The 576716-nt window shown below is 36.3% G+C and overlaps 8 protein-coding genes, 1 long non-coding RNA gene, 2 other non-coding genes and 1 pseudogene across 11 annotated transcripts; 11 read left to right on the top strand and 1 right to left on the bottom strand.

The window, feature by feature from the left end:
* Positions 1-6163: 6163 nt before the first annotated feature.
* LOC132693392 (U6 spliceosomal RNA) lies at positions 6164-6270 on the top strand. The gene has a single exon (XR_009616778.1). It is a non-coding gene; the product is annotated as a U6 spliceosomal RNA (small nuclear RNA).
* A 12831-nt stretch (positions 6271-19101) lies between these two features.
* Positions 19102-19205, top strand: LOC132693464 (U6 spliceosomal RNA). Its single transcript, XR_009616834.1, has one exon. It is a non-coding gene; the product is annotated as a U6 spliceosomal RNA (small nuclear RNA).
* Positions 19206-50781: 31576 nt separating this feature from the next.
* On the top strand, positions 50782-89704 carry LOC132693320 (transmembrane protease serine 11E). The gene is made up of 11 exons (XM_078445126.2): positions 50782-50845; positions 65991-66115; positions 70391-70512; positions 72893-72960; positions 75681-75844; positions 77685-77729; positions 79532-79570; positions 81691-81868; positions 82980-83239; positions 83829-83971; positions 89414-89704. Exons 1-11 carry the CDS (start codon positions 50838-50840, stop codon positions 89573-89575), a joined length of 1314 nt encoding a protein of 437 aa, XP_078301252.1. The 5' UTR covers positions 50782-50837; the 3' UTR covers positions 89576-89704.
* Positions 89705-115843: 26139 nt separating this feature from the next.
* LOC145715422 (transmembrane protease serine 11B-like) lies at positions 115844-139972 on the top strand. Its single transcript, XM_081795429.1, is given in 11 exon segments — positions 115844-116244; positions 121427-121545; positions 125949-126064; positions 126150-126221; positions 127577-127757; positions 129155-129193; positions 130009-130183; positions 138153-138295; positions 138533-138646; positions 139028-139170; positions 139811-139972. Coding segments are annotated over 11 exon segments (1665 nt in total).
* Positions 139973-156888: 16916 nt separating this feature from the next.
* Positions 156889-170386, top strand: LOC132693086 (transmembrane protease serine 11B-like protein). Its single transcript, XM_078445160.1, has 10 exons — positions 156889-156893; positions 159823-159938; positions 162981-163099; positions 163196-163263; positions 165565-165725; positions 166433-166471; positions 166998-167172; positions 168286-168545; positions 168993-169135; positions 169972-170386. Exons 1-10 carry the CDS (start codon positions 156889-156891, stop codon positions 170131-170133), a joined length of 1248 nt encoding a protein of 415 aa, XP_078301286.1. The 3' UTR covers positions 170134-170386.
* Positions 170387-247768: 77382 nt separating this feature from the next.
* Positions 247769-287321, top strand: LOC132693087 (transmembrane protease serine 11F). The gene is made up of 10 exons (XM_081795428.1): positions 247769-247782; positions 248352-248503; positions 255892-256010; positions 269532-269599; positions 271152-271315; positions 273510-273548; positions 278342-278543; positions 280457-280716; positions 283151-283293; positions 287163-287321. The coding sequence occupies exons 1-10, from the start codon at positions 247769-247771 to the stop codon at positions 287319-287321; spliced, it is 1320 nt and encodes a 439-aa protein (XP_081651554.1).
* A 248-nt stretch (positions 287322-287569) lies between these two features.
* Positions 287570-505729, bottom strand: LOC144616046 (uncharacterized). The gene is made up of 3 exons (XR_013554915.2): positions 505569-505729; positions 414299-414419; positions 287570-287772 (listed from the first exon to the last, which is right to left on the bottom strand). It is a non-coding gene; the product is annotated as an uncharacterized LOC144616046 (long non-coding RNA).
* LOC132693088 (transmembrane protease serine 11G-like) lies at positions 311891-341186 on the top strand. The gene is made up of 10 exons (XM_078445092.1): positions 311891-311943; positions 313712-313833; positions 315714-315832; positions 318868-318935; positions 319569-319729; positions 332259-332297; positions 333185-333356; positions 334474-334733; positions 338375-338517; positions 341028-341186. The coding sequence occupies exons 1-10, from the start codon at positions 311891-311893 to the stop codon at positions 341184-341186; spliced, it is 1296 nt and encodes a 431-aa protein (XP_078301218.1).
* On the top strand, positions 355575-355687 carry LOC132693520 (U2 spliceosomal RNA; annotated as a pseudogene).
* Positions 370956-409687, top strand: TMPRSS11A (transmembrane serine protease 11A). Its single transcript, XM_078445127.1, has 8 exons — positions 370956-371066; positions 373561-373679; positions 388301-388368; positions 390303-390463; positions 395463-395634; positions 402990-403249; positions 407540-407682; positions 409435-409687. Exons 1-8 carry the CDS (start codon positions 370988-370990, stop codon positions 409594-409596), a joined length of 1164 nt encoding a protein of 387 aa, XP_078301253.1. The 5' UTR covers positions 370956-370987; the 3' UTR covers positions 409597-409687.
* TMPRSS11D (transmembrane serine protease 11D) lies at positions 440231-491749 on the top strand. The gene is made up of 10 exons (XM_060655870.3): positions 440231-440297; positions 458750-458871; positions 460776-460894; positions 468354-468421; positions 474781-474938; positions 478275-478313; positions 481124-481301; positions 486812-487071; positions 488189-488331; positions 491377-491749. Exons 1-10 carry the CDS (start codon positions 440290-440292, stop codon positions 491536-491538), a joined length of 1257 nt encoding a protein of 418 aa, XP_060511853.1. The 5' UTR covers positions 440231-440289; the 3' UTR covers positions 491539-491749.
* Positions 505730-508601: 2872 nt separating the features above from the next.
* LOC132693091 (transmembrane protease serine 11C-like) lies at positions 508602-560524 on the top strand. Its single transcript, XM_060655871.3, has 10 exons — positions 508602-508657; positions 517353-517471; positions 524472-524590; positions 529330-529397; positions 532970-533133; positions 548682-548720; positions 552227-552398; positions 553578-553837; positions 555081-555223; positions 560260-560524. The coding sequence occupies exons 1-10, from the start codon at positions 508602-508604 to the stop codon at positions 560419-560421; spliced, it is 1302 nt and encodes a 433-aa protein (XP_060511854.1). The 3' UTR covers positions 560422-560524.
* Positions 560525-576716: the final 16192 nt, after the last annotated feature.

Genomic DNA, 576716 nt, shown 5'->3' with positions numbered 1-576716 from the left:
AAGGCACTATCAGATATACCTTGCTACTGTTTTGTGGATACTGTTTATCAGACTGAATGTTCTTGAAACAAATTAGTAAGCAGTGAGATCAGGTCAATGAAAATTTCCAGAAGGAAATTACAAAGGATGTTACAAAGTTGTACTGAAAAACTAGGAGAAGTTAAGACAGTGACAGGGGTGCCTGTTTGGCTCAGTCAGTTAAGTGTCCTCCTTGGTTTCAACTCAGGTCGTGATCTCACAGTTTGTGAGTCTGAGCCTTGCATGGGGCTCTCTGTGCTGGCAGCACGAAGCCTGCTTGGGAATTGCCTCTCTCACCCTCTCTCTGTCCCTCCCCCCATTTACACTGTCTCTGTCTGTCTCAAAATACATAAATAAACTAAATAATAATAATTAAAAAGGACATAGTGACAGAATTTTGAGAGATTAAAAAATAATAGGGGCACTTGGGCTGAGTAGGTTAAGCGTCCGACTCCGACTCCGGCCATGATCTCATGGTTCCTGAGTTGGAGCCCTCATCCGGCTTTGTGCTGAGAGATCAGAGCCTGGAGCCTGCTTTGGATTCTGTGTCTCCCTCTCTCTCTCTCTCTCTCTGCCCCTCCCTCACTTGTGCTCTGTCTCTCAGTCTCTCTCAAAAAAAAAAAAAAAAAAAAAAGAAAAGAATAAACATTAAGAAAAAAGAATAATATCAGTTTGTAGATAGAAAGAGCACAGAGAAAGTGTTGAAATAAGAGAACTTGGAAGCTAGAACTTTTTATCCAATTAATTATATGTAAGGCTGAATAAGTTATTGTAAGATACACAAGACCTCAGAAGGCTGACACACAAAGATACCATTTGAAAACACGGTAGGAGGAAGTGTTTGATCAAGAAAAGGAATGAATTCAGATGGTAACTAGGAGTGGAAAGGAAGAAAGAAGCAGAGCTTTGCATTGTGTTTGGAAGAGAAACTGCCAGAGGCATCTTTAATACAAACAACTTTAGGGAAAAGCAAGACTGGACTGTTTTCTTTACCCCAGAGATTCCAGAGAGCAAGCATACGTGTCATACTTGTCATATGTATATGTGTGTATTTATCGGAGGAACAAAGGCCAAAAACACCTACCATGAATTTATTTACAATTCAAGTTGTACTTGTGAATATGCACTATATCCTACCAATTGGAGGTGATATTTAAAATATATAATAAGTAGGGGCACCTGGGTGGCTCAGTTGGTGAAGAGCTAGACTTTTTTTGTTTTTAATGTTTATTTTTGGGGGGGGGGGCAGAGAGAGGAGATAGAGGATCCAAAGCAGGCTCTGTGCTGACAGCAGATGTGGGGATCCAACTCACAAACTGTGAGATCGTGACCTGAGCTGAAGTTGGATGCTTTACTGACTGAGCCACCCAGGTACCCTGAGCATTGGACTCTTGATTTTGGCTCAGGTTATGATCCCAGGGTTTTAAGATCAAGCCCAATGTTGGGCTCTATGCTGCTTAGTCTTCTCCAGCTCTCCCTCTCTATTTGCCCCTCCCCCCACCCTCTCTCTTTCTTTCTCTCAAAATAAATAAATAAACATTTGAAAAATAAAATAATATTTAGACAGTATAGCACAGTGCACTGACCAATCAGTGCAGACACCAGCCGAAGTGCTGCAGCACGTCCTGGGAGGGGGCTGTGCTTTTTCACCTGGGGATTATGAGTATATTTGGGTCAGCCTGGGGCAGTGGAGAGGCAGTGGGGAGGGACTCAGGGTGGAGCCAATTTACCAATGGAGTTGTGTCAAAATGTTAACAACTGGTATGGTCGTGCATACTGGCAGAATAGCGATATGCCTTCACATTTGATGACTTGCATACAAATGCCTGAAACATGCTTTACTTGTTTTCTCTTTTTATAACAAACCTTGGGTGGATGTTATATTCCTAGAGATTAAGACAGTCTGTAGTAAAACAATTTGGCATATTCGAGAATCTTATTTACTTAAAAAAATTTTTTAATGTTTATTTATTTTTGAGAGAGAGAGAGAGAGAGAAAGAGAAAGAGAGAGAGAGTGGGGGAGGGGCAGCAAGGGAGGAGACACAGAATCTGAAGCAAGCTCCAGGCTCTGTCTGACCTGTCAGCACTGAGGCTCGAACTCACGCACCGTGAGATCACAACCTGAGCCGAAGTTGGATGCTTAACCGGCTGAACCACCCAGGCACCCCTGGAGAGTCTTCTTTACATTGGAAGTCAGAATATGTAAGTAGGGAATATTAAGTTTTAATAAAAAAAAATCAATTATCTTATTCAAGATATTTTCTTGACAAGGAAGCCTGCAAGGTTTTTTGTTAGGCTTCCTGGGTTGTAAATGTTCTGTACTATTTCTTATACTTCAAAGAAAGGCAATTTAAAACATGGAACCTATTAAGCAACATATTTTTTTTTAATTTTTTTTTAACGTTTATTTATTTTTGAGACAGAGAGAGACAGAGCATGAACAGGGGAGGGGCAGAGAGAGAGGGAGACACAGAATCTGAAACAGGCTCCAGGCTCTGAGCTGTCAGCACAGAGCCCGACGCGGGGCTCGAACTCACAGACCGTGAGATCATGACCTGAGCCGAAGTCGGACGCTTAACCAACCAAGACACCCAGGTGCCCCCATATTTTTAAAATCTAAAGGAGAGTTTCTCCTCATCACCGGCCTCAACCAAACTGCAGGCTGGAGCCGAGCCCAGTAGATCTCAGCAGAGCCACAATGTACAGCAGACCAGTCTGCACACCCATGAGAGGAATAAACATTTGTTCTTGGGCCATTGAGTTCTGCAGCTGTTTATTATGCAGCTAAAGACATTCATTTGTCATGTGTTCACTTATTCATCATTCATTCAATATGTATTGAACATCCATGTGCCAGGCATTGCTGTAAAAATCCAGAGCTAGTTTTTCTTTAAAAAGATTAATTAGATAAGTTTCTAATAAAACCAAACAGGAAAGAAGATGAAGTCAATAATAGCACCGATAAAGTTTGCATTCTACTGTCAAAAGAGAAAACACATAAATAAATAGAGAAACCCAGAGGGCTAATAAGCACCTGAAGAGTTATTTGCCCATACTACTAATCAAAAAATGCAAATTAGAATAGTAATTAGAAAGTCTAATAATATTAAGTCATGGTGAGGATGTTGGGAAATAAGAAACCTCCCACACAGCTTAAGGGAGAGTTATCTGGTGCAATCATTCCAGAGAGCAACCTGGAAGTACTTGGTAAATTAACCATACTTACATACTCTCTATGATGTAGTAGTTATATGCTAGGTCTTTTGCAACTGTCACTAACAATACTTTTTATAGCAGTGTTTGTGGTAATAAGAATGGAGGGAGCCTAATGTCTATCAGGAAGTAAATGGGAAGTAAAGTGAGAGATAGACATATAATTAAGTTACATGCAGCACTAAGAATTAGTATTCTATATTAATATGTAGCTAGGCGGATATTTAAATATCATGACAAGTGGGAAAAAGGAAACTATGAGATTTATAAGAGAATATCTGTCAAGGAGATCAAATGCACACACCTAGAAAACAATACTACATTTATTTTTAAGGATATGCTTGTATCTAAATAAGCAGAAATGACAGACTAGTAAGCACATATTAAATATACAAGAGTGGGAGAGAGATGAAGATGATAGATGAATGGAAAAAATAATAAAATAAAAGTAGCCAAGTAAGAAGAGAAAGGCATTGCACAGATACTGATAATGTGCAGTGAAATGGAGAGGGTGATTAATTCCATTTTGTGAACTTGATAGTCTAAAATAACTTGATAGTAGAACCTGAGGTATGAGGACTAGGGTCATTTGAGAGAGAATATGGAATTCAGTGTTGAAAATGAGCGTATTTAATCCTTAAGCTTCTGATGATCCCCTGCTCTTAAATCCTTTCTAGGGTTAGAGGAAGGTAATAAATATCACAGTAGCTACATTTTAATTGTGGTTTTCGTTTGGCAAGTGATAATAATGGGACGAGCTATAAAACCCTAACTGATGCATCTATATTAGTAAACATAAATGTAGAAAAAAGAAAATGATGTTCTATATTCATCAAAGTCCTTACCTTTTACCATGACAAATATGGTGATTTTTTTTTCCATAGGAAAAAATAGGAATTTCCTTTGCAATTATCTTGTTAATTGGTATAAGTGAGGCTTAAACTGCATTAACAGACTTTAATGTGTTGTCATTAAGAATTATTTAAGTTGAAGCTATCATTTTATTTTTCTTTAATCATCATTAATGACCTTAGATGAGGATTCTCTTTGGAGCTCAGTGCCTCTCAAAATTATTTGTCTTGCACTTACCCTGTGCTCTGTATTCTTACTGTCTTGTTTCCTTTGAACAATCATAAAAGAAAGAAGGCAATTGAATATACAGCACAGCCTATTAGAGGAAATAGCTGAAATAACATTTTCTTAACTGTTGGATGTAAAAATCAAGAGGATATTGTGCTTCCATGTAGAATGTATAACTATATTCAATGTGTTTTAATATCACTGATTGCTCCTTAATTGATGGGATAGTGAATGTTTGTCACGGAGAAAAATGCCAAATTGCATCTGAGGGAATCTGAAGAATGTCTTCGGCTGCAGATTAAAGTGCTTCAAAAGTTTAAAGAAAAGAATGTGCTTGTTTTGGGGGGTGAGGAAATATAGACATTACCATTTGAGAAAGAAAAAGCTTATTATATCACTTCATGATCATTACAATTTAGCTGTCAACTGTTTATTTCACCTTCTAACTAGTGAACAAGGTTAGGTTAGTTATTTCTTTGACTAGGTGGATCAAGAAGGAATAGATTCAGAAAGATTACCTAATGAAACGGATTAGTATTGTGAATTGATTTGCAGTCACTCTGTAAATGCTGCTGCTACTGCTGCTTTCCTAGTGTCGTTGTAATTATGTGTATTTTTTTTCTGGTTATTTCATGTGAATTTTTATACATATTGCATTTCAAAATGATTTTGCGATTGCAAAAATGATTATTTTGACCCAAAGACAGATGAACAAGCTAACCCTTTCAGATCTGATCATGCTGGAACTAGAAGCTCCTGCTTATTTTTCTCAGCATTTGCCTTCTGGTTGCTGATTGCTGTTAGCTGTTCCTTATGATTTGTTTCCCAAAGAAGTAGGATTTGTGAGACTTGGTTCTACCTCCCATTTTGATCCATCTTTCTGGGGCAGGCTAAGTCACAAACTCCCTAGTTCGTTGCCATAATAGGCAAGGTAACTGAGAATAACCGGTAGTACTTTCAGAAGCTCCTTCTTCTACTCACTGAATGTTAATTACTAATTGTGCTCTGGGAGAGGAACATTTCCTTTGCTCTCTGTAGGAAGAAATACTCTTCAGAGATCCACAGTTCTTTTATATCATAATGTAGGAAAAGTACTATGTTCTTTAATGAAACATCTGGAATTCCAAAGTTTCTATTTACAAAAGAAAACAAGCAACATTATTTTCTATTTCGTTCACCTTTTCTCCCTTAAGTTGTTCGACTTATAACTTATATGACTCATGTAAGTCATATGACTTATATGACTCCATATAAATGTAGGCAATTCTCTTGCTACATTAGTGAAAGAGCAGACCTATGCCGGCCGACTCCATCTTGTTCTGTGTCCTCCACCTTGAGTGACTATGTCCCCGACATGGTCCCTTTCCGGGAAAATCACAGAAACCTCAGACCACACCTCCTCCCCTTGAGTAACCTCCCGCTCACCCGTTCAAACTTCCTGATCAAAACACGCCCGGCGACCTGCGTAATGGGACTCCGACCCTTCCCCAGCCAATTGCCTGAGGCCACGACCCTTGCCCAGCCAATCGGCTGAGGCCACAGCCATAACCTCACCAACTGCCCCTAGACTCCTATAAAACCTTTGTGCTTTTGAAACTCACTGGCTCTCTCCGGCATCTCACCACTGCCTCAGTGCAGGTAGGGAATTGAGCTTGAGCTAGCTGGAATAAAGGCTCTTTGCTTTTGCATCAGACTCGGCTCCCTGGTGGTCTTTGGGGATCACGAATCCTGGGCATAACATTAGGAATTGCAGTTTCACTGGTTAAAGAGAAATAAGTCATAGAACTCATGCACATAGTGTATTTTTGTAACTTTGGAGTTGCTATTGGCTAACCTTCATCAAAATCTATTAGTGTTCGCTTCAGCAGCACATATACTATAATTGAAATGATACAGAGAAGATTAGCATGGCCCCTGTGCAAGGATGACATTCAAATTCGTGAAGGGTTCCATATTTAAGAAAAAAAATCTGTTAGTTAAAAATAGTATTGTACATATGAAGTCAAATTTTGGAGGCTCTTATATGTTTGAATAATGTTGAAATTAGATGGATACGTCAACATAAATCTTTAAAAATATCTTCAGAATCTATTAGTATAATCTTGATATTAAAATTATTACAATAAAATCAGGATCTTCAATTTCTGAGAGCTTTCAAATTCATAAAATACTTCCATATACAGCTTTTTAGAGGCAGAAACTATTTCATTGGCTTTTATCCCTTGAACACAGAAATTGTCAGATATAGCTCAGTAAGTGTCTTAAGTAAATATTTATCTTTTGTTGTTCTCTTTGCCCCAAGTGCAAATCCCCTTTTTATACTTGGGGAATTATTCACCACATGCATCTTTGACAGAAGCCCTAAAGTCACGTGCTCTATATCACACCTTTCTTTTCAGCTATGGCACAGGAGCATGTTGTGGGCTCAGCTAATTAGCTGTATCCTCTCAACTTTGCATCAGGAACTAGTGACACAAAAGGGCAGGAGTGGTGAAGAATCTACTGTGACATTGGCAGCAGCATCCTGTTCTATGGCATTGGTAGAAGTAGAGCCAGTGTGGCATATGGCATCCGGTGCCAAGAGGTGGGTGGCTGTGTGGGTGGTGGTTCACCACTGGTGGGAATAGGATCCTCATGGCCCATAGGTCCCTGGTCTTACTTGTGGTCTGTTGCCTAGTATCCTTTGTACTCTCCCCCTTTCAGATTGTGGTGCTCTAGTTTTCCTGGCAATTCTCTTAGCTATATAAAATCCTTTCAATAAATTATTTTTTGCCTAAATTAGAGTCAGTTTCTGTTACTTGTATTAATAACCCTGACCAATAAAATATAGAATCAAATTACATATCCTTATGACCTTATTAAGATAGGTTTTCTTTTTTTAATTTTTTTAACGTTTATTTATTTTTGAGAGACTGAGAGAGACAGTGTGAATGGGGGAGGGGCAGAGAGAGAGAGACAGAGAGAGGGAAAATCCCAAGCAGGCTCCAGGCTCCAAGCTGTCAGCACAGAGCCCAATGCAGGGCTCAAAACCACAAACTTCAAGATCATGACCTGAGCTGAAGTCAGACATTTAACTGACTGAACCACCCAAGCACCCCTAAAGATATGTTTCCTGAATAGTGTTTACATATTGGGAAACAAAGATTAAGAGACATTAATTAACTTGGCTAAGATGAAACATTTAGAAAGAACTAAGAGCCAGGATTCAAATATAACTGCTCTAAGTCCAGGGCTTTTTCTTTTTATCATAGTGTGACTACATGCTAAGCAATACTTTTTCATTTTACTAAGCACACAGGAAGCTTACATTTCACAGCCTCTTTTGTCATTAATTGGGGCCAAGTGACCGATTTATGGACAATGAGTGAAGATGATGTTTGCCCCTTCCAGTGTTGGCCACAAAACTGTCTCCTCAATCTTGTATGTACTCTCTAAAGGGAAAACCTTAGGTTTTCTTCCCCCTATGTAATGAAAAACCCATTTCTTCCCTATTATATGCTTCTCTTTTATGAGTCTCCTTTATTATTCATACAGAACAATTTACTTCTGACACTTCTGGTCATTAAATATGTGGAGGTTTTCCCAATATCAGGCAAATTCTCTGTGACACCAGATAAGTGTCTTACAATTTAAGTCAGTTCTGACTCTATCTATGTGGAGATAGCATCAGATCTCACAGGCAAAGTCCTCAGTTCAAGACTGCTCCCCCCCTCTACCTTCAGATACAGGTTGCAAGCCTAGGGTTATCACCTGTGCTTCTGACCACCCAGTCATAGATCAGAGGTCCCAATACCTCTCTCCTTGGGTTTGATTAATTTGCTAGTACCATTCACAGAACTCAGAGAAACCCTTCCTTATGTTTACTAGCTTATTAAAGGATGTGATAAAGTGTATAAATAGTCATATGAAGAGATGCACAGAATGAGGTGTGAGAATGTCTGAGCACAGGAGCTTCTATCCCCATGGAGTTGGGGTGTATCACTAACCCCACGTGGTTTTTGCCAGCCTGCAAACTTTCTGAACCCCACACTATAAAGATTTTATGGAGGCTTTCTCACATAAGCATGATCAATTATTAACTCCATTTCCAGCCCCTGTCCTCTCTCTAAAGAAGGCAGAGGGTGTGTGTGTGTGGGGGGGGGTGGTTTGTGCAGTGAAAATTCTAAGCTTCTAATCATGGCTTGGTCATGACCACCATCCAGAAGCCATCTGTGAGCCCACCCAACATTGCCTCACTGGAACAAAAAATGCTCCCAGTGTTCTTATCACTTTACGAGAGTCTTAGGAGTCTTGTGTCAGGGATAGGGTCAAAGATAAATATTAGAACAAGAGATGCACCTAGTGTTCTTATCACTTAGGAAATTACAAGGGTTTTAGGAGCTCTTTGCCAGGAATTGGGGGTGGAGTCCAATATACGTATTTTCTATTACCTCACATTCTCTTTCTGTTCAAGTGGTTTAAAGTATGATTGAAGACCCTAACCAAGAAAGGAATCCAAAACTGAGTCATTATTTGGAGTAGAGTTACCTGAAAGAGCTACCTGGGGCACATTATGAACTGGAGACAAATTTTTGTTGTGTTATGCTCCTCTTATTTGAAGGTTTATTGTCAAAGAGGCAAGTTAACTCTTTTTAAAAAATTTTTTTTCTTAATGATTTATTTATTTTTGAGCGACTGAGAGAGAGAGAGAGAGAGGAGAGAGAGAGAGCATGAGCAGGGGAAGGAGAGAGAGAGCACGCGCACGGGCATGCGCACACGTGCGAGTGGAGGAGGGGCAGAGAGAGAGGGAGACACAGAATCTGAAGCAGGCTCCAGGCTTTGAACGGTCAGCACAGAGCCTGATGTGGGGCTTGAACTTATGAACTGTGAGATCATGACCTGAGCTGAAGTCAGACGCTTAGCCAACTGAGCCACCGAAGCACCCCTAGTTAACTCCTTTTAACACAGTAATTGGTAACAGAAGTGAAGTACTGCCATAACAGAATCCTAAAATATGTGACACTGATTCAGCTATTGGCTCTGGATAGTGAAGAAATAGTTACTGGGTAGCTACGTTATATGGTGGCAAAATTTTCAGTATATTTGTTACCTGCTTTTCCTTACAAGACAGACCATGTGCCAATTGGGCTTGTAAACTCTACAGGAAGAGTTTGGAAAACCAAAAGTTGGCAGTGTCTTGGGAGACTATTGGCTCATTTGGCAAAGTATAGTTAAAAAAAGAGATGATCCCAGGAGAAAATTGGCTAACTGATAAATAGAAATGATAAGAAAGAAAGAGAAAGAATAGAAATTCAGGGCCTTAAAAGCTTGAAAGTCCTAATGTCTAAACCCTAAACAATCAGAGCTAGCCTTACTAAAAGTTGTGAATGAAAAAAGTTAAGTACAACTTGATGGTTAGATAAAGGGACTCATGGAAAAGATCAGATTATGAGTATGTCCTTAATTTGCTCAAGATAGATTCAAGGTGGCTGCCATTAAGTAAAAAGGAAATCATAGGGTGAAGCAACAACACAAGTCAGACTGCAAAATCATGTCTAGAAAAAACTATTGGTGTGGTTACCGGCACATGGAATTGATTGGAAAGAGATTGAAAAGTATTAACATTTTTTTCAAGATTTATTTATTTTTGAGACAGGTAGACAGAGCTCAAGCCAGGGAGGGGCAGAGAGAGAGGGGGACACAGAATGTGCTGTCAGCACAGAGCCTGATGTGGGGCTTGAACTCACCAACCATGAGATCATGACCTGAGCTGAAGTCAGATGCTCACTTAACCAACTGAGCTATCCAGGAGCCCCCAAAAGTATTAAATTTTTGAAGAAATGATTTGCCAATGAAACTAAAAAAGTACAATAAAAAACATTTCTGATATTAGGATTTAAAACAACTTGCAGATCCCCAAATTTGCAGCAGTAGGCAGGCTTTTAAATCTGTACATTCCCTAAACAGGGTTTGCTGCTCAATACCCAAGCCCAATGTAGTCAAGGAAAGTAATGGATAAGGAGGAGGCTTCCAGAGGTTGAGAACATTGGATAGTGGAGTTCTCCCCAGAAAACATAATTGAGCCTAATCAAGATTTTCCCTCTCCCCAGGGCAGTGTCTGCCCAGTGGGATTTCAAAATTGGTTCAAACCAGCAACTGCTGTGTTTCTTAGTCTCCTAAATGGAAGTATTGATTGTGGTTATCTTATCCCTACTCCACCACTGTAATTAGATATGTGTTTAGGTGAGGGTCACTTCCTAGTCTTTTTAGCTCATAGGTCTCCAGAGCCTGGGACATCACATCTTGATCAGATGGGAAGAACTACATGGCAACCTGAGAGCCTGGGTTTCAAGCTGATGCAGTTAGTGATTAAAAGTTTTGGGTTAGTGATGGAGGTGAATGTGTTTCATGCATGGGAAGATGAATAAAAGGATAATGAGTGGCCAGAAAGGAGGACTGGCTGGATGCTCATTAACCTTATTTCCTTCTTTTGGGCACATGGAAATGCTACAGTTCAGAGTGTCTCCTGAAGTTAGATCAGCTAGATTGCAGCAATATGAGGTGATAAATAGAACATGGACAGAAGCCATTTGTGTCACTTCCCAGACCTGGCTTCTTAAAGATCCTTCACTATCTTTCATACATTCTCTCCATTGTCCCATGACTGTAAGCAAAGAATCTGAGAGAGTAGAACTTCCTGAGTCAACACTTGTAAGAGAGCTGCTCAAGAGAGCTGCCATACCAACTATGGACTGTGAATTTGTCAAATCACTAACATTTTATGATGGTGAATCAAGGGACGGTCACATTCAAAGATATGATACAGAAGAAATTATGGAAGCATATTAAATAAATCTGTATATATACTTAATAAATAACTATTATACAGTCTGAATTTTGTCTGTTGGCATGTTGGAAAAGAAAGAAACATGGAAGAGGGAATTCTTGGGTTCCCTGGAATAAAGCAGAGCATATTTTAAGCATACATAGAATCACTAGCAAAGAAAGTGATAAATGGAAATGAATTGTTACCTCTTTGAAACAATAAAAAACAGAAACCAACAAGGGGAAAATAAGAACTGATATCAGATAGTGATTCCCAAGCCTGGGAATGGGCTGAGAGGAGGAGTTAGGGAGTCATGTAACTGAAAAAATTTTATGGAGAAGGGGAAAGTTTTGGAGAGCCCAATGAATGGGAATTATGTGTTGTTGTCCTACTCAGCGAATAGCCTCTGTGCCAAGGAGGATAAAAAGTTCACAATTGAAACCATAAGAGATTCTTAAATACTGAGAACAAACTGAGGGTTGATGGGGGGTAGGGGAGAGGGGAAAGTGGGTGATGGGCATCGAGGAGGGCACTTGTTGGGATGAGTACTGGGTATTGTATGGAAACCAATTTAACAATAAATTATATTTAATAGAAAATTTAAAAAAAAGCTCACAATTGTTCATCTAAGACATGAATGTTTAAGAATTCCCATGGAAAAAGTTTAGTCGGTAAGATGATGGAAAACTGGTTTGAAAAGAAGTGAATTATTAAGGAGAAAGAATTACATTTTTTTTTTTTTTAATTTTTTTTTCAACATTTTTTATTTATTTTTGGGACAGAGAGAGACAGACAGAGCATGAACGGGGGAGGGGCAGAGAGAGGGAGACACAGAATCGGAAACAGGCTCCAGGCTCTGAGCCATCAGCCCAGAGCCCGACGCGGGGCTCGAACTCACGGACCGCGAGATCGTGACCTGGCTGAAGTCGGACTTTTAACCGACTGCGCCACCCAGGCGCCCCAAGAATTACATTTTTTAAGGGGACTCAGATTTGCTGACTTTTTAACTGTTAATAGTTCCCATATTTAGAAATAAATTCCATTTATATATTATATTTTGTAGCATTTGCTACCCTTCCCTTCATTATTTATCCTATTCATAAGGAGATAAATTCATTCCTTTATCTATGCTTATTATCATTTCTAGGGTTCAGAGAATTCAAAGTACTTTGTATACTGTGAGTGTTAAAAGAATAAAGATTTCTTCTTCAAATTTGTAATTCATTTCAACAAAAACTATTAAGCTCCTACACTGTGTCCTCAGCAGCGGGGATATAAAGATGAATAACTTAACAACTTATTCAAGGAGTAAACAGTCAGTTCTTAAGGAGGATTATTACACAGCACTCAGTTCTGTTAGGTAGGTTTTTTCCAAAAAAGACCCACCAAGCAATTCTCTGACACCAGCTGGGTGTCCCACAGTGCAACTTAATTCTGACACCATCTACCCAGATATAGCAACAGCTTCCACAGGCTAAAGGTTCAGTCCCACAAGACTGACTTTCACTTGAGATGCCAATGGCAAGTTCAGGTTGTTAACCTGACTGACTGGCTGTAAATCAGAGGTTCCTATGACCTTCCCCTTGGGTTTGATTAAGTTGCTAGAGCTGCTCACAGAATTCAGAAAACCAATTTACTCATTAGATTAGTACTTTATTACAAAGTATGTTAAAATATACAAGTTAACAGACAGAAGAAATACATAGGGCGAGGACCTCAACAAAGTAGCTTTGACCCTGTGGAGTTTGAGGCCAGTCAGTCACCTTTACTGGTTCAGCAACTGGGAAGCTCTCTGAACTCTGTTCTTTTGGATTTTGACAGAGGCTTCATTATTTAGCATAACTGATTAAATCACTAGCCATCGGTGATTGGATTCAATCTTCAGCCCATCTCCCCTGAAGGTCAGGAGCAAGGACTAAAGGGTCCAAACCTCTAATCACTTGGTTGGTTCCCCTGACAACCAGCCCCACCCTTAGGTGACCTAGGAGCTTTCCAATAGTCACTTCACAAACATAATAGAAGACACCTTTGTGGCTTTCTTCACTTAGGAAATTCCAGGAGGCTTAGGGGTTCTGTCCCAGGAACAGAAAGAAGACCAAACATATACTTCTTATTATAAATCACAACATCACAATGATCTAGGCATGTAAAGATACTGTTATTACCCAGTGAAATAGCACAATGGTTAAGAGCTTGGATTTTTAAGTGGGATTCCCTGGGTTCAAAACCGAATAATTAATTTACTAGGTGAATGACATTTGAAGTGTTACTTAACATTTGTGTCATCAATGGTAGTAACATTAGAACCTTCCTCATAAAGTTACTTTGAAGTTTAAATTAATTAATATATCTAAAGAATCTGGAATAATGCTCAGCACATAGTAATCATTGTACATATTAACTATGATCATAATAGAAGAATCTATGATGTACTCTGTGAACAAGGAGAAGGAAAAGTAATTTAGTTTACAGGGTGGAGAAGAACATTCGAAGAGCTGGGTTTTGCATACCAAGGGGGAGAGACTGGTATTAAATCATATTTGAGGATCTTTATAGACTATCAGTTTTTAGAGGGTGAAGTCAGGATAGATCCCGGTTTGGGTGAATCCTTTAGCATGAACTCATCATTCAAAGGATGACTCCATTCCAAATGAGTTTTATACCTGTTAAGGTCTTATATAGTTACATCTGACTAGAAGAAGCTTGATTATACCCAGCTTACCGCTTACTACTTGGTCTATAAAGCCAGGTTTTTTGTTTTTTGTTTTTTGTTGTTTGTTTTTTTACTCTCCCTTTTGTTAGACCACACTTATAATAGTTACGCGGTTTAAATCCTTATTCAGAGCAAGGAAGAGGATTGACTCACACTTTAGAAATTTTCTCTCCATGTTACTCCTTAAAAACTTGCTCAACTTCATAGTAACTGGTGACTCCTCACCTGAGGGTTTCATGGTGTTTTCTTAGAAATGAGTCAATGATATTAGCTCCAATGGCAGGTGAAAAGATGTCTAAATCACATCATACTTTCAATAGACTATTTTAGCTAAGAGAGTAGAAGAGACCAAACAATGCCAAAGAAGTCTTTTCTTTAAAAAAAAAATTTTTTTTAATGTTTATTTATTTTGAGAGAGACAGAGCATGAGCTGGGGAGGGGCAGAGAGAGAGGGAAAGAATCTGAAGCAGGCCCTAGGCTCCAGGCTCCAAGCTGTCAGCACAGAGCCCAACACAGGGCTCGAACTCACTAATTGTGAGATCATAACCAGAGTTGAGCGAAGTTGGATACTTAATGGACTGAGCCACCCAGGTGCCCCAAGAAGTCTCTTCCAAGTAATAATAAAAGCATTTACGGGGAGCCTGGGTGGCTCAGTCGGTTAAGCATCTGACTTTGGCTCAGGTCATGATCTTGCGGTTTGTGGGTTTGAGCCCCTCATTGGGCTCTGTGCTGACATCTTAGAGCCTGGAGTCCGTTTCAGATTCTGTGTCTCCCTCTCTCTCTGCCCCTCCACTGCTCATGCTCTGTCTCTCTCTCCTTCAAAAATAAATAAACATTAATAAATAAATAAATAAATAAATAAATAAATAAATAAATAAAAGCATTTGCCAATCCACTGAAAAATGACTGCCTCTTCTCTATATAAATGAGATGTTTTGCTCTCTGAAAATGATGAGCTGTTAAGTTTTTAATTCCATTCCCAGGAACTTTCAAATTTTCAGGCATTACTGTGAATGAGTCTGTGCAGCATTTAGAAGGCTAAAAACAAAGGGAGGAAAGCCAAAGAGAAACACCCGTTTTTCAGCATTTGCCCCAGGGCTTTGCAACCAAAGCACCACCCCATTTCTTTTTGAGGTGACTACACCCTCTCTTCTCTAGGCATTGGAATCTCTCCTGTATATGTAAAAGCTTTTTTCTCTCTGACAAAGTTTCCTTGTCAGGGAATTTCTAGATAAGAATCTTGAGTTAAAATCTCAAATTATATGCATCCACCCACCCTTATATTATAATTACCGTCTTGGGCTTTAAAAAAATAACTACACACATCAACAGTTTCACAACTGCTTCAGAGAATGGTTAAGATTAGTAGGCAAGCTCCTAGAGAAATTATGCAGGTGACCACAGTTATTAATGTAAACATGGTTAAAATGTTTGAATGCTGTCATGCTGGGACCAAGAGGCCAAATTTGAAGATTTTATCGTGATGCTTTTGGCTCAGCACTTGAGAACTAAAATAAAGGGATTTGTAAGTGTTGTTGCCTTACCTGCATGCTATTTGCGTGCTTTGGGGTTTTCCCTCGTAAAGAACATCATGCAGTATTTGGGGTAACATTAAGAAATTTTTCTTTTAAGAACTACAGCTACCATTGGGGCGCCTGGGTGGCTCAGTCGGTTGAGCGTCCGACTTCAGCTCAGGTCATGATCTCACAGTTCGTGAGTTCAAGCCCCGCGTCAGGCTCTGTGCTGACAGCTCGGAGCCTGGAGCCTGCTTCAGATTCTGTGTCTCCCTCTCTTTCTCTGCCCCTCCCCTGCTCATGCTCTGTCTCTCTCTGTCTCAAAAATAAATAAAAACATTTAAAAAAAAAAAAAAAAAAAAAGAACTACAGCTACCATTATAATGTGGTAGCTGTTTTGCTATGTCTTTCAACAATTTTTTTTTCCCATTAATTTCACTTTGGTCAAATTTTTTTTCAGAATGAAATTCAAAGATTGGAATTTCCTGCATATATGTAAATTCATTTATTATGAAACAACATATAACATCGTAGACCACTAGAATTAAGAAAAACCACAGAAATGTTGATTTTACTGTTTGGTCTAGGAAGTGAAGGGCTTGTACATTCTGGCTGTGTAGGGCCTGCACATTTCCTGAAGTTATTCCTAGACCCTTTACCTCAATTTCTAACTCAAATTAGCATTATGCAAGCTATCAGACAGTTCATTGAACAGTACTTGCTACTGTGAATCAATTGGGCTTGCTCTTTCCATTCCAAACCCTTTTTATCTGTCTGTCTTCCTGGACAGGTTGGGGAGAGGAGTTGGTATCTCAGCTCCTCCAGTAGGAGTGGTAAATTTGCCTGCATCTAACCAAAAACTTACCCATCCAGGGCCGGATTATCCTTCTGTACTGTTCATATACTGTTTTTGCATTTGTTGATTCATAATGAAGTCTTTTTATTGTGCTTGCGTCCTAAATTTCATCTTTATATACACATCGGCACTTTATGTCTTTTTAGACATAAAATAATTATCCCTTTTTTAATTTATATATAACTGTAAACATTTGGAAAACTAAATTAAAATAGGAGAGAGAAATCACTTTATATGAAATAATCATTTTCTTGAAGGAAAAAGAAACTTTGTATTTGTTCCTAGCCTATAAATAGTAAATAAATTTTCATTGATGAAACTTCAGACAATAAGCAAAGAGAAGTGAAAAAAAATCTAAACTTCATGTAAAGATATTCACTGTTACATTATCGTGTTTTTGTTGTTGTTTTTCTGTGCATGTGTGTGTGTGTCTATGTAGTCAAGTGGTTTGTTTTCAGGATTGGAATAGTATAAGAAGTATAGTTTATAAACTTTATATTCCATTTAAGGCTTAGTTACAAGTATTTCTTCATTCTTTAAATGGCCCTCAAGGTCATGATTTTTAGTGGAGGTATGATAGTCAAACAGATGGAAATAACATTTAACTATTCTCCAAGTGGCAGAAATTTAGGTTATTTTTGCATTTTATTATAAAATACTGCTGTAATGAATATTTATGTACATAAGTATTTATATTTGTTTCTGATATTTTTAGGTCAAATTCTTTTAAGTGGTATAGCTAAAGACAATTTAAGCTTTTATTTATTTAATTTTTTATGTCTATTTATTTATTGAGAGAGAGGCACCCAGACAATTTAAGCTTTAAATATAGATATTTGAATATATCATCAAATTGTCTTCCAAAATTTGTACCAGTTTTTATTTATTTTTTATTTATTTATTTTTTAGTTGTACCAGTTTTTAAACTCAGCAATAGTCACTAATATACCCTTACTGTGTGCAACACTGAGTATTATCATTTTTTTTTTTTACTACCTAATGCTGATTGGTGAACAACAGTATATTCTATTTCAATTTGCATTTTAAAATATCAAATGAAACTAACATGTCTCTCCATCCTTTGTATATCTTCTTATATGAATTGCTAGTTATTTACTTATTTTTTTCCTATTGAACAGGCTCATCTTTTTTTTTTTTTTTTTTTTAAGATTTTTTTCTTTCAGGGTGCCTGGGTGGCTCAATGTTTAAGTGTCCATAATTCTTCGTTTTGGCTCAGGTCATGATCTCATCATGGTTTCGTGGGTTTGAGCCCGGCATCCAGCTCTGTGCTGACGGCATGGAGCCTGCTTGAGATTCCCTTTCTCCCTCTCTCTCTCTCTCTGTCCCTCCTCTGCTCATGTTGTCCCTGTTCTCTCTCTCTCTCTCTCTATAGATAGATATAGATATAGATTTAAAGATTTTTTCTTTTTTAAGTAGGCTTCATTCCCAGTGCATCTCATGACCCTGAGATCAACACGTAAGTTGAGATCAAGAGTCAGATACTTAACTGACTGAACTACCAGGAACCCCTAAAGATGCTATTTTTAAGTAATCTCTATACCTGGTGTGTGATTTGAATAGCCCCAAGATCAAGAGTTGCATGCTCCACTGACTGAGCCAGCCAGACAACCCAAACATGATAATGTTTGTATTGTTTTGTAATGTTTGTAATGTTTTGTATTGATTTTTAGGAGGTGTTTTTTTTGGTTGTTTTTTTTTGTTTGTTTGTTTGTTTTTAATTAAAGGCATTAGTACTTGGCCATATATTCTCCTTTTTGTAAGTTGCTTTCTTATCTGGTTTACATGTTTTTAGGACTAGATTGTGGTGCTAGTAACCTAGTTATGAGGAAAAATTAAACAAAGACAGATGATTGGTCTGGGAGGAACTGATTGAGATTGGGGCCTGAATGGTGGTCTTTGGATTGCATTAGAATTTGAATGATTGGTTTACTATTTTGGACAATGAGATTATAATTTTGGTACTCTAGCCTCTACTATTTTTAACTTTCAAAACAACTCTTTACACTGCTATCATCATATGTAAGGCACAGATCTTCTAAAGTGGCAAAGGCAGACTTACAAGCCAGGTTTGTCCAGCACCAAAATCTATTCTTATGATTATACCACACTACTTTTGAAGATTACATAAGTGATTTTTCATCCCTATGCTTTCTCAGTATGTTTTTAAATGCCTTCCTGATATTCCCTACAGTTGGTGTTCCATAAACTCACCATGGTTGAGTTTGTTTCTCAACTACATAGATAAGGACACAAAGGAACAGAAAAGGATAAGTATCTTGCCCAAGATGACCCAGCTAGTAAAACTAATTCAGGAAAAGCAGAGAAGGCCAAGAGCAGTGAGATCTATCCTGTCAATCTTTTCATCTTGTGTTTCTTCATTTGTTTTTTATGCCTAGAAAGTTCTTCTCTGCCTAGAGGTGAGAGATAATCAATTATGTTTCCTTCCACTTGTTTCTGGTGCTGGTTTGCATATTTATATTTAACTCAAGACTATCTGGAAAATATTTTGGTGAGAGAAATAAATTAGAGGTGTTTTAGTAAGGTGAGGAGCTTGATGAAATGATTCAGAGTTTTATCTGGAAGAATATATAGATGATAATTATTGAGAAATATTTGAAGAAGAGTACCAGAACAGAGAACTAGTATTGCCAGAAATTTAAAAAATAACAACGATGCAATAATTAAATCAGCATGCACTGTTTTAAGAAAAAAATCAACTCTGTTCAGTATACAGGAATAATTACAATGATGTGAAATTCTATTTTTCTCAAAGAGCATATTCGGTTATTAATTTGGGATTTTATGATTTTTCAGATCCAGAGAATGTCAAAATAATAATTGAAAAAATACAAACACCCCAAATAAAAATCCAAACATACCTAATGCTTGTTTTGGTAGATTATATACTAGAATAGGAACCATGCAGAGATTAGCGTGACCCTTGCTAAGGATGACACACAGATTTGTGAAGCATTCCCTACTTTTCAGTTATGCAAGATGAATTTTATACCTCAGTAAAGCTGAAAAAAAAAGTCCAAGCCTAAATTTTCTATTAACAAGGCTTGCCCTTAATGAATTGTGACAGTGAAATAATCCTTTTGACATGGGGCAATTACTGTGGCCATAAACATAGACTCATGGCAGATGTTGACTTCAGAGGCTACTGAGCTGATAAGCGAACATTTTTGGGCTTTGTTTATGTGCACAATAGGCACTTTCTGCATGCTCCACACCCTGCCTCCTAGCAAAGTGCATCTGCTGCAGAACTCTGTCTTCCCTCTTAACCTATCTTTCTACTTTTGAACTGCAATAGGGTTGGGTCGTCACTGGCTCTGTCTACTTCCTTGTGCTGAGATGTGGATAAACAGGAACCTCTCCCTGGAATTTTGAGGATGTTCCAAAGGGCCTCCAGGTGGAAAGCATTTGGCCTTGACATCACATAGAAAAGAAGGGAGAGGTTGGAAAGACAATAATCCTAGAATCAAGGGATTTTAAAAATAGGAGAAAGGATTTCTTAATCTTCTATGATTCAACCAAAAACCTATCAACATATATGTGGTTTTCAGGATAAGGATCTTAATATCAGAAATGGAAAACTCAAGGTTGGCTGTGTATGAGCTCTGAAGTTTGGGGAACTCTTTGCTAACCCTTTTTTCCTTAATGACATTTACAGAAGTAGAGGAAATGTACTTCCTTCTAAGAAAGGCAAGCATGGCAAGATATCAACTTTTCTATAGGAATCAGTCAATTCTATTTTTCTTCTTCTAATTGTCCCAGATTCTTAAATAACTGACTTCTAAACTGTCCAAGTCATGGTCTGGATTAAGCAGTTTTCATTGTCTCCATCGAACACACAATCTTGCTTAAGGGGAGGATCATGCCTTACTTGTAGTACTCAAATGGTGTAAGTTAAGGCTTTTTATCCCCCCAGACGAGGGATGTTAATATAGGAAAGTCTGCCACTCTGGTTTGCAAAATTTATACAAACTCCAACTTTCAAGAGCTAGTCTATGAGGAAAGGCTGTTTACTTTTCATCTTTGCATTTTCTAGGGTATCTTTGAGCATAGAGTCTTACACATGTAATTTTTCAACAGTTAAAACAATAAATACAAACAATAAATATTGAACTGAGGAGTGTAATCAAAGGAAAACCTTTCATTAATTTTGAGACCAGGAGGCAGAAAGAAAGAAAGAAAGAAAGAAAGAAAGAAAGATGTTACAAACCTTACTGATTATTTTTCTTCCTTACTTTAACTATTTGCCTTAATCTTAGTAGAAAGATCCCCCAATATCTCAGCTTTATCTTCTAGGAAGACTATATACAGGCATCATAGAACATAGATACTCCCTTTTGCCTTGGAATATTTATCCTTCTGCAATGTTATAGGAAAAGTTTAAGATCATAGGCTGACTTAAGAAAAATGAATGACTGGGGCACCTGGGTGGCTCAGTCATTTGAGCATCCTATTTTGGCTCAGTTCATGATCTCACAGTTCAAGAGTTCAAGACCTGCATTGGGCTGTCTGCTGACAGCATAGAGCCTGCTTGGGATTCTCTCTCACCCTTTTTCTCTACCCATTCCCTACTGTCTCTCTCTTTCTCTCAAAATAACTAAACTTAAAAAAAATAAAAATAATTTATTCTTTTGGCAAATATTTCTAATGCATAATTCACTTTGACTGCCTTGATGTATGCAAGCCTCTGTTGGGTGATGTAAGTGAATATTTTCAATTTGCTTTTCAGGAGGAATAGCAAAATAGATGTGTCTACCATAGTTTTCCTAAAGCAAAGTCTCTAATTGCACATGTGCCACACTAGGCAAATTTTCTATAATGGCATATGCCACATGTTGGAATTTTTGCCAGTTAGTTTCTACATATCATTTAACATTTCTCATGCCTAATGAGAGTTTGTGTGTGCACAAATGGATGTGTCAAGACCATTTGCCAATTAATCCATTAAAAAAATTGTTATAATGCCTTTTCAAAAAAGGAGAGGATAAGGCATAAAGTATTAATGCGTGTGCCTTTCCTGTGACAATAAAGAGCATATCTTATAGTATTTTAAAATCCAGGTAATACTATAAATTTAATATCTAAGTAGCAAGAGAACAGGTGAGAGAGAGTTTTCAGGTAAGACAGCCTTGGTTTGCTTTTTTCCTTTCTTTAAGCAAGACTTATTAACTACTTGCCTGGCCTCTAACTATGGTTGATTTGAGAGGAAAGGACATCTTTCCATGATTACAATGTCATCCTACTCCTTTTTAAGTAGATTGAAATGATCTTGGAATCATTTTCTTACTCTCCTATTTCTTGGTTATCACTGGTCTCATTTAATTTCACCCATTATTTTTCCTTCATGATCTCTGTGCTTGAAGCAGCAACCCACACTTCAGCTGCCAAGGTCAGTTTGCCATAGTTTGCCGAAGAGGGTGGCCCTTTTAAGCTTGTGCACCAAATCTATAAAAGGGCCCTCATGGGCTATGGTGATAACTGATAACTTTAAGGTTATCTTGTTTCCTCTTTCTTCAGCTTTTCTATTTGTTTTTTTTTTTTTTTTTTTTTTTGCATACTCTCTAAAGTTATACATTGAAAAAATTTGAGAAGATGGAAAAGAAAAACCAAGAAAATTAGAATGTATATCAATTAGTTAAAGCAAACAAACCCAGGCTGAATAGAAAATAAAAACAGGAATCATTTCAAAATGTCATTGGATTCATGTTTTCTCACTATCCTCTTCCTGTTTCTCCATCTCACTTCCTCCTCCCATATTTCTTCTTTCTCTTTCTTGCGGTAATTTCTAAGATAACCAAGGAGCAAGAGTATGCCGTTACAAATATTCTAATCCTAAAATGAACATATATGCTCGCTCTCTCTCTTCACCTTGATAAAAAGAAAGATAGATAAGCAGATTAGTATATATACACGCTTGCATGGGAATGTATATCACATATTCTAGATTAGATTAAGGCGTAAGGTATAAGACCATAGTGTTAGTTTTGCACATTAGGAAGTAGCTCTAGGAATAAATATTTGTTGCATGAATAAATGAATGAACCAATAGTTTACCGAGTGCCAGATTCTGTGCTTTCCTTTACACGGATAATCTCAGTGAGTTCTCACAATGCAAAGGTTGGGAAACAGAGACTACTGTTGACCTTATGGCAAGACCTAGGTCACAGATCCATGGACTCAGGAGAGAGGGTGAGGCCTGAATTCACAACAGTACCTACTGTCATGGTATTAGGCATGGGCTCAGATTTTGTGGAATAAAGCTGATCAGAAATCCTCAGTTTAATTATGCATTCCATGCACTTAAGCTTGGGATTTGTTACATTGTATTGTGGTACAATATGCTGATCCAATATTTCAGATATTCCCTACGAATACTGGGAAAAGAGTGAAGGGAGAGAATATTTTATTTGTCAATATTCCAAGGAACTATTTGATTTAGAGAGATTCATGAAAGAGTTCAGAGTTTCCAGTCCACCACTTGACTAATGAAATACTTACCTCTGACTATAGCTGAAGTTCAAGTCTCTCAGATTGATCAGCAGTGTTTTCGGAGATAAGTAGAGTTTTCCCTTAATTAATTGATATTTATGCATCTATTAGGTATCTTTTCTTCACTGCTCATACCTTGAGCTGTTTAATACTAGTAGATTAATTTGAAATTATCCCATCCATGGACTGAACTAAAGTCAGTAAGTCATGATTCAGTATTAAAGGATAGGATGGCACCTGGGAATAAACGACTGAGTCATAGAGCCTGTAAGACTACACAGTGCTGGGAACAAAACACAGGTGATGGCCAGCAGGGAGGAGAGAGGCAAGGTAAAAGGAATTAAGAAAAGGAAGAAATCTGTTTGAAAACTGACACCTTGGACCTTGAAATACAGCCAGCAATACATTGATATCTACGAACACTGGGGGTCTAGGGCTGTGATTAAAGACATAGGTACCATCTGACAGACCTACTCTGATTTCTAGCTATGGGGTTTTCTCTGGTTTTCACTCAGTGCCCATCCTCCTTAGAGTCTGTTGTACTTCCAATGTCTTTCTCTTCTCCCCATAAAGCCAATAGTTTCTCTGACACTCCTTTCCAGAAACTGGGTGCTCACCTTCAGAGTTAGAGTTCCCACTAGCTGAGAATTCACTGAGATAGTCAGTGCCCCTGGATTTCTGTGTATTGCCTACTGACAGACTACCTTCCTGCTATCTCGTCCTGTCCATCTTCTGTCACATTTTTCTCACCCGGGATTTGACTGCTTCTTGTCATCATTCTTCCCATCTAGAGTGTTCTACTTTGCTTCTCTGAGCAGACCCCACTAATGCTAAATCTGCCCTTACATGCCTTTAGGCAGAGCTGGTGCTAGACCTGTATTTTGAACTGTCCCCATGGTTAAAAAAATATCCTGGTTCTCATTTATCTGTTCATGCATCAAACTTTATTTATTTACTTATTTATTTATTTATAATGTTTTTAAATGTTCATTTATTTATTTTGAGAGAGAGAGAGAGAGAGAGCATGCGCAAGTGGGGAAGGGGCAGAGAGAGAGGGAGAGAGACTTCCAAGCAGTCTCCGTGCTGCCATGGCAGAGCCAGAAGTGGGTCTCGAACAGACAAACTGTGAGATCATGACCTGAGATGAAACCAAGAGCTGGATTTTTATTTACTTATTTATTTATTCAAAAAATTTTTTTTAAATGTTTATTTAGTTTTGAGACAGAGAGAGAGAGCACGAGCAGGGGAGGGGCAGAGAGAGGGGGAGACACAGAATCCTAAACAGGCTCCAGGCTCTTAGCTGTCAGCACAGAGCCTGACATGGGGCTCGAACTCACAGACTACGAGATCATGACCTGAGCTGAAGTTGGACGCTTAACCAACTGAGCCACCCAGGTGCCCCAAGAGTTGTATTTTTAGCCAACTGAACTACCCAGGCACCCCATCAAATATCATTTAAAGTTTTTTTCTTCTTTCTTTCTTTCTTTCTTTCTTTCTTTTGTTTTTGTTTTTGTTTTGAAAGAGAGGGAGAGAGAGAGAGAGAGAGCAGGGGAGGGACAGAGAGAAAGGGAGACACAGAATTTGAAGCAGGCTCCAGGCTCTGAGCTGTCAGCCCAGAGCCTAATGCGGGGCTCAGATTCACAACTGAGATCATGACCCGAGCCGAAGTCAGATGCTTAACCGACTGAGCCACCCAGGTGACCCTCAAATATTTATATTCTTACTATGTGTTGAGCATTGTCTTAGGTATTTAAGGTATAATGACAAATAACCATAGACGGACACAGGAACTCTCACATACTGTTCCCGGGAGTATAAATTGGTAAAAGACATTGGGAAGCAATTTGGCAATATTTTGCAAAGTTGCATTTGGACACACCCTATTATCCAGCTATTTCCTGTCTCAGTTTGTACTTCTAAAACCTCTTCTTTCTCAAACCAAACCAAAACAAAAAACTCTTATTTCTCTACATTTGCTTCACATGTTTCTCTTTCATTTATAACATATAGATTATATAAAATTTATAATTAGCGGACATTGTACCTAATTACTTCTCACAATTACAAGGTGAATTAAAAAGTTATTCCTTGGGTGACGCCTTGGTGGCTCAGTCTGTTAAGTGTTTGACTCTTGGTTTCGGCTCAGGTCATGATCTTGAGGTTTGTGAGTTCAAGCCCCATGTTGGGCTTTGCACTGACAGCATGGAGCCTGCTTGGGATTCTCTGTCTCTCCTTCTCTCTTTGCTCTTCCATTGTGTGCTCTCTCTCTCTCTCTCTCTCAAAATAAATAAATAAACTTAAAATCTTATTCCTTGTATAATGATGCTCAGTGGGAGATCCAACTCTTGTCTTTACAAGGTTCTTTCCAAAAAAAAGATGCCCACCCCAATTCCCCATTACATCTGAGCTCAGGTAGTTCAACTTCTGTCTAAGTTCTCAGTCTTCAACTGCAGCACAGCGGATCCTTCTAAATGCAAATACAACAGCACAAATTGTGCATTGTTAATTCTTTAAAATACAGAATTATATACAATTCTATTACCTATATGCTGAAAATAATCACATGGATTAAATATTTGTGAAAACAGAGGAAAGTAAAAGGTTTAAGATGTGCTTTCAAGGTGTGACCCACATTTAAAAGAGTGCTACTCCATAGCCATTTAAAAAAATGTCACCCCCCCCTCCCCGCTCCATTTCCTGTTTCCAAAGAAAAACTGCTTAATTTCTGCTCTATTTAAAGCCAAAGCATGCCTTCACATGCAGATCAGACTGAGCGATAAACAAATGAGAAATGAGAAAGTGAAGAGGTGACCAGGAGGTGACCCCTCCAGAACTTGTGCAACACACATCTCCAGCTTCATGAGCTCATCACTACAAACTGAGGTTACATTTCTGTGTCTAGATGAACATGGCTAAAGACTCTGTCTATCTGATTATCAGATACTGGCACCTGTTTGTCTACCACACTGTTTGGAGAGTTTCCAGGGTACTGCCTTCCATGTGGCTAGGAGCTCTGCTAAGGTCAGGTTCCTACCCCCAGCCTTCCCATCCTGCTGGCTCACAGGATGTTTGCTACCTTTCTGCTCCTGATTTTTATCAGACTGCCACTCTGCCTCTAACTACCACTGACATTGCTTGCCCAGCTGCTGAGTGGTGACACTGTTCCGGTAATTCTCCATAAGATGCTTGAACCCCTGCTAGGAGCTTGGCAAGGCTTGGGAGGCAGAGGAATTGCAACTTGAATGTTGACAGAAGTCTAGCTAGTAACGGAGGAGTGTGAGTACTGTATGGTATAAGAAAAGTGGCCATGACAGGGGCGCCTGGGTGGCTCAGTCGGTTAAGTGTCTGACTTCGGCTCAGGTCAGGATCTCACAGCTGGTGAGTTCGAGCACACGTTGGGCTCTGTGCTGACACTTCAGAGCCTGGAAACTGCTTCAAATTCTGTGTCTCCCTTTCTCTCTGCCCCTCCCCTGCTCACATTCTGTCTTCCTCTGTCTCTCAAAATTAAACATTAAAAAAAATGAAGAAAACCAAGATAACAAAAGTGGCCATGACAATTGACTTAAATGTCAACAAATAATAGACAATGTGAGAGTGCTGGTGAACCGGCCAGCACACGCTCCCTCGAAGAAGAGAAGCTGCTGTAACAAAGACCTAGTTTTGCCAGACCTGATTTTGCAAGAAAATTAATAATTAAAAATCTTTTTAATGTTAATTTATTTTTGAAGGAGAGAGAGACAGGATGTGAACGGGGTGGGGTGCGGAGGGGCAGAGAGAGAGGGAGACACCTAATCCTAAACAGGCTCCAGGCTCTGAGCTGTCAGCACAGAGCCCGACACGGGGCTCGAACCCATGAACTGTGAGATCATGACCCCGAGCCGAAGTCAGACACTTAACCGACTGAGCCACCCAGGCACCCCTGAAATTAATATTTTTAAGTAAAACTTTTCTTCTCAACAGTGGCACTTGATTCTTTTATTTTTTATATGACACTGCCATGGCCAAACGCAACATCTCTGTGGACCTCAATAGGACTGTGGGCCACTGACTTATATATCATTGACTAACAGCTGCTATTATACGTAGCTGCTCTTAGAACCCATAGCCCAACTACATTTCCAAGTCCCTGCATAGCAACCATCAGATTTCCACATGGCATGCATGAGTCAACACACACATGTGAGGGAGAACATGTGAGGGAGAATTCCATTCTTATCAGAGGAAAACCCACATCCTTTCCGCTAATGGAATCCGGCTCAACCAACTACTTAAAACAGTCACATGGTTTATCCGATTCCATCTCAAATAACACTGTAAAGGAAAGGATTACATTATAGTCCTGATGCCACTGTACCAAATTCAATACAGTTTTCCTCAGTCTCACCTTCAGGATGAGGCAAGGAAAAGTTCTAAGTGCACATATAATACAATTTCATCTCTTACCCTCCTGGAGACTGAACCACCTTGAACAGAGATTATAAACACAGCTTTGAGGAATAAAACAGTAACTTTCAGGTTTAAGAGAAAGTGTCTTCAGCTCTGTGGAGGCAGCCTTGGTAGACATCAAATTTATAATACTGAGGAAAACACTTATGCCCAATGTCAGGCCTCTGTGCTGGGGGACTACTTCTCTACATTCAGGACTCTCCTCAAGAATAATGGAAAGCTATTTGTTTGTAAGTGTAAAAGGCCCACCTAATTTCCACACCATGCAGGAAAACCGCATGTCACTTTTTCTCCTTGGAAGCTTCTCCTGCTTCAAAATTTACAGTTTACTTTCCACTAGATAGTTCAGGAACTCCAACTGAAGGCAAAGCAAATTTAAAGGAAGAACAATTCAGCCACGGAAGCAGAAACAAGCAGAATCCCAAGGTCTACTATCAGCAGTAAGAAACAACATCACACTGGGGAGAAGGTGAGAGGCCACCTCTAGTTTTTGGATAACCCAAAAGGTGGACATCCATTGTGGAGAAGACACATAAGGTACACTGGAATTACCTAACTAATGTCTATTGTGATTGCATGGTCAGTAGAGAATATTCTGATGGTTTGATTTTCCCAGTAGATTTGCCAACCAGAAAAGAATGTGCTGGTCAGGCCAAACTAAAAATTATGGTCCATTTAGCTAGATTGACAATATTTCTCATTGGAAACTAACAAATTTTCTGGTTATATACTTTATTTATTTATTTAACTATTTTTAAATGCTTATTTATTTTTGGGGGAGAGAGAGAGAGAGAGAGAGAGCGCGCGCACGCGCACTAACTAGCGGGGGTGGGGCAGAGAGAGAGAAGGAGACAGAATCAGAAGCAGGCTCCAGGCTCTGAACTGTCAGCAAAGAGCTAGAGGCGGGGCTTGAACTCAATGACTGAGAGATTATGACTTGAGTCGAAGTAGAATGCTTAACCAACTGAGCCACCCAGGTGCCCATCTGACTATATACTTTAGTTACACAAATACATGACTATGTGGTATAAACACATTGGGAGTGCTTTACGTATTTTCCATACTCATATATTTGATAACCTGATTTAATTTTTTTTATTTTTTTTAAATGTTTTTATTTATTTTTGAGACAGAGAGCATGAGCAGGGGAGGGGCAGAGAGAGAGGGGGACACAGAATCCAAAGCAGGCTTCAGGCTCTGAGCTGTCAGCACGGAGCCTAACATGGAGCTCGAACTCACGGAAAGTAAGTAATCATGACATGAGCTGAAGTCGGAGGCTTAATCGACAGAGCCACCCACGCGCCCCGATAACTTGATTTTAAATAGGCGTTCAGATAGCAACATGGGTAAATTAAAGTATCACCTGGTGCATTCAACTCATTTTTAACTTTTCTTTATTCATGGACTGGAAAATGAATTTTTGTTTCTATTTCTCAAATTATTTTTCAAGGTTAAATGAATTTATATTTCTTTATCTGCAGAACTTGCACTGCTGTTAACAGGAAGGAAGTGGAGAAAACTCAAATCTTTTGACAGCCTACTATTGTTTTGGCTCCTTAAATATATTATGTCATTTGTTTTGCCCAATAACCCTGAGGTAAAACAGATATTTTCCTCATTTTATTAAAATAGGTGTAGGCATGTTTACATGGCCCAAGACTGGTCCTGGGTCACAGAACTAGTGAATTACAGGACTAAGATTTAAATTTAAAGAGGCTATAGCCAAATTATGGAAAGAGCCTAAATGTCCATCAACTGATGAATGGAATACTACGTGGCAATGAGAAAGAATGAAATATGGCCTTTTGTAGCAACGTGGATGGAACTGGAGAGTGTGATGCTAAGTGAAATAAGCCATACAGAGAAAGATAGATACCATATGGTTTCACTCTTATGTGGATCCTGAGAAACTTAACAGAAACCCATGGGGGAGGGGAAGAAAAAAAAAAAAAAAAAGAGGTTAGAGTGGGAGAGAACCAAAGCATAAGAGACTGTTAAAAACTGAGAACAAACTGAGGGTTGATGGGGGGTGGGAGGGAGGGGAGGGTGGGTGATGGGTATTGAGGAGGGCACCTTTTGGGATGAGCACTGGGTGTTGTATGGAAACCAATTTGACAATAAAATTCATATATTAAAAAAAAAATTTAAAGAGGCTAGAGGACTCTTTAATTTCTTTTGATTTATTATTGACACATTGTAGCCTCAAACTCTAACGTAACATATAATCTTGTATGTTTCTAAAAGTTTTAATTTGCTCTAAACAAGGTTTAAATGGTATCTGGATGAGCCGGATTGGGATAAACCTTGTCTCAAGTCTGGTAGATATGTAGGATTGTAGAAGGATGGGCTTTCGAGATATGGGACTCAGGGCAGAGACATGAGACTCCACATAAATTTAAAACCTATGTCATTCTAGGGGCCCCTGGGTGGCTCAGTCAGTTGAGGCTCCAACTTTGGCTCAGGTTATGATCTCGTGGTTCATGAGTTTGAGACCCTAGTAGGACTCTGCGCTGACAGCTCAGAGCCTGCAGCCTGCTTCAGATTCTGTGTCTCCTTCTTTCTCTGAATCTCCCCTGCTCGTGCTCTCTCTCTCTCTCTCTCAAAAATAAATAAACATTAAAAAAAATATTTTAAAAAGCCCTACATCATTCTTTGTGAGGCAGTAGGAATAACAGGTAGAAAATAAGTGTGTGACAAAGGAACAAATTGAGTGTAGCTTCTAAAGAATTGAATTAGTTGCAGGGAAACTAGCAATCACATTCATCCATAGCAGGCAATTGGCAGGGGGACCTAAGGACAGGATCAGCTGCATATTATGTCTGAAATATGGTTAACACTTGTTTGATACTTAACATTAAGCTAAACTCATACAGAACTAGAAAACAAGACCATTAAATTCCCAGTTATTGTTTTCTCTGAAAATGGTTTGTTTACTTGATAACTTGACTAACTATAGAATTTCAGGCTCGAAGGTTTTTCACTCAATATTTTCTTCATTTTTTTCGTTGTAAGCAATATGTTGATGCAAAGTCTGTTTTTATTGTCCTGTAAGGAATCTATCTTTTCTCTCAAGTGGCCTCAGGATTCTCCTCTTTCACTTTATATTCTAAGATTTCACTATCTCTTCTCTGTATTTTTAATTTTGTATGGCCCTTGCTGACTCTTTGTGAGGTTTCATGTCCTTGTGCAGTTCTGGAAAATTCTAGACGATTCTGTCCTGAAATATTTCTTCTACTAAATTCTCTCTAAATCTAGCGAAGGAAGTTATACTTGATAGGGTAACTTAATAACTGGTCTGGCTTTGAATTCTCCCCATTCCTCTTTGTGCCGCTAGCCCTCAAGAACATTGCCCTATTTCTCTGCAGTAAGTGCCCATAGTCATCTTTCTTGCCTGGAGGTAGATACTGCCATTTCTTATGCAGGATGGGGAGGAAGGAGATATGCATGGGTTGACCTGCCTGGCTCTTGCTTCTGTGGTACTCCAACTAATCATCCTACCAATTGTTTCTCAGTCTAGCTCCTTCTCCTGGATTTCATTATCTCTATTCATGGAACATGAATCATATATCATATGATATATCATATATCATAGGTAGATTAAACTATAGTTTGAAAATATAATCCTTCATTAAATGATGATGGAGAAGTAATGAAGGCAAACCAAGAGGGTATGGTTGATATATTAAAGTAGTTGAATTTTAACCTTATTAGTCATGACTATGGAACAGAGATGGGGGAAGCATTCATTTAGATTTTAAGTTATTTATTTACAGCTTGATTAATACTATTCTGTTATTTTTCCTAATGTTTAAACATTAGGATTTAGGGGAAAGAATAGTTTTCTTCATGCCAAATAACAGTCCTAAGAGGCCAAGTTTTTTGTTTTTTTTTTTTTCAAAAATAATATTTTTAAAGTTATTAATAGAATGGACTCATCATTAAAACACTTCTTTTTAACTGTAGGTATTTGGCATGGAGAGCTTAGCTGTGTTCAACTTTGTTGATTTGCTCCTGCATTTGTGAAATTTATTTCTCAGTTCTTAAATATCAAAAGCAAATCAGAAATAAATTCTGGGAGGGCCTGAGTGGCTCATTTGGTTAAGCGTCTGACTTTGACTCAGGTCATGATCTCACAGTTCATGAGTTTGAGCCCTGCGTTGTGCTCTGTGCTGACAGCTCAGAGCCTGAAGCCTGTTTCCAATTCTGTGTCTCCCTCTCTCTCTCTGCCCTCCCCCACTCACACTCTGTCTTTCTCTCACAAATAAATAAACATTAAAAAAAAAGAAAGAAAGAAATATGGGTCATCTGGGTGCCTCAGTCAGTTAAGCATTGGAATTTGGCTCAGGTCATGATCTCGCAGTTTGTGAGTTCAAGCCCCACATTGGGCTCTGTGCTGACAGCTCAGAGCCTGGAGCCTGCTTTGGATTCTGTGTCTCCCTCTCTCTCTGCCCCTAACCTGCTCTTACTCTGTCTCTGTCTCTGTCTCTGTCTCTGTCTCTGTCTCTCTCAAAAATTAATAAACATTAAAGAAAAATAAACTCTGCATATACATGTATTTTGAGTTTTTATTGACTGAATATGTGTTTGACTGGAAGAGGCTTATTTTTTAAAAATAAATAGTATTTGTATGGTGCCTATCCTCATAGTTATTATTTTAAACCCAACTACATATCCTGCTATAACTCAGATCTTTTAACCTCTCAAAGTAATGAAAAATAAAAACTTATCATGTGACTGACTATCTTAAATCTTTAAGTATATCATGCCTTAAACAAAATGTCTCCTACTGGGAAGAAAAATTAACTTTTTTTTTTCAGGTTTGATATCAAGAACTGACAAACAATATGGAATATGGAGAATATACATAGGGAGTTCTCAGAAAAAATTCTTAGGGATTTACATTTTTTTGTTTTGAATATTTTTTCTTTTTTAAAAAAATGTTTGTTATTTTTGAGAAAGAAAGAGAGAAAGTGGGGGTGGGACAGAGAGAGCGTGAGACAGAGTATCCAAAGTTGGCACTGTGCTGATAGCAGAGAGCTCGATGCGGGGCTTGAACTCATGAACCATGAGGTCATGACCTGAGCCAAAGTTGGATGCTTAATCAACTGAGCCATGCAGGCATCCCTATGTTTTGAATATTTTGATAAATAGCCCAAGGAAAGGTCCTCAGTTCTCAGACTGGTTTATAAAAGAGAACACTCACTGTCATTATGCTTCCATGAGCATTTATAGAAAGTCCTGTTCAATGGGATTTCTACCTTTTTCTTACATACAAACCCAAGTTCAAGGATGCTTCTCTGTTACTTGGAACCTGATCCCCCATGGTTCTCAGGAATACTGCCCTGTTGCATCATCAGTCCTTTCTTCATTCCTTTAACTTATTTCTCACTTGCTCCTTATCCTCATACATGATAGAGAGTTTCTAAAATATTGACATATTTGTCAGACCTACTTTTGTCCTCAGCATACTCCCAAACCAACTTTTGCATCACAGATCTACTGCTGTGCCTCCCCATTGGCTTAGACCAACTGGAGGCCAGAGGACATAAGAATCCATTAATGGTGTCTATATGGGTCAGCCTCCCAGGACAAAGAGTAGGGTAAAGAAAGGTAGAAGGAGGGTAGAGGGAAAACAGCACATTCAGAGGGGCAATTAAAGGCACACCAAAGGCAGAGTAACTATAATAAAATATCTCATTTAGAGAGAAGAAATGGAAGAATGTGATCTCTTGTTAAGAGTATGCACCATAAAATCCATAAGAAATATAATTCCATTGCCCAGGCCCTATTATATTGTAGGATTAATTTTCTAGTCTACTCATAGAGATTAGATAGATATTTTAAAAATTGTGTTTGACTCTCCAAATACATTCCTTCTTATTCTCCATTGAATAGCAGCACTCTGGTTTGAAAAATTGACCTTAGCTCAATGAGTGAGCCTAACTGGTATAAGGAGAATCACAGGGAGGGGAGAAGATAGGGTCAAGATACTTATCTCCTGGCTTCCTTTCTGCAAGTTTGCCTTCTGTGTCCCTCACGGAAGGCCACTGATCGTCTCAAGCCAAATCACTCTACATGACTCTCTCCTTTGGTAACTTCTGGTATAGGGGTCATAGCTCAACTGCTAAAAAACTCCAGGTTCCTACATCTTACCTTGTAATTCACACATCCATTCCTTAGTAAATAGTTCCTTTGTAAATACTCCTCCTTGAAGTTAACCTATTTAATTGTGCTATCTATTTCTTCTTGGGACCCTGATTGAAGAATAGGAAAACTCATCATCTAACCCACGGCTGACATGAGTCTGACTCAACTGTACTGAAGGAGATTGTACAGAAAGCTTGAACTTGAAGAACAGTTACCACAGGACCTTGTGAAGGTCGAATAGACAGGACTTAGTACAAATTCCCATTGGGAATGAGGTGGGTGTTTTGGGTGGCACATGGGTTGTGCTTGGTGAAGATATTTTTGGAGCGATAGGTATGTCTTTGGATATGTGCTAAGCAATTAAAGAGTAGATTGTAGTGAATATTCACTGTTGTTCTATTTTATGCCAATAAATTTAATTTTCTATTCATAAAATAATCTGAATTATGACCCTTGCCAATTCAGCAGCACTATTTTATTAGAACAAAGGAGATGAATAGGACATAAATTAGCCTGTCTGTTCGTGAAATCCAAAATAACGGGAGTATTTGAGATTTTGACAAACCACCTCAAATTAAAGGCAAATAACCAGGGAAGTGGCACAAGTGCAAATTTAGTAGAGTACTGATATTTGCAATATTTATGGCTTAATGATGTTCTTTTAATCATGATACAGTATTTGATATGACTAGTTGACTATTCACACACAAATTATTGCCCCTTTTCACACTTTCTATACCCATATTAGGGGTCCTTGATAACAGATAAGAATGTTATAGCTCAAAGAAATTATTATCTATTCTTTTTAGATTATCCTAATCCTAATCTGGTAATATAATGCCCTTTTTGAGAAGATTGCATCCAGTCAAAGGATAGCTGGTTAACATGACATATCAAATTTAAAAACTCTTAAATGGGACCTTCTCAAAACCTACCTTTCCCTACAACAGCCAGAGTTTCTTTGGGGAGCACTATTTTCTGACACTTCTGAATGATGCATGAATATGCTGGGAAAACAGTCCTAATAAATCTCTTGCCACTGAACTCTACCTTTGCCTGGAGCTCAGTGAGGAGGAACTTTGCATGGCATCCTGCGTGAGGTGGCAGAATTGCTGTAGTATCAGGTTATAGGAACGTTTTCCTTAATGAAACGTGGTGCAGAGAGCAAAATGGAGTCTCTCATGTCAAGCAGGAGCCTGTGTCAAGCAGGGACTATGTCAAGTGATGATGCAAGCAAAGGTACTGCAGCTATGATATATCGCTGGGATCAGCATCAGCTGACACCCAGAACTGGTAACAAGCAGAAGCAAAGGAGGTTGGTAGGGGGCCCAAGACCGATTTAACTCCTTTTTAAAAGGGAAAGATTTTTGCAGCAAACTGTCAGACTCTTCAGACATGACCCCTCTATGTCTGGCCACTTAAAAAAAGCAACTGTGCCTGAAGACTCTGCTGGATTGATCTCCAAACAGAACTGAGATCCTTCACCGCTTGAACATAATAAGCAGGAAATTCTGAGAGCTCATCCGGACTCAGACCTGGTCTTTATTTCAACTGTACACCCATAGACTGACTTCTAGTTTGGTTTGTTAACTTCCTACACCCTTCTGTTGTCTTGTTTGTTGCGTGGTTTGTCTTATGTTCTGCTCTGTGTGATTAAACCAAGTTTAATCACATGGTGAAAGGTCATTGAGTTTGGAATCCTGAACCTGCTTTATAATTGTGATTGACTTCGCTTTGTGATTGAATAAAGCTGATGTTGTGGAAAGACACTACTCGTGTGTGTGCCTTCATAGCCTGCTCATGACAGGTGGAAACGAAGACAATGCCATCTAAAACTTTCCATGGATTCACAAGAAAGAACTGCTATCTTGGTGTCAAATCTTGAACTTAGATAAAATAATTTTGAACATACAGCTGCTATTTATTATTACAGTGGCCATTCAGCAGACGGGCAGTTTGCCTTCAAAAAGGATACTGATATTGAGACCATGTCTTTAATAGAGTCACTGCTAGGGAACCTCATGCATTTAGCAGTACAAGAAGATTGCATAATACACTTTGGAGATGTTGGCAAGGTACAGGTACACAATGGAGTACTACACAGGCACTCAAAATGATGCTGAGGAATTGAATTTACTGATACAGACAGATGTTCATGATTCATCCTTAAGCAGAAAAAAGACTAAACTGCATGCTGTCAGGATAGTTCCAGCAGCAAGTAACAGAGCATCCAATTCAAAATGAATTCAAAATGATATATTTGTTTTTATAGCTAAAATTATTAGATTTATTCATTCAATTCATTAAGCACAGATGTAGGACGCCCTTCAGGGTTGGTGGATTCAGTGACCCAATGATGTTATCAAGGAACCAGGTGGTTTTACTTTGCACTGTCATCCAAATTATGCATCATCCTACAACTGATTCTCCAAATATGAGATAGATTCCAGGTGCAATTAAGAATTGCTTGCTTCCTCATTCATATTCAGATAGAGAAGCAAAGAATGGCTTTCATTTGCTGTAAATACTGGAAGAGGTACTTTTCTAGAAGTCTCTAGCAAATGTTTCCTCATATATCATTGGCTAGAATTACATCATTTGCTGGTAAAGGGACTGTGATTCTCTTTAGATCAGTCAGGCTCACACACTGAGTTAAGTAAGGTTGATTTCTGAAACCAGAGTGCTGCTATTCAATGGAGAGTAAGGTAGAATGAGTTTGGAGAGTCAAACACACTTTTTAAAATATCCATATAATCTCTATCTATGAGTAGCTAGAAAATTAATGCTAAAATATGGTAGTGTCTGAACAATAAAATTATATTTCTTATAGATTTAAAAAAATTATCTATCTCTATGTATAGATAGTCTAGAAAAATAATACTACAAAATGGTGGTATCTGGGTGATGGAATTGTATTTTTGTACATTTTCTTCCTTTTGCTTATCAGCACATTAATTTATAACTAAGCACCTTAGTTTCTTTACATTTTTAGTATGAGAACTTTCAAATAAATAAAAGAATAAAGGAAATAGTATAATGAAGGCTCAGAGTATCTATTACCTAGTTTCAACAATGATCAATTTGTGGCAAATCTTGTTTTATGGATTGCCTTGTAATTGTTTGTAAGAAACACTTGATTTTAGTTAAAAAAAACTTAGGATCTAGTCACCTATTTAACATTTTCTCTAATTCATAGAATTCACCTTTATGCAAATCAGAAAAACCAAGCTACGGATAGCCCAATACTGTTCTTGTAAATTGCTCAAGATCCCTCTTGAATTGGGCCCAATGCATCTGAAAGTTTGGTTTTGTTCAGCATCTTACCCTACCTATGCTTCTCAGAAATTTGTACTGCTGGATCCCCAATATGAGGGGGAAAAGCATATGCCTCTAGGAACCTGGGCATACAAATGAAGTGTCTCACTGAAAGCTAGAGCTATTTTGAAATCTCATTTTTATTTGTAAAATCTGTGAATATTGGCATTTCACTCTCTATATATTTAACAGAAATAGAATGTTTTAATTTACTCACCATTGAATAAATCTGACTTAGTAGGAAGTTGGTCCATGTTGGTCTTATGGCTTCCTGTCCTCCAAGGCACCCTGACAAATACTCCTGTGAACACAAGGTCCTCAGTTTGAGAGGCACAGCCTAGGATTTCTTTTCATTTAAGACTCTGATTCTGCCATTAGATTTTTGTTTTCTTGACTGTGAAACTCCATTCTTTTTAAGGACTTTGGCTTGAATTTAGTCCTCTTGCTTTTTCTACCACAGACCTCCTCAGTTAGTGTGTCCTTTCCTGGGAAGTAATCCTCAGTTGCCAGCCCTATTGACTCCTGTCCTGGCCAGGCCTGATCCAGTACCCCACAAGAGGATGTTGGGGCCATAAACCCCAAACAATGCAACACTCATTCATTTAATAGATTTTTATTGAGTGCCACCTATGGGTCCAGCACTTGGGCAGGCCTTGGGAATACTGTGGTTAAACACAATCCTGTCTTTAAGGAGCCTACACTGTCATGGGGATACGTATGTACAGACAGTTACAAAGTGGGCTAAGAAGTACAACATTATGTGAAGTACTGTGTCCTATGAAGCACAGAGCAGGGTCCCTTAAGTGGCTCAGGAATGTCTTCCAAGGGGCGCCTGGGTGGCTCAGTCGGCTGAGCGTCAGACTTCGGCTCAGGTCATGATCTCACAGCTCGTGAGTTCGAGCCCCACATCGGGCTCTGTGCTGACAGCTCAGAGCCTGGAGCCTGCTTGTGCTTCTGCTTCTGTGTCTCCCTCTCTCTCTGCCCCTAAACCACTTGCATTCTGTCGCCGTCTCTCTCAAAAATAAATAAACATTGGGGCGCCTGGGTGGCGCAGTCGGTTAAGCGTCCGACTTCAGCCAGGTCACGATCTCACGGTCCGTGAGTTCGAGCCCCGCGTCAGGCTCTGGGCTGATGGCTCAGAGCCTGGAGCCTGTTTCCGATTCTGTGTCTCCCTCTCTCTCTGTCCCTCCCCCGTTCATGCTCTGTCTCTCTCTGTCCCAAAAACAAAATAAACGTTGAAAAAAAAAAAAAAAAATTAAAAAAAAAAAAAAAAAGAAAAAAAAAATGGAAAAAAAAATAAATTAAAAACGTTGAAAAAAAAATTAAAAAAAAAATAAATAAATAAACATTAAAAAAAAAAATTAAAAAAAAAAAAAAAGGAATGTCTTCCAAGAATGCAATGTAGTATAATGACAGGAAAGACAAGGAAGGGAGTGGCTAGGTGGTAATTTTCTATATTTGAAAGAAAACTTAGTCTTATACAACCATGCAAAATGTTTTCTGAGAAGTAAAGGGATTGTTAAAAAAGAATTCAATATGGGAACTTATTTCCAGGGTTACTGATTACGCTGAACCAACAAGAAGGGACTGGCACAAAGAGTTTGATCACTTAGGGGTATGGATTAGGAAAAAAAAATTGTATTTCTTTCAGATGGAGTCTTTTTTTGGGTGAACTGTAGTTCAGTTATACAGTTATAACTGTAGTGTGTATTTTATCCGTCTCAATACTTTTGCTCATGAACTTTCTTTGTTATCCTGGTGAAATCTTCATTATTTGTGAGTTTTTGGCTTTCTGTAAAATCTCTGCCAAACAGAATCAATTGCTCCCTTGTCTCCCTTCCCTTAGCCCTTGTTTCCATACCGCACATGGAGCATCTTCATTTGCCTCTCCTGCTATGTCTTCCTGCCAGTGGAAAGCAATTGATCATTCCACCTCTAACCTCAGAACTCAGTATAGCACTTAGATACAATAGATATTTTAACAAATATATGGATTAAATATATTCAAATTTTATTTTATTTTCATAGTCTACTGATTATTTTGATCACTTTATCATTAAAAGTCTATACTATCTCAGGATTCAGAAATTTTAGGTTTATTTTCTCTTTCTTGTTTCTCAATACAAGAATGAGGTATTGGTGGTGACATTGGCATTTGTTCTGAAATTGTCTTGATTGGGTGAATATGATGTGAGACTCATTTCCTACTGAGTAATTCAGCAACAATCATTCCCAATCAATGGTGAGCTCCTTTAAGGTGGAGAGAGAGGGATAGGCCTCATCCACACACAGTGGATCAGGGCTGGGTAATAAAACTGAAAGAGAAAACAGATGAAGAAAGGCCTGTGCCTACCCTTTCCAGGCCCTCTATGGATGTATAGCCCTGCACCTCAAATTACTTAGGCAAAAGACTGTTTGATGTTTAGACTTTTATTTTCCAACTTTAGCCCTCCTTTCTTTTCCATTTCAGGTATATATCAGACACAAATATACTATAAGTTGACTCTTGACACTGGATATTCACCTTGAAATATTTTCAGACCATGAAAAAAATGGCACATCCATTCTGACAGCCTGTTTGGGGGTTCCAGTTTTAATAATTTACATCCTATACTTCCAGAAATTCTACACATAGGGCAGGGTCTCATTATCATTTGTGTGTTTTGTTTTAACTTTATTAGGCCCAAACAAACTAAAAGTCACTAACAGGTAGAAAAACATATCACGGTAGTATATTAGGATTTGGGTTGGTAACAGGAAGTTGTGGCTTCCAGAGATCAAAATAGCCTTGTTTGTGACATTAAAAGGAAATCAAAAGAGTTGTTCATCTTAGGTCAGGTTTTAAACAAGTAGAACAACATATTTTATGATAATATTTCTGGTCATTCTGTAAATACTTTTGGGTGAGTCTGCTGTTCTAGGCATTATGCTAGATGCTTTGAAGAATAAAAGATGAATAAAAACAAAATTATTTCCTTAAAAGAGACTGCAATAACAGTTAGCCTTTCCATTCATTATGAACAAGATAATTTTGTAACTCCCAGAGGCATTGTGCCAAACACAACTTGCTAGAACTTATTCGGTCATCGCTAGGTTCTGCAGTCCAATTTTGATTAATTTAGCACCACTTAACCTCCTTTAACCTGGACACTTCTGGTATTAGAAATGTCAGGGGCTCCTGAGTGGCTCAGTGGTTGGGTGTCTGACTTTGGCTCAGGTCATGATCTCACGGCTCATGGGTTTGTGCTGACAGCTCAGGGCCTGGTGCCTGCTTTGAATTTTGTGTCTCCCTCTCTGCACCTCCCCCACTTGCATTCTATCTCTCTTTTTCAAAAATAAATAAAAATTAAAAAAAGTCTTTCATATTATCATCCACCAAATAATTAATATTGTTAAATATTCAGTCCTATCTCTTTTTTTAGAATGAGGCATTACATAAAAATACAAGTAGGTAAGTTTAAAAAAGAAACCAACTAAGACATTGTATCTTTGACTGGATGTTGAGTAGTGATTGCCTTCCCACAGATAATTTAGATAATTTACATATATTCTTTTTCTGGTTAGCCTTATAGATTCAAAAGGGGCAGTCTTTCAGGTCTTGAGTTTAATTACTTATCAAAAATACTTTAATGCTGGAAAACCACCAATCTAGAAGTTAAAAATGCACTATTAAAGTATGGTAGCTAACAACCCAGCCTATAACCTAGAACTAGACTGATTGGGCTCAAATCCCAGCTTGGACACTTACCAGTGTGTCACTTAGGTTGAGTTATTTAAGTCCTGGCAAAACAAAAATGAAAAAGGGGCACCTGGAGACTCAGTCGGTTAAGCGTCCCACTCTTGATTTAGGCTCAGGTCATGATCTCACCATTAGTGAGATCAAGTCCCTCATCAGGTTCTGCACTCGCAGCACGGAGGCTGCTTAGGATTCTGTCCATGTCTCTTTCCTTCTCTCTCTCAAAATGAATAAATAAAAATAGAAAAAACAAAATCAAAACCAAAACCAAAAAACAACCAAATAAACAATAAACAAGTGGGGATACCCAAACTAAAAACTTCTGCCCAGCAAAATAAATCATCACTAGAGTCAAAAGGCAGCTTATAAAATAGGAGAAAATATTTGCAAACCACTTATCTGATATAGGGTTAATCTTCAAAATATATAAAGAACTCCTACAACTCCAGCAAAAACACTAATAACCTGATTTTTAAAATGGGCTAAGAATTTAAATAGACATTTCTCCGAAGAAGATTTACAAATGCTTCCCCCCCCCCCCACCCACACAAATTCTATATCAATATCAGGGAAATGCAAATCAAAACCAGAATGAGATATCACCTCAAGCCTGTAAGGATGGTTATTATTAAAAACAAAACAAAACAAAACAAACAAACCAACAAAAAATATTGGTGAGAATGTGAAAAAAGGAAACTCTTGCACGCTGTTGGTGGGAATGCAAAATGGTGTAGCTACTATGGAAAATAGTATGGAGTTTCCTCAAAAAATTAAAAATAGAACTACCACATGATCCAGCAATCACATTTCTGGGTATTTATCCCCAAGAATTAAAATTAGGAGTTTGAAGTGATATTAGTACTCCTATTTCATTACAGCATTATTTACAATAGCTAAGACATGGAAACAAATTAAATGTCCACGAACAGATGACTGGGCAAAGAAAATGTGGTATATAAAAACAGCATTTTTCACAGAACTAGAACAAATAATACTAAAATTTCTATAGAACTACAAAATACCCCAAATAGCCAAAACATTTTTGAGAAAGAGGAACAAAGCCGGAGGTTTAAATTCCAGATTTCAAAATACACTGCAAAGCTATACTTAAAAAAAAAAAAAAAAAAAAAAAAAAAAAAAAAAAAAAAAGATGGTAGTGGCACAGAAACAGACACACAGGTCAATGAAACAGAATAGAGAGCTCATAAATAAAACCACATATATATGGTCAATTAATCTCTGACAAAGACATAAAAATATACAATGAGGAAAAGACAGTCTCTTCAACAAATGGCATTGGGAAAACTAGACAGCTACATGCAAAAGAATGAAACTAGACCAATTTCCTACACTACACACAAAAATAAACTCTAGCTGGGTTAAAGACCTAAATGTGAGATCTAAAACCATAAAAATCCTAGAAGAGAACACAGGCAGTAATTTCTCTGACATTGGCAGTAGCAAATGTTTTCTAGATATGTCTCCCAAGGAAGGGAAACAAAAGCAAAATTCAACTATTGAGATTACATCTACATAAGAAGATTTTGCACAGTAAAGGAAACCATCAACAAAGCAAAAAGGCAATCTACTGAATAGGAGAAGATATTTGCAAATGATATATCTGAGAAAGGGTTTGTATCCAAAATATATAAAGAACTTACACATCTCAACACCAATAATAATAATAATAATAATAATAATAATAATAATTTAATTAAAAAATGGGTGAGGACCTGAACAGGTAGTTCTCCAAAGAAGACATACAGATGGCCAACAGACACATGAAAAGATGCTCAACATCACTGGTCATTAGAGAAATACAAATCAAAACCAAATGAGACATCACCTTATACCTGTCAAAATGGCTAGAATGAAAAACATAAGAAATAACAAGTGTTTGCAAATATGTAGAGAAAAAGGAACTCTTGTGCATTGTTGGTACGAATGTAAACTGGTGCAGCCACTGTGGAAAATAGTATAAAGATGCCTTCAAAAATTAAAAATAGAAATAGTATATCATCTAATAATTCTACTATTGGGTATTTACCAAAAGAAAATGAAACATCAGTTTGAAAAGATATGTGCATGCTATGTTTATTGTGGCATTATTTACAATAGTTAAGATATGGGAGCAATGTAAGTGTTTATCTATAGATAAATGGATAAGAAAGATTGGTACACACACTCACACATGAATACTATGCAGCCATAAAAAAAGAATGAGATCTTGCCATTTATGACAGTGTGGATGGACCTAGAGGGCATTATGCTGAGTGAAAGAAGTCAGAGTGAGAAAGACAAATACCATATGATTCCACTCATATGGAGAATCTAAAAAACAAAACAAATGAATAAGCAAACAAAAAGCAGAATCAGACCTATAAATACAGAGAACAAACTCATGGTTGCCAGAGGAAAAGGGGTTGGGAGGATGGGAAAAATCAATGAAGGGCATAGGAGATGCAGGCTTCCAGTTATGGAATGAATAAGTCATAGGAATACAAGGTACACACTGAGAATATAGTCAATGATGTTGTAATAGTGTTGCATGGTGACAGATGGTAGCTACATTTGTGGTGAGCATAGAATAATACACAGAGTTGCTGAATCACCAGGTTGTACCTTGGAAACTAATGTAATGTTATATGTCAACCATACTCAAAATTTTTTTACACATTAAAAACTTTAAAAAAATTAAAGAGGTTATACTAATACCATCCCTTTTGCTGAGATGAAATAAGTATTCATATTTTTAAAGGTTATGGTGTAATATGTTTCCTGATGAATGTGTTTTCAATTTAGCTTAAAAAAGAGAAACTATAGTATATCAACATATTGAAATGCGATTTAGCCTTAAAAAAGGAGGGAAATCTGAAATATGTGACAACACGGATGGACCCTGAGAACATTATGTTAAGTGAAATAAGCAGTCACAGAAGGATAAATATTACATAATTCCAATTATATGAGGTATCTAAAATAGCCAAATCCATGGAATCAAAGAGAATGGTGGCTTCCAGGGACTGAGGGGAGAAACAGGGAGTTACTAATCAATGGGCATAAAGTTTCAGTTACACACAAGTTGAATAACCTAGAGATCTGCTCTGCGATATTGTACTTATAGTCAACAATAATGTATATTCAAAATTTTGTTCAAAGAGTAAGTTTCACATTAACTGTTCTTACCACAATAAAGATTTTTAAAAATTACATAAATCTTTGTACCATAGTTCCCTTCTCTGCAAGATGGACATAAAAATGATGCTTGCTTTACAGGCTTGTTGTGAAGATTAAAACATACATGAAGTGTCTTGAAGAGGATATGACACAGGTAAACATTTCATAAATGTTACCTAGTATTATTTTTTACTTGAAGATAAAAACCTGCTACCTAATTATACCAGTAGTCTCCTATTGGGACACAAAGAGATTGGGTACAAAGAAATGCTCAGTAAATAATTCAATCAATGAGTATTTTTGAATGCCATGTTTCAGGTGCTGTCTAGGTAATAGGATAGAGCCAAAGAAAACAATATAAAGATCTTAGTCTTAAGGGTTTTCATCCTAATGGAAGAAACTGTAAATGATTTTAACTATTAATAAATATTTTGAAGAAAAAGATGGCAGGCTAACAGGATGGAGACAGATGGGAGATATTAGTGGCACAGACTGTTTTAAATAGAATTGTCAGGACTCCCTGGAGGAAATAATATTTGAGCATAGACAAGAGTGAAGTGATAGTGTAAGTTCTGGGAAAATCAATGAGAATTCTAGGAAGTGAGAACAGCCTGTGTAAAGACAATGAGGCAGAACTAAATTCAGGGGTCAAGAGCAAACAGAAGGAGTGACATGTAGCATTTGGAGATAAGGTGGGAGTAGCCAAATAATTTTGGATTAATAGTAGATACCTTCAATGGATCAATAGAAATGATGGAACTGATTTAAAAAATACTCCAAGAAATATAAAATATTATGGAAATTAGGGACCGCAATAAGATATTTTTTTTTAAATTTTTTAATGTTTATTTATTTTTGAGAGACAGAGAGACAGAGCATGAGTGGGGGAGGAGCTGAGAAAGAGGGAGACACAGAATCTGAAGCAGGTTCCAGACTCTGAGCTGTCAGCACAGAGCCCAACATAGGGCTTGAACCCATGAACCATGAGATCATGACCTGAGCTGAACTGGACACTTTAAGCAACTAAGCCACCCAGGTGTCCCTACCATTAGATAAGTTTGTAAGAAAGACTTTAGGATATTGAATAGAAGGAGTTTTTCTCTTGTTCATAACTGAAAAGAAGAACTAAGTCCCACCCTTCCTATGAGAAACTGCAAAGAGATACCAAAAATTGGGGCCAGACCCCATCCCTCACCAAGAGTAGACACACTGTGGGATGAAATAACTTGTTCTCCTAACAGTACCCAGCACTCAACTCTCAACATGTATAAAGAGGAAACTAGGGAAAAGAGTGGTGAAATTCAACAAACTCTTGGACACCACAGTATTCATAGGAAAAGGTTATTCCTCTTTCTCTTCCTGAAGCTCAATGATAAAAGCACATTGGGAGAATCACATGTAAAGATCACATGTGTGTCCACATGTGTGCAAGTGGGGAGATTGGTTTCTCTTTCCTCAGCTGGATGGATGATAGGCTATTGAACACACAAGTCTTCCTGGAGCTTCTATGGCAGAGTCGTGTGGTGAGAGTCTTCTTGGAGAATTTAAGAACTTGCCACTGAAGTTGGGGAGCCACTTGTGAATCAAACATAGCTGCTCACTTCTAGTCTTCAGATTTGAATAAGAGTTCACTGGAGTAGCTCACACTAACAGGGTAGGAAAGGACTGTGGTCCAGAATTTGTTCCTGACAGGGAATAAATAGCCTCCTCTACCTAAGGCTGTTATTCTGTGGTTTTTGAAGGTTCAAAAGGTGGTTATCATTGGTTACCATAGCTATATGCAGAGCAGCATGAAGGAAAGGAAAAGGGCAGGATAGCTTCTAAGTGAAGGGAAACTCTAGCTAGAGAAGGAATTAGGGGTAGAACTGGTGTCAGAGCCCAGAATGGACATGACCGATTCTCTCTGAGGGATTCCTCAGTAGCTGAGAGAGCTAGAGAAAAGCTGAAAATCATCCAAATAAAAACAAACACATCACCAGCACAGAGCTCTCAATTGTAGAATCTAATAGCCATAGACAAACTGGACTGAACCAGAGAAAGACCTGGGACACTGTCCCACACCAACAGGCCTGATTATGTAAGATTTCTTACCTCTATCTCCCCCTCTGACCCCAAAACTAGAGAAACTAAGTAGTGAGGAGAGAGGAGCCAGATCTTCCAACTTCTCGACTCCAAGCAGCCAGCGTCACAGTTTAAGCTTATGTTGAGGGGAAAAAGAAGGCAAACTTATTTATATTAGATTCACAGTTGAAATTTTATACTAGACAAAAATTCTAGCAACTGAAATTAGTAGAAAATGATCACATGTGCCAAGATTTTATGAAGAGTTATGAAAAGGAGATTCAATCCATCATGGTTGGAAGCTTTCACTAGAATAAAAATAAAATGATTTAGCGTTTATGCTCCTGTTGAGATGTAACCAAGCAATAAAACATAATAATACAAAGCACGTAGGATCTACTAAGGAGGCAAATGCACTAATCTAAAATCATAATCTTGTGGAATTTTTGAAACATTGAAATGTAAATTTTCATCCAGCTCCTCAGTTTTGATAAAGCATTGATTCTGTCAACTGTCTTTTTGGTTTAACAAAGTAAATGTGAACTTCCCTCAATCAGCGACAGTAAGATGGAGCCCTGAGACAGGCTCTGCACTGATAGCTTGGAGCCTGTTTGGGATTCTCCCTCTGCTTCTCTCTCTCCCCCTCCCCTGCTCACGTGCTCTTTCTTTCTCTCAAAGTGAATAAATAAACTAAAAAAAAAAAAAAAAAAAATCAAAAGTCTTCCAAGAGAAATTATATTTCAGAAATTCATCTAAGGAACATGGGTACCTCTAATCTAGGGACTTTGAGTTCTACCCTTGGGTCAAGCTAAACCAGTGGAGGTATACCCTCATTTATGAGTATACCCTCATAAATATATTTCCTATACAAATCTGTCACCAACCTTAACTTCAAAGTTATGTTCTCAGTCTTCTTTGAATTTATTATTAAAAACAGCTATAAAAAATTCTCTTCTATTTTTTGGTAAAAATATTGCTGGTATTATTCAATGCATTGCTCAGTATAGCCCCTCTCTGGGAAATGTCTTCATCAACTTAGTGGCAGAAAAAAATCTCTCTGGATGTGCTTTTTTTCTTCCAAAGATGAGAATTGTAAAACTTTCTAAGTTTCCTTTGTTTTCCCTGTTGCCAGGATGTTCAGAGCTGTTTTCATCTCTATCAGAGCAAGTATGTCAAATGATATATAGAACATACGTGCATTTGTACTTTTTTTCTTGAATTTGATCCCTATTTTATCAATTTATTGTATGTTTGGGGGAATGTCTACTTGTAGAGATTCATATCCCAGAAAGGGTTTGCTTCATATCCCAGAAAGGGTTTGTTTAGAAGACTGAAAGCTGATCTCTTAACATGAAATCAATTAACCTTAAAAATGTTTTTCAAAGACTAATTGCAAAAAATTGTTTTAAAAGAAAATGGGTCCAAAAATCTTCATTCATTCACTAGTGTAACAACACTAACTAATCTGTATTGTATATTCTAACAAATTAAACAATGAGAAGATTGTTTTAGCTTGTTATTGTGTATTAATTATAAAAACTCATGTCTTATTTTTACTATAAGCATCATTAGGTATTGTAAAGCTTAGTAAAACCTCACATCAATACCCAGAAAAATTATTCCTAGCATCATGAAGATAGTTGTACCAGATGCAGAACATCTCATGGAGGAATTTATTTTTTCGTTTTATAATACTTTTTATTTGAAAGAATTTGCCTTCTTTGTGTACACTGAAATGTTATATTCTCTATGTATTTTACAGGAATAAAAAACATGTCTCATTTTAAATATTATCCCAAAAATAATTTAAGGGAGAAAAAGTTTTTGTGAAACTAAACTTTAAAAAAATCCTCTGGGTAAGCACCTCTCAAACAAAAGACTGATAATAAAATAATCTAGATTAATAAGATTTCTTGCCTACCTAACTACATGACAGGTTTCTTGTCCTTCCCCTTCCTCAAACACCTCAAAAAACATGTAGAAACCAAGCTAGAGATAAGGATTCTTCCCTGATACAGGTAATGCAAAGGGAAGGACCAGAAATTTCTTTGGCAAACGATTCCATCTCTGGCCATTTGTGTGTGGCTGCTTTAATACCAGGAACCCCACGAAGTGCGATACTGGGTTAAAAGCCAACCCTGGGCTAGCTGATGTAGTCTTCTCTGTTGAAAAAAGTAGTGGATGAGATAGGCTGAGAAACAACCATCACATAGTGACACTCGCTAGGAAAGACATAGAGGCAAAAAAGGGTTTCACAGACAGGTACAGATAGGTTAATGAAAAATCACATTTTGGTTAAGAAAATAAGACAGAAAAAAGGAGAGTCGGTGATCCAGCAGCATTTTTACATGATCTCCTTACTGAGATAGAGTCCAAAGGTTAATTATATTGATGTTCTTTGTTTTCTCAGCTTGAACAAATTAAGGTGCATGAGTAGCTTCAAAACAATACATGATAGGAGGAAATGGAAACACAACTGACAATAGCTGTGTGTATTCTGATAACTCGCTCATTCACAGGTTTAACATTAGTCAATCTGTAATGCTAACCCAATAAATTGACCAATAAGAGGATTGCTTTAGCATTACAGAGACATAATCTAGGTATAATTTTGAGGGCTTCCATAAATTAATTATATTATTATGCATAAACATCCATATATTATCAAGCATAAAAGAACTTGACTCAAGCTAGGGGATATTTAAACAGTGATAAAAATCATCCATGACTAGCCATGCTGGCACTATACTTCTTCAGCATACTCATGCTTATGGCTATTAGATGCCTCATTGCTATGACATTGCTAAGTATAGGAAGGACTACGGAAAAGTTTGTTGGCTGGTAAAAATACCTGTGGTTCAAGTTATTATTTTACTAGTTATGCAATGTAACGTATCTATTGTGGGTTTCCAAGAGACTCAAGTGGACAAATATATTTCATCTTGACTCTGCCTCCACCTGGCACAGAAGGACACAGGGAAGACAGACTGCTCTGATCTCAGTCCTGAAAAGGAGGGTAACTCATTGAATACATCTTCTTTATGCCACAGTTTAGGGCAAAAGGATCACAAAATAAAATTTATGATTTAAGGAAACAGCAATGGAGAAAATAAATATTTGAATAAAAGACAAACTTTTGCTCTAAAATCCTTTTTCCACCCTCTTAGATATCAATTAACTTAAAAATGATTGACTTTGCTTTTGTACCCTACCTCTAAGAATAACAGTTAAGGAAATGCCTAAATACATGAAAAGCTCTATTTGGTGGATAATTTAGTCTAATGTTTTATTCCTCCCTCTTTCTCCGTCACTCTTCAAATGTCTACTGAAGTATAAGCAGTACCATGAAATTTGGTGACACATACAAATGCTCTCTGAGTAGACTGAATGAAGGTCATTAATACAGGAAGGGTATACTTAGAATTATCTTTTGGTTGATAACCACTCATCCTCTATTCACATATCCTTAATCTCTGGTTTTCTATAATTTTAGGATTTATCCATGGGTTTTTAAAAAATCATGAAGCCCTCTTATTTTTTGCATCTACATCTTTAGATGTACATAACCCTAAGTTTACACGACCATCGGACCTTATAAAGAATTTGAGTTGGAATCTGGATTTTAGTAAAGAAAAAAGTCATGAGATTCTGTTAAAATGAGTCTGACCTGGTCTTAGCCCAAAGTTATACTAGAGAGGAAACTTTTTTCTTTTGAAAGCAAGAGTATAGTCAATATTTTCACAAAATATGAAATAAAATAGAATATAGCATTATTAAGCCAGTATTAACGTTTTATTAATGAGGATTTCACTTTTTAAAGGCTGTGTAATAGGACAACTTAATCTCATAACCTGGAAGTTTTTACTTCATTATTTTTGCCTCTTTATTTTTGGCTAAATTGTACTTTCAAGTGAGTAGACAAAAACCTGATACTATAACTTCAAGTAAATATACATGCTATTCTTCAGTGTTAAGTGATCTATTGGGCTGAATAAAAAGGGTAGATATGACGGTCTCTCTAGTCCCTAGAACAGTTTGCCCCAACATAGAGGTTTCTTGGGTTATTGCTAGAGAATGATTCCAGTTCTTGGTAGCCTTACTACGGATCCCAATTTCTGCATCTGTTGAGATAAGCCAGTGGCTAAATGGATGTTTGGTAATATTAAACAGTACCAATCTGCCTTCTGTATGGTGATTTTTAGGACTGGTCACACATACCCTCTTCCTCTTTCCTTTCTGTCCTCTTTCCATGTATATTTTTGAGATCCCATACATGTTAAGAACGGGGTTACTGTCTGTTAAGAATTCAGTCTAGTGGAGTTGAGATACAAGAAAACAAAAAGTTCTAGCTCAATATGGTAAGTGCTATGATACCATGAAAGTACAGATGAGATACACCTAGTGTCATTTATGGGGATTAGGGAAGGCAGTTTAAAGATTATACCTGACACAAATACACAGATATTTGTATATACATGTATGAAAACACATTTTTTAAATACATCACTTCCTTTGCAGAAGTAAGACAGTAATGACTGTGTTGGCTGATATGCCTTTCTCCAGTATAATAAAAGACATATACTATCTCAATTGGGGGTAAATATCTATAAACTACTTGGTTTTTCTAGAAGAATGATGCCACATAATTTTAAGGTATTAATACTTTTTTAATCTCTACTATATTTTCAACAGATGACTTACAGTCAATAGCAAAGGAGAATTTTCATTATATGCATGGTAGAGTGGAAAGCATGTTAGATAAATTAAAAAATATAGCTGTTACTCCTGGGTTGGTGGGTCATAAACAATGTGATTTTGACCAAATCATTTAACTTAATTAAATGATTCTTCACTGAAAACATGAGGAGGCTGAGCAATATGATTTAAAATTTCTTCCTAGATTTAAACTTCTGAACTTTACAAAACTCCTGGTGCACGTTAACACTTTTAAGCTATTATGATCTTAAGGCAATAACTTTTAAGTTTCCACTCTTTTAAAGTGCTTATAAATTATTTATGTTCTCATGCTCCCTATAAAATTGACTTAGTCCTGCTCCCCATACAAACAGTCCCCACTACACTTGCCAAGACCCGTCAGACTGGTTCTATTTACATCATTAGTGACTTCTTTCTTCACCTCAATCCAGCCCATGAAATTGCTGATATAGTCTGGATGCACACACTTGATTGCAGACCTCGGTCTCCACAGGGCTCTTCCCTGCTGGTCAGCGATGTATCGGTGAGTTCCTTTTTTCTTTGTCTTAAATTAACTTGTAGTTCAAAATGGCATAAACCACACCACAGAATGTGTAGATCTCTAATTTATTATTTGTTTAAGAAAATATTTTTGATTTTAAAATAAAATTATGTCAAGAAATACATTTCTCTTCTTTCTGCATTAGTGTTCCCTGGGATGTAAGGCTTCATCCCCAAATATTTTTGTATATATTTTCAGATGGGTTCAATAAATGATAAATGTAGATGGGGTTTGACAGCTGTCTTTTAGTTAACTGGTTAGTTAGTTTCAAGAATAGAATGTGTTCTTAGCTTGGGCTTTGTGCTATTGAGAAAATATTCTTATTTTCAAAGGTATACGTGAGAAAAAATAAATCTGAAATCATGCAGTTCAAAATTACATTCATTTCTAGAAGTAAATAATTTAAATTTCAAAATTATAGATGTTTTGAAAGGAAAAAAAATAATTTAAGGAGACAGTCTGATCAAATTATTAGAGTTGGATTTAAAAAATAAATCCAGTGATATACCTGACCACAATCACTTCTCTAACAGATAAATCATAATTATTTTGAAGTTGTTTTCATTCAAAGTTAGAAACTAAACAGTAACAAAGTTTCTATGTACTAGTTTGGACTCTGAAAAATAATTTTATCTTTAGATTAAGATTTTATTTTCTCTAAGTGATATATTGGCATGTCATTTTTTTTTTTTTTTTGATTCTACTTTGAGAAGGAAACAGTTCGGAAAAACTTCCAGTAGAATCTTAATAGGGGCAAACACTCAGTCTCTGTCATTGATAGAAAGCTCCACATACTTATGAAAAGTTTAATACTCTTCTATACACATTGGTGAAGCAACTAAGAGCTACAGACATAAATTTAGTCAGACTTCAAGGCTCCCTACCTTTTGCAAGTACTTCCCTATAATCCATGATGATTCTTCTGTCCTACACTTTTTACTACATTATCTTTAAGAATATTACTGTAAAAAAAGAGTGCTTTTATTTAAACATATAATCTCTATCAAACTTAAGGTACTAAATAGATTTCAGACTTTGTCTATGCTAGATATGAGTGAGCCAGGAAATTGTGTAGAGGAGCTATAACATGGGGGTATTGGAATGCATTTTTCTGAGTAGAGTCTCTAATTTGAAGGAAAAGATGTACCTATTTTCTGGTCCTACTTCAGAGCAGAGGGAAGATATCTCTCAGGGAAAAACAAAATAAACAAACAAAAAACTCCTCCCTGATCTAAAACTGTAAAAAAAGGGGAGCATATCTATGTTTGTCAGCCTAGGAGATGTTAAGAGAATGGGCTAGAGTAGAAAGGGACTAAATTTACTATGCACATTTGCACCAACAGGAACGCTTTGAAGAAAGAGGTGTAATTGAAATACGTTCTTTCTAAGGACATTGGTTCATAGCTGGGCAAACATAAGAAACACTGGAGGGTTTTATCAAATGTCACATTCCTTCCTCGTTAGCCAAATTTCTGAGAGCCCCCTCACTCACTGCACCTGTTCTAAATGAGAACCACTATTTTAGAATTTAAAGGTAAAAAGAAATTTGGACCAGGTAAATATTATTTTTCATACGCTACCGTTTCCCCCAAATTCTTATTTTATACTATCCTTTGAGCATGAAGAGAATATATCATGGATTTTATAAACACACACACAGAGAGCAGAAGGCTAAAGAAAAATTTACTAGGAATAAGTTCATAGGGAAGAGATTGGGAAGAGAAGAATATATTTATTAAATATATTTATTTATGATGGGGTGTATGCTAACTGTAGTTATCCGCAACCACTGATAAGAATGAAAGATAAACAGACTGAATTTATAGACAGTATCTACACAAATTTAGATGCACAAAGGCGAAATGAGTAATATTCAAATTAAAAAAAATGGACAACTTTAGTTTTTACTCAGTAGGGTGAGAACTACCTCTCAGTTTGTGTGTGGCCCATGGACCCTTTCCATTAGATTCAATGGGGGCTTATTAAAAATAGAAAAGCCCAATTCTCATCCTAGAAATTCTCATCAATCTCTGGTTGAGGCATGGGAATCACATTTTTTAAAAGTTACACCAGGTAACTCTTATTCACTCTAAAGTTTGAGAAGTACTGATTACAGTGTAAAGCTATAAAAAAGAAAGGAACTTGTAAGGTGGAATGGAATTAAAGCACAAATGAAATAGGTCAGCTTTTAAGAGAGCTATAGCCCTTTGTTTTATTTAAATTGGTATAATTATATCATAATGGGAGGTAATCTCTCCCTAGTCACTTTTCCCTCCAAGGGAGAAGAGTACTCATTTATGCAATGTAGTGATGATTAAGGAAGAGAAGATAATTTCAGAAGGTATGGGAAACTGAAGGGTGGATACAGACATGATTTGGGTAGTTTGTGTCCAACAGGGAGGGTCTTAATATGGATCAAAAATATGTTTGTTTAGAGGGAAACCTTACGTGAAACCAATCAAGCATATCCCCCTCCCCCACCCTCTAACCCAAATCAATTCAGAGATAGTGATACTGAAAGGTCACCAAATTGATGTTTAGGCCCAGAGTTGCTATGGGATCCTGAAGAAAGAAAACTATCTGTTGAGCACCTATTATGTATTGTACATTTTCTAAAATACTATCTTATTTAATTCTGGAAATACCTTGAGAAACACTTATTGAGTGGCACCTGGGTGGCTCAGTTTGTTGAGCGTCTGACTTTGGCTCAGATCATGATCTCCCAGTTTGTGGATTTGAACCCTGCGTGGGGCTATGTGCTGACAGCTCAGAGCCTGGAGCCTGCTTCGGATTCTGTGTCTCCTTCTCTGTCTCTATCCCTCCCCACTTGCACTCTGTCTCTGTCTCTGTCTCTCTGTCTCTCTCTCGAAAGAAAAACAAACAACAACAAAAAAAACCACACAACTTCCCCCTCTTCCCAACTTATTGTGATTGCTCCTTTAAGAGTTGAAATAAGTGTGGCTCAGATTGTCCAGGGTTAGTAAATATTGAATCAGATAAGAATCTGATCTTAGCCTTCTTGGCTCTAAAGTCTATGCTGTTACTGCCACAACACATTGTCTATCATATGCGGGGAGCTAAAAGAAGAGTCTTTGGAAAGTTTGCATTCTAATAGAGAAAGGGAAAACACGCACACACACACATATACAGATCTGGAGAAAATGTGCATGTATGTGTAGGCATATATGGCTATACAATGTCCTAGCCAAAGAAACAGATCGTATACAGATTGATATGAAATAATGTACACAAATGCTGAAGGAGGAAAGGTGGTGGCATGTATTTTACTTTCATTGGTACATTTTTAGAAACATTTTAAAGAATGCATGGACTGCCCTTATTTAATTTTCTTAAAACTATCTTTGTACTAAAACAAGACGAAAATGTGACCTAACTTTTCCACACTGTTTCAAAGGTGAGCAGTGACTGAGAGTATAATACCTCAATTACATCATCACTGTTTTCTAAAAAGGATTACAACATTTGCTATTGCATGAAAATCAAGTTCGATTCGAGCGGCATATCATGGAAAGAAGTCACCTGTCTGTTGTAACTATAACTGTCTGAAGGGACCTTTGTTATTTTTTTCATTGTTGTCGGCTTTCCTCCAAAAATATGCCATTATTTCAATACAAAGAGGGAATAAATAGAAACATTCAAGAAAAAAAGCAACAGCATGTGCTTCAGTATCGTCATTGAGCTTTATAAGTATGCCTGATGGCTTTAGTAATCGAGAATGGGGTGAGTTGGGTAGCTGTGGAGCAGGTCTTCTAAGACAGAAGGTGGTGAAATGGGTGCTCTGGCTGCTTTCCATGGCTTTGTCAGCATTAGGATTTAGAGGAACTGCATGAAGAACTTCATAAAGCACACTCCTTTGGACATATTCTCATCAAAGACGGTGGGTGAGAATTAGGAAGAATGCCCTCACAACTGCAAGCATAATTTAATACATTTGAAATGAGTGGATTAGAGAATAGGAAAGTATTAAGAGGTTGAGAAAAAAAAAAAAATGGGTTGCAGAGATATCAAGTTATGCCAGAATCTGCAAGCCCGAACTTCTCCCACTTACTTACATGGCCTGTGTGGTTGGGCAATTTGTGAGACTTTTAGAATAGTAGCTCTGAAATAATAGAACTAAGCTAGGGAAATCAGAAGTACCATACATCATCACTAAATTCTCTCTTGCAATCTTTTGTCTGAAGATGTCAGGTGATGTCTCTTTTTTGCAGCTGCAAAAGGAGATACAGAAGAATTTAGCACTTTGTTTCAAGTCAACCTGTGAGTCAGTGAAGAACAAAATAATAATTGCCATCATTTGTTTTACATGTCCTATGTGCCAACTACCGTTTTAAAATATTAAAATATCATGAGTATTTAATCTTTATAACAACCTATGATTATATTATTATTCCCATTTTATGGGTGAAGAAATTGAGGCTCAGTTGGTAACATTATTTGCTCAGAGGTAACACATGGCAGAACTGGGAGTTAACCTAGATCTATCTCTCTCTAAACCTATGCTATTAACCACAATGTTGTACCATCCTCCCGTCTCCTGTATCTACCACAATGGTTCTACAGCAAGGATGATTTAACTGTCTCATTGTGTCAAAAGCTATAGAAGCTATAATTATAAGCAACAGTGTTATTATTCAATGGGTAGTCTTCTCAGTTTTCCTCCTGGTAGACAGGCAGCATTGCTATCTGTGTTCTATAATGTAGGGGATTCAATGTTCAAAGATTAGGTAATTTGCATGTGGTTACAGGAACGGGTGAGTCAGTCAATAGTAGAGAGAGGATCTGTTTTTCCTGTTCACCTGTAAACTGAATCCAATATTGTCAAGTAGAAGAGTTAAATTAACACAGGTGTCTACATTATCTAGGAAATACTACTGTTATTATTATTATCTCCATTTGAATATGTACAGAAATATATGACCTTTTAAAAATTAGTTGTTTACTTTAAAAGCTTGTCAGGTTGCATTTAGCAAAATTCAGAGAGGGTACATATAGCAGGAAAAAATACATATAGATGATTCCACCATATATTTTCTTATTTGGTACTTATCAACTACCCTGTAAGGTAGATAATTTTAATAGTACCATGAATTTACAGGTAGGGAAACCAAAGATTAGGAAGACCGAGACTTCCAAATCTCTGAGTAATTGATTGGTAGAGCTGGAGTTTAATTCATCAGTTGAATTTCTTTTTACACATGAGGCCTAAGCAAACTCCTGATACATGGAGCAGAGTTGCTGTGGGTGAGGTGGCACTAAGGCTTGGGAGCCTTACTTGCTTTGTCTTCTTATCCCCTTAGGCATGCATGAGGCAACTTGAGGGATTTTTCAGCCCACTTTTAAAACAAATTAATTTCTCATTATTATGGTGGAAATAATGACAAGAGCCAACAGTTGTTGAACCTTTATTATGTGCCTGGTCTGATGTCAATTGCTCTATAGGTGTTATTTTGTTTAACCCTCAGAAGAACCCTATACTTAGGTCCTATCATTAGCCCCATTTATAGGTGGGGACATGTGGACTTAGAGAGAGTGAGTAATTTCAGAGCCGCTTAGCTAGTGAGAGGCAGAGCCAGGACTAAATCCAAACTCATGGATGCCAATGAGTTTGATGCCAAAGCCCAGACACGGAAATGGAAGTCCTTTGTTTAAAGTCATAGAGCATAATCAAGAGTATCTTAAAATCAGCTGCTAGACAATATTAACTAAAAGTATTTTATCATCTTTTCCATATACAGAAACTATAAAAAAGTTAGTAATATATTTCTTGATGTTCTCTTTTCACAAAGATAATTACATAAAAGTGGCAATTTACCTTGATTGCAATTAATCTGTTTTGCATATTTTAATAGCATTGGATTTCTCTATGTAGGAGTGACAAGAAATTTAGGGTAACAGAGGTTTATATAAAAGGGAAATAATATAAACAAGTCTGGAGGCAAACAGGTAAACCTGTCAGGAGATTAACAAAGTAATCAGGAATTTAGGCTCCTGCTGTTGTGCTGTCCCACTAGCAATGAATATACATCCTCTAAATCATGGTCCAATATGATTGCCTGAGCTCCAACTAGCACATATGCATTCTAGCTATGAAATGCACATCAGGATTCCACCCACTGGAATAGAGACTAATTAGTCAGAACTTATTCACACGGTGACTCCTATGGACAAGGGACACTATTCTATTTTCCAGATGGCCACATGCTTAACCAAATATCAAAAATTCTATTAATAAGAAGAAAATATTTGGGATATACATTTACAAGTATCTACTACAGACATGTTAAGTTTGAACGATGGTAAGTGTATCCTATTGTGATGAACAGCAGGCAGTAGACATATGGGTCTGAAGTTAGCAAAGTGATCTGAGCTGCAGTTATGGATTTGGTAGCCATCAGCATATAGATATGAATTAAAGCCGTGGGTGTTGGTAACTGAAAATATTTTATTCTTTTGGATAAAAAAACACTGCCTTTATAATTTTATGGTATTGATTTACACAGCAAATTCTACCTTATTCTAACATGAATCTGAGCATATTTCATTATCATTAAAATGCCAATATATTAGGGTATTATTAATGTAATTATATAATGATCAATTTTATAAATTCTGTGTTCCATTCAAAAGTTAAGACCCAATACTTTTCTATATTACAGGTCAACAACTGGGGCAGGGGATTCATTAATCAAGAAATCTCACATCTGGAAGAATAATATAAATATTAACAGAATCAGTAATTTTCCAATTGTCCTTCATTGACAAATTAATTCAGATATTATAAACAGGAGTTTCTAGACTACTGAAGGGATTCTTTGTGGCTAACAGTGTTTGCCAGGAAAACAGCAACCTGGAAGACACCACAGAGTCTTAGCATGTGTTTCAATGGATACGTTCCAATGTTAAGGGCCATTACTGTTTTATGTAAAATGAAATGTCATGGGTCTAGGGATTTTTAAACTGGCTTAGGAGGCAAGCAGTAAAGACATTTTATGACTTCCTCTTACAAAACTTGGATCACTTGCAGTCCCTTACTTGTAATCCCTTACTTTGTTCCAGTTATCTGGCATGTGGCAACCAGAGAAAATTATGTTAAAGCTACTTGTTTGATAAATGCTGAATTTTTATTACAAAAATATTAAGCATTTTTAAGTCATGTGAGACATGGAACACTAACTTTGCTGGAAATTAAGGAGCATTTAGATCAATTAAAGTCCCCATTGTTTTTTTTAACAAATGAAGAAAATGAGAGCACGTGCAACGATGGTACAAGTTGGAGATTAAGGGATGTTGGAATTTGTGTGATGTTGCATATGCTCTCAGGTTTTTCAGCTGAGAAACTTCAGGCTCAGATGAAAGGACTTCATCCTTAAAATTTTTTTAACGTATTTTTTTGAGAGACGGAACACTAGCGGGGGAGGGGCAGAGAGAGCGGGAGACACAGAATCTGAAGCAGGCTCTAGGTTCTGAGTTGTCAGCACAGAGCCCCATATGGGGCTTGAACTCACGAATCACAAGATCACCACCTGAGCTAAAGTCGGGGGCTATCCTGACTGAGCACCCAAGCGCCCCAGAAAGGACTTAATCCTTAAGCAAGAACCCTCAGGACTAAGATGCAGGTCACTGGTTTTATAGTTCAGAGCTATCTCTACTGTATCATGCCAACTCTCATAGGAGGCATCTAAGCAAAGTTATGAGAAAGATTTGGTAGGAAGATATCTAACGTTACAAAAAGTTTCTGAAAGTCTATATGTTAGCCTCAGAGCAGCCCCAAACTGAGGTTTCTCAACTATTTTTCTTCTAATAACACCTGCCGCCACATACTCACACACTTCCTGTGAATTCCTATTTTCTTTTACACTTTTAAGTGCGTACAATTCCCACAACTAGTTGCAGTGGCATCCCTTGTCGACATTTCTGTGGGAAACTGGCTTTTCAAGTTCCTTACTCAGATTGTGCCAATTTAATATCTTGAAGTGGAAAGAGTTTGAGGAAAAGAAAGCAAATATATCTGCGGAATTAAAGATTAAGATAGCTCAATTTATAAGTCTATAAACCCATACCTAATTTCTTAATAATATCTTTAAGTTCTGTTTCACCACATCTACCTATGATTATATATTTCTAGAGGTCAGGCTAAGTGTCAACCTGAATTTCAGTTTGTGGTTTCCTGTGCTGCACCATATCTGTCTGGGAACTTAATAAATACCTTGATGATCACACAATGGAGATCAGAGACATTCCTTCCTGTTGAGTTGCCACTAATACTCGCCACTAATATAACATGTGTATTTAACAAAGTCTAATGATCACATGTGTGATTTTCACAACTTCCATTTAAATTAGGTGCCAGAAAAGATATTATTACTTGAGTTTATGGTTGGTTAAATATAGGAATGGTTAAGCTATGGGTTTTGGCTAACAGTTAATGAGGGGTAGGGTTTTCCGTCAACAATGTTTATTCACAATATCTATTTAAAACTTCCTACTGTACTAAGTACTGTATTTATTGCTGTACTAAGTAATACTATGTTTTTGTGCCTACAATTTCAATAATCTTTAAATATTTTACAATGTGAAATCCCATTATGGAGTCATTTCAGTAATAATCAAGGAAGTGTTGTCAGATATGTTAAAAATTGTTGTAGAGCTTGGTATGAATGATTTTATACTGCTCCCCTCCCTTCCCCATCATATTGCTTTCACTAGGTAGTAATTGGTGTCACCTGCCAATATTGAAGGAAACACTAAGAGTGTTACAAAACTAATTTTTGTTTCAATGCTAGGAATATTGTGGAGAATAGAACTTATTACATTATATACGTTGGGTTTTTTTTTTTTTTTTTTTTTTGTGAGAAAAATGTGGCATTGCCACTGAATAATTGATCAGTATTTATTTTATGGTTGCCATGAAGAATGTACCTGAACATGGTTGGCTTGTTTGCTCTGTTTGTTTATTTTTGTTTTTGAGTTGGTTGCTGGTAAGCTACAAATTTTGTGGCCGGACTTAAGGAAATGTCTAAATGGGAATTTACATAGTTTTAGTATTACTCCCATTTTATGTTTTCACTCGTGTTTTGTTTTCTCCTTGCAGAGAATTTAAATTCTCTCTAAATTTAAAACTTTTAAAAAAATGCTTATATTTGAGAGAGTGGAGGAGAAAGGGCAGAGAGAGAGGGGGACAGAAGATCTAAAGCAGGCTCTACGCTGACATTAGAGAGCCTTATGTGGGGCTCAGCCTCACAAACCGTGAGATCATGACCTGAGCCAAAGTCAGATACTTAACTGACTGAGCCACCCAGGTGCCTTTGCATCTCTAAATTTAATTTAATACCATATATACTATATTATATCTATATCTATATGTCTATATCTATATCTATACCTAATGTCCTTTTAAGTTACCTTAAGCCAATCTAGAACAAGATGGAATATAAATAAAAACATTTATAATAAAAACAATGAGCTTCTCACCATTTATCTTAGCTGTAAGGAGAAAATGGAAAAGATTTTCTGGTAATTAGACTACCACCTTGTTGTAATTGTAACTTCTCTATGTGAATTTTTCATAGTTATCATTTTTGAGAATGCACACATAATTCAGTCCAAAGGCCTGACTGATGTTATTAGATGCTTTATAAATTTGTGTAACAGTTGACAGGACAGAAATATGTTATTTGCAATTTTATAAGAAGTAATTTGTATTTCTTTTAAAAAAAGCAATGAAAATATATGATCCATGCACACATATACAAATGTTAATTCCACCCTGTATATTTTTATAGTCTCGTTCTACAAAGTATAAGAAAGATTAAAGATCTCTCCAATGCCTACTGGTATGAGTTTTCCACAGAGGAGAAAGCACCTGAGGTATTTGTGTAGATAGAACAAGCAGGCACAACTCAATAAGCTAAAGAAATAAACAAGTGCCAAAAATGTAATAAAAATTGAATAAATAGTTATTACTTGATATTTGAAATCCTAAGTGCTGACTTAGGGGATTAGCAATGTCATAAGGTACCACGTTGTTACTTTATTGTGGTATCTTTCTTCATGCTTTTCTTTTGATATTGTAATATACAGACCTTTAATAGCCCCAGATAACATGTTTCCTGAAATTAATGTCCCTCATTTGCATTTATCACTTTCTGTACTATGATCACACTTTACAGTGGATAGATCAGATCACAGTTGGAAAATCATATGTTTTCAGGTGAAATAGAAATATTAACCACAAAGCTTGATCATTACATAAAGTGTTTTATGGAAATCAGGTTTTACTTAATAGTAAGTATTCTTCACAACTTCTGACCTGTCTTTCCTTGTGTGTAATATGCCAAGTTCTTTTCCAAGGCTAAGGCAGACTAGAAGTGCTTTGAGAGAAATTAAAACCTACACTATGGTGTTGACAAACATTCAGTTTAATTTGGTTTAGTCAATTTTAATTCATTTCCCTCTGTGAACGTATCTAAGTCAGAGAATATAGATATAAGTAAGGCTCAGTCCCTATCCTCAAGGAGTTCAGAATACATACTTCAACGTGATGCTCTGATGCTTGGTGGGGGGGGAGGGGGGTGCAGGGGGATAGACCTAACTGAGGGGACTTTTTGAACTGGCTTTTAAATACACATGAGCTTTTATGATGCAAGCAGAACTTAAACTCTGTTACTCCACCTAGGAGGCAGCAGAAACAAAGGCCTGAAACAAAGAGCCTGAAAGCTCATGGGGAAAAGGGGGAATGTCAGTTTGGGTTTCTAGTAGTCTCAACTGGCTATATCACTTCTAGAAAGATAGCTTACTGAAATGGAGAGTGATCCAGAGATTGGGAGGACAGAAAAGAAAACTTGTTAAGCTACAGGAAAAATTTTAATGAGAATTCCAGAATAAGGTCAGTGACAATGGGATTGCAGACAGACTACATTAAATTTGCCATGCAGATGAGACTGGAAAATTAAAAGATTATTATAGCTTCCCAACACAATTTGCATTGACTTGTAGGTTATTGCTTAAGTCAACCATCAGTAAACTATGGCCCAAGAGCCAAATCTGGCCCACCACCTGTTTTTGTACAGTGCTTGAGCTAAGAATGATTTTTATACTTTCGTGGTTGAAAACAAATCAAAAGCCATGACAAATGAAAATTATATGAAATTCAAATTTCAGTGTACAGAAATAAAGTTTTATTGGAACACAGCCATGCTCATTTGTTCATGTATATTGTCCATGGCTGTTTTGGGCCTACAAGGGCAGAGCTGAGTAGTTGCAACAGAAAATGTGTGGCCCAGGAAGCCTAAAATAGTTTCTATCTGAACTTTGACAGAAGAGTTTGCTGACCTGTAGTTGAAGTAGTTGATAATAATGCTTTGGAACCATCAGCTTTACAGATACTGTGCACATGTTCATTCAAAACATCTCAGCTGGACTGGTCTGGTGAAACATGCAGACTAGGAATATCAGTGCTGGTTACTGTTACAGAGAATAAGCAAAGAGTTTGAGATCCACTGTTAATCAGTCTATGATGGTGGTGTGATGTGCGGGCTTGTGCTGATAAACTTTCCTTTGAAGCACTGTGAGCCCTGACTTACTCTCCAGTGCTTGCCATGAGGTTTATTTGCCTTAGTGTCTTTTTTTTTTTTTTTTTTTTTTTTTTTTTTTTGCCCTTGCCTTTTTGTTGTTATCTCTGCTTTTCTTTTTTAGTAAAATTCCAAATTGACGCATTAGGAAGTGATAATGATAATACAACTCTGGACATATTCCTTATCTTTTGGCCATTTTAGGCTTCTAAAAATGTACCCATATTTTATTTGCTGTATTCACTTGCTATATTCATTGTCTAGTCACACATGTCCTCAAACCGAAAAGAAAAATCACAGAAAAAAGGAAATTTGATGCCACTGAAACTATTAGAATTTATCTAGTCTGTCTGAAGGTGTGATTTTACATGAAAAGGTTCAGAAAAGTTTCAACAGGCCACAATAATCGTTGGACAGGATTTCTGTACAAGAGGGGTTAATTACATTAAGTGTCTATTGATAGGCACTTTATTCCTCCATTTTACCTATTTTTTTTTGAGCATACTTCAACCACATGTAACTAGGAATAATTCAGTATTGGATCTCTTGCTGAGAGAGCAACAAAAAAAGTAATTAAGAAACAGGGTGAATCAGTTTGAAAAACAATGCCATATAGACTGGGAAGAGAAGAGATAATGTTTCAAATGACTAACATCTCAGCAATGTGGTCATTACCATTATTATTAATAATGAAAATAACGATACTAATAATAGTCCTTGCTGACTGTTTTCTACTTGTGAACCCAGAGTAATAAAAAAAAATTATCATTTTAATCTCTGTATAGCTCATCATGTTAGGTGGGGTCTGAAATTATTATCTCTGGTTTTGACCTGTAGAAAATAAGAGCGAGAATAAGAGAATCTATTGGTACAAGATTATACAATAAATAAGTTGGTGGCAGGACTCAGAATCAGACTCTCTTATTGTTTATTCAAAGTGTTTTTGGTAGATTCCCTTTTCTCTTTGTCCCATGCTGTCCCTGTTGTCCCTTCAAATTACCAAAGACAGAGCATCACCAAAATTGTTGTGAATCGTGGGGGTTAGGACAGTACCTTGGGCACAATAGTGATGGGAAATCCATAAAAAGACAGGTATAATCTTTCTTGTTTTTTTTTTTTTTTTTACCTTTTTAAAAATCTCTCTCTCTCTTTTGTTTAATTCAAAAGCTATTATGTTTGTGGTTTTAAGAAAATGAATGCATCATAACACAAAAAGTAAATAAAATGAAAGTCTCTCATATTTCTGCTATTCCACTTCTTGCTATTAGTAAATTTGTGTCTCTTTCTCTACATTTTGCTATGCACACACGTAGTTTCATTATTTAAAAACAACCGGAACATAGAATGCATATATTTCTGCAACATTTTTTCATTAAAATATATCATTGACTATTTGAATGTTAATACTTCTAGATTTACCCCATCAATTTAACAGCTGCATTGTTTTACTTTGCTGTCTTAATTAAAAGTTATCATAGAGTAATTAGAATTTCTGCCATATTTCACAACTCTACATAGTGATCATATATTTTTGATAATTACAGCACATTTCCAACAATTACAAATTCATATTCTTAATCTGGCATGTTTTGACATTAGTTGAGAAGCCCTTCCCTCCCCACATTACCCCCAAAGTTTTGCTTACGTCTGCTATATCCATCTCCTTTCTTCTGCAACAGGTGAATAGCAAGCATTCAGAGATGAAGGAGCAGGGATCAGTTTTTAGGTTTCTTAGGCACATTTGCACATAAAAAATAATAACCTCCTCGTAAAGCAGTCTTTTTATATTGCAGTAATTGCCATTCTAGGATCAGGTGTTTGGAATATCACTCAAGGGAGGACTGAAGATTGAAGAGACTGGGGAGAGGAAGATGAAGTTTCCTTAGCTATAATCCCATAGGAAAATCATAGGAACAAGGGAGGAGACCAAACAGAGTCTCTGGAGTCTTTCCCTATATCTCTGTGTTTTCAGGAGGGGCAGAATCATATCTCAATGATGATAGTATTGACTTCTGTGACAGTGTTCCCACAGAATAAAACATCGAGACAGAGCCAGGGTATGATGAGGTATGATAGGGACCAAAATGATATCACTTCCTCGTCCTACATAACTGGAAACAGAGTCCCCTTGATTCCTGTAAGCAAAAATTATTTATTGCAAAATGCTTTCCAGTTTGCAAGAAGTTTTCACATTCCTGACCTCATGCAGGATTCCGCAATCAATCATGTGCTTTAGACAGAATGGCTATCCTGTCCCTTATCAATGAATGGGCAACTTTCATCGGGCAGAGTTTAAATGATTTTTCCAAGTTTCATAGCTACTAAGGAAAGAGGTGGACTCAGAGTCCTCCTTATTTTGGTTGAACTTCCCGTGTTCCTCCAGGATAGCACCACACTTTCTCACCAGTCCTCATGTACCAGACAGTGCTCTGGAGACAAGCATATGTGCCAATGATTCTACCAGTATCTCAAGACATTTAAAATAACAGCATCCTTATTTAAAATAACAGCAACTCTGACTTATTATTTTATTTTCTCCAACTTTTGAGTTTGCTTAGCAACTATTATAGCACAAGGGAACAGCAACTGTGATAATTAAACAAAAACCTGGTTGACAAACATTTTTCAGTAACATGCTTTTGAAGAAAGAACAAGTGGGAGAGGTTGAGGGAATCTTACACAGAAGGGATTTCCTGCAGTGTTACTGAAATTTGGAGTCAAACAGGTTCTTTGGAAGAGAGTTCTGGGTATCTTTTATGTGTATCCTCAAAGTTTGTTTGGAGACAAATTAGAAAAATGGAAGGAGAATAGAATTAGAAATTCTATCTGGAATAGTATAGATCAAGCTGTAATGCGTTTCATGGACCATTTAAGATTCTAGAGTGGTAGAAATAGGCTTTAAACATTTTTATAACCTCTACAGTGCCTAACTCAGTATTTTGAACCTAGCCAGCTCTGTAAATCATAACTAACACTTACACAGCACTTTCTACATGCCAGGCACTGTGGTAGGCACTTTACATATAGTAATTCATATAATCCTTACAAAAATCCAATGAGGGGCCCCTGAGTGGCTCAGTCGTTAAGCGTCCGACTTCAGCTCAGGTCACAATCTCGCGGCCCGTGAGTTCGAGCCCCGCGTCGGGCTCCGGGCTGATGGCTCAGAGCCTGGAGCCTGCTTCCGATTCTGTGTCTTCCTCTCTCTCTGTCCCTCCCCCATTCATGCTCTGTCTCTCTCTGTCTCAAAAATAAATAAACGTTAAAAATTTTTTTTAAAAATCCAATGAGATATGTACTGTCATTATCATCTTCACGTTATGGATGAGGAAACAGGCACAGAGATGTCAAATTACTTGCCTAAGGTCAGGCAACCAGAAGCCAGGATTGGCTTCAGCAGCCTGGGACCAGGGCATGTTCTAAACCAAAACAGTACTCTACCACCCGAGTGTCCTGAATTCCCCAGAAATGTCTGCTTTAACTAAGGAGTACATGTGGGCATACTGTGACATAACCCATTTATTTGCTTTCTTTCTCAGGCGAGCTGCGGTGAGGGCCAGGAAGAGAACTTGTTTGGAGCCCTGGGCTATTGGCCTTATCACCTTTATATCCCTGATTGTCCTGGCAGTGTGCATTGGACTTACTGTTCATTATGTGAGATACAGTAAGTATGGGCTGCCCTGGCATCATGTGATTTACCCCTAAATATTTCCTCTTGTGCATTCCAGTTTTGATTTGCCTCAGGCCTATTCATTCATGCCCACAACTTATTTGCATAGCTGGTACAAAGAATTCTTTACCTACCTGTCTCTTACTTAATCCTCACAAGCCAAGAAGGATTCTTTCATCTATCTTTGATGTAGCAATGCTTCCTGCTGGGAATAGCATGCTAGTTTTAATATTCGTTAATAAGCAATAATCAAATATTAAATAGGAAGACCATAGGAGAGTTAGAGTCCACTGTGTTGAGTTGTTTGAAGACATAGGACAATCACCTTGATTTAAAATTATTCCAACTTATTGAAATCCTGAGAGCCCAATAAATTAATTACATAATCAAGGATCAGAGAGAAGTAGGCTCTATTCTTTACGAGTAAGATAGAAAAATGCTCATAATGATATATTGTTGAATAAGTGCCCATTTCTGTTATTTTAAATCTAATCTCGGAATATATTACATGTGATTAAAGAGGATAGGATATGCTGAGAAGGTTAATTATAAAGAGGTTCACTCTGGTAGTCAGGTGTCTCACATCTAGATGAACCATGAGTGTGCTATGTTATTAGAAAGGTCCCCAGGGTGCTTTAGGACTATTCTTCTATAACAACCCTTCTGAAGTTTCCCTCTACTTTGCTTGGGGTTGTAATTACTTGACTCCACTATGACCTATTGGCTTAATATCTCCCTTAGTGACTAACTAATTCTTTGATGTCAAGACACTATAACCAAAGAAGCTAATCACTTGATTCAAATTTAATTGCAAATTTGCACAAGTTGCTTTCCTATAAAGAGACAGTATGATCAGTAAATTGGTTATCTACTTCCACTAACAGACATAATCTCAATTCCAATCTCAAATCCAATCTCAATTTCTAAAGCAAGGTGGACCATTTCTGGGTAGTTTAAAGTAAAAATATTTAAAGTAAATACTTGTTTTGGTAGAATTTGCCCACACACAAATCTTTAAATTTGGAGTATCTATATTTTGATGATTTCTCTGGAGCATGTTTTTAATTAAAAAAAAAAAAAAGAATGGCTAAAATAACTTAATTCTATAGTTCTGTTATGAATATATTGAGTCTCATTATATTATAATCATCATTATTTCTCTCTACAGATGCCTAGCACTGTATGATAAAGATTAGTGAGGGGTATCTAGGTGGCTCAGTCTGTCAAGTGTCTGACTCTTGGTTTCAGCTCAGGTCATGATCTTACGGTTTGTGAGTTTGAGTCCCAGGTTGGGCTGTGCTGACAATTGCAGAGCCTGCTTGGGATTCTGTCTCTCCCTTTCTCTCTCTGCCCCTCTCCTGCTCATGCTGTCTCTGTCTCTCTCAAAATAAATAAACTTAAAAAAAGATTAGTAAGTCATATGTATGATATCTTCATGGGGGCATACTTTGGTTTGTCTGACTTCACAAGGAATTCCTAGTAATGCTAGAGGTTTCATTACTGAAGTGAGAGAAAATGTTTCTTACTATTTCTCCTTTGCTTTTTCTAAGCCATGCATTATAAGGCTTACAAATCTTACTCACATGCATAAAATGAAAACCTGGCAAGGTTTTTCCAGTAACTTGTTCCTGGATCCTATTGTCTGGATGATCGGTATGGTAATATGGAACACTCAACTTCCACTGCCCACACAGCACATCTGAATAAATAGTGATTGTTGTGATATGTGTTACTGTCTTACATGTATGACCCGCCCTCTGTTTGGAGATATAAACAAAGAACAGAGTGGATATAGCACATGAGCATTGAGGAGTTGGCACACCTAGATAACCAACTAAACCAAATAGTTATGGAAACAGACAGGTTAGGATGGAGGTAATTCACCTTGAAAAAAAACATCATTTTGGCAAAAAGTCCAGGACAGCATAGAATTGTGTGGGCGGCTTCTATCCAGTGGCCTTTAGGTCTGCCTTTTTGCCCTTTTGTAAATTGTCTGACAGGAGGTGACTCTCTTATGAGCAATATCCTTATAGGTTACAGATTCAGGAACTTGTTAGAAAATTATCAGCAAACTAGTGTTCATCCTTATTTTTCTTACTTTTCTGTTAATATTCCTCAATAATATTTCCCAACAGCTACACATGCCATATAATTTTGGCAACTGGGAATATATTTTGACTCTTAGTGACCTATTTGAGTCTCTTCAGCAAAGTAAAATATTGACTACAGATAAGTTGTTCATTTGGGTGAAACATATGAAATCGTCATATTTGAGCATATTTGGCTTATACAAATGGCAGTTTCAAAAAGTCAATCTAATAATTTAAAACAGAATAAGAATAATATGTATAAGTCAGTTCTCTCTACTTTTCAGTGAGGGGATAGGTACCCCACCAGTAGTATTACATGGGAGCTTGTTAGAAATGAGGATTATTATGCCCAATTTAGACCCAATGTTCAGTATTTCAATAAGTTAAAAACCTTCTTTGGGATTATGTGTATTTCCAGGGAACTTCCTGGATTTCAGGTCATTCTGGCCTTTCAGGGCAAGACCGTTCAGTGAAAGGGAGGTAAGGAAAGAGGGAACAAGGCAAAACCTCCCTAGCACCTCACTTTGGTGGCTCATTTCCAGGAGGTCCTAACATTTCAGGCTGCCATCCAACATCTTTTGCATCACTGACCATTCCTTAGCCATTCCCTAGCCTTGCCAACCCAACCAAATCCTCTGGATGGCTCGGATGTTCTTTTGAAATTTACCAGTAGTTTTTTCCCAAAACTCTTATGTATGAGAGACTTCTTATACAGCTTCAGTGAGTGGGTTTGGTTTTTCCCACCCAAAAAGTGGTATGTAAAGAAAGTTTGTGTTATGAGAATTAGAGCTTGACTTGAAATCCAGTTCTGTCTTTTCTGGCTATGTCATGTTAGAGTTGGGCAATTTCCTTACATTTCTGAGACTGTAGTCTTTACCTGTTAAATGTGGACATACTGCCTTCCCATGGAGATTATAGTAAATTAATGTTAGTTTCCCTTTCCTCTGGGGTTCAAGTGAAGAGGGAAAGAATGAGAAGCAAGAGAGAAGAGGAAAGAAATTGAGATTGGGTGAGGCACACTCCATTCTCCTACAATAACCACACACAACTGTCTTGATCACCATTATATTCCTAATACTCAACACAGAGTCTTTCATAGAAGAATTAATATTTGTTGAATGAATGAATCTTCTTAAGGTCCCACGCTTGCTTCAGGTATAGAAGGGTAGATGAATACTGCGTTAATTTTCAGCAGGCCCAAAATGAGGGCTGCTTAAACCGGATGAAGAAAGTGTAGACAATGGCTAAGGAAACAGGACACTCCTTATGGCTGGTGGGAGAAAATAAGTGGAGTGAGAAGGGAGTCAGGTGAAATTAAGTGTCCCTGGAAGGTTATGTCAGATGGCAGCTCTAGCTCTCTACCTGAACTCCAAGCATTTTCATCTCTACTGTTATCTCCTTCTTTAGCCCCAAAACATTTTCTTACACTATGGTCCCTGTGGCCAGAATTGATATGTAGTTTCCTGAATTGGAAGAAATCTACTTCTGGAATATAAAAGTAAGTTTACTCTTTGGAAACTTCTGAGTCCATTTTATTTTGACACTTCTTTAAAAAATTTAAATCCAAGTAAGTTAACTTATAGTGTAATGATGGTTTCAGGAGTAGAATTTAGTGATTCATCACTTATATATAACACCCAATTCTCATCCCCACAAGTTCCCTCCTTAATGCCCATCACCCATTTCGCCCATTCCCCCACTCAACACCCCTGTAGCAACCCTCAGTTTGTTCTCTGTATTTAAAAGTCTCAAATGGTTTGCCTCCCTCTCTGTTTTTATCTTATTTTTCCTTCCCTTCCCCTCTGTTTATCTGTTTCGTTTCTTAAATTCCACATATGAGTGAAATCATATGATGTTTATCTTTCTCTGACTGCTGAGTCCATTCTTGTTTGTACGTTCTGATGGTGTAACTTGCTGCCTCTCGTGGCTAATTCAGGAATGGGTAACAAATGACTAATCAGCCCGCAGGATCACCAAGCATTTCTTATGGCTTTTACACTCTAAATCTTATGATGATGAGTGTTGTTTTTTATTCTGAGATAACCAGGAAGTTCAGGGCAAGATAATGGAGATGACGACCTGGGGTAGGACACTCTTTCTGGTCTAAACAGGGAAATAATGATGCTTTACACACATCTAATTAAAAGTATTATGTTTTTTTTTCCCTCTCTCCTCATAGACCAAAGGAAGACCTACAATTACTATAGCACATTGTCATTTACAAGTAACAAACTATATGATGACTTTGGAAAAGAGGCTTCTAAAAATTTCACTGAAATGAGCCAGAAAATTGAATCAATGGTAAGCACTTTTTTCTCCATTTCTAGGCATTTGCAATCACTTTATATCATAAGTTTTGGTACCTAGCTTCCAAAACATCCATTCAACTGATCTTGTGTATCTTTGAAAAATGGGAAGCAGCCCTGCCTGAAAGATATAAAACAAACTGACAGTACATGACTTGGAGAGCACACCTTGCAGGGCTGAGGCAAGTGAACTGTAGACTTTCCTTTATGTCCCTCTTACTTGCTCTTCCATAGCTAATGCTACAATCCTGATGAGTGGAGTCCAGGAATTTTGGGAATGTGAGGGTGACCCAAAATATGACTGTTGTATCCTATAGAAGACACCTTGAGCAAAAGACCATGAGACTGAAACTATTCAGGCACATACTTGAATGGTATTTTGGTATTCAAAAATATCTGACCTTGGGCTGGTTTTTGGTATATGAGTCTATAGGAAATACATGGATACTCATCTCTACCTTTAAAACATCAACATTCATCCTCAGAGATGAATCAAATATTTTAAAAAGTGGAAAAATTATCAGTTTAGGCCAAGAGAGCAACAGTCTGTGTGATGATTCGAATCATTATCAGATTACTTAGAGAATAATTTGGACTTTTCCTGACAGTGTATGAGGTAATTTGTGGCATATGATGTGATGGAAAATACCCTAAACTAGAAGTTGGGACACTTAGTTTTAGAACCACCTGTTACCAATTTTCATTCTGAACAAATTTTCTTATGTGAAAATTAAGGTATTAGACTAGATAATTTTAAAATTGTCTTCCATATCCAATATCCTGAGTAAGAACATAATGGCAGTTATGTGCATAGAAACTGCCTAATAGACTAGAAGCCTGAGGATTTAAATACATTTGTAAGGAGGGGGTCAAATCCTGGTTGAATTTGTACTTATAAACAACAAATCAGGAAAATATCTGAATATACTCTCTTCTAAAACTGTATTATATATATATATATATATATATATATATATATATATATATACACACATATATAGACTGTATATGAATATACTCTCTTCTAAGACTATATATATATATATATATATATATATATATATATAAAATAAAGAAAAGAAAATGGAACTAAAAAGGTCAAAAAAGATGCAACTATTTGCCTTGTTTTTTGTGACATTCACTAAAATAAATTTTATAAGATCCAAAATGATTTACGTATGAAGGAATATAGATAGGACTCTTGAACACTCTTAAAATTAATAATAATTTTTAAATTATTTGATTAAATATAAGCCCTTAAATAAAAATATCCAAGTGAATGTTGTCATTAGAGGACTCACTTGTACTATGCTGATCTGTCTTATAATTGAAGTAACTGCTCTTGGGCACAAAGAGGAGTCAGCAAAAGATATGAAAGAATAAAAAGGCTCATTGTTCCTGTCAGTCAATCACTAGCTTGTAGTAACTGTGTTTGGTTAATGTTCACACACTTGAAACCAAGAAATACTTGACATGTTTACCTTGACTTCTAATTTAAAATTTTAATTTGGCTAGAATTCTTTTAAAAAATTTTTTTAAAAATGTTTTTATTTATGTTTGAGACCGAGAGACAGAGACAGAGACAGAGACAGAGCACGAGCTGGAGAGGGGCAGAGAGGGAGAGGGAGACAGAGAATTGGAAGCAAGCTCCAGACTCTGAGCAGTCAGCACATAGCCCCACGCGGGGCTCAAACTCACAGACCATGAGATCATGACCTGAGATGAAGTCAGACGCTTAACCGACTGAGCCACCCAGGAGCTCCAAGTTGGATAGAATTCTTAATTATAGTAGTAAGAAATATCTCCACAAGATACATTCTGGTATCTTATTAAAGTAAACCTTACAGAACATATTAGGCTAAGTATCCTAGTTCACATGGGCCTTTCTGAGAGCATTTTGAGTACTGAAGTGGGTGCAGATAATGCCAGGATATTTGGTAACTTCTTCACAAGGTTTAAGAACCACATGACACTGTCATACACCCACATCTATGATCCAACCATCAGTTGGCGGAACTATTCAATTTCCTTTGTTTACCTACAGTAGAAGTCTGTATCTCAGGGTATGAATATTTACTCTTTCTTTTCATAAAACTGTGTTTATTCCTTTTTAGTCTCTTTCTGAGTGTACACAGCAGATGTCATTCTTGGCCAACTACTGTGGTTCCCAGATAACTCCTAAGGCAGAGTTCAGTTGAAATCACTGAGTAGAATACCAGAAAAGATTCTTTGAGATTCTTCAAGTTGAGTGAATTGTGAAATGTTGATTAATGTTTCTTGTTTTGCTTTGTTTTGTTTTTAAATTTTCCATAGAGCTTTAAATTGACTTGTAGAAAATTATTCTTGCTGATGTATGTTGAATATTTTTGGAACAGGTAAAAAATGCATTTCATAAATCTCCATTGAGGGGAGAGTTTGTCAAGCCTCACATTATCAGGTTCAGGTATGTAAATCTAAAATGCTGACTTCTGAATATAATTTAAAACTAAAGCTGTTAGCTTGGCTAGTAATAAATACTATTGGAAATATTAATGATATGATATAATTCAATTAAACCAATATTCATTTGACAACTGTTCTAAGGCATGGATTATAATTTGCTTTACTCATTCTCTAAATCCATAAGGAAGCATTTGCAAGGTGAGGTAAGGGACGAGTATTATTGGTGGCTATATTATTGAATTGTTCTTTGGGAATCTAATTACAAAAATAGGTACCTAAGCCATATTCCTTAGTTTAATAACCAATTGTTCCCTCTATAAAATAGCATAGTAGATGAGGTTTGTCTTACCCTCTTCATTCTCCTCTTTATGAATTTTGTTTACTTTTTTCATCTCTGTCTCTTTCTGCTCCAAATATTTATTTAAGAAAATTCCAGATCTGATCATCTACCATCAATAAATAGAAGTTCATAGCACAACATTTTAAGCAAAATACTATATAAGTATCTTAAATAATATATTGTCTTAATAAAAATTATTTGTATTTTTAAAAAATAGAATGAGAGCTGTTTCCAGTATCATTTCAATGACAAAAACTGCAAGTTACCTCTCAGTCTATCATTTAGCTGACATCTCTAAATGTCTAAACATCTCTAAATGAGGTGTTACTTTGACCACTTTCTTCTGAGAAGTCTGTATTCCCTGGGATTTGAAATACTATTCTTCCTTGATCTGTATCTACTTCTCCAATCCTTAAATTTTCACTCTCTCAAGGGGACTTCATGCACCCACATGACTTCATACTATCGAAATTCAAATTTCTATTTCCAATCTAAACTGTTTTTCTGATTTCTAGAGCTATCTGCCTGCCCATGCACATCTCCACATGTATGTTCCACAGAAAATTCTCTAACTCAGGTGAAACCCACTGACACTAATGGGAAACCTGGACATCATCCTACTCTCCTCCATTTCCTGGGCCCCTCACATTTTATGAATAACCATGTTCTTCCAGTTCTACCTTCCAAATCACTTTCTAATTTGTTTACCTCTTCATCTTAGTAACCTTCTTACTCATTAGTATTTTTTCTACTATCAGTGGGAAGAAATGCAAGTTTGTACAAAAGATGAAGTTAGTCTTACAGATTTTAAGCTGAGATACTAGGGGACATGAGCCTGAAATACGAGTCTCACTCGGGGGAGGAAAAGGGAGCTGAGTTGAAGATATGCCTTTGCTCATTCTCAATCAAAGTACTAGAGAGTGTGGATGTAAACAGAATTTTTCAGAAAAAGGGTAATGCAAGGAAAAAAATGATGATGAAGAAAGCCTGAAGAAAATAATACGTAAGGAGATGGGGAAAAAATAGGAGCCAAGGAAATAGGGAAGGAGAAAGAAAAAAGAGATATCATGAGAAAGGCACCACTGATACAAAAGACAAAAAGTTTCAAGCATGGAATGGTCAGCATTGACAAATACTCCTGAGAGACCAAGTAATATGACCAGAAAGAATTAACTGGATATGCCAATGAAGAAGAGAGACAGTTTTGTTTGTTTTTGTTTCTATTAGTCAACCAGTATAGGAATAGTTTAAGAGAAGGAATAAAGAATAATTGTTGTACGGTGTTGCTGAGTCAGTGAAAGGGGTGAGATACATAACAGTATTCTCATTACAGTCCTATTTGTTTTTTCAGATTACAAAAACAATATAAAATATATAAAATTCAAATAACACAATATCACATAAAATAGAAGGCAAAAACTCCCTCTCTAATAGTTCCATTTGCAGAAGTAACATAGCTTCTTAACAATTGGTTGTGTGGTATTTCACTACAAGTATGTGTCAGGGTTGATTTAGCCAATGCCCTTGTGATGGACACTTGGGTTGTTACATATTTTTTTCTGATTTAAAAACAAGGTTATGATAAACATTTGTATAAATCTCTTTGCACACACAAAAGTTTATTTGAAGGGAGTGCTGTATCAGAGAAATGGATCATCAAATGTATAATTGATAAACAAAACTGACCTCTAAAAATAAGGTTCTAATTTACATTCCCATTTACAGTTTATATGAGAAGTCAATACACTGTATAGTGGGGAGTAAAATTCTTTGAGAACTGATTATATATGAAAAAAAAGGAGGTAGAGTAGCTGACAGAAAATGAGAAAGAGAAGTCAAGGATGATTCCAAGAAGTAATTCATCTAAACAACACTAAGGCTAATTAATGCTTTATCTTGAAAATATAATCACATGAAGTAACAACAATTTGGTCAAGCTTTCTAATATCCCTAGGATTAGAAGTTGTTTAGGAAAGCATGATGTTGCTTAGGAGATTTCACTGGATTTAAGCCACTGGGAATTAAACCTGGAGGCCAAACCCAGAGTTGATTTCACATTGATCATATGGTATATTTAATAGTATTAAATGGTTGACAATAGGGTATCTTTTTATATTAATAACTAGATATTTTGGTGTTAAGGGACACCATGAGCATACTATCTTACTATCAGGGAGGCTAAGTTGGAAGTTTTATATGTGGAAAACAATAGGAATATAGAATGAAACAAATTGGATCTTTTAAATTACATTATGGATTTGTTTTGTGTGTGTGTTTCAAATGGATGATAAAGAAAAAAATAGATTGTGATATTACCACAAATCTAATTTTGAACTTTATCTTTAAAACCATTTTTTTCTGTTTTTCTTTTTGATCCACAGTCCAGAGGAACATGGAGTGTTGGCTCATATGCTGCTGATTTTTAGATTTCGCTCTACTGAGGATCCTGAAGCCATCAATAAAATTATTCAACGTGTTCTAACTGAAAAGCTGCATGATGCTGTAGGACCCCCTAAATTAGATCCTGAATCAGTTGAAATTAAAAGTAAGTTTCTTTCTGTTATTTAGTTTAATTTTCTTACATAGAACAGCTCCATGTTAGTTTTGGTCTTAGGCACTGATTTTATTTATTTATTTATTTATTTATTTATTTATTTATTTATGCATTTATTTATGTATTTATTTATTTAAAATCCAAGTTAGGTAACATATGATTTCAGGAATAGAATTTAGTGATTAATCACTTAAATATAATACCCAGTGCTCATCCCAACAAGTGCCCTCTTAGGCACTGACTTTTAAAAATTGTTTTGGATATCCTTTAATTATGGAGTCTTGCCATCAATAGAACATTTATTTGGGACTAAATTGGTCCTAATAAAGTATTTTAATTTTAATACTACCCTAAACTTATGTCTCCTATGCACATCTCTCATTAACCCCGGGTCTGTGTTCTTTCTCTGTATTGGGACTTACACCTCAGCTCTAGCATCCAATTATACATGGAGAAAGTGGTTTTGTACATTCTTCTTCTTGTTGCTTCCACTTTATGTTCTGAGTGTATGATGTATGAAAAGGTTCATGCCATTCACACATTTGCCTTCAAGTTGCATTGATATACCTTGTTATAGCTTCTTTCCTTAGACCATTTACCAATGAAAAATTTATAATTTATTTATACTTATTTTTATATATTTTACAACTAATTTAAAAAGTCTGAGCTTTTTGTGTGGAGGATAGGGGAATGAAATAAGCAGGAGTATGTCCTCATTACCAGAAAGGAAGAAATATAGGAGATCCTCAGTGGAAATAAATGTTTGGTTAAGAGTTGTGTGCTATAGAACAATGCTAGTCATAGAAATACCATGTGGGCCAACCCTATGATCTTAAATTTTCTAGTATCCACATTAAAAAAGCAATAGTAAACATGTGAGCTTCATTTAAATAGTTTGATATTTAACCCACTATATCAAAGTATTATTATTTCAACAAGTAGTCAATAGAAAATTATTCATGAGATATTTTATATTCTTTTTTTTTGTACTAAGGCTTTGAAATCTAGTGTATATTTTGTTATTTATAGCACATTTCGGTTTAGACTAGCCACATTTCAAGAGCTACTAGGCACATGTGGCTAGTGGACACAGTATTGAACAGCACTAGAAAATAGAGAAGAGGGAACAAGTAGAAAGTATGAACATAATGTGCTAACATAAAAGCTGATAGACCTAACTAGCAGCATGACCTAATGGTCACCTACCCTGTTTGCTTAGGAAGAAAGACTTGGGTAGTTAGGACCAGCTACATAATTTATGAGGCCTAGTGCAAAATGCTGGACTCTTTTCAAAAAGCAACAAAAACTTACCACTAAGAGTATTAATATATAAGATTTCTTTCTTCTACAGTCTCTCTTGACTCGTCATGGTATTTTTATTTGCTAATTAATGGCATTCTATGTGAAAAAATTAAAATTTTAAATTACTAGCATGAGATGTATTGTTCCTCTTCATGTTGTAAAATATCAATTTCAAATGCAAATGTAAAAGCATTTAAGTATGTGGAATTATGAAAATTATACAACAGTATTTCACACATGCATGAATTTGGCTCTAATCAGATCGATAGAAAAACTATACAAGACTAGCTTCACAGTTTTTTTTTTCCCCTTGTTGATATGTGCACATTTTACCAATGTTCTCTACCTTCGGCTTAAGTAAGAAAGACCTGAAAAGTCCTTGTATGTCATTATTTTCAGCAGAAGCTGTTGGCTAATATAAAAAAGTAATGGGAGCAAGAAAGGATATAATAGGGCCCTTGGGTGGTTTGTGTCTAGTAGAATGCTATTGCTTTCTTTCTGTGTTCTGAGCAAGTCCTGCTTCAAACAGAAAACATGGTCTCCTGGACTGTCACTGCGTCCTGGTTCCTTAATGGTAAGCATCACACACTTATTTTGTACTCACTTTGAGTGTGCTGAACGTTGTGGATCCACTGGAATTCTGAGTTCATTGGGTATCACAAATGATATATGCAAATGGGCGCCAGGAGCCCATGGACACATATATTGTGTGTTATCTCCTCTGTGCATGTCATACCCCATTGCTCTTCAGACTTCACTTTTATTTATTTTTATTTTTAAGTTTATTCATTTATTTTGAGAGATGGGGGAGGGGCAGAGAGAGGGAGAGAGAGAGAATCCCAAGCAGGCTGTGTGCTGTCAGTGCAGAGCCCAGTGCGGGGCTGTATCTCACAAAGGGTGACTTCATAACCTGGGCCAAAACCAAGAGTTGGAGACTTAACTGCCTAAGCCACCCAGGCTCCCCCAGACTTCACTTTTAAAGCACAAATTATAAAATATAAAATATTAAGAATTTCAAGACAGTGAGCATTAAACCAAATGCACAGTCATGCTGAGTGCATAGCCCAATGTAGATACACCTCCATTAAGATGGCCCTTTAAGTAGTATCAAGAGCAAAGCCAGAACTTTCTCTAGGAAAAGTGTGAGCTAGAGAAGAACAGGTTATTTGAAACAAGGAGATAAGAGGTGATGATATTTAATATCTACAGAGAATAAATAGTCACTTCTTTATTTGAGCCATTTCCCCCCAAAATAGCCAGAATGGAGAAAGTCAGAAAGAAGCTTTCTAGAACATAGGTTCCTGGCATATAAATACTATTAAAGACTAAAAGAAAAATTAACATTAACATTTTTGTATTTAGAACACTGATTCTGCCATGTTCAAAGAGAATAGTTTTGGTCATTGGAAATCTACTGAATCAGGACATTTAACTGTGTGGAGTTTTATGTATCTGTTGGTTGGCTTAATGCTTGCATAGGGTTAGAGCCTGATTGTTGAGAAATAAATAAGCTAAGGAGCCATGCGCTAAAGTTGAAAAGAGGGCAAATTGTCTTTGCAAATTTCAGCAGAAAGAAAAATTAGAGAGATAACATTCTTTTTAAGTGAGAGTGAGGATGGATTTATGGACCTGCCATTCAAAAATGTTATACAGGGGCGCCTGGGTGGCTTGGTCGGTTAAGCGTCCGACTTCAGCTCAGGTCATGATCTCATGGTCCCTGAGTTCGAGCCCCGCGTCCGGCTCTGTGCTGACAGCTCAGAGCCTGGAGCCTGTTCCAGATTCTGTGTCTCCCTCTCTCTCTGTTCCTCCCCTGTTCATGCTCTGTTTCTCTCTGTCTCAAAAATGAATAAACGTTAAAAAAATTTTTTTTAAAAATGTTATACAAATGGGACTATGCCTGTGAGTTTAGTGGGGAAAAAATCTGAAATAATGGTCAGTAAAAATATCATTGCATTTAGGGAATCAATACCATGGTTTAGAAAAGTATTTCCACAAAAGGGGGAAATACTGCATCTTATTTGTGGTATGAAACTCAGATTCCTGGGTTTCATCATAAAACTACTGAATCAGAATTACTGGGAAGAGGAACAGGAACTGACAGTATAAAGATGCTCTCTCTGTGACTGTTATTCAGACTAAAGTTTAAAAACGCTGTTCAGATCTCCCTTTTCTCCAAGGTAATGAACATGCTCTACATATGATAAAATAACTGTTGCTTTTTTTTTTTTTTTTTTTTTTTTTTTTTTTTTTTTTTTACAATCTAGAGGTTCTGTCTTATAACAGAATTAACCAGCCTTTTCTATTTAAAGTACTCAGAGGCATTATGAAATCCTGATGTGCTGGCCCTGTTCTATTCACCATTTCTGTGTATTTCAGAAATCAACAAGACAGAAACAGACAACTTTCTGAACAGTTGTAAGTGTAACATATTTATTAAAATTGCATTACTTGAATGTTAACACTGGATCATTTAGGCTTACTTTGTGTGATATTATAGGGTCAGAATAAAGTTTGATTGATCTGTGCACAGCTCATGGTGCTTTATCTTATTGTTTGAAGCACATTTGATTACTAAATAATGAAAAAAATTGGGAGAACTTTGGAGTGGATATATGGGTTTCTGTGGCACAGGTATAGTGGAAATGAGTTGTACACTTGTTAAAGAAGGGAAAAAAGACTCAGTGTTCTGGCTGCAGATATCTATAATACTCTTACAAACATTTTCTAAAGATTATATAAAAGTAAACGGCATGTTGGCATTTTTCAGCTATAGGCAGAAGCTCATTGTTACTCTAAACAAAATCTTAATGATGATTTTTAAAAAATTTTTTAACGTTTATTTATTATTGAGAGACAGAGAGAGACAGAGCATGAGCATGGGAGGGGCAGAGAGAGGGGGAGACAGAATCTGAAGCAGGCTCCAGGATCTGAGCTGTCAGCACAGAGCCCAATGTGGGGCTCGAACCCATGGACTTTGAGATCATGACCTGAGCCGAAATCGGATGCCCAACTGACTGAGCCACCCAGGTGCCCCTTCATGATGATTGTTAATCCCATACTATGGAAATATCAGGCAACTATGGGGTTGGGTATATATTGATAAAATTATTGAAGGCTCAGATAGTATCTTTACCCATATTTTATTTATTATTTTTTTAACTTTATTTATTTTGAGGGAGAGAGAGAGCATGAGCAGAGGAGGGGCAAAGAGGGAGGGAGGGAGGGAGGGAGAGAGAGAGAGAGAGAGAGAGAGAGAGAGAGAGAATCCCAAGCAGGCTCCATGCTGTCAGCGCAGAGCCAGACGTGGGGTTGAACTCTCAAATTGTGAGATTGTGACCTGAGCTGAAATCCAGAGTTGGACGCTTAACTGACTGAGCCACCCAGGCACTCCTACCTATATTTTAAAAGTACTGACTCTAGGCCTAGTATTTCCCTTCACCTACAGCAGATTACTCCACCATGATTTAGAGGATACATTTGATAATTATGGAGTTAGTACATAATATATTTTTCTTAAATGATGGAAGGAAATGTGCTACTCACCAGCTTAGAATATCAGTTAATTCATGAGCTTGATTAAACATGAGACCAAAGAATAATCCTGTTACGTAAATGGCATGTATTCTTGCCACTGATATTTATTGTGCTAGTGATGTATTAAGCAATAGAAATATAAAATGGATGAGATATAATACCTGTGTAAAGCAGCTTTTACTCTAGTGAGACTAGATGTATGAGATTAATGTATGAACACATACTTCTGAAGCAATGGGTCTCAAGCAAGAGAAATTTTGACCCCCATGGGATCATGACCCACTGTGACTTTGGTTATCATGGTTGTGGGGGGGGATGCTACTGGCATCTAATATGTATAGGCCAAGGATTCTTCTGAACATTCGATCATATACAGGATCATATACAGGATACAGTGAAGAATTATGCATCTCAAAAATGTCAATAGAGCCAAGGCTGAGAAACCCTGTTACAAACAATATATATACACATATATAATATTATATATGTATATGTATAATTAGCACATATAATAAACCCTGTTATAAACAATGCTTATATGTAAATAATATATATAATTAGTGTATATATGATATATAATTATATATAATTAGTACTGGTAACTCTACTAGCATATATACATGTATATATAAACAGACATATATACATATATATGTATATACATGTATATATAAACAGACATATATACATATATATGTATATACACAGAGAGAGAGAGAGAAATGATGATGATGATGATAGAAGTATGAAAAAAGCCATAACTAATCCAGTTTGGGGGCAGAGGAATTGTTAGAGAAGGCATCTTAGAGGAGGTAATGAATGACTTAATCCTACAAGATGAAAAGATGTTAAATTAATGAACCACTATAGTTTAAGGAAAAGTAAGGACAAGAGAAAATGTTTGGTACTATTGGAGCACAAAGTATGAAAAACATTGAGATAGTAACGCAATTTGATACTTAGAAGCAACTGCTAAGTAAGGCATTGTCTCTCTTTGGCAGGCTGTGGGACACGAAGGAATAAAACTGCAAGACAGAGTCTCAGGATCGTTGGTGGGACACCTGTAGAGGAGGGAGAATGGCCTTGGCAAGCTAGCCTGCAGTGGGATGGGATGCATCGCTGTGGAGCAACTTTAATTAATAGCACGTGGCTTGTGAGTGCCGCTCACTGCTTTAGAACGTAAGTCTTGAAACTTGTGAATGACTGGGGTAAGCAAAGTGCACTCGTGCACTCGGGCTTGGCAGGAAGGAAATACCTTGCGAAGTTTGAAAGAGATGATTTTTTTTTTTCTGTAATGTTTATTTATTTTTGAGAGAGATAGAGACCGAGTGCGAGCGAGGGAGGGGGAGGGAGAGAGGGAGACACAGAATCTGAAACAGGCTCCAGGCTTCCAGCCGCCAGCACAGAGCCTGACTGAGCCTGATGTCAAAGAGCCTTATCTCTCTGCTGTGTATCTATCAGGAATGGGGGCTGGGTGGATTGCAGATTTGACCTCAAAGGAGAAATTCTACATGGCAAGAAATAATTAAATATGAAGACATTTGGTAGTAACAAATTATACAACTGAAGTATTCCAAGGAATGAAGACCTTTCAACCTAATGCAAAATGCCTATGTATATAGGATAGTAATGTTTTGTTAAATTTATGTGTAGCCTTTTCAGTTTTCAGATAAATGTGTATGTTTGTGAGTAGGGAGCATGGTACATAGAATACATTTGTTCCTGCATCTGTACAAAATATGCTTTCTGTATGTCTCCTGGAGTCACTGATTCCTAGAAATGTCAAAAGGCTCTAGGATCTGGAGTAAGTGATTCAGTGCAGAGTGGCATGTATTTCCTAAAAACCACACCACTGTGGCATTTCCACCTCACCTTACTCCTGAGCCAGATTCTCAGATTGGAAAGAGTTTATTTTTATACATAGAAAGTGTAATTTTATTTTTATTTTTTTTAAAGGTTTTTACTTAATTTTGAGAGAGAGAGAGAGAGAGAGAGAGAGCAAGCAGGGGAATGGCAGAGAGAGAGAGAGAGGGAGACACAGAATCCAAAGCAGGCTCCAGGCTCTGAACTGTCAGCACAGAGCCTGACGTGGGACGTGAACCCATGAGCCACGAGATCATGACCTGAGCCGAAGTCAGACGCTTAACCGACTGAGCCACCCAGGAGCCCCAGAAACTGTAATTTTAAAAAGAAAACGTATGTTGACACCAGCAGCCTAAAATGTGTAATATAAGTCCTTACATTGGTAGCATAATAAAGTGGAATTTGCTGTTCATATTTTTTTCCTCAGGTATAAGGACCCAACCAGATGGACTGCTTCCTTTGGAGTAACAATAAAGACTCCAAAGATGAAGCAAGGCCTTCGAAGGATATTTGTCCATGAAAAATACAAGTATCCATCACATGACTATGATATTTCAGTTGCAGAGCTTTCTAGCCCGGTCCACTACACAAATGCAGTACATAGGATTTGTCTTCCTGATGCATCTCATGAGTTCCTACCAGGGGATGAGATGTTTGTGACAGGATTTGGAGCACTAGAAAATGATGGTGAGCATCTGAAGAGAAATCAAACCATAGTAGCCCAGTTTGGTATTCTAAGCCTTTTAAAGAATGGAATGTCATTATGCCAAAATATGCTGGTGCATTGGTCCTGTGGACCTGGGTAAGTCAGGCCCTGTTTGTAAATTAGGTCTTTTATAAGACACAAAGATTCCTTCATTGCTTTAGGTTACTATCAAGTGCCTCACTACTACTGTAGTCATGGTGCTTGGTAAGGTGTCTGAAATAGTAAATATGTCTGAAGTTTTTACTAGGGATTTAACTGCATAGGAGATTAGGAATCACTAATATACTCAATCGTGAAGATGAGAGAATCGTATAGCCACCATTCTCCCTACTGAAATTACATTCTAAGTTTCACAATGGAACAGAAGTCACTTAAACAACATGATGCTCTCTCATAAGTATCTAACTTTTCATTTAAAGTAGTAAGGAAATCATTCTTTTCCCAAATATTACTGTACCTGAAAAAATACATATCCTAAATTGCCATCTTATCCAACAATTATGAAAGATTTTCTCAAGGTTTATAGAATATATGTATATCTACACATATAAAGAATTTTTTTGTCTTTAGGTAGTGGTCAAAATCATCTTCGGCAAGTACAGGTGGATCTCATAGACACTAAAACCTGTAACGAACCCCAATCTTACAATGGTGCCATAACTCCTAGAATGTTATGTGCTGGCTCCTTGAAAGGAAAAAGAGATGCATGCCAGGTACGTGGTTTGACCAGAAGTATGCTGTGTAATTTTTTGTTCATCTTTTATTTTGAAATCATTATAATTTGCAGAAGGTTTACAGAGGGGTCTCATGTATTCTTCACCTCGTTTTCCCCAAACATTGCATCTCACATCCTATAATACAATATAGAATCTAGGAAATTGACATTGGTGCAATGTGTGCTTCTAGTTCTATGGCATATTTTTTTACATGTGTTGTATGTTTGTGTAACCATTACTCCAGCTGAGAGATATTCCATCACCACAAAGATCTCCTTTATAGTAACACTTACTTCTCTATCACTTTCTTTTTTTATCTTTTTTCATTTAAATTCCAGTTGGTTAGCATACAGTGCAATTTTAGTTTCCAGTGTAGAATATAGTGATTCAACAGTTCCATATCATGCCTGGTGCTCATCACTACAAGTGAACTCCTTAGTCCCCATCACCTATTTAACCAACCCCCCCACCTCCCTTCTGGTAACCATCAGTTTGTTCTCTACAGTTAAGAGTCTGCTTCTTGGTTTGCTTCCCTGTCTCTTTTTTTCCCTCTGCTCATTTGTTTTGTTTTGTTTTAAATTTTTTAATGTTTATTTTTGAGAGAGGGAGACAGAGTGTGAGTGTTTTGTTTTGTTTGCTTTGTTTCTTAAACTCCACATCTGAGTGAAATCATATGGTATTTATCTTTCTCCAATTTATTTTACTTAGCATAATACTCTCTAGCTCCATCCAAGTCATTATAAACGGCAAGATTTCATTCTTTTTATGACCGAGTAATATTCCATTATATATACATTATATATATAACCTATGTATATTATATGTATATAATATGTATATATGTATGTGTATATATATATATACACACACACACTATGTGTATATATGTGTGTATATATATATATATATATATATATATGTATATATATATACACTACATCTTCTTTATCCATTCATCAGTCAAAGGACATTTGGGTTGTTCTATAACTTGGCTGTTATAGATAACGCTGCTATTAGGGGAACATGTATCCCTTTGATATTTGTTTATTTATTTATTTATTTATTTATTTATTTATTTATGTATTTATAAATTTACATCCAAGTTAGTTAGCATATAGTGCAACAATGATTTCAGGAGTAGATTCCTTAATGCCCCTTACCCATTTAGCACCCCCCTCCCAATCCCTCCAGCAACCCTCTGTTTGTTCTTTATATTTAAGAATCTCTTATGTTTTGTCCTCCTCCCTGTTTTTATATTAGTTTTGCTTTCCTTACTCTATGTTCATCTGTTTTGTATCTTAAATTCCTCGTATGACTGAAGTCATATGATATTTGTCTTTGACTGACTAATTTCGCTTAGCATAATACCCTCTAGTTCCATCCAAATAGTTGCAAATGGCAAGATTTCATTTTTTTTATTGCTGAGTAATACTCCACTGTGTGTATATATATATATATATATATACATATATATACCATATCTTCTTTATCCATTCATCCATTCATGGATATTTGGGCTCTTTCTATACTTTGGCTATTGTTGATAGTGCTGCTATAAACATTGGTGTGCATGGGCCCCTTCAAACAGCATTCCTGTATCCCTTGGATAAGTACCTAGTAGTGCAATTGCTGGGTCATAGAGTAGTTCTATTTTTAGTTTTTATTTTCTTTTATTTATTTTAGTTTTAGTTTTTTAAGGAAACTCCATACTGTTTACCAGAGTGGCTGCACCAGTTTGCATTCCCACCAGCAGTGCCAAAGAGATCCTCTTTCTCTGTATCCCCGCCATCTGTTGTTGCCTGAGTTGTTGATGTTAGCCATTCTGACAGTTGTAAGGTGGTATATCTCCATGTGGTTTTGATTTGTATTTCCCTGATGATGAGTGATGTGGAGCATTTTTTCATGTGTCGGTTGGCCATCTGGATGTCTTCTTTGGAGAAGTGTCTATTCATGTCTTTTGCCCATTTCTTCACTGGGTTATTTATTTTTTGGGTGTTGAGTTTGAGAAGTTCTTTATAGATTTGGATCTATGCCTTTATCTGATATGTCTACATATCTTTATCTGATATGTCTTTTGCAAATATCATCTCCCATTCTGTCAGTTACCTTTTAGTTTTGTTGATTGTTTCCTTCGCTGTGCAGAAGGTTTTTATTTTGATGAGGTCCCAGTAGTTCATTTTTGCTTTTGTTTCCCTTGCCTCCGGAGACATGTTGAGGAAGAAGTTGCTGCGGGCCAAGTTCAAAGAGGTTTTTGCCTGCTTTCTCCTCGAGGATTTTGATGGCTTCCTGTCTTACATTGAGGTCTTTCATCCATTTTGAGTTTATTTTTGTGTATGGTGTAAGAAAGTGGTCCAGGTTCATTCTTCTGCATGTCACTATCCAGTTTCCCCAGCACCACTTGCTGAAGAGACTGTCTTTATTCCACTGGATATTCTTTCCTTCTTTGTCAAATATTAGTTGGCCATACGTTTGTGGTTCCATTTCTGGGTTCTCTATTCTGTTCCATTGATCTGAGTGTCTGTTTTTGTGCCAGTACCATACTCTCTTGATGATTACAGCTTTGTAATACAGCTTGAAGTCTGGGATTGTGATGCCTCCTGCTTTGGTTTTCTTTTTCAAGATTGCTTTGGCTATTCAGGGTCTTTTCTAGTTCCATACAAATTTTAGGATTGTTTGTTCTAGCTCTGAATGCTTGAGTTATTTTGATAAGTATTGCATTGAATATGTAGATTGCTTTGGGTTGTATCAACATTTAAATAGTATTTGTTCTCCTACGCAGGAGCATAGAATATTTTTCCATTTTTTTATGTCTTCTTCAATTTCTTTCATCAGCTTTCTATAAATTTCAGTGTATAGATTTTTCACCTCTTTGGTTAGATTTAATCCTAGGTATTTTACAGTTTTTGGTGCAATTGTAAATGGGACCGATCCTTGATTTCTCTTTCTGTTGCTTCATTGTTGGTATATAGGAAAACAATGGATTTCTGTGCATTGATTTTATATCCTGTGATTTTGCTGAATTCATTGATTGGTTCCAGCAGTTTTTTTGGTGGAATTTTTTGGGTTTTCCATATAGAGTATCATGTCATCTGCAAAGAGTGAAAGGTTGACCTCCTCCTGGCCGATTTGGATGCCTTTTATTTCTTTGTGTTGTCTTATTGCTGAGGCTAAGACTTCCAGTAGTATCTTGAATAACAGTGGCGAGAGTGGACATCCCTGTCTTGTTTCTGACCTTAGGGGGAAAGCTCTCAGTTTTTCCCCATTGATAACGATATTAGCGTTGGGTCTTTCATATATGGCTTTTATGATTTCGAGGTATGATCCTTCTATCCCTACTTTCTTGAGGTTTCTACCAAGAAAGGATGCTGTATTTTGTTCAATGCTTTCTCTGGATCTATTGAGAGCATCATGTGGTTCTTGTCCTTTCTTTTATTGATGTGATGAATCACATTGATTGTTTTGCAGGTATTGAACTGGCCCTGCATCCCAGGTATAAATCCCACTTGGTCGTGGTGAATAATTTTTTAAATGTATTGTTGGATCTGGTTGGCTAATATCTTTTTGAGGATTTTTGCATCCATGTTCATCGGAATAATTGGTCTATGGTTCTCCTTTTTAGTAGGGCCTTTGTCTGGTTTTAGAATCAAGGTAATGCTGGCTTCATAGAAAGAGTTTGGAAGTTTTCCTTCCATTTCTATTTTTTGGAACCGCTTCAAGAGAATAGGTGTTAACTCTTCTTTAAATATTTGGTAGAATTCCCCTGGAAAGCCATCTGGCCCTGGACTCTTATTTTTTCGCAGATTTTTGATTACTAATTCAATTTCCTTACTGGTTATGGGTCTGCTCAAATTTTCTATTTCTTCCTGTTTCAGTTTTGGTAGTTTATATGTTTCTAGGAATTTGTCCATCGCTTCCGGATAGGGCACAGACACCTTTAAAATATTTTTTAAAAATAGAGCCCCAAAGACTTCTACCTGTGCAACAGCTCAGTTGAGAGCTTTTTTTCTCTTTTTCTGAATGGCATAATTTTACTCCCATTGTTCTGGCATTCATGCCTAAGACAAAACACATATAAACCATCACAACTTCCATCTTATAATGACATAATTCCCTGATAATGTGTGAACTAATTAGTTTCAGTAGGACAGACTATCTTTCCGTTTTTGATAATTGCTGGTGGACATCACCTGATGCATCTTGTAATCTGTTAGCTATTCTGATTTTTCCATTAATTACTTTATTCTCAGACTCATTTTTTCCTGTCTCTTAAGCAGATTTAAATTTTGTTGTCTCTGTAATGTCTATTTCTGCATCCTAATCTGCTCTGCCTTCATATAGGCTTGGGTTTTAATTATCAAAATGATTTATTTGGATGCTACCTGTACTTACACTCTTTTTGTATCTCCTACCACCTACGAGGCTATACATCAACACTTATTGGTGAATTGATTTAAAAATTACAAACACGTTATTCCAAATTCAGTTACTATTAGCATTAGTTAACATGTTTACATGAACAAAAGAAAATGCACAAAGAAGTTAGTATAATGCAGAGGGGAAAAGCCAAATGTCTGAGTTAGAGCACTCTGGATTCAAATTCAATTCTGCTACTGAATACATGTGCCATCAGGCAAATTACTTAATTTCTCCAAGTTTTGATTTCCTCATTGTTAATATGGAGAAAATGAAATCTTGCTCCATGTTTTGTTGCCAGAATTAACATGAGTGAATTAGATAATATGTTAATTCAGAGCTCCATAGAGTGCTGAACACCTAATGGGTGGTCAGTACTAAAGACCCCATGATTCTGAGGCAAGATCAGCCTGTACCTTGTTTTTCTGAGCTATATAAAGAAACAGCCCTCGGGAGTTCACAAGGCATAAACAATCGGAATTTGTGGTTTTAAATATGTATTTACTAAGTTCTATTTTATGCCAGGCTCTATGCTAAGCACTTTATATTTACTGTTTTATCTAATCTTCAAAATTATCATCAGAGGTAAGTATTATTAGGAGCATTACAAATATATAAATTAAAGGTCTTAGCCGGCTGGAAGAGCCAGACTTGAGATTTAAACCCAGGTGTCTGACTCTAGTGTCTGTCCTTTTTATCAGTAATAGACTCTCCACCCTTCTTTTGGGAGCTATGTTACACTGATAAAGAATATGAGGAATTATAGTCTCAGATGTACCAGATAAGAGTACTCTTCTCCAAAGAGATGGCTCCTTTAATCTCAGTGTACCCACCTCTGAATCTAAGCTAATGCTTCAAGTAGTGGATCTCCTCCCTTATGTGAATTACTGACACAGGGTATCACTTCTGCATCTGAGCACACTGATTTTTGAAAACTTCCCTTTCATTAAATTCAAATTAGAAAAATAACAAAAACTGCCATAATGAACTGAATTATTAGTTACCAACCTCTCTCTTCTCCTGTAGGGTGACTCTGGAGGACCACTGGTTAGTCCAGATGCTAGAGATATCTGGTATCTTGCTGGAATAGTGAGCTGGGGAGATGAATGTGGACAACCTAACAAGCCTGGTGTTTATACTAGAGTGACTGCTTTCCGAGACTGGATCCATTCCAAAACTGGTATCTAAGAGAGAAAAATCTAGTAGAATGGAACACATTTTTGTGTATAGGCCATTCTCAAAGATACAGAATTGCAGAAGTCTTGCAGGTCACTTGGATATGACCCATCTAACTAACCTGTTTGCTTGATGCACATATTTCCTTCCTACCTCTGCTCCACACTGAGCGTCCTGCTTCTGTCAGATAGATTCTGTCCCAATTTGCGTTCATTTGTTTTCTAGAAGCTTTTTCATCAAAATTTTGGCTTGTTGACGTAAATTTCTTATGCATATTATGCATATATATATATATATATATATATATATATATATATAATTTGAAGCAATTCCTTCTTTCATTTTTCCAACTTCTCTTATCTCAGATCTCTGCTTTCAAGGTGCAGAACAAAGGGTCAAAGGAAATGTAAAAAGGAAAGAACTATATTTTTATGTACAAAAAAGTATTAGGAATTTCTTTTTCCTTAAAGGAATGAGGAAAATGATAATATTCATTATGACAGGTCAAGCAAACAGAAAGCAGAATACAAAACACTTAATGATGGAGAAAGAATGGGAATTAAGGAAGTACAGAGAAACCAAGATATAGTTTTATTTTCATTTCTAGCTGACATCTACAGTGATAAGTGTGGGGACAATTCTGTTTTCCTGTGACCTACAATAATTATACAGATTCTATATAATGTACTTGTTCTAAGTTAAAGCAAATAATATTTATTTAGTCTTGCATTACTGAAAGTATCAATATATTATAATGAAAACATCATCCATTTACTTGATATTATGATAGCCCATGAAGAAGGGGAAGATGGGAAAATATCACTACTCAATGTATTGCAAATGCTTTAAAAATCTGAGGTTATGAAAATTCATTTAAGAACAACCAGTATACCTTACGTATTAAGATTTTTTTTGTGGTTGACTAGACGAGAATGAAGAGAGAATTAGTATTTAATGAAAAGGAACTATCACCAAGGGCTTGTGTGCTTGTGATTAAAGCTTTTCCAGCTACAAAGCCTGGAAAGGAATAAGGTCCAGGTGTTAATGTATAGTTGTAGTCATGCAAATGGAAGTGAGACCTCCATTGGAGATGATTACACATCTTTGCCTGCTACCTGCTTTTCCAGCCCATGGCCTGAGCACTTCCCTGGGCTTGGATCAGAAGATATCCTCCCTGCTGTGTCTAGTATGGCACAGAATTGCTAACTGCTTACATACAAAACTGAAGACGGAAAGCCAAATATCAGCCATTTTCATAATTTTATTTTTGGTAATTTACTAAGCTGTGAGAGACATAACACGCAAGTGATCTAGGCCATCATGAAGTTAGAACTCATGCCATGTTAATGGTGAGCTTTCACTAAAGTTTTCATTACCCTTACCTGCTCATATATAGCTATTCACCAAATTCTGTATTGGGCCATAACCACTTTGAAAACCACAATCAGTAGGAAAAATTTGACTTTTATTGACCTGAATAATATTGGCATATGAACTGGTAAAATTTAGGCACTTGGCTAAAATAAGATGAAAACTGACATGAATGGACGTGTTTGATATTTTGCACAAATTATTTTTGTTTCATTTAATATTCTGAAAAAAATAAAATTGAGGCAAGTGATGAATTTTAAACAAAGATTTAAGTACATTTCAAACTAAATTACTCTCAGTGTTCTATTCAAAATTGACCCCCTGTTTCAGTATCTTCTGTAGTTGGGCCTCTAGATGGCACCTGTAAGCTGTGGGAAGATAGAAAAAGATGTCTGGATCTTCAAGTGCTAAAAACCGTAGTAGAAATTCTGTGTTAGGGATTTTTTTATAAAAGCAAAAGAATACAATTCCTCTCTTTGAAGGCATTTAAAAATAAGTACACATAAATTGACATCATGGTCAATATTTTCCAGATTTCTGGAGGCAAGTTTCCAAACTAAAAATTTATAACATGTGATGTGAGGAATTTCTTCTGCAAGCCAACTTGAAGAGATTTAAATTAAGGAGAAATTTTAGGAGTTTAATTTCACAATGGCATCATAGTCCTCAGAGAAATACTTTTGATACTATCTTTTACAAAAGATTTGAGAAACAGAGGTTGGGTCACAGTGAAAATATGAGCAGTAGTTCAAACTTTATGTGCACAGAGAAATAGATAATACGATAGGTCATATTTTTAAAATAACTTCTTTTGAAAAAAGATAACATGTGGAGGGTTTCAGCATTTTTGAACATGTCTATTTTAACTATGTCATTGGAGAAAGTTAAGTCATGACTGAAATAACATTTATTAATTGTATAAGCGGTATGCAGTTCCTTTTATATCTTTTATCTCTCTTCCCACAGTACCTAGTAAAGTGCTTTGTATGTCATAGTCTTTCAATGTGTTGCTTTATTTTTATATTATGCAGAAAACATAGCTTTATTATTGTTTACACATTGACTTTAAGAAGTAATCCAGATTTTACATTAACTGTGATTTAAGCCAGGTGATTAAACACTCTAAACCTCAATATACTCCCTTATAAGACAGGGATAATAATATTACCTCAAATGATCGATTGTAGAGACTACAATGAGATAACATTTGAAAGTGCTTAGCAGAGTTCTTGGCACATAGTGGGTGCTCAAGAAATGGTAGCTATTATAATTATTACTTTAATTAAACGGCAATCTTGTTTTAAACAATTGGTACTTGATCATTAGATAATTAGATAATTAGAATAATAGAATAGGCCAATTTCTTGTTTAGTTAGGACTCCTCCTGGAAGTCTTTCTTGACTCCCTCAAGTGAATATAACATCCTCTTTTCTGAAATTCCTTACCATCTAAAAAACAACACTTTAAGATTTTCCCAGATAATCATAGATTCACATATAGTTGTAAAATATAAAACAGAGAGATCATGTGTATCATTTACCTAGTTTCCCACAATGGTAAACATCTTGCTTAGCTATAATATAATATCACAGCCAAGAAGTCAACATTGAGACAATCCATCAATCCATCAACCTTATTCAGATTTCACCAGCTTTAAAAGCATGCAGTTATGTGGGTATGTATGTGTTTAATTCTGTAATTTTATCATGTGTAGATTTATGTAATCCCCACCACAGATGAGGTACAGCATAGTTTGATCTCAAGGATCCCTCAAATTACCCATAGCCACCTGGCTCCTTCCCTATCCCTGTCCTCAGTCTTTAACTCCTGGTAACCATTAATCTCTTCTATATGTTTATGATTTTGTCAATTCAAGAATGGTAATGGAATCATACTCTATGAAACCTTTAGAGGTTAGCTTTTTCACTCAGCATACTTCCATTGGCATCAATCCAAGTTATGTGTGTCAATAGTTCATTCTTTTATTACTGAGTAGCATTCTATGGTATGGATGTACCACAATTTGTTTAACCATTCACTCACTGAAGGGCATTTGAAGTGTGTACAATTTTTGACTATCATGAATAAAGCAACTATAACATTTGTGTGTTGTGTGTTTTGTGTGAACATTCATTCCTATGGGACTAATACCCTAGAGGGCATTAATGGTCATATGGTAAGCACATGCTTAGTTTTCAAAGAAACTGTTATATTCTTTTCATCTGGTTTCTTACCATTTTTTTAAACCTCTCTGTACCTACACTCTCTCCCCATGTTTTCTAAAACTGTTTTTAAAGTTTATTTATTTTCAGAGAGAGAGAATAAGCAGGGGAGGGGTAGAGAGAGAGAGAGAGAGAGAGAGAGAGAGAGAGAGAGAATCCCAAGCAGGCTCTGTGCTGGCATCACAGAGCCTGACACAGGGCTTGATCCCATGACCCTGAGATTATGACCTGAGCTGAAATCAAGAGTTGGATGCTCAAATGACTGAGCCATCCAGGCACCCCTCCCCATGTTTTTTTAGAGATGTGTGAATAGATCTGATACAACAACTAGACCATAAGCCCTCTCAGATGGGGACCATGGCCGTTTCATTTTTATAACCTTTATAGTTCATAGGAAAGTATAATATTTATGGCACATACTCAATAAAGATTTATGAAATAAAGATTGAAGACAGTAATAAAAGAAAGCAAATAGGAATACATGAGAAATTTTAAAAAAGGAATTACTTTGAGGAGAAAAAAATTAACAGTGTTGCCTTCATGAATTCATTATGCCATAATTTTTATAATTCTGGACTTTACCACAGTACCTCCAAGTACCTCATATTGCTTGATATATAATCTTGCTCTCTGTACTCTCCCACATGGTATACAATCAAATACAGACTAAAAGACATGGATTATGTGATAATCTTATCCTTGTGCCTGTTTATTTCCTGATACATAATGTCTTTGATGGTTTTCTGATGAATCTGTATCAATTTCTACACTGTATTTGTGGAGTGGATTCAAGTACAAGGATATATCTTATATCTGTGTTGGTATTAATTTTTATAACCCTGACTCTATGAGTTTTTTGTTCTAGTAATGTTTTTATTGTACAACTCTCAAGGTGGGGTGGAAGACAGAGAGGCCTGTGACATGTAATTAGATGTGCCTTAGTCGACACTGATCCATTAATCAATACTTCTTTGGCACAGCTGTAGCCAGTTTAAATAAATAACAGTGTCAATCACTATAATCACTGCCCTGCACATACCTTTGACTCCTGCTTTTCATTCTTGCTTCACCACCCTATGACATTTGCTTTTTACCACAACCCTGATAAAATCCAGATCTCCACCTACTCTTTTCCTATAGTGTGCCATTGAACATGTTTGGAGAAAAACACAAAACCACTCTGACAGATCTGACTTCAAATGCATGATCACAAATCTCCAGTGCACTCTCAGGGCTTCCCCAACATCATATGATACTTCACTGTTCACCTTCCCATTCTCCCAGATTTCTGTTTCACATCTCTTCCTCTCCTCAACTCCCCTATCACATTCTTCTGCATCCCATTCTCCACTGATGATCTTGCTTCTCACCTCCTTCACTGGAAATCGAAGCATTCTGAAGAAACCCTCCACCACCTCTATTCGCGTGTCAGCGGCTACTTCTGCACACTTGGCCTTCCTGCCTGTTGCCCCAGGTGCTCTGATTGAAAGCCAATTTCCCCACCTATACACTAGATCCCATATTCTCTCACCTACGTAGGTAATTCGCTCCAGCAACTCCTCCCTCCCTCTCCTACATCAAATTTTCTTTTTGTTATTTTCTCAACCTTAAAACAGACACACACACACACACACACACACACACACCAAAATGATCTCCACTCAACTTTTTCTACCCGTTGCAGCTCCAAGACTTTGCAGGAAAGCTTTTTGAAAAAATCACTCTATATTTACTACCTGTTTACTACCTCCTATAACCTCTGCTTCTGTTATTCCTTAAGCACATTTCAATCAAATTTTGGCTTCGTAATTTCTCTAAAACTGCTCTTCACAAGGACACTAATAGTCTCCATGTTGCTAAATCTAATGGTGAGTTCTCATCTTACATGTCTCATCAATCGCATTTGGCACAGTTAATCCCTGCCTCCTCCTTGTTAGATCCTCTTCTTTTTCTTTCAGGTCACTACATATTCCTGATTTCCTGCTACTCTCAGACTTTGTACTCACAGGTAGTCTCATTTTCTGGTTGCCACCCTTGTCCTTGCGCTCCTAATGTTAGCTTACACCAGGGCTAAGACCTTATTATTCTTCCTTGGTGATCTCATTCAGTCTCATGGTTTTAAATACCATCTATATGATGACATTTCCAGATTTTTATCTCTGGCTCAGACCTCTCTTCTCAAGTCCAAACTCCTATGTCCAATGGTCTATTGGTATCTCCATTACTGGTATCTCCATTAAGATGTATAATAACCATTTCTTTAAAAAAATTCTTTTTAATGTTTATTTATTTTTGAGAGACAGAGAGAGAGACAGAGCATGAGTAGGGGAGAGGCAGAGAGAGAGGAGACACAGACTCTGAAGCAGACTCCAGCTCCAAGCTGTCAGCACAGATCCTGATGTGGGGCTCAAACTCACGAGCTGTGAGATCTGAGCTGAAGTTGGGTGCCTAACTGACTGAAGTTGGGTGCCTAACTGACTGAGTCACCCATGTGTCCCTCTAATAATCGTTTCAAACACAATGTGTCTTGTCTCCAAACATGTTGTACCCACTGTCTTCCCCACCTCAGTCAATGCCAGTCTTCCAGTTGCTCAGGCCCTAAAACTTTTGACTTCTCTCTTTCTTTCATATCCCAGATCTAGAATTTTCTAGTATAATATTCTCTAGAATTTTACCTAAGCTCAAGCTCACTTATCAATTATTTGTAAATTTATCTTCTGTTCCCCTTTGAAAAGAATATCATTTGCTACTTTTTCCATTCTCTGAATCTCCAAAATTCCAAGGCCTGTGTCTCCCTCTCTCTTTGACTCTCCCCCACTGTGCACACTCTCTCAAGCATTTCATGAATTCTTCTGCCTCCACACTTTCATTTTTGCTGCTTTTCTACCTGGGAAGCTATTTCCCTAAATAGTCATGTGATTTTCCCCGTTCTCTTTTCATTCAAGTCTCTGCTCAGATGTTGATCCTCAGAGAAGCCTACTTTGACCATTGTATCTTGTATAATCGCTTCTGTCTTTCATTTTCCTTTTTACCATACTTTACATATCTTTATAGCAATCATTTCTACCTGACACTACACACACACACACACACACATACACAAATGCACACGCATGCACACACACACAGTGAGTATAATCCAGTATAATCTCATTTTAATTACATCTGCAAAGATTATTCTTCCAAATAAGGTCACATTCTGAAGTTCCAGTTGGGGGACAATACTCAACACAGTACAGTGCCCAAGACAGAAGCTACAGTCTTTTTGTATCCTTGGAAGTGACCTAATCTAATCTTGGAAGCAACATCCTGCTGCATTTAATTTGGTAGAAGTGAGTTAGTAAGTCCAGTCCATCCTCAGGGGAGGAGATCGCACAGGGGTGGTTGTGACCCTTGTGTGTCATACAAGGGTGATTCCAGGAGGTTGACACTCTGGAGGGCCATTTTAGAGGCTTCCTACCATGAGCATGGACTTGGAAGGGGTCTTTTGAAGTTAAGGCTCCAACCTGTTGCTGTGATTGACTCTATGATCTTAGCTTTAGTTCTCCTGAAAGCAGAAGCTGAAACAATGGCTTCCATGCAGATAGGCTCCTGGAAGTGATCCTACGAACGGCGGGGTGGAGGTGTTGGGAGGAAATAGCAAGGGGAAAACCAAGACTTGGCTATGTGATTGAGTTGGAACCTCTGGGGGAATGGTTCTCCATCCCACAGGGATTTCTGAAGGGCTGTATGGAATGCTTCTCAGAATTATCCATCTGAGAAAATAAAGAAGGAACATTTCCCCTCACCGATTGAGAGCTGCCCCATGGTGAATTACCTGTTTGCGCTTCCAGGTTGTGCAAATGTCAGGGTTGATCTGACTCCCATTGCTCCCATGCTGAAGTTTCTAAAGAAGTTTCTAAAGAAGTCTTACAATGCTTGAGGTGAAGTGATGTCTGAAGTCTATGCGGAACTATTTGCCATATTTGCATTTGGAATTGAGGTGAGACCAAGAAGAAATAAAGAGTGCCCAAGAGATTTATGGTAAAAGGGAGAGGTTAGGAGAAATTGGAAATTCAATGACAAAAGAATTTGCCTTTTCTAAGTCAGAAATAGTTCACCTACATAACTGTCATATGCCTTCCCTCCCATTTTAGTTCTCAAGACTAAAAACTATGGCTGTCCTCCTGTGTAAGGCCTAACTATTCTGTGCCCTAAAGTTACTGTTGATCAGATTAACCATTGACTTGCTGCTCTCACTGCTCCCATGTATTTATGTATGTAAATATTCACATACATAAATATAATAGTTTTGTTATAAAGGCATTGGTCTTAAGGTCTGGGCTGTTAATTTATATCATAGTCGTGGATCTAAAAAGATAAAAATCAAATAAGCCAAAAATAAGCCAAAATAATAAAAGTGATTGTCATCTCTAGATCAGTGCTTTCTAACAGAAATATAATGTAAGCTACACATGTATTTTAATTTTCTAGTGGACACACTTAAAAAAGTAAAAAGAAACATGTGGCAGGTGGCCACAAGATGGGCCACATTGTCATGATGATTATTTTGAATTAAAAAGCAGTTAAAACCCATTAGATTCAGGAAGAGCTCTTTACTTCCCCCCTCAACTGCCTAAAAATTTAGAAGGAGGATTTGCTCTAGGAAGAGAACTATTACCATAGTTAATTACACACTGAACTAGATATGGTAGAACCTAGCAAAGCCTTCCCCTTTTTCTCTTTAGACTTGCCCAATGTGTACCATAGTTTGCTTGTCCACAAGTGCAGTTCCTCTACTATTTCCTAATGAACTCATTTTGCTGGTAAAATAACCAGCCATTTTATTTTTAAGGTTGACAATACAGCCATAGTAGTTCAAAATACTGGGCTTATTTTATTATTTCTGCAGTGACATTTATTAAGGATTATTCAAAAGATTTAGTGGCTTAAAAAAACATTTTATTTCAAATTAATTTTTGACTTCTAGAAAGTTGCAAAAATCGTAAACAATGTTCCCTTATATTACTCGCCCCACCATGTCTCATGCAAACATTAACCATAGTACAATTATCAAGAACAGGAAATTAACATTACTACAGTATTATTAGTTAACCTAAGGTCTTATTTGAGTTATTAAAAAAAACTGGCAGTTGGGTGCTGGAGGGTATATTAATAATTTCTTTTAATACTTTCAGTACATGCCTAAAACTACTGGTCTCATCCTTTCAGGATTAAAACTCGTTAAAATTTTAAAGGAAATACAGTAACTTCTTTAGCTCCTAGGGTTTCTTTTTGTTATAACTCATATGAATATTCTTAGAGCAATGTTTTTCAGACTTTGGTGTCTATAAACTTACCAGGGATATTTGTCAACAATTTATCTTGGGTTCCATCCCTACATGCATATACAGTTGGGTTGGGAGAGCCTAGAATGTGTATTTTAAACAAACATTTGCTAATGGATCACTCTTTGATGAACATAGGATTAAAAGCAGATTTGGCAGAAATCAATGTGATATACTGAAGAGGTTTTGAAAAATCTTTCCTCAATTGTCTTTCAAACTGATTTTTTTTTTAAAGAATGACTCACTAATATCAGTTCTTATATTTTACTATTAAAACATGCATGCATTACCTGGAGGAACACATAGGTTACCTGTCTTTTTTTTTTTTCTTGATATAAATTGTCATCCTATCTGGTAGCTACATCATGCAAGAGAGAATGGGAACAAGATACAGGGTAGAACCCCAATAGCCACAAACGTTGTAAAAGGTCTTCAAGGCAGTAAAATCAGTCCTGCAGCAACCCAGCCTCTAGAGGTGGGGAAGCAAATAGATCACACACAAAAAACTGTATTGACTCCAGTTAGCACAGCACCAAAATGTTTGTACCTTCCCATTTTTTTTCCCAATCTTACATAATCCTCTATGCAAACATACATCTAACCTCCTTTGGTGCACAAATTCTACATTTACCACCGCCTCTGCTGCATTGTCCTCCTGTCCTACCGGCCACTTAGAAACTTTGCAGGGCCAGTCATATATTCTAATACAATAAGGCACTTTATTAATAATAGAACTATTATTGTAATTAATAGCTTTTTATGTAAGCATATAGACTTTAATAATTACATTTTGTGACATTCAAGAAATTCACACAACATCTTCAAAGAAACAACTTGTAGCAGAAAGCTAGCACGGCAATGATGCCTTTATCAGCACTAGAATATATTATTTTTCTGATATAATTTCTATTTCTTTAGGTTTCTAAACCATACTAAACATGGGAATAATGTACCCAAAACTTCCAGAATTTAAATAGGAAATATATTATTTGCTGAGATGTGGTGTTTCCAGCAGCATCTATCTATAAATATGTATTGTGAAACTCATATCTGAAGAGAGTATGGAGGAGGGTAAAACTGCTGCCTAAAAATTGGGCAGAGAAGACAGCATTGGTAGAAAATGGAGAGAAGGATACTAGGGCTTGACAATAAGAAGCAGATTCTAGAATTCAGTTTGTCAAACATGGTTCATCCTAACTTTACCTTGTAATTGGGGTGACCATCTGTGTTGGCTAATTGGCTTTATCCGGAGAAAAATGAAACTTTGCATATCATTGTGACAGGAGCTTGTTTTGCAAATAGGAGCAAGATGGAAGTTAGGCTCCTACCTTCCCAGAGAAACTGGCAGATGGGGGTGTCATCTCTTAGGGTATTTACATCTCAAAGATAAGCTTCTCAGGTCTTTGAGAAAGACATTCCTGGATCATAAAGCTGGCAAAAGGCTTACTAGTTTTCTTATGTAACTTAGGTTAAGAAATAGACTAGTAATTGCTATAATTAAAAAAAAATAAAATAATTGGCACGGTGTCTTTTAGGCCTTTGTTGTTATCATCTTTCCCGAATGAAGGGATGGTTTTTCTTGAGTAGATGAAAATTGTATGGCAGTTTTTTATTTTTATTTATTTTTATTATTTTAAGTTTATTTATTTATTTTGAGAAAGAGAAAGCACAAGTGGGAGAGGGGCAAAGAGAGAGGGAGAGAGAGAGAATCCCAAGCAGGCTCCACACTCTGAGCGCAGAGCCAGGTGCAGGGCTCCAGTTCATGAACTGCGAGATCATGACCTGAGCTGAAGTTGAATGCTTAACCAACGGAGCCACCCAGGTGCCCCATGTGGCTAGTTTTTTAAAGATTTAATGCAGAAGATTGGCTTACAATAGGTACAACGGATCTTCAGTGAGGATCAATGGGTTATCTGTGTGATGTTTGCTTTGTAATGGCCAAGAGATGGTGGTAAGAATTAAAATAACTCTTAAAAATAATGTTTCATTATGTATTTTCTTGACAATTGCTTTATCTCTTTTTCATTCTTATTAAAAACGGCACTTTAAAAATAATTTGTTAATCAATGATCAATAAGGTTAGATATCCAACATGAAAATTTCAGTTTTCAGCAATTTCATTCTTTTATCTGCTGAAACATTAGTTTAGATTAACTATAATTTATTTAACCACTTCTATATTGATGGACACTTTAGCTCTTTCTCGTTTCCTCTAATTAAGAGAACACTGCAGGGAACATACTTGTATTTGTCAGGTAACACAAAACTGTTATAACATGCAGAGCAAAAATGCATAATAGCTCAAGCATAATAGAATTTTATTTCTTGCTCACATGATTATCCAAGGCAGGTGGTCCAGATAATCTACTGGTCTTCTCCAGTGTTTCAGGGACCTAGGATGCTTCCACCATGGAGCTCTACCATCCATTAGGGACACTTCATTCTTTGTATTTAGTCTGCAGAGCAAGAAAGTGATCATGGAGGAGGCACACTTGCTTTTCCTAAAAGCCCTACACAAGTGGAGTACACAACAGTTCCACTCCCATACCACTGGAGAGTGGATCGGTCACACATTCATACCTAAGTACAACAGTGGCTGGAAAGCACGCAGCTAGAAAAACAAAACCAATTTCCTGGGTAGCTATTAGTCTCTGCCACGATACTTGTAATACATTTTTTATGGCTATTTGAACATATTTATGTAGGATTGATACCTAGAAATGTTACTGCTGGGTTTTGATATATACTGTAAAATAATCTTGTAGATAGATTTTAACAACCTAAAAATGCATGATAATACTACTTTCCTTGCATCCTCTTCAACCTGACATTTTCAATACCCCATCTGATAAATAAAAATAATCTCCTAATTGTTCTAATTTGCACTTCATTAACTATTAAGCTTTTTCAACTCAATTAAGGCAAAATAATTCTCCCAAGATTTACTGTTCAATGTGCTTCTGTGAATTGTCTGTTTATAGTGCTTACTGTTTGTTTTTGTTTTTTTCTACTGGGTTATTTGCCTGCTTCATATTGATGTTCTAGGTCTCTTTATATATTATAGAAGTAATCCTTTTTCTTTTACATATGCAGTAAGTCTTTTTTTCCCAGTCTGTCACTTCTTTTAACTTTTTAAATTTACCATATTGCATTTTTTAGGTTGTCAAACTCAGTTTGACACTTTTTTTTTTAAATGTTTATTTATTTATTTTGAGAGAGAGAGAGAGAGAGAGTGAGAGACAGCATGAGTGAGTGGGGGGGGGGCAGAGAGAGAGAGGAGAGAGAGAATTCCAAGCAGGTTCTACACTGACAACGTGGGTCTTGATCTCACAAACTTGGGGCTCTATCTTATGAACCATGAGATGATGACCTCAGCCAAAATCAAGAGTTAGATGCTTAACCAATGAAGCCACCCAGGCACCCCTTCCTTTATCATTTTTAGGCTTTGTGTTTTGCTTAGCAAGTCTTTTACATTGAAGAATGTATAAAGTTTTCTACATTCTTTTTTTATTATTTTTATCATTTTATTTTTATTTACATTTACCTTGTAAAATTTACCTTGGTGTGAGTAGAGCTCAAAATTTGGCATTCAAGTGGTAAAAAAAATAATAGATTTTTGTTGTTTTTAATGAACACTACAAAAACTACCTTGGATCAAGAAAGAGAGATTATTAAAAGGTACCAGGAAGACTTGGTTAACTTGCAATAATTTTCTTGTATAACATGCAAACAAAAAACAATTCTGAAATTAAAATCTCATATTATTTTAGTTGACAAAGGTTGCCAAAATTCTTCCCTGATAGATACTACTCAGTCTAGAGAATGATAGAAAAATATGTTTAAATTTTTGCTAGAAACCTAGAAGGCTATCATTTTATAAATTGAAATAAGATGTAATTGAAAAAAATTTTAATGTTTATTTATTTTTAAGAGAGAGAGAGAGAGACAGAGAGAGTGAGCATGAGTGGGGGAGGAGCAGAGAGAGGAAGACACAGAATCCGAAGCAGACTCCAAGCTCTGAGCTGTCAGCACAGAACTCGACGAGAGGCTTAAACTCACGAATGGTGAGATCATAACCTGAAGTCAGACGCTTAACGAACTAAGCCACTCAGGTGCCCTGAAATAAGGTGTAATTTCTAAACTACCTAAGAAATGATAAAAGATAAATATGCTCAATCCATTATAAAGCATAAATAATTAAAGCAAATTAAGCATAGCAAAACCATAAAATTGGCAGAAACAACCTTAAACACATAATTATAAAAAATATAAATAAGTTAAATTCTTTTAAAAGCTAGAGATTCTGTCTCATAAGTTCCCAGAAAACAGACTCTCTGACAGAGATTTATGTATATGTGTTTATTGGACACTGCTCACTGAAATAGTGTCTCTAAGACAGTGAGATACAGTACTGGGAAGAGGGAAAAGTTGCAACAAGGTTTCAATCAATGCCACACAGAGTTCTGAAGCTGACATATCCATTTAGACATGTCCTGGCTTCTCTGACATGTCCTAGATTGAAGCAAAGATACTAGGGCTTTTAAAACAACTTCCTCCTCACTCATTGGCCAATTGTTGCAGACCCTTTGGGCTGCTATACCAAAATATCATAGACTGGATAGTCTATAACAATAGATATTTATTTCTCACAGCTCTGGGGGCTAGGGAGCCCAAGATCAAGGTGCCAGCAGATTTGGTACCTGGTGGGAACTTACTTGCTGGTTCAATGACTGCCATCTTCTCATTATGTCATCACATGGTAGAAGGGACAAGGGAGGTCTTCAGTGTCTTTTTTATAAAAAGGCATTAATACCATTCATGAGGGCTGTGCCCTCATGACCAAGTGACCAACCTGGACTTCTATAAATACTTTGTAACACAGTTCTCTACATCCTCTCTTACTGGCTTCCACACAACAGCCCTTCTCTAGGCAAGGTGATCTCTCTAAAACACAAAATTGATTGGATCATTCCCCACTTGAAAATAGCCAATAACAGTACCTTGGTTTCAGAATGAACAAATCCTTAACATGGCCTATCAAGCCTAACAGGATCTGGCCCCTGACTATATCTCAGTTTTATTTCAGGCCTTTGTCCCTCACTCTTAATGCTAAAAGCCACAGTAGACTTCCTTCAGAGGCTCTAGGGCAGAATCCACTCCCTTTTTTTTCTAGTTTCTTGTGGCTACCACACACCTTGGTTTGTGGTCACATCTCTGTCTCCATCTTCACATGCCTTTCTCCTCTTCTGTGTGTCCAATTTCCTTCTGCCTCTCTCTTATAAGAACACTTGCAGTTAGATTCACAGTCCCCTTAACTTATCAAGGATGATCTCCCCATGTCAGGGTCCTTAACTTACATCTACAAATACACTTTTTCTTGATAAGGTAACATTTCTAGGTTCCATGGATTAGGACCTGATGTCTATTGGTGGCCACTATTCAGCCTACCATACCTTCCATAGGAATCCAAAATATATCCCATGCAAATTGTAGCATACAATTTGATTTTGGGGAGCAGGGAGGGATACTGTTTGGAATTGGCAATGAGGAGCAAGGAAATATCCTTTCTACCTATATGGACAATGGTAAAAGGGGTAGGAGAGAAAGAATAGCCACCACCTGAAATGGTGGCAAAGAAACCTTTATGCTGGAGTTGTCAGGTTCCAGTTAGAACATGAAGATGATGTTTGGAGAAGAATTAAAAATTAAGAAAGATTTTATATAATAAAATAGAATAAAATGAAATAAAGAAATAAAGAAAATGAAATAGAATAAAAAATTAAGAAATTAAAAAGTGAAAAAATTTTTAAATTTTAAAATTAAAAATTAAAAAAAAGAAAAGAAAAATAAAATTTTCTCTTTCTGTATCCAAGAAAAAAAAAGGAAAAAAAAGAAAAGAAACCAATTTTAACAAAAATGGAAGCCAAAAAAAAAACAAAACTAGAAATGAACCAGAAAACAGAATGAAACCCAAATGAAGTTACATCCAGTTTCCCCTAGAACTAAAACTATGAAGCACTCTATAGTCTGTCCGTACACTAAGCAGGTGGAGGGACTTGTGCTGTTCTTTTAAGGGATGTGCTTGGAGGGCACAGTTGGGTGGGGCTTGGTGTAATGGCTCTGTTCTACATTAGTTGGCCCTGCTTAGCTTACTGGGGTGGATAGGTGTGGTGAGCATGCGCTTATGCATGCATGTGGATGCGCAGGAGAGGTGGGGTTGGTTTCACCCGGCTCTCCAATCTCTGGTATGGGAACTTTGTGCTCTCACGACCCCCAATCACTCCCCCACTACCCCTCCCCTCCTTTGTCTCACGCCTCCATCCACTCCCTGCCTATACCCTGTGTGTCCAAGCCGTGAGCCTGGCAGGTGGCACCTCCCTCCAGAGTTCTATCTATGATGGGGTTGTGTTTCAAAACCCCATACTTCAGAGACTCCTGAAGGGAGGGGAGGGTCTTGCTGAGCAAAGGCAGGGTGCTAGCTTGCCCCAGAAAACGTTGGTGAAGTTGTATAGTGGCAGAGGTTCAGAGATTATGGCAAATCACAATACACAGCTGGTGCCAGATTTCACCACACTCCGATGTTTCTGTCCCAATATCAGCAAACATGGCTGTTCTCTGGGGTCCACTGGGACCTTTACCTGTGGGGAGGCCATATGGCTTCTACCAAATGAACTCCAAGCAGGGGAACCACTTCTCCCCATGTGGCAAGCGGACCACTCAGACCCTGTTGCCTGCTCCAGGGGATTCACCCTACTGTCTCATCAGAGCACTGCCAGGCACTGGGCTCTGGAACTTCAGACTCTGTGCTCCACTGTTTATAGAATCCTGGTGGTATTGAAACCCTCTCCTTTCTTCCCATCAGTGATTTGGGGGAACAGATTTCTTGTTCGGTCCCCTGCAAGTGCTTTCACTCTTTCTCTCCAGATACTTTCAGGCGAGTGTTTTTCCTGCACTCTCCCCCTCTGTCCTTTCTCTGCAGAAACATTCCTTATCCTCCATGGCTTTCCTCTCCACCTGTTCACTTCTCTGCACCATGTATCTTCTGAGTTCTGTGGCTCAAGTTATGCAGATTGTTGTGTTAATCCTCGGATCAATTTCCAAGGTATGCAAAATGGTTTCCAAGGTATGCAAAATGGTGCTCATCTAGCTGCGTTTCAGGCACAAGGCAAGCTGAGGGTTTCCATGCTACTCGTCCATCTTGATCACCACACTGCCCTAATCTTCTAATCTAAAGGGGATATAAAGTGAATCTGACAACTCACAGGCTTCAAGTAACAATTGTTTCCAATTTTTAGATTTGCCCAAGCCATACTTTTAATAATTTATTCTGGATTTTTTTGACCTAAAATTGGTGTCACACTCATGATTTTAAATATCAACTTTACTCATGTAAAAAATAAATTGTATTATCTCTGTTCTTGTATTTCTCTCATTTTATGATATATCAAAATTCCACAGACACTAGTTATAACACTGCCACAGTTTCTCTTGTAAGTACTATTAGTAATTCATCTTACAAGAAGACTGAAACTCATTGAACAGCAATTTGGTCTCATAATCTTTTTATTAATGTTGGGCTTCACTTCATGCTGGCAAGGCATGTCAATCCCCCTTTAATTTTCCTCTGGAGGAACAGATTATATAATCAAGTTGTAATTTTAGCAATTAGAATTACCAATGCTCAGGAAATTACATTTAACTCTAGAGGACTCACAGGAAGTAGGCAGTCAAGCATCAGAATATTTGGTTTTGATGCATATACATTGCTTATTAACTAACAGGCCTATTGGCTAGGTTGTACAGTTTCCTTGAGAATATGAAGCTAATTTCCTAGTTATGGATTTTATACACAGGGGATAGGGTAGCTCCCATTCTAAGTTAACTAAATGACATCTTGGTCAGATAAATATGTCTTATGAGTTTGATAAATATAAACAATTTCCTACAGCTGGGTCATAGGGGCTTTACTGAGCTTCAATTTAGCTGTAATTAAAAAAGTCTCTGTTAGTTCGCTAAGCTAACCCAAAATATTACTGCAAATACAGAAGAAAATAGTAGTAAGAAGAACCAAATACTATGTAGGAATAAACAACCAATAGAAAGAAAAGAGAAGAGGTGCTTGCTTCCTGTTCCACGTTGTAAGAATTAGACAACTCATAAGTGTTTATTAAGAATCTGGAATGTATAGAAAATTAGTATAAGTCATAAACCCTATACTTCAGGATTTTGTCATCTACTTGGGGAAATAAACATGGAACAAATAGAATAGTAAGTAATAATTAGTTGCTATGAAGTACATGAAATTTTATCAGAAAAAATGAAATTAATGTGGGCCAGAGTTTTTCTGGAAGGTTTTGTAATAAGTTTTAAGATAGTTTTGAAGGATTTTGAAAATAAATGGATATAGATGCAAATACCAGGATAAAACTTTGGGGGAAAATATAAACCCAGGAAGAGAAAGTGCTGTCATGGGGTGGATAATTCCAGTGGCTGCAAAGCATTTGAATAATTCTTATCCAAGTTGACATTGAGACTTCATGGCTGCATTGAAGCTAGAACATGATGTCTGTGGGAGTGTCCTTGGAACAAAGGTACATTCTGTAAATCACTCATTTAAAAAAAAATTTTTTAACGTTTATTTATTTTTGAGACAGAGAGAGACAGAGCATGAACAGGGGAGGGTCAGAGAGAGGGAGACACAGAATCTGAAACAGGCTCCAGGCTCTGAGCTGTCAGCACAGAGCCCGACGCGGGGCTCGAACTCACGGACCACGAGATCATGACCTGAGCCTAAGTCGGCCACTTAACCGACTGAGCCACCCAGGCGCCTCTGTAAATCATCCATTTAAAGAATGATGATTCAATAAGACCATAACTATAACGTATGTACTTTTTCTTTATAACTGACAGGACTTCTGTGATTATGGGGCTAAGAGGAGAAAAATGGCATGAGTACTGAAAGTTTAGGCTTTGTTCAAAATGGAAGAAAGATTTGTCTTGTTTCAGCAGCAACACTGTCCAGTGGTGGAGAACCACAGTTTCTATTTCTAATACTAGAAGCAAATCAAAAGCAAGAAGAGATGCATATGGGAAGAGTTATATCTAATATAAATACTTTCAAATGTTTAAGTTTTGTTTTAAAAATATAAATTGACAGTAAATATTATACAGCATTTATATTTGTTATAGATGATATTTCTATTAGCTGTTTCAAGAGATAAATTACTGAATCTCAGTGAGTTGGTAAAACGGAAAGTGTATTTCAAGATTATGCAAAGTCCAAAATGTGATATACTTCAAAGGGCAGGTAACAATTCTTATAGTGGTGATTATGTCATTTTTGGCACCCTTAAGTTTCTTTTGTAGGAATTTGTTAACTTCATATAAATTTTTAAATTTATTTGCAATAAAATAGATATTTCCCAACTTGTTTTATAAGGCCAACATAACTTTGATTACAAACTTAACAATGACATTAAAAGATAGGAAAACTGTGCCATTCTTTCTCAGAAGCATGAATGCAAAAATCCTGAACAAAATAGTGTATGAAACCCAGTGATACCTAAAATGTATAATAAATTGCAATCAAGTTGAAGTTATTCCAGAAATACGAAGTCGGTTTAACATGTAAATATCAGTCAATGTGACTTACAACATTGATCAAACACAGGTAGAAAAGAAGTATCATTATTTCAATTATGCAAAAAAACACATTTGATCAAATTTGAAATTCATTTAATATAAAACATCTCAAACTAAAAACAGAAGATAACTTCCTTAATCTGATATAGTGAGAGCAAACATCCTACTGAATGGTGAAACATGTTGGAAGCCGAGCTATCCCAGCCTGAGTGGCAGGGCCCGGGCTGTGGACAGACTGGTGACTGCAAGGCGGCCCACCAACACTGAAGCTTCTTGTACTCCCGCTTTTAGTAATTTGGCCTTAAAACTACCTGGGGTATTGTCTGTCGGGGAATGGCCCTCGGCAGGCCCCCTGGGAAAAGAAGCATTAGGAAAGAAAATAAGGTTCTGCAAGAAATTGTGTAGCCTTATGTTTAGCCCTTGCCATCCCCTATGGAGACTCCTCTACTTACAGGAAGGATAGCCTCATGTATTTGCCAGCAAAGAGGGCCTGTAAAGGAGAGACATAAGGATTTGAAAGCCTCACTCTGGCAACTAAGGAGTGTATCTCTGGGCACAGGTGACTTCAACCCATAGCCCCACCTGGCCCCCCGGAGGCATTCCAGATGATGACTGAACCTAGTCGGTTAAGGTACAGAATGGTTCATTGGTTCCTAGGTGCATTGTCTCTCTGAGAATGTAGGAGGCATGGGTTTCTAGGGCTTTTTCAGCCCCTTTCTGGCACCTCAGACCGAGGCAAACACATTGTTCTTCTGGCTTCAAGTGGTTAGGAGGTCATGTCCCTGTAACTGTTCCACTTGAGGTGTTTCATGCGAACAGCAAAGCAAATGCTTCATAGACTATAGATAATTATAGATAAACGCAGATGCATAATGGAATAATGTAAGAAATTAATCAATAATCAAAGGGTGTGTGGGAACATTACGGGAAAATCGCCATGTTATTTCTTAAAGGTTGATTACACATAGGAACGTTTTTAAAATTAGGTAATGTTAGAAAAACATAGATGACGTATGCTACAAGGAAATCACTAGCAAATATAATGCCACGTTTGCTACAATAAATCAGCCAGTTCAACACACTGCTGTTGTCTGTGTCCATTTTTATTTTAGTTTTAGGTTTTTATTTTAGTTTTTTATTTTTAGTTTTTTTAATTTTAGTTTTATTTTCACCAACGCTGTTCTTGCTTCGGGAACCCCTGGTTGCTGGAGCTCATCTCCAGCAAGTGGCCCCCAAACAGGACCCAAAGGTAATCAGATAGGAGCATTCGGGAGGGCTAGGACTCCACCTGGGGTGCTGCAGACCCCTGCAGACGTAGACAGGTAAGTGAAGGGTGGATAGTCAGAACAAAAATTTGAGAAGTTATGGGCCATATTAAGTCTAAAGAAAGAAGACTATTGAAGTATTACTGCATATGCTTGGAAAAAGAAAAATTAAAGTTACTAATAGCCAGTTGGCTAAATTTTTACATTTTATTCAGGAATGCTGTCCATGGTTTCCTGAAGAAGATACAGTAAACTTACAGACATGGAATAGAGTAGGAGATCAGCTTAGGGAGTATTACACTCTCCATGGACCAGAAAAGGTAACTGTAGATGCCTTTGCTCTTTGGAATTTAATTAAAGATGTTTTGAACCTCGGCAAGAGGTTGAAAAACTCCCCCAATGGGAGAATTTTTCTTTAGGGGAAGGTACTCCTTTGCTTTCTCCTGCTAAGTCTCAGGCAATGCTGGCTTCGGCCCTGCCTGATGACGATAAGCTTACACCTGAGGAGGAACAAGATTTGCAGGATGCTGCAGCCAAATATGATGAGGGAAGCCCTATAGGGGTTTGTGCAGCTCCACTAAATAATAAAGAGCCTCCTACACCTTTTCGGGCTCCCCCTAGTCCTTTACATTGTGATAAATTGTTTAGACGTTTGCCACCTCGTCCCCCTCTTCCAATGACCTTGGCACAACAGAAGGTCCATAGAACCTCAGGCTTTTTGGCTGCACTAAGACAGGCAGAACAGGCAGGGGATATTGAATTTGCTCAATGTTTTCCTGTCATGTATGGAGGCGAATTTGATGAGGAGATCTCTTGGGAACCTCTGCCATATAAAATACTCAAGGAATTAAAGGCTGCATGTCAGGACTATGGTCCTCTTGCTCCTTATACATTAACTCTTCTGGATACACTGTCTAACCGATGGATGGCACCTTATGATTGGGTGCAAGTGGCCAAGGCCTGTTTGTCTGGAGGTAATTACTTGTTATGGAGGGCAGAATATGAGGAATTGGCTAAGAGGCAGGTTTCTATGAAAAGGAAGTCCAAGGATGCCCCTATGACTTTAGACATGTTGCTAGGAAGAGGAGAGTATAATACTGCCTGGTGTCAGATGTATTTAGACAAGGATATTCTTGCATAAGTAAATTCCTGTGCAGTCAATGCTTGGAAGGCCTTGCCAGTCACCACTGAAAAAGCAACAGCATTAGGGAATGTTAAACAAAGGGCAGAGGAGCCTTCTGAGGATTTTGTCTCTCACCTAATGGTGGCAGTAAAAAGAGTTATAACAGATGAGGAAGCAGCCAACATTTTGGTAAAGCAGCTTGCATTTGAAAATTCCAATACTACTTGTCAGTCTTTGCTGGGGTCTATACGAAAAACTGGCTCTTTAACCAATTATGTCAAACAATGTGCAGATGTCAGTCCTGCTTTTATACAGGGAGTAGCTATTGCTTCAGCCCTGAAAGGAGAAACTTATTCTCAATTCATGCAAGGATTGTCTAATAAAAATGGTAAACAACCTTTAAAGGGTCTTAATGTAAATTGCTTTACATGTAAGCAACCAGGGCATTTTAGTCGGCAATGTCCCCAGAATAGATTTGTTTCTCAAGTGTCCGGACAAAATGTAAATACTCGCCTTCCTCAGGCACTTTGCCTTCGCTGCCAGAAGGGATTTCACTGGGCCAAATATTGTAGGTCCATGTTTCATAAGGATGGCACTCCTCTGAACCCTAACAAGAGTTAGATTTTAATCAAGGGAATTCTGGAAACGGGCAGAGGGGCCTGTCCCAGGCCCAGACAATAAGTGGGGCATTTTCCCTGAACCTGTTCATTCCTTTTGTCCCGTCTTAGAACTCTTCAAAGTCACTCCAGGGAGCACAGGATTGGACCTATGTTCCTCCACCTCAACAATATTAACACCAGATGTGGCTGTTACCCCTATACTCACCGGGGTAAAAGGACCTTTGCCCAAAGGCATAGTGGGAATCATTTTGGGTCAAAGCTCTATGGCCTTACAGGGCTGTCAATTATTCCAGGAGTGATTGATTCAGATTACACTGGAGAACTCCAGGTACTCGTTTCTCCTCCAACAAGAACAGTTCAAATAGAGAAAGGACAAAGAATAGCACAATTATTATTATTGCCTTACCATGAGACAGGAAAAGTAGCCTCTCAACAAGATAGAGGTCCAAAGTGATTTGGGTCTAGTGATTTGGTTTTTTGGATCCAAGAGGTCACAGCTTGGCGACCTCTTAAGGAATTATTAATTCAAGGGGAAAAAATTACAGGTTTGCTCGATACAGGCGCAGATGTGTCTTGTATTGCAGGAAAGGATTGGCCTTCTGAGTGGCCCACTAAAGCTGCTCCTATAGGACTTATAGGTATAGGAAGAGCTCCTTCTATTGCTAAAAGCACACAAATTTTGCCATGGGCTAACGAGGAGGGTCAATCTGGAGTTTTTTGTCCTTGTGGAATTCCCACTATCCCTATAACGCTATGGGGACGGGACATATTATCCCACATGGGGATGCTGCTATATAGTCCAGATGACAAGGTGCCTGCACAGATGCTACAGATGCATTTTGATCCAGATAAAGGACTGGGAAAACACAATCAGGACATTAAAGAACCTATACAGACAATATCTAATGTTAAAAGACAGGGACTTGGATATCAAAATTTTTAATGGAGGCCATTGCTGAAAGAGCTGCTGATCCCATTAATTGGATAAATGACAATCCAGTTTGGGTGGAACAATGGTCTCTACCCTTAGAAAAGTTACAGGCAGCAAAAGAGTTAATACAGCAACAGTTAGAAGCAGGGCATATAGAACCCTCCAATAGTCCATGGAACACACCTATTTTTGTCATTAAAAAAAAAATCAGGAAAATGGAGATTATTACAAGACTTAAGGGCAGTAAATGCTACTATGGAGGATATGGGTTCTCTTCAACCAGGCAACCCTTCTCCTGTGGCAGTACCCTCCACTCATAACATAATTGTTATTGATCTGCAGGATTGTTTTCTTCACCATTCCTTTAAGTCCTTAAGTCCTTTAAGTCCACCATTCCTTTAAGAAGGCACTTTGCTTTCAGTCTGCCATCAGATAATCTTAAGCAGCCTTATCAAAGATATCAATGGAGGGTGTTGCCACAGGGTATGAAAACAGTCCTACCTTATGTCAAAAATATGTTGATCAAGCTTTAACAGAAATAAGAGGCCTTTATCCTGACCTTTATTTGGTCCTTTATATGGATGACATATTAATCGCTCATCTGGACCGGACACTTTTACAAGAAGTGTTAATCAAAACCACCTCCACCCTGTCGTCTCATGGGTTAAAGGTGGCACCAGAAAAAATCCATACATACTTGGGACGGATATTAAACACACATACAGTTTCACCTCAATCTTTGCAACTTAGAAAGGACAATTTACAAACTTTAAATGATTTCCAAAAACAATTAGGAGATATTAATTGGATTAGGCCATTTTTTAAGATTCCCACTGCCGATTTAAAACCATTATTTGATTTATTACAGGGAGACTCTAATCCTTTATCTAAAAGAACTTTAACTCCTGAGGCCTCCGAAGCCTTGAATATGGTAGAATAAGCCATTAATAAGTAGATTTTAAGGTGAATCAACTATAATTTACCTTGGTCTCTAATAATTCTGGCCACAATATATACTCCAACAGGCTGCCTATGGCAGGAGGGGTCACTTGAATGGTTACATATGCCAGCTACTGGAAAGAAAATATTAACAGCATACATTGATTTGACTGCCAGCTTAATAACTAAGGACAGAAGAAGAAGCATGGAGATCCAAAAACCAATTACAAGATTTAATAGAATCCAGTGAAAATTGGCAAATAGCTCTGAGTGATTTTAGAGGCGAAATACTGTTTCATTTGCCAAAAAATCCTATATTACAATTCCTTCGTGAACATCCTGTTATATTTCCAGAGAAATGTAAATCATCTCCTATTCCTAATGCATCTCTGGTATTTACTGATGGTTCATCCAATGGAAAAGCTGTGGCTATTATTGACTATCACCCGCATATACAAGAGACTCAGGAAACTTCAGCTCAAAAGGCAGAAATAATGGCAATCCTGTTTGTTTTTTCCACACTAACTGAACAAAGTTTTAATCTTTACACAGATTCTCAATATGTGGTTAAGCTCTTTCCCCATATAGAAACTGCTACAATAGCTATTAATAAAACTACTATTCCTAGATACTTACTGGAATTACAAAATTTTATTCATGAAAGAAGAGATCCTTTTTACATAGGTCACATCAGGGCTCACAGTAATTTGACAGGGCCCTTACATGAGGGAAATGCATTGGCTGATAAATACGTGAAGTTTGTTCTGGGAACAGCAATAGAGGATGCTCAGAGAGCTCATAAAATTCATCATCAAAATGCTGCTGCCTTATGATATCAATTTCAGATTACCAGAGAAGCTGCTAGTCAGATAGTAAGAGATTGTCCTACTTGTCCTATGCATGTCAGTGCACAATCTATGGGAGTTAATCCCTGAGGCCTACGAACTAATGATTCATGGCAGATGGATGTAACTCACATTTCCAGCTTTGGGAAACTTTCCTATGTACATGTTACTACAGATACTTATTCCCATGTAACTCTAGCCTCAGCCAGAATTGGAGAAGCCCACAAAGATGTCATTCAGCACCTGTTCTATTGTTTTTCTTATTTAGGTATGCCACTTCATTTAAAAACTGATAATGCACCTACCTATACTTCAAAAGCTTTTAAGCAATTCTCCAACACCTTCAGCATTAAACATACTACAGGAATTCCTTATAATCCTCAGGGACAAGCTATTGTAGAAAGAGCCCATCAGACTTTAAAACATCAAACTACCAAACTGCAAGAAGGAGAGCTTAAGTATAGCTCCCCTCATCATATTTTGAGCCATGCCATGTTTGTTATTAATAATTTTAATGTGGATACTGCGGGCATTTCTGCCACGCAGCGTCACTGGAACCCTGATCTTGATGCTCCTAAACCATTGGTAAAATGGAAGGATCTTCTTACAGGAACATGGAAAGGGCCTGATGTTTTACTAACTTGTGGGAGAGGATATGCTTGTGTTTTCCCACAGGATTCATATTCTCCTTTGTGGATTCTGGACAGACTCATTAGACATGTTCAACCCGCCACCACCTCCTCCATCTTTCCACACATCGACTCAACACAAGAGACGTCTATCGGAGGAGAGCCGAGGAGGACCACTGACATATCGCATGAGAGAACTTCACCTTCAAGATGACTGGCAACCGCTGAGACCAACCCCGATGCCACGGCACAGACTGACCCAAGCGACTCAAGACAGTAGTCCACCAGCATGGGGCCAAATAAAGAAACTGACGAATGAAGCTGAGAGACTGGTTCTCAACCAAGGACTTCAACCTTCTCCTTTTACTCTTTTTGTTGCTATACTTGCCATTTTAGCTTGTCAGGCAAAATGTGACAAACCGGGTACTTCTTATTGGGCTTATTTACCTAACCCTCCTTCCTTTCAACGGGTAACTTGGGAGAATGAGGTTATTCCACTTTATACTAACATTCCTTCTTTGATGGGAGGAGCTCAGTCTCCTATTCAATTGGGACAGGCTGTTAATACTAAAAACTTCTCCTTTTATGGAGTTTCAAGTTCTGTTCCTATCTGCTTTGTTATCCCCAATACTATAAAGGATGAGTCTCCCTCCATTAATGGCTGTGCTCCAACATCTTATAAGGGGGTGTTGACAGATTCTCCTAATTATGCAGTTGCAGACAAAAGACTCCTATGGTCTCTAATTTTGCTTTTACCTGGAGACTCTTCTCCTAAAATGTTTACTCCTAAAGATTATCTGAAAGCCCTCCCTGTTTGTGCAGCATCTCCTCCAGAGAAGGATGACACTAATGAGGAATGGGCCTTTGTTAACCCTAAAATAGGCTTCCCAAAATGGAGATATTGTGCTTATAAAAAAGAGATTCATATTGTTATTCCTGGGACATATTTAACTGTAATTGATAGAAGTTGTGCAGATTCTTCTGTAGACTATAGGCTTTTCTTGGAATCAACTAATGTTAGATACTCTTGGAAAAATGAATATATCCCTTGCTGCATGCCAATTAATAGATGGCATATTAATGGATGGGTACCAAGCATCTTGACTATTTCTACAAAAAAAGGCAGGATATTTTCAATCTGAAATATGGCGTGTGATTGCTGCCACAAAACTGGTTAACACTGCGCAGGCCGGAAAATCAGAGCAGATATCAGGTACAGGCTTGCTTACGGTCTCCATATGCATTTTTAATTTCCGGAGATTATAATTCCTTAAATATCTCTGAGTATGCTGACAAATATCATGTATCTTGTATCCGCTGTAATCTTACAAATTGTGTTTCCCCTTTAACAAATGTAAAAACACTGATGATTGTTCAGCGACCCCCATATTTAATGGTTCCTGTCACTCTAAATACTACATGGTTTGATAGTTATGGTTTGCAAGCTTTGCAGGATGTAAATGCACTTCTTGTTCGTGGTCGTCGCTTTATAGCTCCTCTTATTCTTGGAATTACAGCATTTATAGCTTTAGCAACTTCCCTTTCGCTTTCTGCTATAGCCTTATCTCAAGAAATTCACACAGCAACTTTTACTGATCAATTATCAAAAAATGTACCCATGGCTTTACCTACACAAGAAATTATAGATAGTAAACTAGACTCTAAGGTTAATGCTTTAGAAGAAGCTGTTCCCATGATTGGTCAGGAACAGACCTCTTTTAAGGTTCGCCTTGCCTTGAGATGTCAATTGATTTTCATTGGATTTGTGTAATGCCCCTAAAAGTTAATGAATCTCTGTATTCTTGGGAGAGAGTTAAAAATCATATCCTAGGTATCTGGAATCACTCAGATTTAAATTTTGATTTAAATTCTTTACATAAAGATATTCGTGATATTAGTCAAGCTGAGGCTGAGTTTTCTGCCTCACAAATATCAAACACATTTTTTCAAAATTTATCCTTTTATGTCTCTCATAAAAGCTTTTTTACCACTATCATTAAAGTGGCTTTGATTGGAGGATTGATAATTCTTCTTCTTCTGCTTCCAGTCATCGTCAGACTGTTGAGGGGTAGTATCCAGGGGCTGGCAATGGAACTTCATGCCATTAAATTAAAAAATAAAAAGGGGGAGATGCTGGAAGTTGAGCTATCCCAGCCTGAGTGGCAAAGCCCGGGCTGTGGACGGATTGGTGACTGCAAGGCGGCCCACCAACACTGAAGCTTCTTGCACTCCCGCTTTTAGGTAATTCGGCCTTAAAACAACCTGGGGTATTGTCTGTTGGGGAATTGCCCTTGACAGGCCCCCTGGGAAAAGAACCATTAGGAAAGAAAATAAGGTTCCGCAAGAAATTGTGTAGCCTTATGTTTAGCCCTTGCAATCCCCTATGGAGACTCCTCTACTTGCAGGAAGGATAGCCTCATGCATTTGCTAGCAAAGAGGGCCTGTAAAGGAGAGACATAAGGATTTGAAAGCCTCACTCTGGCAACTAAGGAGTGTATCTCTGGGCACAGGTGATTTCAACCCATAGCCCCACCTGGCCCCCCGGAGGCATTCCAGATGATGACTGAACCTAGTCGGTTAAGGTACAGAATGGTTCATTGGTTCCTAGGTGCATTGTCTCTCTGAGAATGTAGGAGGCATGGGTTTCTAAGGCCTTTTCAGCCCCTTTCTGGCACCTCGGACTGAGGCAAACACATTGTTCTTCTGGCTTCAAGTGGTTAGGAGGTCATGTCCCTGTAACTGTTCCACTTGAGGTGTTTCATGCGAACAGCAAAGCAAATGCTTCATAGACTATAGATAATTATAGATAAACGCAGATGCATAATGGAATAATGTAAGAAATTAATCAATAATCAAAGGGTATGTGGGAACATTACGGGAAAATCGCGATGTTATTTCTTAAAGGTTGATTACACAAAGGAACGTTTTTAAAATTAGGTAATGTTAGAAAAACATAGATGTCGTATGCTATAAGGAAATCACTAGCAAATATAATGCCACATTTGCTACAATAAATCAGCCAGGATGGAATGGCAACCTCCAAGCTCCTTACATGCAGAATTGCAATATCCGGTATACAGAGAGAACTCACACATATCCATAGGAAAAAAAAAAAAGATAAATAACCCAATAGAAACAGTAAGCTAGATATATGAATAGAATTCTCAGAAGAGGAAGCCCAGAATGAGAATGAGAATCATTCTCACTGGCAATTAGGGAAATTTAAATGTAAACCATAATGAATACAATTCATTTACATCAGAATGATGGCAATACTAGTTATATTAAAATGGATACCTTGTGAAAAATCATTTGACAGAAACTTCTGCCTCGTTATAGCCGATGTCAAACTGTGGAAGAAGAAGCCAGTATAATGGATCGGTCAAACACAGATTTAGGATTATCCCTCTTTACCACAAACCTGTTTCTTGGCTGTACCTTCTAGGTGACCAATCTAAGACTAGGCTGTTATTTTTTTCTAAATAGTCAAGTCAAGGAAGTTTGTGATTCTCTGGATGACTCCTCTCTTGAAACCATAGAAAAATGGTAGTCATTAGTACTAGTCAGACAAGTTTCATCATATTTGTTCTGTACATTTCACACAGCCCATAAAAACAAACCAATCAACACTGAATGTAGCACATAAGCCTGTGAAACATTGATCACCTTAAAAGCTACTCTAAGAGGTCATTTTAATTATCACTATCATCGTTGTCACCATCATCATCACCACCACCATTGTCCCTGACACCACCACAACAATCAGAATATTATGTACAGGTAAATGGGATTTTATCTGGGAGGTAAGTTACAAACCCTAGCAAGTTGCTAGAGTATCTTCTAGCTTTTTAAAAACTGGTTGCTTTCTATAAGTTGGATTTTTATTTCTAGACACTGCTAAAAAACATGCTACTGTTTTTGAGGTTTAAAGGCTCTGCAAAGTCTCTGGGAAAGTTTTACAAAGTTGGAATAAAAGAATCCAGTTTTAGCAAAATTTTGCTTACTTTTTTTATAAGAACCCTACCATTTTTGTTCTTTAGTAATGTAATTGAAATCGTATCTTCTAATATGAAAATGTTTTCTGGGAAATAATTTAAAAATATAAATTCCATCATGGATTTTTGGAATAATGTACTTTGTAACTTAGGTCCTGAATTGGCAGCAGGCAGACTACAGAGGGGCTCAGAACTTCATAGATTTTGAAATGAATTCCCTTCTGTAGGCTCTCTGATTTTCTAGAATTTAGGGGAAAGTTAGAGGTGGAGATCATTCAACTCATTTGATCATTAATTTCCCTGTTCCTTATTCACAACTCTTTCCCTAATGATTTAAAGTCCTCTGGGGGGGGGGGAGGTTTATCTTTATAAAATTTGGGGAATTTCGCACTGGAATCTTGCTTTTTAACACGCTGTTCACTGTATAACAGAATTCAGGTGCATCTAATTCAAATGGTTTGTAAATGAAGTTCTAATAAATGAAAACTATAGTTATGTTTATGCTTTGTGGTTTAACAGCTAATGCAATATCAGAATGTAGTTAGAATATAATCTAGGAAATGATTCCTAGTATGGACTGTGGGGATAAATTATAGTGAGACTGATGTTTTAAAATTGTGAATCGTGTAGTTACCATTATTTTTATCGACATTATTATTGTAATTGATTAAGGTGAACAGTTGATTATACCAGGATAATGATGAGCCCTAACTTGAATTAGATTCAATACAAAAATGAGGCAGTTATAGTTTAATTATGTACATACAGTTGGTTAAATTCATTGTAGATTAATTTTTAACCAATTCTCTTTGTTCAATGAGTTCATCCTGGAAGGCAGGTTTCTGTCTTTAAAAATGGCCAAGGGACATGTAGGTGGCTCAGGAGATTAAGAATCCAACTCTTGATTTCGGCTCAGGTCATGGTCTCAAGGCTTGTGAATTCCAGCCCTGCTTTGGGCTTTGTGCTGACAGTGTGGAAACTGCTTGGGATTCTCTCTTGCTATCACTCTGCTCCTCCCCACCACCCCCACCTGTTTCTCTCTCTCTCTCTTGCCCGCTCTCTAAAAATAAATAAAGTTTTTTTAAAAAATGGCCAAGATTAATTTGGTAAATGAGAAAGTAAGTTGTTTCATGAATGGAACTTTTAAAATATTTAGAACTTCATTTTAATAATTTCAGCTATTATTCAAAAATAATGACCAATTCCTCGAGCCCAAGTATCACATTTTCTGGAGGAAAGGTTGAATACATCACACACCACTGTGATCTTTTAGATATAAAAGTATCTCCTTAATTGTTTATGATAGGAAGACATCCACAATGAGGGGGAGAAAAGCATCAGTGTTCTAGTCAACAGTATGTATTCTCTACCACTTCCCAGAGCTTCTAAAAGAAGCTTTCAAAGAAAAATATTTTATAAGCTGTAGCATAGTGATTCTTTGTATAGAAACCATTTCAGCCACTTTAGAGTCACCACTCAGGCTACATAAATGTTTAAGTCCCTCATACTAATTTGCATGTCTCAGAAAGACTAAACTACCAGACTAACCTCCACCTGGCTAATCCAAAACATATTTGAGACCTCAGTATCACGGTAAACTTTTCTGGTTATTAAAAGAGACATATTATCAGATATTCATAAGGTTGTAAATATTATTATCAATTACCTTAATTGCATACTCCTTTTAAGGTGTGATTTATCTAGTGTAAGAAACATAATACCTGAATAGCCTTTTTGCTCTGAGGATGAGATTAAGCAGCAGGATTCCAGAATGAAGGCATGCATGCAATGCATCTGAAATAGGGAGTTCCTTTGAAGAGCTTTGACAAATAATCCCAGTTTTGGGAAGCACTCATTAACAAATCATCAAAGGGGTATCAAGAAGAGGCAGGATTAAGAGTAGAGAACAGGGCAGAGAGGAAATAAGACTGGGTGGAGTTGCACAGTTGTGTCATAAGGTAATTTTTTTTTAAGGAACTTCTCTACCGAAAAATAAATTGGTCTTAGAGGAATCAAAACAGAAAGATTCTCATATTCATAAGGAATATCTGCCAATCTGCCACATATATCCCCTGATTACAAACTCCTCTGTTTTGCAAGTTTTGTTTAGGATGATGAACACAAAAGATTGAGGAAAGAGCTGGGGCTATTTTGAAATTTGAAATCAGATTATTATGTGTATGTGTTACAGTACTTCCTCCAAATCAGCAATTTCATGACATCATGTCTTTCAAAGTATATGAAATAACTAGTGTCAAACTTTATATAGATTAGACTAAGGGTAGCCATAAGACCTAATTGTAACCTTGATCACTCTATTAGGGTGATGCCAAGTCACCATATTTTCTGATTATTCTTCATCTAATTGATTGGTTTTAGTGATGAAATTTGCCTGTCTCTTAATTTATATGATGCAAAGAATCCATGTTTATTATAGAAAGATTAGAAAATATAGTTAGGAAAAAAGCAAACAAAAAAAGAAAATAATCTACCCATAATCTCATAACATGGGACAACTCTAGTTGACCTCATGATTTTCCTTTCACATTTAATTAAAACTTATAAATGGTTATATTATATATTTATTTTTAAGTCTATATATATTAATGTACATGATGTGACTATAGTTTACAAGAATACAATCAGACCACACTTAATGTTTTGTAACTTGTTTAGATCAATAAAAAGAGCAAATTAATTTCTCTTTTTGAGGACAAAAACCATGTGTATCTTGCTCACTGCTATATCCCTAGAAGCTAACATAGCTAACAAATCGAATATGATTTGTTAAAGGAATGGACATTAGAGTCTATCTTCTCTGAGATGTTTAAGGTTTCTATGTTTCATACTAACATAAGAGCCTAATTATAAATTGTGTTGTATGAGGTGAGGAGAGCCAGGCAAATTTAGACTGTCTAGCCCATATGGTTTGAGCTATTTTCTTCTTTTCATAGGCATAGAATATTCTCCTAGAGAAGATCTTGGCCAGTATGGATGGTGACCCTTATCTTTCTTGGAGTGACAGCAGTCTTGGGAGTAACTATTGGTTTCCTTGTTCATTTTCTGGCAGTGCGTCAGTATTGACTATTTTCCATTTTCACCCTTACTACTAAATCTCCTTTTACTTTTAGAAATTGATAAGAAATAATATAAATATTAAATTTCTTAATGGAAGTTTTCTCATCTATTAACTATGTTCCAACATAATCATTCTCTATTATTTAATACCAGTTAAAAATTTTTTTGAATCAAATGCCTCCTTGAGCCACTCTGACATATTACCAACTATGAGAGTATGGCAAGACTGAAAAGCTCAATATTTTGATGCCAAGATGCATTGTCAATAAAGGAACATATGTATTAGGTCAGTAGTTGAGCTGTTATGTCTTTTAGTAAATATACCTAAAATTTTGGAAATCCTTATTCTTCTTGGCTCAATTCTGGTTGTTAAGATACAATTGCAAAATAAGAATGGATAATCCACAAATGGCTCATCTAATAGTAGATAGTAGAAGTGGCTGAATGGCTGAATGTTTATGTAAATTTGATCTTATTTAAAAAAAAATTAATACTACACTCAGAAAGTTTGGCTTTCCAACTTATTTTTACCTTTCAGAAAAATAAACCCTTAAGTCTGTGTAGCTATTTAATGTTTTCAAATAAATTTGATATCCATTATTCTGCTTGATCCTCATACTAATCCTTTGAGTGAAGGAGGGTAGGTTTTACTATCTCTTTTTTCACATGCAAAAAACCAAGATTAAGAAAAGTCAAACTAACAAGTCATAGATGAGCATAAACCGAAACCTTAATATTTAAGTGTATTATTTTACTTTATCAAAAGTTTTTCTTTTTTATTCCTCTGAAATACATTACCCTGTATAGTATAGGATATGTATCCAGTGTAGGATACATTTTGCCTAATACAGTGAAAATTCTAGTTTTTCCTTCATTCTGGCCTCTCCTTTGTTTTCTCTAACCATCTTGATCTCCAATTTCAAAACTTGTCCTTCAGAAGGGTCATGTATGCTTACAGTCTCTTGCGTGCCATTTCTGTCCTTGAACTCTCTGTAGTCTGGGTTCTTCTGCCCTCTGCTTGATTCTCCTCATTAAAGAATAACATCCATTATATAATTTCCTTAAGGAAAGTGCTCTGAGTTTACCAAATCAAGCCCAGTGAAGAAGCCCAGTAGCTTAATTAGTTATCTTTCCAAAATATAATTTGCATTTTAATAAGTCCCTTCTTCTGGAGAAACAATGCATTCATGAACAGGAGACAAAAGGAGAACTGTAGGCATCCTGGCTTAAGCAAGATATGTGTGGGATGAGAATTTGCCCTTGACTTTCTCTGTATGGTGAACCACCTAATATTTCAAATATAAGGCTAGATGGACTTTTATTACCTGAAGTTAATTGAACTGGGCTCCTTGTGAAGTAAAAATGGGTACCCAAACTCTGTTGTAAAGGTCACCTAGAGTCAGCTTAAAAGACGGGTTTGCTCTCAGATTCTGGCTTAGGAACCAATACAGTCTTTGTTAATACTAAGAACAACTTGAGTTGGATGAGACCTAATCTCTCATTCAAGTGGTATGAAATTCGCTTGTCTGTTGAATATATTGTTTCTCAAGACATTGTTTTGAGTTTCTACTTCTTGAGTTACCTCAGAAATTAATATTCCACAAGGATCATTATTCTAGAAATGACTCTGGTTCAGCCCTTTCTTAACTATTTTATTTAACTACTATTTAAACTATTTCCAAAAGCTTACCCAGACATTTATAAACAATTAAAAAGTCCTTCAGATTGTTTATCTAGCAGTGCTAAGCCCTGGCTTTGTCTCAGAATCACATGTAGAGCTCTTCTAAAGAAGTACCCATTCCTTGGGCCCTTCCCTTATGTTTTATGATTCAGTGGAACTGAGGCAGGACCTGTCCATGTGTGCCTTTAGGAGCTCTGTAGTTATTCTGATAGTGTTATTCTGATAGACAGTGTTGCAATCTATGCATATAAGGCAATGTTTTATAAAGGTAATAACATTTATTTCTATCTTAAAATAAAAGATTTTATTATAAACTTTGGGATGGGCTCAGATTTAATGTAAATACTGACTATTGCTATGCCTGTAAAACTGACTATGATTTTATAGGCCACAGTGTAAGGTACAGGGTAGATTCCCATTCAAGTTGTCTAAATAATTGTATTATTCAGCTCAGGCTGCCATAACAGAATACCAGAGACTGAGTGGCTTAAACAACAGATATTCATTTTCTTGCAGTTTGGAGGCCAAGATCAGAGTGCCAGCATGGTCAATGTTGCCTCACATGCCTTTTTTTCTGTGGCATATGGAGTTGGTGGGTAGTCTGTGGAGAAAGAGAGAAGGGTCTCTGGTGTCTCTTCTTATAAGGCTACTAGAATCTGACTTAACCCTATGACCTGATTCATGATCTGATTTAACCTTAATAACCTTGTTAAAGGCCATATCTCTAAATATAGGTGCATTGGGGGTTAGGGCTTCAACATATAAATTTTAAGGGGACAATTCAGTTCATAAGGATAATCAAGGGTGGGACGCCTGTGTGGCTCAGTTGGTTGAGTGTCAAACACTTGATTTTGGCTCAGGTCATGATCCCAGGGTCACACTGGGCTCTGTGCTGCACATAGAGCCTGTTTAAGATTCTCTCTCTCTCTTTCTCTCCCCCCCACCCCGCCTTCTCTTCTACTCGCTCTCTCTCTTTCTAAAATCAAATCAAATCAAGTCAAATCAAATCAAATCAAATCAAATCATAAAATAAAAATAAAAACCAAGGGAAAATAAACTTAAAAATTACACCTCAATGGGGCGCCTGGGTGGCTCAGTCGGTTAAGCGTCCGTCAGACCTGAGCTGACTCAGGTCATGATCTTGCTGTCCATGGGTTGGGGCACCCCATCGGGCTCTGTGCTGACAACTCAGAGCCTGGAGCCTGTTTTGGATTTTGTGTCTCCCTCTCTCTCTGCCCCTCCCCCGTTCACACTCTGTCTCTCTGCCTCTGAAAAATGAATAAACCTTAAAAAATTTTTTTAAAAATTGCACCTCAAATCAATCTGATTTTCAGTAATATAACTAGACTCAAGTATCTAAACATCATGGTTTCTTTGAATATGGGCATGATATATGTGACTTTTGACAAATTAATCTGCCTACCTGTAAATACCCAAGTTCAGCATACTGGATATAACACAAAATTAGCAGATTCTAGTTGGTCAGTCTTCTATTTGATGAAAGACTTCACAGATTAAAATCATGAAGTGGTATGAAAGAGGATCTTGGAGTTTATTTATTGCAATTTAGTGTTTGTGATTAGTGAAAAAAAATCCCAGAAAGCTGAAGTGATATACCAATACAGCACAGCCCATTGGTGGCAGAACTTAAACTAGTTTCTCTAACTTCATATGCATTATTTTTTTCAGAATGGCCTTAGATAACTTCTTAGCTAGAACCTAGCATTTGCTTTTCATATATACCAGTTGCTCTAAGGAAAAATATAGGAAACCATTGGAATATAGGAAACTAATTTTTATTTTGGATTGAAATGATATTTCTGATTCCCAGGATAATGCTTTATTTCATCTCAGAGATCATATATATTTCAAAGCCTATTATTATTATTAGCACTTCTTAGAGACTCTGTAGTACTTTTTAAGGTGAATCAAAAGTACAATTGCTCTCAAAATATATGAATGGATGATTGCTTAACCAAAACAGAGTACCATTTCATATGAGTTTCTATTTTTAAAAGTACATGCATAATGTAGAAGAACTACCTCTAGGCTTGTCCTATTTTAACATTACAGTGGCCCTAGTATATTAGGTGAGACATTTTACATTTGGGGACAGGAAGGAATGGGGAATGTGAGACCTTGTGATGCTCCACCATATATGCTAGAGGGAAGTAGGATGGCAGCAGGAATTCAAGGAATGACTTAAAGGAGTGGAAAGCACGCAGATAGGAAATGGGGCAGAAGAAAAGTTATAAAAGGGTATAGATCATCCAGAAAGAAAAGGGAAATGTTTGTAATGTTTCCTGTGTCAGAAGTGTTTAGAAAGTTTAACTGGGTAATCACTAGATCAAGAATTTAGATGACACATAAAAAGTAGGTTTCATTTCTAGTGCACACTAAAGTGGATTGTTAGTGGCTGCCTGGATTGCCATTCTGCTGTGGATGCTGAGGGTATACCTGGCTTGGCAGGGCAGTGGTGTCTTTATCATATGGCATTATCATATGAAGGAAGGAGGGGGACCACTTCATGAATACTAGGTAGTTGCTATTTCTAGAATGGGTGGATATTCACTCCCCTTCATTTCCCTCCTCTTCCTTTCTCCCTCCCTCTGATAATTTAAAAATCTGGGTCAAATGTTAATTTTGAGACAAAAGTATGGAGGGATTTGAGTCTACCTGTTATTTTTAAATTCTTGGAGTATTTCTTTGTTTCACAGGAAATATTTTCTATTACCAAGGTGATTTTCATATTTCTGGAGTTACACACAATGATAGTTGTGAAAATGGAGCTTCACAAGCCAACACAGATCTGGACAAAAATAAAGAGACTAAGGTAAATCAGAGATTCCTTTTAATAATTTCATAATAAATTTGATTGAAACAGACATGATGGCTATTTTGTTTTTTTCTCTTGACAGATGTCTGATGTTTTTCAAAATTCTAGTATATATAAAGAATATATCAACTCTCAGGTCATCAAACTTCTGTAAGTACAAATTCAGTCAGGATCTTATGGAAAGGGAGGTAGATGATATGTCACATCAACTGTGGTTTTAAATAACAACAATAAAAGGAAAGAAGAAGAAAGAAAGAAAGAAAGAAAGAAAGAAAGAAAGAGAAAGAAAGGAAGGAAGAAATCTCCATAAATTAAAATATAATTGCAGTTAACAAATTTCTGTTCAGAGTAAGAACTGTTGTGTACAAATCTGTAACCTCCATACTTGAAGGGGAATTATAAGGTTGTTGATAGCAGCCAGTCCTAACTGACTACTATGATGAAAGATCATTGTAACCCTGTGGAAAACAGAGTCCAATCTTATTGTTTTGGTATTCATATACTAGCCTCCTCTTCTCCCATCCATTCCCATCTGGCTATATCTTTACTATAATAACTTTCTTTTGGTCTCTTTAATAATTACTATCACTATAATGACTGTGGAGCAAAGTGAATAATTTAAGATAATACTTGTCTGAATATGTCTTTGAAGTGGTTTGAGTATGGGGGTAGACAGGAAGGATGCAAGGAGGAAGTATCATGGAACACTGGGGATGAGTGATAAAGAGGGACAGTACTTGTATTTTGGTAATTGCCAATATCCATTCGTGGGGAATTCTGAAGTACCAAAATAAAACAAAAAATTCAGCTTGCCAAAAAACCAACCAACTAACCTACTTACCTATAGAAAAACAAAAACTTTCAAAGACTCTTCTATTGATCATAATTATTTGAAAATAGAGTTGTGGATATTTTTTTAAAAATGTGATTTGTTTTGAAAGTCTCCAAAAATGAATTAATCTCCTTTCATAATTAATAAAAAGGATGTAATGAATATATAGATAATAAAGATTCTCTCTATGTTTTAGAGTTATCTTTCTGAGCTTTCTCATTGTGCAGTTCTGCTGGGGTAGAGATGTATGAGAAACTATAGGGAGAAGCTTAGTACTGACTCCTGAATATATGCTAGGAGTTATCTTTTGAATGTTTCCTGGTACTGCATTTTTGTTTCCATTTATCTCTTTATCTAAAGTAATTAGAAAATATCTGTACAAAAACATGGTTTTTACTGTTTTAATAAAATCTTACACCAATCATTTGCTGGCCAGTACTCAGTTTCTCATGTATGTTTGAATTATTCTGATTTCTAGTTTGTAGTTCATATCTTATTCCATGAATAATACCTTTGAACCAGTTAGAAGATTTTTAGGGACACTTGCACTTTATATATACTGAGATAATATCTGTGTATTCTTCTTTAATATATATGTAAAGGAAATACGATGATTAAATGTGGGAAATTCAATGTGTTAACAAGACATCTTGAAATATCAAGAAACAACACACTAGAACATTTCTGTTGTTTCTTGTCCTGATCCCAAAGGTTCAAGGGTACAGTTACAACTGACATTCAAGTTTCCTCCAGCAAAAAGGCACAGCATGAAGACTGAAATTGAAGCTATCTTACATCAGATATTGAAAAACAACATGGCATCCTGGAATGCAGTCCATACTTCCTTTAGACTCATAGGTATTTCACTTATTTCCATTATTTTCTATTACTTAGGTTTTTGGACTGTTTGAAAAAATATTAGAAAAAAATTAATAAGGAGTTTCAGGTATTTGCTTTGGGGAAAAATATACTTCTCACATTTTGGCAATCCTATGAACGAGTTGGAAATGACAGTGGCATAAAATCTTTGAAGAGTGATAGAAAGGAGGACTAAAGTATGGGCATGCATGTGATCTTGGAAGGTTTCACGTTTATGTTTGAAAAATGGGATGAAGGACTCTAAGCAAAGCATTATTCCTCCCTTCCCTCTACTCTTGTCAGGATCTCATTACAGGAAACAGATTTGGGGCTTAGTTGATCATTCATTGTGGAGACTGCTAGAATAAGAAGGAAGTTGGGGATAGGGAGTTTTCACTGCTCTTGTGGAAGAATGGGAATGATACTATCAAAGAAAAACCAATTGTCTGGAATAATTTCCTAGAAAACAAGGAAAGAAAATGATAGGATTTTGCCCCAGTTCAGAAAATGAAGTCTGTAAATATCTTGAGTGTCTGAAAAGGTCTTGAAACTCTCATTTGGATTGTTAAAAGGCCTGTTAGGTGATAAGTGTGTGGTTCCAGAACCCAGTTTTGTGGTTCTTCCAGACCAACAGTTGATCCTAGTGTCCTTTAAGGCTATCAAGGCTGACAACTGCCAGTTACAGCTCCTTTACCTCAGAATACCTGTTATCACTGGACCACTTATGAGAACAGAGTTTGAGGCAGAGCTTCTCAAAAGAACAATACAATTCCTCTGTGGGTAGCTATTGGGAAAGAAGGTTGCCTCTCTGTGTCCTAGGGATTTAAAGTGAACACTTGCTAGTGGGTCCTATTGTAGTTCCCCACCTTCTCTCTGTCTCTCAAGTCTCTTCCCAATAGAAAAGATACTTGAATTTAAGTTAAATTCTCAAAATTTCATAATTCAGTCATGGTAATGAGATGACTCTAAAGAAAAGGATAAGCCCAATGAAATATGATTTTAATTGGAAAATTTTTCTTTATAGATAACTTGGAGTAATTCATATGAGAATTATCATAAGGAAATAAATCCAAAGATAATTAATTCCCAGTGCCTTTTTTAGTGAGAATGTCAGCTTGTTATCTCACTAAATATTTTACTGCAACTATCGTAAAATTGAGAACTTTGTTTTTTTTTTTATTTACCTTTCCCCTTTCCTTTACTAGCTAGTAGAGATGTGGAGAGATGGTCAAAATATAACAGGTAGGAGGTAGGGGGGCTGATAGCTAATATGTGAATTAGTCTGAATAGTTAAATGTTGGGTGTAATTGGGCTAGAAAAGTTAGCACGTATGTCCTTGGATTGAAGATAATTTCTTGGTGATATTTTATTAATTTTATGTTTTGTTTTGATTTCAGAACTCAGCAAGGCTAATGTTGAAATGCTTACCAACAACTGTAAGTTCAGAAATTATGACAAACTTAACTCATTCACAAATATTTCCCTATCACTTTCTTAAAAAGTATCTTGAAATATGTAATATGGAAATCTATAGTAGTCTTTCGAAATTATTGGCTATATCAGATATATATCTGGAATTGCTTTTTGAAAAACACTGGCCAGTGAATTTTAACTTTTGTAAGAGTTGTCCAAAAGGATGAAATAAGAGCTGTTTCCAAAGAATGGAATCATTAGTGAAGAATATCATATCTGAGTAAGTTAAAATAAAAAAGATTGAAGGGAAAAAGGACAACGAAGGATAATAAGAAAATATAAAAGTAGGCTATCCCAAATACATTTATTATAGAGTAAAAATAGTTTTGTATCTTCTAAATAAATTCTCTTTAGACTATCATGTTGCCCACAAGATACATATATGCATTCTTTCACTTAATGGATATTTATGGTGTATCTATTATCCACATGGGGCTTTACAGACAGCACTGCATATGCTATGCAAGATGCAGGCATACAGAAGTAAAGTCTCTACCTTCAAGAATTTTGCAATCTACTTGGAGAGATGAGACTTACAACAAATAGATAACATAACAGTCATTGGAAGATGATTGAGAGTGAAAAAGAGGATAAGTAAAAGTCACCCAAGCCAAGATACAGTCAGGTACCATGATCACAGTACATTCCAGGAAAGAGGTAGCATTGCTTAGGAGATTCTGGACAATCACTGAAGGGTTTCAAGTATTGTTTTAAGATGTATTTCTCATAAAGCATAATCAAAGATGGCTGCTTTTATATAAATACATCCTTTCTTCAGGTTGTGGAAGACCAGCCAACAGTATCATGGCAGGCAACCAAATTGTGAATGGGAAGAATGCCCTGGTGGGGGCATGGCCATGACAAGCCAGCATGAAATGGAAAGGCCAGCACTTCTGTGGGGCATCTCTGATCAGTAGCAGGTGGCTATCATCTGCAGCTCACTGCTTTGCTGAGTAAGTGTGAACATCTGACTAAATGTAGGATTTGGGATAAACTGTGGGGATTAACCTAAATACATGAATGTTCACCAAAGCCAAGTGAAATTTATAATTAACCTGAATAACCAAAGGGCAGCAGAGGCATTTAAATTTGTCAAAGAGGAAAAAGTGAGAGGAAGTAATTCACATTTTCCAAAAAGCTACTTTGGCCTGACATTAAGTGCTTTATTTACATCATTTTATTCAATCGTAACAATAGTTCTGTATGGAAGTTATAATTTAACCTATTTAAAGATGAGGAAAGTAGGGTTCAGAAATGGTGATGTAACTTGGCAAAGTTCATACAGCTCCTAAATAACAGAAATTGAATGTAAGCCCAGGTATGTCTGACTCCAGTTATTATATGCTTATTTTTCTTGCCCTCCAGAGGTTTACTACCTAACTGAAGATATTTAAATGTGATATGTTAAAACTGGTAGGCAGCATCGTGCAGTTAATGTCACATATACAACAAGATAGTAAGTTCTATGAAAATTTGATGAAGAAAGGAGCATTCCAGCTGAGGTATGAAAGTGTAAGATTTGACCAGGACTCTAAAGATATAAGATATGATTGATACAGTGGGTAGATGGGAAAGAATAATATGCATTTTGGGTTGGGGAAACCACTTTCTTCAGATGTGTTGAGATAGAATAACACAATTTGCATTCTGTGGACAGCAAATAGAGCAAATTTGAAGTAGAGAAACTTTGTTAAAAGAAACATTAGAGGGTTCCTTGGTGGCTTATTAAGTGTCTGACTTTGGCTCAAGTCATGATCTCACAGTTGTGAGTTCAAGCCCTGTGTTGGGCTCTGTGCTGACAGGTCAGAGCTTGGAGCATGCTTCGGATTCTGTCTCCCTTGCTCTCTGCCCCTCCTCCACTGACTCTCTCTCTCTCTCTCTCTCTCCCTCTCTCAAAAATAAACAAACGTTAAAAAAAAGAAAACATTAGGGAGGAGCCAAGATGGCGGAGCAGCATGGAAGCTTTTTGTGTGTCTCACATCCATGAAATACAACCAGACCAACACTAAACCATCCTACACACCTAGAAAACCGATTGGAAGATTAACAAAACAATCTGCACAACCTGAACCACAGAATTCAGCAGGTACACAACACGAAGAGCTGAACTTGGGGAGCAGGAAGCCCCAAAAGGTAGGGAACCCCTCTAGTGGTAGGAGAGAGGATGGAGACTGGGGAGGGGGGAGCATATGGGAAAAGCACCCCTCCCCAAAAGCAGCTGGAGAGAAAGTGGAAAATTGGAAACAGTCGCAGGCACTAAACTAAAAAGGGAGAAAGGAGAAAGGAGAGGGTTTCAATTTCACTAAGACTGTAAACAAGGGGAGTGCAAAGGCTGCAACTCAGCAGCTTGATACCTGGTGGTGCTCTGGTGGGAAAGGTAAATCCCCAGGAAGAGAGTGGGGTCCGGGAGGTTCTCGGGCCACATGGGGAAAAGTGGTTCCACTGCTGGAAGGACATTTGGTAGAGACTGTTGAAGTCACCTGGTCCCAGCAGACCCCAGAAGGCAGCCACATTCGCTGGTGCTGGGGCAAGGTTGTTGAGGGTGAAGCCTGGTGTCAGATGTGTGTTGCGATTTTCCATAGTCCCAGAAAAGCTGAGGCTACACTGTCTCGCGATTTTTTGGGGGGGCGGGCTGGCACCTGGCTGCAGTCTCAGGGCACTGAAAACAGCAGGATCCAGCAGGCATTCCTAGGTGCAGTCGACATTCGGCCATTGCTCATTCAGCCATCGCTCGGTGAGCAGACCTGGTTAAAGCCGCAGTCCTTTGAAAGTAAAGGGCTGGGGAAAACAGCTGCATCTGAGACAAAACTTGGGAGAGAGGTATTCCCTGGGGCGTAGTCATGGAGAGTGGAAAAGCCGGGAGTGGACAAGAGCTGAAGACAGAGGATCGGGCACGACTGCTGATCCGGGAGAACAGACCGTGTGGCTGCGTGGCACCATTTTTCACCCCTCCCGCGCATGCGCATGCACACCCACGAGCACTGCAACAATCCACTGTGTTGGATTTAACCAACACAGACACAAGCAAGATGTCTGAACCAGAATTTAGAATCGCGATAATAATAATACTAGCTGGAGTCGATAGACTAGATTAGATTAGAATAGATTAGAATCCCTTTCTGCAGAGATAAAAGAAGTAAAAAATAGCCAGAATGAAATTAAAAATGCTATAACTGAGCTGCAATCATGGACGGATGCAGCAGCACCAAGGATGGACAAGGCAGAACAGAGAATCAGCGATAGAGAGGACAAATTTATAGAGAATAATGAAGCAGAGAAAAAAGAGGGAGATTAAGGCAAAAGAGCACGATTTAAGAATTACAGAAATCAGTGACTCACTAAAAAGGAACAACATCAGAATCATAGGGGTCCCAGAAGAGGAAGAGAAAGAAATAGGGGTAGAAGGGTTATGTGAGCAAATCATAGCAGAAAACTTTCCTAACCTGGGAAAAGACACAGACATCAAAATCCAGGAAGCACAGAGAACTCCCATTCGATTAAAATAAAACCGACCATCAACATAGTCAAATTCACAAAATACTCAGGCAAGGAGAGAATCAGGAAAGCAGCAAGGGGAAAAAAGTCCCTAACCTACAAGGGAAGACAGATCATGTTTGCAGCAGCCCTATCCATAGAAAACTGGCAGGCCAGAAAGGAGTGGCAGGATATATTCAGTGTGCTGAATCAGAAAAATATGCAGCCAAGAATTCTTTATCCAGCAAGGCTGTCATTCAAAATAGAAGGAGAGATAAAAAGTTTCCCAGACAAACAAAAATTAAAGGAGTTTCTGACCACTAAACCAGCCCTGCAAGAAATATTAAGGAGGACTCTCTGAGGGGACAAAAGATGGAAATATATATATATATACCAAAAGCAACAAAAGATTAGAAAGGACCAGAAACTCCATCTCTACAAGCATCATAATGGCAATAAATTCATATCTTTCAGTACTCACTCTAAACGTTAATGGACTCAATGCTCCAATCAGAAGACATAGGGTAACACAATGGATAAGAAAACAAGACCCATCTATATGCTGTTTACAACAGACCCACTTTAGACCCAAAGACACCTACAGATTGAAAATAAGGGGATGGAGAACCATCTACCATGCTAATGATCAACAAAAGCAAGCCAGAGTAGCCATACTTATATCAGACAATCTAGACTTTAAAATAAAGACGGTATCAAGAGATGCAGAAGGGCATTATATCATAATCAAGGGGTCTATTACCAAGAAGACCTAACAATTGTAAAGATTTATGTGCCAAATGTGAGAGCACCCAAATACATAAATCAATTAACCACAAACATAAAGAAACTCATCAAGAGTAATACCATAATAGTAGGAGATTTCAACACCCCACTCACAGCAATGGACAGATCATCTAATTAAAAAATCAACAAGGAAATAATGGCTTTGGATGACACACTGGACCAGATGGACTTAACAGATATATTCAGAACATTTCATCCTAAAGCAGCATAATACACATTCTTCTACAGTGCACATAGAACGTTCTCCAGAATAGACCATATACTGGGACACAAATCAGCCCTCAGTAAGTACAAAAAGATTGAGATCATACCATGCATATTTTCTGACCACAACGCCCTGAAATTCGAAATCAACAAGAAAAAATTTGGAAAGGTAACAAATACTTGGAGACTGAAGAACATCCTACTAAAGAATGAATGGGCTAACCAAGCAGTTAAAGAAGAAATTAAAAAGTATATGGAAGTCAATGAAAATGATAGCACCACAACCCAAATCCTCAGGGATGCAGCAAATGTGGTCATAAGAGGAAAGTATATACCAATCCAGGCCTTCCTAAAGAAGGAAGAAAGATCTCAGATACACAACCTAACCTTATGCCTTAAGGAGCTGGAAAAAGAACAGCAAATAAAACCCAAAACCAGCAGAAGACAGGAAATAATAAAGATTAGAGCAGAAATTAATGCTATCGAAACCAAAAAAAAACCCCAGTAGAACAGATCAATGTAACCAGAAGCTGGTTCTTTGAAAGAATTAACAAAATTGATAAACAATTAGCCAGTTTGATCAAAGAAAAAGGAAAGGACCCAAATAATTAAAATCAAGAATGAAAGAGGAGAAATCACAACCAACACAACAGAAATAAAAACAATAATAAGAGAATATTATGAGCAATTATATGCCAACAAAATGGGCAATCTGGAATAAATGGACAAATTCCTAGAAACAGATACACTACCAAAACTGAAACAGGAAGAAAGAGAAAATTTGAACAGACCCATAATCAGTAAGGAAATCGAATTCGTAATAAAAAATCTGCCAAAAACAAGAGTCCAGGGCCAGATGGCTTTCCAGGGGAATTCTACCAAACATTTAAGGAAGAGTTAACACCTATTCTCTTGAAACTGTTCTAAAAAATAGAAATGGAAGGAAAAATTCCAAACTCTTGCTATAAGGCCAGCATTACCTTGATTCCAAAACCAGACGGAGACCCCACTAAAAAGGAGAACTATAGACCAATTTCCCTGATGAACATGGATGCAAAAATCCTCAAAAAGATATTAGCCAACCAGACCAAGTGGGATTTATACCTGGGATGCAGGTATTAAAAAATTATTTACCATGACCAAGTGGGATTTATACCTGGGATGCAGGGCTGGTTCAATATCCACAAAACAATTAACGTGATTCATCACATCAATAAAAGAAAGGACAAGAACCATATGATCCTCTCAATAGCTGCAGAGAAAGCATTTGACAAAATACAGCATCCTTTCTTGATAAAAACACTCAAGAAAGTAGGGATAGAAGGAGCATACCTCGAGATCATAAAAGCCATATATGAACGACCCAACACTAATATCATCCTCAATGGGGAAAAACTGAGAGCTTTCCCCCTAAGGTCAGGAACAAGACAGGGATGTCCACTCTTGCCACTGTTATTCAACATGGTATTGGAAGTCTTAGCCTCTGCAATCAGACAACACAAAGAAATAAAAGGCATCTAAATAGGCCAGGAGGAGGTCAAACTTTCACTCTTTGCAGATGACATGATACTCTATACGTAAAACCCAAAAGATTCTACCAAAAAACTGCTAGAACTGATTCATGAATTCAGCAAAGTTGCAGGATATAAAATCAATGCACAGAAATTGGTTGCATTCCTATACGCCAACAATGAAGCAACAGAAAGAGAAATCAAGGAATCGATCCCATTTACAGTTGCACCAAAACCCATAAAATACCTAGGAATAAATCTAGCCAAAGAGGTGAAAAATCTATACACTGAAAACTATATAAAGCTGATGAAAGAAATTGAAGAAGACACAAAGAAATGGAAAAAGATTCCATGCTCCTGGATAGGAAGAACAAATATTGGTAAAATGTTGATACTACCCAAAGCAATCTACATATTCAATGCAATTGCTATCAAAATAACACCAGAATTCTTCACAGAGCTAGAACAAATACTCCTAAAATTTGTATGGAACTAGAAAAGACCTCGAATAGCCCAAGCAATCTTGAAAAAGAAAACCAAAGCAGGAGGCATCACAATCCCAGACTTCAAGCTATACTACAAAGCTGTAATCATCAAAAGAGTATGATACTGGCACAAAAACAGACACTCAGACCAACGAAACAGAATAGAGAACCCAGAAATGGACCCACAAATGTATGGGGAACTAATCTTTGACAAAGCAGGAAAGAATATCCAGTGGAATAAAGACAGTCTCTTCAGCAAGTGGTGCTGGGAAACTGGACAGCGACATGCAGAAGAATGAACCTGGACCACTTTGTTACATAATACACAAAAATAAGCTCAAAGCAGATGAAAGACCTGAATGCAAGACAGGAAGCCATCAAAATCCTTGAGGAGAAAGCAGGCAAAAACCTCTTTGATCTTGCCTGCAGCAATTTCTCACTCAACACGTCTCTGGAGGCAAGGGAAACAAAAGCAAAAATGAACTACTGGGACCTCATCAAAATAAAAAGCTTCTGCACAGCGAAGGAAACAATCAGCAAAAGTAAAAGGCAACTGACAGAATGGGAGAAGATATTTGCAAATGACATATCAGAGAAAGGGTTAGTATCCAAAATCTACAAAGAACTTATCAAACTCAACACCCAAAAAACAAATAATCCAGTGAAGAAATGGGAAAAACACATGAATAGACACTTCTCCAAAGACATCCAGATGGCCAAATGACACATGAAAAAATGCTCAACATCACTTATCATCAGGGAAATACAAATCAAAACCACAATGAGATATCACCTTACACCTGTCAGAATGGCTAACATTAACAACTCAGGCAAAAACAGATGTTGGTGAGGATGCGGAGAAAGAGGATCTCTTTTGCATTGTTGGTGGCAATGCAAGCTTGTGCAGCCACTCTGGAAAACAGTATGGAGGTTTCTCAAAAACCTAAAAATAGACCTACCCTACCACCCAGCAATTGCACTACTAGATATTTATCCATGGGATACAGGTGTGCTGTTTCGAAGGGACACATGCACCCCCATGTTTATAGCAGCACTATCAACAATAGCCAAAGTATGGGAAGAGCCGAAATGTCCACTTATGGATGAATGGATAAAGAAGAGGTGGTATATATATATACAATGGAGTATTACTCGGCAATCAAAAAGAATGAAATCTTGCCATTTGCAACTACGTGGATGGAACTGGAGGGTGTTATACTAAGTGAAATTAGTCAGTCAGAGAAAGACACAAATCATATGACTTCACTCATATGAGGACTTTAAGAGACAAACAAATGAACATAAAGGAAGGGAAGCAAAAATAATATAAAAACAGGGAGGGGGACAAAACAGAAGAGACTCATAAATATGGAGAACAAACTGAGGGTTGCTGGAGGGTTTGTGGGGGGGGATGGGCAAAGTGGGTAAGGGGCATTAAGGAATCTACTGAAGTCATTGCTTCACTATATACTAACTAATTTGGATGTAAATTTAAAAAAATAAAAAATAAAGTTAAATCAAAAAAAAAAGAAAACATTATTAGAAAATATATTCAGAAAATTTGTTATATTGATTGGGCATGTCTCTAAATGACAAGATGCTTACTTCCTGAAGATCTCTTTTAGAAAGAATGTTTGCAGGATTTGTGTTTCTGAAGCAATTTTCAAACAGTAGTCCATGGATCGTGAACTACACAGGGGACTTGTTAAAAGTATAGATCTTTAAGCATCACACCAGACCTTTTAAATATAAATCTCAAGAGGTGAAGCCTGAATTGATTCTAAGGGAGTTGAGTTTAAGAAACACATTAAGAGTGTGGAATCACTGAAGGTTATAGAACGGGAGAAGGATTGAACAATGTCACCATTATATAAAGTTCTTAGAAATTAAAATTAAAAAAAAAAACAGCACCTGACATTTTGAAGGAAAGTGAGAATAGTTAGACAGTATGTTATGTCTTAAATTGAGAAAGAGTTTCAGTGGGGAACTGGAGAAATGACCAGAAAATTTAAATTAGAAGTCAAGATGCGTTGACTTGGTAAACATAATAGGGTAATTGGGTGAGAACAAGTGGCAATTTTTTTATGGACAAAGATGTAGATTCATGGAATCCGGGTGTTTGGCACTAAGTGATTCTGGACCCCATCCATTGAGGCTGCTTCTATGACTCCCACTTAAGTCGAATACTCAGGAACTGGATGGGGGTTTAGTAGCAGAAGACATCGGTGACTCTACTTAGAAGTATTTGCAGAAGGCTGACAGCTCTAATTGTCCTTTGTACTATTTTATTTGTAACATCTCCATGTCAAAGACATCTTTAAAAATTAAAATTTGGTGCTTTCTAGTGTTGGTTGGGAGCCTAACGCTTTATAAGATAATGACCACTAATGAACACTATTGTCACTCGAAAACTACATATATTTTAATTAAATTGTGTTTTCCAGGAAAAATAATTCAGGAGATTGGACTGTCAACTTTGGAACTATAGTAAATAAACCATATATGACACAGAAAGTCCAAAACATTATTTTTCATGAAAATTACAGCAGCGTTGTGGTTTTTAATGATATTGCCCTTGTACAGCTTGCTGAAGAAGTCTCTTTTTTTTTAATTTTTTTTTAATGCTTATTTATTTCTGAGACAGAGAGAGACAGATCATGAGTGGGGGAGGGGGAGAGAGAGAGAGGGAGACACAGAATCCGAAGCAGGCTCCAGGTTCAGAGCTGTCAGCATGGAGCCCGACGCAGGGCTTGAACTCACAAACCGTGAGATCGTGACCTGGGCCAAAGTTGGCTGCTCAACCAACTGAGCCACCCAGGAGCCCCTGAAGAAGTCTCTTTTACAAAGTATGTTCGCAGGATTTGTCTTCCTGAAGCCAAAATGAAGCTTCCGGAAAATGCCAGTGTTGTAGTTACTGGATGGGAACACTTTATGAATGGTAAGTTTTTCTGTAAAAGGGTAATAGCTTCATGGGAATAATTATTTAAACAATCAGTTAGCCAATTAACCACTCTCTCGTGCAATTAATCAGTCACTAAATATATCAAACAAACAAACAAGTGTTGGGACCAAAAACTTGGCATTGTCTTCAATTCCTAAAATGCCTTTGGGAATAAGAAGTGGAAAAATTGGAATTATGTGTGAGGCAGCCAGTTACAATAAACACCAGAAAGGGAGAAATCTACCCTGGGACTGGCCTGGTTCTTGCTGACCAAAAAAAAAAAAAAAAAAAAAAAAAAGAATATCTATTCTATAGACATTCTTTGTCTCTACAACCAAGGTTAAGATCCCCATGATACACAGAATTTGTTGCCTTTAGGTCCTCTTCCAGTGATACTTCAAGAGGCCTTTGGGAAGGTTATCGACAACAAAGTTTGCAATCATCCACATTCATTATCTGGTCTGGTTACCAACAAAATGCTATGTGCTGTATTTAAGTCAGGAAAAGCTGATGCCTGTCAGGTATGTCTAGACATATTATCAAATCATTTTGTCCCAAAGTACTAATTGAATTGAAGTGTTTATCAGTACAATTTTTTTGTGTGTGTATTAATGATTTCCATAGAGTAGCTTATTTTGATCCACATAACAGATATTTATTAATCCCACTTATATATCAGACACCAGCCTAGATGCTGGGGATGTATTGCTGAACAAAATCTCTGCCTTCATGGCAGTCTAGGAATCCATACAAAGGATAATACACGGTGATAAAATAAATTTGGCCCTATTTTCTGAGCCATCTGCACAATGCACTGCTGTTTCTTCCTTATCCAGAAATGTGGCCGGAGGTTTAGCATGTATACACGTCACCCATTTCTCAGGCTTCATTCATGATGAAGCAGCCAAGTCACTTTTTCTTCATAGTCAAGGCTGAACTCATTATAAAGTTCAATTCTGGTCAATCCAACATATGGCAGCTATAGGCAGTATATTCTGATTTGTAGTTACCCTTGGTTTTGAATAAACCTAAGCTCCACAGTTCTAAGCTCAAAAGAAAGTGGACTCTTTTCAGTACCCAGGGGCTTCTGATAAGTCCAGAGAAGCAGTAAAAGGATATTCTTTGATAGGACAAGAAACATGTCTTCCTATCTTCTTCTAGAATGATTCTGGTGGACTGCTAGCTTATCCTGACTCTAGAAAAGTCTGGCACCTTGTTGGAATAATAAGCTGGGGTGATGGATGTGCTAAAAGGAATAAGCCAGGTGTTTATACTCCAGTCACTGCTTATCATGATTGGATTACATCCAAGACTGGGCTCTGAAAGAAAAGTAACTTTGGAAAGGACCATAAAGACAGCTAGCCACAGGATATTCTTATCCGTTGCTTCAAATCTTTTTCACTTTTGATTGTTGATATAAATCATTTTCTTACATTCAAATACCTAAAGTTCTTTAATATTTTATAATATCTAAAATGCTATCCATTCATATATTTATCTATTTAATGAATATAGGGGGAAAAAGAAACGAAGGCCAAAATATTTTATTAATAGCCTAGTTCAGATTTATCTTACCACTATATTTAGAATTCGCCTTAATTAATTTTCAGAATTTTTTTAAATGTTTATTTGTTTTTGAAAGAGAGCGCCCACGCATGAGCGGGGGAGGGGCAGAGAGAGAGGGTGACAGATGATCTGAAGAGGGTTTTGTGCTGACAGCAGAGTCCAATATGGGGCTTCAACTCATGAACCATGAGATCATGACCTGAGCTGAAGTCAGCCATTTAACCTACTGAGCCACCCAGGCACACCTATTTATCAGAATTTTGAAAAATATATATTTTGTTATATATGATGGAACTACCAAATAAGTTGTTTTTAATTCTGTAAATTATGGAATATGTTAAACTGGAATATGTCAGATAAATAACACACATTCATTTCTTATTTATGTATGAAATCGTTTGCATACCTTGCATAATCATATAATCTTGGAGTGGAGAAGGGATGTGTGAGCTAGAAAAAGTTTCTCAATTTATAGATAAGAAAACTGAAGACTAGAGAGGAAAGTTTGCTTGCTTAAAGTCACTCTTCAGCCTCTCCTATAAGTTGTGACCCTCATGTGGTAGAATTTAGATGCAAAATTAGTTGGAAGTTTTAAATGATTTTTAGGTTGCAATTACTTATATAACATTCTTCTCATGTCCTCTTTTTGTCATGTGTTTGTCTTCACTTGTAGCAAAAATAATGTGAGGTCCTCAAGGGCAGGTGACTGTGTGGCATCTATTATAATAAGTCTCTTTATAGTGTATGTGCAAATAAATGTATGGGGGCTGATTTTGTAGTCTCTGAAAATAATTTACTTTTTCTAATTTCCTAAAATAGGTAAAAGCAGCTGAAGTTTTCAAAAGCAGCCAAAACAATCTAGAAAAAAATACTCCTTCCTTCAACTGTTTGTGATGTTACTCTCTCATTCTTTCTTTATTATAAAGTAGGACTCAAATGCCATGATGTCAAACCAAACCATAGCCAGGTGTGACAAGCTGGTGTTTTTCTCTCCTCACTCTCTTCTCAGGCAGGTGACACATATTAACTCTACCCCTTCCCTGCTTCACCCCTCCCCTCTGGCAACCACCAGTTTGTTCTCTGTATTTGTGAGTCTGTTTTGATTTGCTTGTTTGTTTGTTTTGTTTTTTAGGTTCCACATGTAAGTGAAATCATATGGTACTTGTCCTTCTCTGTCTGATTTATGAAATATTCTCTTTACTTGGATTCCAGGGGGAAAAAAAAAAAGAGTACTTTTTTGCAATCTTTCTATGTCATCAGCTATTCTTTCTCAGTTTGTACTGCCAGAACTGCTACTAGCTTTTCCCCAGCTCTGAACATTGGTGTGTCCCAGGACTCAATCCTCAGATCTCTCCTCTTCTCCACTTACACTCATACCCTATATCATCATATCCAGTCCAGTATTTTCAATACTAACTGCTTGCTGACAATTTCTAAATGTATTAACTTTAGTTCTGACTTCCCCTTGGATCTTCAGTTGCATGACTAAAATTTCTACTTGAAGGTCTAATAGACAACTTATATTAGCATTTCAAAACAGAATTCTTCATATTTCCTGAGTCTTCTACATCTAAAAAAGGGAAAAGATCCTGGAGTCATCCTGGGTAGGAATATATTTGAAATGCTATCCTTCGTAATTTTCCTTATTGGGTTTCATGTAGAACTTACAATTGGATTAGGAAAGGTCTGTCCTTATATTTGGAAATGCCTGGATATGTGGTTTTGACTCTTGGCTAAAATAAGGCCAAAGGATTTGTGTGAGATTTACATGAGGTTTAAAATCAGAAACTGTCCTTGCAGACTCTGAGCCAGTATGTTTCCCAATCCAAGATCCTCTGGATCTTGATGTTAACAGAGTTTGGTGGTTCAATCTGGAGACAAAATATATATGTATGTGTGAATAAGGACAGTGGGAGTTTACACCTGTGTATCTTTTGGTCTTCCAATGCTTGCCTGTACTCTCTCAATGTACTGTATCCTTTGCTTTTTTTATGTAAGTATTCCCTATGGAATGTAAGTGTTATACAAGCTTTATGTAAGTGTTCCCTGTGGAATCTTATGCTTCCTTTCAAATATGTAAACTTGTGAAATCTTTTTGAAGTTTAATATTTAAAAGTGCAGCAGTGGTGTGCTGAAACTAGCTTGTACCAATGTATGAGTTTAATGTTAAAATTTCAGGAATTATGTTAGCCAGTTGTGAAACACACTGCAGTTGAAAATTAAGAGTACTAAATATCCAAAACTCATCATGTCCTAATTATGTTACTACATTTTACTAGTACTTTGGGTCTTGAGGTTATTTATATCTATGGTATCTGTATGTTAAAAATAAATATAATAGAGTGCTATTGTTCATCCCTTCCCAAATTCATGTTCAGTGATATAATGTGCGTAGTTCTAAATTGTCCATGTTGTCAGTATTTATACCATAGAAATTGACCAATGTCACAAATTAGTGACACAAACCCCTAACCCTGACACCTGGTTTAAATACGTACCAGTACATCACTGAATGTACCTATTCTTCATTTATGCTTTAAAAAAAACCACCAGATAATGCAACTGGAGCACAATTTCTATATCTTGACATTACAAACTGGGTTTTTGGTCATTGTGCCAGATGTTTTATTGAGTGCCTTAAGTGCTCATCACTGAGGTGAATGAGGCTTGATACTGGTTTTCATTTTTCATAATTTTAATGCAAAAGGAAGTTCCAGAAGAAGCTATCTTTGAAACATGTCATAATGATTTGTCAAGGACATTTCAGATTTGCAGTTTGTAGTGATTAAAGGATTCCAGAAAAGACAATTATTTATTATTACAATGTGTTGTATCCTCTACAATTATTACATTTAATTATGGAAATAAAATAATCTTATCTTATTTTCTTATGTTGTTTCTTCAAAAAATTTAATTATCTTCACTTAAAATTTGTCACAGTTGACATAGCTGAGTAAAAAAATTTTATTTACACTAAATATAGGAGTACGTATTATGTGAGAATTCAATTAAATAACCATCTCTGGTTTTAAAAGCCTATGTTTATACTCTTTAAGTCACATTTATCTCTGAAAAAGTGATTCAGCAAGGGAGGAATTACTAGCCAGGGTAATGGGAGATTGTCTGCACATTTTCCTTCTAGCTCACTGATAAAAGAGAATTAGGAGCAATCAAACAAAGCCACAATCAGAGGAAGGACAAAGTTTTAGTAATAGGGAGAATTAGTCTAGGAGCATCTCTTTCTCCTCCTTAATTAACATCCTACTCCACCCTAACCTCAACACCCTCAGAGAATAAAACCTAAACTCTGTATTATGACTTGTGAATCCATAAAAGCCTTGACTCACTCTTCCTATTCTTCATTCAAGACACAGTTCAGGTGTTACTTTACCTGGAAGCTTTTCCTGACATCCCCCGGCTGGTGCTCCAGATTGCCCCAGGCGTACATCTGGTCCTTATGCTTTCCACAAGATGCAAAACTTTTATTTATGCATCTGAATATCCTACTAGACCATGAGCTTCTCAAGGGCTCTTTTTCATCTCTGTGTTCCTGGACCTGTGGCTGGTTCAATGGAGGTAATCATTGTGTCCAAAGGAATGATGCTGAAATGCACTGTTGGGATCTGGCTGTTACATATATTTCTGTTATATCACCCATTGGGCCCTTGCATTTAACCTGTTCTCCAATCTCCTGTTACTGGAGATTTCTGAAATGTGCTATCCCAGGCCTTTCCAAATGATATACTCCTTGTCTAGAATGTCTTTCCCTGATTTTTTTTTCTGGTAAACCCCTTCCATCCTTTAAAAATTATCTGACACCTTTGGGAGATTTTTATCCTTTGTGCTCTCATGGATTTTGTGCTTATTGTCATCAAGCCATCATCTCACCCTGGAAAGTCCTACAAAGCCAACAGATATGATTTATTTTTAGTCAGTATTAACTTGACCTGACTCCCTGGGAGCTTGTCTTTTTTTTTTTTTTTTATATATTTTTTTTTATTTTTTAATATATGAAATTTACTGTCAAATTGGTTTCCATACAACACCCAGTGCTCATCCCAAAAGGTGCCCTCCTCAATACCCATCACCCACCCTGCCCTCCCTCCCACCCTGCCCTCCCTCCCACCCCCCATCAACCCTCAGTTTGTTCTCAGTTTTTAACAGTCTCTTATGCTTTGGCTCTCTCCCACTCTAACCTCTTTTTTTTTTTTTTTTTTTTCCTTCCCCTCCCCCATGAGTTTCTGTTATGTTTCTCAGGATCCACATAAGAGTGAAACCATATGGTATCTGTCTTTCTCTGTATGGCTTATTTCACTTAGCATCACACTCTCCAGTTCCATCCATGTTGCTACAAAAGGCCATATTTCATTTTTTCTCACTGCCATGTAGTATTCCATTGTGTATATAAACCACAATTTCTTTATCCATTCATCAGTTGATGGACATTTAGGCTCTTTCCATAATTTGGCTATTGTTGAGAGTGCCGCTATAAACATTGGGGTACAGGTGCCCCTATGCATCAGTACTCCTGTATCCCTTGGATAAATTCCTAGCAGTGCTATTGCTGGGTCATAGGGTAGGTCTATTTTTAATTTTCTGAGGAACCTCCACACTGCTTTCCAGAGCGGCTGCACCAATTTGCATTCCCACCAACAGTGCAAGAGGGTTCCTGTTTCTCCACATCCTCTCCAGCATCTATAGTCTCCTGATTTCTTCATTTTGGCCACTCGGACTGGCGTGAGGTGGTATCTGAGTGTGGTTTTGATTTGTATTTCCCTGATAAGGAGCGACGTTGAACATCTTTTCATGTGCCTGTTGGCCATCCGGATGTCTTCTTTAGAGAAGTGTCTATTCATGTTTTCTGCCCATTTCTTCACTGGGTTATTTGTTTTTCGGGTGTGGAGTTTGATGAGCTCTTTATAGATTTTGGATACTAGCCCTTTGTCCGATGTGTCATTTGCAAATATCTTTTCCCATTCCGTTGGTTGCCTTTTAGTTTTGTTGGTTGTTTCCTTTGCTGTGCAGAAGATTTTATCTTCATAAGGTCCCAGTAATTCACTTTTGCTTTTAATTCCCTTGCCTTTGGGGATGTGCCGAGTAAGAGATTGCTACGGCTGAGGTCAGAGAGGTCTTTTCCTGCTTTCTCCTCTAAGGTTTTGATGGTTTCCTGTCTCACATTCAGGTCCTTTATCCATTTTGAGTTTATTTTTGTGAATGGTGTGAGAAAGTGGTCTAGTTTCAACCTTCTGCATGTTGCTGTCCAGTTCTCCCAGCACCATTTGTTAAAGAGACTGTCTTTTTTCCATTGGATGTTCTTTCCTGCTTTGTCAAAGATGAGTTGGCCATACGTTTGTGGGTCTAGTTCTGGGGTTTCTATTCTATTCCATTGGTCTATGTGTCTGTTTTTATGCCAATACCATGCTGTCTTGATGATGACAGCTTTGTAGTAGAGGCTAAAGTCTGGGATTGTGATGCCTCCTGCTTTGGTCTTCTTCAAAATTACTTTGGCTATTCGGGGCCTTTTGTGGTTCCATATGAATTTTAGGATTGCTTGTTCTAGTTTCGAGAAGAATGCTGGTGCAATTTTGATTGGGATTGCATTGAATGTGTAGATAGCTTTGGGTAGTATTGACATTTTGACAATATTTATTCTTCCAATCCATGAGCAGGGAATGTCTTTCCATTTCTTTATATCTTCTTCAATTACCTGCATAAGCTTTCTATAGTTTTCAGCATACAGATCTTTTACATCTTTGGTTAGATTTATTCCTAGGTATTTTATGCTTCTTGGTGCAATTGTGAATGGGATCAGTTTCTTCATTTGTCTTTCTGTTGCTTCATTGTTAGTGTATAAGAATGCAACTGATTTCTGCACATTGATTTTGTATCCTGCAACTTTGCTGAATTCATGTATCAGTTCTAGCAGACTTTTGGTGGAGTCTATCGGATTTTCCATGTATAATATCATGTCATCTGCAAAAAGCGAAAGCTTGACTTCATCTTTGCCAATTTTGATGCCTTTGATTTCCTTTTGTTGTCTGATTGCTGATGCTAGAACTTCCAGCACTATATTAAACAGCAGCGGTGACAGTGGGCATCCCTGTCGTGTTCCTGATCTCAGGGAAAAAGCTCTCAGTTTTTCCCCGTTGAGGATGATGTTAGCTGTGGGCTTTTCATAAATGGCCTTTATGATCTTTAAGTATGTTCCTTCTATCCCGACTTTCTCAAGGGTTTTTATTAAGAAACGGTGCTGGATTTTGTCACAGGCCTTTTCTGCATCGATTGACAGGATCATATGGTTCTTCTCTTTTTTTTTGTTAATGTGATGTATCACGTTGATCGATTTGCGAATGTTGAACCAGCCCTGCATCCCAGGAATGAATCCCACTTGATCATGGTGAATAATTCTTTTTATATGCTGTTGAATTCGATTTGCTAGTATCTTATTAAGAATTTTTGCATCCATATTCATCAGGGATATTGGCCTGTAGTTCTCTTTTTTTACTGGGTCTCTGTCTGGTTTAGGAATCAAAGTAATACTGGCTTCATAGAATGAGTCTGGAAGTTTTCCTTCCCTTTCTATTTCTTGGAATAGCTTGAGAAGGATAGGTATTATCTCTGCTTTAAATGTCTGGTAGAACTCCCCTGGGAAGCCATCTGGTCCTGGACTCTTATTTGTTGGGAGATTTTTGATAACCGATTCAATTTCTTCGCTGGTTATGGGTCTGTTCAAGCTTTCTATTTCCTCCTGATTGAGTTTTGGAAGAGTGTGGGTGTTTAGAAATTTGTCCATTTCTTCCAGGTTGTCCAATTTGCTGGCATATAATTTTTCATAGTATTCCCTGATAATTGTTTGTATCTCTGAGGGATTGGTTGTAATCATTCCATTTTCATTCATGATTTTATCTATTTGGGTCATCTCCCTTTTCTTTTTGAGAAGCCTGGCTAGAGGTTTGTCAATTTTGTTTATTTTTTCAAAAAACCAACTCTTGGTTTCGTTGATCTGCTCTACAGTTTTTTTAGATTCTATATTGTTTATTTCTGCTCTGATCTTTATTATTTCTCTTCTTCTGCTGGGTTTAGGCTGCCTTTGCTGTTCTGCTTCTATTTCCTTTAGGTGTGCTGTTAGGTTTTGTATTTGGGATTTTTCTTGTTTCTTGAGATAGGCCTGGATTGCAATGTATTTTCCTCTCAGGACTGCCTTCGCTGCATCCCAAAGCGTTTGGATTGTTGTATTTTCATTTTCGTTTGTTTCCATATATGTTTTAATTTCTTCTCTAATTGCCTGGTTGACCCACTCATTCGTTAGTAGGGTGTTCTTTAACCTCCATGCTTTTGGAGGTTTTCCAGACTTTTTCCTGTGGTTGATTTCAAGCTTCATAGCATTGTGGTCTGAAAGTATGCATGGTATAATTTCAATTCTTGTAAACTTATGAAGGGCTGTTTTGTGACCCAGTATATGATCTATCTTGGAGAATGTTCCATGTGCACTCGAGAAGAAAGTATATTCTGTTGCTTTGGGATGCAGAGTTCTAAATATATCTGTCAAGTCCATCTGATCCAATGTATCATTCAGGGCCCTTGTTTCTTTATTGACTGTGTGTCTAGATGATCTATCCATTTCTGTAAGTGGGGTGTTAAAGTCCCCTGCAATGACCACATTCTTATCAATAAGGTTGCTTATGTTTATGAGTAATTGTTTTATATATCTGGGGGCTCGGGTATTTGGCGCATAGACATTTATAATAGTTAGCTCTTCCTGGTGGATAGACCCTGTGATTATTATATAATGCCCTTCTTCATCTCTTGTTACAGCCTTTAATTTAAAGTCTAGTTTGTCTGATATAAGTATGGCTACAGGGAGCTTGTCTTTTATTGCCAATTTCACTTTTTTCCTCGACTCAGATCATATTAAGGACAAAGTTTTATTTCATTTCAATAAGCATACTTGAAAAAAAAATAATATTTCATAAATTAATACATCGATTTAAGTACACATATTAGCATCCATTTAAATGTGAAGTATTATTTACTCTTCCTTTGAAGTATTAATGATATCATATTGAATTATCATTCCGTATTTTCTTTTTTTTAAGTTTATTTATTTAGTTTGGGAGAGAAAGAGAGAGCACATGCATGCAAGTGACAGAGAGAAGGGAGGAAGAGAGAATCCCAAACAGGCTCCACACTGTCTGCATGGAGACATGCTTGAACCCACAAACTGTGACGTCATGATCTTAGCTGAAATCAAGTGTCGGACATTTAACCAATGAGCCACCCAGGTGCACCTCTGCATTTCATATTTTCACTCAATACTTTTTCTTGAAGTCTTTCTATATTGATCTACAAATGTATCAGTCATAGTTCAGAGCAGGAAAGGCTTGTTAAACAGAAAGGAGTTTGAAGCAGAAAACTATGTTGTCAAAAATTGTCATAACAGCTGGGGATGAAGGCTCTAGGCTAAGCCTCAAGGGTAATTCATAGAATAATGGAAAACTGATGCCAGGGGAAGGGATAGAAACTGGCATTTCTGATTTTAATAGTTAAGATCCAAAGGACAGAAAGCATTGGCAACACTTTGTTTTGTTAATAGTACCCTTCACTGTGCAAAAGCATTTATTTTGGTGTGGTCTCAGTTTAATGTTGCTTTTGTGTCCCTTGCCTGAGGATACATATCTAGAAAAATATTTCTATGGCTGATTTCAAAGAAATTACTGCTACATTTTCTTCTAGGAGTTTTATGGTTTCCTGTCTTCTATTTAGGTCTATAATCTATTTTGAATTTATTTTGTGTATAGTGTAAGAAAGTGGTCTAGTTTCAATCTTTTGCATGTAGCTTTCCAGTTTTCCCAGCACCACTTGTTGAAGAGAAAACCACTTGTTTTCCCCATTGTATATTCTTGCCTCCTTTGTTGTAGATTAATTGATCATATAATCATGGGTTTATTTCTGGGCTCTTTATTCTGTCCTATTGATCTATGTGTCTACTTCTGTATCAGTACCACACTGTCTTGATTGCCACAGCTTTGTAGCATATCTTGAAATATGGGATTGTGGTAACTCCAGCCCCATTCTTTTTTCTCAAGACTGCTTTGGCTATTCAGGGTCTTCTGCACAGCAAAAGAAACCATCAACAGAACTGAAAGGCAACTTCTTCAATGGGAGAAGATATTTGCAAATGATATATCTGACAAGGGTTTAATATACAAAATATATAAAGGGCTTATACAACTCAACACCAAAATAAAATGATCCAATTTAAAAATGGGCAGAGGATCTGAACAGACATTTTTCCAAAGAAGACATACAGATGGTTAACAGACATACTAATCATTAGGGAAATGTAAATAAAAACCATAATGAGATATTACCTTACAACTGTCAGAATGGCTAGAATGAAAAACGTAAGAAATAACGAGTGTTGATGAGAATGTGGAAAGAAATGAACACTCATGCACTGCTGGTGGGAATGCAAATTGGTGCAGCCATTGTGGAATATCGCATGAAAGTTCCTCAAAAAATTAAAAATAGAATTACCATATGACCCAGTAATTCTACTACTGGGCATTTACCCAAAGAATACAAAAACAATAATTCAAAAAGATACATAAACCCTTGTATTTATTGCAGCATTATTTATAATAGACAAGATATGGAAGCAACCCAATGTCTACCCATAGATGAATGGATAAAGAAGATGTGATAGAGAAGATACATTGGAATATTACTCAACCACAAAAAAGAATGTGCCATTTAAATGTTGCCATTTAAAACAACATGGATGGAGCTAAAGGGTATTATGCTAAGCAAAATACATCAGTATATACTATATACACTATATACTTTCACTCATATGTAAAATGTAAGAAACAAAACAAATGAACAAAAAAGAGACCAACAAAAAAAGACTTCTAAAAAAAAGTTCATTTATTTAATTTAGGGAGGAAGGGAAGAGAGAGAGGGAGAGAGAGAATCCCAAGCAGTCTCTGCACTGATAGCTTGATCCCACAAACTGTGAGATATGATCTGTGCTGAAATCAAGAGTCCAAAGCTTAACCAGCTGAACCACCTGGGTGTCCCCCCCAAAAGATTCTTATATACAGAGAACAACCTAGTGGCTGCCAGAGGGGAAATGGTGGGGTGAGGGGTGAATCAGATAAATGAGATCAATAGCACACTTATTTTTTTTTAAGTTTAATTATTTATTTTGAGAGAGAGAGAGAGCGCACATGAGAATGCACAGAAGGGTTAGAGAGGGGAAGAGAGAGAATCCTAAGCAGGTTCCATAATGTCAGCACAGAGCCTGATGTGGGGCTCAATCTTAGGAATCATGAGATCATGACTTGAGCCAAAATCAAGAGTTGAATGCTTAAACAACTGAGCCACTCAGATGCCCCAAGAGCACACTTATCTTGATGAGCACTGAGTAATGGATAGAATTGTTGAGTCACTATTTTTGTACACCTGAAACTAATATAACACTGTATGTTAATTATACTTCAAAAGAAAAACAGGATAGAGGTTACTTTTGGGGGAGGGTGGGAGGCTAAGGCTGTGATAGGGTACTGGGGAGCGGTTGAGGTGGCAGACAAAGTTCCTTTTTTTAAAAAAAAATATTTTTAGAGAGAGAGAGAGTGAGAGCGAATGGGGAAGAGGGGCAGAGAGGGAGAGAGAGAGAGAATCCCAAGCAGGCTCCACACTTGGTGCAGAGCCCGACTTGGGGCTCATGACCTGAGCCAAAATCGAGATTTGGTGCTTAACCAACTGAGCCACCCAGGTGCCCCCAAAATTCCATTTCTTAACCGTGACAGTGGATACGTGGATATTTTCCTTACACCAACTAACTCATTAAACTTATTAAGTAATACCGAAAGAAAGAAAGAAAGAAAGAAAGAAAGAAAGAAAGAAAGAAAAGAAAGAAAAGAAAAAAAGGAAAAGAAAGGAAGAGAGAGAACAACAGGGAAGGAGGCAGGGAAAAGAAAAAAGAAAAAAGAAAAACGAAAAGGAAAGAAAAGAAAAGAAAAGAAAACAAAAGAAAAGAAAAGAAAAAAGAAAGCACCAGCACTGATGATATTATCACTGCATCCTCCTGATACTCACAAGCTGGTCTGGTCTTTTGTCTCTAAAATTATTTCTTGGCCCCCAGAAAGCTGAAGAACAGAGAGTGAAATGCTGCTACAGAACACATCATATATCCATGAGCTTTTACCAGCATAAATCCACAAGTGACTTCATTTCTGCCTTAGAAGGCATCTGACATGCTTCTCCCTTTCAAGTTTCATGTGAGTGGATCTAGCTGGCAAAACCCAAATTGTAGCCAGAATCCTAAATGCAAAGGAGTCTGGGAGATGTCATGTTTAGCTTTCCAATCTCTGCAGCAGAAAAAGGGATCTTAGAATGAGGATGAGCACATCAACCCACTATATTTTACTATAAACTCTTTCCTTTTAACACCTAATAACATTCCAGAATATTGATACACCACTGTATGTTTGTTTAATTTTTTTTTGAGAGAGAGAGACAGACAGAGAGACAGACAGACAGTGGGGAGGGGCAGAGGGAGACGGAGAGGGAGAGGGGGACGGAGAGAGGGAGAGGGAGAGGGAGAGGGGGAGAGAGAGAGAGAGAGAGAGAGAGAGAGAGAGAGAGAGAGAGAGAGAATCTTAAGCAAGCTCCATGCTCAGCACGGAGCCCGACTTGGAGCTCAATCCCATGGCCCTGGGATCATGACCTGAGCTGAAATCAAGAAGCAGAGGCTTAACCGACTGAGCCACCGAGGTGTCTCGATATGTCATAGTTTATTTAACCGTTTTTCTTCCAATTAATAATTAGTTTCCTTTTTTTTTGCTATTGCAAACTTTTTAATAAATATTTTCATATAATCCTGTTTGATTACCTATGCCAGGATAGAAATCTAGGTGGATACCTAAAAGTGAAACTGCCTGGTTATAGGGGATAAAGGTATAAAATTAAACAGGTTCTCCCTCTAAGGTTGCTGCTTTGATTCTCCTACCGTCAACATATGGGGGCCCATTTCCCCACATGCTTACCAAATCTTAAAATAAAATGTTTGATCTGGGTAGTGCTGTATTATTGTGCTGATGTATATTTACATAATTATTAATGGATGATATTAAGCATTTTTTATATTGTCCATACACATTTCTTCTGTGAATATTCTTTTAAAACCCTATCTACACTTAATACTGAGTTTTTAAAATATTTTATTAGCTTTTAGGAGATCTACATATATTTTGGTTGTTAATCAGTATTTTAAACATATAGTTTATTTACTGAACATCTACTGGATACCAAGCACTCTGATGATCATTATGAAAAATAGAAATACAAGATATAGTCTTTGCCTTTAAGTTCAAGCAGGTTACACTTTCACTGGGGTCATAGGACCATCCACAGGACATATTTAAGTAGAAATCAATACAACATAGATGATTAAATCTAAAATGAGCACTAATGACAGTAAATATTAGAAGCCAGAAAAAAAGAGATCAAAGAGAATAATACTTTACAGGGGAAGCTTCATGAAGGAAGTGGCAATTAAGTTGGACCATGACGCATGAATAAACATTGAATGGGTAGAAATGACAATCCTGAGAGTATTAAACAGCATGAATAAATGCATGGATGTAGGAAAACACTTGCCATTCAAGGAATGGAACTGTCAGAAATGGCTAAAGTAAAGTCAAGTTTTGGGCAAAGTCATTATTAAGGTAATACAATGTCCTGGATATTGTGCCAAGCACTTGGTCTCAGCTGATATAACAAACTTACAGGTATGATATTGTTAGACTGCATTTTTACCTATAAGAAAGCTGAAGCTCAAAAGATTTATACCAATAGCTAGTTACCAGTAGACCTGGCATTGGGATAGAGGTCATGCCCTTTGTTTCACCAAACTACTTTGGAACAACATAAATAAAAAGAAATGATGTTCTAGAGAGCCTTGAATATTAACCAGAGAAATTTATATTTTATCCTGAAAGCAGTTGAAAATTTTGAAGATTTTAAATAGACAAGTGTCATGAATATGTGTTTTAGGAAGATGATTCATGTTAATATCATCATTCAGGTCTCTGTTCAAAAGCCTCCTCTTCAGAGATGCCTTTCCTGACCACCCTAAAGATAGCTGCTACCCTCCGCCCTCCCAACACACACAGCACTCTCTATCCAATTGCCCTGCTTCATTTTCTTTATAACATATATAAATATATTAAATTATGCATTTACTATTTTGAGTGTTTATCTGTTTTTCTCATTAAAGTGTAAGCTCCATGAAGACAGGGACTTTATCATATTCCTTGTTGTATTTCCACTACTAGGAACGATATGTAAACCTCAGGAAGTTTTCAACAAGTATTTATTAAATGAATGAATGAAGTGAATAAATGGTGAAATATATGAAAGATAGTGCCAATAGTCTATATATTTATATCCAAAATATCTTAATGACCTCCTGATTTTTTTGTTTTCATAAGAAGTTGGTGTCACCCAAAAGCCTAATCCATATTCATTTAGTAAAACAACTCTTGACTAGATTAATTCCTATAAACATTTACCAAAATAGGACTGATATTTCTTACACCAAAACCTATCTCCACCTGCAAATCCATTTCTACAAAAGTATATACACAGTTCCAGAGAGAATTTTTAGATTAAGCATGTTTCAAATAGTAATGTTGTAGTAGAATTTTCATATCAAAAAAAAAAAACACAACAAAATAATGTATATTTGTCATTTGTCAGAGACTGCTCTGGTGGATACAGCTGGTTTCACTGAGGAGGAGTTTTCCATGAAAGGAATGGATGGGGTTTGAGTCAGAACACTGATTCATCAAACTGTGGTAGTATTTCCTGGGTGGATCTCTCAGCGACCAATCCAAGTTATGTCTATTCTTTTTCTAAGTATCCAACTCAAAGATAATTTTCACGTCTTCCTTTAAACCACAGATCCATAGCTGTCATCAACACTTGCTAAACGAGTTTCCTTTTAATTGCTTTCTGCTATTGCACCCAACCCTTAAAACCCCAAGTATCATTGTGGTTAGCACAGTTACTGAGAACCACCGACCAGGACAAAGGAAGTGCAGAAGTTTCCTTTATCTTCATTAACGCCAACAGCCATTATATCAGCACATTATGTACAGGTAAGTAGAGATTTGCTTGCCCAGAATTCTGACATAATTAGAATTAACTGTTTCGCCAATGACTCCCACCCAAGGGTTGCAGTAAAATAACTCACTTTAGAGGGGGTTTGTAATATTTTTCTACAGCATTTTGGATTTTCTGCATGGAGACACTCCTGTCACATACGTGCATTTGTGTCTGGAATCTGTAGTTTTATGTCATGTTTTGGAGAATGCTTCAGAAGGGTGACAGGTAGCTTAACATCCTATGAATGAAAAATGACGGTGTGACTGTTGTAGAGAGGAGGAAACAGAGAGAAAAATTTCCCTTATAAACCAAATATTAAATTGTTATTAATGATGATTATGACTCCTCTGATTTGTTTAATATCTTGTGTTTTCTAAACTGCTTTCATAAATATTGCCTTGATTCTCACAGTACCATTTCTTTATAGGTACACTCTGTAGAATTGCATATAAACCATGTATTTTTATCTGTAAAATGTTCATGAACTAGAATAGAATCATTATGCATAGACATGTGCTATTTATTTTCAAAGTATATAACTAGATAGTTATTATGTTAAGTGAACAGTGATCATCAATGCCATTTTGAAAATACACTTTTAGCTTACAAGACGTTTTCATCAAAATATATGCAAATAGCAAAATGAAGTGGAACTAATTATAAAATATTTAATGTTCAGGTAAGTGTAAAATATAAATGCAGGCCTTACACAAATATTTCTCTTAAAATTTGCATCTTGAGTCAAATTTTTAGCCCTCTAAGTACACATACACACACACAAACACACACAATTTACAGTGTCAGTATTCATGTAAAAACGTGATTAGAAAGAGCATACTCACAGAGACAGAATATACTAACATTTTTTGAACTAAAGTAAATAATTTACTTTTGTGCAATTTCTTTATTAAAAATATCATATTATTCATAATCCTGATGTTTTCTTTTAGCCACATCTCTGATTTATCAGTAAAGGAAAGGGTGATCATACACATTTAATAAGTGGAAAGTAAACAGCATAATTATTTTTTTTTAATTATTTTTTTTTTTAACGATTATTTATTTTTGAGACAGAGGGAGACAGAGCATGAACGGGGGAGGGGCAGAGAGAGAGGGACACACAGAATCGGAAGCAGGCTCCAGGCTCTGAGCCATCAGCCCAGAGCCCGACGCGGGGCTCGAACTCACGGACCGTGAGATCGTGACCTGGGCTGAAGTCGGACGCTTAACCGACTGAGACACCCAGGCGCCCCATAAACAGCATAATTATTAAAAGACATCACTTTTATGCTGGATAGATGTGGATTTTTTTTTTTTTATTTTGGTTAGGTTTGGTTTTGTGTTTATAGTGTCCCTTCTTCTTTTTGTACACCTTAACACTTTTGTGAAGTCTTCACCTGAAAGATTTCAAAGGATTATTAATGCATTGTTTACAAGCACTCCTAGTTACTTAGAAAAGTTTCAAACCTTAATTTAGTGGTTAGTTTCAGGCTGAGGCATTAATCTGCCCAGAAGAACTTAAAGGGATTTGGAAACATGGTTGTTTCTGCAGGTGCTTTTGAGGAGACCTTAATCAATTTTGTGGTTGCATTTGGGTGCCTAAACAATGAATAGCCAAGAGGAAGAAAAGAAACACTAGACATGGAAATAAAAACTTCAATGCCATATTATATCAATTTCAATTGTTCTCTTAGGGTTAGTTCTCTAGGACAGAACGGAAAAGGTCTCAGAAGAAAGTGATGTTTTAGATCCTTGCCAAGGTAGCATTGAGAATTCACAGCCAAGAGTTTGTTATTTTTGTATTTTTTAATGGCAAGATATAATTGATATTCTGTATCCTCTTATGTATCCTCTATTCAGTAATTCCCCTTATGTGATTTTTCAGAATTTATAGTATGCAGTACCAGAAATATTGGCTGAATAGCTGAGTGGTTTTTCTGTGTGGGAAGTATTTCATTTTTAAGCAGATATTTCATCTGCATCATGGTTCGTAAGATCTTTAGGTTATCAGTTAAAGGTAGCTACAACTGGGAGAAGCATCTGAGCTGGTGACAAGCAATAATCAAAATGGAAAAAGAGGATAGGCAACATAAATATGAAATTCTACAGCATTTTCAATGAAGGGCAACTGGAAATTAGGAAGTGATTTCAGTCCTCCACTTTCAAGCCATAGCGTCTGGATGAATTCTAAGATAGCTTATTTGATCACATTTTAATAGATTTATTTATGTTCTTATAAAAATACCAGTTCTAAAACAGATTGCAAAGATAAAAGAAAAAAATTGCCCAAATCTATATGAAGTCGTGTCCGGAGGTAAAGTTCTAAAAATAAAACTAGACAAAACAAGAAATGTACCAGTATATCCCCAGTTAAGACACTCCTAAGAAAAGTAATTCGTGAGAGTTTATGGGAGACAGAAAAGTAAGGAAAGGGTGTGGAGCAAAGATTAGAGAATCAAGCAGTGAGCAAAGTAGTCTTGGTGGAGCCAAATGCCTAGGAGATGAGGTAAGTACTTACCCATCTCTGAAAGGTGGACAAGATTTTGAATTGGACAGTTAAGGAACATATGCTGACAATTTAAAGTCTTTTGAGTGATTTCAAACAATGAGACTGTGAAATTCAGGAAAGCCACGAAACATGGAGATAAATTAGTTGTAGTCAGAATGGAAACAAATGTTTGCCTTGGAAAGAGAAGTGTCGATTCTGTACTATGTTTTATATAACAAGCACTGTAATTTACTAATTCAGTTTCACAGCTTTGTTTGTTCCCTGTTTTCAGATGAATCCTAAATTAACCCCAACTATGGTTCCTCAGTTAACTACTGGTGTGACATCTCCATTTGTGTACTAGAAATTTAAATGTCTCTTAAATTCCAGATACATATCTCTTAGGCTTCATCTGACTCTCTTTTACCTATTCTTTACAAACATAGCTAACTAATTACCAAATTCTGACAAAGATTCTACTGTAAATGTTCTCAAATTCATCACTTTGTTTCTTTTCTTACTACCACAATCCAGAATGCTATCATTCCATTCCCATTGATTATATTAGCCTCTTTGCTCATTGGTCCTCCCCTTTCATTTTTCTCCCTCCTTTAAACTACAATTATCCAGACTGAAGATTCATCTTCCTAAGCACTGCATGTCCTCATTTCCACCAGATAAAATCAAAATCTCTTCTGATTAGCACTGAAGGCCTTCCATAATTTGTAACCTTCTGATCTATTTATCCTTCAGAGTCTCATTGTCCTTGATATCCCTTGGCTTCATTTATATACTATTTCAACAAATATTATCAATAATGTGCTAGACACCACAAAATGGCCTGCGTATAAAATAATAACATCATGAATAACAAATAATGACATGGGCCAGATGATAACAAGACCTCGACCAGAGGTGAAAAGACTGCCATGTAAAAATAAAAAATACTCTCAGTGTAGATCCATATTAGGGTGAGCCATGGAAGGCCTCAAGAAAGAGGAGATGACAGAGTTGAGGATAAAGTTTGAGTGGGGGCTCACTGGGTAGGCTTGAGGCAGACATTTTAGGCAGAAGGACCAGAGCGTGCAAGGCCATGGAGGTGTGGAAGAGTCTGGTTGTTTGTGGAACTCTGAGTAGTTTGAAATGGCTGAAACATAGATTAGAAACAGGCTTGGAATGAGATGAGATGGTGGAGGGCTTGTCTTAAGTCAGGGGCACAATTTATATGTGGAAACACGAGGAAAAAGAAGGATGTGGGGTACAGATGAAGAGAAGTTCACAAATGTGATGATGGAGTTGTAAATATTCTCTTCTGATGCTTTTCATTTTCTCAGTGGACTAGGAAGTAAGGTTACCAGCTAAGCTTGAGAATGGGGCAAATGGTGCTGGAGGTTTGAGGTAAAAAGGAGAAGTATGAAGTCATTTTTAAAGAGAGTGGAAAAAACTCCGTAGAGGATGTATTTAAAACAACAACAACAACAACAACAACAACAAACTTGTTCTCCTGGAAGTATCAACCCAATTTATTTTTATCTGAGACCTAATACATCATACATACTCCTCTCCAATGCCGCTTCTAATCTGAAAACTCTCACAATATGTCCAGCTATATTAAAGTTTTCCAGTTTTGCCATGAAGATAGCATACAGTTTAGTAAGAATCTGTATCACTAACAGTGTTAAACTGAAGATTCTCAGACTCTTTTGGGAATTTGAGTTAATTAGATCTGGGGTAGGATACCATAATCTGCATATGTAACAACCACTCTCAGGTGATTTTGATAAAAGCCATCCTCCAACCATACTTGGAGGAGCCCCAATATTTAAGACAAAATCTCAAAACCTTTGTGTGGCAACAAAGTCCTTGTTGTTGCCTCCATATCAGGATTTTCCAGAGAAACAGAAACAAGAGGATATCTCTTTCTGTCTCTATTGCCTCCTCCTCCTCTCTCTCTTTCTCTCCTTTTCTCTATCAATAGATGATAGATAATAGATCTATACAAATATATAGATACATAAACATAAGATATATCTATGTACCTAAGGTAGCTTCACACAGTTGTAAAGTTAGCACGGCTGGAAACTCAGGCAGGATTTCTATGTCATACTTCCAAGGCAGACTGTTTTTTTCTTCTGATGAAAATCTCAGTTTTAGCTCTTATGGCCTTCACCTGATTGAATGAGGCCCACCCACTTGCAGAGGGTAATCTCCTTACAGTCAACTGATTAGAAATGTTTATTTCAGCCACAGAATACTTTCATGGCAACATGTAGACTCATGTTTGACCAAACAACCTCGCACCATAGCCTAGCTAAAATTGACATTTAAAATTAGACGTTATACTGTCCAGCTTTATCTTTGGTTAATCCATGACAGTTTGCAGCAAGAAAATTGAATTCCTGGCTAGTAAGCTAGCAAGAAAGATGGACACTGCTCTCCCCCAATATAGCACTTCATATTTGCCTGTGTTCTCTGGATATAACAAGGACATAATAAAATAGAATTGTGATCATAATTCAAAAATTATGATAAGCTTTGGCATAAAGAACTTATAAGACATTTCTATTTTCCTCTCTTCTTCCTCCCCAACCTGGCAAGGTCTTCACTAGTTGATACTAACTCTGTCACTACCCCATTGGTCATGGGAGACAACTAGATGCTAAGTATAGATAACTTGACATTATCGTATTCCTGAAAAATAATTTCACAGCACAGATCCAAAGAAGTTTAATTGTAAATTTCTTTCCTTCTTTCTCTTCCTCCCCTTCCTCGTTTTTCTTTCTTTCTTTCTTACTTTTTCCCTTCCCTTTCCTTACCTTCCCTTTCCTGTCCTTTCTTCATATATCTTTTGCTACCCCTATGCCTAAATTGAGCCAATAAGGGTGAGCAAGAGTAAAGATTTGGAGTGTCTGTGACTTTTTTTTTTTTTGATATCCTTTACTTGCAGACCAGTCACAGCTTCCCGTCCATCTTTGCCACTATGGATGATTGCACTGATTGTGTTCGGAGTGTTGGCAATCCTGGGAATAACCATTGGTCTCCTGGTTCATTTTCTGGCAGTAGGTTGGTAAAGAACACATTTTTATTTATTTCAGTTTGTTGTAAACTTTATTTACATTTCTACCAAAGACAAAGAGATAATTGCAAATAATAAATTATCTGTCTTCCTTTATTTTTTTAAAAGTTTATTTTATTTATTTTGAGAGAGCATAAGCAGGGGAAGGGGAGAGAGAGAGAGGGAGAGACAGAATCCCAAGCAGGCTCTGTGCTGTCAGCACAGAGCCCCAAGCGGGGCTCTATCTCACGAGCCATGAGATCATGACTGAGCCAAATTCAAGAGTCAGACACTTAACCAACTGAGCCACACAGGCACCCCTCTATGTTCCTTTAAAATGGCCATCAGTGACCCAAGATCCCAGAAAGAAGCATTTGCCAAGCTCCCTATTGCAGACATCTTTTGTATATACACAAGTAAAAGAATATATATGATACAGCGACATGAATACACAGATAGACAGTTGATAGGCAGAAAAAGTAATCTACCAAGTTGGTATTAATATGTGTTACCTTGTAATTAAAATACTAAGACAAGAAAGACAAGAAAATCAGCATATGCTTACACTGCTCATTTTTCTCCCAACTTCCCAGTAGTTTGTTAGCAATATTATTCTTTTTATATTCTCAACCTTTATAATACTTCATTTGCAATCATAATTACTAGATGTTTTCTAAAGAATACTATGGGAAGTGATTCTAGGGGTGGGACATAGGGAGTTTGCAGCTTATATTTTGATTCATCATCTCAAACATTCTCTTATGCAATCTGTTATTTTAACTCCATGGAACACTTGTCTTCAGTTTTTAACACAAGAAGCTGGGGTAGCCCTGAGGAAAGCTCCTTAATATACAGACTCTCTGAACTATAATATAGTGATCCTGACGTCTCTCCTTTGTTCATCCCAACTCACCTCCAGAAGGTTGCCTTAACCGGGAGATTAGAGCACATATAATAAAAATGGCACATTACTATGGATTCACATTTATTTTCACTGCTGTCATTCTGCAGGGTCAAAATAGGACCTTTGGAAATATTCCTTGTCTTTTTTCCAGGCCCTGAAGTCTCATTACAGTAATAACAGAGTCATTGAGAATTTAGAAAAATCCTCAATGAACTCAGCTTGTGAGGAGATGTATCTCTGATATGTATCATTTTTCAGCCTAGTTTATATTTCACATTTGGGGGAATATTTGCTTCATAGTTTTTAGCCTGGAGTTGTGTCTTTCTTTTGCTTCCTTGGAAATGAGCCCTTTACCCTTGTCTTTGGGTGTTTTTATAAGTTAGAGGAAGGAGAACATAAAAGAAATGCCTTAACTCTGTCAGATTTAAATAGAAGTGTTCTCATAATTTATGCTTAAAATATTATCGCACTTCAAAACACTGCACAAAACCAAAACCAAAAATGTGTGTATGTTTGTATGTGTGTGTTACATGTAAGTTGTAAGTTTTCTTTATAGAAATAACTTCTAAGTAATCAAGTCATGAAAAAGTCATAAAACAATTTCTTTCTGTCCCTTATCCATCTCAATTCATATTGGCATTTGAACCACTTATAGAAATGGGAATATCAATCATAAGGTGCAGATGTGCCTTATGGATATCTCATCCCTAAGGGTTGTTTTCATTTCATCAGGTACCAACAGATCTCAGTGACTGATTTCACAGTGACCTCAGCATAGTGAGCCATCTCTGTGGCTGAATGCTGTGTGGAATTAAATTAATACTCAATTCCTTGTTTTAGGGTATGGTTTCTTAGTCTTAATGTCTTAGACATTAAATGTTTAGTTTATGCACTGGCTCTTGGAAAAGTGTTCCATGCAGTTGTAATAAAAAGTTTGTATCTTGTCAATTTATTAGTCTACACTGAGGAATATTCATGGCAGCCTAATTATCATAGTAGGTAGAAATATTTAGGAATCTAAATAAAGAACTGAAAGATACACTATGAACACTGAATTATAAAAAAAGAAAGTTGAATAGTTTAAAGATCTATGTTTTACTACTTATGTTAAAATCTAATAAGCTACCATTGCAAAATTCGGTCTCTATAGTAAAAGATCCATGATCCCCAGACAAACTAACTATAATTAGCAGTGTTGGTTCACAAATTATTATTCATAAACAACCCATTTTCAGCATTTTGTTTAGACATTTCTGGCTTCTTTTTTTATCACACTTCTCACTGTAAAATATTTTCACCACTTATAATAGAAAGTCATATTTCATTTTAATTATGGTGCTTTCCTTCTCTGCATTTGTATAGAACCTGCAATTAGATGATTAATGTTTTTCATTATATCCTTATTAGTACCTTGTGTAATGATTTCAACCATATTGAGCCTGTCACTTCCATCACATAGTCTTCAAAAGCAATGATCATATTGCACAATAGTATTAATATTTATTCAGTGCTTACTATACGCTAGGTGTTGTTATATAGCATCTAGAATATTTCTAAGTGCTTAGTATCTATCACATATTAGAGGTAAGATATATCACACGTCTTACCTCTGATAGGCATCTTAGTATCTATGAGAATTTAAGGAAATAAAATGGATTAGGTGTAGTCTTTGTACTCAAATCGAATTTTTGTTGATTCTTGGCTTTTAGTATCCATATGATATTAGTCAAGTTACTGAATATCTCAACACTACATTTTTCCAGAAAAAAAAGGGGTATACTTCATATGTTCTTTTATAAAGTATCTTCTCATGGTACATACTTAATAAATGGTAACTATTTTTACTCATAGTTTAATAATTATACGACAGAAATCTCACTTACAGTATATAGTTCTATCTGTCTCAATCAAGATATTACTCTTCTTGCTGACTTTTGTCTATATCTATATATGCTGCATTATTGGTCCCGTAAACACTTTTCACAATGCCCAGGATATCTAACCGGCTGTGCCAGAAAGATTCACAGGCTTTATCAATGTCTAATATGAACACAATATTTACTAGTTGATATTACTATGTAATTTGTATCTGCATTTGAAATCCATTTCACCTAAATAATTCTTGGATGATGTTTTTATCTCACAGAAAACACGACTTACTATTATCAAGGTAGCTTCGAAGTGCTGGATATCCCATACAACAGAAATTATCAAAGAGAGACATCACCAGAAAATAACTATCTTAGCAAAATTCTTGAGACTAAGGTAAACTGGTATTTTCCTATATTTATTTCATTGTTAGTTCTCTGAAATACAAATATATTATTGGAATATGACGTTTGATTCTGTTCTCTTTAACAGATGGTTGATGCATTTCAAAGTTCTAGCATTTACAGACAATATATCAATTCTCAAGTCATCACACTGGTGTAAGTAACTAATAATAGCAGTTAGAAAAGAGATCAACTCATTCATACATACATATTTCAAGCACCTCTGTGAAATGTCACAGTCATTAGCCAATAAGTTACTAATACAGTATTATCGTAAGTTAAATGCCAGACTAATTGTTCAATATAAAACCAAAGCAAAGATGGGGCTATCTAGTTTTATCCACTAGATCTATTGAGAATTTGTTATTCATATAATGCGTTAAATTATAATTGCCTCATCACTCAAGCTTCTTAAGTTTTTATGTCTAGCAAATAGTAGGTGATCCCTTAGACCAATGTTTGATAGTCTAAAATTTTTATTTAGTAGTTGTATAAATACAGACCCTGTTTTCTCATGTCTTTCTTTTTCCTTTTTTGGTCTTATGTAAATCTATTTAATGACTCATGTCCTTCTACTTGCAAATCAGCCAGACACCTTGTGGAAATACCCTAGAGTTCTTTTAGGGTAGAAAAGAGCATATCTACATCAGGCTTTGATGTCAAGGAAGTCCTTGTAGTCACCATAACAAGAAGTAAAATAGCTATCGTATGTGGGTTTAGAGTAGCAGGTAATAGCAGAGGGAGGCCTAGAACAGAAGTTAGGCAACTTGATCCCAGTCTTTACCACTTAGTAATCCCAGAGTCATTAAATCACTTTGACTCTATTTACCTCTCTGTGAAATACTGTCATAGCACCTTCGCTGCCTCTCTCATGTAAATGCACTTAGGGTCAAAGAAGGTAATGTGTATGGAAAGATTTGTAAATAAACACATTTCCAGTGAAGGCAATTATTGCTTTTACCTTCATCAGTGTCACCAGCTATGCCTGCTCCTGGAATTCATGGGACTCCTGGAATTGCAGAACACATCAAGATCTCCACTACAATTAACCTTGAGAGATGATTTTAGTATTGGAAAGAGATGGGAGCTAAAATTGAAGGGCCCAGGTATCTTTCAGAGAAGTCTGCAACCACTGCAATCACTTCCAAAGGAAGCGATGGAGAGGCTACAGGACAGACGTTTTCATTTTGACACCCCTTTCTATGATAATCAAACCTGCATGAGCTGAGTGCTTCCTAGCACTGATTACTGATTTATATGCCAAAAGGTTAATCATCTGTCAGGGAGAGCCAAAGCATAAAAATGCCACTTTGGACACTATCCTCAAAGCTGTTTGACAATTCCTACATGTCCACCCGTCACCTTCTTGGGTTGCTTACCCCTATCTGAATTCCAAACAAATCTTCCCTGAATGACATGGTCAGGTTCATCTTCCTCAAGCACAGTTTTATTCAACAACTTCTCTTTACTTCTATCTCTTGGCTCACATTAAAAGTCCTCCTCCATCTGAGCCCAATCTCTTAGACACTGCTGTCTCTGTGACCTGGCACAGGGAGACAAAACAGTGTAAAGACTCTGGGTTATAGAGTCAGTTGTACTGAATCTGATTTGAGTTTAGTAGCTGTATAATCTTGAGCCTATTAGGTAACCTGTCAGAGCCTCCGTTTTTCCTTGTCTACAAAATGAAGACAATGACACCCATGCTGCAGGCTTGTTGTGAAGTCTAAGTGTGACAATAAATGTGAAAATAAGTACCTAGAACACAGCAGATCCCCAGTAAATGCAAATTAATTATCGCTAGCCAGTTATTCTGGAGTGTTACTCTTCTCTACCTGATGAAATTGTCTGCTTGATGTTGAAGTAGTGATAAAAACACTTTAAATCCCAGTGTGTATGCCACCTCTTTCATGAAAATTACTCTAATTCTTTAAATAAAAAATAACTTATCCTTCCTCTATTTGCAGATAAGACAAAATAAATATTATCCCTTCTGCCTCATTTATTGTAGTCATTTGTATACATGTCTAATTTCCTAGAAATCTGGAAATTCTTGGAGGGTAGGTGCCATGTCTTAGTCACGCTTGCATCACCGACTAGCACCCATTCCAGTCACTTGTCTATAGCAGTTGCCCAATAAATGATTGATGAATACATGAATAAGCGAGCCCAGTTCTCACATGATATTTCCACCCTGTGCCGCAGGCCTTTCCTACTTTTCAGATTTGTAGAACTACTTGTCCTCTAAGATGAATGCTGTAGCTGCTTGCATACTGTCACCAGGTAAATGTAGGCAGATGGATGATCCTGTGATTAACCAAAAGTGAAGGTACTGCACAAACCCATAAAAAGACAAGATACAAAAATATGAAAGATCAGGGAATGAGGAAGGAAATGCTATTTTCTTAGCAACATAAGAAATATGCTTATCTTGTTGAAACATACTTATCTTGCTTCCAGTCCTCATAACAACAGTCTAACTGCACATATATGGCTGATATTCAAGGCTCCCAGATCAATGAAGGAAAACACCAGAAGAAGAATTGAAAGTGTCTTACATCAGATGCTGAGAAACCACGCAGGCTCTCTGACTACAGATCCTAATTCTCTTAGGCTCAAGGGTAAGCTTATGAATTAAATAGGAGCAGTGTTATTTCATCTTTTTATTTCTAACATATATCACAAGTACCAGGAACAAAGCCGATCCTGAATTTTTTAAATGAATAGACCATTATTTTATTTCAGAGCAATAATTTGTATTCTTCGTTACTAAAAACATTATAATCAAATCATAATAATACCACACTTTAAAGCACTTCTGGGAGAAAAGCTGCTTCTGATTATAAAGCAAATAGTAAGACTTTGAACAGTCCTTATAAGTAACAGTGTGTCTTGTATATATTTTCATGATCTCCTATAAACTTCAAAAATATCAAACAATCTGCCATTACAAGACAGGTCAGTTTTTAAGTTATTTTTGTCTACTGACAGGAATCAGTTTCACTTGTGGGTCTTTTTGATCTTCTAAGAAAAGATACTGACCGTTTTCCACCTTAGATGATAAAGATTATATTCCAATTAAATAAAAATGAAGTCTCTCATTTGGAGCTATGGAAGTGGTATTTCCATATCATACATTTGCATATAGTAAAAGAACAATTCAAATAAACCAATATTCTCTCCTTTCTACTAACATTTTCTCCTGAGATTCAAAATTATTTCTGACCTCCTCTCTGCTGAACCTAGCTAGCATCTTACTCCATTGTCTCCAAGGTCAATGGCTTATGCTAGGTATTATATTTACCATGAGCTTTTTGTTCTATTTCAGAAATCAGTAAGGTTGATGCTGAAAAGATTATCAACAACCGTAAGTTCAGATCTTCTTAATTCAATGTGTGAGATGATCTAAGACATAACAGTCAAGATTTGTTACTGTTGGCTAGTTACAATTCTAACTAGGTACCTTACATACAACTCATTTAATCCTCACAATAATCCTAAAGATAGATATTATTTATTATCATTCCATGTTAGAGTTGGGGAAACTGAAGCACAAAGAAGTGAAATAATTTGCCTAAATTCAACCAGCTTGTGAATGGTGTGGTCAGAATTCAAACCAGGGAGTCTGGTTGCAGAGCCCATGGACTTAACTGTGACTTTATCTGCCTCCCAGAGCTCTCATATTCTCCAGGTGCTGAGGTATCTTGGAGATACTGTGCTGGGTATGGAGGTGATCTAGGGGTTGCTAGTGATTCCTTTGCAGATTACATCCTGTTCTCTTCAGTGCAAGATATTGTCAGATAGAACCATACAAGAATAACTCAGCTCAGTTTCTGCTTTATAATCAAACAAGTGTCTTCCTACTCTCAATGGAACAAAACTGACTCTGACAGGCTGTGGGACACGAGCAAGGATGTCAGCTACGTATGATAGAATCAAAGGAGGTTCCAATGCTCAGAAGGGAGAATGGCCTTGGCAAGCAACTCTCAAAAAGAATGGCCGACACTACTGCGGGGCATCTTTGATCAGTGAAAGACACCTGGTGACTGCAGCTCACTGCTTTCAAAAGTAAGTTCATCATGTTGCTCAAGGATAGGGAGACCAAAGACTGGAACTGGGCCAGTTCACACTTGTTATCTCAGTTAATTATCAATAGCTCTCTTCTCAAGTGTCCTGGTTTGGAAAACAAATTATATGGGAAGCCAATCTAAGATTTTCCTGCATTACCTGTAAGCATGGGAAGAGTCATTCATTCTTGATATGGCATTTTTTTCTCACATGATTCTTATCTCTCATCACTTTATACTGCAGACATCCTTAACTACTCATAGTTGCTAAAACACATCATCCTGTTTCATAGCTTCCTCACCTTCTGCACATACCATCCCCTTCTCATTTTTTAGGCAACTCTGACCCAGCTCTATGGTCTCATCCAAAATGCTACTTTCCTTAAGAAATATCTGAATACTACTTGGCAATGAGAAAGAATGATAAATGGCCTTTTGTGGCAACACGGATGGAACTGGAGAGTGTTATGCTAAGTGAAATAAGTCATACAGAGAAAGAGAGATACCATATGTTTTCACTCTTATGTGGATCCTGAGAAACTTAAGAGTAGACCATGGGGGAGGGGAAGGGGAAAAAAAGATAGGGAGGGAGCCAAACCGTAAGAGACTCTTAAAAACTGAGAATAAACAAGGGTTGATGGGGGGGTGGGAGGGAGGGGAAAATGGATGATGGGCATTGAGGAGGGCACCTGTTGGGATGAGCACTGGGTGTTGTAAGGAAACCAATTTGACAATAATTTTCATATAAAAAAAAAGAAATATCTGTTCCCTAGAGCATGCAGATTTAAGTCCACCTGTTTTCTTGTCCCACTAATTATACACAAATCACTTAAGCAATTAGAACTGTCTGTGTTTATGCCCATCCTTCGTTATATTTAAGTTTCTGGAAGGTATGGCTATTAATTTTTATTTCTATATCCCCACTGCTTTACACAGTATATGGTATAGGGAGGGACTCAAACAGTTTTTTAATTTATGAAAAAAATCAGATTGTATCACTGCTAATGAGCTATGGCACAAGGGAATATTAATGTCATTAAAAAGTACAGTAGATGAAGGCCATGTTTCTACTATTTTGAAATAAATACAAAATATATAATTTTTGCTCTTTCAGGACAAACAATCCAAAAAACTATACTGTCAGCTTTGGCACCAGAGTAAATCCCCCCTATATGCAACATCATATTCAACAAATCATAGTTCATGAAGACTACATCCCGGGTGAACATCATGATGATATTGCAATTATACAGCTCACCAAAAAAGTCTTATTCAAGAATGATGTACATCGAGTTTGTCTTCCTGAAGCCACACAGGTTTTTCCACCAGGTGAAGGAGTTGTTGTTACAGGATGGGGAGCACTTTCATATAATGGTAAGTCCAGTGAAAATTTAACAGTGTGTCAGTACAAAAGCACGAAAAATGGTGGGCTAGGCACAGAGTCAAAGGCATCATTTACTTCAGGATGCCTACTTCTCCCAGGCAATATCTCAGGAAATGATGCGTATGGACTTATGGCTTTGCAAATTGCCTTGGTGTGGAATGTTCTGTGGAGACCAATTGATTGTAGAAATTCCCTAGCCTGGAGAAACTAACTGAGAAAGTTCTGGTTCAAAGATATAAGAAGAGAGATAAGGACATAGAAAGGCAGTATTTAAAAGATTTCAAATGATTCTTTGAAGATGTCCTTTCCATTGGTTCAGGTGAGGGAAATGAGTAGGCAAGAGTCAAATACAGGTTTTATGCACAGAGGACAAAGCAAGTTTTCCATCCTGCTCTGTTTTAGAACAGGTCTTTTACTAATTTGTATACTTCCTTTAGGTAAATACCCAGAGGTACTTCAGAAAGCATCTGTGAAGATTATTGACACAAATACCTGTAATGCTCAGGAAGGATATTATGGTATGGTATTGGACACAATGCTATGCGCTGGGTACTTGGAAGGAAATATCGATGCCTGCCAGGTAAGTCTGGACACTAGTCACATTGACCATCAGTTACAAATAACTGCTATTATTTTATGAATGTCATCAATACAAAGACAATTTCTATACTTCAGTTAATTTGCATTTTGACAATCCTGTTAAACTCTTCCAGCTAAAGTAATTCTCCACTACATGAAATATATGTTTATAAGTGTTTAACAAACACTTAAGTTGGACTTACTCTGAGCCCAGCATTGATTGCAGTTTTTTACAAATAATTCATTTAATCCTCATACAACATTGTGATGTGGGTACTATCATTATCACTTTATAGATGAGAAAACCGAGGCAGAGGAAGGTAAAGTGATTGGCACAAGATCACACAGGTAGTAACTGGGAGAGCTGGCATATAAACCAAAGTAGTCTAGGATCACAGTCCATAATCTTAATCACATTTCAATAAAAGATCAGTCTCAGAAAATTTTAATCTACTTCCAGCCTATTTCTCTTTCCTTCTTAGCCTCCTCATGGCTAGGGTTCTGGCTACTTTTCTCAGATATAAAGCCCTGTTTTCTAAGTACATCTATAATATTTGCTTCCCAAAAGCTTTCTCTTAGAACTAGCTAACTAGTTTCTCATAGAACTAGATAATTTATCAGCTCATGCCTGCAAGGTTCAGGTCAACACCAAAGAGTCCCAGAGAATATAATCTGGCCAAAAGTGAGGTTAAGGGTGATGCAGGGATTTACACCATACATTTTCCTATGGTCTGTATGAAGGATGAGTCACAAACTTTATCTGGGCTTATCACTTAGTGTAAGTAAAGTATCTGGAAGTTAATTCTCATAATGATAAATATTATTTGTCTTATTTAGGGTGATTCTGGAGGACCACTAGTTCATCCTAATTCTCGAAATATTTGGTACCTTGTTGGAATAGTGAGCTGGGGAGAAGAATGTGGTAAAATCAATAAGCCAGGTGTCTACATGCGAGTGACTGCCTACCGCAACTGGATTGCCTCCAAGACTGGTATCTAAGAGAAAAGCATCTTGTAGCAACTATCTGAAGTCATTTTCACCTAAAGTTACTCCCAACCTTAGTTAACATGCATTTTAAATTAGTGTGTACGGTGGCTGTTTTGAAAGAACTGTGGTCCTGAGGGAGTATTTATGAACTTTAATTTTAAGGAACTTACAAAACAACAAATCTAATGTTTAGTCCAGAAAGGCCTAAGCAAAGAAAATGCTCCTATCAAAAAAAGGACTATTCCTATTTTACTATTTCATGAACCCACATCATGGCTATCTCACCATAGAATAAAGCTCTTGGTTTTAGTCATTCAGACTTTTTTCAATTATGAATATATATCCTCCCAACTCAGTGGCAGCGCTATGAGAAAGTGGAACCAACCCTTTCTGAGGGCTGGGTTGGAACATGCTCTATCTGCCTTCATGTCGTAGATTTTGAGGAAAGGGTATGGTTGTGAACTGACTCTGGTCAGAATTTAGGCACTGACTTAGTCTCTCATTTGAACGGGGGTCTTGATCAGCTCTTAAAATCACTGGGAAATAATTTCACTGTCAGTAAAACTAGGCAAAATACATTTTAGACCTATAGAGACCATGTACACTAATTCTTCAGTGTTGATACAGGTTTTTGTGGAAATTCCTCACTTGCAACACATAAAAATAAGTAGCTGTGAACCATGAAATGTACAATGTATTTTAATAAAAACAAATTTAAAATCAGACTATCTTTGCTCAATGACAAATTCTTTCTTTCTCTCTTTCTCTCTTTCTTTCTTTCTTTCTTTCTTTCTTTCTTTCGTGTGTGTGGTTTTCTTTGGTTTGGTTTTATTCTTTAAAAAAAATTTTTTTTTAAGTTTACGTATTGTTGACAGAGACAGAGTGCAACCACGAGCTGGGGAGGGGCAGAGAGAGAGGGAGACACAGAATCTGAAGTAGGATCCAGGCTCCAAGCTGTCAGCACAGAGCCTGATGTGGGGCTCAAACTCATGAACTGTGAGATCATGACCTAGGCTGAAGTCAGATGCTTAACTGACTGAGCCACCCAGATGCCTCTTGTTTGGTTTTATTCTTAAAAAGGTCTTTTGTAGGTGGCTTTTCTTCTTTCTCTGTTATTATTTTCACTTGGTCCTTGGCTTGGGAAAAAGCTATACAGTAGTTAAAAAGCTACCTCCAGGCTGCAGGGAGAGGCTCAGGCAGGCCAGCGGGGATGCAACAGGTGGGTCCCTCATTACTAGATGCAAGAGGCTCTCAGTCATGCCTGAGGATGAGGCCGGCCAACCCAGGGTTGAGGCCTGCCCGCCTGAGAAGTTTGGTCAGGTGGTTTCTCATCTTCTGGGTGAGCTTCAGTTAACCGCCTAGGAAATGGTTCTCTAGGAAGCCACTGAGTTGGGAGTATGTGTAGGAGAACCCAGGGCTTGCAAATCCACTGAGGACTAGGCCAGGCTCTTCTCCAGGTCCAAGACAGGTTCCATGGCCTGCAGGCTGCCCCCTCACCCCCCACTTATCTCTGGATGGCTTCTGGACCTCCAGGAAGAAAGCTTGTTTGCCTCCCTGTTTTTGCATCTTTGAGAGATACTAGGCACCCTCCAACTTCTCTGCCAACTCTTAGAAAAAATGGCACAGTCACCAGGGGCCACGGGCCATGAGAATAGAGGTCCAGAGAGAGGCAGGTGGGTGAGGCTCACAGATGCAGATTGACCAGGCAGCTGATGGCAGCTCCCACCTTAGAAGAATAATTCTGGATGATCTGGTGGCTCATGGTTCCTCAAGATCAGGAGTCAACCACACACAAAGTATGGTGTTAGTGCATCTCAGAAATGGATGATGGAATGGCCAAGAAGATGGTTCTAGAAGCTGTTGCTGGGGGCTGAGGAGGAAGCTGAGGGTGGCTGAGGCTGGAGTGGCATGGAGAGAAAAACAGTTCTGTTCCAGCAAGAGACATACCTACATGCTATGCCTGTGCCTCTAACAACTGCTCCTGGAAGCTGTCCCAGAAAGAGGAAAAATAGCAAAAGCAATAAATCCACCCTTTGTCCAGAAGGATTAATAAGGATTCAAGTAGAGTTTGGATAACTACCTGTCCAGAGGGTACAGGATGGATTCAAAGATTTGGTTTTCAAAGTGGAGGTAGGATTAGAAGTGGAAAAGAGTGATACTAATGACGACTAAGATTTTTGTCTGTCCTTTAATTATACGTTTTTGAGCCTTCCGATGCAGTTTCCATTATAGCTGAACTCATAATGTGAACTCTTGCCAGTACTTCCTCTTGGGCTTAGAATCCTCTTAGCTCTCACCTGCCTATGAGTGCCAGAGTTTATTAATGTGGGGCAGTAAACTTCATATTCTGTTAAAAAAAATCAATTTATTACAAATAAATGTGCACCTACCTTTTTAAAGTCAAAATGTAAAGAGCTTTATTGAGCTTAGTTGGTAAACTGTTTCAACTTTTAAGTATTACTTATATGCTATTCTCTTTTCTATTGAATATGTTTGTTAATCACAAACTTTGCAGTGAGAAGTAGCAATGCAGAAGCAGCTATTTTTATATATAAAATTTTATTGCTTAAAAAAAAATCAAGTACTGCCAATTAGCATCATATCCATTCATATGCTATTTAAAACAGATGGAAAATTTTGTGGATTTTTTTTAATGATAGAGTATACCATAAAAAAAAGAATTTAGAGTGTACTCTGTCCTCTGCTTAAGTATGTAAACCGGTAATTTTAGATAAAGAACTAATTTGGTTCTTTTACTCATAATATGAAAATTTTAAATTTGTTATCTGATAGTCTTGATATTATCATTATGTTAAGAATAGTGCAAAATTTGGCACAGACAGAAACATATTTTTATTAGAAACATATTTATCTTTTTTAAAAAAGTTTATTTTGAGACAGCATTTGCACGTGCATGCACAAATGGGGGAGGGGCAGAGAGAAGGAGAGAGAATTCCAAGCAGGCTGTGGGGCTCAAACTCACAAACTGTGAGATTATGACCTGGACTGAGATCAAGAGTCAGATGCTTAACTGACTGGGCCATGCAGGCGCCCCAGAAACATATTTACCTTAAATACTCTACATAAAGTAATTAAATCTGCATAACAACATGCATGCAGTCAATGCACAATAAAACAGATGTTTCAAATATAAATGTTGAACGTTTATGGCAATGAAGATTACGCATTACGAATGTTAAAGTTCTATACTTTAAAATCCCAAGATTAGGAAAAGAAAAACAATGATTAATTGCAAGGGTTATTCTAGATATGCATTCACTTGTATCAGAAGAAATCAAACCTCAGAGAGATCAGTGTCTGTCAAATCTAGCAATTCAATGTCCAGTCAATAATCTTAACATTCCTTTTTTTTTTTTTTTTTTTTTCCCTTGGTGCTGGGAAATGCACTGCAGAGTGATATGGGATTATCCCTGGCTTGACGATTTTCTCTTTTGTGATTGGCTTAACCATTTTATATTTGTTCCTCACTCCTTGTTTGTCCTTATACATTCATCAGGTCTTTGACAATGTCCTCAGATGGTGATAGCAGATGTTGCAGCTGATTTTTCTATGAAACCAGCATCTAGATCCCATTACTTTTCTACTGGACCTTTTATGGAACCTTGTCTTTTCAGGTTTTAGCTATTTTTTGTTTAAAAATCATTCATTCTCAGCCACAAGTCTTTCCACATGTCTTCTTAGATCTGCTAGTATGTTGCTGGATTTGTTAGTTTATTCATATATGATCCTTGATACCTTTTAGGTCCTATCGAAAACAAAACTCAGCACCACCCACAAAACAACTTGAATTCGTGGCATGTGTTCCTTTCAGGAAAGGCTATTCTTCTGGGAAAGAAGGAGACTTGGGCTCTCAGTAGCCTCTGAAAAGGGTGTTTATGAAGGATGAACCTGGGTTCCTCCATTCTCATCCATGTTCTGCTGGGCTTCCTTCCTTCCTTCATTGCTTGCTTCCTTCCTTCCCTACTTCCTTTCCCTCCTCCCTTCCTTCCCTCTTTCCTTCCTTCCTTCCCTCCTTCTTTCCCTCTTTCCTTCCCTCCTACCTTTATCCCTTCCTTCCCTTTCTTTCCTTCCTCCCTTCCTTTCTTCCCTTCCTTCTCTGCTTCATTCTCTCCTTCCTTCCTTTTTTCCTTCCTTTCCTTCTCTTCCCTTCCCTTTCTTCCTTCCCTCCCTTCCTTCCCTTCCTTCCCTCCTTCCTCTCTCCCTTCTTTCCTTTCCCTTCCTTCCTTCCTTTCTCCCTCCCTCCTTTCCTTCTTTTCTTTTCTTTCTTTCTTTTTTTTTTTGCTTTCCTTTCCCCAACTCTCCTACATGAGTAATGAATAGTACCTATTTCATGAGGCTATATAATTTCTGTTATAAATGAGCCTGTTCAGACTGTTAGCTTCACAGTTTCCAAAAGACAGTTGATTTTCACTATGTTAACTAACTGGGGAATTTACAATTTTTTTTTTTATTGTTTATTTTTTAGACAGAGAGGGAACGACAGAGTGCAAACGGGGAAGGAGCAGAGACAGAGGGAGACACAGAATCTAAAGCAGGCTCCAGGCTCCAAGCTGTCAGCACAGAGCCCGACCGGGGAGGGGGGCGCTCAAACTCACTAACTGTGAGATCATGACCTGAGCCGGAAGTCAGCGGCTTAACTGACTGAGCCACCCACTAACTGGGGAATTTAAATAAAAGCTTAAAAAAAAAAGAGGGGTGCCTGGGTGGCTCAGTCAGTTAAACGTCCTACTTTGGCTCAGGTCATGAACTCATGGTCTGTGGGTTCGAGCCCCATGTCAGGCTCTGTGTTGACAACTCGGAGCTTGGAGCCTGCTTCAGATTCTGTGTCTCCCTCTCTCTCTGTCCTTACCCTGCTCATGCTCTGTCTCTCTCTGTCTCTCAAAAATAAATAAACATTAAAAAAAAAAATAAAAAAAGAAACTACACTGTGAAAACAACAACGACAACAACAACCCGAAGATAGTTCTTTTTACAGCACTAAGTAGCCTTTTAATATTTCTCTTCAACTAAAAACTCTATATGCTTTTCTACTCAATTGATGAAACAGGTGGAGGGGTCCTATAGTTTGTGGGGTGGGTTTCAGTGTAGGAGCAGAGGGTGGCAGTGGCCTAGCCCAGGGGCTGTGGGCTTAGGAGAGTTCAGTCAGGCTGTTGTGAGGAACTCTCCTGCACCTCGGTTGGAGAATGGTGCTGCCAATTTCCCTGGAGGCAGCTTTTATTCTGAAATGAGATCGAAGGATTTATTACAAATGTGTGGTATGAGGCCTGTGAACTTGACGGTACTCGGCACTGCTTTGAACTCTTTCCCTGCACTCACGTAGCTAGCCTACTATGATGGCTTTGCCAAATCCATAGCCTGGATCCCAGATTATAGCAGTGCTTCTCAAACTCTGAGCTCTTAGGGTCCCTTACCTTCTTCAAAATTACTGAGAACCCTAAAGAGCTTCTGTTTTTAAAGGCTTTTTGTTTATATTGGGATTCTCTCTCTCTCTCTGCCCCTTTTCTCCCTCAAAATAAATAAACTTAAAAAAATAATCGTACTCATTAACATCAGAACTGATCCCATCATAAAGTCATTAAGTATCAAGAGGCACATATAAATTCATCAAAATTTACTTTTCATGCTAGATCTCAAATTTTATCATTAGCAACAAATACTGTCAGTTGTATTCCTTAGCACAAATTTCCTTTATTTATTTTCAAGATAATGTTTGCCAAATACTGATTCTAAATAACCAGAATTTGTCAGTCATTCTTTTCAAATACAATGCTGTTCCATAACAAAAGTGGTGAGTTCACCATGTGAGTCATACAATTGTTCAAGACCTTTATTTAGGACAGCCCTTTTAATTCAATATGCAGCAAAAATGCTTATGTTTACTTCTCATTTGGTTATTCAGAATATTACAAAGACATACTCAGCCTCAAGATTTTATAGTTTATAATTCTTACTGTTTCATCCAGGGAATTCTTTTTTTTTTTAATTTTTTAATGTTTATTTATTTTTGAGAGAGAGAGAGACAGAGTGCGAGTGGGGGAGGGGCAGAGAGAAAGAGAGACAGAACCTGAAGCAGGCTCCAGGTTCTGAGCTGTCAGCACAGGGTCTGATGTGGGACTTGAAATCGCAAACTGCCAGATCATGACCTGAGCTGAAATCAAGAATCAGACGCTCAACCGACTGAGCCACCCAGGCACCCCTCATCCAGGGAATTCTTAAATGAAATTAGATTTTTTCCCCTCTGAATGTGTGGCAATGAGGAATACAATGATACAATGACTCTTGGTAGAGTCAGATGCCACTACCTTGATTTACTAAGGTGCCAGCAGTTTTAACGACTATTGCTTTTTCACTACTGGTTGATTTCACAGACCTCTTGAAGGGGTCTCAGAGACCCTCAGGGGTATGCAAACCAAACTTGTAAAACCACTGATCTATTCTGATTTTTCTAAAGGGAAGTGCATATAACAAATAACTACAAAATAATTCTGTCAATGCATAAAATACCAAGAGTCATTCTTCCATATACATGCACAAAGGGAGCATGTTGAAGAGGTAACTAACCCAGGAGGGGGATGGGGGCAATCAAAGCTGAGATAAGCCATTAAGGGGAACAAGAGGAAATCAAAAAAGTCTTCTTGATGAAGGGGTGGATGTGCTTGGGAAGGGCATCCAAAGCAGAGAAAATACATTGTCAAACACCATGACTGAATACAGCCTCATTTAGTAGGATAGGCTAGATTATCTTGTAGCACATACCTAAATCTGCACAGCTTAATGCATCACAATTTATTTCTCACTCATAGACTATTGCCAGTAAGATGACTCTTCAAGGCAGCTGGATCAGCAGTTTGGGTTGCTTTTATCCGTGGCTATGGAATGTGAACATGTAGCCTCCACAATCTCCATGGCAAAGAGAGAGCTGCTATTAGATCTGCTAACAGAACTGAAAACATATCCACTAATGGTCCTAGACTATTAGAACTCCTCAAATGGCCCCTTAAAATTTAAAGGGGCTGAGAAATGTGAGAGAGCACTTGCATGTTTGGAGAGGCATGAATTTAATTGGCTGACCTTAGGTCCTTAAAACAGATCTCTGGCACTAATTTCTACTAACGCAAAGAATAGATAGTTTCTAGGATAAACAGTAAAGTGCTCTGTTAGTTAACCAGAATGATGATGAGTAGGCAGATTCACACTGAAGTTTCAGATCAAAAAGGATTAAAAGTAGAGCTGGAGGGCTTAGATAATAGGCAAGAGATTCTTCATGGTATAATGATAAAAAGCTCAGTATTGAAGAGCTATTTTTTTTCCTTAAGTGGGTAGAAGAGGGAAAAGAAAACAGGTATATATGTATTTGTTTTCCATGGATGTGTTAATAAAATTTGTGTTAATCTAATTTTTATAAACTGAATTATACTTTAATTCCCTAAAATAGCCTTGTAGTTAAATAAATATATTACTTTGAATTATTTTCTATATACGATATCTATACATACACACATATATTTGCTTAAAGGATAATAGGCTTTTAATTTTTACCTCTGAAATCTGGGCTTATTTTTTGTTTGCGAACAGAAGAAAACACCTATGTTCTGTCATTTCTTCCAGCAGAGGGCACTACAACCCAAGTATCAAGTTTCACATAGTTTTCATAACTCACATAGTTACTTGACAACTCTCATAAATGTGCCAAGTATAGCCCCATGAGGAGGCAGGGGAAGACAAAGTAAAGACTTCCCTTCCAGACCTTTCTTCTGGTAAACAAAGAATATAAACCAAGATGATTTGCGCATGTTCTTATCAATTTGTACCAAGTGTCAAATAAATGGAGACAGCTAACAGCCCAGAGGGCACAGTTATAAAGGTGCCATCACATCTAGGAGGGGTTAAAAATGGTTTTGGGAAGAGCATAGATGAATTCCATTTTAAAGGAAAGTATCAAGAACATTCTTGTAAAGGACAATATCAAGTTTTGTGATAAATAAAGACATACATATTGACTAATGGATTGTGCTCTAAAAACCACATGATCTAGTGGAGGGAACATATAAATACACAGCAAACTCAGATGCATGACAACAGCAATAACTGCCAAGTTTAGACCTCAAAACTGTTTCAAATTTCCAGTTGCCTCCTTGACCACACCAAACAATTCAAGTTCCCATAAACTTAACATCACCACAACATTTCATCATCTGACTCACATGTGGTCCTCTTTCTCTGTCCATTCATTATTTAATGTCATTACTGATCTTGTATATTACACCATATTCACCAAATTTAAAGTCAAACAGTACATTGAGCATGGTGTAATTAACATACTGAATCTTAGTACAAGTTAGGGTATCTTGGGGCGCCTGGGTGGCTCAGTCGGTTAAGCAGCCGACTTCGGCTCAGGTCATGATCTCGCGGTCCATGAGTTCAAGCCCCGCGTCGGGCTCTGTGCTGACAGCTCAGAGCCTGGAGCCTGTTTCAGATTCTGTGTCTCCCTCTCTCTGACCCTCCCCCGTTCACGCTCTGTCTCTCTCTGTCTCAAAAATAAATAAACGTTAAAAAAAAAAATAAAAAAAAAAACAAGTTAAGGTATCTTTATACTTGTGTCCTTGTTCATTTGTGCTATCCATTGCTTATATTCACTTCCTTATGGGAGCTGAACCAGAAGAGTATAAATTTATATTTAAAAATTTAAAGATTTGTATAAATCTTGTGATTGTCCAGTGAAGCGCTATAGAGAGGGTAGTGTTTTTAACAGTACTTTCAATCAAGGTTTGAACAGTAACACACCTGAAGGAGTAAATTTAGTAAACTGTAGTAAAAAGCACTTTTCAAAGTTTGCATGGTTTCTTTACAGAGGTTTTCTGGATTTTTCAAAATAGGATTTTCAGATTAGCCCTTGTAAAAGAGCAAAATTAAAAGAAAAAAACAACCCTGCCTCTCCAAAAGTAGCTTTTTCTACTTGGTTCTGCTGTATTTTCTTTGACTAAATATTGGCTATGAACTAGCATAGTGTTTCTCTGAGTCACCTTCTATGAAAAGCTGCCAAGCATTGGCAGCTTTTCACAAAGGAGCAGGTAGGGGCCAACCAAAACTTCTGGTACATCAAAAAATCCTTCTGAGAGGAGATTACTTTAGCTGAATTTTTAAAGCTAAAGCTTTTCAGGGTGTCAAAAATATTTTCTGCACTAAATGGGTATAGGGCATACCAAGCAAAGGGAAAAATATTCACAAAGAATCAGAAGTATACCTGAGCATACAGCCTGTTTGCAGGTCTGCAGGTAGTTAGGCCTTTAAAAAAAATGCTTATTCATTTTTGAGAGAGAGAGAGAGAGAGAGAGAGTCCTTATGAGTGTTTGCATGCACAAGCAGGGGAGGGGCAGAGACAGAAGAGGGATAGAGGATCCAAAGAAGCCGCCTCTGCTGATAGCAGAAAACCCCATGCAGAGTTTGAGGTCAGGAACCATGAGATTATGACCTGAGCTAAAGTTGTGCACTTGACCGACTGAGCCACCCAGGCGCCCCTAATTAGGCCTTTCTTAAGCAGAAACGTTGAAGAAGTTGTGGACAATGAGGCAGAAAAGCTAGATTGTTGAAGAAGTTGTGGACAATGAGGCAGAAAAGTTAGATGAGGCCTTTGTCAAACTTACTGAGAAAGAAAATCCTGAGCAGAGAAAAATATAATACAATTAGATGTGTATTTAGCAGTTAATCACCAAATATTTTTGAATTTACACATGTCTAGAACAGTAAACATTGTTATGGAGTCTGGTCAAGAAATACAAAATATTGTCCTTACCTACCAACTTGTGAATTATAAGCTAAAATATGTGAAATACTAGGGGATGAAGCAAGGCAGGACCAAGATGGGAAGTGTACTTATATCAAGATGCAATAGTTGTCCTGGAATGGTCTGGGAAGGCACACTAGAGTAGTGGTTTAAAGCATGGACATTGGAATCATTAGACCTGTACTGGAATTCTGTCCCTGCCGTCGTCCAGTATGAACTTAGGCAAGTGTCTTAAATCTCCCAAGCCCCCGTGTCTTTGTCTACAAAGTATAAATGATAACAGTACCAAGGCTTGTACATAATGTAAAAAACATAAAGCATTTAACACAGTGCCTAGTGCATAGTAAACCACTCTCCCCCCACAAAGAATGGTGACCTATCGTTACAGAAGCGAGGCCTTGACAGGAGGGGAGAATTTGGACAGGTACAGAGTGTGGGAAAAGGCTGGCATTTCAGGTGAGGGGGATATTGAACCTGAGCAAAGCAATGAACATGGCACATTTGAGGACGCTAGGAAAGAAATGAACATTAAAGGGAAGAGGAATAAGTCTGGGCATATGGGATTGATATGGAGGGTTCCCATATTTAGAGCCCTAAGTGAAGGAGTAAGATGTGTAGTTATCATATGGAGTCCTCAAATCTGTTGGTGCTCCAAATAGTGTTCTTAAACTAACTTTGTATTGCTTACCACTTTTAAATATGTATGGATGCTGTCGAAATTTATAAAGCACAAATTAGTTTAAAGGGGCCCCTGAATTAATAAATATTTAAAAATTTATCCAAGCATACCATTCTTCAGGTCTCAACTTAAATCTTATATCCTCAGACAAACTTTTCCTTATTTAAATACTTAAAGTAGTGCCCATGCCTTCTTTCCTTTATAGTCTTTATTCTGCTTTAATTTGCTTCATAGCACCAAAAGCTAAGCTTGGAATTATATTATGCATTTATTTGACTATAAGCTTCCATAAAGGAGCTCACTCTTTGACTGTAAGCTCCCATGGAGGCAAGAACTGTTGTATTCACTGCGATCACTCTAGCATCTAGAACAGTGTCTCTACATGGTGGGCCTTAGGTATATATTTGCTGAATAAATAAACCTACAAAGCAGTAGTTTCAAGTGCATACTACAAGGCAAATTAATTGATTATGTTATACGTAGTCAGTCATTTTCAGTGAATAATTCCAATTAAAATTGCTTCAGAAGACTCTTTGCTTCCTCTTTATAGTTATCATTGGCTCTTTGCCTGAAAGAGAATTTATTAATATAAGAGGTGACACAGAAGAATTGTCCCAACTATGAAACACATAAGAGGGAAATAAATCTTTGTTCTACAGGGATGCAGCTTAAACATGTGAAAGAACACTGCTTCTGAGATTAGGTATATGGCATAGCCATTTATTTCAGTGCTGAAATGATAAAGACATTAATCAGAGCCTCCTATAACCCAAGACAGGTTAAACCTCTAACATGTTATTTAAAATTAGGTAATGTGTGTTGTCACTTGGATGACAAAGCATCCAGGTGATAATAAATTTTGAACTCCTGCAACCTCAGTCATCATGAGACAATGAACCTGTGTCATAAGATTGCTTAAAGTATAATAGAAACAAGATCCGTGTTTATGTATTAAGCAAGCATGTCATCAGAGGATATACTGACCATTTGATGAGAAATTTGGTATGACCCAAAGTACTTATGTCAGGAGACATCTGATATTTTAACATAAATGTTACATTATTTGATCCCTCGTCGTGTTTTTTGGGTTCCCTGACCTTTATTCTGACATATACAGACACATATCATTTAATTGCCACTAATTATAGGGCAAAAGTTAATACCTTCACTAAAAGTATTTTATGTGTCTGAACTTCCCTAAGAGTTTGCTAGGGTTCACTTCATTTTCTTCCTATAACAGGAATGGAAATAGTGGTCGTGTGATGCTCCTTTCTTCTCTCAAGACTGGCTGTTATTCTTTAAACTGTATATTAGCAAATTTGCTCTGGATATTTGACCGTGAATGAATAGTATGTTTTAATAGAAATCACAATAGTAAGCAAACAAACAATTACATGTGCGATAACCTGTTTATCCATATACTCACCTATTGCTACATCAGAATTATTTCTGACATGTCTGTCCCTAAAAAATCCTAAACTCCACCTCTTGCAAATCAAGTAAGATATTTTCAGTGATAATGACTTGGATATTTGCATGTGTAACTCCCTTCCACCCACCATACCTGTGAGGCACAGAGTTAGAATCGGGAAATTTGTCCTGGTTCTCCTAGTGGCAACCTCCTTTACTTTTTTGGAGCCCAGTACATATGATTCTCTTTTCTGAACAGAAAAGTTCTGAACAGAACTATAAGCAAGTCCATAAAGACTCTGTTTTTACAGTTTAAAGTTGTTGATGATCTTTTTAAATAAGATGCTTAATTTAACTCCAGGAAAAGAGGCTAATGGTAGGGGATGTTAGGATCACCATTCAGTGAGAAAAACATTATTCCAATCCCAGTTCTGTTAGTCATATTGTGGCTTGAGAAATTTACTCAACCTTCCTGATCTTAGTTTGCTTTCCAGAATAATGGGAATAATAGTGTACACTTCACAGCATTGTTGGGATTAAGGAAACAAAGTACTGAAAATACTCAGTGCAGCGACAGGAAATCAACAAATCTTGGTTAAATCAGAAAACTGCTCCAGAACTATATTTTGTCACCTCCTTTTGTCCTTAAATATTTGTTTCATATGCAAATGTGCATGCCACTATATTTTATTAGTTACATAACTCAAATTAACTGGATCTTTGTTTTTTAAATTTTTGTTTTAATTTCAGTTAGTTAATGGACAGTATTATATTAGTTTCAGATGTATAGTATAGTGATTCAACAATTCCATACATTACCTGGTGCTCATTACAACAAGTGTACTTCTTAATCCCCATCACTCCCAACTCCTCTCTGGTAACCATCAGTTCTGTATAATTAAGAGTTTGTTTCTTGATTTGTCTCTATCATATTTCTCCCTATCTCATTTGTTTCTTAAATTCCACATATGAGTGATATCATATGGTATTTGTCTTTTCCTGACTGACTTATTTCACTTAGTATTATATTCTCCAGCTTCATCCATGTCATTGCAAATAGCAAGACTTCATTCTTTTCTGTGGCTGAATAATATTCCATTGTATATATAACACATGTTTTTTTTTAATTTAAATTTTAGTTAACATACAGTGCAATATTGGTTCCAGGAGTAGAATTTAGTGATTCATCACCTACATACAACACCCAATGTTCATCACAATAACTGCCCTCCCTAATACCAATCACCTATCTAGCCCGTTTCCCACCCACCTCCCTCCATCAGTCCTCAGTTTGTTCTCTATAGTTAAGAGTCGCTTCTGGCTTATTTCCCTCTCTCCTCTTCCTCCCTCCCTTATGTTCATATGTTTTGTTTCTTAAATTCCACATTTGAGTGAAATCATACGGTATTTGTCTCTGATTGACTTATTTTGCTTAGCATAATACATTCTAGCTCCACCCACATTATTACAAATGGCAAGATTTCATTCTTTTTGATGACTGAGTAATATTCCATCATGTATGTACATAACACATCTTCTTTATCTGTTCATCAGTCAATGGACATTTGGGCTTTCTCCATAGTTTGGCTATTGTTGATAATGCTGCTATATACCTTGGGGTGCATGTACCCCTTCAGATCTGTATTTTTGTATCCCTTGGGTAAATACCTAATAGTACAATTACTGGATTATAAGGTAGTTCCAGTTTTAACTTTTCAAAGAACCTCCATACTGCTTCAGAGTGGCCTCCAGAGCGGCTGCACCAGTTTGCATTCCCACCAACAGTGCAAGAGTGTTCCCCTTTCTACACATCCTCCCCAATACCTGTTGTTTCTTATATTGTTCATTTTAGCCATTCTGACAAATGTGAGGTGGTAACTTTTTTTTTTTTAAACATTTTTTATTTATTTTTGAGAGACAGAGACAGTGTGAGCAGGGGAGGGGCAGAGAGAGAAACACACAGAATCAGAAGCAGGCTCCAGGCTCCAAGATGCCAGCACAGAGCCCGACGTGGGGCTTGAACCCACCAACTGTGAGGTCATGACCTGAGCTGAAGTCGGATACCCAACCAACTGAGCCACCCAGGCGCCCCGAGGTGGTATCTTATCATGGTTTTGATTTGTATTTCCATGTTGATGAGTGATGATGAAAATCTTTTCATGTGTCTGTTAGCCATCTAGATGTCTTCTTTGGAAGTGTCTATTATATCTTCTGCCCATTTCTTAACTGGGTTGTTTGTTTTCTGGGTGTTGAGTTTGATAAGTTCTTTATAGATTTTGGATACTAACCCTTTATCAGATATTCCATTTAATACAGAAGCTTGGCTTGCAGTAGGTACAATGGATCTTCAATAAGGATCAATGGGCCATGCACATAATGTTTGCTTTGTGAGTGCCAGCAGAAGGTGGTAAGCAAGAATTAAAAAAACTTTTTAAAAAATAATGTTTCATTGTGTGAGTTTTTTGACAATTGCTTCATCTGTTTTTCATTCTTATTAAAAACAACTCTTTAAAAATAATTTGTTAATCAATTATCAATAAGAAAATTGTTAGATATTCAACATGAAAATTTCAACTTCTAGCAATTTCATTCTCTTATCTGCTGAATATTAGTTAGATTTAGTATAGTTTATTTAACCACTCCTATATTGATGGACACTTTAGTTCTTTCTGGTTTCCTATAATTAAGAGAATCCTGCAAAGAACATACTTGTATTTGTTAGGTAACACAAAACTGTTATAACATGCCAGAGCAAGAATGCATAATGGGGATTCTCTGTGCCTTTTGGTTCTGGATATGTGTTTCCTTACCTAGACTGGGGAAGTTTTCAGCTATTATCTCTTCAAATAAATTTTCTCCTCACTTTTCTCTCTCTTCCTCTTCTGGTACTCCTATAATAGGAATGTTATTACATTTGATGGAGTCACTGAGTTCCCTAAGTCTATTTTAATTTTGCCTAATTCTTTTTCTCTGTTTTGTTCAGCTTGATTACTTTCCATTGCTCTGTCTTCTAGGTCATTAATTCATTACTCTGCTTCTTCCAGCCTGCTGTCATTCCATCAAGCATGTTTCTCATTTTGTTTATTGATCCATTTTTCTCTGCTATATTATTACTTTTTGCTGTGTTAAGGGTCTCACTCATGTCTTCTCTTTTATTAAATCTAGTGAGTATCCTTATAATCATTACTTTAAATTCTCAGTTAGGTATGTTACTTATGTCTGTTTCACTTAGATTTCTCTCCATGGGCTTTTCCTGCTCTTTCATTTGGGATACATTTCTCTGGTTTCTCATTTTGTCTAAGTTTCTATACTTGTTTCTGTGTGTTAGGAAAGTCAGTTACATCTCCTGTTCTTGAGGGTAATGGTCTTATGAAGAAGCCCTATATTTCCCTGCCATGTAGTGTCCCCTGTTCCCTAGGGCCTGGCACTTCTAGGAGAGTCTCTAATGTGTGCTGCATCTGCTCTGCTATTTTGTTCTGGCTACTTTATCCTTTAGGTCAGTTGACTGTGGAAGCTCTCTTTGCCCATTGTGGGCAGAGGCTGGTCCCTGGCCTGAATGTGGTTCACTTTAACTAGGTGAGCGCTGGTGTGCTTGTGAAATGAGATCTGTCACCACTGCTGCCAGAACCAAGGCTCTGCAAAACTCCTGAGTTGAGAGACAAAGTGTGTGCAGGGATTTGGCTGGGGGAGGGGGCCTGCTGTGCTGGGACTGAGGCAAGCAAGACTGGGAATGGACCTGTGAGAGTGTGAGAGCATGGGGTTTGATGAAAACAAGTTAGGTAGCAAGTGTGGGCACTGTGTTGGTTCCCCCACGTGTCCCTGTGTTTATGTTAAGGGGCAGGGGAGGGGAATGGCACCTGCCAGTTCCTTTGTTCTTAGAGGGGTCTCTCCATGAAAGCTGCCTCTCTGGGACACATTCTGAGATGAGCAAATAGCGTCCCCCCTGTGTGTGCCAGACACTGTTCAGATCACTGTTTGGGGGCTAATGTCCATGGACTGTTTGCCTGCCTTTGCTCCAAGAGCAGCACAATGCTCTCCAGGATCTATCTCAGCCAAACTCACTGACCTTTAAAGGTTTAGGCTTTAAGCTCCACTTGTTGCCCGAAGTCACAAAATTCAGCCACTCTTGCTTTCCAAGCTGATTGCTATGGGGAATTATCTCTTCCATGGGCTCCCCTGCATGCTAGTCTGTCCCTTGTCCTTCCCTAGGACCTTGGCTCCCTCTCCACCATGGTGGCCTTGATCTTTTTCTCTCCCAAACAGTGTGTGCCTGTACTTCCTACCTTCATGATGTGACCTCTTCTCTACCTTTAGTTGTGGGGTTTGTGTGCCAGTCTTTAGTTGATTTCTGGAATACTTAGGATGATTTGATAGTTATCTAGTTGTGTTCATGGGACGAAGCAAGCTGAGGGTGCTCCTACTCCTCCATCATCTTCCCTCTCCTCTCCTCTTAAATAGGATTTTTAAATATATTTAGAAAAGGCACACTTAATATCTGTTTTAGTCAAATTATCAAGCATTTTAGAATCTGTTCTACATGTCATAGAATGTAAATTACTAAACATACACAGTAAAACATTAATCTAAGAAGAGGTAAGCAATACTAAAATAAGATTTTCAGACTTGCAGCTACAAGTTCTAGAAATCTGATACAGTTACATAATTCAATTATAAAATAGGTATTTATCTGTAGGTTTTAGCATAATGAGTTATTCAAGAATATTTATTGAGCCAACTGCTATTGAGAGTTAATTTGAAAAGACACAATTTCTATAAACCCAGCCAAATGGATGGGTAAAACCACCAAAACCTGCAGGTTAGTATAAATGCATTATTACCTCCCAATGCAAAGACCCCAGTCAAGTTTCAGTAGTTATCCCCACCACATGCGTTACAGCAAGGGACTCAGAATCACTTGTTGCATTTGGTTGTTTAGACTCCTTCAATCCGGAAGAGTACTTCAGTCTTTCTTTGACTTTGATGACATGGACATTTTTAAAAAGTATAGGACATCTATTTTTCAGGCTTTTTTCCATTGGAATTTTTGTGTTTTTTTGCAGAAACTTCATAGGAATGGTGCTTCAGTGTGCTTGTTATATCCTATCAAGTAGAACACAATTTTGATTTGCCCCATTCCTGGTCATATTAATTTTGATACTTAATTAAGCAGTTGTCTGCCAGTTTTCTCTACTGTAATATGGTTTTAATTAGGAATTTTTAAAATATTTATTCATTTTTCAGAGAGCAAGAGTCAGAGCAGGAACAGGGGAGGGACAGAGAGAGAGGGAGACACAGAATCCGAAGCGGGCTCCAGGCTCTGAACTGTCAGCACAACACAGGGCTTGAGCTCACGAACCAGGAGATCATGACCTGAGCCAAAGGTGGATGCTTAACTCACTGAGCCATCCAGCCACCCCTTCACTGTAGTATTTTTTGTAACTAATAAGCAATTTGTGGAAGATGTATTGACTCTATGCAAATATTTTGTTCTTCATCAGCCTTTCCCTTACTAAATTTAACATCCACTGATTTTTTGGCTTAATCAATCATTGTTATGATATTTGCTAAGAGGTAATGTTCCCAATTCCATCATTCTACTTACATTCGTTGATGGAGATTCCATTGTAAAGAAAGACTATTTCTTTTCTCTGCTTCTTTATTCATTTAATTATGTATAAAAATATTGCTTTGTAACCTCCTATTTTATTCAGATTATAATTTGGCATGTTCCTATAATTCTTTGAATACTTCCATACGTTCTGGCTTTGTGTGAGTCAGCCTTGAAATCAATCATTTCTCTAAATCCCTGTTTAATAAAGAATGGTATTTAGAAACCAAGACCTGACTGCTAGGTGTGATCATTACTATTGGGGTATTGCTTCTCCCAAGCCCTCTTGGTGGACAGAACTAAAGAATATATGCATATGTATATCCACATCTATATACAGTTATTGAACTATAACTATATATATGTATGTACATATTTGCATCTATATTTCTTTATCAATGTATTGAAAACTATGGATTCATACCAATATGCCCAATGTCAAAGAAAAATCACAAGGTTCACTCAACCTTTATCCCTTTTAATATTTGTAATTTCCTTCTATTGTGAGAAGCTTGGCTCTTACTATCCTCAAAAAATTTACTTATTCACTCAAGTTACCACTGAGTAACCTGACTCCTTGACAGGCTGCTGCTTCTGCCTTTTACTTCCCAATCCTGGGCCCCCACGTGAACACACTCTGTGAGGTCCCACCCTGAGTTAGTCTGCTCCCACTGCCACCTCCTTTTTAAAAATTTCATTCATTCATTCATTCATTCATTCATTTTTTTAAAATTTAAACCTAAGTTAGTTAACATATGGTATAATAATTATTTCAGGAATAGAATTTAGTAACTCATCACTTACATATAACACCCAGTGCTCGTCCCAACAAGTGTCCTCCTTAATGCCCCTTGCCCCATAAGCCCATTCCCCCACCCAACACCCCTTCAGTAACCCTCAGTTTGTTCTCTGTATTTAAGAATCTCTTATGGTTTGTCTCCCTCTCTGTTTTTATATTATTTTTGCTTCCCTTCCCTTTTGTTTATTTGTTTTCTATCTTAAATTCCACATATGAGTGAAATCATATGAGATTTGTCTTTCTCTGACTGACTTACTTCGCTTAGCATAATACACTCTAGTTCCACCCATGTTGTTGCAAATGGCAAGATTTCATTCTTTTGATTTCCAAATAATATTACATTGTGTATATATAATATATAGATGTACCACATCTTCTTTATCCATTCATCTGTCAATGGACATTTGGGCTCTTTTCATACTTTCCCACTGCCACTTCTTTGGATGGATACGTGTCATTCCACTTAGGCTCTCTTTAAGCTGCCACATTTGAACACCTATTTCACTCACCCTTGTTTAATGGATTTTCAAGTGAATTATGAAAGAAGGGAGGAAACAATTAAGGAAAGAAGGAGGAATACAGGGAAGCAAGTAAGGAAGAGAGGAGCATAGGATTAATTGATTTTTGTATCAAGATCATGTTAACATTTAGAAAGACTTTAGGAAAAGTTTATGCTTCCCTCAGCAGTATATGAGACTGCCTTTTTTTACCATGGCCTGTGTTAAGGTCTAGTATTACAAAATTTTTTAAATGCTTATTTAATGGGTGCAAATGATACATCTCTATTTAGAGTTCCTTGATTCCTACTGAGATTGCATATTTTCTCCCATGTTTATTTGGTCATTTGTTTCCTTTTTTGGTATTATTTATTTGATAGGAAGTAACAGTTGCTTAGAGAAATTTTGCTGTAAAGCAAAATAGAGAAATGACAATGGCTTAACCTATCAAGGATTTTCTTTCTTTCTTAAAAATGGGTGTATTCACCTTTTGGTATACTAAAAGGAACAATCCAGTACAAAGTAGAAAAATTATTGATGCAGGAGAGAAAGGCTATCAGTTGCTAGAATGACATCTTAATAGACTAGAGGAGGTCAGCATTAGGGCCCAAGAGGAAGAGTCTCAGATAAGAACAATTGATGCATGCATCCATGGGTCAGAGAAAGAAAATGTGTGGATTCAGATGAAGGCAGGCCACTAGATGAGTGTGGGACTTGACTCCTATTTCTTCAAGAAATAAGTAATAAGACCATCAGTTGGGTGAGAATGAGGAGGAATTATTTGAAAAGAACAGAAGGTCTGAAATAATTGTCTAGGAGAGTGTAAGAATTGAATAGAGATGTATGGTAGGATTATTAAATAACATTTGGGGGCTACTTGAGGTTAGCATCATGAATGTAAAGACAGAAGAGAGTTGAAAGCTTATTCAGGAAATTGTTTATAGAGAAGGACCATGTAATCTAAACTGGGTAAGCAGGGGTGCCTGGGTAGCTCAGTTGGTTAAACATCTGACACTAGATTTCTGCTCAGGTCATGACCTCATGGTTCATGAGTTTAAGCCCTGCATCAGGCTCTGCACTGGCAGTGTGGAGCCTGCTTGGGATTCTCTCTTTCTCTCTCTTTCAAAGTAAATAAATAAACTTAAAAAAATAAATTAAACTGCATAAGCAAAAGAAATCAGATTTGATTTGGGTGAAAGATCATGTAAAGGGGTTCTGTGGACTGAAGGTCCGAGTGGGGTCCAAGAATTGTTGGAGTCAGGTTACTAGAGGAAGTGAACTGGAGAGATAGGCAGTGAATGCATGACAATATCTTAATTTCTTCCTCCCCTTAAATAATTATGTATCTGAAAAATGGAGTTCTAGCTTATACATTATTTTCTTATATTTTTAAAAGTATTGCTCTTTTTTCTTCTTTTTGCATCCTGTGTTTGTAAAAGAGTAAGCTGTATTTTTATATGTTTGATTTGATATTTTTCCTGGTTATTGATATTCTTAAATTTTACTGAAATATTTTATAGATGAGAACTTTTAAAAGCACTTTATCCTACTTTCAAATTGTTAGGTTCTCTATTCTTAAGATTTATGCTTTTAGTTCTTAGAAATTCTTGGCTATTATTTCTTATAATGTTGTCTCACTGTATAATATCCTTATGAGATCCTATGGAATATGTTTTCATCTTATTTTTACCTTTACAGGTATTTTAGGTAATCCTCTTTGCCATTTTTAAATAAGAAATTCTTGGGCTCAGCATTTTAACTACCATTAACCTTATTTGTTCTAGATGTTTATCAACAGCAATACTTAGAGGTGTTCTTTATAGACTTTTAGAACATGATGCAAATATTAAATGAGACTATTTAAAAATGTTATTATAAAATATTTTAAAAATACGTAATGAATTATATGTAGCTTATTAAAAGTTACCTGGTTATAGGCTGAATATACAAATAGGCAATAGGCAGATTATATATAAAAATGTAAAACTCTGACCCATTACCTTCAGCAATCAGCCCAGAAAACCAACTCACTATCTGTGACAATCAATCCAAGAGGCTCAACAAGAAATTGGTCCCAGATGACTAGAATTTGATTAGTAATTTAATTAATAGCTCACAACTTCCTTAATATTTTCCTCTGCTTCCAACTTAGGACCAATCACAGGAAGCTAAATATGCACCTTTATCCAATCAAGTAGGATGCCTTACTTTTATTTAACCCTTCTAAAGTTTTCCTCTGCTCTGCCTATCTTTGAGTCTGCCAGACACAAATGACAATGGCTAACTCCCTTCCTACAGAAACTCTGAATAAATACACTTTACCTGTTCTCATTTGGTTAGTCTTTGTTTATTACTGTGTGTGTGTGTGGAGAGAGAGAGAGAAGAGAGAGAGAGGGAATTTATAATGTATTATGTAGTATGGTTCCAACATTAATTTCTAGCACTTTATTATTAAAGAATTAAAGAATTAGGTATAGCTAGTGAAGATATCTCAAAAATTAGATATTATGGGGGCACCTGGGTGGCTTAGTTGGTTAAGCATCTGACTTTCAGCTTTGGCTCAGGTCATGATCTCACAGTTTGGTGACTTTGACCACTGCATTGGTCTCTGTGCTGACAGTGCAGAGCCTGCTTGGGGTTCTTTCATTCTCTCCCTCTCTCTCTGCCCCTTCCCTTCTCACAGTGTCTCTTTATCTCTCAAAATAAATTAATTAATTTAAAAAATTAAAAATAAAAAATAGGTATGTATACTGTTTATGTACAAAGTCCTTATGCATGTGTACTTGAATAATTTTTTACTTCAATAATATTTACAACTATGTGCCAAGAACTGTTGTAAGCACTAAAGAGGCAACAATCCCTGTTTTCAATCTACTAATAAATTGATGAATTAATATACGCATATAGGTACATATACATATGTATATATGATATATATGTATACAGAGACAGAGATAACAAGCTGTAAATGCTAAGACAAACAAGTAAGCAAAGGTTGAGGATAGAGAGTGAAGGATTCACTATTTTAGAGAACATGGTCAGAGAACTACCTTTGATGAGGTGACATTTCAGCAGAGATGTGAAAGAAATAAAGGATCAAGACTTGTAAGTATCTCTAGGAAGAGTTTCAAAGGAGAGAGAGAACATAAATTACAAACCCGGAGGGCGCCTGGGTGGCTCAATGGTTAAGCATTCGACTTCCGCTCAGGTCATGATCTCACTGGTTGGGAGTTGGAGCCCCGCATCGGGGCTCTGTGCTGACAGCTCAGAGCCTGGAGCCTGCTTTGGATTCTGTGTCTCTCTCTCTGCACCTCCCCTGCTCATGCTCTCTCTCCCTCTCTCTCTCTGTCTCTCAATAATAAATAAATGCTAAAAAAAATTAAAAAAAAAAAAGAAATTACAAACCCGGAGGACAACATGGCTGGAACTGAGTGAAAATGAAATTAGAAAGAACAGAGAATTAGTAGGGCAAGATTATATATGGCTTTGTATGCTAAGATAAAACAGTAGTATTCTAACTGTGCTGAAAAGGCATTTGAGCAATATAATCTAATATTTCAATGAGATCACTCTAATTGTTGTATACAGGATAGATTAGATGGAGCCAATTATGGAAGCAGTGATGCCAGTTAGGAGGTCATACAGTATTTCAGATGACTGATGATGAAGTTATTGATTAGGGTGGTATTGGTGAAGATGGTGACAAGCAGTCAGATCTGAATATATAGCTTGAAGGTTGAAACTCCAGGATTTTCTAACGGATTGGATGTGGAGGGCAGTCTAGGATCACTTCAAGGTTTTGTCACAACCAACTGGGTGAGTAATGGTGCAATTTACTGAGATTGAGATTGAGTGGGAAGAAGCAGTCAGGAGGTTTAGGGAGAACTAACTGTTAAGGTTGGGACATGTTACGTATAAGATGCCTGCATGAAATACAAGTGAGTATGTTGAGCAGAGATTTAGATATGCAAGTTTGGGGTTCAGAGAATGTATCAGAACTGGAAATATAAGTTTGGGAATCATGAACAAACAGAGAGTATATTTGAAACAAAAAAGACCATAAAAGTCAGAGAGTAATTGTGATAGAGAAGATATTTGAAGGCTGAGCCCTGAGAACGTGCAAGATTTACCGGTTGAACAGAATGGAGGATTTTGCAAGAAGTTTCTCAGTCATTGCCCTGTAATTAGCCGTTGGTGAGAAGTCATCTAAATCTTAGCTGATTCATGTTTCAAGTATTAGATACAATCTACTACTGCCACAGGTGCACTAAGAGCATGGCGTGTGGTAGTTTGAACACATTTTCATTATTAATTAGCAATAATTTAAAGCCAAAAGGTAGCTACAAATTATTTTCTTGGGTAATTGTTCAATAACTTTTCGAATTAGATGTTTCAATCAAACACTAAAAGTACTGTAATTTAATTTATGTAATAATAATGTCTGCCAAACCACTCAAATCTTTTGTGCCTAAAAGCATGCCTTATAGTAGTAGGAGCCAAATAAATATTAGTTTCATACTGTAATGTTTTGTTGGCAGATATTTAATAGTCACAAAACCATTTTATATACTAGCAAAGAACACTCTAAAAATTATTACTGTAGAGGATATTTCCTATTCATTTGCTTTGGCAGCAAAAAGGGAATATGAATAAGAAATGTATTCCTTGAAATAAAGATCCCATATCCAAGTTATTTCATCAATATTTTCTCTTCTGACTTACTGTGAGGCTTAGGTCAAACTGCATAACTCTTATATAGAGTGAGCATAATTTTTTCTTGCTACATGTTGGAAGCTATGTCTTGATAGGATGGTGTGCTGTCCTCAGAAGTCTCTGGTACAGAGTCAGCGTTAATGATAGTGGTGATTATATAGATGTGTTAGAATGATATCTCAATTAACAAGCTGTTGTTTTTAGCATGGCCCTATGATTGGCTGAAGAAAGATGGCATGTGACTAGCTTCAAATTGTCAAGAACCCTTTTGAAATTGGGCCCATGTCTGACTCAGATTTAAAGGGTTAAGTCCTGGGAGAAGGAGGTTAACTCTGCATTGTCTTTAATATATTTCGGATGTCAGAGAAAAGATTCCAGATTGTATCCTAGGACCATTTCCAACAGCTGCCAGCCAAAGAAGTAGAAATTCTCTAATGATGAAACCAGTTCAGACTATAAACTACAAGGTATGGAAGCAATGGTTAAAAGGATTAAACACATATGTAAAAATCCATTTGCTTTCTTCCTTATGCCCTATTATAGTTTCCTATGACATGCTTTTTTTTTAAATTTACTCCTTATGCTTATATTTTAAATCTATCTTGTTCAAATTTTATTCTCTCTACTTGAACCTTGAATGATTAGGCATTTCAATTTATTGTGTAAAAATGTACTTATAGTCGTTTAAAAAAGTATCTTGGGAGGTTTAAAATGGCATTTATTTTGCTTGAAAACTTTAATTCAGTACGTACTGAAGACTCCTGGGAATTCCTGAAACTCTCATGGACTGCTAATATCAAACTTAAAGTACTACTAGTAGTTTTGCTGTGTTGACATTTGTACTGATTGAAGCAAAAGCAATGGCATTAAAAACTGCTGGCACCTTAGTGTGAATCAAGACAATGGCACCAAACTGCCATCATATTTTTGCTTTCAAGAATTCCAGAAAAAAAGAATTCCATTTTCACTTAAGAATGTTATTGATGAAGCAATAAAAAGTATTAATTTTATTAAATCTTGACCATTGGGTACAGAGCTTTATTAATATGCTGGGTGACAACATGAAAACCATGCATAAACACTTCTGGTGCAATGCTGAAGTGCAGTTATCTTGAGGAGAGTTCTTGGATATTTGAAAAAAACTGAAAAAGCTACTATTTAACATATTGTACCATTTTTACTTTAAAGAGCGACTGATGACAAATTAGGGTTACTTAGACTTAGTTTTTTGGCAGGTGAAATTAATAAAGTAAGCCTGCCACTTCAAAGAAAACACTAATTTGTTGTTTGTGATAAAATTCAGACTCACAAGTGTTAATTAGAATTTTAAAAAACTTGTATAATCCTCTAAATTTTACAGCTTTCCAATATACTTACTTTTTATAATGAGGTTGGCGTTATATTAAGAAATATGGCTTTTTTGATATTACATAATGAAATGTGTCAACACTTGAGAGATGTGCATGATTATGTGAATTAAGTGAATCAGAACTTTATAAATAGCAAGCTATTACAAAATCATACACATTAAGAGATCCACTCAAGTGTGACAGAGACTGATGGATTTTAACATAACAAAGTATAAAAATTTCATTGATGTGGTCTCAGATTCTACACGGCAACAACTAATCTCTAAGAAGCGACCATTTTTCAAGTTTTATCATAAAATCAGAATATCCACAATTATTCAAAAGGCTATCAAAATGTTCCTTCTTTCTAATTACATCTCTGTGTGAGATAGAATTTTCCTAAAATACTTCAATCAGAACAACACATGGCAATACAGTGAGCTTACAAGCAAATAAACATAAAAAATTCACATTTTTTTGAAAATATAGTTTTTTTAAAAATAAAAATGTCATTTAAATGGCTTATTATTTTTATTTTAAACAATGTTTCAAGTTTCTTAGTTTTAATATATAATACATTAAATATTGATAGATAGTCCACATAAACCATAGTGCTTAAGGTCCTCAGTAATTTTTAAGGGTATGGGGTGGTCCTGAGACCAAAATGTCTGAGTACCACTGATTTAATTTTTTGCAAGTGGAAGCCAGCCATAGCAGATTTATGTAATGGTAGGGTGCTAATTCATTAGCCTTGAAGCTAGATTTTAAAAATATATAAGCCCACAAAAAATGTTATCTCTTCTTTTTTCATTCAGTGACTCAGTCCATGACATATTTAACATAGTGATTATACATATGCAGATCAGAAGCTGTGCAGATCAGAAGCTTTAAAATGTATAATTCTAGTGCTCTGGGTGATATATATATGTATTTTGCTTGTTTAATTAATACTTATCTCCTGGCTCCCAGCATTTAACATAATCATTTCCACAGTCACACTGAGGATCTTTAACAAGATATATTTTGATGACCAGAGCTTTGTGTGACCCTACGATAAATAGTCTTAGGTTTGTTATAGGTCATGTGATTAAAATCATGGAGATATAATTATTTTAGAATAGAAAAAGACATGGGATGAGGTAGTCCAAACTTTCTTTTGGCAGAAACAGAAACAGAGGCCCAGACAAGGATAAATAACATACAAGGTCAGCATGTGACTAATTCTGGAACTGGAATCTGGTTTCCCAGTTGAATATTCTTTTCACTGTACTGCTATTTATTCCCTACTTTCTGATATGTGAAATATTTGATCTTGAGTGCAAAATATTGAATTATGATGTTACCATAATTCCATAAATTGCTGATCTTTGAAACTTTCACCCACTTCTTCAGTCCACTAAAAGGGCCCAATTTTATTAAGTTAATGTTTTGAGGTATTAAATTAGAGGTGGAAAAATCCAATGATGAAAATCAAATTTGGAACTTTAGCTTAACTTTCCAGGTAGTATTATTCTAGTTGTTACCATACCTGCTTTGTAAAAAACATGTATTTTTTACTATAATTATTTGGGTAACATAACTAAACTGAAGCCTCTGAGAAACTATAGATAAAAAGCATTTGAAGAGCCACAAGCTGAAAACATTCTGAATTTTATACCTATAGGAATATTTGAGCATTAAAATCTACTAATTTTCTGTTTTTTTCTCTCATTTTCATTATTTTTTTATTGTTTTCTGCCCATTCTCTTCTTTCTCTTCTCTACTTCTCCCCTTCCTCATCGTCAGATCTAATATGAATTTTCACATTTAAAAAATATTCCATTTATTCAATAATTGGGTGTTATCAGTTTTCACATATAAAATCATCCATTGAGAGGTGCCTGGGTGACTCAGTCGGTTAAGTGTCTGAATTCAGCTCAGGTCACCATCTCATGGTTTGTGAATTCAAGCTTCGCATTGGATTCTGACAACTCAGAGCCTGGAGCCTGTTTCAGATTCTATGTCTCCCTTTCTCTTTGCCCCTCTCCCGCTCAGGCTGTCTCTGTCTCTCTCAAAAATAAATAATAAACATTAAAAAAATTTAAAAAATCATCCATTTAGCTTTTCTTTTGTAATATTTTTCTGTATATCTTTGTAGTATTTTTTTTCTCTTTAAAATGTGTATAGCTTTCTTTATGTGGGTATTGCACATTTCTTAAGGCTATTACTAGTTACATTTAATTAGTTTTGCTTTTGTGAAAAGATTTTATTATTTACAACTGGCTAATACTGATAAAGTTATTGTTTGCTATATTTACTTTTCAAATCAAGTCACTTTGAAAGCTTTTATTAGATTAGCTAATTAATCCTTAACTAACTTCAATATTCTATCTAGAAAATCACATTGTATGCAAATATTAATTTACCTAACAACCTTTTAATAGTTAAATGTCATTCTATAATTGTGGTCATATCATATTATCATGAGCATTACAGAAAACTGTTAAATAGCATTTAAATCCCTCATTTTAACAATGGGAAAAACCATGGCTCAGAAGAAATGATAACCTATATTTATACTAGCTAGAAAAAAGTATGCATATTAATCTGTAATCAATCCCTACAATCCCTACTGAAACAGATTTAAAATCATTTTCTCACATGGTGTAAAATAACTGAATGGTTATTTATGTAGAACTCAGAATAAATCATCCCCTTTAAAATCTTTATCTAAATATATTTCATAAATTTTAGCTGTTTAGAATACATTTTTGGAAATTTTATACTAATGATTAAATCCCTGTTTATCATAAACCAAAGAGTATATAAGGGAGAATAATTTGTAGTATTTGAAATGTATCATTAAATATAAACTTCTCATCTTGCTGTTAATTAGGCATCTAACCATAGTTTTCATGAAGAAATCCTGGCCAGCCAACATTGCATCATGACTGGTTTCATTAATGAATTATGGGCATATAATAACTCCTCCGGTGAGAAGTACTTGAATTATGCATAGATAATTATAGAGATACCTAAGGAATTAGTACACTCACTGGAGATGAATAAAACAGGACACATGGTATAAAGAGGGATGGAGATTAATGAACTTCAGTGTTATGTGAATTTAGAATGGAGCTAGAAACTGGCCAGAGTTCAATGAGAATAAGTATGTTGTGAGATGGGGAATAGGGTTGAGGAAGAGATTGAGAGAAGGTACTCAGGTCAGGGCCAGATTTGGAAATGGAAACTCCAAAGAACAAGGGTGTGTGTGGGGGGTGGATTTTGGAGTGACACCCACCTCTCAGCCTGGACCGATGGTGGGGCTCGAACTCACAAACTGTGAGATCATGACCTGAGCTGATGTTGGATGCTTAACTGACTAAGCAACCCAGAAGCCCCAGGAATTGCACTTTAAACTGCTACCCTAAACTGTCAGAGATTTCATTAAGGAGGTGGTAATTGGGTTGAGCTTTTACAAAGTGTCATACTTAAGTGACAGAAAATAACAGGGAGAACACTCCAATGGGAAGGAGTCTATAGTAATAGAAATTACAAAGTCAGAATGAATATTACACATTTTAAGAATGACAAAGCTTAATTAGGCTTAAAATTCATGATGCAATGTAGCATGGGAATTAAAGGTGGGATGAATTTGATTCTTGGAGGATTAGAATTTCATTGAGCATATTTTTGATGAGGTAGAAAACAAGGAAGCTATTAAAAGGTTTTTTAATAGTGACATGATGAAAGTCATGTTTATAAACAATTAGTTTTTAATGAGCATGAAGGTGAAATGGAATAAGAAAAGAGTAAAAGTCATAAAATTCAGCTGGAAAGCTATTATAATAGTCATGAGAAAGGAATATATGGACCAAAGAAATAATTTGAGGGAATAATTACCAAAATCATTGGCTTGATACAGAGAATTAAAGTGACCACTGAGTCAAAGATACATTTCAAATTTTGAGTGTAGCTGATTGAGACATTTGGTGGTGCCATTGACAATGACAGAGAAATTTGGAGGCACAAAGATTTGAGTTTGAGATAACTGACTAGACTGTAAAATTCTCTGAGAGCAGGGTGGTATCATATTTACCATTTTAGCCTTAGCAAGTTGATAGGCTCAATGCCTGGCACATAGTAGTTGCTAAAGAAAATATTTCTTAAAATATATGATTGAATATAGTTACGGTAAGACAATGAAACAAAACATCAATAGGCATCTATAGGACTACAACTTTAATGAGGGAGTAATTGGGGATACAGATTAAGGAATGGTCTGAATAGAGGAGAGTCCTATAGAGTCATGAGAATTAATTAATTCATGAAAGAAATTGTTTTGAAAAAAAATCTAGAGGACCTGGTATAGAAACCTCCTACTTGAGGTCTTAAGGGACTTCTTTCAATTTAGAAATTATGAAGAAAAATAAATGCTTATTTAGTGCATGTGTCACTAAACAGTCTTTTCGCATGTAACCCTACTGGGGGTGTGTTGATTAGTTTGACGTATTTTTTCATTCAGTCAAAGACACTGACATGTAACTAATACACAAGAATGTAAAAAATACATTAGTCTGTCTTACTCAGATCCAGTATCATTTGATGACAATGGGAATATCTCAGTCTGCTTAATTACAAATGAGAAACATGTAATGATTTTTAATTTTTTTAAATTTTATTTAAATCCAAGCTAGTTAACATATAGTGTAGTAATGGTTGCAGGAGTGGAATTTAGTGATTCATCACTTACATATCACACCCAGTGCTCATCCTAATGAGTGCACTCCTTAGGGCCTGTCACCTTTTTAGCCCATCCCCCCGACCCAACACCCTGTCAGCTACCCTCAGTTTGTTCTCCGTATTTAAGAGTCTCTTATGGTTTGTCTCCCTCTCTGTTTTTCACTTAATCTTTGCTTCCTTTCCCCTATGTTTATCTGTTTTGTTGCTTAAATTCCCCATGTGACTGAAATCATATGGTATTTGTCTTTCTTTGACTGACATTTCACTTAGCATGGAACATTCTAGTTCCATGCACATTGTTGCAAATGGCAAGATTTCATTCTCTTTGATCACTGAGTAACACTCCATTCTGTATATACACCACTTTTTTATCCATTCATCAGTTGATGGACATTTGGGCTCTTTCCATACTTTGGCTACTGTCGATAGTGCTGCTATAAACATTGGAGTACTTGTGCCCCTTTGAATCAGCATTTTTGTATTCTTTGGATAAATACCTAGTAGTGAAATTGTTGGACTGTAGGGTAGTTCTATTTTTAATTTTCTGAGGAACCTCCATTCTGTTTTGCAGAGTGGCTGCACCAGTTTGCATTCCCACCAGCAGTGCAAAAGGGTTCCTCTTTCTTCACATCCTTGCCAACATCTGTTGTTGCCTGAGTTGTTAATTTTAGTGATTCTGACAAGTGTGAGGTGATATCTCATTGTGGTTTTGATTCGTATTTCCCTGATGATGAGTGATGTTGAGCATTTTTTCATGTGTCTGTTAGCCATCTGGATGTCTTCTTTGGAAAAGTGTCTATTCATGTCTTTTGTCCATTTCTTCTCTGGATTATTTGTTTTTTGGGTGTTGAGTTTGGTAAGTTCTTTATAGCTTTTGGATACAAACCGTTTATCTGATATGTCATTTGTAAATATATTCTCCCATTCTGTTGGTTGACTTTTATTTTTGCTGATTGTTTCCTTCACTGTACAGAAGTTTTTATATTGATGAGGTCCCAATAGTTGATTTTTTCTTTCGTTTTCCTTGCTGCTGGAGACATGGCCAGTAAGAAGCTACTGCGGCTAAGGTCAAAGAGATTGTTGCCTGCTTTCTCCTCTATAATTTGATGACTTCCTGTCTTAATGCTTAGGTCTTTCATCCATTTTGAGTTTACTTTTGTGTATGATGTAAGAAAGTGGTCCAGGTTCATTTTTCTGCATGTCGCTGTCCAGTTTTCCCAACACCATTTGCTGAAGAGACTGTCTTTTTTCCATTGGATATTCTATCCTGCTTTGTCAAAGATTAGTTGGCCATACATTTGTAGGTCCATTTCTGGGTTCTCTATTCTGTTCTATTGATCTATGTGTCTGTTTTGGTGTCAGTACTATACTGTCTTGATTACAGCTTTGTAATACAGCTTGAAGTCTGGGATTGTGATGCCTTCAGCTTCGGTTTTCTTTTTCAACATTACTTTGGCTATTAGGGGGTCATTTCTGATTCCATACAAATTTTAGAATAGTTTGTTCTAGCTCTCTGAAGAATGCTGGTGTTATTTTGATAGGGATTGCATTGAATATGTAGATTGATTTGGGTAGTATCAACTTTTTAACAATATTTGTTCTTCCAATCCATGAGCATGGAATCTTTTTCCATTTTTTTGTGTCTTCTTCAGTTTCTTCCTTAAGTTTTATATAGTTTTCAGTGCATAGATTTTTCACTTCTTTGGTTATGTTTATTCCTGGTATTTTATGGTTTTTGGTGCAATTGTAAATGGGATCAATTCTTCGATTTCTCTTTCTGCTGCTTCATTGTTGGTATACAGAAATGCAACAGATTTTTGTACGTTAATTTTATATCCTGTGACTTTGCTAAATTCATGTATCAGTTCTAGCAGTTTTCTGGTGAAGTCTTTCAGATTTCCCATGTATAGTATCATGTTGTCTGTGAAGGGTGAAAGTTTGACTTCCTCCTTGCCTATTTGGATGATTTTTATTTCTTTTTGCTGTGTTATTGCTTAGGGTAGGACTTCCAACACTACATTGAACAACAGTGGTGGGAGTGGACATCCCAGTCATGCTCCTGACCTTAGTGTTTTCCCCACTGAGGATGATATTAGCTGTGGGTCTTTTGTATATGGCCTTTATGATCTTGAGATATGTTCCTACTATTCCTACTTTCTTGATGGTTTTTATAAAAAAGGATGCTATATTTTATCAAATGCTTTTTCTGCATCTATGGAGAAGTTCATGTGGTTCTTATGCTCTTTTATTCATGTGATGTGTCACATTGATTGATTTGTGGATATTGAACCATCCCTGTGCACACCTTACACTTCTGGTCTGACACTGTGCCATCAGGCACCTCATCCTCGTGACTGGGCTTTTTCTCCTACTGGTTCTCCTCCCCGGCCCTGTTCTGCTTGGACACCAGCTGCGGCTCCTTCAGCTTGTGCATGATGAAGAGGTGCTTGGACAGCGACGGGTGCGATGTGTAGCCGGCACTGGTAGGAGGAGTCATCTGACTTGTGCTGAGGGTGAATACTTGTTCATGGTGAATAATTCTCTTTTTTTCTACCTTGTCTCTTTCTTTCTTTCTTTCTTTCTTTCTTTCTTTCTTTCTTTCTTTCTCTTTCTTTTTCCTTCCTTCCTTCCTTCCTTCCTTCCTTCCTTCCTTCCTTCCTTTAAGACAGGCAGGGAGGGGAAGAGAGGGAGGGAGGGAGAGAGATAGAGATAGAGATAGAGATAGAGATAGAGATAGAGAGAGAGAGAGAGAGAGAGAGAGAGAGAATCCCAAGCAGGCTCCTCACTGGCAGTGCAGAGCCTGATGGGGGCTCAAACCCATGAACCGTGAGATCATGACCTGAGCTGAAATCAAGAATTGGAAGCTTAACTGAATGATTCACTCAGGTACCCATGAATAGATCTTTTAATGTATTGTTGGATTCAATTTGTTGGAATCTTTTTGAGAATTTTTGCATCCATGTTAAATAGGGAAATTGGTCTGTAGTTCTCCTTTATAGTGGGGTCTTTGGTTTTGGAATCAAGGTAATGCTGGCCTCATAGAGTGAGTTTGGAAGTTTTCCTTCCATTTCTATTTTTTGGAAGAGCTTCAAAAGAATAGGTGTTAATTCTTAAATGTTTGGTAGAATTCCCTGAAAAGCCATCTGGCACTGGACTCTTGTTTTCTGGGAGACTTTTGGTTACTGAATCACTTTCTTTTTTGGTTATGGGTCTGTTCAAATTTACTGTTTCTTCCTATTTCAGTTTTGGTAGTGATATGTTTCTAGGAATTTTTTCATTTCTTTCAGTTGCCCAATTTGTTGGCATATAATTTCTCATAAAATTCTCTTATTATTGTTTGTATTTCTGTGGTATTGGTTGTGATCTCTCCTCTTTCATTCTTGATTTTACTTATTTGGGTCCTTTCCTGTTTTGTTTTGTTTTGTTTTATCAGTCTGGCTAGGGGTTTATCAATTTTGTTAATTCTTTCAAAGAATTCAAAGAACCAGCTCCTGGTTTCGTTGATCTGGTGTTTTGTTTTTTTGTTTTTTATTTTTTGTTTTTTTTATAGTATTGATTTCTGCTCTAATCTTTATCATTCCCTTCTGCTGGTTTTGGGCTTTATTTGCTGTTCTTTTTCCAGCTCCTTTAGGTGTAAGTTTAGGTTGCATATTTGGGACCTTTCTTCCTTCTTTAGGAAGGCCTGGATTGTTATATACTTCCCTCTTATGACTGCCTTTGCTGCATCTCAGAGGTTTTGGCTACCATGTTTTCATTTTCATTGGCTTCCATGTACTTTCTAATTTCCTCTTTAATTTCTTGGTTAACCCATTCATTCTTTAGTAGGATGTTCTTTAATCTCCTAGTATTCATGGTCTTTCCAAATTTTTTCTTGTGATTGATCTCAAATTTCATAGCATTGTGATCTGAAATATGCATGGTATGTTATTGATCTTTTTGTACTTGATGAGAGCTGATTTGTGACCCAGTATGTGATCTATTCTGGAGAATGGTCCACTGTATTCTGCTGCTTTAGGATGAAGTATTCTGAATACATCTGTTAAGTCCATCCAGTCCAGTGTGTCATTCAAAGCGATTGTTTTCTTGCTGATTTTCTGTTTAGATGATCTGTCCATTGGTGTAAGGGGGGTGGGTATTAAAGTCCCCTGCTATTATGGTATTACTACCAATGATTTTCTTTGTTTGTGATTAGTTGATTTATATATTTGGGTGCTTTCGAGTTGGGGGCATAAATATTTAAATTGTTAGCTCCTCTTGGTGGTTAGACCCCTTAATTATGATATAGTGCCCTTCTTTATCTCTTAGTACATTCTTTGTTTTAAAGTCTAGTTTGTCTGATATAAGTATGTCTACTGAGGCTTTCTTTTGACATCCATTAGTATGATAGATGGTTTTCCATCCTCTTACTTTCAATCTGCAAGTGTCTTTAGGTCCAAAATGAGTCTGTTGTAGGCAGAATATATATATGGGTCTTTTTTTAAAAAAATCCATTCTGTTACCCTATGTCTTTTGATTGGAGCATTTAGTCCATTGACTTTAGAGTGGTTATGGAAAGATATGAATTTAGTATCATTGTGTTGCCTGTAGAGTTAGTTGGTGTTTCTCATGATGTTCTCTGGTTCTTTCTAGTCTTTGTTTCTTTTGGTCTTTTTTGTTTTGTTTTGCTTTTTCAACATTCAAAGAGTCCCCCTTAAAATTTCAGGGCTGGTTTAGTGGTCACAATCTCCTTTAGTTTTTGTTTGTCTGGGAAACTCTATCTCTCTAATGAATTTTTGGAAGTGTATACTGAGGGATGCCTGGGTGGCTCAGTCAATTAAGCATCCAACTCTTGATTCAGCTCAGGTCATGATTTCATGGTTCATGAGACTGAACCCCAAGAAAGACTCTGTGCTGACAGTGTGGAGCCTGTTTGGGATTCTCTCTCTTCCTCTCTCTCTGCCCCTCCCTTCCTCTCTCTCTCAAAATAAATAAATAAACTTAAAAAAATGGCATATACTGTAAAATGTTAGATCATATTCTGAGCTCATGTTTTATCATCTGAGAATGGTATACATCAAAACAATGGCAGTGGTTAACTCTGAGTGGTATGGGGAGATAAAAGAGACTAGAAGAGTAGGTATTAATCCAAAGAGACTTTAGTCATATCTTTGATATTTAAGAGGCTGGATATATTATTTAAAAGTATTAGAAACAAGAGCATGACTTCCTCCCATGCTTCTCTGAAAGAGTTAACCTTCCCAATAGGTCAAACTTCATACTTCTTTATTATTTATACTCAACCTTTCCCATTTTTTGAGGAATGTTTATAAAACCAGGTATATTTACTCATAAAAAGTTCACCTAATCAAATACATGAAATTTCAATACATCAAAATATGATAAAAGCCAAACAACAAATAACAGTGTCACTGTTAACTGAACCCTTAGCCTAGGATGCCATCTAATGACCTGACATCCAAGGCTGAGTGAAGATGCCAATCTCAATCAAGGAATTAAACACGAGTAATGTGTTGCTTCTTTCTTAATATTCTGTAGATTTAAAAATACATGTAAAATAAGTTCTAGCAGTTTCTTTCCATACCTCTTCTAATGTGCCTCACCCACCTTATAGAGTGTGAGCCCTTCTCTTTGAAGACTAAACTATATCAGACTAGGCTATATATACTCTACATGTCAATAACTCAATAACACAATGGGTGTAACTGCTTAAAAACAACTATGAGAATGCCAGAGAAGGCAAGGAGAACTATGAGAATGCAAAAAAGAAGAAAAAAAGACAAGAAATAAACAACAACTGCCCCCTACCACTCATCTGTCTATGTAATCTTTCCAGGATAAGGAATAGAAAAAAAAACTTGATCAGGAAGCTAAGTGTCCTGATGACAGAACTGACTGCCATCTCAGAGTTATGTGTCTGAACAATGCAGATAACATCTCTAGATCTCATTTTATACATACTTGATGGATAAATGGATAGGTAGGTAGGTAAATGATAGATGACAGATGATATAGATAGATAGATAGATAGATAGATAGATAGATAGATAGATAATTTCAGTGTTTGGACTAGGTCCAAGGCCCATAGATGTATTTCTTTTTTTCAATGTTTTTTAATGTTGGGAAATCAGCATGGAAGAAATGCAATCTCACCCGTAGCCACAAGCTATACTCTTCATAGTATTGCATGATGACATCAAACATATCATCCAGAAAGCTTTTCAACATGGTTTTGTTGTTGTTGTTGCTGTTTGTTTTGTTTTGTTTTGTTTTGTTTTCCTGTTTTCATGAGTTTGGTCATTCCTTGTTCTTTGGCCATTCCAATGACCCAGTGCACTAATTATCTGATCATTTGATAACAGAGAAGCATACACACTCCCTGTTGGGACACATGGAAATCCTTCCTTGTATAGCTTTGGCATCATATTATTGTCCATTTGGCTATTTGACTTTAATGCTATACCTATGCTCAAAGAATTTTTAAAGAAAGACTCTTTTGGTGGAAAGATCTTTGGCTTTAAGAAGTTCATATTTTTTCAATTTTTCTGTTATAGACTACCCTTTCATCTAGCATTCAAACTTCTTATCAGGTTGGAGATCAAGGTCAAGTTTTTTTTTTCTTTCTAAAGATGACAGGTTTTAATCAGTAGTTACAGACTATTACCACGCCACCCCAGGAACATACATTTTTAGACTTCCTATCATGTGAAAAAGTTCATATAGATGTTATTAAGCCATTTATGTACATAGAAGACCTATTCATTTTAGAAAGCCAGAGTTAAAAGTATCATGAAAGAAGATATGTGTGAACTATAGATATACTGAAAGTGTAACAAAAGAATTTCCAAAATTTGAGTTGAAGTTGATGTAGTGTTCTATCTCAACAGAACCTACTAATTTTTTCCCAAGAGTTAAACAGCTTGTACATAAACTATTTTCCAGTAATGTCACCCAAAGAATGAAAATAAATTACTTTTTGATTATTAGAAACAATCGCAGTGCTATTGATATTAGACAATTCCCCTTCCATATAAACACTTAAATATCTTCTATTCCCCAACATTTATCTAAATAATAAATGGATCACAAAGCACAAAAAGTGAACTCTATATAAAAGAACTCTATATAAAATGCAGAAATATATCTTATAATTACTTGTAAAATAATTTGAGTAGCAGTATTTTTAAATATAGAGACTGATAAATTATTTTAGATTTATAGATTTAGACAAATACAAATATTTAAATAAATACAGCAAGGAAATCATTTAATACTTTATATTTGAATGAAGATAGAATATTCTACAACTTTGAAGATGGTTATAATGAAGTAATTAAGCTATTTGTATTGAAATAAAATAATTTCTCTTATATGTAAAATATATATTTTGCCTACAAATAAACGTTTTCTAGGGGCATCTGGGTAGCTTAGTCTGTTGAATGTCCAACTCTTGATTTCAGCTCAGGTCAGGATCCCAGGGTTGTGGGATCAAGTCCCAGATAGGGATCTGCACTGAGCATGGAGCCTCCATGAGATTCTCTCTCTCTTACTCTCTCTCTCTCTCTCGCTGTCTCTCTCTCACTCTCTCTCTGCCCCTTTCCCCAACTCACGTGGTCTCTCTCTCCAAAATAGAGAAGAAAAAAACTATTGACTTGAACATTGGCTCAAAAAACTCCAAGACCTATTCTTTGAGATGAAAAAAAAAAGCTCATATATTATCCTTTGATCTCAGTTCCATGATTTAATGAACACATGGAAGTGATACATGGAAATGAGTTGATCTTAGAGTGAGTGTCTCCAATTTTTGTCACCCCAGTTGTCTGGGCAAATGATATCTGTTAGTTTTTATATATATTAAAGAGAGGCCATTCAATTTGGTGTTATTTTCCTTAGGTCAGTGATACATTCATTCTAGTCCAAAGAACTCATTGTTTCCTTTGAGGGTGGCCTCTTCCATGTTATCACCCTTTGGCAGTGCTCGTACATTAACTCCCTTACGTTCTTTCTGCAGTGGTAAATTGAATTAAAATTGTCTTAATAAGTGTAAGATAAAACTTAAGGCCACTTCTCAAACCTTAAGCTGTTAGCAAGTATGAGGCTAATTTATTTGTATGTGATAATGCTATTACATTCATAAATTTAATTTATTACAAAATCTGCAACTACAGGGAAATGTATAAAAACCTTTTATAGATTCTACTCTAAAAGTTCTCTTTTTTCTATTCCTTTCTTTTATTTTGGACACTGAAGAAACATGATCAGTTTGGGAGTATCTTAACTTTCCCCTTGATGTCATGATGTAACGTCATCTTATTGTTGACTTTCCCCATTGACATTTTGCAACATACACTCATTGTGTTTTGACCAATAATAAATCAATCAACAATGCAGTAATAGAAACCAGTATTGTGCCTGCACACATGTAGCAAGGTGTGCTGAGGGTGCTGAGAACCAATTAAATAAAACTCACATGTAGTAATTTCACTTCTACAGTGCAAACTGTTAATGCCTGCCAATCTTCAGAATTAGCTGATAGTTATTCAGCCTTATAAGGAACATTTATTTAAAAAAAATGCATATGTGGGGTGCATGGATGGTTCATTCCATTAAGCATCTGACTTTGGCTCAGGTCATGATCTCATGTGAGTTCAACCCCTGTCTTGGGCTCTCTGCTGTCAGCACAGAGCCCACTTCAGATCCTCTGTCTGTCTGTCTGTCTCTCTCTGCACCTCCTGAACTTACGCTGTCTCTCAAAAATAAATTTAAAAAATCTGCATATGCTACATTAATTAGAATCCAATACATCAATATCTTTAATTATGCATTACAATTAAAACTAATTTAGTTAAAATTAAAAAAAATTGTGTAGACAATATATGTTGCTGAAAAGAGAACCATATAAACAGAAGAGTTTGGAAATAGCACTTTTGAAGTCTGTTGAAAACAATTAGCAATATAGGACTAATCTTAGAAAAAAATGAGAGTTGGAGAGAAGAGTGTACCTAATATTTTTGTGAGCTTTATTATGAACCAGGCATTACTTTAAGTCCTTTACATTTATTATTTCATTTAAACTATGTACAAATATTATCCTCACTTCACAGAGGGAGAAACTGGGATGTAGAAAGTTTAAGACTTTTCCTAAAGTTTATACAGTTAGTTGATGACAGCAGCAGGAAATGAACCCAGCCATCTTACTTGGAAGCTTAGGGTACTGCAACCACACCATGGCAAAGACATTACCTCAGAGAGTAAATGGAGTTATTTTACATATTCACTGAAAGTAGAAGGAGGGGGAAAAAAATGAAAACAATTAAAGAAATAGAACATTTAAAATAAGAAGATAATTTGAGAGAATGGAATAGGAAGAAAGATTCCTGAGCGTAACAATTGAACCTCTAGTTTTGCATATATATGAATGTAAGAAATACATGCTTACCACATGTCTCAGTCCAGAAACCTCAAAGTGGATTCTTGTACTTACAAGGTTCTTGTATAGAAAAATTTCCTCCATTTAAGCCAGACTTTGTGTTCTCTGTATTATCTACTAACATAAAGAACTGAGGGGCGCCTGGGTGACTCAGTCGGTTGAGCATCTGACTTCAGCTCAGGTCATGATCTCACAGTCTGTGAGTTCGAGCTCCGCATCAGGCTCTGTGCTGACAGCTCGGAGCCTGGAGCCTGCTTTAGATTCTGTCTCTCTCTCTCTGCCCCTTGCCTGCTCATTCTCTGTCTCTTTCTGCCTCAAAAATAAATAAAAACATTAAGAAAAAAATTTTTAAAAAGAACTGAGAATATTTTAATATTATAATATTAATTTATGCAAATATATTAATTTATTAATGAGAAATATTTTAATGTAAACATTAAAACAATTTTAAAAGCATATGTGTATGATGTTAATTTCAAGTTAGACATTTTTTTAAAAATGTTTATTTATTCTTGAGAGAGAGAGACAGACAGACAGAGCATAAGCAGGAGAGGGGCAGAGAGAGAAGAAGACACAGAATCTGGAGCAGGCTCCAGGCTCTGAGCTGTCAGCACAGAGCCCAAAACGGGGCTCAAACTCATGATCCATGAGACCATAACCCAAACCAAAGTCGGACACTTAACTGACCAAGCCACTCAGATGCCCCACTAATTTCAAGTTAGCATGGTACTATAATACAGAAACAATAATGGGTCTTTATTGTATATTAAAATTAGTATAATTTTTCTAGTACTTTTTCTGGTTATAATTTTATGATTTTTTTCACTCTTGAAAAAAATCAAATCTCCAAAGAACAAAATTACTTTCTGCCAAGTTAAGTTATAATTTTCAATATAGGTAAAGTGATTCAGTAACTTTTCTGCAATTATTTATTCAGAAATTTTTATTCCTTTTCAAAATTCTATTGTCACATGTCTTTTTTTTGCTGATAATTGATTACACAAACTGACAATTTGGCCAGTTTTTCCATTCATAATATGTCTTGAGAAATATATTTCATATTCATGACTATGTGGAATATTATAATAAAAATGTTGGAATTAGATTGATATTGTTTGTAGCATTTTAGATAAAGGTATTCTGTATGAACAACAAAAATGCATGTTTAATTTTTTTTCCTTTAATATTTCCTGGCTCTAAGCCTTTAAAAGCAGCTCTTAAAATTTTCATATCCATTCTGAAACTTTACTGATCTTCATTAGAAGTTCATATATTGAGACCAGAATCTCTGTGAACGAATGCAATTATCTAAAGTGACAATAGGGGTGCCTGGGTGGCTCAGCTGGTTACATGTCTGACTCTTGATTTCAGTTCAGGTCATGATCTCATGGTTTGTGAGTTCAAGCCCCGCATCAGGCTCTGTGTTGATAGCGTGGAGCCGGCCTGGGATTCTCTCTCTCCCTCTCTCTCTGCCCTTCCCCTGCTTGTACTCTCTCTCTTTCAAAATAAATAATTAAAAATTAAAAAAATTAAAAAAATAAAGTGAGTATAAACACTGAGGAATTCATACCCAGTTAAGATGAACTAAGCTGTTCTTAATGATGAGAAAGAAGAAAAAAGTTTTGTTTTGTTGGGTTGTTTTTTTTTTTAATGTTCCTCTTTTGCCTTTTGGGGGATAATTAAATTCTTTCGATAAAATATATAATCTTTAGAGCTAAAATGCACAAAAAAGCTAACATAAGTATTGCCATTTTACTTATGATCAAAATAGTTCCAATGAGTTAAGTACCATGCCTATGGTCATACTACCACGGTGGTGGAGATAAGCACCCTGGCCCATAGCCCAGGTCCTCACCACAGCACCATAAAGTTTCTCTTAAAGGGAAGAGACACAACAATTCTCATGAAGAAGGAAAAAGTACCATTGAGGTGCTCTAATGTTTTGTTGTTGTTGTTTTTTAAACAAATTGGAACCACACCTCAATCCTGATCATACCTCCCCAACCGGAAAAGTATGGTCTTCTGAATCATCAGCAGTTGCACGTTGTGCCGTCCACTGCTTGGAGCTTCTCTATGCTATGAAGTATTAATAATTACTTCACTGTGTTGAACTGGCTGGCACAAAATTGATCATGTTCTTATCAGGCTACATCAGGACAGCAGATCTCAGTCAGTAAACCTGTAGGACTCGTTGCCTTTCTTGTTGCCAGTGACTCTTATTATTTTCCAGCCTCCCAGCCTTGACCTGGCTGATAGAGATCAGATGGTGACTGAATAGAAGCTGCCCCAGTCCTGGGTCCATGATGTACGCGTAAGTACGCAGCTTTTCTCAGTCAGAGTTATCAACAGGGACAGAGGTTCACAACTCCTGAGATGGGCAGGACAAACGGCTAGTGGATAGTGCTTTAAAACTAAGAGGTTTTTTTAAAAAAATGTGTTACTATATTTTCTGTTAAAGTTTTATTTTGTTGCTATGTTTAAATATAAGTTTTTTTTAAAACAAAAGGAGCCAATATGATCCTTTCTTTCTAAATAACAGAAATAGAAATGATATGCAGTAATATATTAACTATATTATATTTAAACATTTAGAAAAACCTATGCTTCAAAAAATAATCTATAATACAGTTTAGTTAATTTCTTTGGTATGATCAGTAGCTTGGAATAAATTTTTGTCTTATGCTGCTTTGTGAAGTATATTCTGGGAAAATTTGAAATATAAGAGGAGAGTTTATTGGAATTTCAATTTTTAATTCTAAATAATAGAAAGTATGGTAGCAGTAAGATTTATATATATATATATATATATATATAGGATGAAAATTAAAATTCATATATAAATATTGAATTAACAAAATCTAGACTATGTGACATTTGTCACGATAGACATATATATATATATGTATGTATGTACGTATATATATATATACACATTTAGGTAATTTCAGGCTATTGTTTAACAGACTCAGAAATAAATAACTAATATTTTATGTGAGTGATTTCATTCAAACACCTGCTTAGTCTAACCTTGCTTCTCAAAGAGACTCTTGACCCCTCTACAGACACCAATTTCCCACAAGGTTTGCATTGACTGATGTTTCAGACTTAATCATGATTCTTTGATAATTATAATTGTGCAGTCATTTGATTTTGTCTTCAATGAAACATAGTACTTTAAGCCTGTAGCCTCTGGTGCTCTTAGATAATGAGTGTCCTTGCCCTTCCTAAATTACTCTAAAATAAAAGCATTAGCCTGAGGAAGACTGTCTATTTCATGCATAAAGCTTCTCCCCACAGGCCTTTTAAGGACAGCCTGATACAGCATATTATCTGTACTTTTTATTAAATATGAGAGGTGTACTTCTTATTAAATATGAGAAAGTATTATTTCTAATTCACCACGATAAGGACAGAGTAAGACAAAATGTGCAGTAGGAAAAATTAGTTTTGTATTTAATAAACATTCACAAATACATGTTATGCTCACAATTTCAGTTGTAAACAATTAACAAAGAACTTGAAGTTCTCCCATTCTCATTTTGCTCAGAATTGTGTAGTATGGCTTTTCTGTCAGCCTGGTTCCTCTCTTCCCAACTTCTGGTATCATCTCTGTTCACTCCTTTTCCCACTCTAAAAGTATCATTACGGACACATCAAATTTCTATATTGAAACCTCATCAACTCTGACCCAGAGTTTATAATTCTGAGGATTTTAAGTATCTTTTCTAATTGGATTCTATATCAGTATTATTTTTAACATGGATATTCTTTCAAAAATGTGGGCTGTGCCACAAAAGTAAGAAGGGTAGGTAGCAGGCTTATTGACTTCCTTAGTACAGGTATTTTGCCCATGGGCAAAGAGTCTGTCTCAAAGAATGAATGACTTAGATGCTATAGCTTCTTCACAGCAGCTCCGTCTTTCTCACTGTGGTGTAGTGGAAAGAGCACTAGCCTGACATTTAGATGTGTCCTAGATCCAGCTTTGGACTCATTGTCTGGACAAGTCACTTATCTCTCAAGACTTCATTCCCTTTATGTGTAAAATGTGAGGAGAGTTTACACTAACAGAAATGGGGGAGTAGTTGTCACTATTAATGGGACTAGAAATCATTTTTTGGTGGGTAAGCACAAAGCTATTTTATTTATTATTTGGCTTATTTTGATATTATTTATCTTGGGTTTTTTTCTTGGTTAAATTAAATAATTGTGAAGTAATATCTGATATTGGGGTTTTTGTTATATTTTTACCATATCATACCTAGTAAGTCTAGATATTGAATTGTGGAACTGTTGTTTTAGATACATGATTATGTATGTGTTCCATGCTATGATGCAGAACATTTCTTACTGTGGGTCATGGCAAAAAATATTTTAAAAAACTGCATTAGCCTTAAAGTCTTTTGAATTCCATGATTTCAAAGGTGTTAATAGCTAGTTAATATGGAGGACATTAACTTTCTTAAGGCACTAGAGAACCACTTAAATTATCCCAGAGTAGAGCTTTTCTTTTCACTAGTCCCTATATCTGGTGCCTCCCACAGGTGAGACAGAGATGAGATATGGCTACCTGCAATATAGATACTTTAGTGGCAGGATGCCACACCCTGAGGGCACAATCTGACAAGTGTGGAAAAAAAAGTATAAACAGAATGCTATAGGGATACCCCCTCTATCTCATAAAGGCCTCTCTGAACATACAATGATTGAGTTTAGTCTAAAAAAAACCTTCAGAATCAGCTGGAGGAGAAGGAAGTCAGGATTCTGGACTGGTCAAACACAGCTCTTGCAAAGGTCATGAGACTTGACATACACTGGTGAATGGATGTTGGAAATTACCAGATGAAATGAGCAATTGGTCAGACGATGAAGGACATTTTGTGCCAGATGAAAATCACTGAGCTGTATTATGAGAGTTGAGTAAAACTTTAGGCATAAGGAAGGAATGACAAAATTTGCTATTGAGAACCATTCAGGTAGACAGAGCAGTCTAGGGGGGCTCTACTGGTGCAGTTGCAGAACTGCACATAGACACATATACACATGCACATGGACGCATATATACATGTGCATGAAGGGAACGGCAGGGAGACTGCCATGTACAGGTTGTTTCTTCTGTCTAAAATGAATGTTCCTTCCCACAGTTGATGAGATTCCATATCTTCCTTGAAGATTCTAATCAAAATCGCTGTGAATTTTTTCTTACTTTACATTTTATGTGTTAATTATTCCTGAAGCACAGCCATCCTATTAAAAACTCGCATAAACATTGTATATGCTACTGTTGTCACTTCTCTGTATGGTCAAGTATTTTACAATTATGGCCCCCAGTCAAACAGACAGCTCTCTATATTCCCAGTGCCAAACACATTGCCTGGCCCATTGGAGACCCTCAACATTAGTCTGGTGACCTATGATAACGTATGCCTAAAGCCAAAGAACAGAGACTGAGAAAGGAGGAACGGTTGGAGTCAATGAAAATTTCAAGTTTACTTTTCATTACATATCTATTCAAGAAGGCCTAGGAGATATTTGAGGTAGAGTAATTCAGAAGGCAAACAAAAAGCCAAACAGTGGAGAGAAGAAAACTTGTGGTGCTGATGGGGATTTATTATAAAAGAGATGAAAGCATCACATAATGCCTATAGACTAGATTTTAAAGTTTCATTTATTCATTAATTCAACAAATGCCTATTATTCTAGCTTATAGTGTACCAGTAGCACATTATATACACACATAATATAGACACATATATACATGTACTATATATGCATTGTGAGTAATCATCATGTTTGCATATATACACGTATCATATGCACATAAACGTACACATAGACACATACAGGAATCTGTATTGTGTTTGCAGTGTGTACAGTTGTTTGCAGTAGTCTTTAAAAAGGGTATTGTAGGTATTTACCCAAAGGATACAAAAATACAGATTTGAAAGGGTATATGTACCCCAGTGACTATGGAGAGAGGCCAACTGTCCATCAACTGATGAATGGATAAAGAAAATGTGGTGTGTATGTCTGTGTGTGTGTGTGTGCATGTGTGTGTGTGTGTGTGTTGGAATATTACTCAGTCATCAAAAAGAATGAAATTTTGCCATTTACAATGATGTGGGTGGAACTAGAATGCATTATGCTAAGTGAAATGAGTCAATCAGAGAAAGATAAACACCATATGATTTAACTCAAATGTGGAATTTAAGAAACAAAACATATGAACATATGGGGGGAAATAGAGAAAAGAGGAAAACAAACCACAAGAGACTCTTAGTGATAGAGAACAAACAATGATTTGATGGAGGGAGGAGGGTGGGGGATAGACTAGATGGGTGATGGGTACTAAGGGGGGAATCTGTTATGATGAGTACTGGGTGTTGTATGTAAGTGATGAATCACTGACTTCTATTCTTGAAATCAACATTGCACTGTATGTTAACTGAAACTTAAATTTAAAAACAGGATGAAAGAAAAATAAATAAAATTAACAAAAGGATGGAGTTAAAAAAAAGGATATTGTGTCTTTGGAGTACTGTGGGGTTAGATGTAGTAGGGTAATGGATGGATTTTTGGGAAAAATAGCAAGATGGTTTTCATGCTATTGAATCATATATTCATTATATGGTTTCATTATTTATGAAGCATTCAAACCCTTAGAATTTCAGGAATATTCACATCAAAATCCAAGTTGAGATGTCAATTCAAAAAGATATGAGAGAAGTTTTCATCTGCTGTCTTAGACTCTGTACATTATATTTTCTTCCAATAATGTATACAACTAAACTTTGACTTTTAACTGATTCTTTGTAGTTGCCAGTATTAAAATGTATTTGTCTTTGAATTATTTTACAAAGTTTTTAAGATTTTATAATTAATTGTTTATTACTGCTCACTATTTGAAAACAGGCTACTTTGAGGCATTCAGTAATTTACGTAACATTATCATTGGGTAAAAAGAGCAGCCCACAACTTTGGTATTTTATATAAAATGAAAATGAATTAATCTAAAATATAACTGTAGAACCTATACAGTAGTGTGATCTTTTAGTGGGAACCATATGAAGTTGCCCTTTTATAGGTTAAAAATGTCTGAGCCAGAAATTTCACATGGTTCAAACTACTCAAATCTCTTCCAAGTCTTATTTTGTTTATAAATACACACATATAAACACACATATAGAATGACTGACACAACTTTAAAATTCCATGATTTTAAAAAATTATGAAGACAACATTTGAAAAATCCTCCATACTATCTAAAAAACCACAGACTTGGATACTAGAATGTAAAACAAACTTGAACACACATCCCAAAAGGTGAGATAAGGTAGAGCGAGCTGACAAAAATTAACTCCTGGAAAAAAAAAATCCAGTGCAAAACAGAGTGTAGGGTGTATCTATACACTATTGTAAGCAAACAGGGGGGGAGAATCCAGTAATTTATTTAATCTACAAGGTGTCAACAACTCTTACATGTCCCCCTTTTACACCTGTTGACAGATTTTTGCATATGCTCTGCACTGCTTCTGTTCATAATCAACCAGATAAACCGAAATAAGTAAAAGGACCTGAAATGAATGAGGTGTTTAGTACAACCTGGCAGTGTCAAGTCATAAGAGAAGCTATATAAAGCAAGAATCTACAGCTTTATCTTGATAAAGGTTTTTAAAGATAGATTAAAAATCAGGTCAGTTATGTTACTCCCATCTTACACACTCAACTCCTGATTTTGGTCATATGTGCAGACATGAACAAGTTGTCTGTTAAAGATAGTGTTGGGCATATTAGCCCAGACACCACCTCGAAACTACGTCAGTGTTTTCATTTTATCTCTCCTCTCTACTATGTCAATGAGGCATTTGCTGCCCAATTATGTTCCTAACTTCTCCTCCCTCTTATCATTCATCCTTCCATAATCATTTTTCTCCTTGACGGTTACTTGCCTCTGATTATACCTTTACTTTCAATCTCAAACTTCAGTTGCTTTGGTGGTACTGGCCACCATTTCTGCTACTGGCAAGAGAGAGGAAAGATCAATGTATTATTCCATTCCGTATATATCATGTCACTTTTAAGAACATATTAACTCATGGGATATTGTGATTGGGTACTTGGGTTATCATCAGATAAAATGGTTCAGACAAGTACCATCACCTGTTCACATTTTTGATAAGGTTAACTGAAGAAATATGCCCTCTTTAGAGGAAAACATAAACTTAGAATCCTCGCTTTTCATGATTCAGCTTTTTTGGAGCAACTACTTCTTGTTTAGGACCGCTCCTGTGTCCTTCACACTTTGGTCCAACAAGAGCAGGAAAAATTTAGTCAGTATTTACTACTTCTTTAAAATTGGTAAAACCATTCATTTTCCTTTGTTGCTATTTATTTAACTGGTCAGCTGCCATCTTTCTCTTGCTGACAACAGCTTTTAAAAGAATATTAAACATTGCTTATAACAACCCTGTGGCAACAGGGAAGGATATAGCTTATTAGCTGAGAAAGACTTCGTTCACAAACTTCTGGATTTTGAATCAAATTTTTAGTAGTTTTGTGTACATCTATTTGTATTGTGTGATTTGTCCTGACTCTTTCAAGGCTCTCTATTAGTTGGAAATTTGCGTGGCTGAGGTAGAGTTGCAGTTTATTATCAAGGAACATAGCAAAGGCAACTGACTGTATTCTTACTACACAATTCTAATAAGCTAAGCTACGTACCCCTTTTATTAGTAAACTGGAATTCAGGTTCAAGGATCAACCTACATTCCCTCAGAAAAAAGTTTTTTAAGTGGATCAGGCACTCAGGGAGCACACTGCATATCTCTAAACTAATGAGGATAAAGGGTGCTAGATTCATGATTTCTTTCTGGAAATGATTTAATGCATTTTAAATAAAATGTAGTTTGATTCAAGACTGATGTATTAGTTGTTCTAGGTGCCTGAAATGGGATTTTCTGCTTCAATTATGTGTTACATATTCATTAGAGTAAATGAAATAAGCATTATTTAGAGTGGAATCTACCTACCAGAATTGCATTTTCTTTGATTCATAAATTAATGTTGTATTTATAATACTTAATTGTTTAATAGCATAGGAGAAGATATATAGAAGCTGAATTCCAAATTCTGCAATATTTATAATGAAATATGGCTATTATTATTCACATAGCTATGAAATAAGCTTTTTTTTTTTTACTCTAATTCCTTTTCAGAGTTTTATCTGTGGCCAGATGTAATACCATGATAAGTCAATTAATGGACTTTCATGGAAATATAGAAGTAAATTCCTGTTGATTCATTTATAAAAATAGAAGTAGAATCTATCAGAATATGAAATTCAATAATGGAGTCCTACAAAAATGGAATCCAAACAAAATTTAATATTTACACTGTTTAAACTTTATACATAGTTTGTAGGATCTCTCTAAAAGTTCAGAAGTTCAAATCTAATTATTTTATGTGATTCCATAGCTACATAGTGTTTCTTTAAACCACTGGGACTTAGATTATTTTACTACAGCAATTAGTTCATTATCAGTGGAGGCACCTGGGTGGCTCAGTTGGTTAGGCCTCCTCTGACTCTTGATTTCGGCTCAGATCATGATCTCATGGTTTGTGAGTTCAAGCCCTGCTTGAGATTCTCTGTCTCCCTCTCTCTCTGTCTCCCCCTCTCAAAATAAATAAATATTTTAAAAATTTATCAATGAGCCATTTAATGTATACTCAGACCTTCAAAAAATAAAAAATAGCTGTTTGAAAAAAATACAAATCTAATGAAATAGCATTTGGGTTGCATGGTATTTTAGTAAATTCATCAATGATAAGGCAATTGAGCATTTGAGGGGAAAATTCTAAGAATGAGAAGCTCTTAAACTCTGTATCCAGTCGAACACTCTTACCTACTCATTACCTCTTTCACACATGACACCTCAGAAATGTGACAGAAAGATTCTGGGACATGTTAATTTTGTTTATTTAATATGCAGATTATATTAATTGCAAATGAGAACACTGTTGATGTGCTTTATCTAGGACATTTATATCTTAATCATACATCCTCCCACTGAACTGGATTGCAAAATACCATTGAAATACAAACTTTCATATCAATCATACAGGAAGCTAAGCAAAGAACATTGGCTGCTTACTGAAAGTAACTGCATTTTAAAAGTACATATACATGCATATATGCATTTATTTATTTTGCCAAAAACTGCAAATCAATAGCACATTCTGTTTGGTATCTGTATAATATATATATATATATATATATAAAACATTGCAAGTTCAAATTTATTGTAACTAACAGCATTCTGTAACTATTTAGTCTTTGAATGGTAGACAACATACTGAAGGCTTTTTAAGATTGGCATCCAAAAATGTTTCACATCAACAAATACACAAAATATTTGTCAGGAGAGTGTATGCTTAGCAGTTTATGAAATTATTCAGTCACTATGACCATTTTAATTCTGTCCTCTAAGATATTCTCCCAAATTCAGTCACAAGTAGCAGAATGTGATTTCAATGGAAGCATATTATGCTGTGTTAAGTGAAGATGAGTAAAATTATTTTCGTTGAAACAAATGGAATTGAGTTAAAAAGAAAATTTGTTGAGAGTTCATTGGGCTATTTCGCAAAACTTAAAAAGGAATTGACACAGGAGGTATGGCTCCAGTATGGATCCAGTCAGCTGGATGTGCTATATAGAAGGGGAGGTGAGGCTGATATGCACTTTCTTATAATTTTTTTCACTTCCTTGTAATTTAGGAATTTTCTTTTCAATTTCTCGTATGTCATATTTTAAAAGAGAATTCCAGGATCATACCTTAGGAAAAAAGTAAACACCTTGCCTATTACCTGACCTGAAGTTCAAAACCTTAATGGAAAACCTTGTTGTTCTTACTATTAGATAACATGTGTTATTATTTTTCTGAAGCTTCAGGGGATCCCTCAGACCAGGGATTCTTGATTTGATTCTGGGAAGTTATTATGGTTGTTCTCAATTGTTTTGTGTCAAATATTGATTTATGTCTTCCTTGTCTTCAGGAAATACTGGCAAGTTTGTGGATTGGGTTCCTTGTGACTTATTCATATTTGAAATTTTTCAAGTCAACCAGACTTCCTAAATAATTGCCATGCAGGAGCCTTTTGGAAATATGAAAGCAGAAGACAAACCTTGATTCTTTAGGAGTTTATAATCTTAGAGAAGTAAACTTTATACACATAAGCAAAAAATAAATCGGCATGTAACCGGTGGCTGAATAGAGCAGTACACTGTAAAATATAGGTAGAAAAAAACAGAAGAATGTTAATATACTAGGATGTTTACATTAATGATCACAGGTAGTATTTCTGTAATTCGTTTACCTTTTGCCTATAAGGTATCCATGTTAATACTGGTTTTCTAACATTTTTACATGACTAAATTTTACAAATATTCAGAGTACTATGATGAGCTCTGTATATTTTTATTTTTATTCATTAATGAACTTTTTATGATAAAAATATTGTCCAGATTTGTGGAACTAATTTTGTTCACTCATACACAAAAACATCTGTGGAATTATTTTGTTTATCTTTTGCAGTGACTTTAGGCTGTTCTCTTTCACACTCACTGTGTTTCATCCACACTGGTCTTATTTTAGTATTTGAATTTGCCAAACTTCAACTCACCCACATGCATTGCTTCCTCTGCCTGTGCTGCTCTTCCTTCTAAGCTTCACTTAATTAGATAAAGCTTCAGGTTTTAGTTTAAATGTTCTTGGGGGGAATCTTCCCTGATCCCCTACACTAGATCAAATTTTTGTATTATACACATAGATGAGCACCTTGCATTTCTCTTAGCATTTTCATTATGGTAATTATATACATATTCTTATAATATTTTTTAAGTCTGCATTTCCCCCTGGGCTATAAACTCTATGAATATGTCTGCTTAACCATTCTACCCCAAACAGTAAAAATTTTCAAGAACTATTTTTTCAATGAATATATAAATATCAGAACTCCTTACCAAGGAAAATCCTGAAGACCCTATTTCAAAGCATTGCTAGAAATATTTATAATTAGTATACCAAGGATTTGTAATTGGGTGCTTCCAAATTGCATAAAATACAGACAAAGCAGTGGGTTAAAAAGAATTTTCTTTTTAAATATTTCTGTAGGCATGTAATACGAGAGCCCGTGTCTGAACTATCCAAAATAGAGTTACAATAGAGCCTGAATCAAATCTTTAAGCTTGGGAAAAAACAAAACAAAAAACAAAAAAACATCCTTTCCATATTCTTGGAAGATACTGAGGCTGAAGAATTAACATTTAAATATGTGTATTAGTTTCGATGTTTTCAATTGCAATCAATTAAAAACCCAGCCTCTGGGGATATCTGGGTGTCTCAGTAGGTTAAGCATCCAACTTAGGCTCAGGTCACTGTTCGTGAGTTCAAGTCCTGCCTTGGGCTCTATGTTGACAGAGCAGAGCCTGCTTCAGATCCTCTGTTTCCTTCTCTCTCTCTGCCCCTCTCCGGCTTGTACTCTCTCTCTCTCTCTCAAAAAGTAAAAAAACATTAATAAAATAAAATAAAATAAAATAAAGTAAAATAAAACAAAATAAAATAAATAGAAATCAGCCTCAAACTGGCTTACATAATAAGAAAAATTACTTAACATAACAGGATTTCTAAAAGCAGAGCTGGTCTTAGTCCCGTTTGATATAGCAGCTCAAATGTGTTAGGTAAGATCCAGATTCCTTCTGTCTCCCCTAGGCTGTTTTTAGTGACTCAGCTTTGCCCTCAGGTTGGCTTCTCTCAGAGTTGCAACATGGCTATAGCAGTCCCATGTGTCAGATTGATACAGGATGTGCAGAGGAAAAGAAAAGAAATGATCTCTTAGTTTGACTTATTTATTTATTTTTAAAATTTTGTTAGCATTTATCTATTTTTGAGACAGAGAGAGACAGAGCACTAGTGGGGGAGGGACAGAGAGAGAGGGAGACACAGAATCCAAAGCAGGCTTCAGGCTCTGAGCTGTTAGCACAGAGCCTGACATGGGGCTCGAATTCAAAGACTGTGAGATCATGACCTGAGCCAAAGTCGGACGCCCAACTGACTGAGCCACTCAGGCACCCCTAGTTTGACTTATCTTAAAAGAAAGGAAGCGTTTGCTAGCAGTCCTCCAGCCAACTTCCCCTCCCATATACTTGGCCAGAACTGAATTGGCATGTCCACTCTTGAAGAACCATTGGTCAGGGGGGTGGAACCATCTAGTTTAGCTAACACTAATTACATGGGAGTGAAATAAATGTAGGGATGTTCTTTAAGAGAACTTTTGCCCAAGGATCAATGGTAATTAGTAGTTATTTTTATAGTTCAGTGAATTGAAGATTGAGAATTCTAAGAGGCAAAAACATGAACTAGAAAGGTTTTTCAGTGAGGATGCCCAACTTTCTACTCAAGATAACATTAAATAATCATTGGATATTACTTGTATTAGTACTCAGATTCCTTTTTTGGTGAGACATTTATCCTTTATTATGACAAATATTTGTTCAAAATTTCAAGAAGTCACCTTTCTTTACCAACATGTTAACAGAATAATACGAAGATTCTACTGTTCAGTCTGTGAACATTATGTGAATACTGTTTCTTTCCTCTTGAGAGTAATGTCAAAGGATCTTCAAGGACACCCTTTGATACTCAAGATAATTGAAAAATAAAAATTCCTAAGTACAAAATTCCATTCTCCATTTGGGAAAGTGATAGGTTTCCTCTACTCTCTAAAATAGACATTTCAAAGTAATAAACACTGAAAAGTTCTTAGGTCATAGTGTAAGATTTAAGTGAAGTGATTTTTTTTTATGATTTCTCTCTCTCCCCTTGTTATAGTTTAGCATGTGGATGTGGAATGGCCTAAGCCTTGCTGAACCTTTCACCCAGTGATAATCTTACTAAGAAGGGGGGTCCTAGTTGAAGAGAGTCTTAACAGGAACAAACAGCAAGCAAAATATTCCAAGAATACATGACACAGTAACACGGACCCCACCAAGATATTTGTTACAGAAAAAAATTAACTCTTATTCTTTTCTTACATTTAAATAAATAATTTTTGTGGAAGGTTTGTCTGGCCATGAAATTCACTCATAGGAGCCCATCCAGCCTAGTAATATGTTGCCAATCCAACCTCAGGAAGTGTAACATGTAATAATCTGCACTGCCTTTCTGTTATCAACACTAGAGATTAAATATACCGCAACATTTTTTAGTTGCCATTTATCATTTCAGTATTTATAAACATGTACAAATTCTCTTTTTCTCCACCATGTTTCCTATCAGCACAACCTCTTGGAATAAGTTTCATAAATTTATTATCTATTTTCAGACATCCCAGTTTCCATTTGGCTTAATTCTAGTTTAAAAGGATGCTCACTCTTTTTAACACTTTGGGATTTGTTAAACGAGTTTTTGATAATGACACTGCTCACTCTTACTCTTTCCAGATTAGAGTTTGATATTTCTACTCTAGGATCATATGGGAACTCTAGGAGCCCCTTGGTCATTTAATTTCCTTTCTTTGGGCCTGTTTCTGTGTCCATTAGCATTTTCCTTCAGTGCAGTCATTGTAATTATGATACATGGTGTTACAGAAGATTGATTGGCCTTTTATATTCATGAGATTTTCCTTCCTAACTTTACAGCAAATTTACTCTTTTAGTTTTGCAGTTCTATGAGTTTTGAGAAATGTATACAATCAAGACTATATCTATTGCCTTAAAAAGTTACCTGTGCTCATTGATAGTCAATCTTCTATTCCTGCTCCAGTCTGTGATGGTCACTGGGCTGGTTTTTGTTCCTATAATTTTACCTTTTTCAAATGTCATATAAATGGAATCAAATAGTACTTAGTCTTTTGTACCCAGCTTCTTTCTTAGTTGTGTGTGTGTGTGTGTGTGTGTGTGTGTGTGTGTGTGTGTGTGTGTCTCTATCATAAAATCATTGGGAGATTTATCTATGTTATTGCATATATAAGTGTGTTCATTTTTATTGCTGAGAAAGAATACATTGCATGGCTATATCACGATTTCTTTATCCATTTAGTAGCTGATGGATATTTGGAATGTTCGAAGTTTTTGGTGATTTATTTTTTTTCTACTGGTTTTCTATTTTGCTCTTTGCTATTCCTTTCTTTGACTTTTTCTTGGTTTACTTTGCTCTTCTTGTTTCTAGTGTCTTAAGGTAGAGGCTAAATTATTGTCTTATTTTCTAATAAAAGAACTTAAAGCTATAAAATTTTCTCTTAAGCACTGTGTTAAGAGTATCCCACAAATTTTTATATGGTAGATATTTTTTCTTTCGATGCAAAGTATTTCTAATTGTGAATTCTTTTTAATCTATAAGTCATTAGAAGGTGGTTATTTAATTTCTCAATACTTGGTGGATTTTCCAGACATCTTCCTGTTATCAATTTGTAGGTTAATTCTCCTGTTAAGATTTATTTTTAATTTGTTGAGGTGTAACCAGATTGTGGTTTTTCTTGGTAAACGTTCCATATGCAGTGGAAAAGAATATATATTGTGCTGTTGTTGGGTGGAGTGTTCTAGAAACGTCAACTAAGGCAAGATGGTTGATAATGTTCCCAAGGTATTTTCCTTCCTTACTGATTTTCAGTCTACCTATTCTATAAATAGGATATACTACTAAGGAGAATATATAATATACTACTAAGGAATGTTGATGTTTCAAACTATAAGTGTGGATTTCTCCTCTGATTTTAATAGTATCTGCTTCAGGTATTTTGAAGCTCTGTTATTAGTTGCAATGATTGTTATATCATAGTTATGTTGGTGAAATGACCTCTTTATTATTATTCATTACCTTCTTTACTTCTTGATAAATTCCTTAAATTTGTAGTCTAATTTTGTCAAATGTTACTAGAGTCACTACAGCTTTCTTTTGATTGGTGTTTGTATAATAGAAAGTTTTTCTATCCTTTTACTTGTAGCTTATGGCTTTATATGTATAATAGGTTTTTTATAGACAGAATATAGTTGGATTTTGTTTCTATAACCAATCTGATAATCTCTGCCTTTTAATTTGGGTTTTTAAAATAATTTACATTTAATGTCGTTTTGATATAGTTGTATGTATGTATGCATGCATGCATGTATGTATTTTCAAGTTTTTATTTGAATTCTAGTTAGTTAACATATGGGGTAATACTAGTTTAGAAGTAGAATTTAGTGACTCATCATCTACACACAACATGCAATGTTCATCACAATGTATTCAAATCTAACCATTTTGCTAATTGTTCTACATTTGTTTCATCTGTGCTTTTTCCCCTTTTACTCTTTCCTGCCTTCTTTTGGATTAATCAATTATTTATTTTTTTCCCCACTTTATCTCTACTATTGGATTTTATTTTAACCCTTTCTTAAAAGTTTTAAGTATCTTTCTATGATTTACATCTTTAAATTATTACAATTTACTTTCAAATAATATTATACCACTTCATATAGTATAAGACGTTAATGCTGCATTCTTCCAGTTTCTTTCTCCCATCCTTTGAGCTATTCCTGGAAAACATTTTACTTTTTGTATGTTATAAGTCCCATAATGTAAAAAATCCCACAATATGTGATTACTAATTTTGCTTTATACAATTATCTTTCGAAGCAATTAAAAATAATGAAGTTGTCTTATATCTACCACTCACTACTTCTTAAACACATGGGGCATTTTCCTAATTTAGACTCATTGCACAAGATGTTGCCTCTACCTAAGGTTATCTTTCCCTGCCATGTGTATGTATCATTTTTTTTTACTTATTATGGTCTTGCTTCATAGTGAGAGTTTCCTTGGCTACTCTATTAAATGTTTTACTCCTGCAACCTAGTTCACTGTTATGCTTAAACTGCTTTATTTTCCTCCTATAAGAATTAGTACCATTCAATATGCTATATATTTTTTACTCATGTTTCTGTCTGACTCTTCTAGAACATTCATTGTAAGCTTCATGAGGATAGGGTTATCTGTTTTGATGACTGACATATTCTTAGGCCTATAGCACACAGTAGGTGACTACTCAATAAAAAAGATGGTGAATGATACTAATGGAACATTATTTGCATGACTCTGTTTTTAATAATGAAATGGAGGCATATCTAAAAAGACCAAAATGACATTACTTTAATTGTTATTACAAGTCTATGGGATAGATTTTGAAAGAATGAGTTTTCAATGTTAATATTACCATGACTAACCTATTTCCATCTGTAGTTCCATCAAGTGAAACTGAAACTATTAATTTATAACAAAAATTTTACTAAAATGCTCATTGATGGAATGAATAGTTTTATTACTAATCTTTTCTACCCTTTATGCTAGATTTTAAGATATTTATACAAATTTATACAAATTAATGGTGATAAAACTATGTTGGGAAATTCTCTCTGTGAAGAAAAGTCTTTTGTGTGTCATGACTGTCTCTCCTTGGGATTGTTCTAATACCAACTAAAGGCTGTGATGCAGATAATCCATAAGCTGCTTCCAGGTAAATTTTTAAAATTAGAAACTATCTCTCTGGGTGAATTTATAAGGGCTTTTATTTCCCTAGATGCTGATTCACTGCAGTGAATAAGAAAAAAATGGAATGTTAGGTTAAATCGAGACCTGATTTCTTCCCTTGAGAAATGTACACTATGTAGGTGTGTCTCTTGTTTAGCTATGTGCATATTTGAAAAATAATGAAAACAGCTGAATACACCTTTGACACAAGCTTATAGTTCAACTTGATAGAGGTTTCTGTTATTAAATACTAAAAGAGCAATAACAGTAATGATCATTTATGGGAAGATGACTGTTAAGTTAAATGTTAAGCTCATTTATTTATCAGGTGGTTAATTGATAGCTACCATGTGTCAGGAATTAAGTTAAAATATTCTACCAGAAGAGGTAGAAAATAAATAAATATATAACATAATTTGGATAGTTATAAGTACTAAAAAAATAACAAAACAAAGCAGAATAAAAGGGTTGCTTGGAAAGTGATATGGGCTATTTTAAGTTAATCAGAGAAGTCCTCTCTGAAATGGTTTTTGAGCAGTCACCTGAATGAAATAAAGGCATGAGACATACAGATGTCTGGTGGAGTAATATTTTAAGCAAAAGGACTTTTCAATGCAAAGATGCAGACTTAATTTTTTTAATGACTCAGACTAAAATATTACTCTAAATAACTGACCAGAATAACTGGGAGATATGACAGATTGAATTATAAAATATTTGAAAATGTAATTATACACATATAATTTTCTATCCCTTTGTTCTTGATTCAGTAGACAGTAGGCATCTGGAGATGTTTAAGCAGAAGAAACACCATCAGAAAAGTACTTAATAAATATCTCTACTCACAGGGTGTTAGATAGATTATCAGGAAGAAAAAGTGAAAACAAAGAGAACAGCTTAGACTCTATTATGATTGTTCATTAAGGACACAGGGACGCAGAACTTAACCAAAATCTTTGGGTTTAATTGTTTGTGGGTTCAATTATCAAAAGTAGGTGTGTAAAATACAGAAACAATTTGAGATTTGGAATCATAGTCCTGAATTCAAATCCTAATCCCAAATTTTGCCAATTTTACTTTGCCCAAATTAATCTAAATCTTAGCTAATTCATCATTAAATGAGGCTATTAGTAACTACATGATAAATTGCTGGAAAATTTGAGATAAGATGTATCAACTGCCCAACACCATGACTGACAGAGAGATGTCGCAAAGTAGAAAATACACAAATCTGCCTCCCTCAAGATGACATCTGGGGGATACCATCCTTTCATTGACTACTCATTATATGTCAGACACTGTGCCTCAGCATTTAATTTATATTATCTTTTAATATAGTCCATAAAATTAAAGCCATTATCCCCATTTTATCAAAAAGTTATCTGCCAGCTGGAAGTATTAGGCAATCTGTTTCATGTTCTCTTAATATAGCAGGCAAGAATGTCTCAGCTGTCATAAGAATATTCCTAAAATTTGTGGAAGGGGAATGTGTTTATTAGAGATTCAAAGTGACAGAATAATTTCAGAAATATTAAAATTGTGATAGACGTGTAAACTTCAACTGTAAAATGTGGACTTAGGCAATGAAGGTAAAGAAAGGGAAAATAGCTGTGTTCTGGAATTACAGTGCTGAGGTTTAGTTATATTATAGTATCACACCTAATATAACACAGAATTCATATAGAAACCTCCTCTACTTGTTGAGCTTTAACCTAAATGAGGCATAAAAGAAACATGGCATGGGATCAAAATGCATGATGGTCTTAGTTTTTTTTTTGAGGTGACTTAATAGTCTCTTTGAAAAATGATTGAAGAATTATTACTCTTCATTCCTGTCCTTGGACCCCTACTAGAGCTATTTTTCTTTTTTGAGGCAAGAAAGTCTGACAAGAATACAGAAAAATATTCTACTGGAGTGAGAACCAAAATTAAATTAACATACTGTAAGGGAGGAAAGACATTGGATTCAATTATACCTGACAAAACACTGTGTTCTTTTTTAAATAAAAATTAGCAAGCTAATGGCAGTTTAATAATAGCAAGCTCATTTATAGCATTCACGGCACTTTACATATAGAATTTCATTTTATTTCCATAAAACTTATGAAGTAGATACTCTCACATCCATTTTGCTAATAAAAACAAAACAAAACAAAACAAAACCGAAGCACAAAAAAGTTAAGTATCTTCTGTAACGTCACACAGCTGATAAGCATTAATGTGGGATATAAAGCAAATAGCTGGACTCCAGAGGGTGCTTCTGAACACTATACTATATCTCAACTCAAATCACTCAAAACAAACTTTATGCCTTTTAAGTAACCATAGAGCAGACCATAATGAAAGGCTATTGTTGGGGATTTAATTTCACTGTACCTTATATCCATGGCTAAACACTAGAGAGAAATGGTCTAAGTCTATGGATATTTGTTTCACAGGTATCTTTGTGCATTCAAAACTGCATTTATTTATTTATTTATTTTTGTGTGTGTAAAGTAATTCTGTCTATCTATTTATTTAGATTGTATTTTTTTAAGTATTGTATTTTTTTATTATTTTTTGTCATCTCCTTAACATAACCACTTCCGTTATTGCTTTTAGTGTTTTTCTTTTTGATATAATTTATTGTCAAGTTGGCAAACATACAGTGTATAAGGTGTGCTCTTGGTTTTGGGGGTAGATTCCTGTGGTTCATCACTTACGTACCACACCCATTGCTCATCCCAACAAGTTCCTTCCTCAATGCCCATCACCTATTTCCCATCTCCCCCGTGCTCCCATCAACCCTAAGTTTGTTCTCTGTATTTAAGAGTTTCTTATGGTTTGCCTCCCTCTCTCTTTTTTTGTAACTATTTTTTCCCCTTCCCTTCCCCCAATGGTCTTCTGTTAAGTTTCTCAACTTCCACATATGAGTGAAAACATATGATATCTGTCTTTCTCTGACTGATTGATTTCACTCAGCATAATACCTTCCAGTTCTATCCACGTTGCGGCAAATGGCAGGATTTCATTCTTTCTCATTGCCAAGTAGTATTCCATTGTATATATAAACCACATCTTCTTTATCCATTCATCAGTTGATGGACAGGCTCTTTCCATAATTTGGCTATCGTTGAAAGCGTTGCTATAAATATCGGCGTCCATGTACTCCTATGATTCACTCCTGTATCCCTTGGATAAATTCCTAGCACTGCTATTGCTGGGTCATAAGGTAATTCTATTTTTAAGTTTTTGAAGAACCTCCACACTGTTTTCCAGAGTGGCTGCACCAGTTTGCATTCCCACCAACAGTGCAAGAGTGTTCCCGTTTCTCCACATCCTCGCCAGCATCTGTTGTTTCCTGAGCTGTTAATTTTAGCAACTCTGACTGGTGTGAGGTGGTACCTCACTATGGTTTTGATTTGTATTTCCCTGATGATGAGTGATGTTGAGTATCTTTTCATGTGTCTGTTGGCCATCTGGATGTGGATGGACTGCAGACTTGAAACTGCATTTAAAATGAATATCGTGTCAAGTAAAAATTGCTGCGGCTGAGGTAAGAGAGAGGTTTTTTCTTGCTTTCTCCTCTAGGGTTTTGATGGTTTCCTGTCCAAAGGCAAGGGAATTAAAAGCAAAAATGAACTATTGGGACCTCATGAAGATAAAAAGCTTCTGCACTGCAAAGGAAACAACCAACAAAACTAAAAGGCAACCAACGGAATGGGAAAAGATATTTGCAAATGACATATCAGACAAAGGGCTAGTATCCAAAATCTATAAATAACTCACCAAACTCCACACCAAAAAACAAATAATCCAGTGAAGAAATGGGCAGAAGACATGAATAGACACTTTCCCAAAGAAGACATCCAGATGGCCAATAGGCACATGAAAAGATGCTCAATGTCACTCCTCATCAGGGAAATACAGATCAAAATCACACTCAGATACCACCTCACGCCAGTCAGAGTGGCTAAAATGAACAAATCAGGAGACTATAGATGGTGGAGAGGATGTGGAGAAATGGGAACCCTCTTGCACTGTTGGTGGGAATGCAAACTGGTGCAGCCGCTCTGGAAAACAGTATGGAGGTTCCTCAAAAGATTAAAAATATATCTACCCTATGACCCAGCAATAGCACTGCTAGGAATTTACCCAAGGGATACCGGAGTGCTGATGCATAGGGGCACTTGTACCCCAATGTTTATAGCAGTGCTTTCAATGATAGCCAAATTATGGAAAGAGCCTAAATGTCCATCAACTGATGAATGGATAAAGAACTTGTGGTCTATATACACAATAGAATACTACTTGGCAATGAGAATGACATCTGGCCTTTTGTAGCAACGTGGATGGAACTGGAGAGTGTTATGTTAAGTGAAATAAGTCATACAAAGAAAGACAGATGCCATATATTTTCACTCTTATGTGGATCCCGAGAAACTTAACAGAAGACCATGGGGGAGGGGAAGGAAAAAAAATTAGAGAGGGAGGGAGCCAAATCATAAGAGACTTAAAAACTGAGAATAAACTGAAGGTTGATGGGAGATGGGAGGGAGTGGAAAGTGGGTGATGGGCATTGAGGAGGGCACCTGTTGGGATGAGCACTGGGTGTTGTATGGGAACCAATTTGACAATAAATTGATGGGAGATGGGAGGGAGGGGAAAGTGGGTGATGGGCATTGAGGAGGGTACCTGTTGGGATGAGCACTGGGTGTTGTATGGAAACCAATTTGACAATAAATTTCATAAAAAAAACTTGACCCCCCCAAAAAAAATGAATATTGTATTTGTTTTCTGTTGCTGTTTCTCTCCATTAACATGTGTGCATCACTACGTGTGTGTTTTAGGGGAGGTTGTTAACCTCAGTTAACCCATGTTATTAAAGAGGTATTACTAATCACAGGCATTACCAGAAATGAAGGCTTTTTGGCAAGAAGTAGAGAGAATTGTTTCCAAACAGAATATCTAATGTGTATGTGTGCTTCAGGTTGAATACAAATACGTTAAGACATGTGTAAGACATAAAAAGAATTTTCCCTTGGGGCTGCTGCTGTGAGAACACCTGATTAGCAAATAAATTATGCTGCACATTGAGGAGTGTACATCATTTATCTTAAGCTGGTTTATTCACATTTCTTTAGTACCAAGGATAATCAGATATTTAAATTCTCATTCTGATGGCACCAGCTATCTGATGGATTCACTTCATCCACTTCAAATTAATTGTACAGAGTCTCTTTATAACATTTTAATGGCATTAAGAACAAACACAGAAATATGCCCAATGAGGAAGTTATGTGAGAGTGATCAAAAAGTTTTGAATAATATTGGTCATACTCTGTTAAAGGATGTTTATATAATCATTACAAAGTAACTTCTCTTTTGTGCATAAACCCTTAGCCAACTCTTTCTCATTCCCTTGTGTTACTAAGTCAAACTAACCTTATTCAACATAAACTCTTGGCTCTGTTTCTAATTTTGAAAGGCATCATTTAGTTGGTTGATTTGAAATCAAAGGCAAAGCCTTAAATTCTTAGTGGAAAAAAAAAAAGCATACTTACAAAGTTCTCTGGGACCTGTGCTTTCATCATTTATATTCACCTAATATATAGTTCCTGTTGATATTTTTATAATTCTTTTTTTTAATGTTTATTTATTTTTGAGAGAGAGACAGAGACAGAGTGCAGGCAAGGGAGAGACAGAGAGAAATGGAGACACAGATTCTGAAGCAGGCTCCAGGCTCTGAGCTGTCAGCACACAGCCTGATGCGGGGCTTGAACCCATGAGCTGTGAGATCAGGACCTGAGCTGAAGTGGGCAGACGCTTAACTGACTGAGCCACCCAGGCACCCCAATATTTTCTTTAATTCTTGAAAGTTGTTTGGGAAATGTTTTCTCAACATGTCTTTCCCAGGCAGTAAAGAGCTTTAACCCTTTGGTTTGGCCCACAGGTGGAAGAAATTGACATGCTCACCTGATTTTAATTTATGTGACACTATGGGGATAGGTTTGTTAGTCAGCAAATACCCAGTGCTTATAATGGTGCTGGACAAACAGTAGGTGCTCAATAAGAAACTGTTGAATAAATTACATGTGGCAGAAGGATTAGATCCATTTTATATGAACCTAAGGAAAGATAACTAGTGTAATAGATGTAAACTTTAGGAATGCATTCCTTAAAACCATTGTAAGGTTATTTAAAGGTAAAAGGAGCTTCCTCAAAGAATTAGGAAGGAAGGGTTTTAAGAACGGGTTGGAAAACATTATAGTGGTGACATAATAAAAGAGAGTTTAGCATTGGTGATTGAAGTGGATTAATAATGTTACATTTAACCATGAATTTTGAGAAACTATATGTGTTCTTTGATAAAATCAAGAAAGGGGTCTTCATATCCCTACCCCCATACTTGCAGATACATTTGTATCTGCAACCAGTTTCATAGGAAGCAGGTCCCTTTATCAAGACTCTCTCTCGAGATCCCAGCTTTTCCTACCTCTTCTGAGGTCCTACGACAGAGAGGGAATAAAGGACTCACGTCTGTGTCTACCACCTGCCTGCTGATTGCTTAAAGGTCAAAGCCGGCTCCAGTTCAGGAGTTTCCTATGATGAAAAGATTTTATAGAGGTACCCCTTGAAAAGGTTCTCCTTGGGTGTACGACAGGCAAAGGCTGCGAATTGAATGTGAGGAAAGTGATTAGGGGCTGTGTGACAGATCAGGCTACAGTGGGTTCCATCTTGGGGCATCTTCAGGATTATGCTAAAGAGTTTGTACATCAGTGTGAAAGTCAGCAGTTCATTCTTGTGAATGTGTCTCAGTGAGGAGATTACATACTAGTAGAGTTCTATATATCCTCTCTGTTCCAGAACAGCTCTGTTTTAAATCAGTGTTCTACGGTAGAGTTCCATGTAAGCATTAATTTGAGAAAAGCTTTCTCACCCCCTTGGACATGTTTCTTTTCCCTGCTTAGGGTAAATACCTTGGAATCCTCCTTAACTCTCTCACATTCTGCATCAATTCATCAACAAAGTCTGTCAGCAAGGCCTGCAAAATATATTCTGAATCCAACAATATATTCTGATCTTCTCACTGCTCACATTCTAGTCCAAGCCACCATCGTCTCCAGCCTGAACTTCTGCAGTGGTCCCCTAACCAGTTTTCCTGCTTTTACCCTTCACGCTACCCCCTCCCTCCACCACAATGTGTTCTCTACAGAGTGATCCTTTTGAAAAGACCCTTACATTCCACCAATCAAAACTCCATAATGCTTTCCTTTCTCACTCAGAATAACATATAGGAGTCCTTATGGTGGCTTGCTAGGTTATGATCTGCTGTGTGACTCTCTCTGACCTCGTCTTCTCTTCTGCTTGCTCACTGCACACTGGCCACATTGACCTTCTCACTCTTCGGCCAACACATCACATCTGCCCCCACTTCAGGACACTCATACTTCTCTGTTCCCTTTGCTTGTAGTACTTTCCCCTCAGACAGCTGCACAACTCCATCCTTCACTTTGTTCATGTCTGCTTGGATGTCATCTTTGCAGAGAAGTCTCCTCTGATCGCCTTAATCCCACCCACCTCCATTCATTCTCTATTCTGTTACCTGACATTTTACATTTATATATAGATTATGTGTTGTTCACTGCCTTTCTTCCTCACCAGGAGACATGAGGGCAAAGAATATACCTTCAGTGCTACTATATCCCTACTACTAAAATAGTGCCTGAAACAAATAGACAATGAACATATGCTGACGGGATGAAGTCAAAGCATATTAATGGTATGCTTGGCAATCATAATAACTGTAAGATCTTTTCCATGCAGGAATTGTGATCATTCTAATGCAAATTTTGTAGTTATCCAGAAAATAAAAGATTTTGAAGAGCCTGATATATTTTTGAGGGACACATGAAAACTATAGCTATGTTACCCATATGTGTAAGAATTAAATTAAATTACTAAATATTGTTGTTCTTGTAGCTGCTTTCATAGAGATGGAACTGACCTTGATAATATTATATCATGGGAGAAGGTGGCCTTTGAGTGCTTAGAAGATGGCAATCATGATTTTGAAAATAAGCTAGGTATAAGGGGGACAGATCTCATGTTGGATCTAAAAATCATAGGTCTAAAAGAATTTTTTTAAAAGCATTTTTGGAAAGCACATGAAATTCTTATCAGCAATATCCTAGGATGTCCTATATGCTTTTATGTTACATTGCATTATGTAAATAGGATTTAATAGGATTAACATACCGGTATCCCTGCAATGTACAGAACTATTCCACACTACAATAAAGGAACAGGTTGCTATCCATTTTCTGCCCAGTCTGCAACTTTGCCCTTTTCCATTACCTGCCAAACCAGTCAATTTTATGACTAACTCATACTTGAAATCCCCCCAGGTTCTCATCACTTTGCTAGCTCTTTATGCTACTATAGTCACTTATTATCATCACATTTTTAGAGTATGCTTTCATGTGCCTTTTGAAAAAAACCAGGGGCATTTCTTGCTAGAGTCCCTTGATTTGTGTTCCTAGTCTTTAAAATTCTTATCAAGTCTGAAGCAAATTTTGCCTCATCATGAATATATCAGTGTCGTTACTACTTAGATGACTGAATTTATTTATCTATTTATTTATTTATTGTAATTTTTTTTACTCAAGTATAGTTGACATACGATGTTACAGTAATTTAAGGTGTGTAATACAGTGATTCAACTTCTCTATACATCATGCTATGCTCACCACAAGTGTAGCTACCATCTGTCACATACAGCACTATTACAACAGTATCATTGACTATATTCCCTATATTCCTTTTATTCCCATGACTTTTTAATTCCATAACTGGAAGACTGTATTTCCCACTCCCCTCACCCATTTTGCCCCCACCCTTCTCCCCTGTGGTAACCATCAGCTTATTCTCTGTATTTATAGGCCTGATTCTGCTTGTAGTTTCTTTGTTTATTCATTTGTTTTGTTCTTTAGATTCTACATATGAGTGAAATAATATGGTATTTGTCTTCCTCAGTCTGATGTATTTCATTCAGCATAATACGCATTAGTTCCGTTCATGCTGTCACAAATGGCACGACCTCATTCTTTTTTATGGCTGCATAATATTCTATTTTACACACATACACACACACACACACACACACACCCCATATCTTCCTTATCTACTAATTATATACCTTATAAGAGTTTAATATCCAAGATAGACAAAGAATTTCTACAACTCAACACCACAAAACCCGAAATTTGATTAAAAAATGGGCAGAGAACCTGAATAGACATTCTTCCAAAGACATACAGATTGCCAAAGACACACGAAAGATGCTCAACATCACTAATTATCGGGGAAATGCAAATCAAAACTACAATGGTATATCACCTTATGTCTGTTTTCTTTTGTTGATTTTATCAATTTTCATTTGAGTGATATCATTTATTGGTGAGTTTTCTTTGACTTCCAAATAAAGTCTGTGGTCATATTCCTGTTTTTTTTTTTTTTTTTTTTTTTTTTTTATTTTTTTATTTTATTTTATTTTTTAATATATGAAATTTACTGTCAAATTGGTTTCCATACAACACCCAGTGCTCATCCCAAAAGGTGCCCTCCTCAATACCCATCACCCACCCTGCCCTCCCTCCCACCCCCCATCAACCCTCAGTTTGTTCTCAGTTTTTAACAGTCTCTAATGCTTTGGCTCTCTCCCACTCTAACCTCTTTTTTTTTTTTTTTTTTTCCTTCCCCTCCCCCATGGGTTTCTGTTATGTTTCTCAGGATCCACATAAGAGTGAAACCATATGGTATCTGTCTTTCTCTGTATGGCTTATTTCACTTAGCATCACACTCTCCAGTTCCATCCATGTTGCTACAAAAGGCCATATTTCATTTTTTCTCACTGCCACGTAGTATTCCATTGTGTATATAAACCACAATTTCTTTATCCATTCATCAGTTGATGGACATTTAGGCTCTTTCCATAATTTGGCTATTGTTGAGAGTGCCGCTATAAACATTGGGGTACAGGTGCCCCTATGCATCAGTACTCCTGTATCCCTTGGGTAAATTCCTAGCAGTGCTATTGCTGGGTCATAGGGTAGGTCTATTTTTAATTTTCTGAGGAACCTCCACACTGCTTTCCAGAGCGGCTGCACCAATTTGCATTCCCACCAACAGTGCAAGAGGGTTCCTGTTTCTCCACATCCTCTCCAGCATCTATAGTCTCCTGATTTCTTCATTTTGGCCACTCTGACTGGCGTGAGGTGGTATCTGAGTGTGGTTTTGATTTGTATTTCCCTGATAAGGAGCGACGTTGAACATCTTTTCATGTGCCTGTTGGCCATCCGGATGTCTTCTTTAGAGAAGTGTCTATTCATGTTTTCTGCCCATTTCTTCACTGGGTTATTTGTTTTTCGGGTGTGGAGTTTGATGAGCTCTTTATAGATTTTGGATACTAGCCCTTTGTCTGATGTGTCATTTGCAAATATCTTTTCCCATTCCGTTGGTTGCCTTTTAGTTTTGTTGGTTGTTTCCTTTGCTGTGCAGAAGCTTTTTATCTTCATAAGGTCCCAGTAATTCACTTTTGCTTTTAATTCCCTTGCCTTTGGGGATGTGCCGAGTAAGAGATTGCTACGGCTGAGGTCAGAGAGGTCTTTTCCTGCTTTCTCCTCTAAAGTTTTGATGGTTTCCTGTCTCACATTCAGGTCCTTTATCCATTTTGAGTTTATTTTTGTGAATGGTGTGAGAAAGTGGTCTAGTTTCAACCTTCTGCATGTTGCTGTCCAGTTCTCCCAGCACCATTTGTTAAAGAGACTGTCTTTTTTCCATTGGATGTTCTTTCCTGCTTTGTCAAAGATGAGTTGGCCATACGTTTGTGGGTCTAGTTCTGGGGTTTCTATTCTATTCCATTGGTCTATGTGTCTGTTTTTATGCCAATACCATGCTGTCTTGATGATGACAGCTTTGTAGTAGAGGCTAAAGTCTGGGATTGTGATGCCTCCTGCTTTGGTCTTCTTCTTCAAAATTACTTTGGCTATTCGGGGCCTTTTGTGGTTCCATATGAATTTTAGGATTGCTTGTTCTAGTTTCGAGAAGAATGCTGGTGCAATTTTGATTGGGATTGCATTGAATGTGTAGATAGCTTTGGGTAGTATTGACATTTTGACAACATTTATTCTTCCAATCCATGAGCAGGGAATGTCTTTCCATTTCTTTATATCTTCTTCAATTACCTGCATAAGCTTTCTATAGTTTTCAGCATACAGATCTTTTACATCTTTGGTTAGACTTATTCCTAGGTATTTTATGCTTCTTGGTGCAATTGTGAATGGGATCAGTTTCTTCATTTGTCTTTCTGTTGCTTCATTGTTAGTGTATAAGAATGCAACTGATTTCTGCACATTGATTTTGTATCCTGCAACTTTGCTGAATTCATGTATCAGTTCTAGCAGACTTTTGGTGGAGTCTATCGGATTTTCCATGTATAATATCATGTCATCTGCAAAAAGCGAAAGCTTGACTTCATCTTTGCCAATTTTGATGCCTTTGATTTCCTTTTGTTGTCTGATTGCTGATGCTAGAACTTCCAGCACTATATTAAACAGCAGCGGTGACAGTGGGCATCCCTGTCGTGTTCCTGATCTCAGGGAAAAAGCTCTCAGTTTTTCCCCGTTGAGGATGATGTTAGCTGTGGGCTTTTCATAAATGGCCTTTATGATCTTTAAGTATGTTCCTTCTATCCCGACTTTCTCAAGGGTTTTTATTAAGAAAGGGTGCTGGATTTTGTCACAGGCCTTTTCTGCATCGATTGACAGGATCATATGGTTCTTCTCTTTTTTTTTTGTTAATGTGATGTATCACGTTGATCGATTTGCGAATGTTGAACCAGCCCTGCATCCCAGGAATGAATCCCACTTGATCATGGTGAATAATTCTTTTTATATGCTGTTGAATTCGATTTGCTAGTATCTTATTAAGAATTTTTGCATCCATATTCATCAGGGATATTGGCCTGTAGTTCTCTTTTTTTACTGGGTCTCTGTCTGGTTTAGGAATCAAAGTAATACTGGCTTCATAGAATGAGTCTGGAAGTTTTCCTTCCCTTTCTATTTCTTGGAATAGCTTGAGAAGGATAGGTATTATCTCTGCTTTAAATGTCTGGTAGAACTCCCCTGGGAAGCCATCTGGTCCTGGACTCTTATTTGTTGGGAGATTTTTGATAACCGATTCAATTTCTTCGCTGGTTATGGGTCTGTTCAAGCTTTCTATTTCCTCCTGATTGAGTTTTGGAAGAGTGTGGGTGTTTAGAAATTTGTCCATTTCTTCCAGGTTGTCCAATTTGCTGGCATATAATTTTTCATAGTATTCCCTGATAATTGTTTGTATCTCTGAGGGATTGGTTGTAATCATTCCATTTTCATTCATGATTTTATCTATTTGGGTCATCTCCCTTTTCTTTTTGAGAAGCCTGGCTAGAGGTTTGTCAATTTTGTTTATTTTTTCAAAAAACCAACTCTTGGTTTCGTTGATCTGCTCTACAGTTTTTTTAGATTCTATATTGTTTATTTCTGCTCTGACCTTTATTATTTCTCTTCTTCTGCTGGGTTTAGGCTGCCTTTGCTGTTCTGCTTCTATTTCCTTTAGGTGTGCTGTTAGATTTTGTATTTGGGATTTTTCTTGTTTCTTGAGATAGGCCTGGATTGCAATGTATTTTCCTCTCAGGACTGCCTTCGCTGCATCCCAGAGCGTTTGGATTGTTGTATTTTCATTTTCGTTTGTTTCCATATATGTTTTAATTTCTTCTCTAATTGCCTGGTTGACCCACTCATTCGTTAGTAGGGTGTTCTTTAACCTCCATGCTTTTGGAGGTTTTCCAGACTTTTTCCTGTGGTTGATTTCAAGCTTCATAGCATTGTGGTCTGAAAGTATGCATGGTATAATTTCAATTCTTGTAAACTTATGAAGGGCTGTTTTGTGACCCAGTATATGATCTATCTTGGAGAATGTTCCATGTGCACTCGAGAAGAAAGTATATTCTGTTGCTTTGGGATGCAGAGTTCTAAATATATCTGTCAAGTCCATCTGATCCAATGTATCATTCAGGGCCCTTGTTTCTTTATTGACTGTGTGTCTAGATGATCTATCCATTTATGTAAGTGGGGTGTTAAAGTCCCCTGCAATGACCACATTCTTATCAATGAGGTTGCTTATGTTTATGAGTAATTGTTTTATATATCTGGGGGCTCGGGTATTTGGCGCATAGACATTTATAATAGTTAGCTCTTCCTGGTGGATAGACCCTGTGATTATTATATAATGCCCTTCTTCATCTCTTGTTACAGCCTTTAATTTAAAGTCTAGTTTGTCTGATATAAGTATGGCTACTCCAGCTTTCTTTTGGCTTCCAGGAGCATGATAAATAGTTCTCCATCCCCTCACTCTCAATCTAAAGGTGTCCTCAGATCTAAAATGAGTCTCTTGTAGACAGCAAATAGATGGGTCTTGTTTTTTTATCCATTCTGATACCCTATGTCTTTTAGTTGGCGCATTTAATCCATTTACATTCAGTGTTATTATAGAAAGATATGGGTTTAGAGTCATTGTGATGTCTGTATGTTTTATGCTTGTAGTGATGTCTCTGGTACTTTGTCTCACAGGATCCCCCTTAGGATCTCTTGTAGGGCTGGTTTCGTGGTGACAAATTCCTTCAGTTTTTGTTTGTTTGGGAAGACCTTTATCTCTCCTTCTATTCTAAATGACAGACTTGCTGGATAAAGGATTCTCGGCTGCATATTTTTTCTGTTTAGCACACTGTAGATATCGTGCCAAGCCTTTCTGGCCTGCCAAGTTTCAAAGGAGAGATCAGTCACAAGTCTTATAGGTCTCCCTTTATATATGAGGGCACGTTTATCCCTTGCTGCTTTCAGAATTTTCTCTTTATCCTTGTATTTTGCCAGTTTCACTATGATATGTCGTGCAGAAGATCGATTCAAGTTACGTCTGAAGGGAGTTCTCTGTGCCTCTTGGATTTCAATGCCTTTTTCCTTCCCCAGTTCAGGGAAGTTCTCAGCTATAATTTGTTCAAGTACCCCTTCAGCACCCTTCCCTCTCTCTTCCTCCTCTGGGATACCAATTATGCGTATATTATTTTTTTTTAGTGTATCACTTAGTTCTCTAATTTTCCCCTCATACTCCTGGATTTTTTTATCTCTCTTTCTTTCAGCTTCCTCTTTCTCCATAACTTTATCTTCTAGTTCACCTATTCTCTCCTCTGCCTCTACAAGCCGAGCCATCGTGGATTCCATTTTGTTTTGCAATTCGTTTAAAGCGTTTTTCAACTCCTCGTGACTGTTCCTTAGTCCCTCGATCTTTGTGGCAAGAGATTCTCTGCTGTCCTGTATACTGTTTTCAAGCCCAGCGATTAATTTTATGACTATTATTCTAAATTCACTTTCTGTTATATTATTTAAATCCTTTTTGATCAGTTCATTAGCTGTTGTTATTTCCTGGAGATTCTTCTGAGGGGAATTCTTCCGTTTGGTCATTTTGGAGAGTCCCTGGCGTGGTGAGGACCTGCAGTGCACTTCCCCTGTGCTGTGGTGTATAACTGGAGTTAGTGGGCGGGGCCGCAGTCCGACCCGATGTCTGCCCCCAGCCCACTGCTGGGGCCACAGTCAGACTGGTGTGTGCCTTCTCTTCCCCTCTCCTAGGGGCGGGATTCACTGTGGGGTGGCGTGTCCCGTCTGGGCTACTTGCACACTGCCAGGCTTGTGGTGCTGGGGATCTGGCGTATTAGCTGGGGTGGGTAGGCAAGGTGCACGGGGGCTGGAGGGGCAGGCTTAGCTCGCTTCTCCTTAGGTGATCCACTTCAGGAGGAGCCCTGTGGCAGCGGGAGGGAGTCAGATCCGCTGCCGGAGGTTTGGCTCCGCAGAAGCACAGAGTTGGGTGTTTGCGCGGAGCGAGCAAGTTCCCTGGCAGGAACTGGTTCCCTTTGGGATTTTGGCTGGGGGATGGGCGGGGGAGATGGCGCTGGCGCCTTTGTTCCCCGCCAAGCTGAGCTCTGCCGTCCGGGGGCTCAGCAGCTCTCCCTCCCTTTGTCCTCCAGCCTTCCCGCTTTCCGAGCAGAGCTGTTAACTTATGACCTCCCAGACGCTAAGTCGCGCTTGCTGTCGGAACACAGTCTGTCCGGCCCCTCCGCTTTTGCCAGCCAGACTCGGGGGCTCTGCTTGGCCGGCGAGCCGCCCCTCCGCCCCGGCTCCCTCCCGCCAGTCCGTGGAGCGCGCACCGCCTCGCCGCCCTTCCTACCCTCTTCCGTGGGCCTCTAGTCTGCGCTTGACTCCGGAGACTCCCTTCTGCTAATCCTCTGGCGGTTTTCTGGGTTCTTTAGGCAGGTGTAGGTGGAATCTAAGTGATCGGCAGGACGCGCTGTGAGCCCCGCGTCCTCCTACGCCGCCATCTTCCGGCACTCCCTCTGACTCCATATTCCTGTTTAAAAAGGTGCTTTTATAATAATGAGAAGTTGTTCTGCTTGCAAGCAAGGAGTAAACAGGAGCAGGATGTATTTAACCCATATCACATGCTGGAGAGCTCCTTTGATCCATCAAGGTCCTGCTCAACTGTCATGTCTGAGATGTCTTTCCTGTATGCCTCTCTATCCCTTTCCCAAACACCTTTATTATTCAATATTCCATATTTACTTATCACTGTACTTGGTAAATCTATTATTTTTCCTATGACACTATATTCATTTTATTATTTTATATCTTTCTACTCTACCATAAGCCTCTTGAATATATGCTGGAATATATTAGGCACATAATAAGTTTCTTAAATAGAATTGAATTAAGTATAACAAAAGGACATATAGCGGTTCCACTGGCCAGATCATGAATCATGTATCTGGGTTCCAAATTCAGTAGTAGCAGAACTTTGTCTAGAGATAAACACTTGACATATTTCACATCAATAAACTAATTGTCATATTATTATGGTAATGTGATAATATAGTGTTGGGATCTTTTACCATGAACTCAATAATCGCATAGTAAGACTATAGGAGAAAAAAAAAGTATTGAAGAAACTTCTAGTCTGTGTGGAGTTCAGAGAAAGTAGATAATACCCACATTTACAAAGCACAAACCAAGCTTTGCCTCAGCATCTACAAATAAAATACTATAGTATAAATAATACAGATATTTTAATTATATCTCTATTAGTTATTATTAAATGCCTATTATATATATATGACCTGAAAAGAGTATAATTAGTAATTAGCTCAGAGAAGCTGAGAATTAGTCTATCAATGCTAACACTAATACCAACACCAATGCTAAACCAAGAAATAATTATTCAACAATAGCATAAATGTTTTCCAGTGATATAAACTTAGAAAATCAAACAAACACACACACACACACACACATGCACATACACGCACACACACGCACACACACACAACTATAATAGGAAGTTTAGAAATGGGAAAAGCAATGCCAGTATATTTCAGTAATGAAATATGGTGAATTAACTAAAATGCCAATTTTATAACTGAATTAACTAAAACAGATTAAAGTTTAAAAAGAGGCAGGGTACTGTACCAAAACACATGCTATTGAGGGTCTCAAATTAGTGGTTTAAGTCCTATCAAGCAAAATGACAGGCAGAAGATAAATCCTAAATATGAATTTAAAAATTAACCTTTTTGCCACCTGACTCTTTATTCCATCTAGATAATATCTAGTAGTTATGTTTGCTGAGTAAGAAAGTTTTACTCTAGCTTGGGAATGTCTATCATGTGAGTATCCTCTGTGACTGGTATAATCCCCCTGAACCATATAGGCTTACATATATTTCAATTAACTCTTTATTTTTCTTATTTATTTATTTATTTATTTATTTATTGAATTTTTTTGAGATAGAGAGTGTGTGTGTGAGTGGGGGGAGGCAGAGGAAGAAAGAGAGAGAGAGAGAGAGAGAGAGAGAGAGAGAATGAGAGAGACAGAGAGAGAGAGAGAGAGAGAGACAGAGAGAGAGAGAGAGAGAGAGAGACAGAGAGAGAGAGAATCTTAAGTAGGTTCCATGCCAGTGTGGAGCCTTATACGGGACCCAATCTCATGACTGTGAGATCATGACCTGAGCCGAAATCAAGAATCAGACCAACTCTGAACCGACTGAGCCACCCAGCTAGCTGCCCCTAACTCTTTAAAAGGATACAAATGGATTAATTTTGAGAATTCTGGAATAAGAGTAATTTAGGCACGAATAGGCTATTTTAATTTTCATGACTTATTTCTAATTCATTATTCCTGAATCTGGTAAAAAATACTATAATTTTTCCATATTTCATGGATTTTGAACAGCTTTGTTCCAATGATTCTCATATTAAGATCTATAACCTAAAGATATATGGGACTGAGATCTGAAGGACTGAGAGATATCTTAATCATACAATAATCTCCCCCATTGTACCTAACATAGAAGAAAAATACACATGCTATTTAATGCACAAAGATATGCTTCTTTCTGCATACTTCTACTTACACTACACTAGTTAGAATCTGAATAATTTTGTTATAAATGCCTCCATTTTAAGAAAAGTTCTGGAAAAGAAACTGGGGAAAAGCAACTCAATTTCAATTGCTTAAATAAATTTTCTAAAAGTGCATGACTGAACTCTGGTAAGCATCATATGTCCAACAGTCAGCCATCTTTGCTACAGTAATCATAGAGCTTATTACAACTAGTTTTTGAGAGAGGCAAGCTTTCTCACTTATTTATTTAGGTATGATTACAGCACTTGTCACCAAAGAATCTGCCTCTAAAAGAGGACATAACTCTGAACTTAATTGCTAATCTAAACAAATGGCATTTTGGAGGAGAGGTTATGTTTGCTCTTTTCATCAGAGCATTTGTGAGGCTGTCTGCAGAGAAGGGCATAGACTGAACTTTTTTACAGACATCTTTTTGGTCTGGGATACTGTAGTTAGTCAGCTATATCTACCTGAGTTAAATCATAAGAATGAAATAGCTAGGCGCTGGGGCAGGTGAGTTCCTGGGAACCTTTAAGAGCTATTCGCAGTTTGCTACAAATCTGTGAGTCTGGTGGAGGCGAACCTTGCTGGTTTTCAAAGCTTGATCTTTTTGTACTGTTTTCAATCCTAGCAAAGCCATAAAATGCTTCCTCATTTTACAGGTGAGAAGACTGAGCTTCAGAATTTAACTAACTTGCTATTATGAGCAAAACCAGGATTAAATCCAGTTTATCTGGGTTTATGTCCATCATAAAAAAAGTAGTTACCCCTTTGGAGCATGTACCAACATTTTCCATTTAACTTTTAAAAATTTGCTTCAATGGAGGAATATATTTGAGTTGTATTTTCCTTCTCCACTTAGATATTTCCCATTTTTAATTTTAATTTCATTTTAACATGAAGAAAATAAAACAAGGCAAAACAAACAACCCTCCTTCTCAAAAATGAAGGGAACAAAGGCTTAATTCTCTTTGAAATAAATACAATACAAAGTCCCATAAAAAGGTTAAAAGGTTCCATTTAGCATCAGACTCATATTCCGATTTAAAGAAATAATTGTCATGTACAAATCAGAATAAACATACAGGAAAATACAAAGGGATTTGAAATGTCATCAAAATAAAACAATCTTTTTCAAAGTTTGAACCTGTTACGTATTTTAAAATATCTTTCTAACTTTTCATAGCCAAATTCTAGTTATTGCATACTTAAGACTTGGATGCATTTTGTTTTGCTTATTATGCCCAGCACAAACATTTTACAACAGACTAGCCAACAAATTTACAAATTTTTTTGAATGCTTTGTTGGGTTTTATAATCTTATTTTCCCAATTAGGCTAAAGACCACTTCCTTTGTACGTAGCTGGTATCTGCATAATGTTTCTGCCAGCTCTACCTCAAAACATGGAAATGAGTATTTGGTAAAACTTACTTCAACTTCTGTGAGACAAAAGTCAACATCTCAATTACATCAGACTGAGAATAACTGATCACCAGACTAAATTCGTTTTAAAATTAAATACGGCCATGATTCAAAAAATCTTCTTCACCATGATGCAATGTTATCATGGCTTAATATATGGCTATAATCCCCACAAATTTGACAGAATTTGTTTTTGGCCATTTCTTGCATCTTGAAGGGGTCAGGTACAACAAAGCAAATTGATAAAACTTAGGAAAAAAGAAAGTGAGAAAAACCTCAGCAACCAAAATATCCACAAAATAAATAATCAAGAATTTTTAATGTCAAAGATCTTGTATATGGAAACTTCAATTATGGGTGAGGAAGAAGGTATTGCACATGGGGATATTAATCATTTTTTTTTATTCTGGGTCTGTGGTGCCAACTTTAACATTGGCTTTTATTAGAGGCATGCAAACAGGTATCGGTGACACAACTAAAATAAAATGAGTCAACGAGAAAAGGGCATAAAATAAGGACTTTCCATTTGGCTCAGAACCAAGTGTAAGGACAGCACATTGTTCATTACTAACAACATTGATGTCTCAATTGAAATCACTGTCTCTTCCTTTAATCTTTCTCATCTTGCCAGGAGACACAATCATTTACCTAAACATTAAAACAAGGGAGCCATTAATTAATGGCTTATCCCACAGCTAAGCATTCAGCCAGCAAAAGTCAAGAACTGACTAAATCCATCTCCTCCTCTCCATCCCACTGCTCCAGCCTTGGCTCAGGTCCTCACCATCTTTCTCCGGGACCTTCAAAATAACCTTTAAACTAGTCTTTCTCTCTGCACTCTTGCTCTAATCCCCATCCTGTTATTATCTTAAATTCTCAGTCTGATTAAAACTTTTATTGGCTCCCCATCTTCAGCAGAGTCAATTTCAAACTGTTTACTTTGGGTTACGGGACTCCTCATGAGCTGATCCGCCCACCAGCCTTAGCATATCCTCTTTCTAGTACAGCAGTGCTGAGAAAACATGAAACCATGAACATACTTTGGAGACCATAATAAGTTCTTTGAGGACAAAAGCACGTATATATTTTCAATCCCAGTACTAATTACATCAGTACCATCACCCCCACCCCTTGCTTATTTGAGACTTCACTTTCTGTGATTTCAGTTACCTGTGGTCAACCTAAAGCAGATAATCCTCCTTCTGACTTGTTAGAAAGTCAGTAGCCTAACGCTAGTCCCAATGCTTATGTCATTCATCTCACATCATCACAAGAAGGGTGAGCACAGTACAGTAAGATATTTTGAAAGAGACCACATTTGCATAACTTTTATTACAATAGCTTGTTACAATCACTCTATTTTATTATCAGAGATTGCTGTCAATCTCCTACTATGCCTTATTTATAAATTATACTTTATCATACTTATGTATGTATAGGGAAAAACATAGGGTTTGATACTATTCACAATTCCAGTCATCCACTGGGGGTTTCAGAACATATCCCTATTCACACTCAAAATTTAATCGTGTCACCTTCTTGATGAAATCTCCTGACACAGTCCTCCAAAAAGTTAATTGTTTTCTCTTCTTGCACAAAGTTTTATTCTGGTACATTTCATGCTATATATTAATTACTTGTTTCCACATTGGTATCCTCTTTTAAAGAGTGAACGTCCTAAAGGCAAAGAGCGTATCTTAAAATCTTCATATCTCTAGGGATCTAGAACTGTTTCTGAAACATTTTTGTCATATGGTAGGTACTATTCTAAGAACTTTCTATATCTCATTCAATGAATAAAGTTTGTAATAAATATTGTTAGATAAAGTTAAAAATATAAAAACTTGGGGCACCTGGGTGCCTCAGCTGGTTAAGTGTCTGACTTCAGCTCAGGTCATGATATCAGGGTCTGTAGTTTTGAGCCCCATATCAGGCTCTGTGCTGACAGCACTCTCAAAAATAAATAAACATTAAAAAATTTTAAAAATATATAAAAACATAAAAATATCTCACTTGCAAGATATTAAACTTTGAATGCTATTCAGGGATTTGGAAAATAAATAAATGCCAACTTTCAAGTTAGAGAAAGATAATTTCAATGGCTTAAGATATTTTGAGTGGGGAAATAGTGCATGAGTAGAGACAGGTAAAAGTCAAGTGGAAATAAACATTCTTCCTGGGAACTGGAGTCTTATCAAGAAGAACTCACAATTGGTGATTTCATTGGGAGGTGCTAATGATATTCAAAGAACCATGATCAGGTCTTTTAAAGCAGTGTTGCCACTTTTAAAACAAATCATTAAAAAGTATTAATATTATTTTTTTATTTTTAATCAAGCAGAACTGATGAGATTATTATATAACTGTTGCTAGAAACTTCTTATTAAAATGTTGAAATGTTATTTATAAATTATCTTTTTATTAAGTGAGTCTTTGCACTTCCCCAAATTTCAAATTGCCAATATGTCAGACAAAATGCAGTGAGAAAATATTCTCACTTGAATGACAACATTGGTAGAACTTTAACCAAAATTTATGCTGTGATTCGGGTATTGGGAGAGGGTATGCAAATTAAAGCCTTGTCTTCTTTTCAAGATCCAAGTATCCTACTTTTTAGCAGTATAAAGGATTTTCTTAGAGGAACATAACAAATGGACATAAAGTAGAACCATAATGACTTCTAAATTGTTTTACTGTTTCTTTCTGTTTTCACAGACCAGTTGAGTTTTCAGAAGTTGATTACCCACAAGTTGAATATCAAAGAAGACAACAATTTTGGGATCCTATACGTCTAGCTCTTTTCACATTGGCAATTGTAGCAATCATAGGAATTGCAATTGGTATCGTTACTCATTTTGTTGTTGAGGGTAAGTATCCAGGTCACATTTTTATTGCCTAAGTGCTCTATGACTTAATATCTTGAAATTCTCTGTTGTATAAAAAAATGCTATTTGCATGATATTAAAATTTTAATTACTAATTTCTTATTGACGTTAAGTTATTGTTTGTTCCATTATTGAGTTCAGGGTTACATATTTCCAGCCAGTGAAGCTTGCAATATACCTTATCACATGGATAGACATCTAAAAGCAATAGTTTTAAAATGAGAAAGAAGAATGAAAGCTTAATCTTTAGAATAGATACAAATCACATCGTGTGCTGAGTTTAATATGTTTTCGTTTTTCAAAAACAATATATTAATGAGTTCCCCAAGCAAAGATGATAAGAGAAAAGTTACCTAAAAAAGAATCTTTAATGGGCTAAAAATCAAACATTATCTTTGAAGGAAAAAGAGATTGTTTCATGACTGGAGGAAGAAAGGAAAACTCAATTTTGCATGATGTGCAAAAATGGATAATACTAATTAAACCAATGACAGTCAACCAATATTCATTTACCTTTACTTTGGCATGTGTATTTATAAACACATGTGACTGAGTCACTGACTAAAATTCTCCAGAATCATATGACTCACAACAATAAAGTCACACTTGAAAGATCAGGAAGTGATGAAATATTGTCAAACATGCTAAGTTTACCTTCCTACCCACTTTATTGGGGGATTGAAGATATCAATTTTTTTGACTTTCATGAAATAAAAAGGATAAACAAAATTGTCCTCTGTAATTATGTCTTTCTTGTTAATATATCCCCAGGTCAAAAAGGAGTAAAGTAGTTCTGTGTGTAAAATGTCCTCCATCCCCAATACTGCAGGTGTTCAAAAAAGAAAAAAAAAATGAAGGGATAATAAAAATAATGGCATTATAGTGTTTTTAAAATGTCATAGAGGTTGTCCTAGGCGGAATGATGCCTCCCTTCCCACTTTGGTTACCCATGTCTTAATCTTTGGACCCTGGGATGTTATCTTATATGGCAAAAAATACTTTACAGATGTGATTAAGTTAAGGTTTCTGAGAAAGGAAAGTTACTCTGGATTTTCTAGATGGGTCCTAAATGTAACTCCAAGGTTTTTATAAAAGGGAGGCAAGCAAGTTAAAGAAGGAAGAAGGCTATGTGATGACAGAAGCAGGGGCAAAAAGGAATAATGTGATATGGAACCACAAGCCAAGGAATGAGGATAGCCTCTGGAAGCTGAAAAGGCAAGGAAAAAGATTCTCCCCTTACAGCCTCCGGAAGGAACCAGCTCTGAAAACAGGACTTGACTGTAGTCCTATAAAACTCACTTCAGACTTTTAACCTCCAGAACAGTAAAATAATAAATTTGTGTTGTTTTAAGCCTCCGAATTTGTGGTTATTTGTGACAGCAGCAACAGGAAACTAATACAGAGGTTAATACTCAAGAATTTCAGAAATCTATTACATGGAACTTCCCTGCAGTTAATTGAAAGCTGCATCATTATAGATGGAAATTTAGTAAAACAAAAGAGAAGATAGTCTGTGACAAAGGATTAATGAATCCAAGGAATAAGATAGAGGTAATAACATATACATTTCAAAAGATAAGATGATAGACACATTTCAAAAAAGTAATATACATATTTTTATAGCATAAAGAAATAAAAATGAAATGAAATCACAGTATAGTGACCAGGATAACACCAAGAAGAAAAAGTATCTAAAAAATAATAATTTTAAAGAGTGAAAACAAATGGATCTAAAAGGCAGGAAAATAAAAATGAAATATATGAAATAATCAAAACAGAAGTAAGGATTTTAGCATACTTGATAAAATTTACATCACTAGGATTGAAGTATATTTGAGGAAGCTATTTTTATCCTAGGGATCTCAATAATTATGAATGATTAGCTTTCACTGTATTATCATTCTGATGAATTATCTACTCCCTAACATATGGGAAATTTTCAAATAAGGATTATAAAATAATCCAGTGACTTGTAGAATATGAATGGTTTGTCAGTGCCCTCCAATTAAATATCGCCAAAATTACAGTTGCATTTGAACAAGGTGGGTTTATTCTTGTAGCAGAGGAGAACATACACCATGGGGGACCATGAGGCGGTCAGAGACTGTTGGAAACGGTGTATTAAATGATTTAGGGAGGGTTCAAGGAAGTAGGATGCATCCTTCATTGGATGCTGTCAGAGAGCTGGAATAATGCTGTAATTTGGTATCTTAATAAATCTTACCTGAACGACAACAGCAATGAAGTGGGGCTAACGCTGTTAACTGTTGGAGAAAGAGCACTCATTTATAATAGCCAGAATAAGGGAATGTTTTGCCTTGTTTGATTATTTGTTTGAACAGTGTTTTTGTCTGAGCTCAGATATATCTATAGATGATCTCATTTTTGTCATCACCTATATTGTCACAGAGTGGCCTTGTCTAATGTTGATGTTCTACAAAATTGTAACAGAATACCAAGGCCTAGGCGATAGTATCAGGCCAGTTCCTAGATGTCAGGAGCCACCTTTCCTCTTTCTCAGGTTTTATATTTACAACTCCATAAATTCTTGGGTATCCCTTTAAAAGAAAATTTCTGTGTTATTAATTAAATATTAAGTGCCTAACAGAATTAATGTAGCTACCTTTTTGTTACTCATCATGATAAAAAGACTGATGAAATGTTGGATTCTTATTTTTCCTTGAGATTTCCATTTAGATCCTCCCTTTTTATTTAAATGAAGGTAAATTAAATATTTAAAAATGAAGTCATAATTGAATAGTAAATTATACATACTTTTGAGCCTTGTTGCTACTCAATATTGTTATAAGTGTCATCCACTTTGTAGTTAGCTTTAGTCTATTTATTTTCAATATTGACTAATATTCTGTTGTCTTACACATGCCATACTCATCTATTCTAATGTTCATGGACATTTGGGTAGTTCCAGGTTTTAGACATTAAAGCAATACAGCTATGAACCTTCTTATGCATATGTATTGGTACACATATGCGAAGTTTATCAAGGGAACATAAACAGATGTAGAGTTGCTGCATCACTGGGCATATGCTTTTTGAACTTTATGGATAAAACCAAGCTGTTTTCTATCAGTACTGTATGGGAGTTCCCACTGCATTCCATATTTTCACCAGCATTTGCTATTGCCATACTTTATATATTTGCTAATTTGGTATAGATTGTAGTGTTATTGTAATTTAAATTTTCTTTTAATTTTATACATTTATTTATTTTTGATCAAGAGAGACAGAGCACAAGTGGGGGAGGGGCAGAGAGAGAAGGAGACAGAATCCGAAGCAGGCTCCAGGCTCTGAGCTGTCAGCACAGAGCCCGACGCAGGGCTCAAACTCACAAACCTCGAGATCATGACCTGAGCCGAAGTCGGATGCTTAACTGACTGAGCCACCCAGGTGCCCCTGTAATTTTAATTTGTATCTGACTTATTACATACTATAATTTTAATTTGTATCTGCCCGATGACTGCCAATAACACCGGGCACTTATCCATGTATTAACTTATAATTTAGATTTCTGTTTTTGTAAAATGCCTGTTCAAATCTTTTTCCCATTTTTTATTGAAGTCCTTAATTGATTTGTGTAGTTCTTTCTATATTCTGGATATATATATCCATGATCTATTGAATATGTTGCAAATATCTTCAACCAATGAAAAATATCAAATATCAATGAAAAATACCAAAAACATAATGATAGCTTCATAATTGTGTGAGGATAATTTAATATTAATGAAATCATCACCACCACCATTCACATGAAATATTAACAAGAAAAATTCAAACACTGAGTTTTCAAGTTGTCTTTTTTTTAGGTACCTAGAATTATATAGTAAATTATATTTTTCAACAAATAGTTTCATTATCCAGATTAATTTTTTCAGAATTATTTAGAATTACTTATATCTTTTCTTATAGGATAAAAACATATCTTTTATAAAGAATTCCATGAAATATTTTGAAGAATTGCCTTTAGAATTATATTTTCACAAAATCCAGAAACTCAATTTTCTAAAGTTTTTTTTTTGTTTGTTTTTTAGAGAGAGGGGGAAAAGAGAGACTGCTTGCATGTGCACATGCACAAGCAGGGGAGGGGCAGAGAGAAAGGGAGGTTCCCCATCCAGTGAGGAGCCTGATATAGGGCTCAATCTTACAACCGTGAGATCATGACCTGAACCCAAATCAAGAGTCAGATGTTTAATGGACTGAACTACCCAGGCACTCCTCTAAAGCTATTTTTAATATTTTGACTTCTTGAAAACCTAAGTGTTCTTAGTTAAGTCTGGATTGAAACAGCATCATTTGTCTTCCCATTCTACAAGACTGGCTCCAGTTCCAGGAATGTGGGGAATATATACTCCCATGGGATTTAGAGTCAAATTAAAACCTTGGTTTTAATCTCAGGCCCATCATATAATAGCTGGGTCATTTTGGCAGGGTACTTTCCTAATTCACTAAGTTGCAGTCAATGGAAACAATATTTTTAGAAAAAGAAACATAAGTCAAAATAATAATATTAGTTCCTTCTAGATGTTAGGGTTATAGATTACTTTTACTTTTTTTTATATACTTCTGTTCATTTCAGAGTTTCTAATATAGCACTTATAGTCTGAAAATTTAAAAAAATAAATTAAATTAAAAGTTAGAATGCTTAGCACAGAGTCTGATCTATTATATACTTAAGAAATATTGACTATTGAAATAATTATTTTTCCTTGACTTGTAAAAAGCTTAAGGTATTGTTCTTTTTACTCATATTACCTAAAATGTTACTTCCTCTTCAAATGCAAAAATGGTACAATACTTTGCTCAAAGACTTGACATTACAGTGGACTAAAATCTATAGGTTATTATGATATTGTGGCAAGTACCAAATAGAGCTCTTCACAGGATGGTTATAGTGGCACAATTGTGAAGTCCTTATCTAACTAAGGCTGAATGTTCCAGACATTTTCCCCATTTGGAAGTAATGTCATGAGTAGAATTTATGCATGGAAATGCCTTTGGAATGGCATTTCAAGCAAAGGGTTTACAGAAGCAAAATCTTAGGGGGAAACAAATACCCAGCATGGTAAATGTAGACAAATGCAAACAGTTTGCTGTAGTTTCAACATAAATCCTAAGGGGAATGTTGCAAAGAATATGCTCAAAGGTACAGGTAGGATCTAGGTCAAGGAAAACTTTTGGAGATCATAGTTAAGACACCTTTCCATAAGAAACGGAGAAAAGTGGAATCATTTTAATTGGGGAAGTCATCTTGTCAAATTTTCAGTTTTAAGATTACTATGTGGGGAATAGATTTTAGAAAAACAGAACTTGAGGCAGGGTATTAGTTAGTATGCTATTACATTTTATTTATTTCTCTTTTTTTTTTTACATTTTTATTCATTTTTTGAGAGACAGAGGGAAACAGAGCATGAGCAGCGGAGGGGCAGAGAGAGGGGGAGTCACAGAATCCAAAGCAGGCTCCAGGTTCTGAGCTGTCAGCACAGAGCGTGACATGGGGCTCAAACCCACAAACCAGGAGATCATGATCTGAACCGAAGTCAGAAGCTTAACTGACCAAGCCACCCAGGTGCCCCAGCTGTTACATTTTCTAGACAATAAATAATAAGGGAATAAACTACAGCACTAGTAGGAGTACAACATGTGAATAGAAGATAGATTTTTAAAATTTAGATAACATTGTCAGAACTTGCTGATTAATTAGAAAGAAATCAAGATTTCTAATGTCTAAGATTTCTAGTCTGGTTGTAATGATATCATTGTGATGATAGCATTTAAGATAGACAATCTAGATGGGCAACTTCTTTTTGAATAAAAAAGTCATTTTGTTTTGGATAGATATTAGCTAGGTGGTTGATGAGGACCTGAATTAAGGATGTAGCTTCTCTGGGTGGGAGAAAGGACTTGAGATATATTAATAGATTCAATACATAAAACTTAGAGATGGAAAGACTGGATGTTGGAAATGAGGATGAAGCTAAGTTTGGGGTGATTGCGGATGATGGAGCTGTTAATGAAGATAGAAAATGTAGGAGGTGGGGCAGGCTTGGGTACAGGAAGAAGTAAATGATTATTTCCATTTGGAAATATTATTTTTAAGGTGCCTATTTGATGTCCAACAAATAGTCTCCTTATTTGATAGAGAATTGAAATTCATGACAAAGATCTTGCTTGAAGATAAAAATTTAGGGGTCATCAATTGTTAAAATAATTAAACAGGGAAGTCATTGGACTAAGGTGGCTCTAATGCCTTGGTAGCCTACGTAAGGAAACCTAAACCTAAACCAGAGTCAGTGCACTCAAATCTCAGAAAATGAAACTTAAGAACAACTATCACAAACAGCTCAGTAGGCTTTCCTTTATAAGGCAACTGCTTAAGCTACAGGCAATCAAATGATTTCCTTGCTTTTCTTTTACATCCTGTCTATACAAATTTCCCTTCACTTCTGTCAGTGGAGGGATCTTAATCACTTGGTTTGATGCTGCCCGACTGGAATCGCCCTTTGCTCAAATAAACCCTTGCAAATGTAAATGTGCCCCAGTTGATCTTTCAACATCAACAAATACTTGATGTTTGAGGCCATCACCATTAGGATCACCCAGAAGGAGTTAACTAACATTAACATGACCAGGACAAGGATAAAATGCTAAGTGGCTAAGGATAGAAGTAAAAATAAAGAGCTCTCCAAGGTAACTGAGAAGGAGTGGCCAGGTAGAAAGAAAGTTAGAAGATGTCTCCATAAAGTCTAGGATGGGGTTTCAAGGAATATGATTAAGGCGGCAAAGAAATCAAGATTAAAAAGAAGAAAGACCCCCAAAAAGGTGGCTTTTAGATATTATGACTGTTGTCCTAGACAATGGCAGTTACACTGGTGTGTCAAGGGTAGATTACAGAGAATTGAGAGTTAAATGGGCAAAAAGAAAGTGAAAACAATAAATACTAGTACCTATTAATAGCATGGAAAAAACTGATAGCCTGTTCAATGTATCTTCATAATACAGCTCAGCTAAGATATACTTATGCTACAATTCTTTGAGGAAATTGATAATTTTTATATGACTTTCAGCAGTCACTTTCAATATTTACTTTCCATGTTACATGTCCAATTGTATGAAAATTTTGATATGCGTAAACACTGTAAATGAGGTATTCTGAAAGTATACTTGGAGGCCTGAATTTTCTATTTTAGATGGGTACAATGATAAAATTATAAAATATTTGAAAAATGTCCACAATAATTTTTGCACCAAGAAGAAATAAACTGCACTATGGTAAATCTATTTCCTGGGGTTGGGGGACACAAAACTGATTATATTTAAGCATGGACCTTTTATTTATTTTTACCTTTCAGATGATAAGTCATTCTATTACCTTGCCTCTTTTAAAGTAACAAATATAAAATACAAAGAAAGTTATGGAATGAAAAGCTCAAGAGAGTTTATAGAAAGGAGTCATCAGATTGAGAGAATGGTAAGTTCAATAGAAATTCTAAAAGTTTATGAGTGTGTTTTCTGTTTCACTTTCAGTATGGTTGCTATAAGAACTTAGCTTCTTCCTGCCTTAACTTCTTCTTCTGTGAACTGTAGATAATATATAGATCATATGGTTATGAGGATTAAACCACTTAATATATGTAAAATATTTAGAATAATGTTATGTACCATTAAACGTATGTAGATTACAGTAGGCCACCAATTAGCAACAACAACAAAAAAACCTGATGAGTCAAATAGATGTTCTTCCTATTTTTAACTCTTGATTTTCTTTCCTGGTTCATTTTCCATAATCTTTTTCAACATAAGAATGTAGGATTGCCATTTTGCCTTATCATTTTGTTTATTTTGCTTTTAAAATTATGTAAAGCATCACATACGAGGATGTATGTTGGCAATTTTTGATGCCAATCTCAAATCTAGTTCTGCCCCTCAAATATTTTGGTTTACCTTGAAAATTTACACATTTATCAAGGCATGTCTAATTTTTAAAGTACATAAGACAAGCTAGATCTTTACCTATCCTAGTAGAAAGTCAAATAGGATAGTCTTCTATTTTTCGTCCCATGAAAAGCATGTCCACGGAGACCACAGATTTGTTTAGCAAAACCCAGTATATTAGCTTAAAGTGTACTCCTTAATGCTTAGGAGAGTTATTCTGGAACAACAGAGCAATAGCTCTGTAGAAAGGAGATTGAATTCGTATGATTATTTATGATTAGCTGTAAATACTAGCTCAATTAAAAGATGACCTTAGCACTCCAACCCTTCACTCATTTTACTTTCCTTTCTCTGAATTATTAACAATGTAGGAAAGTATTTGCATTTTATTTAGTTATTTATCTATATGTAGGTTGATTCTAACTATTGAAAACCAATGAAAGTATTTTTCATTTCCATAGTTGTTGAAATAGTGTTTGTCATTTAACAAGTGTTTTTTATAACCATGTTGCAGCAATTTTTATGCTATTCAAAGAAGAATGCTCCCAGAAGCAATTTTAAATACAACTCACTTATTTTTTTAAAGTTCTCCACCATTTTGCTATATCTTCAGATATGTCCAAAGGCTCAATATTTCTTTATTTCTTTCATTCTTCTCAAAACTTTGTGCTTTCTGCTTCAATTTGAACTGGTTGCTTTCTAGGTCCACTTCAGAGAGGTAACCTGGGTCAAAACAGGACTGCTCTAGCATGTGAGATCCATTGCTTCTTGAATCCCATATTTTCCTTGATATGGTGGGTTATGTCCTCAAGCACCTTCCTTAAGAAAAAAGTGCATGGGAGGTAACATTTATGAATTACTTTATGTTGGAAAAAAGTCCTATGTTCCACTCAAGCAACAGTTCGAATATAAAACTTTAAATTGAAAATCACTTCTCTTCAGACCATCTGAAACCTTGCTTCATTTTTTTTATTCTATCACATGCAGCTGATGAGAGATGGTGTTTCTTTTAAGGAAATGTCTTCTTTCTCTAGAAGATTTTGTACTCTATTTTTTGTTTTCTAAAATTTCATAATGATGTGTCTTGGTATTTGAAATTTGATATTTCATTCATTTTTGTTGGGGTATCATCATACTTTAAAAAGTGTGTAAAACATTTCAAAGAATATCCAAGAACCCACCACCAGTTTTCAGAACTTTACCAGTACTTCTGAAACCTCTATATGTTCTTCTCTCTCTCTCTTCTTCATAGTTAAACATTTCTATTTTGAATTTGGATTTAATCATTCTGTGGTTTTATCACCTATTTATGCATACTCAAATAGCATAGTATGCAATTTTACCTCTTTTGAACTTTATGTAAATGTAATCATATTATATCCTTCTGTGATTTCATTCTTTCACTCAACATTATATTTTTGAGATTTTTCCCATTTTGATGCATGTAGCTATAGCTCATTTATTTTCACTTCAGTGTAGAATGCCCTAAAAAGAATATACTACTAATTATTAATTCATTCTGCAATTGACAAACATTTGAGCTACTTTGTAATTCTGAATAATGCAGCTAATTAACATCCTTTCAGTTTAGCGCATGTACTCCTAGTGCATGTGCAAGAGCCTCCTGTAGGTCATGAACCAAACAGATGGTTTGCTGGGTTATAGGTAATGCTAATACTTAGCTTTAGCAGATTTTTATCAATGGTTTTCCAGGGGGTTTGTAGACATTTACACCACCACCAGCAGGGCATGAGAGTTCATCTTGCCCTTCCTACTCACCAAAATTTTCTACAAAATTGACTTTTGCCAAACTGGTATCTGTATAAAACGGTAACTCATTGTGGATTTAATTTGCATTTTCCTGATTATTAATAAGGTTCACCAGTGGTTAGCAACCATTTGTATTTTGTCCTTTATAAATATCTACTCATGATTTTTTTCCCATTACTTTTCTTTTTTCTTTCTTTTTTCTTTAGTTAACATACAGTGTAATATGACCATGTCTTCTTGTATTTTTGGTTTTTAATTTTTTCTTAGAAACATTTTTGGGAAATGAATACTTTGTTCATTATATTATTGAAAAATTCTTTCAATTCAATCCTTTTTTCCATTTTGTGGCTTGCCTTTTCATTTTCTTTATAACATATTTTAATGAACAGTATTCTCAGTTTTAATATAGTTACGTACATCATTCTTTTGTTATTAGTGCCCTTTGTGTTTGTAAAAGAAATCCTTTCTGATACTGATGTCACTGTCAAAAAAATCCTTTTTCCTTTTTGCATTTAAGCATTCATTCTACATGGAGTTGATATTTGCATATGTGTTTGATTTAGAGATTTAATTTCATTTCAACCCCCCCCCCCCCCCCCCCAATATGAGTAAGCAGTTCTCTTAGCACCACTGATTGAGCAGTCTTTTTTTTTTTGGCTGATATGCCATGCCATTTCTGCCACAAATCAAGTTTCCATATGTGAATCTGGATGTTGCTGGGCTCTCTAATCTGTTCCATCAATCAGCTTGTTTTGCATTGTGTCAGTACCACGATGTTTTAACCTCTGCAGTTTGACAGTAAGTGTTGATACTGGTTATATTAGTTTCTTAGTGTTGCTGTACCAAATTACCAAAAACTAGTGGATTAAAATAACAGAAATTTATTCTCTCACAGTTATGGGGGCTAGAAATCTGAAATCAAGGTATTAACAGGGCTGGGTTCCTTGAAATGTTCTAGGGAAGAATCTTTATTTGCCTCTTTCAGCTTCTGGTAGGTTCAGGCATTCCCTGACATAGCTACATAACTGCGATCTGTGTTTCCATCTTCACCTGACCTTTTGCTCTGTGCTTCTCCACTCCAATAAAGGCATTGGATTATTAAATTAAAATCATTAGATTCAGGATTTTCCTGGATAAAACCACATTGGTTTTATCTTGAAATCCTTAACATAGGATCTGCAAAGATTCTACCAAATAAGATCACATTCACATGTTCCCAGACTTAGACATATCTTTTTAGGGGGCCATCATTCAACCCAGTACACCTGAATTTATCACCATCTTCTTCAGGGATGTCTTAGTTATTCTTAACCCTTTTCTTTTCATATCAAATAATACCCACATATGCACACATACAAACATTTATATTGGGATTTTTATTCAGATTGCTTCAAATCGAGAGATTTAGAGAAATAATTGATATCTTCATTTATTTACCCATATTTACTATATTTCAATAAAGCTTTAAAGTGTTTTTCTTAAAGGTCTTATTCATCTTTGGTTAGATTTAATAGTAAAAGCTCTTTTTTTTGTCATTGCTTATATTTTGGATATTAACCCTTTACCGACTATATGATTTGCAAATATTTTCTCTCATCCCATAGGTTGCTTTTTCATTTTGTTGATGGTTTCCTTTGCCATGCAGAAGCTATTAATTTAATGTAATCCCACTTGTTTATTTTTGGCTTGCTTTATTTATTTATTTATTTATTTATTTATTTATTTACCTGATTTTGGTGTCATATACAAAAAATCATTGCCAGGACCAGTGTCAAGGGCCTTTTTCTCCATGTTTTTTTTCTAGGAGTTTCATGGCTTCAGGTCTTAAATGTAAGACTTTAATCCATTTTGTATATGGAGTAGGATAAGAATCTAATTTCATTCTTCTGCATGTGAAAAACCAGTTTTCCTAAGACCATTTATTGAAGAGATTATACTTTCCCCATTTTGTATTCTAGGTGACCTTGCCAAGGATTAGTTGACCATATATGCATGGTTTTATTTTTGGGTAGTCTATTCTTTTCTATTGGTCTACATATTGGGTTTTGTGCCAGTATCATACTGTTTTGATTACTATAATTTTGTAATATAATTTGAATTCAAGAAGTGTGATACCCTCAGCTTTGTTCTTATTCAAGATTGCTTTGGCTATTCAGGGTCTTTTGTGGTTCAATATGAATTTTATGATTGTTTTTCTATCTGTGGAAAATTGCCATTGTAATTTTGATAGGTATTATATTGAATCTGTAGATTGCTTTGGGTAGAATGGACATTTTAACAATACTAATTTTTCTAATCCATGAACACAAGATATCTTTCCATTTGTTTGTGTCTTCTTCAATTTCTTTTATCAATGTTTTATCATTTTCAGTGTACAAATCTTTCACCTCCTTGGTTAAGTTTACTAGTTTACTAGTACATATTTTATTGTTTTTGATGCTATTGAAAATTATATTATTTTCTTAATTTCTTTTTTAGATAGTTCATTATTAGTGTATAGAAATGTGACTGACTTTTGTATTTTGATTGTGTATCTTCCAACTTCAATGAATTCATTGATTAGTTCTAACAGGTTTGTGAGGTGTGTGGGGAGGAAACGTGTAATCTTTAGGGTTTTCTACTGTAAGATCATGTCATTTGTTAAGAGAATTTTACTTCTTCAATTCTGATTTGGATGCCTTTTATTTGTTTCTCTTATCTGGGATTTTTGTTTTCTTCAATAGCTGGGATTTTCAGCACTGGGTTGAACAGAAGTGGTGAGAATGGACATCCTTGTCTTGTTTCTGATTAAAGGAAAAGCTTTCAGCTTTTCACCACTGAATATGATGTTAGCCGTGGGCTTGTCATATATGACCTTTACTATGTTAAGGTACATGCCTAATTTGTTAAGAGTTTTTACTCATGAAAGGATGTTGAATTTTATCAAATGCTTCTTCTGTCTCCATTAAGATGATCATATGATTTTTATTTTTCATTCCGTTAATGTGGTGTGTTACATTTATCAATGTGCTTATGTTGAACCATTCTTGTATTTCAGGGATAAATCCTACTTGATCATGGTGTATGATCCTTTTATGTGTTGTTGAATTTGGTTTGCTAGCATTTTGTTTAGGGTTTTTGCATCTATGTTTCATCAGGAATATTAGCCTGTACTTTTCCTATAGTCTTCTCTGGTTCTGGTATCAGGTAATGCTGGCCTCATAGAATTAGTTTAGAAGTATTTCTTCCTGTTCAATTTTTTGGAAGAGTTTGAGGTGATTGGTATTACTTCTTTAAATGTTTGGTAGAATTCACCAGTAAAGCCATCTAGTCCTGTACTTTTCTTTGTCGCAAGATTATTGTTTACTGATTCAGTCTCCTTTATGTTATTGGTCTTTAAAGATTTCCTGTATCTTCATGACTTAGTTTTGATAGGTTGCATGTTTCCAGGAATATACGTATTTCTTCCATGTTATCCAATTTTTGGCTTGTAATTGTTCATAGCAGTCTCCTACGATCCTTTTTATTTCTGTGTATCAGTTGTAATGTCTCCTCTTCCATTCTTGATTTTATTTATTTGAGTCTTCTCTCTTTTTTTCTTAGTTTAACTAAAGGTTTGTCAATTTTGTTTAACTTCTCCAAAAGCCTATTCTTGGTTTCATTGATCTTCTCTATTATTTTTATGGTCTCTATTTCATTTATTTCTGCTCTGATCTATTTCCTTCCTTCTGCTAACTTTGGGCTTAGTTTTTATTTGTTTATTTTTTCTAGTTCCTTGAGGTATAAAGTTAGGTTTTTTATTGTAGATTCTTCTTTCTTGATGTAGTGTTTATCACTATAAACTTCCCTCTTATAATTGCTTTTTATGTATCACTTAAGTTTTGGTATGTTGTGTATCAATATTCAATTTGTCTCAAGATTTTTTTTTTTTTGCTTTTTTAAAGATGTTTTTGCTTTTGATTTCTTCTTTGATTTATTGCTTACTCAGGAATGTGTTGTTTTATCTCCACATATTTGTGAATTTTCTTATTTTCCTACTGTTATTGATTTCTAGTTTTATACCACTGTGATCAGAAAAGATAACTGATATTTCAATCTTCTTAAATTTATTGAAATTTGATTATAGCCTAACATATGATCTATCCTAGAGAATGTTCCATGCATACTGGAGAAAAATGTGTATTCTGCTGTTATTGTAGGGCATGTTCTGCATATGTCTTTTAGGTCATTTAATTTATTGTGTTCAGCTCTGTTTCTGCATTGATTTTCTGACTGAATGATCTAGTCAGTGTGTCAAGTGGGTTATTGAAATTCTCTATTATTGTATTGCTGCTATTTTCTCCCTACATTTCTGTTAATATTTATTTTATATATTTAGGTGCTCTAATATTAGGTTCAGCAAAAAAAAAAAATTAAGATAGTTATTTTCTCTAGTGTCATTCTCTGCCCCAAGGCCCATCTGAAATGCCAGAGCAAGATGTGTGGTAGGGTTTGCCACAAAACTGTTTTGTTTAGAAAACAGATTTATATTTTGACGTGTGCTCCATTGTTTTTGGCAGAGTTTAAAAAATAACTAATATAGTAATTAAAACAAGATAATTGTTTTCATTCTAAGAATTGCTAGTTTAATTATGTTAAAAAGTCACTGAAGAGTGACTATTTAATTCAATGCAATGCAGCAAGGAATTACTGTGTACCTTTTCTAAGACTAGCACTCAGCTAGATATTCTAACACAGACTGATCTTCACTTTCCCCTTGGAGATGTTAGATAATTAATCAGTGCACTCTTGGAAAGATTCCACACCTTAGGGCCAGTGCTCTGAAAACTTGTTTTTTTTTAATTGAAAAATAAATATAAATAGAAGTTCTAATATTTTTCACATCCTCTATGAATCATTAGCTTCACTTTGAAAATCAATGCTCAGAATAATCCAAAAGATTATTACTAAATTACTTCACAGGTGATTGCACCCAGAGATAAGAGGGTTGGGCTATTTATGTTATACCAATTAGAGCTGTCCAGGTAAGGTGGAGCATAAGCTCCCAGACATCAATAAATGAGGTGCTCAGGCTAGACAAGGCAGGCCTCCGGAGAAGTACAGGTGTAAGCTGTTCCCAATCAATATTTCTAGAAGCTGGATTATAAGTACACCTTCCCAGTAAATGCAGCTTAGATAGGGAACAAGTATGCTACATTTCATCTTTTACCACAATTCATCATCTGTAAGTGATTTCAGCTTCTTAAGAAACTCCTTAAGAAAGAGGAAAAAAAAATATTTGCGTGTAAGTGATTATAGACATATAATTCCCATTGGCTAGGCCTCCAGATCATCTGAGACATGATCCTGACTTTGCTTCTTCTTCTTCTGTTGCTCTGTTGCTCTGTAAATTCCTATTCCCATAATAAATGGAACACTTTGGGTAGAAAGTACCAGAAACCCAATTAACAAGTCAAACAGAAGGAAGGAAGGAAGGAAGGAAGGAAGGAAGGAAGGAAGGAAGGAAGGAAAGGAGGAAGGGAGGGAGAGAAGACTGTGGGAGAACCTAGAGATTCATTTGACTTCAGATATGGTGGGATTCAGAGGCTCAAACAGTGTCTTCAAGCTATTATTATTCTCCATGTGGCAGACAAAATAGCTTACATTTATTCTATATTCACATGTTACCAGGTTATTAACTGAAGCAAGAAAAGAAATTTTTCCGTAATAGTCCTTGAAGGAAATTTTGAAGAATCAACATAGTTGGCTAAAGTTGGAATACCTCCTCAACCCTTCACTAATCACTGTGACCAAGAGAGTAAACCTGTGCCACCTGGTGTTAGGTGGGAGAAGGGGCAAGTTTAATTTCAACTGGATCATATGGAATGAGTTCTCTGTAGGCAAGCAGGGATCTCTTAGCAGAAAAAAAAGGGGAAGTACCAATGGGTATACAATAACTCTAATTCTAAAAATTTTTATCTCTAACCCAGATATCTCTGAACCCTAGACTTGTACGTTCAATGGCCTACTTGACATTTCCACATGGATTTCTCACAGGCATCTTGAAGTTATAACTAAATCCAGTTTTTGAAAGTTGTTGCCTTCTCACTCTCTCTTTCCTACATTTTTCCACTCAACAAATGGCATCACTGTCCATCTAGTTGCTAGAATACTATTTTTCCTTATCCTCATGTCTAATCCATTCACATTTGATGTTTCTACTTCTAATTCACTATCTCTATCCTGGACCTAGATAATCATTCATATAGCCAGCTCACCATAATCATTGCCACTCAGGCTCCCTCTAATATCTGTCTACATAGCAACCAGATGTTAAAAACACATTATAGGAGCACCTGGGTGGCTCAGTTGGTTAAGTGTCCGACTCTTGGTTTAGGCTCAGGTCATGATCTCATGGTTTCATGAGTTTGAGCCCCCCATCAGGCTCTGTGCTGACAGTGCGGAGCCTGTAGAGGATTCTCTGTCTCCCTCTCTCTCTGCCACTCCCCCACTCACACTGTCTCTGTCTCTCTCAAAATAAAATAAAAAAACTAAAAACCCATACGATAGGTTTTATTTTGGTTAAAATTTCATAAGTGGCTTAGAATAAGTCATTTTATGTACTTATAATAAAATCCAAACTTTTTACAAAGTTGTCTAAGGAGCTTAATGCTCTGCCTCTGACTATTCCTCCAATTTCTACACTCCTCCTTTCTCACTGTTCTCTATCATATTGACTTTTTTTTTTGAGGGGTGGGGGATAATCTGCACATTCAATTTCTTCTACCTGGAAGATTGTCCCATGATCTTGCTCTTGCTTACTCTTTCTGATTTTTTAGATTTCACTTAAATGTCCCTCCTTGGAAAACCCTTACATATTATAGACCCTCCAACCATAAAACTATCTTACTTAACTATATGAGTTGCCTCTTGTAATTAATTTATTTTTGCTTATTGCTGTCCCTCTATTCTATGAGTTCAGGGACCACAACTTTTTATTTACTAATTTTTAATGTTTATTTATTGTGAGAGAGAGAGAGAGAGCGAGCACAAGGGGGAGGTGCAGAGAGAGAGGGAGAGAAACAATCCCAAGCAGGCTCCGCATTGTCAGCACAGAGCCTGATGTGAGGCTTGAACTCATGAACTGTGAGATCATGACCTGAGCCAAAATCAAGAGTTGAACCCCAGCCAACTGAACTACCCAGGTACCTCATTTACTAATTTTTATCCAGTGTTGTCACAGTGCCTTACACATAGAAAACTCTTGATCCATTGTGTTGAATGAATAAGTAAATGAGAAAAAAAAGGAAGGGGACAGAATATAGTGAAAAAGACATGAAGATATGCAAAAGCCAGCATTTTTTTTTTTCTTCACACTGTTGTTTATGATTAACCACAGCTGGAGAATCAGTTAATGAAAATGTTATTGTGTACCTATTTTGTGTAAGACTATGAAGAATGCCAAGATTTGAATAGCACAGTCTCTTGCTTATTGTAGTTTATAATATAGTTTATGTATAAAATTCTGTGCGTGTAAAAGAATACAAACTGAAAAATTAGACAAGAAGATGATTTGGTAATATGAAAGCTTCCACAGTACAGAATGTAATTGTCAAATATATATGATGTGAATGAAAGGTATTCTAGGAGTTCAGAGGAAGGAAAAATTCTTTTAAGCTAAGAGGAAGTTTTCTTGGAGAGGAAAGGGACAAAGGATTTGTTTTATTGGTGTATTCACCCTCTGTTCTTATATATTTCCCTGACAGTAGCAGAAAATATTTAAACTTGCCTGGCTTATTTTCATGGGTGGACCTGGAAAGGGATTCCCTAGGTGGCATCCAGTAACTACTGATCTTTATGAGGACTTAATCTGAATGTAGTTCCCAGCCAGAGGGAAGGTGCAAGCTCAAGCTTGTGAAAGATAGTAACTGGATGTCCTATTAGTCAGAGTCACACGTATTGTTTCAAACACGTCATTTTGTTTTTTGATGCTGGAGTTCAAGCCAAGGACTACAAGTGGGATCTGATTTTAAGGTGAATTTTCCCCCCATTTTAGCTTAAACTCTATCTTGTTTTAAATAGAACAATCTCTAAAAAACAACGACAACAACAACAACTATTCTTTGATTTGGACATGAAAAGGGAAGGATACAATTTGTTTTTGTAATTTGGACTAAATGTAGTATTACTGAGTTCTCAGAAAAATATAAACATAAGTTAATTTTCTCTAGAATTTGCTTACAATAATGATTAGGTGTCTGAAAAGGAACAGTTTTTCAGAAGCAGAAAAAAAAAAAAGCAACCTCCCAAGAGATGATCTTTTATAAGGTTTAGATTCAGGACATAAAAGATGTATTTGAGGTCTTCTTTAAAAGTTGCTTGCCCCAGGACCTCTCTACCTCCACCAACCTGAACATCTGTCATCAGCTATATAAATCGCTCAGAGTTGTCAGTGTTACTTAATATACTTGAGAACACCAGATCTAGGGCCAGATTCCCTGAGTTCAAATGCCAGAATCAGCATTTCCTATGCCACCTCAGACCAGTGTACTTAAGTGTCCTCATCCAGTTTTTTTTTTTATCTTCAAAATGAGGGTGATGAGAATTTTAAAAATACTTTACTCCTAAGATGGTGTGAGGTTTAAACAAAGGAATTGGGTCAATGTATACTGTGTAGTATGGACTTTAGTACATGTAAACTATTATTTGTGGTCACATCAATCCTGTACTGTATCCATTTTTAAACAGAGGTCAACTCCTCAGGAGATGATAGGCTTGTTAACAATAACATTCTAGTTTGAACAGATTCTTAGTACTTTCTTATATCTGTCTGATATGACAGAATCCTGATCCTTTCCCCTACTGCCATTATGTGTACAGTTCAAAATTTCAGGGGACATTTATGTAAATTGTTGCAGACCTTAAAATCATATTTTTCTCCAGGTTACTTGATACAGGAAAATAAAATTAATTCAGAGAAGCTTAGTGAAATCGTAAGTGACATAACTCAAAACTGATCCAAACCCTTGGAATGACAATACAAAAGGGGGGTCACCACTAGAGACTTCTGCCTCCCACCTTGCTTTATATTCCCATAGATTTCTACTTTTTGGAAAAATTTTTAATTTTTTTAATGTTCATTTATTCTTGAGAGCGATAGACAGAGTTGAGTGGTGGAGGGGCAGAGAGCTAGAGACACAGACTCCAAAGCAGGCTCCAGGCTCTGAGCTGTCAGCACAGAGCCCAACATGGGGTTCCAACTCACGGGGCACAAGATCATGACCTGAGCCAAAGTCGGACACTTAACCAACTGAGCCACCCAGGTGCCTCAAAGGATTTCTACTTCTACTTTGCAATAAGATTTGCAGATAAAACAAAACAATGTGCTATTCTCTTCTTCCCTTTACCATATTGCTCATTTTTAATTCATTTATTCATTCATGGATTTTCACCATAATTCATCAAACATGCATTGAGTGTTTACTGTGGGCCAGGCAGTGTTCCAAACACTGGAAATACAAAGATGAATCAGACACACTCCCTACCATCATATAGCTCACAGTCTACAGTGAGAAAGCCACAATTGTAAACGGGTGTGATAATTGCTATAACAGCCTCATGTGCAAGTTGCTGGGGTGGCCCAAATAAAGGAGTATTGAACTTTGAGGAGGGCAAGTCAAAGATAACTTATTTGTCACTGGAGAGTCTGAATAGTATCAGAACTGTAATTAAAGGAATTGCAGAGGGAAAAAGTGCATTGTAGAAAGAGGGAAGTGAAATGTGCAAAGCCATAGAGGTGTGAATTAGTCTAGTGGGATTAGGACAGAGCAAGTAACTCAGTAGATGAAAAAATAGGCTTTGAAGGTAGGGATGGCTCAAGGGCCAGTGAAGGGATAAGATTGCAGAGCTCATGCTGAGGGAGACAGAGGGCTTGAAGTGGGAGGATCACATCCTCAAATTTGCACTTTGGGAATATCACTCCAGTTGGTACTATTGTGGAGGAACAACTGAGGGGAGAAAAGACAGAGTAGAACCACATAAACGTGCCAGTGAGGGGATGCTGCAGAGACCAAGGCACAAGTTTCAAAGGAGCTGATTTTAGACTACAGCTGTGGAGTTGGAGGAAAGGAGAGAGATTCAATATTGAGTAGGTAAAATCTATTGAGCATTGTTATTAGTTTAAAGGCATCGAGGAGAGGGAGAAATCTTGTGGAGAGGGAGGCAATATCCCCTCTTCCCAGTGGATGTAGTATTTGAGGGGAAAGATTTACCATGGTGGTGGGCCTTCTGTAAACTTATGTGGACCTGGAATTTCTGATTTCTGACACTCAGTCCAGTGCTTTTTACTGTGAGGCAGTGCCTCAACAGTCTTTTGGGAATTAGGGCCCAGGAAATCAGCTCACTGAACATCCAAATCCTTCAATGGCTCAGGCTGGAGAAGCTGAGTAATAAAATGCTGATGGTATGGAGTGTGGTGAAACTTATTTCCGAACCTGGTACCAGCTGGAAGCCTGCCTGCCATGGAAAGATGACTAACAAGTGAGGGTGTCAGAGTCAAATGACACGTCCTTACTTATTATGTCAAATGCTCTAGTAATGGGATAATTATTTAAGAAAGCAAAGAGTTGAGGGGTGCCTGGGTGGCTCAGTCGGTTGGGCATCCAACTTCGGCTCAGGTCATGATCTCATGGTCCATGGGTTAGAGCCCCGCGTCGATCCCTGTACTGTCATAACAGCTTGGAATCTAGATTCTGCTTTGGATTCTGTGTCTCCCTCTCTCTCTGCCCCTCCCAAGCTCAGGCTCTGTCTCTCTCTCTCTCTCTCTCTCTCTCTCTCTCTCAAAAAATAAACATTAAAAAAATTTTTAAGAGAAAGCAAAGAGTTGAAACAAACAATGGACTGGATGCCATATTTGGAAATACCACAAACTTAGGATGGGCTTTCTTAAAAGTGAGGATGCTTCCTTTAAAAATAGCACGGATACTTAAATTCATTTGACAATGATCAAATGAACATTATCAATAGTATGCTATATGACGGGCAAGGTGTGAAATGTGTGAAACATTATTTCATTTAATCTTCAAAACAACTCTGAGGTAGATATTGTTGTTATCCTGTTTTACAGAAGCTGACACAAAAGTATACAGTTTTGTTAAAGTTATTCAGTTCTCCAAAAATTAGAACCTCTTTTAGTCTTACCACTGAGATAAACCAGTTCCTGTCTGGGAAAAAAACAAAATTCTTATTTTTGCCTCAACTCTCTAGGAAAGACAAAGGAGTAACATTTTTCTTATGACTAATACTTCTCTTGTTTAATTATTCTAATCAGATGTCTAGGATATTTCGACGTTCTTCCGGAGGAGGTCGGTTTATCAAATCTCATGTTATCAGACTGAGGTATGTATACTTAGTTTGCAACTTCAAGCCAGTATCCTTAAGAAGTACTTGATCAACATGACTGCCCAGCTCCCTTGGGAAAATCTTTACAGGAACACAAAGATTTCATAAACCTGAGTAGTCAGCTTATGGTGCACAGACATTTCCCAGTCATGACAGGAATATGTCTGGAGGCAATGCCAGTCATTAGATGCTGGAAGGGGAAGAATGGCACTGGTACTGGGCTAAGTAGAATTTAGATGAGCTCTTTTTGGTTATCCTCTTTGTAGGCCTATCCAATAATCAGACTATGACTCTCTCTGCAGTAAGATTTTTCTTTAATGCCATTGCATTTTTATTATTATCTCTAATAGCTTTTCATTTTTATTTTTGGATGAGATGCAGTATGCATAAATTAAACATACATATGTTATGAGTCTCAAATAAATTATTAGAATCCATCTAATAATTAGTATATACTTTTTATATGATGTCCAAAAGGCTTAGCATTTACTGAAATAATGTATCTTGTTTTCTACCCATTTTGGGGAAAAATTTTAAAATTTTTCGGTGGCTATCAATCAATATACAAATATAAATATATGTAATACTTAGTAGTCTGCTTCATTTCTTGACGATAAAAATACCTGTGGTTAAGAAGAACCTGCCTTTTCTTCTCCTCTCTTCCACTTTTTTTCCTTTCTTACTTTACTTTCTCTCTCCTTCCTTCCTACTTTGATTCTTTATATGTTTCAAGGTGAAATTCAATCTCAAGAGGTAACTAGAGGCTTTCTAGACCTATACATGGTATAAATGCATATCTTTGAACCTCTTATCAAAACATTTATTTTAATAAGTGCTTTCTCTAATTATCCACTTACCAAACATACATAAACTATCAAATTCCAAAACATAAATAACAACACAATAAAGGTTTACTTCATTTCCATGACATAGTCCAAAGAGTCAGAAGTGGCCACAGGGGACATGGGTACTGGGAGGGACTGCAGAATGGAATTGCCCACTAGATCTTTGGTATCTGGTTGGCAAATCCAGGAAGAGTGAAAGCAGGGAGGGTGGTATGGGAAGTTTTCAGGGGCCAGGCTGGAAGTGGGATACATCATTTCTGCCCACAGAATTCACTAGAGTTACAATAAACTGCAAAGGAGGCTAGGGAATGAAATTTAGCCCTGTGGTCAGGAGGCAAAGGTAACTGGGTTTCGTGGGCACAAAGCATTGTCTCTGCCACACCACTACTGAAAAATGGTGTTGGTTACCGTGGCTTATAATGTCTTCAAAAGCAAATTGTTTAAGTGCATATAAAGCATGATTTCATGAACATGTCTTCCTTTCACTACCGCCTGCAGACTGTGACCTAATTAAGGAGAGAGAACAATTTTTTTCAGCTCTGTATCCTACTCAGCGTTTCTGGAGATAATTTAGAAATCTGATATACACATATTTCATCCATTTTTAAAAATTTAGTGGGAATCTTAATAGGTAAAAATAGTTAATAATTAGAGAGGTGGCTTTGTTGTTATTATCTCTATTTATCTGCTTTTTTGCTCTTTAGTCCAGATGAACAAGGTATGAACATCCTTATGGTGCTTATGTTTCGATACCCATCTACTGATAGTGCTGAGCAAATCAAGAAAAAAATTGAGAGGATTTTATATCAAAGTCTGAAGACAAAACAGTTGCCTCTGACTATAAACAAATCATCATTCACGCTCACATGTAAGTCCTTTTATCATCTTTGTGGTTCCTTGGCAATCCTCTTTATTTTTCATAAGAATTTAGATCAATGTCTTCTCCCATTTTAAGACTTCACCACGGATATAGCAATGTAAATCTAAAATATAAATTCACTATAAGGCAAATTTTAATTTTGGAATTTATTTTCATATTTGATTAGGGGTTTTGCTAAGGTTTCTAAATTTTTTCCCATGTATCATGTTGGACCTTTGCAAAAGCATGAGAGGGAAAGTATTATTTTCACCACTGTAAGGAATCTGAGCCTCAAGGAAGATATAAGACAGGGTATTAGCAAGCCTTGGGGGCCAAAATTAAAGCACAGGTGTTCTGACTCCCAGAGATCTTTACAGGTCAGTTCTGGGGATGAGCGCCTATAGTATCAAGAAAACCAACATCTTTAGAAAGGTTTACCACTGTAGGAAGAACCATTGCCATGATTTATGAAGAAGTTCTCTGGATCATTTCCAACTTAAAACAATGTTTTGTTTATTTCCTCCTTTATTCCTCACAAAATAAAATCAAAAAAGTTATTTTGTTTCCCCCCAAAAGTAGACAAAAATAAAGATGTTAAGAAATTAAAACTACCTTTAGCTAGTTGGAATCTAAACTGAGATGCATAACCATGGGGTTCCAATGATAAGTTTCATGGTCGAGTACTGTGGCTTTTTAGTTCCTTAACCCCTCCCCAAAAACACTAGCAGATGTCTCACGTGTGGTAGGTGCTCTGGTTCTGTTCATTGTTCTGATTAAGTACACCAAGGGCAGAGATTCCTGATTTGCCCTTTGGACCAGAAAGTCTGTTCCCGTCAAAGTATCCATGAATTTAAGAAAAAGATTAAAGTTAATTTCTCTGTTTTTAGAAATCAGGAAACCCCCCTTAAAATCCATTTTGAGATAGAATCCTCACACACAGTAATGACAACTTTCATGAATTAGAAATAATGAAGAGTGTACTATCTACCTTAAGTGTTAATCAATTATATGCCAAAGTAAAAGATGATATTTTTCAGCATTCCATAAAGGGCAATCTCAAATTAAATTTCAATTCCTGATAATATAATTTCTCCTAATGCATGATCATATATGCTAAAATAAAATATCCATCAAAAAAGACATGTCAAAGGGATTTTTTTTACAATTAAAAAATAATTTTTCCAATATTTTTAAAAATAATTTTTCAGACTTCTTGGTCATGCACACTGACTTTTTACCCTATGGGTTATTGTTTTAATATCAAATAATTATATTCTATAACCATACTCCATAACCAAAATTCTGCTACAAACATTTTCTTCTGCCACATATATATCTCCCATTACATAAAGAGAAATGAAATGCCCAGGAAACCTCTAGTACAGTTTGGGGTTCATATCCCTTCTTGTGGAGAAGTCAGTGTTCCTGAGGAAATCGTTATATACCTCTCAATTTTCTCTGACAAATAAACAAAACAAACATCAAACCAAAAAAAAAAAAGATGCAATGAAATTGAACTCAAAAGAACGTGAAGAAAAGTGTGAAGGGAAAAAGATGTCACAGAAGGGAGGCATAAAGTGGTATGGGGAGAGTGTCCCTGGACAGGCTGTATATCAGAGCTTCTTCATGCCTCTAGTTCCTGCTGCCTGAGCAGCAACCTTCTACAGTATTCACCAGGAGGAAGAATCCCCAGTGAGAGAAGACCATCAACTTGTATTGACTGAATTCCTATTGTTTATAGACCAGGGACGGAAATGGGGCTGTGAAGAGTCTGTGATGCCCTTGGCTCCCTGGAGCTGCCCCTTTACACTGGCCACCAGGCATGTGCCTGACACGCATGGTCTGGTGCACCTAATACAGAGAGCACCAGCTGCATGGGAATCAGAGGTTGCCTCTTCCAGTTATGCTTGGGCTCCCAAAGAAGGCAATCAGGGATATTTATCCTTACCATTCTGTCCCAATGTCCTTTGCAGATTTCATAGCAAAAATCAGAAAACAAAACGCTCTCTTTTCATTTCTATGTAAAATTATACATTTTAGACCAAATCAAATCTGAGTTATTGTATATATTACTTGACTGAAAAATCTCATGCCCTCTTGAAAGATGGATAATAAGCATTTCTTCTAGTGATAATTTGAACAAAATCACATATAAACAGGAACATATTCTTTGACCAACTAATTCAATTTTTGTTTATTGCAGCTATCGACAGCAAAAAGATGAGGAATCTTCTCAACAGCCGTAAGTTCCAAAACCCACCACTGTCTATTTCATAACAAAGATAATGAATCAAAGTCACAGAAAAGTTAGAAGAAGAATTCATCAAGTCTTTTTTGCTCATCTTACGTTTTTGTAAACCACCTAGTGTTTTATTAATGGTTATTATTTTTTAATGCTTATTTATTTTTGAGAGAGAAAGAGAAAGAGCGTGAGTGTGGGAGGGACAGAGAGAGAGAGGGAGACACAGAATCCAAAGCAGGCTCTAGACACTGAGCTGTCAGCACAGAGCCTGATGTGGGGCTTAAACTCATGGACTGCAAGATCATGACCTGAGCTGAAGTTGGAGGTTTAACTGACTGAGCAGCCCAAGCACCCCTATTGCTGGTTATTTTTAATATTTAAAACATTTAAATTTATGAATTTACACCAAATACAATTTTAAGTTTTATGACTTGCAGAATGTAGTAAAAGAAAATTCATAGCTTCTTGATATTATGCTTTTTGTGACTATATTTCTAACATTGTATTTTGAACATTTTAAGGTGTATTTATTTATTTTGAGAGAAAGTGTGCATGCAAGCAGGGGAGGGGCGGAGAGAGAAAGAGGAAAGAGAATCCCAAGTGGAATCCACGCCATCAGTGCAGAGCCCCACATGGGCATCTAACCCACAAACTGTGAGATCAGGACCTGAGCTGAGACCTAGTTGGACACGTAACCAACTGAGCCACCCAGATGCCACCTAACATTGTATTTTAATATTCTCTTTAAATATTTCTATTTTAATATTCTCTCAAATTAAAGAGAATGTTTTAAAGTAGTAACTAGTTAGGATTTTTCCTGTTAAATTTCTGTTTTCTTTCATTTTTGTTAAAATATCTGCTGTGTACATTTTCTGCCTTCTCTCGATTTCCTTTATCTCAATTTCTTATAGGATTCTTGGGTCATACACTTTCTCCTATAAATTCTATACACATTATTCCGTTTTCTTCTAGTGTTTTGTTGTAGAGGAAAAGTCTAAGGCTGCTGCATTTTTTATTTTTACATAGGTTAATTTTTTTGTTCTTGGATGAATGTAGGAAATCTTTATCCTAAATTTTTTGTCAAGAAATCTGGACAATTATATTTTGCACTGAATTTTGACTAGGACATTATGAATGTTTTCAATCTGTACAGTTTTTTTTGTCTTATTCTGGAAAAACGTTCCATTGTACATTTGATGATTGATTTCCATTCCAATTTTTCTTTTTCTTCTCCCTCAGGAACACCAATGATTTATTTGAATTCCATTTTCTGCTCCCCATATCCATCATTAGTTCTAGTTCCAGTTCAGGTCACTTTCCTCCACATTCTGAAAGATCTTATCAATTCTGTACTCCCCCAAACCACTTATCTCAGTTGTCTGGTGTTACTTTTCCTCTTCCATGTGGATTTCATATCTGCTATGATATGCCTGTGATATCTAGAATTTTATTTGATTACCGACAGCTCTTTTGTTATGTGTACTCTTCTCGCAGCATATTTTCCCTCTTATGTTTGGCTGCTTTTGTTACATTAATATCATGTTTACTTGCACAACTTGGCTGGTAACACACGTTTCCTAAAATTTTTTGTGGAAGATAACTTTCAGAAATATGTCTGTCTTCTGAGTTTTTATATCATCTGATTTGGGGGTCCCTAACCATACTATACAGTAAGATGCAGGCTTAAGGTTTGATCTTACAAGCAGAGTTTATGAAAACTACATCAGTCTCCCCCTTTGCACCACCAAATGTAGCATTCACTGATGCCAGCGCTCTTCCTTTCACTGCTTAAATACTTTTTATGAGGCATCTCAGCCTGTTCTTCGTGCTGTAACTAAATATCATAGACTCGGTAGTTTATAAACAGCAGAAATTTGTTGCTCACAATTCTGGAGGCTAGAAGTGTGAGACCAGGGTACCAGAGTGGTCCAGTGGGGACCCTCTTCCAACTCACAGATTTAAAGAATCATCATGCCATGAGCAGAGGGGCTAGAGATCTCTCTGGAAACTCTTCCAAAGCACTAATCCCATTCATGAGGGCTCTGCCTTCCTGATTTAGCACCTTCCAAAGGCCCTACCTAGTAATACCATCACCTGTAAGAGTTAGGATTTTGACATAAATTTGACAGGTTCACATTCAGACCACTGCACGAGGTTAACTACATTTTCATAGAATTTCTCATCTTTCCTATATCTCTCTATAGGACGGTGTGCCAGAAATGTGGCTTCTGCATACATACATACATAGGAAGAAAAGAGTTTATGAGTCATAGTGGGACGGCTTAACCTATAGTATCTGCTTGGCTGGGAACAAGTGCAGTGTAGCTTAATTTCCTGGACTGGGGAATCCCCATAGCAGTAAGACAATGGCTTTGTCATCTTACCAGGATTCTCCACACAGTTCTGGTTCACAAGCTAGAGCTTATATAGTCCAAGAAGTTGCTCTCAAACCCCACTGGCTATTGGAGTTTCTACCAGAATTTATATATATTTTTTCTTATTTTTCCTTATGTTGTGGTGATTTTGCTCTGTTGCCTTTGAAAAAATACCAGACTCAGATTTTTCATCTGCAATATGAGGATGACACCTAGCATAGGAATTGAGAAAATTAGAGAAAATATATGTAACAGTACATAAAAGGCCTGGCTCACAACTAGTAGATAGTATTTATATTAGCATTACTTTCATGCATATTTTAAGAGGAATTTGGGAGAGGAAGTATCTATTAGGTACTACCAATATATTAGCCTAGAAATCCCATCTGTTTGATTTCATGGTCACCTTAAACTGGAGCTATTTAACTCAGAGGGAATTATGATGAATCTATAAACATGATTACAGGCATCTATTTTTAACCTGTTTCTGAAAAAATATTCCTTTATGAAAAAAACCTAGTATTTTTAATAAAAATATAAATAATTGAAAAGTACATTCATTAATAGTGGTACCTGGCTGCCTCAGCTGGTAAAGCATGTGACTCTTGGAGCCATGAGTTTGTGCCCCAACTTGGGTGAAAGCTTATTAAAATTAAAAAAGAAAGACACATTAATAAAATATATCAATATGCTTTCTAGTCTTATTTAAGGTTGATTTGAACTCTAACAAGTTGAGGATTTCTTGTCAGGGAATCTGATTTAAATTTTTTTTTAAATGTTTATTTATTTTTGAGAGACAGAGAGAGAGTGAGACGGCACAAGTGAGGGAGGGGCAGAGAGAGAGGGAGACACAGAGTCAGAAGCAGGCTCCAGGCTCTGAGCTATCAGCACAGAGCCCAGCATGGGGCTCAAACTCACAAACCGTGAGATCATGACCTGAGCCAAAGTTGGATGCTCAACCGACTGAGCCACCTAGGCATTCCTGTATTTTTTTTAAAACTAGTCTTTCAAATTTTAGAAAACCAAAAAAGATCATTATTGTTTAAGACTGTTTAAATTCAGGACTTGCAAAGACTGTGTATAAATTCATGTCAAGGGAGAATCATGACCTGCATTTGGTACTAGGCTATCTCTCAGGAGCAAGAACACAAGTGTTGATGTAGATCCTCCTAATTTTACGTCCAACTCGTTCACTTACCAGCTGGATGACCTCTAGCACTTTATGATCTGTTTCCAAGGCTCAGTTTCCTCATCTGAAAAGTGGCTTGCTATAAATAAATCTAAAACACTTAGCAGAGGATCTATATATATATATTTTTTTCATGGTGTAAAATCCTTTTTATTTTTTATCTTTTTTAAATATATGAAATTTATTGTCAAATTGGTTTCTATATAACACCCAGTGCTCAACCCAAAAGATGCCCTCTTCAATACCCATCACCCACCCTCCCCTCCCTCCCACCCCCCATCAGCCCTCAGTTTGTTCTGTTTTTAAGAGTCTCTTATGCTTTGGCTCTCTCCCACTCTAACCTCTTTTTTTTTTTTTTTTTTTTTTTTGATGCTCAATAAAATTTTTATCTACCTCTCTGTGTATCCATCCATATATGCTTAATATAGAGAGACAGAAGTTAATTCCTAGACTGGATGCCTTGACATGTTAGTAAATATTTCTTCTGAACCTCAACAGGATCAGGAAGACCCCTATAGATTAACCTCAGACACTGAGTACTGGGAAAGGATTAAAGAACAGCAGGCACATGCACCCAATGTTTATAGCAGCACTATTGACAATAGCCAACCAAAGTATGGAAAGAGCCCAAATGTCCATCAACTGATGAATGGATAAAGAAGATGTAGTATACGGAATATGGAATATGGAATACGGAATATGGAATATTACTTGGTGATCAAAAAGAATGAAATCTTGCCATTTGCAACAACGTGGATGGAACTAGAGTGTATTACGCTAAGTGAAATAAGTCAGTCAGAGAAAGACAAATCTCATATGATTTCACTCATATGTGGAATTTAAGATACAAAACAGATGAAGATAAGAGAAGGGAAGTAAAACTAATATAGACACAAACCATAAGAGACTCTTAAATACAGAGAACGAACTGAGGGTTACTGAAGGGGTGTTGGGTGGGGGGATGGGCTATATGGGCAAAGGGCATTATTAAGTAGGGCACTTGTTGGGATGAGCACTGGCTGTTATATGTAAGTGATGAATCACTAAATTCTGTTTCTGAAATCATTATTATACCATATGTTAACTAACTAACTTGGATTTAAATTAAAAAAAAAAAAAGAAGAGCAGGCACAATGGACTAGCAAAGCATCTGCACCCTATGCAAATCAGGATATGCTTCTTTTCTCTCCCTTTTCATGAAAACAAGCTAACATACATTTCTGTGACAGGCTGCGGAATAAGGATGACATCTTCAAACATGCCTTTACCAGCATCCTCCTCTACTGAGAGGATTGTCCAAGGGAGGGAAACAGCCATGGAAGGCGAGTGGCCGTGGCAGGCCAGCCTCCAGCTCATAGGTTCCGGCCATCAGTGCGGAGCCACCCTCATCAGTAACACGTGGCTGCTCACAGCAGCTCACTGCTTCCGCAAGTAAGTTCTCGAGGCTGCTGGGAGTCTTTCCCCAGTGCAATTTCATGTAATTGCACAATGCCTTATATTGTTGTGAAGAAAAAATACAGTGTACTTTGAAGACAATATTACAATTATCCAAATAGCTTTTAAAATTTTATAAGTGTATTTTTTCTACAGAAATAGTGTAATCTTAAAAATTGTGTTTAAGACAAATCTTTGTACCTTGGTGTTCATGAAAAACTATCCCAACCTTTGTGAACCAGTGTGGATGTCCTTGACATCATGAAAATGTTCTTGACAGCATGTCAGGAGCCCCAGGCCATCTGTCTCTGACACTAACCAGCTGGATCTATCACATACCTGGGCAAGCCATTTAACTTCTGATTTTCAGTGTCCTTATCCATAAAGCATGGATTGAGCTGGGCCTTTTAAATGAGGTCTCCTTTCTGGCACATAATGCACGGAGTGATAGGGTATTTCTATAATTTATTTTTTTAATGTTCATTAATTTATTTTGAGAGAAGGAGATAGAGATATCAGGTGGGAAAGGGACAGAGAGAGAAAGAGAGAGAGAATCCCAAGCAGGCTCTGTGCTGGCAGCATGGAGCCCAATGTGGGGTTCGAACTCACAAACCGTGGGATGATGATCTGAGCTGAAATCAAGAATCAGTAACTTAACCAACTGAGCCACTCAGGCCTCCCGGGATAGGGTATCTCTATTTGATCTACTCAATTGGTTTATGAGTTCCTTAAGGACTGAAATCACATATGTCTTCTTATCTACCAGAATTCTAGTTTTCAAAAGAAATCTTCAGTCCTAAGATTTCTGCATCAAATAAAACATTCCTTTAAAGTATAAATAAGTAAAACAGCCTTCCCTATCTCCAGCTCCCCACCATGTCCCTTTCCTCCCCCTCCCTACTCCCACACCCACCAGTCCTGCTCATCCTGAAGCAGTGCAGAGTACTTTGAAAATCACTGATCTTTCTGGTTTTTCACTAAGAAGTTTATGATTCACCAGCATTGTAATCCTGTATGAATGAGGAAATCCCCTTTATGAGTTCTCCTCTGTGTGATTTCCTTCTACATAAGTTTCCTTTACATAGAGAATTTCAAGTTTATATATACAGTATTTCTAGTCATTCCTCACAGGAATAATTAGAAAAAGAGGGAACTGGACTTTGAGGACAAATAGGGAGGTAAAGAGATAATAGGACTAGACAGAATTTCCTTGTAATACAACCTCGTGAGAGAGAAAAACTTCTGTGTGAAGGGAGAGCCTGAAAAATACTAAGAGGGACTGAGAAAGCCAGATCAAAGGGATTGGGGAGTAGGAAAGAACCTCTAACAGCCTGACATGGAGTTAAATCTGCTTAGCCCTTGAATATTGGGGTTGTGTATGGGCAGAGGGCAAAAAAACAAACCTGTATACACATGAGGGTTTGTGAAGCAGGCCAGATTATACTTTGTCCCAAAGATCATGGTAAGACCCAGAAACAAGAGCCAACAAGTGAGTCATAAAGTTAGAATGGATGAAGTATCTGATACGCAGGGAAAATGCCTCCTACTATCCATATTACCCAAAACAAAATGAATTTCTACACATTTCATTGAAATTATAGAAGAAAGAGAATCTGAAGAGTTTTTAATGAACAAGGAATTAGAAGATTGACAATTAATTATAAAATACCCATTACTACTATTAATCTAAACAAAGCATGGAAATTCCAAAATATCTTTAAGAGCTTTTGTACTCGCATTTGTCTCATTAATATTTTAAACTCTCTGCCTTAAGGCCAACAACTGCAAATTCTCTCACCAGAGAGATTTTTCAGGAGCATAATCCCAATAGTTGTGAGAAATACAGTCTCAATCTTTTTTAGATGACACAGGTAAGCATCACAAATCTTACCCTGTGATTTTTTTTGCAGAAATAAAGACCCAAGTCAATGGATTGCTACTTTTGGTACAACTATTACACCACCTGCAGTGCAACGAAGCCTGGGGAAAATTATCCTTCATGAAAATTACCATAGGGAAACAAATGAAAATGACATTGCCTTGGCTCAGCTTACCAACCGAGTTGAGTTTTCAAATATAGTCCAGAGAGTTTGCCTCCCAGATTCATCTATAAAGTTGCCACCTAAAACAAGTGTATTTGTCACAGGTTTTGGATCCATTGTAGATGATGGTGAGTGGTTCAACCTAATATACTTAGTACACAATTGTCTTGAGCTCTAACAAGCTGTCCTAGAGAATCTCTCTTTAGACTTTTCATAAAAATAATGATGGTTCCAATGTGTACAGCCCAGAGCAGAACAGGAATTTGTAGGTTAAAAAGGAATCAGGTCCCATTCCTTGAATTCACAATTAATTGGAGCAATGATGAAAAAGGGGTGAGGCTAACTGAGAACAGCATATCAGACTACTTTAGGTGCTACAAGAAGGGACAAAATACTATGGGACTATAAGGGAGTAAATGATTCTGAATTGTGTATTTCCCAATGTAGAAGCTCCTAGTTAGCATATACTTCAGATCACAGTCTTAATGATAACTTTTTCTTTCTCTTTTCTTTCTTTCTTTCTTTCTTTCTTTCTTTCTTTCTTTCTTTCTTTCTTTCTTTCTTTCTTTCTTTCTTCCTCATTTAATGGGGATTTATGATGACCATAAACATAAAAGTGTTTTGTGAATGTTTTGAGAATTTTCATTTTGATTATTTAATTTAACATACATTTCTTTTCACCTGTGTCACCTCCTGGTTGGTTCAAAGACATCAGTTCTAAAATTTTATAAATTGAAGGGGCGCCTGGGTGGCTTGGTCGGTTAAGCATCTGACTTCGGCTCAGGTCATGATCTCACGGTCCGTGGGTTCAAGCTCCGCGTCGGGCTCTGTGCTGACAGCTCAGAGCCTGGAGCCTGTTTCAGATTCTGTGTCTCCCTCTCTCTCTGCTCCTCCCCTGTTCATCCTCTGTCTCTCTCTGTCTCAAAAATAAATAAACGTTAAAAAAAAAAATTAAAATTTTATAAATTGAAGACCAGAATTTAATATTTCTAGGTACCAGTTCATTTCACTCTAAATAGAGAGATTAATTGAATATTTTAAAATGGGAAAAAAGGGGTGCCTGGGTGGCTCAGTCAGTTGAGTGTCCAACTCCTGATTTTAGCTCAGGTCATGATGTCCTGGTTACTGGGTTTGAGCCCTGTGTTGAGCTCTGTGCCGACAACATGGAGCCTGCTCAGGATTCTCTCTCCCTCTCTCTTTCCCTACTCACATACTCTCTCTCTCAAAATAAACTTAAAAAAAAAAAACAGTTAAAATAAAATGGGAAATAAATGTTTAAGGTTCTGTCAAAGATATCCTGAAAAAATTAAGAGACAAATGTTAATATATATTTACATTTTTTATAATGTTTATTTATTTTGAGAGAGAGAGAGAGAGAGACAGAGCATGAGCAGGAAGGGGCAGAGAAAGAGGGAGACAGAATCTGAAGCAGGCTCCAGGCTCTGAGCTGTCAGCACAGAGCCCGATGCAGGGTTCGAACACATGAACTGTGAAATCATGACCTAAGCCGAAGTCGGACACTCAACCGACTAAGCCACCCAGGCACCCTTGCTAATAAGTATTTAAATCTGGATTTTTTTTTCTTGACAGAACTCTATTATATGTGAAATTTCCCAAATGCTCCATGCATCTCTAGCGTGACTTTGTGAGATGTTGTTATAAGTCTCTTTTTGTGTTCTCTTCTCTTATCACTAGTGTAAGACTATTCACCAGCAGCTTCAATCTGGAACCATATGCTATTTACCTTCTTCTAAAATCCAGTCTTGCTTTGTACTGGCATCACATTTATGGCATATTGTGGGCATCGGTTCTTTTTCCCATGCTTCAAGTCACCTCTAAATAATTCGCTACAGCACAGAGTAGGGAACATAGCTCTGTGCAGCTCATGTACTGGTTTTTACTTGAATATCTTTCAGAAAATCAGTGTACTTCCCTGAGCCTTGATTTCCTTATACATAAAAGGCTACTGGTTAGTCAAGATCAGTGTGATGAACCCTCTCCTCATGAAAAAAAAAAAGTGTAGACACACACACACACAAACACACACACTATTACATGTAGTTGTAAGGATTTCTCCTTTTTTTTATGTTTATTTATTTCTGAGACAGAGACAGACAGAGTATGAGTGGGGGAGGGGCAGAGAGAGATGGAGGGACACAGAATCCGAAGCAGGCTCCTGGCTCTGAGCTGTCAGCACAGAGCCCGATGAGGGCTCATACTCACAGACCACGAGATCATGACCTGAACTGAAGCCGGACGCTCAACCGACTGAGCCACCCAGGCGCCCCAGTTTTAAGGATTTCTAATGGCTTGAAGATTCACAGATATGATATAATATTGGGGTATGCATATGCATGGTTCCTTGAATTTAGACATTTATGATACAGAACATAAATAAGGCAATAATTATAATTAATGTTAATAAAATAATCTTTTGATTTTGTGCTTTTGTTCCTAGAAATATACAACACATACTTATTCCATGTCTTAGATACAGTTATATTCAAAGAACACATTTTTTGCTTGTGTGTGTGTGTTTGTATGTGTGTGTTTATATAATAGGACCCACGCAAAACAAACTTCGGCAAGCCAGGGTGGAAACCATAAGCACGGATGTGTGTAACAGAAAGGATGTGTATGATGGCCTGATAACTTCAGGAATGTTATGTGCTGGATTCATGGAAGGAAAAGTAGATGCGTGTAAGGTAAGTCCAAAGTCAAGTTCAAAACTTTGAAAATTCCCATTAGCTATTTATAAATTTGGCATACATTCCCCCTAGCAGAAAAAAAGTCATCTATTTCACCAAGAATTCAGCTTATTTAATAATCATAATTTAAAAAGTTCTTGTATTAAGTATTTACTGTATGTCAAGCCAAGTGCTTATTTCATTTAAAATAGTGAAATCAAAGAGGTACGATTTTTACAAATTGGGAGATTAAAGTCTATTGCTCCCTATTTTTGGTTCAAACAATTACTCTTCTGTTCTATTGTTATTTTCTTAAACAGAATTCGAAACAAAAGACAGAGAAACCTCTCCTCTGAAGATCACCTTATTCAGCTCTGGCATCATATCTCATGTATCTTACTTCATCTCCTGGCCTCCAAGTCTCTGTGTCCCTCCTACTATTAATGATGTTAACACTTGAAACAGGTTTCCTGTCCATCCCAAGCCTGCATTATTAACACTGGCTCATTTAAATGCTGGATTCTTAGTTCCTAGACCTCCTACTCCCATTGATCTCCACTTCTGAGCCACATTTCTAGGGCCACATTTTGAGCCTTTCATCTCCAAGAACACTGATTCCCCAATCTTCCTATTTAACTTCCTGCCTGCATGTCAAGCTATTCCTGCTTCCTTGGCCATACCCTTTATATTATACCCCTGTCTACCCATCCTCACTTCCCAACTTACACAGCCTACACAAATGTACATTATGTCCCTTCTTTGTTTTATCTTTACCTTTACCTTCTATTGCCATCCAACAGACAATTTATTTAGATGGTTTATTGTCTGTCTCTCCCACTAAACTAGAATATAAACTTCAAGAAGGCACAGATTTGGGGGGGTCTATTTAATTCACTATTGTATTAACAACACCTAAATCAGTGCCTGGCACAGATATTTGTTGGCCAAATAAAATACCACTTTTCTTCAACTTCATAAAGACCTATAGACCATTGCTTCTCTGCTTTATCACATTCCATTAATCCTTTCTTCCATTGTCCACTTGTCCAATTTAGATTTCACTATTAATCATTTTCTGAACACTTTTGCTAATATCCTAAGTTCTCTTGTTGATCTGTCTTTTCAGTGTTTCTGTCTGACAAAGTCCCAAAACTGGAAGAACTTCACAATCTACTCTCTCTCTCTGCCTGCACCAAGGATGTCAAATGCTCCTGGAAAAAATACAACACAACACATTGGTTCCACTTTAGGTTTCAGATAACAAAAGTGACAATCCTACTATTTTTCTTTCTTTTTTTTTTTTTTCCAAATCTACCTTTCTCTGAACTTACTCAACATTTTCCACTTTCCTTAACTTCTGGTTTTTTTCAACCTCTTTATTTTCAACTGATAATTTTGCTTCCCAGTTTTCAAAGAAAAGTAGAAATCGTTAAGTGGAGCATTGCCTCATCTTCCAACACCATGAATGCAGACCTGACTTCATCTGAACCCATAGTTAACATAGTTAACATTTCTCTTATACCTAGCTCCTTCTCTACTCATATCTCTCAAGTTAGGGGGAAAAAACCTCTAACTTTTTCTTGACTTATAATGCCTCCAGCTAGCACTGCATCTTATCTGTTTACCGTGAAATATTTGGGAAAATGTCTATATCCATTGTCTCAATTTTCTCACCTCTCACTAACTCTTCAAACCATTTCAATATGATTTCTGCGCTTTCACTTCAAAATAGCTCTTCCTGAGGTTTTCACTAACCCACCAATGCCCTCCAGTAAATGTATTTTTGTCCTATTCCTTTTTTTCCCCTCTTAGCACCATTTAATAATGCCTACCACTCCCTCTTTCTTGTCTTCCTTGGCTTATAATGATTTTCAACTTACACCTCTGTCTACTTCTTCTCTGTTTCCTTTTCAGGTTCACTCTCTTAATCTCAGCCATTAAATTTTGATCTATTCTATGTCTGCTCCTCTTTTTACTCTATACTTTCTCCCTAGAGGATTTGCTTTTCCTCTTTAGCTTCAAATGCCATCCTTTGACAGATGATTCATGAATTTATACGTTTAGCCCCAACCTCCCCTTTTATCTCCAGATTTATATATTCAACTCCTACTTGACAACTCCCCTTGGATATTTCAAAGATATCTCAAATTCAAAATGTTGCACCTGATTCTGTTCTTTTTCCCTCCCCACCTGACCCTCTTCCTTTATTTTGTCTCTGTGAATGGTATCCCTTTTCACTCTGTTAAAGCAGAAAACTAGAAGACATTCTAGCTTTCTTTCCCTCCCCCATACCCAACAGATTACTTAATCCCATGGATTTTACCTCCTTTTCCCTACTTTTTCCTCACACTCCCTGATCTAAAGGAATTATTCATCTAGCTCATTTCCTTATATTCACACTTATGCTCCTGTAGTCCATTAGTCAAATGAAAGCCAGGATGATTTACAAGATGTTAATCTGATCTTGTAAGCCTCCTTCTTAAAACACTCCAGTGGTTTACCTTCAGTCTTAAGATAGAAAATATAACTTCTAAGCAAGACCCTCAGGGTTTCTCCAGGACTAGTTTTCTTGACCTTTACAGACTCATCACAGTCACTTGCCCCCTTGTTATCTTCTCTTCAGTACTCCTTTTTATCCACGCTGCCCCAGGCTTTTGCATATGCCAGGTTTCTTCATGTCACAGAGCATTTGCAGTACTGTTCCCTTTGCCTAGAACATGTTATATAGCCACCTCCCTTTTCATAAAGATTAAATTCTTTAGATATCAGCTCAATTACATCTCATCAAGGAAAACTTTCCTGACCTCCCTGACCAGTCCTATTCCCCTATGTATGTTTCCATAGTATTTACCATAGTAGTCACCTTGCATTTATTTGTGGGCTTGTTTAATTTAATTTGAGAGACAGAGACAGAACATGAGTGGGGAGGGGCAGAGAGCAAGAGAGACACAGAATCTGAAGCAGGTTCCAGGCCTGAGACTGGGACACATAGCTGGAACTTATTAAGTACTTCACAAAAGAATAAATGAATGAGGTAGAACAGGCACAGAGAGCTTACATATTTTACCCTAAGTCACATAGACAGTAATTGATAGAGCTAATCCTAAAACATAAGCGGTTCAAATACCAAGACCACACTTTTAACCTCTACATGTATATCTATTTATGTACTTAACTGTCCTTATTCCAAAACAGATTTAGGAGTGTTTATATAAAATTCATCAAGCAAGCATAATTATAATTAGGTGCATGAAAGCCAAGGAGACCAAGAATCAGTCTATAACATTGAGTCTAGCTAAGAATATTCGGAGATTATCAAAACTTTCCACCTATTCCCATATATACTAACTTCATATTTAATATTTTGTATATATACTTACTAACCCATGCAAAAAGCGTCTAATGAAACTAGCAAGGGGGCACCTGGGTGGCTTAGTTGGTTAAGCGTACAACTCTTGATTTCAGCTCAGGTCATGATCTCATGGTTCCTGAATTTGAGCCCTGCATCAGACTCCATGCTGACGGTGTGGAGCCTGCTTGGGATTGTCTCTCTCCCTCTCTCTCTGCCCCTCCCCAACTTGTGCTAACGCTCTCTCTCTTTCTCTTTCTCCCTCTCTTTCTCTCAAAATAAATAAACTTAAAAAAAAAAACTAGGACTTAAAAAAAAAAAACAAGGATGCTGAACCAGAAATAATGTAACCATTGCACTTTAAAGTTTAGAATAAAATTTTAACTCAATTCAGAGAAACATTATATAATCTATCTCTAGTCTGGCTGCATGTTCTGCGTGCCAATTTCCTTTTTGTCTGTGGAAGGGAGATGATTGCAGTGACCTACCTCCTGAGTAAGAGTTTATAATTCTAAATATATTTTTGTTTTTTCTCAAGGGCGATTCTGGTGGTCCTCTGGTTTATGATAATCATGACATCTGGTACTTAGTTGGTATAGTAAGTTGGGGACAATCATGTGCTCTTCCCAAGAAACCTGGGGTCTATACAAGAGTGACTCAGTATCGAGGATGGATTGCCTCAAAGACTGGTATCTAGAGTGAATTGTCTATGAATTATATGCATGGCATATGAAGCTGAAATTCCTGCATATTGTATATTATTTATATTCATGCGGTTTGGATCAGTGCTTTTTCTGGATGTCAAGAAATCCTCTGACTCAGACCTATGTAATATCATGAAGTGGTCTTTGCACACAAGTGACCGAACTCTTTCTCTACCCTGTGGAAGGAAGACAGAGCAAATGGCAATAGCACCAACTCCTCACAAGGGAAACTGTGGTACTTATAATAAGAGGACTATTTATAATGGTTTCCCCCAGTGGAAGACAAGGAACATCATTTTTCACAGGATACGACGAGCTGCCAGGGCTGCCAAAAACTTACTCAGAGTATATCCTGGAGCACCTGTGACTCTTGTATCAAACAGCTGTCTTCCCTGAGAATTCAGAGCTTCAACATTCAAAGACTGATGGCTGGACGTTCACTGGCTAGAATGGAGAAGCATGGAATTACAATATAACTTGAACTCTAACCTGTGTTTCTAAATAATAATACAAAGCATTGTCATTAATAAGACTTGTGATTTAGAAGATGTTTGGGTGTACCTGAACTTGCTGTTAACACTTACATACACAAAGACTAGCTTCAGGATAAAAGCTGTATTGTGAAGGAGTGTTTCTGATTTATTCTTTAACAGCATCTTGCCATCCATATATCAATTGAAGTCAGGCCAGAAAGAAGAAAAAGAAGAATCTTGGGAGCATTTTTCCATGTGTACAAGGAGGATAAAAAGAACTGATGGGACCTAGGCTAGTTGAGTTGCTTTCAAATGATTAAAAGCAAGAAAAACACACCTTAGATTTTTGGTGGAATGAGCCATCCAATTATTTATTTAGAAATATGTACAGCAGCATACAGTAACTGGTGTCTTTGTAAGCATAGAATTGTAAAGTCTTCAGCTCTCTGCCAGGTCAGATATCTATCAGGTTGGGAGAATTAATTTGCATAAGCACTTCGGACAGTGCCTCACATATATTAAGCACTATGTGGATATTTCCTGTATGTGGAAGAAAGGAAAGCCTCCATGAGTTTTAAGATAAATTAACTTTGTCAAATGAGTGAATGGCTTTGGGACTTAAATACAGCTCAGAGTCTAATGTTAGAGAGCACAGGCTTTGGAAGCAGACTGCCCAGGCTAAACGTTGGCTTTGCCACGTATGAACTGTGCATCCTGATGCAGGTTTCTTGACATCTCTGTGCATTAGCACTTTTATCTCTACAATTAGAATAAAAATAATACCTACCTCATATGGTTGTTATGAGGATTAAATGCATTAGTAAAAGTAAAGCACTTGGAACAGTGTCTGCACACAGTAGTCTCTCAATATGAACTAGCTACTGTCAATTATTATTAATGTGCTTTGGACTCAATAAAACAGTATATTTTTTAAAAGCAGTGCCTTCTTTAAAATCATGTAATTGATTTAAGAATGCTTAAATTACACTGTAAAAAAAACCCTAAGTGATCTGCTGGATTTTCAAAATCATGTTTTGATATCTCAATATGTTTAGGACTGTGTCTGGTTATAGACATAGTTTTAGGGTGTGTGGTCATCAGTCACCGGGGTTGTGACTACAGAGATGCAGCGGTATTCATCTTCAGGGTTCACATGTATGACCAAAGTGCTTGATTTCTTGTTCTGATCTATCAGAGAAAAATCTAGCCTTTCTATTTCTTTAATGACAAAGTTTTGTTAATTTACATGTATGTATGTTTATCTGTAACATATGTAGACAAGATAAATATAACTTAAAAACTTACCTAGTTATCATTTACATCTTAATATTGAGATACTATAAACACAAAAGGGTCATCCACTCACACTCCCCTTTAAAAGGAAAATGTCACCAAATTTCTGAGTTGATGACTGCTAATAACTAAATATCAATAGAAGAAGCAGAGTAAAAACTTGAATGTTTATACTTCCTTCTATGCAGAGAAACAAAAGCTTCCTAGAGAGTATTTAGCATATTTAAGATGTATTTGATTCATAATAGACCTTTTTATATTAAAGCTAAACATAGTCTTTTGTAGAAAGAGGAAAACAAATCTGTCTACAAAATCAATAAATTTCTACTGTGTAAGTTCTCTAACAATGAATATATGCTTTTGTGTAACTATATTTACATTTCAGAAGACTGATACCTTTTTCGCATAGAAGTGCCTGCGAAACTGCACACTGATTTAAATGATTCAATGCTCAGTTCAAATTCAATTCAGTGACATTTTAACACAAATGAGAGCAATAAATACAAAAGGCCATAAGTAAATCCGAGAAATGGAAAAGTGGATTTTTAAAACAGGATTCATATGTTCTATTTTTAGTTTGATACCTGATCTGTTGAGTGGTGTTATAGGAGTCATGCAATATATTTTACCTCATGTTTTCCATCTACCAAATGGGACATTAACTATCTACCTCATGGGATTGTTGTGAGGCTTTCCTGTTGAATAATAAATTGAAAAGTCAAAGAATGTTTAAAGCCTGCTAAACAAATGTGAAGTGTGTTATTGTAAACTGATATCAGTACAGATGATGTTGCAAATACATTAAGATTTTAAAAAAAGGTTGTATTTTTTAAAATAGTGTTCACATTTTTACTGATAAATAGTATTGCCTTGTGAATTTTGCAAAAATATTGTGGTTAAAAAAAAAAAACAAATAACAAACAAACCTGGGTTTTGCCTCCTGTGTTGTAAATGTTATAGTAATACTCTCATCTTAAAAAAACAAACAAACAAAAACCACCAAAATTTGCTTGACATATTGTTTTGAAAGGTCAAATCCATTAAACTGACAGTAAACAATACAGCACATAATCCCTGTGGAATCCTGATGGCATTTGGGGTGCCATGAGAACTAAAGCGTTCGTTTTTAATGCTAGAACAACAATGGACCAAAATTTTTGCAATGTTTAACCATCTCTCAATGAAATTCACAATTCAACAATAAGAGCAAAAGTACATCAATGGGAATCTACCCTCTTCAACTGAATAAATCTGTCACTTTGTTAATATGTTTGTTTGAGGGTGAGGGGATGTATTTAAGGCATTCCGTCATGCACTCATGAGAGTGAAAAATAACCTTGTTACAAATGACTGGAACCCTTGTGGCCAGTCTAGTCTTCCCCCACTACTCTCATCTGTTATGTGGCCGTCGCTAGCCAGGAACATTACAGTTCTAGAAGTCGCAGGAATTAGATTGTTGCCAGCTAATGTTTCTCTGTGCAAAAAAAAAAAAAAAAAAAAAAGTGAGGAAAATTAAATTCACATAGTATTCAGCAAAGTTTCATTGGACCAAAACAGTTTTACTGTTAAGACAAACAACAAAAGTATATCCAACTATACCTAAGGAAAGGAGGATAATTTTAATGAGGCAAAGCTGCAGAGCTAGGTAAATTGGCAGCAAATTTAAAACCTTAATATGGTATAAATTAAAAATCTAGATTATATTTTTAAATAACAAGCAGCAAAAGAACTCTACTAAACAACCAATGTCTTTCTCTTTGCTCTTTTCACTGCCTCATTAGAAAATCTGTTTTATGGGGGCGCCTGGGTGGTGCAGTCGGTTAAGCGTCCGACTTCAGCCAGGTCACGATCTCACGGTCCGTGAGTTCGAGCCCCGCGTCAGGCTCTGGGCTGATGGCTCAGAGCCTGGAGCCTGTTTCCGATTCTGTGTCTCCCTCTCTCTCTGTCCCTCCCCCGTTCATGCTCTGTCTCTCTCTGTCCCACAAATAAATAAAAAAACGTTGAAAAAAAAATTAAAAAAAAAAAAAAAAAAAAAGAAAATCTGTTTTATGAATAGATAAAACACAGAAAGCCCACTAAAATTCAGCAAATTAAAATTTTTGATTGAGTTGGGTTTTTTTAACGTTTCTTATTTACTTTTGAGAGAGAGAGAGGGAGCGCGTGAGCAGAGGAGGGGCAGAGAGAGGAGAGAGAGAACCCCAAGCAGGCTCCACACTCAGCACAGAGACAAACCACCGACTGAGCCACCCAGGTGCCCTAAGCTGTTTCTGTAAATACTTACAATAAACATTCTTCTACAGATTTCAATATTTTCCTTGCCTTAAAGTTTTAACATGGCTAATAAGAAATGCAAGCATGTCATAAAATTAAAAATCCTGTCATAAAAATTAAAAACTTTGCTTCCAACTGCTTCAATCTGTGAAATGCAACATTAATCTCCCTACCTCATGATGTTTATGAAACTTTCCTGTTGAATAATACCATCTAAAAATCAGAGAATATTTAAAACCTGTTTGAAAAGTGCAAAGTTTATTGCTGGATACCGATACCAGCATGGTTGATGCCAAAAGTGCACTAAGATTGTCATAAATTTTTATACAGTGTTACCATTTTCATTTATCAATACTAGTTGCTTTGTGTATTTTGCAAATGCCAGTGTTTTGTTGAATTATATTTAGTATTTTCTTTTTGATAATGTTTTATTTATTTTTGAGAGAGAAAGAGACCGAATGTGAGTGAGAGAGAGGCAGAGAGAGAGAGAGAAACAGAATCTGAAGCAGGCTCCAGGCTCTGAGCTGTCAGCACAGAGCCCAAGGCAGGGCTCGAACTCCAAACTCAGTCAGAATTCCTCCAACTCTTAATTATAAGCTTCTAAATACTTGTGTAGTCTTCCAACAATTACTGCTACACACTAGTATAAAACGTGTAGTGTTTTTAGTATATAGGCTCATACCTCTATCTATTCCACACATTATGCCTCCTAATTACTGCCAACCTCTTGATCACTCCTCACAATTATTGACTTACTAGGTGTCTGCTCAAAATAGATCTCTCTCCCTAACTTCTGTCTTCATTGTAGTCAATTTCAACAGCCAAGTGGATAATCCACACTTAGTTACAATTCTTTGAACTCATAAATCCAAATGACTCTAACTTCCAAATGACCCCACCTCCATAATCCCCTGCCTAGATTTTTGGAAGAACTCCAAAATGATCTTCCTTCTCCAACTTGATGTCCTCTAGTCCATTCTCCTGCATTTCTTTTCAATTACCTCTAATTTCTCCATCTCCTACAGAAGAGATACTTACTTAATTTAGAGCCCAACAACTTGGATAGAAAAAAAATCTTAACTTTATTTTCACTAACTTTTAACAGAAATTTGCTTTTTCTTTCTATTATAAAACAGGCATAAAAAACCCAAAAAAACAAAAATAAAAATAGTAACATAAGTTATATCAGTGACTTTGTCACCAAGAGAGATTATAGATATTTTTACTTCATTTAACAGTTGTTACATACTTATCAAAATATGTTTATGCTCATCGCAGCTTTGAAACTGTTATTCAACATTGCTAAATCCTGTGATTTAATATGTTAATGGAAAAACATATTTATTACTCTGTCACAAATTTAAAATTTTTCCCATAACTATACTACTATATATTGGTTTCCCTATAATTCTGTGTATTCTATTTTATGCATCTAAAAAAAACACACATTTTTAGGAGAAGGGATCCACAGCCAAAGATAGACATGGCATTAAAAGAAATTAAGAGACCTTGACCTATAGAGTAAAAAACAAAATCCATTTTCTTGATGTTAAAAAATTTCATGATTATACTCTTCCTATTTTCCATTTTAATCTCCCATCTTGGCTTCTTTCTTTTGCCATTCTTCACTTCAGTTTTTAAAAAGGTACCGCTAGTCCTTTAAATACACTGTAATGTTGCATCGCAAATGAACCCTTTTGCATAGAAGCTTCCCCACCCCCATCATTTTAGCAAGTGTGCTTTCTGAAACTGTTATACCAACTGACCATATTCCCAGAGTATATGATGTTAAATTTTCACTAAAATCTACTAACATTATTAAACATATAGGTAAAAGGATAGAAAATAATATTTTATTTTAATGTTGTGGTAGGGAGGCAGAATTCTGAAATGGTCCTCCAAGATCTTCTGTCCTAATCTCATTGTAAATAAAATGAGATACACATGTCCATGATAATGTTACATTACATGGCAAAAGGAACTTTGTAGATATGATTAAGATTACTAATCAGTTGACTCTGAATTAATAAAAAAGGAGGTTTTCCAGGTAGGTTTAACCTAATCTTTTAGAAGTAGAGAATTTCTCTTTCCGGTAGAAGAAAAGTCAGAGATTCTAAGTATGAGAAGATGCACTATTTCTTGCTTGAAGATGGAAAGAACTGTGTATCAGTTGCAGATAGCATTTAGGAGCAGAGCAGTCTTAGCTGACAGGCAGCAAAAGAACAGGGAACTTAGCCTTTCTGCAAGGAACTTAATTCTGCCAATGACTGGAATGAGCCGGAACATGATTTCCCTCCATAGCTTCCACAAAAGAACCTAGCTGAGCTCATACCTTGCTTTCCACCTATGAGACAGAAAGCAGAGAACAAAGTTGAACTTGCCCAGACTTCTGATCAGCAGAATAAAAACAGATAACAAATGGCTGTTGTTTTAAGTGGTTAAGTTTATAGGAATTTGTTACTCATTAATATAAAAATTGGCAAAGATATAGAATTTTTATTTATTAGCTAATTTGAACATTTTGTCCATATATCACTTATCAATTGTAATTATTGTGTGTTCCTGTCTTGCCAAAAACTTTTTTTCAAAACAAAAGAGGGATGGAAATGTGAGTGAATGTGGATTGTCAAATCAACGTTATAAAAGAAAGACAGTACCACATGTCCAAGTGTTTGCAGAGGTGCTGATAAGTGCATTTTCATTCAAAGACATCAAAGTTTCTAGTCTCAAATGTTTCACTCTTTAACAGGAGAGATGGATCCATAGACCTGAAAATAAGAAAAAGTAAAACTAGATGCCAGCTTGAAGGGAAAGCATGGGTGAGGGGTTGCTCAGATAGTGTGAGAGCCAGGGAAATCTGGAGGAGTCATCCGAGAACGTAGGCTTTCAAAGTCTCGGGACTCTGTGTAGACGGATTCTAATTAAATTACTTGAATCTTACAGTGAGGTGGATTTTGAATTGAGAACTGTGCAAGAAAGAAGGGAAAGGATATTTTAGGCACGTGGGCAAAGACACAATAGGAAAAAAAAAAAAAGGACTTGATAAACAGAAACGAAAACTCCAAGTCAAAGAAAGCAGATACAGCCGTAGCTACAAAGAGCATATGAAAGAGAGTATGATCAGCTGGTGAAGCCTTTTAAAATGGCGGTTGGCACAAATATATTTTCATTTTTCTACCTTGAAGCTGGATTCCCCTTTAGAATACACACAAATGAACCACTGGGCCAGGCATAATGAGTACAGGTACCGTCGCACTGAGAAAAAAAAAGTCAAGGGCTATCAAATGTTTTACGAAAACCTTTGGTCTTGTTTCACGATTGCTTCTGAAAGAGAGGAAGAGCAGGGCCTGAGGACTAGACCTGTAGTGACTCAGAAGGAAGAGTGACACCTCTCGAAAGGCAAATACAAAACTTCTCCAAGTTTTCAAGGGTGTTGCTTAGGTTTTGTAGGCGCTACTGTTTCTCATTTATTTTCATTAGCCAAAGCCAGGAAATTCTTACTTCCTGCAACAAAGACTTATCAAGTGATTCTTCACTTCAAACCCTACTATTGGCTAAAATGTACCCATCCCAACTTGTTAAACTAGTTTATTCTAAATCCTTAAGCATTCTTTCTTTAGTTAGCTTACAAGTCTGAAAGAATGCCCAGGATGCTACTCATTTGACAAGAAATCTTAAGAAACACGGAGGTGGAGAAGTTTGTGTTCTCAGCAGAGTATGATGTATCAGTAAGTTTAACTTTATTTCATGTTTGACAGATTTGTTTCAGGTTGTGGTTTCTACTTCTGAAAATTATCGCGAACTGGAAATTGAATAGGTTTTTCTTTTCCTTGGCTGTTGTTGAAGACAATACGGTCGTGTTAGTGTTTTTTATTTCAGGAAACCATGCTAACAATTTCATATTTAGGATTTGAAAGGTTTAACAAGTTGGATTTTTATTGGAAATTTTAATGTGAAAATGAGATAGTCACAGAGACAGGAAGGAGAAACAGAGTCTGGGGTAACATTGTGTAAATTTGTATGAGTGAAAGGATGGGGCAATTCTTGCATGTATCCAGATTCTAGAATATCTAATGCTGTTTGTGATCTTTCCAAATCATGCATTCAGTTGACACATTGAAGATACAGGAAATATACAAGTTGTAGAGCAAGTATTGTATTTTACCCCCATTCTGAAATTGATCAACATCATTGAAACTCAAAAAAAAAAAAAAAAAAAAAAGGAAACAACGTCCTTTGAGACTTTTTTTTTGCTTTTTAAAATAAAAAGTTAAAGAACAATATAAGAATAATGTATACACAAGAATATAAAATAAGAGCAAAAAAAATAATCCTAAAATTTTTGTATTTAACAGATTTGAAAGGAAGTCTATGGAAAATAAATCTTAGACGTTTTTTAGTTCCCACTCCCCTGTCTAATCCATTCGGCATTTTTCTATATTTTTAACATTAATTATTTATTTGCAAATATGAGTCAATTAGTACAAATTACTCAAAATAATGAGGGAATTACAAATATCTTTCCTAATACTGTTTTTCTAGAGTTGCACTATTTCCTTTGTTGGTAATAATTGAATATTGTATAAAACTCAATTAAGCACACATGGACTTCTGGATCACAGTCTCCCAACAGATTTAATTCTCAATAGTCATTCAAAATGTTCATTTTTCTGCCTGCTCCCCATAGAGCTACACATTAATAACTTTAGGTTGTTAAAAGACAACATGAAATGAACAAAAACAACTTTTTACACTTAATTGATCTTATTTCTAGAACTGGCACACATTAGGATTCACTTTTTAAATGGAATGTAATAGAAGTGGGACGATGATCATTATTATTTTTATTTTTACTTAAAATTTTCTCCATTCTGTAGGGGGAAAAGTGGTGACTCCATATGATAAAGATAATCCAATTAATTAATTATTATTATTATTATTATTATTTTGCTCTTCAATATGCTATTCAATTAACAGTCCTCAATTTATTCAAGAATTACTATGTACTAGTCACCATTTGGGACATCAGAGGCATAGGGATGAATAAACACACAGTTTTAATTGCTTCTTTTAAGGGTTAGGTAAATGTCAATTGTGTATCAGGGCTGGTTAAAGAAACCTACCATAAAGAAATGAAAGTGACATAAAGCGATAGAGACAGGAACAACAAGCTGAAGTAAAAATCTAGGAAAAGCAGAAGACCTACCTCTGATCAATTGACCAGGAAACCATTTAGACCTCTCCATTCCTATTATTTTATATTCTTAAGATTTTCAAAATTTTCCCCTCCAAGTCCAAAATCCTTACAAATTCTATTGTACCTATCCGTATTCAGATAAATGATTATATCTACTGTATAGATTTTTGCCATATTGGTTTTGGTTTTTCTTAGTTTTGTGGCTCCCAGGAGTAATAAGGGGTACGGGTGTTTGGATGGGTGGGGGAGGTATTGAAAAACTATCTCTGTTCTTCCCTTTGGAAATCCATGCCTCAGTGTAGTTAAATCTCAGAAGATTTTCTCCATTTGAAATATACAGGTAAATGTTTATTAATTTTTGTCACCTGTGGGTAATGTGAAGAAAATATAACTATTCTTTGTTGTACATGTTAGCACCTAGTAGAATTCTTGGCATGTAATATGTTAATTGAGCTGTTTGATTGTTCTTCAAATTTATATGGGACTAACAACTTATCAGGTTTGGTTATTTGGAACTTCTCCATTTGACTTAGCTGGATTTCATATCACTTTCAAAGACTCTTTCACACAGAAAATTTTGTTTACTTTTCTAGTAAGCCACTCTGTATTTAGATATAGTGGTATAAACAGGTGTAAATAGATTTATAATGTTTAGTCCTTATTTTCTTTCCTAAAACTGAGTAACTATGAAATAGATTCCTTGGATTATCACATTCCTACAATGAGGTTCTGAATAATTTTACATTTCTCTTTGCCTCACAGACATATAAGAGTCTCTTTTCTTTTTTTTAAATTAAGACATAATTAACATACAATATTACATTAGTTTCAGGTGTATAACATAATGATTTGATATTTGTCTATATTGTGAAATGATCACAATAAGTCTAGTAAACATCCATCACCATACAGTTACAATTTTTTTCTTGTGATAAGAACTTTTAAGATCTACTCTCTTAGCACCTTCCAAATAGGCAATATAGTCTCCTTGCTATACATTACATCTCCATGACTTATTTATTTTATAACTGGAAGTTTGACCACTTTTGATCAACTTCATTCATTTCTTCTGCCCTCCCTTACTGCCTCTGGCAACCACCTAGAGTCTCTTTTCATGCAGTAACACCCACCAATGGATTTTAAGTTCTTTCCCACATTGATTGTAAAAATCAAGTTTGGGTTTTATAACAATAGGCATAAAAAGACTCTGTCAAGGTTTGTTGTTGTTTTTTAAATATTTTTCAGAGAGAGAGAGACAGATAGACAGACAGACAGAGACAGAGTGTAAGCAGGGGAGGAGCAGAGAGAGAGGGAGACACAGAATCCGAAGCAGGCTCCAGGCTCTGAGCTGTCAGCACAGAGCCCAATGCAGGGCTCGAATTCACAAACTGAGAGATCATGACCTGAGCTGAAGTCTGATGCTTAACCAACTGAGCCACCCAGGCTCCCCTCAGGTGATTTTTAATTTGTAAACCAAGCTTGTCATTTAAACAACATATTTCCCTTATCTTCTGTAATTTCCCTCATTTTTTGGGCTCTAGGAATTCAGGACTGTCAATGTAGGGCTAGGACAAGATACCAAAAAAAAAAAAAAAAAAAAAAAAAAAAGAGAGAGAGAGAGAGAGAAGACAGATGGCCCCTAAACTGAGTAAGAGTAATTAGTATATCTCAAGTAGCAAAATTCCAAGTTTAAATTAGGTTTACCAGAACACACTCACATTATACATAGATATACATTTGTATTTTCTTTATATCAACACTTTTAAAAAATAAGACTTAATGAGATACAAACATCTGTTTTTCTATAGCTAAGTATTTTTACAGGATGATGTCATGATACATTATCTCTAATTTAAACCTCTATTTGTTTTTGTTTTTTAATTTTTCAATCATGGTAAAATGGATACACATATTGTAAACAACACTGTAATAATGAACATCCTTCTGGATAATTTTTGCACAATTTGAAATTATTTCCTTAGGATAAGTTATCTTGTGCATTTTCACAATTTTTGGAATGCCATCCCTTCATTAACAAACCGCTCTACATCCTAACCTTCTTTTTTCTCTGCATATTCTCTATATCCCTATAAAACTGAAATATAATTCTTTCCTCAAGACACGTTATTTTTTACAACCATCTCAACTAAGGGTTTATTACTGAAGATTTAGTCTTGGTTCTCCTCACTCTTTACTGCCACCTCAGACCATAGTTCTCCACACCCTTGTAAACACCCTTGAAAACTGCTTTTTTCCTCTGAGGCTCACACAGTTTGCTCTCTGCCCTCTTTCTTTTCTCGTCATGGTCCTTATGGAACCACGAGTATGCCCCCTCTTTACTGAAGACTGGAACTTTCTTCCCTTTTTTTTTTTTTTTTTGTAAAGTGTATTTATTTTGAGAGAGAGAAAGAGACAGCACAAGCAGGGGAGGTGCAGAGAGAGGGGAGAGAGAATCCCAAGCAGGCTCTGTGCTGTCAGCATGGAGCCTGACGCTGGGCTTGAACCCACAAACCATGAGATTATGACCAGAGCTGAAATCAAGAGTCAGGCACTTAACTAACTGACTGAGCCACCCAGGCACCCCGGCACTTGCTTCCCCATCTCTTCCTCTACTTCACGCCCTACATTTACTCTAGGTAACATCACTACCTTTGTGCTTCATCTGCAACATCCTAGTCATTTATTTCCTCGATCTTCTCATCTCTAGAATATTGTCTTCAAATACTACTCTCATGTCCACACCCTAGACTTGGTCATGACTTGGAATTACCTTTCTGAATCATAACTTTGGACAACTATTTCTATTCTAACCTTCCTTCTTAAAGTCTTAGTTATTTCTAGTGCATAAGGGTTTTTTTTTATTCATTGGCTCTTCTAATCTGTGAATTCTTCATACCTATTAGTTGCCATCCCCAACACATACACGTGCGTGCGCACACACACACGTTTTTGTTTTGCTTGTGATCCTTATATTTATCATTTCAATAAATTTTTTAATGATGGCAAACTCCACTATATTCTATTGTCCTTTTTTTCTTTCATCATTCACACCTGGATAAATTCTAGAGAGAATATAATTGTCTGAACAGTGGCTCACCCTTGCCCAGACCAGAAAATTCACAAATGTACAAGAAGTGCCAATTCATCTAGGATTCAGCTCTCTCCAGCATTCCTACTACATTCCCTTAGTCTGTACTCCCATTTTCCACTGCTATTTCCAGCTCCTCCAGCCTCTCCAAATTTCCAATTCTCACCACCTGTCCTCTCATGTGTCTACTACTTCAAACAGAGAATGTGATTTATCAATTAGAAAAGAATTCCTTCAACTTCCTGACATTGAACCAACAAACCTACCTACATCCATTCATACTCTAACTGGATGCCTACAGTGTGTCCAAATTCTTCATTCTAGGTTAAGCCATATGAAAAGGTCAATAATACATGAACACTTTTGACCTCCACAAATAGCAATTTTATATGTAGGAAACTAAGAGTTTAGAATCCAGGATCCTTCAAATATCCACCCAACCTCAGGGTCTCTGCTGGCTTGTTAACACCATTGTAAGCATACTCAAAACTGTCCCATTCACAAGGGGAAAAAAATCCTCCATCAACCCATATGCCTTGATGACTTACTATCTTCCCATCCATAGTCAAATTCATGGGGGGAAAACGTTTACATCTGCCTTTCTGTCTCCTCACTCCCAATTTATCCTCAAATCCACTGACATTTTGTTTATAATGCCACTACTCTGTTCCTTTTCCTGTCATAGTCACCAGTGATTCACTACTGCTTAACCCAATGGGTTTCTACATTTTTATCATATTTGATTTCTCAACAGTGTATGCCACTGTGGATCAATCCTTCCTTGAATATCCTCTTTCATCATCATATCACACTTTACTTTCCTCTTTATTTTCCTCTGTGGTTTTCAGACTTCATTCTTTGCCCATATCTTAAATGTTAGTCAGTCTTCGTTAAGATTCCTCTCTGAGTCTTCCTTCCTATTATTTCAATTAAGAAAATTATTGACCACCTACCATATTCCATGTGCTAAAAGTACAATAATGAATTTGACACAGTACCTGGATTGTTCACTGCCATAATCTCAGTTACCAGAAGTACCTGGTATAAGTATAAACTTAATAATCATTTTTAAATGGTAAAGTAAAACTGCTAATGCATATTGAATGTTTTAAATCCATGTTTGTAAGCCAACCTACCTATTCCTTTTCATATTTGGAACATATAACTTAAAATTTGCCATTTGACTTTCCTTTTATTTATGAAAAATTGATAAATAGAAGATTTGATCTATTATTATTCACTTTCCTTTAAAAAAAAAGTAGTCAAATTACTTAGTGTTTCCTGTGATGATGTCTACATGCCATTTTTAGGAAGTGAATATCTCATGCAAAAATGCAAAAGCAAAACATGAAAATAAACTAAGATCATGTGATACTGATTTATCTAATCTGTTAGCTCCAAGAACTTTGCAAGCAAAGGTATCAACTTTTTATCAATGCTTGGTATCAAATAAAACAGTGAAAAAGACACAATTTATACAAACAAGGCAGTTTTTAAAAGAAGAGTTCTCCTTCTGGTGTGGCATTTAAGTAAAACACAAAGTGGGGTTTTTTTATTTTGGGGGGTTTTTATTTACTATTTTTTACAGTGTTGGCGTAGTACAATATTTTAAATGTCCCTATAGGAATAAGTAGTGTGCAATAATTATTTTATTTTATAGACTTATGGAAGGGAAGTTTGTAGTCTGAAAGTACTATTGCCCAGTCCATCTGCAATTAATCCTATTTCACAGATTCACGGCAAAGTTTTTCTGTTTCCCAGTTCATTAGCCATCTAAGAAAAAACTCCTTCCAAATTTCCTAGATATTGGCATATTACTGAGTTAAAATGCAAACTTAATCCTCAGTTTTGGTAAATAAACCACATAGAATTTCAGACTCATACACAGGGGTCATAGTAAGTGGATACTGAGAAATTTCTTATGCAAACAAAAGATCTAAGTAATAATAAGATGAGCTCAATGTTAGTTTATTTCAACAATAACAATGAATGTACTCAATTCCTACCAAGGACAAGACTTGTAACTGGGTACATGGTAGGGGAATAAAGGAAACCTGATTTCTGGTAAGGGGATGATTGAAAGAACAATAAGTAGTAATGAATATAATACAATTTAAAATTGAATAAATGTTAAGTACGAGTATAATCAATGCACTTCAGCAAAATTACCTGAAAGACCAGTACCCATACTGCTGGTGACAAATGAAATGACTTTAGGTAGGATTTATTTTAATGTATGATAGAGAAGATAAAGCTACTATATCAAACTCAGCATTTGATGGATATTATTGCTTAGGGATTGGCTATATTAAAAATGAGTTCATTTAAAAATGTAAGGAAATTACCTTGAGATATTAGTGCTTATGGCAAAAAAAAATTGTGATGATTGCAACTAAAATTTGAAAATCATTCAAAAAAAGAACAATGAATTTTAAGCAGGACAGAATATGAACACTTCAAACACAGCACTTGAGTGAGTTCTTGAAGATGAGTACATTTTATGTACATAGGGAAGTGGCAATTGTAACTGGGGTTGTTAGACTCACAATACAGAAAGCCTCCTTATTTAGTTAATGTAATAGGTGTTAAGTTTTAGCTTTGACCACATTGAAATCCTCAAGAAAATGCAAATTAGAAGCCCTACTTTTTAAAACACATGCTCATTATGGGTTTATTATAGAGGGTACTTATATACTTCAGCATACATAAAAATAAAATCATAAACACAGCAGGGGAAATTTTGATTTTTAAGTTTCATGGTTGATGCTTTTTTATAATTACTATGGCTAAATATTGCTTTGATTGTAACTACCTGAATTTTCCAGTCCTTTCAAGTTTATCAAATGGAATCTTCTATAATTTTTGCAATTCAAGCTCAAATACCAACTCTCTGGCAAAATATTCTTGTGCCCTCTAAATAATCTCTATTTTATGAAGAACTAATAAATTAAAATCCAGATTACTGAAATGTTCCCCTTACAAAATAAATAGCAGCTTAGAGCAAATAGCAGGGAAGAAACACTGGGTTTGGAGTCAGAACATCTAAATGAAAATTCCTCTAGTTAATAGCAATGTGTCCTTGGACCATACGCAAGACCTATTTTTATTGCTGTACCAATATTTCAGATAAACACCATGAAAACTACAAAAGATTACAAATGTGAAAGGTTATCATTGCTAATGGACCCCAGTGAAGGTGCCAATTAGAAGACAGTTTAGTGTGTTAGGATTTATTTGATCATGACCCTTATGCCAGACACACATGTGTAACAAATGACTAGGTGATTTTCTAGGGGGTTGTTATACTTCTTTGACTTAGATTCTTACTTAGGTTTCTGAGAATAGACTCCATAGAATGGCTTATAACTGTCCCACTTATAAGCGAATTAAGTCTCTTCCACAAAGGATTTTAGTTCCCTCCAACAGGAAAAATCATTTTCTGTCCTCTACTGCTTTTTTGGGTTCCCTGAAGGTCATAGCCCAGATAGTCGGTGACCTCACTGTCGTGAGACATGTGACTAAGGCATGCCTCTCCCACATGGTCTGCTGAACAGCTCCACTGTAAGGCTTTGGTTGCCCTGGTTACTCCGCAAAATACTAGAAGCTCTTAAGTGCTTCCATGTACTATTTTTCTGAGTCTTGGTGTTCTTCCAGATCCTTGGATTTGGGCTGAAAATGAAATTGCTTTTTTTTCATACAGTTCTGCTCAACAAAATTTCCCTTCCTTTTCCCAGATTTCTATTTTTCTCACATGCCCCACTGGTCGTTGCTGTCGTAATTTTGGATTAGAACCTGTGTTCCACAGAGAAAAATGTTCATAGGTAGAAGACGAGGAACTTAGGTGGGCTCCAATAGTTAGTACTTTTATGGTCTTGGGTAAATCTTTATAGCCTCAATTGAAAAATAGGCAAATCATACCATGTGAACTCTACAAAGTTATGGGATAGGGGTGCAGATCAAGTGTTACGGGGTATGATAAAGCTCTTTAAAAACTATAAAGTGCTATATAAATTAAAGCTATTATCATTATTATTATTGTTAGGGTGACCTGTGCTTCACCCTTCCACCCTCTACCTCACCCTCCGCTCTCCCAAACCTGTTTGAAATAAGGTGGGGCATCCTTGACTAAAGGACCACTCCCTATCTTCTCAGGGGCCCTAAGACTCTCTAGAACCACCCCCACGAGGCTCTGATTACACTGTGCAAATTTATCAAACACAGACAGAAAGAACTCCCAACAATTAAGATAGCTTATCATATATATACAAATGCCATTTATATTTAACTGAAGTAATACAGTCACCCTGTGGCAGGTATTTTGCCACTGAAATGTGAGGATGAGTCATAGGAAACTGGGGACAAGAGAACTGTCTGTACACTCAGTTATCACATAGACAGGAATCTCCCGAATGAGTGTGACTTCTATGCAGTGGCTGGACTGCCTTAGTCAGAACAGAGTGTTTATATTTTTCTCTTCTTTCATTCTTTCTTTTTTCTTTTCTTTTTTTTTTTTTTATACTTTTTAAGCCATCCCATTTTGTTCAGCAGGGTCAACCAGTCTTCCTCATCCAAGTCTGATAGCAAGAGCTAATATCAAGTGAGAATTTACTAGCTCTTCATTCTTATATCTCTGTAGGGGTCATCTGCATTTTCCAGATTAATAAACTCAGGCTGTAATAAATGAGGCAAGGTCATGTGACTAGTGAAAGCAAAGGCATTTTGTCTGAAAACGACCTGGGCTCTTTCCACCCCACACATGCAACCTCTCTTCAGAAAGCTGGTAAGGCTGCTGTGACCAAAGCAATCTCTTAAAAAAAAAAAAAAAAAAGTAATGTGAGAAATATTGCTTGTTTTCTGTTGAAGACTGTGCGATACATGCAGAATTATCTAGAAGAGATGGAATATCATGTAAAAATGTGTAAAATATTGTAACATGGTATTGTCTTCAAACATCTTATTAAAAGCCTGACCCATGATAGTGCACAATACATGCATTAAGATACAATCCAATAAATACGCTACTGTCAGCTTCTTTCTTCCTCATGAGGCCACAGCAACCCAGAGAACTTTCAAATATGTGACAGATCACATACAGACCAGATTATACAGCTGAGTGGGATATTGAGAAAACTCTCTGGGCAATTAGGAGAAATTATCTAGATAATTGTCTTAATTCTTGACTTCATCTTTTCAAAGTGATTCTCTCAGATTGTAGGGGGATAAGACTAGAACCCAATGTTTTCACTCCTTGTCCCATATGCCCTTCAGTTAAATTTCATTGTCTCTGCAGAAAACAGAACAATGTTTTGAACAGAACAGTTCAATGAATAAACCAAAATTTATTGCCCACTTTGGGCCAAACACTGTGTTAAACAGTATTGTTATAACAAGAAGAAAGGCAGAGAACACAGATGGGCACAGAAATAAGAGATAAAAAAGCACAATAGGGGTGGCAGATGTGTTGGTGGATGCTTTCTTCTGATTATTTCTATTTCCTCAGTGAAATTGTTTTAAGGCCACTAGCTGAGGGTGAGGATGAAGGAGGAGGTATTGAAGATTTGAAGAGACAAGGTATGAATAATTATCTATTTCTCACACTGGGAGAAAGAAAGAATAACTAAATGAGTATTATGGCAAGGAAGCACTGAGGCCAACTTGAGGTTAGTGCTCCTGCATTAAAATGAGACTCATCAGCAAAATTGGGTATTTTTTTCCCAGCCATATTTGTATAAACACAGAGTAGGTATAAAGTTGTATTTAACCAGGGTTGGAGTTTTGTTAGATGATTATGACAGAGAGAAGATTACAGGATGAAAGATGTATGCCAGGAATGAGTATAATTAGAGACCATGGGGTTTATGCCAAGTAAGAGAGCAATGTCACCATGAGGGTGATGGAAGACAGTGAAAAGATAGTAGGATCCATGTATTGTAAGTACCAGTGGGGGTGAAGTCAGGGTACTAAGGTAAAGAGCTGGAAAAAAAAGAGTGGTGGTAGTTGCAGAGCTGGTTGATTAAAATTTAGATTGTGGAGAAATTGAAGTTATTGGTAATAACAAGATATAGAACATATATCTTGCTGGACAGCTGAGGCAGGGTGAAGGACAAAGTGACACAAATAACCAGAACATGAAATAGAACACAACCAACCCAACAAAATAGCAACAACGCAGTAGAGGAAACTTCAAGGTGGCTGCTAACTGGAGTAGGATCGCAGTGAAAGGAACTGGCCCTTAGAGGAGGGAGAAGGCATTGGAGTAGCACATCGAAAGGTTTCCAGAAATGGAAATACCAGCAGCTGTGAAAAGAGGAGGTTACAAATACAGGGGAAGAGAGGATATTTTAGGCAGAGGAAGTATTGTGAGCAAAACAGGAATGGGTGAATGTAAGAAACAGAATAACACATGTGAAGAGAAGTACTATCCACTAAAAACCCAGAATTAAGCTAGACACACCAAATGAAAGACTCTTAAAAATCTAAATTATATCATGTTCTTCCTATATTTAAAGTTTCTATGACACTTTGAATTATCAGTGTTTTGGCATTGCCTTCAGGGGCCCCATGACTTGATACTTGTTTGTCCCTCTGGCTGAACCTCTTCTACTCTTTCTGGGACCGATCATGATCCAGCACCCTTGCCTGATTTCTTTCAAGAACTCAACAAGCTCACACTCTTTTTCTAGCTTTAGGAACTTGCTGCCACCTAGTTGTTCTTTACTCAGAAGTAAAGTTTCTAGAAGCTGTTTCTTCACAATTCACCTCTCAGCTGAAATGACATCTCTGCAGGGACAACTCCTTACTACTCAGTTAGGCATCCACTCTCTATTCATTAATATGCTTTGTTTTCATGAGATGAAACTTATTCTTTGGCTTATTTTCAGCCTCTTTCCACTAGCCTGTGAGCTCCATAAAAGGAGATAACTTATCGGTCTTTGCCACAGTTTTTCCAGCAGCAGAATCAGTTTTAGCACATAGTGGGATCTCTATAAATATATCCTCAATGAATGATTGAACGAATGAATGAATACTAACCCAAAGAGCTTATAGCACACACAATGAGAAATATTCAAGGGTTTTTGAATGACAGAATCACATTATTAGAAGTGTATAATTGGAAGATAATTCTGGCAGCAACACTGTAGAATGTATTTGAGGGGAAATTATCTGGGCATGAAGAGATCTGTTAATAGCTACTGTGTTTGTCCAGGTGAGACACATTGAATGCCTGAAGTATGATGATGTTAAGGACATGCAAAGAAGGGGACAAATGGGAAGGAAAATTCAGAGATAGACTGACTATGTGAAGCAGTTGTGCAGAGGGAGATGTCCTATGATTTCAAGGTTCAGAGAGTGGGTAATCTAGAAAACTGTGAATAATCTTATTAACACATATATTTGTCTTTTAAAAATGTTATTTAAAAAAGGAAAGGGAAGTAAAGGAAGAGTGTAATAAGAAATGTACAGACTTAGCTAAAAAGAGGGTGGTGATACAATAAGAACAAAGCAAAAGAAATGAGTAGAAGGAAGAAAACGGAAAGAAAAACCACTATGGAGAAGCAAAGAGAAAAAAGAAAAGATTAGTGAAGGTGTGAAGAAATTATAACATTTTTACACTCTTGATAGGAATGTAAAATGGTGTGGGCACTTTGGGGAAGTTTAGCAGTTCCTCTAAACGTTAAGCATAGAGTTATCATAAGACCGAGAAATTCCACTCTTAGCTATGCATGCAAAAGAGATGAAAACACATTTCCAGACAAAAATGTGAACATGAATGCTCAGAGAAGCATGATTCATAATAGCCAAAAAGTAGGGACAATCCAAATGTCCATCACCTGATGAATATACAAATAAAATATAGCATACCCATAAAATAGAATATTATTTGGCAAAAGAAAACAAATGAAGTCTTACCCCCCACTATGGAAAACAGTATGAAATGATACATACCATCATATTTATAGCTTTTGAAAATATTATGCTAAGCAAAAGAAGACAAATACAAAAGACATTTGTTATATGATTGATTCTGTTTATATGAAATGTCCAGGATAAACAAAACAATAGAGACAGAAAGTAGATTAGTCATTGCCTAAAGTCAGGGAGTTAGGAAAAAATAGAGAGGGACTGCTAATGGGTACAGAGTCTCTGGGGTAATACAAGGTTTAAAAATTGATTGTGGTGATAGTTAATTTTGTGAATATAATGAAAACCATTGAATTCTACACTTTACATGAGTAAACTGTATGGTATGTGAATTATATCTCAATAAAGTTGCTAAAGAAAGGAAGGAAGGAAGACATCAAAAGGCTCTGGCAGCTCAAAATGTGTTTTGATTAAATGTAAAAACTCCTGACAGTTATTCACTAAAGCTGTCAAAGTTACCTAACTATCATTACTCTCCCCTTTTGGCACTCATGTGACTTCTCTAGCAGTAACAAACCTTTCTTTCAATAGTTCTTTCTGACTCAAGAAAGGCTTTACCTCATTTTCTTTTCACATTTCAAATTTAATTTTTAGAAATAAATATTTCCCTGTGGTTAGATACAGTGACAGTAGAACTTGTTCATTAGAAAATATTTGTAGCTAATACATCTGTGCATGCTTCAATGTTCAAAACAACCCCTGCCTTCTTGTGGAGGTCAAAATTTGTCATTAAACAGCAGTAGGAAGAGAGATGATTAAGGATAAATGATGCTTACTTGAAAATATTAATAAGAGCAAGAAAATGTACCAACAAAACTGAACCAGTGTTGGCCAAAGTAGTATGGTACTTCTCTGGCCAGTCACCTTCTCTTCAATAACCCAATAAGCCAATGGCCTATGCAACTTTTTGGTCCTCATCAGGTTTTAATTGCCTCAATACTCTAAATTTTCTTTCAAGGGGGACACCTGGGTGTCTCAGCCTGATAAGCATCTTACTCTTGATTTCAGCTCAGGTCATGGTCTCATGGTTTGTGAGTTTGACTTCCACGTTGGGCTCTGCACTCTGTCAGTGTGGAGCCTGCTTGGAAGTGTCTCTCCCTGCCTCTCTGCCCCTACCCGACTCGCGCGTGTACACACACATGTACACACACACACTCACTTTTACACACACACTCCCTCAATTCAAATAAACTTAAAAAAAATTAAAATTTCCTTCAAGAAACAGCTTCTTATAGAACTTCATGCAAATTTGCATTCATGAACAGAACTCAATTATCCTCTTCTGAACTCTTATCAGCTAAAATACCAGTTAATTATGACATTAGTCAACTTTTCACTTATGAGACATTATGTCTACCTTATTTGCATAATGTGGAGTTATAGAAACAAGACACAGAGCTTGTCAGAACACGAAAGATAAAAGAAAGCTCATATCTTTTCATTTAATCTTTTTCACAACTTGTAGTATTTCTACTCACATCACAGATTTTATGCAAGTCTCATCATATCTGGTGGTACAATTAAAATCATCATCATCACTGCTAAGCCACTGTTACTATGATAATAACACCATCACCTCCTGATACTTACACAACAACAACTTTCTTCCAGAACTGTTCTGTCTTCCCTAGGCAATGGGTTAAAACCCCAGCCAGATGATTCAATTATCTTGTCTGAAATTTTCTCATATCCATTATTGTAATTCTTCCCCTTATGGATTCTCCAAAATGTGTTCATCTGATAATGCCCACTTCTGAAACTAGGGATTACTCTTGAAGGCTCTGGTAGCCCCCCTTATCTCAAGCTTAGACTCTTATCTGCTGGAACTCTCCCTGGAGATCATCAGGGCTTTTCTAGGCTCCTAAGGGGCTTCCCAGTCTCTGCATAGTTTCTGGCCAGTGTTGTCACTCAGATTCCAAGGTCCTGGGCACCAATTCTCACCTCTTTCCTTCATGAGGGGCACATCTACCATCCAGCACATATTTTCTACCAGTTCATTCCATCTCATCTATGTACAAGGATATCTGCTTGATATCCTTTGTCTGCTGCTTTTGATAATAAAAATAATAAAATAATCAAAACTCCTAAGTCTTCACTAGGTTTTAGTTACTATCCTAAATGCTTTAGGTATATTAACTCACTTAATCCTTGCAATAATCTCACAAGATAGGTATCATTACCCACATTTGGTAAAGGGAACCTGAGGCACAAAGAAGTTGAAGGACTGCCCAAGGTCCCACAGAGGAGCCAGGATAAGAAATCAGGTAGGCCGGCTGCAGAGCCCACATCCTTAACTACAATGAATAACCTCTTTCAGAGACCATGAACCCTTCAAGTCATGTGGCCATGGCTGTGGCAGAAAGAAAACCCTTTATCTCTCATCTTTGAATCACTGAGGGACAATATTATGGTTATATAAAATGTTTAAAAGCTCCAGGAAAACAGTAGATGGTAGGAGAGCTATCTAATGGGAAGGACCTGAATATGTACCTTGGTAAAAAATTGTTACATTGAAAGAAAATGGCTGACACTGATAAGAGCAAGGAGAGTTCATTCCCTTCTGCTGAGCTTTGTTAAGAAATACCTCCCCATGAGACAGTCTGGATAATGAGCCACTCAGAATGTAACCAAAGGGAGGGGGGAGGGATCAAAAATGCTTTGACTTTTTGTGATTGACCTGTTGAATGAGTAACTTTTGTCACTGCTCATCTTTGCTTTGGCATAAACACTTCAAAGGTGAGGTCACTTTAAGTGTTTTTGTTTGTTTGAATGTCAAAGGTTTCTCTAAGGCTGGATTTTCCTATACTACACTGAATCTGTTTAGTCATCTGGCTGGGATAGTCTGACCAAAATTCAATTCTTTGAATTGGAAGGATTGGGGGAAGGAGAAGCCAGGAAAGCAAGAGAAGGAAAGAATTGTCCTTTAGAGATTTTTAAGTGCAAAATTTATAATTGTATCTCTATCCCACATAAATGCTTAAGATCATTTCTCCTCCTACCATATTTGAAGAAATTAATCTCTTGCAAGACTCTGCTGAAAAGCGTTTTCTTGTTTTTTGGGTTTTTTTTTTTTTTTTGTCACAAATAGTTTAGGGCTGCCTGCTTTTTTATGACACATAATTTTGTTTAGTAGACAAATATTTGCCAAGTACCTATGAGGTACAAACTCCACCAATCTAGAACAGCCAGTGATATTTCATCAATTTTTAAGTTAAAATTAGATTAGTACTGAAAAAAATCAGGAAGAAAAATTATTTTATTTTTTAAAAAAACATTTAAGAATACATTTTAGGGCATGTCTACATAATTAACAAAATGTACTCAGAGTGCCTGAGTGGCTCAGTCAGTTAAGCATCTGACTTCCACTCAGATCATGATCTCACAGTTTGTGGGTTTGAGCCCTGTGTCGGGCTCTGTGCTGACAGCTTGGAGCCTGCTTTGGATTCTGTGTCTCCTTCTCTCTGCACCCCCCCCCCCCGCCACTCCACTCATGCTCTGTCTCTGTCTCTCAAAAATGAATGTTAAAAAAAAATTCTAAATAAAAAAACAAAGAAAATGTACTCACACAATTTTTCAATATGACCCGTATGTAAGACTATAATTCATTCTTAGTGATGTTTCTGGTGTTAGAAGTAAAACAGTTCAAGGAGAATTTTTTTTTGAAACTAAATTGCCTCCTTATGAATGGTTTTCCATATCTGACTCAGAGGAGAGGAAAGATGGGTCCAGCATTTTCAAGCTTTAAAAAATTATCATGGTTAAAATAAATAAATAAAAATTATTATTTTTCAACCACTGTTTCCTCCAAAGAGAAATCATTAGTCCTTCTCTGAAATTGTCTTAGAAATACTCTACAGCTCTAGGAGCAATTTGGTACAATGCCATCCTTCTCTATAAGACTATAAGTTCCTTGAGAGGAAGATCTATTGAATATTCTTCATTATATTCCCCTGTTTTGTACATAGCAATGTTCAATAAATATTCACTGAGTTAACTAATGAATATATGCATTAATACATGCATTAATTAGGTATATCTATATTCTCATTCATAAATTCTACTTTCTCATGTATATCCTTGAGAAATCCTTGTCTTTGTTTATGTTGTTCCCTCTGCCTGTGGTAGACATCATTCTCACCAGTTCCTCCTCCTCAGCCTCCAAGACCCTGTTCAAAGGATAAGTTCTCTAAGGCAAAACCATTTGTATACACTCATCTCTCATTGCTTATTGGACATAATTCCATTATGGTATTTATCTCTTGTATTTTAGTAGTTACTTAATGTGTTGCTAGGTTACACATTCTTGAAGATGAGACTATGTCTTATTCACTTTTGAATCCCAAGCAGAAAGTGGCACACGAAGAAACTTGGTAAATGTTAACTGAATGAGTTCATGATTGCCCATGGTCTTCTATTAATAAAGGCAGTGAATATTTTCATCAGCTCTTTCCTTGCCCAGCTCTTCTAAAGATACCTCAGATGTTTGTAGATTTTAATACTCTTGTCTTGCTACCAACCAAAGAAAGAGTGGCAAGCCAGAGTAACTTTAGCTCCTTCCAGAAACACAACAAAACTCAGAACCAGTGCTACCTGAGATATTTATTAGAGCTCAAGTTGATGGTTCTTGGGTGAGGAAACTGCCTCTAACTTCTTTGTGAAGATACAAGGATACAGAAATATCCCCACTTTTTCCAGATTGTTGATGCCAAAAGGTACCCCAAGGTGATATCTTCAATTATTTAGTGCTGATCTACTTTCCACTTTACCACAACCATCCACCGATCCAGGGAAGGTAATTCTTTCTTCTGCTTTTACATGTGTAATTTTAACAGAACAAGAACCGGTACCTTTAACTTTCAGAGACATATTCCTGCCTAGTTCTCCCATGAATGAGATGTTCCTGGACAAGCCATGCCAGTTTTATTCTAGACTGTCTCAATTCTGTAATTATCCAGATTTAGCCTTTAGATTTTGGGCCCTGACTCTGGGATAGGGACAGAACTTTGTCACATCCCCCTGCCTCCACACTGTTTTTCCGAAATATCAGTCATTTGCATACCACTTTCATACTTTTTGCCATATTTGCATACTACTGGTACTATTATTGTCTTAATATTTTTGTTTAAATTTATTATTTACTCAAGTAAATATGGCCTGTTTTATCCAATATCATCTATTAAAAATCACAGGTCTGAAATCGTATAGCCCTATGAAATAGATATTCATCAAACCAGTGGTTCTCATACCACGAAGTTCCCGGGTCCAAAGTCCTGAGCTATAATTATTTATTTGTTCATTATATTGATGATCTCTTTTTTATCTACCGATTATTTCTTCCTTATAGCTCTATTGTTTTTCTTCAACCTGTCCTATTCTAGATATTCTTCATATGCATTACAGGTTACTTGTCATATAAATCAGGATTATGGGATTAAGTACAGAGGTCTGAAAAAAGCCCCAAAAGCCAAAGTCCTAATTCCAGTTCCCCCAACACCCAACTTTAAGGTTTTATTATTATTATTATTATTATTATTATTATTATTTATTTGAGTATTATTGACACACAGTGCTATATTAGTTTCAGGTATATGACTTAGTAATTTGACAAGTTTATGCATTTTGCTATGTTCACCACAAGTATGGCTACCATCTGTCCCATTACATTGCTATTACCATATCATTGATTGTATCCAACTTTGAGCCTTTAGTAATCACTTTGAGCCTCTGTTGGGTTTATGCTAGAATGAGAAGAGTGACCCAGATGCTCTCATTATTTGAGGCTTTTTGGATGTGAACCACATGAGTGAAATATGTTTTTAGTTCATTTAACAAAGAAAAACATATTTCAGAAAATCTAGCATGATGGACCAGGAAGTATATGAAACAGTAGTCAATTGCAGTAAAATTCTGACTTTCTAAAATCAAAATATAAAGTCAAATGTCAATCAGTTATATTTTTCATTAACAGTATTTTGGTATTTTTTCTATTTTTTATAGAACAATATATTTAATGTACTAAATGTAATATGAGCTAACCATGAATTCTAGAGAAAAAAAATTCTATATCAAAACTATGAAAAACTAAGATTTTAGTACTTAAGTTCTATTTGACTTTAATATACAACTCTCTCTCAAAAGGCCAGCAACACTGGGTAGAAGGACAAGTTCACTGAAACCATGGATGACTGCCCTTATTGTCACAGCTGTTGTGTTGGTTCTATCAATAATCATCGGTCTCCTTGTGTATTTTTTGGCATTTGGTAAGAATATACCTCATTGTATTATTTTGAAAATTTCAAGAGCCACTCAATTTATTTCAAAGCCTAATATTTTCTAATATTATAGAGTGCAATTTTAATTGCAACAATAATTTTCATAAATCTATGCATACTTCGTATGAAGCAGTATTAATTTGCATAAACTTATCTACATTTGGGAAATGATTATCCTTTATGTATAAAAATTATTTCTAGCATTTAAAATTTGAACTGGTTCATATAATATTATCTCTTGAACAATGCAATACATATTATTATATGGCTTAATAATATTTAATGTACTGAGGGTAAAATTTATTTTAGTAGCAATTCTGACTTCAAGGTTAACTTATGAGGATATATTATATTCTGTCATTATCTAATTAACAGCTTAAATGTATGAATTATTACTAACAGGTAATAATTTTATTATGAAACAATTGACAACCACATAACTCTGAGAATGTGTGATCTTAAAAATAGGTTAGAAATACTTGCAACTCATATGTACAATAAGGGGTAATATCCAAAATATATAAAGAACTCAAATAACTCGAAAACAGAAAGCCAAACAATGCAATTTAAGAATGGGCAGAAGACCTGAATAGACATTTTTCCAAAGAAGACATACACATAGCTAACAGGCACATGAAAAGGTACTCAACATCACTAATCATCAGGGAAATGCAATCAAAACCATGATATCACCTCACACCTATAGCATGACTATTATAAAAATGACAAAAAATAGAGGTAACCAGGGGGCTCAGTCAGTTAAGCATCTGACTCTTGATTCTGGCTCAGGTCATGATCTCACGGTCGTGAGATGAGCCCTGCGTCCGGCTCCGTGCTGGGCATTGAACCTGCTTAAGATTCTCTCTCCCTCTCCTTCTGCCCCTCCCTGTTTGCACCCTCTCTCAAAAATTAATAAAATAAATTAAAAAAATAAAAAGACATAAAATAACAAGTATTGGCAAAGATGTGGACAAAGGGAAACCACATACACTGATAGAGTGTAAATCGGTATAGCCACTATGGAAGACAGTATGAAAGTTCCTCAAAAAATTAAGAATAGATTTACCATATGAATCAGCTAATTTGCTTCTGGGAATTTATCTGAAGAAAACAAAAACATTAATTCAAAAAGATATATGCACCCCCAAGTTCACTGCTGAATTATTTACAGTAGCCAAAATCCACAAAAAACTTTAGTGTCTATTTATGGATGAATAAAGAAGATGTGATTATATAGATACAGATACACACACACACACACACACACACACACACACACACACACACACACACACACTATGGATTACTACTCAGCCATAAAAAGGAAGGAATTCTTGCTATTTGAGACAATATGGATGGACCTTGAGGGCATTATACTAAGTGAAATAAGTCAAACAAAGAAAGATAAATACTATATGATTTCACTTTTATGGGCAGTCTATAAAAGCAAGCCAAATACACAAAACAAAACTCATAAATACATAATACAGATTAGTGGTTACTCGAGAGGAAGAAGTTATCAGAGGGGAAGTTGGGGATGGGCCAAAAGGGTGAAGGGGGTCAATTTTATGGTGACAGACGATAACAAGACATTGTGGTGATCACTTTGGAGTTTATACAAATATCAAATTATCATCTTGTACACCTGAAACTAATATAATATTATATGCCAATTTTACTTCAAAAAAAAAAAAAAAGAGAAAGAAAAGAAAAGGTTAGAGAGAGGTTTTGGCCATAGCTATTGAATGTTTAATTCCCAATAGTTCATCAATTATAGGATTTTTTTCTATGTTATCCCCTCTACTTCTGATATTTATACAACTCAAATGAACTAAAGCAAAAACGTCCATTTTTGTTCTCCCTTCCAGATCAGAAATATTACTATTACCAAACCTCCTTCCAGATCCCCAGTATTCAATATAATCCTGAATTTTCAGTTGAACACTCAAAAATTAGAACAGACCTGAAACAAAAAGTCAATAATGAGGTAAGTCTGGCATCATTTCTACCAATAATACTATTGTGAAGAAGGTTAAAATAAAGTAAGATGATTGAACCTATACTGGGATTGCCAGATAAAATACAGAATGCTCAGTTAAATTTTAATTTCATATCCTCCTGAAAATATATTTCATTCAATATTTTAAACATGCCTATACCTTAAATTGAAATGTAACCACATTTTTGTTTGCTAACTCTAGCAACTCTAACAGATATTTTCACAGGAAAATTGGAAAAATACCCTGGACAAAGAATAATTGCATCAAAGACTAAATAATAGAAGCCCAACAGAAAAATTAAATAGCTCAAACATAAAAAATGAAATTATTAGAGTTATCTGGAAACATAACTCAATCATTCAGACACAAACATTACCATGTATCAATTTTTAACCACCTAATATATTTATGACCCTCATACATTTCCCACCAGGCAAGTTATACTAAACATTTATTCCTGAAAATACACCACAGAAACATACAGACCATTTCTTCCACTGAAGACTTCAGTTGTGTACACAGCTCCTATTGTGCCTAGCATTGACCAAAGATGATAGATCATTTTGCCAGCTTTAGACATATTTCTTTCTTCATTTCCTCAACCAAAAGTAAAAACTGATGAAATGAGTTGAAGGTTACAACTGAGTGGGATTGACATGTCTTTCCAAAAACACATCATAAGGAAATTTTGATTAAGAAAAAATAATCAGGGCAGGGTATATTTTGTTATAGGAAGCAAAATATTAAATTACAGTCTAAGCATTGAAGTCAGGACATCCATATTCATATCCAAAGTTTAATTTTTGACAGACTATCAGCTTTGATAAAGCTCCTTGACCCCTCAAAGTTTTAACTACAAAACAGGTATAATTTCACCTACCTCCCTCAGTTATTCTGAAGACTGGTTTATGTTGTGAATAAAAAGTATGAAAAGTTATGTCCAAATAAATGTTAGCATCTGTTTCCTGTGCTCTCACAGAACTTTTTATACACCTCTGCTAAAGCACTTACCACCTTGTTACAACATTATTATTTTGTATGGCTTTGTCCTTCTGAATTTGTGAGGGGCTAAGTCTACTAATTCTTATATTTCTGGTGCCTATAACAGTGCCTGTCATGTGGTAGGACTATAAAAATACACTTCAAGGAGATGACTAGTAAATAACGCACTAGAATTGGCCCTCTCCTCTAGAGTATGAATGGAGACAACATAATTAAGGGAAGTACAGTAATTTAAACCAGAAGTTGGCAATTTTTTTCTGTAAGTTACCAGATAGTAAATATTTCCAGTTTTGCAGGTTATGTGGTCTCTTGGCAACTATTCAAATCGGTCACTGGAGTGCAAAAGCAGCCATAAGATAATACAACAAATAAGTATGGCTATGGTCCAGTAATACTTCTTTATGGACACTTAAAGTGGAATTTTGTTAAATTGTTAGTTGTCACAAAATATTCTTCTTCTGATTTTTTTCAACTATTCAAAAAATGGGAAGACCATTCTTAGATGGTTGTCTAGATTTTTCCTACAGGCTGTAATTTGCTGACCCCTGATTTAGACTATGAGTTATAGTTCTAGGAAATAATTTCCTAAAAGAAATTATTAAAACCAGTAACTAAAATGAATTTTAGAAACTTTTTGTGGAGTTCAATAATCTAAATTGTTTATATTCTCAATTACCATGGGTAATACATGGTTCACAAAGCAGTGATTTCAAAAGAAACAAGAAAAAATAATGAAATTGGAAAGAGAATGGAAAGAGGCAAGCAGAAAATTTATGATTATATATAAGATATGTAAGTATCATATATAAAGACATATTAATGTATGTAGAAAATCTGGAAGTACATAACCAAAAATACAAATAGCAGGTTCTCTATATGGTGACTTAGAAATTATTTTAATGCTTTTTGCTGTATTGCTTGCTTTTTATAACTTTTTACAATGAATATGTATTTGTTTTCTCAAATAATGTATGTATGCTATAAAAATATTTCCTTAAAAACCAAATGTATGTATGCTATAAATGTATGTATGCTATAAAAATATTTCCTTAAAAACCAATTTTCCCTTTATAATCAGTTAGTAGGAAGACACATGGCCATTCATTTTTTTTGCTATTGATTTCTCAATAAACATGCTCACTAATCCATCCAATATGATATGGCATGGTACTTCGCCAGAAAAGAACTGATAAATCAAATTAACTGCATGAAAAGCATTTGTTCAACACAGACCCAGTTTCAATATTTGCAGCTCTTCAACTTTGATTTGGGAAACTGATTATTGAGACTCAAGTTCACTTAAGGTTTGGCAAATGGTCAGTCTTTTTTTCAAGAAGCCAAATTGACAAGTTAATGATAATAAACAGATTTGTAAAAGCATAGATTCTTTAATAAGCTGTGGTTTTAGTAAGAAATAATTTATTCTAGGAATTTATAGTACAGAGAAATTATCCCACAGAGAAAAGTCTAAAATGACATACAAATGGCATATGTAGTCTTGTCTTTTCTAAGTAATTATTTCATGCATTTTTTCTTGATGAATATGTTTTTTTAGGAAGTACCTGATAAATACACATTCTGCACCTCTCCTCCATTTGCCACAGGATCAAAACATGGCCTAAAAATTTCACTAAAGCCTACAAAACTGATTCTTCAATCAATGATGATAGCTGAGCTTTAATGATAATGACTATACACATCAAATTTTCAGAGAAATTCAGTCTCAGCACCTCCATCCCTATGTATATTTTATATTGGCTACTGAAATATCTAGCTTAATTCAACTCTTTATATCAGCCATCCTTGATCATGTGACAAATTGTTCAAAAATCAGCATCCACTTATAAGGATGACCTTTATGACACCAGGACTGTGCCCAAATGAGCTTTCTGAGATTAGTTGCAAACTTAGAAGTAAATGCTATAACTGCAGATTTTACACAGGCATTTTTGTGATATATTGAAATGTGTGAATTCATATTTTAAAAGTTCTTTACTGTTGTTTTTTTTTCTTTTTTCAGATAGATCAGATATTTCGAAGATCCAGTTTAAATCATTATTACATCAAGTCTCATGTTGTCACTCTCAGGTAATCACAACTAATTAATTTTTATAATGAAAAGACAATTTGTATTATTTAGTTATTTTTCAATTGTTCCATTTGTGGACAGGATCTAAAAATCTCAGATTTAACAAGAGCACAATTTTTTTAATATTATTACATTTAATTGTTATTCTTTGTATAGAGTACCTATAGGGAGAGAATTTCTTAGTTTGGGTATTGATACAATATATTCTACTGGTTGTCCTCTTAAAGACTTACATTTTAGTTAAAGATTCTTACAATCCTTAAATACTCTTCTCAGTTTTGCTTGCTTTATTTTTTAACAATAAATAGATATTGTGAATTTTTAAAAATCAAGAAAACATACACAAAGTTGATGGATTTAACAAGTGTTTTTTGATGTATTTTTCCAGAAAAAAAAATGTAGAACTCTCAGATACTCAGCTTTCTCTGAATATGATCAAGTTACACAAGGAGGGAATAATTCAGGTATTAACACCTATATGACACAGGAAGGAGGAAAAATCCATGACAATAAAATACATAAAATATTTATGTTGATTTTCTTGAAGATGTAACTAATATTTAAATACTAAGGTATAAAATAATCACAACTATAGCTATGACTTCACTCATTGTGGTGTTTTTCTTTTTCAGGTCAAGTAATGATGGTTTGAAAACAGATGTATTGCTTAAATTTCAGTTTGTTTCTAACAATGCAGACACAATAAAAAGGCAAGCTGACAACATTTTGCATCAGAAGCTGATATTAAATGACAGCTTCTTGAAGACAGATACTTCATTACCTCATCTTAGAGGCAAGAAATATCATTTTCCTTCCCTTGTTAGAGTTTATCATTTTAGCAATATTCTCAACTACAGAGAAAAGTTTATTTCACCATAAAATGAAACCACTTTTCATTTTTAAATCTCTCCTTTACTTAATAATAAACAAATCCCCACGCAATCGACACCAAATATTATCTTCCTTTGGTTAGTATAGAAATAATTATGAAACATAAATTATACTATAACCCAAATATAATTTTTTTAAAGTTCTTGGTGGAATTGTTTGAATTAATTAAGCATATATGAGATAAAAACCTACATTCTGCTACTGATACAGTAATCTATAGTGCCTGGCTCTTTCTGCTGCAATATTTTCTTCAATCTGAATCCAGAATGTAAGAGTGGTATGAACACAGAAATCATGATATGTGGAACACAAACATAATTTGGGCTCCTGTGAAAGGAGACCTGGCTCTTTTTCTGCCACTACAATAAGCCTTCCTACAGCATGCAGGATAGGACTGGCCTAGGGCCATAGAGGAAACAGAATAAGAAAAATGTCAGACCCTGATGATACCTATCTCTGGCATAAAGGCACCGTATCATTTGCAACACAGGCATAATAAGGAACTAGGTGATAAATGTTTGGGGTATGAGACTAAACAAAGCTCATTATAATTCCAAGGTTATTGTTAGCCTCATATATATTAACTTTGAAGTTGTCATATTTACAAGAACTTATGTAAGCTATGATACGAGACTCTAAGGCTGACAGATAATTAAGTTACTAATAACTATTCCCTTGGTATCCCTCCCCCCACCCCAAACTGTTCCAGAGCACTAGAGCAGATACATTATAATAAACTAACAGAAGAGAAACTTGTATTTGGTTTGGCAAAAGTCAGAAAGAAAAAAAATAGCTTGAAGAACTTTGAGTCTCTGTGAGTAATGGCCAACATTCAGTTCTGTTTATCATGCACATAGAACAGAGTAGACTGAATCCAATGTGCTGGGCTTTTAGATAGCAGAGACAAGACTTCCTGCAGAAAACATTTTGTTAAGGATATAGGTACATGTGAAATTTTGACTTTTTAAAAAATGTGACTTAATCTTGAGCTCCCATGAAGCCAAATGTTAGAAATTTAAATTCCATCATTTCTGGATCTATCTGCCCACCCCGACCCCCACTTTGTGGGGTTAGGGCACTTAGGTCCTTCACAGTGTTGCTGGATCAGGATGGGGATTGATCTATTCAGGGATCTCCTGGTGAACCATCCATCACCAGATCTTCAGTTGCCTATCAAAGCAGGATCAGGATGGGGATTGGTCTATTCAGGGATCTCCTGGTGAACCATCCATCACCAGATCTTCAGTTGCCTATCAAAGCAAGTTACTTTTAAGACAATCCTCATTCCCATGCAAAACTCTTCTCAGATTCATCATTCATCCTGAGACTTCGGTGTTTACCGAGGGTGCTTAGAAATTAATTTGTACATATTTTATTTCATCTATCTTTGCAAAAGACTGCCATTCTTGAATATTAGAAATGTGTCTTCTGTAGTTACAACCACATACCCAAGATTAGCACAAAACTCAGCATAGGGCAGGACGTTGGTATTTGTAAAATGTTCTATCTTTAACTGTGTAAACTAACTCAATCTCCTGAAAGTGGGCATGAAACATAAGCAGTCTTAAAATCAATAATCACCACAGAACACTGAGGAAACTGGAATCATTCCTTTTTCCATATAGACTTTTAGAACTGCATGAAAATACAGAAAAATTTTAAAAACAAAAGCTGAGTTTCATAGAGTAAGAGAAATCATTTCAGTATATATGGTAAAAAGAAAAATGCATGGAATGTATTCTAGGAGACACTGCAGGTGGTAGTGGGAAGAACCTTAGACTAGAAGTCAGGAGACCTGTGTCCCAGAGATAACCATGGTAGTGCAGACTTGGGTCAGTTGCTAAAATGGTCTCAGTTCCTATTTTGCAAAATGAAAATAGTAGCAACTGTGAAATTTATCCTTTGGAAAAACTTTAAAATGCTTTGAAAAGTATAAACATATTAATGTAATGTATTATTTTATGGACTTTCTCAGGTATCTTTAGCAACACTGATCCTAGGAAGTTGGGGAATTGATTAACTTATCTCTTGAAAAGGGTATCTGGAAAGCTAAAACACACACATAGCCCCCAAACACAAATATTAGAAGAGTTAGTTGGCTAATATCTTGAGTCCAACAAAGAAAAAACAATGCAGAAATATATTAGGTTTAATTTTACAAAAGTAATTTATACAGGATCACAATAAAGCTCAAGGGGAAGCTTTGAGTGTAGCTTTCAGAGTTAATAAAGTACAAGTTTGATAAATAGTTATCTATGTATATCTCATTTTTAAAAATTGCAGAATTTAAAGTGCTCATGCATAATTTGGTGAATTTTTTTCTAAAATTTATACCCTTATGAAATTTCTTCTCATTTTATACAAGTCAGAATACTCTCCAGTGATTCTAGTGACTAGATTTTGGGGGAAAAAGGAAAGAAGAAAGAAAAGGAAAGGAAAGAAATGGAATGGAAAGGAAAGGAAAGGAAAGGAAAGGAAGGGAAGGGAAAGGAAAGGAAGAAAGGAAGGAAGGAAGGAAGGAATGAAGGGAGGGAGGGAGGAAGGGAGGGAGGGAGAAAGGAGGGAGGGAGGGAAAAACAATTAGTTGGAAGAGAGAATTAGCTAATATTGCCAGTGTCTCAAGAAAGTGTACTTTTAGTCACTGATTTTACTCTAAACCTTTCATGAAATTATTAATTCTTTTATGATCCCTAATTATGCCTCTATTTCTGTTTCTTTTCATCATATAAATATATACAATATAAAGAAAAATTCATGGAATTTACTTGTAGGGAGGAAAAATAATTTTCCCTTCATACTTCTGAGTTCTTGATTATAATAAAAGACTACTGTAATAAAAGATGATTAACAAGAAAAAAGAAACAAAAGTTTATTAACATGATGTATACATGGAAGTAAAGTAGGGGAAAATGAGTAACTCAAAGAGGTGGCTTTGAATTTGGCTTTTATAGCATCTTCATCAAGGAACAAATTTGTGAAGAAATGAGAGAACAAAGGAGAGCAGTTTTAGGCTTTCAAGGACAGAGACAAGGGCTAGTTAGTAAAAGTGTTATAAAGATTCTTCTGGTGCCTTCTCCAGGCTGATAGGGTCTAAAATTATCTCTAGGAATTAACCTTTCTCCTTCCTGGTAGAGAGAAGAAGAGGGACACCTTTGTAAACTTACGTCCTGCCTTCAGGCAAATAGAGGAAGGGCAAGAGGAATTTCTTGTATCTGCTTTTTCTCACTTACCTTTGATTCAAAATAACTCATATACCAAAGTGACATATTTTGGACTAGCATAATCTGATGCTCCTCACACTCTAGGAGAGAATGTAAGTGGTAGTCTTTTTTTTTTTTTTAATCATTTAGGTCAGTTATGGGTTTTTTTGCTTGCTTTTAAAATGCATAAACTTTGCCTCTCTTTGTGAATTATCTCAGATCAAAGCCAAATAGCATGTGATATCACTTTTATTCATTCATACTAGTGTAATTTAAAAATTTTTAACATTTTAAAATCGTTTTCTGGTCTTAATTTTTTCAGCCAGTAGGGCTTTTCCCTTCTAAATTTAGTATTTAATATATTTCATAGCAGTTTTATTTAGCATAATAATAAGTTAACCAGAAGATTTACCAGTAATTCATTTAACCCCTTTCATGCCTTGTTTCTAATCAAACACTATATTATCTTTTTTAACCAGATCCAATATCTCACCCACTATTGAAATAAATTTTATTTTAGGTAGGAAAGTGAATAGTTAGAATAAGAAAGAAATCACAAATCACAAATTTTAAAAAGCTAATATACTACATATAGAATCCAGAAAAAAAGGACATTGTTTTTATTAATTAGTTTCTTGGTACGTCTCTGTAATACCTCACTGTTATCCCTTTACATTTTTTTGACTGCATATTTATTCTCTGATTACTTCTTCAAATGACAATGTTTTTAATATTCTATAAGAAGAATAGAAAAGTAATTCAGACTTTCTACTGGGATGCTTGACTTTTAAAAATATTTTGAAATAAGTATAGATTCACAGGAGGTTGCAAAGTAATTTATAGGGAAATCTCATGCTCTTGCGCCCTTCCCCCAGCCTTTGGTAAAGTTAACATCTTATACAACTATAGCACAACATCAAAGGCAAGAAATTGGCATAGATAAAACCCATAGAGCTTATTCAGGTATCATAGTTATATATGAGCTCATTTGTGTGTGTGTGTGTGTGTGTGTGTGTGTGTGTGTGTAGGTGCAGCTCTATGCCATTTTTTTTTTTAACGTTTATTATTTATTTTTGAGACAGAGAGAGACAGAGCATGAACAGGGGAGGGTCAGAGAGAGAGGGAGACACAGAATCTGAAACAGGCTCCAGGCTCTGAGCGGTCAGCACAGAGCCCGACGCGGGGCTTGAACTCACGGACGGTGAGATCATGACCTGAGCCGAAGTCGGATGCTTAACCGACCAAGCCACCCAGGCGCCCCAGCTCTATGCCATTTTATCACATATGTAGCCTTGCATAACCACTACTACCATCAATATATTCAACTGTACCTTATTGCATTGTCCTTGTGTTATCTGGACACAGATATAACTATACCCATCTCTTCCACCCATCCCTAGCCTCTGGCAACCACTAATCTATTCTCCATCTCTATAATTATTTAATGAATGTCACATAAACCATACATTTTGTATCATTTTGAACTTGACCTTTTCCACTCAGTGTAATTTTCTTGAGGTTCATCCATGTTGATGTGTGTATCAATCATTTGTTCCTTCATTGCTGAGTAGTATTCCATTGTATTCCACAGTTTGTTTAACCACTCATCCATTGACTAACATTCGGGTAGTTTCAAAATTTTGGCTATTACAATGAAGCTGCTATGAACATTGGTATATATGTTCCTATAAGAATAAGTCTCCATTTTTCTGGGATACATCCAAGAGTATATTTTTTGGGTTTATAAAAACATTTTGAGTTTTGAAAGGAACTACAAAACTACTTTCCAGAGTGGCTGTACATTTTGCATTCCCATTGGCAATGTATAAGTGACCCAGTTTCTCTGAATCTTTGCCAGAATTTGGTGTTATCACTATTTTTCATGTTGGCCTTTCTGATAGGTGTATAGTGATATCTTATTATGGCTTTAATTTTATTTTCTCCAATAGCTAATAATAGCAAAAATCCTTTTAATTGCTTGCCATCTATACATCCTCTTTGGCAAAATGTGCAAGTTTTTTCTAATTGAGTTGATTTTTTATTTTTTAAATATCAAATTTTGTGAGGTTTTAATGTATTCTAGATGCAAGGTCTTTGCCACATATGTAATTTGTAAATAATTCCTACTACTCTGACATTTGCTTTTTCATCCCATAAACAGATAGGAAATGTTTTACATTTGATGAGATTCAACCAACCAAACTTTCATTTTATGGATTATGTTGTTGGTAAGAAATCTTCCCCTAGTCCTGGGTCTCTGACAATTATTTCCTATGTTCTTTTCTATAAATTTTGTAATTTTACACTTATACTTTTTAACATTTTATACATATCTCTATAAAATTTGAAGGCTTCACATGACATTATATCTTATGTTAAAGTCTATGATCCATTTTGAGCTCATTTTTGTGTAAGCTGTGAGGTTTTTTTTTTTTGCTGCCCACCTTTCACTGAATTACATTGACTCCTTTATCAAAAATTAATTGGGCATTTTTGTGGGGATCTATTTTTGGGTTCTCCATTCTATTCCATTGATTTATCCTTCCACTAGGATCATACTCTCTTGAATGCTGCAGCTCTATAGCAAGCTTAGCATTGGGAAGGATGATTCTCCCACTTTATTATTCTTTATCAATATTATTTTAAATACTTTAGGTCTTAAATAAATTTTAGAATAATCTTATATATATCTACAAAAAAAACCCTAACAGATTTTGATAGAAATTTTGCTAGACCTATAGATCTATTAGGGGCAAATTGACCTCTTTTACTATGTTGAGTATCAGCATTTTCTAACTTTCAGCATAAAAATCCTGTACATTTTTGTTACATTTATAACTGAATATTTCATTTTCTTTGGAGAAACTGTAAACATGTTTTTATATTTTGATTTCTACTTATTGTCAGCATATAAAAATACAATTGTTTTTTGAGTATTGATATTGTATTTTGCAACATTACCAAATTCACTTGTTAATTCTAGGCTGTTGTGGGTTTTTTTTTTGTTTGTTTTTGTTTTTTTGGTAGATTCCTTGGAGTCTTCTATGTACACAATTATGTCATCTTCAAATAGAGAGAGTTTTCTTTTTTTCTATCCAATGTGTATGCCTTTTATTTGTTTTTCTTATCTTCTTCAGTGGCTAGACCTTCCAGTACTATGTTACATAAGAGTGATGATAGTGGATATTCTTGCCTTATTTTCTATCATAGAGGGAAAGCATTCAATCTTTCACCTTTAAGTATGATGTTAGAAATAGGTTTTTTGTAAATGTTCATCAAAGAAGCTGAGAAAATACCTCTTAATGGACCAAGAGTTTTTATCATAAATGGGTGTGGTTTTTTGAGATAAAATTTATGTAACATAAAATTAACCATTAGCCATTTTAAAGTGTACAATTTAGTAGCATTAAGTTGATAATATTGTGCAACCATTATCTCTACCTAGTTTCAAGACATTTTCCTGACCTCAAAGGAAATCCTATACCAATTAAGCACTCATTTTCCCTTCCCCCAGCCCCTGACAACTACTAGTTACCTTTCTGTATTTATGGATTTACTTATTCAGGATGTTTCATATAGATGAGTCTTTATAATATGTTACTTTTGTGTCTGGCTTATTTCACTTAGCATAATATTTTCAGAGTTCATCCATGTTTTAGGATGTATCAATACTTCATTTCTTTTTATGGCTGAATAATATTTTACTTTATAGATATATTACATTTTGTTTACCTATTCATCAGTTGATGGACATTTGTGCTGTTTCCATTGTTTGGCTATTGTGAATAGTACTGCTATAAATATTGGTGTATAGTATTTGAATATCAGTTTTCAATACTGTTGGATATATACCTAGGAGTGGAATTTCTGGGCAATATGGTAACTCTATGTTTGACTTGTTAGGGAACTATAAACTGTTTTCCACAGTGGCTGCATCATTTTACATTCTCGCCACAATGTATAAAGGTTCTAATATTTCCCAATCTTCATCAACACTTGTTATTTTCAAATGTTTTTATTGTGACTATGATAGATGGGTGTGGTGGTGTGACAGGTGCCAAATTTTGTTGAATATATCTTCTAGATCAATTGACATAATCATATAATTTTGTTCTGTAATCTGTTGGTATGGAAGATTGCATTAATTGATTTACAAATATTGAACTATCCTTACGTACCTGGAATAAACCCACTTCATCACTCCATATTATTCTTTACATACATTGCTGGATTCAATTGGTTAAAATTTTGCTGAGAATTTTGCATCTAAATTCATGACAGGTATTAGTGTGCTTTCTTTTCTTATCTAGTTCCAGTATTAGGATAATACTGGCTATATCAAATAAATTAGGAAATGTTCTCATTTCTTATAGTTTCTAGAAGGAATTGTGTAAAAGTGGTGTTAATTCTTTGAATGTTTTGCCAAAATCTCCAGTGAAGCCATCTGGGCCTAAGGATTCTTTTCTAATCTTTTATTACAAATTAAGTTTCTTTACCAGTAGGACTGTTCAGGTTATCCATACCATCTTTGATGAATTTTAGTAGTTTATGGTTTTCAAGGAATTCATCCTTTTCTTTTAAATTATCAAACTTATGAATGTAAGGTTGTTCAAAGTATTCCTTAATTAACTTATAAGGGCTGCAGGCTCTTTTGTGATAGCCCCTCATTTAATTGCTGATATTGGTGATTTTTGTCTTCTTTATCTTTATCTTTATCAATCTTCTAGAAGCTTATCAATTCAATTGATTTTTTTCTTACAACCAGTGTTTTTTGTTTCAATGATTTTTTTATATTATTCTTCTGTTTTAACTCTTGATTGAAATTCTGATCTTGATTGATTTTTTTTCTTCACTATTTCCTTCTTCTACCTTACTTTAGGCCTACTTTGCTCTTCTTTTTCTAGTTTTTTTGAGTTAGGAACTCAGAGTGTTGATTTGAGATTATTTCTCTTTTCTAACACAAGCATTTAGTACTGTAACTTTCCTCTCTGTAATGCTTTATCTGCATCCCACGATACTTGGTATGTTGTATTTTCATATTCCCTCAGTTCTATGTAATGTTTTTATTTTCTTTGGGACTTCTTGGACCATATTACTTAGTAGTCTGCTGTTTAATCCCGTGTTTGGAGATTTTCTCATTGCCTTTCTGTTATTGGTTTCTAATTTGACCCCACCATGAACAGAGAACATAATCTGATCTCAATTCTTTTAATATGCAGAAGATTATGACACTGGATATTGTCCAGTTTAATTAATATTCCATGGCTGCTTGCAAGGAATGTGCCTTATTTTATTGCTGAATGGAGTTTTTTATAAATGTCAATTAGGTCTTGTTGTTGATGTTGTTTAATTCCATATCCTTGCTGATTTTCTGGCTAGCAATCCTGCCAATTGTTGATATTAGAGGATGGTGAAGTCCCAACTATAATTGTGAATTTGTCTATTCCTTCTTTCAGCTCTTTCGGTTATTGCTTGATGTATTTTGAAGCTCTGCTATTTGTAAACACATGAAGTTGCTACATATTCTTCGTAAATTGATCCTTTTATCATTATGTAATGTCCCTCTCTGTCCCCAGTAATTTTTCTCTTCTCTGAAGTCCACTTTATCTGAAATTAATAAAGCCACTACTGGTTTTTTTGGATTCATATTTGTGTGATATATCTTTTTTCAACCTTTTATTTTCAATTTAGATATTTCAGTGTAAAAAGAAAATAGTTGAGCCATTTCTTAATTATACTCTGCCATTCTCTTTTAATTGATGTATTTAGACTATTTACACATTAAAAACTATTAAGCAACTATTATCAGTTGCTTTTTGTTTGGAAAGCTTCCTTTAGCCCTTTTCCAAGAGTAGGTCTGTTAGAAACAAATTCTTTTAATTTCTCTTCATCCTAGAATACCTTCATCTCCTCTTTATTTCTAAATACAGTTTCAGCAGATATAGGATTCGTGGTTAATAGTTTTTTCTTTCAGAGCTTGAAAAATGCTATGCCACTTTCTTTTGTCTTCCACGGTTTCAAATGAGAAAACTGCTGTTATTTGAATTGGTGTTACTTTATAGGTAATATATCATTTTTCTGCTTTTAAGAATTTTTCATTGTCTTTAGTTTTTAGTAACTTAATTATAATGGATCTTCGTGTGGACTTGAGTCTTTCCTATTTGAGATTTTCTCACCTTCTTGAATCTGCAGATCTCTGTCTTTAGCCAAATTTGAGAAGTCTTCAACCATTGTTTCCTTCGATCTTTTTTCAGTCTCACACTCTTTTTCTTCTCCTTCTGGAACTCTGATAATATGAATGTTAAATCTTTTGTTATCATCCCACAAATCTCAGATGTTTTCTTAATTTTTTTTTCAGTCTCTTTTCTCTCTGTTCTTCTGAGTAAACACTATTTAACTTAATTCAAGTTTACTGACTCTATCCCCCATGTCCACTCTCCATTATTAAGACCACCCAGCAGGGTTAATAACAATAATAATTAATAATAAATATAATAATAAGAATATTATTGTAAATAATATTTACATATTATATACTATTATATATAAATATAATAGTATAAATACAATAATAATTATTAATTATACTTTTCAGTCCTATAATTTTGCAATTGGTTTTTGTAACTTCTATTTCTTCGCTCAGATTTTCCATTTCTTCACTTGTTTCAAAAGAATTTGTAATTGACTGCTGAATTATTTTTCTGGCATCTGCTTTAAAATCCGTATCAGATACTTCCAACTTCTTATTCATCTCAGTATTGGTATTTGTTGATATTCTTTTCTCATGCAGAGTGTGGTTTTCCTGGGTTTCAGTATGGCAAGTAACTTGTTTGTATTCTGAACATTTCAGTTTATGTTAGGAGACTCTTGATCCTATTTAATTCTTTTATTTTGGCAGATAGCCAACTTGTTTAGGTTTGGAGTATAGATTCTCACCAACTTTTGTGGTTTCAATAACAACTTAGTTTGCAGAGTCCTTGCAGTATTTATTCTAGTCTTCTGGAACATCCTCTCAATTCCTGCTGCCAGCAACATATATGGGAATAAAACAGGCTTCTCTCAGCTGCCTTGTATCCCTTGGCCATCCTCTGTGTAGGGGTGTGGTGGGCTTGAACCTACTTATGTCACAGGGGAGATAAAGGCTGATGCTGTCCCTGTGGGTGTCAGTCTGCAAGCTGGTGCCCTGATTGGGAAGTGGGGTTTGGGATGGTCAAGGGCTTATTACTGTCACTGCTGCTAGTAAAATAGATAGCCAGCCCTGTGTTGTGAAACAGGAGATTTGGGCTCCTCACTAGGCCTCTGTTGTGCTTCTTCTTTCCCAGTATTTGGGCGGAGAGAGCAGACTTTTCTTAGGATTTTTTTGTCTATGCCTATGGATGGTTTCAGATTGCAGGCCTTTCTTGGTCCCCAGTCCAAATGTAGGTGAGATGAAAACAAAACTAGGAAGCTCATCACACTGTCCTTCAAATACTGTAGTCTCTAGCCATTTTGCCTTCCTCCTTCCAGCTTTAAGAGTTATTTTACCGTTATCTGCTAGATGATTTTCAGGATATTTAGTTGTATTTAGTTATAGGAGAAGGGCTGAGAAAAGGGAGTCTACAGTCTTGTTCCAAAACTGGAGCTATTCAACTTTTGTCCTGCAGTGGAGCACATCTGCTGGGTGATGTTCACCTAGGAGATTTCATGTCTTCTCTGAAGTCCCTCAGTAGTTGCCGCAGATAGAAATAAGCCCAGACTAGTTACTCATGAATTGACCATAATTCCACTCCTCTCATTGTTCCATTCCTACAGAAGGTGACACTAGACTATAATTGACCTTACAGTGAAATGGTTGTAGAACAAGCTTTATACCTGAAGAAGTATTTAAATTATGTCCTTAATACTTTTGCCTCATACTGCTATTGGGAGGATATAAGCAATGTTTGTCATACTCCCTAGTAGATAGGACTCAGTAAATTACTAGTTATCAAAACTCCTCATTATTCATTTAGCAAGTATTTATTAAGAACCTATTTGTGCCAGGAAATTACCTCTCCTTATAGAACATTGTAATTGGAATAAGAAAGACAATGGCCCACTAAAAAATAAGTAAACAAAAGTTATATCAAATAATTTGAATTTTCATATTCAATAAAGAGAATAGAGAATGGGAGGTTGCTTTGATTTGTCATGGAAAGCCTGTCTGAGGAGAAGACTTTAAGTTAATTTCTGAATGGCAATAGGGAACCAACCATAAAAATGGCCAAGGGAAGAGCATTTCTGGCAGGGGACAACTAGAATAAAGACTGTATGAACACCTTGGCACAGCCAAGAAACAGAACGGCCAGGGTGACCACTGAGTCATGGCTAAAAGCAAGAACAGTTCAACATGACAACAAAGACGTAAATAGGGACCATGTCATGCAGATCCAGGTAGGAAGTTTCAGTTATAAAGATCAGGGAAGCCACTAGAGAATTATTAGCAAAACAAATTCAAAGGGATTCATTCTAATAAACAGTAATAAACATAAGCTTAGTTCCCTGCTGATGAACTCAATCTGAGTTTAGAGTCTGAAAGGTGCATTTATTTTTCAGGCCTACCAGAACTCCACACTAGTTTTCAACTGAACAAAACTGTGGATCTGGATTATTCATTATATTATCTGGCATGAGGAGCAATTCATATAATTTCGGGGAGCAGTCACTGATCATGATTTCTTTTATTTTACTTTATGATAAAATGACTAACATATTTTGAAGATTCATTAGTACACTGGTGGACCTTTATTCTACTGGGAGACTCTGTGGAGATGTCAGGCATCTAAGATGCTTTGAGTGCCTTTACCATATCACTAATGTGTGAATGAGGACAGAAGGAAATGGTGCCCACCATATAACAGTACACATGTAAAAGTAGTCCTAGACCCTCTTCTGTTTGACTTGCATTTTAATAAATTACTATGGCTAAATTAATTAGATGTAGTCTTCCTTCAAGAAAAATAATATCCTTCTCTATGCAGATGATTTTAAAATCATAACCCAGGATTTTCCTAGAGTCCATAAAGAGTTAGAAGAAGGGTTTAATTTATACCCAGGTCTCTTCTTCTGGTGGGATTTCATTTTATTGCCTTAAAATTAAAGAATGTCCTGACTAACTCAGCTCATCCCAACCAGAAATATTCATGTCATGTAGGCATAGTATTTCCAAATTATAATTGTTCTACTGCTGAGAAATCATCTTGCTTTTTCCAGATATGAATGAAGCACAAGCAGAGCACATTCTGAACAGCTGTAAGTTCGAGAATATCCCTGTGATGTTTGTAAATCAAATGCTAAAATTCAAAATACCGCTAGAGTTTCTCTATCCCCAGGTTTACTATTTCCCAAAAGTATGAAATATCTCTAAATGGATACATGATTTAACACTCTGTAAGAGGAAAAATTATTATTAATAATAATTGGCCATGCCTATATGGGCTCTTTGGAAATAACTTACTATTCCTCACAGAATGTTTCCCTGATAACTTATTTTAACAATTCCCTATCATTTTATTGTATTTATTCTTATTTGGCTCACTTTGTTAAATAGAAAATTTTGCTTAGAATTAAATAACACCCATTAATTTTAATATGTGAATTTTGATACAGTTGGGTAATGGCTATAATATTAGACAGGTATTTTAAATGTACCAGTGGTATTTTTCTGCAATAAGTAGTATACATTGTACACTCAAAATTGTCAACGATCATGAAGTAAACTGTTGCACACAAGAAAATGACCTAGTAAGATATGAAAAAACAAACTTTAAACTGAAATTGCTTTAAATGCACTAGGGAGGATATTAAATAGTTTATTTTTTAAGTTAATCCTTTTTCAATTTGAATGATAATTATTCTATTACATAATTTTGATTAATTTTTTGAAGGCAAGACAAACTTATAACTGTTTCCATCTTTATGTGCTAAACATGCCTTGACATGTTTAAAACACTGTTTATAAATAACCATCTTATAGCTACACTTGTTGCAAGCGCAACATGATAGAGAAGTTGAATCTCTATAATGTACAGCTAATGTACAGCTAATGCTAATGTAACATTGTGTGTCAACTAAAATGAAACAATAAAATAAAATAAAAATAAAAAACAAAACAAAACTATCTTATTTCCTTCTGACAGGTTGTGGTAGAGGGAGAGAGTTTCCATCCATGGAACGAATTGCTGAAGGTTATCCTGCAAAAAGAGCTGATTGGCCATGGCAAGCCAGCCTGCAAATGGACGGCATCCATTTCTGTGGTGCGTCTTTGATCAGTGAGGAGTGGCTCCTGACTGCTGCTCACTGCTTTGACATGTAAGTCCTCAGTCTATACCAGCAGGATGACCAATTTCACCTTCTTTTCTTACCTTCATTTCTCATCATTCTCAAAAATTTTTCGTTCTTTTATGAGCATCTTAGGCCTCCCACTGGAACTCAACATTGTGAAGCAGGCTTAGGAAGAAATGACAGTTACTAAAGAATAGTAGAAAAATTAGAGAATCTTCAGCTGCAACTGGAAATATATTCCCCAGCAATCCTAATTTGACTAAGAACAAGACAACACTTCAAAAGTTAAGCACACTCACCAGTTTTCCTAAGATATATTGTGGATTTTTTAACTCTGCTAATAGTACCCTGATGCACAAATTTACATCAGATTATCCCACATGAATGTCTTTAGTCCTGCACTTTAATTATATCTTTTTTGAAGATGTAACATATGGGATACATGGAGATAATAATGAGATACAGTAAATCTAGTGAAATTCATATCAAGTGGGAAAATATTCTGAGTAAAATGTTAACTAAAAATAAAGGATGACAAAACAATCAATATATAAAGTGTGGCTCCAAGTTGACACCTCTCCCTCTCCTTCTCCCTCCCTTCTCCCTTTCTTTCTCTCTCAATACCTATACATACATTTATATTACTGCATGCATATGGGGGTATATATGTGCATGGATGTGTACATATATGGGCACATAAGTCTAATTTTTTATTTATTTATAGGCTTTTCAACTACTCTGTATTTCTTTTATAATCAAAACTAGCAATAATATTTTGATTCCTTTAGAAAATACAAACTCCGCCTCAAGGGAGTAAGCTACCTTAGAATGGGGAGGCGGGGCGGATTTGTATCACCTAAATGAAGCAGAGCAATCCTGGGGGAGATACCTCAAGTAGAGTGGGAAGACCCCGATCAACTATTACCTTAAACAATTTTCTTTTAACTTTTTTCTTTTTTTTAATTTATTTTTTAAATTTGCGTCCAAGTTAGTTAGTATATAGTGCAACAATGATTTCGGCAGTAGATTCCTTCACCTTAAACAATTTTCCCTTCTACCACCTCTATGTCCTATGCTTATTTGGAGTCCTGGGCAACTTTAGATCAGAAATGAACCAACTGTAATACTTTTAATCTGTGATCAGTTACAAAAACCCCAAACTCTGGATGGCTAGTTTTGGAACAACTCTCAGCCCTCCTCTGATGAGAAGAAAGATACAATCAATTATCATTCACAACAACTATGCTACCCATAAGCATGATGACGACATTGCTGTGGTGAAGCTTTCCACCCCCGTCCTCTTTTCCAATGATGTGGGCAGAGTCTGTCTCCCAGATGATACTTTTGAAGTCTTGCCTCAGAGTCCAGTGTTTGTCACTGGATGGGGAGCATTAAAAGCTAATGGTGAGTATCTCAGTAAAAAGAACTAAGCAAAAAATGCAAAGCTGTCTTCCATTTGAATGGAGATATAAGATACAAAATCAAAATATTGAATGTAAGAGATGAAATCAAGATGTCCCATGAAAAATATCACAAAACAACAAACAAAAAAACCAGATATGGTGACTTATGGAAACTTTGGCTATTACTATTAGACAGTATCTATGTTTAATGCTTTCTTTATGGGCTATTTTGGTTATAATTTTACAGCTAGTTATAACTTCCTTTTCAAAAATTATTAAGGCATATTTTTTCATATCATTTACTTCTTTGTTGCTGTCTCTTTTTTGTATTAAAAAAATTTTAATGTTTATTTATTTTGAAAGAGAGAGACAGAGACAGAGAGATAGAGCATGAGCAGGGAAGGGCCAGAGAGAGAGGGAGATGCAGAATCCAAAGCAGACGCCAGGCTTGGAGCTGACAGCACAGAGCCCAACACAGGGCTTGAACCCACAAACTGTAAGATCATGGCCTGAACCAAAGTTAGACGCTTAACCACCTGAGCCACCCAGGAGCCCCATGTTGCTGTCTTTTATATGTAGAGATTCTGCCATGGCTGCATGAATCTTAAAGTATGTGATTTGTGAGCAGTAATAATGATAAATTTCTGTAATGTGTCATACAACTAAACAAAAACAGACTTAAGCAATTTTTTTAAGTAAACAATTTAAATGTCACGCCTGATGCTAACTATTAAATGGGACCCCTCTGATCCATGTATCTATGGAGCAGGTTTTAAGCCTCAGGATTTATACAGTTCAAAAGTACAACATTTTACTACATTTAATAATACACAATACACTGCAAAGATAGATCTTCAGATCTTGATAGGAGTCTCTGTTTCTACTTTTCTTAGGTGAGCAATTTACATATAGTTTAAGCAGCCATTGAATTTCTGATTCTTGTTCCAGTCTCTTGTTAAAAAGTTATAGTCTTATTTATGTACTTGCTCCAAAGATAGCTTTTATGTACTAAGTCTCTGTCACTTCATTTTTATAGAAATCTGCTTCCCTTCAATATGAACTCCAAAATTCTGATGTTGGGTCCAGGCTGTTATACTGTCATTATAATCTGAGAGTTCTTTTCCTCATCTTGGGGGATCTGCCTTGTTCTATAGGCAATGGTGATGAGAACAAAGGGGAATCAAATCCTTTGGGATTAGAAGGCCACTATACTGACTAGAGTAGAAATGGAAAGCATCTACCACTAGGGCAATACTACTACACTTCCTCTAGACCCTAATTAAACTTAACACCACCCCCTCCCAGAGTAGTAGTTTGGGAGTGATTTGGGACTTCATCATGAATCGTTCAATGCCCAATAGTGTGTAGATTACTAAACTTTGATCTATCTACTCTAACAAGTTGTATACTTTCCAGAAATAATGTTATAAATTTGTAAGACGTCAGTCTAAAGTTAAGCATTAAATATTTGATTATGGTTTTCTCTGTGTTTTGAAACTGAGACAAGGACTAAGGTTTTCTTCTCTTACTTCCCCAAATTTTTCCAATTATATCTAATTAGAAATCTTGTTACCAGACAGCTTGTAAAATAGAAACTTTCTATTCTGGATGGTTTCTTCCTTGAATAGTTGATAATGTAAAATAGCTTGTTATATTATTAAGCACTTGAATTGACTTTTTAAAAGTTGAGATTAAGGAATTATAAGCACTTGAAGTTTAAAACTAGGCATCCTAGGCCAATTAACATAACACATAAAAGTAAGCACACAGAAATTATAAATAGTTTAAATACAGTTGATTAAAACCTAGGAATACCTATGAATTTTAAACGTCAATTAGAGAGGACAAAAGAGATAGTATTGAATATTGCTGAAGCATTTACACAAATAGTTTAGCCTGTTCTAAAAATCTGTATAAAGAATAGATAGTGAGCAGATTCTTTCACTAGGACCATTTCAGAGAGAATCAGAAATGAAGAGAAAATGGTCATATAATGACCCTCCAGTGCTTAAAAATGGTGAAGAAATGCACCAGATCCTAGATAATCTTTAATGACTATAAAAGATTTAGGCTTAGTTTTTCAGCAAGATAGTTAACGCTAGGTAAGTGAATTTACTAGGCTTAATACAGAGAATTAGATTTATTTACAGTTAGTGACAAATTCCCTAGAAACCTATATCTTCTCTTATAAAAGCTCCAGCACTCACTAGCCATCTTTGACATTGAAGTGCAGCTTAGTACCATGAGGGTTTTAAATACATAATTTCATACTCTACAATCCACTCCAATAGCTTCCATTGGCTGAAATCTAAATGTGGGACAAAGCACTATCATAATTGGTTACATTAATTATTTTTTTAAGTTTACTTATTTATTTTAAGAGAGAGAGAGAGAGAGAGAGAGAGAGAGAGAGAGAGAGAGAGATATGGAGCACAAGTGGGAGAGGGACAGATAGAGAAGAAGAGAGAGAATCCCAAGCAGGCTCCTCACTGACAGTGTTAGGCAGATGCAGGGTTCGAACTCATGAACCATGAGATCATGCCCTGAGCTGAGATCAAGAGTCAAACACTTAACCAGCTGAGCAACCCAGGCACCCTAACATTAATTATTTTTTAACCCTTACAACAGACATGTGAGATATGTATCATTTACTCCTTTTAGTGAGTAAACTGATGCTTAGTGAGATTAAATAACTTGCCCAAGGCTAAATAGCACATAAATTGTGCAGTATTCAAACTCACACGTGCTACTGCTAAGCCTAGAGTCTTTAGCACAGAATTACCCTGATTCGTTGGTCAAATTGACAGCACTGCCCTCCTTCCTCCTTTTAATTGTCTTTGAACCTTTTGTAAACAGTGTATCCATCTTTATATGAAGGACTAATACAGTCTTTAAAATAAAAGCTGCTTAGGGGTAATGAGAAGAATACAATGACTAAAACGGTACAATACACAATTAAAAGCACTTTTCATATAACAACAAATCAATGAATGTGTGGATCATTAGTAAAACAAGATTTAAATCTTATCTTGGTATTGGTTACTTACCCTGGAATTAGTTGTGGACAGCCATTTGAGCTATTATCAAAGTAGATATGGCCTTTCTGATGAAGCAGTAGGGTTCCATTTATTCAGTATTAAAATTACTTTCTGATCGTACAACCTCACTCTATACTGCTCTTCCTGAAGGATTTTCAATTCCCATTGTAGCTGTGTTTTTTAAAGTGATGTGGCAGATTTCCAGGTAAAGTAAGGTAAACTATCACAGATTTTCCCAGGTGGTGAAAAATGCCCTGGGTTTAAATGTGATGTTATCCTCCATTTAGCTATGTGATCAGAGCAAGACTCATAACCAGTTAAGCTTTGGTTTTCTCACCTGAAAAAGAGAATATTCATACCTACTTTTGTTGGTTGTTGCAAGGATTAAATAAGACAGTGGAAGTAAATGTACCAAGAATGGTACCTAGCACCTAGAAGGCATGCAAGAAATATAACTTGAACCTGAGCACTGTCATCGAGCTCAGAGTCCTACAACTTTAAGACATATATCTTATCACCAGTACATCCTTTATAAAACACAACAATTAACTATCATAAGCAACAATGTGAAAATTCTTCATCTATTAATTATTTTCTTCTTTAGGTCCTTTTCCCAATACTCTGCGACAAGTTGAAGTAGAGATCATAAGTAATGATGTATGTAATCAAGTTCATGTATATGGTGGTGCTGTATCATCAGGAATGATATGTGCTGGATTCTTGACAGGAAAGCGAGATGCCTGTGAGGTAAGAATAGACTCAAATCCACAAAAATGAGTGTGTTGAATGGAGGTGGCCTCACTGACTATAGACCGCTGTCACTTCATACAACTATAAAATTAAGTTGACGAGGAGGGAAGAGAGTGTAAAAAGAGGGAATGGGAGAACCTTAAGAAATACTCCTCATTTAACACCCTCGTATTGTCCAGAACCATATGTAAAAAAGGACCATCAGTTGCAAATTAGTACTTTGGTTAGAGAAAAAGACTGGAAGCAGATAGTAGAAACCAAGCCAAGAAGCCACACAATCATTGCTTCAAGTCTCAATGATAACCAATTAGGTGTCTGACCCCTACTACTTGTAAGGCACTAGGGAATGGAGTCTGAAGACCCCTCCATGGCCAGAGCCATCATCCCACCCGCACTTAACCCTTTTAACCATTAGTAGTCTACATTCATATAGAATCACACCATTTAGGAAGAGAATACATTTATCAACACTTATTCATATTAAAGTGTTGCCTCACAAATTATATCTAAAAACTAAATAAATAGCATTTCACTAAACCATACAAAATCTTAGGATTAAACATTTAAGGAGAATATCAGTTTTAAAGTCAGGCTACTTAAAAGACTAAAAATAAGTAACTAAAATAATGAAGTTTTAACTTGGGTCCAATAGTTTAGCAATTCTTAAAAGATGAGGAAATGTTTTGAGAATTTGACACATATGAGTGCTTTACTTAAATGCAAAGGGCCCACTATTGATCTGCCACTACCTGGCTGTAATGTGATATAATAAATATTCATTCACTTATTCATTCCATTTTTCTTTTGTATATTGCAAGGTAACTTGGCAATTACTGAAGGAAATATAAACATTTAAAAAAAAAGCCTACACTGAATCCACAATGAATTTACAATCTAATAATATAGCAAACAAGTAACGAAAAGAACAAAAACATAGGATTTGGCTACATATTCTGAATATAAGATCTCCTTCCACTCACTTTCCTTCCTGAGGAGAAGCAAAAACAAGGCGGTCCACAACACAACCGGATAACATGACTTTTGAGCAGAAACATAAATCTACGTAAAAGATGTTCTCTTTCCATTGGTCCATGTTCCCATGCTTCCTTCGCCAGCAGCAAAGTAAAATACTAAGGACCTAAATTAGGATGTGGTCTTACAGGAAAAGAGCTAAGAAGCATTGCTTTTAGTAACCAGAGTTTTCACACTCTGTCCACTGAGCCCTACAGGCTACATGGAAAGAGAAGGGAAGGGAGCTAAGAGCCAAAACTCTAGGATCCCAGGCCTGCTTCAAACAGGATCATTTGTCTTATAAAATAAGTCTATAATGGGATTCCATATAGGTTTATTGCTAAAAGATAAATTTAAAAATCATCTGTCTAAACCTTGGGTTAAAGATATCAGGGAAGTCCTCAGGATTCACACACTTCAAACCAGTTCACTAGGGCTAGGGATTAAACCTTAGTTTGGAAACAAAAGTCTGTCAGTGATAAATAGTACATATTTGCCTGGAGTGACCTTTGCATACCCTTCTCTTCACACACCTATTGCTGCACAACAATATAGCATCCAGGACACCTTCCTATCAATTGGTATGAATGGAACAAGGTGCAATTCAAATATGGGGTGCCTGGGTGGCTGCTCAGTCAGTTAAGCCTCTGACTTTGGCTCATATCATGATCTCACGGTTTGTGAGTTCGAGCCCTGCATCAGGCTCTGTGCTGACAGCTTAGAGCCTGGAGACTGCTTCAGATTCTGTGTCTTCTTCTTTCTCTGTCTTTCCACTGCTCGCTCGCTCTCTCTCTCTCTCTCTCTCTCTCAAAAATAAATATTTTAAAAAGTTAAAAAAAAACACAAATCCATAGCAAGTGACTATATCTAGCTAACAGAAGAGGCTTCATGGAGGTGACATATAGTTAAGCCTTGAGTTCATCACTTATGTAACTATTGTATGCCTATGCCTGGACTCAGGTTCAGTTTGTGCTCCCTGTTTAGATAGAGAAAAACTAAAAACTATACAAGGAATATTAGCTTTAGTCACACTATTCCAGATGAAGATATTAACACAGATAAGTAGAAGTAGTAAGATAAAAACAGGTAATAAGCAATAAATTCAATTGTTGTATTAATAACAATGGTAAGTAAAAACAATTCATTTTATATGCTTTTGTTTATTTTTTTTAATTTTTTAATGTTTTTATTTTATACGTGAGAGAGAGGGAGAGCATGAGCAGAAGAGGGGCAGAGAGAGAGGGAGACACAGAATCCAAAAGAAGCTCCAGGCTCTGAGCTGTCAGCACAGAGCCTGACACGGGGTTCGAACCCACAAACCATGAGATCATGACCTGAGCTGAAGCCAGACACTTAACCTACTGAGCCACCCAGGCACCCCTACATACTTTTATTTAAAATATTAATTTAGTACTCATTCACAGGCTCATAATCTTTCATTTTTTACTCCCCTTTATTTATTGCATTGACAATGTACATTTCTTCTTCTCCTATAGGGTGATTCTGGAGGACCTCTGGTTATAGCACATGATAGAAACTGGTATCTTATTGGGATAGTAAGCTGGGGAATAGACTGTGGAAAAGAAAACAAGCCTGGACTTTACACCAAAGTGACTTGTTATCGGGACTGGATTAAATCTAAAACCAACATCTAATGCAACGATCACCTGTACATCCAAAATGTTAATGTGGTCGCTAGCAAATTGCGTTGCTAGAATGTGTTGCTATGTATATTGCCATCGAGTTCAAGATGCAAATAAGCATGAACGGACAACATTCCCCTTAAACATGAGGAAAGCAGACTTTCTTTTACATCATCTGAAATGTTTTGCTAACCTGAATATACAAGATATCAACTCCACAATGATCTGCTATTGCTGCTAAGTGTCTCCCATGATCTCCTTGCTCATTTTTCTGTTCCTACTCATTTAAAATGAGAACAATCCAGTTTAATCAGACAAGTACCAATTGGCTAAGCATTCTCTATTTTTTCTTCCCTGACAGGGCATACTGCCCTTCCCTGACTCCACAGTTTTCATGTTCCTCACCAAATAATCTTCATTAAGAATCTGTAGGTTCACTGTACTAGACAAATCAAGGTAATTACTTCTGGCCAATGTGAACACAAATGATGGAGGGGCACTAGGCATGAAACTGGGACTTAAGAGATGGCCCTCCTATCAGCCCTTTCCCATTTGTCCTCACATGCACATTCACCTCTCTCTGAGACTTGAAAAACATTGACATGACAGTGTAGATTTTAAACTCTAAACAACTACCTAATATTTGCTTTGGAACAATAAATAAATCTGTGTACCAGACAGGAAAACAGAAAACACTGCCTAGCACAGATTCTGTGCTACACTACCTAAAAATGCCTTTTTTTTTTTTGTATTTAGAAAATAAAGAGAAAGTTTCTTGGTCTTTTTGTTAGATGGAAATGAGAAGATAAAAGGACTCTGTGAGAAGGAGCTCCTTTCCATCTCTAAAAATGAGAGATGTTACAAACCTGGCATAAATTAACTTTTCACGTATGTTTTATTATATCTTACTGCATTTTCTTTTCTAAATAGCTTTATTTTCAATCAACTTCAGAACAAGTAAAGGACCCACAGAATAAGAAGCCAATATAAATTAGATATTCATAAATCATTTACATGAGAAGCCAATATAAAATTAGATATTCATAACCAATTTGATATAAGATTTTGGGAAAGATCTGATTGTCTAATATTTAAATTTACTGTTAAAAATGGCTGGCATTCTTTATAGTATTTTTGGAGAATACTCAAATAATCCAGAAAGCATCTTTGGAGAGATTTAACTTATATGACAAAATAGTCATTTTCATATGTATTTAAATGTATATTTCCTGACACTATATATGACTATGGACTAGTATTCAACAAAACTCAAACTTTTTTTATGCTTCTAAACCTTTGCTCCCCCTGTTATGATTAATTTGACTAATGAAATAACTGCTGTCCTAAGATTTTCTTCTGAGTTTTATATCAGCTGAGAGTCTTTCTTGGTCCATATACACAATGTTATATTGTATACATTAAAATATATTTATAATAATAAACTCAACCTCATTTCCTTTGAATCATCAGTATATTGCATTACACATCTCAACTTTTGCCCTGCTGACATTAGTCAGAGATAATTCTTTGTTGTGGGGGGAAGGTGGCAGCTATCCTGTGAACTGTAGAATGTTTGCAACATTTCCTACCTCTATACACTAGATGCCAGTGGTAACCCCCACCAAGTTGTAATAACAGCAAATGTATCCAGATATTGCCAAACGTTGCCTGTGGGGCTAAATCACCCCCATCTGAGAACCACTGCCATGGAATCAACAGTCAGAGGAAAAAAGTCACTTGTTAAAAATCTTACAACCACAATTTTCTTACATGGGTCTGAGCATATCTTTCTTCTCCCTTTTCTTACAATGCAAATGTGTTGAGAATGCTAAAAAGACCGTCTATGATGATTACTCTCATATCCAAAAAATCCTAATCAAATCAAGATCATTTGGAAAGTGAACCTGTTCGGGCGAAGGAGGCTGTTTATATAGATTTATTGAGATAGAAGTCTGTCTAAAGATAGATGTCAACTGGTCTATATAGATTAATCTACATAAATTTCTCTCTAGAAAGAGAGATATTTGTCAAATACCTAAAGCCTGCATAATCATACCACGTATATATTCTATTTAATATTCTCTGAATGAATAAATAGATACTGCCTGAAAAAAGATTTACATATTCGGCTGAGGCAGAATGGCTCAGTCCATCATTCACTAGCATTGTAGAGTGGAGAATAGGAAGTTGCATAGCATCACTATGCACTAAAAGCTGCATTATCTGAAATAGTAGCCACTAGTCAGATGGGACTATTTAGATTTAAATTAATTAAAATTAAATAAAGTTCATTTAATTGAACTTTATAATAGTATCAGTTATGCTAATATCATTTCTAATATAAAAGAGTCAAATAAGGCTAATGGTACCATATTGGGTAGCACAGATATACATCATTTCCAAAATCATGAAGTTTTATGGACATCACTGGCCTACAGCATTGTGTGCAACTACTTGCATAAATCACTTATTCATCTAACAAACATTTCTTGAAACACTATGTGTCAGACATTGGATATTCTAGATATTGGGTATATAATTGTATATAAAACCAAGTCCTGTTCTCAAGACAACATAGAGGTAAAAGTATTTTTGATAATTATTGTTAAAAGTAACAGAGCCTTTGGGTAGTGTGTTTGGCCATGTATATCATGGTGACTTCCAGACTCTTCCTCTAGTGTCATTGGCCCACTAGTACAGAATGTTCTTTGTATAAGCTATATCAGGCCCGGAGACCCATAAGGAAATTGAAGTGGTCACAAGTGGAATTTTCAACCTTAGACAAAGATCCCAGAACTTCTTCAATAAATAGTATAGTAAAGAATAAAAACCTTTAAAAATATATTTTTATTATTTTATTTAAGAATAAAAATATTTCGGTAGCTTTTTAAATCAGATAATATCTTATAACCCAGAAAGATATATTAATGGCAACAAAAGAGTAGCAAGTAATAGAGGAGCATCAGAGTGACTTAGTCACAAAATTTAAAAATATCAAGTAATATTTTAAGCAAGAAGCCAACCCAGGTATAAAACAGGGACTGGATTGTGCAATATGTTAATATTGTTTTATTATAGATGAATCCAAGAAATGTAGAAACAACAGATCACTATAATCCAAACTATGTTCATTAAAAACCCAGTAAGAAACAGACCAAATGTGTTACTATGCTGCCATCTCCTGGTCTATATAATTTTTTTAAATATACTTTTATTGTAATTGCATTTCAGGCTCTAAAGTTGCATAAGCTATTTTCCAACATAGATTAGTAGAAAGAAAAATCAGACAATCTCTCCCCAGTTATCTCCTGAGGTAATCAAAGTTTAAAACCGTATATCCTTAGGGCGCCTAGGTAGCTCAGTTGGTTGAACTCTTAATTTCAGCTCAGGTCATGATCTCATGGTTCGTGGGGTCGAGCCCCACATCAGGCTTTGTTCTGAGAACCTGTGGAGTCTGCTTGGTATTCTCCATTTATCCCTCTCTCTCTATCCCTCACCCACTAGCACTCCCTCTCTTTCTCAAAATAAATAAACCTTTAAAAAAAATGCATATATCCTTTCAAATTGTTCTGTTTATACAAATATAAACAAATATATTCATTCACTTATAAAGAGCTTACCCACTTTTTTAAAAAATAGCAACATTTTATATGCATTCGTATATATGCAATGTGTGTGTGTGTGTGTGTGTGTGTGTGTGTGTGTGTGCAGGCGCGCGCACGCACGTGTATGTGTGTAGTATCTGGGCTTTTGTTTCTGCTAAAATAATGTACTAGCGTAAGATATTCCCTCCAAATCAAAAAAAAAAAATCAGATAAACTATAGATGAAAGAAGCAAACATGGGTTCTAGGCCAGCAAATGAAAATAAAAGTGAAAGGCTACGAGACTAGGCTCTCGTGAAGTGAATTATGTAGGGAGGGTAGGTGGCTGACACCCTGAGTGGAATAAAAGAACAGGTCAAAGAAACACTGTTTATGTTTTACTCTTGCAGTTCCCAACACCCTGACTGCCTTATATTGCCTTAACAATACATTCACCTGCCCTTCAGACCAGAAACTAATCACAGCAATCCAGACAACTACTTTTGGGAGTATCAGGGCAAACACCTACTAAGGGGAGGAGGCTCTAGAAAAAGTGACCACTAATCAGATGCTTTCAGGTATTCCTCACCCTCACTCCTCCAAACCCCAGGACGGGTGCATTAAAACTTAAGTGGCTGGTTTCCTCCGGTACTGCTTCCCTCTGAGGCCAGCTCTATAGCTGCTCCTCGTGTGGTCAGCCTGCACCTGCAGGGGTGAGCCACAACTGAACTTCTTAGCTGCACTGGAGCCCCTCTCACCAGCTCATTTCTAAGGCTTTGGTAAACGGTGTGTCATCTTGGCCTTCCCATAAAGCACGTCTCCCACAGGGTCTTCTGGCTTCACATGACAGATCCATTCCAGCATGGCCACTTCCCTCAGCTTCTTAATTTCTTCCGCCACTGCCTGCCAGGACAACTGGGACGTTTCTGTTTCCCTCAGCTTTGGCTATTTCTTTCCACAAGATGTTAAGAGCCACTCCAGAAGCAAGACGTCCCCAGTCTCCTTGGGTCCTTGCCAGGGTGTTAATTCTATATTTTGAGAACATCAATGAATTCTTTTCCAGTCTTCCATTCAGCCCTCCTTCATCAAGCACACTCAAAACCCAATGTCAGGAACAGGAGTACTCTTCTCACTAATTCTCATAATCCCTCAAGTGCACAGTCTCCTTCCTCCCTTATCAGACCCAGCACATTCTAGTGGAGTTATCGACAGGTTTTCAGTTGAGGAAGGGGAAAGGGCTTGTGGGGAAAGCGCTCGCCAGTATCTTGCTGCATGGGAGAAGGGCTGGCTTTTACTAAGGAGTGAGGAACTACTTCTGCAAATTCTCAGGATTCAGAGGATCTGTAGAACAATATCCTCAAGGACATCCATCCACTTGACTCCAAATTGCATTTCAAGGTCCTAGGTATTCCAAACCAGGGACCTGACCTAAAGAAGCATAGCAGATCTGCTTTGACCAAGCATTCAAATTCTGAGAAACTAACTATTAGGTCTTCAGCCTGATGCTGAGCCATGTCTACTATTTCTCTGTAGAAGATTAAGGCCTCTTTGTAACCTATCTCACATAGCTTTTAACTGATTACAAAGGACTCTCAGCTTCTCCTTATCCTTCTGCAGGGCAACATGCAATTTAGCAGTAACCAGCCAACTCCACTATCTTTGTAGCACTCCTCCTTCTCATCTTGCCTCATCAATTGCCTGAACCATAATGGCTGCAATCATGCCCCTCCCAGGAAGTTTTCCCAGGTCACTACTGGTGATATCTTCAGTAATTCAGGTCTCACCTTATGCCAGGGATTATCTGTGCTCTGCATGCTTCTCAGGGTGGTATTCTCTTTACCCAACAGGCAATGAAGTGAGTTAGTCAGTCCTAAATTTTCTCAGACTATTCAATCAAACCTCAAGGTGGGATTTGAGAGATTGGGGAAATTTCTGTGAAGAAAATGGAATAATTCCTGGAAGAGTCAAAGAGACCCTAGAGAATACAGTTCAGGTTGTCCCCTTATGCAGCAAAGAAGGAAGGAAGAAGAGTTAGATAGGAAGAATCTCGTCAGATGGCTGTGCAGTCCCAAGAAAATTTGACCAAGCCTATGGGGAGTCCTCAAATCAAAGCTGTCCATCAGAAAAGTCCCACATCTCTCAGGAGTGAGCTTGCCTTAACAACTCTGCTGTGCATGGTTACAGGCTGGGAGAGGCTTAAAGGAAGCATGGCCTCCATGAGTGCAATGGATGGCTCTGAGCACAGCATCTTGGGCCATCTGTCAATTCTATCCTGCAAATCAGGGGATCTGAGAGGCACATTTCCATTATCATCACCATCCTAGATCTTTGCCTAAAAATATGCACAGGGGCACTCGGGTGGCTCAGTCGGTTAAGCATCTGACTTTGGGTCAGGTCATGATCTTGCAGTTCGTGAGTTCAAGCCCCATGTCAGTCTCTGCACTGACAGTGCAGAGCCTACTTGGGATTCTCTCTCTCCCTCTCTCTCTGCCTCTCCCCTGCTCTCTCTCTCTCTCCCTCTCTCTCTGCCCCTCCCCTGCTCTTTCTCTCTCTATAAATAAATAAATAAATAAATAAACTTTTAAATACATAAATGAGTAATAAATAAACTTAAAAAAATATGCACAAAGGTTGACCCCCAAAATGGATTAGAGATGTGAGAAGGGAAAAAAATGATAATGTTAAGACAAAAAAGGAGATTGTCTTTGTGACCCAGGATAGGTAATAGATTATTAAAGCAAAGTATAGAGAGTATTAACTATTATAATAATACAGTATTATATACAGTATTATAATATACATAATAATGTATAATATACAGTATTATAATAATAATACAATGGACTATTCACTGCTTTTTTTAAGTAAATGATACACGGATAGAATGGGAAAAATATTTAAAATGCATAAACTGAAAATATACTAGAATATACAAAATAGTCCTGCAAATCAACAAAAAAGAACAGTCTCAGAAGAAATATGAGGAAGGATATGAAAAAGCAATTTATAGAAAAGAAAACCAAAAAGTTAATAGCATGTAAGACAAATGTTCAAATAACTAGTATTGAGAAAAACATAATTAAAATAAAAGTAAATCATTACTGTACACCACACAGACAAGTGGAATAATAGCAAGTATAGGCAAGGATGTGAACTTGGATTGCTGGTATTCACAGCCAATTTTAATTAAATTACACATACATGTCCGATGACTCCCAAATTCTGATATTTCACATCATGCATAAATTCACTTTTAAATTGTATCCCAGTACATTTTCTTCAGATTAGATCAGTTGGAAAAGTTTTAATTTTTCATATAATTTCAAGTGCAAACCAAAAATCACGAACACAGAAATTTTTCATTTGACAAGAGTTTAGCTATGAGAATAGGAGATTTATGGCAGAAGGAAAAGAAAATAAAAACATGTTATTAAGTAATTCTGCCAATCCCCACAGTCTGCAGAATCAATGACCCATCTCTATTTAATTGCCGAAGGGAGGAGAGTTTTTCTCCATTTGAATAAATTGCCAGAGGTTGTTAGATAAGCAGTCAAGGATTACTCTAGCATCTATGCAAAATAACCAACATAAATTTCATCTCTCAGAGTAATAGGCAATAGGAAGAGAAAGGTTTTATGTATTAATCTTCTAATTTAAACAGATTCTCATATTTATAACTAATACTTGCACCTAACTGTACTAACTGGTAACTTTGATTGAAATGTTAGCACATTCTGTTTGGTCTACTTAATTAATTGTGGACAGTATTATAGCTATGCCTGTAATATTCCTAGGTCACTATCCAATCCATGCCCTTTCTTTAGCGTGGAGCAGGACAAATAGTCTCCTCTTGAAACCTCTAGGACAAGAGATTTCCAAGGACTATCTCTCAGGAGATACAGAGATGCTGAGTAATTGGAGTTCAGGTATGCCCTGCTCACATCAACCAGAACTGCTCACTGTGATTTGTTTCTCGAATTAGCTTCAGCATAAAATTCAGTTAAAATAAATGGTTCTACTGCTTTATCTCCACCCACCCAAAATAACTGTTGGAATTCATTGTCGTAGGAAGATATTTGTTAGATTTTGTGACCCAGTTCAATAGGAACAGGAAGAGAGGTGGGGTGTAGATTCTTGTGTGAGAGGAAGATTTCATAAAGAATAAGTACAGGTCATGACAATTCAATTGATGTGGGACACTCAGGAATGGATGGAGAGGAATCAGAGTACAATAAATTGTTTGGTTATATCGAGTTTGAGATTTCAGAAACAGATTCACACTATTCCAGGAGACAGAACTTTTTTTTTTTTAATTTTTTTTTAACGTTTTATTTATTTTTGAGACAGAGAGAGACAGAGCATGAACGGGGGAGGGGCAGAGAGAGAGGGAGACACAGAATCGGAAGCAGGCTCCAGGCTCTGAGCCATCAGCCCAGAGCCCGATGCGGGGCTCGAACTCACGGACCGCGAGATCGTGACCTGAGCTGAAGTCGGACGTTTAACCGACTGAGCCACCCAGGCGCCCCAGGAGACAGAACTTTAATGCAGAAGAATAATAACAAATGTTTAGAGATTTGTGGGTCAAATGCATACAGGTGCTATTTGAATCTGTGGCAGTGGATTAAAAAAGATAGGTGACAAGTTTCATGATATTTAATTTGGCAATGATTTTTTAAATGTGACAGTTAAAAAATAAGCAACAAAAGAAAAAACTGACAAACTGGACGACATTACAATTTTAAACATTTGTGCATCAGAAGATGCTATCAACAGAGTGAAAAGGCAACCGATGAAATGAAATATTTCTAATATTTGAAAAATATTTTCAAATCATATATCTGGTAAGGGGTTAATAGCCAGAATATACACAGACCTTCTATAACTCAACAACTAAAAAATAACCAACCAAACTTTAAAAGGGGCAAAATACTTGAATAGACATTTCCCCAAAGAATATATACAAATGGTAATATGTATATGATAAAACTCTTAGCATCACTAATTATAGATAAATACAGATCAAAACCACAATTAGATACCACTTCACATGATAATGCGTATTAGGATACAAAAAAAAAGTGTTGGTAAAGATGTGCACTAATTGTGCGTTATTGGTACAAATGTAAAACAATACAACTGCTATGGAAAATGTTATGGCAATATAGTTAGTCCATTCTGACTGCTATAACAAAAGTACCATGAACTAGTTGGCTTAAACAACAAACAAGTATTTCTCTCAGTTTCAGAGTCTGAGAAATCCAGAGTCAATGTGCTAGAAGATTCACGTCTTGTGAAAGCATGCTTCCTGGCTTAACTTTTCCTTGTGTTCTCTCACCTGGTAGGAAAGGCAAGAGAGCTCTCTGGGGTCTCTTTTATTGGGGCATGAATCCCATCCATGAGGGTTCTATTCTAATGACCTAACCATCTCCCAAAGGCTCTATCTCCTAATACCATCACATTTAGGATTAAGATTTCAGCATAGAAATTTTAAGGAGACGCATTCAGTCTCCTTAAATCACTTATCACTTAAATCACTCATCTAACAGGTGATTTCTCAAAAAATTAAACACAGAGTTACCATATGAAACAACAATTCTACCTCTCGGTATCTTTCCAAAAGAGTTGAAAGCAGAAATAAACAGATATTTGTACACCCATATTCATAGCGGCATTATTCTCAACAGCCAAAAGGTGGAAGTAACTCAAGAGTCCATTGACAGATGAATGGATAAACAAAATGTGGTATATACATACAATGGAATAATATTCTATCCTAAAAAAAAAGAAAATTCTGACACATGCTACAACAAAGATGAACTTTGAGGATGTTATGCTAAGTGAAATAATCCAGTCAGAAAAAGGCATACTGAATGAGTACACTCATATGAGGTTTATAAAGTACATACAGTAGTCAACTTAATAGAAACAAAAAGTAGAATAGTGGTTGCCAGGGACTAGAGGAAGGGGGAAATCAGAAGTTAGTATGCAAGAGGTACGGTGTTTCAGTTTTAGAAGACGAAAAATTCTGAGGATGGGTAATGCTGGTTGTTGCAAACAATGTGAATGTACTTAATGCCAAAGAACTGAACACTTAAAAAATGGCTAACATGACTTGTGAAATATGACTTGTGAAAGTGACTTTCACAATGACTTGTGAAAGTTTTGTGAAATACGCTGTTAATATTTTTATAGGGATTGACTTAAACCTGTAGATTGCTTTGTGTAGCATAGACATTTTAACAATATTTGTTCTTCCAATCCATGAGCATGGAATGTCTTTCCATTTCTTTGCATCATCTTCAATTTCTTTCATCAATGTTTTAAAGCTTTCAGAATATAGGTCTTTTACCTCTTTACCTTTATTCCTAGGTATGTTGTGATTTTTGTTTCAATTGTAAATGGGATTGATTTCTTAATTTCTCTTTCTGCTTCATTAATAGTGTATAGAAATGCAACAGATTTCTGTACATTAATTTTGTATCCTGCAACCTTACTGAATTCTTTTTCCAGTTCTAGCAGTTTTTTGTGGAGTCTTTAGGGTTTTCTATATATAATACCATGTCGTCTACAAATAGTGAAAATTTTACTTCTTCCCTACTAATGTGGATGCATTTTATTCCTTTCTCTTATCTGATTGCTGTGGCTAGGACTTCCAGTACTATGTTGAATAAAAATGGGGAGAGTGGACATCTTTGTCTTATTCCTGACCGTAAGGAAAAAGTTCTCAGTTTTTCCCCATTGAGGAAGGTGTTAGCTGTGGGTTTTTCATATAAGGACTTTATTATATTGAGGTAAGTTCCCTCTAAACCTACTTTGTTGAGAACTTTTATCACGGATAGATGTTTTGCTTTGTCAAATGCTTTTTCTTCATCTATTGAAATGATCCTACGGCTTTTATGCTTTCTCTTATTGATGTGATGTATCACGTTCATTGATTTAGGAATATTGAACCTACTCTTGCATCCCAGAAATAAATCCCACTTGATTACGATGAATGAATTTTTTAAATGTATTGTTGGATTCAGTTTGCTAATATTTAGTTGAGGATTTTTGCATCTATATTCATTCAGATATTCTGGCCTGTACTTCTCTTTTTTTATTGTGTCTTTATCTGGTTTTGGAATCTGGGTAATGCTAGCCTCATAGAATGAATTTGGAAGTTTTCCTTCCTCTTCTATTTTTTGTGATATGCATATTTTATCACAAAAAAGAACAGGAGAGAGACAGCAAAGGAGGGAACACAGAACAGAAAAGACAACATGTTGAGACTGAGGCAGAAACTGGAGTTTCCAAATACAAGTCAAGGAACTCCTGGAGCCACCAGAACTAGAAGAAACAAGGAAAGATTATTCCTAGAGCCTTTGGAGGGAGTATAGTCATACTGACACCTTAATTTCTGACTTCTGGTCTCCGGAACTGTGAAAGAATAAATTTCTGTATTTTAAGCCACCAGGTTTGTGGTAATTTGTTACAGCAGCCTCAAGAACCCAATACAGTGATGCAGGGATCAAGGCCATCAGCTAAAATTGAGAATGGAAGAGTAAGTGAAGGGGTTTGAAGAAAAAAAGAGAGGTGAGAGACTGCCCAGAAGTGTGGGGAAGTGAATGGTCTAGGGACATGTAAAATGACTACCTCCAGCATCAGGAGCACACTTCAGGATCATGCACAGGAATTTAAAACTAGATCAGTTTGTGTTTTTCTACTTGGCCTGTTTATCTGCGCAAGAGTACAGCTAAAGAATCATGGAAACGGGTTTATCCAAAATTATCTTTTCATTGAGACAGCACAAAGTGAAAACAAAGTGAAGGAGTTGATGATATATGCAAAGAAGTGACTTTAATGATTATCTTTTTTTTAACTTCCCTAATATCCAAGTACCTGAAATCTATTCTGGTGCATCATAGGAACTGAGCAAAGATCTATTGAATGAGTTACTGAATGCCATGATGTTTAACATAGTAGGCTTCTCTGAAATAACCACAACACATAGAGTCTGAGCTCCTATGTGCAAACACTCCTAGACTAAGGGATGTTTTCCACCTGTTCATTCTCAACATGACAACACTTATTTGTCAGCTGGCATCAGTTTAATTTCCTCTTATCAGACAGAGGACAAAAATATCAGTTGAAGAAAAATATTCAATCACAGAAGTTATATTGCTATTGTCTCATGATATAATCCTTATGCACTATAAGAGTTTTTATCATTTAATAGCACAATAGGAGACAAAAGCAAAGCAGTAGCATGCCAATTTAATTTACACTGACAAACTTTCTTTAGTACTTATTTTCTGTGAAAAATTCCAACTTAAAAATTTTTTAATGTTTATTTGTTTATTTTGAGAGAGAAAGCACAAGTGTGGGAGGGGCAGAGAGAGAGGAGGGAGAGAATCCTAAGCAGACTCTGCACTGACAGCATAGAGCCCAATGTAGGGCTCGAACTCACGAAACTGAGATCATGACCCGACCTGAGGTCAAGAGTCAAACTCTTAATCAACTGAGCCAGCCAGGCACCCCTCCAACTTTAAAAGTATAGGTTTGGACATGACGACTGTATACAATCTTCTGAAACAGTGAATTATTGAGATCTACTTATTCAGATGCCTAAAATGAAAATATATACAATTTTATCCATATAAAAATGTGATTATTGACCATCATAACTCTTTACATCTTTACATCTTACCTTGTCACATTAGGTTAATTAGGTTGGGACGTAAAAGATAGACCAGAATAGTGGCCAAGGACTGCTACCTCTTACTACAGCCTCTGTAATCAGCTAGTGATAAGAAAAAATAAAATTATTTTTAAGGGTCAGCTTTGTATCAAGTGCCATTCATAAAGTAGATCTAAGTGATAAAGGTAAGGGCCTTTTAGAGTCAGAGACACCTGAGGGGGAAAATGCCATCTTTACCACTCTCAGATGTGAGATTAGGCAAACTCTTTAACATCTATGAGTTCCAGTTTCTATTTCTGTAAAATGGGGTTAATTTGTATCCCAAAGAGCTGTTGCAAAGTATTGATTGTATTGCTTGGCCTTTGATAAGTACTGTTTACTTGCAATTTTTATAGTCTCATTAAACTGTTTTTCTATATTGATTATATATTTGTATTGAGGTGTAATTTACATTCAGTAAAATTCACCTTTTTTTAGTGACTAGTTCTATGAACTTTGACAAATAAGTTCTTTGAACTTATAACCATCACCACAAAATATAAAACATTTTCCCCCAACTCCTAAACTCCCTTCTTGTGAATGCTTGCCTGTCGCCACCAGATGCTGGAAACTCTGATTTTTGTCCTTAGAAGCTGGGCATTTTCTAGAATAGCCTATTAATGGAATCACACAACGTGTTGTCTTTTGAGTCTGGATTCTTTTACTCAATACAATGCCTTTGAGGTAATCTCATTTAATTTGCACATATATTACTATTCTCAGAGAAGGAAAATTACATTCAGAAAGTTAAATAACTTAATCAAAGCTGTAGTTAGACAGAAATTTCGTCTTCGCTTTATTTGTTTCAAACTGTGTGCTTCTTGTTTGCTACACCATATTGCCTTCTGTCAGCCTACAGCTTACTGAACTTCCACTACCAATTCTGGAATTTATCTTCATATTCAGCCATTATTCCTCTACCTACCCATAAACAGAGACCTGGAAAACTGAGGACCCAGAGGACATCAAGGCCAAAAGAGGAGTCCTGAGCAAATGGCTTGCCAGGTTCTGCTGTGCTGACATTCAGAGACGTCGCCATTTTATCTTAATACAGTTTACCATTCAGTTCTTGAATGTATACAACACACAGTATGGGGAGCATGTTACATGTACTCTCTCATTTAATTCCTACAATAGTCTGCAAAGCTATCGTTAATTCTGTGCACAGATGAGGAAGCTAAGAAAGGTCAAGCAGCAGCTATGTTAGGGGAGCCTGGATTTACAGGCAGGTGCATCTCCCTTCAACATCTGGGCTTTGTTTACCAGGCCTTCTGCCACACACTATGGAAGCTGCCGTTTATTACTAGACACTGTGCTGGGCAGTGTTATACACACCATGTCATTTAATTCTGACGAAAAGCCCTGAACATAAATGGTATCAGCTCATTTCATATAGGAGGAAATTGATGCTCAAAGGGTTTAAGTGGTCTGTTCAAGGTCACATAACTACCAAGGAGTCAAAATCCCATTTTAGGGGTGCCTGGGTGGCTTCTTCATTCAAGTGTCCAACTTCAGCTCAGGTCTTGATCTCACCATGCATAAGTTTGAGCCCCACATCAGGCTCTGCACTGATAGCTTCAGAACCTCTGTCTCCCTCTCTCTATCCCCCCCACTCAAAAATAAATAAACACTCATTTAAAAAGTTGAAAAAAAAAAAAAAACAGGGGCGCCTGGGTGGCTCAGTCGGTTAAGCTCCGACTTCGGCTCAGGTCACGATCTCACGGTCCGTGAGTTCGAGCCCCGCGTTGAGCTCTGGGCTGATGGCTCAGAGCCTGGAGCCTGCTTCCGATTCTGTGTCTCCCTCTCTCTCTGCCCCTCCCCCGTTCATGCTCTGTCTCTCTCTGTCTCAAAAATAAATAAACGTTAAAAAAAAAATTTAAAAATTAAAAAAAAACAGTATTCCATTCTAAGTCCATGCCACTGTTGACTATTCCATGGAACCCTGTGTCAGAGAAACAGCAGGGAAAAGATGGAAAGGAAGAATGTAACTACGTGTGCTCCTTGTATAGCTCAACATAATGAGCTTCACTAAGTGTTTCTCTGTTAAATAGGAAGAAAATATATGCAAATAAACTAAGATCTTAATATTAAAAGTTAATAATATCGCTTCTTGGCCTTTTGGCTAAGATCAAGTGTAATATTAAAAGTTAATATTTTCGTAGTGCTTCCATTGCACAAGGTACTACTCTAAGTATTTTACATATATTGACACATTTACATTTCTAAAAACCTTAAAAGGTAGTCACTAGTATTATTCCTATTTTATAGATAGAAACTTCTAACATTTGAACCCCACATCTAATTCTAGAGTCTATGCACTTAAAGCATTCTACAGTACTAAGATTCTTTTGAATGGTACTTTCCCTAAGTGTTAGAAGCAATGACCATTAAATTTTCATTTAAAGTAGGGTTTCCTTTTTTTTTTTAAACGTTTATTTATTTTTGAGACAGAGAGAGACAGAGCATGAACGGGGAGGGTCAGAGAGAGGGAGACACAGAATCTGAAACAGGCTCCAGGCTCTGAGCTGTCAGCACAGAGCCCGGCGCGGGGCTCGAACTCACGGACCGCGAGATCATGACCTGAGCCGAAGTCAGCCGCTTAACCAACTGAGCCACCCAGGCGCCCCAAGTAGGGTTTCCTTTTAAATGGCTATCCTTTGGTTGTGAGATTATAATCAAGGCTAAACACTAAGTATATTCATATTGCATGTAGCTGTTAAAAAAGATAAGGTAAATCCATTTCTCTCAACATAAAATAGAGTATCAAGGGAAGAAAAACCAAACTGCACAAGGAAGTATATAATACTGTTCAATCAATACTCATATATATTTTTCTATGGGTATACGTGCATGTGTCTGTTTGTGTGTAAATGCTTAGTATATTCTGTAAGAAAATGGACCTTAATAACATTAGTTGCTTCTAAGGAGAAGGAAAGGCACCATGACCACAACATGGTGAAACAGCTTCAGCCTCATTTCTAATGTTTCAGTATACACAAAAAGCAGGTATTCATGTCTGATTGAAAATTTATTGAAAATATTGTTTACTTATATTCTTTGTTTTCTTCACGTTGATAAATGTCTCTCTCTTGCGCTCTCTCTCTCTCTATATATATGTATATATATATATACATGTATAGAAAATATATTTGTAATTCATATTACATAAATATAAATTATAGCATGTGTACGTATCACATTAAGCCATTTTAGGAAAAAATCTGGTTTGATATGAATTTGTATGCACATACTCTCAGAAGTACGTATTTTTTAAAGAAAAATAATTATATATTAATAAATTCACTCTACCCCTGTCATACATGGAGATAGCTGCTATTCAACTAAAAATTAAACACTATTTCTTGAATTATATTATGAATCTAGGTTTTAAGGATACTTGATTGTTTTTATTAAGAGCTTTTATATAAAGGTTTCTTTAAGGTATTGGTATACCTACCAATAATCTTCTTTAAATTCTTAATCCTAGTGCATTCCTAAGGTATTTCTCATTCAAATCCTCTCAACCAGTTTATCTCCCTTTAACAAAATTAGTCAATACCAAAAGAAACTATGTTGCTTTCTTATTGGGACTATGCTATCTCTGGGCTGTTTTCTTCAAGCTATCCTGCGGGTTGAGGCTCTCTGTTCAGACTTGTCTAACTAGTTTCATTTCAACTATTTGTAATTTGTTTTAATTTCTTTCAGCCATAGACCTCTAATACATCTAAAGGTGACATGCAGTTGATTAGAAAGTCAAATGAAGTCAGTGGGTGTAGGACTGCAAGACCAAATTCTTCCTCTTACAGATGATGTATCGGTAAGTTCAGTTTTGTTTAGCAAATGGCTTATTTGCTCTACTGTCTGTCAGTGTCTAGATTCCCTATTATGTCAGGGCACTGCCTGTGAGATGTCCTCAGTGCGTTCAATCTGTATGGATCTTGTGAGATTTCTGGAATTATTATAACAGCTGGATTAATTAATCTCTGTAATTGAAATCAATATCTTTTTATTAAAAATCATTCTTAGCATTATTTCATGTTGCCAGGTTCAATAGTTGGGATTTTAGAAGAAGTTAATGAAGAACTGTATTATATTATGTTCTGATTGAGTCTGGTTTGGGGACCTGTGGAAGGTGTTCCTTTGTTTTACAGAAAGCCTTCTTTAAGTAATCTGACTAAATTTATCTTCTACAGCATTTTCTGTTTTGTTGCTTTTTCTTATACCTTATAGTCAGCCCTGGAAACTATAGGATTGGGAGGTCCATAGCTACAGAGATACCTGCCTTCTCATAGAAATCCTAGGATTCCTGTGGGAAGAAGGGAACCAGGAGACCCAAACCTGTCTATTTCCTAAAACTCTCCCATTAAATACTAAAGAAAAAAAGCTGAATTATTTCATTTTATTTCCCAAAAGGGCATTTGCCACATGCAAAGGAGAGGAAAAAATAAGGTTCCTTGGAATAACTTTATATGGAATTAAAACCATGATTTTAAACATCCATGATGACAATAATACTTCACGATTGCTTTGATTTATGCCACTTTCAAAGTATTTTTACATATGCCATTCATTTAATAGGACACCCTTGTGAGATCAGAATAGGTACTGTTAACTCCCTTTTTGAAATGAGGAATTTGAGGGAAACAGAAGTTAAGGGGCTTCTTTGGATCTATGGAGCTGTATGATGACAGAGTGCAAGAGCTGCCATCTACAACTTCCAAGTCCAGTATTCCCAGACTCCCGCAGCCTGTCTGGGTGGCAAGGATTCTACCTGGGAAATTTCAGAGAGGAGATAAGCCACTAAGGAAATCAGGAAATTCAGAGATCAGCTGCTGAGTTAGTGAACTCCACTGGGCTTCCTTCCCCGCTAATAAAATACACATTTGTATCAGTTCTATAGTGAATTGCTAAAGGGTCTCTGAGATCCTTGGGCAGCGTCTACAAGGCTTCACACATAAGCAGCACTCCATAAATATTTGTTGAACAAATGAATGAGTACACAAATGGAAATGTCTAGCATAATATTTTGCTTATTGATTAAAATTCATTGAATTTGAAAATGCCTATTTCATGTTTATGGAAGTCATGATATTGTAAAGCAGTAAGTAGTTCCAACCTTTCATATTGCACATCCCCAAAATTATTCTCTTTAAAATATCACGATTATAGACACCAAAAGTCCTCTTTTCTAATGAATATTTGTGGGTTTACAGAAAGTTTTTGGCTTCAGGGAAAAAAATTAGGAGTAATATTGGGGGTCAGTGCTATTGTTCGAGATAGCCATCACATTTGGTAAAGAAAGGAGAAGGTGGGAAACTGAATGTGTATGGTTTCTTTGAGATAACTTCATGGAACGCTCATCTGGGATTTGGAAGATTTTCAGGAGATGGCAGGTCACATTAATAGGCAGGCTTAAGGATTAAAGAAAAACAAATGCTTAATTACTACTATGACACCCTACATTCCACGTAGAGTACTTCTACAATATGTTTTATAGCCATGCTCACCATTCTTCTCTATTAACAAGAAATATAATGTGGACACCTTCTCAAAATATATTTGATCCATATCTTTGCTGTTTTTGCTACATTGAACTTTGGCTACTTCTCTATGTTTCATGACCATCTTCACTGTATTTCAGAGATAGTCCTTAGTGCTCAGACTTCGCTGTGAATACCCATCTTCATTTGCCTTTAGCAATATCCATACCCCTACTCCTTCCTATACATGTATTAATTGGGTGATTCATTCACTTAAAAATCTCAATTATTTTTCATATAAAAGATAAAATATCAAATGGCTCATCATATCAACAAACAGGTTACTGTCTTGTTCCCAGAAGTCTGGCATCGTTCTCTTCTTACAGCTCATTATTTTCAATATTGCTTATTAATAAATGTAAAAATTAGGTTCTTTCTCTTCATTATCATCCTTAAAATTTTTTTTTAATGTTTATTTAATTTTGAGAGAGAGAGAGAGAGAGGGAGAAAGAGACAGAGTGCAAGCAGGGGAGGTGCAGAGAGAGAGAGGGAGACACAGAATCTAAAGCAGGATCCAGGCTCTGAGCTGTCAGCACAGAGCCCAACACGAGGCTCAAACTCTCATGAACCCTAAGATTATGACCTGAGCTGAAGTCAGATGTTTAACTGACTGAGCCACCCAGGCGCCCCTTCATTATCATCTTTTAGAGAAAAAGGTAGTCCTGGGCAAATCTTTATAAATATTGATGATTTAAAGTTTAATTTCATTTTGAATACTCATGTCAATCAACTTGTTAATTTGCCAAATGTATTCTCTAATTTATTCAAAAACTGTATCTTCAGGGTTAAAACCAAAATAACAAAACCTTCATGTTACTTACTGATTACTAAATTGTGTGTAAATTAGTAACTAAATTTTAATGTTTTGTTAGTTTTCAACAACTCATAGTGCCATATGCATGCTATATTATATTAGTTCATTCATTCTCACAATCCTACAATTAGATGCCATTATTATCTCCACTGTATAGATAAAAGTTAACTGGCCCTACATTACAGGCTAAGAGAGCCAGAATCTGAACTTAACTATTAGGATATTCTGCTTTTCTTTCTTTGATAACTTTCAAGAGAAAACAACTTTTTGTTTTTTCATACAAAAACTGAGTAAGAGGGGTGCCTGGGTGGCTCAGTTGGTTAAATGTCTGACTTCAGCTCAGGCCATGATCTCACAGTTCATGAGTTTGAGCCCCGCATTGGGCTCTGTGCTGACAGCTCAGAGCCTGGAGCCTGCTTCAATTTCCCTGTGTGTGTGTGTGTGTGTGTGTGTGTGTGTGTCTATCTCTGCCCCTCCCCCACTTGCTCTCTGTGTCTCTCTCAAAAAGAAACATTAAAAAAAATTTTTTTAAACTGAGTGTGAAATTCATAGTGCTAAAAGTGATTCACTGAGTTGGGTTTTTTCTGTAGTCAATAAATTGAAATATGTGTTCATATCATCAAGATTAAAGGCTAGTATCTTCTTTGTTTTGCTTTCCTACTTTTCCACTTGTGTGGCATATAGGGAATAATATACTTACGGATAAAAATAGGCATTCTGGCAGATATGTATATAAAGTACTTGGAAACCAAGATGTTAAGAGTTTATGATCAGGTAAGTGTAGGAATCCTTACTGGGTGGTAGTTTATTTGTAATTATTATAATAACATCTGCCATTTATTATCTATTTACAAAATGTGAATCATTTTGCATACATTGTCTCATTCATTATTTACAGTCCTCATACAAGTTAGCCTATTTTAAAGGGAAAAAAAAGCTACCCAAGATCAGAGTTAGTGACTTTAACTCAAGCTGTACACGCCATCCTATATTCCCAATTCATTAACAGCTGGGGCTGTGAAACATCTTGGGCAATGACAAGAAACTGACCTACTGGGGATAGAGAAATAAGATAGGCAACATTTGAATAATATACTATGAAAGGCTTCACGTTCATTATCACAGTGGTCTGGTTACAAATGGGACAGACAGCCTTAAAGTCAGACAGTTAAGGACTTCCTTTCCCTTATCTCTGGTACCTGTGTTGTTTGCCTGATTCTTAGTTTCCTCATTAGTGAGTCGGTGATAAGGTAACAAGGCCTAAAGCTGTGTCAACAATTACATGAGATAAGTCACATGAAAACTCCTGAGCCAGAGTAGGAATTTGATATGTGCTAGAGCCTTTCATTTACTCACTTTATTGCCTCACGTCTCTGGGTAGTATTTATTATCACCACTTTACAAGTGGAAAAACTGAAATTCAGAGAGGTTTCAAAAACATCTCAAGATATATGTCAAAAAATTAAATGCAAGGACTGAGGCCAAAGTCTTCTGATCCTAAAAGGCAGAGGATGCCTGGAGAGGATTTGTCTGGGCAGGTAAAGACTTAAAGGAAATGTTTTAAATATTTTTCTCAGAAAAACTCCCTGTGTTTTCCTTTACTAAACCACTAAACTCCTTTCCTATGTCACTACGCATACTTATGATACCAGCTGTGTCAGTTTTTGTCAAAGCAATTCTCCAACATCAGCTGGGTATCAATTCAATTTTGACATTAACTGGAGTTAGCACAGACCCCACAGGTTAAGGGCTTGGTCCATAAGACTTCCCCTGGCCCCATTTCAGACAGAAATCCCAAGTCCAGGTTGTTGTTACCTGTGTTCTTAATGACTGGCTATAAATTGGAGCTTCCCACAACTCCCTCCTTTATTTTAATATGCTAGGGTGGCTCACAGAATTCAAGAAAACAGTTTACCTAGTAGATTATCAACTTATTCCAAATTATATTAAAGGATATGAATGAACAGCCAAATGAAGAGATATATATGATGAGGTTCAGAAGGGTCCCCAGTACAGGAGATTTTGTCCTTGTAGAGTTGGTGGTATACCACCCTCCCAGGACAGAGATGCCCAGCACCAACTCAGAAGCTCTCCGAACCCCATACTATTGGGATTTTCATGGAGGCTTCATCGCATAGACATGATAAATTCTGAATGCAATCTTCAGCTTCTCTCCCATTCCCAGAGGTTTATATGGAGGGGTTGGTTGGGGGGGAGAAGGGGAATGAAGCTGAAATTCCAAGCTTGTAACTATAGCTTGGTCTTTCTGGTGACTAGTCCCTATCCTGAAGCTATGTAGGAGCCCACCCAGAGTTACCCCATTGGAACAAAAGACATTGCTATCACCCAGGAAATTCCAAGGGATCTAAGAGCTCTGTGTCAGGAACCAAGGTTAAAGACCAAACAGAACAAATGATGTTCCTGGTGCTCTTATCACTTAGGAAATTATAAGGGATTTAGGAACTCTGTGCCAAGAACTGGGACCAGAGATCAATATATACTTTTTCTATTATATCAAAATTTTTAATGCTCATTTTTGTTACCTTAATGGAAATTTATTATTTGTGTAATTTTAAATATTTATAGAAAAGAAGTTTATAATACTGCGTTATTTTCAATCACATGGCACAGATTGAGACAAAAACACTATGGGTTGTACCATGAACTACATAAGGGTAGAATCCATGTTTTATTCATCCATGCCTTTCTAAGCCTTGAATGATGCCTTAAAACAAAATAGAGGCTCAATAAAATATTGTGAAAAAATAAAGATGGGTGGATAGGTGGACAGATGGACGGATAGTTGAATAGACAGACAAACAAAAGGACAAAGGAGGAATAACACTGTAATAGCTAATCAATTCTTAGAAGTAGTTTGTTAGGGCATATTTATGGTATACAAGGCTCTGACCAAGGCATTTGAATACAACTTATTTTTCACACATGCATAGCATCCCAGTGTGGACCTTCACCTCTTATCTGATACACATTTTACAAACTTTAATACGTGGGACTGCATCTTATGCCAAAACATGTCAGGACTATACCAAACACACACATATAACACACACAAACACACGTGCACATACACCGCATAATGTTTGGTGCTATCTTTTCTATAAAGTATAACATTCCATAATAAGTTTCTGTTTTGTTACTCAATCCCTTATTCCCACATCAATATTGTACTTATAAAACAGCATCTGCATTTTATTGTCACTCTTGGCCAGCCACAGTGGAACATATTTTTTGTGGATTAATACTGCATTAAAAATATTTGGGGTATTTACTAATACCCCTCCTATATAAGGTCTTTCCTGTAGGGCCACTCCAAGATGATCCTAAAATCTAAAATACTACTGGTCTCAATTACCTACCATAAAATTCTCATAGTAAAATGCCCATTGTCTCAGCATGGCTGATTTCTATCAAGTGTGTAATAATAATAACAACAAAAATAGTGATACTAATTCACATTTATATAGTATTTACTATGGGCTGGTCACTTTACATGAATTAATGTACTTAGTGCTTATATAAATCCAATGAGGTAGGTATTAATTTCATTTCCATTTTCCAAATGGGAAGACTAAAACACAAAAGGGCCAAATACCTTGCTTCATATTGCAGAGCCACCAAATGACAGAGCTAGGACTTGAGCTCAGGTAGTCTGGCTCCAGAGACTGGTTTCTTATCATTTAATGCTATACCACTCTCAATTAGAAGTTAGTTCAATGATGGTGCATTAATTTAAACTAACATGTGACTGTGCTCTGCCCCTAATCCAAAGTCTAAGTTCAAAACTATTTAAGAAAGGCTTTGCAGCTATAAGCTAGCACCATGAACCTTCATTTTGCTGTTATCTGAAGATGGAAGGGAGTTAAATGCCTAACCTCTCAGAATACAGCCAAGAAATCCCTCTTACTAAATCAAGACAGAACGATCTAGAAGGGACAAGAATCTGAAATTGATTTCACTCATTAGGGTTGGGTAGTTGCTAAAGACAGAGCTACAAGGCTTTAGAGTAAATCCAGCTTAGCAAGCCAGACATGACTAAGCAGTGAGTAACTGTGCAGGGAAGTGGCAGGAGGTGGGAGTTTCTCTCCATGGGGATGAAGTATCCACGGGGAATCTAGGAAAGGTGTTCTCAATCCCCTTTAGCTTATGCTTTCCTCTTACAGCCTTAAAATTCTCATTCATGCTCCTTTTTTGCCTGTGTGCCCAATTTCCATCCCTGGGACCAGAGTAAAGACATTTCCTTAGATAGGTGAAGAAATAGTCTTCTCTTTTCTGGGTCCTAATTTTCCTTCCCTGAGACCTCTGAATTCAGCTCAGCTTGAATAATTTCAACATTTTCCACAAAAACTTTTCTTTGCTCTGGACTCACAATGGTATTTTATCAATTCTGCCCCTTGCTCCATTGTCCCTCCCATATCTGGGAGTTAAACACTGAAGGAATATAAAAGGTTTTCTTCGTTTCTTCTTTTTTAACCTCCTGACAAGCATTCCATGGAGCATCAGAGTGGCATAAATATATCTAGAGCTATGTTTTCAAAGCTGTGTTCTGTAGAACATCAGAATCCCACAGGATATGAGTAGATATGGTGTTTTTTAAAAAAACGTATATTTGAGGGGCACCTGGGTGACTCAGTCAGTTGAGTGGCCGACTTTGACTCAGGTCATGATATCCTGGTTTGTGAGTTTGAGCTCCACATCAGGCTCACTGCTCTCAGCCTGTCAGCTCATAGCCTGCTTAGGATCCTCTGTCCTCCTCTCTCTGTCCCTCCCCTACTTGCACTCTCCCAAAAATAAATATTGAAAAGGAAAGAAAGAAAGAAAGATCGAAAGAAAGAAAGAAAGAAAGAAAGAAAGAAAGAAAGAAAGAAAATGTAATTTAAAAAACGTTTATTTCAGTCCAATTCAATAAATAGTATTCAAGATTCTGCTAAGAATCAGATAATGTATGAGGCACTGGGGTTGTATCAGTGAAAAGAATATATACAAAACCAAGACAGAAATATTGTTCACATTTACTTCCACTTAAAACCAGATTCTGAGACTTCTAGAAGTGAGGATCCTCTCTAATTTTATTTAACCCATTTTTTTCCAAACCTGTTTGAATATGGAAAACCTTTCCCCCACCACCTGGGAACATTTTTGGAGAAATGTCTCAATGCTGTATATGATGTTTTCACTATCTTCAAGATCTTGCACACTTTGGGGTAAGAGGATATTTATACACATTTCAAGAAATAAAATATATAGAGAACTTGTAGCAGTATGAAAAAAGTGTCAAATTAGATAAAAGCCTTCAAAGTTTACAGACAACCCCCAATATGGTTATCATTCTATCAGCCCTACCTCCCCTCTGCCCACTCCAGGTGACCTCTGCCACTGTTATAGGAGATTCTACGGGGAGGGAGAGAAGCGAATCCTAACTTTTTCAGAGTTCATCAAAGTGTAAAGCCAATAGAAAGGAAAATGTGAAAGCAAAATTAATTTCAGACTTAACCACAACGAGGATGGGTGGCCTCTCTGATCAAACAACCTCTACTTTCACTTCTTAAAACTCTTCACTTGCCTTTCATACTGCTTGAAATACCACCCGTTATTCATCTGAGTTCATAGGAAGCCTGTTCTAAAAAAACATAAGAATCACTCTCAGAAAGAAGTTTGATATCACAGAGAAAAATGGGCTTTTGAGTCACAGAAGTCCAAGTTAGGTTCTAGTTCTGCATACTGGCTTCATGAATGGAGCACGTTAGTCACCTGTGAAGCAAAGATACATAATTCTACTGACAAGCATGTTTGGAGGATGAGATGCGACCATATACCAACCAACAACTCCTACAAAGTCAGCATTTACTACATAGTAGCTCTTGTTGTCACTCTTAGTATTAAATGGTCACCCTAAAATAGCCACTGTGGAAGACAGTATGGAGGTTCCTTAAATACAAGCATCCTATGATCCAATAATTCCACTATAGGATATTTACCCAAAACATACAAAAACACTAAATTCAAAGGGATACATGCACCTCTATGTTTACTGCAGCATTATTTACAATAGACAAATTATGTAAGTGGCCCAAGTGTCCTTTGATAGATGAAAAGATAAAGAAGAGGTGGGGGTGCCGGGGTGGCTCTGCCAGTTAAGTGTCCAACTATTGATTTTGGCTCAGGTCATGATCTCACAGTTAGTGAGATTGATCTCCATGTCAGGTTCCACACTGACAGCCTGGAGCCTGTTTGGGATTCTGTCTCCCTCTCTCTCTGCCCCTCCCTTGCTCTCTCTTTCTCTCTCTCTCTCTTTCTCTTTCTTTCAAAATAAATAAATAAACTTTAAAAATAAGAAAAGAGGTGGTACACACACACACACACACACACACACACACACACACACAATGGTATATTATTCCACCATAGAAAAGAATGAAAACTTGCCATTTGCAACAAGTATGGAGCTAGAAAGTATCATGCTAAGCAAAATAAGTCAGAGAAGGACAAATACCATACAATTTCATTCATATGTGGAATTTAAGAAACGAAAGAGGAAAAAAAGAGAGACAGATAAACCAAGAAACAGACTTTTAACTATAGAGAACAAACTGCTGGTTACCAGAGAGGAGGTGGGTGGGGGATGGGTGAACAGGTGAAGGGGATTGAGCACATTTACCATGATAAGCACTTAGTAATGTGGAAGTGCTGAATTACTACATACTATGGCTGAAACTAATATACCACTATATGTTAATTATACTGGAACTATAATAAAACACTTAATTAAAAAATTAAATTAAATTAATTAAACAAAAGAGTCCGTTCCAGAGTACCCAAACAGATATTCACATGTCAGAGTATATTAGGTTACCGCAAAATGTTGCTCTTCTGTAGCAAACATCTGACTTGAGTGACTCAAAGGAAATGATGATTTTCATTGGTAGAAAGAGAATTTGGCACTTTGGCTCTAGAACAACTTTCCTCCAGGGATGGGCACCATGCTAGGGAAAGAAGAGCAAAGTTTTTTGCACCAAATGCCTTCTGGGAATTTGATGCACTTAACACCTTTGTTCAGTTACATTAGAAGTTCAGTAAACTTGTAGGTGGCCTGGGAAGCTAACCAATAATTTATTTTTAAATAAGATTGCATGTTTTAAACTTCAAGAAACTATCTTTATGAAGATTTATGGGAACATAATCTGTCTGCAAATTGGCATTTGAATACGATTCACATGCATTTACATTTGTATAATGATAACATGCATCTACAAGAAAACAGAAGACTGATCCTGAAAATAGAAAAATTTAGAGTTTATAGATAAAACGATAATGGGCATGTGGTTGACTGTAGAGCAAGCCTAAGTTGCTGCCTTCAGGGAAGGCCTTTCTAGAAAAAGGAAAATCCATGTGGATAAAGATGTCTATTATGTCTTTTGCTGACTCAAACCTCTTTGAACTCACACATATAAAAGTCCTCAGCTTAGAGTCTGGTTACTGAAGAATACCCCAACTCAGATCATTAACAGTTCAGACTGCCCTATATATTCCTCAAGATGTGTATTTTTCAGTCTGAAAAACTGCAGAAAGCAAAGTCACAAAATCATTCACATTATCACCATGTTTTCATTGACATCTTTGGAAAAATGATGTCATGCATATGCCCTTTTAAACACTGAATACTCAAACTTAATGAAAGTAAATGAATATGATAAATTGGATTTAATACAGATTATAAATTGTGTTACTCTGAATTAAGTATCATCTGTACTTGCCCTTTCCTTTAAGGAATGCAGAATGCCAAATAGGTCTTAAACAAGGATTACTTTTAGCTGTCTTCCCATTTCAAGTTCCAAGAGTTTATTTTGTATTCCCCCAAATTTTTAGTTGAATAAAATATACCTTAGTCTTCTTCTAATTGTACATTCAACATAGAAATTTCCTTTTAATGAAATAGTTTTCTACAACCTCCACAAAAATTAGAAATTTTAAATATCACATGCTTTCTCTGAAGGCTATAGAGATTTCTGTCCATTTTCATGAAAGTTATATTTCCAGCTATGATAAAAAAAATTTTAAATGACCTCTAAGATTCCCATCCCTCAGTGTACACACTCCTGGACACTCAAACACTAATTTAGGTGCTGCTGTGAGGGAATTTTGCAGATATAATTAAGGTCTCAAATCAGTTGGCTTTAAGATATGGAAGTTGTCCTTGGTGGACCTACTCTAATCAGGTGACACCTTTGAAAAGGACTAGGCTCTACCTGGAGAGATATTCAGGATGTAAGAGATTTGTTGGGAGGGTGATTCTCCATTGCTGGCTGTAGAGATGGAATGGGCCACATGCAAAGAATGTGGTGGAATCTATGAGCTGAGAGAGAGAGGCTTGTGACAGCCAGCAAGAGAACAGGGACCCCAGTTCAACTTCAAAGAACTGAGCTATGCCTAGAACCTAAGTGAGCTTAGAAAATGATCACAAATGTCAGATGAGATAGCTGCCTCAATCAACACCTTGATTTCAACCTTGTGAGATCCTGAGCAGAAAACTCAGCCATGACATGTACAGAACCGTGAGCTAATAAGTTGGTATTGCTTTAAGCTGCTAACTTTGTGGTAATTTGTTGCACAGCAATAGAAAATTAATACATCAGTGTTTGTTTTCTGATGCAAGTAAAGCAGGAAAAAAAATGCATGGGCACAATGGTGCAGTGCATCTCTACTTACAATCAGGCTAGATTCCCAAGGCTTTACTGAGCCTATTTTTCTCCAAATCTGAAGTGATATTATGCAAATCACTAGCAGGACCTCTCCAGAATGGAAAGTCAATGATGCATATTGGCTTTCATGCATCTCTTCATATTATCATATTATTCATAAAAGTTGATACTGAGTTGACAGTTTATTCATACAGGATTAAATAGCTGCAGATTTAGACTATGGCTCCTGCAGCTTTTGTAATGTGGCATTGTACACCTGTTATTCCCCAGAGGTTCTCACAAAAGGAGAACCTAACACACCTATTTGTTGGTCGTCATTCCCCCTGCCCAGATGTTCACAGCTCCTTGTATGGGATTTGTAGATATGACTGCCACGGCACTTGAAGCAGTGGGCTATTGGTTGTTGAACAACTCCTCTGCTAAGTCCTACCATTCAGTCTATAACAGTGATCTTCCTGTCATCTACTTTCTCCATTTGCCCTATTCAGAGAAACTCTGATGAGAAGACAGATTTGAAAGTCCTTAAGTCTCCTTAAGTTCTAGCCTTCCTTCTTTGGTTCTCTTATTGATTTTGAATGTCTTGGAAACATACTAAGATTCTCTGAGAAAATGAATGGTCAAATAAATGAAGAAGGAATGAATGAGTGAATAGATGAATATATAAATAATCAATTTAAGAGAATGCACTCAATGGAGTGGAAGTGTGGCACTGCGGGAAAAACAATGGTGCCCTAGGAGTTAGAAGGCGTGAGTCTGAGATGACCACTAGTTCTGTTAACATCAGAGGTCGTTTAATCATCTCTGGGCGTCAGTTTTCTCACCTGGAAAATGTGTTACATTTTACCAAATCGTTTCCAAGTTATCCTTAACTTCTGAATTTAGGTTTTATTTAAAAAAAAAATATTAATGTTTATTTGTTATTGAGAGACAGAGAGAAACAGAGCGTGAACAGGGGAGGGACAGAGAGAGAGGTAGACACAGAATCCAAAGGAGGCTCCGGGCTCTGAGCTGTCAGCACAGAGCCCGACACGGGGCTTGAACTCTCAAACCACGAGATCGTGACCTGAGCTGAAGTTGGTCGCCTAACCCACTGAGCCACTCAGGCACCCCTGAATTTAGGTTTTAAATCATTTAAGAGGCTAAATAATGTTACACCCCACAGAGCTTCTGTTTGTTGTTATATTCTGGCACCTTAATTCTTGTCCATTGGAAGACACACTGCCTCTCCACAGCCAGCTGTCTAGATTCTTTTTAATCAGCCAATGCATACATTGTCAATATTTTCTATACCCAACAGAATTCAAGCCTCTCAAGCTCCACTAGGTTTATTGGGTAAATGTATTGCTTATGCCAAAGCTATTATCTTCTTAATTATTTAGGTCCATATGACTTGTATCTTTTATGCTTTCATTTACATATAAAATATGTCTATATTCAAAAGAAAAATTTCTTGTAAATCAACCAATATTTATTAAAATTACACTCAGTGCAGGGGTGCCTGGGTGACTCTGTCAGTTAAGCATCTGACTTTTAACTTCAGTTCAGGCCATGACTCATTGTTTGTGAAATGGAGCTTCACATCAGGCTCTATGCTGATAGTGTGGAGCCTGCTTGGGATTTGCTCTTTCTCTCTCTCACTCACACTCTCTGTATACCTCAAAATAAATAAATAAACTTAAAAAAATTAATGAAATAAATAATATAAAAAATAAAATTACACTCAGTGCAAAGCATTGGACTAAATCTTGTAAAGGGAAAATACCTTCTGTCCCCAAAGAGGTTGGTTTAGCAACACACACCCACCCAAAGCTAAATTCTAATGAAAGAGGTAAATAAAGTTGATTATAATGGCAAGTTGTAGAGAAGGAGACTACAGAATGAGTTAGAAGACCAGGACCTTTTTAAACCATTTGACTCTAATCAAGTGTCCTCTCTCTCAGCCTCTGTTATTTCATATATAAAGCTGGCATAATATCTTCCTCTTACGGATTTGTAAAATTCCTACTCTTTACCAGGCACCTTATTAAATCTTAATGATAAAAAGATGAACAATACCAGTGTAGCTCATTGAGGAGTTCACAATTAAATTTAGATTAATATACATGCAAACAAATACTTGACACAATGTCGTTAGCACTATTGTTGATAAGAGATGTCAGGACTGACAGCACAGAGAGCCAGTGCCTCTAGAAATAGAAACCACAAGTAATAGTGTACATTCCCAGATCCTGATCTTCTTAATACGTCCCTTCACCCCAAGATAACCTTGATGCATATCCAAGACAAATGTATTCTTGCTGGAAAAGGTAGACCAAAGAAACTTGCTGTTATCCAAAGGACAACCAGAAAGCTTGTAACTGTTACAATGTAAGAGTAACCTGCTGAGTTTTCCTTTTTACAGGACAGTAGGATTTGGCACCCAGAGCAGAAGTTTGAAACCATGGATGATTGCCCTTCTCATTGTGTTATTACTGACAGTGGTGGCAGTGACCATTGGTATTCTGGCCCACTTGTTAGTCTCTGGTAGGTAAAGATTGTGAATTTCACTCAGCTTGATTTCATTTTTCTGCAAACCTTCATTTGTATATATGTAAATGTAATTTTATCTAAAAGCATTTTTGTGCTTTTACCAGCATTTAGAATTTAATTTTTTTCAGTCATTTTATAAAAATAATTATTAAATGCCTATTGTATATGAGTACTTTTCTGGATGACTCAAGGTACAACATTATGTAAAGCAGACCAGTTTCCTATCTCCTTGGAGCTCACAAGCTAATAATCTTTTAAGACTACACAGACGATCAAAAATGGTAACTGAAAGAGGCGCCTGGGTGGCTCAGTAGGTTGAGCAGCTGACTCCTGATTTCCCAGGGTCATGGGATCAAACCCCACGTTGAGCTCTGTGCTGAGCGTGGAGCCTGCTTAAGATTCTCCCCTCTTGGGGCAGCTGGGTGACTCAGTCGGTTATGTGTCTGACTTTAGCTCAAGTCATGATCTCACAGTTCATGGATTAGAGCCCTGCATCAGGCTCTGTGCTGACAGCTCACAGCCTGCAGCCTGTTTTGGATTCTGTGTCTCCCTCTCTCTCTGACACTCCCCTGTTTATGCTCCGTCTCTCTCTCTCTCTCTCAAAAACAAATACTTAAAAAAATTTTTAAAAAAGATTCTCCCTCTCTCTCTGCCCCTATCCCCCACTCACACACTTTCTCTCACTCTAAAAAGATTTAAAAACTAAAAAAAGTAGCAACTTAAATCTACTGGTAATCATAATAAACTCTAACCATTCAAGTGAGAAACTATGATAAATTAGTTATTATATTAGCTATTAAAACTGACTCATTTACTCATCATTATGTCCACCAACATTTCAAGGGCCAAAGAAAAACACATGTCCAACAAAATCATGAATTTTGAAATAATTGGTAAACTATAAATATGACAAATATTGTTACTTATTTTTAGAGAAAATTTTATCCTTTCCTAAATGATATTCACATATTTTTTAATTGCCTGATATATTTATAATCACACAAATAATGCATTTCAGAATTCTTTTTAAATATCATCTTTCTCTGCACAGACTGCAAAGCATTAACATTTGTTGACAAATCTCCACAGGGTCACTCACACAGATGTGTTTGATACAACAACTACCTCAGGCTTCTTACTTGAATGGCCTCACCTATTGTCATCTTCCTCAGACTTGGGGCGGTGGGGGGGAGGGGGCGGGTGAAGACTCTATCATGATCATTAAAGGTTTTAAGAACACACTTCTGGGCTTTTTGTAACAACCCAGCCTGTAGTTTATGCTAATGGCAAAAGATTCTCAGGTCATTTCATTTGACTGCATACGAGCCCCTTTACTAGGAGTATAATGTTTGATAATAATATGGATTGTGCCGATGAGTATCAGGGGGACCAAAAAAAAGCACTACAAAGCCCAGAAATGTATCACCTATAAGATGTACCATTCTGAGATCCCTCTCTCTTTCCTAGGTCCATAGCTGGGAAACCCATTGAGCCCACTGTGTCCTTCCTAGGCCAGGCTCCCTAAGGAGAGATGCTATTCTGTGGCTGCTCCGTTTTTCTATTTTCAACTCTTTGTAGGGTCGCCTGGGTGGCTTAGTCAGTTAAGCATCGACTTCAGCTCAGGTCGCGATCTCATGGTTCATGGGTTTGAGCCCTGCCTTGGGCTGTGTGCTAACAGCTCAGAGCCTGGAGCCTGCTTCAGATTCTGTCTCCTTCTCCCTCTACCCCTCCCCTGCTCACGCTCTGTCTCTGTCTCTCAAAAATAAATAAATGTAAAAAAAAAATTAACTCTTCATAAATTTCTTGCCCCCCACCCCCAGAAGGCCAGACTCCTAAGATTACTAGATTTCTTAGGAGCCCCCACTGCTCTGTTTTCTTATCTTTCCCAGCAGCCAAGCAGAGATCTGACTGATTCACCCCACTTACACACTGTTCTTATCTCCCACCTCTGACAGTTTGTTCCCTTTCTTTTCCTGTCTTTCTTACTTTGCCTGGCTCTCCCATTATAAATCAAAATTCACAAGGATGTTCATATACATCTACTTTTAGCAGAGTATAAGGTGGTATACATTTTACCTCAGCAAGACCTAATATAGGAATTAAATGTTTCAGCTTTAGAGCTAGTCTCTCTAGGTTTAAACTCAGGCCAACTCACTAGTTGTATCGCATAGAGCAAGTTACTTAACACCTCTGTGCCACACTTTCTTCACCTGTGAAATGGAGGTGACACCAATCTCAGGGAGCTAGAGTGAGAACCAAATGAATTAATACATGTAAAGTGCCCAGAACAGTGTTTGGCAATATAGTAGACACTCAATAAATTCCAGTTATTATTAACATAAAAATTAATTATCTTCATTATATTTAAGAAACTAAATTAGAAAAAAGTCTCAATAATAATTCAAGACTCTATACTAACGCCATTATATCTGTGCCTTAGATCCTGAAATCTAATCATGTAATTTCCTACTTTTCCTTTTTATCACAGGACAGAAAATGGAGTATTATCATGGAACATTTAAAATTTCAGATCTACAAGTCAATAGAAATTCTAGACAAAACAATACATACAACCTTAAGGACTTAAAGGAGATGAGTGAGAATTTGGTAAGTCAGATGTATTCTTTCTGTTTTAAAACAATGTTGAAGGAAGAGATTTGTGGATCATTTCCCTGAATATTTCTCAAAAGACTATTTTCAGACCACTTGCATTAAATCACCTTGAAAATTCCTAGGCCCCATTCCAGACGCACTGAATCAGTGTCTAATGGGATGGGTTGGCAGGGATGGGGGAACAAGGAAATCTCCATCCTAATAAACAGTGATTCTGATAAACCACCCTTTGTGGCTCAACCACCTTATCTAAAGGTAAGAGAATTGGGGCATCTAGGTGGCTCAGTTGGTTAAGTGTCTAACTGTTGATTTCAGCTCAAGTCATGGTCCCAAGGTCATGGTATCAAGCTGCATGTTGGGCTCTGCACTGAGCCTGGAGCCTACTTAAGATTTTCTCTCTTTCTCCCTTTGCCCCTCTCTCTTCCTTGCTCTTTCTCTCTAAAAAAAAAAATAAATAAATAATAAAAATAAATAAAATAATAAAAATCCATAAATGGAAGTGAACAAATGCAGAGTGCATTTATGATAGTAATACTGTGTTTGAAAGTGGACTTTTAAATTTCAATAAATCATGTATTTCTCAGAGTGAAGGAGCTTCACGTGCAAAGACTGAGATAGGTAATGACAGATTACAATCATGAGCACATGCAAGGCCATTCGCTGGCTGTCATTATTTATTACTCTCATTTTTTCACAAAACGTACTCCCATTCACCTCCCTCAGCAGGCAACCCTTCTTTGTGCCACATGTATTCTTTTGTTTGTATTCATTCCTGTAAAAATGTATTTTGTTGTTTTGTGTGCACATGCTTTTAATTTATTCTTTGTGTTATAAATCATTCATCTTAGTCATTTTGGGCCACTACATCAAACTACCAGATACTGAGTGGCTTGTAATATCAGATATTGATTTCTCAAAGTTCTGGAGGCTGGAGGTCTGAGATCAGGGAACAGCCAGGTCAGATTATGATAAGGACCCTCTCTCAGGTTGCAGACTGCAGACTTCTCAGTGTATACCCACATAGTGGAGAACAGACCTAAAAAGCTCTCTGGGTCTCATTATAAGGGCACCACCAACCCCACTCATGACCTAATCACCTCTCAAAGGCCCCACCTCCTAACACCATTACATTGAGGGTTAACGTTTCAACATATGAATTTGGGGGCAGGAGACAAATATTCAGTCCATGGCATCACTTTTTGTTTCATGCCTTTTTACTCAGAACTTTTTTTAAAGCTGTCCATGTTGCTAAATGTACACATAATTCACTGCTATTGGCTACTACAAAATGGTTTATAGTGTGTTTTGCCATATTTTACCTCCTACCTATCATCCCAAGAAATGCTGCACCAAATAGCCTCCTACTTGTCCCCTATAGACCTGTGCAAGTTCTTCTGTGAGCAGAATTACTGGGTCACTGGGTGTGTACTCACTTAATTTAACTAATTAGTGTGGATTGCTCTTCAGAATGGCTGACCCAGTGTACACGCCCATCTGCAGTGCATAAGGATTCCTATGTCCCCACATCTTTGCCAACACTTGGTATTATTTGGCTTGCTGACTTCTGCCAGCCTAATAGGCAATAAGTTATGTCTTTTTGTGATTTAATTTACATTTTTCTAATTACTGAGTTTGTGCATTATTAAATATGCTTGTTAGCCTTTCGAGTTTTCATTTTTATAAATTGCTTGTACCTATCCTTTATCGAGTTTTCATTTTTATAAATTGCTTGTACCTATCCTTTACCTGTTTTTCTGTTAGAGTTATTTTGTTTTATTAGTGTTATTTTCTAGAAGTTCCTTATATTTTCTAGATATGAACAGTTTGCTGGTTGAGGAAATTATAATCATCCATTCTATCTTCTATTAATTTGGACCATGTTGTCCTTCATGAAATAGAAATCCATAATTTTGAAATGATGATCTTCATCAATTTTGTCTTATGTTTGTGTTTTTAAAGTTTTTTTAAGAAGGTATTCCCTCTTTAAGTTATAAAAATATTTTACTTTATTTTCTTCTATTAAGTTCAAAATTTTACCTTTTATATTAAGCCTTCAATGTATCTAAAGTCCACCTTTGTGTGTGATGTTAGGTAGGAACCCAGGTTGTATTCTCCAAATAAGTTTTCCCAATTTAACTAAACAATCTTTCCTCCCAATGGCATGGTTGTTCAGCTCTTTACATTTCTTCGCACCTGAATCTTGCAGAAAAGGAAACATGATCTATCTCCTCAAATTGCTTCATATATCTTTGGAGATATGAGAGTAATGAGCATGAAACAGAACACCATGACATAATTAAGGACTAAATTGTATGCTGAGGACCATAAGGGCAGAAGAACTTCAAAGAAAAGGAAATTCAGCTAGGTTTCCCATGGTCAGGAAAGGCTTTGTATTATTTAGCCTTGTTTAAATGAAACAAGTGTCCTTTTTCCTCCACTCACCACCCAGTTACCTTCAGAAGAAGTATGTGAATGGTTCATGCCTCATCCTGCCACTCCTGTTTATTGTTGCTGAATCCCAATGAATGAAACCAGATTCTTCTCTCTGCCCTATATGGGTGCTAATTAGACAGCCAAGAAAGACAGGTTGCAGGTCCTGCTCTTCCTCATAATTTGGGATTTACTGATTTGAATGCAAATGGAGATGCAAAAGTAAAATGAGCTCATGCTCAGATACTGCTAAAAAGACTTCAGTAACCAGACACCAGTAATTCATGACACTCCCAAATAGGTAGGTCACTTTCTTCATTATTATAAGTCGGGTAGGATCACTGTCTGATGTAGTACTTCATTTGAAGAAACATATTTCAGAAATATCAAGAAATACTTTTAAATTACAGGGGCATTACAGATGTGAAAGTCATAACCTTGCAATTCCATAACAATAGCTAGCATGTACTGAGTGCCAAGCACTACGCTAAAGCACCTTACATGTATTTTAGTTAATCCTCAAAAACAACTTTATGAGGTAACTACAATTACTATCACAATTTTACAGATGAGAAAATCAAGGTACAGAAAAGTTAATTTACTCAAGATCATAGAGCTAGCAAATGTAGCTAGTAAATGATTACATATTCTTGATAAACTTCTGTCATCCATAAGAATAATCTGTGTGACTTTACTTCCCACCTACTATGGCACAAAATTCCAGAAATCAAGTAATTATCCCTGGTACATTAGTCTATTTCAATTACACTGTCAACATAGGCCAGTGACCATCGTCTCATTAAAAATGGGAACAGTTGGGAATTTTCTTAGGGATGTCTCCCCATAAAAAAACACTCCCCCTGTGCCCAAGGAGCACTCAGGGACACCAGAAAAGGGCTTAAAATGATCCTCCAAATATCCTTAATGCTATGTCTCTAGAACTGTAGAAAAAAAGGAGCTTGGAAACAGAAAGAGATGCAGAGATAAACTAGTTAGAAACACTCTAAAGGAATTAGAAAACAAAAGTGAGAGATTGGGCTCTGATCAACACTGAAGCAGGAAGTGCTTCTACTGAGAAAAATTAGTCGAGATAAATTTAAACTTAGCAAAAGTATTAGTCCTAAAGTTTGGATTTGCAGAAGGTAAAAGAAGTAAAAGATGCTCCATGCTTGGTGTAGGATTGTGGCCCTATGCCTGGAGAGAAGATATTAGATTTGGAAGATTTAAGAAAAAACTAAGCAGACATTATCAAGAAACTTCATGTTCAGAGGTTAGAAAAATTGAATGGAGAGTATGCCAAGTCCTTTCCTGAGAACACAGACCTACATTTATTTTGAAATTAAACATTAGGCATGCTTAAAAGAGGAAGATGTGTAACACCTCTACCTTAATTTGAATCCTGGAAGAAAAAGATAATTGTTGTATATTTCATGTCTAATCTGCAATGTAACACTGCAAAGGAGGCATTATTATCCACACTTTAGGGATAAGGGAACTAAACCTCTGAAGTTAAAGTCCATAGCCAGTAAATGACAGCAGAGGGGAGATTTGAAGCCATATAGGTAATTTGAGTATGTGCTGTTTCCACTAAATTGTTCAACTTGTCAGGAAGAAACTCAGCTAATATAGGAAGCTCAACTCTGTGTCAATTCTTCTCCCATTTAATATTTAAATTTATAAAGATTATAAATCCCATATGCTGTGCTAGGTAATTTAAGCAACACATTGGGTTTACTTGTTATAAAAGTGTGTCCTCCTCCATAGTATCCTCACTTTCCTGTTCAGTTTTTGGTCCAGCTTTATTGAAACACAATTTACAGATAACATTGTGTCAGTTTACAGTGTAAAGCATGTTGATTTGATGTATTGCAAAATGATTATCACTGTAACACTTCCATCATGTCACATAATTACTATTTTTTTGTGGTGAGAACATTTCAGATCTTATACTGTTAGCAACATTCAAGCAGCATTCAGTATTATTATCTATAATCACTGTGCTGTACATTAGATCCCTAGAACGTATTCATCTTATATTTGGAAGTTTGTACCCTTTGATCAACATCTCCCTGCTTCTCCCACCCCTCCCCCTCAGCCTTGGTAACCACCATTCTATTCTGTTTCTGTGAATTCATCTTTTTAGACTCCACATATAAGTGATATCATACAGTATTTGTCTTTGATTTATTTCACTTAGCATGATGCCCTTAAGGTCCATTCATGTTGTCCTAAATAGCAGGATTTCCTTCTTTCTCATGGTTGAATAATATTCCATATGTATATATACATATATATGACATATTATTGTATTGTATGATTGTGTGTATGTATATATATATACATATATATATATATGTATATATATATATACATACATATATACATACACACACACACACACACACACACACAACATCACATCTTCTTTATCCATTTATCAATTGACAGGCACTCAGGTTGTTTACATATCTTAACTACTGTGAATAATGATGCAATGAACATGGGAGTACAAATATCTCTTCTGTATGCTTGCTTTCATTTCCTTTGGATATATACCCAGAAGTATGATTACTGGGCATATTATAGTTCTACTTTTAATTTTTTGAGAAACCTCTATACTATTTATGACAGTGGTTGTACCAATTTACATTCTTCAAAAGAGTGCACATTCTTCAAAAGAGTTGCATCCTCTCCAACACTTGTTATCTCTTGTCTTTTTGATGATAGTCATTCCAAAATGTGTGAGATGATATTTCATTGGGTTTTAATTTGCATTCCCTGATTATTAGTGATATTAGGCCCCTATTCATGTACCTGTTGACTATTTTGCTATGTCTTCTGTGGAGAAATGTCTATACAGATCTTATACCCATTTTTAATCAGATTTTTTTGAGTTGTATAAGTTCTTTATATAGTTTGGATATTAACCCTTTATCAGATGTATGATTTGCAAATATTTTCTCCCATTCCACAGGTTGCCTTTTCATTTTGTTGATGACTTCCTTTGATGTGCAGAAGCTTTATAGTTTGATGGAGTTCCACTTAGCAATTTTTGCTTTTGTTGCTTATGCTTTTGGAATCATATTCAAATATTTGTTGCCCCAACCAATGTCAAGAAATATTTTGCTCTATTTTCTTCTAGAAGTTTTATGGTTTCAGGCCTCATGTTTAAATCTTTAATCTTTAATTTTGAAAGAATTTTTAATTTAATTATTTTCAGTTTAATCTTTAATTTTGAATTATTTTTGAGAAGGAGTAAAGGGGCCCTATTTCATTCTTCTGCATGTGGTTATCCAGTTTTCCAACACTATGTATTGAAGAGATTATCCTTTCTCCATTGAGTATTCTTGGCTGCCTTATTAAATATTAGCTGGTCATATATGTGAGCATTTATTTCTGGGCTCTTGATTCCTTTCCATTGTTCCATGTGCCTTTTTATGTCAATACCATGCTGTTTTGATTATTATAACTTTGTATTAGACTTTGAAATCAGGAAGTGAAATCAAGAAGTGGCTTTGTTCTTCTTTCTCAAGACTATTTGGCTACTCAGGGTCTTTTGTGGCTCCATACAAATTTTAGGATTTTTTTCTATTTCTGTGAGAAATGCCACTACAATTTTAATAGAGAGTGCATTGTTCTATAGATGCTTTGGGTAGTATACGCATTTTAACAACATTAATTTTTCCAATCCATGAACATGGAATATCTTTCATTTATTTTTGTCTTCTTTGATTTCCTGCATTGAAGTGTTACAGTTTTCACTTCCTTGGTTAAATTTATTCCTAAGTATTTTATAATTTTTGATGCTGCTGTTAATGGAATTATTTACTTTCTTTTTCAGATATTTCATTGTTAATATATAGAAATGCAGCCATTTTCTGTATGATTTTGTATCTTGCAACTTTACTGAATTCATTGATTACTTATCTGCTTTTTTGTGGGAATCTTTAGGATTTTCTCTATATAAAATCATATATCTGCAAATAAAGACAATTTATTCCTTTTTGATTTAGATACCTTTTCTTTCTTTTTCCTGCTTGATTGCTTTGGCTAGAACTTCACTACCATGTTGAATAAGAGTGGTGAGAGTGGGCATCCTAGATATCTTGTTCCTGATCTTAGGAAGATTTCAACATTTCCCTGAGGTATATTGTATAATCTGTGGACTTGCCATAGATGGCCTTTATTATACTGAGGTATGTTCTTTCTATTTACAACTTGCTGAACGTTTTTATCATGAAAGGGTGTTTCATTTGTCAAATGATCTTTCTGCATCTATTGAGATAATCATGTGATCTTTATCTTTCATTCTATTAATGTGTGTATTACATTTATTGATTTGTGTATGTTGAAGCATCCTTACACATCAGGAATAAATACTGCTTGATCATAGTGTGTGATCCTTTTAATATGTTGTTGAATTTGATTCACTAATTTTGTTGAGAATTTTTGCATCTATGTTCATCAGAGATTTTAGCCTATAGTTGTTTTTTTTAATTTTTTAATTTATTTTTTAAAATTTATATGCAAATTAGTTAGCATATAGTGCAACAATGATTTCAGGAGTAGATTCCTTAGTGCCCCTTACCCATTTAGCCTATCCCCTCTCCCACAACCCCTCCAGTAACCCTCAGTTTTTTCTCCATATTTATGAGTCTCTTCTGTTTTGTCCCCCTCCCTGTTTTTATATTATTTTTGTTTCCCTTCCCTTATGTTCATCTGTTTTGTCTCTTAAAGTCCTCATAGGAGTGAAGTCATATGATTTGTGTCTTTCTCTAACTTCACTTAGCATAATACCCTCCAGTTCCATCCACGTAGTTACAAATGGTAAGATTTCATTCTTTTTGATTGCCGAGAAATACTCCATTTTGTGTGTGTGTGTGTGTGTGTGTATGTGTGTGTGTGTATATACCACATCTTCTTTATCCATTCATCCATCGATGGACATTTGGGCTCTTTCCATACTTTGGCTATTGTTGATAGTGCTGCTATAAACACTGGGGTGCATGTGTCCCTTCAAAACAGCACACCTATATCCCGTGGATAAATGCCTAGTAGTGCAATTGCTAGGTAGTAGGGTAGTTCTATTTTTAGTTTTTTGAGGAACCTCCATACTGTTTTCCAGAGGTAGCCTGTAGTTTTCTTATAGTGTCCTTATCTGGCTTTGGTATGAGGATAATGTTTACCTTGTAAAATGAATGTGGGAGTGGTCATTCCTCTTCAATTTTTTGGAATATTTTGGGAAGAATTGGTGTTAATTCTTTTTTAAATGTTTGGTAGAATTCATTAGTGAAACCATATGGTCCTGGGTTTTTCTGTATTGAAGGGTTTTGATTACTGATTCAACCTCCTTACTCCTTACTGATGTATTCACATTTTTAATTTCTACATGATTTAGTCTTGGCAGGTTGTATATTTCCAAGAATTTAACCGTTTATTCCAGGTTATCCAATTTGTTAGTATATAAATTTTCACAGTCATCCCTTATGATCTTCTGTATTTTTGTAGCATCATTTGTAATATTCTTTCATTTTCTGATTTTATTTGAGTCTTCTTTTTTTTTCCTTAGTTTGCCAAAAGTTTTGTCAATTTTCTTTAACTTTTCAAAAAAACAACTCTTAGGTTTTTTTAATCTTTTCTGTCTTTTAGTCTCTATCTCATTTATTTCCACTCTGATCTTTGTTATTTCCTTCCTTCTGCTAATGCTAGTTTTTTCTTCTACTTCTTTAAGTTTTAATTCCAGTTGAGTTAACATAGTGGTATATTAGTTTCAGGTGAACAATAGTTTTTCCTTCTTTTTCTAGTTGCTTGAGGTGTGTAGTTAGATTGTTTATTTAACATCTTTTTTTCTTAATGTAGGCATTCATCACTATGGACTTCTATCTTAGAGCTCTTTTGCAGCATCCCATAGTTTTGGTATGCGTTTGCATTTTCACTTGCTTCAAGATATTTTTTTTTATTTTTCTTTTGATTTCTCCTCTAACTCATTGGTTGTTGAGAAGTGCATTGCTTAATTTCCACATATTTGTGAATTTTCTAGCTTTCCTCAGTTCTTAACTTCTAGTTTCATACCATTGTGGTCACAGAAGATAGTATCATTTCAATCTTCTTAAATATTTGCTAAGATTTGTTTTGTACCCTATGATGATCTACCCTAAAGAATGTTCTGTGTGTGCTTGAGAAGAATGTGTATTCTCTTGTTGGGTGGATTGTTGTTTATATATCTGTTAAGTCCATTTGATGTAAAAAATGGTTAGGTCCAAGGGTTACTTGTTGATTTTCTGTCTGGATGATCTATCCACTGCTAAAAATGGGATATTAAAGTCCTCTATTATTATTGTATTATTGTCTATTTCTCTCTTCAGATCTGTCAGTTTTTGCTTAATTTATTTAGGTACTCTGATGTTAGGTACAATATTTATAATGGTTCTATCTTCTTGATGAATTGACTCCTTTATCATTATATAATGACATTCTTTGTCTCTTGTTACTAGTTTTGGCTTATGGTTTCTTGTTTGTACCAGTTTTTGAGGAGGAAGACAACAGAAAAACAACTATAATATGGGAAGGAGGTGGATGGAAATATCAGCGTATATTTATTTAGCATAAATAATCTATGACTGGAGGGAAAATGTGGATGGTTGTTTTCTGAGAGAAGTTTTTTTGAGAAAGGAAGCAATATGAACCATCTCAAAACTTCCTGATAAAGTTATGAATATAGCACAGTCTTCACTCTACTGGATAATTTATTTAGATGATAGCTCATCATTCAGGAACTGTACAAGAGTCTAAGAGTAATGATTCATATCCTCTCTTTCTCACAGATTAATCAAATTTAGAGATTTCAAAGACAACACACCTGGAGAGGACAGGAACCTTCTAAAGAAATGACCTTTCCTTGCCTCAGGCATTCTGGTTTAACTATCTTTGGTGCAACTTTAAATACACACAAATTACATATTTTCCTCTTCTAAAATGGTAATTTAGAGATCTAAGCTTTTGTGGTATACTGAAAGTTAATTTATCCTTTATCACCCTTCATTGCAAACATTTTAATTTCTTGAATTTACTTTGCCTCTCAATCTCAGGAATACAAACCAATTTGGGGTAAGGTTATCCAATATATTGCTACTTACTATGTGTGATTAAACAGTCAGAGATGTCCATCTGTTTCTTTCTGACAGTCTACAAGGAAACACTGAGGAAGGACCAGTATAGTCAAATAAATAACTTTGATAATATCCTATAATGTCACAATCCATTTGCTGATACTATTACCTCATGGTTTAAAGTAATCATACTTCCATAGTACTCCAGTCACACACCCTTATTACACAGGATCCAACTGCCATCTCTAATAGACACAGCACTGGGTTCACAGCTGTGGGAGGTTTTGTTTTTTTTTAAAGGATTTTTGTGAACACAAAGTGACGTGATACCCAGAAAGCCACCAAAGCTTCAGAATCCTGTAGATACCATCACTGCTCAGGTTGGCCATGCCATACATAGGTTTAGAAAAATTATTCATAGCTGACTTTTTGATTCTTGGGTTGTACCAAAGATCTAGAGTTTTAAATAGATAGAACTTTTAAAAATTGCAATAAGAACTATAAAGATTATAGTCCTAATTTTAAAGGACAAAGAAAACAGACTGCCTTTGGAGGGGGATATAACAGTTTCTTGATCTCTTACATGCTGCCTGCTACACATCAGTGAGTAGGAGTTTTATTTATTTATTTATTTATTTATTTATTTATTTATGTATTTATTTTAAGTTTACTTATTTAGTTTGAGAGAGAGAAAGCGTGTGCAAGTGGCGGGACAGCAGAGAGACAGAAAGGGAGAGAGAGAATCCCAAGCAGGCTCCACATTGTTAGCACACACCCCAACGAACCACAAGATCATGGGTTCAAGATCATCGTGGGTTCAACCCACGAACCACAAGATCATGACCTCAGCCAAAGTTAGATGCTTAATCGTGAGCTGCCCAAATGCCCCAATAGGGGCTTTTACTAAAAACACACTTGTGTGCTCATCCCAAGGTCAACTGGCTCATTACTTTTTCACCTTGGGCAAGTCACTTCCTCATCTCTGTAATGCAGATAATAATAGTATTCACCTCAGAGGGTTGAGGAAAAAAGCAAAGGAGCTCATAAATACAGTGGAGTTTGTGCTTGCTGCATAGGTGATCCACAACAGTGATGACTATTTCTACTATAATATCTATTGTAGTCTCACCTGGGAGGGGCTTTCCACAAGCAATGAAATTACCTGAAAATGTCCATAAGGCGAAAGACTTCCCATCAGTAATTCATAGTCAATTTGCTTTTTTCTCCAGAAGCATTGATCTAAATCTGATGAAAAGCTCATTAAAAACTCTTGCAAGTTTCCTGGTAATTGCAAGTCTTTCTGATAAATTCTCATTTTTTTTTCATTCATTCATTCAACAAAAACATGCTACATTTCTACATAGTATGGAACGAGAAACGATCAATCACCACACTTAACATAAAGGGTTTGCAGTTGAATAAAGGAGATAATATATTTGCATAAATAACTATATTAAGGGAATAGTAGTAAGTATAAGATGGATTAGAAAAATCACAACAGAAAGAGGAAAGATTAAGGAATAACCACAAAGAAGCTTCAAGGAATAACCACAAAGAAGGTATTATCTGAAATAGACATTGAAGGAGAGATATGATTCAGAAAAGCAGAGCCAGCAGAATGGGGGAGGGTGCTATAGTTTCAAGGAATAGCCTGAGAAGGGCAAGTATAAAGGAAACAAGGGCCAGGGCTGACAGGTACACATGGTTGAAGACTGGACAGGATGGAAAATGGGCAGAAGGGGAAGTCCTTGAATATCTGACTCTGTAACCAGAGGCCCAAATGAATTGTGCTTTACTCTTTGTACTTAGAGTTCAGCCCTTGTAGCAAGGCAATCTCAATTAAGACTTATTTAAGGCAAAACAAGTGTTGTTTTTCTAAAGCATCTCTTATACTGTTCTTTGTGTGCTGATCTTATTGTAATTAGGAGAAAGCAACAGGATCTGAAGTTTTCTTCATGGCACATTGGTGAGTCCTTTAATTCTCAGGGCTCTTCTGCTGTGACAGTGGAAGAAACTGCTTTTATATTTCATTGGCCAATCTTCAGTGGCATATCTATCTGAAGTTTACAGCGTCAACCCTGAAACACCTCCTACTACCAAGACTGCTGAGAGGAGCCCAGTTGGGGAGCATCTGACAGTGAAAGGCTGGCGACATGTGTAAACAGGGTTCTTTCCGGAATGAGAGCTGAATGGTTGGGCGAGGCTGTGTGTTGGAGTTAACAGCCTCTCCCTCACTCTTTTATTAAACACCCAACTAACCTTCAATTGCCCTTTTAGAACTTAATCTCAGTGCAACTTCCAGCATTACAAAATCATCAAGCATAACGAGGTACTAGCCTGAAAGGGGGAGGGTCTCTGTTAAATTAAGAGACTAATCCCAACTATCAGACTCTGCCAATGCCCCCAGAAGGGAGGTGGGATAAATTTATTAATCACTATCTCTATTAGCTTCTGTGAATAATAAATTTATAACAAACTGGCACGCAGTTAAAAAAAAAAAGCGTCCTTTGAAACTTCTACAAATTTAGAATGCCAAATTATTGGCAGAATGTTTCTTATGAGGCAAGCCTTATCTTCTAGGAAAGATTAATCATTATTTTAGGGTCTAAGAAAGCTAGTTCATATGTAAAATCCACTCAGCAATAAAGTTTATGTTCATGTTTTCCCTGATTTTCCCCTGCTGAAAATCCCTTTTTGGTAGAAACCCATTTAGCCAGTCCCTGTGCCCTAGTATTTCTCAAAGTGTTTTCCTCAGGCTACCAGGATCACCCCAGGCTAATCAAAGAGGCTTTATAGGGGCAGGGTTTGAATTTGTATTAGAAAGAAGAAAACTTCTTTATTTCTATGATTACTAAAGTCACTTAAACCAAAGATGGAATTGATGCTGGGTGCAGATATTCTTCTCAGCAGGCATGTGGCCAGATGAATGATGTCATCTAAAGCCAAAAACTTAATCCAATATCTTCACCAACAAGTTATGAACAGCCAGCAGAACAATTGTGGGTGGAATTTCAGAGGATAATTACAAATCAAACTTCTATAAATACGCAACTGCTATTTGCTTTTCTTCCTTTTACTACTTGACACTCCTCTCCCTGTTTTTGTTGTTGTTTTGTTTTGTTTTTACCTTTTCTTTGCTTTTGGATCTCCCCCCAGATACTGAGTAAAAGACTAGCTATGTGTTGTGTAACAAAAAAAGAAATTAAATTTAAAGAGTTCCATTTCTAGCATATGAACCGCACATTTCCTCAGTCCATTTAAGCTTTTCTTATGTAAATACAAATAAATGTATATTTTGGATACTGGCATTTTTTTAAAATTTCTAAATATTGCCTTTGATCTTCAGGTTTATAAATACATTACCAATTATAGCTTGATAAATGTTATACTTTCTTTTTTTTTTATTTTTTTTAACGTTTATTTATTTTTGAGACAGAGAGAGACAGAGCATGAATGGGGGAGGGTCAGAGAAAGGGAGACACAGAATCCGAAACAGGCTCCAGGCTCTGAGCTGTCAGCACAGAGCCCGACGCGGGGCTCAAACTCACGGACCGCGAGATCATGACCTGAGCCGAAGTCCGCCGCTTAACTAACTGAGCCACCCAGGCGCCCCTAAATGTTATACTTTCAATCAACCAACTGTTTATTTTATAACTTATTGTTATGGGTTCTGTGAAAGAACCTGAAGCAACATGTACATCATATTTATCAAGGAGGCTGTGTGATTGATAACAAGAGATGAAACTACAAGTAGAAGATCTAAACTTAAGTCCCAGTTTATTATCCACCTGATGCCAGTGAAATTTATATAATGTCTTCAAGTGTCAGCTTCCTCTTCAAATAAACTAAGAATCAAAATAATTTTTATTCCATACCATTATTGTAAGGGTTAAATGCGATTAGGAGTATTTTGTTTCCCAGGTAAGCACTTGTGAATGCCTGATAGTGCTAAGGAAGTCATGACTTGTTCCTTGACCTCTGAAACAGCTTTCCATTTATTCCATTTATTTTTTCCATTTATTCCATTTATTTCCATTTATTTTTCTATTTATATTTGTGTTTTTCAAAATGAGAGTTGGTCTTCTTGCACCTTAGGGATTTGGGACATTGTTTTTACACATTTGGCTCATCACATTCATCAAACGTGAAATGGAATGCTCAAATTTAGATGACACTGTTGCCACCAAGTGGTCACCAGGAGATATTGCAATCCAGTATCCAGGTGTGCTAAGCCACAGCCACATGATGTCAGATCAGGCAATTAAAATTCTGTGCAATAAGGCTTATCTTCTTCTTCCTTCGTGATATGAAATGAGTGATAAAACTCTAATCTAAATCTTCAACACCATCTTACTCTTTATTCCTCTCTGATTTACCCTAGGGCCCACAATCAAAAACAATTTAAAAATCGTTGGCTCTCCCACATCCCTAATGCCTCTTTATACTTTCCACCAAAGACCTACAAAGAAATCTGGGACCTGAAACACCAGGATGGCGGCTAGGGAACCACCAGAAGTCCATTGCCAAAATATACTTAGCATTTTTTGTGTGTGTTTAATCTTTATAACCCTATGAGCAGTGTATCAATATCTCAGTTTGGAAACTGAGGCTCAGGTTGGGTTCGGTAACTTACAAGGTTGCCCAGTTCATGAGCGGCAGGATAGGCTTCAAACCCAGTACTCAACCAAGGTTCTCTCCACCATCTCTCAAGGTTTCCCTGGATGTCCCACCTTGGCTCTATATCTTTTACTTTACCTTCTATATAATTTTAGGAAGATATCTTCTATTCTGGATATCTATGTCAGCACATTAGAATCACCTGGGGAGATTTTTAAAAATATGAATGCCTAGATTCCCTCCAGATCAATTATAACCAAGACTCTGAGATAAGGGCTCCAGCATCTATAATCTTAAGGAAAAAAAATGCCAATGATTCTGCTGCACTGTGAGAGTTAAGAACCACTGGTTTAAATAATATTACTCATGTTAAAACTTCTTTTTATTGTTTTAGCATTTAGTCAGGGGGATATCCTTACTATAAAATATTAACACAGAGTTTCTGTCTTGTAATAACAGGTGGATGAGATATTTATAGATTCGGCCTTGAACAAGCATTATATCAAGAACCAAGTAGTGAGACTGACGTATGTATATTTGGGCAAAGGTGGAGTCACAGCCTGGAGGGACATAGGGCAAAGGAGATAGGAATTCCTCACATATTGTTGCCTCTGTGAGCTTGGCTCTTGCCTAGGATTTCTCATGAATAGCATCTCTACAGTGGTTTGGAGATATACTGCTGGCCACCATTTTTTAAATGTAAAAACTAAGATGCAGGGAGGTTAAGTGATACATTCAAAGTTCCCCAAGTGACAGAACAAGGATTTAAACCCCATGAGCTGATTATAAGGTCTGGGACTAACAGAACCTGTGGCCTTGGGAAAACCCAGCAGCATGTCACTGCATACACCAAGTTATTTCTTTCAGACATGTCATTTCAAAAATAAGAAGGCCAAGTTGGCTACATAATGGGATCATAAGTTTTACTTGTAACAAAGTCCCAGTAACAGGAGGCATGCCCAAACAAAAAGATGTTCCTGTTTTAATAAGTTTTCTGTTTGTTATGGTAGAAGGGGGAAGTTCATATCAATTGCTGAAATAGCTCAGAGGTTTCAATTGTGTTATTTGGAAAGCATGTAGCAGAACACACACATAATAAATACAAATCTATGGACCTGTATGACTCATCTTCTTAAAAATGTATATATTCAAAGAGATTTATATTAAGAAATAATCACTTTTATCACCAATAGACTAATGCCTTATTGGAAGACTTATTCCACGTTCCTTATACCTTTACTAAATAGCCAGTGACCTCCAGAAGAATTTTATAATATTAATTGGATAAATTGTATAATATTTAGGAGATAAAAAGCACATATTTGTTGAAATTTTCTAGAGTTCACATCCTCTATTTTCAAATTCTGATTTGCCATACCATTTTAGCAATATTATTACAGTCTTGTGAACTCATTTGAATTTATAGTCATTATCATTATGTAAGTTTTTGTGTGTGTCCAGAGAAACTCCACCTTGTAAACAAGGTCTTCCCTTTGATTCAAGAGGGAATACATTTGACAATTGGACATAAAATTCTGGTTATTATATCTTCACATTCTAGAGCCTAAATGGACCACAATATATAAAAAGCCTCAAAATCAATATGATTTCCTCTTTTTTTAGTCAAAAGATTTGGGACAATAAGGCCTATAGTGCTTTTCAGAGCTTGGGTCTTTTTAGGTGTAAAAATATGAGATATAACAGATCAATACATAGATTTCAATTTTTTAAAGACCTTTAATTGTTTGGCTTTCCTAATTTAAGAGGAAAAACTGAATACTACAGGTAAAGGGACTTGAACTTGTTCATATGAAGAAAGTTCAAATAACTGGACATGTGTAATCTAGGGAAGACTCAAAACCAAGAATGCTGTTGTCTTCAAATACTTGATGTGGAAGAGAAAATTAAGGTTCTATATATGTCCCAAACTAGACCTAAGCTTAATGTAATGGAAGATATAGGAAGACATATTTCAACTCAAAATGAAGAACTCTCTTAAAATCAGAGCTGACCAAAGAGAAATAGCCTCTTGAGGGAAGTAAATTTCCCATCATTTTAATTACTGTACTGGGATTAGAGGGCCACTTATCACGAATGCTGTAGAGGTGGTTTAGGTATCAGATACATGAGCGATTGGCCAAAGAGACCACCAAAGTTTCTTCCAATTCTCAGACTTTATGATTCTGAGAAAAATATTTTCTGATATCTGAGTCTTACCCAACTGCTATAACAAGCCTTCAAATTAATGGGGGAAATTTACAAAAAACATAATGGAAACTCAAAGAGACAACATATGAAATGACCTTGGGTCAGAGAGTGACATACAGATGAATGTCAATGTGAGAGGATTAGTCCTTGACATTTGCAGCAATTAAGATATAATTTAGGAGCATTAAGTATAGGAAAGAGTATGATATCCAATATATTCTTGGAATAAATACCTTTCTCTTGTATGTTGTAGGCCAGAGGAAGATGGTGTGAAAGTAGATATCATTATGATATTCCAGTTCCCCTCTTCTGAGCAAAGAGCCATGATAAAGGAGAAAATCCATAGCATCTTAAATCAGAAGATAAGGACCACAAGAGCCTTGTCAATAAATGCCTCCTCAGTTCAAGTTAATGGTAAGTAGGTGCACCTTCTGTGGTATGTGAAGTTTTCTATTAGGTCCATTTTATGTCTAATCTTAACCTTACTTGCCATTATTTCCTTTCCAAATAATAGCTAGAATTTAGATGGAAAAAAATTTCAAGTTAAAAATATGACATTTCAAGGTTTTATTTTTCTCTGTTGAAAACATGTCTGAAGTTAGTTGTCAAGTGGTTTATCCTATAGGTATTGACTGGTACTCATCATAAAATAAGGAAACCTTACCACTAACAGAGAATTAATCTGACTCAGCCACTGCCTTCATGACTAAGCAAGTGAAAATACCAAGCATTTAGCAACTACTACTTTTCTAAGTGGGACCTTCCTAAAACATGAGGTCATTTGTTGCCTTTTAAAAATATGGATAGTTTCTGTATATAGTCAAGTTATGAAGTTTCTGTTTTTTCCTATGGGCATTTGGGAATATGATAAACCAACTTTGTAGCCACTAAAGCCATCTTTTAAGTGATGCTTTAAAAATCACTGAGCTGGAAAAAAATCATTAGAACCATTCTACTATACCATTATCATTTCTCTGAACAGGAAAATCAGTCTTTATCAAGGCCTTCTCTATGCCCTTCACGTGCAGCATCTAATTTCTATATTCTTATGAAATAGGCAAATTTATCTTTTATAGATATAAAAGAGAGATAAAAAAAGTAAGGACTCTAATAATTAAAATGATATAAGATTCAAGTCTAGATCTCTAATTTCTTGAGAGACTCTATATAAAAAGGGTTCTGTGGTCAAACGCATCTTAGAAATTCTGTCTATGATATTCATCTCTTACGTTAGCATATTAAAGGCTCTGAGGAGTCCAGCCAGACAGAAACCTGTTCACCCTTGTACATTAAGCTGCTTCCACAAGCACCTACTTCTGGCAGACAAGTGCAAATTTCCTCTACAAATTCCAATGGACACCAGACTTAAGAGAAGCACAAAGGAAGTGATTAATATCAGAGGTGAAACAGGATGCCCTGCCCTTGTAAGGGTCTGGCTGACTCTTCAAGAGGAAACCTGACCAGGAAGTGAAAATCTGAGGGAATGGGATGGGCAGGAGTCTGCTGAAGTGACAAAGAGTCAGCTACTCCGGGAATAAAGCCTGGGACCTCTCCCAACCCAGGAGGGAAGGGCTTAATCCACCTTCTTTGTTAGGTGGGGAAACAAATGAATCAAGGTTGTGAAATAGTGGCAATTCTGATAAATTATATGATGTGTTACAATTATAATTTCCAATAACCAGTTAATTTGGCAGAAATTTAAAAGCCTGAGCTATCTGAAACCAGAAATGAAGCATGAAATGGTTATCAGTTGCCTACCTTTTGTTTTTTCACAGGGTCAGTTTGTGTGCTATAGTTTATTTTAATGACTAAGAAATTATTAAAAGGCAGGGTGTGCTGATTGAGAACCTATTTTGATCCCACTGAGTCACTGCAAGACCACCCAAGTAATTGGCCCATGACTTTACCTCCATTCTCTCAACAGTAAAATTGCACTAATAATGTTTGTTCTTCCTACAACCATAGAAATAGCATGAGGATATATAAGAAAGTAGAACATATGCAACAAATAGGCCATTACCACTTAGAAAGCTAGTAAGTTGCACATGTGCTTTGTACACAATGCATGTGATTAGTAGTAGAATAAGCCAGAACCTTCATGGTTTCAAAATTTCCAAATGTAAAAGGATCAGTGTTTACTAGCACGTAGGAAAACCCATTTAGTGAAAAGCTCAGTATTATCCTCAAGGCAATTTTTACAGGCAAAATCATTGCTCTCTAGGAACACTCAATCTGGGGGATTCCCAATGAATGGAAAACTGCCAAAATTCTAAACCAAGTCTAGAAATAAGATTATCTGCAGCCCAAGATTATCTGTCATTTGTCAAGAATCTGTGTTTTGTTTTGTTTTGTTTTGTTTTGTTTTCAGGAAAAAACAAAACTACGTGGTGTGGGCCCTTTATGGGATGCAATGTGTCAAAGCAAAGCTAAAATCAACTTCTTTGCATTGCAAACACCATAGTTATGAAAGAGCAGCTCACTGTTCACATTTGGTTCATGTGTGCTCCAGTTCCTCTGATGTTACTTACAGTGTGCAGAGCCCTAATTACTAGATTACTCTCAACTCAAAGTATGTTAGAGGGTCACTCTCATGTCTAAGGTGTTAGTTTATTTCTCTCCTACACATGAAAAGTAAAATTCTTTGGTAAAAATTAGTTATGTTCACTGGTTGAAATAAATAAAATACTTTATCCTCATTCTGCTCATAAGCCTTTTTACCTTGAAAATCATCACAGTTTTCATATAACCTTCCACTGATTTCAATTTAAATGCTCATGTTTCCTTTGTCAGAATCCTAACTGTTGGAAATTGACAGAATTTAACTTTATATTCTCTCCAATAATTGGTCTTTACTAATACTTAGCAGATGTTGGATAAGAATACACAAGTTTATTCTTCAGAAAAAAAAATCATTTTGATACTTTAGAAACTGTGTTTTATAAGTATTATTCAATATAGTTTATTTGGGTGGTTTATTTTTTCATTCCTAAACCCTTTGACCAAAAAAATGCTTATGCGAAAGCTTAAATAGAAGAAATAAAAGCAGAGTTGTTCTGACTGAGGCTGGATTTGAGCCTGGAGATCCTGTCTACTTGCTGCCTCTTTCCCCATTTCACTTCACCCCTGAAATGAAATCCAAAGAGGTTTTATCCTGCACAATTAGAAAACAACTGTTCTGTATTAACACAATTTATGAATTTTAATCATCCACTGTTTGTGCCTTAATCACCCACTGCTTGAGGATTTACCCACCTAATTAGAGGTTGCCTACAAATATCTATAAAAATTGTATACATATCCTGTTTTATTGGGTAGCCATTCTCCTGAATATTTGTTCAACTGTCTAGAATCCATACATAGTCAATATCCTCTGGTAATTTCTGGTTATTGAGACCAACTGAGAGAATATCATATTATCATTCTATGTTCTCTTTTGTTTTTCAGCAATGAGCTCATCAACAGGAAAGCTAACTGTCCAAGCATGTAAGTCTAGTTAGCTTATTAAGAAAAGTTCAATTTCCACATCAGAAGAGAAAATATCTTCAAATATTAGCTCATAATTTCCCAGCCATGTCATACATTTTCTTTGGAAGACAATAACAATTGGACAATAAACAAGTATTTTTTTTCTAGCTCTGAAACCAATCTTTACATCATGTTCAAGAAAAACATTTTACATGGTAGGAATTTGGGGGCAATTTGAATAAACTATGTATTTCTGGCTTGGAATAAATGGGCTTGCTTTTCTAATTTTGAAAAATGCTATGAAATGTTCTTTCTGTTGAGAAAGGAAGTAATGAGAAAGTGATAAATGGGGAGGAAATAGACTCCATTATTTGTGACTGAGCTATAAAATGTGCTTATTATGTTCATTTTCATGATTGACACCAGCTCCACTCACTCCCTTCATATCACTATGGCCTAAATTTTGAAAGATTTAATCAAAGTGGTGATGACTTTGAGCAAAAGCATTCATGCATTTGTTTCTGTGTCTTACAAACAAACTATATGTATTCATTCATTCATTCATTCATTCATTTATTCGTTCAACAAATATCTTTTTCACATCTACCTAGTGCCAGAAAGTGAATACCACTATGAATAAGACAAGATCCCCCCTCTAAAATTAAGAGTTCAAAGGTAGGGGAAAATATAAATAAATCAGGAAATGTTAAAATAGGGTGATAAATGCTACAACAGAGAAAGTGCACAGTGCTATGAGAGTGCAATCACAGAGTCAGCTTAACCTGGTCTCATAGAGTCAGAAAGTGATCCCTAAGACAGGAGAGACCATGAGTCAAGTGACAAGTGGGATGAGTGTCCTTGCCAGGGGGAGCAGTATGTAAAAATGTCATTAGAAACGCAGGAACATGGTCATTTATTGTAATTGAAAAATGTCAGTGTAACTGGAACATAGAATGGGGGGTGGGGAGCATGGGAAATGGATATGATTAATAGTGATCAAGGACCAGAATGATGCTGAAACATTTCAATTTCATTTGGAGGGCAGTGGGAAGTCACTCACTCAGATTTCAGTATAGAGAATGGATTAGAAGAGCAGGACTAGAGGCAGGGCGATGAGCTGGGAAGCTGTTGCAACCCTCCAGATGAGAAAAATGGTTGTCTAAACTAGAGTAGTGGCAGAATGGTGGAGATTTCTACAATGACTGGCCACAATGGAGTGTAGTCAGTATCAGTAAAATGAGTTTTCTTTTGTGATACCCAATTAGTTGGAACAAGAATTGAATCTACTATATTTTCCTTATTAGCATCATGTTCTAAACAGGCTTAATTCTTAGGAACTTAAGCAGCAAAGTAATCTCTGATCTGATGCACATAATAGAGTACATATTTAGTCCCACCAATAGTGAATGGGATGTTTGTGTGGAAACATGGAACTCTTCACCCAGAAGAGTAAGAAACTGGTCATTATATGTTAACCCATGCACACCTTAGGAACTAGTCATACAGAAAAATGTATGGGAGAAGGAGTTTCAGCAAATGGGCAATTACTTGTCTGGTGAGTTCTACAGATAAAAACTTGTACTTTTACTGTGTAAAAATGTGTCAAAGTAACACGCTGGATCATCTGAAACTGGGAAGCAAAAATTATAGTAGGAGCTCCCAGGATATCTAGATAATTGATACCATAAGTCTTCAGGAAACATAACTTTGTGATATGTCAACCCTTTGTAGTTTAACATAACTTTAGTAGGCAATATATATATCCACATCTATAAATGCAGGGATGAGCAAAACATCAGCATATCAGGAAACACAGAGGATAGGTGTTAATATTGTACATGTTTACATAATGATAGATGCAAATATTGCATTCTAGTACTCTATTAGGTACTCTGAATCAAAGACTATGGAGATATTTCTTATAACTTAGTGATTTTATCTCTTACAGGTTGTGGTAAACGAGTTGTTCCATTAATAGTCAACAGAATAATGTCTGGAGACATTGCAGCCAAGGCTGCCTGGCCATGGCAAGCTTCCCTTCAGCGAAATAACATACATCAGTGTGGGGCCACCTTGATTAGTAATACATGGCTAATCACCGCAGCACACTGCTTTAAGAAGTAAGTTATTGACTGTAAGTTGGCCCTCACTACTGCTAAAAAACTGAGTATTATGTTCTGATTAATAACCAACGTCCCCCAATATTACCGAGGTAAATGAGAAAATTTTCTTTCAGGCTTTTTTCTAATGTGTTATAGTTGCATACATATTTGCAAAGTCAGTGAGGGTAGTAGTCCTTATCCTAGCATTCATTTGTCATGTCCTCACAGGCTTTGGTGGCTTTTTTGGAGTATAGTTGACACAAATGTCACATTAATTTCAGGTGTATAACATGGTGATTCAACTTCTTTATATTATGCTATGCTTACCACAAATGTAGCTACCATCTGGCACCATACAACGCTATTATAATACCATTGGCTATATTTCCTATGCTTGCTTTTATTCCTGTGACTTATTTATTCCATATTTTCTCCATCCCTCAATACCTCTCCCCTCTGGCAACCACCATGTATGTATGTATATATATATATATATATATATATATATATATATATATATGCATATATATATATATGCATATATATATATACACACACACACACATATATGTATGCATACACACACATACACACACATATATATAAACACACATATATGTACATATATGTATATATTAATATATATCAAATCTTTCTTATCTATTCATTTATCAGTGGACACTTAAGTTGCTTCCATATCCTGGCTATCGTAAATAATGTTGCAATAAAACATAGGGGTGTATATACCTTTTTTGTTTTAGTTTCTTCTTTTAAAGTTTTTATTTAAATTCCTGTTAGTTCACATACAGTGTAACATTAGTTTTAACTGTAGAATTTAATGATTCAGCACTTACATACCACATCCAGAGCTCATCACAACAAGTGTACTCCTTAATCTCCATCACCTTTTAAGCACATCCTTTCACCCACCTCCACTCTGGTAACCATCAGTTTGTTCTCTATAGTGAAGAGTCTGTTTCTTGGTTTGCCTCTCTCTTTTTCCCTTTGTTCATTTGTTTTGTTTCTTAAATCCTTCAGATGAGTGAAATCACATGGTATTTGTCCTTCTCTGACTTATTTCACTTAGCATAATACCATCCAGCTCTGGGATGACTGGTGGCTCAGTTGGTTAAGCATTGGACTCTTGATCTCAGCTTAGGTCTTGAGATCATTGTCATGAATTCAAGCCCAGCACTGGGCTCTGCACTGGGCTTGAAGCCTACTTAAAAAAAAAATAGTCTCTAGCTCCATCCATGTTGTTGCAAATGGCAAGATTTGGCTTGAAACTAGCTTGGAAATTGGCAAGATTGGCTTGAAATTTCTTTGGCAAGAAATGGCTAAGTAATATCCCATTACATATATACTATATCTTCTTTGTCCGTTCAACAGCCAATGGACATTTGGGCTGTTTCTATAATTTAGCTATTGTAGATAATGCTGCTATAAACATCAGGGTACATGTGTCCCTTTGAATTCATATTTTTGTATCCTTTGGTAAATATCTAGTAGTATAATTGCTGGATCATAAGGTAGTTCTATTTTTAACTTTTTGAGGAAACTCCATACTGTTTTCCAGAGTGGCTGCACCAGTTTGCATTCCCACCAACAATGCAAGAGGGTTCTCCTTTCTTGGCAAGCTCACCAACACCTGCTGGTGCTTATGTTGTTGATTTTAGCCATACTAACAGGTGTGAGGTGATATCTCATTGTAGTTTTCATTTGGGGTGCATAGATCTTTTTGAATTAGTGTTTTTGTTTTCTTTGGATAAATACCCAGTAGTGGAATTACAGGGTCATATATGGTAATTCTGTTTTTATTTATTTATTTTTTTAAAGTTTATTTATTTTGAAAGAGGGAGCCCACACATGGGAGCAGGGGAAGGGCAGAGAGAGAAGGAGAGACAGAATCCCAAGCAGACTCCCCACCATCAGCACTGAGCCTGCCACAGGGCTCAAACTCACAAATTGTGAGATCACGCCCTGAGCCCAAATCAAGAGTCAGATGCTTAACTGATTGAGCCACCCAGGCATCCCAGTAATTCTATTTTTAATTTTTTGAGGAACCACCATATGATTTTTCAAAGTGGCTGTACCAATTTACATTCTCACCAATAGTGCCTAAGGTTTCCTTTTTATCCACAACCTGGCCAACACTTGTTGTTCCTTATCTTTTTAATTTTAGTCATTCTGACACGTATAAGGTGATGTCTCATTTGGTTTTGATTTGCATTTCTCTGATTACCAGTGATGTTGAGAATTTTTTCATGTGTCTATTGGCCATCTGTATATCCCCTTTGGAAAAATGTCTATTTGGGCCTACTGCCCATTTTTCAATTAGATCACTTGTTTTTTTGGTGTTGAGTTGTACGAGTTCTTTATATATTTTGATTATTAACCCTTATCAGGTATATCATTTGTAAATATACTCTTCCGTTCAGTAGGCTGCCTTTTTGTTTTGTTTATGGTTTCCTTCACTGTGCAGAAGACTCCAAATAACCAAAGCCATCTTGAGAAAGAATGGGGCTGAAGGAACCACAATCTCAGATTTCAAGATACACTACAAAGTTGTGGTGATCAAGACAGTATGATATTGATACAAAAATAGACACATAAATCAATAGAACAGAATAAAGATCCCAGAAATAAACCAATAATTATATGGCCCATTAATCTACAACAAAAGAGGCAAGAATATACAATGGGACAAAAGACAGTCTCTTCAACAAATGGTTCTGGGAAAACTCGACAGCTACATGCAAAAGAATGAAACTGGACCACCATCTTACACCATACCCAAAAATAAACTCAAAATGGAATAAAGACCTAAATGTGACACCTGGAACCACAAAATTCCTAGAAGAAAACACAGGCAGCAATCTCTTTGACATTAGCTGTAGACATTTTTCTAGACATGTCTCCTCAGGTAAGGGAAACAAAAGCAAAATTAAACTATACCAAAACTATACTACTATTCAAAAACTTTTTCACAGTGAAGGAAACCATCAACAAAATAAAACAAAAAGACAACCCACCAAATGGGAGAAGATATTTGCAAATAAAATTCCGACTTTTGATACCATGGTAATTCTGTCTACCGGAGTCTAAATCTGAATATAGAGACTTAGATTCTTAAAGTTTGAAAGACATCAGAGCTCAACAGGCCAATATGTTAGAATGCAAAGAAATCCCTAGTTTCCTAGTTGGGCATCAAATATCTCAAAGTAAGGAGAACTTACTAGCTCCAAAGTCAGCCAATTTTGTGGTAGATGGATCCACTTTCGCAAATATCCTTATAACAATGAACATCAAATCTGCAACCTAATAACTTTTATCCACTGATATTTGTTTGTTTTTTTTTTAATCTGGAACATCAGGGATCAAATTTATTTCCTTCTCCATAGAACCATGGAGAGAACTAATTCCTTATTTTCTCTTTTTCAGGCCAGATAATATAAAATAAATGAGAATCTCAAAACCATATGTGAAAATAAATATCACTACTTTATTTCACAACATCAGCTTCAGATATCCTACAATCTTACTTCTTCTCCTCTACATGTTCTTGATTTTGTCAGTGTCTTCCTTAAATCATGCTTCCAAGAACCAAAACACTCTTCAAAATAGATAGTATGATTGGGGTGCCTGGGTGGCTGTCAGTTAAGTGTCCAACTCTTGATTTTGGCTCAGGTCATGATTTCACATTTCATGCAATTGAGCCTCACATCAGGGTCTGTGCTGACAGTGCAGAGCCTGCTTGGGATTCTCTCCTCTCCACCTCTATGCTGCCCCCTCCCAAATAAATATAAATAAACATAGTAAAAAATTAGATAGCATGGCTAATGTCATAATGACAAAGTAAAATGCGAGGGCTTTTGAAAAAATAAAATAATATAAATTGAATGGAAGGTTATAGTTAGCTCAGTAATTGAACAACTCTATCTAAAGGATGATGATTAAGAATTGCTATTGAAAGACTGCAGATGTTTTTTATGGCCCACCAAAGATCTTTATTCTGCACTGTGTCCTAGACAATGTATTTTCTGGGCTTGGTAGGTGATGTGGAAGTTATAAGCAACAAAGTAGCTGATGATAGATGCTGGAAAGGATAACAAATGTGGGTAAGAAAAACAAATTTCAACAGGACTTTAATTATGTTAGAATCATAAGCAAGAACTAAATGGTTAATTTTGGTAAATATAAATGTAAGGCTCTACATTGAGTCAAAAAAATCTAAGTATATCAGTACCAAAAGCATATTTGTGCTTTAACATGTGCAAATTGCGTAAAATTGTTTTCAGAAAATAGCCTACTATGAGTTAGTTGTTCACAAAACTACATTATGATTTAAATTGAATTAAAAGAAATGCAGATTTCAAAATAAAGGAGACATCAGACTCTTTGTTGCTCAAATCCTGACTGGGATAGTGAGTTCTGTCCTGGACAACACACTCAAAGAAAAATTGAGAAAATGAAATGTTCTCAAACTATAGAGTGTTGGATGGTAAAGAAAGGTGATAGTATAACTGTATGGTTTACTTTGCCATTAAAAGCCTATGTCTGAGACACTTTCCTGTGCAAGAGAATTAGGGAATCAAGGAAGAACTTTCAATAGTTAGAGCTGCTCAAACATGCAAGGGATTCCAAGGTGAAGAAAGAGATTCTAAGGGAAAGGCGATGTTCCCATCTGCAGAAGAGTTCAAGCATAGACCATTGCTACCTGAGACTGTGTTCTTACAACAACTATTAGCACTTATTAAGCTCCAGTGTGGTACAAATTTTTGATTAGATGCTTAAGATTGGTTTTACATAGGGGCACCTGGGTGACTCAGTTAAGCCTCCTACTGTGGCTCAGGTCATGATCTTATCCTATGGTTGGTGAGTTCAAGCCCCATGTTGCATCAGGCTCTGTGCTGACAGCTCAGAGCCTGGAGCCTGCTTCAGATTCAGTGTCTCTATCCCTTTCTGCCCCTCCCTTGCTCATGCTCTTTCTCTCTCAAAAGTAAATAAACATTTAAAAAAATTTTTAAAAGGATTGATTTTACATAATTCTTACACTCACCTCATTAAGTAAACAATGCTCAATAAGCTTTTTTTCACTGAGCAAAATAAGAAAAGTTAAGTAACTTGCCCAAGGTCACAATGTTAGGGGAGGGTGGAATTGAACACAAGCATGTATGTCTGCCTCATGCAAAGTTCCATCTTTCAAGCACTGGATCAGTGAGAGGACCAAATGACTTTTTTATGGCCTTCCCTAGTTTGAGATTGTTTGATATCATTGCACTCTTATACTGACTGAACACTTTAAGAACTCTTATCACGTGGATCGACTTTCAAGCTAATAATCAACAAAATTCCCAGATCCTTTTTATAGGGATGGTTTCCAACCCAGGAATCACACTTTCAATTTTTACAATTTAGTCGGGGATCTGAATTACTGTTTTATACTCGTTATCATTATCATTTTTTTTATTTGGGCCCAGTTTAAAATTTTTTTAAGTTTATTTGTAATCTTCACTTAGGATCTTTCATGTCAGGTGTTTCTTTCAGGTTTTCTGTCCACAATGTAACAAATACAAGTATCAGGGTTTTGTTTGAAAGTTCTGAAATGATCACTTCCATTTAAGTAAATGCAATTCAAGGTCTGTCCTTTGCACTTCCAAGTTCGAAATACTTGATTTATGTTAAGTTTATCTAGGTATGACTAAGGTGAGGGAGCAGATTTGCACAAATAAAATTCACAAGAGATTTATTTATAAACAAAAATGTCAATATATTTATGCAAATGAACAATTGTGTTCACAAACCATTTTTATTTAGCTTTTCTCATTATTTTTGCACATCAAAACTGTGTATAAAAACACGATTTAAAATTTAAATTTAAGTTCCTGTAAAGATAAAAATAATAATCCCAACATAATTACAGCTGTCAAATTGGACTTAAACCCTATGATATGTTTATATGCTTCTTTCTATGACTAAAGCTACCTATTAGGAAATAATTAGGTTGAGGAACAAGTATCTATATGGGCAGTATCTGTTTCTGCTTATCCCTCATGGACGGTGTTAGTTAAGTACTTAGTTAAGAATACTAATCTTGCTACTAATAAATAGATTTTGATGGGAGACCATGTCCAATAAAGAGAAGAGCAGAGAGAGGCAAGCAGACATGATACGTGGCAAATAGTTTAACCTATCTAGGTTTTATTTTCCTTATGTATAAAACAAAGGCTTTACTAGATGATCTTTTATTACTAAATGACCTTTCCAATCTCCATATGTACCATGATCTGCCAGTTGTGCAAGCCCACAAGCTAAAAGTTGCTCACAAGCTAGAAGTCATCCATACTTGGTCATCTTTCACAAGACTTCTGACAAATTTTTTTCTTAAATGTTTATTTATTTTAGAGAAAGAGGATCCAAAGCAGGCTCTGTGCTTTCAGCACAGAGCCCAATGTGGGGCTCGATCCCAAGAACTGTGAGATCATGACCTGAGCTGAAGTGAGAAGGTTAACTGACTGAGGCATCCAGGCGCTCCTACTTCTGACAACTTTTACCTCATTCACTCTTACCTTCCAACAATCTATTCTCCAGAAAGAACTTACGTGATTTTTTTTAATGTAAATGAGACTACATTACTCTTGTCTTAAAATCATCCAGTGAATTCCCATATCACTTGAATAAAATCTAAACACACTATTCATGACCTATAAGACACTCTAAAATCTGGTTCCTGCCTACCTCGCCAGCCTCATGCCCCACCACTCTTCCCTTGGGTCTCGAACTGCAGCCCATCTGATGTAAGCCTTGGGAAGTTTGTCTGGAAATTTGTCTCCCTGCCTTCTCACAGCTAATTCCTCATAAACCATGTCTCAGCCTAAACATCCTATTCTCAAAAGAGAATTATCTAACTACCCCCCTGTACTCTATTCCACTACCCTATTTTATTTTATTCACAGCCCTTATCACTACTTGGATTTATTTATCTGTTAATTCATTTTGTTCTTTTTCCTTCACTGGAATTGAATACTGCCACCAGCAGGGACCTTTTCTGTCTGGTTCACCACTTCAATCCCAGCACTTCAAATAAGACTTAGCATACAGAATTTCAACAAATATTTGCTGAAGAGATAAATGAATGATAGCTTATATGCTTTACAGTTCTAGAACTCAATAATTCTTATTTGGATTTCAGCTCTAAGATGCTGTTTGTATATAGTTTATCTTTCAAAATAGCAATAGTCTATATTTAAAGGTCAAAGGAAACTATCACTACAACCAAATATTTTTAAGATGGAGTTTTATTAGCCTTCATGCAGTTATTATAGTGCTGCAGTTTATATGTACAGTTTATATGCATTTCTAACCTTTTCCAGTAATGCAAATCCACATCAATGGACTGTTAGCTTTGGAACAACAATCAACCCTCCATTAATGAAAAGAAATATCAGAAGAATTATTGTCCATGAGAGATATCACTCCCCAGCAAGAGAGTACGACATTGCTGTTGTACAGTTCTCTCCCAAGGTCACCTTTACTAATGACATCCGCCGGGTTTGTTTGCCAGAAGCCTCTGCATCCTTCCAACCCAATTCAACTGTTTATATCACAGGATTTGGAGCACTTTTCTACGGTGGTAGGTATCTCAGAAAGGACACAGAGCTCTAAATCCAATTTAGGACAGTGTGATTTAATCTAATCTCCATTAATATATCCTGCCAGCCATTTCCACACAGCTTGATTGGATTAGAGCTCTTACTTTGTCAGTGACAGAAACTCAACTCAAACTAACTAAAGCAAAAATAATAATAAAATGGCAAATTCGGCCCTTGTGATTTGGAAATCAAGACAGAGGAGATGAGTCTTGTTTTAGACATAGCTGGATTCAGGAGTTTGCATGTCATTAAATGCTGAATCTCTGAATCTTCCCATTTCTGGCTGTTTTCCCCTAGATTGCCTTCATATGGAGGGATTCTAGTTCCACATAGTGTCAAAGGTGGCCAACAACATCAAGGTTTACATCATGTTCCTCTAATAGATGCAGAGGGAAGAACATGTCCTTTTCTTTGCCAGAATCTACATTAATCCCTGAAAAGGTTTCCTTTGGCCCCGTTTGTGTCCAGGGCACTTGGGTTGACTCACTAACTCAGGTACTCTCTCCTGTGCCTATACCAAGAAAGGAAGGTGTGTGATAGACAGCCTGGTCAGACTCACATAGAATAGGGAGAGGCAGCTCCAAAGGGGTAGGCTTCAAGGAAGACATAAAAGAAGTGAATGTTCCCTCAGCAACACTAGAGTCTATTTCTATGTGCTGTTGTCTATGCAATGCCAGGTGTGCATCAGATGTGTTTTCATCTTCATGCCCACTTTCCCTCCGACGCTCCCTCCCTTTATGCCTCATCTCTGTGAGCCCCCCTCTACCTTTTTAATCTATTTATCCCCTTGGTTTGCTCCACTACTCATTTTCACTTTCCTGGGTCACTTCACAAGTTTTTCTGTTTCTCAGCTACAATGTCCAATTACAGCCAAATCTGCTTCAGAATTACAGAGGCTAATTTAGAGATCGTCTCTGATAACAAAGCTTCCATGGCTCTCTCTAAACTGATTTAACTTGATATACTACCTTACACTTCTAATAAGTAAAAATGATTTTCTTTTTGAATGCTTTTTTGGCACAGTCAGATACACTCTGGATTGTAAAATCTGGTCTAGGTACTTACATATAACAACAGCAAGAGAGTTTCCTTAACTCTGGGCATAAGAAGATAAAGAAAAGCTTTTCTGGGAATGACAAAATCCATTCACAGAGCTCTGTACAATTCCTTTATATATTAAAACCCTAAAGAATAAACCGTTAATTCTTAGTCTCCACTAAGGAACTAGGAATATCTTTCACTAATGTACCCAAGAATAGTCTTGATGGTCTCTAGATTTTTTCCAGGTGTCTCATATGGTTTCATTTCTATTATACAAACTGAGATATGTATGGCTTTCTTTACAGCCATATTAGCAATCACAGAAATTATTCATATCTTACTAATCCCAGGGCAGCTGAGTAGAGCTGTAAGCATAACACCTCTATGTCTGCACTCTCTCTGACGGGTTTTCTTATAATGTAGAATTTACACTCCCTGCTTCATGATGATGGGAGGGGCATTTCATTTTCCCTTTGGTTTGGTGGGAAGAATCAGTTCTGGCCTGGAGTTTGAGGTTGGCAGAAGTATACCTGCTGTAATACTTTTTGAGTAGCAATGGAATCTAAATGGCACGTATAGAACCTAAAGCTGAACCCATTTTTTTCAAGCATCCATAAAATATTCACCAATACTGACCAAAAGTAGATCATATCTAGCTCCATAATACAATCTTCAACAACTTTAAAGAACTGAAATCATACACAGTATCTGTCTGATCATAATGAAAGCAAACTAGAAACCATTAGCAGAAAGAGAACAGAAAAATCTCTAACTGCTTAGAAATTAAACAATACCCTTCTAAATAATACATAGGTTACAGAGGAAGTCTTAAAGAAAATTTTAAGTATACAAAAGACTGAAAATGAAAAAGAAAACAACATCAATATGCGCAGGATGTAGCTAAAACAATGCAGAGAGGTAAATTTATAGCAACTGAAGGCATTAGAAAAGAAGAAAATTCTCAAATCAATAATCTAAGTTCTTACTTAAATCAGAAATAAAGAGCAAAATAAGCCTAAAACAAGCAAAAGGAAGGAAATAATAATAGGTATAAATGAATAAAGTCAAAATTAAGAAAAAATAGAGAAAATTAGTGAAATAAAAGGCTGACTCTTTTAAAAAACAATACTTTCTGAGAAACATCATTAAGCATTCCCACAATAGTTGAGAAATAGTTCAGGGATGCCTGGAATTTATGTGCTGTATTTTTTATAAATTTTGCCAACCAGTTTTCTGAAAAAGTTATAAATTTATATTGTTAGGTACAATATGTAGATTGTCAATTTTACTTTACCATTCCTGACACTGGACATGAATTTTTTTAACTGACAATGTCGTAGGAAAAAAAAAAAAAGACAAAACACCAGTTCATTCAAAGAACAGAATAACTTAAGCACTTTTTAAACACTTCAGTAATCACCTCTCCAGAAATAAATCCTGAACTGGTATTCTACTAAAATTGGTATGTCTATTAGTTTCCCATTGCTGTGTAACAAATTACCACAAATTTAACAGCTTCAAACAGCAAGCATTTATTATTTCACAGTTTCCATGGGTCAGAATTTCAGACACAGCTTAGCTAGGTCCTCTTTTCAAGGTATCACAAAACAGCAATCAAGGTGTCCACTGGAGTTGTGGTCTCCATCTGCAGCTCTGGGTTCTCTTTCAAGGTCACTGGTTGCTATGGAATACAGTTTCTTGCAGCTATAGAACTCATAGCAGCTTGCTTCTTCAAAACCATTAGGAAAAAGTCTCTGAACTCAGGGAAGGCCTAAACCCTTTTGAAAATGGGGTTCACCTCATTAGGTCAGGCCCACCTTGGATAATCTCCCTTTTGATGAACTCAATGTCAAACTGATTACATCCGGAGAATTCCCTTACCTGTGCCATGTAACATAACCTAATCATGAGAATGACATCCATTATATTCACAGATCCCATCCACAGTTGGAGGCCGAAGCAGGGGAGGAGATCACATAGGAATCTTGGAAATCATTGTAGATTCTGTCTACCACATGTCAGTTTCCTGACCAGTATGTGGTTTGATATAAAGAATCCCCGAATGCTTGTGATATTCTTTGTTTCCACCAGAGGCAGTTATCTTCCTGTCATAACATTGGTTTCTACAACTCAGGATCTAGTTTATACTCTGGAGTCCCAAACTTGTAATACATTAGAAAATTAAATCATTGACTTTAAATGTCATTACATATATAAAAGTTCTTCATAAAATGTAAATGATAAAATAAATGTACACAGTATTTTAGTTATTTTATCAAGCCAAGGGAGGAAGCTATCTAAACCTGACAAGTTTCTAGAAACAATCCAGAATCCACAAATACAAACTGTATTTTTAAAAATGAGTGCTTTCCTACCTATATATATAAATGGATTGGTTTAAAGAAAAAAGTATGATGCTAAGCCAAATAATTCTGTCAGAGAAAGACAAACACCATATGATTTCACTCATATGTGGGATTTAAGTAAGACACACACAAACAAAGGAGCAAAAGAAAAAAGAAAGAAACAGACCAAGAAACAGACTCTTAACTGATGGTTACCAGAGAGAAGTGGGAGAGGCGATAGATAAAATAGGCAATGGGGATTAAGAAATGCACTTGTGACGAGCACTGGGTGATGCATGGAAGAGGTGAATCACTAAATTGTGCACCTAAAACTAACATAACACTGTGTTAACTATACTAGAATTAAGATAAAATAAAATAGGGGTGCCTGGGTGGCTCAGTCAGTTAGGCATCCGACTTCAGCTCAGGTCATGATCCTGCAGTTCGTGAGTTCGAGCCCCTCATCCGGCTCTGTGCTGACAGCGCAAAGCCTGGAGCCTGCTTTGGATTCTGTGTCTCCCTCTGCTTCTGCCCCTCTCTGCTCATGCTCTGTCTCTCTCTGTCTCTCAATAATAAATAAACATTAAAAAAAGATGAAATAAAATAATAAAAATAAAGTAAATGTACAAAGGTTTTCCAGAAAAAGACACAAATGTTTTTCTTACAACTATAGGTATTTACAAAAATATGATAAGGGCAATAATTATCATTTAAATGTGCCAGATTTTAAAGACAGATTTATTCTCTAGAAACTGCTTATATTAACTTCATTTTGTATTGACAGCTTCAATATGAAATAGGTTCGATTAGGAAAAAAGTCCACTCACTTCTTTCTAGCTAAGGACGTTGATTGTAAACACTAAAATTACTTTGTTTTCCCTTAAGGGGAATCCCAAAATAATCTTCGAGAAGCCAGACTGAAAATCATAAGTGATGATGTGTGCAAACAACCACACATATATGGCCATGATATAAAATTTGGAATGTTTTGTGCTGGATATCTGGAAGGAATTTATGATGCCTGCAGGGTAGGTAGAAATTATTTTGATATCATTAACTCAAAATATTTTTTATCTCTTCCAAGAAATATTCAATGTTCTTTATGTTTGTACCAATATAGATATTTTGTCAGTTCAGGAATTTCTAAATGCATATTTCACAACACAAACATTTTTGGATGTTTTATTAAGCAAAATTATATAAGCAGAGTTTCTTTAAAGCTATCAAACAAACTAACCAACCAAATTAAATTTTCTTAATACCAGAAGTCCAAAGGTTCATACAGCAAAGTCCCTTTTCTTAAAGGGGTCTCATCTAGAAAGGAAATCATCATGAACAATGAGCTATGATGAGATGTTTTAAATGATATAATGGAGAGCAAATATCTTTAGTGTGAAGGGAACAATTTTGCAGCAAATATCAGAGAAATCACACTTAAATGAGGCCTGAAGCATAAATGGCACTTAGAAGTTATACAACAAGAAAATACTATTATTTTTATATACATAGAGCATAGCAAAAATAATGAAGGTATGAAATTATAATTCATATTTGAGGGAATTCTAAGTAATCTGTTGGCTCTCAGCATAAGGAGAATGAGAGGGCGAGAGGCAGTTAACACTGAGTGAGAAGGTGGATTAGGCCTGGTGCCCTTTCCAGTGCCTTCCTCTGCTGTCTAATAGCTATCCTGTATGTACGTTTTCTGATGAAGGTATAAAGTATGTTTCTTCCTGTAGGTACTTGCTTTATAACATGAGATTCTTGAAAACTTCAAGGAGATGATTGTACATGATGAAATAATGGAAGTTGTTTTGATGTCAGGTGGCAGAAAGCTCTGCCCTGAGTCCCATAAATTACACATGTAAACCTCTGTCAGAAAAGGAACAGGGAGTTTTGTAGCATATAGGCTGGGCAAGAGCGGAATCGGGTACATATCCAGCCTCAGTTGCTGAGAAAGAGGAGAGAGGCAGCTAGAATTCAGAGAATGCACAGAGAGGTCCAAGCCATGATGGAGAAGGGGAAGGTGGTGACAGGAGTCCAGGAGCAGACAGGATATGAGAATCTAGGCAAGTGGTGAGATTCGTGATATGCCTCAGGAAGGAGGTGGTCATAAGGAGATTTCACTAGATTGGGAAGCAGAGGTAAAATTCCTGCTCCATGACTGCGCAAGTGAGTAGTAAAACAAAGCTCTAGACACAGAAAAACTGGGAAAGTTATTGAGAAAAGACTCAAGGACAGGGTCCAAGACATGAATACAGCAATTATAACTGAGGTGCATGATGAGGGGGTTAGTCTGTCTGATAAAACAGAGATCCAAGAACCCTGCTTTGAGCCAGGAGAAAACCAACACCAACTAGACTTTCTGTGTTGTGTATTTGAAATTTGCCAGTAGACCTTAGGCATTCTACACACACACACACACACACACACACATACACACACACACACACAGTAACTATGTGAAATGATAGATGTGTTAATAAAACTGATTGTGGTAATCATTTCACAAATTATGTATATATGTATGTTAAATATCACATTGTACATTTTAACTATATACAATTATATTTGTCAATTACATGTCTATAAATCTGAAAAAATTAAAATGTGGAAATTGAACTTTAAAGCTTTTATAACTTTTGAAATCCATGTTTCAATTAATTGTTCTGTAATTGGTAATCAATAAATATGCTGTCTGTAATAAAATATGTGCTTCATCAGAATATTTTAAGTAATAAGTTCTATATTTAGGTAATTTTATTTCTCTCTTTTATTTTCAGGGTGATTCTGGGGGACCCTTAGTTATAAAGGATTTTAAAGACACCTGGTATCTCATTGGAATCGTGAGCTGGGGAGATAACTGTGGTCAAAAGAACAAACCTGGAGTCTACACAGAAGTGGCTTATTACCGAAACTGGATCACTTCAAAAACAGGCCTCTAATTCTCTATAAAAGTTAAATGTTGACAGCTTTAAGCAAGCTATACGTGTTGAGAATTTAAATGTTTAGTAAATACAGTACAATGAAGTGAAATTAAATGACGTGATTTATTTTAAAATCACTTTAATCAACCCATAGTCAATTTATAAGGGATTTAAATCCTTATAAATTTGTAAAGTAGTGGGTCAATTTATCCTGGCTGGAAGAATACAGCAGAGATACTCAACTCTTTACATCATGCAAATTGGAATATAAAAGAGGTGTAATGCAAATTTTTGAAAATAATCTGGATTTTTGGAACATCTTTGTCAAGGGTGTCTCCTTAAGTGAGAAACCTTTTAATCTCTTAAAGAATTCAGGGAAACGTTATATAATTTCTAATCATTTCTCCTGAGCTCACAAATACTTTTTTATGTTTCTTTATTATTCCAAGTTTTCCAAAGAGATTTTTTTATTTAATACATTTTCTACTTATAAACCCTTTAGAAGGATCCTCGAAAAAAAGTTATATCTAGGAAACAAAATATGGTGATAAAAAATCAGGCCGGAGATCTTCTAACCATTTTTACTATGAAACCTCCCTATTTTTGGTGATTTTTTTAACACACACACACACACACACACACACACATACAGAAAAAAAGAGAAATATCCCCACCCTTAGATATATCCAAAGAAAGCCTGATTAATAAATGAGTGCACATAATAATTAGCTAGTCACAAATGTATCTTTGTTACAAAACCTGGGGGGAAGGTGATGGTAACTTCATGAGTCATTCCAAAACAATGGCACAAAAATTTGACGTTTCATAGATGCATTTACATGTTTGAACCTCTAGGAGGTAGTTCTTTACATTACTGTAAGGTTAAATGCCTAGAAAAACGAGAATTCCCTAATATGTTGAAGAATCAATGAGTTTGTCTTTCTACATAGAAAGAAACATTTATATCTTTGAATTGATGCAGCTAATTATCTCCTAGGGCTTGTGGCGGTAGCCTAACTATTGCAACCATGAAACACTAGTTAAAAAAAAAAATGAAATGTAAATTTCAAGGACCTACTGCACAGAACACATAAACAAAGTAATCTGAAAAAAGCCCCTAAGTGTCTCATGAAGACATTAGGAGAGTCAGGCTTGGGTATTTCATGGTACAATTAAATGAAGGCTTTGTGGAAACTGACTCCCTGACAAGGTCAGCGGAATATCAGGCTTGTGGGCAGAGACTGTCATTTATTCATATAAATATAATTTATATTCTATAACTATAAGTCAAATATAAGTCCAAATATAAGCCAAACCATGGAAAAGTTGAGTTACTTTATAATAATGTCTCCCCATGGGCTATTGATAAGGCATGAAACTTATCCTACAATAATCTAAAACAGACTAACAATTTATTCACACACACACACACACACACACACACACACACACACACACACAAATCCATAAACTAGACTCAGAGAATTTTAAAGGTTGAAGAAGACTGTGAGTCATTCAGGCCAACACACCTATGGTTCAGATAACTGAAGCCAGGAAATATCAATGACATGGTAAACCTGTAGGTAGTTTGTACACCCAGTGGGCCTAGAACTGAGGTACCAATTTCACATGCCCTTTTCCTTACAAAGTCTCTTTATGATCACATATATTTATTGGAATAATCAGATCTATAAGAATTTCAGTGACTTCTATTGAATCTATTTTAAATTAGAACTCTTATTTTTCACTTAATGTATGCATTTATGTTCCTATGTGTCTTTTTGTGGCTTGATAGCTCATTATTGCTGAATGATATACCATTGTATGGATGTACCACACAATTTGTTTATCCATTCACCTATTGAAGGACATCTCTGTTGCTTTCAAGTTTTGGCAATTATGACTAAGCTGCTATAAACATTGTGTGCAGGTTTTTGGTAAAAGAATAGATAAATCAATTCAACAGAATAGAGAGCCCAGAAGTAGAGTCATATATATATAACACCAACTGATCTTCGACAAAAGAGCAAACGCAGTTCAGTGGAGAAAGAATAGTCTTTTCAACAAATGGCACTGGAACAACAAGACATCCACAAACCAAAAATGAATCTTGATGCAGACCTTACACCTTTCACAAAATTAACTCAAGATGGGTCATAGACCTAAATGTAAAAGTTTTAAATGATATGATTCACTTGGGCAGCTGACTGCCAATTCTCTGAACTCACTTCAAGATAAAGTTGCTTCTTCATATGTAAAAACATACATAGGCTTATACGTTAGTCAATATTATGGTAGTAGTATATAATTCTGACTTTCGATGTTAAGATTCAAGAAATGATATTAGAGTTACAAACTTTGTATTGCTAAACTGTTTTGGGCAGCATATCATTCTGGCTTACAAATAAGCAAATGTTGTTATATCATTTTAAATTTAATAATAAATAATGATCAGAGCATTCTACAAATAATATCATTGAATCTGTGTTAGGCCAAATCTTAGCATGAATCTTTCAACTGCTCTTACAAATTGCATTTCTTTTAAATAACTAGTTTGAGTGATTCTGAAGCAGAATTTCTCAACCTTGGCACTTTTGACGTTTTGGCCCAGTTCATTCTTTATTGTGAGGGGCTGTCCTGTGCACGGAATACTTAGCAGCTCCCCTGGCCTCTGTCAACTAGATGCCTACAACACACTCCTTCCTCCCAAATTGTGATAACCAAAAATGTCTCCACATGTTGACAAATGTCCCCAAAGGAGAAAAGTGTTCCCTGTTGAGAACTGCTGTTCTGAAGGCATTTGGTCACGTTAGAAACTAAGAGATACCTCAAAATTATGACATTGAGTATTCAAAAATTATGGTCTCCTGATCAAACTGAACATTCACTATCATGTTTCTAAAAGAAATAGCAGAATATGTCAGTGGCTATTTCAAATACAGACTGAGCTCCCCTATACACAATGTGCTTGAAGGATTTCTCTCATACCCCTGCCTAGACTATATTTGTGGAGCCCCATTAACCATTACCATAAAGACAGAATTTTATAAATACAGCCTCTTGTATAGTCTCTCTATCTTGACCACAATCCACAGTAGAAAATATATTTCACATCACAGCTCCATAAATACATACATACATATATATTAAAAATTGACACAGAAGTTTCATAAAATAGTAGTTGCCTTAGTGCAATAAAATCCAATATTTTCTATTCTATTTCAATTTTTTAAAGGGTATGAACATTTAACATTTATTTTATTTTTTAAAATATTTGTTTATTTTCGAGAGAGCTCAAGTGGGGAAGGGGCAGAGAGAGGGGGACAGAGGATCTGAAGCAGGCTCTACCCTGACAGGCTGACAGCAGCAAGCCCCATATGGGGTTCAAATTCATAAACTGTGAGATCATGACCTGAGCCAAAGTCGGATGCTCAACCAACTGAGCCACCCAAGTGCCCAACATTTTATTTTACTTTAGTTTAAAGTTTATTTATTTTGAGAGAGACAGAGACAGCACAAATGGGGGAGGGGTAGAGAGAGAGGAGACAGAGAATCCCAAGCAGTCTCCACACTGCCAGTGCAGAGCCCAGCGTGGGGCTTGAAGTCATGAAACCATGAGATCATGACCTGAACCAAAATCAAGAGTCGGACTTGCCTGACTGAGCAACCCAGGTGCCCCTCTATTTCAAATTTTTTAATGTTTACCCCACAAAGTAAGTTAATTTTAAAACCTAGCAGGCCATGACCTGCAGTGCCTATAGCACTTTCTAGAATAATAATCCACAATTATTAACATCATATTATTATTATCTCACCTACCCCCACTGCTCTTCCCACCTTCAGTTTCTCCCTACTCTGTCCATTTAGCAAATTGCAGCTCAGTTATGATGCTATTCAATAACATTATTCCCACTCACTCAAATCATCACTGATTTTCTCTTTCCCTGACAGAGTCTAAATCCATATCACCATGGATTTAGATACCTTTTACAATCTGCTAACAACCAACAGACTTTTTGTTTTTCTTGTGTTCAGTGTCCATAACTCTGAATGTTACACTTTATATCCTGAGTACATTCTCCTCTCTGGTCATGCAATGTTCTCTTTGCTCTAGAAGGTCTAACCCAAATATCACTTCTACCAAGAATACTTTTATTATTCCAGATAAAATTACTCTCCATTCAAAAGTTTTTGGAGTTTTTTTGTTCCCCCTCTAAAGCATTTCTCAATACTCTACTCTGCATTGCACTTTTAATATACATGTATTATCGCTAAAGTATAGTGCTAGTAGTTCCATAAGACTAAAGACTGATCATTCATTTTTGTATCACTCACAATATTTAGGACATTATTCAGTATATATTATGTTTAGCGAAAGAATAAATTAACAGAGGCAAATTATGATTTCTATGAAGGTAAGAGACCTCAATTCTCAGTTGTTAACTGCTTCCCCCATGTCACTTTCCTGTACACGGCCTTCCAACCTGCACTGGTCCTGCTTTTATATTCCTGAATGTTCCTAAAGGCTCCCCCCTCCCTGCCTACACCAGAAGTAATCAAAATACAATAAAGCATGCATAATTGTGGCCTTTCAGGAAGCCCTCTAAATCAAAACCTGTTCTCTATATTCCCTTAAATGAGTACATCCCAAACCCATGGGAATATTTGGAAATGAGGCTAAAAATCTCCCATTCTCTTTCATCATTTTTATTTTACCTACCAGGGACTGTCCTTTCTTCCTCTTTCTGCCATCGACCTCACAAATCTGGGTACTTCCCATGGCCCTGTTAGATATCCATGATTATATTCTTCTGATTGAGGTCCTTCTCTGTTGAATCTGCCTAATAGGAAAGAACAGAGATAAAACTAAAACATACATACTATATACTTTTTTAAAGTTCACAGAAATAAAGGAATTTGAATTTTAAAAAATGATATTTTGTTTATTGATTTTAATTATCCATATAAGATTGCCTTTTTCATGTCCATTAGCAATCAAGATTTAATTAATTTTTTAAAACTGTTTTTGTTGTTTTCCAAGTTCAGAAGACTCCTCCACACCAGTAGTCACTAAATTAAATACAGGAAGGAAAACCCAAAATGCAACACTGAAATCCAAAAATATGCTTAATGGAAATGATTCTGGGGCTCATACGTTAATGAAGGACTGAGAAGCTCAGCACAGCGAGAGTGTTAAGACCTTTGCTATATAAGTATATGCCAGGAATATCCAAGCTGGAAGAAAAATACCACATTTTAGACTCAGTAACTGAAAAATCACTTGTCTGTAACTGTGGTATTCTGAGCTAAAGTCAGAATTGCTGAGGTACAACATTAGAGAGAAAGCTGTGTCAAAACCATCTTACAAGATGTTTAACCTGACGATTAAAGCCAGTGGAGAGGGCAATCTAGATACAAAGCCACTTAAATGGAAACAAGAAAAGTCTGAAAGAGTAAGTTCAAAGCAAAGTTTGAAACTTCAGAACCTAATTCTTAGAAGAACTAAAGGCAAAATGAGGCAGATTTTAATAGAGTAACAGTATTGTTATTTGTAAAACTAATGGTAGATGAGTTAAAGGTATCATTTCAATTTTATTCATTGAAAGACCCAAATTGCTTGCTACATTTCTAAGGTGGGAGGTGGGTTACTACAGTAGCATCTTCAGCCTATACACTTCTCAGTAGACAAAAATAGGAGTTAGCTGGCAACCTCTTCATACACTTAGGTTTTCTGCTTCAGGTTAATATAATTGGGATATGTAGATATAAGCTAGAATGGGGTCTTAATTAATTGGCATAGGGGAGAGCTGAGGAAGAAGGAAGTGATGGGGATGAATGGGAAAATTAAAGCTGAAAGTTAGGAGATTAATATTAATAGTTATTATCACCTCAAAAGGGCCCACCAAACCTCTAGACCCTGGCACTGGCCAGTAACGACAGTCAGAGAGTATATTCTACATAGTAGTCTTCCATATGGTTGGAAATTCAGCATCCCTAAGGATGTCACACAGTGGACATACTGTTGGCACCTGATCTTGATACCCCAGAGACAATACTGGTGGTACTTTTGTATGTACAGTTCCCAAGTGCTAAAAAACTTCCAGAGGAATGCAGAATGGTACAACCACTTTGGAAGAAAGTTTGGCAGTTTTCTACAAAACTAAACACATTTTTATCACATGATCTAGTAATGGTGCTCCTTGGTATTTTTACACAAGCAAATTGAAAACTTACGTCAATACAAAAACATGCACGTGGATGTTTATGGCAGCTTTATTCATAATCGCCAAAACTTGTAAGCAATCAAGGCATCCTTCAGTAGGTGAATGGGTAAATAACTGGTACATCCAGATCATGGAATATTACTCAATGATATAAAGAAATGAGCTATCAAGCCATGTAAAGACATGGAGGAAACTTCAGTGCATATTACTAAGTGAAAGGAGCCAATCTGAGAAGGCTGACTACCATATATTTCCAAGTATACGACATTCTGAAAAGGTAAAACTATGGAAACAGTAAAAATACCAGCAGTTTCCAGGGATTAAAGGGAGGGAGGGATGAACAGGTAGAGTATAGAGGATTTTTAAGGTAGTAAAACTATTCTGTATACTATAATGTTTGTCAAAACCCTCAGCATGTCAATGTTGAGAGTGAATCCAAATGTAAACTCTGGGCTTTGAGTGATAATGATGTTTTATAGTTGGCCTACTGGTTGTAACAGATGTACTACTCTGGTTGATAAGAGTGGGGGTGGCTCTGCGTGTCAGGGGCAATGGGTGTATGGGAATTCTGTATTTTCTGCTCAATTTAGCCATAAACCTAAAATTTCTCTACATGTAAAATCAATTTTTTAAAAAAGCCATTGGAGCCTCAGAGGCCCTTGAGATGTGGTTGAATAGTATAGAGGCATACTGAGTTTTAACTCGCAATGTAGTTAGTATAAGGGAATTCTTCTTCTGGAGGTAAATTGTGTTGTTGGCAGAAAATATAAAACATATTCTTCTAACGATCAAGCTTAAACTCTTTTTGTCAGTAGAATTAAGCAGAGAAGAAAAACTAAAAGTATTTTTCTTCAATGAATAACTGAATATCATGTAGTCTAAAATTCCACAGAAACTTATGGTAACAGTGTGGAGTGAGGCCCCGCACAGGGACCGACAACCTCATGAGGGTACTGGAGATCTCCAGGGTAGTATTACTACTGTTGGCTGGGAAAATCAAAGATAAAATGCAGGTTTCAGGAACGAGACAAAGAAACAAACAACCATTCCCCAGATCACCCTAATCTCTCCTCAGTCTTAAAATAGGTGTTACAGGTTTAGACATACTAGATGATGTTATGTGGTATGCAGTGTCACTGAAAATCCCTGCATAACCTGTTGAATATTTTGCATGGGCTATAATCATCAACTAGGGTAATATCGTGGTACAGAAAAGGCACTAGGTTGAGCACCTCCCTGACCGAGTTATGCAGCCCTCATAGAGTGGACTACATCTGCACTCTGGGCCTCCCAGGGCCATCTCAGAAGGCTCTGGCATTCAGTTACACTCTTATCCACAGGAATTCTCCTGCTTTCCTTTGAGAGATCATCTGCTTTAGCTGGAAACTGACAGCTAGAGGACTTCAAAATTCTCAAAATCCTCTGTTTACTTCAGCGAACGTAACACATTCAAAGAAAACGGAGGCAGTAACTATGATAGTACAAGACGTGGAAGTCCAGGCACACGGCTCCATGACACTGGTTCCCATCAAAGGAATATTTATAAATCTTAAAACCATGCTTAATGTTGAGGAAATAATATTTCTTCAAGGTATTTGATCTTTGTGGGAATGTTTCCCTGGAGAATTGGATATGAATGGAGATCCCTGAGAAAAGACTGTTTCAGTTTCAGTGATTAAAGGTAGGGTTAGTGTATAAGAGATTGGAGGAATTTCTGTCATTATCTATATAACTATCTATAAACTACACAGCTACCCTGGGGTTCCAAACTAACCTCCTCCAACATGAAGATTTGTTTTACTTTGTTTAAGTAACTAAGACATTAAAGTATGAAATGAATCACTGGGGAAACTTACATGTTTGTTACTAACCTAAACGATTCTCACATACAAAACTGTTGTGTCATTTATCTTGCTGGGATCATGTCTAGATGAAGAGATCATTTGCAGTTCCTCTCAGTGCTCTTCTTGAAACTATACTAAAAGTGGGAACAGTCTGGCTTCATCAAATACACATGATGGTGGTCCAGCACAAGCCTCTGGCTGAGCCTCCAACTCTCAAAGCCCCTCATGCTTTCCCAGGAGTCTAGACAGGCATTGAGGAGCCCCTTCTAGGATAGGAGTCATGCCCACAGCCTAGAACGGCTCTGTCTTTCTCCCACTGTGTCTGATGCAATGAATATTGATTGCCTTTGGTGCAAAAGCACAAACATTACTCCTGCTTTTCATGAAAACCATTCTAGACACAGTCTTTCCCTCATACTGCCTTTCACTGGGCCATTTTTAAAAAGAACTTAACAACATACTCTGATTATGCCATCTCCTATTTAATCCAAAATCCTTTTTAGATATCTCTAAAAAGATCAGATCAACAGATTAGACATAGGACAAAAAATACACAGACACAAAAATATAGGCTAGATTCCAAAGTGAGCTGGATAGCTTCTCCCTGTTCCATAACTATAGACTATTCCTAATCCTAGACAACTATCATAGTATTAAAAGTATTAATCATGGTATTAAATGGCTAAAAGCCTTGGAAAACAAATAAGGATGAATCAGTGGAATTGCATCAGTATCACTGAAAACAAAAACAAAAAAGAAGAACTTGAGTAGTCTTCTTCTGACAGTAATTGAGAATTGTTATCTTTGTGTCAGAAGGGTGTTATATTGCACTTTCATGGTTACAAATGACCTCAAGCTCTGTTTAAGTACCTCTCTACAGTCATATATTTCATAGTTTGGTGAAAAGAGTGAAACACCAATACAAAACCTGCCCATTGGTGCTCATTCGAATCAACTGGACTATTGAATAGAGGTTCAAATACTCTTTTAAAACAGTTGTAGGGGCATCTGGGTGGCTCAGTTGGTTAAGCCTTGGACTTCAGCTCCGGTCATAATCTCACAGTTCGTGCATCAGGCTCTGCACTGACAGCGTTTGGATACTCTGTCTCCCTCTCTCTCTGCTGCTCCCCCCTCCTCTGCTCATGTGCTGGTGTGTTCTGTGTCTCTCAAAAATAAATAAATAAACATTCAAAATATTTGTAAAAGATTACATCACCAAATCACACATTTGCTGAATCGTGGATAGTATAACACAGAGGTAAACAATATGAAGTTCAATGGAATGTATTTGAATCCCAGCTCCACAACCCTCCAGCAGAGTGACAATGGGTCTATTATTTGAACTTCATGATGGTTACTTTTATGTGTCATCTTGACTGGGCCACAGTTCCCACATATGTGGTCAAACATTATTTTGGATGTTTCTGTGAGGTTGTTTTAGATGATGTTAATATTTTTTTCCAGGTTTAAGATATAACTGATGAATGAAGTTGTATATATTTAAAGTATAAAACATGATGATTTGATAATACACATACATTGTGATATTATTAGCACATTAAGTTAACACATCCATGGGGCACCCGCATGGCTGTCAATTGAGTGTCTGACTTCAGCTCTGGTCACAATCTCATTCGTGGTTTGTGAATTCAAGCTCCGCATCAGGCTCTCTGCTGTCATCACAGATATTTCAAGTATATAATATATTTCAAGTATACAATACAGTATTATTAACTGTAGTCACTACTGTGTACGTCAGGTTGTCAGGGGCTTAATGGCAAGATGGTGGTTAAAGAGTACAAACTTTCAGTTAGAAGATGAGTAAGTTCCAGGATCTAAAGTGCAGCATGGTAACAATACTTAATAATACTGGATTATATACTTCAAAGTTTCTATGAAAGTAGAGCTTTAATGTTCTCATAACAACAACGACAAAACGGTAATTGACATGAAGGACAACATTTCTCAATATCACATTATACACATCAAACTTTCATAATATTATGTGTCAATTATATCTCAATTAACCTAGAGGAAAAATCAGTACATTACCTTGAATTTAGCACTAAACACCTAGAAAAAGAAATGGGAGCTGGAGGAGTGAAGATGGCAGAGAAATAAGGGGACCCTGGGCTTTCCTTGTCCCTCAAACACAGCTGTACTGAAGTCAGATCACTTGGAACATCCAGGAAATTGATCTGTGGAGTGGCGGAAGGATCTCCACAGCTGGAGGGAGAGAGCGTAGCAGATGCAAAGTGAGAAGTGAATTAGGGGAGAGAAAAATGGCAGTGCCACGGAGGGGAAGGAACGCTTTCCATGGAGAGATAAAAGGGAGAGAAAGAGAAGGGTTGAGAAAGTGCAGCATCAAATTTGCAAGAGAGGAAAACCTCTCTGGACCACGGACTGGGGAGCAAGAAGTACTTGCAACCTGAATGTCGCAGTTTTTTGTTTTTTGTTTCTTGGGTGTTTTGTTTTTGTTTTGTTTTTTGTTTGTTTGTTTTTGGCAAATAGCATTTGGAGCTCAAACTCTGAGGTTTTGGAAGTGTGCACCTTTCTCCAGAGTGGAGCTGTGGCACATGCTCCTGAGCAGAAGGGAGCTGGCCCCATAGTGCATAGGGTGGTGTAGGAATCTCCAGGGCACATAGGGAAAGAACATTCCCCTTCCTGGAGTACTTTTGGAGTATATTGCCTCCCCAAGTACAGCAGACCCTGTAGGTGGTCTTTCATCAGCAAGGGACAGAGGTGCACCCAGAGGGAATACAACCTTTGCTGCTCTTAGCAGTGCTACATCATAGATTCCACACACTGTGCATGCCTGAGACTTTTTTTCAGGAACGAAGAATTTCAGACATAGCATGGAGAGGCTCTATTCTGGAGGAGAGGGGTAGGATCTGTGTGGTGCCCGGTCCTTTAAGGCTTGAGCTCTGAATCCCAGCCACAGGCCAAAGAATAAACACAGGAAAGTTGTGGCCCAGGGCAAGCTGACTGACTGAGCTATTCTGTGAGGGCTCCTAAACAGTGTGAAGTGTGAGATCCCCTGTCCAGGGGTTGAGAAATTGGGGTGGTGCCATTTCCCCCCAACACCAACACAGTGTGACTTCAGAGAGCAGTACAGCGGCCCCCAGTAGAAGCGGGACCTGCTTATACCAAACCCTAACCCCTGTGCCTGGCAAATGGTTAATTATTGGGACGAGACTGACCCTGAGCCAATGCAGCAGGCCCTCTTCCAGGAGAGCAGCACCGCCAGCACCCCACATGGACCAAGTATACTGAAAATCAAGTGCTTCAAAGTGTTACTTACAGTTCTGGTGGAAATAGATTCAGACTTACTTTTTTTTTTTTTTTTTTTTTTTTTACTTTTTTCTTTATTTTCTTTTTCTTTTGGAATCAGGCTCATAGTTTCTTGTTTGTTTTGTTTTTTATTTCCCTTTCTCTTTTTGGATCAAGATTTTTTTATTATTATTTTCTTCTACTTCCTTTTTCTTTTTCTTCTTCATTTTTTCTTTGGAATCAACATTACAGTTTTTTGATTCTCTGGGTTTTTTTTTGTTCCCTTTCCTTTTCTCTTTTCTCTTTCCTTTTCTCTTTTCTTGGAATCGGGCTCCCCTCTGCCCTTTTTTCCAGGAATTATTTCAACAAACCAAAGTACACCTAAAGATCCAAACAGTCCCACTGCAAGCAAGGAGGAGCTCTGCACAGGACTGACCAGTGTCAAAGAGCACCCAGAATGCAACATCAGAGTGCATATGTACCAGAAACACTTCCTGAAGTGCCAGACCCTGGACAGTGTATGACCTTTTTTTAATATAGCAGTACTCTCAGGTGCAGGAAACATAACAAGCTTTAAAAAAATGCAAAAGACAGAAACTTAGTCAAAATGACAAGATGTAGGAATACTCCCCAGAAAAAAATATCCATATTGTAGGAGTTCCAGAAGAAGAGTGGGAAAAAATGGCAGAAGGTTTATTTGAGCAAATTATAGCTGAGAACTTCCCTAATCTGGGGAAGGAAACAGGCATTCAAGTCCAAGAGGCACAGAGAACTTCCCTCAATACCCCAAAAAAAAAAAAAAATTCAACACTACAACACATCATAGTGAAACTTACAAAGACAAAGATAAAGAGATTTCTGAAAGCAGCTAGGGACAAAAGGTCCTTAACCTACAAGGGTAGACATATAAGGTTAGCACCAGACCTGTCAACTGAAATTTGCTGGCCATAGGAAATGGCAGAAAATATTCAATGAGCTGAATGGGAAAAATATGCAACCAAAAATTCTTCATCCAGCAAGGCTGTCATCCCGAATACAAAGAGAGATAAAGAGTTTCCCAAACAAACAAAAACTAAAGGAGTTCATGACCACAAAACCACCCTACAAGAAAATTTAAGGGGTACTCTGAGTGGAGGGAAAAAAAAAAAGACCAAAGCAACAAAAATTACACAGGACCAGAGAACATCACCAGAACACCAACTCTACAGATAAAACAATGGCACTAAATTTGTATCTTTCAATAATCACTCCTAATATAAATGGACTACTTGCTCCAATCAAAAGACATAGGGTATCAGAATGGATAAAAACCAAGATCCATCTATATGCCGCTTACAAGAGATTCATTTTAGACATAAAGTTACCTGCAGATTGAAGGGAATGAGATGGAGAAACATCTATCATGCTAATGGGCATCAAAAGAAAACTAGAAGTGCCTGGGTGGCTCAGTCAGTTAAACTTCTATGTTGGCTCACGCCATGATCTCCTGGTTTGGGAGTCTGAACCCCACATGAGGCTCTGTGCTGACAGTTTAGAGGCTGGAGTCTGTGTCAGATTCTGTGTCTCCCCCTCTCTCTCTGCCCCCGCCCCTGCCACTCACGCTCGCTTGCTCTCTCTCTCTCTCTCTCTCTCTCAAAAAAAAAAAATAACTACACATTAAAAAAAAATTAAAAAAAAGAAAGCTGGAGTATACATACTTATATCAGACAAACTAGATTTTAAAATAAAAACTGTAACAACAGATGAAGAAGGGCATTGTTATCATATTAAGGGGTCTATCCACCAAGAAGATCTAACAATTATAAATATTTATGCCCCCAACTTGAAGAACCTAAATATATAAATCAACTAATCACAAACATAAAGAAGCTCATTGAGAATAATACCATAAAGTAGGGGACTTTAACACCTCACTTACAGCAATGGACAGATCATCTAAGAAGAAAATCAACATGAAAAAATGGCTTTGAATGGACTTAACAGATATATTCATAACATTTCATACTAAAGCAGCAGAATACACATTCTTCTCAAGTGCACAAGGAACATTCTCCAGAATAGATTACAAACTCAGCGGGTCACAAGAAGCCCTCAAAAGATAGAAAAAGATTGAGATCATAACATGCATATTTTCAGATCACAATGCTATGAAACTTGAAATCAACCACAAGACAAAATTTGAAAACCCTCAAATACATGGAGGTTAGAGAATATCCTACTAAAGAATGAATATGTTAATCAGGAAATTAAAGCAGAAATAAAAAAAATACATGGTGCAAATGAAAATGAAAACACATGAGTACAAAACCTTTGGGATGCAGCAAAGGCAGTCCTCTGAGGAAAGTACATTGCAATTCAGGCCTATTTCAAGAAGCAAGAAAGGTCCCAAATACACAACCTAACTTTACACCTAAAGGAACTAGAGAAGGAGCAGCAAATAAACCCTAAAGTCAGCAGAAAAAAAGGAAATAATAACAATTACAGGGGAAATAAATGATATAGAAAAAAAACAGAACAGCTCAATGAAACTAAATGCTGGTTCTTTAAAAGAATTAACAAAATTGATAAATCCCTAGCTAGACTTGTCACAGAGAAAAAGGTAGACAAAATCATGAATGAAAGAGGAGAGACCACAAACAAAACCAGAGATACAAATAATTATAAAAGAATACTATGAAAATGTATATGCCAACAAACTGGGCAACCTAGAAGACAAATTACCAGAAACTCATGAACTATCAAAACTGAAACAGGAAGAAAGAAATAGAAAATTTGAACAGACACATAACCAGCAAGGAAATTGAATCAGTTATCAAAAATCCCCCAACAAACAAGAGTTCTGGGCCAGATGGCTTCCCAGAGGAATTCTACCAGACATTTAAAGAATTACTTTCTATATGGCACCAATGTACCTTGATCACAAACTCCACTTGCCTCCCACCACAGACCCTTTGCTTACACATACAAGTTAATGATTACTATCTAATTGTTTTCTTCACACTTACCACATGTGCAAGATCTTGTTTTCTTCTCATTCACCATGTGGGTAATATCTTGTGAGCTCAATAAATATGAAGACAAAACCCCTGTTCAAGGCTCTTCTCTCCCCCTAGACATTAGCCTCTCTCATATTCAATTCTACGTTCACTCTCTTGCTGGACAAGAAAGAACTCTAGACTCATAGTCTGCAACAGTTCGAAACCAGAAAAGACCCTGAATAGCCAAAGTAATGTTGAAAAAGAAAACCAAAGCTGGAGGCATCACAATCCCGGACTTCAAGCTGTATTACAAAGCTGTAATCATTAAAACAAATGGTACTGGTACAAAAACAAACACATAGATCAATGAAACAAAAAGGATAACCCAGAAACAGACCCACAAATGTATGGCCAACTAATCTTCAACAAAGCAGGAAAGAATATCCAAGAAAAAACAAGCAGTCTCTTCAGCAAATGGTGCTGGGAGAACTGGACAGCAACATGCAGAAAAATAAACAAGGACCACTTTCTTACACCATATACAAAAATATATTCAAAGTGGATGAAAGACCTAAATGTGAGACAGGAAATCATCAAAATCCTATGGAAGAAAACAGGCAACAACCTCTTTACCTCAGCTGCAGCAACTTCTTACTAGACACGTCTCCAGAGGCAAGGGAAACAAAAGCAAAAATGAACTATTGGGACCTCATCAAGATGAAAATTTTTTGCATAGCAAAGGAAACAATCAACAAAACTAAAAGGCAACCAATGGAATGGGAAAAGATATTTGAAAATGTCATATCAGATAAAGGGTTGGTATCCAAAATTTATAAAGAACTTGTCAAACTTAACACCCAAAAAACAAATAGAAGACATGAATATACACTGTTTGAAAGAAGCCATCCAGGTGGCTAACAGACACATGAAAAGATGCTCAACATCACTTATCATCAGCGAAATACAAAATAAAACCAAAATGCACACACACACACACACACACACACACACACATATATATATACACACACACACGTCTATATGTTTATATGTATATGTATACATACATACACATACACAATGGAATATTACTCAGTGATCAAAAAGAATGAAGTCTTGCCATTTCCAACAATGTAGATTGGGCTATAGTGTATTATGCTCAGCGAAATAAGTCAGTCAGAAAACGACAAATACCATATGATTTCACTCATATGTGGAATTTAAGAAACAAAGCAGATGAACATAGGGGAAGACAAGAAAAAATAAGATAAAAACAGACAGGGAGACAAACCATAAGAGACTCTTAACTATAGAGAACAAACTGAGAGTTGCTGGAGTGGAGGTGGAAGGGGGGATGGACTAAAATGGGTGCTGGGCATTAAGGAGGGCACTTGTCAGGATAAGAACTGGGTGTTATATGTAAGTGATGAATCAATGGGTTCTACTCCTGAAACCAGTACTATACTGCATATTAACTAACTTGAATTTAAATACATAAATTTTCTTAAAAGAGAGGGAAAAAAAGAAATGGGAAAACTATTCAAAATAACAACAAATCCAATAAAAAAAAATCAAGAAATTTAATTGACAATCCCCAGGGCCAAGGCAGAAAGAAATTCAAGTTCAGTACAAGGTCTATGTGACTAAAGATCTAGTAGGGCATGTTAGGTATATTATAAGTAAAACAAGAAACAGAGTTTTCAAATCCCAACTGCAAAGTGAGGATAACAAGGACAAACACTTTAAATTACAAGTATTTGATTTGTAATCTATATAGATGATGCTATGTAGTTTTTTCTAGAAAAGACAGACCCAAGGGGTTATTTATTTACATACAGTTAATAATTCCTCAGAACTAGATTGGTATAATTCTTAGTATTCCTTTAAGATTTTTATTAACCAAGATAATGTCAGCATTATGAAATTCACTGAAAAGCTTTCAGCATGTTCTATACAGCCAAGGGAACAGTTAAGACAGCATAGAAAGAGGAGGAGCCAAGATGGCGGAACAGCATGGAAGCTTTTTGTGTGTCTCACATCCATGAAACACAGCCAGACCAACACTAAACCATCCTACACACCTAGAAAACTGATTGGAAGATTAACTAAACATCTGCACAACCTGAACCACAGAATTCAGCAGGTACATGACACGAAGAGCTGAACTTGAGGAGCGAGAAGTCGCAAAAGGTAGGGAACCCCTTTTGCGGACAGAGAGAGGATGGAGACTGGGGAGGGGGGAGCCTATGGGAAAAGTACCCCTTCCCAAAAGCAGCTAGAGAGAAAGTGGAAAATTGGAAACAGCCACAGGGACTAAACTAAAAAGGGAGGAAGGAGGAAGGAGAAAGGACAAAGGAGAGGCTTTAAATTCCATTAAGACTGTAAACAAGGGGAGCGCAAAAGGCAGCAACTCCACAGCTTGATACTTGGCGGTGCTCTGGTGGGAACAGTGAATCCCCAGGAACAGAGTGGGGTCCAGGAGGTTCTCAGGCCACACAGGGAAAAGTGGTTCCACTGCTGGAAGGACATTTGGTAGAAACTGTTGAGGCCACTTGGTCCCAGAAGATCCCAGAAGGTGGCCACATCGCTGGTGCTGGAGCAAGGTCGTTGAGGGTGAAGGCTGGTGCCAGATGTGTGTTGTGATTTTCCATAATCCCTGAAACGCTCCTGCTACACTGTCTCGTGAACTTTCTTTGAGGCAGGCTGGCACCTGACTGCAGTGTCAGGGCACCAGTAACAGCAGGGTCCAGTGGGCATTCCTGGGAGCAGCCGACATTCGGCCATTGCTCATTCAGCCATTGCTCAGTAAGACCCTCCCACAGAGGGGCAGAACAGGTCAAAGCCGCAGTCCTTCGGAAGTAAGGGGCCAGGGAAAACAGCCTTATCTGAGACAAAATGTGGGAGAGGTACTACCTGGGGCCTGGTCACAAAGAGAGAACGAGCAGGGAGTGGACAAGAGCTGAAGACAGAGGACTGGTGTGCAATTGCTGATCTGGGAGAACAGACTGGGTAGCTGGGTGGCGCTATTTTCTCCGCTCCCGCGCATGCGCATACGCACCTACAAGCACCACAACAATCCACCTCAGTAAGCTAGCAGTGCCATCTTGTGGAGAGCGGAGCTCTTACATCGAGCCCTGCCCAAATGCGCCAACTTAACTCTTTAAGAACACAAGCGTCACCGCCAACTTGATTTATGGACTATAAAGAGCTCAAACACTGAGCTCTAGGGGAAAACAAAGCAATTTCAGTCCTACTTCAATCTGTTAGCAGGTTCATCTATTCATTTTTTTTCATTTTTTGGTTTTTTTCCTTTTTCCTTTTTTCTCTTTTACAATTCTTTTCTTTTTCTTGAATACAGAAAGAGAAAAAATTCATTTTTATTTTAAATTTTTATTAAAAATATCTGTCTTTAATTTTTATTACTATATTTTTTACTTTTGTGTAAATTTTTTCAAATTCTACTTTACTTCCATTATTTTATTTTAGTCTACTTCAGTGTACTCACCTTTTCAAATTTTCAAATAATTTCCTTTTTTTCTTTCTTTTTCTTTTTTTCTCTTTTTCATTTCTTTTTTTTTTTGAATACAGAAAAAGAAAAACTTCATTTTTACTTTCAATTTCTTTTAAAAATATTTTATTTAATTTTTACTACTATATTTTTTGCTTATATGTATTTTTTTTCAAATTCTATTTTACTTCCATCATTTTATTTTAGTCTACTACAGTGGGTTCACTTTTTCATATTTTCAAACGATTTCTTTTTTTTTCTTTTTTCCTTTTTTCTTTTTCCTTTTTTGTTTCTTTTCACTTTTCTTAAATACAGAAAATGAAAAAATTCATATTTTTAATTTTTATTAAAAATATTTTTCTTTAATTTTTTCTACTATATTCTTTACTTTTGTGTATATTTTTTCAAATTCTAATTTACCCCCAACATATCATTTTAGTCTACTTGAGAGTATTCATTTTCTCGAATTTTCAAACGATTTCTTTTTCTCACCCCCCCCTTTTTTTCTCTAATCTGTCGAACCACTTTCAACACCCAGACCAAAACACACCTAGGATCTAGCATCATCTATTTTATTTGTGTGCGTGTGTGTGTAATTTTTAATTTTAATATTTTTTTAATTTAATTTTTTTTAATTTCAATTTTTCTACCTCATTAATTCCTTTTCTTCCTTCAAAATGACAAAATGAAGGAATTCACTGCAAAAGAAAGAGCACGAACAAACGACAGCCAGGGATTTAACCAACACAGATACGAGCAAGATGTCTGAACCAGAATTTAGAATCAAAATAATAAGAATACTAGCTGGAGTCGAAATAGATTAGAATCCCTTTCTGCAGATATAAAAGAAGTAAAAAATAGCCAGAATGAAATTAAAAATGCTATAACTGAGCTGCAATCACAGATGAATGCAGCAATGGCAAGGATGAACAAGGCAGAACAGAGAATCAGCGATAGAGAGGACAAACTTATAGAGAATAACGAATCAGAAAAAAAGGGAGATTAAGGCAAAAGAGCACAATTTAAGAATTAGAGAAATCAGTGACTCATTAAAAAGGAACAACATCAGAATCACAGGGGTCCCAGAGGAGGAAGAGAGAGAAATAGGGTTAGAAGGGTTATGTGAGCAAATCACAGCAGAAAACTTTCTTAACCTGGGGAAAGACACAGACATCAAAATCCAGGAAGCACAGAGGACCACCATTAGATTCAACAAAAACCAACCATCAACAAGGCATATCATAGTCAAATTCACAAAATACTCAGTCAAGGAAAGAATCATGAAAGCAGCAAGGGAAAAAAAGTCTCTAACCCGCAAGGGAAGACAGATCAGGTTTGCAGCAGACCTATCCACAGAAACCTGGCAGTCCAGAAAGGAATGGCGGGATATATTCAGTGTGCTGAATCAGAAAAATATGCAGCCAAGAATTCTTTATCCAGCAAGGCTGTCATTCAAAATAGAAGGAGAGATAAAAAGTTTCCCAAACAAAAATTAAAGGAATTTGTGACCACTAAACCAGCCCTGCAAGAAATTTTAAGGGGGACTCTCTGAGGGGAGAAAAGATGAAAAGAAAATATGTGTGTGTATATATATATATATATATACACACACATATATATATACATACATACACACATATATATATGTATGTGTGTATGTATATATATATATACACATACACACATATATATATGTATGTGTGTATGTATATATATATGTGTGTGTGTATATATATATATATATATATATATATATATATATATATATATATAAAAGCAACAAAAGATTAGAAAGGACCAGAGAACACCACCAGAAACTCCAACTCTACAAGCATCATAATGGCAATAAATTCATATCTTTCAGTACTCATTCCAAATGTCAATGGACTCAATGCTCCAATCAAAAGATGTAGGGTAACAGAATGGATAAGAAAACAAGATCCATCTATATGCTGTTTCCAAGAGACCCACTTCAAACCTAAAGACACCTACAGACTGAAAATAAGGGGATGGAGAACCATCTATCATGCTAATGATCAACAAAAGAAAGCCAGAGTAGCCATACTTATATCAGACAACCTAGACTTTAAAATGAAGACTATCAAGAGATGCAGAAGGGCATTATATCATAATCAAGGGGTCTATAGACCAAGAAGACCTAACAATTTTAACATTTATGTGCCAAATGTGAAAGCACCCAAATACATAAATCAATTAATCACAAACATCAAGAAACTCATGGATGGTACTACCATAATAGTAGGAGACTTCAACACCCCACTCACAGCAATGGACAGATCATCTAATCAAAAAATCAACAAGGAAACAATGGCTTTGAATGACACACTGGACCAGATGGACTTAATAGATATATTCAGAATATTTCATCCGAAAGCAGAAGAATATACATTCTTCTCCAGTGCACATGTAACATTCTCCAGAATAGACCATATACTGGGACACAAATCAGCCCTCAGCAAGTACAAAAAGATTGAGATCATACCATGTATATTTTCAGACCACAACGCCCTGAAACTCGAAATCAACAGTAAGAAAATATTTGGAAAGGTAACAAATACTTGGAGCCTAAAGAACATCCTTCTAAAGAATGAATGGACCAAAAAGAAGTTAAAGAGGAAATTAAAAAGTATATGGAAGCCAATGAAAATGATAACACCACAACCCAAAACCTCTGGGATGCAGCAAAGACGGCCATAAGAGGAAAATATATACCAATCCAGGCCTTCCTAAAGAAGGAAGAAAGATCTCAGATACACACCTAACCTTACACCTTAAGGAGCTGGAAAAAGAACAACAAATAAAACCCAAAACCAGCAGAACACGGGAAATAATAAAGATTAGAGCAGAAATTAATGCTATTCAAACCAAAAAAATAGCAGAACAGATCAATGAAACCAGAAGCTGGTTCCTTGGAAGAATTAACAAAATTGATAAACCACTAGCCAGTTGGATCAAAAAGAAAAAGGAAAGGACCCAAATAAGTAAAATCAAGAATGAAAGAGGAGAGATCAAAACAACACAACAGAAATAAAAACAATAATAAGAGAATATTATGAGCAATTATATGCCAATAAAATGGGCAATCTGGAAGAAATGGACAAATTCCTAGAAACAGATACACTACCAAAACTGAAACAGGAAAAAATAGAAAATTTGAGCAGACCCATAACCAGTAAGAAAATCGAATTAGTAATCAAAAATCTGCCAAAAAACAAGAGTCCAGGGCCAGATGGCTTTCCAGGGGAATTCTACCAAACATTTAAGGAAGAGTTAACACCTATTCTCTTGAAACTGTTCCAAAAAATAGAAATGGAAGGAAAACTTCCAAATTCTTTCTATGAAGCCAGCATTACCTTGATTCCAAAACCAGACAGAGACCCCACTAAAAAGGAAAACTATAGACCAATTTCCCTGATGAACATGGATGAAAAAATCCTCAACAAGATATTAGCCAACCGGATCCAACAATACATTAAAAAAATTATTCGCCATGACCACATGGGATTTATACCTAGGATGCAGGGCTGGTTCAATATCTGCAAAACAATCAATGTGATTCATCACATCAGTAAAAGAAAGGACAAGAACCATATGATCCTCTCAATAGATGCAGAGAAAGCATTTGACAAAATACAGCATCCTTTCTTGATAAAAATCCTCAAGAAAATAGGGACAGAAGGAGCATACCTCGAGATCATAAAAGCCATATATGAAAGACCCAATGCTAATATTATCCTCAATGGGGAAAAACTGAGAGCTTTCTGCCTAAAGTCAGGAACAAGACAGGGATGTCCACTCTCGCCACTGTTATTCAACATAGTATTGGAAGTCTTGGCCTCAGGAATAAGACAACACAAAGAAATAAAAGGCATCCAAATCGGCCAGGAGGAAGTCAAACTTTCACTCTTCGCAGATGACATGATACTCTATATGGAAAACTCTAAAGATTCCACCAAAAACGTGCTATAACTGATCTATGAATTCAGCAAAGTGCAGGATATAAAACCAATGCACAGAGCTTGGTTGCATTCCTACACACCAACAATGAAGCAGCATAAAGAGAAATCAAGGAATCAATCCCTTTTAGAACTGCACCAAAAACCATAAAATACCTAGGACTAAATATAACCAAAGAGGTGAAAAATCTATACACTGAAAACTATAGAAAGCTGATGAAAGAAACTGAAGAAGACACAAAGAAATGTAAAAAGATTCCATGCTCCTGGATAAGAAGAACAAATATTGTTAAAATGTGAATACTACCCAAAGCAATCTACATATTCAATGCAATCCCAATCAAAATAACACCAGGATTATTCACAGAGCTAGAACAAATAATCCTAAAATTTGTATAGAACCAGAAAAGACCCTGAATAGCCACAGCAATCATGAAAAAGAAAACCAAAGCAGGAGGTATCACAATCCAGGACTTCAAGCTGTATCACAAAGCTGTAATCACCAAGACAGTATGGTACTGGCACAAGAACAGACACTCTGATCAATGGAACAGAATACAGAACCCAGAAATGGACCCGCAAACATATGGCCAACTAATCTTTGACAAAGCAGGAAAGAATATCCAATGGAATAAAGACAGTCTCTTCAGCAAAGAGTGCTGGTGCTGGGGAAACTGGACAGCGACATGCAGAAGAATGAACCTGGACCACTTTCTTACACCATATACAAAAATAAACTCAAACTGGATGAAAGACCTCAATGTAAGACAGGAAGCCATCAAAATCCTCGAGGAGAAAGCAGGCAAAAACCTCTTTGATCTTTCACATAGTAACTTCTTACTCAACACGTCTCTGGAGGCAAGGGAAACAAAAGCAAAAATGAACTACTGGGACCTCATCAAAATAAAAAGCTTCTGCACAGTGAAGGAAACAGTCAGCAAAACTAAAAGGCAACCAACAGAATGGGAGGAGATATTTGCAAATGACATACCAGATAAAGGGTTAGTATCCAAAATCTATAAAGAACTTATCAAACTCAACACGCAAAAAACAAATAATCCAGTGAAGAAATGGGCGAAAGACATGAATAGACACTTCTCCAAGGAAGACATCCAGATGGCCAACCAACACATGAAAAATGCTCAACTTCACTCATCATCAGGGAAATACAAATCAAAACCACAATGAGATACCACCTTACAACTGTCAGAATGGCTAACATTAACAACTCAGGCAATGACAGATGTTGGCAAGGATGCGGAGAAAAAGGATCTCTTTTGCATTGTTGGTGGCAATGCAAGCTGGTGCAGCCACTCTGGAAAACAGTATGGAGGTTCCTCAAAAAACTAAAAATAGAACTACCTTACTACCCAGCAATTGCACTACTAGGCATTTATCCACGGGATACACGTGTGCTGTTTCAAAGGGACACATGCACCCCAATGTTTATAGCAGCACTATCGATAATAGCCAAAGTATGGAAAGAGCCCAAATGTCCATTGATGGATGAATGGATAAAGAAGGGGTGGTATATATATACAATGGAGTATTACTCGGCAATCAAAAAGAATGAAATCTTGCCATTTGCAACTACGTGGATGGAACTAGAGGGTGTTATGCTAAGTGAAATTAGTCAGTCAGAGAAAGACACAAATCATATGACTTCACTCATATGAGGACTTTAGGAGACAAAACAGATGAACACAAAGGAAGGGAAACAAAAATAATATAAAAACAGGGAGGGGGACAAAACAGAAGAGACTCATAAATATGGAGAACAAACTGAGGGTTACTGGAGGGGTTGTGGGATGAGGGATGGGCTAAATGGGTAAGGGGCATTAAGGAATCTACTCCTGAAATCATTGTTTCACTATATGCTAACTAATTTAGACGTAAATTTTAAAAAATAAAAAATTAAAAAAATAATTTGCAAAAAAAAAGCATAAAAAGTAACTGTTTCCTGAAACATTAGGAGTCCAGATCTTTTAGAAAAAAATTTTTTATGTTTTTCATTTATTGTAGAGTTGTTTTCCTGTCCAAGATCCCTAGCTCTTGAATCAATTTCAATAATTTTTTTTCAGAAATCTATTTTCTGAAGGCTAAATATTTTTAGTATAGTTTCACATATTATCATTTCTTATCTCTTCAATGTCTGTTATTATTACATTATTGTTCTCAATTTTCTAATTGTGATATATTTGTGTACTTTTTATCAACACAAATTACCTCTTTGCCCTGGTTCCCTTTGTTGCTTTGGATACCTACCCCTACCCACTTTGGATGTTTGCTTGATGATAGTTCTTCTCTTTAAATTTCTTTTCCTTTTAAAACCGTCAGAAGAGACTTTGTTTCATACTATATCTGTTGAAACCACTCATATATATTAGCATAATTTTATGTTTAGTACAACTTCTGTCACCTTTCTCTCTACCACTTTTTTTCCTTATATTGCCTGGCTAATTTCTTAATTATATTTTATTCCCCAAATACATGTCCATCCCCAGAACAATAGAAACCTTACTAATATTTCTATGTACTTCCCTCCTTTGGGGAGATTTTCAACATTGTATTCATAATGGTCTAGTCACTGTTTTAAATATACATAAATTTTTTTCTTAAAGCATCTAAAAACAAAAGTAAAAAAAGTTTTATGCCAATACTTAATGTAATTTCATCTTCCACAACACTCCATCTTTTCCCTCCTCTCCAGTGATATCTCTCCTTTTCCAGAGGACTGGTTTGTGCTTTTCTAGGATGTCATGGTGGTTCCCAACAGGGTTTTAGGAAAGCTACTCACCATGGGAATCCATACCCATAACTTAATAGGTTCTAGGGCCCTTAAATTACAACACTACACAGCTATCGATATATTATTCAAAAATAACTACTTTAGGGGCGCCTGGGTGGCGCAGTCGGTTAAGCGTCCGACTTCAGCCAGGTCACGATCTCGCGGTCCGTGAGTTCGAGCCCCGCGTCGGGCTCTGGGCTGATGGCTCGGAGCCTGGAGCCTGTTTCCGATTCTGTGTCTCCCTCTCTCTCTGCCTCTCCCCCGTTCATGCTCTGTCTGTCTCTCTCTGTCCCAAAAATAAATTAAAAACGTTGAAAAAAAAACTTTAAAAAAAAAAAATAACTACTTTAAAAATATTACCATATATTCAAGTCAATATATGATGAGGCATTGTCTCAGACTTAAGATTATAATTAAATTCCTTTTATTTTTTCATCGTCTTTGCTATCTTTCATGTCATTGTTGATATTAGACAAAAATCTTCTAAACAATACTTTCTTAACACTAAACAAGAACCATACACAAATTCTTGTGGGATTTTTATACTGTCTTTGATATAATTTTAATATCAATTTTAAATACCAACAAATGTTCTATTACTACTCAAGAATCCTTCATTTTAGAAAAGACAGTTACAGGGGCGCCTGGGTGGCTCAGTCGGTTAAGCGTCCGACTTCGGCTCAGGTCATGATCTCACAGTTTGTGGGTTCAAGCCCCACATCGGGCTCTGTGCTGACAGCTCAGAGCCTGGAGCCTGTTTCAGATTCTGTTTCTCCCTCTCTCTCTGCCCCTCCCCCACTTGCACTCTTTCTCTGTCTCAAAAATAAATAAACATTAAAAAAATTAAAAAAAAAAAGACAGATACAAAAGATATGACAGAAGAAAAAACAAGTCCACCCATGTCACACCTCAAATTACACTTAGTCATAACCTGAAGAGAACAGATTTCATAGCAAAAAAAAAAAAAAAAAAGAACTGAGGCAGGTGGGAGCAAATGCTGTTTGGGCCCATACAGAGCCCCCATTTCTCCCATAGTGGCCATCTCATTTATGTACCCATCATGCCAAAACTTAGTGATACTGCACTAGAGTGACCATCTGTGCCAGTTTACCTAAGATTGGGTTTCCAGAACGCAAGAGTTTCAGTTTTAAAGCCTGGACAGTTCCGGGAAAAATGGAACAAGTTGATTCCCTACTGGTACCCTTCTCACTAGCACATTCCTGATGGCCTTGGTGAATGATATATTACCTGGGCCTTCCCATGAAACATGATATTCTAATGAAGCTTTGCATAATATATCCATTCCACCATGCCTACTTCTCTGAGCCTTTTAATCCCTTGACCTCTACTGTCTCCCATTAAAATTCTAGAATTTCAACCTTGTTTAACATGGGCCATTGCTTTTTCTAGACTTCTGGGAGCCACTCCAGCAGCGAATTGACACCATCCCCTGTACCTTGCTTGGCAGGTGTTATGTCCTGTCTACTGAGAGACTGCCCCAAGTCAATCATCCCTTCCTTAACCAGCCTTATGTACCGGAACAGTTGCTCAAGCACCTTCCAAATCCAGTCAAACAGAACATACACCCACAGCACCTGCTAGCACCTGCTGCCAGTTTTTGCAACTTCTTTGTAATATATATACTCTACTCTCTCTTTAGGCCCAACACATTCCCAGATGTTTATGTTGCAACTTAACCTTGGTAAGAGGCCTAGCATCCAGGAGAGGACATACATGCAGCTCCTGGAGAGGATAGCTATCACCTTGTAGGAAAAAGGCCTCTGCAGTGTCTCTGCAGAATACTAACTCTCAAAGGACAGAGAAGACCCACTTATGAAAATTCAGAAGGCTCAAAAGAAGTCTGCAGAGTCAAAATCTTCAGGGATGTCTAGCCAAATAACTACATTCCATGTGTCAGGTCCCAAGTTTTCCCAGGTAGGACTCTGACTTTGAAATAACAGACCTCTCTCTGTTGAGCATTCAACAATCATGGGAGTTCAGGCACTCTATCCAATCCTGTGCTTGGTATGCAGTTTTTTCCTACTCACTTACTTACCACATGAGATGAGGGTTTCCTAATAATCGACCAAAGAGAACCTTTGGATCTCGTACTCAGTTTTCAATTACATTAATGTCCCTCAACTTTCCATTATCATTACTACTGCATTATGGGGCATACATACAGCCTACCAGCAACCATGCAATTCCACTGTCCTTATGTCTACCCCCCCCCCCCCCATTCCTTTCAAATACATGAATCAACACACTGGCCTATGCATTCACCTCTACTATAATGCTGGCCCAGCTCACCATTGGTGAGAATTTTAATATCACATCACCACCTGTGCTACAGGCTGTCAGCGTGCCACCTACCACCGAGTCCTCATTACCATCTGGGTGGTGAGTGATCCAGTCCACAAATCTCATCTTATTGCCTGTTTTCCTGGAGCTCTCTCAGTACTACCTTTCACAAGTTGGATTTTCTGGACAACAAACACTGAGACAAAGTACAAAGGCTTATTGAAAAGTAACACCTGTTACAGGAAAAGGGAGGAAGCTGTATTGTCAGGGGAGTAATGCCTATCCAATAAAATCTCTGCCAGACCAGCTGGGAACTCTGGAGTAAATGTTACTTGTTAGATAAATTTACATTACATGGAAATGGCAGTAATCTTACATCACCCTCTTGCTCAGTCATTGGTTGAGTAACCACTGAGAAGAAAATGCCCTTGCCTTGAAAAAATGAGGCAAAACTTGACAAAACTAGCAGTTTCAGGGTGTCAGGTTGTCTTAAGCATATCTTTTTACTCTGGTGCTTTGATAACCCTAGAGGGACTGCTGCTCCCAGGGCTAGCTAGTACCTAGAGACAGCAAATGACTCCACCTTGAGGGAGTCCTTCATATGCAAACCAACCAGAGTTCATACCCTAACCACCTCCTTTTGTGAGGCCTTACAAAATCAGGTAATTGGATTTTGTATGTGTGGCCAAGTTTAATTTTACATATTATCACTTGTACATAGTTGGAAGTAAGGGAATAAGTATATCCCACTATGTTTCAAAGGCTTTTGTCTATTCAAATGGCACATTGTGGTAGAAACAGTATACTCTTTGAGGTCAGAATACACCTGGATCAAATCTAGGTTCTTCTGCTTATTCTAAAATTTACATTTATAATAAATGTTAACACGCATATTTAAATAACATTTTACAACTTTCAAAAAGTGGGAAAATTCACTATTTTTCTTTTTGTATCTATGTTACAATTCTGTGAGAGAGTCATGACGCATTCATTACCAAGCATAGCCATATGACTGTGCTGCCCTGAACCTAAAGACAAAACAAACTCTAAATTGAAAGAAAACACCAGTGGTCCACACCTTCTTAGATCATCTGCTTTTTTGTTGTTTTCTCTGCTCATATTGTTATGACGGGCTCCATTCAATGATTCATACATCTGTCAGAGCAAGGCTTATTAACACACATTTGCATATTTGGAGATTCTGTCTTTACCAGGATCTCTCTGCCTCAGCCTAGGCAGGCAAAAGAAGCAACCTTGATAGCTCATACACCGCATGATTTCTTCTCCCCTAAAACAAATGATCTCTTCTATTTCCCTGAAGCCTGTTTAGGTAAGTCCTCCTAAGTCAGGTTGTCTTGGTTTTGTAAATGCAAAACTGGAGTAATAAAATCAAGCCAATGACATGGAGGAAGAAGATTCTGATAATTTTTCTATAATGTCAGCCTGTATGTTTTATTCTCGCAATGGCTATTTGTTAAGAATAGAAAAGTCAAGACCTATCCTGCCACTCCCTGAGGATTTGAAGATTAAGATGCAACATCTTTTGACCTAGCCCCTGTTAAGAGCAATTCCTTTGCCTCACAAACCATAATTTCATGCCCCACCTCTTTTTCTGTGTTGAGCTCATCACAAGCAAGCAGGAAGTCACTTTCGGACTGAATGCAATTTTTTTTTTTTTTCCTTATGCCGCTCCCCTGACTCACTCCCAAATTCTGCTGTGAATCTGTGATAGGGCACCAGGATCTGCATTAATATATTCAGTTACTGGACATTTAAGTAATATATGTTGACTAAGCACCTACTCACTAAAAAAGGCCTTTGCTAAGTACTTCAGGTGATGCAAAGATAGAGAAAAGCAAGCATGTGCAGTTGGGGGAAAGTGCTGTCAACAAAAACCAGAATATTTCATATCCTTGAAAAAAAATTTTTTTAAGTAAATTTTTAAAAGTCCTTAAAATATTTATATAATTTAGTCCAATAAGTTACTTTTCCTTTCCACTTATTTCAAGGAAACATTTAGCAGTGTAGTGAAAAATAAAAAGTATATTGGTGAAGGTGATCATTGAAAGAATCACCTACAGTTAAAACAAAGAAAACATCTAAATACATTGGGAGATGGTTTTAGTATTTTATGATAAATCTATTCAGTATAAGATGATTCACCCTTTAAATTGGAGCCATTAAAATTGGTAATAACTGATGAATCTATGTACTACATCTGCCAAGTTTTCTTTCAGTTTGAAATTACATCAAAATAAAAAATTATAATGTACATTTTATACAACTATTAGGTACATATACAGATACTAAAATAGTATATATAGCTACTAGAAATAAAAACGTAATAACACAGGGATATGCTTATAGAAATAACATTCGGTATAAAGAGCATAATACAAAGTTATATACTGTGATATAACTATATGAAAAAAACTTGTACATGTTAAAAGTACTTAAAGATTAATATGTAAAATGAAATGGTTTGTTTAGATAACTTTGTTCAAAAGTTATAAAAAATTTTGTTTTTACTAAAAAAAAAAATTAAAAAAAAAATTAAAAAAACCCCAGAATATCAGACATGAGATATAGGATCCGATGGAAATATGTAAGTGAAGGGTAGAATGGTAGAGAGGAGCCCACTCCTTCCTGTCCCTCTTGTCTGATTTGCACATTATATAAAAAAAAAAAATGTGTAAGAAACTGAACACTTGTCTAGTTGAAGTCCTGGAGTGAATTCATTAGCCATTAGCTATCAGTGATTTACAAGATAAAGGCACAGAATCTGAGTTGAAAAGAATCCTCTAAAACCTTCTGATTTAGCTTTCTTTCTCAGTAAGTTGATGATATTCATAAAGGAATAAGTGATTTTTCTTCTTAGGCTACAGTTAGTTGGCAAAAAAGCTAAGACTAAAATTTAAGTTTTAATACCTGATCTAATTCAATTACACATTCTGATTCTTTAGCATGCAGTATTTCTCACAAAGTAACATCAGCACAACCTTCCAGGTATATTTCCTACTCCTTCCCAACACATGGGATAGAAATGTCCTTTATACTTCCATGCTGTTCCTGCCTCTGTGTTTTCATGGGCTCTGCCCTTGCCTGCAAACACTGCCGACATTCTCCATCCTTACCCTCACCCCACACTTACTTTTTCTATGTTTTGCCATCTACTCATCTGCTAGCAGTAGCGAGTTAGAATATTTATTTCAAAACACATACTTGGAAAAAGACAAAGTCAATTTTAGTTCCAACTATTCTGCTTGCCTATCCCACAACTTTTACACCTATTCAATTACTTCTCTGAATCTCTGTTTCATATTCCGCGAGAAAAACAGTATTTTGTAACAGAGATGGGGAATTCGGAGGTAGTACTACCCATTAGTGCTTGGAAAATATTTTCTGATCATCCTCAGCTTGCTGTGGCAAAGAAGGAAGTGTATAACAATATAACACAGCCAAGAGTGTCATAAACTCTTGAATTAAAAATGACTAGAGCGTGTGGAGTAGTCGAAAGCTTTTGCAAAACAAAATACCTATCACCTGTTATCATGTTTAGTCACAATTTACCAGAATAAATAAAATTCTTACTGATTTGTGAAATTCCCTGTTTCTGATTCCATTCTACAAGTCATACTATTGGTTCAAGTTGATTCCTTCAGACTTGTTTAACAAGTTAGATTTTAATTACGTGGGATTTCCTCCTTTGTTTTCAGCTCCTTCATAGATCACACATAATACATAGAGTCATTCATTTGAGTAGAAATCTCAGAGAAGTTGGATAGGCAGAAGAAAGGACCTCTTCATTATTAAGGATTAAAATGTATAGGTAAGTCCCGTTTTTGTCTCTGTAGTTTTAGAAGTTTTATTATATCTTAGAGCATGTGAAAAACATACAGAAGCTGAAGAAATTTTGGCTGTGTCTAACAATCTTTTCCAGAAACTTCACTGAAACTTATAGATATTGTTTAAATAATATGTTTGATGTTGTTTAAATAAGGTGTTTGGCTGACTGATTTTTTTTTACAAAATTAGTAAACCTAAAGAGACGGCTTAGGATTATGAAAACATATCTTTAAATAAGGAAGTGTTTTTGTTTTCTCATGCTTAACTTTTCAAAAAGTGATGAGTGGATTTTAAAAATGTAATCAGTAAAAAATTCTTCTGTTGTTTTAAAATTTTTCCATGATTCTGTATTTTGACTTCTGTATAGCTACTAGCTATATGTAATGAACCTGAAACCTGAAGTCTTCTTTAAGAAAATAAGATAGTATTTGTTTACTTTTCATAAACTTACCATATCCTTATTTTCAAGTATATTGTTATTGATACTTAAGAAAAAAATAGTACTTGTTCAGTTTTCTTTTTAATGAATATTTTCATACACATTTACATAAAAGGAGCAACAAACTGGTCTAATCCAAAATCAGATCGTACAATCTCAAAAATCACTATACAATTTGATATGTTTATATGTGTATCTATGATTATACCTATTGTTCATTTTGTTTTTCCATGAACACAGAAAAACCTGATACTAAGCCATTTAAAAAGTCATTTAAAAAATGTGCTAAATAAAAACATTAGAAATAGATTGGCTACATTAAGTGTAGTTGAGTTTACTTTAAATCTACCAAACTTTAGAAAACTCAATGAAAACTTAGATCATTTTAATAAAATATATATACAATTATGTGCATTTGAATATATATAAATACACAAATGAAAAATAGGTAACCATGTAAGTTTCTAACAACAATAAAGAATAATATATAAATAAAATAATTTCATACTCAATGGATATGATGAATTCATTAAAAGGGTTTAAAATCTATGAATTTATACATTGTATCTGTCCTCACTGTATGCAAAAAGTCACAGAGTTGTATTTACTCATCGACTATCACATCACAGAGCTCTACATGTGAGAAAGTCTATTGAGGAATATAAAATGCTAACTACTAATCATGCTTGTTGTATTAAAGTGGTAAGCTTATTAATTACATTTTTCCATTATTTTTAAACTATCTATAACAATGTAACATTGTTTTGGTAATCAAAATACAGTTTGAAGTGCATTTGGCTGAAACATTTTTATTTTAATTTTGTAAAGAAATTTCTCTAATTTTTCAAAAATTGGCCCTTATAAGGAGCTAAAGGTGCATCAAGATATCATTCAAAGGAAAATATAGAAAGATATAAAAACAATGCAAATAATAAAAGAGTGTACAATTTCAGAATACCTCGATCTAATTCCTAAATTGATCCACCCTACGTGAAATACGACACTCAATCAGAACCAAATTTTCCAATCACAAAAGACTCTTCTTTGAAGCCTTGATTTCTACAGATCACAGTCTGAAATATTTTATCTTTTAAATAGCCTGCACTACAAAAAATCAATCTGTGCTCCTTTTTTAACCTAAAATATATATAATTACCAATTAGTTTTGTTCATGGATTGGTTGGGTTCATATATCATGACCCGGGCTGAAATCAAGAGTCAGATGCTCAGCCAGCTGAACCACCCAGGCATCCCATGGATTGGTTGGTTTTTATGAGAATGAGATCATCAGAGTTACCATGCCAAATTGATGAAATTTTGAAAATAGTTTATGGATTCTCATCTACCAATTTGAGGATCCATGCCTAAAAACTAGTGCCTTCTGTCAACCTGAATAAAGAGTAGACTTCTCAGTGGAAAGGTGAAAGAGTATTCAAATGGGCTGGGGAGTTAAAAATTAGGCAAATTTTCACTCTGACAATTTTACTTTAAAGCCAAGACATCTGTCTGAGTTTAACATTACAAGGGATGAATTAAAACATACAGTTTCCTTCTCTGCTAGAATATTCCCATCAGCATAAACTCATGCCATACTATCTCCAATTTAAATCTCAAACTCCACGATTTTCCAATTCCTTCATATGCTCTGAAAAAGCATGGTATCCAAATTGGGTAAAAGAAGGGAAATAAAAGTGTAATATGTTTTTCAGGTAATTGTAGGCAATTTTTAGGGAATTTTTGGTATATTTCTAGGTAAATTCTGTGATATATTTTGGTTGAGAATGGGCTCTCTTGAATGGTTTGATTACTTTTATATATACATTAACCCCCCAGACCCCTCCAGGTTGTCCTTTCCTAAAGGTTGCAAAAATGCTGTGTTCCTATCTTCATCTACCTTGTTCACCCCTCTCCAAAGAAAGAAATCCTACCACAGGGCCCAAGAATCTGTACAGCTATGTTATCATGATATAATAATTATTCATTTTAAATCCTTGGGTATTCCAGATTTTGTCAAGTTTACACAAGGAGTGTCTATCTATGTCCACTAGATTACATAAAAAGTATGAAATACAGTTTGGAAAACAGGATAAAGATTTATAAGCTGGAATTCAGAATGTAGTTTAAGGAAAGACTTAAAGGTAAGGGAGCATATCTCAGCTCAGGAACAGACAAGTCTTAGCAGAAAGCCTTAAACCATAACAGATCCTATTTCCATTTTCTTCCCATTTGTCTGTGCTTGTGATACAATGAACTGTCTAAACAGACATGCCGAAGCCAATCAGGTGCTCTGCCTTCTACCAGCTCAAAACAACATGAGACAAAAGTAGGAGGAAAAAGCCATATCTGTCAAAAACATATTCCAAACTCTGCCTGTTGCTTCAATTCTGCTTTACAAATTGCTATTTTAACTTTCATAAACCATGCTTTAAATTATAAATCATTAGCAAAGAATATATGTCTTAATAGAAATTAGACAAGTGGGTATCAACTTATCTTTACAGACACAGCACCCAAAAATAGTGAACTTAAAGTTCAAGTTTTTGCCCACAAAACCCCCAGGCTGCATACCAAAACACTTGCCACACTTGGCCAGACTTTTTCTAATGGTGGTACATGCTGGGAGGTGGGGACATGGCATTACAATACATAGGAGGTAGGCTACAATTAAGTCACCTAGGATCATATATTCTCCAACAAATTCTCTCATGTCCATTTTCTTAAAAGAAATTTTTTTTAACGTTTTTATTTATTTTTGAGACAGAGAGACACAGAGCATGAATGGGGTAGGGAGAGAGAGAGAGGGAGACACAGAATCGGAAGCAGGCTCCAGGCTCTGAGCCATCAGCCCAGAGCCCCACGTGGGACTCGAACTCGAACTCACGGACTGAGAGATCGTGACCTGAGCTGAAGTCGGACGCTTAACCGACTGAGCCACCAAGGCGCCCCTCTCATGTCCATTTTCAATTTGTCCTCTAGAAGGCACTGCCAAGTTATTTCCTAGAAATTTGTTACTTACCTGATTTTATGCTGCTTCAGCCCCCAACATGGCTATGGTTGATACCCCTAAAATAAGTCATGAATCAACATCTACTATTATAAGGAAATTTAAGATATTCAATCCAATTCCTTAAATCCAATTTCTCCAACTACAAGGATCCCATTCTCTTGAGCAAAGAAAACGTCATAGTTTTTCAAAGTATGCTTTAAGTCTAAATACAGCATATGTTCATGATATGTAAAATAGAAGCACCATTCCAAGTCTAAAGCCATTCATTGGATAACTATCCAAAATGACTGAAAATAAGATTGACTTTGGGGAAGTTTACACATGGATGACTAACTCAGCAGAAAGAAAATGGCAGATTCTATTGAATACTTATAGTATCCATTTGCCAGAGATATGAACAAGTGTTTCAGTGATTAATAAAAGGATAAGTAACCTCAAGCTTTAAGGAAATATATTAAAAACAGCCATCGAACATATTTTTTCTAACCTAGACAAATTTTTACCCAGACAATCTTACTTCTTAGCCAGGATAGCTGCCTGAGTTTAATATTACAAAGAATGAATTAAAGCTTACCATTTGTTTCTCTGCTGGAATACTCCCATACGATTTCCAGTTTAAAAAACAAAAAACAAAAAAATCCTTCCTAGACCTACATTCCCTCTCCAGCTAGTGCTTTATTTCTCATTTCCTCCCTTCAACAGCAAAACTCTGCCAAAGGTTTGTCTAGACACACTGCCTCCATTTCTATTTCCTTCTTCACTACTTTTCTTTTTTAAATTTTTTATTGTGAAATATATTGCATAAAGACTAATTTTTAAAATGAACCTCAAGGCAGTCATCATTTATTAAGAAAAATAGCATCACCAGTATTTTTGAAGACTGTGGCCCCTCCCCAACTGCATCCTGTCTACTGACTGTGTTCTCCCGACCTGGCCCAATCTGTTATCTGGCATGTTATCTAAATGTCCTTGATTTTCTTTGTGATTTTACTGCTCATAGATAGATCCCCAAATAACATATAATTTAGTTCTACCTACATTTAAACTAATATAAATGGAATCAAAATTATGTTTTAATAAAGTAGGTAGTAATAATTTATTCATTCACAAGCGATATGATATTCCATTGTAAGAATATATTCTAACTTACATAGCCACCCTTATGGTATTTTGCCATTACAAATACTGTAGCTTTAAACATTCTCAAATGAATCCTGTGGTACAAGTGTGCAAGAGTTTCTCCTGAAGATGGATTTTCTGGATCACAGAGTGTGTGCATATTTATCTTTAACCTACTCTCTCTTGTCCCACTGCAAAAAGTTTCTCTTCCCTATGGCTCTGAAATAGCTCTTGTCCAGATCTTCAGAGATTGTCTGCATTGCAAAATCCAATGGTCAGGTCTCAACACTCATTTTTACTTAATAGCTCCAGAGTAGATCATTCCTTCCTTGAAACACGATCTTCATAAAGCTTCCAAAACACCATTGTCTCCTGAATTTAATCCTATCCCATTGGTCAAACTTTCTGAATTTATGTTATTGGATTATTTTCATTTTCCTATTGCCCAAATTCTGAGTAATTTGAGGTACAATTTCTCTTCTGTAGCTATACTTACTTTCTGTATGATTCCAACTAGTTCCATGGTTTTCACTACTATGTAAGCTTATGGTTTCCAAGGGCAAGTACTGTTCCCTCAAGTCCTCAGTCATTCATTGGGAAACCCAAAATGTTCTTGCTTGAAAACAAGTTTTAATTCAATGTGGCAAAATAAGCCATTTTGAATCCTACATATCCATGCACTTTATCTTTAAGTCTTTTATGATATTTATACTCCGTAAAGGATACTGCATTCATTCATTCATTATTCATCCATTTAAAAAATACCCACTTTTTCAGTGCCTAATAGTGGCACTGAAACCGTGTGGGGTGCTAGACATACAGAATGGAACTGAAAGGACTTGACCCTGCTTTCATGCTGTTTATTGGTAAGACAGGCACTAAAAAATTTAAACAAGCAAGTACCTATCTAATTATAGTTGTGGTAAGTACTACAGAAAAAAGCTTAGGGGTGGCTTTTATTAATTAAGATAAATTGAAGCAATTTTCATTGAACATATTTATTCTATGGAAATCTCAACAGAGCAAAAGGTAGTCTTTGTTGAAAATCACAAACTTTCTGGCCAGGAGACAACCTTTATCAGTGATTGATATGAAAATATGTGGTCTCATTTTTACTTTTTTAATAGGATGATATTAAAATAAGTATTGTAATAGAGGAAACTAGCCATTTATGGAAGGTTTCTCTAAGGGAGTATTATTTAATCAGAAACTTAAGTGCAGGCATGAAACAGATTATGCTAGTCATTAAACACCATAAAAGGGAGTTGGGATTATATCCTGACAGAAATGTAAAACTGTTAAAGATTTGGTGAGGGCAGAGACACTACTATGTTAGGATTTTTAAAAGACCATTCTGGCTGTCTGCAGATAATGATCCTTGGGGAAAGGAGAGACACCCATTGATGAAGGAAGACCAGTTGGAGGCTAGTGCAGTATTTCAGAAAAAAAAAAAAATGAAGATGGAATGGACAAATGTGGTGGGAGTGCCGATAAAACTAGAGACAGACATAAGAAGCAGAAAGGATGGGCACTGGCACTTGACTGGGGATGAGAGAGGTGTTGAGGATGAGCACTGGGTGTTGTATGGAAACCAATTTGACAATAAATTATATAAAAAATAAAAATAAATAAAAAACATGAAAAGGCAAATTTGAAAAAAAAAAAGAGAGAGAGGTGTTGAGTAGGACTTTCAGTTTTTCTACATGAGTAACTTGAGAGATATTGGTATCATTTACTGAAAAAGAAATGCCAACAATGGGCTGTTTGATGGGGCAGAAACAGGTTACAAGTGCTAAAAGGGAGAAGACAATAAATTCAGCTTTAGAAATGCTGAGTTCTAGACACCAAGTGAGAATATGTAAAGGATGTAGTTGAAGACTTTGGCTTGAAAATCATGTGTAGATCAGTGTTTCTCAGAGTGTGTATTTCAGAGTGTATAATCTCTATCTGAATCCCCTAAGGCACTTAAGTGTTATATTTGAGAGATGAATCACTAAATTCTACTCCTGAAATCATTATTATACTATACGTTAACTAACTTGGATTTAAATAAAATTTGAGAATTAAAAAAAAACAATGGAGGTTTCTGAGTAGCAAGACCAGACCCACTGAAACAGTTTACCTGGATATTGGATACAGGAATCTTTTGTTTTTCCGAGCTTTTCAGTTGATTCTCATGCACACAAACACTTGAGAGCTGTTGGTTTAGATGGTAATTGAAGCTGATTGCATGAGATCAGCTAGAGAGAAAAGAGAATACCCAGACAGAGCATGAAGAAACATAAGACACCTAAGGCTGAATACAGGAGAAGCAGCCAACAAGACATTTAAGAGGAGAAACCAGAAAGCTAGAGTGTGAAATCATGGGAGAAAAAAAAAAAAAAGACAGTGTTTCAATAAAAAAAGGAACTGTCAATAGTACCAAACGCTGTTACCAGATATGTCCTAGCCTTCCTCAGAAAGACAGGACTGCCTCGTGGCAAAGACAATTCTTTGGCCATTTTTAAGATGTCCCCAATGCCTAGCAGAAGGACATTGTAAGTATTCAATAGCTATTGATTTTCCTAACGTTTATTTAATAAACACTGTTAATAGAGTGCCTACCATGTCCTGGGTTGCAAAAAAAACAATAAAATAACAAAGAAGGGGCACTGACAAAGTCAAGAGGCTTCATAGCAGCACTTAAACTCTCTGTAGATCAGTTTATTCTTTTGCACAACGGGAAGTCAGAGTGGTTATTCCTGAAATTCTCTTCCATTGTTAACATTCTGTGATTATACAGAATGTTACCACTCTTGAGAAATGCCATAATAAAGAAAATATATTATTTGCAGCTAAAGCTGGGTTCTACCTAAAAGAAGAATGTAGAATTTACCATTTATTGAACACAGGCCAGAGTTCTAAATACTTTTACAAATAGTATCCCATTTAATCTCACAGCCCTCCTTGGCATGTGATTGTCTTCATTTTATAAATGAGGAAAAACTAAGGCCCAGAGAGGTTTTATCACTTGCCAGCCATCAGTTGGTCTGTCTGATTACAAAAGTCATATCACTATTGTACGATATTATCTTACATTGTCTTTTTTTTTTAAATGTTTATTTATTTTTGAGACAGAGACAGAGTGCGAGCAGGGGAGGGGCAGAGAGAGAGGGAGACACAGAATCCGAAGCAGGCTCCAGGCTCTGAGCTGTCAGCACATAGCTCGATGCGGGGCTCAAACCCATGAACTGTGAGATCATGACCTGAGCCGAAGTCGGACGCTCAACCGACTGAGCCACCCAGGCGCCCCTATCTTACATTATCTTATATTACTTGTGTAGCAATTAAAAATACAGGCTTCTGGACAGGGCTAATGCTTCATTGAATACTTATATAAAAATAGAAGAAACCCAGTAAATGGATGCATTGGTTCAGGAGACAGAAAAGAACCCCTATGTGTGTGGCTCTTCATGCCCATGTTAGGAGCCATGTTCACAGAGTAAACAGGGCCTCATCCCTGTAGAGCTCCACTTAAACAACAGACCATTAAAAACTTTGAGAGATACAGTGGAGAATTAATTACAAGCAGTGCCTGCCCTCATTTATTTGATTGACCAAGCATCAACACAGGGCCCAATGCCAGATGTAATTCTAGCTGTGTTAACAAATGTTTAACTCATTTGTCCTCACAAGTCTGGAGGTACTATTGGTATCTTCAGTTTGCAGGTAAGGACATTAAGGAGAAATTAGGTGAGTTCCCACGTTCATATAGTAAGCAAATAGCAGAAGTGGAATTTGTACCCAGTTTGTCCACCTTCAGAACCTATGTTCTTAACTGCTGCCTCTCATGGTGCTTACTGTCTACTAGGAAGCAGGGATATGAAGATGGGAGATGGATAGGACCTTGTAAGCAGACAGACTTTCTTAAGAAATAGTGTTTGGAAAAACAGCGTGGGCAGTAAAGGTAAGGAAACCTACTAATAGAGTGGTCATGGAAATTTAGAAGGAGCCACCCTTGTAAAGGAGGAAAGAACAGTGTGAAGGTAACAAGTAAATTCACTGATTGTTTGTTCAATGACAACAGAGAAAACTGGAGTCCAGAGGAGTGATTTGCCTCACGTCAAGCAGTTTTTCTGACCACTTCAACAATGTCCTACCCCCACTATACATATTGTTTCCCAACATAAACCATATGTCTGCATTTTTCCTAAGCTCCAAGGGACATATTCTATTGTGTAGGCCTCAAAAATATTAGGATCAGTGACCTTGGAATTCTGTTCATTTCATTATGACATAAAACCATCATGGGAAAATAATACTGAGAATGTCAATTCTTTCCTCTGCTTCTGTAGACAAACTGGGCAATAAGCCACTAGAATTAAATTCAGGGGGCGCCTGGGTGGCTCAGTTGCTTAAGCATCCAACTTTAGCTCAGGTCATGATCTCACAGTTCGTGGGTTCAAGCCCCACATCAGGCTCTGTGCTGACCTCTCAGAGTCTGGAGCCTGCTTTGGATTCTGTATCTCCCTCTCTCTCTGCCCCTCCCCTGTTTGCCTTCTCTCTCTCTCTCTTTCTCTCTCTCTCTCTCTCTCTCTCTCTCAAAAATAAATAAACATTATAAAAAACTTTAAGAAGTACTAAACAGCTCCAACTACAATGAAATTCAACAGCTACGTGGTAGTCTCTCAAGTATCCAAAACGGAGAGAGAGGCACAGCAAGAAGCCTCCTTGTATATTTAAATATGAATAAGCGTGTCTTCTAAGCTGGGAGTGCAATAGTTCCCATGCTCTCCTGCAGAAACACTTAATGCCTTGGGCAAGTTAGAACTCACAGAGCAGCATTTTCTTAACTGAGTGCTGGGAACATTGTGATCCTCAAAATGTTAGGTATTTCAAGGAATAAATACTTCTGTGCTCAAATAAGCTTGGGAAAACTCTAATATCTAGTCAGTTTAGGGTGCATATGGGAAGAAAGAATCAGCAGTATTAGGGAATGTGCAAAGAGCAAATGGGTTTTGTCACATCTCAACTTGAATTTAAATATAAGCTTTTTTTTCTGGGATTTCTTGGCCTTTTTTCCCCACCCTGACATATGATAGTAATATGTGTGACACACCCCCAGGGATCTAACCAGGCTTATAAGCAATTCACCATGCACTACTTGTAACTCCACCCAAAAACATAAGAAAATGCAAATCAGTAAGAGGAATGTTATGCCAGAATTATCGACTCTAAATTGTGTAAGAAGTAAATTATTTCAAAATTCCGATGCTTTAACTATTATTTGTAACAAATCACTTGCTATCAACAATAATACACCACTGTATTCCAATACTTCACTGAGAATTGCATGGCAATGGCGTTGAAACTTGAACTGAATTGGGGCGCCTGGGTGGCTCAGTCAGTTGAGCGACTGACTTCGGCTCAGGTCTTGATCTCATGGTTCGTGAGTTCAGGCCTTGCATTGGGCTCTGTGCTGGCAGCTCAGAGCCTGGAGCCTGCTTCTGATTCTGTGTCTCCCTCTCTCTCTGCCCCACCCCCACATGCTTTCTGTCTCTCTTGGCCTCTCAAAAATAAAGAAAACTAATAAAATTTTTTTAAAAAAAAAGAAACTTGAACTGAATGGATTATTGAGAACTTTTCTGCTTCTGTGAGTTTAAGCCACTCTGTCAATTATTCTCTGACAGTTTGGTAATTTTGTTACTGCAATAAGTTAATAATCAATAAAATATGGATATAATTTTTTAACAGCTTTGTTGAGATGTAATTCCAGAACATAAATATCACCTGTTTAAGTGTATGATTCAGTGGTTACTGGCATATTTATGGAGTTGTACAACCAGCACCAAAATCCAATTTCGGAACATTTTCATCACTGCAACAGATACATTTAAGTTTAAATTTTTTAAACTACTCATTTCCCAAAGAGCACTTTGACAATAAAATATCACATATGTATACTGCCATGAATATTTCCTTGTAATTTTCAGAAAGTTGGCAAATAATGTTGGTGCCAATAAAGGTTACAGATCTTCAGCCAAAAATAAGGAAAAAAAGGAAAGGAAAAGAAGGGAAAGAAGAGAATGAAGGCAGAAAATAAAACTTGTTTATTGAAAACTCAAACCAGATAGATAAAAAAATTCTATTTGGAGGGAAAGAGACAAGGAAACAAATCTTCAACTAAATAATTGTTTCTTGCTTAGAACCTGCTCTAGGTTCAATAGCTCTGTCAATAATTACACTTTCTAGAACTCAGAAGGAATACTAACATTGAACAGCAGTGCCCTCTATAGTACACTAGGTTCTCCCTAACATTAATTATCAAGGAGATAGGTAACCTGGGTCAGGAATTTCTCTGTCATGACTGTTGGTGAAATACTAGGCGTATATTCTTCTGCAATGATTGAATCAACAAAACATTGCTCCCATAACTTTGTGGATTTGATGATTTCTAGAGAAATACACTTAAAATGTCAGCATCATGAAGTTTGAGAAGAAATACTTCCATCTGTTCTGTTGTTTTCAAATCACCTAGGTAGCTCACCTTTATACACCACGCTACCATCCACCATAATGCCACTGTGCCCATTTGCACACTGAGAAGGCTCCATAATCTCCGTGATGGAAGCAAGAACCCACCCTTTGGGCAGCTGTAGAGTTCCAGCAAAGATTACTTTCCTTATAAAAGCGAGTGTATATTAAGTATAGCAGGGCAGTAAACAGAATATGCCTCCAAGTCCTTAACTGACTCTGTAAGTCAGGAGTCTTCAGACATCTTCTATTAATAATTACACAAGACTGATTCTACAGTGTAAATCTGCATGTCTTTTTCCATATTCCCCTTAGAAATCTTTTACAATGAGAGAACTGAACACTATGCTCAGAAGTTTAAAGTCAATTAAAGGAATCTTTCATATCTCAAATCTTCTATTTCAAAAACATGGCTGATGTTAGAACAAAGGAAATCTCACAAAAGAAGAAATAATTTTTAATTACAAAAATTTAAATGCCTGCCTTACTTATTACAGAAACATAAAGTGAACACTATTAACAAAACTGAAAATATTACAAAATTAAACTATTTTTCAACTTAGCAGGGTCCAAATAAAGATTTAATACACTATGATGAAGTATAATTTACAATATTTTCTTTCTCTAGTAGTTGTTTAATGCAGCCTCAATCACTAGGACCCAGTGAAATTTTTCTAAATCAGTTAATAATTGTGATAACTTATCTTGAAATACATTTCAATGCTATAATAAAAATAATAAAATGAAAAAAGAATGCCCATGGACTTCCAGTATATGAAAATGAATCCTTCAAGTTTAAGACCAGTTAGACAAAGTATGAATAGAGCACCATTAGGAAAGGCATTTATTTTTTCCCTCAACAGTAAAGGTAGATTTTTCCTCCTGGGGCCACACTCTCTCATGGGATTCATTCTATGACCTCAATTTATTTAAAAGAGGCTGAGTTCCAGAGTATAGCCTGAGTCCTAAGAAAGAAAAAACTTAACAAGCCAGTGAAGGAATTGAGACCACACTCTTAGCTTTATTGGCAGCAGGGTCTTACAAACCATCAACTCCCAACTCCACGACTTCAAACACACACACACACACACACACACACACACACACACACACACACACACACACACACCTCTACCTATTAGTCATTTGTTCATATGAACTTGCAAATTTGGTGAGAAGAATTTGAATCCTGGATTGACTTTCCCTACAAATAACAGATTCCAGGACTTCAGCACATCATTTCAGGTCTGCTATATACAGTTGTGAAGTTTGTGCAATGCACTAAATTGCATGGCTCGGGGGAAGATTGGAAGCTGAGATGGAGGCTGTGCTCCCTGGAAAGCTGTCTGTCCCAGAGTGTTGCTGCATGCAGCCCAAGGAGCAGCTTTCATAATTGTCTTTGTGTCCCAGAAAAGCTGCCTTTTCCTAATTCTCATCAAAGTATTACATAAGTTAGCTCAGGTCCTCCATCACTTGCCCAGCCTCCGTAGCCTCAGGAAGCATAAAGTGATTTATATCTCCAAGGAATATAAACTTATTTCAATGCTACCCAAGAGAAAAATAAATTGGCAAGTAAATCATTGATTTAAAAGAAAGTCATGTAGTGCATTCCAAAGGTACACACACATAAAGTGGTGTGGGTTTGTGATTCAAGGATAAGATTCTTACCTTCCAAATTAACCTAGAGTTTTCAGAATGCACCATGGTTTAATGAAATAAATATATTCAAGAAGTCTTAAAACTGTGTCAATGACTCTGCCATCATCTAGTTGTGTAACGGGAATAATCCTCTTGTGTCTCTCTTTCTTGTGCCTAAGTTTATCAAGAACAGAAAAATTTAAGAAAGAAAGAAAGAAAGAAAGAAAGAAAAAAAGAAAGATAGATAGATAGATGTTGGACTAGATCAGTGAAAATTTACTGGAAATAGGAGCAGGGGATCCTTTTCTCCCATCCCAAATTCAAACAGAAAAGCTATTCCATTTAATCTGTTTCCCATTATTGAACTTGCAAGCAAGACCTTGTTTGAACAAAGTGTTTCTCAACCTAAAAAAATTAAAACGTTGAATTAGATGTCTACTGCCTGCCTAGTGGAACCATTTCAGAGTCTTCATACTCCAATGCATAATGTAAATACACACACATATATATTCAAATATACGTGTTTGTATATCCTGTAACACAAAGTCTATAGATATATTTTGAACTTTCCATTTCTTAGCATCAGCAATAAGGTAGGCGATAGAAATGGATAACAACAACATCATAATTAACATAAAAATCTCCTCCCATCTGATGTGGACATTTGCAGTTTGAGCTTGACAGACCTGGATTCACATTCCAGCTCTGTCATTTACTAGCTGAGTAAGTAAGCCTCTATTTCATCATCTGTAAACTAGGGTTATTTACAAGTATTAAATTCAATGATGTAGAAAAAGTCAATACAGTGCCAGGTACATGGTAAGCACTCATTAGATGGCAGAGATTATTCTCCAATCTACATTTTGTCAGTATTTAAAATAAAAATGCACATCACACAATCCTATATGAAGTCCTTCCAAACTATAAATTATTTTTAAATCCTTCTTTGCAGTGTCACTCATCATTTTTTCCCATAAACAAACCTGATGCCGACTCTGGGATGGGTATTATGTTAGGGATGGGGCATGTCCTGACAGACAAGATGCAGGTCTACTTTTCATGAGATACAGCCTGGAGGTGGGTGCAGGGAAGAAGATCGTTGTTTCCCACATGAAGGGATAAGGACTAGAAGAGGGAAATTCATTGGACATTATGAGATCAGATGAGGGGAAGCTAGGGGAGAAAAAGGCATCTACCTGGAGGGAAAATAAAGATGGTTAAATTATCTTCCGAATAAAAGGGAAATCTGCCAGGAAGTTGAGGTATCACATTTTCTAGACAAAGGGTCATCACACTGACGTGGCTGTCCCATTTGGTCTGGCTGGGGTTAAGCGGGCACATGAGGATACGACAGAAGATGAAGCTGCAGAGGTGACTATGAAGAGCTTTCAATGCCACGAGGAAGGTTTGGATGCCATCCTGAGGAGCTTGACAAACTATAGATAAATTTTCAAATGAGATAGGGGAGGGGGAGAAAGTCAGAACCTAAGATTTAAATTCAAAAATTCCCTGGAAGGATTTTAAAGGGTTGATTGGAAAGAAACAAAAATCCTGAATTCAGTCTAGAGCCCTTCCTTTCCCATATCTCATAAATGAATCATCAGCAAATCCTCTAGGGTCTAAATTAAAAATATATCCAAACTCTGACATTTCTCTTACCACCTCCTCTGCTCCCATGCTTGTCTCAACTACTATCATGCCCACCTCAACTACTGAATGACAAGTTATCTGCCCTCCATCCTATCACCCAGAGTGATCCTATTAAAGAAATAGATCTGATGTCACTCCTTTGCTCAAAACCTCAAAGACTTTTTATTTGACTCAGAAGGCAGACCTAAGGCCTTACATGAAAAGCCCTAAAAGATCGGCCCCACCGCTGACTCCTACTCTTATCTCCCTCTCATGCCCTCTACCTCTGCCTTGCTCATTCCACCCCAGTCCAGCTGCCCCCCCCCCCCACCCCTTGCTCTTCTTCAGATTTACCAGGTGAGCTCCTGGCTCAGAGCCTGCTGTTCCCTCCACCAGAATCATTCTTCTCTTGGTTTCTTCTTGCATTAACTAATTAGTGATTGAGCAGTTAATGGAAGAAGGGAGACCAGTTAAGAGGCATTTCAAGCAATATAAGTCAGGTGATAACAGTCAAAATTAAGAACAAAATAGATTAAAATAGGAAAAAAATTTAGGTATAAGATAAGCACTGTTTGGTGATCTCTTGAATGTGGAAAGTAACTAAGAGGGAGCAGGTGCAGCTAATTCCTAGGTCTCCAACTTAGAATACAAGGTAGATAGCAGTAACATTCACCAATTTTAGAAACAGTGCAGAGTAAGTGTAGTGCTGGGGAGAAAATTCAGTTTTGAACTGAACTGCTATATTTAAGGAGGTTTTAAAACATCCATAAGATGTCTGGTGATAATTGGCAGTAATGGCATGGAGCTCAAAAACAGAGGTCTGGGCTAAAGATCTATCCTAGAAAATATTATCCTATAGAACGTTTGCTAAAACCGTAACATAAAGTATGATTACTCAGGAAGAATGCTTCGTAGAAGACAACTGTGGACCAAACCTTTGTTACTAAGATATCTGAAATCTTATTTAAAAGGACACAAAATTGTCTAAAAGTCCTTTATATACATATCATGTGCATCTGAATTTGCAGTTACCCTGTCACTGTTTTCCTCCATTCTTTCAGATAATGGAAATTATTGCCAATGGCTCTATTAATCCACAGCCCTATAATGGTTGTAAGCATGTGTCAATAGCAAAGATTAATTACTACAGTAGTCCTATATAAATTTGATATATTAATGTAAGACTTACTTTCAAATTAAAATTAAATCAACAATTATTTTATTGCACACTTACTACAGTGCTACCTCTCAGTATATGTTGATCCCCTTTGCTTCCCCCAAGTGAAGTCAGAAGAGACAGAAGTCCCAAAGCTTTCCTATCTCCTGTAGTGTGAGGGAGGAGGTGTATATGAAAGGAAGAGCATGTGCTTTGATTCAAACAAACCTAGTTTCAGTTTTCAGCTCTGCCATTCCTGAGTAATTTTTAGTTATTTACTCTCTGACCCTCAGTTCTCCTATGTTCAAAACAGGGTTCATAATACCTGCTTTACAACTGTGAAGATTGGCAATATACATGTACAATGCCTGACACTTAGACTCTCATGATAAAAGTATGGAATACATTTTCCAACATTAACATAACGTTTTCAAGTCAATAAGAGAGCAAAGAGAGGGGGAAGCTGGTTAAACATGTTACAACTGAATTATCTGTTTTGCTGTTTAAATGCAAGCACTAAAAATCTCACTAATCAGGAACAAGCTTTGAAAGCAAAGTATTTTCTTGCACAGATTTCCATTGCATTGAGTAAAAATTCAGTGTTTACAAACATGTTTTCTCTACTAGTTTACAAAGTAAATATTGTGCACAATTTAGACTGTGTTGGCATAAGCTTTGTAACCAGCCACATACAGAGAGGTTCAATGACAAGGTTCACTATCAACAAGAAAGATATTTCTTCAGCTGTTTCTACAGGGTGGAACAACCCATTCTTATGCAATTAATTATGGCTTGTGAGATTAGATGACTTGAGCTCCACACCCTTTATTTATTGAGTCATATGTTTCATGGTGCTTTTTAGTCATTGAGTTTAACGTGTTTTCCATGAACTGAAGCAAAGTTGGTGCTAAAGTCATTCCCATGGGAGGCTCATCCAAGCTAAAGCATATGCTGACTTGAGCCTTTGGCTTTTCTTTTCAGCCTCCAACCTACTCCTAATCTTTCAGTACTTCTCCCTCCACACTCACAAATCTTAACACATTAGTTCATCTCTGGTTGAGGAGAAGGGTCAATCCATTGGCCCAAAATCCATTAGGTTTTTGGGTTTACCCTAGACTCCAAACCTGTCTCCTTTTGGCTCTGCCACTACTCAGCAGCCACTAACATTTTCTGAAATCACAAATGCCAAACTCTGAATTTGTGATCACATGTCATTGGTACAGTGACCACCTAAGGTAGAAGATGAGTAAATGGAGTCTCAAAAATCAGCAAATGTCAAAGTGCCAATTTTCTCCAACTTGAAGTTTACCACAGTAGTGGTTTCCAAATATTGGACTCTGGACCAGCATCAGTGACAGTCAGTTTTCACCAGTATAGCAAAATGAACAAAGGAAGAGCAATAGAGTAAACAGGTATCATAAGGCTAAAGCCAAGTTATTTATTTTCTGATAGCCAGAGATTATGTCCTTCCTACTTCTAGGTACTTCAGTGTCCTTTCTTTAAATGATAAGGTTTGAGCATGGTTATTTTTTTTTAACATGTTTATTCACCAGAATTGAAGGTTGGCAAGTCTAGGTCTGCCTCCAATAATCTTTTGAAATGTTACTGGTCCCAGAACCACAGAATACAATGTGCAGGTGGTACATTGCAAAATAGCAGGAAGTGCCCTTCTGTAAGTTTCTGAGTTATGCAGAGCCCAAACAAGATCAGGCAACCCTGCAATGAAACCTAAATGTCTGGGAATCACTGACCCTCAGAGCATTCTTTTCACACTTATACCAGAATATTGGCAAAACAAATAGGAAAAATGAAAGACTATATTCTGGCTAAATGTAACTGCTTTTCAGCTCTGTTAAGTCTTTTAAATCTGACACATGCTTATAAGTTAACACATGCAACAAATATTTATAAATATCGTATTTATCACCTATTTATGCCAGGCACCCTGCAAAGTGTCTGAAACATAAGCATGCACACTATCTCTTCCCTCCAAAGGCACACAGCCTAGTGGTAACCTATTTAACTAGAAATATATTTCATAACATAACTTCATTGATCTTCAAAATGGCTTGTGAGGCAGATATTATTAATTCCATTTGTCAGACTAGAAAAGTCTCAGATTAATGACAGTGTGATCTCCAAGCACACAAGGGATAAAACAGAAATTCACACTTAGCCCTTCTGGTTACCTCCCTCGTGCAAGTATATGTGGTTGTAGGTAGGTGAAGAAGATAGCATCTGGACTATATACTCAATATAATACCATGTACTCTATTCGTACAAATCTTTTGACTCACACTGAAGTTGACAAATTCATGGGGGAAAAATGATAAATCATGCAAATCTGCTGCTGCTGGTACAGTTCTTCATTTCAGGGGCTTGCTACTCTTCCTGGATCTCAACACTTATCCTCTGTTCACACCCCACTTTTAATAATATGGAGAATATGACAGTGAGGAATGCTACTGTTCTGACTCCCTTCCCCCCACTCCCCACCCAAAATGATTAATCTTCTCTACACCACTGGGATGGTGCCCAGTTATGGGAGGTTACTACAGTAAGTGTCCAACATAGGGTCTTAGAAAAACTTACAGCAAAACAGAACAATTAGCTGTTATTCTTGAGAACTTCATCAACTGACAGAAGAAGGGAAAGTAAGTGCAAAGCATAGGTCAGATTTACTTATTTTTCTATCAACTACCAAAATGTCAACAGTTCTGTGCTGAAAGAAATTTGAAAGAAAAATTATTAAGGAGAATGTTAGTTCAGGTTCATTTCCAGGATTATGTTCTGATCAATAATCACTGCAGTTTCCTATAAATAGAACCACATATAGGCTAAGAGACTTGGGGAGGCAATAATGATCATGAGTACTGAAATCATGGCTTCTCTAAGTGAAAGAATTAGTCTTTGATCATTTTCTCTTGTTCTAAGGCCAGCACGGGTACCATCAGCCTCAAGATTCCTGAATCCCTATGTAGTGGGTTTCGTTGTTGTGGCAGGAGTGGTAATCCTGGCAGTGACCATAGCTCTACTCATCCACTTTTTAGCCTTTGGTAAGTACTAGAAGACTAAAAGTACCACTTTTTAGACCAAATAACTAAATACACCTTCAGATGACAAGTCTGTCATTCTTTTATTGCCACTTTTATTTTCTAATATAACCTAATTGAGGGTCTTCTATATCTCTAAATACATGTTTGTGTCTATATATTCCCTTGATCAGTACTTTTCTCTTCTCTCTCTGTCTCTTTTGTTTTTTTAAAATAAACATTATTACCCAGGTAAGAATTACTCTAGCCAAAGGAAAAACGTCTCTTGATTCTTTTCTGACACTAGAATTTGCTTACTGTGTTTTTTCACTTAATATCATGATTTCCTTCTTCATATAATAACCTGATAAAACTGTAGAAGTGAAATATTGCAAAGAACTTTAAGTTTCAACACCTAAAAATTGGATGTACCTAGTTATTTGTTAATTCATGATCTATTTTCTGATAAAACAGTCTTAGTTAAGAGAAGAGTTATGAAAGATAAGGGAAAAAAACAAATTTTTAAAAAGATCTGTTCTTTTACTTTTCTCTATTATAACAAAAATGTAGAACATATGGACAAGAAACAATATAAAGAACACATATACCCTGCTCATTCATAAACAATGCTCCTTAATATTTCAGTGAACATCCCTTTCAGATGTTTTAACGTAAATATGTCAAATTTCACTAGATAACATAGGCTATAATCTGATTTTATCACTTATAAGTGTACTTTGAGGTTATTTTATTTCAGCTACAATTGTGTTAAGTCATTTAAATCATATGTGTGGGTGTAGGTATGTGGGTATCCATGAATATGGAGAGAAAGAGAGAACATAACTTATTGTATGTTCTATTGTAAATGGGCAAAAATGCTTATTTGAGAGTTGAAAAACTCCTAGTGGCACAATAAAATTACCAACATTAGAAAAAACAGTAGTGAGGAATAATATTTCTCAGCCAATCTAATTACAAAGTTGTTGCCACATTTTGCTATCAAATCACCCAGAGTCAACTATGTCTTAGGTGAACTACAGAGGCAGGAAAAAGAAATCTCAAGTTTCCAATTAAATTAATGAATTTTCACTTTTGATGGTACTATATTGTCACACAAACAGAACCTAGGTTAATCCTCTTCAGAGGGTGACCATTTACAGCCCTTGAAAGGCTTGTCCTTCCACTACAAAGGAATACATTACCCTTCCACCAGGATCTCCAACTCTTTCTCCTGATTGAAGTATTTCTCTGCATTAGTTATTGCATATGAATGATCAAAAGAAAGCAGGGATTTTCCTGAGACAGGTTAGGTTATGCCCTTGTTCATAATGTTTCTAAGATGTATACAGTGTGTTTTGGGAGTCTTTATTTTCCTCACACAGCTGAATGTGTCCTCTGGAAGACTTTTTTTGATGAAAACAATTCACACTGGACAACCAATTAGATATCCTGTTCAAAGGCTTATTTTCTAGTTTTAGTATAAAAAACTAATGACAAGTCAATAATACCCCTAAAAAGATTATTATTTGAAATAATTTTAAAAACTATTCAGAATTATTTTGGGTATTCCTTAGTGATAAATGAATAATAGCATATTATAGACATTCATTAATATTTCTTGAATTAATAAATCTGCAATCACAAATCTCCCAAAAATATAGTAAAAATGAAAATTATGATACTTCTGAGCAGTTTGATTTCACAAATGATGCTGTTCTGATTTTCCTACATCTTCAAATTTTCAGCTTTGTCAATTTAAAAAAGAGAGAGACGAATAATTTTATTATAGTTACATTTATAGTAAGTTTGGAGTTTTAAGAGAAGCAACTTTTTTTAAATTGTGTAAGATAGCCTCCCATAATCCTGAACAAACTAAAGAGTAAAGTACTTAGCAGTGAGATTGATTCTGCCTTTTCTTTGTTTTACAGATCAAAAGTCTTATTTTTATCATAGCAGCTTTCAAATCCTAAATGTCAAATACAGTAATCAGTTAAATTCACCAGCTACACAGGAATATAGGGATTTGAGTGGAAGAATTGAATCTATGGTAAGTTAATATTTCTCTTTGCTCTTTATCCCATCATCAAACAAATTTGATAATAAATCTGATATTTTGTGATATATCTGTAATTGCTAGATGCTCTATATTGTTTTCTTCCCTGAATACTGAAAGATATGTTTCTTTGTGATTTTTTCAAGTTAATTTGCTAGTATACTGGTTCTTTACGTTTTTTAAGTCATAAGTGGAAAGTGTTAGAAGAGTCTTGAATAAATTAGTATTTTACATGATTATGACTTCAAAGGGTGGAAGTCTATTGTTTGTACAAGTTGAGCATTTCTTACTGCTCTCCTTGAGATTGCCTTTCTAAATCCTTTTCATTTTGCCTTCTTTCCTTTTTCTTATCCAACTAAACACACAGGTAGCAGGTGTTAAAAGATATGTTTGCATGTCCATAATAACATAGGTTAGACAACACCCTACTTTGGCTCAATGATATACATAGAAAATATGCAAAGCAAGCTCGGGCTTTCAGTTGAAGAGGCCTTCCAGGAAACCTCACAAGTGGGCCCTTTGCATTCATTTATGACCATGGACCAGTGTGTGACCTTTCACCCAGAGAGTCAGAGTTGACCAGTGTCAAGGTTGCTTACTTACCCTTCCTTTTAAAGAGTCCTAAGAATATAAATTAGTCCAGTTGCTCTAAAACTTAAACATTAACAAAATCACCTGGAAGGTTTTTCAAAACACAAATTTCTGGGCCCTGATGTGAGAGTCTCTGATTCAATAGGTCTGGGGTAAACTGAAGAATTTCCATTTCTAAGTTCCCAGGTGATGCTGATGCTAATGGTCCAAGGACCACACTTTGGGAACCACTAAGTTAATCTAAATGAGGACTCTCATGGCTGGGGGACTGAATCACTGGCTTGTCTAACACATTTTTCCCCAGAGGCAAACCTCACTAGAAGCCAACTTATGGGACAACTGCTTAGTTAGCATGGGATTAGAGCAAGGGAAGTTAGGTATATCATTTAAATGTTTAATGAGATCAGAATAACAGCTGAATCAGTGATTTGGGAGGAGAATCTATGACAGATCCTAAGATTTTCCTTGTTTTGAGAACCTTGAGAGTTTTGCAAAGTACTGGGCAGGCATTTTGTAAAATCCCTTAACTGGGCTTTCTAAACTATTTCCTCATGCTTAGGGTGGAATTACAGGTTCAGGGGAGGACGACCATAAAGAAAGAGTATCATTTTCACTCCATCACATGAAGGGGGTTCATTAAATTGTCAACATGACTTATCACTGTCAACTTGATCACCCAGCTGAAGTAGTGTTTGTCAGGTTTCTACACTGTAAAGTTACTTCCTCTCTTTTCCATACCATACTCTTTGGAAGAAAGACACTATGTGCAAGCCACACATAAGGAGTAGAGGAGTGAAGCATTAAGCATTGAATGTTTGAAGACTATTTAAAATTCTTCAGTCAATTCTCCCATGTATTTATCAACCACTTGCTTATATCAATATAGTGGTCTCTGCATTTTTAAGATTAATTTTTATTTGTTTATTTTTAACTGTACCTATTTTTTAAAATTTTTTTTAAGTGTTTATTTTTGAGACAGAGAGAGACAGAGTGCAAGTGGGGGAGGGTCAGAGAGAGAGGGAGACACAAAATCTGAAACAGGCTCCAGGCTCCGAGCTGTCAGCACAGAGCCCGACGCGGGGCTCAAACCCACGAACCGTGAGATCATGACCTGAGCTGAAGTCGGATGCTTAACAGACTGAGCCACCCAGGTGCCCCAAACTGTACCTGTTTTTTTTATTTTTTGTTTTTTTTTTAAATATAATTTATTATCAAATTGGTTTCCATACAACACCTAGTGCTCATCGCAACAAGTGCCCTCCTCCACTCCCAATGTTTATAGCAGCACTTTCAACAACAGCCTAAATGTCCATCAACTGACAAATGGATAAAGAAGATGTGGTTTATATATACAATAAGAATAATTTTTAGGCTGCACTCCAGAAATGCTCCAGTTTACATTTTCACCAGCAGCACATAAGTATGCACAAGTATGCTTATTTCCCCACAGCATTAACCCTCAACGTTGTAAATCATTTTATTTGTTGCTAATCTAGTAGGTGAGAAGTGATATCTCACTATTATTTGGATTTTCATTTCTTTGACTACTAAGATTTAATCTGTTTTCATATAGTAATAGGTCATTTTTATGACTTCATTTGTCAATTGCCTGATCATGACTTTGCCCATGTTCTTACTGGAGCATTTGTCTATTCTATATGGATTCGAAAAAAACAAAAACAAAAACAAAAAAAACACCACTTATCCTTATTAGCATATTAAAGTTTGCCTGTCATTCACATTGCATATATTTCTCTAATAATGTGATTTGACTCTCAATCCTATTTATGATGTAGGGATTTTTTAATGTTAAACATTTAATTTTTTATATATTTCATATGTATTGCATATATTTCATATATATTTTATATGTTTATAGAGCTAAATTATCAATCCCTTTTATGATTTCTCATTTTTTGTCATGTTAAAAATGGCTTTATTCATTCTAAATACTCTTTAAAATATTAACCCTCATTTTCTTTTTATAATTTTATTATTTCAGTTTTTAGTACCAAGCTATTGAGAGTACTGTGGTTTTATAATATATTTAAACACCTGGCAGGAAAAGATTTCACTTGAAATTCTTCTGATGTATGATTTCCATAATCTCATTTATTTATCCTTCTGTAAAACCACTTTGAACATTTAAAACATTGTATGAATGATACTCTAATAAGGTGCTAATCTATAGTTTACAAAGCACTTTCACATGTATTATACAGTCATATAAATTGACAAATCACTTTTATAGATGCATAAAATAAAGGTTGTGAGTTTAGGAAACATGTCAAAGGCCATTCAACTGGAGTGTAGTAGAACCAGAATTCAAACCAAGGTCTCCTGACTCCAAATCCAAGTATCATACCATTTCCCAATGGTAACATGAGTATCATCATTGTCCTTGTCCCACAGACAACATTGTTTTCCTTCATGAGCAATAGAATAGTCTCAGAAACTTCTATGAGGCAATTCATCTCTCTTTTCTAGCTCTCAGTTTACTCATCAGTGAAATAAAGTCATTGGACCAGATAATTTTCACAGTACATTCTAACTCAAAAAGCCTATGATTTTATGACTTTCATGCAATATATTCATTCATCTGTTTTTCCTATCCTGCCTCTCTGGCCACTCCTCTCTGTCTCTATAGGCTCACCTTCCTTTATACTGTCATTAAATTTTGAAATTCCCCAAGGCTTTGACTTATGCTCTCCTCTTTTCTCACACTGGTTTTTTTCTATCCTTAGATGTTCTCTTTGATGAGTGTTACTTCAACCAACACTTGCACACTAATGACTCATTCTGTCTCCAGCCCAGACTTTTCTTCTGTACTTCAGATCTGTTCACCACACTGCCAGCCTAATGTCTCCACTTGGCTGTTTTTTTATTAATCTTAAATTTATTCTGCCCCAAATCAAACTCATGATTTCCCCAGAGCCTCCTAGCCTCCTTCCAATAATCCTGTCCCCATTAACAACATTTATTCAGTTTTCCAAACCCAAACCCTGGAATTCATCTTTGAATTACTGCCCTCTATCATTCCAAATACCCAATCCATTACCAACCTCTGCAGGTTTTATCTTCTTTATTTCCCTCAAATCCATTCATTTCTCTTCATACCTACTAACACCATGTCCATCCAAACCATCACCTCTACTCTGAACTACTAAAATAGCATTAACTGATTTGCATTTCTTCCCCAAAACTAAATATCCATAGGCAGCAAAAGAAATTATTCTCAAATTGCAAATCTGATTGTATTATCCTTTTGTTTAAAACACTTCAGCAACTTCCCATTATTTATGATAAAGACCACTAACAAGACATGCATGGTCTGGCCATTCTGGCTCCCTAGCCTCCTTGCTCTCTATGCTACAGCTGCACTGGCCTTCTTTCATTCCTGAAACACACCTGTGTGTTCCCACCTCAGGACTTTGCATGTGCCATTCACTTCACTTGTGAGGCTTTTTCCTTCCTCTTCAACTAGCTAACTTTGATTCTTCCTAACAATCTCAACTCCACCAGCATTTCCTCCAAGAAACCTCTCTAATATTGATTGGATCAAATTCCTCTACTGTATTTCTGTACTTATCAGTTTTAATTTTACTTAAATGTGGATGATAACTTGATTGGTGCTTGTCTGCTGCCATTAAATGTAAGCTCCATAATGGCAAGGACTGTTTATTTTCTCTCACCATTGTACCCAGTGCTTGATAGAAGGGGTGTGCTGCAAAAAAGTTACTGAAAACCTGTTGTTGAATGAGTGAAAAAAAATGAATAAGGCCATCTAGAAATATTGAAAGCACCAGTTTGCAATATATATATATCAAAACCATGAGCACATTCTGACTAAATGGGATGGGTCTCTGTCAATAAAACAAAAGATTTCAGTCAGGATTCATACCTGGGATCAACTGAACTGTTGAATCTCCCCTTTGTTATCAGGTGTGATAATGCAATAAATTCTGCAAACAATTGCCACTTTTTCCAAAATATATCTAATTATAGTCCCATGAACAAACTAGTTCATAGGAAGAGAAAGAAAACAATACCCATTTGAGATTAATTTTATATCACTTAAACCATCAGGGCTTCTGGGTAAAATTCATTTCAGTTACATCCATTTAACAAGCATTAATTATTGGGGTGCCTGGGTGGCTCAGTCAGCTAAGCGTCTGTCTCTTGATTTCAGCTCAGGTCATGATTTCATAGTTCATGAGATTGAGCCCAAAGATGGACTCTATGCTAACAGCACAGAGCTTGCTTGGGATTCTCTCTCCCTCTCTCTGCCCTTCCCCTGCTTATGCACAGGCCCTCTCTCTTAAAATAAATAAGTAAGCTTAAAAAAAAAGCATTGATCATTACTTAATGCCAAAAAAAACCCAATTTGATAACATACTTGACAATGAAATGTTCTTTGAATGAATAAATAAAAGATGCATTCTATCTGTTGGTTCCTGTGCCAAGTCTTAGGGATACAAAATAAAGACATCATTGTAGTCAGAGGCTCACAGTGGTCTCCAAAATGGGGTTGTGCATTCCAGGGAGGGATTCACAGTAATTAATTGTGAATACTCAAATACTTGGATATCACTCTACATGTTTTCTTCTCATAAAGAGTTTTTTTAGAAGGAAGTGTTTTGTTACTATTTAATAAATGGATTGGCATTGGTACCTTGTTTGGTTTTATGTCAGCTGGTCCCACACACACATTGTTTGTAAAGGTATCTTGAGGGAAGAGGGGAAGGGCAGTAACACTTTTACTTCCTCTGAGTAGATTTCAAAAATGTGCAGTTTCAACTGGATTTAAAGATTTTATTATCTAGTTCTAAAACTAAACAAAGCCTCCCAGAAATCACTAAAGGAACTGAGAAGAATCCTGCAAAACACAAATTTTAAAACCACAATTCGGAGATAACTCTAATATGCCAAGGACAGTAATGACCAAGTAAAGGAAGAGTAAGGTAATAACAGAACTGACACTTCACTGCTACTGACTAAAGCAAATTTACCAAGTGAAGCAATAAACAGTATCTTTCTTAGAAGATATTTAATACACACAAACACACATACATACCCTGTCTCTTCAAAGTGTAAGAAATTAGGCGCTTTTTAAATAAAGTTCATACCATGGAGAGAAGACTTTGAAAATATGTTTAGCAACGGGTCCATCATGAGGTGTTTGGATTTTCTTGTGTTTTACTGAAAATGTTGCATCTTACCTATAAAAGTGCTTAGACATGCACACATAAAAACTGGGGGGGGGGGGGGGGAGGATTAACTATCATGTTTGGTTGATTTTGAACATACTTCTTTTAATGTTTTTTAAATGTTTATTTATTTTTTAGAGAGAGAGAGCACAAGCAGGAAAGGGGCAGAGAGAGGGGGATAGAGTATCTGAAGTGGGTCTGCATTGTCAGCACAGAACCCAAGGTGGGGCTCAAACCCACAAACCTTGAGATCATGACCTGAGCTGAAATCATACGCCTAACCAACTGAGCCACCCAGGTGTCCCTAAACACACTTCTTTAAAAAAAACATATAAAATGAAACACATTCCATTTGGTTTGCAAGGATAACCAATTGAAATCAGGGAAGACGGAAAGTCACGTGTTAAATTTCAACAAAACCTTTGCACAATGGTTGGGAGGGACTGACAACTTTGTGTCATGATTTATTAAATTCTGCCAATGAGGCACTTTATACATTTAGTGCCATGTAATGGTGTGGAAATATCTTCAGCATTCCAAACCAAGTATTTAAATTAAACTTAGATCATAACTTTGAATCATTTTATTACAAAGTATTTCAAAAATTATAAATTCTATCCACATTACCAATGAAAATATTATTACTAAATATAAAGGGGATAAAATGACTAAATGTTTGCTCTGTTAATTTGGTCTTTTAAATTTCTAATTTCGTCAATGTTTTATAGTATATATATTAGCAGTACAGTGTTACTGCATATATATAATTTATAAATAAATATACATGTTTGTGCTACTCATGCATAAAATATTTTATCCATAGGAATGCATAATCAAAAATTTTTGCAGACCACTATAATAACAGATCATATTGCCACATATTTTATCTTTTTCTTGAAAACTGAACTTTCCATATCTGGTTAAACAGAAAAGAAACTGATAACTGGAGGGTGGTTGAAATCACAAAAACAACATTATTTCCATTATTCAGCTCATGAATAATATGAACAAAACCATACCTATCAAGTAAGAAGACACTAAAAATAAGGTGATTTATCTTCATGGGTAGCTAATAAGATCTTTCTTCTCTAATGATGGAAATGTGTGATAACTGCAAACATTCTATATGTAATTGTCTTACACTTTAATGGCTGGTCTATTAACAAATTTAATGATTCACTTTGTTAGAATTTAAATAATCCACATCTCACTTCAGTTCTTATCAACTATGAACATTACTGAGGTATGAGAATTCTAGACTATTCTAGAATACAAAGATAATACTGACACCCTCAATCAGTGAAGAAATATAAAATAGTACTCTGTTTTTCATTGTTTACTTGATTTTTGTCCAACACCCTTGGGAAGAGCCACCAAATCACACTGAGTACAACATCTGATGTTTAGATGCCTTCTAGTGAAGATGCATCCTATCCATTATCATGTTTGTATCATAAGTGAAGAAATAGGCACTGCATCAAAAGGCTGTTTCCCCAGACTAAATCAATCCTATGTGTTGAGATGAAATTGAACTAAAATGAACTGAACTGAAAACTCCAGTCCCTATTCCTCATTAACTTAAGTCCTGTGTTGCAAAGTTGGGAGGAAGGAGAACAACTGGAAGCATAAAAACATTTTCCCCTTTCTTTCTATAGATTACTAAAACATTCCAAGAATCAAATTTAAGAAATCAATTCATCAGAGCTCATGTTGTCAAACTGAGGTAAGTGGAACTATATAAAAATATATATAAGCTTAGGGGCACCTGGGTGGCTCAGTTGGTTAAGTGTCAGACTTCAGCTCAGGTCATGATCTCACGGTTCGTGGGTTCGAGCCCCACGTCAGGCTCTGTGCTGACAGCTCGGAGCCTGGAGCCTGCTTCGGATTCTGTGTCTCCCTCTCTCTGTCCCTCCCCAGTGTACGCGCGCTCTCTCTCTCTCTCAAAAATAAACATTAAAGCTTTAATGTTTATTAAATAGTAATATTACTAGTAATATATTAAGCTTACATTAAGCAATATGGCCCATTTGACTTTTGTTCACAGCATAGATAATGAGACATTCACACAATTTGTTGCAATATTATGAAAGTAGTATTATGGGCAGCTTAAAAAACAATGCAAATAAACAAAAACAAAACATGCCACATTTTGATCTATTACTAATGTAAGTAAGCATATCACTTGAATACATGGTAGAAAAAAAAGAAAGGTTAAAGAGAGTTGGGTGAGGGTACAGTAACGAGGCCATCCTACTGTATAAATCCAGTGGATACCATTCACAATACAGTCTATGTAAACAGTGCCCTCTTGGAGTTGTGCAATTCTGTGGTCCTGGGCATATTCAGCCAAGATTAGAACACTATGACCAACATCAAGCTTTTTGGTTTGTATCTGCCTGGAATGCTGTAACACAAAGGACCTTGTGGTCAAATCCAAGCATGTGTGTCATGAATTAACAATAAGGGGAGTAGCAGCATGCATTCTAGTTATTTGACATTCCTACCTTAGTTGAATATATACTTATCTGTGTGATGTGATGAGACAGGCCCTCCCAGCTAAAATACTGACCCTTACTGACCTTACCACAAATGCCTCAAATGCCCACATTACCCAATCCTTCAAATAATATGCAAAAGTCCTTTGAAAGGGAGGTGTTTCCCAAATACCACCACCACAAGAAAATTAATAGTTCTTATTTGCTGTAGAAATACTTAGTAAGTCCAGAGCATGAACATCTGGTCAGATACATTTTGTTGAGAAATGAGAGGGGAAGGAAGAATCCATGGGAAGAGTACTACCAAATCAATTTTAGTCAGTTCAGCACACTTTCGCCTTAGCACTGTCTTGTGAAAATCTCTGTACTAGCCACTGGCTTTCAAAACTTGTAGGATTGAATGAGTCATCTGTACTTTTTTACTTCCCACTTACTGCTCAATCCCCTGAAATCTTACTTCTGATGCCACCACAAAATGCTAATCGCCTTTGCCAAATTCAACAAGGACATTCAAATCACAAGCTCCAAGCAAATTATATCATCTTCTGTTTGGACCTCTCAGTGATATTTGGTACTGTTGTATTTTTAATCCTTCTTAAAATAGTACCATCCTGTAGTTTCTATGACCCTACACACCCTATTTTCCTCTTACCTCTCCATTCACTCCTCAATTTTCTTCACTAGCTCTTATTCCTTCTCTGCACATCCTTCAAATGTTGGACATTAGGCTGTGCTATAAGCCTCTCACCTTCTCAGTTCACATTCTTGACTTTCAGTGGCTTAACTGACCCCTATATGTTCATCTTTCTCAAAGTTGCATCTCTGGGCCAGTCCTCTCTTCTCATCTCCAGTCATGAATGTACACAGCCATCTCCTTAATGTCATCATACAGGTATCTCACAGACAACTCAACTTACTAAATCCAGACCTGAACCTATCATCTCTCTCCCACCAAATGTTACCTCAAATTAAGTGAGGTGTCACTTTCAACCTAGTTGCTCAAGAAATATGTAAGTCATCTTTAATTCCTCCTCTCCCTCAACCCATACATCCAATCATCTAATCTTTCAGTTCTATTTTCTAAATATCCCTAAGATCCGTAACTTTTATTCAAACAGTGCCCTCAACCATCTCTCTCCTGGACTATGAACGGCCTCCTAATGAGTCTCCTTTCCTCCAGTCTTGCTCCACTCCACATTCTACAAAGCAGTCAGAAAGACTTTTTGAAACAAAATTCTAAACATATTACTCTCCTGGTTAAAATCCTTCCATCCTTCCATTGGCCTCTCCTGGGCTTATCTTTCACTATCATCCAACTAGACTTCTTTCAGTTCTTCCCTGGCCCTAACCTCAAGACCTTCATATAAGCTATTCTCTCTGCTGGAAATGTACACACACTTTGCCCCCTTTCCCTTCAGTTTTAAACACAGTATATAAATAGAAAGCTTGAGGTATGGTAAGTCAAAAAAAAAATCAGGAAAGGATTACCCTTAAAAAGATAGTTTGTTATAGTTCACAAGAGGAGGGTACATGCCTCTTTGGTAGAGTTGTTATAAAGATCAAATAAATTAGTGTAAAACACATGGTCCTGTTTGGGTATCTTATTCAAAGTTTGTCATTCACTAAAGATACCTCTTCTTTGAATTGGTTCTTCTACTTTTTGTTAGTCTTTTCTTGTTGACTTGTAGGAATTCTGTATTTATAGTAGGTAGCAATCATTTGTCACTTTCTGTGTTGCAAATATATTCTTCCTGTCCATAGCATATCTTCAAACCTTATGGCATCTTTTATTGTGAAAAGTCAGTTGCAAATAGTCTTATTTAAGAAATTCTTTCTACTCATGTATGTAAAGACATTCATATTTTCTCGTAAGTTGTAAACATTTTTGCTCATATTTAGACACTTTGTATATGATATGAGAAATAGATTTAAATTTTTCCATATGAGTCATTTTCCTTCCATTTGTGATACCACTTCTGCAATACATTGTTTACATATGTCAAAGAATCATTTTCTGGTCATTAATTCTGTTCCTTCCTATTAAGCTTAATACTTGTCATTCAAATAAAATCTACCACTATAGATTTATCTATTTCTCCTTATGCAATATATTTTAAGACATAGTGTCAAGTATATATATGTTTAGAATTGCTATATCTTCCTCAGGAATTAGTTCTATCAAGATATTAATCATTTTTATCCCTCATTTTTTTTAATCTTAAGATCTCTTTTTTTAATGTGTATTTATTTTTGATGAGAGAGAAAGAGTGTGCAAGGTGGGGAGGGGCAGAGAGAGAGAGAGAGAGAGAGACAGAGGATCCAAAGCAGATTCGGTACTGACAGCAGCAAGTCCGATATAGAACTCAAACTTTAGGGCTCACAAAGCATGAGATCATGACCTGAGCTGAAGTCGACCACTCAACCAACTGAGCCACCCAAGCACCTCAGTCTTAAAATCTCTTGTGTCTGATACCATTATAGCTACATTGACGTTCTTGTGGCTATCATTTTTCAATATATTTATCTATCCTTTTATTTTTATTATTTACATATTCTTATAGGTTAGACATTTCTCCTAAAACAGAAAGTTAGATAATATTTTCTAATGCATTCTAATCATCTTTGCCTTATTTTAGTGATTATCCTTAAAATTTAAATAAGGAGAGTTGGCTTAATCCATTACCCTTCTTCTACTTGGAACTCTTATTCATGTTATTATGAATGATGTTTTAGCTCCACCTTATTTATAATGACACCAAATCAGTCATTGTAATGATAGATTACCAGTTTGTCACTTTCTCTGTTCCCTATTTCTTATTGTACCTCAACTCTCCTATGTTCAATCTCTTTCTTACTGAAGTACTTCATTTATAAATTTTCACAAGAGTCAGGGCATCTGGGTGGCTCAGTTGGTTAAGCATCCAACTCTTAATTTCGGCTCATGTCATGATCTCACAGTCATGAAATCGAGCCCTGCTTTGGGTTCCATGCCAAGCATGGAGTCTGCTTAAAATTCTCTCTCTCCCTCTGCCCCTCTCCCCGGTTCACGCTCTCTTTCTAAAATAAAATAAATAAATTTTCACAAGAGTAAATGATCTGTAAAGTATCCTTTTTAATTTTTCTTTGGTCTACAAAAAGTCCTATTTTATTTTCATTCTTGAATAAGACTTTAGTCTGGATATAAAATTCCAAATTAATAGCTATTGTGTCTCAGTGCTATTGTGCTCTAAGTGTATATATACAATTATATATCACCTTTTTCATTGCTATTAAAGAACCTGTCCTTCAGTCGAAATGTTCTTTGGTAGCTAATCTCTTCTCCATTGTCTGAATATCTTCCATTTGTCTGTGGAGTTCACAGTTTTTTAATGATGTATTCGTATGTGTGGGGTTTTTTTTTATTTAGTATGCCTCAGACTCATTGTGATCTAAGCCTTCATGCCTTCATCAATTCTGGATAATTCTCATCATCTCTTGTAATATTGCTGCTCCTTTGTTTTTGTTATTCTTTAGTTTTGCATTAGGTAAACATTGAGCCTTCTCTAGTCTCTTAGCCTCTATTTGATCTGTTTCATCTCTTTATCTGTTACGTTTTGTGTGATGTCTTTATGTTCATCTTTCAGTTCACCAATTTCTCTTCAGCTTTGTCATATTCTATGTAACCCACCCATTGAGTTTTTACTTTCAGGGAAAAGTTATGATTATGTATTCCTGTCTGCAAGCTCTGTTTGTTTCTTTTGTGAACCTGTCTGGTCTGTTTTGATAAAGTCCTATACTTTTCTCATATTTATGATTCCCCTTTTATGTCATTAGTCATTTCAAGTATAGTTATCTATCTGTTAATTTTATTATGTGACGCTTTTGAGGATGCTCTCCTTTTTCTGCTGAATCTAGCTCATGATATGTTGTTTGCCATTGGGATTGTATGCTTATATTTAATCCCACTTCATAAGTAAGACACTATGCAGCCTGGATTTAACATTCAATATTACAGAGCATTTGTTACTCTAGGAGGATCAGCAGCATATGGACCTTTTTTGTTTGTTCGTCTGTTAATTTCTTTAAGTTTCTGGAACCATGAAGGTGGTGGTACTATAAATCCAAAACTTTCAGGTAGCTAGGCTCTTGATCATGAATTATCAGGAGAATCTTCTTTTTTCTGTCTAGACCTGGAACCCTAAGACCCATAGACCTACAGACCTTTTTTTTTTTTTAATGACATGATGAGCGCGTTTTTTTCTTTCCAATCCATGCTTTCATTGAGGGTTTAGTTCTTTGAGAATCCTGGTCTTATTTAGAAACCTAATGTTCATCTCCCTAGTTAGCACTAGCCCAAAGAGTCCTCTCCAGCAACCATGTAAATGCTAAAAGTCAAGCCTGTTGGATACTCTAGTGCTTATCACATATTATTCATTTTCCTTATTTTTGGCTTTCCAAGATTTCCCTTCCTTTAATGTGACTTTAGCTTTGCATTCCAAATGAAATGTATTGTATTTTATCAAACACTTCTGGTTATTTTATATGGAGAAGGGTTTTTTTTTAATTATTTGGGCTTTTGAGATGTTAGAAATGGATATAAATTATTTCTTCAGTGTCTGCCCCTCCATCTAAACTGCAAAATCCATGAGAATAGCAACTGTGAATCTTGGTCACAGCTAATTTCTGAAACCAAGAATAGTGCCTACTGCAAGAAGGTACCTATTTAATATTGCTAAGTAAATATTAAATTAATATCTGGAATAAATATTACGGCAGAAATGACTATTGAGAGGAGAGGAGGAGGCCTAGAATGAATAGGAGAGACAAATTTGTCTAAAGCACCTTTTCAGGAGAGAAGATGGCCAATGTTAGGTGAAGGAAATGATGTACATGGTAATTTACACAGAAAGAAGTGGAAATTATATCAATTTTTGATAATTATAGCCTTCAGTCAAATTATTAAGGCTCACTGTGAGAACTATCTGCGGTTAGCTGATAACAGAGGTAAAATTTTAACATATGACTACAAAAGTTAAATTTTGCTTTTGTAGCCACATTAATGGGTTTAGGTAATAGAAAATTAACCTGAGGCTTTAAGTCACATAAATTTGGAACCTCTCTCCTTACAGGTTTGTTTAATGAGATAAGGGTGTTTTGTTTTATTTTTTAAGATATGTGAAGTCTAATAAAAGCTAATATGTACTGTATACTATTCACTCTTCCCAAAAGTTTTGCATATATTAATGGACATAATCTTCATAACAACCCATTTTGATGTGAGGAGACTTAAATACAGAAAGATTAAGAAACAAATAACTTACCAAAGTCAAACCATAAATGGCAGAGCTAGTATTATTCAAATTCTGGCATTCTGACTTCAAAGCAAGCTATACCAAATAGTGGATACAACATACTATGCATCAAAATCAAATATTTGTGGAACAGCATTGTGTGATAGATCATTAAGTATGCAAACACTGTTATGTGACCAGTTAAATTCTAAAGTTGAATTGCCCAAATGAATCTTTTTAATGTTTAATCAATAAGAGTATATAAACAGAACAACTGAAAATTATAATTATCTATTTAATATATTTATGGTTTTCAGGCAAGAGGGTAATGGTGTGATAGCAGATGTTGTCATGAAATTTAAATTCACTAGAAACAACAATGGAGCATCAATGAAAAGGAGAATTGAGTCTGTTTTACACCACATGCTGAATAACTCTGGAAACTTGGAAATAAACCCTTCAACTGAGATAACATGCAAGTACCATTTTTATATACCATTTTATCCCAATATATCAACTAAACCAGTTTTAATTCATATTTTAATTTAATGAGACTGACTTTTCTTTCCTTGGAATTAAACTTTATGAAAACTATATATTATAAAGCTAGACATAATACATAGTTCTCTAATATAAAACATTCTAAAATTTAAAGAATCATTTAGCATTCATATAATAAATTTTATTTCCTAAACATTCTTTATTACTTTTCCCTCTCAACACTCCTTATCTCTCAACAGGAGAGACATTACTGTCAGATCTTCAATCTGTAGGTGTGCTATAGGAATGGCAAATAGCTGCTCAAGGTCAGAGAACAATTGAATTAACACTCCACCTCACCCAGAACCCAGCATGCAATCGGGAGGTGTGTGATTAATACTCCTAGAATAAAGAAGAAAATTAGAAGATTTAGCAACATCCCTAACTCCTCTCTGAAAATATCTGTACCTCTTCTTGTCTTGAATCTATTTTCATTTTTTCCCATCCCAATTGCTACCACTCTGGTCCAAGCCCACATCATTTCTGACTTGAACTATTTGCACTAGCCTCCATACTACCCGTTTTATTTACTGTTGGCCCCTTCCAAACTATTGTCCACATACTGATGAAGTTATGTTTTATATTTTAAAACATAATCTCATCATTATTTAAAAGCTTCCCATGACTTCCCACAAAAACACAAAACAAGCAAACAAAAAAAGACCTGTAACTGGGATACCCAGCCTTACCCAGGACAGTCCCAGTTCATGTCAATTGTCCAAAAACCATTATTAATATTAATCCCTAAGTATCTTGGTTTGGACAATAAATGATATGACCATCTCATTTAAAGCACTGCATGATCTGGTTCAAACTTACCCCTTCAGCTACTTATTATACCACTCTTCCTTATTCACCATAACCTGGCCACACTTTCATTTCCTCCACCTGCCAAACTCTTCTCCTCCTGACTCAGGGCCTTTGTATATACATTGTTTCAGTTTCTTATAATACTCTCTAGTTCATCCCTTTACATCCATCAGGTCTCATCTGGGTCACTGGTTTCTAATGTAAGCCTTTTCTAACTTCTATTACTCAATTATTTACCTGTGTCATGGACTCCATTTTCCTTCATAACATTTATCACAATCAAAACTACAAAATTATTTGTGTGATATTTCTGTTGATTGTCTTCATCCTACTCTGTAAGTTTCCTAAAAGGCAAGAACAAGTCTTTCTTGTTCATCCCAGTGTGCTTCTACTACCATCTACTACATAATAGATGCTCCATTAATATTTCTTGCAGGACTAAAAAAAAAAGACTTGATATGTACATAGAATTTAAGGACACTCCTCCAACTCTGTCATGCACTATTAATAAACCATGATTCCCTTAATATAAGCTCAGGATTAAAGGATCTTGGTAGTCCCCACATTGGACTGGTATTCAATTACTATATGCCTGTTATAGCTGTACTAAATGTTACGATATTGAAATGCTTTCCTATCTATCGGTAAACCACCACTGTACCAAGCCCACAAAGATGTCTCCCCAGCCTCTTCAAATCCTCCCATCCCTACCCCCAGACTCTCAGTTCATCCCCCTGCAATTGAAGAGTTAATGCTTAGGGACTTCCAAGACACTGCTCTAGCTCCATGGTTTATTACATCCTTCTGACTGGCTGGCTGATGCTCATCCATTACAATTTGTTTAATCCCCACAACAACCATAGACTCTACTTTTATTGTTCCCACTCAGAAACGATGGACAATTGCCCAGAGTCCTGCAATCTTAATGTAGGGGAGGCAGGATTTGAACTCAAGTCTCTCTCATTCAAAGAATAAAAAGGAGTGGTCAGTTCTTTTTATTCCTGGCATCCAAAAGGATATTTGGACTCCCCTGACACAAAGCAGATATGATACCCAAACCCTGTGAAAGTTCTGGCAGGAAATAAGTTTGCAAAAATTGATTTTAGAAAGCATGAAAACTTGCCTAAGAAGTTTAGATATCTTTTATAGGAAAAAAGAAACTGGTTTCTCATTAGAAGCTTTCAAGCAAGGGAGGATATGATCGGACATAGATTTTTAGGGGGAAAAAAAACAGCCTGGTAAAGTAGAGGCAGACACATTGAAAAGTGCAAAGGTGGAGGCATCGAACGCAGACTGAAGGTTGTTATAATAGTACAGATGTTAAATGATGAAAGCATGAACTAAAGTAGTAGCCAAAGGGATGGGGAGGATAGGCCTGATTCAAAGGATAGTTAGAGGCTAGAAGATATAAAATCTGAAAGCAAATAAAATGTGAAAATGACAGGAAGGGAGGGAACTGGAGACTGATTCAGAATTCTAGCCACTGGTAGAAGTGGAATCATTTCCTAAAGGAGGAAATATAACAAAAGTAGCAAGTCTGGGGTAAAATTTGGTGACCTTGAGTTTGAGAGGGCTGTAGCATGTGCAGACCTTAAACTAGAATAGACAGACCTTCACTATCTACTATCAACATAGTTTTCTGTCTGCGCCCTCCTCCCATTTTCCCACGTCACACTTTCACTCCTAGCTCTACTGACTTCATTGTTCCACAAACATCATACATCTCCATGCACTTGTGCCCACTACCCTTCCACCTGGAATACACTTTCACTGCTTGTCTACCTAGAAAATTCCTTTCAGGTCTTCAGAACACAGCTCATATGTTTTTCTCACCATGATAACTTGGTGAATATCTCAAGTAGCATGACCACCCTCTCCTTTCTCCTCTCTACTTCATACTTAAATTTATTTGAATGATTTTTTTAAATAATTTCTAAACTGTAAGTCATGTGAGGGCAGACCTCCTGTATTTTTCTCACTGTTACACCTGCAGTACTAAGAATTGTATCAGTTGAGTAATACAGATGTATCAATATATACCTACATATATATTCAGGTAAATGAAAACTTAACTTCTCTTATACGACTTATCACATCATATCTCAACAACTTGCTTATGTTTCTCTTTTCCCAACTAAACTGAGTGAATTGAAAGCAGGAATATCTTTTAAATATCTTTTAAGTATCTTTTAGTGTTTGATGAGAAAAAAGCACAAACTTAAGTATAGATAACAATAAATTGGGGGAAGACTGTAAACACACATTTCTAGGACTTATGACTCAGAGATTCTTTCAGCAGATCTGAGATGAAGCCTAGAAATCTGTATGTATCTTATCAGGCCCTAAGTGATTCTGATGGTGGTTGTCTAAAGACTACATTTAAGAAATTAAGACTACATGTAATAATATACAGTCCTTATTGTATTCATCTTACTCTCACTTTTTTTTTTTTTAACACCAGCAATTACTGACCAGGATACAGTGCATATGTTCACTCAAGGTAAGTTTCAAAATTACCTTATAAAAATGGTTTCCAAAATATAAATAGTAAACATTCAAGTATTTGCACTCTTTGTCAAGGTAGTTTCTATTGAGGTGTTATCTTTATTCTTACTTCACTCCTGTGGTCTGAGATAAGACATTGCTGATTCCAACGGCCAGTGGAGTGATGTGTAAGTTTTCCCCTCCTTTTAGAGGAAGGTGCTGGCAGCAATGACATTCTGTGTCAAGTCTGGCCTCAGGAAAAGTTTTTTTTGCAGCTTTGGGAAGCTTTTCCTGCCCCAGTTCTATGGTGGCACTCCCTTAGACTTATAAATTATGTTTGGTGACACCATTTATATGGCTTCTCCTAATCACCAGAATAGCTTGCTTTGTTGTGGATTTAGGTTAATCGAATAGTAAAAAAAAAAAAATTATAAAAAGTGATGTTAGTTTTAGGTCTCAAATCTTAAGGAAAAGTCACTACTTTCCAATGTTATTCTGTATACTCTCAGGCTAGGATAGCAGAAATATAATCCCTAGAAAACAGCTGTTTACTTCTCTGGCTGATGAAATATAGTTAGAAATTAGTTCAATGTACCTCAATAGCTGGCCTATCTCAGATACTTAAGTGATGTTACAAGGTAATGGTACCTTTTTCAACTTCATTTTATATTTAATTCATGCTTATTTTTAATGAAAATGTGCTTAAGTAATTTACTAGGGAATTTGGTTGAAGGATGCAGCAGAGGAACTTATGTTCTATGTATATTCTTTTTTTTTTTAAGTGTATTTATTTACTTTGTGAAAGACGGGGACAGGGGAGAGAGACAATTCCAAGCAGGCTCCACACTGCCAGGGCCCAGGTGGACACAGGGCTCAATCTCAGAACCGTGAGAGCATGACCTCAGCAGAAATCTAGAATCAGACCCTTAACTGACTGAGCCAACCAGGTGCCCCGTTCTTTGTATATTCTTAATGAAAGTCTGGAGGTCTGTAAGAAAAAAAAAATGCCTTTGGATGGATGTTCTATTGAAGTAGTGTCACTATTTTAGAGCAATAGAAGTTGTTGCTGATGATTTACTTCTTATTTCTTAGTAATAGACTAAACAAAAGGAAATAAATCATGGGAATGAGGATGAAGAGGGCTTGAATGATCATTTCAGCTTTGGCCATTGGAGTGTTCATGGGCTTTCTCCTTTAAGGCACTTAAATAAACCTCATCTAGATGCTTAGAAACCCTCAGTTACCCTCAAGAATATTCTGTGAAATATGCCCTTGAAAAATGGCACATTTGGTAATACAGAGTCAGTTACAGAGGTAGAGTGGAACTTCCATGATGAGCTGGATTACCACTATGGAGATTTCTTGATGAAAGCAGTTTTCCTCCAACTTCAATGTGGACATGAATCACTCATAAGAATGTAGCTTCTAATAAGTTCTGAGGATCTAACATGCAGCATGGTGACTACAGTTAATAATACGGTATTGTATGCTTGGAAGTTCTAAGTAGATCTTAAGCACTCTCATCACACACACAAGAAGAGTTAACTATGTAATGTGATGGAGGTGTTGGTTATCTTGATCTTGGTAATCAACAATGTATATGGATATCAACTCATCACACTGTACACTTTAAATATATACAATTATATTTGTCAATTAGTCCACAAATTTGGGGAGAGGGGGAATGCAGCTTCTGATTTTTTTTCCTGGTGTGGGTCTTAGAGTCAAGTTTTTTCAGCTTTGAGGTATAATTGACAAAATTGTACGATATTTAAAGTATACAACATTATGATTTGTTATACATATGCATTATGAAAAGATTCTCCCATCTAGTTAACATATTCATCACCTCACATATTTACTCCCACCCTTTTTTTGGTGAGAACATTTAAGTTCTACACTCCTAGCAAATTTCAATTATACAATAATGTTATCAACTATAATCATTATGTTTTGCACTAGATCCTCAGCAGAACTTATTCATCTTATAGCTGAAAGTTTGTCCCTTTTTACCACATTCTCCACATTTCCCCCATCCTCCAAGCCCCTGGAAACAACTTTCTATTCTTTCTTTCTAGGAGTTTGACTTTTTTTTTTTTTTTTTTTTTTTTTTAAGATTCCACATATAAATGGTATCAGGCCATTTTTGTCTGGATTTGTTTTTGTCTGGATTATTTTACTTAGCATGATACCCTCCAGGTTCATCCATATTCTTGCAAACAACAGGATTTCCTTCCTTTTCAAGGCTGAATAATATCCCTGTATGCATGTATGTATATACAAATATATATGTATACATCCCTTTGTGTGTGTATACACACACACACACACACACACACATTCTCTTGACCTATTCATTCATTGATAGACCCATAGGTTATTCTACACAGTGCCAACATGTCAACATTTTTAATAAACTTCCAGGGTATACCCATACTGCAGGTCCACAGATCATACTTTGGAGTAGCAAAGCTATATGGAAATTTCCTAGTGAACTTGTGGCCTGAGCTGGTATATCCAGCACTAACCTATCTTAACCCCCTTTGATGATGAATTTCAGAGAACTCTAAAGTTGCTCTAGAATTTGAAGTCTCTATGTCAATTAAGTTCAGAAATATTCTCTAAAATGCAGTATATAGGCAATAGTAGTCACAAAGGTACTCTAAAAAACAACACATTAATCTTGCTTTTGGAAAGGCTAGCCTGTTCTAAGGACAAATACACAAAAGACAGAAAAGCTATAAAAGATGGAGAGACTCGAACAGCATCTCCCAAATGTAAATGAATCATAATCTTCCCAGCACATTAATGCCTTTTTCTTATTAGGATGTGGGGCCCGTACAGACCTAATAACTCTGTCTGCAGAGAGGATCCTAGGAGGCACTAAGGCTGAGGAAGGAGACTGGCCATGGCAAGTCAGTCTACAGACGAATAATGTTCACCACTGCGGAGGCATCCTGATCAGTAGCATGTGGATCTTGACAGCAGCTCACTGCTTCAGAAGGTAAGGCTATAGCTTATCTACCCACCTGGGAACAACTGGGAGAGACAGATACAGGACTCCACCCTGGACTGAACATGATTGGATTATGCTAGAAATAATTGCATGTGGAAAAAAATTAATGAGTCTTTTCTGCATATTCATGATAGCAAAAACATTTTTTTTCCTCCTTCAGCTGGCTAATTTAAAACTATTTTTCTCTTTCAGGTAATAGTGTGCCATCATGGTAAAGAACAATGATCTATATGTAAGAGTGTTTAATTTAAATCCTAGCTATGAAAACTTGAGAAATTTACTGAACCTTTATAAGCCCTTTTTTTCCCTACATTAGGAAGATACTATTATCTGTGTCTTAGCCTTATTGATAGGGTTAGATACACTAATGCAAACATGTTAAGTGTTAGCAAAATTAATTGCTGTAGGAAATTTGCACATTACATCATATAAGCTGATCAGCAGGCTCATGGCTGATCTGAGACTGCCTTATGCCATTAACTAATTCTTTCAAAACAATTATTGAGTATCTACTATGAGCACAGTATTATCACAGAAGGTAATTAAACACTGCCTATACTTTAAGTGAGCCTACATTCTAGTGTTGGAGATAGACATACACAAAAATAATGATCAATAACAGTGAGTAGCATAAATAAAATGAATTTAAACAACTTCTAGAAAATTCTTCACTGATGTGACTAAAGGATAGTGCTAACATGAGGGTAATAAACTGCCAGTGGATAGTAGGATGCATAAACTTACTCATGATAAAACTTTAGACCTAGATGACTCAAATCTGTGAGGTTCAGACACACCTTATTATTGGAGCATCCTAGACCCTAACCGTTGCTGGGAATTAATCTCAAAACATTCACTAAGTGAAGACATCTAAACTCAAATGTGCCTCTGACCATATCTACTCTTTTCTCAGACTCACTCAATATCCATAGTCTAAAATCCAATTTACTACACACCCATAGCCCTCCTATTGAAACAATCCAAATTTCTTTCTCAAAGCATGAACCTTGAGCTCCAGTCAAACTGCATTATTCTCTTCCCCTGGATTCTGCCTACTTTTTCAGGTTTAAGAGCATTGTGCGCTAGACTTGTTAAACTTTACTCTCTTAATAGTTTTGTAACAGGCACTATATTATGCAGCAGTACCATCAAATCTGCAAAGGACTTCTTAGAAATAGTGAAGATTTTTCAGAATTCCAATACGAAGAAATGGAGGAAGGGATATTAACATTTTAGGGAGAAGAAGAAGATCGAGAAAATGCTCTTAAACCTGAAAAATAGTAAGAGAATAATGCAATCTGGCTGGAGCTAAAGGTTCAATCTTTATTTCCACTTGAAAGGCCAAAGAAGAACTATGGAACTAATTGATTTTAATCACTTCTGAGTGTGGGAACCAGAAATGCAAATGCTTGGATTTAGTATAACGAAGGATGTAATACATAAACAGTCTGCATTCTAAGCCCTATGCAGAACCAACTACCAAAAGCTAAGTAAAGGATATCACTATAATGAAAGTCACCATTATAAATATCATCAATGTTTACCAAAGTAATTCATGATTTTAACTTTTTTTTTTTAATTTATTTATTTGGAGAGACAAAGAGTGAGCAGGGAAGGGGCAGAGAGACGGGGAGATAAAGAATCCCAAGCAGGCTCTGCGCTGTCAGCACAAATCCCACAGACGGTGAGATCACGACCTGAGCTGAGATCAAGAGCCAGACACTTAACTGACTGAGCCACTGAGGCACCCCATAATTCATGATTTTAAATGCTTGGAACATCTTTGAATTATGCCTCCCCAATCCTTCTATTCACTACTAAATTGATCCAGGAAAGCTAACAAACTATGTGAACCTTATATTGGCACACTTCCAGTAGGCCTGATTGTCACTGAGAACCCATCAACGAGGATTTCTGGGGACACGGCCAGCCTTACATCAAGATATATAGATGTGATAAGGCCCTCCAAGAGTCCAAGAGAAGATTTTTGAGTTATCACTTCCCCTATGAAGTCTTCCCTGATGCTTTCTTCCTCCCCCATGGTACTCTCACAGAAATCTGCTCAATTATCTTTAGCAGTAGTCCCTGTGATTTATGATACTTAATTGTCTCATGTGGAGCTGCTCATCAACAGAGACCATAGTTATTTATATATTTTTAAGATTTTAAATTCCAGAAAGTTAGCATACAGTGTAATACTAGTTTCAGGTGTACAATATAGTGATTCAACACTTTCATACAACACCTGGTGCTTTTTAATCCTCATATCTATTTAACCCATCCCCCCACCCACTTCCTCTCTGGTAACTATCAGTTTGTTCTCTATAGTTAAGCCTCTGTTTCTTAGATTGTTTCTTTTTCTCTCCTTTTTCCCCTTTGCTTGGTTGTTTTGCTTCTTAAATTCCACATATAAGTGAAATCATGTTTCACTTAAATTCCACATATAAGTGAAATCATGTTTCATATAAGTGAAATCATAGTGTTTGTCTTTCTCTGACTTATTTCACTTAGCATAATACTCTCTAGCTCTATTCACATCATTGCAAAGGGCAAGATTTCATTCTTTTCATGGCTAATATTCCAGTGTGTGTGTGTGTGTGTGTGTGTGTGCGTGTGTGTGTGTGTACCACCTCTTCTTTATCCATTCATCAGTTGATGGACACTTGGGCTTTTTCCACAATTTGGATATTGTAGATAATGCTGCTGTAAACATTAGGGTGCATGTATCCCTTTGAATTAGTATTTTTGTACTCTTTGGGTAAATACCTGGTAGTGTGATTGCTAGATCATAGGATAGTCCTATTTTTTAAAATTTTTTTAATGTTTATTTATTTTTGAGAGGAGAGAGACAAAGTATGAGAAGGGGAGGAGCAGAGAGAGAGGGAGACACAGAATCTGATGCAAGCTCCAGGCTCTGAGCTGTCAGTACAGAATTTGCAACAGGGCTTGAACTCATGAACCTTGAGATCATGACATGAACCGAAGTAGGATGCTTAACCAACTGAGCCATCCAGGTGCCCCAGGGTAATCCTATTCTTTAACTTTTTGAGGAAACCAGAGTAGCTGCACTAGTTTGTATTCCCACCAACAATGCAAGAGGGTTCCCCTTTCTTCATATCCTCACCAACACCTGTTTCTTGTGTTGTTGATTTTAGCCATTCTGACAGGTGTGAGGTGGTATCTTATAGTTTTGATTTGTATTTCCCTGATGATCAGTGATGTTGAGCATCTTTTCACATGTCTGCTGAATGTATGTCTTCTTCGGAAAAATGTTCACGGCTTCTCCTCATTTTTTAATTGGATTATTTGTTTTTTGGGTGTTGAGATTTATTAGTTCTTTATATGTTTTGGCTAATAAACCTTCTACACTTTATCAAATATATCATTTGCAGATATCTTCTCCCATTCTGAAGGTTGCCTTTTAGCTTTGTTGATTGTTTCCTTCACTGTGCAGAAGTAATCCCAATAGTTTATTTTTGCTTTTGTTTCCCTTGCCTCAGGAAACATGTCTAGAAAGAAGTTGCTATGGCTGATATCAAAGAAGTTACCACCTGAGTTCTCTTCTAGGATTTTTATGGTTTCAGGTGTCACATTTAAGTCTTTCATCCATTTTGAATTTACTTTTGGCTATAGTGTAAGAAAGTGGTCTAGGTTCATTCTTCTGCATGTTGCTGTCCAGTTTTTCCAACAGCAACTGTTGAAGAGATAGTCTTTTTTCCCATTGGACATTCTTTCCTGCTTTGTGGAAGATTAGTTGGCCATACATTTGTGGGCCCATTTCTGGGTTCTCTATTCTGTTCCATTTATCTAGGTGTCTGTTTTTGTGCCAGTACCATACTGTCTTGATGAATACAGCTTTGTAATACAGCTTGAAATCCAGAATTGTGATGCCTCCAGTTTTGTTTTTCATTTTCAACATAACTTTGGCTATTCTGGGTCTTTTCTGGTTCCATACAAATTTTAGAATTGCTTGTTCTAGCTCTGTGAAGCATGCTGGTATTATTTCAATAGGGATTGCATTGAATATGTAGGTCGCTTTGGGTAATACAGACATTTTAATAATATTTGTTCTTCTAATCCATGAGCATGGAATTTTTCTCCATTTCTCTGTGTCTTCTTCAATTTCTTTCATAAGCTTTCCATAGTTTTCAGTGTACAGATTCTTTACCTCTTTGGTTAGGTTTATTCCTAGGTATCTTATTGGTTTTGGTGCAATTGTAAATGGGATTGATTCCTAATTTCTCTTTTTTCCTGTTTCATTATTGGTGTATAGAAATGCAACATATTTCTGTATGTTGATTTTGTATCCTGGGACTTTATTGAATTTGTTTATTAATTCCAGCAGTTTTTTTGTGGAGTCTTTAAGGTTTTCTACATATAGTATCATGTCAGCTGCAAATAATGAAAGTTATACTTCCTCCTTGCCAAACTGGATACTTTTTACGTCTTTTCGTTGCCTGATTCCTACAGCATAGTTATTTATTTATATTTTTATTCCCAGAGACTCATACTGTTTCTTATAGAAAGTAAACATGTAGTAATGACTTGTTCAACTATAACTAATGAAAATAATAGTTATTTCCACTGAGTGCTTACCTTGTATGCCAAACATTGTTTCAATACTTACAACTGAGTGAGGGCATATAATCAGTCACATTTTGTGCAAAAATAAACTGAGAATTAAAGATATGAAGTAAGTTGCCCTAAATAACACAGTTAATATATGGCATAGCCAAGATTTAAGTCTATTTTTTTTTTTATTTAACATTTATTTATTTTTGAGACAGAGAGAGACAGAGCATGAATGGGGGAGGGTCAGAGAGAGGGAGACACAGAATCTGAAACAGGCTCCAGGCTCTGAGCTGTCAGCACAGAGCCTGACGCGGGGCTCGAACTCACGGACCGCGAGATCATGACCTGAGCCAAAGTCGGCCACTTAACCGACTGAGCCACCCAGGCACCCCTAATTCTGATTCCAAAATCATGCTCTTATTCGTTTGCTGGAAGAAAGAAAAGGAAGGGAGGGAAAGAAGAGAACAATAGCTTTAAAATTTTCTCCGTACAGAGACTGATCAAAAGAAGTTCAATATGAAAAATTCATGTATTCGGTGGTTGTAAACTACTTTTTTCTTTAGAATTTTTAACTAGCATTCACTCTTACATAAGCTATTGTACATTATAAGATTATTTCCTGGACATATAATTTTTATTTCTGTATCACCTATATCTAAACTCCACAAAACTCTTAAATTGTTGTTGTGTGGATACATTTTATTTTTATTCAAGCTTAGGAGCAACACTGAGTTAATCAACTCTTCAATTCGCAGACCCTTTAGACAAATTGTCATTCATTTACTAACTATGTAATCCAGAAAATATATACCAAAGAGATACTGATCAAATAGTTGCTAGCCAGGAAAGGGATGGCAAACGCAAAATTCAAATATTTGAAATGCTCATAAATTCACAATTCAAAACACATTCTCGTATTTTTTTAGCTACCCTAATCCTCGTCAGTGGACTGTCACTTTCGGTGTTTCAACAACATTTCCTAAACAGAGAAGAGGAGTAAGGACTATTTTAATCCATAGCAATTATAACCCTGCAACTCATGAAAATGATATTGCAGCTATACAACTTGACAGAGGCATCACCTTTACCAAAGATATCCATAGGGTGTGTCTCCCGGAGGCTACCCAGAATATTCCACCTGGGTCTACTGCTTATGTAACAGGATGGGGATCTCAAGAATATGGCGGTAAGTGTCTCAGGAAAAATCAAACAACAACAACAACAACAACAACAAAATCTCCTGGGACTTGCTGTTATGTAATTAGGGAACACCTGAAGGACATGTTCTGTGGAAGGAACGATCCCATATTCTGATGAGTCCAACCTCTAGTTATTACTACATATCCTCAGCAAAGCAAAGCAGTGTCCCTAGAAATCACGGGGGATTCTCAAACACAGTAATAGGGAAACGTAAAATAAAAGTGGTGAAGAAACATGAGTTCTTCAATGAACCAGGGACTCTATAGGTCTCAAATGTCTCTCATATAAAGAAAATTTTTAATTTTGAAAAGAAGATTTTGATAGGTATTCTCTAAGGGTTTTAACACCCTCTAAGGTGTTAACAATCATTAAGGTGTTCTGAGATGAAATGAATTCTACCTCTAGAGCAAGAAACTCTACATACATGAGCATTGCTCACTCTTTGTTTACTGAATGAATAATGAGGGCAATGTAAAAGAACAAATAGGGCCATGGTGAAGAGAATATCAACCAGGGCGTGGAAGGACATAGCATTAACAATTTCCACATGCTTCAGCTCATGCTGTAGATTGTATCTCCAAGAAATAATATGAAGACTTAATTGTCCTAGAAAATACCTCATTGTGTTTTCACCACTGAAAGTAATTTGGTGTAATAGATAAAATGTGTGCCAATCATGAAAATGGCAGTGCCATTCTGAAGGAACATCAATACAAGTAAAATAAATTATTTCTTTAGCCTTGAAACCAGACTGGTTTCTCTTTCATTGGTAAATTAAAGTTTACTCAATATGTAATTTTCCAATTCAAAGTCAGTCAGTGAATAACTTAAATGCTACTAGTCAGTATTAAAATAGCAGATATGTTTTGCTCTTAAGGTCCAAGGGGCGCTGCATCACAAAGTAAGGCAAAAAAATAAAATTGATCTGTGTAGAGGGTTTATTCTTCTCTACTATGGGCATCTTTGCTGAAAAGAAACTCCCAATATATCTTCAATAGCCTGCTTTGCTAAATAAGATAGTGTTTTGGAGTACAGTTATTCCTTCCCATATTTGACATAGAATCATTAATTTACCCATTCCATTTCTGCTTTATACTTCACAGGTAGCACAGTTTCAGATCTACAGCAAGCACGGGTCAGAATAATAAGTAATGATGCATGTAATGCACCAACTAGTTATAATGGAGCTGTTTTGTCGGGAATGTTATGTGCTGGACTACCTCAAGGTGGAGTGGATGCATGCCGAGTAAGTTCAAAATAATGTTATCATGTCATCATCCAAGTTCATAAGCACTTACTGGCATGTGATACTGTGATAAGCATAGAGGTAACATAATTAGAATACACAACCCTGATCCTCCAAAAAATTGTTATATAGATTTTACAGTTAAAATTCTCTTATGAAATTGATCCAACGTTAATTTTAAGAACTTTCTTTGTGATTTTTAATATAAATAACACCTGAATATCAGCACCCTGAAGATAAAAAATGTACACAAAAAGCTTAGTTATTTCAGTCACAACAGTTTCTATAATTGTAAAACAGCACAAATGAGGGAGGGGGGAACTATTTAGATCGGTCCTGTCTTTTTTAACCAAACATAAAAATGAAAATAACTATGAAATTCTTACTTTAAAATAATTACAATAGGATTTTAATGCTAACATTTTTAATTAAATTATCTAAGCAATTAATGTGGTTATATCCTTTAATAGATTTTGATCCTATGTCTGAAATCCAACCTCATATAGTAACAGCAATAACTACTTAGTATCCAAAATTACATTTCTGGAATTAAGAAAAATTAATCTTTTCTTGGGGAATCTGCTGCTGTTTTGGGGGTGGGGGGAAATTGTATGCAGAAAAATCAAGTTTATTCTTTCCTCAAACAATGCTGACAGTTTTTTATTTCAATTTTTTTATTTCACTTTTTTATTTCAACTTAAATTCTAATTAACAGATATGGTAAAATTGGTTTCAGGTGTAGAATTAAGTGACTTATCACTTACAGACAACACCCAGTGCTTATCACAAGTGCCCTCCTTAGTGCCCTCCTTAGTACCTATCACCCATCTAGCACATCCCCCACCCACCTCCCTCCATCAAACCTCAGTTTGTTCTCTATCTTTAAGAGTCTCTTATGATTTGCAAACATTACTGACTTTTATATTTTAGTTCTCACATTCTTGAAAAAATGGGTAAGAAGTAGCTCTTCCACAGTTTTTTTCACATTTTGGGCATTTTCCCCTACATGAAACATTTTTATTGACCACAAGTTGTGTATAAATGGAGAGGAACTGTTTATCAGTTTTCAAGAAACCATTAATTACCCATTAGCCTTTTGTTCCCTTTAAGTGGAGATGTCTTTGTGATAGGAAACACTTCTTGTTCCACTTCCTATTTTTTTATTGCTAGTTCTGTAACAACAAATTCTCAAACTTCATAGTTTTCAAAAAAATTCACCAAATAAGTAACACACATCTACACTGACAATTCAGCATTAATTAGAACCGACTTAGGGAAACACATGAAATATAAAAGGGCATTACTCATGCCTTACTCAAAATGCCCCTTTCCTTCTGCATACACAATTTCCACTCTTCCCCTCAAGCCCGGATCAAGTCATCATGAAATTCCCCCTATGTGTTCCACTCTGGACCTCACTAATTTTCAGCTGAAATACTACAATACATAGAGTTTGTGCATCAGAAAGAACTAGCACTTTACAAAGGAGATTATGAGATCATACTTGTTTCAGTTCATTTATTCATAGAAATTGTATGTTTTCTGTGCACCAGATACAGTGCTAGCACAACTATGTGTTCCCTGCACTCATCAAGGCTATAGTCTAGAAGAGGGAACACAAGTTAAAATGCCTACACAACCAGACTGTGAAGCTGTCCAGATACAGGATAAATTGCATGTCCCTCTTAGTTTAACATCTGCTCGTCCACTCTTAGATATTATGCAGAGAAATTCCTTACTAGAAAGAATAGCAGCAGAAGCACAACAATGAAAAAGAACTGGGTAGCTGGAGCATGAACACACAACCTGAAGGAGGCAGGTGCCAATCAGCTGCATGCAGTGCTTGCCATGCGATTGGTGATTCACACACTGACCCTTCTCCCCATCTAAACCAGTAATTAGAAGAGCTAGCTACAAAGAGCAGTCAAATGAATAGCGAACCATTCTAAAAGCACACTTGATAATAGTTGGCTTTTATTAGTAGTACAGACTGTATGCCAGGCTATACTGGAAGTGTTACATGTATAAAACTCATTTAAACATATAGAAACATTACTCATAGATGAGGAAACTGAGATCAGAAAAGCTATTAAATAGTATACTGAAGGTCATATGGCTGAGAAGTGGAGAATTCTTCTTACCCAGTCTATCTAACTCCAGAACCCACAGACTCAATCTATCATGCAGCATGTAAAATGGACTAAATTTGTTTCCCCAGGTAGATTATTGCATGTACAAATATTTGTTGGTTGGGTTATTATAATTGGCCAGTATTTCATAAGGAGTGTTTTACTCATTGCCTTATAAATTTCTTTGTGATTATTCACCAAAGAATACTTTTTGATGATATATTATTATGCATCAGACACCATGCAGGTACTATGAATAGGAAGATAAATGAAACTTCATCCATTCAACAAATATTTGCTTAGCATCTCCTGTGAGTTAGAAGCTTAGGATATAGCAGGGTCCAGAATAAGTATGCCTTCCCTGGCAGACCTTACAGAATAACCAGAAAAACAGACACTGAACAAGTATCCTAAATGCTGTGAGTTTTGCAGCAATGTGTGGCTGTCACAAGGGGAATTGGTGCAAGGGAATAAGTTCAAACAGGCATACAATGTGTTTGCATAAAATAATATAGAAGTGGTGAAAGAGATACACACAAGATGTGGAACACAGGAAGTAAAAAACTAACCCAACCCAAAGCTAGAAGGGGTGGCGGTGGGAAAGAACAGCCCCGGGAAGGCTTCCTGGAGGAGGTAAAGTCTGGGATGGGAAGCTGTCCACCAGATGACTGAGGACAGTCTGGGAAACATGCACCTTGTCTTCTCACACCTGAGGAAGGAACAGTGTGTGTTCTTAAAGGATTTTGGTTAATTTTCACATGAAATTGGTACACTATTTCAACTTGCTGTAACATTTCACAAGAAATGTCAGATTATTTTTATTGTCATACTGGGTGTGACTTCTACTGACAGAAATAAACTCCTTAATACTTCAGGTTGGTCTCACACTTAAATTCAATCATTGTGTTTCTTTCAGGGTGACTCTGGTGGCCCACTAGTTCAAGAGGACTCACGGCGGCTTTGGTTCCTTGTGGGGATAGTAAGCTGGGGGGATCAATGTGGTCTGCCAGATAAGCCAGGAGTATATACACGAGTGACAGCCTACCGTGCTTGGATAACCGAAAAAACTGGGGTCTAGAGCAATAAAGGCATCTCTGTGGCAAAGTCTGTATGCAGGTGTATGTCTAAAATTCCAAAACCTTGCCTTTCAGCTGCAAAAGAACCTGAAGTTGCCCTATTTTAACCTCCTGTCACATAAATATTGTTTCGCAAACACAATTTGTTCTTTATTACTACAGATTTTGTTTTCTCAAGAAAGCTATATGAATGTTGCATAGTATTGTGGCTGTGTGCCAGGGGAAAGGTGTAAACTAGTTACAGAGGTAACAATTTTATTACAGTTGTGATAAGAGCTCATAGTGAGAAAAACAGATACCCTGAGAGAAGATATTAGAGGAATCTGGACAAGTCTGCGGCATTGGAGGAGTCTTCCCTGAAAAGTCTCACTGAAGCTGATAATGGTAGAATAATAGTCAAGGCAGCAAGAATAGCATGAGGAAATAAAAATCCTATTTATTTGAAATTTCTGGTTACTCAATAGGCGGTGTAAGTCCTAAAATTAAATATGTGAAGTCATTGTACAGCAATCTTAATTACCCTATAAGAACACACTCCCAAAGAAACTGAGGAATTTCAGGTATTTAAGATCAAAGCTAAAATAGTCACTGCTCAACTGAGACCCAAAGAATTATAATTTTTATGATGAATTTTATTAAAAATATCTTGGGGCGCCTCGGTGGCTCAGTCAGTTAAGTGCCTGACTCTTGGTTTCAGCTCAGGTTATGATCTCCACACTTCGTTGAGATCAAGCCCTGCATCAGGCTCTAAGTTGACAACATGGAGACTGCTTGGGATTCTCTCTATTTTTCTCCACCCCTCCCCACTCTCTTTCTCAAAATAAATAAATAAACTTTAAAAATATCTCTCATCTATGTGAAAGAGAGAATTTACTTCCTCTGTAAACTGATGAAATACACCTGTGCAACCTTCTTAAGTAACTTCCAACTATACAGCTTTTGAACAACTAAGTAGGAATAATCTTAAGAACTAAAGATCACCCCAGTGGTGGTCATTTTTGAGAATATAAGGACCCTCAATAGCTAAATCCAAGTAATGAATTTAAAGTCACATGTGAAGTTATTTTGCAAAGAGAAGGGTTAAACAGTTTAATTTCAATAAAACTGTCTTGGGGTGCCTGGGTGGCTCAGTCGGTTGAGCGTCCGACTTTGGCTCAGGTCATGATCTCATGGTCTGTGGGTTCTAGCCCCGCGTCGGGCTCTGTGCTGAGGCTCAGAGCCTGTGCCCAGAGCCTGGAGCCTGCTTCAGAGTCTGTGTCTCCCTCTCTCTCTGAGCCTCCCCCGTTCATGCTCTGTCTCTCTCTGTCTCAAAAATAAACAAACATTAAAAAAAAATTTTAAAAAATAAAACTGTCTTAGAAAAGAAATGTCTCTCTCCTTTTTTTCTCCCTTTCTCTTCCTTACACACACATTACCAATGAACGTAAATAAAATCCATTAAAATTTAATGGCACAGTAATTTATGTAGTTTGAATCATGAATGTAACTGAATTTTTATGGGATCCTGACATTAATTAAAGCTAGGTTATGCATGACCATCTATGTGTCAGGGCTTCCTCCTTCTAAAAGCTAACTCACAACACCTGGGCATCAGAACTACAACATGCATTGTGATAAAAACTTCTTGTATTTCCTCATGTAAATTGTGAAGAGACCTACAGTGGAGTCATTTACTTTTAAGGAAAAGAAGTTGAAAATTTAACTAACTTGGTGAAATGTGCAAATTATTGATACATGTCATTTCAAATAAACTCTTTTAAAACTATTTCCCTGCCTAAGAATTTATGGAAGTTATGATTTATGAATGGCAATCCAAACCATTTATTTAATTGGTTCTCCAACAAGAGAATTGCCAAGCCAACTCTAAAGGCTTGGTACTTTCTGCTGCCTTATAATCAAGCTCTATAACTGAGGCAAGCGTCCAGCCTGACACTCCCTGGCTTCACCTGGTGAGGACAATGTTAAATTGGTAATTTAGTGTAAGCCTAAAGGGGAGCATGTTTTTGTGTATAGGTGTGTTGGTGTGTACATGTTTGTGTGTGTGTGTGTGTGTGTGTGTGTACATGCCCCCACATATTCATAAACATTTTTATTTATTCCTATGTATTGAAAGCTATATAAAGTACTTATTTAGCAGAAAACAGAACAAATTCCATTTATTGAAAATAAAATATTATTTAGCAAATATGTTTATTTATAAGAGAAGGAATATCTGAGGACCTTCTTTATTTATTTTTAACGTACTAATGGGTTCCATGTTACTGACAGCTAAGTAACTCCATGAAAGCAATTTTAATATTTATGGGAGGTCCTAGAAGATTCAGGGGAAATATTTTATAATATCAAAAGGAGTCTTCCAGAGTACCACTTTGCCATGAATAATAATTACTCTCGTTTAAATGGGAATGGAACAAAGAACTTCTTAGATTATTTATCTAAATCTGTCATAGATTCTAATTTACACAATTCAATTTCTATTTTCCAGTTTGCTAAACATTAAATGGTTCAAACAGATCCAAAATAGTTGTTTTCTTTCCATTTTTCATATGTCTATGTAATCCAAATCTCAAAACACAGCCCTTTTCATTTCTAATCAATCAGTTTGATTAATCTCCTACGGGGAAAACAGATCTTTTCCCTGCATATTTCAAGTGATTCATTTCTATAAGCATCAGTTGTCTTTTTAAGGACAGGTCCCTTGTCAAGGGAGATACTTAAGCAAAATCTGGATGATCACCTGCAGAAATGTTTTAAAGGATTTCTGCAAAAGGTCAGGCTTAAAAATAGATTATTTCCATGGTCCCCTCCAGGCTAAGACTCTACTCACAATTAGGAAATAGTTTGGGGGAAGCATAAGATCTCTGAGAGAGAGAGGAATTTCAGAGTATTGGGACATTGTTTAAGCTGGTGCACCACGATAAAACATACATCATCTAGAGTAAATAAATCAAACCGATCAAAATTCAAATAAAGTAGAAATCCATTTTGGAGGGGGAAAAAAAAGCAACTGAATGAAACTAAGGAATTCAAAAAGCAAACAACTCTCAGGGCGTTTTCCAGGGTGGCCTCTACCTTTAACCTCCAATCATACAAATTAGACTGAAAGTACTAATGCAATAAAAATCAGGGAATACATTAATAAAAGGGTTTTTCCCTACAAAATTCATCCATCTAACCAGTCATTCATTGTTTTACCCATCATTTGTTTATCAATAGCTTTTGAGCACTTATAATGTGCCAAGCTTTATTCTGATCTAGTCAAGACAACTTCTAGGAAAGAACAAGCCAGGCAGAGAAACAAGCAAGTATAACTTGCCCTGAGATGACAAGTTTGTGAGTTCGAGGAACAGTAAGAAGTCAATGTGGTTGGAGTAAAACTACTGAAGAAAAACATGTGTTAGAGGAGGTTGAAGAAATAGGTACATGGGCCAAAGAAGTTTTGATTTTATTCTAAATTTGAGGGCAAGATTTTGGAGGAGAATCACAACACCTGAATTTCAGAACAACTACATTCACTGTGATGAAATCTTATACTTCCTCATGTAAATTGTGAAGTGACCTACGCTGAAGTCATTTACTTCATGGAAAAGAAGTGCAAATTTAACCAACTTGGTGAAATATATACACAAATTGTTGGTATACCTTATAACAAATAAACTCCTTTAAAATCATTTCCCTGCCTGAGTATTTATGAACATTATGATTTATAAAAAAAAAAAAAATCTAAAACAATTGATGTAATTGCTTCTCCAAAAAGAGGACTGCCAAGTAGACTCTAAAGGCTTTGCACTTTCTGCTGCCTTATATGATTAATTTTCTGTTTCCTAAAGATTAATATGACTACTCTAAGAGAAACAACTACAATACAAAAGTAGAAGGGAGAGGAGTCAGAAGACTATTGCAGGAACCCGGGGAAATGATGGGACTGACTTGGATTGAGGAGCTAATAGTGAAGATGGTGAAAAATACTTGAATTCAGGAAATATTTGCAGAAAAAAACAGCAGAAATTTCCGATAGACTAGATTTAGGGGCTGAGGGTAAGGGAGAAATCAAGGTTGACTCAAATTTTGAGCCTGAACAACTGAAAGGAAAATTTGGGAAGGGGATCCAGTTTGAGGATGGGGAATCAAGAGTTTCTTTCTGAATCTGTTACATTTGAAATGTACAAGCAATCAGGTCAGGAAAACAACTGTAAATTCATATCTGTCGCTCAGAGAAGGGATTGAACTGCAAATACGAATTTGATGGCATTTACACTTTTAGGCAAGTAGAAGCAAAAGCCATTTTGCGTGACTAAAAGAGAGAATGGGAAATACATCTTTTAGAAAATAAGGAAATGTCTGATGACCTCTATAAATATCCTGATGTCCTAAGATGAAAAAAGTTATTTTAGTATCGCACAAAAAAAGACTTAAAGAAAAAATGTGTTCAATTTGATTTTATTAAAATTAAGAATTTTTTATTATTCAAAAGACCCTATTAAAGAATAAAAAGGGGAAATGACAGAATGAGGGAAGATACTTACAATACACGTAACTAAACTGGTTAATACCTAAAATGCATAGGGAATTGTTACAAATCAATAAGGAAAATATAGGTAACTTGGTAAAAAAAAAAAATGGACAAAAGATTAGAACAGGTACATCAGAAAAAAGAAATCTGAATGGCCAATAAATACAATAAAAGGGGCTCAACCTCATTAGAAATAAAGAAAATAAAAAATAAAAGCATTATACCACAACTACACACCAACAGACAAAAATTGAAAGTCTGATAATATCAAGAACTGGCAAGGATGGAGTGGAGTAAATTGCTTTAATAAACTTGGGGAACTAGCAATTCCACTCCAAAGTGAATACACTAGAAATGGGCCCACATGAGCAGGAATATACAAAGCAGCATTACTCATAACAGCCAAAATAGTGACAACAAAACGACCATCAACAGTAGACTGGATAAGTAAATTCTGTTATATTCACACAAGGGATTGTCACAGACTCTGGGTCTAGAGTTCTCTCTTGTCTAGCAAGAAAGCAGGACCCAAGATTAAAATGTCAGAGATGGCTAATGTCCAGGAGAAGACAAGAGCCCCAATTAAGTGTCCTTGCTCCATTTTTATTAGGATCAGAAGGCTTACAAACATGGTGATGGACGCGCACAAAGAGACAGTGAAACTGTGAACATTAACTCATGGACGTGAAGGAAAGGGGGTTTTGAAGATATGCCAGGTTAGGGGGTTTGGGTTTAATACAAAAGAAAATCCTGGTGCTGGGCAGTTGGGTGGTAAGCTTGTTCACAGCAGACTCGAGGCACCACCTCTGTTTACCTAAACTGCTGGGGGCAAGAAAGACAGAACCTGTTCCATCAGGGTCAATAAGGCACCTTTCTTTTGCTAATTAGCTCCTCTTTGGGCAACTCTGCCCTGCAGCAGTCTAGAGCCCTATTTATTTGTTTACCTAATTTGGTCCTTCCCTCCTATGAAAGCAGCTTTCTGCTACAGTACTATATTGGGGGACGTTTCCTCCCTGAATACCTAATCTTTACCTCATATACCTTTGTTCTATATTGGGGCCTTTGCCCCACCCTCTCTATACCTATTTACTTAATCTTGTTTACCCAAACTTGGGTGTAAGCATCCTATGGCTTTCTAATTCTTTATGCCTTGTTAACCCATCAGTGCAGGCTCAGGGAATTCCTAAGCTTATTCCCCACAATGGATGATCATACAGCCACAAATATGAATAAACTAGAGCCACATTTAACAAAGTTGAACCTTAAAAACACAAAGTTAAACAAAAGAAACCAGCTGTTAAAAAATACATACTACTCCATTGATAGGTTTTTAAACTATATTGTTTAAGAATTTATTTTACTCATGAAAAACTATTTTCAAAAAAGCAAGACATCTATTCCCAAAAAATATAAAACAATATTTACCTTTAGGGGACAGGGTAGAACTGTACCTAAGAAAAGAAAGGCAGAGAGCTGCTGGTTGGTTAGCATACCTATGTGGATATTTGCTTTATGGTAAGTCATTAAGTTGTACATTTATGTTTTATGTGCTTTCCTGTATGTATATTATTTTTTTCATCTCTGATAAAGAACAGTTATCAGCATCCTCAGGCATAGTGAGGGAAAACAAAAATTCTCAGGTCATTCAGAAAAGAGCGCTTGAAGGAAATATATAAAACTGTTTAAAAAGTATATATCATTGTAGATAGCAGAAAAAGCATTTTCCTATTGATGATCCACATTAATATTTTGATATTGCTTTCATTTGAATTTTTATAGATCTAGCAGGATTGTCTATCAATGTTAACATTGTTAAGAAACATTTCTAGTGTGCATGGTACTATTTCTTATGCAATTAGGAATTTTCCTAATATATAAATTTGGGGATAAAATTTAAAAAAATATATAATCTCATTTTTTAATAATAAAAGCTCAAATGATTCAGAGATTGTTAAATAATTGCATTTGCAATAATAAAAAAGTAAAACTGTTTTAAGTTAAAAAAGCCTGTATTTTTTTCTATGTGTTTGTAAATAGAATATTTGTAATAGTCCTTAGAAAAGTACTTTAAGTGATTCATTGACCCCAAGTTTTTTTTGTTGGTAATTTTCTACCTTACCATTTTTAGTCTTCTCTAAAAAAAGCTTACAAAATCAGAAAGAGCATTTTATAGCCTTTATCATTTTCAGGGCTTTCATAGAAAAAGTCTTGAAATAAGCATCCTTTAATATTCTAACCATTTCCATTTTAATGGTTATTTCAATTTATTTTCCTGCTTTTGTTCTACTAGTCAAGGAAAATGGTCAGGGTTTCCCATCAATCTTTACTTGATTTGCAACAGGGAAAGAAACTATCAAATATAGTAGCTGAGTCTGACTTTAAGACACTAATATATGCTCAGAAGAGATAAATTCAGTAAGTCCCCTGGATATAGTTATATATTTAGATGTTTGTACTCATGGCAGGGAAAATCGCCTAAACCTGTTTCATCTAACTTTCTAAACTATCATAAACTTATAATTTTTAACAGTAGTTTTCATTGCAGGAATCCAAACTAAAGAGAAGCTTTATTGTGGTAGAGTCTTATATATACATTTTTATTTATTTATTTTTTTTTTAATTTTTTTTTTAACGTTTATTTATTTTTGAGACAGAGACAGAGCATGAACAGGGGAGGGTCAGAGAGAGGGAGACACAGAATCTGAAACAGGCTCCAGGCTCTGAGCTGTCAGCACAGAGCCCGACGCGGGGCTTGAACTCACGGACCGCGAGACCATGACCTGAGCCGAAGTCAGCCGCTCACCCAACTGAGCCACCCAGGTGCCCCTTATATATATATTTTTAGATGACAACAATATAAGATAAATTTGATAAACAGCTGTGATACTATTAGTCTAACTATTATGGTCCAACGTTGGATATTAGACATTATCAGACATTTTTGCATATTGTTATTTTTAGAAAAAGATAAGGAAATAAATTCAACCCATAAGATGATCTGATGGTCACATTAAGTTGAAGAAGCAGGGGTTCAAACTCCAGATAAAATGTCAGAAGTCAATTGAAGTGACCAAGCCCACACAGTAGGAAAAGGCAGAGACTGCTCAACTGCTGGTTCTGTGACTCAGACCAATGCTCTCCATCTGTGTGCACCACCTCTCACCATCCACTTACACTATTCTTCCACTCACATTGGTCTACTAAAGGACCATGGTAGGTCATAGGCAGTGTTTCCATTTCCTTATCTGTAAGGCTTCAACAATAATTTTCCCTACTTCATAGCGTTTTACTTCAGGTAAAGTGAGCATTTTAATAAATTGTATGAAACAAACCATATAAAACTTATTAAGAAAAAAAGATTTAAAAATAGAGTTAAAAATAACTCTGAGCCAAAAAGAAATTTTTAAGTGGGAATTTTTGCTCTAAAGTTATACAATCAAGTAATACATTGCACCACCAGGTATATATTTTAAAAAACTATTTTTTATTAATCCTTGATTTTAATTTTAAGCAAGACCTCTTTTTCTAAAGATCTAATCACACTCAAAAAAGAAATGTCCTTCTTTAGCAGGAAGCACAAAATCCTTTTATTTTTGCAGTTTCTAATCCTATTAGGTGAAAGATTTCAGTTCCCTCCAGTATGGTTGGGTAATTAAATAAAGTCTATCTCTTTTTGAGCAGAATGCACTGAGCTCCTTTTCAGAATTCATGCCAGACAAAACCAGGAAAAATTAAAGTGTGAAAGCTTCAAAGTTCACACTCTGCTGTTACCAACCATTTACATTTTCTCATTAAGTGAAATTAACGTCAAATCTCCCCTTTTACACACACAGATCAGGCAAAGTGCTTTCCTTAAGTTAGTGTGGAAGAAAATAAGTTCTCATAAAAATACCTTCTGGATCTCTTTCTTTGATTAAAGAAATAAAGCCAGAAATATTATGAAATGAGCTTCTGTTACATTACAATACTCATTTGGGTAGAATTCATGAAGTAAAGACAATTTCTCTGAATTCTAACATAAATATATTGGAAGTGTGGTCGTTAACATATTAGGCCTGCCCTACCACTAAAGCCTATAGATAATCCAAAAGGGCCTCGATTCTGTTAAAACTTGCTCCAGATGAAAGTTTTATAAAGATAGCTGTTTTTACTGGCAGTAGTTTTGTAAGGAAATTCCCACATAAGCAGATTTGCTGGGTTACCCCAGTTAAACACATGTATTCACAGTCTTGACCAATTTTGAGGTTGCTTCAGCTAAGAAGATTTATTTTATTCTAGGATTCACACATATTTCTCACTAGCTGCTCTACTTCGTTAGAGGCATTTGTCTGTGATAAGTAGAAACGATAGGAGCAAAAATTCATTTTTTTCCAGGAATTTTTTGGAAAATAATGTATGACAATGGAACAAGCAAAGGTGACTGATACTCTACTCATTGGAAGGATGAACTGAAATAATAAGAGTAATGGTAACAGTGGTAGTTATAATAGCTGATTTTGCTTCCATAGCTGACGTAGCAGTTGGTAGCTACTCCCATCTACTAACCACCAGGTCTCACATATAACAAACCCAGGAGAGGTATTATTATTACAACTGTGTATAAGAAGCTAAGGTTCAGAGAAGTTCAGTAAAATGTCTGAGATCACAGAACTGTTATATTGCAGAGTTAGGATCTCAAGGCAGTTTTTCAGATTCTAAAGCCTATATATTTATCCTTTAGAAACTAATCGTTAGCATGATTTGAATTTCACGTTATTTTTATTTTCCAAACTCTGATTTTTAACCTAGGAATCAGAATATCTAAATACAATTTCCTCTACACTGTGATAGTCATCTTCTCACCAGTGCCCTCCACATTACGAGAGTCACCATGTTTTGATAATTTAGATTTTTCTGAAGTTTTTATGTATTCACATCTGTTATCATCAACAAACATACCCTAGCTGTAATTCAAATTGGTACCTTCAAAATCATTACACTCAGAAGGCTTAGCGAATTTCTTTGTTCTTCCTCATGTGTCTCTCTCTAAACATATTCTCACTCTCAGTGTGATGATATAACACATATGCCTCTTTTTGGAACCATGCAGCTTCCATCTGTAAGCATCCATTAAAGCTGGCCCGTTTTCCTCTTTCCCAGGCTCAAATATGCCCACAGTGCCCTTGAAGCCATTCATAAGCCTCACCACTATGACACCTATCTTCACATGGAGGCCACAAATCTCTGGAGATTACCCTAAACTTCTAACCCTTGTGAATGATGGCGATGTCTGTGCAGGGGCAGAAAGAGTAGCTTCTCAGTCTTCCCCCAATCCTGTGTCACACTTCTTCATAACAGAGGATTCTCAGATGGGGTCCAGAGTCTCAAGAGACAGCTCTTCAACATTTCATTCAGCTTTTATTAATCACCCGTTCCTGAAAATTTCCCTAACTCATTATATCAAAATGTTCTGTTCGGGACCTTGACTTCTCTAAGAAATGACAGTCCTGGGGACCTAAAGCTTCCCCTGAACTCCCTCTGGGCACTGCCTCCAATAAACTCCCCTCTCTAAAAGAAAGAAAACTAAAGCTTCCATACATATCAATACAATGAAAACAGATGGTGAGAGGGAATCCAGGATGAAGGTTTGAGGGGTGTTCGTAAAAGCTTCAGGGCTTCAGGTTAAGTTAGCTAGAAGTAATGTTCTATTATAGTTTTAAACTACTCTATCTTCCTCTGCACATGTAGTTGACTGAATCACACTTTATCTGTAATTTCTAAACTTCTTTTCTAGTTCTAATGATGTCCTAACTCCATACCATTTACACTTATGATGGGCCACCTGAAAAATCCTGCTCTTGCTTTTCTTGTTTAGATTTATGCATTTTTCATGGAGTGATTTCACTAACATTTTGTTTATACTGAATGGTCTTAGGATTCAATACTGTTTCTTTTTGACCTTAGATATATCACTTTCTCTCTACTTTTGAGAGTCAGAGCCATTTAATAAGGTACAAATTTTAATGAACTGTTAAAATCATATAAATAGGGGTGCCTGGGTGGCTCAGTCGGTTGAGCATCTGACTTCAGCTCAGGTTGTGGTCTCGCAGTTTGTGAGTTCAAGCCCCACGTTGGCTCTGTGCTAACAAACAGCTCAGAGCCTGGAGTCTGCTTCAGATTCTGTGTCTCCCTCTCTCTCCCTCTCCCCTGTTCATGCTTTGTCTCTCTCTGTATCTCAAAAATAATGTTAAAAAAATTTTTAAAATAAAAAAATAAAATCATATATAATAAAGATTATTTTTAAGAAATCAACACTAGCTCCAAAGATAGGTGTATACCACCCATTTGGACTAATTGAAAAGAAAAAAACTTTAAAATTATTCTCTGATGTTATAATCTATATAATTATATTATTCTGGTAAAAAAAAAAAAAAAGATATCTTATTTGGTTTATAGCACTTCTCAGAACGTGGACACTTTGCTCTTCTAAAATCTGAAGCTTTTACGACCCCTTCTCTAAAACTTTTCTGTATACACTTCTCAAATTTGTTTTATATAAATTGCCCGTAACTTCATTTTTTTTTTCTTTTCTCAACCTTGGCTCAGGAAACATTGGTTACAGCACAAACTGCCCTTAATTTTATGGTAACATTTATCCAATTCAGAGATTAAAATGAAGACTTCCTTTCTTCTCCACCAATTCTAGAGACCCAGAGGTAAATGTGACTTTCATTTTTTCATATAATCTGGGGGATAAATGCCAACATAGAGATATAGTATTGTAGGGTTCTGCTCACTGGTAACATTAAGAAAATTAGAGGGGCGTGTGGGTGGCTGAGTTAAGCACCTGACTCTTGGTTTCACCTTAGGTCATGACCTCAGTTTTGTGAGTTCGAGCCCCATGTCTGGCTCTGCGCTGACTGTGGGGCCTGATTAGGATTCTCTCTTTCCTTCTCTTTCTGTCCTTCCCCTGCTCATCCTATCTCTGTCTCACTCACAATAAACAAACTTAAAAATTTTTTTAAAAGAAGAAAATTAGAAAATAGTAACTGTGTCATGAAAAAGAGCTCTCTAAATAGAGGGATTCTTTCACTCTGCCCCCCCAAAAAAAGAGATTTTTATTATGCTCCTCTAAAGAATGTTCTTAAATTAGTAACATTGAAAATTTCTAAATAATTTAAAAGTGGACCAAAGAAAGACTCTAAATGAGGCAAAGAAAAGGAAGGAATAAGAACTAGAGGGTCAACAATCTAAAAGAATATTCTTCAGGACAATGTTTACTTTAAGCAAACTTGAAATTAGCCATCAATTAAAAGAAAATATTGACCGATGTTTGAGTATATATTTTCAATTACTTATGTACATATGGAAAAGTCCGATAGGATCCTACACTGTGACACACTGGATTTTAATTGTTCAGTAAGTTTTAACCACTTAAAACTGCAAGATTTGTGTATGTGTATTTACATATTAGGTTTCTTATATTGAAATATATAATCATTGGGACTGAGCAGACAAAAATACAGGGCAGTTGACCTCATGTCACACGTCACAGCTTCCTCATGAAATGTACACAATCACGCAATACATGTATACAAACATTCCACAAAATCCTTGTTGGAATAAATTTTCTTAGTTTTTGTTTTTTTTTTTAACGTTTATTTATTTTTTGAAAGGCAGAGAAAGACAGAGTGCGAGCAGGGGAGGGGCAGAGGGAGACAGAATCTGAAGCGGGCTCCAGGCTCTGCGCTGTCAGCACAGAGCCCGACACGGGGCTCGAACCCAGGAACCCTGTGATCATGACCTGAGCCAAAATCAGATACTTAACCAACTGAGGCACCCAGGTGCCCCTAAATTTTCGATGAATTAAAATGTATTTGACTTTTATCTCAGAATTCCCATCATGATGCATAACAGATAATAGACATTTAATAAATATTTGCCAAAGGAATGAATGAATGAAAGTTAAAATCCAGTGACATTAAAAGGAAAATTAAATTTCTTCTCATAGTAGATGGAGATTGTAGCCACAGGAAATTTAATTTTATATGCAGCTATTTTTTTATCATGGTTTCTAAAATCAAAATACATTTGGAAAAAAAAACAAACAGAATGCACTTGTTTCAAACTTTAGTGAAATTCTTTCAAAAAAATTTTCTTAGTATACAGGTTGAGTTAGAAAAGGCTGTAGTGCTAATGGATCAGCTAGGTACACACAGAGACATGAACACAGATATAAACACTTTCAAATACATACAATTATATAACTTAAAGGAATTATATATCTCTATAGAAACACAATCATATGCACAATAAAAAAAGTATTTTGAGGTAAGAAGAGAGAATTTGACTAATATCTGTTTTTATGAGTTAGCCATTTTTTACAAAAATATTTAAAAATATGAATTACCGGGGCGCCTGGGTGGCGCAGTTGGTTAAGCGTCCGACTTCAGCTGGGTCACGATCTCGCGGTCCGTGAGTTCGAGCCCCGCGTCAGGCTCTGGGCTGATGGCTCGGAGCCTGGAGCCTGTTTCGGATTCTGTGTCTCCCTCTCTCTCTGCCCCTCCCCCGTTCATGCTCTGTCTCTCTCCCAAAAATAAATAAAAAACGTTGAAAAAAAAATTTAAAGATATGAATTACCAACAATTAGTGTGCATTAATATATTATTATTATTAATATATAATAAAAACCATAAATACTATTTCTCAAATTGTGAGTTGCACATATTCCAGGATTACCTCTTAAACTAGTTTTCTAGATATTGTAAATAAAAATTTTTGCATAGAACAATGTCTTCTAAAATGGCTTATTATGTTTAAAAGCTAATAATATTTCCTCTTTCCTAAGTGCCTTTTAAACATTGAAGTATTTTTGTTTTGTCTTCTGTGGTTTTCCCAACCTTCCTTTCATTAAATGTATTCCATTAGAAAACTGGATAGGAAAGTAACTTTATTTTTTTTCCTTCATTTCATTTAGGGACTCCTGGGTGGCTCAATCCGTTAAGTGTCTGACTTCAGTTCAGGTCATGATCTCCTGGTTTGTGGGTTGGATCCCTGCATGGGACTCTGTGCTGACAGCTCAGAGCCTGGAGCCTGTTTCATATTCTGTGCCTCCTTCTCTCTCTGTCCCTCCCCTGCTCACTCTCTCTCTCTCTCAAATAAACATTAAAAATTTTTTAATAAATAAAATGGATTCATTTAAAATTTTTCACCTGAAATGTTAAAAGTGGCTATAAATGAATAGGGCCAAAAAATGTTTTAAACATTCCTTCATCTTCAAAGAAGATTACCATGTAAGCAATGATACATTAATGGGAAGGAATTAAAAGCTTAAAAAAAGGTGACACTGCCAACAATATCAATTTTCACTTTCACATCGTCTAGTTTTCTTCTAAACATATATATAATTTTACTTGGTTTGTAATCATGATTGTTGATTTGCAAACTGGCCCCTATACACAGAGGACACGGAAAGATGGAAGAGGCAGACCGCTCCAGACTGACTGGTGGACGGCACTTTTAAGAAGCAAGGGAACTTACATACAAGGCTTGTCTAAAACGCCAGGTCCGTGAACAGATATGCACGTCACCCGCAATCGTAACAGTTTACCCGGGGGAATTAGCCTGCTTCCGCCACATATTCTCTCCAGAAATTCTCAACACATTATTCTCTCAAGGCTACAGCGTCAAAAATGGCTCCCACTGTGGGAACGGTGGACAGGAGTTACATTCCAAGGATGGGGGAGGGGTGAGGAGCCCCCAATTGGTCGTTCTCTTCCCAGGTCAACTGGCAGTCATGTCCTTTCCATGACCTCCTCTAACAATAATATCAAACTACTTTGCATCCTGCCTTATTCACTTACACTTTACCTTTAACATCACTTTAAACTTCTAACCTTATCAAAAGATTTTAAATTTTCATTTAGTTTACACATCAATGTATCAGTTAATACTCATTTTAAAATTAGCTTTTAGGGGCGCCTGGGTGGCTCAGTCAGTTAAGCCTGTGACTCTTGATTTCAGCTCAAGTCATGATCTCGAGGTTCCTGGAATGGAACCACCCCCCAACCTGGCTCTGCACTGGGCATGGAACCTGCTTAAGATTCTCTCTCTCCTGCCTCTGCCCCTCCCCACAAGTGTTGTCTCTCAAAAAGAAAAAAAAGAAAAAAAATTCATTTTTAAACCTTTCCCATTTCAATTCTATAGTTGGTAAATTTTTAACGATAGCTTTTAAAGTGGACACAGCCCAGGTGGCCAGTTACATGCCTGGCTCTCGATTTTAGCTCCAGTCATGATCTCAAGGTTTGTGTTATGGAATGTTGGGCTCTGTGCTGACAGTGCGGAGCCTGCTTGGGATTTTCTCTCTCTCTTGCTCTCTGCCCCTCATCCTCTCACTTTCCCTCTCCTTCTCAAAATAAATTAAAAAAAAAAAAAAATTAAAAAAAAAAGATTTAAAGTGGACACAGAGTTGTAACAAAAAAATACTTTTAGTTTTTTTAAGTGTTCTAGTATACATGATCACAAGTGTTAGATATATAGAGAAGACACAAACACATAAAATTATGGAATGTAAAGGGAAACTTAGAGCTGTAACTTCATTATAACCTCTTTCTATGGGTCTTTGTTCTATATAATTTTTTAAAGCTATCCCCTATCTCTCCTTTATACTTCTAAACATCCCATTGCTTAAAAACTGAAACTTTTCTTAAAACTTCTTTTCTGTATAACTTAAAATGTCCCCAACTTTAAAGCTCACACAAATTTGCTATTCCAGCCAATACATTTTCATGCAATAAACTGAAGTATGCCTCCCACCAAAAGTAAATTTCTTTATCACGTCTCTCTTTCAAGCCCCCGTTCTGCCTAATGGTGGTAACTGTACACTCTATTCTTATTAGATTTCATCAATCCATGGTTTTCCTAGATAGTTTGGGGTTTTCTCAAGCAAGTTACCATATTCTTTCTCTTTATCTAAGTTTTAGGTATCCCAGCTTACATAGGGTCAAAGAATGGGGGCTGAGGAGCTGATCTACAGTTATTGTCTAGACTGTCCTTTCCAGACAGACACATTGGCCCATTTGGTTCGCAGGCATTATCAACCCTCCACACCTGTCCTCTCAGAGGTCTGGGGTCCCATTTTGTCTCTGATTCAGCCTCAACAAATCATGCTACTAACTGCTGGCACAGTTTTCCAACAGGTCAACCAGCTTTCTCACACATTTTCTGCACACTTCTTAGAAGCACAGAATAAATGGACTGCTGTCTGCCACCACTCTCAGTCAGCACCAAACTCAGCAAAACTACTTTAGGGTCTCTCAGCCTCAGTACACTGTGAAATCTCTCACTTAAGTGCTTAACCATCATGATAACTCTGCAATGTGTGAGATCCCAGGAGATTATGAGCTTCAGGTGATAGAGCAGTATATTTTGAGAAGTCCACATGGAAAAAGTAAGGATTGAGCTAACCTTAAAGAATGAGTAGGATTTACAAAGACAAATGCGAGAAGAACATACCGGAAATTTTGAGGACATAGGCAAAGGCATAGAGTCTGGAACACTCAAATACAATTAAAATGGAAAATTTTAAAGTAAATATATCTGATCAAAGTCCTATTAATAACTGATACAAGAACTGTCATTATTGTTCATTTTCATTCTAATGCAAATATGACTTCTCCGATTATCTTTCCCTTTACATGTTTGGGAAGAAAGGAGATAGTACAGGTAGAACAATGATTCTGCTTTATCATATAATAAGGTTGAGTCTCTTTAACAAAAACCTGTTACCCAAGGAAGACTTTTTTCCAGAATAACTAGTTTCTCCCTTACACCTGGTCCCTGGCCTCTGGCAAATTTTCTCTATCGGGTGGTTAAACATTAGGATCTGTCCTATCTAGTCTCCACACCAAGATATAAATTGGCTGCTAAGAACCAGAATGCTATCCAAAACTTGGAAGATTACTGGTTAAATCCATATCTATTTTTAATAAAAATAAAATCAGCACCCTTTGGATTTTCAGGGAATGAAAGTGTTTTAATGTGTGCTATATTAGAATAGCAGTAAAAATTTCATGGAGGAATTCATGAAAGGATGATAATGGGTTGACGGAGGCAAGACAATTATAAACTGGAGAGCATTCAGATCCTAATGGAGGGTTAGAAGTTGGAGAGCTATTAGCCTTCTGCCAAAAAGCAATAAAGAAATCCCCACATCTTTGGAAGTGAATTTTAGTGAGAAGAAGCAGCCACTCGTCTCCAAATTCACAAAATGCAACAGTGAGTAAAGACTCACTGTCCTTCTCAGAGCAGGTGACCCTATTGTTCCTCAGTCACAACAAAAGAGAGTTTTAAATTTCGCCTTCACTTGGGTCATAGGATTATTTATGGAGCAGCATATACAGAGCTCATGTTTTACTAATATAAAATTAATTAGTAAATGTTCAGAAAGCGCTTTGAAGATGAGGCGTTTGTAGGAGTGCTAAGTATGATCATTATCATAAAACATAAAAGTTACAGGATTTCGTAAGCTAAATAGGTAGAGAATGACTGCCCCACACAGCACTGGAAGACAAGATGGCGCAGAGACAGGATCCTCGGAGACAGCACGTATGGACACCGCTGCAGCACAGGTAGGCTGAAGGCAGATGGGAGGCAAGAGGGTTTGCCATTGCTCCTCAGGGAAATTCTCTGAAGGGACCAAATTAGTTAAAGTAATTTCATGTGTATCCTAAAATTGTTTTTAAAAATAACCTTTTTATAAAAATAGGAGCAATATATATCCCAAATGAAAGAAAAACAAGGATGATTAAGATCGACAAATCAGGAGACTATAGATGCTGGAGAGGATGTGGAGAAATGGGAACCCTCTTGCACTGTTGGTGGGAATGCAAACTGGTGCAGCCGCTCTGGAAAACAGTGAGGAGGTTCCTCAAAAAATTAAAAATAGATCTACCCTATGACCCAGCAATAACACTGCTAGGAATTTACCCAAGGGATACAGGAGTGCTGATGCATAGGGGCACTTGTATCCCAATATTTATAGCAGCACTTTCAACAATAGCCAAATTATGGAAAGAGCCTAAATGTCCATCAACTGACGAATGGATAAAGAAGATATGGTTTATACATACAATGGAATACTACTTGGCAGTGAGAAAGAATGAAATCTGGCCATTTGTAGTAACGTGGATGGAACCGGAGAGTGTTATGCTAAGTGAAATAAGTCAGGCAGAGAAAGACAGATACCATGTGTTTTCATTCATATGTGGATCCTGAGAAACTCAACAGAAGACCAGGGGAGAGGGGAAGGGGGAGAAAAAAGTTACAGAGAGGGAAGGAGGCAAACCATAAGAGACTCTTAAATACTGAGAACAAATGAGGGTTGATGGGGAGTGGGGGGGGGAGGGGAAAGTGGATGATGGGCATTGAGGAGGGCACCTGTTGGGATGAGCACTGGGTGTTGTATGAAAACCAATTTGACAATAAATTTCATATAAAAAATAAAAAAGTGATAAATTTTAATCATTAGAATCCATTGATCTTGCTAATTTTTGTGAGACATCATTCCAGCAAAACTAAAGCATTCATGAAAAGTATGCTGAAACTGTTGAAGTAAAACTGGGGCATTTTACTTTTAGAAAGAATTTCATTTTGAAAATTGAAAGAATACAAGATAGTTATACGTATCTATTTCTAATGATGTATGTCGATAATAGAGACATTAATACTTATGTTCACAATAGGCTATTTTACCTTCAGGATGTGGCAGACAAACGTTTTAAGTATTAATTTTTAATTATTGAAACATCACAATGCTTCACTGCTAGACATTTTTGCTGGTGTGATTTAAAATTTTAGCGGGAAACAAGAACAGGGGATTTAACTTTTTCCCATTAGCTATGCCATATGCTCAGATAGCAGTTGGCCTGAAAAATCAAACAAATGGCCTGACTGGTTCCATGGTACACACAGATGAACAAATAATTTTTGTGTTTTGATTCTTAAGCTAATCAGATTAACACAAAGATAAATGTTCACATACGCATTGGTCTATACTCTAACAAGGGGCTTTGATAAACCCCTTGAGCCTGGCTCATATTTTTGATAAAATCTTTGGACAACTTTTCTGGTTGCACTATCTTGCCAACATCTAGATTCTAGGTGAACAGCTTAAGATTGTGCAGGATGTAACTTCACAATAAACAGCTTTAAGAAACAGTCATACATATTCACATTCATATTTAGCTTAATTAGCTATAAGGGAATCCCTGAAACGATTTCCAAATTGTTGCTGTTCATCTTCATGAGTTAACAAAAAGTCTAGTAAAAATGTTTAATCTTGGTTCTAATGTGTTTTATGCCCACGTTAACTCACCATAACAGTATGTGAGAACTGCTCCATAAACAGTATGTGGGAAATAATGTGTAGACATACTCTGGTTTCAGCCATTCAAAGAATTAATAATTTTTAGAGTACAACTCACCAGAAAGCCACTTTTTCTGAAATCGCTAAATAATCCTCAATATCATTACCATTTTGTTGTTATACCTGAATAGCTTCAGGACACACTTAGTGAATAAATAAAACACTTTTAAAAAATTAAGGCATGCTGCTGAAATCAAAACAAGTATTCTATTGCTCATGGTAACTACACCCAAGACCTGATTTCTGTCAAATAGGTAGTCTATTTTCAACCAACATTCCAAATAATAATAACACTTAGAAAAAATGGAATTTATATATCTGGCATTGTTTTTTAGAGGAATACTTAAACGAACTGGATATTGACAAAGTTTAATTTTCCTTTTGAATTCAGGAATACATACACATGCACAGGGGAAACTTCTCCTTCTAGAGATCAGAAAAGAACCCTCATCTTAACTCTAACCCTAAATATGCTGATAATCAAAGGACAAATATCTACCTGGAATGCTTATCTTCCCTAGGTTTGAAGGGTCCTGAAGAGAAAATACTGTCTTACATGCCCTCTTTAAAATTAGAAAACAAGTGTGGGTATTTGTAAAGTCCCTTCCAGTTCTAAAAGACTACATGTCTCTCATTTTAGGAACTTTACACTGAGAGGAGTTTCAAGTCAATCTCCCTAGTAAACAAATTCTTGTTTACAAGAATCACTTTTTATATCAGCTTATAGACTAACAAGAGGAAACAACAAATAAAGCATATCTGTGTATCTATAGCTTCAATTATTATACAATTGCCAATATCCATTTTTTTAACCTACAAAAGCAGCAGTTTTTAGATAGTTCAATCTATTAGAAGGGCACAGTGGGATGAATAGAAAATATACTCCAACTTTTTGCGACCAATTTCATACTACAATTAACACATTTTCATTGAGGTTTATTCCATGGCAAGCTGTGTTGAGTAAAATATACAGATATATATGCAGGTATGAAGGAAGATGCTTTAGGATAACATACTCATCTATGGAAATTAAGCTACCAGGTTTTACCACATAATTTAGTCATTTATCTTTTCCCCCAAATTTTAAGCACTATTCTAGACTCAGTCAGTTGGTCAGATTGTAGATACTTAGAGGGATACATTTTCCATGGTGTAGTGTCTTTTAGGGATTTTTATTTTATTTTATTATGAACCAAAACTGCTCATAAGCATCATACTTTCATAGAAATATTAAGATATAGATTTTTATGTGCAAGGTGAAAACCTAACTTAGAATATATTTAAATGGTCAAAGTGGTTTTTAAGTAAAATGAAACTTCTAAAAACATGAGACTTGGAAACTTCACCTTCATTGGCTATCTAGTTAATATTATCTCTTTAGGAAGTATCACCTATTCAGGGAATGACATTAACTAACTAAAAAAATAAATTTTTGATAGGTATTTGATTCTGTTTTCCAGCAAAAATAAAATCAATGTGGGTATTTCAAACTAATCAGGATTTAGTATGGTCATTTCAATGCATATTGATATAAATATATGAAACACACATACACACAAACATAAGCATACATAGAATATTATACACAAGGGTAAAAACAAAAAGTATATAAAATACTAAATATATAATATCAATTACATAATATAATCCAAAACATTATTGACTGAATTGTGTCCCTTCAAAATCATACGTCAAAATCTTAACCCCTAGTACCTCAGAATCTGACTGTATTTGGAGATAGGGTCTCTGGAGTGGTAATTAAGTTGTAAGGAAGTCATTAAGATGGGCCTCAATCCAATGTGACTGGTATCCTTATAAGAAAAGGAAATTTGGACACAGACATACACACAGATGAAAGACCATGTGAATGTGAAAACCATGGCCATCTACCATCCAAGGTGGGAAACCTCAGGAGAAACCAATTCTGCCAACACTTTGATCTCAGCCTTCTGGCATCTAAAACTGTGAGGAAATAAATTTTTCTGTTTAAGCCAGAAAAAAAAAAAATTAGGACACACATATATACAGAGGGAAGACCATATGAAGACACAAGAGAAAACCAGTCATCTATAAGCCAAGGAGAGAGGCCTCAGAATCTGCCAACAAATTTATCTCAGACTTCCATTCTCCAGAACTGTGAGAAAATAAATTTCTGTTGTTGAAGCCACCCAGTCTGTGGTCCTTTGTTAACCGGCCCTTGCAAACTAGTACTACCAGTATATTGCAAACAAGCATATAGCATAAAGTACATAAAACAAAACTAATATTTTACAGTTCCTGCAGTTCACATTTATTAGTGATTTTGTTCATCACTGTATATCCCTTGCCTCGCACAATGTTTGGCACATAGAAAATACTTAATAAACATGAGTACAATAAACTACTTAATTTCTAAAAAGGCATTTCCTCCACACACATTCTGTGTGTGCCAAAGAAAAACATTTAACAATATTGAAACGTGGATGCATTAGAATAAAGTTGCCTCCCAATTCATAAATACTTTGATAGCTTATTTTAAAAGCTTTTATTACTGTTATTCTCTTACTCAGTCTAACTATTGTTTCCAAATTGTGTATGTCATCTCATGCCTCTAACATTCATGAGTCTATGAATAATGATGAATAATCTCCTAGAGCTTTTTAAAACTGTTTGGATTAAAAAGGTATTAAAAGGCAGGTATTAAACATATTAAAAAGGCAGGTATTAAAAGGCATTAAAAGGTATTAATGTATTAAAAAGGCAGACTTTAACCCTAAAATACTCATAGTTACCCTAAATGTAAATTATCTAAATATACCAGTAAAAAGACAGATATTAACAAAATAGATTAAAAAACATAACCCAATCATATGTTGTCTGCAAGAAACTCACTTCAAAATAACAATAAAGGCAGGGGCACCTGGATGGTTCAGTCAGTTAAGCGTCTGATTTCAGCTTAGATCAGGATCTCACAGTTTATGAGTTTGAGCCATGCATCAGGCTCTGTGCTGACAGCTCAGAGCCTGGAGTCTGCTTCAAATTCTGTTTCTCCATTTCTCTCTGCCCCCCACCCCCACTCAAGCTCTGTCTCTCTCTCAAAAATAAACATTAAATAAATAATAACAATATAGGCCACTTAAAATTGCACCAAAAATAATACCTAGAAACAAACTTAACCAAAGAGGTAAAAGACCTGTAATTCTGAAAGCTATAAAACATTGATGAAAGAAACTGAAGATGACACAAATGGAAAGATATTAAATGCTCATGGATTTGGAGAATAAATATGGTTAAAATGTCCATAGTACCCAAAGGAAACTACAGATTTAATACAATCCCTTTCAAAATACCAACAACATTTTCACAAAACTAGGACAAAGAGTCCTAAAATTTGGACTAAAATATGGAACCACAAAAGACCCTGAATAGCCAAAGCAACCTTGAGAAAAAAAAACAAAGCAGGAGGTATCATAATCCCACATTTCAAATGTTTTACAAAGCTGGCTGAATGAAACATGGTACTGGCACAAAAATAAACAAGTAGATCAATGGAACAGAATAGAGGGCCCAGAAATAAACCCATAATTATATGGTCAATTAATCTTTAACAAAGGAGACAAGAATATGTGATGGGAAAAAGACAGTCTCTTCAACAAATGGTGTTGGGAAAAATGGCAGCTACATCCAAAAGAATGAACGTGGACCACTTTCTTACACCATACACAAAAATAAACTCAAGATGGATTAAGGATCTAAATGTGAGACCTGAAACCATAAAAATCCTAGAAGAGAGCACAAGCAGGAATGTCTCTGACACTGGACATAGCAACATCTTTCTAGATAGGTCTCCTAAGTCAAGGGAAACAAAAGCAAAAAGAAACTACTGGCACTATATCAAAACAAAAACTTCTGTACAGTGAAGGAATCAATAAAACTAAAAGGCAACCTGTGGAATGAGAGAAGATATTTGCAATGACATATCCAATAGTGTTAGTATACATCTCAGCAATTAAAAACATTGTTTTAAAGTACTATTGATATATGCCACAACCCGAATGAATTGTCAGAGCATTTTGCTGAGTGAAAAAAAGCAAAAGCCAAAAAGTTGCATATTGTAGGACTCCAATTATATAACATTCTTGACATGACAAAATTATAGAAAAGGAGAAGAGACTAGTGGTCGCCAAGGGTTAAGGAAGGTAAGGGGACCTAAGGCAAGTGGGTGTGGCTATAAAAAGGCAACACGAGGGACCCTTGTGATGGAAATGTTAGGTATCTTGACTATATGAGTCTAAATACCCCAATTGTGATACTGTACTATAGTTTTGCAACTTGTTACCATTGAGGAAAACTCGTAAAATGTACAAGAGATCCCTTTGTATTTCTTACAACATATGAGTCTAATTGTCACAAAATAAAATGTTTAATTAAAAACTTTTAAAACACAAATACGCAAACTTCTCTTCTTCTGAGGTATTCTATAAGACAACTGACCCAGTGCCTTCGGTAAATCAATGTCATGAAAAATTTTTAAATGAGGGCAGAGTATGGAAGATGTTTTAGATTTTAAAAGATAAGAAGTATAATAACCAAATGCAATGTGAAGATTTTGATTTGATTTTTGTTCAACAACAACAACAAAAAATTGTAGAAGACATTTTGAGGACAACTTAGAGGTATTTGAATATAAACTTGGTATTAGAGCCTGAGGAATTATTGGTAATTTCATTAGGTATTACAATGGTCATGTTTTTTAATACCTTTATTTTTTTATAAAGAAAATAAAGTATTTAGGGATGAATCTCATGATGTAATAACTTTTCTATAACCACTTTAAAATGTTTCAAAAACAAATGAAATATTGTAAAATGTTCACAGTTCTTAAATCTATGAGATGGATATATGGAGGTTTATTAAACTGTTCTGTTTTTAGGCATATTCAAAGTTTTCCATGATAAAATACAAATTCTCTTGATCCCATTTCCTTCACTGTGTATAGTCCCATTTCTTTATCACCTTTTTCAGCAAAATCTTTTATAGAATGGTCAGTGGTCATTGTCTCTAGTCACTTTACTTCCATTCTCTTTTGAAACCACCTCTAACCATTCTCTTCCCCTTCCACTCCTAAAACTTCATGCATCAAGGTCATCAATTACCTCTATAATGCTAATCCAATGGTCCATTTTCAGTGATCATTTCCTCATCCTGAGCTATCAGGAACATTTGACACAGTTAACCTCCTTCCTTATGCCTGATACACTTCTTTTGGCTCCCAGGACACCACTTTCAGTTGCTTTTCCTCCTACCCTTGTTAATTGCCCCTCTCAGTCTCCTTTGCTTGGTCTTCCTCTTCTCCCTAATTTCTTAATATGAGAGTGCTCTAGTGACCATGTCCTGGTTTTCTCTATCTATACTTACTCCCTTGGTAATCCCTTCTAGTCTCAGATACTAACCCATATGTTGAAGAATCCTAAATTTATATTACTAGCCCAAGCCTCTATCTCAAACTCCAGACTTGGATATCCAACCTACATCTCCATTTGGTTGACTAGGGGACATCTAAAACACAAAATGAACAAAAGTGAACTCATAGTCTAACCCTAACCCTCAAAACTTGATAGATCAGCAGACTTCCCACTTTAGTTGAGGATAACTCCCTCATCAAGCTAAAGAACTGAAAACCATCTCTGACATCTCTTTTCTACTCATATTCCACACCAATGCATCCATAACTCCTACCAACTCTATACTCAAAACATATCCAAATTCAACCCCTTTTCATTTCTTCCACCTCTACCACTCTGGTCCAAACCAACATCAAATTGTGCTTCAATTATTATAATCATTTCCTATCTTATCATTCTGCTTTCATCCTTGCCCTTTATAATTTACTTTCCACAAAGCAGTCAGAGGGATCCCATTAAGAAATTAAATCATATTGGGGCACCTGGGTTGCTCAGTCAGTTAAGTGTCCAACTTCGGCTCAGGTCATGATCACAAGATTCATGGGTTCGAGCCCTGCATCAGGCTCTGAGTTGACATTTCAGAGCCTGGAGTCTGCCTCAGTTTCTGTGTCTCCCTCTCTCTCTGTCCCTCCCCTGCTTGTGTGCTCTCTCTTTCTCTCAAAAGTAAATAAACATTTTTAAAGGAAATTAAATCAGATCATATTGTTCTGCCCAAAGCTCACATTTCACTCAGTTAAAAGGCCAAAATTATTTCAATGACGCACAGTCCTATATGATGGGGGCCTTGGAACTTTTCAGAATTACTGTCTTACTACTATTATCCTCATTTGCTGAGTCAGTCACAGTGCCCTCCTAACATGCCCTTCCAGGAATATCCTACTCTCATAGCCTTTGCAAAGTTGTTCCATCTGCCTGGGACACTCCAGAAACCTGTATCACCAACAACATCATCTGTTCAAGTCTACTCGGACTTTACCTTCTCAGTAGACCTAACCTGACCACTCTAATACCACATCCTGCCACTACCATCTCACATACCCTCCCACATTTCTGATCTTTAACTAGCTCTACTTTTCCTATAGCACTTAAGATCTTTCTAGCAGTTATATATCTTATTTATTAATCATACGCTACGTTGGTTATCTCTCCTCAGTAAAATGTAATCTCCGTAAGGAAAGAGATCTTTGTTCCCGTTACTATGCCTAGTCCATAGAACATCTATAAATATTTGCTAAATGAATATTTTAGGATTACCATTATTATTCGTATGTGCTAAAAAATAAGCAGGCCAAATATTATATCTACTAGTTCTACATGTTATTTTTCAAGTTCAGCAGTCCATTGAATCCATAAAATAATCCATTTTTATACTTAACGTCAAGTCCATAATATTTCTTAGAGTGTCCCATATCTTGCTCATATTAACACTTGCTTTTCCTGTACCTTTCTATTCAGAGGAACAGAGCCAAACACAAAAATGAAACTCACAACATGTGGAAAGATTACCCTGGGTATCTTAATGCTGATTATTGCTGCAGTAATCATCGGACTCATTGTTTACTTTGCCACTTGTGGTAAGTAGTCACTGTGTCTGACTTACTAATCACACAGAATTATTGATTCCATTATTGGGAAAATTATGAATTTTGAGAATGGAGGAAGGAAAGAAGTCAGACAAAGTTATGTAGCAGAGAGAATTTCTTAAGTTTAACAGCATTTACTAAAAACTGTTCTTTAGTGACTTTTGGCTCAGGATATTCTAAATGCAGAGATTTGGTGTATTCTTTTTTTAATTCCAGCTAAACTTTGGGTTCTGGGAATATGTTGATGAATAAGCCACAGTTCCTCCCTCTGTTGAACTTATAACTTTCTGAAGAGATAATTGATGAGTTAACAAACATAAAAACCCCTACCTACACTGTGGGATTCTAAGCTATTTTGTTTCAAAGCTTATAATATTTCCCTCATGGAATATTTTCTTCTCATAAAATTCTTCCTAAAAAAGTATAATATTCCCTACTATTGAGGAATGTAACTTAAAAAGTTAATACAAATACAAATTTTTATTAACTTTGCATAAAATAGGAAAAAAATATGGGATCCTCAAGATCAATCTTTCTTAAATACAGAACTTTATACCAAATTTGCCATGTGCTGTTCTTGTCACTTTCTTTAACTATTTCCTAACCTCTTCAAGAATGAGGACTTTTTTATAGAAAAATATTTTTTTTACATTCGCACAAGAGAATACTTTGTTGACATAATAAAGACAACTATAAATTTAGCAATTCTTTTAAAATTAACTTGTATTTAATTAACTACATCTACCTATGTCTGAAAATCAGTAATATGTACAAGAAGCATTTTTTAAGTCTAGAACAATGGCTGGTGTATACATAAATATTTTTCCCTAGAACCATCTTCTGTTATCACCATGCTGCTATCCTATGTAATTCATGGCTCATAAATTGGGTACCACTGCTTTAGAACAGAATAGTATTTTCTGAAAAAACACACTTAGGAAAAAAACTGTCTAGCTAAGTAAACAACCATTTCAGTTTATAAGGTGAAAAGAATTTCCATAGAGAAAATAGAGTTGTACACAGTGGAGTAAAGAGGCCCTCTCCCCAGAAATTGTTTATACTGCTATACTTCATCTTCCATACACACCCTTCCTAGACACAGACTGTGTGAACATGATCCTTGGTAGATTGCAATGCCAGCTGCTACCAAAGCCAGGCCAAGAGTCAGAGTCATGGCATATGCTCATAAATCCTTGAATAAGATTTGCTCACTCAAGACATAGACACAGAACCTGCTGCCTTTCATCAAAAGTACGAAAGTGCCAGAAACTAGAGAGAAGAAAAGATATTTAAAGAGGTTATCTTTGGAGATAGGTATGCTGTAAAGTTTTCATACTATGAAGACCTCCCCAATATATGAATAATAGATGTTTTCCCTCTCATGTCAAGCTAAGAAATGAGCTTTGAAAGAGAAACCAATTTCAGAAAAACCTAGAAGGAAACTCGTTTTAAATATGTACTAAGTTCTTAGAGCACTAAAGTAGATGACAAATTCTTAACCATTCAAGTAAGGACCTAGAGAGGTCCACATCCAGTTAATGAAGTGGGAAAGGAAGAATAACAGAACTGGGTGAGTAAAGAGCTTGGTAAGAGGGGAAAAAAAACTTTACATCAAGTTCAAACTGTGATTTCAAAGCAGACCTGGGCATTTTAATTTCTGAATTGAGACTATGTTTTGTGGTTTATGGTGACCATAATACTATTTGTTACTAAAGAATTTAAAAACAAAATTGTTTTTATGGTTACTAAATTATACTTGTTTGTAATGCCAGTATATATACTTGTGTGTGTGTGTGTGTGTGTGTGTGTGTGTGTGTGTGTGTGTGTAATCACCATTTGCAATTTATTCTAAAGCAAAATTCTATACTGGCCTAGGCCTAGTAGGCCTAGAAGAACCTACCTATGTGAAAAGGAATATGAATTCTAATATATTTATGATCTCACTCTTAGAGTTAGTCATACATATTTCCAGAAATCATAAACTTTAGTGACTTATAAAAACTTCTAAAAAGGAAAATATTCCTAATTAAGTACCTCTGCATCAAAATAGGTAAGTTTTGTTAACAATGTAAGTTTTCTCAAGTCATAGTAAGCCTGTGGGAACAAGAATAGAACCTCCTGAGACTGTGTTAAGTACTTTGATAGGGCTTATCTTTTTAAAAGTCATTGGTTTTTCACCTTAAGTTCATATACCTGATGCCACAATACCTTGCATGAGCTAAAACATTAAATGAATCAGAATGATCCTTTTTTTTTTTTTTTTTAAATTTTATTTTATTTTTTATTTTTGGGACAGAGAGAGACAGAGCATGAACGGGGGAGGGGCAGAGAGAGAGGGAGACACAGAATCGGAAACAGGCTCCAGGCTCCGAGCCATCAGCCCAGAGCCTGACGCGGGGCTCGAACTCACGGACCGCGAGATCATGACCTGGCTGAAGTCGGACGCTTAACCGACTGCGCCACCCAGGCGCCCCAGAATGATCCTTTTAAGAAAAGGATTTGTCAGTAAATAAACCAAATCTCAATCCGGTGAACCAAATTTTAAACTTTTTATGCAGATGCTCTGGCATGGCATCATATAGAGGCAGCCTTACGATGCTTCTCTTTTGGATGAAGCTTTCAGTACCATATGAATATTTTCTAGTTCACTATGCCAGACTCCAAACCTGAAAGCAATGAGCCATCTCCTCACAAAAACTGTAAAGACAGCTGGAAAAACCAAAGCCCCACACAAATATTCACCCCAGGATACCTATCTTTGTCTGCTTCCCATGACTCTATATAATGATAATGTTGTGTTTTCTGTTTGGTTAACTTTTTAAGAGATAAATAGATAAGAAAAAAGAAAAAAGGCAACTGAAATTACCCAGATTCAATTCAACAAGCATTCATTGGGTGACTACTATGTATTTAATGGCAAATACTAGGCTAGGTGCTATAATGGAGATATAGCAGTAATGGAGGAGAGTTGCTAGAGCATCACACTACTCTTGAGCTAAAAGTGTTCAGCAGGGTCAGCACAATTTTCCAACAAAGGGCCAGAAATTAAATACTTTCCTCCTGATGAGCCATTATAGTCTCTATTACAACTACTTGAGTCTATTGCTATGCTAGAGTAGACAATACATAAATAAATGTAGTGCTTCCCAATAAAACTTTATTCATAAACACTAAAATTTGAATTTCATATAATTTTCACATGTCACAAAATATTATTCTTTTGACTCTCCAACTTTTAAAAAAAGTAAAGACCTTTCTTTGTTCACAGGCTACACAAAACCAGGTAGTAGGCTAGATTTCATAGTTTGCTGACCCCTAATCCAGAGCAATGAATTTTAATCCTGGCTGTACCTTAGAATCACATTAGAAGGAATCTGGCAGACAGCAACTGAACCAAGTGAATGAAGTTAACATCAGCTATAATGGGGCAAATTGATATCAGGTGCCTAATATTTGCCAAAGGACACATAATAACTGCTGTTTTCTTACTGGCCAGAAAAACAGGTAAATTATAATTTAAATCTAATCATAAAAATATCAGTTGTATTCAAATGTCAAGCCATATAAAGTTCCCATTTTCTATAATTTCTAATTGTGTATTTAAGTAAGCTTTCTTTAAGCATTTTGGAGAACATGTCTCTTCTAACTACTCTTCTACAGAAATTTCTCAGTTTTTCTGGGCCACTAATACCATCCTGTTTAGATATGCATTTTCTTAATCCTGGTCCACAAAGAGCTGACAGAGCATGGAGGAGACCTAAACACTATTCTCCTTCTTCACTAATATCCCAGGACCCACCTCATCCCCCATTAGACTCATGGATATCCACACCTTCCCAAGTTGATCTATTGCAAAGGGAACGTTTTCAGTAGTTGCAGGTCAGTAATTCACAGTAGGAATTGCTTAAGGAATATCAGAAGTCTGAATGGAGAAAGGGGAAGTCTACATGGAGAGAGAGCTCTGGGCTATAGGGGAGAAGGAGCTAAACTTGACTGCCATAGGAAGACATGGAAAAAAAAGTAGTTGAGACAAACTTATTAGGCAGGAACACAAGAGGTATAGAAGTAAATGTCTGCATGTTCTAAAACCATGGCCTTGCAGGAGGAAAAGTAGACATGGGCCCTTACCCAGGAAATAATACTTACTTGAGAACCTTCCATTTCTGTCCTTTCCTCTTCCTTTGCTGTGTTTCTTCCTTCGGTGAGGTTATGTAGAGAAATTACATCGCATCTTGAGAATATTCCTTTAAAGGCTTCGGCACAGACCCTTCACCTGCTACCACCACAGCCAGACAGAAGGGCCTTGAAATACAAGAAAGACCCCTTTTGAGTCCTTTCTCTCAGGAGAGCTTCAGAAGTAATAAGTTCCTACATGGAGTCTCTCCTTGCCTGTCTTCAGGGAACTTCCCTTCCTACAGATGCCCCAAAATTCTCCTACAGCATGGATAATACAGGCTACACTGACCTGCCCCCACCAAATCCAGGTAGAACAGACCCTATTACCTCCCCTTGAACCAAAGGCTGAACTCAACTCTCAGAAATATACTCAGCGGCCCTCATACTTAACCCTGGCCTCACCTTAGGATCACCTGGAAAACTTAATTACAACATTGATGCTCCCGCCCAGAATAGATTGTGAGAAAGGGCACAAGTGATGACAATTCCTAAAACTCCACCTGTGATCCTAATTGGAAACCCAGGCTGAGAGCTACTTACCCAAGCCTTGCTTCTCAAGCTTTAATGTGCATAAAAATCACTTGAGTAGATGTTAACCAGACTTACTGTGTGATATAAATATATACGTATATACATAATATATATAATATGTATGTATATATAATATATATAAATATATGTGTATATTTATACTTGTTATACATATATCAAACCATTATGTTGTATGCCTGAAACTAATATAATGTTATATGTCAATTATATCTCAGTTTTTAAAAATCACTGGGAAATTTAAAACATGTTTTAATAAAAATACAAAGAGGTGAATCAGTCAGGATCGAGTCCTCCCTGGAGCCCTAAACCCTAGCTCAGAGTGTGTCCTGATTATTTGAAAAATATGACTCTTCTAGGAAGGAAAAGAACAATGAAAATAACACTTAGAAGAAATTCTAGGTCGTAAATGTCTTTAGTTGCTCAAGGTCTAGGTTACATTTGAAGGAGAGGAGCTTATTTTTTATTATGATAGTCTACTGGTTCTTCTGAATGTCAACAGCAACACCTAGTATACCACTCTACCTTCTAATTAAGGGTTTGGTGTCTTACACGATACCAGAGCTAGATAACGGCTTTCCTCTTTGGCGTTTGAAATTCATTTAGTAGTTTAAGAAGTTAATATAACCTAACATTGCCTCAATACCATAGATTCTCAATCTTGATAGTCTAATAGAAAAATAAAAAGTCATAGAGTATTTATGAATAAAAATATATAACAACAAAAATACTATGGTCTTCAGAATTTTCTTTTCCAGCTTTATTGAGATATAGTTGATACATAACATTGTGTAGCTGAAGGTGTACAATGAATTAATTTGATACACCATATTGAGTTGAAATGATTACCACCATAACATATATTATTTCAGACATTTCATTGTTACTGTATAGAAACACAACTGCTTAATGTATGTTGATTTTCTATCTTGCAAATTTCCAGAACTCGATTAGTTCTAGTAATTTTTTTTGGAATCTATAGGATTTTCTATATCACATCATCTGCAAATAATGACAGTTTTACCTTTTCCTTTCCAATCTGGATGCCTTTTATTTCTTTCTCTTGCCCATTTGCTATAGCTATAAATACTAGTACTATGTTGAATAAGAGTGAAGACAGTGGGCATCCTTGCCTCATTCCTGACCTTATAGGAAAAGCTTTTAACCTTTCTCCATTAGATATGATGTTGGCTATGATTTGTCATATATAGTTTTACTATGTTGAGGTATGTTTCTTCTAGAATCTATGTGTTGAATGTTTTTACGTCATGAAAGATGTTGTACTATATTCTATCAAATTATTTTTCCTCATCTATTGAGATTATCATGATTTTTATTTTTCTTCTGTTAGTGCATTTATCACATTTATTGATTTGTGTATATTAAACCATCTTAGCATCCCAAGAATAATTTTCATTTGGTAATGGTGTATGATCTTCTCAATGTGTTGTTAAATTCAGTATTTTGTTGAGGATATTTGCACCTATATTCATCAGGGATGTTAGTCTGTAGTTTTCTTTTCTTGTAGTGTCCTCACCTGGCTTTAGTGTCAAAGTAATGTTGGCTTCATAAAATGAGTTTGGAAGTATTCCCTCTTCTTCAATTTTTAAATAGTTTGAGCCCTCTCTCTTTCTCTCTCTTCTCATTGTGCCCTCCTAGTTTATGGAATGGAGAGGTACAAAAGGACCTGAGAAAAGCTGAAAGAAAAAATTTAATTTATACTGTATTTGATGTATTAAAATAGTAGAGTCCAGTTTAACACTCAACTCAGCTTTACTTTTCTATAGTTTTAAGTTTGATTTCTTTCTTCTATTTACTTAATTTGCAGTGCTTACAAGTCATGTTTCATTTTACTTTCTCTTTTATTCATTTTGACTTTCTAGGTGCTTCACAAATGATATAAACCTAGGCCTCTGCTGATTTTCCTAAATTGTGATATGTGAAGAGCACAAAAACTAAGATAATTACCTATGCCTTAATATCATTTCTCATAGTAACATATTTATCTTCAGAGGATCCAAACTTGAAAGCTGGCACATTAAAATTTTACATTAAAAATTCTGAATAAATCTTTGGATATAGTTATAGAGCTAGATTATGTTAATAAACATTGCTCTGTCAAAGTTATTTTAACAATCACTAGGAATCAAAACTATTTAAATGTTGAGTTACCTGCAATTTAATCAGAATATTATATTTCACATGATTCTCTTAAGAATGAAAAGTAGTTACACAATGTGTAACTTTTCTTTTCTCTCCTTTCCAGCAAAGACACCTTTCTACTATCATATCAGCTTTAAAGTCAATAATATTGACTATGACAGCAAGTTTGAAAAACCATATTCACAAGAATATATGGACCTAAATAAAAAGATAGTATCTTTGGTAAGTTGAAATTTTTTTCTGTGCATTGCCCTTTTAAAGGTTATGTTCCTAGAAGTGCCAGAATCCTAATAATAACCTTCCAACTTGGAAATGATTGATAATTTCATACTATTTCTTACTACTATCTTAGTTCTAGATTAATATAGTCCTTTCAGAAAGTCAGTCAGAAAACATGTACAGGAAAAAAAAATGTAATAGGGACATATTTAGAGAACACTAAGAAATGCCTGACACATGAGAGGCAGTCAATGAGTATTTCTAATGTATTAAAAAATGAATAAAATATATCCTACCTCCAAGATACCTGAACAAATACATGTTGTTTCTGATCCTTAACTAAGAAGTGCTTCAAGGAAGAATGGCCAGTGTAGAAGAGAACATATAGCCCAAAATAAAGATCATCTTGTATCTCCTCAATGTGGTAAAAAATTTTAAATGTCTACTTAAGAGTGTGCTTTAAGTTAACCTTTAGCTGACTAAAAACCTAATGAAAAGTCTTGACTACTCCTTGGACATAGATACACTCTCATTAGCTCAAGTAATTCTATCAAACAAACCAAATCCTGCCAAAAGCAGTGGTGGCATCATTCGCCTCCCATTTCTTTGAGTGCATTCTTGACAGGACATCTTCGATCTGACTGAAGCTTGCATTCTTTCCGTAACATCCCACTACCTTCAAGTTTCTAATAAATTCAGTCTTTAAAAGTCTTTGTATGCCTTTACCATTATACTAAGAGTTAGTATATAAAAAATGGAGAAAGAAAATTCCCACTTCTCCTGTAGCTTTATGATAAAAAGGAAATAACAAAGGGGCAACATAATACAATGGTTAATAGACGTTGGACGCAGAGTCCTTGTTCAATTCTAAGTTTACCCATTTACCAGCTACATAAACTTAAACAAATCACTTAATCTCTTCACATCTCAGTTTCTTCAAGTAAAAATAATATGACAAATACCTACATCATAGGATTGTTGTAGGCGTCATATAAGATGAAACACATCATCATCTTAGCAAAAGTCCTATTATTCTGTAAGCCCTTAAAAAAAGATAACCTAAAAACATACCTAAAGCAGAGCATCATTAATATTCTTAATAAATTATAAACATAACAAAGTTAATATATAACTTCAAAATAATTCAAAATATACCCAAACTAATAAAATCACTTTTCTTCTATAAATTTAGATCAAATCATTCAAATCAATTAAACTATGTTTATCTCAAAATGAATATTCTAAAATTGTTAGTTTTTATCAATTATCATATCATGTTGGTCAATCAACCACCAATCGTGACACCTTGCTTCAGAGTCCTTTAGCAATCCTCATTCTCGGTTTTTAACTCATTTGTATTTTTTTAATGTTTATTTATTTTTGAGAGAGAGAGAGAGAAAGACAGAGTGTGAGTGGGGGAGGGGCAGAGAGAGAGGGAGACACAGAATCTGAAGCAGGCCCAGGCTCCAAGCTGTCAGCACACAGCCTGACATGGGTCTTGAACCCAGGAACCATGAGATCATGACCTGAGATGAAGTCAGATGCTTAACCAACTGAGCCACCCAGGAACCCCACCCAACTCACCTGTATCAAAACAGTCACCAGGGGCGCCTGGGTGGCTCAGTCAGTTGAGCTTCTGACTCATGGTTTCTGCTCAGGTCATGACCTCACAGTTAATGAAATCAAGCCCGCATCCAGCTCTGTGCTGACAGAGCAGAGCCTGCTTGGAATTCTCTCTCTCTCCCTCTCTTTCTGCCCTTCCCTCTTTCTCTGCTCACTTTTCTTCTCTCAAAATAAATAAATAAACGTTATTTAAAAAATAAGTAAGTAAATAAATAAATAAAACAATCACTAGATAGTTCTCATACTTTTTCCTCTACATGTGTTAAAGTGCCTGCTTTTACTTACACGCCTTTCTGTTTTCGCTTAATACAATGATGCTCTGTGTATTAAATTATTACTGTACACAGCATTCATAAAAACAATACTGGTGATAAGAGCACAAAATAGAGCTGTGTATCATTCACAAAATCACTTATTAGTCATTATTATAATACCTATCACCTGTTCTTCTTGTGATTTTCATTAAATAATTCTTGTGATGATAGACTCTAAAAAGAAAAAAGAAATTGGATAAAGAAATGCTGCTTTACTATGAATGGTAGTAAAGCATTACCTACAGAAACTAGGCCTCCATAGGGAATATTTTCATGTTTAGATATGTGGTTTTCTAGTGGATAACTCAAGAAAAAATCTCTATGTCATTTCCTATTTTTTGTAGGAGAAAACTAGTGGACAACTCAAAATGAAATCTCTGTCATTTCCTATTTTTTGTGGGCAGCAGATATGATACCCAATTATAGTGAATAGAAATTCTAAACATTAGAGTGAGGCAGTACCTTAACAATAGTAATTAGCCTTATTAACCATCAGTACTGGCCTAAGGACTTTACTCCTTAATTAATTAATTTCATTTCTTTACTCCTCACAACGTTCTCATTTTCTATATGAGGAAACTGAGGCACTAAAACGTTGACTTACTCAGGGTCCCACTAAAAGTATGTTTCCCGCCTTCTTTATGATTTTTCTGTTCTATAATTGAAAAGCATGCAAATATAGAATCTTGAGCAAATTTCAGATTATATCAATTTCATATGGCCAATCAAATGTTCAAAAATGTTTAAACAAACTCTATGTGTTTTTCATATATAATGCATCAGATTATAGACAACCAAAATGATATCTGATATGTGTGAGGTACCAAAATTATCCATACAAAACAGGGCAGTCACGCTCGTACATCAAACCACTTGCCCAAGAGCAGGGGAGCATCTTTGGTCACTACAAACATGGTCCAATGTCAGCTTTATACCTGGTTATCCACAAACTTTTGTTGACCAAGCTCTTTTCAGGGCCTGTTGCAATTCTATTCTTACACAGGGCTCTCAGACTATTCTCTAGGTTCTTCCTTGACCCCTGGAAGAGAAAGTTCCTCATCACTGCCCTGCTTCCAGGGCCCCCATAAAACCCCACTCCACTTGGTCCCAGGAGAGACAGATGTGTTGGAATTAAGAATAGAAGAGAAATGCTGTATTGTTTAGTTACCATCTTGCCAAGATTCCTTCATTGATTATATTTAGAAATAACATCTAAACTCCTTACCATGGCCAACAAGGCTGACTGTAATCTTGCCCCACCTACCTGGACAACCTCAACTTATACCCTCTCCCTTGCTCATTTTACTTAAGTCACCACAATTTTTTCTACCCCTCAAACTTAACAATCTCATTCTTACCTAGGACCATAGCACCTGGTTTTCTCTCTGTCTAAAATAATTGTCTCCCCTTGATTCTCAACTTTTCATCTTTCAGGTCCCACCCAAATGTCACCTGTTCTAAAAGGACTTATTGGATCATTCAAATATTGTCCCCTGAATCACTCTGTAGCATTATTTTATTTTATATTCTTTTTATTACCTAACACTATCTCAAATTATCATATTTATATATTTATTTCTTGGTCTACTTATTATCTGTTTCCTCCACTAAATTTCCAAATATAAATCTAATCTGTTTATAGTTTTATTTCAATAGATATCTATTGAATAGATGAACATATTCCAATGCTTTGTAACAAAAGGAAAGTGTAAACTACATATTTGCGATACTGATATTGAGTCAGTGATATTGAAGGCCTGTCTTTGCCAAAGTTAAAGCCATAGACAGTGAAATTTGTTGTTGGGTGCCCTGTGAAGGTCCTGCTGTGGGAAATCACTCATTAGGTTAAAATCAGGAACAGTTGAGAAAATGATTCTTATATAAAATTTCTGAGAGATTTTTACATATCCTGCTTCAAACCCATCAGTAGCATATACCTGAAAGAGCAGGGAAAATGGTGTGTAGTACAGCCATGAAGGGGGGCCCATAGTTAAAAAGAAAGAAAGAAAAGAAAGAAATATCTCACCTTTGGGGACATTTCTGTTAAGTTTTATGACACTGATGTTCAATAGAAAGCTGAACACGGAAGGCAATCTCTATCAGTTGGTCCTTTGAATTCACCTCTTCAAAATAAATACTGTATTCTTCCTTATCATGCTATTGTTAGGAAACAAATATTCTTGCCTTACCTTACCACATAATTTATTGATTTGAAGACATTTGTGAATAAACCTAGCTAATATAAAGATAATTTTCAAAAAGACATGTTTAGTATACATTTCATCTTTTTCTTTTTCATTTTTTAAAATATAATTTATTGTCAAATTGGTTTCCATACAACAGCCAGTGCTCATCCCAACAAGTGCCCTCCTCAGTGCCCATCACCACTTTCCTCTCTCTCCCACCCCCCCATCAACCCTCAGTTTGTTCTCAGTATTTAAGAGTCTCTTATGGTTTGCCTCCCTCCCTCTAACTTTTTTTCTTCACCCTCTCCCTCCCCCATGGTCTTCTGTTAAGAAGAAGGTGAGAAAGAATGCATCTTTTTCTTAAATGGGTCACAATCTAGGAAAAATTTAATATTATGTATTCAATGATATTAAGGATTTATTAACTATTGGCATGTAGGTAGTAATAAAATAAAACAATTTAGCCATTTAATGGTAGCTGGTAAAGTTGAATGATGTGTACACGGGGTTCATTACATTCTTTTATTTGCTATTGTGTATGTTTGGAGTTCTCCACAATAAAAATTAAAAAAAAATTTTAAAGAAAACATTAGTCTTTATTCATTTTATTTTTTAACAGATAAATGAAACATTTCATGGATCTAAACTGAGAAGACAGTATGTCAAATCTCACGTTGTCCAAGTAAGGTATGTAAAATAGCCCAAGAGGCACAGAGCAGAAAATTCTGTCCTTTACCTTCATGCCTCATACTTAACAGCATATATTTGTTTGGTATAAATTGAAAGGTTGAAATAAATTTTAGTTTGAGGCTTCAAAACTACTAGCATTTTCAAATGTGAAAAAAGGTATTCAAGATCTTTTGGAAAATTATCCAACCAGAACCAAGAATTCCAACTGATTATGAGTCTCAGGCAAAGGCTCAATGTATTTATATTTTATTTGAAGGCACAAGGTCAAAAAGCAAATCTAAAATCAGGAGATGATTTAACAGAAGAAAAGAATGGGTAAGATAAGAGAGCCACATATAGAATATCTGACCTAGGAGGTACAAACTAGTAGATATGAGCCAAATCTAGCTTAGAGTTATGGATTAAATATAAAAGTTGATAACATCCATGAATATGAAATTAAAAGGAGCATAAGTGAAAAACAGGTAGAATTAAAACATAATATATTAGAAATTCTAAAAAATAAAAAAATAAGTAAAAGTTGAGAAATATCATATAAAAGGCATAATTTTCAGAATGTGTTGAAAAATAAAAAGAGATCTGGCATTACAGGGCCTCATCCCCACATGGTAATAATGCACTGAAACTGAGGCCACACACTGGCAATTCCCAACACTCCCACGATGTGTGCATATGTACTTCAACCCTATCAGCTTCACTCCTCTCCTTTACTGGCCCCTCTAGAAATCCAATTCTACAGCTATTGTCTAGCAGCGATGTTTATCTAAATACTGGTGAGGCACAGATAACCTAGGAACAGATAACCTGCAATAGATATGAAAAAATAGTAATTACAAGCACAAATTAAAGAAAGTTAATATGTTTTAGAATCTCCCCTCCCTAAAACTAGAACTTTTTCTGTTTAATTTTCCCAGTTTATTTTTAAATAATCCAGGCTCTTAACCAGTAGCCCCCCAAGACTTTATTGATATTAAATCATTTAACCTGGTAACAACCCTGTATGATATGTACAGATCAGTTTCTTATTTTACAAATAAGAATACTGAAGCAAAGGTAGTTTAAGTGACTTGCCGAGGTCACACATTTAATAAATAATAAAGCTGTAGTTTGAACCAAAGTAGTCATATCTAGATGACTGCATCAACTTTAGCTTTCACTCCTGTTCCATGACAATCCATTCTCCACACAGCAAAGTGAATTTGAAGAGCACAATATCATCCTACTTAATATCCTCTGACAGTCTCTCATAAATTCCAAATTCCTTATACAGTCCACATGATCCTCCCTGATCTGGCCTTGCCTCTCTCTGACCTCACTTCAAAACTCCCATGAAATAAAGGACCATAATGTTTTTAAAGGCTGGGGTGATGGGGTATCTTAGGTCATCTGTGTTTGCTAACTGGTTTTGCCCAAGGAAAAGTAAAGTTCTCGTATTGTCATGACAGGAGGTAGTTTGACCATTTGGAGTAAGTAAAGTGCCTACCAAAGTTAGGCCCCACCTGTCTCACAGAAACTGAGAGATAGAGTCTCTATCTCTTTTGATGGTTACATTTCAGAGATGGCTTTTGCGTCCTTGAGAAAGACATTTCTGGGGCTGTCAAACTGCAAGAGGCTTTTAAAAGGTTTGCCTATAGTTCAAAGAGGCAGAGAAAGAATTTATAACTTTTCTAAAGTAAATGCTCTATAAGGAAAGGGATATTGAGGTCTAGAGTCAGAAAGAAGACTTTAATAAAACTGAGGGAAGTATTAAGTCTCTCTTGCTCAGGGCCTTTGTACTTGATGTTCCTTCTTTCTGGGACATACCTCCCCCATTTCTTCTCATGACTCACTCTTTCTTGTCATTAGGATCTCACCTCAAAGAGGCCTTCCCTGAAGCTGTCTAAAATGTTCTCATCTCTAATCTTCAAGTCATTGCTGTCTCCTTCATAGAACTCATTTTTAAGATTATTTTATTTCTTCATTTTCCTGTTTGTCTGTGTCTCTTAGTAGCATGAGAGAAGGCACCTGTGGTCTTATATGTTCATAGCTGATGTAGCTCTGGTCCCTAGAACTCGGCCTGATATATTGCTTGGACAATATACATTCATTGAGTGAATGAATGAATGAATGAACTGAAACTTCAGGAATGGAAAGGAAAATACTGTGGCAAAGAATTAAAAGCATTTGTCATATAAAACTAAAGATTATTTTATGGGTCAAGCGAAGGTAAGATCAAAATAACTTTTAGTTCATGTTTTTGGTAGAAAAGAGGATCTTATGACTCTTGATGATGTCAGATTAAGAATCCATATGTCTATATTTAGTTTAGTTTTAGATTGTTATTTGACCCAGGAGAAAAGTTCAGGGTGACATCCACGGTTGGACAAAATCTTTAAAATAAACAAAGCAATATAATATGTCCTTGTCTATTCCATGAGAAATAAAGGGTTCATCTCTACAAATCACAGAAGAAATATTAGCACTGCACAGGCATAATAGCAAAAGAACTGAGAATACTTAATAAATTAACATTCAACTACTAAATGCTTAATACTGTACAAAAGGAAATGGAAAGAATACATGTATAGTGCTCAAAGGAAGAGTGTCTGGTAAAACATAAAGTAGAAAGGGGTGATATAGAAGTTAGCAAATCTATTATCTAGAATTATCCTGCAAAAATACTATTGAAATAATAAAGCTTTATAATTACTCAGAAAACCTTGGATCTTAGCCATGGTTCCTGTTTTGTTCATGGATATTATGAAGGTTTGCAAGTGGATGTTTTCAAGATCTCTCTTGAGTCACATACTTTGAGGTTGTTGTGGATTTTCAAATATACGAATGTAGACAAATGCCTGGGAAGAGGGGAGGAGGTAGACAAACAGAGAATAGAGCAGAATAGACATCCCATCAAGTCAGTAATAATACCCCCCTTTTAAAACTTCTGATTTATACATTTACATCTTCAAGTCAGAATTACAAATAAAACAAATCCAGTCTAATGTGTTTGCTCAGTCACAATTTCCAACAGACGACAGGAACGGGCCCACCCTTGCAAGTTGTGCCTCCACCAAAAACCAAACAAACAAACAAAAAGCACTCAAGATAATAAATGATTCTCTCATCTCACCTGTTATGTTTCATTTTGTTATTTGCTATCAGCCTTACGTAGCATGTCCATGGTGGATTTTTGATACAAAGACATATTTATATTAATAAGTATATTTTGCACAGCACTGAGATTTACAAAATACCTCCGTGTACATTACTTTATATGGTGTGTACAATAGCCCAGGAAATACTATTATCCCCATTACAGAGATGAAGAAATTTGTAAGTACAGAGAATGCGAACAGCTTGCTGTAGTCAGGGAATTGGCAGATGGTGAATCTAGAATACAAACTCAGTTCCCTGACTCTAAATCATACTCTCTTTACAGTTCACCATGTCCACAAAGTGCCATTTCCACTCCCTTGAGAGTGCAATAGCTGCCAGGAGCTCTATTTAACAAAATTATAAAATGACTCCTCTAAGAATGATCGAGGCTCAGTAATAAAAGCGTAATTTATTTGTCTCTTTCTGTTCTACAGCCGAGCCCAAGGGAAAGTGATAATACATGCTGTGCTGAAGTTTAAGTCCTGTTTTAAAAATAATGCAGCAAAATTTTGGGATAGAATTGAAACCATTTTATATCAGAAGCTAAAGGGAAAACCTGGGTCTTTATGTATAGATTCTTCTTCATTTAAATTTTCAGGTAAGCCTTTTTATGTATGGTATAGAATGATTTTCATCTTTTAATTTTAATATTGCGTTCTGTTATAAATATGAAAACACTTCCCTCCTTAAACGTAATTTCATATGCAATGATTATTGCTTTCAACCACTGTTAAAGTAATCAGGGTCCATGTCAATCAATTTCTTGATATAGTATCATTCTTGTATTCTTGGAATTAAACCTTACTTGATGACAGAGTTTAAAAAAAAAAGTAGGGCCTCAAATAACATTTCCTTAGAAAACAAGGCAGCCTTAAACTCTTAATAGCTTGTTCTGTGGGTCATGATTTCTCCCTCAGTTCCTTTGGATATCTCAAGAATCTAGACTCCTGGGGCGCCTGGGTGGCGCAGTCAGTTGGGCATCCGACTCCAGCTCAGGTCATGATTTCACGGTTCGTGAGTTTGAGCCCTGCGTCGGGCTCTGTGCTGATATCTCAGAGCCTGGAGCCTGCTTTGGATTCTGTGTCTCCCTCTCTCTCTGCCCCTCCCCCGCTCACACTATGTCTCTCTTTCTCTCTCTCTCTCTCAAAAATAAAGATTAAAAAAAATTTTTTGAAAAAAGAATCTAGACTCCTACATTACAGAAATGAGTTTGAATCTCTTTAACATCAAACCTACTTCCTGATGGGCCTTTAATGGGCTTTGTCTCTCTCACTCTTAAGTACAATGTATTTTTTTTATTTTTTTTTAAATTCCAGTGTAGTTAACATACAGTGTTATACTAGTTTCAGGTGTGCAATTGCATAAACCAGTTCTTATTCTTGGTCATCTAACAGTATTGTGAAAGACAGCTTCTAAAAGGCAGGGACAAGTGTCCCATAATATTCATTCCCAGGATAATGAGTGTCTCTCTGGTCTTCATAAAAGGACAGCCAACGCTCAGCACAGCTAAGCTCAGCTATCAGTTCTCAGCTACAACAAATTTGACCAAGGGCAGAAAAGTATCCCTGCCCCTATAGGAAGGACTAAAAGGATGAAATGTTTGTGAAAAAAATAAATCTAGGCCAAGGGTTCATTTGCGTAGAACATCAAAAGGATCAAAAAGCAAAACCTGAACATGCTTCTCCTGGATAAGAAGTCATCGTGTTGTTGAAATGTGACTCTCCTCAGGTTATTAGATGCTTTCTCTTAGAACCTTCCTTCTCACACAGCTTATCCTGTGTGTGGTGACCTCGAAAGAACAGAGAAATAAAGCAGATCTGCAAATTAGTGAAAAACCAATCTGGCTTCTTTTTCTAAGTCTAAAGTCAATCATCCCAAATAAAAATCCTTTAAATTCTGCCCTCCATTTTAACATTAACAAAGAAAGCATGTAAGTCCATATCTAACTTAAAAAATCGCTGAGAGAGGTTGAAATCAAATATTAGGAAATATTAGTTTTAACAGTTATGAAGTACTGTACAAATACTTTTGCTAGGCACTGCGGGGACTTGAAAGAGAAAAAGAGTATTGTTCCTCTCAACAAAAAAGTTTATAAAATAAATAAATACATATACAAGTATACACATTTAACCTCACACTGATTCAGTGTATATGAAAGACATAATTGGTATCATTATTACACAAATACGTTTTAAGTTTATCCAGTAGAAACAGTGTGATGTGGATTGGACCTAATGCTGTCATCCGCTGGTAAAATCAAACAGCAATTGCAAGTTCCTAAATGAGAACAGCTGAAAACTGGTTTTGTCAACAACATGCCCCAAGCCCAGGTTTCTCAGTCAACAGGTGTGTAAACCCTTGTCATCACTTTTGGCCAGCAGTCCCAGCAGAGGACAGATTCCTTTAACACGGGTCTCAGAGAAACCGGTTCCTTTCCTTCAGAGCACTTTCCAGGGTTTAATTACGTATTCACTAAAATGATTATTTGATTACTGACCATCTCTTCCATAAGTCATGTGCTTGTTTGCTCACCATTACATCTTCAAGCCTATGCAGGGGCTGGCATATAGCAGCAAGTGATTGTTGGCTGAACTGATGAATTCCACAATATCAAAGCTGCAACCGAAAACCAAAGTAGGAGAGAATATATATAGCCTTTCGCATCTAAGGTTCCACAAAGAATTAAGCCCTAACAAAAATGATGTGAGTGCCTGTTGTCAGTTCTCTTAAGGATGATACATAGGATGATTCCGGATTCATAAAAGAGAACTTCAGATAGATAAAGAGGATTAAGAGTACACTTATCTTGATGGACACAGAGTAATGTATAGAATTATTGAGCATTATACTGTACACCTGAAACTAATATAACAATGCATGTTAATTATATTTCGGGGGGGAGTTCATTCATTTCATAAAAATGAAAGCTCCCCACGGCGTTAGAGCTTAATTCTCTTCCAGAATCCCAATTAAGGAGGGCTGATCGCAAGTCTGGCACATGTAGGCAGACACTGCCACTCCCAGATTTAGGATGGAAGGAGTGCTTCAATTATTGAGAACCATGAACACAATGTTTACTTTAATTTTCCAGTCATTCTTGAATTCCAGGAAAAATGACATTCTACTACCTTCCAAGGTACTAACAAGCAGTATTTATGGGACTGTATCCTTCAGTGATAGAGAATGTTTTCTCCATCAATTCTAAACTGAATAGATCAAAGATTTTCAAGTTGACTGGTTAGTATAAAACCTAGAAAAACCATTGATGGCATAGTTTTCCCCTGCCCATGAAAGAATAGGTTCCTAAAAAATCTCTTATAAGGCAAATTCCTTAACCTAATACCATTGACTTCAATGGGAAAAATTTTTATGCATTCCAAAACACCTGAATTTATATTCACTTATGCTTAAACCCTATCACATTCTTTTAAAATAGAGATGATAACTTCAATAGGTAAAATTGGTTAACATAGCCAATTTTCCTTTATTACTTATTTTATAAAATGACTACTTCCATGATCTTGTTATTTTATAGTATGATAACCAAAACAAAACATATATATGATACTTAATGTTTATGTAATTTAAATTTTAATACACAAAAGAGGGGAGAAAAAAGAACAAGTAAAACAATGCAAATGATATCTCACTATGATGTACTTCACTATCACTGCCATAAACTATCACACCAAGAGCTAAGGAAAAAATGTAATGCTAGACTAGATGTACCAACTACACAACTGCAAGAATGACCAGATGGTGGCCCTCTCCTGAAAGCTCTGGAAGGAAAAATTCAAGTCATTCCTTGTAAATGTGAAGAAATGCCTCATAAGCATTTTAAACGAAATACCTTATAAAGTTAAATGCTCATAATTTTAATAATCATATTTAAAAATAATAATCATTTCAACAAAAAATACCTTGTACATACTGGTACACTTAATTATCTATCGAATAGGTATGAGAAATATTTTAAATATTTATACTAAATCATAATTGGTTAAAGTAAAAACTCAAATTATGTGGAAGTAATAGAAAGAATAATAACAGAACTTTATATACAAGGATGACAGTCCTGACTCACTATTAAGAGTTTTATGAGAAGAAGAGTGAAACTCTGGCCTACCACTCATTTGTGAGCAGCTGGCCAACACTGAGATATGGATAATGATTTAGTAAAACACACTTCTTTCATGTGGCTTGATCCTGAGACAATGCATGCCTTCATTCGTACCATGCTTTAAGGAACTGAACTAACTAATCATACTTTGATAAATCCTAGAGGACATTTTTAAAAGCATACTATTGCCCACAGAGAGTCCTTTCTTAACCAAGAGCCAATCTTAAGCTCTATAAACCTATTTTATCAGCAAAAGGTTTCTTAAAGTATTTTAACTAGTGTAAGACCTTGACCATTCAAAATTCCTTGGAAATAAATCTTCTAAAAAAGCAAACTTTCCAAAGAGTTCATATTTTATCTTTTTAATAAAACACAAAAAGTCTCTTTAAAATTATTTTTTCAAAAATCTTTCTCAAAATTTCCACCTACTTTTCTGACATCGCTATGGAATTCATTAATATATAGTGGATATTGGGGTGCCTGGGTGTCTCAGTCAGTTAAGCATCTGACTTTGGCTCAGTTCACAATCTCGCGGTTCATGGGTTGGAGCCCCACGTTGGACTCTGTGCTGACAGCTCAGAGCCTCGAACCTGCTTGGGATTCTGAGTCTCCCCCTCTCTCTGCCCCTCCCCTGCTTGTGCTCTCTCTCTCTCTCTCTCTCTCTCTCTCTCTCTCAAAAATGAACGAACAAACGTTAAAAAAAGAAACATTAAAGTATATATATATACTATTTTATATATATATATATAAAATATATATACTTTTTATAATATATATATATGTATATATATATATATATATACACACACATATATATATATATATATATACATATATATATATAGTGGATATTGTAGTGCCCTAAGGGCATTTAGGGAAATGTAGGGTTATTGATGCCTTCAATAAATGATCCCAAGTGTTCAGCTCTCATATTTATTCTTTATATTTTCTTTCTCATACTTCAATGTCAAGCAGAGTTCTTGATGTCACTTGTTTACTCTATGTTCTTTCTTCTAACTCCTCCAAATCTATTTACATATTTCACAGTAACTTATACATAAAAATTAGAAAAGCAAATAGCCTTTGTTTGTTTGTTTTGAGAGAGAGAGAGAGCAGGCGAGGGGCAGAGAGGGAGGGAAAGAAAGAATCCCAAGCAGTCTCTACACTGTAGGCATGGAAACTGACACATGTCTCCATCTCATGTACTGTCAGATTATGACCGGAGAAAAGCAAATAGCCTTTGAATGAGGGTATTTAATTAATTAATTAATTATAATTTATTATATGTATAATTAATTATTAATTTATAATATAAATTATAATATAAATATATTATATTATATCCTTAATTAATTATATAAGTTCTAGTGAGTTATTTTTTTAATGTAACTTTTGGCTCGTCAGACACCATCATTTCCTGATTCTTGACTTTATTCCAGAGAAAATGTTGCTAAGTCTCCTGAGAAATGTGGAGCATTATTTCTGATGGTATTTCAAAAGGTCTTCCAATAACCCTAGATATTTAATTAAAATAATATTTCTTTAAGTAATTTTAAAATTCAACCTTGAGCTTAGAGTTTGCAATATACAATATTGAATAACACAACTATGTATTAGACACACCTGGAACACAGACATGTCCTAACTGATATCCAGTATCATCCATCTGAGGTTGGGATAGATCTGTATGATGATTAATTTTAAGTGGCAACATTGCTGAACCAGAGGATGCCTAGATATCTGGTTAAACATTATTTCTAGGTATACCTGTGAGGATGTTTCCAGAAAATATTAACATTTGAATTGGTGGACTGAGTAAATCTGATTGCCTTTCCCAATGTGGATGAGCATAATCCAACCTATTAAAGGTCTGAATAGGATAAAAAGATAAAGGGTAAATTCTCTCTCCCTCTGCCTGACTTTGAGCTAGAATATTGGTTTTCTCCTGCCCTTGTTCTGGGATTTACACCATTGGAAGTCTATTTCCCAGGCCATTGGATTTGAACTGGAATTACATCACTGCTTTTGTGGGTGTCCAGCTTGCAGATGGCAGGTCACAGGACTTCTCAGCCTCCATAATTTCCTGTGAGCCAATTCCTCCTAATGCATGGATGAATGAATGAATGAATGAATACTTCTATTTCTCTAGAAAACTCTAATATAAATTCCCAAAGTGCACTTCCAATCACCATCAAGCCCAAATAATCTTAAGTTTGAAACGGGTTTCAGACAGCCTATTTGCCTCACATAATCCTAAAAGGCCAATTGTACATATAGCTAGACTAATGCTCTTGTCTCTCTTCATATTTGTCCTAGCTTGTTTGCTTTCATTTCCCAAGAACCTAAGCCTTTTTAGCCACTGCACTCATGTCCAGCTTGAGTGAGTTATAACATAATCAAAATTAAGAGTGATGAGTTTTAGGTTAAAGAACTCCATTTTGGGAAAAGAAAAAAAAAAGGAGAGAGAGAGAGTTCCACTTTGGGGGTACCTGGGTGGCTTAACTGGTTAAGCGTCTGGACTCTTGATCTCAGCTCATGTCTTAATCTCAAGGTTGTGAGTTTAAGCCCCACATTGAGCTCCACACTGTGCATGAAGCCCACTTAAAAAAGAAAAAAAAAAAAAAAAAGACCTGCACTTTGGTAGGGTACATTGAGATCCATTCATTTTTGAAAAACACAAGGTCAAAGCTTTGGTTTCTAAAATTTCATTTGATAATATTGTGTAAAATGAGCTACAGGGGAGAGTCTTTAAGCAGAGAGATTGGTTAGAAAATAATTAAATGGTATAAGTGCGAAGAACTGAAAACCTGAACTGTCATAGTGAAAACAGTATTAGAATGGAATTGACATACCTGATATGAGGCAAAACAGTGAGAGAAATTGAATACAGCATCCAACGTTTAAGTCTGAGTAATTAGTGGAATGATAACTTCATATAGAAATAGCATACAATAGAGAAGTAGAATATAGGTGATTGGCTTACATTTTGAGTATTAGATAGAATATACCTCTCCAGATAAAGTTATGTATCAAGCATTTGGAAATAAAATATTGGTCCTCTGAAGGAAGTTTGGGTCTAAAACCATAAATATGATGGTCATTCCCATAATATAATAATGAAATACTAAAAAAGAATAAGATTGCTAAGAATATAAGAAGATGAAAAGAGGAAGAGTCAAAGATAGAGTTTGGGGGAATATTTTCACTTATTAAGAAGAAAAAAAGAGGAGTCAGAATTTGAGATTATAAAAAAAATAGATGAAAAGGTATGAGAAAAAGTTTTATAAATATGCCATATGGAATACATGAATTTACCATCTAGGAAGATGGAATAGATGTACTTTTCCCTATTCCCCCCACTAAATACACCTAAAATTCCTAGATATTATATATAAAACAAACTTAAGAAGATCCCAGACTGAGAGGTGACCTCAGGGCCCAACAACATGGTAATGAGTCCCATAAGTTTGCTTCATACATTCTAAAATGGGAGCTGAAGAAGCCAGTGATCCAAAAACTCCCAAGAATGCAGGGGGTTGGGGGGTGGGGAAGGCTTGCTTTCGTTAATCAAAAGACCAGAAAAGCATCAATATAGCAAGATAGAATGCTTTTAAACAATAACTGCTCTGCTGCAGCCAAAACACCATAGGAAAAAAACTATGGCTTTACCCCAACCCATGGTAGCAAAAGCTACATGGGGATCCTCTATTTCCACCCTTCCTGGGCTCTAATTAAATATATACAGGATTTATATACTGAAAACTACACAGCACTGATGAAAGAAATCAAAGAAGATGTAAATAAATGAAGAGAAAAATCATCTTCATGGATTGAAAGACTCAACATAGTAAAGATGTCAATTGTCCCCAAATTGATATACAGGATTATCTTTTTTAGAAAAAAAAATGTAGGAGAAATCTTTTGTATCTAGGGCTAGGTAGAGTTCTTTGGAACAAAAGCATGTTCCAAAAACAGGAAAATTGATAAACTTCATCAAAATTAAAATTTTTGCTCTGCAAAAGTCTATTAAGGATGAAAAACAAGCTACAGACAGAAAAAAAAATATTTTCATACCACTTATCAAAGGACTAGTATCTAGAATATATAAAGAACTCTCAAAAGTCAGTGAAAAAAAACAGTCAATTTAGAAACCAGCAAAAGACGCAAAGAGACATTTAACCAAAAAGAATATACACATGGGAAATAAGCACATGAATACGCGTTCGATATTATTAGCAATTAGAGAAATATAACTTAAAATTACAATGAGGGGTGCCTGGGTGACTCAGTCAGTTAAACATCTGACTCTTGATTTTGGCTCAGGTCATGATATTACAGTTTGTGGGTTCAAGACCAGCATTGAGCTGACAATACGGAGCCTGCTTGGGATTCTCTCCCTCTCTTTCTGCCCCTCACCTGCTCATGTGTGCTCTCTCTCTTTCTCTCTTCCTCTCTTTCTCTCTCAAAATAAATAAATTTTTAAAAACAAAACAAAAAAAAAACTACAGTGAGATATTGCTACATCTTTATGAAAACGGCTAATTTTTTTTAAATGATGACAAAACCAAATGCTGGCAAAGATGTGGAGAAAATGAATCATTCATATAGCACTCATGAGAATGTAAAGTGTAAATCCATTCTGGAAAATAATCTGGTTTAAAAAAAAATTAAACATACAACAGCCATACAACCCATTAATTGCACTCCTAGGCATTATCCCAGACAGATGATTGTGTTTCCATAAAAACTTATACATGATGTTGATACCAGCTTTATACCTAAATGCCAAAAACTTAAAACAATCCAGATATTCTTCAAGAAGTTAAGGGTTAAACAAATTTGGGTACATCATACCCTGGAATACTACTTAGCAATAAGAAGAACTTGGATGAATCTCTAGAGAGTTACATTGAGTAAAAGAAGTCAATCCAGAAAAGGTACATACTGTATGAATCTATTTACATGAATATATGGAACATTCTTGAAATGATAAAATTATAGAAGAGGAGAACAGATTAGTGGTTACCAGGGACTAAGGAAGGAATAGGATGGAAGTAAGTAGATATGACTATAAAAGGGTAACATGACAAATTCTTGTGATGATCAAAATGTGCTGTACTTTGACAGTATCAATGTCAATATCCTGGATATGATATTGTACTAGAGCTTTGAAGATATTGTCTTTATAACATCTTGTAAGATATTGCCTTTGGGGGAAATTAGGGAAAGCATAAACATTATTTATTACAAATGCATCTAAATCTGCTATTTATCATAATAAAATGTTGGATTTTTTAAAATTACATTTAGAAAACACACATTTCTTGGAATTAGATCTTAGATGTCCTGATGAATTTGGCTCTTTATCTCTCGTATTCCTAACTCTCTGAGTTACTGTTGTAACAAATATGCTTTAAATGAGTCATAGCATGAATTTTTTTAAATGTCTTTGAGAAGTCTGGCAATCTTTTAAGACTCTGAAAAACTAGCACTATGGAGTTACTCCCACTAAAATATAATAATAATATTTTATCTTCTATTCCAGCAACCTAAAGTCTTTTCTTATTGAGGTATAATTGACATTACATTCATTTCAGGTGTACAACATAATGATTCAATATTTGTATATATTGCCAAATGAACACCACAATAAATTTAGTTAACATCTGTCACCATACATATTAAGAAAAAATGTTTTCTTGTGATGAGAACTTTTAAGTTCTATTCTCTTAGGAAGTTTCAAATATGCAATATGAACTAAAGTTACCATGGTGTACCTTACATCCCCATGACGTATTTATTTTATAACGGGAAAATAATCCCCTTTTGACTCCCTTCACCCATTTTGCCCACCTCTCCCCACCCCACACTGATTGATTTGCAGATCCTTGCATCCATGGAATGAATTCCACTTGATCTTTTAATGCATTGATGAATTCAGTTTGCTAATATTTTATTGAGGATTTTTGCATCTTTATTCATCAGGAAAATAAATTTTTTCATATGACATCTCTGATTTTGGTATCAGGTAATACTGGCTTCATAACATGAGTTTGGAAGTGTTCCCTCCTCTTCCATTTTTTGGAAAAGTCTGAAAAGGATTACTATTAGTTTCTCTGTGAATGTTTGATAGAATTCACCAGTGAAACCATCTGGTCCTGGACTTTTTAGGGAGCTTTTTGATTACTGATTCAATCTCCTTATCAGTAATCAGTCTGTTCAGATTTTCTATTTCTTCATGGTTCAGTCTTGGCAGGTTGTACATTTCCAGGAATGTATCTATTCCTTCTAAGTTGTCAAATTTGTTGGCATTATAATTTATTCATAGCAGCTTCTTATGATTCTCTATTTCTGTGGTATCAGGTGTAATGTCTCTTTCTACTTCTGATTTTATTTATTTGAATCCTCTCTTTTTTTTTTCCTGGTGAGTTTAATTAAAGGTTTCTCAAATTTGTTTATCTTTTCAAAGAACCAGCTCTTAGTTTCATCATTTTTTTCTATAGTCCTTTTGGTCTCTATTTCACTTATTTCTTCTCTGATATTTGTTATTTCTTTCCTCCTGGTAACTTCATTCTTCTTCCAGTTCCTTGAGATGGAAAACTAGGTTATTTGAGATTTTTTTCTTGATGTTAAAATCTTTTGGCATTCATTCATATAAAATTGTAAAGATACTAAAACTATGAGGCAAAACCACTTTGATTCTTCTTTTATATTACTGATGAATTAAATATGACTCTTTCCTGCTTCTATTAATGCAATATACTTTAAATAGCTGAAAGTACCATATACTAGATGCCAGTTTTAATGTTTTTTCTCCTTAAAGTGATCTACTAGTAGATACATGTATCTACTGCTACTGTAAAATTCTTCCTTATACTTTAGAATCATATAGCTTTTTTATCATTATTATTAAGTTTCAGATCAGGTTTCAGATTAATTATTCAGATAAATTATTAAGTTGTGCTTCCAAGAGCTTTCATTAAAGCTCATAATGTGGAATAATATCAATAAAGGACAAGAAAAGGCATTCAAAATATGAATACCTCTTTTTTTTAAAAAGGAAGAAATTTCTTTACTTAGTCTGTCAACTCAGGTCAGGAAGAAATTTAAACTTAAAGATTTCAGAAATATTTTCCTAACCAGTTTTTCCATTCTTGGTACCTTCTACATTCTTGTCTCTTATGTAGAATTTCTGAAGAAAAACATGAGTCCTATATGTTCTGAGTAAGAAGAGAATAGTTGTGGTTTGTGTTTAATGACAGGTTACTTGTGCAACTTCAAAAGCCATGTAATTGTCATAAATTTACTCATCAGTATTGCATAAAATAAATCTATAAATTCTCTTATGGTTATCATTGGGTCAATTAACCAATGCCTCAATATTTTTATTTTTCTTGTTTTTTTTTTAAAGTATATAGTTCCAGAATAATTTATTTTTCTGTAGAAAAATACGTTTAAAACAAGCAACTTAAGGGACACTCGAGTGGCTCAGTTGGTTAAGCATCCAAATTCAGCCTAGGTCATGCTCTTGTTGTTCCCAAGTTCAAGCCCCACGTCGGGCTCTGTGTTGACAGCTCAGAGCTGGAGACTGTTTCAGATTCTGTGTCTCCGTCTCTTTCTCTGGCCCTCCCCACTCATTCTCTGTCTGTCTCTTTCTCAAAAATAAATAAAACATTTTTAAAAACTTAAAGAAAAAAAGCAATTTAAATAAATTCCAGAGAAAAAAATTTAATTCTTTCAGCATGAATAAAATATCACAAGACGATGGTTATTTTGCATCAAAAACTAATATATGCAAATTGGCAAGAGCAAAAGCTAAGAAATCATATGAGAAGAGGGAGTTAATAAGAAAAACTTCTTGGGGCACCTGGATGGCTCAATGGGTTAAGTGTCTGACTCTTGATTTCAGCTCAGGTCACGATCTCACATTTTGTGAGATCGTGCCCTGAGTGGAACTCTGTGCTGACAGTGTAGAGCCTGCTTGGGATTCTCTGTCTCCCTGTCTTTCTGCCCGTCCCCCACTCTCAATCCCCCTCTCCCCCCCCCCCACCCTCCATCTCAAAAATAAATAAAGAAAGAAAAAGAAAAGAAAAACTTCTTGGAGAAGCTACCTTTCAAGACAGGTCTTAAAGAAAGCCACAGACATGAACTGAAAGAAATCCACGAAGTATTCTCTGCTTGGTGTTGTACCAGAGCTAAGCCATCAAAATGCAGGCCTTCACAAAATGTCTAGGTACCAGGGAGAACCAAAGTGAAAGTGCTACCCTAAATATTAACTTTCTCTCCAATGTGTGTCCTCAAAAGGACCCCTTAGAAACACAAGTGTGTCATGTCAAAAGCATAAGGTAGATGTTATCACTTATATTTTCCATTGCTCACTCTACCAGCATAACTGTCTAAATATTTTCCCTAGCACATGTCTTGTCCTCTCTTCATTACCAGTGGTCTTTTGTGCTACTATCAAAGCTTAAAGTCAACAATGGCTAAGTATAGAAGAAGCACAAATAAGATCCAAATAAGTTTGGATTTTTCACATTTCTTGAAATATGCATTAAGATTAGAAAAATGGAGTGAGTTTCTACCTTAAAAACTACTACCTGCATATATAATTGGTTATTAGGTTTAATTAATTTTAAATATTTAATTAATTTTAAAAGGTTTATTAATTTTATTAAAGGATTTTATTAAAAGATGTATTTATTATAATTAACTCTTAAAATATTTTTTAATGTTATCTTCAGAGTCAAAATGGCAGACATATTGAAGATATGTACTGTAAAAAAACTAATCTACATCACTCTGAGGAATGACAAATATATAATGTCTAACCACAGAGATAATTTTCAGTCTAATTAGAAACACAAAGAAAAGCATTTATTGAGGTTAAGTATGCAGCCACATGACTAATCAAAACCTTCAGTGTGTAAAGAATTCAGCTTTTGTTCATCCACAGTCCAAGTCCACAACTCTGTTCCTTTGCCTTTTAATTCAGACCGGTCTTATTCACACTCCTTTTTGGGGGGGAAGTTAAGGGGCAGGAGATGAAATTATTATGAATGAACTTCCAAGGTTGACAATTCCTGTGTGATAAAACAATTCTAGTAGCTGCCTTGCTCAGTAAATCCATGCCCATTTATAATTTTAAAGTTTTCACAGACCTAACACATGAAAATTTTTAAACATCCCATAAAATACATTCTGTAGCAGAATTCAGTTAATCTCCTCTATATTTTTAATGCTAGAACCCCAGGGAAACTATCTGAAAAGTAGGATTAATCAATTTATTTAGCATTTGGACTCAGGTAAAGTAAATAAATTCACCTGAGTAGAGTTAAAGCTCAGGATCTATGAAAATTTATATTATAAATGTGTCTACTGCTACTGTAAAATTCTTCCTTATACTTTAGAATCATATAGCTTAGTTTTCATTATTATTAAGTTTCAGATTTTTTAAGGAAGAAACTATTCACTGGATATCAGACTGTTACCAGTACATCCAAATTTGCATATCTTTCTAATTCCAGAAAGATAGCAAATATTAAATAATTGTAGATTCAAAGCCCATTTAGAAAGCACCTAGGTATCTTTTCTAATTCAGTGTTCAATAATGAGTGAATTATGGCTATTTTTGCCCCCAGTTATTTTTAATAGCTTGACTCCTTTCCAAAAAATGTTTGTCATCAGCTATTCCTAGTTCCCCTGCTACCCCTCGATACTAAGTGACTTTTCTTGGTGCATCCAATTTTCTATGCCCAAATCTGCCATAGCACTAATCATATAATATTAAATTATCTACTTAGTTGTATATCTCTTCCACTACACTCCAAGTTCATTGAGGACAGGGTCCATGTCTATTGTCTTTGATTCCTGGCCCATAGGAGAAGATCAGCACACAGTTCCTGAAATGCTTTTTAAAACCGCTTTGTCTTATTACCTACCCTTTGATGGAATCTCCTTTTGGCAAGGGGAATGCCATTGTTTGTTGTCACTTCCTTTATACGTTACAGTGTAAACAGAGTACCTTAAGTTACAGAGTTGACTCCTTGATTCAAGCATAAATCCATAAGAGTTCTAGCTTTTGAGTGTGAGCCAAAGACTTACAGCAAACACAAATAGCCACAGCAGTGACTCAATCCAAGGAGTGACAGCTTAAATCACTTCCCCCATTTATTGTACCTGTCTTTCACCTACCCAAGCAATAGTTACTCTATTAAGCTCTGGTATAATACAACTATTAAAAGCAAATTATAAGTCAAAAACATTTCTCCCCTTTAGCAAGACATACATCAATAAAGAAACCTCAAAGAAAGAAGAAAGTTCTGTGAACATAGTAGAGTTTTCTAAATAATTAGTTCATAAGGTGTAGCATTTAACATTTTTCCGGTCAAGTTACAGGAGTATAATCATTTCCCAGACTTTTGATATGGTTTTATATATTTTACTAACCACACAAAGCTCAAAATGAAACCCTAAAGGTATCATGTCCAATAAAAATTAGCTTCTGGAAGGCAGCTATGAAGGATTAGGTGGAAATGAGCCACCTTTCTGTTTAAGTGGGTGCGGCTCATACCTACTCAGTCCATCTGACAGTTGAATTGGTCCTGCCTTTTTGTTCAAACAAGTTGACTTTCTGGTAAAGAATTCTTTTGTCCCCTTGATTTGTTGTGCAACCTAATGTAAGAGTGTGTAACTATAATTGTCATATATAAATGGATACTCCCTCCTGGATTTATAGAAATGCAAGAGCATAATAAAAATGAACCTCCATTGGCATATATAGTATTTAACCTATAGAGCAACTGATGATTCATTTTTTGAAGAGAAACCCTTAAGTAGGAATGGCTAGTATATTTATAGTTCTCTACATCTGAAATTTGGGGCATAATTGTGATTCACTTGTTCACCCTCTCCCCATATACTTTCATCATGAATTAAACAGGTTTGCAGTTCTGCAGAGATTTGGGGCCCACAACAAAATCATCTATTGTAAATCTCATTCTGAAATATTCCCTAGATGTCTAGGAATGAGTAGACAATATTAAAGTCCGCTTTATTACTAATTTTTTTATCCAAAACAAATTGGCATACTTGAGTGTTCTGAATAACTGAAACCACACAAAGGGTATTAATTGTAAAAGGATCAAAATATACCAAAATGCACTCCACACCAAAAAAAAAAAAAAAATGCACTGCATAAATAATGTGCATAGTCTCTCCTAGTTATTAGCATTATTTGTTATGCTATCTGGTTATTTCAGTATCTAAGCCTGGTTTCTCAAAAAGCAGAGCCTGAGACAGACTCACATGTGGTATTTGATCTGAGAAAGAGTAAAAGGCAAAAAGCATAAAATAAGGAGGGAGAATTTCCAACATCAGGGGCAACTCTAGCTCCATCCCATAGAATCTTCTGAATTATATATCAGAACTGTGCTCCCCAATGACTAACAGGGGAAGAATTTGTCCATTGACACTCATCTTACACCAGCTCCTACAGAGTTAACTCCTACATTTCCTATTGTCCATCTGGGAATGTCCAGCAGTCCCCTTCTGGCAGAAAGTGAGAAGCTAAGGTGCTAACTTGAGAAGGGCATGTGCCAAATTACTCCTGAGTAAAGTGAATCCAAATCTGTATGAAATCAGTCACCATATTGTGGCTGATTTTAGATATGGCCAAGAGTATTTAAAGTGGTACAAAGACTAATGTTAAATACATTCATTTACCTGGTGACTTGGAATCAAGATACAGTGAAAGATCACCATTTTTATATATTTTAGTACTTTTTAGGACCCAGACCTTTTTTTCAACTTATAATGGGGAACTTGAGAGTCTTTAGAAACAGAGGAATGAATACTAAGATTTTATTTCTCTCTATGCTAATCCATGACCATAGAAAGCATATAGTCAAAACTGAACAAAATGATTGTTTACAGAATAATGTGTTCCCCAAAACAAAATAATTAGTATTAATTAATATTTTAAAATGTTCAGAAATGTAAATATTTTTTTCTTTTTCTTTGACTTTTAGACATTGAAATGCCAACAGCAGAAAATCTTCTCAATACCTGTAAGTTCATTGACAAAGAGTTATTTTCTAATGAAATTTAATTCCTTGGATGGCAAAAAAGAACTTCACTTGACAGTCAATACAGTGTACATAAAGATGTAAGGGAAGCCTGCTTTCAGAAACTTGTAAAAGGATGACTGTGGTTGATCTTAAATTGACTGATACCATGGATTTTAAATGAGGAAGACATTATTACATGCCATAATGGCAGAGGGTATCTAGGGACAAGCAGTGATAATTAAGAACTTAGGATCTAAAACCAGCTACACATCAGTGTTGAGCCCCAGATAATACACTTACCAACTGGGTGAATTTACACAGGTTATTTAATTTCTCAAACCTTCAGTTCCAAGCCATTGTGATGATAAAAGAAGGCAGCACAAGTAAAGTACTTACAAAAGTGTACAGTTCATAATAAGCACTCAGTAGATTTCAGCTATCTGTATTTTTTATTCTGCCTATAAAAACTTCAGGCCTAGGAACTCTCTGTGGAATTCTGATGATACAAGCCAAGTTCAGTGTGCTGAGACTTACATGCAGGCAGCTCCCTTGCTGGCCAAGGCATTCTGCTTCTCTTCTCCCAACCACTGCCCAGGGAAATCTGATCCACAGGGTTGCCAGAACTTGTAGCAGGCTGTCAGAGGAGCACTGCTCTTACCTGGGCAATGAGACTAATTCTGGCAGCTGGAAATCACCCTCCAGAGCCAAGCAACACCAACGTCATTGGTCCTTACTACCTTTCAGTCACAGCATAGTTATTTCTGAGCAACCTGGGCAAAACTTAAACACAAAGCTGTATTGGATTATTTTTCTTTCTGATATATTTTTACTGAACAACCCTCAAGGAACTTAATAAGACATTTTAGGCGTCCCTGGGTGGCTCAGTTGAACACCCAACTCAATTTTGGCTCAGGTCATCATCCCAGGGATGTAGGATCGAGCCCTGCATCAAATCCCATGTTGGGCTCTGCACTAAGCATGAAGCCTGTTTAAGATTCTCTCTTTCTCTCCTCTGCCTCCCTGCCCAACTCCCACTCTCTCTCTCTAAAAAAAAAAAAATTTAAGACATTTTAAAGTCAATTATTCCAATTAAAAAATTTCGTACTGATACAATCAAAATCCACAATTAAAAATTTGTCAGGTTGATAGAAAAGGGGTATACAAGACAGGAATAAAAACAGTAGTAGGAAAGAGACTGGCCAATTTGTATTCTCTCTAGCCAGAAGACTAAGCAACCATACAGATCAGCATTCTGAATTTGATTTGACCTATCTGAGGTTTTAATTATATTTTAAATAAAAAGTAAGGGGGGGGAGGAAGGCAAGAAAAATCAAACAGGGTTGAAGAAAGAATAGAGTTTGGTACATGACAAAGTATGTTAAAATACAGTCATAAATGGGATGCAAGTTACCAGGGTAGGGAGGCTGTAAGAGCTTGGTAGATTCTTTGATGTTTCTGAAAGTATCAGCCATCAAGTCTCCATTATATTCCTTAAATTCTTGAAGTTTACCCTGTGACTTGATATAACAAAAGCTCCAAGGTGTCATGTAAGATTTCAGCAGAGGTAATAACAAGGTAATGCTGCAGAGGTGGCAGCCAGAAGCTTAACAGACACAACAACCATGAGTAAATGGGAATTCAGGACAGAAATTAATGGACAAGTATAAATTAGGCTACAGTTCTGAACAAATGCACAAACAAGAAAGTGGAGTCACACAGGGGAGGTTCTCCAAGCCCACAGAGAAGCATCTTTGTTTTTATATTCCTCTGAAGGAAGTTCAGTAAAGGCCAACTTCCTTTAGGAGTTGTCCAAATGGAAGGGAGGATAGGGAAGAACCATTATACCTTTGGGTTCTGAGTTATTTGTTTTATCCTCTGTAGATTCCATGATAAGGGAGTGGAAAGAAAGGAAAAGAAAAGGGAGTTATAGTCAGTGGGTCAATATGAAAGCTCATTCAAAAATAAAAACCACAAAGGCTCTGCTTCAGCTAAGTGGTTTTATGAAAAGGATGCCTTAACAACCTGAGGTTTAGACTGCATCAAAGAAAACAATCTAGAATCAGAATCAATATACAAATTTAAGGACTTCAGAGGGTTAGTGAAGATCTTTTTAAGCCTGTATGTCCCTCCGCTGTGTTTCTGGTGCCTTTCCACCTTCAGGAAAGAATATCTCAAGACACATCTTAACACATTTCTGTGAAGCAGTTGACCATCTAACCTTTCCAATTAATTTAAATGTTCTTGTTCATGATACAAATACCTTTCTCTAATTCAGAGTTGCTTAACCTTAACACTATTAACACTGTAGGCCAATTTGTTTGTTTCAGGGACAGTCCTGTGCCTTCTACATTTTTAGCAGCATTCCCAACCTCTACCAATAAATACCAGTAGTGCATCCTCCACCCCAATTATGACAACCAAAAATATCTCCAGATATTGCCAAATTTCTCCTGGGATTAGGAGTGGAGTGCAAAATTGTCCCTGATTAAGAACCACTGCTTTCATCTATGCCCACTGCACTGATTATGGCAAGTTTTTCTCACTCTAAGTGTTAGGAACATACCCATTACAAAAATGGGTCCTGCAGTCAAATATCATTTTTATTTCAAGATGTCTTATGGGTTATATGATATGGACTTCATTTCTATATACATTTGTTGAGCACCTCATAGGTTATAAGTTCTCTGTGATAGGTTCTAGAAATATGTATATATTTTAAAATATATGGTTCCTGCCCTCTAAAACATTTAATAAGGCTGACAAACTCTAGTAAAAGATACAATAAACTGTTAAGGAACAAGCTCAGTGCTTTAGCTGGAGTAACATGACTTAGTCAAGAGAATCAGAGAGAGACACAATAATAGTGAAGTTGTACTATTACTGCAAATTTGCTTTAAAGACTTAAAGAGTCCAGCAGTTTCTCTGGATCTAAATTGACACTAGAGCATAGTCCTGTTTCAGAGAAGCATTTTACTTTGAGAAAGGGTTGGCTATCTTCATGTGTTATTCCTTTAGGCCAGATGTTATGTATTGTAACTTAAACACTAACACATTTCTGTCTACTCTATCTCTTGTCACTATCCATTGGCATTTGTAGCCATTCACTCTTTCTTATAAATGTTTCAGAGCAATCACTGTGTTAAACAACTGCTCACAAAATTACAAGCCACACATTTTCATATACAACCTAGTAACTGGTTATCAATTATTATCTTCTAAATTCAAACACTTCATTTTATATGCTTCTTATAACAGATCATAGCAAGGTCATACAGACACAGAGAGTTATGTGACTAATGAGGATGGGCAGGTGAAAATGTCAATCTATTTTGGGTGAATTCTCAAAAAATCTCATATCAGCAGTTAGTCCTAACTTCTCCAAGACTATGGGCTTTTCCTCAGTTAACAGTTAATAGTGACGTGTATTACAAGAGTTTGTTAACTATAGCAATGCATGCAAAAGCAATATCAGTATCATTATATGCTAACTAACTCCTTTTGAGCAGGTTGTGGACAACGAACAATAACTCCTTCTGGCAACAAGATTGCAGGGGGCAAGGATGCCCAAGAAGGGGAATGGCCTTGGCAAGCTAGCCTTCAACAGAACAGTGTCCACCGGTGTGGAGCCACTCTGATTAGTAACAGCTGGCTTGTCACTGCTGCTCACTGTTTCATAAAGTAAGCTCTGGACTACATAAAGGCTCAAAGCCACTCATGCACCTGAAAGTCTGAGATACATATCTTTTAAGAACATAGATTATACAACTATGCCTCCAACTATTCAATACTGTGAAGTATACTCTCAAAATTTCTCAATGAATTATCAGTTTTTAAAAAAAGATATATTCAGGGTAGAGCAGGAATTGTCAACAGTGGCACTATTATATTTGGTCCAAATGATTCTTAGTTTTGGGGTGAGGGGTATCCTGTGCATTATAGAATATTTAGCAGCATCCCTGGTTCCCACCCACCAAATGCCCATAGCATCCCCCCAGGACTGAAAACCAAAAATGTCTCCAGTTATTACCAAACTGAGTTTCCCTCAGTTGAGAATCACTAAGCTATACTTAATTCATTTTATAAAGAAACTATAAATCCTAAACTGAACACTATTCTTCTATTTCTTTCTCATCATTATTTCATTTGGTCTTATTTATTTAATCATAAGTATTTGAATTCATCCTGCATCCTCCAATATATATTATAGCCCTATTTGAAATTATTATTTCTTTAAAGGATACATTATTACACCAAAAGTTTGCTTTGTTTTTACCCTTTTTTTTGATGTTTAATTTTACTAATTTCTATTGGCTTTATGTAGCACTTATTGGTTTTATTTGTAAATAAAAATCCCTCTTAAACTTGAGATTTTGAATATGTTCCAGCAACACTATTTTTTAGTGCTTAATAGATAAACCCTTGATTAACAAATAATAGTAAAAGTCATAAGTATCTTCCTATTTATAGTTTTTAAATATTATAAAAGAGGATTTCTTCTATTTCCTTAATTTCCATAAGTTTACTCTGTCCCATAATCTTGCCCACTTTTTATTTAATCTTATGATCTTGTCTTATCATATTTAGCTTTCTAAATATCCTTGAGTCTTTCTGGAGAGATAAAAGGTAGTTTCCATGGCTTATCTCTTAAAATATATCTTATTAAAAAAATAAAATATAGCTTATTGCATTATTCAAAGTCTATTCATGTTATTATTTTTCTCTTACACATAGCTTTACTTTTATATGTTAAATGCACTAAGGTATTCAATACATATCTAATTGTTTTAAAACATATAAGATGTTAATTCCTGCAACTCTGAAATATAGGACTTTTAATAAATAAATCTATTTCTTTAGGGCCAGGGATCCCAAAGAATGGAATGTTAGTTTTGGTCTTCTTTTAAGTGATCCACAAACAAAGCGAAGTATCAAGGATATTATAATTCATGAAAACTATCATTACCCCGCACACGATAATGACATAGCTGTTGTGCATCTGTCCTCGCCAGTATTATACACAAGCAACATCCGAAGAGCATGTCTCCCGGAAGCTACTTACACATTCCCACCCAATTCAAATGTGGTGGTCACTGGATGGGGAACATTAAAGTCTGATGGTGAGTTCCTAACCTTCTTCCATTACATGGTTTGAGCTCTAGGAGTTAAAAAAAAATACTCTGAATCACAACTAAACCTGAGATAGATTTTCTCTGGATCATTTTGAAGAGGATAATGTGCAATGGATTGAAAATTTATCTTCAACCACATTCATATGGAAACTACAATTTCCTAGAGCTTTTACCATAATTGCCCTTAACAATGGTAGTTTTAATAGAAATGCATTATTGAATAAGTAATTCATTTTCTTCCATTTTCTTCATTCATTATTCAATAAATATTTATCTTGATTACCACCTTTATGCCAAATACTGGTCTAGGTGGTTTGGATATATAAATCTATAAAATAGGCAAATATTCCTGCCCTCAAAAGTTTATATTTTTAGTAAAAGAAGACAATAACCATAAAATACAATAAATAAGTAGATTACACAGCATGTTTTATTCAGGTAAGTACCAAAGCAAAACAAACAAACAAACAAGACTACAGAGGTTTGGGTATTTTTGACGGGGAGAAATGAATAGCTCTATGTGAAAAGGCAATACTTGAGCAAAGATCATTTAAATATGTGCATTCCCATGACCGTAGTTATGTAAAGATTTAGTGGCTATTTATGTTCATAAATGCATTGGAAAGCAGAAAAAAATAAATCTAAAATTAATTTTGAGGTTCAGAATTACAGTAACAGCAGAAAATCTTAAAATGATTATAAAATATAAGTTTTGGAATTTGAATTTTTCATTTTGTTTTCTAACATATACAAGTAATAAATATAAAATTCCAAAACAATTCAAAAGGGAAAAAAATCCCATTACACATGGATGAACACACTAAGTATTTCAAATATGGTCATTTTTTAATGTTTATTTTTGAGAGAGAGAGAGAGAGAGTTCAAACCAAGGAGGGGCAGAGACAGAGAGGGAGACCCAGAATCCAAAGCAGGTTCCAGGCCCTGAGCTGTCAGCATAGAGCCCGACGCAGGGCTCAAACCCAGGAATCATGAGATCATGACCTGAGCTAAAGTCGGATGCTCAACTAACTAAGCTACCCAGACGCCCCTAAATGTGGTCATTTTTAACAATAGCTTGGTATGTTCATTGCATTACTACGAAGGGAAACAAAAGCTTAATTAAAACATATGTTTTACATTGATTTGGAAATTGTGTACAGTAGTACAAATAAACTTAGCCAGAGATACTAATATTGACTTCAGCAAAAAGTATACACTTTTCTTCCTTTAGGAACAAGTCCTAATATACTCCAAAAAGGATTAGTGAAGATTATAGATAATAAAACCTGCAACAGTGAAGAGGTATATGGTGGTGTGATCACACCTGGAATGTTGTGTGCTGGGTTCCTGGAAGGAAGTGTGGATGCCTGCCAGGTAAATCCGCCTATTCTATTTTCAGGATTTTTTCCTTGTGTATTTTAATTCCAATTAATTTGTTCAATTTTCTCAAAAGACTGACAATTTTTAAAGGTTTAAGTTTGTTTTGTAGCCAGAGTAATTAATTAGAATTATATTGCCATCTGATAGGTCCTACTAAAATACTAAAGAGCTAAGCCTCTCTTATGGTTATAAGAAGCTGGGAATAAGACTGGGGAAGAGACTAAGTTTGGAATAAGCAGGAAAAAGATGAAGGAAATTTTGGTAAATTTAGTTGGATTGGCCCTCTTTCACTGAGAAACACTCAACTGAATCCAACACCAAACCTAACGATCATGGAGCTTTCTTAATTTGAGTGGCTTCAACACCGTAAATATTTTATTTATTTAATAATGCTTCTATAGCATCTCCATGTGGTAGCCACTGTTTTAAGCTCTTTACAAATGCTAATTTCTTCCAGTTATGACAATTCTGTGATGTATGCTTGTACTATTATAAGCCCTATTTCTCAATTGAAGGGACTGAGACAAAGAAATCAAGTAATTTGTCTAAACTTACACAGGCATTACGTGTTAGAACCCAGATTTAAACAGAGGATTTGGGGCTGCACAGCCTATATTCTGAATGCTACACTAAGCTGCCTTTCCTTATGCTTAATATGCTTCAAACACCTCTCAGGCTGTTTACAAGCAATAGTCCCAGAGTTAACAAAAGTACTACTCTGGTTATCTAGGCGGGCAGAATCAGGGGTAAATCCAGGACAAACCTTATTTTATTCCTTCATTTCTATGCACTACTATGTCCCATACTCTGTGCTAGGTGCAGGGGAGCTAAACGTTAATAAAGCATTATTCATGTACTCTAGGAGCTAGAAGACATACAAACAAGTACTTGTAATACATAATTATCATCTCTCATTACAGATTCCCATCTTTCCAACTCTCACACTAACCCTATTCTTCAAAGTTATGACAAGCTTAGATCTCGATTTTCTCAATTTTCTCTCAGTCCATCACCCTCAGGAATATGACTGTCTTCTAAACTTATGCAGCCTAGAGGTTTTATTATTTCAACCTTTCCATTGCCAGCACCCTAATGACTTCACCATCTTCTACTTCCCCACACCCATGCTAATAATCTCCAACCACAGAGCAATATGACTATTTTATTGGCTCCTATATGTGAACTCCTGAGAACAACTAGGAGAAACCTTGCAGCCTTGTAAACTGGTGTCATATAATCACAGCTGAGTCCTTACCACATTATAGAATTATTGAATGCATCCTTTATATATATATGCATATCCTATATAAGCAACATTTCATTGCATTGTTTGAATGTGTCCCTATATGCTCTTGTATTCCTTAACATATGACATTTCCTCATACTAACTAGAAAAAAAGAAATCATGAGAACTCCTTTAATTTCTTTTCTATATGATAAATTTATATTTGTACCTATCCTCGCATTCTAGGCTCAGCACAAAAAAAAATTTCTTCTACTCTTCAAAGCTAATCTTTTCCCTGTATTCTTCATCCATTCTCTATCTATACAGATATTTGTGCTTTACATTAATTTGAACTTTCTTCCATATTTTCCAAACTGTTCCACTCCAACAATATTCTGCAAATACTATCAGATCTCTCCTTTAGTACACTGTACTCTTTCTTTTTCTGTTCTTGGTCAAATCTTTAAAGAATAGTCTACCATCAGCGTTCCATATTCTCAACTTATTCACTCTCTGACCCACTGCTTGCAGGCTTTTGCCCTACCAGTCCAGATTAGCCAAGATGGTCTAATTGCTAAATCCGATACATGCAGAATGGAAGATGGACTGGAAGCAAGTACGCTAGAGATATTATGATCTCTTAAAATATTTTACCTGAGAAGGGTAAAGAGGGCTTCAACTAAGATACAGTAAGAATGAAGAGGCACTAAGACAGGTGGACAAGACTGTGAGCCTGATTAGAAGTGAGGAAGGGTCTGACTCTTGATCTCAGCTCAAGTCTTGATTTCAGGATCATGAGTTTGAGCCCCGCGTTGGGCTCCACACTGGGCATGGGGCCTACTTAAAACATCATTATCAACAACAACAACAAACAACAGGATGAATATTATTCATTTCTATTTGCTTATGGGTCAGCAATGCAACCCCATCTATTTCTTAATTTCTCTGAACTTTCTGTAAAATCTGCTACACAAAGGCTTTGTATGAAAAGTTGGTTGTTTGCGTGTGAAAAAAAAACAGGGTAGGAATAGGGAAAAGAAAGAATACATGCTAAATTCCATACTTATCCCTGAACAAAGGGAGAGAAGATGTACAGAAGAAAAGCAGGTTTGTGGAGGTTTAAAGTTTGGGGCATGCTAAATTTGAGGTGCTTGTGGAATAACTAGGCATATATGTCCAACGTGCCATTAGAAATCAAAACCTTGAGCTCAGGAAAGAGTTCTGGCTGTACATATATACCTGAAAGTTATTGTCAGCTGGGGAGCAGTTAAGTTCATAAGCAGAGATAGAATTGCTCAGATAAAGAATATAAAATAAGAAGCACCCAAGATTTAGAACTCGGGTATAAATGCTCCTAAGAAGCTAACAGTAAGAGATAAGGAAAACTAAGGGGGAAAAATTAGAAATTGGTATCACAGGGTCACAGGAGTCCAGGGATCAGAACAAAAGGGAATAGTCAACAAGTGACACAAGCCATTCAGTAAGATAAATGCTGGAAAGAGTGTATCAACTTCAACAATTGTTTATTGGCAAAGTTTAGAAGGTTCATTGGTGGAAAGAAAAACCATTTAGAAGAAAGATGAAAATAAGACAAAAAAATGGAAATTTCAATATAGACTACTACTTCAAGCCAGTTAGCTGTGAAAGGAAGATAATTAGGGCAATAGAAGAGGTCTTAAGATACAGAAAGGCTGTCATTTTTTCAGACGGGCAAAACTGAAACAAAAAAAAAGTATATATTCCCGGTAGGGAAAGACAGTGGAGGAAATGAAGACGTTATTAGGAAAAGCAAACAAGAAAAGAGATTATTGACAGAACAGTGTCCTTGGTCCAAAGAACAGGTGGGGAGATCAGCCTTAGAAAGAACTAAATACCTCCATTTATCAGACGATAGTAAATATAGATGTGGGCTGATGCAGGTGAGCTAGAAACTCAAAAGAGACAAGGACAAGAAATGGAGAGATTGCTATCTATTATTCTCCACTTACTCTATGAATTTGAAACCAAGAGATTAGGTTCAGAGTCTGGGAACCTGATTTTTAAAAATTGTAAAATAGGCCTTTTGTACTATTGGTAGGAATGTAAAATGGTGCAGCCTCTATGGAAAACAACATGGTGGTTCCTCAAAAAATTAAAAATAGATTACTATATGATCCAGCAAGTCCATTTCTGGGTATATGCTCAAAATAATTGAAAGCAAGGACACAAATAGAGATTTGTACATTTAATTCATAGCAGCATTATTCACAATAGCCAAAAGATGGAAGCAACCCAAATGCCCATTGATAGAAAAGTGGACAAACAAAATGTGGTATATACATAAAATAAAGTATTAGTCAGCCTAAGGAAGGAAATGCTGACACATGCTACAACATGGACAAAACTTGAAGACACTGTGTTAAGTGAAATAAGCCAGTCACAAAAGGATAAATACTGTATGACTCCATTCATATGAGGTACTTGGAGTAGTCAGACTCATAGAGACAGAAAGTAAAATGGTGGTTTCAGAAGCTGGGAAAAGCAGGATATGGGGAGTTATTGTTTAATGGGTATAAAGTTTTAGTTCTGCAAAATGAAAAAAGTTGTGGAGGTGGATGGTGTTGATGATCGCACAGTATGAATGTAGTTAATGCCATTGAGGTGTACATTTAAAATGGTTAAAATAGTAAATTTATGTTATATATATTTTACATAATTTAAAAATGGATGTATATGTATATGTATATAATACATATAATGTATACATATACGTATATAATGTATATGTACATAATACATATGACATACAAAATAAATCAACTGTTTATGTTATTGGTAAGACTTCTGGTCAACAGTAGGCTCTTAGTAGTTAAGTTTTGGGGGAGTCAAAGGTCATGCTCAGAGTTTTGACTGTGCACCTCTAAACCCCTGCATTGTTCAAGGGTAATTTGTATGCAGATGATCAGAATCAAGGTAACCAAGGGACTGGTTTCATCCAATAGCTGTAGAAATTATTCAGGATGAAGGGAAGGTCTGGAGCAAAGGAAAAGCCAGATGCTGAAGTGTTCCATCATTCTGAAAGAATGGCCTAAACATCAGTAGATAAAAACCATAAGGAGTATAGAGAGTAGTTTAGCCAAATTATACAATTCTGAAAATTGGAGAGATGTTTACATAAGAATGAAAGAGTAATAATCCAATGCTTGTGGTGGGTAAATATAAACCTTACTTTTTTTCTCAACATCTGGCTGAAAATAGGGGAGTTTAGAAAGATAATAAGAGAATTCTTCAGCACACTGATGATTTCATAACCAACAATACTTTCAATATCTCTTTTGGGTAATAAATAAGTTGAAATTTTTCATACATGTTTTCCATTATTGTAGTGTTGTATCCAAAGACATGTATTGACATCTTTCATTTAAATAAATGATTATAGGGGCGCCTGGGTGGCTCAGTCGGTTAAGCGTCCAACTTCAGCTCAGGTCATGATCTCACAGTCCGTGAGTTCGAGCCCCGCGTCGGGCTCTGTGCTGATGGCTCAGAGCCTGGAGCCTGCTTCTGATTCTGTGTCTCCCTTTCTTTAACCCTCCCCCGTTCATGCTCTGTCTGTCTCTGTCTCAAAAATAAATAACAATTAAAAAAATTTTTTAAATAAATAAATGATTATAAGCACAAAAATATTCTATACTAAAATCATTTTAATATTGAAATATCTAGGGTTTTATTTTCCTTTTTCTATGTCTCCCTGTCTTTATTACAAAGAAAAATAAGCAGTATTTTTACCTTTAAACTATAGTAATTGTATGTATCCTCTTCTCCCTAGGGTGACTCTGGTGGACCTCTGGTTGGTGCAGATTATAAAGGCACTTGGTTCCTTGCTGGTATTGTAAGCTGGGGAGATGAATGTGCTCTTCCAAACAAGCCTGGTGTCTACACTCGAGTAACATACTACCGAGACTGGATCTTGTCCAAAACTGGTCTCTAGTGCAGAAGTTCTTTACAGATTAAAGCTTGAGGGACACCTGGGTGGTCAGTTACTTGAGCAGCCTACTTCGGCTCAGATCATGATCTCGCGGTTCATGGATTCAAGCCCCACATTGGGCTCTCTGCTGTCAGTGCAGAGCCCGCTTCAGATCCTCTGTCCCCCACCCCTCTCTCTCTCTCTCTCTGCATCTTCTCTGTTGTGCTCTCTCAAAAAGAAATAAACATTAAAAAAAAAGAAGCTTGAAAATGATCCCCTGTGAAATATTTGTAATTCCCAAGCTACACGTAACTTAGAATCACCTCTCTTTATGCACATTTAATATTGCAAACATAAAGATATATAATTTTAGAACTGTGAAAACTTTTTGTATACTAGACTTTGAAAAAGGGTTAGTGACAGTAATGAACCAGAACATATTATCTCCCCTATACCTCTCTCTAGACTGAAGGTAATTACATGAGTAAATATGGATTACAGTTTACTAAGGAGGTCTTTTCTGCTGATTTGTAGATCTAGGTTCCTTAGGAAATCATAGAAGAGATGTTAGCAATAAAGTCCCTTCTTAGTATATAAATAATCCCCAGCTGAATCACATCGTTGCTACAAAAATTATATATTGATAGGTTGTAGCCTAATGAATTGCAGTAATATAAAAATTTCCAAAGAAAATCTGTCTACCTGTTTTCTTTCTAGTCTTTGTGCCAATGCTAATCTCTTCTCTATTTATGGCTTCCTCACCTGGACTGACACAAAACAGCATGATAATGCCATGGGGTGCATTGAATAGATCCCAATGCTTTTTGATCTGTCCCTATTTTTCTTTCATATGTAAGTGAGGCCAGAAGATGTTTCTCACATGTACACACATAATAGCAAAATTATCCTCAGACACATGGGCTATGTTTCACTCAGTAAGCTTGAACAGGTAACACTGTATTACATACCTCTAATCTCTTAAAATTCCTCAATATAAATTATCAGCCAGAATAAATAATATGGAAATTTTGCTTTCGCTTCACTTTCCTTTTGCCCATACAGAAACGTTCTAGCTGAGGGTACAGATGTCTATGAATGCACTGTTAGAGCTCATGCTAACTTGCCACATAAACAGGTCAGTTGGCTTTTATCATGAATATAATCTCATGGTGATGCTTTTCCAGACTGCAGTCCACCAGTATCTCTGAAGCAGTTTACCTTTCTCTTTTGTCATCACTGACATCCCTACAGCTACCACTAACAGCTTTCATTATGATATAAATTTTGTTCACGGGCCCAAAAAATAATTGCATTAATAATAGTAGCTAACATTTATAGCCCACTTACGTGCCAGGCACACTTTACATGTATTATTACACTGAACCCTCACAACAACCTTGTAAGGATGATTCCCTTGTAATCTTAATTTTACAGATAAGGAGACTGAAATAGAAGTGAACCTCAGAGAGTTTATAATTGGCTGAGCTGGGATTCAAAATCAGACAATTGGATTCCAGAGTCTACACTGTAAACAACTATGCCCTGTTATGTGATATGGTTATAACTAAGGATCTACCTAGTATAGTATTCTAAAATGTAATATTTGTCATAAATTTTATAGATTAATTCATACAGTAGCTTTATTATTTGATAAATTTAAAAAATATTGTGACATCTCTCTGGGCACGTGTGTGGCTTAGTCCCTTAAGCATCCGACTCTTGATATTGGCTCAGGTCGTGATCTCACAGTTTGTGAGATCATACCCCAAGTTGGGCTCTGCACTGACAGTGTGGAGCCTGCTTGGGATTCCCTCTCCCTCTCTCTCTGCCCCTCCCCTGATCACACACACACACACACACACACACACACTCTCTCTCTCTTTCAAAATAAATAAACATTTAAGAAAATATTTTGACTATCTCAAGTTATACATTTACAAAAATTAGTATTTCTACTTTTCAATTTTTTAGAAATTAAGTATGTCCAAAAAGTATATGGATATTGGTCAGGATTCGTTGGTCACAAGTGAGAGAAACTCAACACTACCTTAAGTGAAAAGAAGAAATTTTCAACTCATCTAACTAAAAATCTAGAGATCTACATGTGGCAGAGCTGAAGCTAGATCCAAGGACTCAACAGTGTTTTGATCTCTAGCCACATCTTAACTTTTCTTTCGTCTGTCTTCATTCATAGCCAGATGCTGCCCACTGAGTTAGTAAAGACCTACTCACTGGCTCTAGGATTAGGTTTCCTTTAGTGCTAACAGTGCCACAAAAATAGAGCCCTCCTGCCCTCTGGCTTCAAGTTTTAAAAAAATCCTGAGGATGCCTATAATGAGCATAGGTGGAGGTAAGAGGGGACTTGGTTGACAGCCCCTGTGAGCAGGGTCGGGGGACATCCAAGAAAGAAAAAAATTCGGGCAGACAAAAAACTAATGGTTATCTGTTACCCAGCGCAAAATGTGCTATTTTCTGAATCAATACAATGTTATTTCAAATTATATCATCTCATTCTATATTTTCTATATTTTCATGTGTTTATTGTCTTAACTACAGATTTTGTATAAAGCAATGTCATGCTACGTATATTCTAGTTTCTTAGTTTTAAAAAGCAAGATGATTGAGGTGCCTGATTGGCTCAGTTGGTTGAGTGATGCGCTCTTGATTTCATCTCAGGTCATGATCTCAGGGTCATGGGGTCGAGCCCCGCATCAGGCTCTGCACTGAGTGTGGAGCCTGCTTAAGATTCTCTCTCTCCCTCTTTCTCTCTCTCTCTCTCTCTCTCTCGCTCTCTCTCTCTCTCCCTCTGCCCCTCTCCCCCATTCACATATGCAGTCTCTCTCTCTCTAAAAAATAAAATAAAATAAGATAAAATAAAATAAAATAAAATAAAATAGTGGTGAATGACTAGAAAATGGAAAGAAGGGTAAAAATTGACTTTAAGATATAATGACTAGGTGAGTGGGAAAATGGGAATATACTGAATGGAAACTAGGGAGACTAGACTGAGGACCACAAATGATGACTGCAAAATTCTTTTTTAAAATAGTCTTCAACAAGAACTGAGCATATGTATCCCTAGCATATATTTGCTTCTAAGGTAAGATGAGAATTATTTAAATCAGTATATTCTTATTCTGATGGAATATTCTATAAATATTTGTGATATATTATTCCCATCGTTTTATTAAGTAGGAATTAGGCAATAGTTCAGTCTTATAAATACAGAGAAATTTACTAGGCTCTCTCTAGAAGTAGCATAGGAAGTAAAATAAGTTTTAAACGCATTTCTTTATTGTTCTCCCAGAAAAAAAACACTATGTATTTAATATTTGTCAAATTATACTACTTGTTTCTAAACTAACTTTAGTGGCACTCAAAGGTACTTCTGCCATGTTGTTATACCTCACTCTGATATAAAATGGAATTAAAGATTGGAAATGTATTTAATTCTGCTAAGAAAAATACTAAACCTTAGCATACTAAACTGTATGGGGCACATAAAATTTAAAGCAAGCAATACTGATAACTTTTTATAAATGACTAATGAAAGGAGCATCAAGGAATTATAAAAGTAAATAAACCACTCTTAGAAACATCAGAAACTTTATAGAAACACTTTTAAAAGGGAAGGAATTTGAATCAAATAATAGTTAATATGTCATATAGGAATTAATAGGATGCCAATTAATTTTATGGGAACCCAGTCTTACTGAAATGGAATTTGAGTAAAAATGGATAATACCAGGGGTGCCTGGTTGGCTCCATTGGTTAAGCATCGGAGTCTTGATTTCGGCTCAGGTCATGATCTCGCTGCTCATGAGTTCAGCCCCACATCGGGCTCTGCTGACAACACAGTGCCTGCGTGGGATTCTCTCTATCTCCCTCTCTTTCTGCCCCTCCCCTGCTCATTCTCTCTTTCTTTCTCAAAATAAATAACTAAACATTAAAAAAAAACTTTTAATGTATAATACCAATAACCACATACACTTGTATTTTTAATTTAATTTGTTATTACACATTTGCATCATAAATTATTTTTAAAAATTTTTTTACATTATTTTTTTTGAGAGACAGAGAGACAGCACGAGCAGGAGAGGGGCAGAGAGAGAGGGAGACACAGAATCTGAAGCAGGCTCCAGGCTCTGAGCTGTCAGCACAGAGCCTGACGTGGGGCTCGAACTCACAAACCGTGAGATAATGACCTTAGCGGAAGTAGGACGCTTAACCAACTGAGCCACCCAGGCGCCCCTGCATCATAAATTCTTTAAAGGAGGGGCACCCACATGGCTCTGTAGGTTAAGCTTCTGACTCTTGGCTCTGTACTGATAGCATGGAGACTGCTTGGGATTCTCTCTCTCCCCCTCTCTCTACCCCTCCCCTGTTTGCTTTCTCTCTAAATATATAAAAAAATAAAATAAAATAATTTTTTTTTTAATTCTCAAAATGATTATTGGAGATGTTGCTTTCAAACATCCAATTCTGAAAATGATGGGATTAAGATGTTTGTATTTTAGAAGTGAATTACTTTATGAAATGGAAATGTTATGGGATCAACAGAAGATTACCAGCAAAAGAATTTAAAAAAATTAAAACTATGCTATTTTCAATATCCAGCAGCCCACATGAAGTTTATAAAATTAAAATATCTCAACATAATGTAATTATCTTTGGAAATACCAGATATAATGAGCTTTGGCTAGCCTTTCTTTGGTAACTACAAGTACAGTGCCTAGGACATAATGTTCAATAAATGTTCAATTAACTGAATTATTGAAATAAAAATGATCATTCTTATTTTAGTTATATTTAGTTACATATTACTAATAATAATTAAAATAAAAATAAAAGATTACTACTTTTAACATTTAGTGACTATATCAATTTTGACAAATAAACATGATCATTATGTTTCTGCTTTTTCATTCATTTCATAATATTGATTATTTGTTACATTTTTTGTTAATCTGATCTCCAATATCTTACATAGATTTTCAACACTAATTTCCTACCACTTACCTCTGACACAGCTAGACTGAAATGAGAACTATAATAATGTCTTGTGGCATGATTCTCTAAATAAGATCCATCCTTAGAAAATGGAAGTGAATCTTCCATTTTAAATGCTACAGATCATTTAACATGGCTTAGAAAAAATTGAATAGCTTTTAGAATTTGTTCCTCATTTCCATAACAATTTTGTGGAAACAATTCCTCATAATTAATAATACGCATTCCTTCCTCAAATCCTTCCAATTTAAAATTGAGTGAAAATTCTCGCCTTTTACTCCCATCATAATTGCCACAGACATTATCATTCTTGGTTAAATGAAGTAAGCCATGTTTTGAAAAACAGAGGGAAAAAATTATATTCCTTTTCTCTGATAGTGTGCTGCCTCTATCTTTTCTACCAAAATTTTCTCCCAAATACTTTTCATCTACATACTTCTCCTTTATTTTATTTTTTTTTTTTTTTTGGTATAGGTCTATTATGTCAGTTGTGATTTTTTTTTTTATTTTTTAATATATGAAATTTACTGTCAAATTGGTTTCCATACAACACCCAGTGCTCATCCCAAAAGGTGCCCTCCTCAATACCCATCACCCACCCTGCCCTCCCTCCCACCCTGCCCTCCCTCCCACCCCCCATCAACCCTCAGTTTGTTCTCAGTTTTTAACAGTCTCTAATGCTTTGGCTCTCTCCCACTCTAACCTCTTTTTTTTTTTTTTTTTTTTTTTTTTTTTCCCTTCCCCTCCCCCATGGGTTTCTGTTATGTTTCTCAGGATCCACATAAGAGTGAAACCATATGGTATCTGTCTTTCTCTGTATGGCTTATTTCACTTAGCATCACACTCTCCAGTTCCATCCATGTTGCTACAAAAGGCCATATTTCATTTTTTCTCATTGCCACGTAGTATTCCATTGTGTATATAAACCACAATTTCTTTATCCATTCATCAGTTGATGGACATTTAGGCTCTTTCCATAATTTGGCTATTGTTGAGAGTGCCGCTATAAACATTGGGGTACAGGTGCCCCTATGCATCAGTACTCCTGTATCCCTTGGATAAATTCCTAGCAGTGCTATTGCTGGGTCATAGGGTAGGTCTATTTTTAATTTTCTGAGGAACCTCCACACTGCTTTCCAGAGCGGCTGCACCAATTTGCATTCCCACCAACAGTGCAAGAGGGTTCCTGTTTCTCCACATCCTCTCCAGCATCTATAGTCTCCTGATTTCTTCATTTTGGCCACTCTGACTGGCGTGAGGTGGTATCTGAGTGTGGTTTTGATTTGTATTTCCCTGATAAGGAGCGACGTTGAACATCTTTTCATGTGCCTGTTGGCCATCCGGATGTCTTCTTTAGAGAAGTGTCTATTCATGTTTTCTGCCCATTTCTTCACTGGGTTATTTGTTTTTCGGGTGTGGAGTTTGATGAGCTCTTTATAGATTTTGGATACTAGCCCTTTGTCCGATGTGTCATTTGCAAATATCTTTTCCCATTCCGTTGGTTGCCTTTTAGTTTTGTTGGTTGTTTCCTTTGCTGTGCAGAAGCTTTTTATCTTCATAAGGTCCCAGTAATTCACTTTTGCTTTTAATTCCCTTGCCTTTGGGGATGTGCCGAGGAAGAGATTGCTACGGCTGAGGTCAGAGAGGTCTTTTCCTGCTTTCTCCTCTAAGGTTTTGATGGTTTCCTGTCTCACATTCAGGTCCTTTATCCATTTTGAGTTTATTTTTGTGAATGGTGTGAGAAAGTGGTCTAGTTTCAACCTTCTGCATGTTGCTGTCCAGTTCTCCCAGCACCATTTGTTAAAGAGACTGTCTTTTTTCCATTGGATGTTCTTTCCTGCTTTGTCAAAGATGAGTTGGCCATACGTTTGTGGGTCTAGTTCTGGGGTTTCTATTCTATTCCATTGGTCTATGTGTCTGTTTTTATGCCAATACCATGCTGTCTTGATGATGACAGCTTTGTAGTAGAGGCTAAAGTCTGGGATTGTGATGCCTCCTGCTTTGGTCTTCTTCTTTGAAATTACTTTGGCTATTCGGGGCCTTTTGTGGTTCCATATGAATTTTAGGATTGCTTGTTCTAGTTTCGAGAAGAATGCTGGTGCAATTTTGATTGGGATTGCATTGAATGTGTAGATAGCTTTGGGTAGTATTGACATTTTGACAATATTTATTCTTCCAATCCATGAGCAGGGAATGTCTTTCCATTTCTTTATATCTTCTTCAATTACCTGCATAAGCTTTCTATAGTTTTCAGCATACAGATCTTTTACATCTTTGGTTAGATTTATTCCTAGGTATTTTATGCTTCTTGGTGCAATTGTGAATGGGATCAGTTTCTTCATTTGTCTTTCTGTTGCTTCATTGTTAGTGTATAAGAATGCAACTGATTTCTGCACGTTGATTTTGTATCCTGCAACTTTGCTGAATTCATGTATCAGTTCGAGCAGACTTTTGGTGGAGTCTATCGGATTTTCCATGTATAATATCATGTCATCTGCAAAAAGCGAAAGCTTGACTTCATCTTTGCCAATTTTGATGCCTTTGATTTCCTTTTGTTGTCTGATTGCTGATGCTAGAACTTCCAGCACTATATTAAACAGCAGCGGTGACAGTGGGCATCCCTGTCGTGTTCCTGATCTCAGGGAAAAAGCTCTCAGTTTTTCCCCGTTGAGGATGATGTTAGCTGTGGGCTTTTCATAAATGGCCTTTATGATCTTTAAGTATGTTCCTTCTATCCCGACTTTCTCAAGGGTTTTTATTAAGAAAGGGTGCTGGATTTTGTCAAAGGCCTTTTCTGCATCGATTGACAGGATCATATGGTTCTTCTCTTTTTTTTTGTTAATGTGATGTATCACGTTGATCGATTTGTGAATGTTGAACCAGCCCTGCATCCCAGGAATGAATCCCACTTGATCATGGTGAATAATTCTTTTTATATGCTATTGAATTCGATTTGCTAGTATCTTATTAAGAATTTTTGCATCCATATTCATCAGGGATATTGGCCTGTAGTTCTCTTTTTTTACTGGGTCTCTGTCTGGTTTAGGAATCAAAGTAATACTGGCTTCATAGAATGAGTCTGGAAGTTTTCCTTCCCTTTCTATTTCTTGGAATAGCTTGAGAAGGATAGGTATTATCTCTGCTTTAAATGTCTGGTAGAACTCCCCTGGGAAGCCATCTGGTCCTGGACTCTTATTTGTTGGGAGATTTTTGATAACCGATTCAATTTCTTCGCTGGTTATGGGTCTGTTCAAGCTTTCTATTTCCTCCTGATTGAGTTTTGGAAGAGTGTGGGTGTTTAGAAATTTGTCCATTTCTTCCAGGTTGTCCAATTTGCTGGCATATAATTTTTCATAGTATTCCCTGATAATTGTTTGTATCTCTGAGGGATTGGTTGTAATCATTCCATTTTCATTCATGATTTTATCTATTTGGGTCATCTCCCTTTTCTTTTTGAGAAGCCTGGCTAGAGGTTTGTCAATTTTGTTTATTTTTTCAAAAAACCAACTCTTGGTTTCATTGATCTGCTCTACAGTTTTTTTAGATTCTATATTGTTTATTTCTGCTCTGATCTTTATTATTTCTCTTCTTCTGCTGGGTTTAGGCTGCCTTTGCTGTTCTGCTTCTATTTCCTTTAGGTGTGCTGTTAGATTTTGTATTTGGGATTTTTCTTGTTTCTTGAGATAGGCCTGGATTGCAATGTATTTTCCTCTCAGGACTGCCTTCGCTGCATCCCAGAGCGTTTGGATTGTTGTATTTTCATTTTCGTTTGTTTCCATATATGTTTTAATTTCTTCTCTAATTGCCTGGTTGACCCACTCATTCGTTAGTAGGGTGTTCTTTAACCTCCATGCTTTTGGAGGTTTTCCAGACTTTTTCCTGTGGTTGATTTCAAGCTTCATAGCATTGTGGTCTGAAAGTATGCATGGTATAATTTCAATTCTTGTAAACTTATGAAGGGCTGTTTTGTGACCCAGTATATGATCTATCTTGGAGAATGTTCCATGTGCACTCGAGAAGAAAGTATATTCTGTTGCTTTGGGATGCAGAGTTCTAAATATATCTGTCAAGTCCATCTGATCCAATGTATCATTCAGGGCCCTTGTTTCTTTATTGACTGTGTGTCTAGATGATCTATCCATTTCTGTAAGTGGGGTGTTAAAGTCCCCTGCAATGACCACATTCTTATCAATAAGGTTGCTTATGTTTATGTTTATGAGTAATTGTTTTATATATCTGGAGGCTCGGGTATTTGGCACATAGACATTTATAATAGTTAGCTCTTCCTGGTGGATAGACCCTGTGATTATTATATAATGCCCTTCTTCATCTCTTGTTACAGCCTTTAATTTAAAGTCTAGTTTGTCTGATATAAGTATGGCTACTCCAGCTTTCTTTTGGCTTCCAGGAGCATGATAAATAGTTCTCCATCCCCTCACTCTCAATCTAAAGGTGTCCTCAGATCTAAAATGAGTCTCTTGTAGACAGCAAATAGATGGGTCTTGTTTTTTTATCCATTCTGATACCCTATGTCTTTTAGTTGGCGCATTTAATCCATTTACATTCAGTGTTATTATAGAAAGATATGGGTTTAGAGTCATTGTGATGTCTGTATGTTTTATGCTTGTAGTGATGTCTCTGGTACTTTGTCTCACAGGATCCCCCTTAGGATCTCTTGTAGGGCTGGTTTCGTGGTGACAAATTCCTTCAGTTTTTGTTTGTTTGGGAAGACCTTTATCTCTCCTTCTATTCTAAATGACAGACTTGCTGGATAAAGGATTCTCGGCTGCATATTTTTTCTGTTTAGCACACTGTAGATATCGTGCCAAGCCTTTCTGGCCTGCCAAGTTTCAAAGGAGAGATCAGTCACGAGTCTTATAGGTCTCCCTTTATATGTGAGGGCACGTTTATCCCTTGCTGCTTTCAGAATTTTCTCTTTATCCTTGTATTTTGCCAGTTTCACTATGATATGTCGTGCAGAAGATCGATTCAGGTTACGTCTGAAGGGAGTTCTCTGTGCCTCTTGGATTTCAATGCCTTTTTCCTTCCCCAGTTCAGGGAAGTTCTCAGCTATAATTTGTTCAAGTACCCCTTCAGCACCTTTCCCTCTCTCTTCCTCCTCTGGGATACCAATTATGCGTATATTATTTTTTTTTAGTGTATCACTTAGTTCTCTAATTTTCCCCTCATACTCCTGGATTTTTTTATCTCTCTTTCTTTCAGCTTCCTCTTTCTCCATAACTTTATCTTCTAGTTCACCTATTCTCTCCTCTGCCTCTTCAAGCCGAGCCATCGTGGATTCCATTTTGTTTTGCAATTCGTTTAAAGCGTTTTTCAACTCCTCGTGACTGTTCCTTAGTCCCTCGATCTTTGTGGCAAGAGATTCTCTGCTGTCCTGTATACTGTTTTCAAGCCCAGCGATTAATTTTATGGCTATTATTCTAAATTCACTTTCTGTTATATTATTTAAATCCTTTTTGATCAGTTCATTAGCTGTTGTTATTTCCTGGAGATTCTTCTGAGGGGAATTCTTCCGTTTGGTCATTTTGGAGAGTCCCTGGCGTGGTGAGGACCTGCAGTGCACTTCCCCTGTGCTGTGGTGTATAACTGGAGTTAGTGGGCGGGGCCGCAGTCCGACCCGATGTCTGACCCCAGCCCACTGCTGGGGCCACAGTCAGACTGGTGTGTGCCTCCTCTTCCCCTCTCCTAGGGGCGGGATTCACTGTGGGGTGGCGTGTCCCGTCTGGGCTACTTGCACACTGCCAGGCTTGTGTTGCTGGGGATCTGGCTTATTAGCTGGGGTGGGTAGGCAAGGTGCACGGGGGCTGGAGGGGCAGGCTTAGCTCGCTTCTCCTTAGGTGATCCACTTCAGGAGGAGCCCTGTGGCAGCGGGAGGGAGTCAGATCCGCTGCCGGAGGTTTGGCTCCGCAGAAGCACAGAGTTGGGTGTTTGCGCGGAGCGAGCAAGTTCCCTGGCAGGAACTGGTTCCCTTTGGGATTTTGGCTGGGGGATGGGCGGGGGAGATGGCGCTGGCGCCTTTGTTCCCCGCCAAGCTGAGCTCTGCCGTCCGGGGGCTCAGCAGCTCTCCCTCCCTTTGTCCTCCAGCCTTCCCGCTTTCCGAGCAGAGCTGTTAACTTATGACCTCCCAGACGCTAAGTCGCGCTTGCTGTCGGAACACAGTCTGTCCGGCCCCTCCGCTTTTGCCAGCCAGACTCGGGGGCTCCGCTTGGCCGGCGAGCCGCCCCTCCGCCCCGGCTCCCTCCCGCCAGTCCGTGGAGCGCGCACCGCCTCGCCGCCCTTCCTACCCTCTTCCGTGGGCCTCTAGTCTGCGCTTGACTCCGGAGACTCCCTTCTGCTAATCCTCTGGCGGTTTTCTGGGTTCTTTAGGCAGGTGTAGGTGGAATCTAAGTGATCGGCAGGACGCGCTGTGAGCCCCGCGTCCTCCTACGCCGCCATCTTCCGGATACATACTTCTCCTTTAAAAGACCTGCTTTCTTCTATTCTTTCAGTTGTAAAGAGGTGTTAAAAATCTATTTCTTGGTCCTCTGGGTCACTTCCAAACTACCACTTCTCTGTCACCTCAGAATTTGGACTTGCAATTCAGAAAGAGCTTAGCAGTTAGGTACAGGAAGATGATGGAGAAGATAATACAAAGAAAAACAAAGATATCTTGCTTGAGGACCAACTGAGGTCATGAAACAGATTTGCTCATCCTTGGAACTTCCTGGGTTTCCTGTTGGCTTTCTAGGCCTTGTGTATTATGAAAGAGGCCTCTATTATTTAAGAGAGTCTCCTTTTCTTGCAACCAAAAGGACCTAATTAACATGGCATCAAACTCCATTGACTCTCCACTCCACCTATCCACTTTCATGGCCACACCCTGTACTTTCTAGTTAATCAGAACAACTTCACATCTGGAATCTTAAATTCAAATTTCTACCTACGTCCTCCTAGTTTAAGACTCCCTTACTCCATTATAATTTATTTTCTTTCCATCGAGATCCTCTTTTCTTGAGCCCCCTCTTTTATTTGAGTCTATCCTAACTCCACCCCATTCATAGATCCACTTCCTTCCCTATCAAGCCTAACTCTTTAGTGACTTACTACATAATCAGCTCCCCTAAGGGATCTGCTCCCTGTCTTTCTGCTACATCTGCCCTAGTCCCTTGACCTGTTCTCCCTTATACTGGTTCCATCTCTAAATCTCTAAACATCCTCACTGGTTCCATCTCTAAATCTCTAAACATCCTCAAGTCTTACATACCTGTTTTTTTTTTTAATCCTTTTTTCTTTATGTCTACTTCCTCAAATTTCACGTGCTCTTCTAATGACCATTCTTACCAAAGCACCAAAGCTACTGTAGGCAAGTCATCAATGACTTCCTAATTATCTCATCCCACTAATTCTCTTTGGGTCTTGTCCTATCACTGAGATACTTAATGTATGGATCACTCCCTCTCTCCTGGAGTTCTTTCCTCCTATTACTTCTATTGCATCACTCTCTTCTGGTCTCCTCATTATTTTACAATGTTCCCAACCCCTGTGTGCTCTTTAAATGATTGTGTTCACAGAGTTCTCTCCTGGCACTTCTCATTGTTCACATTCTCTCTAGGTAATCTCATCCATTCCCATGGCTTCATCCACAAGCACCATAAATATATATTCTGCTAATTTATATCTCCAGCTAGGATGTATCTCTTGAGCTTCCCACCTGTATAGCCAAGTGCCTACTAAAAATTTCCTTTGGGCTAATATTAGGCATCTCAAATTCCATACATCTAAAACTTCTCTCTGTCCACTATTCCTAGTTTAATAGACAGCCCATTCAACTCATTTTTCTAAGTTGGTAATTGAAGACCAATTCTTTATTCCATCCACTTTCTCAAAAATAAGAACTAACCAACAAAGTCCTAATAACTGTACTTTCTGTATATATAAAACTTGAAATTTATCTCTCTCCATTTTATGCTACCACCCTACTTTCCATGTTGTGTTGGTAGCAAAGACTTTCTAAATAGATGAACTGCCTCAAATTTTGATCTGCCAATAATTCCCAAATGCTTTCAAAGCACTATCTGTATGTTACACAATGACATTTCTAAAAAGTATGAATCTGGCCATATCTACATCATACCACTCCATCGTTCAAGGCACTATTTATAGGGAAAGCCCAAAGTCCTTAGCATGCACAGTAATGCTGTCTTATCTGCAATTTGACTTTCCATGGTTCCAGTTACCCCAGATCGAGTGCAGTCTAGACACAGATAACATATTGTCAGAAGGTCAATAGTAGCCTAACCCTACACCACAACGCCTAAATCATTCACTCATTTCATCTCATAACATAAGCATTTTATCATCTCACATCATCACTAGAAGACAAAGGCTGAGTACAGAACAATAAGGTATTTGAAGAGAGACCACCTTCACTTAACTTTTATTACAGCATATTATTATAGTTGCCTTATTTTATTAGTTATTGTTAATTTCTTACTGTGCCTAATTTATAAATTAAACTGTATCATAAGTATGTGTTTATAGGTACAACAGAGTAATATAAAGGGTTTGGTACTATCCACAGTTTCAGGTGGTCCTTGGGGGTCTTATAATGTATCCCCTGTAGATAAGGGAAACTACTGTAATATAGGTTTCCTGATCTGATGGCTGCCTCATCTTTGGTCACACTCACATACCCCTTTTCAGGCACAGAGAAGCTTCTAACGTTCTATTTGAGCATGACTGCTCTAGCCGCCAAGAATGTCCTCCCCATCCCACAATCGCTCTTTTGCCTGTCTCCTAAATTCCCTTTCCCTTCCTTTCTTCTATCCTTTGTTGTTTTTCTTTGTTCTCTTTCTTACTTTGATGAACAGATACATTGTGGAAGAAGTTGCAGCCAAGATGAATGTGGGAAAGGGAAAGAGACAGGAAAGGAAAGGGAGAAATTAATAATAAAGCATTCATGCTCCAGTTTTTTTATTTCCCTAAAATGAGACAGAAAGGGCAAAATATGCTTCAGTATAATCAGATTTTACCATTAACATTTTTCCTTTCTTCTTTTTGTTTCTGGCCCACATATAATAGCTTTTCTGGTTTGTAAAAATGATTACCTTGTTTTGTTTGGTTTCAGGCATATAGCCCTGCTCAGATTAACTGACATGATGTATATGCAAAGCCTTTTGAGTTCTTCAGGAAAATAAAATCTTATAATGAACCTAGTATAACTTATATAGCAGGTACAAACTTTATGGTCATAAATCTAGGATGTAAAAAAAAATACCTTTCTTTATCTATATAAACATAATTTCACCATTTCCCTTAAACTCCTTAACAGCTCAAGACTCAAATAGTACTTCAATCTATTGTGAAGTTCTAGGTTAAAACACTATTCTTTTTAATGTTATAAACATTTTATGTTTATAATACAGTTTAATTTATTTGGAAGTTCTAGTGGGAATTATTGTTTTTCTTTAACTTTTTGGTTTTATTTATTGATTTTTATTTATAGAAAATCATGAATCATGAATCATCATTGATTCATCATTCAAGCCCCGTGTTGAGCTCTGCACTGACAATGCAGAGCCTGCTTGGAATTCTCTCTCCCTCTCTGCACCTGCTCCACTTGTGCTCTCTCTCTCTCTGTCTCTCTCTCTCTGTCAAAATAAATAAAATGTTTTTAAAAAGCATTAAAAATATAGTAAACAGCATTGTTGTGACAGTGAAAGCCAAAAAAAACTTATGGTAACTGACTTGCACAATTTGAAAGGCTATATGGTGTGAAAAATGTTAAATTTGCAGTTTTGACAGTTTCTACATATCAGGAATCTTGAAAACAATTTCCTAAATATCATCTAAGTGTTATACAGGAAAAGGGTTGTGCGAAAGAGCAAGTTTTCAATGCTGAGACTGGCTTGTTTTACAAGGATGTTGGCAAAGGAACCTATTTAATGCAAATGGTGCTTTAGCTCACAGGAACCTAACCCTACACTTTTGTTAGGAGCAAGTGTTCAGTATTTGCCAATTCAGTGCTGGTGGCAACCTTATAGAGCTACCACAAATAATAAGAGTCAAGTCTATATTTATGCTCTTTTTTGTGTTTTAAAATACATGGGATATGTTTTTCCAAAAGGTGTACTTCTCATAATTTATGACTCATCTATTCCTCCCACTAATTATTTAGAAAGGGTCCATTTCAGAACCAAACTACTCCACTGGAAAATATTTCCAGTCCCTTCAGAAAGTCACTTAGGAAGCCAGATTCCATGCCCTGCACTATACTATTTCATTCAAGGCTAGAAGTAGTGAGAGAAAGCGAGTAATTCTGCCATATAGTGACAGCCAAGAGGGAGCCGAGATACACAACTGTTCTAAGTCCCTCTAGATCCTGGAGGCAGTCAGTGCAGAGGGAATCTGAAGAGGCACCTAAGACATATCCAACACTCTTACTTATTCTTCTGTAGCAGCAAATAAGCTCCTTCAGGGCCCAGATGATGCCACGTGCATGTTTTATCACCTGCAAAGGCTAAGAGCATATATAGCAGGCATTTAGTAACTACTTATTAAATAAATGAATATAAGACACAAAAAACAAATCTATGAACCAACAAGAATGGACCATCTAAGTCAAAAGACTCACCTATATGTTTAACATTCCTACTTTAGCTGCCACAAAAACAAACTAGTTGACATAAGTTGAATCAACCTAGTGATTTAATAAATTCCAGTGAAAGTCATATCAGTATTGGTAAATAACATCATCAAGCACTCATCATGAAAGGTAAAGCAGCAACACAGAGATTGTTTCGAAGTGGCCCCAATTGGAAATGATCAGATAACATATATATAAAGGAATTTAAGCAACTATTCATATTATATATAAACACAGATAAATGTGGTTACAGCATTTATACAGTATTCTCTCCAATATCTATCTATGCTATGAATAATGTGCAATAATGGAAAGTAGAGTATTTAAACAATTATAAAAGCAAGGCAATAATTTTAAAAATTAATGATTTTTACCCAACCTAAGCATGGATAGTCTGACCATTGGGATTGATTGATAAATTTGAATGCAGACTAATTTATATTAGATCAAATTAATTCTGTTAAGGTATTAATTTGACATTTTGTGCAGGATGGCTTTAAATGAACATATTTGTCTAGTGTTTCATGTACAGCAGTGTGTGATTGAAAAAGAAAACCAATGCTTTTGAGAAAAGAATTAATTTATTAAAACAACAGATTTGAACTGGATTGAGTTCTTTTTTAGTATTTTTCATTTTCATCTTGTATCTCTTGGACAGAACAAT

The sequence above is a fragment of the Panthera onca genome, chromosome B1, assembly GCF_046562875.1.
Source record: "Panthera onca isolate mPanOnc1 chromosome B1, mPanOnc1 haplotype 2, whole genome shotgun sequence".
Classification (NCBI taxonomy): domain Eukaryota; kingdom Metazoa; phylum Chordata; class Mammalia; order Carnivora; family Felidae; genus Panthera; species Panthera onca.
The sequence above is the reverse complement of the archived record's forward strand: the minus strand, read 5'-3'. Positions and strand labels throughout refer to the sequence as shown.

What these genes read in the sequence shown, in the direction of transcription:
- LOC132693320 (XM_078445126.2), top strand. An exon ending in CCTCACATTATCAGGTTCAG is followed by an intron (nt 72,961 to 75,680) that starts GTATGTAAATCT and finishes TTTGATCCACAG; the next exon opens with TCCAGAGGAACATGGAGTGT. An exon ending in AGACAACTTTCTGAACAGTT is followed by an intron (nt 79,571 to 81,690) that starts GTAAGTGTAACA and finishes TCTCTTTGGCAG; the next exon opens with GCTGTGGGACACGAAGGAAT.
- LOC132693086 (XM_078445160.1), top strand. An exon ending in GGTTCATTTTCTGGCAGTAG is followed by an intron (nt 159,939 to 162,980) that starts GTTGGTAAAGAA and finishes TTTATCTCACAG; the next exon opens with AAAACACGACTTACTATTAT. An exon ending in TAATTCTCTTAGGCTCAAGG is followed by an intron (nt 165,726 to 166,432) that starts GTAAGCTTATGA and finishes GTTCTATTTCAG; the next exon opens with AAATCAGTAAGGTTGATGCT.
- LOC132693087 (XM_081795428.1), top strand. An exon ending in GTCATCAGATTGAGAGAATG is followed by an intron (nt 256,011 to 269,531) that starts GTAAGTTCAATA and finishes TATTCTAATCAG; the next exon opens with ATGTCTAGGATATTTCGACG. An exon ending in GCAGCTCACTGCTTCCGCAA is followed by an intron (nt 278,544 to 280,456) that starts GTAAGTTCTCGA and finishes TTTTTTTTGCAG; the next exon opens with AAATAAAGACCCAAGTCAAT.
- LOC132693088 (XM_078445092.1), top strand. Translation starts at nt 311,891, where the DNA reads ATGTCTTATTCACTTTTGAATCCCAAGCAGAAAGTGGCACACGAAGAA. An exon ending in TCTCATGTTGTCACTCTCAG is followed by an intron (nt 318,936 to 319,568) that starts GTAATCACAACT and finishes TTTCTTTTTCAG; the next exon opens with GTCAAGTAATGATGGTTTGA. An exon ending in GGGAGCATTAAAAGCTAATG is followed by an intron (nt 334,734 to 338,374) that starts GTGAGTATCTCA and finishes TTTCTTCTTTAG; the next exon opens with GTCCTTTTCCCAATACTCTG.
- TMPRSS11A (XM_078445127.1), top strand. Translation starts at nt 370,988, where the DNA reads ATGATTGCCCTTCTCATTGTGTTATTACTGACAGTGGTGGCAGTGACC. An exon ending in GGCCCACTTGTTAGTCTCTG is followed by an intron (nt 371,067 to 373,560) that starts GTAGGTAAAGAT and finishes TTTTTATCACAG; the next exon opens with GACAGAAAATGGAGTATTAT. An exon ending in TGGAGCACTTTTCTACGGTG is followed by an intron (nt 403,250 to 407,539) that starts GTAGGTATCTCA and finishes TTTTCCCTTAAG; the next exon opens with GGGAATCCCAAAATAATCTT.
- TMPRSS11D (XM_060655870.3), top strand. An exon ending in CATCCACTTTTTAGCCTTTG is followed by an intron (nt 458,872 to 460,775) that starts GTAAGTACTAGA and finishes TTTGTTTTACAG; the next exon opens with ATCAAAAGTCTTATTTTTAT. An exon ending in GTGGAAGAATTGAATCTATG is followed by an intron (nt 460,895 to 468,353) that starts GTAAGTTAATAT and finishes TTCTTTCTATAG; the next exon opens with ATTACTAAAACATTCCAAGA.
- LOC132693091 (XM_060655871.3), top strand. Translation starts at nt 508,602, where the DNA reads ATGGCGCAGAGACAGGATCCTCGGAGACAGCACGTATGGACACCGCTG. An exon ending in GCTGCTCACTGTTTCATAAA is followed by an intron (nt 552,399 to 553,577) that starts GTAAGCTCTGGA and finishes CTATTTCTTTAG; the next exon opens with GGCCAGGGATCCCAAAGAAT. An exon ending in GGGAACATTAAAGTCTGATG is followed by an intron (nt 553,838 to 555,080) that starts GTGAGTTCCTAA and finishes TTCTTCCTTTAG; the next exon opens with GAACAAGTCCTAATATACTC.